The following is a 556,079-nucleotide window of genomic DNA, read 5'->3' as shown; positions in this document are numbered from 1 at the left end:
CTATGCGCAGCAGAGTTTAAGTCCATAACTATTAAACTAATTACCTATTTTCATGTTTCGGTTGCGATCTACATTATGTCGGAAGTAAATAGCATAAAAAGGTAGACCAACCAACCGAGTTGTTCTTGAGTGCTGGGGCTGAGAATCACATCTGAACCAGGAGTATCTTTCTTCAATATTACGTGTAAAGTTTAAACTGTCTAAATCCAGCGTGGTGCATTGATTTGTTCCGGATTAGGAGACCAGGGTTCAACGTCCCCTCCCCACGAAGCCCACTGGGTGATCTTGGGCAACACACTGCCTTGCTGCCTACTCTACCATACAAGATTGCCTTGTCACCTTGAGTGCAGGAGGAAAATGGGGATATGAATATGCTACTTATATGACAGTGAATTTTTACTATGAGCCCTTCAGTTTCTGTAATGTTCATCATAAATTGTATCCAACACTGCTGTTCATTCATATAGACTTCCCATCCTCTCCAACTCTTCCCCTACCCTGCCATGTGATCTCAAAATCTGCTCTGGTAGGTTTTCTAGAGCAGACTATGGGAGTAGCGTGACCTTGTTATTTGTGTTCATTTGGTTGTAGTCACTTTGGGTTGCCCTGGGAAAGTTAGGGAAATTTAACAAATAAAATAATAATAATCCCATAATACAGAATCATCAACCCAATACATCTCTCCATAGCAGCCCATGCATGTCATGTACTGTACAAGAAACATATAAGCAATAAAAGAGCACCATACATCTGACAATCGAACACCCTAGCCCTAAGCACTGTCATACCATATACAAACAAGATTACAGTTTATAATGAAGCTGTCGGCAAATGTGATGCCTGGTAGCCTATTTGGAAGCAAGGGTTTGCCCCTGAAGCATGGGCGTAGCTGGGGGGCAGCTGCCCCCCAAATTAATAAAAATATATAGCTGAGGTTCTCCCCCAACAAAAATCCTGACTACGCCCGTGCCCTGAAGCCCCCTACCACGGGGTTTTGCCTATCTCTGAGGAGGCGATCATGATCTGTTGCTTGCACGGGGTTGCTCCCCGTTTGGTTTGTTTGATCGCTCCCAACTCTGTAATCTTTTTACGTTTCTCTGCCAACATTATTTGAAGATAGCACTGCATATGCTCCATAGAACGTAGTGGGCAAGCCTCCGCCCCTCCTTCAGAAATATGCATCCACAGGACTCCAGAAGCGCCCCCCTCTCTTATTTCTCGTACCGACAAAACGCGGCGCCTCCCTGCCCAGCTCGTAGTCCGGGTCAGACTAGACGCGCCAACCCGGCCACGTGGGTGGGGACAGCCTTCCACGCCCAACGGCTTCTTGAACTCCTTTTTCCCTTCGGTGACACCACCTGCTACACTGAGCGTGGAAAGGCGCCCTGTGGCTCTTTGAAAAAGAACTGTTTGCTTGCGTTTTTAGGTAGACGCGAAGCTTTTAGTTTTCTCCCAGTGGGCCCCTCAGCCAACGGAAGTTTGCGCCGGGAGAAAAACTTTAAAAACAAGCGAAAGGAAATGTGTTCGGGTTGAAAACGTGCAGCTGGGCGACATAATCAAGCCTCCCGCCGTCTGGCTTTGTAGCGCTTCATCAGCGGCAGCGGCCAAGTTAGGTTGCGCGACGTGACGTCAGCCGCCTGCCTCAAGGCGCCGCGCTTCCATCCGGACTAAGGGACGGAGGGAGGAGAGGGCGTGGCTACCGCCCTTTCTCCTGAGCCATGTGACGTGCTTGCTTTGCCCTCGTCTATAGACGTGCGCGAGCGGGTCCCCTGCTCCTCCCTTTTTCTGGTTGGTGTTAGTCACGTGAGCGGCAGAGACGGCGGCCGGCCCGGCTCATCGCCCGCGTGTCGCGTTCGTCTTGCTGCCCCCACCTTCTTCCCTCCTTCGGCGCCGAAGCCGCGGCCTGAACCTGGGCACGCGGGAACCGGGCAGGTACAGCGCCGGGGTTCTCTGGGCGCGCGTGGGAAGCTTGGTGGTTGGGGCGCGCCGTGAGCGAGCGTGTGAGGCGATGGCGCGAGGCTCCCCCAGCTTCGGCCTAGGCAGGGATTTCGCGGAGGCGAAGCCTTCAAGGAGCCGGGCTTGGTCGGGTGGCTGGCGGGGGTTAGGTCTCACAGCCGGCTGAGGAGGCAGGGCGAGAGTGGGGCGGAATCTGAAATGGCCCGGTCGTGGGCGGCGAGGCGAGCGGGGGGAGCCGAGTTGGCCGGGCCTGATCTGATTGGGAGCGGGGCGAGACCGTTGCCGGCTAAGCTGCTGGGCTGCTCCGGCCCAACATGGCTTTGAGGGAGGGGCGTGAGGGCTTCCGCGGTGGTCAGCGGGGCCCTCGGCCGCCCTCGGCAGCTGCGCTTCTCACGCTTCCTCTGTGTGGGAGGTGGTGCTGCAGAGCCCAAGGCGGGAGCCGGGAGAGCTTCTCCGAAGAACTGTTCGCCCGGCACGCGCTTAAACAGAAAGAGCCCAGGCGGACCAGACCAAAGGTCCCTCCAGTCCAGCGCCTTGTTTCTAAAAGCGACTAGAAAGCTCAAACGGAGCATCAGCCAACCATCTTCCATTATACGTTTCATCCCCACCCAGAAGGCAGCTGGTACTTAAAAGCACACAGCCTCTTAAGCATTGGCGGGGGTGGGGGGTGGGGAGGCCTTCCGTTTGGTGTTTAGAAACTGTTGGTTGATCTGTCACATCTAATATTTACATCCCTGAGATGACAGAAGATAAGGTTACAATCTGCCCCGGTGGTCTTCTGGAATTGGAAGTCCTGCATTTTGGCTCGGCTCTTGTTGGCTCTCGCCTGATACCTTATACTCCATTTCCTTGCTGTAAGCACGTGTCTCCCCAACTGTGTAGAGTCGTTGCACAGTCCTCTTTCATGCCCTCATTCTGAAGTATAAAGAGGATGTCCAGTCCCAATGTATTGGAAGGGAAATAGCCCTGCTTGTTGATCATAACTGTTCACTCCTTCAAAATTGGAATAGATGTGCTGGAGAGAGGAGAGTGAAAAGCTTACAAAATGATTGGTATGGATGTGGGAGGGAGGGTAGTTTCCGGGTATCTTGGATTTTTTAAAAAGTGAGGCAAGTACTCTTACACTTGAGTGTAATAGTTGTGGAGCACTCAACTTCAAATACAGGGGTCAACAAACTTTTTCAGCAGGGGGCTGATCCACTGTCCCTCAGACCTTGTGGGGGGCCGAACTATATATTGGAAAAAAATATGAACGAATTCCTATGCCCCACAAATAACCCAGAGATGCATTTTAAATAAAAGCACACATTCTACTCATGTAAAAACACGCTGATTCCCAGACCATCCGCTGGCTGCATTTAGAAGGCGATTGGGCTGCATCTGGCCCCCAGGCCTTAGTTTGGGGACCCCTGCTCTAATACATTTTGTAGAGTCATAAAGGCACAGTTATAGATATTGGATTGTGTGGTGTTGTGTCAAAGGCCTTAATAAGTGGGTGTTTGTGGAAGTTGTGCAGTTACATTTCACATGAAAATCAAAACAGTAAGGTGTTCTATGTGAGGAAAAACATTTTGCTTGATACAAAATAGCATATTTAGACCTTAGAAAATATGTCTTAGAAACAGAATATTGCCGGAAGTTGTCAGAGTTGCATGCAACAAATGGGTAACGACTAGGCATTATATAGTATGATACATGTGTGATTACTAATATCAAACAAAGTCATTCCTCACATCAACTTCCTTTGCTATCTTTAGGTATACTCTTTCATTTATTTTAGTGAAACCTGTCTACTATATATTGCCATAGGGGAGAGCCTTGAGCAAGTTACTCCCATGTTCTATGGATGCTCTCTGATGAGTCATACATAGATCTTGACTATGCTGCCAAAAATGGGTTTTCTAGCACTTTCTAAGGACCTTGCTCTATTGCATATCTTTTTTGGTAAAACATATTTTTAGATGTTTTCATTTATATTGTCTTAAGCGCAGTGCTCAAAACTCCCATTGTTCTAGGCGCATTTTGTGACAGGGAATTTCATTAGTGCAAGCAGTTTCTAAGCTCTGGGTGCAGTACTGTGCCTAAGATTTCAGATTAAAACTGCAGAGTGGAAGGAAAGGAAGACCTTTTTCTGCCTTCCCACTTCCAGCTACTCTCTGAAGACTGGAGGAGCAGACCATGTGAAATATTTTAGCTGCAGTTCATTTATTTTCAGCTTTGTCTTGTTATAAAATGTGCGCCCAGACATTCCATTGTTGTGCTCATAGCCTAGGTTTAAGGTGCCATTTAGCTCCTAGCTTTAATATATCAGTTTCTGACACTGCTTAAGTGGTCACATTTGTGCTTGTGGAGAAGTATAGCAACTTATGCATGTGAAGTCCATGTGTGATATTGTATAGTGGACGAGTTTTTCTGGTACATGGGAAATCACTCCATCTATGATGTTTGTGCAAATCACTGTCTCTCCATCTTGCCCATCTCACAGAGTTCTGGATCTAAATGAATCCTGTATTTTGTGGGCCTCAAATATCAATTTGCCATCTGACTTATACAAATATATGCAGGCATTGGCTGATTACCTAGATTACCTGAATTTTGATTACAAGTGAAGATGCTCTCAGATGTGTACAAAATGCAGTTTTGCTTATTAGTTTGGTGATGAGTTGAAGTGTAGCTATGCTGTCATGGTAATATATTATATTATTGTTTATCATTCTACAGATAGACAGCTTCCCATCATGGACTGGCAGCCAGATGAACAGGGCCTCCAGCAAGTACTTCAGTTACTCAAAGACTCTCAATCTCCAAACACAGCAACACAGCGTATTGTTCAAGATGTATCCTTGAATAATCAAAGTTGCCATAGAAAGTGGCATAAGAGAAAACATTTCTCATGAACTGCAAAGGGACCAGGAAACAATAAGCCATGTTATATCTAGTAAAACAATCAGAAGTAAATTGTGAGATAAACAGATGTTATAGAATAGTCTATCCTTAAATTAAATTATATGCTTGGGAATGTGAGCAGGAAACAGGTGCCTTAGTCTTGGAAACTATATTGGTTCAGTATTGTTTGAGAATTTGGGTTCTTTGAACAGAAGAGTCAAACATTTTTAGCATAAGAACATTTTGAAAAATCAGTAAAATCACTATGTGTAGAGTCTTGAAAATCCTTTGTTAGTAGAAAATTTTAAGAATTGATTCTTTAACAAATGTTACAGAAATTGAAGCAGCTGAACCAGTTTCCTGATTTCAATAACTACTTGATATTTGTATTGACACGACTGAAATCTGAGGGTATGTCCATTACATCTGTCACGATTAAAGTTTGAGAAAAATGTGGTGGTATCTTGCCTTTATTGTATAATATCAAGGATTTAACTGCTAATTTAGAATTATGGCAGAATAATGTATTTTCTTGATTGATACCTGTTTTCAGAAAGTACTATTTGGTGTAGAGGTTGAAAAGGGTTCCCTGTCCCTTTGGTGCTGAACTAGTAGTCGTTTTTGTTCTGTTTTACCTTTACTATGAAAAGTGAGTCAAATTCTAGCAAGGAATTCAACTGTCAGAACTCCTGTCTTTTGCCAGCTGCTGCTTATCAGACATTGATAATCTTTGCCTTTTTTACAATGGAGATTATACTGCTTTCTTTTGGTGGGAGGGTGTGCAGAAAGAATGTAAGGATTAATATGTAAGTTTGGTTTTGGATGTGTGTGTGTGTGTAATGAAAGGGTCTGCACAGGGGGTAGGAATGCAAGCCCATTGTAAACACACTGATGACCAGTGAGGGACCTTGGAGATAAAGGTGCTCTGTTTATATGATGACCAGATGTGTCCAGTTTTTAACTGCTTTTTAACCATGCCCAAAGAAATGAAATTATTTGGATCACTACATATCCTGTGCTCTGTAAGCTCATGTCAATCAGCTGATAGACAGGATTGTGCACAAGGCTTTATAGGTACTTTGGATGAGCTGATGGGCGGTGCCTGCAAGTCACCTTTTGGCCTAGCTGTGTCTTCCTGCCCAACACCTGATGTGGCTTGGCCAAAATGACCTTTTGGGCCAAATGGTGAGGCCTGGTAGGCCTAAATAGGCCTCTGGGCCAGAGTCTCCCCACTGCTGGGTTTTAGGGGGGAAAGGTCCTACAGAAGCATCCCATTGCAACTCAATTTGGCCAGTGGGGTATAAGAGTGCTACTGGGAGTGTGTCTGAATAGAAAAAGCATACCTGCGGCATATCCAGGTGTCAACAAATGAGGATCATAAAAATTTGATTGCAACAAAGTGGAGCGTTATTTGTATTCACATACAGTTCTAAAAATGCTAAGGAGCCACAGTATGTAGTATGAAAAAAATGCTAACGCTTGTTCAGATCTAGTGAGTGGAAATAATCCACACCAGTGTAACAAAATCTGTATCAAACTTCCTTAAAAGCTTATGGGTTGTATCAACCAGTGCCTGTGTGTGAGTGGAATGAACTTTGGCTCACACTATGGAACTTCAGCTTCTCTCCTCCTGCACATGCCAAAAACCTACTCCAAGGGGTTTTATATAAAGCACAATAGAAATGGTGTAAATATCTAAAATGCTTGTACAAGATAGTTGTGGAAGAAGTTTATGAGTAAAATCCTATTGAATGATTGCACTACTGCTTCAGTTCATGATAATCAAGGAATATCTAGTGATCCTCATTTCCCCTCTGCATCTCTGCTCAGGTCACCATTATTACTGTGGGGTTGTTGTTTTTGTACCTTCCTGTGTACAGTATATTGGATCTTAGAGAATTAATTTCTTTTCCCCAAAATCTTTCTAAACAGATGAGCCAACTCGTTCTCTGAGTGGTCTGATCCTGAAAAATAATGTGAAGGCTCATTACCAGAGCTTCCCCCAACCTGTTGCTGAGTTCATTAAGCAAGAATGTCTTAACAACATAGGGGATGCTTCCTCTCTTATTAGAGCTACCATTGGTGAGTACTGGAGAAAGGGTGGCAGGGATTGGGGGAAGCATGTGTTTGTGTTTTTTCAAGGAAGTTGAAAGTGTATTCTTGAGTAGTGTTTGTATTCTTACACTGGGCAAAGCATTTGCAGGGTGGGAAGAGAGTTACATTAGTGTTTTCAGTGCTGTTTATATTCCCATTGAGAGATAAGAGATGCTGCTCTTACTTGCAGTTAATTCAAGTAAGTGAGTGGGAAATTTACTAAATTTTTGTGTAGGTGCATATATAAATAGTAGATGATGCTCATGAACATGGTGAAGCGAGCTGAGTGTAGAGGTGGGAAGGTTGACATAGGACTATGATATTAAAAGGTTGTGGTGTGTGGGTGAAGGGTGTCTGTCTCCTGCAAAGTATTCTCTTTTCCCCTGTTTCTTGGCTTCCTCAAACCAAATAAGCAAAATATACATGCTTGTGGGAAGGATATGCACAATTAACGTTTGAATTACTTAGAGATGCCAACTGTTGCTGGCTTTTTAAGACTGATAGGTGTCAGCGAGTTCAACACTCCTGGCAACTTCCCTACTGCCCATGCATGGGGTAAGGAGGGCAAACCAAATGCTTTCACTCTACTGCAGGAGACCTCAGAGCTGTTCACGGATCAGCTCAAAGTATTCTAGAGGCAGCTTTCAGTTCCAAGGCCAAATACTGTAGATGACTGATTGGTAGAAGCATCTCATAGAGCCTTGGTTTGGATCATAGTTTGGGTCAGAAGTATTAAATTCTGTTGCTTTTGAAAGTTCAAGGGAGTGTTGTTGGGTATAAGAAGTTAAACTGGGCTTGTGATGTGATGTTGAACTGCAGCCTGTTCTTTCTTCTGGTAGGTATTCTTATTACCACCATTGCTTCCAAAGGGGAGCTGCAGATGTGGCCAGAACTTCTGCCCCAACTTTGCAACCTGCTCAACTCTGAGGACTACAATACATGCGAAGTGAGTTTAATTGCAATAGGTTAATAATTGATAATAGGCAACAAGATGGTGTAAGTAATTGTGCTAGAATTTACAGTCTTGGGAGTCTCATGTGGGAAAATAGAGTATGTGCTCTACAGGTGTATAAGAGTGTGTTCCAATTTTTTTTAACATTACTGGCTGTAGCACAGCAGTCTTGTACCACAACTTACTAATGTAATTTGCATCCCAATCCTATGCATGTCTACTCTGATGTAAGTCTCGTAGAGTCACAGGTAAGGTACTGCTACTCTGTTGGTTCTCCTGAATCTCTCAGCAGCTTTCAGTACTGTTGACCATTGTATCCTTCTGGACCATTTCTCAGGGTTAGGCTTAAGAGATATTTTTATAGTGGTTCTCATCCTTTCTGGAGCTATAGTTCCAGCAGGTGAACTTCTGCTGTACCCCATGGCTGTTGGATTAAGGGTCCATTTTGTTCCACTTCTGTTTGACACCTACATGAAATTGTTGGGGGAGGTCATCTGGGGGTTTGGGCTACAGTGTCATCGGTATGCAAATTATTTCCAGTTCTACCTCTTATTTCCATCTTGTGATCCTAGGGAGGCTGTTGAAATTCTGAACTGGTATTTGGAGGCAATTCTGGGGTGGCTGAGGGTGAACAAAGCTCAGGCTAAATCCAGATAAGACAGAGGTACTATAGGTAGGGCGGTTCTCCAGAAGGTGGTTTACAACTGGTTCTTGATGGAGTTGCATTGCTAAATGCGCAGGTTGAGCACTGTCATGGCCTTAGCTCTGGCTGAGAAAGCTCAGGTGGCAGTGGTGTCCAGGAATATGCTTTACCAGCTAGACTGGTATGCCAGCTTGCAGTCCTAGCTGGACAGACTGGGCCATGGCTGAGTTATTCATGCTCTAGTTATATCTGGCTTGGACTGCTGCAATATGTTCTTTGTGAAGATGTCTTTAAAGCCTATTCAGAAACTTCATCTGGTCCAGAATGTGACTTACTGAGTTCTGCTAAGCGATTGGCTCATGTAACACCATTACTGTACCAGCAGTATTGGTTACTGATGCATTTCTGAGCCCAGTTAAAGTGCTGGTTGTATCCTTTATGTTGATTACAACCATTAAACAGAAGTACATAATATAAAGTAGTACAAAATTAGTATAGTAGAACCAATTATGTGTTATTAAAACTGACAAGCTAAGAACTAACCATCTTTACAAATCTAAGAAATATTACATTCAGATATATTGCCAGCTGTTCAGTAATTGACTTATTAGACCATTTAAAGAAGATTTTCAAAAGGGTCCATAAGATTGACTAGGAAACTGTCTCTTAAGGAGCTAAATTATGCTTTCGCTAACCCCTTGATGACATCTATAGTAGAAGAACCCATGATAGACTGTTTCCAAAGGACTGAACCTATCCTTTAAGGGACCATTGGCAAATCTCATACCTAGGATCTTAAGAGGTTAAACAGTGCCAACAAAACTGTTCTTCGGTATTTTGGTAGTTAGAAAGTTTAAATAAGGGGTTATGATCAGAGTTCGAAATTCACCAGGTGCCAGGGCCACTTGCGTCCAAGTGAAGATGCCCAGGCACCAGGGTGGCACTTGATGTTTCCACCATTTGGAGGTGCATTTCTGGGGATCCTTGGATCTTGACTGTTTTCACACACTAGCAACACGTTCTGTAGAATTCTATTTGTTTTATTCCATCTGCACAATCAGAATGAATTTCAGGAACCAAAAAGTCATATTGAAAAATACGACTTTGAAGCTGTCTGACTCCCAAATGGCAACTAACCCTGGTTTGAGGAGCCATTTGGCACATAGCTTAAATATCTGAGTTTCTAACGCTGGTTGTGATCTTTAAAACCTTAAATGGATTGGATCCCATATACAGTGGTGCCTCGCAAGACGAAATTAATTCGTTCCGCAAGTGCTGTCGTATAGCGGAAATTTCGTCTTGCGAAGCACGGTCAGAGGAAGTGCGGCTTTACGGGGGGGGAAACCCGCAAAACGTTTTCGTTTTGCGAGTCGCAGCCATAGGGAAATTCGTCTTGCGAGTCACCCTTTTGTTAGTGAATGCCTTTCGTCTAGCGAGGTACCACTGTATTTGAAAGTCTCCTACACCAACCTTCTCACTGTTTGAGTTCAACAATGGAGGCCCTTCTTGTTTGCCCCACACCAAGAGTAATTAAATTGGTTAGTAAGAGAGAGCGACAGAGAGCACATTTCCATTGTAGCCCCACAGCTTTGGAATTCTTTGCCAGTTGGGTTCCACCAGACTATTAACACTGTGCAGACTTTTTGGAAAGATCTGAAAACCTGCCCTTCTTCAGTGGCTTTTATTTGAAAGAGTTTTATTCAGTTTTGCCACTGTGTTGGCGGTTGGTTTTGTTGGTTACTGGTTTGTTTTAATATATAATTATATATTAGTATTTTTGTTAGTGTTTCTATTGGAAGCCTCCTTCCAATAGAAGGAGCGTTTACTCTTTTTTGAGAGAGAGAGTTTACTCTTGAAGGAGGTATGTTAATATAGTAATACAATGAAATTATGTGTGTGTGTGTGTGTGTGTGTAGGAGCATATCCTTAAGTGGTTAAATGTGAACTGTTTTTTATTAAATAAAACTGTTTATTACTAGGTGGCTATTCACCTAGCCTGACAGGGATGTAATTATCATATGACATAAGTGTTCTTGCTGTGCACAATGGCATCCAAATAGCACTGCTACTCCACTGTTAGTGTCATGGACCAATTTTTCATTAATCCAGTAAGAACCCTGAATTAATCTGGGTGGATAAGGTACGGGTGTATGAAAAGGGAGCAATTTTGGGCTGTGTTCTAAGGGTGAAGTCAGAGATTATTAATCTAAAGCCATTTTCCTTTTCAACTTGAAATTGAAACTTGAAGTTCCCCACCCTGTTCCAGGAATATTCTAGTCCCCAGCCAAACCTGCCGCCATCATTTTTTCTTCAGATAGGCCTTTTCTCTTTAAAAACAATCCTATTGCTACATCTCTTGTAACATCCCTAGCTATTTAGGTAATTAGTTGGCATATATCAGACTGTTGCGTAGGAAGTCTGGCTGAGGGTAGGAGGACAACACGTTCTTTCAAATTGGCAGTCTGTCACTTAGATGGCTTTCCTTTGGCATAGACCTCAAAGTAGCTCGTGCCAGAAGAGCAATTTGAGCATTGAAAATCTAGCTAACATTGTCGGATTGAAATGCTCAGATGCACTTTGCCTGTTTCCTAACCTCACATATTTGGTGGCGACTATTTCTATGTTCTCTAGGGAGCTTTTGGTGCCTTACAGAAGATCTGTGAAGATTCTGCTGAGCTCCTGGACAGTGATGCTCTCAACCGGCCTCTTAATGTTATGATTCCAAAGTTCCTCCAGTTTTTCAAGCACTGCAGCCCCAAGATTAGGTATGTAGCTGCTATGCTACTGATTCTTGTTCTGTGCTCCAAAACTTGAAAAGGATGTGCTCTTGTTGAATATTGTACCTGTGGTGTTGCCCTCCTTATGCAGGCAGCATCACAAGTAAACAATGGTTTGACAGACTGCCAAATTGCAAAATTGTCATGTAAAGGAAGGTTTATTGTAAAGTGGCATCCTTTACTTTTGGAAGTGTGATTGTTACTCTGATAGCTGTATACTGTATACAATGTGATTTTTTATTGTAAATACATTTTTTATTTGTCTGCAGTCCTTATAGTAGTAATCATCTTCTTCTTCATCATCATCTTTGGCGATCACTCGTAGCCGAGTAAGATTGTAATAATAAAACATAACTGACCAAAAACCCCACAAACAAATCATCGACTAAGAAGCATAATGGCTTAGTTCAGACATGAGTCAAATAGGCCATGATTTATTCGACTTTGGGGCCCAGTGCTTGTGCCCACATCCTCCCTCCTCTATCCCACCTTCTTCCTTTCTTGCATCAGAATATTTGCGGGGTTAATTAAACCACAGTTTCCAGTTATAACTGAATCTCTGCCTGTAAACCAAAATATGAAAGTTTAATCTGATGCTGGTTTCATGTGCTGATTTGTAATTGATTAAACTGCACTTTTCATGTTCAGGTGTAAATGGAAACTGGCTTAATAAACCCTGGGAGTATTGAATTCCAGAGTGATGGGGAGGAAGCATGTGGGCACAAGGCTCATTCTTGGCTAGATAGATAGATAAATAAATCTGTCTTAACCAGTCCTATGTCTCCAGTAATTCAGTTCCAATTAGAGATGGAAATGTAAAAGGCAATAAAATGTTGCCTATCCTGCCAACCCATCATTTGAGGTCTGTGAAGGAACCCCTGTTGCTGGTCCCACCAGTGAATCTGGCCAATGGAATGGTGACTTGTGAAAGGACCTTTTTCATACAAGTGCACCGATTGTGTAACTACCTCCCTGGACAAGCGCATCTGTCTCATGCATTGTTGGCATTTAAATGCAGATTAAAGTCATATATATTGCTCAGGCTCTTGGCACATGAATGCCTACCGCAGTCTCTGTTGCTGGCTTCTGCATTTGATTTTTAATGAGGTGTTGTATAGGTTGTTTTATGTCAGAAATGAAAATTGACATAAATGTTGATTTTTGGCTTGTTTACACTGCAAAACTGTTCCTTGGTACCCAGAAAAAACTGCAATTAAGCTAACAGAATGCATTGATGTTCACTTATTGGAGGTAAGTAATAATTGCTTGGTCAAGTGGTTTCAGCTGTCTTTACTGTCTCTTTAGGTCCCATGCCATTGCATGTGTTAACCAGTTCATCATGGAAAGGGCCCAGGCCTTGATGGATAACATAGACACCTTCATTGAGGTGAGATGGATTTCTCTTGTCCAGTGGTGGTTCTTCAAAGCTGAAGCATCACAATCCATGACTGTTAATTTATTAGGCACAGAGTTCTGGGACTTAATACCTGTAAGGGATGCTCTTGATGTTAGCTGGTCTACCAAGAAATTCTTGAATGTTTGCCACTGACCTCTGTGCATTTATAGATACTGCATAATGTTCTAGGGTATACACTAGTTCACCCGTTGCCCTTGCCAGACCCCTTTGGCCTCATTGTTGCCCTATGCAAACAAAGTGCTTTACTGAAAGTGCTCCCCTGTAGCTGCATAGTAGCAGGGAAAGTTGACAGGAGCAGTTGAGCAGTTTTTCAGAGAAATGTATGCATAATTTGTTGATCTACCTCCTTGAGGAAACACCTAATATGGTCCTAGAAATTCCTGAATTCCCCAGATCACCGTTTGTGTTAGCCTAGCACAATGGCTTTGAATCTTCTCAACTGTTTGTTCATTTATTTAGGCCAGTTTTTCCTCTGCAGCCCTTGTAATATCTGCAATTTGCCTCCTTTTGTAAATGTAGGGAGTGCCAGATCTTAAAGCTTTTGTCCGGTTCTTAATAAATCTTTTTAAAAAAGGGATGATAAGGATTTTTAACACTTGCATCCTAAGCTTTCTCTGTCTCAGTGACTTCTTTCTACTGCAGTAACATATCCATGGCCAGAGGCAGCCTTAGGAAATACAGGCTCCAGTACAGAGAGAAAGGTATTTGGTTCTTAACACCAACATACTCCTTCGCTTCAGGCCTAGTCAAACATAGTATGGCCCTAGCTGTGCTTTCTGAGAACAATGTTTCTGTTGTATTGTGCTACCTCTGCACTTGCAAATGTGCAGGCAGTGTATGTAAAAACCTCAAAATGTTCATAGGCTAGAACATATAGTTGGTCCTCTCTACTTTGTATGCTTTTTGGTTGTGTTCCTCTTATATACACCAATTGTCTACTAACTGTGTGTCATTTTGTTACCATACCTCCACTTGCCAAAAATACTAAGCTTGCAGAGAACTTAAGAGTTCACATGCGAAATAAGCACATTTGTGTATTTATCAGCACAAGAGCCCTGAGCATAATGCTTCTCTGCTGCCTGGCCAAGTTTCAGCAAGTCTAGAAGAACCATCTCTGTGTTGGAAGGCACTGGTTTGGGCCAGTTGAAGGGGATGGTGTTTGATTCTTAGCCAAATTCTTTTGTGTGTGTGAATGTTAACTCTGCCTGCTCTTGGCAGCACCTGTTTGCTCTGGCAGTAGATGAAGATCCTGAGGTTCGAAAGAATGTTTGCCGAGCACTGGTGATGCTGCTAGAGGTGCGGATTGATCGACTGATCCCTCACATGCATAGTATCATCCAGGTAAGTGCCTTTTTTCTACGGAGCTGGTCCTCTTAAAATGCTGCCTTGCCTTTGTTTGTTTCAGCCACTAGGACTCTAAATGTGCCACCAAGTCTGCCTGAAGCTGATGGGAGCCGATTTGGCATTTCATCTCTTGATAGCATTCCATGTTAGTGGGTCAATACTGTGACTGAGTAGGCATAATTATGCCACTTGTTTGGTGGAGTGGTTACTTCATGAATTGATGCTGCTGACCTGGCAGGTCAAAGCAAAATGCTGCTGCATTTTGATGGTAAACGTCATCATTCTATGAGACAGATGCAGCAAAGGCAGTAGCTGTCTCTAAGCCAAAGTTACATGTTGGTCCTCTTGTTTCCTTCCAGTACATGTTGCAGAGGACCCAGGATAGTGATGAGAATGTGGCGCTGGAAGCGTGTGAATTCTGGTTGACCCTGGCTGAACAACCCATCTGCAAGGAGGTGCTCTCTTCACACCTGGTGCAGTGAGTAGCTTTGCCTTTGCAGTACTAGCATTCTGAGTTGCATGTTATGAAGCCCAGTTTTACTTTGCTTCCTGTTTGACTTTAAGTCATGGCTAGGGGCTGCCACCCCTGCTTGCTCCATTCACCAACCCTTTTGTTGACCCTCCACCAATCCAATTCCTCCTTCCTTTACACCTGACCAATCTCCATCTCTTTAGACCTCACCCATCCCCTGAGCCCCACCCCCTTTTAAGGGAAGGAGAGATGCTTTAGCAAACTATTCTGAAGCACCTTCCCCACTTCGTTAAATAGCTCGCCTGGGCCACCTGCCACCCATGCTGCTTGCCTGCTTGATGTTCTTTCACCATGCTGGCTGCCATGCAAAATGCAGCATGACAGCAGCCTTACATTTTTATGTATATTGTACATTTGTACATGTATATTGTACATTTTATGTACAATAGGGCAGTGAGACTCCTGGATATCTTAGACTTACTAGATTTGAAGGGGCTTGGGCATCTGCATGTCCATTCTCCCTGCACATGGTATTATTGCATGTTTCTTCGGCTGTAGCTTTGTGCAAAAACAAATTAAATTAAGGCAAAAGCTGGCATGTTGCTAAGCTAGTTTTGCTCAGCTGAGCTTTATCTTTACTTTCATATTTTAAGCATATATGCTTATTGTCCAGGTAGGCAACCTAAGGCCTTTTAAATCCGGCTCACGGACAGTCCGGGAATCAGCGTGTTCTTACAGGAGTAGAATGTGTCCTTTTATTTTAAATGCATCTCTGGGTTATTTGTGGGGCATAGGAATTCGTTCTCCCCCCCCCTTCAAAATATAGTCCGGCCCACCACATGGTCTGAGGGATGGTGGACTGGCTCACAGCTGAAAAAGGTTGCTGACCCCTGTTATAGTCTATCTAGTGAATCTAGTACAGGGCTGTTCCAAATTAGAGATGTGGAGCCCTTCAACATTCCTTCAATTCTGTTTTTCCTGCAGTTCATCATTACTGCAATGTTGGGGAGAATTGCCAGATACATGCAGTATGACTGAGCATTCAGAGCTGGGACAGAAAGGGATTTTTAAAATGGAAGAGGAGTTCAAGGGAAAGGTGGCTACTATGGAGTTGCTTTGCATACTTGTTGCATGCCCAGAGTACCTGTTTCTCTTTCCAACTTGGCAGCAGAGAATAGCATTTTGTGCTAGCTACAACCTTGTGGGCGTGGTATTGCATGGATTATAAATTACTGTTGTACTTTTCTATCTGGCAGTAGTAGCACTTACACTAAGCAGTGTGTAAACGCTTGCTTTTGCTGCAAGGAAATCTGCATTGTAGGGAGCATTATCTGAACAGTCAGAAGCTACTGAAATGCCACCTCCACATGCACAAAACATTACTGCTCCTATTTGGCAATGATTAACTTCAGCACCTACTGTGGTCTATGTCATTCTTACCCAGAACCCAGTTGGTGAATCACTTTTTCTCCTCCTTTTCCTTAACAGATTGATTCCAATTTTGGTGAACGGAATGAAGTATTCTGAAATTGACATCATATTGTTAAAGGTATTTGTTTCCAACTTAGGATTTAATATAATATATATTTCCACCTTCCTCTGGGTTTTACATTCCTCAGCCGCAACCTGTTTACTGAGCATAACAAATGAAAAGGATTCTGTGTTGTAGCATCTCAAATCTCATTCATCTTTACCCCACTCTTGTTGCTGACCATCCTTACAGGCACAGTGCATGGCAGTATGGTTGGCAAATTTTCCACAACAAGGAAACTTTACCCTTTCTTTCAGTTCTGGTAGTTTAGGAGCCTCATTCCTCAACGCTGTAAATTATTCCTTGTCCTATTCCTAAAATTGAGCATACCGAGAGACTGCCCATCCCCTTCATAAGTAGTTGGCATTTTAAATGTACTAGTTCTTTTCTACTGAAGCTGGGTCTGTGGTGCTGGGGGTTTCACTGGAACTTCTGCAAGTTCCATCATGAGCCGCACCTATATGCTGACTGAATACCAAGTCTTTATAAGAAAAATTCTTCCTAAGACTACAGACTAGGGTTATGGGCTTGATCAGCTGAGTTAAAACACTTTTTCTGAGTTTCTTGGCTGCAAAAAACCCCAGGTGACTTTAACTATGTTTTGCCCCATTTAGTATAAGTCAGGGTCAGTCTCACATGCTTGCACCCTCCCAAGTCAGTGGCCAATCACATGCATTCTTGGAAATGATGCATAACCTTCAGCCTGACAACTGTGATGGGTTGTTGTATTCGTCCTGTCTGATCCATGGATGCATGATGTGAAGAGTCCCAAGAGGACTGGAGGGTTACCATCTTTGCCAGGGTTTACTTTGACATAAAGTAACAATCTATCCCACCAAGAACAAGAAATATTGTACTGTTTTGCAAGAGCTCATTTCCCTGGCAGACGAGACTCTGTATTAAATGGGCTTCCATGTGCTCCCTCTACTCAATATCAGGGTGATGTGGAAGAGGATGAAGCCATCCCTGACAGTGAGCAGGATATCAAGCCTCGTTTCCACAAATCACGCACAGTTACCCTGCAGCATGAGGAGGAACGGCTACAGGATGATGAAGATGGAGAGGATGAGGATGATGACGATGACACGCTATCTGACTGGAATCTGAGTGAGTTGGGGAAGAGTTGTGCAGTGCTTTTGAGATGGGAAAGTGCCAACTATGAGGGTGCCAGGAGCTAGTAGAGTGGAGCACTGGGCACTTAACTGACTTGATACCATTCCTTTTCATTTGTGATGGTATGGGGCAAATGCCTCTGAATACCAGTTCCTGAGAATCGCAGGTGGGCGAAGTGTTGTTGTGCTTATGTCCTGCTTGTAGACTGTCCTCAAGCACCTGGTTGGCCACTGTGAGAACAGAATGTTGGACAAGATGGGCCATTAGGCTGATTCTTCAGACTCTTATGTGGGAAGAAGATACACACCAAAGGAGCTTATTCATTGGTCCAATTTGTTTTTTGTTAAAAAGATACTTCTTGTTTATTAAACAAGTTGCTGGAATAGCACAGCTTGGGATTTTCTTACCCCTAAAAGATACTTTCTTCCTTGCATGTTATCCTAAAGCGAGTGCTTTTTTCCCTGCTTGTCTCTTCCCTAAAAGACTCTCTGTTCCCAAAGAGTTTACTCTGTGCAATGCATAGGGAGTCACTTTATGCTGGAGAGCAGGACCAAATAGTGGCCAAGGCTCCACTCGCCAGATTGATCAGTCACCTCTGCATTATGACCATCTGTGGCATAAGGAGGAATGAAATCCAGCTGGGAGCTCCTGAGTGGAACCAATTGTGCCCCAAAGCAGTGAGGCTCATATTCAGGCCCAAACACAAACAGCGCAAGTTCAAGAGTGCAAAGGAACAACAGTAAGGCACTCCAAAGTTCCTCCTGTGTTCTTTTGCAGCTGTGGTTTTATCTGTCTTGTACCTCCTGCTATCAGTTGAATGACAGTTGGGCGAGACTGACCCAGAACAACTTTGCAGGCCAAATTGGGAGACCTTATGGGCCTAATTTGGCTCATGGACCAGAGCTTTCCCACTGGTGCTCTGTGCAGATTCTACCACATAGCCCCATGTCTCCTACAGGAAAATGCTCTGCTGCCGCCCTTGATGTCTTGGCCAATGTCTTCAGAGATGAGCTCCTCCCACATCTGCTCCCGCTGCTCAAGGGGCTACTCTTCCACCCCGAGTGGGTCATCAAGGAGTCGGGAATCCTCGTTCTAGGGGCCATTGCTGAAGGTGAGTTCTATAATTGTATCACTTAAACTAGGGGTTTGCATTTGCAAAAAGGGGAAGGCATTGGCAGCAACTTCATGTGAACAACAATTTGGCAGCCCTCTGATATGCCTAGAAAGTATGCTGAACGTATTTTCTTGCATTTCTAGGCTGCATGCAGGGCATGGTTCCATACCTCCCTGAATTGATTCCCCACTTGATCCAATGTCTCTCTGACAAGAAGGCCCTAGTGCGCTCCATTGCCTGCTGGACCCTGAGCCGTTATGCCCACTGGGTTGTGAGCCAACCCCCAGATATGTATCTCAAGCCTCTGATGACAGAGCTGCTCAAGCGGATTCTTGACAGCAACAAGAGAGTACAGGAGGCTGCTTGCAGGTAACCTGCTCATTGCATCACTTCACTTGATGCACATTTGAACAAGTTTGTTTATCAAAACAGTGTAAGCTCAGAGGGCCTGAATATACTTCTCTTCTGATGGTTCTTTGCAATCTATAGCCATTTCTGCTTGAATGTAGAAGTATTTCCCAGGATGCTTTAGCAGAGTCTTTGGTCTGTTATGGTTAAGCATTTGAGTTGGGCAAAACGAAACACAGAAGCTATGTCTATCTAGATCAGGTATAATGTGTGAAAATTTAAGAGTACCTTAAAATTGATGCACATCTTGACGCCTTGTTTCTAACTTAGAACCAGACTAGATTCTAGAGTATCTCTGAGCCACAGATCTACCCTTCTTAGACTCATCGTCTCTCCTGCACCCTTCAGGTTTTCTCTGGATGTGATGAAGAACTTGAAATTTGAGCTCTGCAGTGATAGTTCATATATTCGTACTGTCTGACCCAGAGAAATTCCCTTATACTTCAGATCAAAGAGTGGCATAGTTGACTCTTGTGCAGTGAAACTGATCTCTTAAGTGCCCAGGATAGCATAGCTGTCAACCCTCCCTGCTGTTTCCCAATGCTAAAATAAGGGAATTTCCCACAAAAAAGGAAAAGGTTGACAGCTATGGGATAGAAATTATCCAGACATCTGTGGTTTTCAATCTTTCCAGCTTCTGGTGCTGCTTTCACTTTGGTCACGCCCACCACTTTTTTTTTCTTACAACCTTAATTTTAGTGCATTTGCCACCCTTGAAGAAGAGGCCTGCACAGAGCTGGTCCCATACCTCAGCTTCATTCTGGATACTTTGGTTTTTGCATTTGGGAAATACCAGCATAAGAACCTGCTGATCCTGTATGATGCGATTGGCACCTTGGCTGATTCTGTTGGGCACCACCTCAACCAGCCGGTATGTGCATTCTTCCTTTTGGCATTAACAGTGGAACCTGCTAGCATTTAATCAGCATGGCTGGTTGTGTCCTCTTACCTCTTCTCATTGGGGTGAAATACTGTCAGCATAATACTAAACTAATTATTGAATGCAGGGCAGTCCAAATACGTGAATGTTTTTCCTTCATTAGTGTGATGAACAAAACCCACTGTAGTTTAACTACATGTACACCACATGAGATATTGCAGGTGGAAGGTCTAGAGAAGGGAAGCCCAGAAATGCTTATTTCACTGTTCTTGAGGCTGTGTGTGTACTACTTTATATTTAAAGTTGTTGTTTTTTTTTTACAATCAATCAGTATATAAATTTTATAAATTAAAATTACTACTGACAGGAAGAGCATAATGAAAGGGCAGTGTGCTGTAGTGGATAAAGTGAGGGGCTAGGGTTCATATTCTCACTCAGCCATGAAGCTCACTGGATGAACCTGGCCGCTCTTTTGCAAATCTCAAGAGTTTTTGTGAAAATAAAATGGAGAGGGAGGAACCATATAGGCTGCCTTTTGCCCCTTGGAGGAAAGTCAAGTTATAAACATAGCAAATAAATGCAGCTCAGTAGAAGAGCATTCTTTCTACGCAGACAATCCCACATTCAATCTTGGAAATCTCAAATTAAAGGATCTCTGGTGGCGCGGCCAATTAAAACAAAGTCTGTAGCTCTCCAGGGTCTTGGGAGAGCAGACAGTATTTGGTTAGGTGAACCAGTGGCATGACTTGATACAAGGCACCATTGTAGTTCCATATATGATTAGGGAGAACTGCTACTTGGTGGAACCGTTACGAGACAGATTTTCCATTTTTTCTACTTTGTATTATTGACTACAGAATAAAGTAGTATGGTGTGAGTCTTAAAATAAGGTATACCAGTGATTTCTATGATGCTGTGACACTGCAAAAAGTTACTTTAGTGTCATGCAGGTAGAAGTGGTTACAGGTTCCTTTGCTATTATGCAACTGCAAATGCTAGTGAGGTAAAATATTAGTCTTGTGCTGCTTCTACACAAATAATTATTGTTATAAGGCAAATGTCAAGCACACATACTTAGTAGTCTTATTTGTCAAGCATAATATTGTTTTTCCTACTGATGCTGTTTCTACTTTTTCGTATTTGGTATAAATCTGCTATTTATCAAGCCCTAGTCCCTTCTGCTTCTCCAGACAAAATTATTTTTCTCTGAAATAATAACCCGTTCAGAGTGGTTGGGAAACACTCAGAAGTCTGGTTTTATGGAATTATAGTAGTAGTCGTGGTCTGACAGTATCTGCACACTGAGCCCAGAAACAGTGATGACCAATGAAAATACAAGACATTCGAATCCTGAAGCTACATGTTGAGTGTTTTTCAGTTCTGAAGGATTCTGGGCTCACTTTGTGATACTGGCAGTGGTTGGGACTACAGCATGATCATAACTGGTCATAACTGGTCTTCTCTTACCCAGGAATATATCCAAAAACTGATGCCACCGCTGATACAGAAGTGGAATGAGCTAAAGGACGAAGACAAAGATCTTTTCCCTCTCTTAGAAGTAAGTGGCCAGCCATTAACTTTGGTGGGCTCTAATGCTTCAGTTGAAAGAACTAAGCTCCATTGTGCATAATGACCGTGCTGCTCTGAGTCTAAGGCAATGTCCGTCCGTCCCTTCTTTCTGACAGGAAGTATATTTAATATAGTGTATTGGAAATCAGCAAAAAATGTACTGTTGCATGTTGAGAAATATAGACATTTTGGTTCCCGGGCAGGCTCCTTGTCCTCAATACACAATTCTAGCTGTTTGAAATAAACACATGAAAGGGGCAAGTTTTTTTTATGTCCTGTTCATGACTGAGCTTAAGTGGTTTTGTGTCATATGGTTTCATTGATAATAAGGGCAAGACAATGTGCATGCCAAGTGGTCCTCCATGCATGTCTTTTGAGTTGCTGTCTGTTATTTCTACAGTGTTTGTCATCTGTTGCAACTGCACTCCAAAGCGGCTTCCTCCCATACTGTGAACCTGTCTACCAGCGCTGTGTGACACTTGTGCAGAAGACCCTTGCCCAAGCCATGGTAGGATAGGCTGTTGTTTTTTGGTTTTGTTTTTTTAAAAAGTATGGTGTATATAACACTTAAGTGTTGATCAGAGAAGGGGATCACATGTGGGCAAATTAACCATAACTGGCAGTAATAAAAGCTAGCATTAACCATCATATGGACCTCCCATCAACTAGGCAACTGAAACTTACCCTTTGCTTTAACAGTACAAGTGTTTCTGTTCAAACTGTTGCTCAGTGAAGCTTGCTATGGCCTTGTTGAGGCTTCATGTTTTCTTTGAGGTAAATGGTTCTCTGTTCTCAAATTCGTAGATGTATAGTCAACACCCAGACCAATACGAGGCTCCTGATAAAGATTTCATGATTGTTGCTCTTGACTTGCTGAGTGGATTGGCTGAAGGTCTGGGATGTCACGTGGAGCAGCTTGTGGCCCGGAGCAATATAATGACTCTCCTGTTCCAGTGCATGCAGGTGGGTGAGAGAGTCCCGCGTTCAATGTGTAATGACTACTTTAGGCCAGTTCATAGCTTCTGGGACCCTGGGATTTCTCAGCCCCAGCCAAGAACTTGAATTCAGAAGTACTTGAGATTAGGCTCACCATTTGTTTTCCAAAATTTAGACTAATGTTAATAAAGCTTACTTTACAAGTAAGCTAGAGAAGTAAGAGCTAGAAAACAATAAGATGAGAATTAGCTGACAAAAGCACTGTATCATCAATGCCTCTGTCAATGGGAAGAAATCAGGTTTTGAGGGTGGTATGGGTGATGTGTTCTGCTTCATGTACTGTTCTACACTTGAGAATTATAGGCTTTAGTAAATTATTGAATATGATAGGGGACTGGATAGATGCTGAGAAACTAAGTGGGGAAAATAAGTTAGAATAATTGTAGCAGAAGCTGCAAGAATAATTGGGTGAATCCAAAGAGTAAAAAAAAACCTGGAGCAGGAAGCAAGAGTCACAGAGTGTGCCTTTCAAAAGGATGTTGGACGAGGTTGTTAATGCATTCTGTGTTGTAAGAAGAGGTGGGGGGTGGGGGTAAACATCAGTTGCAAGGTTTCCCTGACTTAAGAGCCTCCTGCTATCTTGGGAAGCAGAGCTAGACAGAACCAGCAATGGATAGTTCTGTTCTGGTATTTCTGAGGGGGGTCTGTCCCTATTAACAGCCAAATTCCTTCCATCTGCACAAGGCTCCTTCGTAATAATTTTAACAGGGAAGGAGAGTTTATCACTGTCTTTTATGAGAGACCTGTTGAGTGCAGATCCAGAAAAAGTAATGATTAGTGAATAAATAAGTTTGCATCCAAATTTAATTTCATATCCTGGATCTTGCACAACTACTTTGTTTTCCCTCTATCACTTAACAAGTGAGCACCCACCATTATGTCAGACTGAGACACTGCAGTAGGCCTGGGCGATATATTAATATATTGCCCAGGACCAGTATGTGGGGGCAGACCACGATGACAGCTTCACTTAGCGGTATATTGCTGGTGAAACTGTCACCACTCTTGAATCCCTTTGCTTCCAGTGCCCAGCACGCTGAGGGAGAAACAAACTGGCTGGGAGCTGCAGCCAAAGGGACACAAGCAGCAATGGTTTCATCAGCAATATACCACTGAATATACCACTGGTGAAAGCGCCATTGCACTCTGCCCGGGCAGAATCAAGCTGAATCGGCGAGGTGCCAATACAGCTTGCTTCTTCCTCCACTTCTTTAAACTGCTTGGCTAAGGAGCACACTCCTGCCCTCGCCTCAGCCAAGCAGTTTTACATAGCCCTCGACTGGCCACGGGCTCACATGAGCCAGCGGTGGGACGAGGGCTCTATTAAAGTGCTCCCTCTCCCAAGTTGAGAGAGCCCCAACCCCACTCCTGCTTGCACACAAGTAGGAGTGGGAGCAGGACTGGGAAGCGCGAAGTCCGTCCTTCCCAGCTGAGAGATCCCCAACCCCACCTGACTGCCTTCTCCAGGAGGGTGTGTTGCGCCTTTCCTCCCAGAAAGACAGAGCCCACCCTCCCGGTGGAAGGCAGCCAGGCGGTGTAGGGGCTCTTTGATGCTGCTGGGGGGCCCAGCGCTCACCAGCAGCCCCTCTCTGCAAGGCACAAATAAGGTGGCTTTGTACCTTGTGCCTTGCAGACTTCACCCGGGAGGGTGAGCTTCATCATTCCTCCTGAGGTGAACGACCCCCCACTGGAGGAAAGAGACAGCACACCTGCACAGGGGAAGGCAGTCAAACACAGAGCCTGATAGGTTCCATATGATTACTGCCACTTGGTGCGTCTTCGGAGAGTGGGGAGCAAGCGGGCAAGGTAGCTCGCCCACCCCGCATGCCAGTGAAGGCAGAAGGAGCTTGGCCAAGGAGCCCCAAGGTCCTTGCTGCTCTAACACAAATAGCAGGGGACTCTGGGCTGGCTCTGCTGGGGGCAGGAGCCTTTCCGCCCCCTGGCTGAGCAGCAGGCTGGGGCCAGCTGTATTGGCCACAGCCCATGAGACGCTGGGGTGAAAGTGCCTCAGCTCCCACAATGAGAGCTGTGGCTTTTTCACCCAGCATCTCACTGGTTGGGACCAATGCAGCTTTTTTCAACATTGCGGTATATTACCAAACTGCGATGTTTGGCTGGTGATACACTACAATGTTGAAAACCCAACATCGCCCAGCCCTACACTGCAGTCTAGGTGGTGCACACAACACTGTCCCTTCTATTTTTCCCCATTTTTTAATTGATTTTAACAGAATAAAAAATTAACAAACAAATACACCACTACAAACAACAAAAACAATAATACAAATATAAAACAAGAACAACACATAAATCTTAATACACCTATCTTACTTACTTAACATTGTAGGTTGACTTCCTCCCGTCCTCTCTTCCTGTGTTCCTTGAAAATCATCTTTAGTAATTTCTTTACATTATTATAATCACTGTTGTTAATTAAGTTTTACCTCTCTTCATATCTATAGTCCTTATCATTTATTCAAACAATTCTGCGTCTTAAATCTATCTTCTAAATCTACAGCCTGATTTATCTTTCAGCTTACTTCTAATCTTTCAGTAATTTTTTTAATACAATTTAAATTTCTTCCAACAACACTGTCCCTTCTAAACTTCCTTGCTCTCCCTGTAGGACACCATGCCAGAGGTTCGGCAGAGCTCATTTGCACTCCTAGGAGACCTTACCAAAGCCTGTTTCATGCATGTCAAGCCATGCATTGGTAGGTACCTGTTGAGTTCTTGTTGTGTGACCTTACGTTTCTTGGCATGATAGTAGTGATCTTTGTGTTAATACTGTTTTTAATCCCAAAGTCTGAGAGGGACCAAGATAGCTGCTAGCAGTTATAATAGCTCTCAAGTGGTAACAGATTTTGGTATATGTTGTACAGTATTTGGAGGAAGAAACATACCTGCCTTGGTTTTCTTTTATGAAAAACAGGTTTTTGCCATAATGCTGTTAGGGCCTTGTGTAGTAGTTTAGAGGGGGCATAGCTAAGTTGTAGAGCTCATGCTTTACATGCATAAAGTCCCAGTTTTAATCATTGGTGCACAAAACAAAGAAAAAGATTAACCAGCAGGTATTTTCCTGGCAGATTAACCACACAGACGCTGCTGGGTTTAAGTCTGTCTTGCAGTCCAGGCAGGAAACCTCATTGATTACTTTGAATCCTCTTCCTTCCTGTCTTGACATCTTGTTTTAACACCAGTCCAGACAGACATTCTTTCTCCTTCTCTGTCTTTTGTGCTTTCTGATTGCTTCCATCTTTTTTGTCAACCTGCTTTCTTGGGGAATCTTCATAAGGCTCTCTCCATCTTGACTACTCAAACCCCTGGCCTCTGTTCCCATTTGATTGCTAATGTTCAAAGTAGCTTCATCACATTAATCAGAAAGGTGGCGGATTTAAGTACCTTGTCAGTTCAGGGCAATCTTTGCATTTTTCAAAAAGACAAAGTAATCCTCAGAATAGATCTGTCCTACATTCTTAAGGTGAGCTCCACCTTCCATAGGTCACAAGAACTGAACCCCCCCTTCTTTTGCCATCTCAAAAGGTATATAGAAGTACTAGATGAAATACAAAGAGTGAGGAAAAATATCAGTATGTGGTCCTAAACAACACCTGTCAGTCACAGAGACAATTCAGGGCTAAATGATCCAATGGTATGATGATAGCCAGAAATTTGCTACTGTTACCAGAACTATGAAGGAAAATATCCAGAGGTGCTGTAGTAGTCATGTGCTTTATTTAGAAAAAGATCAGTGCTTAAAGTTTTACAACTCTCTTCAAGGGTACTTTCCATTTTCAGCTCCTTTCAGAGAGAACAGGTTCTTTTTCTTCGCCCTCCTAGATTTATTGCTGCTATTGAGACATGTTGACAATGCCAATATATGAGTGCAGGAAACTGATGTATCAGAGTCCAAATACTGTGGAAATGTACCCTTTCTCATTTTGGTTTTGAATGTAGCATAGATTCAAGACTCAGTATTCTGATATTGCAGCTAAGGGCTATGGGTACATTATTTTCTCAAATGTTTCTGGGTGAAAAAATATGCCCTCTTCTCCAGTAAGACTGCAGTGCATTTAAATTTTATTTTATTTTTACATGCAACAAAATGTTATGTAACTGTCTTTGTATATTTTGGATTAATAGAAAACCAATAACATCAGGTGTTTGTTTGTTTTTTAAAGTGCAATGCACCCTGGAAGTTGGGCAGAGTTGGGGAAGAATTTAGCATAGTGCTGTGGCAGTTGTTTTAAGTTTGTATTTTGTGTATTGTATTCCATTTATTTTGTGCCTCCCCCATGATATGTTTTAAATAAATAAAACAATGTGTCATCTTAGCTGTGCCAAAGGCCAAAACTGGGGCTGTCATACAAACCTGAGTTAGAGCATTGATCTTGTTTGGAAACTGGTTTGGAGGACTAAGGACATCTTTGCCTTGGTGCTAGTCAGTGCTGGCTAAATTGCTCGAGTTTTATTTGCCCTATTCTGTTAATGTAGTTGTTTGCTTTTGGTTGGATTTCTGTGTGTCTTGCCCTTAGATCAAAATACAGTGGTAACTCGTGTTACGTACCGTCCCCCTTACGAATGCTGTGATTTACACGCTCCGCTAACCAGGAAGTAGATACCCTTTGTTGTGACCTTTGCCCCGGGATGTGAGCGGAAGTTGCGCTCTGGCAGCGCAGCAGCCGTGGGAGGCACCAAGAAAGCGCACCTCATGTTACGAGCAGTTTCCTGTTACGAACGGACCTCCAGAATGGATTAAGTATGTAACACGAGGTACCACTGTAGTGTAGGGAATGCAATAAATACTTCAGTTAAACCAATACATGTCTCTTCTCTTCAGCTGAATTCATGCCCATCCTAGGGACCAATCTGAATCCAGAATTCATTTCTGTTTGCAATAATGCCACCTGGGCTATTGGAGAGATCTGCATGCAGATGGGTAAGTCTACCAGGTACCCACAGTAATTTTTAAGCAGCTAGCTTTGTACTGCCATGCCATTCAGCAGTGGTATCCTCTTCTAGCTCCTTATAGGAGAAAAATGCAACTTCCGACTGTTAGGTTGGGTAGGTGTTTGGCTGTTAAGTTGACTTATCTTCCTACATGATAGCGGTGTAACAGCAGAAATTTCTAAGTTTCAGCAAAGTGTAACTAAATTTGTTTCTACTATTCACATAATAAGGTCCTTGGCCCTACATTATGGATAGCTTATGAGAGTCTCGAATTACAGCTACAATACTATGTCTAGTATTGTATCTAGAAGCATGTGATTTCCTCCTGTATGTCAAATGGAGCAGGGTATTGTGTAGCAATTCAAGGTTGATAACCTGATTCTTGGAGCTATCTATGACTCAGCTGATCATTTCTTCCTTACCAGGGGCTGAAATGCAACCATATGTTCAAATGGTCCTGAATAACCTTGTGGAGATAATCAACAGGCCAAACACCCCAAAAACACTTCTAGAGAACACAGGTGAGGGTGGACTCCTAATTCTGTCTTAATTGCATTTCCTTTTGCTACTCTTATGCTTATTATCAAACTGTTGATAATAAGTTTTCACTCATCTGCTTTGGAAATGGGAACTGACTCTTTCATGCTGGAGCACATGACCAGTTGTGGAGAAGTCCAATTAAATCTTGGAGTTCTGTGACTATTCCTCCACTAACACTGCACTAATTCTAAGAAGTCTTCTTGTTTCTGTTGCCTGTTGAGAGTCCCATGGGGGACATGATCCTATATCAAAGAGCTAATTTCCTTTTCTGGAAGTCTCTTCTGGCCTTTTCTGCACACAGCATTTGCAAATGGCTCTTGAACACCATATTTCCCCCCTAATACTTTTTACAACTGCACTACGTCCTGTGATGCCATGTGTCCCCTTATAAATCCTGCCTTCCAAACTCATGATGCTACAGAATAGACAAGGCTGCTGCTTTGTGCAGTTGTGACAGGCTTGTTTCTCTCCCCTTTCTAGCCATCACGATTGGACGCTTGGGTTACGTCTGCCCTCAGGAGGTGGCACCGATGCTGCAGCAGTTTATCAGACCTTGGTTAGTGTTTATACTCAGACAGGAGATGTGGCTTTTTGGGCTCACTTTGCGGGGGTGCGATACACAGGGGCCACCCTCTCAATCTGTCAGCTTCATTCTAGAACAAGTTGATTGCATTCAGAGGCATTTTGCTCAATCAGTTTTTGTCCAGCCTTGATTCATATTTGTCTCAGTCAGTACATCATCCGTCAAGGTTGTGTTTCTTTTAGAGGGATATCACCATTTTTCTGAGCACTGGTTGGGATCCAGTGTTGCATGAGTGGACGTCTGGTGGTGAAGTGAGACTTTAACTTTATTTTTACACCCTGTAGCCAGTTGTGCACCTCCCAAATCTCTGGAGGGTCCCCCAGCCCTTGAAAGCAGATTTTGTGTACAGGGGGTTGCAGGGTGGATGGCAGGAAGGTTAAATCCTGTTCAAGTAGAAATCCACACTGTGCAATACAAACTATTTAGACAATATATACAGTGCAAAGAGAGTGATACAGATAGTGCATCTATTAGTATTGTACTTGTGCCAAGGATATTGGGCAACTGCTAGATATTCCCTGCGATGCTGTCTAGTGACAAGCTGCAGAACTCCTCGTACATCCTGCTCACCTCTCTTGTCTCTTCTCCCCTCCTGCCACTATGTAGCAACTCTTTGAATGACTCCATCTTCACACTCTAATTGCACAGTGGTCATCCATCAGTATTTTTGAGAATGCAAAACACACATGGAGCACACTTTTTTCTTCTGTGGGAAATTACTAAAATGTAATTAGTCACATTTAGATTTGTTCAGCTTTCTGCCACCTTCAGTTGGGAGAGGGATTTGCAGCCTTATCCCAACTATTGATCTGACTTTACATGGAATCCCCAAATATCCAGAAAGGAGTATTGTAATTGAATACTGGTATTAAAAAGCATGGTCAATAGAAGAGCACACCCTGGACAGGAGATACTTGATCTTCAGTGAGTCTTGATCCATACGTTTGTAACTTTTCCCCTGATTAAAAAATGCTAAGCCAGCTGTTCTACCTTAGCATTATTGCATGGATTTGGGGAAATGAGCTATTTTTGCTCTTCTCTGCCTCTCCAGTGTGCGAAGTGTTTGCTTTGGCTCCTAGGTGTACATCCCTCAGGAACATACGTGATAATGAGGAGAAGGACTCGGCCTTCCGTGGCATCTGTATGATGATTGGGGTAAACCCTGGTGGAGTTGTGCAGGTAATTATGTTGAGAGATTTTTCAGATGTTTCTGGGATACCTTTGATCACTAGGAAGGTCTCTGTGACAAATATATAGCAAATGGTTGAACCCCAAACAGCACAATTGCTGTATTTGGCTTCTTAAGGGCAAAGTACCCTGGCCTTCGACAGTTCTAGTTATTTTGTTTTATATTATCTGTTCTGGTTGCAAAAAGTTTACCTGCTTTTATAATTATAACTGTTTTACTGATTTTACTTTATGTTGCTCTAACCTGCCTTGGGACCTTATGGGAAAGGCGGGTAAAGAATCTTCATAAATAAATATATCCAAAGTCACATATATCTTACAGAATTATGCAATTTATATTGATACATCTGCAGTTGGAGTGCTGTGTGCTGCTTAGTGTCTTTTTCTTTGTGTTCCTGAGGTGCAGTACATTTTCCAAAATCTGTGCTGGTTTAGAATGGTAGGAAATCTCTAGTGATTCTAGTGACCTGGGATCTGTATTGAGTTTTCTCATTCTTCTGTAGGATTTTATTTTCTTCTGTGACGCTGTTGCTTCCTGGGTGAGCCCCAAGGATGATCTGAGGGACATGTTTTATAAGGTATGTCACTGCAGTGGATAGAGGCTTCTTTGGCCATGTACTAAAAGAATGGACTTTTGCTCGTAAGGTATTTGTGTTTGTCTGTCATGCTGGCATTGGGTGGGTGGGTTGAATACACTTAGACTTCCCCTTGACACGGATTGTTGTGTGTAGAATATTTATTGAAATCGCTAGCCACATTTTGGAGTAGGCAGTGTGGCTGACCCAACAGTTTCTGCCTTGATAGCAGACTCATACTAAGCCTGATTCTTGGCTTTCATTTTTAGCATTCCCAGCACCAGTAACTAGATAAAAGCTTGGAAATGTGGTGGCAGTATACTGATAGTTAGCAAGCCTTCCCTGGACCCAGAAGTATGTGGCGGCTATCAATCAGTTGCAAATAAGCTACTTTGTAACACCAAGCCACACCAGGGCTTACTGCAAACATGTGGGTTCCTGTAGCAAATATTGTGGCTGCAGTACTCCTCCCCCCAGTACTGCTGCTACCACGTTACCTAGGACTAGCCATGGTTTAACTCAGGGGTAGGCAACCTAAGGCCCATGGGCTGGATGTGGCCCAGTCGCCTTCTCAATCCGGCCAGCGGACAGTCCAGGAATCAGCGTGTTGTTACATGAATAGAATGTGTCCTTTTGTTTAAAATGCATCTCTGGGTTATTTGTGGGGCATAGGAATTCGTTCGTGTGTTTTTTTCAAAATATAGTCTGGCCCACCACATGGTCTGAGGGACGGTGGACCGCCCCATGGCTGAAAAAGGTTGCTGCCCCCTGGTTTAACTTAATGTTATATCCAGACTTGGGGTCAGAGACAAATAAGCCTGAGTTCGGACATAATGCCAAACCATAGCTTAGCAGCAGATACAGGGTACAGATTCCATTTATTATCAAGTGAATCAATCATAGAGTTGGATTATAATCAGACTGAGAAGATCCTCTATTCCAGTCCTATGGAGGATGTAACTACAGCATTCTTGAGAGGTGGTCATCCAGAGTGTTTAAATAACTTGGAACAAAGGAGAACCCTCTTCCCAGAGGAAGTTCCTTCTACCATTTAGCCAAAAATTATTTTCCTGATATTTCCACTTCTGGGTTCTAACCTTGCTCTCATGTCTCATAACTACAGATTGGAGTTTCCTGTGTGTATACACTTGGATATGCAACTGCTAAATCCAGTTGAGCCCTGCAAAACAAACTTAGGGCCACTTGTGTATGTTTCAGTTAAGGTTTTAAGCAAGGTTAACAAGTTTCCCACTCTTGACACAGAGTGTAAATACCAGGTCTCCTAGTTCTCTCTGAGCCCATGGGAGGCTAGAGTTGGGGAACAGAGTGTGATAACTATTTTTCACTTGTAATTATCTCTTCTTCCTTCTCAGATTCTTCATGGCTTCAAAGATCAAGTTGGGGAGGAGAACTGGCAGCAGTTTTCAGAGCAGTTTCCTCCACTGCTGAAGGAGAGGTTAGCTGCGTTCTATGGGGTCTAGGCAAACAGTGAAACCGTACTCGGTAAGTCCCGTATTCAGTGAGATGGGAGAGGGAGAAAAGCCCTAAGAAGGGAATGGAGCAACCAAAGTAGGAAGAATGAATTAAATGTTGGAGCTAATTGAGATGGAAAGATGTAGGCCAGCTTGTACTCAGTTGTCCTCTCAGTGATGCAGAATCTGTGCTTCAGTGACACTGAGCAGAGGCTCTTGAGAATGTGAATGTGGAGATCAAATATCCCATATAGGAAGCAATCTATTACCCTTGGATGTGTCAGAAGATGGCAGTGCAGGAAAGCCCCCATTCCTCAGCAGCAATTCCTCTTATCCTGATATTTGAGGTTCCGGCCTTCCGTATTAATATTTGCTGATGAATTAATGTAGCGGAAGAGTTCAAAGTCTACCCTACTCTGGCTTTGACTCCAATTTCCCAGCACAGTGATCATTCTGGCCACGTTAGTTGTGGCTGTGCATCCTGCAGGCATACTAGTAGATAGCATGAGCAACATGCTGTGAAAGAGGGAGTCAGGCTCTAATGTGCTCTGCTGGTTACTTTTATTTAATACTGACTGTCTTTTTTTCTCAGGTTCCTGTGTGCGCTGGGAGGAATACTGGGAACTCGTCCACAACCCAGTGTTACAAATCCCTGTTAATGGGGGGTTAGGGAGGACGGGAAGAGCATTGTGGGACATAAAATGACTTCACTCCCCATCTCCTGAAATTTACAAAGTTGGGGGGGAGGGTGGGCCTCCGTGACCAATTTAAACAAAAACCAGGGTATCTCACTAGCGGAAGGAAAAGGTCTCTACTCAGAGGCCATCGTTGGTGGAGTGGGGTGGGGTGGGACTCGGACCTGGGCTGAGAAAGGGGAGCAATCTTAAACTGCAACACTCTTGAGAAGGGGATCTAACTAGGGGCCATCATAAAGGACTAGCTAATAATAATAAATAATAATAAATAAAGGATCGGGTTTAAGATGTTAAAATGGAATTAAAAGATACAATGGTTTAAAACCAGCTGATGAAGAGGGAAGAGTTAAAACTCAATCCAAGGGGGTTATACTGCTGTATATTTCCAGTCACCGGTGTTCAAGAGATCAGCTATTCACCTTTTCAAGACTGCATGGTGACCAAGAAGTAGACTAGTGAACCTGTGAGTAGCCCATAATGACTAAGTGTAAGCATTTTCATCTAGGAATCTTAAGGAAACCCACAAACCCTTTTTGCCATAGTTGCCATGGCACTGTGTGCTGGATGTGATGCTTGGAGCAAAGGCAGCCTCTGACTTTGTGAGGACCTGCCAGCCATCTAGGGAGCAGTCCCTATCATAAGAAATACTGTTGGAGAAGCATGTCTTTATTTTTTAAGAAGATGCCGCAGTGCAATGAATCTGTTACCCTGTTGTTCAGCTGTTACTTTGTGACACTGCTATTGCATTACTTCAGCTGCAGGAGGCAGGAGAGAGCAAGGAAGGAAACTGAATTCCATCTGTCCATAGGCCAAAGGCTGGCGGAGACCAGTGTGCACTCGGTCATTTTTATATGGCACACGATACATTGTATCCTGTGCTATTGGGGGTCAGAATGGCATTTGTACATACATAATGGTGATTTAAACTTTCTGTCTTAAGGGAGTTCTATGCCGCATCCACCACTTTGGTTTACAAAAGGAGCAGTAAAAATAGCAAAGCATAGAGGAATTAATAAAATAGAGCCCTCCATGCATGGCCAGTGGAAGCTCGTAGCTTTTGCTGCATGCTTAGTGGAGTTGCTGTCTTAAATAATTCTCATTAGACCCAAATCTGTTCGGTCCCTGGAAATAGAATCTGGGGTTTGCTGAATGAATTTGAGTTAGTGAAGCCATAGCTTTTTAATTGTAAGTTAAGAGGATGTGAAGTGGAAGCAAGCCTGTTTTCCCAAAGGCAGCTAGGTTATGGGGAAAAGGGGATACTGCTTCACCTGTTGAGAGCAACTTCTGGAGAAGTGAGAAGTGCTGGGGATGAAAGAAATAGTCACCAGGAATATTCTGCAGAGTCAACATGAATAGAGTTTGCCCAAGGAAATGATTGCCAGCAGGCAGCGTGCTGAAGAAGAGACAAGTGAACTGAGCCCCAGCCCCAGCCTTCTTCAGAGCAGATCCCAAAGGAACTTGAGCAGCATCAGGATTGGTAGCCAGACAACTGGGTTGAACTGTGCCTCATATCCTGTATTGCTTTGGTGATGGTAGATACAGTGGTGGGATGACTGAAGAAGATACATGTGACAGAGGACGGACTCCCGTGTTCTGGGATAAGGAGATGCTTTCTTTGACAGCAATTGACAGTGACACTGAGTACAGTGGGGTGAATTTCTGAAAGTGTATTTGTGAGATTGCTCAGTAACTTAAACTTCACTGATATCCCCTCCCATCTCCTTTTTCTTTCTATTCCTGGCCTCTGTTTCACATGTTGCAGTGCTTGGAGATTTGTCATAGAACTTGCTGGGGCATTATGGTGCAGGCTTTTTTTTTTAACTTAGAGACAGCACATACCTAAGTGAAAGCTGCTCTCCTAATCCTTGGATCCAGTTGCTAGGGCTACCCCTGCACTCTTCTAGGATAGCTGGTTCAAAAAAAAAAATGATAGTAAACTTGCAAATGCATTCCTCAATTCGTCTTTTTAATAGTGTGGAACTCGAGCAGGTCTCTGGAAGCAATCAGCTAGTTCTTTGCATTTTAATGGTTTTATTACAAGCGTTCCCTCTTGTGCCTCAGTTTCAACTTTCCCTATCCTGCAAGGGGGAAAGCCAGAGGGTTCTACTTGGGAAGCAATTGGTTTTTTAAAATGGGCAAGAAATGTGCACAGATGGCAGGCAGAGTCCTGGCTTGTGCTTCTCAACTGAAGGCTTGTGAACTCTTCATTCATCCAGTGAAGTTTAAGCTACTTGACCTGACTGCCTCTTGAAATGAAATTTGTCTTTTGTACAAGTGCTTCTAGTATTGCCTCCTGTTCGTTAATCCTGGATTTGTATATTTGTAAATGTGCCGTAATGTTTCCAATGGTGGAACTGCAGTGTACCTAGTGTTGAAGCAGCTGCTTGCACCTTGCTCAAATGAGATTTTTCTCATTTTATGTATAATTTTTTTGTCAACTAAAAAATTCTTGTGACTCCAGTTTCTATGTTTCTGCCCAGTTTTTCGCCCATAACAGAATGTTTTGTTTATTTCCGGCACAGGTCTGAGTGACCAGAAAATTCAACCAGGCTGAAGAGCCTTTCTTACTGTAGAATTAAAAACAAGCAAACAATTAACTCACAATTTAAGCACATTTAACTTTTGTGAATTCAGCTTTACGTGCTTAGCCAGAAAAAAAATTAAAAGGGGGTGGGTGTCTGAGGGGCAGGGGAAACCTTGGCAATCTCCCTTGCCACTGCACTCACCTTGGGAAAGTGTGTTTTGACTATACAGTACACAAATTTGGCTTTATGCCCTAGGTCCATGATATAACCCGTATAAGTTGATAGTTAATTTTATACTAACTCTTCTATTGGCCTTCTCTATTATGAGGGTAGTACTTTTGACATTACATGGGAAGCTGCAAACTCCCTTATAGTTGGATTTAATAGAATTTTCAAATTGTCACAATGCCAACTTTTATATTGGTAGAATGATTATATACCCATTAGCTCAGAAGTGCACCAGTGTTACGTGGAATGATATAATTGTATTTCCACCACATAAATATCCCAAAGTGACATCATTAATTTGTGATTTACCTTGGTGTGCTTCCTCTAATCCTTAGTTGTATGTTTTTGCCAATAAAGGCTGAAGCTGCTTAAATCCCAGCACCTTGAATCCCAGCACCTTGAATTGACCAGCACCTTGAATTGAGTCCAGGTCAACAGGAAATCAATGCAGATTCTCAAAAAACTTTTCAGAAAAGGGCAGGTTAGAAAGGCAGTTTCCTGAGAAATCCATATCTACATTGAATTCTAGGGGTGAGACTGACTTGCAGTCCTTTTGAAACAGCATAAGGTATTGACTATTCCTGGCAAGCGTAGTGGGCTTCAGTAGGAGAGAATGGTAAAAGATCTGTTCCCATTCTAAATATACAGTTGTTCAGTCGTGTCCGACTCGTGACCCCATGGACCAGAGCACACCAGGCACGCCTGCCTATCTTTCACTGCCTCCCGCAGTTTGGCCCAACTCATGCTGGTCGCTTCGAGAACACTGTCCAACCATCTCATCCTCTGTCGTCCCCTTCTCCTTGTGCCCTCCATCTTTCCCAACATCAGGGTCTTTTCCAGGGAGTCTTCTCTTCTCATGAGGTGGCCAAAGTACTGGAGCCTCAACTTCAGGATCTGTCCTTCCAGTGAGCACTCGGGGCTGATTTCTTTAAGGATGGATAAGTTTGATCTTTTTGCAGTCCATGGGATTCTCAAGAGTCTCCTCCAGCACCATAATTCAAAAGCATCAATTCTTTGGCGATCAGTCTTCTTTATGGTCCAGCTCTCACTTCCATTCATTACTACTGGGAAATATACAGTAACTATCATTTAAAAAGAAGTGTGTGTGCCAGAAGCGGCTTAGTCATGCTGGTCACATGACCCGGAAAAACTGCGGAGTGGACAAACGCCGGCTCCCTCACCCTGTAAAGCGAGATGAGCACCGCAACCCCAGTCGTTTATGACTGGACTTAACTGTCAGAGGTCCCTTACCTTTAAAGATAAAGGTAAAGGGACCCCTGACCACTAGCTCCAGTCGCGAACGACTCTGGGGTTGCGGCGCTCATCTTGCTTTATTGACCGAGGGAGCCGGCGTACAGCTTCCGGGTCATGTGGCCAGCATGAGAAAGCCGCTTCTGGTGAACCAGAGCAGCGCACGGAAACGACGTTTACCTTCCCACCAGAGCGGTACCTATTTATCTACTTGCACTTTGACGTGCTTTCGAACTGCTAGGTTGGCTGGAGCTGGGACCGAACAACCGGAGCTCACCCCGTCGCAGGGATTCGAACCACCGACCTTCTGATCGGCAAGCCCTAGGCTCTAGTTTAGACCACAGCGCCACCCACGTCCCTTACCTTTACCTATCGTTAAAAAGTTTGTGTTAATTAATATACTATTCTTGAGTTGTTAGTATGGCTAACAGTAGTAATTCACCTTTCTGAACAAGTTCTTCCTCACTGGTGAATAACATGTTCAGAAAATTAGATGCTTAAGGGATTTTGGGAAGTTCTGTTGACAAGCTTCATTACATTTTTATTTACCATTGTGAAGGTTATGTGTGTACATTATCCAAATCCCATTTTCTTAGTTCAAAAGATCTGACACCAGCATATTGGGCATGTTCACACATTGCACTGAACACTGGTGCAAGCTGTCTATACATACAGAAGTGTTATGTGTGGATGAGTGCACATTTTTTCCTTTGTCCAGCTCAACTAGTGTGCACATGGACTGTATACTCATTGATTGCGAACATCCCTATTGGCTCAAACTAAAATTTGCTGATTAGAACATGTCACTCAAACGCATGTCAGTTTGTACTGTAGTTTAAAAATACATTGAACAATGGCTCAGTATAGCATAAGACTTAATCTCAGGGTTGTGGGTTCAAGCTCCACGTTGGGCAAGAGATTCCTGCATTGCAGAGGGTTGGACTCTTACCCTCGTGGTCCCTTCCAACTCTACAATTCTATGATGAAAACTACAGTATTCCAAAACTTTATAAATGGCTGCAGTTGCCTTATATTATTCTTTAAAACCTATTCTGAAGACATGTTTCTTAATCTTGTCTTTTGAGCTGTCCATGTTTGTCTTACTATCCATTAGCAAATAATCGCAGCCAGTTACGGCAAAGGAATAAACTAAGCTTACAAGATAGTACTATAACTACTCGGACAATACTGAAATGGCGATCCTGTGCTCTTACGTGCCTACTTGAGAGGGAAGCCAGGCCTTCCTTTGACACGCCTAAGTGGCCTCGACCTGCTCCCGTTGACCGGAGGCAGCTGCCGCTGCGCGAAAACGCCGCTTTAGCAGCACTGGGTTGCTTCCCGACCCCCGACACGCAACGCGCCGCAGTGGTCCCGAAGGCAGCGTGGAACCGCCTGGTCTGAAATGGTCGGACTCGGCAGAGAGCCGGGTTTCAACGTCACTATGCCGCGCCGGAAGTGATTTCTCCTTGGAGACGAGACGCGAGAAGGCGGCGGGTCTTCCCTGTCGGTATCCTGGAGAAGCCGCCATGACTCCATGATATTCGCCGCTCCGCTTCGGGAGAAAGGTCGAGGCAGCTCGGCCCACGGGTGAGAGGGGCCATGGGGCAGAAAGGAGGCAGGAAAGCACCGCGGGGTGGAAGGAGGGCGGGCGGGCGGGCGTCGGTCTCCGCCGTCTTCGTCTAGGCACTGCCCATCCTTTTCCAGGGCTTCTGGGACGGGTGTGACTCTTGCGCTGCTTATGTTATTACCTGCGAGTTGGATTTGGCATTTCTCTTTGCACCTGCCTGCAACGTCCTCCTGCTTTGCCTCCCGGACTTCGGCAGGATGATTCTTGGATTGGGAAACGGAAATAATAATTCCTCCTCCACTTGGTTATCATCTCTAATTTATTACTTAGGAAAGAGAATATGGCTCCTTTCATACCTGTCAATGCGAAAAAGGGGCGATAGTGTGCCCTGCCCCCAATTTCCTTATCCACATGCAGGTTCTGCTGTATAAAACAATTCAGCTACGTAAGGACATGAATCATTCCCAAAATATAATTGTAAACGAGCCTCTTGCATATTTTATAATACCACCCTTCATCCATAGATCTTAGGGCGATTCACAAAGTATATACCTCAATGAGAGGGGCGTGAACTTGCGTTTGCTGGGTAATCTCATTTATATTAGGTCTAATTTGAAACAAACCCATCTCATCAACACAAAGAAGCCTTTCTCTTTTCTGATCTTTCAGATTTGTCAGAGTTGAAAATCCCTGTTCACTTCAATTTGTCATGGAGAACTGCAGAAAAATAGCCAATGCTCTTGAAGAGAGGCATAGATACTGTTTCTGATTGTATATCCATATATACTACACTACACTGAAATTTTAAAATATTTCTTTGACATTCCTTGAATCTTTCTGCCACACTTGCCATCGTCTCCTGCCACACCCTTCAAGAACCACTAAGCATAGATGTGGTGTAGTGGTCAGTGTATTGGAGTAGGACCTTGGAGTCCAAGGTTAAAATCCCGACTCTGCCATGAAGCTCACTGGGAATGTTGGACCAGCCATTGTCTAAAAGCATAGCCTTTCTCACAGGGTTGTTGTGAGGATAAAATGGGGAGCAGGAGAGCCACCTTGAGCTTATTGGATTAAATGTACCAATAAAATAAGATCTTATTCTTCCAGTTGTCCATTTAGTTCTTTATTTTTTTAAGAAGTTACACCTGTGGTTTTGTGGATAAAAGCACAGGCCCCATGTAAAAATATATTTTTTGCTTACACTTCATAGAACATCTGTTGTCCATTAAAAATAGTTGTACCCTTACTGAAAAATTATAGTGATAGTAAAATACAGTCATACCTTGCATCCGGAACGCCCTGGAACTTGGATGTTTGGGCTCCCGAACGCCGCAAACCCGGAAGTGATTGTTCTGGTTTGCAAACGTTCTTTTGGAACCTGAACGTCTGATGGGGCTTCCGCAGCTTCTGATTGGCTGCAAGAGCTTCCTGCAGCCAATCAGAAGCTGCTATTTGGTTTTCAGACATTTTGGAAGTCAAACGGACTTCCGGAACAGTTTCTGTTCGACTTCCAAGGTACGACTGTAGTATATAATTATAGATTTACATTTTACCATAGCTCTCACTTTTTGTTCTTGATACAGGTATGGATGCTGTTCCTGGTTCTTCTACTGAACACCAAGACTCTGATAACGATTCTGACACAGAGAGCAAAGTAGATCCAGATACCCAGGCCCAGGAATACTTTGAACGTGTTCTTGGATCTTCAAGTCAGTCTAGTCAGGCATCCCAGTGCCTTCCTCCCACATCTCTCTCAGTATGTGATAGGGCCCAAGTATCAGATAACAGGTCTCCTCCTCTGGAACTGAAAAAGTCTCCTGTTACTGATGATACAGCTTCAGGGCTGTTATCCCTTCCTCTGGAGCTGATCTTGGAGATCTGTTCCTACCTGCAGCCCAGATTTGTCCTGGGTGTCCTTCCTTTGGTCTGCAAGACACTGAGGGACATTCTGCAGGATGAAGTCACTTGGAGAATTCGTCTGCTGAAGAGGATCGACAGCAGCTATCCAGTTGTGGAAGGTGGGTTTCCTTTCTGCCTACCATGTTTTATTATCTTGTTAACTCAAATATGAACTAACCTTTCCAGATCAGCTTTGTCAATAATAAGATAATCGCTGATCTCAGACCTGCATTGTAAAAGACACAGCACAAAAAGAAATGGGATTGGGCATGGAGGAGGAATAATGTGAACTCATGTGTTCTTAGATGCCAAAGTTCTTATGTTTTTTCTTTCCCTGGCAGGGATTAAACCTCCTTGCAGCTGCTCCTTCTTTGGACAGTGGGTGGGGTCTGTTGGTCTCACTGGCTGTGTCCAATGGCAGAACCCAGAATATGCTGCCCTTCCACTCTGCTGTTCCATGGCAGCTGGCAGCTGAAATCACTGTTATTTCTGATAGGGAGGCTAAAATGGAAGTTAGTATTCCTGTGGGTTTTTAAACATTATTCTATAAACATTTGTGGCTAAGTGTCTTCCTGCCCATTCTTGCTCTTTAGATTCCATGCCTCTTTTGTTTCAAATTGAAAACCTGCCTTTAATTTTTAGAGAGTTACAGTTGAGCCCAGAATTGGGTGTAATGTTGACACCAAACTGATAGTGCTGAGTGCTGGCTCTGCAATTAAAGATAATGTCCTTTCAGTCTCCAAAGTTTTCCGAATTGATGGAAACCGACTTTTATGGTTATATAACTACTGTTTTCTCTCTTTGAGGACACTTGTATGGAAAAGCAACGGATAATGTTGTAAATAAAATATATACATTTGCTTACCTTGCCTGAGATTGTTGTGGAAAGCCCAAAGGAAGAATAGCATCCCTTTATGCCTTTTTCACGTCTCAGCAGATGATGCCTTTAACTGGCCAGCTGCCTGCATTGAACTAGAGGAGCACCTCCAACAATGGGCAGAAAATGGCAGGAACACAGAGCACTTTTCCCTTGCTGAGGGACACTTTGCATCAGTTGACTCTGTGCTGCTGCTCCAGGTAAAAGTCACTTTTCCTGTGCCACTTTTATTTGTACAATATTAAGGTTTGATAGAGTCTGTGAACAAGCAGTCATGAAACGCTGGTTGTACCGGAACAGTGCCTTTAAGTTGATTTATGAGTTGATGTTGCTTCTACTAATACACGATTGACTGAAAGAAAAAGACTTCTTCTGTGATTTATTTGTTTGCTTGTTCACACTCCTTACTCTGGAATAGTTGCTTTGATGATACATTTTTGTTTGACATTGCAATGTGCTGATATATCACTACCCTGTATATGGTTTGTTGAAGTATCTTAAGAAGGCGGGGCAGTGGCTCAGCTTTTACAGTAATCAGTTGTTTTTCATTGTATCCAGGGTGGGAAGCTCTGTGTCTCAGGTTCTCGGGACCGAAATGTCAATTTGTGGGACCTGAGAGAGCTGGGCAGAGCACCAGAAAAAGTGCTGGTGAAGGCACTGGGGACAGAGCGCAGTGGCACACACAAGGTAACCAGAGTCTGGAGTCTATGGCCCATAGGTCATGTAGCGGTAGTATTTTAATTCTATAATTATCCTATCCTGTAAATGTTTAATACTGAGAAGCACTACTGTTGCTAACGTCTAGAACACTTAAATACACAGAAGATTAATGAGTAGCAGAAATAGCAGATCAACTCAAAATTTCCACACATACATCCCCCTCTGAAAGATTCAAGGTCAATTCTCCCAGATCAATCTGTTTCTTACCTGGCAGTGCCTTGCAGTGGGTGGCAGCTCTTCCACTGTATAACTGCTTCCCACCACCTCCTTTACACTATTAAATGTACTAGCATTATTTTACTTTCTCTATCCCTTCAGAAAACACAGCATGTTAGTCTAAAATAGACTGATTGCCTGCTAGAAGTGTAAAAAGTTTAAGTTGCCTCTCCAAATGAACTGCTGTCTGTTTCCTGACTTAGCGAAACCCAATTTCTCACACCCAAGCAGAGTTGTATTAGAAATGTTTGTCTTTTGAAAAGGGAAATCCCACAATTGTCCCCTATCCATGCTAGTCTGTTTTGCTGCATTCACCAGTTCAAGAGGATAGTAGAAAGATGAACTATTCCTTTTTCATCTTCTGGAGAGAGTTAATTATTTGGGTCTGTCCATACCTTCTCGGGCTATCCTCTGCAGTGGGGCAAGATCACATGTTCTTTACATGTCACCAGAATGATAATCACAATGTTACTAAACAAAGGACTGAAGCACAGCGATGGCTCTTGCTTTTTCTTTTCACTGCATAGGGATGGGTATGGTCACTGGCTGCAAGAGATGACCGTGTGTGCTCTGGCTCCTGGGACAGCACAGTTAAGCTGTGGGACATAGCTGCTGATGGACAACAGTGTGGAGAAATCAAGTAAGGTTGCCTCTGCTCTCCCCTGTGAATGGAGTAGCACTTGGGAGTGGCAGGACCTGGAGTTTTGCTACATGTCCAGCTGAGTATGAAGCCTCATCGCAGTGTTCTGTGTTGAATCTGTGGGGGTATTATTTAGTAATGCTGATGCATGAGAGGTTTAGCTTGGCTGAAGGTGGCAGAGCAGAATGTTGCTAAGGAGGATTAGAGGCAAGGGTGTGGGGTACGAAAACTTGCCTCTAAATAAGATGAGCAAAAAAGTGGAAGCATGCAGGATCACTTTGCCCTTGTAGTAAAGGATTTAAGGTGTTGGTGGCAGCACTGGGTACTCTAGACCAGTGTTTTTCAACCACTGTTCCGCGGCACACTAGTGTGCCGCGAGATGTTGCCTGGTGTGCCGTGGGAAAAATTGAAAAATTCAAGAGAATTACTTTATATATAGTCAATATAGGCACAGAGTTAAATTTTAACATTTTCTAATGGTGGTGTGCCTCGTGATTTTTTTCATGAAACAAGTGTGCCTTTGCCCAAAAAAGGTTGAAAAACACTGCTCTAGACCTCCATTGATTTTGTTGTTGTTGTTTATTCATTATAGCCCAAGAGCCCAAGGCAGATGAAGGGATTCAGGAGAGAGCAGAAAGAGCAAACGGGGGGAAAGTTGTGTGTTGCATATAGGAAGGAATTAGTTCTTCTGATTTGTGAGGTCAGCGGAGGCAGAATGAAGTCTCAGCTAATGTGTGGCAGGCATTAAGAGGACGGATGCTGCTGCATAGGCATAGAAGGCAGCAAAACAAGAACTAGCAAATCCCACTTCCAAATCCCATTGGTCTAGGTCTAAGGCTAAGCAGAGGTTGACTGACTTTCATGTATTTATTTGAAGTGTGTGCTCTGGCCCTTCGCCTGATTCTTCCCTTCTTGTCTTGTTCTAGAGGAAAAGCAGCTGTGCTGTGCCTTTCATATCTGCCTGACATTCTAGTCACGGGAACCTATGACAAGAAGGTGTCAGTGTATGACCCTCGAGGTTAGTGTCAGTTGTTTCCTGTGAATACTGGTGCTTTGAGCTGCAACTGCCATGCTCACTTGCAAGCAGTCAGTGCCTATGGGGTGGCAGGCATATAGATAAGTTTGCTATCTTCTCTAAGGGGAGGGGAAGGGCTGGAGCAGGCAGCCAGGAAACCCAGCCAGATGCCTCCATTCACTTAGCTTCTTCTGGCAGCCATCTTAACTAGAAAACTCTGCGCAATGAAATAGTGGTTTTTAATGCTACTTGCTTAGGCTAGAAAAATATGACCTGCTTAGAGGAAATCCTTGCTGCTGTTCTACATCTAATCACTGCAATGGTTAGCTTTGCCTCCTGCCCCAATATTTGACAGGAGTAGGGAAGAGCTGGCTAGAGAACACCTAGAAGCTCTGCTACTTAGTTATTGCTCAATGAAAGAGACTTCAGCTGGAAGACTATGGCCTACAAGGGAGAGAGAATATCTGTGAGGTGCTTGCTGAATGAGGCACTTATTTTGTGAGAACTTAGATCTAAGTGCCTGGGCTCTGTTAATGCATCTCTTCGCCCTCTCTCACAGCTGCACTAGCCCCAGTGAAGAGTCGCAAGCTTCATTCCAGTGCAGTCCTATCACTTGCAGCTGATGAGCGCTTCATTCTCTCCGGCAGTGAGGACCGAACACTGGTGTGTTTCGACAGGAGGGCCAACAGTGTCCTCCAGAGGCTACAGGTGAGCTACAGACTTTGACTCTCCTTTTTGTGCTGAGGATGGCCAATAATTCCTTAGAAAGCAACTTAGAAAACCAGGATCTGTGGGTGTTCTCTCCAGAGTTTGTCAGGAGAATCCTTAATCTAGTGAATTTGAGTGCTAGTTATTTCTGTATTAGTTGAAGGTCTGGGACTACAAACCAAATCCCAGGCTTTTACTTGTGTTCAGATTAGGTACGTTCTTGTGCTCAATAAAACTCAGAGGCTACATGGCTCAGGAAGCTACACATTCCAAGTTGAGGGTCTTGAATTTAGTGGGGCCTTGATCTGGCCTCGCCCAAGTATTCTTTAACTTGGCATTGCTCTTGCCACACCTTTACTCTCCTAAGTTTATACGGCAAGGCCATATGGGAGACATTCCAGAGGGCAGTTTTTGCTTTACAGTCAGGCTGCATTCAGACGTTACATGAAACCAGAGTTGCTTTAGCTGAACCATGGTTTTGCATTATGAGCTTGCTCCCAGTTTGTTTGGGACTGGCAAACCAGGCTTTGAAACCACAGACAGAAGCTCTGTTCTGACTGAATTCACAGAGTGGTTTGTCGGGGCCATTGTTTTGCCTGAAGAGGCTGCTATACCATGAAAATGGGAGTAGCTCTACCTCAAGTGGATACTCAAGGGTGAACTTATGAAGCTTAGTGCTGAGCCAGATGGGAAACGGAAAGACAGAAAAGCAGCTCTAAACCATGGTTTGCTTGTTCATGTGGAAGCTCATGGTTAGCACAAGCCATAATTTTGCACTATGTTTGAACCTAGCCTCAGTTCTGCTAATTTTCCTTATTTAGGTTCAAGAATTTCGCCCCATATTTTATATTGGCAAGTAACTTGGGGCATCTTTTTGTTTTCTACTTTAGCATACACAATTTATTTCATTTAGTTGAGCTATCTGCTTTACTTTAGTATAATACCTTGATTATTCCTGCTGCCAGTGACATTAGTTCCATTCTTTCCCTAGCTGGACTCTTACCTTCTCACCATGTCATACCATGGTGCTCAGCTATGGGCTGGAGACAACAATGGGCAGCTGTACGTCTTTGAAAACAAAGGAGGGTGTTTCCAGCACATCCGGGTACGCTGAGAAGTTGAATCGCGGAGAAATATGGTACTTCTCTAATATCCACCCACGAAATTACTTGTGCTTTGCAAAGCATAGCCTAGCATAAGGTGTTGCTTTACAGTAGATTGTAGAGATATTTGTAACACTGCTGGGATTCTCCTTAGAAATCTCATGAGCTTTGACCATTTGGAGCCATTTTTCTTCTGCCAGTGTCGCTTCTGAACCCAAGCAAGTATGTTTTGCTGATAGTATAGAAATGACTAGTGCCTAACCAGTTGTAAAAGAAGCAGCAGCATACTAGCATTTGTCTCCCATTCAAAGCATCACTCTGTTTTTGTTTTGTTCCACAGTATTTCGATGTGGGTCACCGCTCTCAGATTACGGGAATCCAACATTCACTGGGTGCACTTTACACAACTTCCACTGACAAGACATTGCGTGTAAGAATTGTGGTGGTGTTTAAGTTACAGGTCTGAACCATAGACAGGCCTAGGAGACAGGGCTTCCCAATCCCATCCTTCACCTGTAGGGGCAAAGCAAAACCTGCCCATTTTTCAGGCTGAAAGACAGAGCATGAAAGATGCGTCTTCCTAGCTAAAGCAGCCAAACCCCTTGGAGTCTCCTACGAGCTGCGGGAGAACTAATAGCTTAGCATAGCCATGATAAAGGAAGGCCAGAGCCCGCACAAAGCTGTTTTCATACCAAGTTTCCATGTCCCTGATTGCAGACCGATTGCTTCACAGTGCACTCCTGGTCTTTATCAGTCACACAGGTCATTCTTTTGGAGGTTTTCTTACCAAATAGTTGCCTTGATACAACACCCTTGTGATTCCGAACCAATCTGCTCTGTCCCATATGCTATTTTCTCTACTTAGCCATTTCTTGTGTGGTACTGAAAAGCAAGGTTTTTTTTCCATATCATTAGATTTTAAGCTTCTAGACCGTAACCTCTTGGATTTCTCTTCCAGATCCATGTTCCCACAGATCCACCCAAGGTCATCTGTTCACATACACACAGCTGTGTGCTAAATGGGGTAAGGATTGTGGGGGTGCTGGTCAACCTAGTTACAGACTTTTTATATTGGCCCCGACCTGAGAAAGGGAGCAGGGGAGATTGTGGGAGAAAGCATCCATAGCGGTCTTTGTTATGTGCTGAGGTTTGTGTTTTGGCTTCTGTGACTTTTGCTCACTGTACTTAGTTTGATTTCCTGCACCACCCACCCTTTCCTTTCTCCTCTTTTTCAGATCAGTGTTGAAGGAAACATGGCCGTCGCTGCTTCTGGTGGTGTCTCTTTAGAGGTCTGGAAGCTCAGTGTGTGATGAGTCAGTGATCCACACTTGCAAACACAAGTGCCAAGTCTCAGACAACCTGCCCCCAGGGTCCCGGTGCCCATTGAGTTGTTGGGTTTTTGTTTTGTCTGCTCTTTGGAGCTGTGAGGTTAGGGGTGGAGGTTCAGCCTTTACTTGTCCCAGATAGCTTGTAACCAAGAGTCATGCTCCTAAATTAGTGGACCTCTACATGTCCAAACCCTGTCAGCTGCTCACTCCCATTTCTCTTGTGTATATGCACATGTATCCATATTCCTCATCCACTTGAGCTGTCACTGCCACACTCAGCCTTAAGGAGAGCAGCACCACTGAGTGGCATGGTCAGTGAAGAGAACTAGCTGGCCCTTCAGGTGAAAGGATATTATCCTAAAGGCACAGCTCTGAGCCAGAGGAATGTCAGCTCAAGGGAGGGCGGAGTTTCCCATCAGGTTAAAAGCACCCTCTAGTGACCCAGTTCTGATCCATGTTTACAGCTTTAAATTAAAGATGTTCTGCCACAATGGCTGATCAGGAGTGATAGTGCCTTATTTTGTTTTTCATGCAATCAGAATGTTTTTAAAAGCCTGCTTATCTTTATACAACAGGCTACATTCCAGCAGCGCAAAAGTCAACAGTTTGTGTACACATACACACACTGGCCTGAGTTTCCCCCATCCCAAGGCAACAGGGAAAGTTGTAGGATTTGATAAAGCATCTAGTTTTCAGAATGCAAGTAGTAATTGTAATAGAGTTATTATGGGAAGCAGCTCTTGCCTTCAGTTTGTTTCCATTTCTGATTTGGCAGGGTAATAGCTATAAAAAAAAACACCAATGCAATAAAATACCTATTAAAGCAAGGAAGCAAAGACAATAAAACAATAGAGCTGTGACTTCAGAAATATCTGGTCACTACTCTGCCATGTACCTCTTAGGTGATCTCCTTACATGTTGTGCAGTTTGGGCATTAGTTTTGTGAAAGTAAATAGCTGTTTATCACATGAAACACAAAAATTATCAGGTAAGGAGATATCAAGGAAGTGCTGCCTAACTCCTAGACACCTAAGCACTCCTAGACACCTAAGCAACAGTGTGGCAAGCAGGGCTCCAACCACTGGATCTGCCTGCTGTTTGTAGTAAGCTCTTTAAAATGTCTCTGGTTGGCACTTAGGCCTACTTCCTTGTGTCCCAGCATGCTTTACGTTTTCTCATTGATACCAGACATCAACACAGCTACAGGCAATTTTTGTTTCCCAGACCGGTAAAGCTGGTTTGAACAATGTGGCTAAACTTGTACCAGGAGGCTCCTACCAGGATGTAGTGTGATGCAGTGAACTGAGCTGTCCAGTTGTGTGACTGGTGACTGCTGCATCCCAGTCTGGCCTCCTTATATAGTATTTATGCTGAAGTACACAAGAGCCAATGTAGAGCAGTGACTTCAGTTTTGGGGATGAATGTGAGCAACCCGGGCTTAGATCCCTACCTGCAAAGCCATGAAGCCCACTAAGTGGCCTTAGGCAAATTACCATTCTGAAAAACAACTTAATTTTACTAAATTTTCAGTAAAACAATACAGTCTTTTTTTTTGGGGGGGGGGAGAACAATCAACACAGGTATTAATAATAATAATAAATATAATTTATTATTTATACCCCTCCCATCTGGCTGGGTTTCCCCAGCCACTCTGGGCGGCTTCCAACAGAATGTTAAAATACAATAATCTAAAATACAGGGCTGCTTTCAGATGTCTCCTAAAAGTCTGGTAGTTGGTTTCCTCTTTGACATCTGGTGGGAGTGTGTTCCACAGGGCAGGTGCCACTACCGAGAAGGCCCTCTGCCTGGTTCCCTGTAACTTTGCTTCTCGTAGCGAGGGAACCACCAGAAGGCCCTCGGCACTGGACCTCAGTGTCGGGGCAGAACGATTTTAATGTTGAAAGATGAGAGCACTTATAAAACAGAAACCTGCTGATGGTTGAGGAAGAGAGACTAACATGGCCATCCCTCTGGAAAGTGGTATGGAACTGAGAGGTTGTAATTAAGTATTACAAGCATCAGTTGCAAAGTGTGATTCCAAAGATCAGGGGAGTCCAGTGTTGCACACCTTCCCAAAGGCAGTGGAAACAGTACTGTGCTTCTGAAGAGAGGTATGGCTGAGAGTTCCATCTCCTTGCAGCTACGGTCCTCCACTCAAGCCAGGACAGGGACCATCAGGCTGGTTCCTCTTCCTCAGCCACATAGGACTCCTCCCTCCAAAACTGCACACGGCCCTCTGCAGCAGTGAGCAAGCAAGACTCAGTTGGGTGGAAGGACAGAGACTGAACTGCAGTGTTGCTCACAGGCAAGCTCAGGGCAAGGGACCCCTGTGAAGAGGGGAGAGAAGAATAATGAAGATAAGGGTAGAGATAACATGTACTCCTAACACTTGGGCAGCTAGACATGGGCTGGAGTTCAGAATTGCATCTGCTTTTCAAGCACCACCTCTTGTGCTGAACGATCAATATGAGAAAGGGACAGTCCAAGTTTAATAGAGGAAAGAGAAGAAATGCCTTGCAGTGGAAAGCATGCAAACTGTACCTGATCCTCAGTGGTGATGAGGAAGCAAATGTTATTTACACCAGATACTTAAAATCTTGCATTTAGCTTTGAACCAATACAGTTGCATCAAAAGCGCTTCCTCCCATAAACTTCAGATAAGTGATAGTGGTCTACGTAACACTTTAACTCAGAGATTTTCAACCTTTTTGAGTCCACGGCTTCCTTGACCAACTACATTCTTTCTGCAGCTCCCCTGTGGGGCTCAGGAGCCCAGTTATGTCACCCCCTTGCTTGCAGAGCTGGCAGCCTCTCACGCTTTTTCGAACACCCTCCCTTGTGGAGTGTTCCCTCAGGCGCCTTTCCAATCCCCTCTCCTTGGGAGTCCTCTGGGCAGCCACAGCTGCCTCCCCTGGTCTCTGAGCTGCCCCCTTGATCCTCCCTGATCAGCCCCAGATGCACCATTTGCCTGGGGAGCTTGTAGCCACGGCTGCTGCAATAAATAACTCTGCAAGCCTTTGGGAGGCAGAGATGCAAGAGGGCACCAGAGGCGGCAGGGAAGGAAAGAAGGACACAGGCCATTGTTGCCCACAGCACCCCGACCATTATTCAAAGCACCCCAGGGTGCCACGGCACACTGGCTGAAAATCACTGCTTCAACTGTTCGTTTAACATGGGTAGGCAACCTAAGGCTTGCGGCCCGGATGTGGCCCAATTGCCTTCTCAATCCGGCCCATGGACGGTCCAGGAATCAGCGTGTTTTTACATGAGTAGAATGTGTCCTTTTATTTAAAATGCATCTCTGGATTATTTGTGGGGCCATAGGAATTCATTCTTTTTTCCCCCTTCAAAATATAGTCCGGCCCACCACATGGTCTGAGGGACGGTGGACCAGCCCACGGATGAAAAAGATTGCTGACCCCTGGTTTAACACATAGATTGTACAAAAAACAGCTACGATTACTGCCAGCAGTTAAGGCACTGAGCTAAAATCTCTGCTGACCACCAACAATTTGGAGAGAAGGCTGCATGCTTTGCTCTCCAAGGTTAAATATTGCCTTATCCAACCAAATGGAATTCAAACCCCCCAAACTGCACCCCCCATGCACATAGTATCTGTGGCTCAACTCCCATGAAGCACTGGTAAGTCACATGACCGCCCAAGAAGAAACCTCTCCATTTCCCCAGGTCATTCTGCTCACCTCCACCAGGTCCCAGAAGTACACCTTCCCATCCTCAGAGCAGCTCCCGACATGAGTGTCCCTCTCACTCATGCAGCAGTCCATCTTATAGGTTACATTCTTGTGGCCTGTGTACCTAGGGGTGTCATTGGGGGGAAATGGGATGAGAAAGACAATATTTCTGCTGTTCTCAGGCTTTCCCCCATCAGTCCACTTATGGTTGTTACTAGTCCCTAGCAAGGTAGATGGAGGATAACAAAAGCCCAGCATCACCAGAGTTCAAGGCAGACTGACTGTGGCTCTGATTCAATGTATTGCACAAATTTCTCTAGTCCTCTAGGTTCTTTTACATGTAAGCACTCATACACTTAAACACTGGATTGGCTGCACCCAAATGCTGAAGAACAGCCACTCTTTTGAGCTGCTATTGTCTGTCGACAACAGGGTAGAGTGGGGCAAGCTTTAATGACAGGAATAAATAACTGCATTGCTTACTCTCCTAGTAGTTCGCCCGTATCCTTGTCCAGCAAACGCAGAGTAGAATCCAAGCTAGCAGCCAGGGTACATTGCCCATCTTTGCTGAAACACACGCAGGTGATGGGACCTATAATAAAAATATGGCAGTGCTGGGTTTGATTACATCAAGAAACAAAAAACTGCAAGATTCTGGGCAATCCCCATCAGAACTTGTTCCTAGGGGTTTCTTCAGGGCTACAAATTAGGAAGGAAGGAAGAAACAGTAGCTCACAGAGATCAAGTCAACCCACTGCCTAGAATGAGTCAGTGTCAGACATAAGATGCAAGATGTGGCAGAGTCCCTTCGGTTTGGACCTGAGGGGCATCTGCTAAAGAGAAGAGGCAGGGGAATACAGGCGAGGGAGGCAAAGGAAATGCAGCAGGAACCATCACCCTGAAAATTGTCTCTCATCATACCAAATTGTCAACAAGTCTGTAAGCAACACTCACTTCCGATATAATCTGAGTAGAGCTCCCCAGCACGGAGGTCATAGCGACGGACACGCCCATCCACAGAACTGAGAAATAAAAAAAGGGGCAGTGGAAATCAGCTGGCAGGAGGGTGGCACTCAGCAAGCACATTGATGGACAACCCTGAGGTCTCAAAGGGTGCCCTTTCAACATTCCTTGTTTTCAAACCATGGAACTCAAGTTGTGGGACAGGACTCCCCATACACCTGTATTCTTTTGAAATTAACTTTCTCCCTTTTGGAGCAAACCCTGAAAATGTTTGTTAGTTTCTGATGAAAGTTTAGAAATGAGAAGATACTACATAGTAATCTACACAGCTGTATGACTTTAGGATTGGGGTTTTTATTAGTCCGAAAAGAATCTGATCAATTGGTCAGTCAAGTATTGTCAAATGCTGGTAATGCAGAACACCAACTTTATGAGAACAGTATAGAAAATAATGTTTAAAAGTTTTATATCTTATATATATAAAATCGTTCAAGTTGGATGTTTGTTAACAATCGGCTTTCTCCGTAACCGCTTGACCGATTCCGTTAAAATTTGGACACAATGTTCCATGGCCATATGGGAGTGATCAAATGTAATTAGATTGTACAAATACCACACCTTTGACAGGTAAAAAATGTGATTTTGTGCAAAAATTATAGTGCCCTCCAGTGGACATTAAACACCACACCCGTCTCCGCCCCCTCCTCCTCCTCTTCCTACGTCATCACGGCCCTCCCCCTACTCCTCCTCCTTCTCGCACCTTGAGAGCCATAAGGATGGGAAAAGCCGTCTCTACTTCCCACTGCCCTGCCTGAGGCAAGAGGGCCCGTGAAGACCCACGGGAGAGCCTAGGCGCAGGCCGTCCAGCAGCATGGAGCCGAACGCGTCCCCTCAGCCAAGCGAGCACTCGGCTCACCCATTCCCGGCGAGGTGAGGCAACTAGGCCTCGTAGGCCTCGGAAGAAGGAGCGGGGTTTGCGGGCTGAGGTGGAGCTGGTGAGGGGAGCCGGCCAAGGCCCGTGAGGGGAGAGCAGGCGTGTGCCTGCGAGAGAGAGAGCGCACGCGGCCAGGCGGCCAGGAGGAAGGGTCGCTGGCCCGGCCCGTGAGGCGGCGACATCAAGATTTTTCCTTGGGCCTGAGGGGAGCCTCCCTCCCTACTGCCTCTCCCGCCTGAAGATGCCGGGCAGCGGCACCAAAAGGCAGGTGTCCGCCATGTGTGGCAGCTCAGAGACTGAGGTGGACTCAGCCCACGGAGACACGGTTTGCACGGCCTTTGGCTCCGTCCTCGAGGACAACATCGTCGTCTCCGAGGTGCAGTTCGTGGAGAACAGCGGTGGAGGGTTGTCGGCCGTCGGGCAGTTCGCCTCCCTCGACAGTGGGTGACAGGGAAATGAAAGGAAGGGATAGAAAAGAGGAGACAAGAAGGGAGAGCCGGCAGGAGGCAAGGAGGGCTGGCAGGGCATGTGGGACAGGGGTGTCTGTGACCAGATCCTTCTGTGAAAATATGGACATTCTATCTATATATATAAAATCGTAAAATTTGGATGTTTGTGACCAATCGTGTACTGGTTGAGATCGGGGAGTCACAAGATGGTCGAGACGTGGCATAGAGACAGCCAGGGGAAATGCGCTCAAAAGCTACAATACTAGAGAAACAAGAAAAGCTGTGCAGAACCATGTGCTTTCTCTTTTATATTGTCCTTTTCCATTTCACCAAATAAGCCACAGCAACGCGTGGCCAGGTCAGCTAGTTTATAATAATTATAAATAACAAAACAATGTCAGTGGCCATACACTGTATTTTGGAATGTGATTGCAGCCATAGGGCTTCCCGAGTCTGCTTCCTTCAATCCATTGCAGATGAGTAGAGGGGTGAAACACACCTGGATGGGTCCAGAAGCATTTAGCAGATCCCAAGATCCAGAATGAACTTCGCATGGCAGGGAATTTGCCCTCTCCAGCTCTAACTTCACCCCCCCCCCCTTTCCTTACCCTGAAAGGATTTCATGGTCTGACACCTTCAGACTGGAAATGCCATCCTTGGCCTCATCCAGGATTTGGATGGGATCTGGTCTGCGTGACCGACAATCCCAGCAGCGGACACTGGAGTCAATGGCACCTGCAAGAGAGCAAAGGAGTATATTGAGTAGAGCCTAAAATGAGTTCTCTGGGATTAACAGTGAAGCAGAGTGAGAAGAAAAGCATTCCTTACCTGAAAGGATCACAGTTGCCTCTTCATTGAACTGGACACAGTTTACTTTCTGCCAGGTGAGGATGGAGAGAAGAGAATGAAATTAACAATGATTATTGTCCAACTGGTTTAACAGATTCAAGCATAGAAGGATTACATTCTCTGTTCCCATTCCTGCCACATTTCTACACAAAGTACCTCAACTCTTTGAACTCCTTGAACTTCTACAGAGCTCTCTCTTCATTACTATTTCCACACCCAAGCCAAACATCCAATGTAGTTTTGTAGCCAGCATGCAATATTTTGACACTTCTCATAAACTTCCTCCTCCTGTACTATCTAATGTGTCAATAGTATTTTCTACCGCACAGGTATTTAGATGCCAAATAGACAAAACTGCAGACATTATCCAGTCACTGTGAGGCAGGACACATTTCTACCATCATCCCCCTGTGGAAGCTCAGGAGAATTCACCTTCTTATGTGCATAAAGCTGGATATTTGAATCATGTGCAGAAAAGGGCAAGCAAAACGATCAGGTGGGTAGAGAAACTCACCTATGCAGAAAGATTGCAGTATTTGGTGCTTTTTAGTTTAGGAAAAAAGGTGAGTAAGTAGGATGCACACACATGACAGCAGTATATCAAATTATACAGGATACAGAAAAAGTAGACAGACATTTTCTCCCTGACATATAGCATTATAACCTCAGGTGATCCAATGAAACTGGTAGAAGATTCAGAACAGTCAAAAGGAAGTATTTCTTAACACAGCACATAGTAAACCTACGGAATTCGCTGCCACAAGATGTCGCAATGACAACCAACATAAATGGCTTAGAAAAGGAACTGAACAAAGTAATGGAGGATAAAGCTATCAATGGCTACTAGTCATGACAGCTATACAATATAGTCTTCCAAAATCAGAGGCAGCATGATTCTGAATACCAGCCACTGAGAAACAAAAGCTCTCATACCCAGCTTGTGAGATTTGAGATTGGTCACTGTGGTGAAAAGAATGCTAGACTAGATTGGTCTGATCCAGGAAAGTTACTCTGTTCAGTTTTCTTGGAAGGGACAAAGGACAGAAGAGGTCTTACCCCTGCATGGCCACGAAACTTGCGAATCACTTGACCTGTGGCAACATCCCACAACACTACTGTCTTGTCCGCACCACATGAACAAAGCTGGCTGTTATCAAATGATCTGCAGGGTGGATAGAGACAGATACTGATGGGGAAAGCATCCTGATTGCTTCCTGTATGTGCAATTCCCTGAATTACTGTATTCTTACTGTATTAAGAATGTCAGATTTAATTTTTCAAAAGCTAAGTTTCAAACCTTAGGGCAATGGTATCTGAAGAAGTGTGCATGCACACGAAAGCTCATACCAATAACAAACTTAGCTAGTCTCTAAGGTGCTACTGGAAGTAATTTTTTTATTTTGTTTCTGGTGGTATTTCACCACAATATCTCTTTTCCCAAAAGAGTGGCTCCCTCTTCCCAGTTCTTACCCTGCTGCATCCAGAACCTCGTAGCCATGGCCACTATAAGTCTTAAGGAGAGTGCCTTTGAGGGGGTTCCAGAGCTTCAGCGATTTGTCACTGCCACAAGTGAGACAATAATTTCCATCCACTGCAGGGGGGGGGGGAGAGAATAAACTCCAATGAACAGTATCCAATGCAACACTCTTCAGCAGTGTTCCTGACAGATTTGCCTTTCCTATTTTCTGCATGTGCTACACAGGTTCCACAATTCTTGCTGCAGTCACAAATTTTCTCCCTGAGCAAGAAACCTATAACCACAGTATAGACACCCCAGTCATTATTTTCTTTAGCTCATGTATCACTAAGGATTATATTCAACATAGTACTAAACTGAATGTTCCATCAGTGCAAGGATTTCCTCTTGAGCAATGGAACATTCTCTCCCTTCTCCCCACTCTAAATCTGCTCTGGGTTTCTCCCCACCCCCAACCCTCCAGAGCGGATTTGGGGATGGCACAGGGCATACAGTGTAGAAGGGAAAATCCCACTGTGCTAGTGTTAATCCTTGCACTAGCACAAACCTTTAGTTGAATACTGCCCTAATACTTTATGCATTGCATTGCCATTCAGCTCCAACTTTTGGGTTTCCCCCCTTTGCACTTTTCTATGTATATATACCAGGTAACTGAGGATTGCACTTCATGCATTTGATCAAGCGGACCGTTGTTTTCAAAGACTTATGCTGTAATAAAATTTGTTGTTCTTTAAGGCAAAAGAGGATAAGCTGTGACCCTCCAGCTGTTACTGAATTCCAACTCCCATCAGCCCCAGCCAACAATCAGGGATGATGGGAGCTGTAGTCCAGTAAAATCCAGAAGGTCACAGCATCCCCACACTTGCATTAACTAAGGCGTCACAAGACTCCTTGCTGGTTTAACTGCAACAGGCTACCACAACGTCACCTCTAAAAATTGTAAATCATACACTAGACTCTGCTTTGTTTCTCTGGTTCTAAAAATTCAACACCATTTATAGGATCAAGGATACACTCACCATTGAACCTCACTGCCCTGACAGCTCCCTGTTTACATTCCAGTGTGCCCAGAAGTTTCTTTGGTAATTCAGGCTTCTTCAGTTTTGGCTCTGGAAAGGCCATGATAAAGACAAGCAGGCGTGCTGTATGGGGATTCTTCTATACTGGATGCAACAGCTGCAACACTCACAGCAAATTCTCAAGTACTATGAAAACCCCAAAGTGGATTGATGTGATGTGTTAGGATTGCCCTGAGTCTGGGATTTTTCTTCCTTTTGGAATACCACCCTATTACAAAACGACACAGACATAAAGAGAAATCAGGTCCCAGCTGCAACAGCTACTCAAGCTACCAGTTTCCTCAATGGTAAAGACAATTTTTTCTCCAGAAAGGAAAATTGGCAAAGGCAAATCACCTATGTCATGTAGCCTTGCTTATCTTATTTTACAAGTTTCTATCAACCCTCTAGAAATCCTTCTCTTTCCAAACCAGTTAAAAGTTATCTTTACATAGCAAACCCTGGAGCACATCTACAGTTATTTAAACTTGCAGAGAACCACCAGAGAACTCTACTACTCCCCGGTGCTCTTCTCAATCTAACTCTCCTCCTATGGTAGCCATTTTTGAGAAATGCTGTATTATCATTTACAGTATCTTGCCTATATAGCTTGATTTACTTATTTTCTTAAATTTATATCCCGCCTTTCTTCTACATTGTGGTTCCGGGCCAAACCTGCTTCGTTTCAGACATGTCCCTTCAGACCACAACCAGGAATCAAACATGCGCAGACTTCCCATTCAGAAGGATCCTCAACATGACTGAAAAACGACTTAGCACCTCTTATAGCTTCCCCTAAACGTTTAACTGCCAATTGATGATTTTATTATGGGAAGGAAGATTGAATGAGGGACACAGCGCAACCCTCCAATTCGCTCCCCTCGGTGCACAGCTACCTCATATTTAGTTCCGCCCATTCGCAGCGTGGATTTCCCCACCCTGGTAGGGAAAAAACCCGGAAGGTTCTCTGTTCCTTCCCTCAGTTGAATAACCCACAGCATCTCCCCACGGAAGATTCATCCGCTAAAGCGTCTCCAGTACTGCGGGCTCGGGACTGTTGACCGGAACGAGAAAACTTGAACTCCGGGGTGTTGCACTCTTAGTTGTTCCCCTTGCGCCACTGAAAGGAAGCGGAAGTTGGTGTGGCGGCGGCGGCCGGAGGGGGGCGCTGCTCGGAGTTAGCCAGAGGCGGTGCACGATGGCCGGTAACAACGTAATGGACCCGCGGCGGCCAAATCGTGTTCTCAGGTCGGCGGGGGGGGGGGGGGTGCGGGTGAGCTGCCAGGGCAAAGCCACGGAGAGGGCGCGAGCGGGGCGACCTTTGGCGCGGAAAGATTGAGCCGAGGGAGTGACGTGTGCTGCGGAAGGGGGCGCTGAGACGTCACCCCTCGCTGTAGCGCGGGACGGGCATGGGGTCGCCATGGCAATGCAAGGCGGAGGGCGCGAGAGAGGGGCGCCCTCTCCTAATAGCCACCGGACTGGGCAATAGGGGGAACTTTTCATGGGGGAAACTGCAGCAGAGGGAGACTCGTGGACGGAGATGTCTGGTGGTGGTTGACTGATGATGATCAAAGTGTGCCCCAACTGCAAGTCCTAGTGGGGCCAGCATGACTAAGCCGCTTCTGGCGAACCAGAGCAGCGCACGGAAATGCCGTTTACCTTCCCACAGGAGCGGTACCTATTTATCTACTTGCACTTTGACGTGCTTTCGAACTGCTAGGTTGGCAGAAACTGGGGCAGAGCAATGGGAGCTCACCCTGTCGCGGGGATTCGAACTGCTGACCTTCTGATCGGCAAGCCCTAGGCTCTGTGGTTTAACCCCCAGCGCCACCCGTGTCCCTTCAGTAGCTTAGGGCCTCATCAAACCTCAGTCCGGTCCTGTGTGTGTATCTTACTGCATATAGGTGCTCCAAACAGAAACAGGGAAGCTTCAGCATTGCAGCAGTGACTTGCACAGAGTTTAAAAAATGCTTCTGAAACAAAGAAAGTGGTGAGCTGTTGCTGTAGTGTGCAGGGTGACCTTGCTCATAGGCACTTACACTTGGCACATCTTGCTCTGTATATTGACCTGGAGACATTTGGGGCAGGATTTAACAGCATTGTTGCGTGTACGGAATGAAGTCCGCTTATGCAGCAGGAGTTCCCAACCATGTACTCGCCCCACCCTTTAAATATGCACTATATGATTGGGTGGACCCCCAGAACAGTGTTAGAGGGTGAATGGGGCAGGGGGAAGTATTGTTGCATGAGCAGACCTCATTTTGTACATGCATATAACCTACTTAGCACTACATTGCATTCCACCCTAAGTATGCAAAGCATGTGTGCTGTCACTTAGCTAGAATCCTTCCCCATCACATATCCATCACTTTTTTTAAAAAGGGACACATGAACATGCCAGAAACACAGGGCAGTTACACCTTTTTTAATAAAACAAAGTTTTTAAAAGTTTACAAAATAGTATTAGCAGCTTGTGTTGCTGGTCACTAATGATTTCATGGGTATATAGAAAGCACTCATTCTTGCAACATACAGAATAAGTACAATATATAATTTTCACAACAAATTCATGCAATATGAGTGCTTGGAAAATCCAGAAAGATGTGACTGAGTAACCTTTAGGAGAGATGTTTTTCTTGAACTGTGAGAGAACAATTTTGGAGACTGGCACCATTTCTTTTTCACAGACACTAGAGCAGGTTCAGAGAATGTTTGGCCTCCAGATGTTACTTAAATATGACTCCCTTTATTCCTGGCCATTGGCCATGCTTGTTGGAGATGATAGGAGTTGTACTTCAGCAACATGTGGAGGACTAAAGGTTCCCCACACCTAAACAACTCTAGGCATGTTGGCTTGAAGCTGCACGAAACCTTATTAGTAGCAGAGAAACTCCCATTGATGTCTTACTCCTTATTTTGATACGGTTGTGGATAAAGCTAATGTTTTATTTTCAAGCATAATTTAAAATGTTTTCTTTCCACCACAATTGTATTTTTACTTTATAGATACAAACCTCCATCCACAGAGAACAACCCTACCCTGGAAGACCCCACACCAGACTACATGAATCTACTGGGAATGATTTTCAGTATGTGTGGCTTGATGCTGAAGGTGAGTATTGCAGTGCTTTGCCTTTTGACTTCAGGACATCCAGGACACTAGCTAAGCAAATTAAGCACAAGATTCTACCAGCTGCTTGTTATCTTGTAATTATTACACTGCTATTGGATTGTATAATTTTGAAAATCATATAATCTCTGGAAGGTAATCTGTCATCAACAACCCCAGGTTAGTTTAATGTGCATAACAGCCCTGGATTGAGCATCTTACTCTAGCAGTAAATGACACAGCTTCTTTTCCTTCTTTCTGTCAGATTAACTGCATAATATTCCTGTGCTTAAACCTTCCCTATTTCCCTGTTATTTTAGTCTCTCCAAGGAATGCTACCCAACTGCTAAACAATTCTTCGCAATAGTCAGATAAGAGAATAGTACACAGGTGATGAACATTTATTGGGCCCTGAAGGCTGATCAATCAGTTGAATGTTGAGAGTAAATAATGATTTCATGATGCTTCAATTCATGTTAGCTATGGAGTCTAATTTGCAATTACTTATATAGATCTCTGAGTCAGAGTGCTTCACTTTTCTTCTAGATAAGAGAGGCAATAACACCTGTCAATTGTAGTAAGAGTCTGAAATAATATCAAGTCTTTGAACAATGGTGTTAGTTAATAATTGTAATAAGTATTACAATAATACAATTGTAATAATTGTAACAGTTACAATGTGATTCAACCGTAAACTCCAAATTAAAGCATCCATTTAAGTATATGGTATGTCAAATCTATGCTAATATTAACAGACACTTATAGTTCATCCAGAAAAGGATGAAATCTTATGACAATTATATTAATTATATTAATTTAAAGAGCATTTTATTTTTCATTAAGACTTTTAGGAATGATAGCATTTAATGAAAAAATACAGAAAGACTTACTCTGTATGGTAATATCTGTGTCTTTGAACCTTAAAAATGGCCAGTAAATGACTTAAATTTCCATTTGATTGTATTTACTAACAAAACGTTGAACTAAACGGACTTTCTGACTCTTATTCTTGATCTTTCTTGTATGTTGAACAGTTCCGATTCACAACCAACATTGCTTTTTCTGACACAAAATTACAAAAGCTGGCTCTTTTGTAGTTAGTTTTGAGTATCTTATATAGGTGAACACTCTAGATATTTGAAATGCCCATGGACAATGTGCTATCATTTGAGAGGTCTGAATGCATTAATATGACTAATTTCATAGTTCCCTGGAAATCAAATATATTTTATTATTTGTGTGTCCATTTACTTTGAATGAGCTTCATCTAGCAAAATGTATCCACCTTTAAAACTGAAGACAATTCTTCAAGGGGAAGGGTCGTAAGCTCAGTAACAGAACTACTTTGCTCCCAAGTTCCATCCCTGGTATCCTTGAGGTAGGGATTGGAGTGTCCCCTACCTGAAACCCTGGAAAGCCATTGTCAGTCATTGTAGACAATACTGAGCTAGACGGAGCAATAGTCTGACTCACCGTAAGGAAGTTTCCTATGAATTGAGTAAAGAAACAAGGCAGAATGCTTATGGTTTTACACTTGTACAAGGGAATAAATACCATAGTATTGCTTAATCCTTGAGACTTCATTAAGGCTTTCACTACATTACTCTGTGCTGTTTCCAGCTAAAGTGGTGTGCCTGGATTGCTGTCTACTGTTCATTCATCAGCTTTGCCAACTCTCGGAGTTCAGAAGACACCAAACAGATGATGAGCAGCTTCATGTGAGTCAGGTTCTTTTACTTCTTTCAGCCTTTCATTGAGTCCTGTGTTAATTTCTTACTGCTGCCAAGTCTACTTTGAGACAAGAGGCACACAGCTGCTTTCCCTTTGCCACAAACTGTATGCAGTTGCACATGGAAAATTAAGGGTACAGCACTTGTGTGGAAACTTGAACCAGCATCTCTTGCCCAGAAACTATTGCTCTGAAAGATTATAAAGCTCAAGGCAAGCCCCACCCTGAGGATCTCTCCATTGGAATGGAAATGAGTGGCCTGGCACCTTGAATACCCACAATAGAGCTCTTGGATGTAATTAATCCAATCTTCCCCATGCCCAAATCCAATCTGGGCTAATTTCTCCATTTATATTTAACCTACCACACTGATAATTTCTCTTTTGCTGCTTGTCTCAGCAGATTAATCATTGGTAACAATACTTCTTCCTTTTCCTCCTAATCTATTCAACCTCATTTTGGGGTAACCTTAATCATTCAGACCTTGTAATAACATATTCATAGATAAATGTTTATTCTGCCTTTTTCTTAATAAGTTCCATTCTTTCTGATTAAGTCATTTTCTTCCCAGAAACCTTTGAGTGTTGCTTCACTAGCCAGACTAGGGCTGGGGGGCTGTGGCTCTCCAGATGTTGGGTTCTAAGCCACATCAGTCACAGCCAGCATGGCTAGTAGTCAGGGATGTTTATAAAGTTGTAGCCCCCCAGATACTGATGGACTACAGGCTCCACATTCCTGATCCCAAGGATCCTAAGGTACATGCTAGCTCACTTTAATATGGCTATGGTGCTAATTTTCTGAGCCAACTCTATCTGTGGCTAGCTATTCGTTCTTTGGGAATTGGGCTAGCAGCTGCAGCAGAAAGAGGTTCCCCTTGTACCAGACTCATTCCCCAATCCTCCATTGTCCCTGAGGGATACACACACAAGACATACAATCAGGTTCAAACTCAAGTCAAATACACAGTTCCAAAGCAAGCTTGGTAACAAATCCCATATAAACTTTTTAATTTGAATACACTGAACACACTGAGATTCTTTGGTCACATTTGTAATTCATTCTGTTGACATTACTATTTGCATTGCTATTATTGGTGTAATATTAATGTTCCTGCCCTGATTATAACTCCTGTCTTCTTTCCAGGTTGTCTATCTCGGCTGTAGTGATGTCCTATCTGCAAAACCCACAACCCATGTCTCCTCCTTGGTGAAAGGATATTGCCTCTCTTCAGAGCTCCTCTTGCAAACCAGAGGTACACTCCCTCAACGGAGAGGACTATTTTCTCAGGCAATGCAGATCCATTTGCACATGTCTTGGGAGTACTCATTTTGCTGCATTAATAAAGTGATGGTTATTAGAGATGCTTTGGCTACATTGCCAACTTGGCTTAAGTGTGTTAATACGTAATGCATTTCACTTGAACTGTAGTTTAGTTCTTAGCCAACCAAACATCTACAGTGTGCTCTGACTGTACTTCCTGTACTGTTCGGGTTTTCTGCCCAGTTAAAAAAGGAAATACTGTTAATCAGAAAAACAACATCCTTAACTTTTACAAACCAATTAAAAGCACCTGCCTTTAGAACCAAGTAATGAAGCCAATTAGCGTACCACAGAAATCACCTCTTGGGAAACTCATTTGTGCATATATCTCTGTACTGTACTGCTAGGTAGCTTGCCACTGTAGCCAGAGCAGGAGTGGTGTAAAGGCATTTCATCAGACAGCTTCTCACATCTAGCCCTGTATTCTGAAGGTGTCCAAGGCAGCAACCTTGCTCAGCATTGATTTTATGTTAGAATCTTTGGATTTATTTGCAGCAGTTTTACCAAGCTCTTCAGCTGAAAAAAAGTGCATTGAGCAGCTTGCACCTGTTTGTATATGTATATTTTTGCACATACAATGAATGTGATTCAACAAAGGATTTAAAACAACAACAAAAGATTGTTTTATGCAATGCATATTTTGTGGGTGATTAGTCAGATTTGTACTAGAGTTTGAGTTTAGAATGAGGTGGCAGCAGTTAATGAAGTGAATGATTTTGCACTATTAAGTCTAGTGTTACCTTTTACATAAAACAAGAACAATCAAACAGCAAGGGAAAGACTGCCGCATTATTCTTCTCATTTGCTTCAAGGCTCTTTGGCTAAGTGCCAGGGAATGGGATGCAGCTGTTGATTCAGGCTCTCTCTTTCCCCTCCCCATTTTTTTCTAGGCTTTCTGCCTTCCAGACAAATCCTCTTGCATATCTTTGTGAGGAGGGGGGACGCTTGACTGGTCTGGGGGAGCTGGAATACCAAGCAAGAGGAGGGAATCCAGCCTGGGAGGGCCTGTTGTAGGGAGCTGGGATCACAGGAGAATCTGAAGGGGCTGTCAGTCATGGGAAACGGGGAAACGGTTTGCATAGCTTATATTTGTGCCGCTGCACAAAGGATAGAAAGGCCCTCCGGTAAGTATCTCAGGACAGATGCCCTTGCGATCACTTTAAATTGATAAAAAGTTGTGGTTGGTCACGTATTTTAACTGGCTTTGCTAATATCACCAAACCGTGCCAGGCAAAAATTAAGCAAGCAAAGCTTTCTCTAGCATGGCAGATAAAGCTTCGCTTGCTTCCAATTCCTTACACAGTGACGCACAAAAGCAGGAGTGGTACACGCAGCAACAAAAGGCGGCGACTTCAGATTAGCCAACTAAATTACCCTCACCGTGGCCGGGATATAGCCAGTCTCCCCACTCCATGCTATCTTCGAAGCGTTGGAGGAAATTCTAGCGTGGTACGGAGGCCGGGGACTGGCAAGCAAGCTTACTCGGAAGCAAGAGGCTGCGAGCCTGGGGGCGGTGAATTGTGTTTTCCTTCCATCGCACGGCGTCGGCGGTCTAAATCGCGTTGACCTGGAGCAGAACCTCTTTAGACCAGAAAGTGTTTGGGGAAGCGGGCGGGAAAGGATCGTGTGGATTCGTGAACGCCTGCCCACCGGCTTTGTTTTGAAATATACATTGGAAACCCTTTCATCCCATCACGACTCCTGCGCCTTTAAGAGAGTCGCAACCCCCCACCCCGCCGCCGCTCCCTTCCCCTCCCCGATCTATTTTGGCTCGGCGCTGCTTTCATTTCCGCCTTCCTGTTCCGCAAGTGGTGCCAGGAAATTCCCCGCTTCCGCGCTGGCCGGGCAGGAGCCGGGGGCGGAGCGGAGGCCGCGTAGCCGGTGCGGAATGCAGCCGGAGGGGGCAGGCGCAGGCTCAGGCTCCAGCTTGTCCTCTTAATCGCACGCGCCACCCAGGAGGCTTAGGGAGGCCGGCCAGAGGCAGCGTATCCCTCCGCCCTGACCTACATTTCCCGCGCTCCCGAGACTTCCCTGCAAGGGCGGGGAGCCGAACACCTGGATCCAGGCCCCCGTTCACACGTGACGCCGGGCCCGCGAGAGGAACGGGGGCGGCTTTGCACGCGCCTGCGTGGGCGCTGCAGGGACGCCGCAGGCCAGGAAGGCGTTGCTATGGCGTGCAAACATTGCGCCGCAACTGCCGTTGAAGGAGGCCCCGCCTGTGCGAGATAGATCCTTGCCTGCCTGGCGTCATGTTAAAACGGGGCCCTGATGCTGGCATTTAAGGCACCCCCAGGACGTCTGGTGGCTGACTTGGACGCTTGGCTCCTTAGCTCCACATGGCTGGGCTTTGGTTGCTTCGTAGTGAAGGAGGCTCCCTCTTCACATTGTGGGTTGTTTCACACGTTCGTAGGCTGCAACCCTGACAGAAAAACCAGATTTGAGAGAGACCAGCCCACATGTTCCAGTGCTCGGCCTTGGTTCAAATAGTCCCGGTTGTACCAAAACGAAGGGAGAGTATCCAGTTCATGGAACTACTGAATAATACTCCTGAGTTGTTTTTCAAAAGAACGGGCTATTTATTTAATCTTCTCAGAGCAGTGAAGCTTGTTTGATGAACAGCTTACGTTTATGTAGAGACCTTTGCCCTGCATGCAGTCAACCTAGTGTCCTCCCCTACAGCACTCTGGAACTGAGCTAACCACCAGGAAACTTTGGCGGAGTGCGTGTTTGGGTGTAGCAAGGGAAGATAAGCAGCGCCCAGTTGCGATATTAGTGTCTGAATGAGTGTGTGCTTTGTATGCAAACGGTCCCAGGTTCACTCCAGGTAGGGCTATTAAAAATTATTGTGTTAAGCCATGAAGAGACACTCTGCCAGTCTATGTGTGCAGACCAGAGTTTTCCAAACTGTGTGTCGTGACACATTAGTGTGTCGGCCACATTGTGTAGGTATGTCACACGAACACTCCCCATGCTCCTCCTTGGGCTGCAAAGGGGTTCATTTAATGTCCGCTTTGCTAGTAAAATTGAATTAATGCGTTGCAAAATAATGCATGTCTAAAAAGTGTGTCAACAACATGGAAAGTTTGGAAAGTTCTGGTGTAGACCTACATGGATTTGATATAAGGCTGCTTCCTATATTCTGTCTTATAGTTAAAACAAGAAGACCGCGACAATTATGTGTAAAAAACTTGAATATAGGCAAGATGAGCATAGTGACCATTCACAGCAGCTGTATTTTAGTTAAGGGACAGAGAAAAAGTGCTATGAGGAAGAGGCACCCATTTGTTTGGATGAGACCTCCCTGCCTGTACCCCTGACTTCCTAACAGACAGCAGAGGGCAAGCGCCAGGGATGGGCGATGCTGGCTGCACAGGAAGAAAAAGGGAAGTGGCTCTTGGAGGCAGGGGTGGGGAGCTACTGCTCTGGGGAAGGAAGGAAGGAAGGCAGGCAGCCTCACCCTATCAGGGCTGTTTCCTCTTCATGTCTGCCACCACCAGAATGGGCAGTGCCAGCATTACTGATTTACACTAAAGTACAAAACACCGTTTCTATTTACATACTTAGTACAACAGATACCTAAACTTACATTTTAGAAGACATCTGCAGGCAGCCCTGTTGAGGGACGTTTTTTAAGGATTGATGTTTATATTATGTTTTTAGATATGTTGTAAGCTGCCCAGAGTGGCTGGGGAAACCCAGCCAGATGGACAGGGTATAAATATTATTATTATTATTATTATTGTTATTGTTATTGTTATTATTATTCCTCAAATTCATTATTTCATACAAAGACCCTAACTACACTTGCATTACATAGTGTTATGAGTGGGGGGGCTATATGCCTGACTTTGGGTTCTCATATTTCAGGGGCACCCTGGGCAGTGTCAAAAATTGGGGCACCCCTCTGCCGCTTGTGCTTCACTCTAAATCATAAGTTGCTGTGTCCTCAGCGGTGCCAAGGTTCCGCACCCAGTGCTCCCCTAAATCTGCCTCTGGCCTGACCCCACTTCTAATTGCTGGATCCGGTACAGATTCCATTTCTGAAATAGCCAAGTTAGCTTCCCAGTAAGGTAATGAACATCTAAATATGGGCCTTTAAGGTAACGAAGGAAGTGGCTCTGTGCTAGAAGTCACATGGGTGGGTTCCCCTCCCTCAACTTGCTGGTACAATGGTACCTCAAGTTACAAACGCCTCAGGTTACAAACGCTTCAGGTTAGAAACTCCGCTAACCTGGAAGAGTTACCTCGAGTTGAGAACTTTGCCCCAGGATGAGAATGGAAATCGTGTGCTGGCAGCGCAGTGGCAGCAAGAGGCCCCATTAGCGAAAGCACGCCTCTAGTTAAGAACAGTTTGAGGTTAAAAACAGACTTCTAGAACGAATTAAGTTCGTAACTAGAGGTACCACTATAGTTACAAAGACAAAGCCAGAGTTGGGTTTTGAGTTATGTGAGCTAGAAGTTGCCTGGCTGAGCAGCTGGGAGACAGAGCTATGCCTGATTTCTGCTGGAATCTAAGGCTGTGGAGATGGGAGAAGCAAGACCCTTGGGGTGTTAATGCTGTGAACCCCTCCATCTTATGTTCAGGTTGTGTGTGTGTGTGTGTGTGTATAAACCACACATCATAAAGACACCACAATCTCTGCTGTCCCGCATTCCAAAGGAAACCAAGCCCTGGGTACCCTAGAATCTTGCACCACTCAGAGACTGGGGTGGCGTGCAACAATTTGCTCCTCCTTCAGAGACACTATTAGCATAAGTGCATATGTACTCTTTCTCCCTATACCTCTGGTCAGCAACTAGATTTTGTTAGATGGCCACTTCAGAACGGAATAGGATTGGCAGGCCCAGACCTCCATTCCCTAAAGTGGCCTGTCAGTGAAGCTTGTGACAGCTGCAACTCTCATCATGGTCCTTTTTTATCTCTTGCTTTGCATCTTAGTGATCAGGCAATGGGAAAGAAATTTGGCCAAGTGGTCAATTATGGACACTTCTGCACTACACACAAATACATATATTAAGGCACATTAATTACCACTTCACATATGCATGCAATTTTCTCTTTTAAAAAAGAAGCCTTGTTAGTCTTTCCAATACACACACAAACACATGCCCAATACCTCACTGACACAAGTACAAGCCATACAAATTATTTGCTCACTTATGGCAAAAAGGCTTTTCGCTTGTGCTGCAGGTGTTTGAGGACTCCCACCCCCTAGTCCTGAATGTAAAACTCCCTAAGACTTGTGTTTTGGAAGTAGAAGAAGCTGCTTTGTATGAACTTTTTGGATAAAAGTAGCAGCTGGTAGCCAGTTGTGAAACTGAGCTTGTCTACAGGATGCAATTTCTGAGAAGCAAGATTAGTTTTGGGGTCATTCCAGAGAAAGGAGTAAAGTCTGCCTGCTGGCTTTCTGTTTGTAAAGCCACAAGGCCTTATTATGATGAATGAAAACTGGAAGGAGATGGAACTTTGGAAATGCCCAGAGGAAGACTGAGCAGTGGCAAACCAAGTACAGATCACAGCATTCGGTCTTTTATGTGTCTATTCAGAAGTTCCGCTTTGCTTCCAAAGTTTCACCACTCTTACAACCACACAGTCCAGGCTTTTCCCAGCCAGATTGTTGTTTGAACCCAACTGGCAGTGTGCCCAGGCTTGAACTCTGCAAGTGCCACTCTGCTAGGGCGAGGGCAAAGAACAATCAGCATATTCCCAATGCCACCTCCCTAAGCTTGCGCCGCGAGCACTCTTGCATGTGCAGCCAGTGTGGGAAGAGGAAGGTGGAGCTGCAGGAAGAGAGATGGTCTCGGTAGCCTTGCAGCAGCAGAGGTATTACCCAAGGTGGAAAGGGGAGGCTCAGTCCAATCACCACTCTCCGCCCTGGCTACACTCTAGAGATGCAATCGGTGGGAACTGCAGGATACTCAGCAGAGAGTCATATCTGGGCAGGAGGAATTACAGTCTCTTTACCACCCTGCATAGTTTCAAAGTACATACAGCTCTCTCCCACACAATTCCAGTCACCTCAGTGGCTCCCAGCCAACATGTACATAGCTTGTCAAAGACTGAAATATCTTTATAGATATTTATAGGTATTTTATAACAGGACCTTCATGGCCTGCTGCTTCTATTTCTTGCCCGCAATTCTTGTCTCCCCATGAAACTCATCCCTCTCCTCACTTCTTTCACCGTGGGATAAAATGACAAGCTGTTCAGGGTTGGGATCCCAATTTGCCTGATTGATACTACTGACTATCCTGTTCTATTCTGAAAGGCAGAACCAGAAGAAATCTGTGCCTCATTTCCCTATCTAACTATGTGGGCTTCCCTTCAGTGCTGGCAGAGGCATACCTAGGATCCCTTGTCCCCTTAGCAAGGAGCCATAGTGGAACCCTGCCCCCCTCTGGATGGGGGGAATCACTGTACTACAATAGCCACACTGGAAATTACTACATTTTACACGACCGAAGTACAGTACTCAAAACATCCAGAGTGAAGGCAAAGTTAGGAGGAAGGGCAAAGAAGTCTGCACGCCTTTGTGCCACAGTGCAGGGAGGATGGGAAGCTTCTCCCTTGTTTGATCTCATTGTGAGACACATATATGGTTTGATGGGTGATTTTTGCCCCTACTCCAGACCTGCACCCCTGGCAGGGGCCAGTTTCGCCAATCCCCAGGTACACCCCTGAGCACTGGAGACATAATTCCTGTTGTTCAATTTAGAAAACGGTTAGCAGACGGAACTCCCAGTTTCTGTTCCAATAAGGGCTAGTTCTCTCACCCAGCTCCAAGGGCACATGGTAAACGTTCAAAGAGTCCAAGCTTGTAGCATAACCTGCTCTAGCTGTTTGCTTATGCAGCCTGCCTACGAAGCAGTTTCCCAGGGGTGCTAATTATTCTGAGGTGTGGTCCATAATTGCCCGGGTTGGAGCAATTTAATGAGGTTGTCTGGCTGCTTCCCTGCCCAGGATAATATCCCATAGTAATTCCACATGCTGAGGAGTGTAGTAATTGTGGGATCCCAGACTGCCGCAGCAATGTGGCAGATCATGAGAAGCATAGCAAGGGTGCACTCACTCAGGTCAAGGGAAGCTGGGCAGAGAAAAACAATTCTGAATTGAAACCTTGAGCAACTCCGGAGGGCTGTACGCTTTTCAGACTTAACCTTCGATTCAGATTGGCTGGTGTATCACAAAGAGCAAGGACTGAGCCGTAGCTGAGGATAGATGGGAGATGGGGTTCTGGGCAGAAGGAAGTAATTGAAAATATTGGCAGGCAGGAGTAATGAACTGGAACGGAGAGCTTGTTTTGACAGGGATCCATTGATCAGAGTAGTTGGGGAGAAGGGAGTTATTTATTTAAAAAGCTTACAAACCACCATTTTAGCATAGAACTCTCCCATGGCAGCTTCCAACATTATGTCAACAGCATGTAATTCCTAATAAATGTAAAATGTACAACAACAACACCATTAGAAACAGTAACCGGCAACAACATTGTAACACTCAACCCAGTAAAAATCACAAAAACAAGAAAACCACAACAATGTTACAATAGCCCAATTAGACTCCTTCTTAGACATGTGGAAACATAAAGGCTTGCAGTGATGGGACCTGGCTTATCGTGGGGCCACTGCCAAGAAGGCCCTGTCCCTTGTGGCCACCAGTCTAATTGCTCCCACAAGGGGTGGCAGAAATAGAGCCTCTGAAGCAGATCTCACAATACAAGCAGGTGTGTGTGTGTGTGTGTGTGAAGGCAATTAAGGGATAACTCCTGGTTTCTGTCTGGAGCCACAGAAAGTGTGGGTGAATAGTTGCTGCCAGGGGCCTAGAAGCTGGTCTTAATCACCAGCTTTGTAACCTGAACAAGCCACTTTCTAGGCTTGAACAAGCCAGGAATATAACCAGAGGATCTTGGGCAGTATCACTTTAAAGGGGTATGCAGATAGCAGCGCTTACAGTTTGGGAGAATGGGCATGCAAACATCTCCTCTGAATGAGTTACTATAATCCTCCTTGATGCTCTAGTATTTTGCCCTGTGATAGGTAGCAGTGTATTCTGAACGCAGCAGAGCTGCAAACTATTTCTCTTCCTGCCTCTCACTAAATGAGACAAAGCAAACTTTTGTGAAACCAGAAGAGAGAAAGCTGAATTTCCGTATGAAATGAAATATTTTGTCATGTAGCAGTAAATAACTGGCAGAGAAAGAAGCTGCAATCACCCAGCCAAGGACCTCATCAGACTGAAGGTGCAAACACTGTCCCTCTGGCACTCCCCCCCTCCCCTCTTCCTCCCCTCTCCCCCGTGAGAACACAGGAACTTTAGCAGGTGCCGGATACAGCCCAGCTCATGGTAAGGCGGAACAGGCCATCCGCTTTGGTATCCTGTCTCCAGGGGTAGCTGATGCACAGGAAATCGACCTAACTGCACTGCATTTGGTGTGCCAGGCCTCCTTTGCTCTGCAGCCCCCATATCCTGGCTCAGATGCCTTTTCCTCCCCTCCTCCCTCTCTGTCCTTCAGCCTGTGCCTTTAGGGGGTGGAGGGAGTTCAGATTCCTGGCAGAGAGTCACACTGTGTGAGTGGGAGCCATTAGCTATGCTGCCTTTGTTCTGCTGGAGATGTGCTTGGAGCGTTATCAAAGACCCTTCTGTCTTTTCATAGGGGGAGTGTCTTGCACAGGCAATGGCGTGACAGGGCCCCAAGGTGCAATGCAGAATCGCCTGGGCTCTCCGAGGGTTTCCCACACAGCTAGAAAGCTTAAGGGAGGGGGGCAGGAGAGGAAGACTGTGGAAACATTGGAATTCACATCTTCAACTGGTACAAGTCTGGTATAATACTGCAAACAGGGGGAAGAAAACTGAGGGTTTTAGTTTTCCAGGTGCCTTGCACTTCATTTGGGGTGGGTGGGAGAAACCATACAGAGCATATTCTAAATAACTATGTTGCATAACAAATGACATGTCAGAAGGAACCCAAAGCTGTGGGATGTTTTCACTGTCCTTTTGCTTCCACATATAAGCAGCAGCCTTATGCAGAGGCATATTGTAGCCTGTGAGCTGCTTGGAGTCAGAGCAGATTTTCAAGATACTGAGCAGACTTTTGCCTCATCCCTTCTACCTGAGATCCTTATATGCAAGGCAACACTTTGTTGCATGTATTACTAGGGACACGGGGAACTACAGCTGGGAAAATTATCCATTGTTTTCAGTGGCCACCTGGGCTGCAAAGGGAACACTGATTACTTTTAAAAAAATGGAAAAAATAGCCCTCTCCAGAACACATTGTGATAAGATTAAATGGTGTATATTTCCTCCAAGTGATTAAAAAAAAATCCTCCATGCCAGGAGGAAATGGATTTCCAGAACACACAGAGAGATAGACTAGAAGGCATTGCATGGAAAGCCTTGCATCATTTATAGCCAGCATGAAAGGGCTTGCAACTTCTTCGGTAGTCTGGCAGAACAAGGTCCACCATGTAGCATGAAGCAAGCCTGATCCTTGCCTTGGGCAAGGAAGTTCATAGCCATTCTCCCCTTATGCCTTGAAGTTGCTAACAAGGATCACTTGGGGGAATGGTTCCTAATTAAATTTATTCTGTCACAGCCTGTGCTGTAAATATTGGGAAGTCTGTCTTTGCCATAGATGCACTAAATAGGCAACATCCTTTATTCAGCTCCCATGTTGTTAGTGAAAGTGGATTTTATGTGTTCATGTTCTACAGGACTCTCCTTATTGTTAAGTACTAGTTCAAATGCACAGGTTTTAACATATTCTTCCATATACTGGTCTTATCTTGAAATGCTTAGGACTTAAGTTACACTGATGAAGATGTTACAGAACTTTTCAAGTGTCACAGGACGAAAAAGGCCACTTTAGATTTCTGTGAGACTCAAACTTCTACAAAATGCCAATTAATTGGTATTTTGAAAAGACGCCTACTATTTGCTTCTCTCCTGACTCAAAAAGAGACAGAACTGCCTCCTCTCTCCAAATATACACGCATTTGTTCAACGAAGAATGTGTGGCGAGCCTGACTCCAAACCCCAGCCTTACCTATATAAATTATCTTGCCCCAACTTGTTTAAATACCCCTCCCCATAAATTCTCTTTTATATATTGTTGCTGTGAATTAAAGACGTAACACAAAACCCCTTTGACTGAAAAGTAACATGAGCAGTTAAGGCCTTAGGGCACATGGGTGTGCCTTCTAACTCTAGTCAGACCTCCTTGGCTGTGAGGCACACCAACTAATCTATGGAAGGGCAAAGATTATGCCCAAGATCTCAGCAGAGGTCCCCAAACTGAGCCAGCATCTTTGGTTCTGTCGGTACAAAATACTCTGCCGTCATAGGAAAGGAGGTCACGGCAATATACCCATCCTATCAGGCCAAGCCACTAGTGCATTTTTCACACAGAGACACAGCTCCTGCAGCAGAGACTGGCTTTCCAGCTGACTCACAAGACTGGGTGGAGTGGGTTTTTGTGGGAAAATTTAGGGCTGGGCTGAACTTGAGGCCTAGTTCTCATTAACATAAGTTTTCCATGTGCAGGGGAATGTTTTTATCAAGAGGCACTGAGCTCATGCAAGTCCTGACCTGTAATTCAGATGCAGCACAGCTCACACACAGGTTTACAACCACAGTTCAGCCTAAGGATTCTCATGTGTCCAGCAAGCCATAATCCTCCTCTTTGCAGTTAAAGCAAACAAAAGTGACTAACTGGTGTCAGTCATTCCTATTCCAGGTAACTCAAAGCACTTTATACCAGTCAAGGAATTAAATCTTATAAAAGCACTGGGGCAGGCAATCAGCATTGTTGTAGAAAGGAAAATTACCAGGTTATGGCCTCTAAACTGGCAGCAGCTCAGATTACAAGGAGTAAATTCCTGAGCCTTGAATCATGGCAGTGTTCCTTTAACCCCTGGGGGCTCTTCCCCATTGATCTCACCCCACCTGCTTGCTCAGCTGTCTGAGAGAGCATCCACTGAAACCCAAGGGGTTCTGAAGAAAGTACTTAATAAATCCTTGGTGCATTACCCTTAGCTTTTTAACTACCGATGCTAAATCCTAGACTTTTCCCTGAAGCACACATCCTAGATTGTGTGAATTATTTAAGAGGCACACTTACATTCTTGATTACACCCATTCTCCCAACATACACTGCATTTCATTCCTTCAGTCATCAACCCCCCCCCCCCTTTCAAATGTCTTGTGGTTGTATTTGACAATACAAAAATCACTGGGACTGAAACAAAGACTTATCGCCACTTTGCTGAGGGTTATTAAATGAGGGCATCCCTCACCAAATTAGAATGTATACATCCGTCCTGTTTTATATTTCAGTTGAAAGGGACTACACACAACCTTCCTGGGTGATTTGCAATGTTGCTCAACGTCCATGGGGGTCTAATCTGGCAAACCTGTATTGTGCCAACAAGTTCTTATGACAAGGTTCCCATTACATGATCAGGGACTGCAGACAAGCACAAGTTGCTCCCTTAGGGGATTACCTCGAGATACTGCTACTGTTAATGTTTTGCAAAGCATACTTGCATCTAAGCTCCTGCCTGCCAGCCCTATCCGCTGGCTAGTGGCCCATGTTTATGGAAAGGCTATTTTAGTTCCCTCATAAACAAGTTTACAGGCTGTTACTGGAGCTCTAAATATAAGTTTCCCATGCTCTCACACCCATCCTGAAACCAAGCATTGTTGTTATGCAACTCGACTTGTTTGACCCATGCTACCTGGCACGGCGAGATTTGAAAAGTGATCCCAAACATCTTACGATCCTATCAGGACTGGACTGCTACCCAAACAATCAAGGCTGATCTTGTTGACAACCCCTTCTCTCCCCTTTCCACCCACCTTTACAAACAGCTACATAATCAACAGCCAAGTTCTGGATGCACCAAAGGTCCAGCACACTAATTCATAGAAGGCTGGGGGGCAGAGCTTTGGAGAGTTTGTTTACTCCAAATTTCAACACTGAATAGTTCAGATTTGCAGGAGCCCCCATGCTTGGAAGTTTGGCTCTTCAAATGTGCAGTTGGTTAAGGAAATAAAGGTTGCCTTGTTGGCCCTGTCACTAACTTTGTTGTTCCCCTTGTTTCTTTTCTCTAGTTCCTTATTTTGTACCTTGACTAGTTTAATAAAGTAGGAGGGCTCATATTTGGAGTAGCTGCTTGAACATTTCCCCTCCCATATCCTCTCCACCAAGTGAGAATTCTCTATGAAGTTCACAAATGTTTTGTTTTGTTTTTCAAATTAAGAACAGAACACCACAGAAGTAAAAAAAACCAGATGGCCTTTATTTCAATGACCAAAAATATTAACACCATGAGGATAAAACCAAATAAATTCGTATTTTGCCCTCTTTGAGGCAAATTCAATTACATACAATTAGCATTACAAAGTACCTTGAAAGTGACCATTCTACTGCCCATTTTGAAAACCAGTTTCAGAAGACATTCTTACTGTTCTCCTCCCAACCACAAAGCTTGAATCAAACACTTTTGAAGCACTGAGATGACACAACAGATAAATCCAGCACAACAGCAACTGTTTCATACATTTGAGACAAGAGAGTGGAGGAAAAACATCATGAACAAAGGCAAAAACGGTGTCAAGAAATCCCATAAAATGACTTGATATACTGTTTTTTTGTTTGTTTTTAAGAGACAAGAAACTGCACAACACACCCATTTAAAGAATACAGGTTTCTTTGCCCACATTCTCCTGATTTGGGTGGAAAATATCCAAGCTGCATATGGAGTGGAAAGACAGAAAAATGTTTGTGGATGTAAAACAGTACCCCTCATTACTGTTCAGTGCATAAACAGCTTCAGTCATCTAGGAAAACGGCCAGCGAGCTTTTAAGATGACATCTTTAGGGAAGAAAAACCACTTGTCTTCCTCTCCCCCACCCTCCAGACATTCAGGGCTCCACCCACACCTTAAAAAACAAAAACCACAACCACCACACACACACACAGCCAAGGCAACAGAAGCAGGAAATCCCCTGCAGTCGTGGACCCAGTGTAATGCAAATACTAGTCATATGAGAGATGTGTCATAACTAGTATGACTGGTTGGGTTTTTTTCCCTCCCCTCCTTCTGTTCGTGCTCAGTACACACACTTTGGCAAGACTAATCTGGTTCGGAGATCTTCTCTGGCACAAAGAAACAGGCCACTTCATCGTTCTTAATTACTAGGTAAGAAAAAAAAGGGATGGCCCTGAGGAAAAGAATACTGGGCAGACAGGAGCGGGACTGACAAAAGCTGCTTTTCTTCGACAATTCTCAGCATGACTCTTTTTAACCCTTCAGGGGAGCTGCCTAACAAACCTTAAGACCTTTCCAGTCCCGTTCAGAAAAAAGGGGGGAGAGAGAGAGAGGAGACAGAAACATCAACTCAGATCTGGCAATTAACTTTAGTTAAGGAACGGCAGAATGAACACGTCATTGTTATCGACTAGCACCAAAAAAAAGTGCACCCAGCACACATCGCGCTTGCTTTCCACCCGAATCCGGTTTCCGAAGGCCCGACGGGGTGCGAGCCTCTCCCGTTTTCCTAGAGTTCGCTGCCCCCCGCCGCCGCCCCCCCAAAGTATCGTGTCCCGCCACGCCGCCGCTGCGTCCAGTCCGGCGCATAGCGCACCGCAGCAGCGTCCCATGTTTACTGGCCGAGGTGGGGCGTCCTTCTTCGCCGCGTTCCCCGCAGCCTTTTGTCTCGTCTTCTTTCCCAGCCACCAGAGCGTCACTCGCCTAAACCCGGAGGGGGAGAAAATGGGAGGAGGGAACCCACCAGCGCTCCCCGCCGCCCGCCCCCAGTCCTTCACCAGCCTCCCGCGGCGCGTCTTCCTCGCCGCCCAGGCCCCGCCACCAAGGAGAGGGGGCCGGCGGGCCGGGAGCGGGAGGCGGTGTTCAGCTCCTCCGCCGAGAGAGGGGCTTCAGCAGGTTCCGCTTCTCCGCAGAGAGCGAGGTTTCCAGCTACGAGTCCCTGGTGGGGGCGCTTTAGAAGGCCACCACGGCTCTCACCATTATGCTCAGCACGCCGTCCCCTTGCCTGCAGCTCGCCTTGGGCTCGTCGGCGCCTTTAGCCGGCGGAGGCTGGAGGATTAAGCCGGAGAAGCGGTCCTGGAGGACCCTGGCTAAGCTCGGGAAAGGCCCCTCCTGCCGCTGCGGCTGCCGCTCGCCTTCCTCTTCCACCAGCTTCGCTTTCTTGCTGGGCACCAGGCCGGCTTCGGCGGCGCCGATCTTGCCCAGGCTGCTGCTGCGGCGCTTGCGGCTAGGCTTGGCGGCGCCCGCCTGAGGCCCGGGGGCGCCTCGGCTCCACGCCGTCGGAGGCGCGGGCGAGCTGCCGTCCGGCTCCTCCTGGGTCTCCATGGGCTCCGGATCAAGGCTGGCGCCGGGCAGAGCAGGCGGCGGCGCCTCCGATGGCTGTACGGCGGGGAGAGACCCCGGCTCCGGCAGGGCTTGGGGGAAGGGGGTCGCCGGAGGCTCCTCCAGATGTTGAGGGGCGGGCACCTCGCCCTGCAGGTCCAGCTGCGGTTCCTGGCGCCCGGCAAAGTCCTCCATGCTCCCTCCGCCCGCGGCCATCTCGTCCTCTTCCTCCAGCTTGGCCGAGAGGTAGAGGTCCCGGGCGTTGCGCATCACAAGCGACAACTGCAGGCTGCGGTGGAGACGCAGGCCGCCGCGCTGCATCCGCGAGTGGTACATTTTCCACACCGACATGGTCATAATGCGCTGCGCTTCCTTCTGCACTTCCATGATGGCGGAGTCGGCTTCGCCGCGGTTCGGGTCTCTTCGGCTTGTTCGGGGGCTGTGAGGAGCCGGGAGGGAGACCTCTGGCGCTTTCTCCTTAAAAGGCGAAAGTGACGCGTGCCCCTGGGTCTTAATTGGTGTTTGTTTTGCGTTGCCTTGCTTTGCGAAGCCTTTGAAAGAAGCCTTTCTCGTGACGTCCGCCCCGACTGAAGGAGGCCGCGCCCAGCGCGCTTCTTTTTATACCGCCGGTGATCTCAGCGCCTGGGCCTCCTCCGCCCACTTCGAGAGCCGCATCCGGCCCTTCGCAGCGCGCCACTGGCCGCCCTCCCCGGTAGGGGGAGGGGGAGGCGGAAATGTCAGGCAGTGGGGGAAGGGAGGAAGGAAGGAAGGAGGGAAGAGCAAAGGGCCCGGCCCCCCTGCAGCCAGCCAGGCAGCCAGCGGGGACAGGACTTGAAAGCGGCTGCTCCTGCCGCCGCCAACAAAAGAGGAGCCTGGAACTTGGGCTGTCTGTGATAAGTGCGCTGCACAGCTGCCCACACAAAGCTCGTCCCCCGGGAATAACTAAGGAGCATGCACGACCTGTGGCTGCAGATTCCTTAGCTCATTTACTTAAGTGTAGATGTGTTGGCTTCGTTGAAAGTGCAAGCACGTTTCATGGGTTTGGGTTCGATGGAAATCAATGGGGCGGGGCGGGGCGGGTTTTCATGCACGTTTACAGCTGGGAATTAAGAGTGTGGTCAGAATGGGACAATGCATGGGCATCATCACTCAGTTTCCCTTTGCTAGATTACAATTGATGAACGGCAAATGAAGGGCCATAGGAAAGTTCTGTTACGCTGGCCCATTCATGCATGCAGAAGCCATCATGGCCCAAATGCAGTATCAAGTTGGTGAACTTACCTTTAAGGCAGGGGTAGAGGACAGGGATGGCTCTGCCTTTTGGAGGATTGAGAGGTGTCAGCCTCAAGCAGCAAGATGCTGAAGGATTAGGAAGCAGGCAGAGCGCAGCCTGTCCTGAAACTACTGACCCCAGATGTGGCAGAAGTGTTGAAGCAAGGTGTAACTCCAAATCTGGTTGGCTTCTGCACATGGTGGGGAAGAGATCATGTTCACCACAGGTAGCGGAATGTCTTCAGCCTTCCCTGGTGGGGAAGCCATGGCTCTCTGGATGCCTTTGGACCAGCCTCAGTCAGCATGGCCAGTGATGATGAAAGTTGCAACCCAGCCACCTTGGGAGAACCACAGGCCCTGCTTTAATGGGCTGCATACATGGGCCTGCCATGAAATAACAAGTGCACAAAATATCTCTGTGAAATATGGCCCCTTCAAGAGGTGCTCAGTGTGTGCAGTTAGGAGCGTTGCAGAAAATGCTCAGTGAATGTCCAATCAGGCCAATACTGTTTATTTCTGCCTGCAGCAGAATCTCTATTTCCATGGTTCTCTAAGCATCAACCAGACATTACTGCAAGCAGAGGCTAAAAGACATATATTGGCTCTGTCCTGACTAATCTTAACCAAACGTTTTTGCATATCTTCATTAGAGGTAGAGGGAGGCTATTGATCCACTGCCCATTTCCTATTCACTAAGGCCAGATTCACACATACATGTAGATCTCATGATTGTCCCATGCTATACTCTTGATGAATGAAATACTGTATCTGACTTCATTGAAAAGCCTTTCATTTGAAATTACATACCTTATTAGCTACTGGGTTAGATCTCTGATGGCTCGTTCACACACACAAGCCATCCATTGCTTGCTTTTGTAATCAAGTAAAAAAAAATGTTTGTGTGAAACAGCTCTAGGAAATGAATAAGCATGGTTTCCCACTTCAACTGTTTTCCATGAGTGACACATGTTCCATCCATGATCATTTGCAAGGAATCCCTACTGATTTTAACAGAACTTGCTCCTGAGTGCAGAAGACTGTAGCTTTAAATGGCTTATTGCATTTCCCACATTCATAATTAACTAAAAACCTGAATTGGCCATAATGTGCTATTGATTTTGCCTTTCTAAATTCAGAGTATTCATAAGTGATACCTAAACATTGTATGTGCATTTAATTTGCACCGATTTCAACAGAACATACTTCCAAGTAAGCATGTTCAGAATGAAAGTGCCTTAATTGTGACAGTTTACATCCGGGGGAATTCATGGTAGCAATTCTCTTAATTTTTTGCTTCCTTGGGTTCCCTCTCTGGACCATAGCTGTCAACTTTTCCCTTTTCTTGTGAGGAATCCTATTCGAAATAAGGGAATTTCCCTTAAAAAAAGGAAAAAGTTGACAGCTATGCTCTGGACTCCCAAAGCATGCCATTCTAGTTCTACTCTATTTGGGCCATACCCAGGGGAAAGGTGAACTCTGACCAATTTTTGCTTTGACAAACCACAATCACCAGACAATTATTTCTTAGATTTGGAAGCTCATTACAGTACAGTTAAGGACTCACATTCTGTAGCAAATCTGTTTTATTTTTATGCAGTTACTTCTAATATAAATACAATCATATATATGTATGAATTATTTTAATTTGATTTGCTGAACTACTCAAAATTGCCTCATTAGCTAATTCAACCACAAAATCTTCAACTGCACTGTGGTTGCAAGTTGATGCTTGCAATCCTCATATTTCATCAAAAACCGAGTAAGCCTATGGGACTGCTGAACTCTCAACAGAATGTGGTGCGGAAGTCATTGTAAAAGACCTCTGGAACTTCAAAACTAAAGCAGTGCAAAAACTATTTAACAGGCACTGCAGGTATAAATAAATGGTGAGCAATATACATGCGGGTGACGCTGTGATCTAAATCACAGAGCCTAGGGCGTGCTGATCAGAAGGTCGGCGGTTCGAATCCCCGCGACAGAGTGAGCTCAGTTGTTCGCTCAGTGCTCCTGCCAACCTAGCAGTTCGAAAGCACATCAAAGTGCAAGTAGATAAATAGGTATCGCTCCGGCGGGAAGGTAAACGGTATTTCCATGCGCTACTCTGGTTCGCCAGAAGCGGCTTCGTCATGCTGGCCACATGACCTGGAAGCTGTACGCTGGCTCCCTTGGCCAGTAAAGTGAGATGAGCGCCGCAACCCCAGAGTCCGCGACTGGATCTAACGGGTCCCTTTACCTTTATACACTTTCTGAAAACTCAAGCTCTTGCCCCATCATGCAGATTTAGCTGAAGTTGTCAGATTAGTAAGCACTGACTGCACATAGCTTTCAGCTTTGTCTTCAAGGAGCTGATTCACGACTTGGAATGACAATTTTTTCACATCCGTTTTAACAAGCCCAAAGCATAAAAAGGTCAGCTCCATTCTTCCTGTTCTCTGTCAAGAGCAAGTATAGCCCAGATAGGCAGAAGCCAAACTCTGCAGGCATAATCCCTTCTGCAGCTTGACAACAGAGCCTGAACAACCGCAAGACACACATTGCACTTGATGAGCCTTTATCAGCATGGCTGGACATGCAAGAATTCTTGTACACTTTGACACATACCGGCAATTATTTCATGTACAAGACATTTTGCACACAAAACATATTAAGAATTCAGGCTTGCTGCTTGGACATTAGCAGTTACCACCGATGACCAGCAAGTATCTAGCAGGAGCATGAGTGGGAGAGATGGTGCAGGAAGGTAGCGGTAGTTTTTCCTGTTTTACAGCTCTCATTGCTCAACAGGGGGAAATACTGAGTTCTTGTCATGTGTCCCTTCCTCGGGAACAGCAACCACAGTAAGCAGCAGAATGTGGGGGAGGGAGCTTCTTTCTCTCTCAGCTTGTGTTTCTGGAATTGTTATCTGCTGCCTCCCTCCTCTGCCACCATTGCTGAAAACAAGCTTTGGAAATTTTGCTGTCGCCACCACAGCTATTTGACTAGGAAGAGGATTCCAAGCTATGGTCAGTGGGTCTTGCTCTCCTCATTTTCCCTTATACTCACCAGGCTTTGTTACTAACCGTGCGCGCACACGCTACTGAGAGATTATGTTGCGCTCTTTTTGCATGCATCAGAGTTTACTAAGTCACGTATCAGAGGCTTTCACTTTAAAAGCAAATCTTTTACTCATTCGTGACAGAATCAGAGAGGCCAGTTCGCATTTTTACCAGATCAACCCGATGATTACTATTATAACTGAGCAAGGACTCTCTCTTGAATCCCCGTCGGTTTTCTCTCCAGGGCTTTCTTCGCTCAGCAGGCTCCTCCTTCTATTTAGGTCACCCCAGCATCTCTGGTTACCGCTTCCTTGCATGTATTATTGGACCATGACGACAGGGGCGGAGCCAAGGCTGCGTTTACCAACGTTGTAAAATATGCTTACGCTCGTAGCAGCACTGCTTCCTGTGTCCATAAATGGGCATCCAGACGAGCGACTCCATTGAGTTTCCGGGGGCTATCCAAGGGAGGGCTCTTGCGCTTGCCCACCCGTCTGTTTACACTCCGCCGCGACGTGATGTAACACGGCACTCTAGATACACAAGTTGCAGGCACACAGGCCACTAAAGCCTGTCATAGCAATGTAACCTACAGGTACAAACTCCCTCATTAGAAACAAATATTGCTTGTATTAAAAAAATATATTGCCTGTATTAAAAACAAATATTGCCTGGATACGTTCTCTTTTTCGCACATACACGGCCGTAGGTGTGTAAATACTTATCACTGAACTCCCGCGTGATCATGCACAATAGCCCGAACCATCTTTGCTGGGTCGCATGCAACCCGTTTGCACGTGCTCTGCGCTGTTCCCTCCACAGCCTCGCCGCATTGTCTCCACTCCACGCGCGCACAGCTCCCATCCCCAAGCATATTCCAAGCGTCCGCAGTGATCTGCACTTGATCCACTATGGCTAAGGGTCCTACACATACATACATACTTACTTGATAGTAAATTCAATTGAACTCAGCGGGATTTGCTTCTGAGTAGACATCGGTAGATGTAAAATCGTGATCCTATACACACTTTAATCAAGAGGCAAGTTCCGATGAACGCAGCGGAATTTACTTATTAGTAAAATACGCATCAGATAGGGCCCCGCATCCTAGGGAAGCCAGTTAGCAATGACTATCTTTAGCTGTTCTCTTATTACAAGCTGGCACGTTTCTCCTTACTCTTGCATCACGCCCGAGTCTCCGGAAGCGACCTTTCTTCCCCGCGGACTCTTTTTTTCCTGCCCGATGCCTGCTGGGCATGCGTTGGTCACGCTATCACACCGAAATAAATTCCACAGAGTAATGCCGAGAGTACAAAGGAGCGCACTCCATTGTGCCCTGAATTTAAGTACCGTTCCTGATCCCTTAACCACTAACAACATGAATTAAAATCCCTTCACCCACAGCCATGCACTGGAAACACACACACACACAACCAAGCAGGAACTTGCAGACCGCTCTGTAAGCCTCTTTGCAGGCGCCCTTACAGTGTGAATGAGAGTGGCTAGAGTGTAACCGATAAAGGAGATGCGGTTTTGAACCCACGCCCAGGGAGTGGAGCCCAAGATCTCAAACGCTCACTTTGCAGTCGGAAAATGAATGAATCAGGAAGCCGGGCGGGGTGCAGCCTGCGCTATTTTAGGGCCGTGTTTCTTAGTAAGAGAGTGACGCATTTTCCATCTCCAGGAAGCTGAGGCGGAGGCGGGTGGAGGAAAAGAAAGAAAGGAGGCCAAGAAAGAAACGCGAGGCTGCTAGAAGCTCCAGGGGAGATTCCTGATTGCTCTCGCCAAGCGCTCTCCTCCCTTCCCCCGGCTCCTCCCTAGGAAAGTCCGGCTCCACTTTCGCAGGGGAAGGGGTGGGGGAGGGAGCGCCGGGTTGGGCTGAGTTGAGAGAGGGCGGCCTGCTACAGTATTAGGAAAGAGGCGCCCGTAGTAAACGTGGCTGCTAAGCGGCTTCAGCTCAGGAAAGTAGGGAGGGAGGGACAAGCTGGGGCGATTCGCTCATAGACTTATATGGTTTGGCCCCCATACGCTGCTCTCCGGCCGGCTGGGCTCTTCCTAAACCTAAAGGCATCTCGACCGGTCAGCAATGTCTCTGGAGGACCCGTTCTTCGTGGTGAAAGGGTGAGTGGCAGCCACTCCCACGGCCGCCGCAAACTCCGTCTTTCCTCGCCCCTGGTGGGGATAGGCGCCGCAGCAAGGCAGCCTGGCCCCGCGCGGGTCTGCGAGCGTGGGAAGCGTCGGGTAACTCGGGGATGTGGAGGCGGGGCGGGGGCGCGAAGCTAGAGAACTCTGATTAGAAACGCGCCCCAGCTAAGGAACTTCGTCAAACTCAGTTTATTGTTGTTGTTGTTCAGTCGTGTCCGACTCTTCGTGACCCCATGGACCAGAGCACGCCAGGCACCCCTATCCTCCACTGCCTCCCGCAGTTTGGCCAAACTCTTGCCAGTCGCTTCGAGAACACTGTCCAACCATCTCATCCTCTGTCGTCCCCTTCTCCTTGTGCCCTCCATCTTCCCCAACATCAGGGTCTTTTCCAGTTTATTAGCCGGTCCTAATAAAGGCACTGCCCTACTTCTATATTATTATTATTATTAATGGATCAAACTCCCACGAAATTGGCCACAGGGTCACAGCAAAGTGGATTCATTTCGGCCTCGAAGCTGGGACTCTATTTAGGGCTATTGCTACAACACAGTTTATAAATTTTATGGACTGCTCATATTTGGGGAACTGTGGACATTACTAAAAAAAATATTGTGCACAAATTTTCCACGATGACAGAATCATGTGTACAAGCTACAGCCCCCCAAATATGTTTCTGTGACAAGTAATCAGTTTCTGTAGCTAAGTATACTTACACAGGACTAAAAAAGGAAGTTACTTTGTCAAAATAGGTTTTTTTTTGGTAAAGTATATTTCTTGACACTTGCACTTTGAAAGAATTGCTGAGTAGGATAACCACGGGTTATAATAACCACTGGGAATTATTGATGTTTTCCAGCTTCATATTTCATAATTAACAGACTATTCCCAAAAACCCTTGAATATACTTGGTTGCGATTTGTCCCTCAATCTCCTTCCTCATTTTGTCTTGCTGATCTGGTGAATGGTGGGACTATTTGCCAACTTGAAGGAATACTGTTGAGTTTTGGCAGCTGGATCTCATAGATGGGAGCAAGGAGATCTAGAGTTCTGTGCTTTGCTCTCTTTAAATCTACTGTTCTTCGTTTGGATGATGAAAACAGACCTATGCCTCCCTTTCACCACTCTTCTCTTTGAACATCACATTTTATAGCAGACATGGGAAACCTATGCTGCCCTCCTGGGCAGATGTTGTTAGACTCCAGCTCCCATCAGCCTCAGTAGGCATGGCCAATGCTCAGGGATGCTGGGAGCTGTAGTCCAGCAGTAACAGGAGGGCCACACCTCTGCTTTATAATTGAAGTAGTTTTAACAGTGCCTTATCTCATTCACTACCACAGTAGCCTTTCCAGTACAGAATTAGAAGGAATGGAACAGAAGCGGCTGAAAGAGATGGCAAGTTGTTGTAGGCTACCTACAAGTTTGCATCTTTCAGACACCACTATTTGTTTCTGTGGTTTAATTTTTGAAATAAAAAATGCAATACTGGGTAAAATCCATTAGCACCACCTTCTGGAATAATTCAGACACCTAGGAACAGAACCACTGGAATGTACCCCTGCTTTGGAGGTTGATTGTACTGAAGCTGCTGAGAGGTCTAGGACAACTCATAGCATCATGCTCCCCAGGGCTATCTTTTGGCAAAGGCCATTCGTTAAGGGGACCAGAGCTGTTTCAGTGCCAAATGAAGGCATGAAGCCAGACTGGAATGTGTCAAGATGATCAGTGTCATCCACATTTGCCTGGAGTTGACAGACCCTCACCCTCTTGAGCAGCCTGCCCCCAAATGGAAGTGCCCATGGGAGTGCTCAAAGCACGGTTCCATAAGTCTTCCTCCGTATGACGTATCCAACAGTGAGATACTCGCCCACTTACTCTTTAAGAAGAGTCTCCACATCAAAGGAGCTGACTTCAAGGTTTTAGATTTATATATATTTATTTGAGATGACCTATTGGGTATCCTAGTGCAATTGTCAGACTGTCAATTCTTGGAGTGTATGAGATGCCACTCGAGTTAATGAAGGTATCTTGTTTCTTGTTAGATCCAACTTTCCCTGACCCAGTGCTCTCCAGGTATTGGTGGGACTGCAGCTCCCATCAGTCCCTGCCAGCAAAGACAATAGTTAGGAATGATGGGAGTTGTAATCCATCAACATCTGGAGGGCACTAGGTTGGGGAAGGCTGGACTGGAGGGATCACCAAAATGCATTTAACCTCTGGACGTGTGCAATATTCACATATATCTGTGCTAGACTGTTGTGATCTAAAACAGGGCTGTAGCCTTGTTAGACTCTGGCTCCCATCATTTCTTACTCTTGGCCAGGCTGACTGGGACTGGAGGGAGTTGGGAGCCCAGACCAGGAACATCTCGTTAGCCAGAGGTTTGCTATTACTGGACTAAAAGAATGAAGAACCACCATTATTATTTTTGGTAAAACCTTCCTGCCTGGTCCCCAGGAGGCAATTCTTATCTGCCACCAGTGGTCCAGTGCGCAGCTTTTTTACAAGCCCAATTTCCTCCAGGGTAACTCATCTCTAGACACATGGAGCCTGGAGTACCATGTGGTTCTTTGGTCAGCTATTCATACAGATTTTCACCTTCCAAACAGTCCTCTGAAGTGAACTGTTGTTTTTTTTAATGCAACAATACCTCTCTCAGTATGGAGATGCAGCTGCTTCAAGGGAGGAAACTTTGCCTTATGGGAGGCTCTCTGTCAGGTGGAACAGAGCTGCACAGCTTGCGGTTTGCCCACTTGAATGGACCCAATCGATGATATATGGGGACCCACCGGGGGTTTGGCAAACTTCCTACGCTTGTCACCTGCCTGCAGCTGCAGAAACAGAGCTGTCGCTACGCAAGGCCAGTGGGTTGTGTTCAGTCTGGTGGTCTCATGGCTTTGGTAGGAGAAATAGTACCCTGTCCTGGCTTGCCCACCTCATCCCTGCCACTCTCTTGTATTTGTGTTCTGTAGGGAAGTTCAGAAAGCCGTAAATGCAGCACGTGGGCTCTATCAGCGCTGGTGTCAGCTGCTGCAGGAAACGCAGGTCATCAGCAAAGAGGAATTTGACTGGACTACTAATGAACTACGCAACAGCTTGCGCAGCATTGACTGGGACCTGGAGGACCTGGAGGAAACCATATATATCCTTTTGAAGCTGGGGCTGGAACAGCGTATGGTTGTGTTGTTTTTTTTGCCTCTCCAGGGAATTATATTGCACCATTTTTTTACATGCACTGTCTGCTGCTAGGATGGTAGCAGCAGGAAATAGCAGCCCCCCACCCCATCCCCATCCTGCTCTTTGCAGGGATATTTGCAAGAACTGAAAGGGGAGTAAAGCCTTATTCAGTTACAAGAGAGAAGGCATTCTCAGCAGTAATTCCCCAATTTTATGGCATGCCCTAGCTGATGAGGTTTATCTGGGGCCTATGTTGCCTTTTTTTGGTGCATGTCACCCAGAAAACTGTGACATACAGACGAATAGAACTAGAGGGCCATATTCGGCCTCTGGACCAAAGGTCTCTCCCCCAGTTTTAACGTTCTTTTCTCTGTCTGATTATTATTTTATATTTTCCTATAAAGTGTAGTAGCACACTGCCCTGAAATGAAAAATCGGATGGAGAGTGCCATATAAATTCTTTCTTAAATAAAATGAATTAATAAATAAATAGGTAGCTTCTGCTACAGATAGAGAGCATCTGGTAGGTTAAATGCAGCGTTGGCCTACATGATATTTGTAACCAGGTAGCTCTGTCTGCTTTCTAACTCGGTGACTTAAACTTAACTCACAAACACGCATTGTGGAGTCAAACCCGCGCAAGTTCAAAATTGAGCCCTCCGAGGTTGCCACCCGGCGCACTTTTGTCACAGAGATGCGGGAATCAGTCAGGGTGAGTGGAACATATGCCTTGTCACTATTGCAGCATTTCCCCCCTGTGCGGCATAAAACACTTAATCGTATGCAACAGGAATAGTGTTAGGGAGTCTGTGGCTCTCCGTCTTACTGGACTCCCAACAACCCTCACCAGTAAGGTCAGTGGTCAAAGAAGATGGGAATTGTGGTCTCATCATGTCTAGAGGGACACAGCTTCTCCATCTCTGTGCTACGGTAAGTGAAATGTTGAGTGATGATTTGGAAGTATTAACAAAAGTGTGTGGCTGGGGTGCTTTATTCTGAGAGAGAGAGGGTTTTTTTTTAATTAAAAAAAGAAGGATCTAATTCCATACTCTAACCACTATAACACACTTGTAGCTGAAGCTGGGACAGTACTGCATTTTTTATCCAATATCTTGGCCCATAAGGGATCTACAAGGATGTCAACTCATGTAATCTTATTTATTTCCATATATACCCACTGGACCCTATGACTTAGGATGGGTTACAATAGGAGACTGCAAAAACCCACCCTTATTGTTGTTATTATTAGTGTACTCTTAAAGGCCATGGTCTCATCTGATTATATTCTCTTACTGCTTCCTTTTCTTGACTAAAGGAAATGAGGGATCACATATCCAGTCCAGCAGCACAGGCCTTTGCAGAGAGGAAAAACAGAGAGGTAAGCACATTTTACCACCCTTGCCACACCTCAGTGTTTTGTTGGAAATTTATTCCATAGGAGGGAAAGAATTATAATTGGCAATGGTAGGGTAGCTCTTTATCCCCGGTAGCATAGAGTCGCCTTCCCCATCCTGGTGCCTCCAGAGTCTCCCACTCGCCAAGTGGGCAGGGGCTGATGAGAATTGTAGTCCAGAACATATGAAGCGCACCAGGTTGGAGGAGGCTGGTCTGGAGCTTCTTTGCCACAAAGGAAGTGGAGCTGGTCATCTAACCAAGGGTAAAGTCAGCTTTCTTCTGCAAAGCACAAATTGCTTGGATAAATGGTCTCTCTCTCTTTTTAAAGTGAAACATCCTTTGTCTCACTGGCGTATCCTTGGGGTGTGGGTTCCACCTAAACATTAGGAAGAACTTCCTGACAGTGAGAGCTGTTCGGCAGTGGAATTTGCTACCAAGGAGTGTGATGGAGTCTCCTTCTTTGGAGGTCTTTAAGCAGAAGCTTGACAGCCATCTGTCAGGAATGCTTTGATGGTGTTTCCTGCTTGGCAGGGGGTTGGACTGGATGGCCCTTGTGGTCTCTTCCAACTCTATGATTCTATTCTATGATAGTCCAGAGCTTTTATGAAATGCACGGTCACACTTGTTGATTCCCCCTTAAATGAGTAGAACCACCTTAGAGCCTCATCCATAATATTGCTTCTGATCTCAACCCCACATCTTTTAAGAGCCATTTAATTCTGGAATGCAGTGAAAAAGGTTCCTGATAATGATGATGATCATGATGATAATAATTTATTTATACCCCGCCTATCTGGCTGGGCTTCCCCAGCCACTCTGGGCGGCTTCCAACAAAACATTAAAATACAATAATCAATGAAACATTAAAAGCTTCCCTAAACAGGGCTGCCTTCAGATGTCTTCTAAAAGTCTGGTAGTTGTTCTCTTTGACATCTGGTGGGAGGGTGTTCCACAGGGCGGGTGCCACTACCGAGAAGGCCCTCTGCCTGGTTCCCTGTAACTTGGCTTCTCACAGCAAGGGAACCACCAGAAGGCCCTCGGAGCTGGACCTCTGTGTCCGGGCTGAACAATGGGGGTGGAGACGCTCCTTCAGATACTGTATACTGGACCGAGGGCGTTTAGGGCTTTAAAGGTCAGCACCAACACTTTGAATTGTGCTCGGAAACATACTGGGAGCCAATGTAGGTCTTTCAAGACCGGTGTTATGTGGTCTTCCTAGGCCCTGAGTTCCACTTAACCCTGCAGATTCTTCTACCAAGCTCACCCTTGCTTTCTTGCTTGCTTGGTCTCAGCTCTCCTGGGAGCACTAAGAATCCTGGGCTTGCTCAGATAGTGTCCCCCTTTCCCTCCCTCTGCAGATGCTGGTGGGGAGCAGGGAACACTATGGGATGCTGGATGCAGAGGAACCGTCAACAGCTAATTCACATACTTTGGAAGAGCAGCAGTTGCATCAGAAGGTAAGAGCAGTGACAGTGAGCCACCCCAGTCCATCATTTTCACCAACATCCCTTCCTACAGAGACCTAACCGGGTCATCTAGCTTGATACCTGCATTGAGAGAAATCTTGGGCTCTGGTGCAAAAGCTGCTCACAGCATCTGCATACTCCCTGTTCCCTTGTACCTCTCTCCTCTCCCCCAGCTATGGGTTCAGTCAAGTACAAGAGTGAAGAACCTGTGGGCCTCTGAATGTTGTTGGGAGTCCAACGCCCATCATCCTGGACAGCATAGTCAGCAGTCAGGGATGATGAGCACTGTAGTTTAGCAATGTCTGGAGGCCACAGGATCCCCATACCTGGAATTGCTTTCTTCTTTCTTCCCTGTCAGACTACAGGTGACAGATATCCTTGAGTGGAGGTGAGGATAAATGCTTCCTGCCTCCCTTTCTTACAGTGAGTATGGTTTCAAACCCAAGCAGGAGGCAAGGCCCTCCATTTCGCAGTAGTAGAATGGGATAATAATGGGCTACTCAAAAGGTTATTGTGAAGACAGTCAAGGTAAGGAAACACATTATCCAGTCTTTGGGATGACTTAGGCTAGAAATCAAATTGTTCCATGTTTATTCAGAACCAAAGCAAACCTCTTTTCCCACTCTGCTTGGTCTCCTCCCAAATGGCCATTTCAATATATTGTCAGGGACTGGCAGTGCCAGATTAAACCCTATGGAGGCCCCCTTGCAAATTACAGTATCTCCTAATACGTTTTTGTAATTTTATTTCAAGATCAATCAATATTATTTTGACCCATTGTCTTCTTGGGCCCCCCAAAAGTAATCTGGAACTAGGGGCTGGCAGGGCCTGGTTCCCTGTAACCTCGGAAGAGGTGGCGGGACCAGAGGCTGATCTTGGGGAAGGGGGTAGTGATTTATGTGGTTGTGGGCCTTCTGTGAGGCAGGAGCCTGAGCTGGAGGATGGGGAGGGGTCTGGGCAGTCAGAGACTGTGGAAGAAGGACAGGATGTGCCAGGAGCTGAGGGAGAGACAGTGCCTGAAGGGAAGAGGCCGGCAGAATCCCCTCTGTACCCTTCCCCACTGTCCCCCAGGACCAGGAGGGGCTTGAAGAGGCAGGCACAGTGACAACTTCAGGGCAAGTCGCAGGCTGCTTGTGCTCACACCATCAGATGAGGGTACTTAAGTTTGGGGTGTAGGCCTGGCCACCTGTCCAACAGTCCAACTTGGAGCGCAAGCCTGAGGAGATACGCCAGCTACCTAGCCACCAGAAGTGTGTGTGTGTGTGTGTGTGTGTGTGTGTTCAGTGCGCCTCAGGAGCGACTGTAACTTTGTGCTTTGTCAATAAAGAATTAAACATTTGTCCTCCTCGGGTTGGGTGTGCTCAGGAGGACATCTGTTGAGCAAGTACCAGAGGCCTTTCTCTTCTTGCTAAATGAAGAGGAGCCCCATAACGACTCTTGTTCTTCAGGTGCTGGATTCTTTGACAAAACATTAATATGACAGTCAAGATCCTAAGGGCTGACTTCTGTAAAGGGATATTAACCTGTAAAAGCAATCACTAGTCTCAGTTTTTCAAGATTGCTGTTGAAATGAGTTTTGGTCCCAATTGCCTAAATGCACACAAAAAAATGGACATTTATGGGTCATATGTGGGACCACAGCAGTGACGGTACGGCTGCCTAACTCCCAAAGTTGCTACTTCAGTGTGGTCCTCATTTCCCCTCACCTTGAAGGCCATTGTCCAGTTGAGGCTGAGAATTCTTTGTACACAACGTATTGTTGTATCGTGGGCAGGAACCCTCTTAGTTTCTCTTTGCTTTGAGTTCTAACAGACTCCCCCTCTGATGTCTCGCATTCTCGCTTTCTCCTTGACAGCTGATCATTGAGGAGCAGGATGAGCAGCTGGAGCTCGTCTCTGGCAGCATCCGAGTGTTGAAGCACATGTCGAGTCGGGTCGGAGAAGAGCTGGATGAGCAGACTGTGTGAGTGCAGGTAGTGTGGGGTGTGCGTGTGTCCTGATGTATTGCAACACTCCTATCTTGCTCTCTAGACAAAACTTTCAAGGAGCAAAGGGGACAGTGGGGGTGGGGCATTAGCAGGTTGGGCCTGGATAAAATGGCAGCAGACTAGTCCCAAGGAATACAACACTGGAAATCCTGGCCACTGCTAGATCAAGAGAAGAGGATCCAGAACCTTTGTCTATCTAGAACTGTGGAGGCCACTCATTTTTAACAGATTCAGGAAGGACTCAAGTTTCAGAGACATAAGCACAGGATGCTCCTGTACCTGTGTGAGCCCCAGATAGGGGCAAAGAGTGCTTTACCCTCTCCCTCCCACCCTTCTTCAGCAGGAACAGAGTTCTTTGCCAGAGGGCCTCCCCCCCCCCACTGCTGTGCACTTCCACTGCCCAACCCCGTTTTCTGGGTGAGCATCACAAGGAGAGCACTTGGCCAGAACCTCTGTTGCTTTTCACTCTGCCAGGAAGCAAATTAAGAAACCCTTTTCCTTGTATCTTGACTTGGCTGAGGGGGGACACCTTGTGTTTATTAAGGCTGGTTATTGGGATCAAGGATTATGCTTGGAACAGATTGGACCCCTGGCTCCCAGTTGCGTATCCCATTTCTAGAAAATGCGTATCCCATTTCTAGAAAATGCTGGTGTAGCTCAAATGAGTAGATTCTGAACTCTCTTGGCAGGGAAGGTACCCCTAAAAGAAAACTGCTTGCAACCTGCCGGCAGACCTGGCTGACATCCCCCTGCTTTGTGATTTTTGTGGGGTGGAGGCAAGACTCAGAAGCTCTTATTGGGAGAGGGTTGCCCTGTGGACAGTTGCCACTTGCATTGACGATGCCTTTGCTGGCATTCCAGGATGCTGGAAGACTTTGCCCATGAGATGGACAGCACTCACAGCCGCATGGATGGCGTGCTCAAAAAAATGGCCAGAGTCTCCCACATGGCAAGTGGTAAGAAACAGCTCTCTGTTCCAGAACTACTTTGGTACAAGGGAGATTTTACTCCTCCATACCCCAATAACCTCATTCTCCAGACTTCTTGAAATTGCTTTCTTTTGCCCATCAGCTTTGCTCAGGGTTTGGCATCAAGTAACTGAAGGTGTTGGTTTAGGAATCGGGATGCTTGCCTTCTCCCATAAAATTATAGCAAATGTTATTCTTTTAGTGGTGGGGAGTGTTTCTCATCCTGAGGGCTGCCTTCCTTTATGGATAATTTGCTCAGGGCCGCAGTGGGGTAGCCAGGAAGTGGCATCATAGCAGATTCTTACCTTTTGTTCAGTAGACTATTTCCAGCTATGCAAATGTCAGATAATTTTACACATGCACACCTCTCACCATCCAGGTAGGCAAGAAGCGGTAGAGTCCAGGAACATATTCCGTCCAACAAGACAGGACTAGTGAGGGGTGTGGCCTGGTAAAATTCCCAGTGGCCAGGTAGAGAGGCCTTAGCTTCCTCACCCCTGCCTTCATCACCATAAACATCACCACAGGCGAAGGCAATCTGGCTTCCACAAAAGTATTCCATGTTTCACAACTGTGATTTTCTGCCCCTTTTCGCCTGCCTCTTGCCAACACTTCCAGCACACACCCTGCCTCTTTCCTCTACAGCCAGATTGACCCATTCTCTTGCTGGTGGGGGTGGGGGTGCAGGAGGAACAATAATATAGGGTTGAGCTTAGTATTCACTTTGGAGGCCGCCTTCTTCTCTTAATCAAAGGAGCATTTGGCATCACTGTTGAGACTCAGCAAGGCAGATTCATCACAGGAGATCTGGAGTACGTGCATATGTGTGAAATAGAATGGCAATTAAAAGAATGATGTAATGGTATAAAAACCTGAACATTCTGGTTGAGCCAGTGTTGTATCTCCATTTCTACTGCTGGCTCTCAGCACAAGTCCCTAGAGTAATAGACGGAAAAGCAGGTTAAAACGATTTTTTTCCTGGCAGGAGTGCCACTACAGTGTCATTTAGTGCTCTTGTTTCTGGCTTGCAAAGAGCAGGCAGTTGCAAACAGGAATGCAGCTTCCAGAGTCAGACCCTTTGTCTACCTAGGCTCAGTATTGTGAATACCAACTAGCAGCAGCTCTCCAGACACTCCCAGCCTTACCTGGAGAGGCTGGGGACTGAGCCAGAGATCTTCTGCATGCAAATCTCTTAAGTTGCAGCCCTTCCTCCATAGGTGAGGCAGGCAGGAATTCAAGCTCCACTGTATGGCATAAACAGGCCTGCAGTGTCTCTCCTTCCTGCCCCACCTCTTGTAGAGTGCTACAGATGTTAGCTACCTGTGTCCAGTGTTGGAAACTCCCATCGTTCTAGGCGCATTTTGCGACTGGGAATTTCATTCGCGCTAGCAGTTTCTGAGCTCTGGGTGCAGTACTGTGCCTAAGATTTCAGATTAAAATGGCAGTGTGGAAGGAAAGGTGGACCCTTTTCTGTCTCCCCACTTCCAGCTACTCTCTGAAGACTGGAGAAGAGACCCTCACAAGATGATTAGGGGAGTGGGCAGGGGAAGGACTAGACCATGTGAAAAATGAACATAGTATTTTAGCTGCAGTTCATTCATTTTAAGCTTTGTATTCTTGTTATTTAAAAAGTGTGCCTAGACATTCCACTGTTGCACCCACAACCTAGGTTTAAGGTGCCATTTAGCTCGTAGCTTTCATTGCCTGTGACACCAGGGCTGTGGATTAGATTAATGATTAACCCAACAAGCTAGATTAGGTCTCCACCCTATGGTGTTTTAATCTGGGAATAGACCACCCAGTATCATTTCCTCAAATGTTCACTTGAGCTCGTTCTACTTGTGGTTTTCCAAGGACGATTCTTGCACCTGCATCCATCATGCTTGGAGTGCAGGCCAGTGGAATGGGGCACATGGTTCAGAGGGTTATAATTGGTTCAAAATGCAGCATCTTACGTGCTTTAAATGAATTCTGTTTAAGGCAGGGCTGGAGAACCCATAGCTCTCCAGATGTTCTTGTACTATGGCTCCTATGATCTCTGACCATTGGGCTGACGGAAGTCAAGAGTCCAACAAGATGTGGAGGGCCACAGGTTCCTCATCCCTGTCTTAAAGAAGGATCCCCTCTGTTTTTGCTTATTTACAATGTCAGAGCCCTCATTGTGGTGGAAGGGCTGGTGAGTTCTTAACGGGGTCGGTCTTCTTGCATTTAACACCATTTCCCCCTGTATTTTCTCTTCTCCCACTCCATCAGAACGGCGTCAGTGGTGCATCATCGGCCTGTTGCTCGTTGTCGTGGTGGTAGTGCTGGTTCTTATCTTTGCTCTGTGATCAAACGGCAGAACGGACATGGGGGAAGGGTGGCAGGTACCAATCCCATCCCTGTCGAGTGGAACACCGGGGCCTTGTATCCTGTGCAGGATCGTTGCGAAGCTTCCTCCAAAGGTGAAAAGGAAGCAAGTCCATTTAATCAGGTGGAATGATGGATTTCAAATGGGCTGCTCTCCCTTGCAGTCAGACTTTGCTCCTAATTGTTTAAGGCTGCAGATTTGTGAAAAAGGAGGACTGGGTTCTGGAGGTTAGGAAATTTGTGCCATCTCCCCCTTTTGTGTGTGCCAGGGTGAAATTATAGACAGACAGATGTGCCTGTTAAATGTGGAAGCCATATTGCATATGCAGTTTGTTATCCATTTTGCAAGTAGATGCAGCAGCGTCAGTTTCCTTTCCACCACCGAGTAGCCTTTTCCTCTCATCTCCAGCAGCCTATGAGGAAGAACACGGTCCCAGCTATTCTTGCTGCCATTATAGGTTCTTATTCTTCATGCCACCTCTCCGAACGGGCACAAGATTGCTGCACATTTAATGTGTCTGCTGAAGAAGCACAATTGACTAAGCCATCGGTTGTCTTTCACCTCAGCCAGTAGCAGATGGAGAACTGAATAGACGGGATAGGACAAAGGCTTCGCTTCCTTTTCAAAGGACAAAATTGCTCAGAGTTGAGAACAGGTCAAAGCCATCTCGCTGCACAATTGCCAAGAAAGGGATTTTGCTTAGTGGAACTGGGAACATCACCCCAAAGCGCCTTCTCTTATCATGAGGTCAGCCGTCCACCAGAAACTGGGAGCAAAATGTCAGAATCTCATCGCCCAAATCCCTCAGGCCTCAGTGCTGTGCTTCAGGTTGCAAGTGGTGCCAATACTTCTGGGGTGCTGCCAAGCACTTCAAGAAAATTGTTTTCCAGACACCCAGTCAGCTCAATCCCTTTCAGTTACATGGTAAACAAACCTTCTCCTCTTAGGTCTAAATCCCTGCCAAGGACACACTGTCTTTGCTGATAGAGAGGCTACTTTCAGCCAAGCCCAAGTGACTCAGTAGCCTGATGTGGAGGATAATAGACCTTTCTATGAGGCAGCCCTGCTGTCACATGCACTCAGAAGCCATTCTGTTTCTATTGTGAAGTATTATTTTAAAAAGGTAGCTCTTCCAAGAAAAAAATGAAAGTTTTTATACTTCTATTTAATACAGACTTTGGTTCTGGAATGTTGTTGGAAGGGAGTGGTGATATTTACATACCCCAAAATATGAAAACGAGCAGCAATTGCCACCCAGATGATGTCAGATTGTCACTGTCATCCCTGGCTGCTGGATGCTGAAGACCAACAAAATATGGAGCGACAGAAATTCCCCACCTCTGAACTAGAAGAGAACCCTACTTTGATCTAACTAGTCTAGCATTCTGTCTTCAACTATGGCTGCCAGCCACAGATGTTATTTGAAGCTAGGGATCTAATGCACTTTGAACTCCGTCATTCTTACTGAATTGTGTGGGCATTATTTAAGATGATTCTTAACTGACTGCCTAAAGCTCAAAGCTGTGATCACATAGTATCCTGAGCAACCGAGTAATTTCTCTCTCGTCTCTACCATTTGCAGCAGTACTAACCTCGTATCACGTCCTCCCTCCCCAAGTCACCAAAACCAAGTCTTGCTGTGTAGTTTGCAGCCTAATCTGATGCAGTTCAATCTGTGTTCAGTGGGGCTTAGTCCCAGGGAAGTGTGCGCAGCAATCTAATTGGAGCCACTCTCTTCAGTAGAGGAATAGAAATTCAACATGTTCTGCTGAACTAAAAAAAAAGTAAATATGCTAATCAAATGATGCCCGATTTTGCAAACATCCTGTAGTTTAAGGAATGCTTTGTCTAGTCCAGTGGTGGGGAACCTGTGGCCCTCCCAATGTTGCTGGAGTACAATTCCCATCAGCCTTCACCATTGGCCATGCTGATAAGGGCTGGCAGGAGTTGAATGAACAACATATGGAGGGCAACCAGTTGCCCATCTGTACTCTAGTCTAGGGGGGTTGAAGAGCAAGATAAGAAATTTAATGAAACGGAGAAACATGAATCTCAGTCATATTTGTTTTGTACCATGGGGTTGCTTAATTTGGAAATAGAAGTTACTTAGCCTGATGGATCCACAGAAATGCTCCAGAGCTTAGATACCTACCTTAAGCAAATCTGGTCTGTTTTTAATTTCAGCAAGGCTGCTCCATGATAACTCTCCAGGAAATAATCAAGCTTACACATGAAATGGTCAGGCACGCAACTGTTACAAACTTTTTTTTTTATTAACATTTCTGAATTCCTTTTTTTATTTTTAATCTTTACAGTAGTTAATGTGCAATTTCTTGATACTCTCAGGTCACAGGGATGAGGGAGTCACAAAATTTTTCTTGGCACTTATAACACAGAACAAATACTGGCATTATCCAGGGGCAAAGAGGTGGGCTTTAAGGTGAAAAGCAGGGAGTGCTGAGGGAGCTGGGGTGGGGCAGGCGGGGGAAATGGGGAGGATGCTTTTGTTATTTCATTTTAAAGGATCTGTTTTCCTCTCTGAGAGGGTTTTACAAGGGGCAAGGGAGGGAGAGGGGCTGATATTGGAGTAGCTGCTTGCATCAACCCAAAGCACCTGGAAGGGGGAAGAGAGAAAAGTCCATGCTGCATCTGCACAGAGCTTACATAATCAGGCTTTGTTAGTGCTTTTCAGTGTACATTTTTTGTCCTTTTTTAAAAAAAATTGTTTGCTCTAGTTTAGAAAAAAAAGAAGAACCCAACAAAAGCAAAAAATAAAAGATGGACCAAAAAGTGGATACAACAAAAGACAGAAGAAGGCCTCATTCCCTTCGCCCCATCGTGGGATTATTCTCATTTCCAACAGAAAGCCTGCCCAAGATGCAAACAGACCATGGGGGCAGGGAGAATTATTCAGCTGGCTAGAAGGAACCTCAGAGAAAGATTATAATATTTTGAGTCCAAGTGATCCTCAGAGACGCTCTAATCCAGATAATTCTTAAGTTTCCTCTGCTGCAAGACATTTATGCTGCATCTCCCCATTCTGTTACATCTCCAGATAATATCCATGAGACTAGACAGTGCCATTTCAGTTGCCTCAGAGTGGGTCTCCCCAGGATGCTACATACCCAGGATTCCAAAAAGCACAGCCCCAATAGGTCATAATATATGTCCGGACATTCCTCTTCCAGTGTCCCTTTGTTTTTGAAATTTAGATCTGGCAGTCCTACCAACACAGCTCACAACACACAGAAACAGGATAGGATTCTTCAAATGTTATTTCAAGGTTAGTAGCTACTTTCGGCCAACTCTCCTAAAGATGCCAAGCCTCCTGGTGAGAAAATGTACAACTCTTATATTTTTGGCCTAGGGGATACCCTAAGCCAATCACACCTGATTTTATATATATATATAAAAAACCTACTACATGCAGACAAATGCTGCAAGAGGTTATTCTGTTCTATGTTTCAGTGTAAATAAAATTGCTCACCAAAGTTCAGCCAAATGAGATTCAGGGTAAAGGTAAAAAAGGTAAAGGACCCCTGAACGGTTAAGTCCAGTCAAAGGTGACAATGGGGTGTGGCGCTCATCTCGCTTTTCAGGCCAAAGGAGCTGGCGTTTGTCCACATACTGCTTTCCAGGTCATGTGGCCAGCATAACTAAACCGCTTCTGGCGCAATGGAACACTAGTGACAGAAACACTGTTTACCTTCCCGCCCCAGCGGTACCTATTTATCTACTTGCGCTGGTGTGCTTTCGAACTGCTAGGTTGGCAGAAGCTGGGGCAGAGCAATGGGAGCTCACCCCATCATATAGATCTGAACTGCCAACCTTCTGATCGGCAAGCCCAAGAGGCTCAGTGGTTTAGACCACAGCACCACCCGTGTCCCTCCCAAATGAGATTCACTCCACTAGTTTCTCTAGAACCCACCCTTGGCACCAAACTGCTTTTCTGGGATAGATAAAAACGAACCAGTTGGTATGGTGTGCCTTCTCCCTTTCCCACTGAAAAACAGGAACCCCAATAATCTGCTGATCTTCTTCAGCAGGCCCACCATTATTGCACAATCCCCTCTCTTCCTTTTCTCCGTGAGGAGTCAGTGTTCACCATAAAGCTACAAAATATTAACATTAACATGCCATGAAACATCACTAGCCCTTGCACACTCCTGCTCCCCACCACAACTCAAAGTGGGCTTTCAGGGATGCTCTGGAAGGACAAACCTTTTATGTGAGAGTGGAACAATGGTGAAAAGATCAGCAGTGCAGAACTGGCTGGGCAAAGAGACTGAATAAGAAGAAGCCGAGTCTATTTCATTCAGCAAGGGGCCTGCCAGAAACTTCAACTTTCTAAGTCAGATCCTTGAATGTCAAGAAGTTACATCAGTTGGTGGGTTCCTCCTTCCCTTTTGCAGATTGTCAAATGCAGAGTCAGACCATTAGTCCATCAAGCTAAATTTTGTGCTGTCATCCCCAGCCCTACCTGAAAATGCCAGAGATTGAACTTGCATGCAAATCATTTGTTCTACCCGACCTGTGACTCTTTCCCCAAGCGTCCTTGTAATTTCCATGCACACTTCTGTCCATATCTAAACAGCTTTATGTTAGGAAGAAGGATCAAGAAGGTACTCAGATCAGTTAACATAATAACTTATTGGTTTGACTGAACACTTACTTTCTACAGATGTTTCCAAGCTCCAATAGTAGGTTAAAAAGTGTTATTTCCAAAGCTCTAAAGCAATCAAACCTCTTGGCTGATATACAAAAGGTAAAACTCAAACTCTGCTGACTGACCGCTTGCATTTGCAACACCCGGATGATATAAAATGACCACCATCTGCATCTGACTTGCAAAAAAAGCATGAGGGGGGGGGAAATTGAGGCAGAATAAAAGAGCTGTAGAAATGAGCAAGAACGTGAAGATTCTTTGTCTGTGCCATCTCACTTCAATTGCAATGCCATTTGGTTACTTGCAACAAGACAAGGTAATCATTTCAAGACAACGGATGCAAAACTGGGAATAGCATTGGGATAAGGAGAAAGCAAAAACAGTCGTACCTTGGATCCCGAACACCTTGCAACTCAAACGTTTTGGCTCCCACAAACCCAGAAGTGAGTGTTGCAAACGTTCTTTGGAAGCTGAACATCCAACGGGGCTTCTGATTGGCTGCAGGAAGCTCCTGCAGCCAATCGGAAGCCGCACCTTGGTTGTGGAACGTTTTTGGAAGTTGAACGGACTTCTGGAACTGATTCTGTTCAACAACCAAGGTACGACTGTATGAAAGCTTAGAAAAGCTAATGGAAAGCAGTCAAAGCAAGCAAACAAGCTTCCATTCTCATGATGCAGCAGCAAAGCATGTCTTCCACTCTATATACATGCAGCAGTTGATGGTATGTTCAGTCTTGGTTTAGGTTTGGCCTTATCATACACATGGTGAAGAAAGTGCATTTGGCCCAGGCATAAATTTCAGTTTTAGCTGTGTACCCTAAAATGTAAGCCATGAAATGCATTCCAGCTGGAAGGTTAAAAAACCAATTTTTGGTGAGTTACTAGTCTAGGAGGGGGCATTAACAAGAAGCATATTTTAGGATTGACCAGTCATTCCAGAGATGAGAGTTTGAAACAACATTTTATGTTGCTTCAAACAATGGCTTTTCTTTAACAGGGTTCAAAGTGAGATTTGGGGGCTTGTCCAGCTTTGATATGATCCAATTTCTACCACCCAATCCCAGAAGTCTTTCTTCTTTTGATCAGGGAAAAAAAATCAAGCTTAATATACTGGATCAGGTAAGGGTGTAGCCCTGCCACAGTGCTTTTTAAAGAGTGCTTCTTCCAATGATGGTCTTACGTGAAGGCTGTGGAGAAAAGTGGGCACACAAGGACTAGTACGTGAAGAGGAACATATGAAAGCATTCTAACCTCTTTCACCACATTTACTTAGAATTTCACAGTAATTTCCAAACCAAATATAAGCCATCCAACCTTCACTTCTCCAACTTGATTCTCTAGAGAGAAAGTGAGTTCTGTTACAAATCCCAGTTCTGCCATCACTGGGAGAGAGGGGGAAATCTATCTGAACTTGTACAATTTAGAACTTAAAAGTCAAATGGGAGAGGTTTGGTGGGGTGGGGGAGAAAGTAAGAAAAGAGAGTATGATGCGCATCAGTCAGTAATGATGTGTGTATAAATTATGTATGAGTAACAGAGTCAATGACCTGGCATTTGGAGGAGAGGGACTTGGGCCATATGCAACTGGAGCTGAGTGCAACTAGTAACTTCATAACCCCATAACAAATGGGGGCACCATGTGCATTAAAATATTCACCCAGCCATTCAGCAACACTTAGATGAACATGCAGGTGTGGATCCAGGGGCAATGCATATGTATAGTTGCTTACACAAGTGGATTTCTTTTGCTGGATTAGGTTGACAAATGCCTTGCAACCAAGTTGATGTCTTATTTTGTTCCAGGTTCATATTCAGTATGACTTAGAAAAAGGCCAATCCTCAAGGGACATCTCATTAAATTTCCCTTCTAGAACGATCTGAGAAATCAGATCAAGAAAATTAGTATGAGACTACTTTTTTTCCTGGTAGTGAATATCTACTGTATGTTTTTAAATGTTACTTTTCTATCACTTCAACTTCTTCAGGGAAAAATACAAATCAAGGGTAAAATGATGCAATATAATGCAATAGAAAAATAGGGCATGCTGGGTGATAAAAACAAGCCCTTTCTTGTTTAAAAGCAGCTAGTGGGAAAGGAGAAGAAATGGCCTGAAAGAAAGCGAAAACTTAGTGTTATATCAGAATTGTGTCAATGCCAACATTGATGCTTTCAAATCCTGGCAAAATACAATCCATTTCTTCAAGTGTAGTGCAAACGCTGACACAGTCACCAGCTAGTGTGTGGCTGCATTGCTAAATAAACCCAGTTTATCATGGTTCCACCAACAGAGGCACTGGAATGGTAATTCTGGGAAAGATTGAAAAAGAATATTCTCAGCAAATTCATAAAAATACAATTCCCATGATTTCCCTGGAGAGGTCATGTCATTTAAAGCAGTATAAACCTGACTTAGGTTTGAAATGTAGATCTGCCTACGGTAAATTTAGATTATTGCCAGCCCTTTTTATTTAAAAACAAACAAACAAACAAACAAACAAACAACCATTTCACAGCGAGTGAAATACAACTGCGCTGGGCCAACATGGAGCAAATGGGGAATGCTACGCATCTAGCCTCCTGTACTTGAGCTCAGTCTCCTGCCGCCAAAAGCAAAATGAGTGCTCATTTAAACAGTACTTCCTTTTAACATATTCACTGTCTGTCTTTGTCTCCCTCCAGTGGAAGGAAAGGAAAATGTCCTGCTTTTAGTATCAAATAACTCATTAAAGAAACAACAGCTAAGATTGTCAACTGTGCAGACAAAAGCAAGCCAAAAATATGCCCTGAAGTAGAAGCCAAGTCCTTTATACAATGAAGCAACGTTGTAGGACATACAAAATGGATGCATGCCATCTTAAGTATTTCAAAAGCCACACTATATTGTACATAACTTTTCAGTCATGCAGCTGGTTGGTGGCCATTTTGTCAAGTTACCTAAGGAGAGTTCTGACTGAGATATCGAGACCCAAAATGTATCCTTGCAGTGCAACCCTGTGCATGTCTACTCAGAAATATATCCCACTCAGTTCAACGGGACTCACTTCCCAGTTAGGTATGCTTAGGATTGCATCCTTAGTGTTGCAAATGTTCTCTCCTGGGTGCAGAAATACAAGTAAAAATAGTGAAGAAGCAAGCATAGATTTGTACTAGTAGGTGAAGCAGCCACTACAAAGTATGTTTTCCTCCTGCGCCACAAAATTAAATGTACCAGGGTGTTCTCTGAGCTTGCCTACGACAAGTGAAAATATACCCCAGCCCACTTGTCAACATGGAGTACCTGCCAATGCTTAATTAGGAGCACTCAGAGCAAAGTGCCCTCTATATGCTAGGCTGCTTTTGAGACCTTTTCGTAACAACAACATATTCAATTTTTCTTACTGATCTCCATATCAGAACTGGTGGAATCTGAGTGTTGCAACTCTGGCTGTAACATATCCAGCACAGAGTTGGTACTACCCACTAGAACAATTTATTAAAAATTATGAGAGTTATTTCACAAGAGGTAACTGGGCCTGCTTTGTCTCGCTTCCTCTTCACAAAGAAACAGTGGCCTGAGTCCAGGCAGCCACTGCTAGCCCTCCCTTAAGAAAAACAGGACTTTTCTCAGACCAGGCTTGCTTCAACTGACAGATGAGTCGACATGAGATAGCCAGCCCAGCTTAAAATAATAAGCCAGTTAGTCTCCAAGATCTCACAGCGTTTGCCATCTTTTTGCTACTAGAGACAACTACTGCTCTGGAGTTTATTCTCTTGGAAATTCATGGACAGGAGTTTCCACCCTCTTTAAAAAAGCTGTCATTCCTTTTCTTAAAAAGATTGCCACCCATTGCCTCATTTCACAGTTTGATTTGCTCAAAGGAAGGCCAACCATTTCCTGAGAGAATTGCAGACTTTGTTTTCTAGTAAGAATAACCAGTTTCTAGACAGGAGAAAGATTCTCGCAATGTAATTCAAAGTCGTTATCTTAGACCATACAAATAGATATGCAGAAAGAGAGAGGAGCTTTGCTGCAATCAGGGTAGAACCTAAATGTGCTTGCTTCCCATATAAATGTACTTCCCATCTCAAAATGTCCCTATGAACCCAAGGATGGGAGTTCTTCATTATGCACCAGGGGTGCCAACTTGAATAAAATATGGGGGGGGGGCAGGTAAACCCCACCCTGCATAATTGATGACATGACTTAGCATACACACAATGCCTATCAACTTGGGAGTGGCGGCGGCTCCATCAAATATTTTATGGGGGGAGCGAAGGGACCTCGGTCCTTAGGAGTTGGCTTCTCTGCTATGCACCAAATATGACTCGGAAGCATCACTAATGGAGCAGGGGAAGGAAAGAGGCAAAATTTCACACTGTGATTCATTACCTGGTGCTGGGAGGGGAGCTAAGGTCAAAGGCAGCCTTGCTTCTGGCACTTCTAGGAAAAAAGAACGTGATGCTTTCTCCCTTGGCTTTCCTCTTCCTTCAAAACCTGATTCCCAAACCTTGTGACATTTGAGCCAATTTAGCTGAAGTGGCAGAAAATGTTGGCATTTCAATCAGCAGTGCTGCTATTTGTTCCACAGACAGGCTGAAAAGTGAATAGTTTGCACACTGCACCCCACGTTTAAACTAAACACCTCAGAGAGGACACCAGGCTTAGGAAACATTGGAGGTATCAGAGCTACATTAGACCTGCACGTATAATTTGGTTTTTTTTTTGCCGGGGTGGGGGGGGGTTGGGTGTGTGGCGGGGAGAACCTTCCTTGTTCCCTTCATGACTCTGTGCCACTCAAAATATGGAAGGGCTGCACTGCAAAAAAGATTTGCCATATATGTTCCCAGTTCAGTAGGCTAGGCTGGTCAAAACCTCCAAGACAGATAATGGATGGGGAAGGTAAATAAGGTCTAGAAGACAGAAAAAGTAGGGGGAGGTATGTCTGAGAGGGAGGGAGGGAGAGAAAGAGAGGGGGGGAAGAGTAAGGAAAAGGGAGTGTATTGAGAATGGCAGAAGTGGAACTGCCATGCTGTGCAAGACCTGAACATACCTAGGCAAGAGTGGGGGGAAGCCAAGAAGAGTAAGGATACCATGACCACAGCACTGGGGTCCAGTCCCTTCCCTGTTTGCATTTATCATGGCACTAGCATTTTCCCATTCTCTGGTATGAACCTGAGGAAAAGGCTTGACGATGATCAGTCTAAGTTGGAGAGAGCCCTGTCTGGAGAGAACTCGATCTGATGAAGGAAGAGGCGGCACTCTGGGACAAGACCTCCATGGGTCATGGCCTCCATTTGCAAATGGATTTGGTATTAAAAAAAAAAATCTACTAAAATATATATCTAAGAACAATTAATAGCACAACAAGGACAGAGGGAAGGGACGGGGGAGAAAATGCCAGCCAGAACTGCCAATGCAGCAGCAGGACCTCCCCTCTGAGCTCGTACTACCTGTGGCACCTGAGGAAGCAAGGCCCATGTTTAAGAATATATATATATATATGTTTGTATGTATATATATATTTTTAAAGGAGAAGGCACAATGCTCTTTCTCCTCTGCCGAAACGAAAACAAAAACCAACAACGGGCGGGTGTGGGGGAGAGGGAAGAAATGAAATAAAGGTGGGAAAACAATTCTACAAAAATCAAATTAGGAAATAAAAACCATCGACTGGGGGCGGGGGAACGAGATGGGCATGTTTTTACTGGAGGCCCTCGGTGGAGGTGCCTGCGTCACCGTCATGGCTGCCCGTCTCGAAGCTGTGCTCCACCCCCATGATGTCTGGCTCCATCTTGCCAGTGTCATTGATGAAGGTGGTGTAAGTGTCGCCCTCGGCCATCAGTAGTTTCAGTTTGGGGATCCAGCTCTTGCGGACAACGCGCCGCGCGTTCGTGCACATATCAGCAGCAATTGCATTCATCTCACTCTCCTTGAAGTTGGGGGCAAAGTTCTGGCAATAAACTGAGGAAGAGAAGAAGAGCGTGAGCCGGGATCAGGGTTGCTATAGCGGCAACTGGGAATCAATATCCTCACAGCACTTTCCCTCTCGGGAACCCAAACACCAACGCCTGCCCAAGCCAGCGAAGACCTCCGAGGTGCTGGCGGAAGCCTGCGATGACTCACAGCACAGTAAATCTTAAAATCACAGCCTTGAGTGAGACAAAGGAACCGCTTCCAGCTCTGTATTTGCTTCCGCTGCTGGAATCATTACGGATCTGGGTGCTCTGATAGGGTGGAATAGGATATTCTGCCTATTGACCATATGACACACAGCTAAAATTTCCCACCTCGTGCCCTTCAAGAAAGCAGTAATAATATACTCCCCTAAGCTCCCTCCCCACTGCAGAAGGATCTATTAAGGCAGACACTCACACTTCACAGCATGCAGCACCCGGCTGTCGAGGGGTTTCCGGCTAGGGTCGTTGGTGGAGGAGCGGATTCCAGTGCCACAACTGTTGGCAAGGGTGTTCCTAGCAAGCGGTGAGCAAGAGAAAGCATTTAAACCCTTTACTGGCAGCATCTTATTGTTCCCCACCCACCCACCCACCCACCTTTAATTGTCCACTCCTATCCATTCCAGTTCCTGCCTTGCCTCTTGTTCTGGCAGGACTCCTCAAGCCCAGAAGTCCTATCTCTAAAGCCAGAAAAAAAACTGTGGCAAAAAAGGGGCCTGAAATAGAGCAAAACAGAGCCTTTCCCCCTTTCCTACACACTGGGAGGCTCACTCACCGGTCAAAGAAAGATGCTAGTAGTCGTCTGAGAAGCACTTTGTGTCGTGTCCCAGCACTGACATGACAGTTCATCAGCTGTGCCCGGGTGATGTACACATTGGTACCTAGGCAGGGAAAAGAGACAAGGCCTGTTGTGAAAACAACAAGCTTTCAACTTGGGTGCAGACCCATAAGCCACCTAATTACTTGTGTGCAGTACCAGATGCTTTCTGGAAGCAACAAGAAACAATTATAATGGGATCCTTCCAGCCATTCTCAACTTCCAACTCCGTGTAGAACTATGGCAAGCACAAAGTTGGCTAACAGTCATTAACTCCTGGGTGAGTTTGGTCCCATCCTGTAAACACAGCTGCACAACCGGCTTTTGAGAGCACACAACATCAGCAGGCTTCCAAAAGGAATCGGGTTGGCGACTGTGAGAACAGGATGCTGGACTGGATGGGCCATTGGCCTGATCCAGGCAGGGCTAATTCTAATGCTCTTGCCGACTTTATACGGACATTTTGGGGACGTGCTTGTGGCTAGTAACTTTGGTGGACTGGGGATGTTGGGAAGACAGATTCAAACCAATACCTGAGAAAGTTCACTTCTGTGTGAAAGGAAAGTTTGACTTGCTGGTCCCAGCAGAGGCTGGGCTATTGAGCAACTCATTCCCCTCAGTGCAGACAGAGCAAGTACATTGGCACGTGCAAAGGAAAGGCCAACAGCAGGAACGAAATCATCCAAGACAGCTCTGAGCGGGATATAGCATGTGCTGGATATGACTTACTTAGCTTGCGTACCAACACAGTTTCTTTCCTTCCTATCCCAGTGCTGGGCACCAGCCTGTAAGAGATGCAGCAGTGCGGGGCGGTGGAAAGCCAAAAGCTGGATTAGCTCATAAGCAAGATTTACAAACTGATTTCCTGTTTTTCTGGCTTTCTTTCCAATAGTCTTTAGATCAAGAGTTTGAAGTCTTTCCCGCTAATTCAAAACAGTGCTCGTGGAGTACGCCTTGTCTAAAGCAACGAGGCAGAGCAAGGTCCCTGTCAGCTCCTTTTAACTGATCAGAGAATGCCATGGAACAAAGGTACAAGGGGCTGGAAGCTGGGATGCCCTGGTAGGATCATCTCAAGGCCTAATCAGACTCTGAGGCGATGTGCATGCATAGGGCCAAGTCAGTTTCTATATAACATACACATGCATTACTTCAGGGTGCTATTCAGGCAGCCCCACCCTCTTGACTGCTGCTTGCAACCTGCAACCACGAGAGCTGTGTTACCTGATTTACTAGTTGTTGTTTTTATCTGAGAGAGGAAACCCCCTGAACATGAAGGATCTTCTAGTATTTTGTAGGCTAACAATCAAGATCATCTTGCTCTTGGTGGGAGAAACTGCCACTTCATTCTGCCAACAAGGCCCTAATCCACCAGACTGGGATTAATTTTAGGAAGCAAGCCAGACTTTTCCTCCTGGCTTGAAACCTACATTCTCACTCGCCGCCCCCTCACTTGACCCCAACAGGCTGAGGCACCTATCTTACCTGTCACAAGTTCCAGCTTCTCAGCTGGGTCCCCCTCATCGTACAACTTGGGGTGGCACCGGTTCCCAATCTGGTTGATGAGCTCAGCAGGCAGCGAAGCCAAATCCTGCCGCACCCGTATCCGGTTGCGAGACTCGGAGGCCACCTGGTCTGGCAGCGCTTCCACTTTCTCTGCTGGGCGAAAAGGAGAAGGGAGGCGAGGAGGGAAAACATGAAGAAAATGTGTGAAAAGCAAGCAAGGAATGAAGCTTAAAGTTGTGGAATCTCAACAAGTTTATACCTCTGTGACACCCCACCACAAACATATATTCTGGAAGACAATTCTTATGCAAGTTGTGCAGATTCACATACGACCCTCTTGGATTTATGGAACTTGCAGTCTTCCCAAAGATGGAAGCCCAAAAACTATTTCCTCCTCTCACAAGAACAGAAAGCTGTTTGGAAGCTTTTTTATGTTTTCAATTGAAGTGAAAGTGGGGAGAGCTCATCTCCAGTTAGATCCACACTATTCAATGGGATTCAGGGAGATGAAATGCTGACAGGTGGCAAAAGATCTATAATCCACAAGGCCTGGATGATTTTATGTTTCTGTTTGCACTGCTTATCTCAAACAGGAACCTGTCAGGAGCATAAAGGTAAAGGGACCCCTGACCATTAGGTCCAGTTGTGTCCGACTCTGGGGTTGCGGCGCTCATCTCGCGTTACTGGCCGAGGGAGCCGGTGTACAGCTTCCGGGTCATGTGGCCAGCATGACAAAGCCGCTTCTGGCGAACCAGAGCAACGCACGGAAATGCCGTTTACCTTCCCGCCAGAGTGGTACCTATTTATCTACTTGCATGCTTTTGAACTGCTAGGTGGGCAGGAGCTGGGACTGAGCAACGGGAGCTCATCCCGTCGTGGGGATTCAAACCGCCGACCTTCTGATCAGCAAGCCCTAGGCTTTGTGGTTTAATCCACAGCGCCACCCACGTCCCTGTCAGGAACATAGTACATCATATTTATAGGACACTTTCCTGAAGTGCTTTCTAAAAATTCATAGCCATCTTTACAACAACCCCCCTTAGGCAGAATTATTATAGCCTTATTAAATGCAGTGGTACCTCGGGTTAAGTACGCTTCAGGTTAAGAACTCCGCTTAAGAACAGAAATCGTGCTCTGGCAGCGCAGCGGCAGCAGGAGGTCCCATTCGCTAAAGTGGTGCTTCAGGTTAAGTACGCTTCAGGTTAAGAACGGACCTCCGGAATGAATTAAGTACTTAACCCGAGGTATCACTGTACTGGGAAAGAGGTCAGTGAGGCTGACAAGAGCAACTTTCTTAAGGCTACATAGTAGGCTTGTGTCTGAACTACAATGATGCTACAGCTTACACTGCATTTTTACTAATGCTCCTCCTATTATTATTTGATTATATACCGTTTCTCAAACTGGTGTACAAACAACATAAATTATTTTAAACTAGCAAACACAACAAACACACAAATGGAGCAGATTGAAAGTAATGAGTCACTTATCAAATGAAGATTAGAGAAGTGCTAAATTGCCTCTGAAAGGATGGCAGTGGGGAAGGCTAAATGCACAGCCAATAGGAAGGCATTCTAGAATACTAGAACATAAACAGAGATTTCCTGTGGATGCTGAACTATCCTCCATATAAGATGTAAACTTCAGCAGGGCCTCCTCAGTAGATGCGTCATATGTTCCCTGTGATCAGGAATGTGGCTGTTTAAGGCAATAAATAAGCAGCCAGTGACTGCTGGGATAGCTCAGTCAGTAGTGCATGAGACTCTTCATCTCAGGGTCATGGGTTTGAGCCTCACATTGGGCAAAAGATTCCTGCATTGCAGGGGGTTGGACTGGATGACCCTTGTGGTATCTTCCAACTCTACGATTCTGTGATTCTATGAAATTCTTAGTATGTTATACAAGTATTATACAAGAAGGCCAGCTCAGGAGTCTACAACTGAGCAGCAGCAACAGCAGCATTCTGCCAAAACTTCTGAGCAGTCTTCAAGAGTTGACCCAGGTAGAATGCATTGCAGTAGTCTAGCCCAGGAGTCACTAAGGCATGTATGATAGTTCTAGGTCTATGAAGCTTAACCATAAGATTTTTTTTAATGGGAGAATAAGACTGTAAATGGCTACTAATAATGGCTATGTGTTTAATATGAGAGAGAGTATGCTGTGGACCATGAGCAGGACAGTGCTACTGCCCTCTTGCTGTACTTGTAGACTTCACCTAGGCATCTGGTTGGTTTGTGTGAGCACTGACTAGATGGGATTTGGTCTCATCCATCAGAGCTCTTAAGTTCTTACTAAGTTCCTGGCTATTCTGCTCTTTCCAGTGCACATTCTTGCTGACTAGATCTCAACAGTCTTGAGTCTGTTGGACTGGGAAATTGGACTGGAAAGAAATGGAGAGACTCAGAAGGCACAAAGACAGCCTTATCCCACATGGACATACAAGGCTATAGTGATGGTTGGAACCCAAGGTAAAAGTCACCCGGGGAATTAACCCTTAGAAAACCCAGGCCACCTTTGCTTGCTCCCTCTTTAGAGTCCAGTTTCAAAGCCCTGGTCACTCTCTTCCCTGTAAGCCACACCTCCAAAGTGCAGGAATATCCAGGCTTGATTCTAAGGCTGTGAGAAATGGAGAATTAAATGACTCTTTAATACAGATACTCTGCCCCTGGGGCAGCTTTCAACATCTCAGGGAGTGCTTCACACATTACAGTAGAGCTACATGCCATCTAAAATACTTAGCAGTTTTCCACTTCTACTTAACGTATGGAAAACGGCAACTTTTTAACACTACAAGAACACCTATGGAAACAAAATGGGGTGTCAAGACCAACTGCAGCCCCTTCTGCCGTGTGTTGTGTGAAGGGGTGGGGTGACAATGCCCTCATCTCGCATTTCACCAGGCAGAAGTGGACACATGATGAATACCATGTACGTACTTCTGCTCTTCGGTTGATTTTGCACCAGAAGGGTGAGATCTAAATGTTTTAACACACAATTTAAAAACACTCATTTTCCTAGCCTCCAATAACTTCCCCCATAATGCATCTCTGCAATGATTTTTTTTTTAAAGCCCAAATCACAGGTGGGCAACTTGAACCAATTCCCTTCCTGCAGGGAAGAAGCTGAACTGGAATGCTGTCCGTCACCAATCTGCCCTCGCCACTCACCCGTCTGGCCTACATTCATCATGCTGTACATCGTGTACATGTTGCAGATCTGCCGGTACTGCTCGTCAGAGCCCTCCTCGGGTGCGTCCTCCTCCTCGTCTTCCTCATTGTGGTAGGAACTGGGGCTGTCACTAGTGTAGGCACTGGAGGTACCAGGGCTCGTCTGGTCCGATGTGCTGGGGCCACTGACCACGCCTGCCCCTCCACCGCCTCCCGTTAGCGCCCCCTGCTGTTGAGACTGCTGCTGTTGCTGCTGCTGCTGCTGCTGCTGCTGGGCCTGCCGGTTACCCCCACTCAGCTCCTGCTGCGAGGAGATCTTGGCCATTTTGCGGCTGCCGTTACTGCCGCCTCCACCTCCGCCTCCGCCTCCCCCTTCCTTCTGGCTGCTTTCCCAGAGCCGCTTAACCACAAATGTGCACTGGACAGAGTCCGACTCCTGCTGCTCCGTTTTTACGCGAGAGACCAGGGGCAGGGGGGTGTTGCCGGAGGGCCAGGTGGAGGTCTGCGCCACGGGGCTCTGTGGCTCAGAGGAAGGTGCCTCCTCGGTGTGCAAGCCTTGGGAATCGCAGCTGGGCGAGCTGACCTTCAAGAAGAACTCAGTCCCCTTCTCCATAATCTCCTGGATCTGCAGGAACCCAGCCGTGTACATTAGCAGGAACTGGTCGCCTACGTTCATGCTGAGGCGGCCGGTGTAGCAGAAGCTGAGGATCTGCTGGAAGGACTGGGGCTGCACAGCAGCAGGAAGCTCCACCACCGTGCTCTTGCTGTTGTTGAAAAGGTCCCGGAAGTAGCAGCTGCTGGCAGCCAGCACAGCCCGGTGTGCCTTGAAGGCATGCCCCTTCACCACCACCGAGACATCACAGTACAGGCCCTGCAATCGCTGCTCGTTCAAGCACTCCAGGATGCTGTTACCAAAGTTGGGGATCTCCATCTGGAGAATCTGAGCCATCCTCTCCTTCTCTTCACTTGGGTAGGTGAGCTGCAAAGGGAAGAAGGAGCCAGAGAGGTTGTAGATGGGTCCAGCATGGAAAAGCACATATGAGAAAGCGGGGAACATCGGGGAAAGGGAAGAGAAGGTCATCCATTTCCTTTTACTCCCTTGTAGGTCCCCCTTCATACTGTCTGGTGAAGGAAGGGTTACCTTGAAAATGTGGCAGAGAAAATAAAATACGCTGGCCACCCAATCAACTATTTTATGTGCCGTTTCTAGGAATGGCAACATTATTCCATTACAGATCTTTTCCAGCTTTCAGTAGTCAGAAGTATTGTGACACAACAAGTGCAAGACTGGCGTAGCAATTTTGGCTAAACTAAGAATGCTATGAAGCCAGGCATAGAGAGGACACATTCCCCATCATGACGGAAGTTAAAACAGCCCACATATAAAACACAGCGAGGTGTCAGTGGATCAAGAAGAGGGTTTGGAATTCTGCATAGTGGACGGGGGTGGGGTGGGGGTGGAACAGGAAATACAATACAGTGGAACCTCGGTTTTCAAACGTAATCCGTTCTGAAAGACCATTTGACTTTCGAAATGTTCGAAAACCGAGGATCAATGGGCAGTCGGCAAAATCCATTGAAAAAATGGAAAAACCTGCAGCGGAAGCCGTTCGACTTCAAAGGCATGTTTGAAAATGGAAGCAATTACTTCTGGGTTTTTGGTGTTCGGCTTCCGAGATGCTTGAAAACCAAGGTTCCACTGTAGCTGCTTTGAAGTCTGTGTTTATGGAATAATTTCATTATGGTTGCATTGATTAAGCATTATTTGTACACATTATTTGTTACTTAATGGAGAGTGGGCTGAAGTCTTGAAGACAGGGAAGCCTACTTTAAATAGGAAAAGAATCCCTCCTTGCAGAAACCGACTTGTCCATTAAAGGAAAATCTTATGTTTCCTTTAAGCATGCATGCACCCTATTGTTATAGCTGACATGTGATGCAACTTCCACAGGTATTGGCCCGTCAACATTTTGCCTTGGAAAAGGCAAAGAAATTCAGTAACTTGAAAAAGAGAATTGCACACTCTACAACAAAGGAAGCCTTTCAGCAGAAGCTACTAGCTAGGCTATTTTGTAAGGCTAAGATTCGAATAGTTGCTCTTCATATATTTTGAATCATGGATTAGTAGTGATAGAAGGGAAGTCAGAATGCCATTTAAGTCCAGCCTCTTGTGACATGCATTTCAGATTAGCCTTGAACAGTAGCTTGGGGAACCTGCAGCCCACAGGTCTAATTGAGTCTTGCCAGGGGTCCTAATTTGGCCTTTGAGGCAGATTTCCCCAAACTAAACCCACCTGCCCTGCACCTGATGTTGTATATGATGTCAGATGTGCAGCCTGTAAAGATGTGACTGAAAAGGAACAACTGGGAGCCTTAAACTGTGCACCTGATTGTTACTTGGCAAGCGGGGCTTATATTAAGCACCTTTAAAATTCTCTCTAATAAAGTATATCATAGAGGACAGTAAACCAGCAATAGAGGGCAAAGATGTCACCAATGAACAGCTCACAAATGTGATTATGGGTTATAACCCTAGTAGCTCATAAACAAAAAACTTGAAATAATAATCCTGGGATTAAGGGCTCAATGAGGGCAAAGCATCGGCGCTTGAGGGCTGAAATGTCTCTGTCCTCCAAGAATTTCTGATGAGAGCACTGCTGGTTTTGAAAGAACCTAAAGGTCATTTCGTTCTGTTTCCAGAATCAAACCACCATCCTCTAAATCCAAACTGACCACAGAGACCAGACAGACTAAATTATATGCCAGTCGCAACTGATCTGAAATTGCACTATTGCTGGCTTTCATTGTTTGCTCTTTTTTGCACAGTACTGTACTGCTTTTACTGTATTCTTTTATTTCTGTAAGTTGCTGTGAACTGTATGAGGAAAGGCAGTGCATATCTATTTTGCAAAGTGGGGCTTATGTTCCAATACTGGCAAATCAAGATGGCTCCAGCAACCGTTGCAAATGGACACATCCTTCAGGGTGGTTCTGTAGAATATCTACTACAGTACTCAATCCTTGGCCGGCCGGTATTCTTTTCACAACTGTGTGTTGGACTTACACAGGACTTTCCCCCTTTCAAAATACTGTGCTATAAATGAACTCAAAACCGCAAAGAAGCACAAAATTAGGGGTGCAAGTGACTGGGCACCTCCTTGTGCAAGAAAGAAACATGAACAGATGGTATGTGAAGAATACCCAATAACATATATACTGTATGTCAGAGGGCATATATTGTATATTATTATAGCCTCAAATGGATGTTGAGAAGGAAGGAGTGATCAATACTGCTTCTACTTGTAGCAGCAACCTACTACCACAAGGGATCATTTGCATATAATAAACCTTTTACAGTCCTGTGGTTATTAGCAATCAGGAAAGGCATAATGTGCATAACGTCCTTATTGAATGGTCCAGCCCTTTTACACTAGCCTGGTGCTGATAACACTCAGCAGTTAGCTGTCACAGGTATTGAAGCATAACCATGTGAAATTTCAGCACTAGTTTCTCTGATGTTTATTTTCATATTATCAAGCACTGTCCAGATTATGGAAAAGTGACAAGGTTAAAACATAGCTCTTCATTAGCCAGGAAAGATTTGTGTTTGTTTGTCTAAGCTGGTGAAACATTGTTTGTGTTGGAAGAGACATGCAGACACAAACTATAATGAGAAGTGGCAGCTTTTGCTATTGCCCCCCCCCCCCCCCCGCCAGCCACATGGGGTAAACAAGCTGCAACCCAGCACTGCTGATCCACAAGCCCAGCGAGGCTTCTCTATTGTCAGCTCTAAGAAGGGACAGAACCCTGAGAGCGAGCGTATGGATCCGTCCCTCCCAGGGCACAGGGAGCTTTGAATCATGGGTATTGTCTGTTTAAGACAAACAGCATGTGTGCTGCAGATAAGAAACACTATGAATTTAAATGAAAGCTTTTGCTAAAAACAGACAAAACAGTCATGTGCTTTTTATTCCTTCACACTTGCCAACTGTGGGGGCAAGTTAATGCTGGGTGGAATGTTAAATACTAAAAATGAATGTACATTTTTACTGAGAAGAGGTGCCCTAGTTAGTTTTAAAATGTGTCTGTCACAATGCGCACTGAGGGAACATATTACTTTGTGAGGCTGCAGAGAGCGGGGGGGGGGGGGGACACACACACACAAGATGAGCTCTGGAGATACTGCACTGTGACTGCTGCTTTTTAAAATCCCCATGCATGCTAAAGGCTGGGTGCAAAACAGTGCCTGAAATGGCATTTGGAGATGGGATGAGCAGCTCAGGAATTACATTTTACCTCCCATGCAGAGTTACACTGAGTGTCCCACATTACTAGCAGTTTGAAGAACTGCCTATTTTTGAAAAACTGAAAATTTTGCAGATCTGCGTGGCATGGAAATGAAAAATCCCTAGTATGAATTTTATTGGGCTATTCTCCTCAAATACCTACAATTCCCAGAGTAGTTTAATAATCAACCCCTCTTTCCCAGGGAACTTTAGAAATTGTAGCTCTTGAGGGGAGTAGGGGTTTCCTAACAACTCTAAGCATCCTTAACAAACTGTAAAGGTAAAGGGACCCCTGACCATTAGGTCCAGTCGCAGATGACTCTGAGGTTGCGACGCTCATCTCACTTTACTGGCCGAGGGAGCCGGTGTACAGCTTCCGGGTCATGTGGCCAGCATGACTAAGCCGCTTCTGGTGAACCAGAGCAGTGCACGGAAACGCCGTTTACCTTCCCGCCAGAGTGGTACCTATTTATCTACTTGCACTTTGATGTGCTTTCGAACTGCTAGGTTGGCAGGAGGAGGGACCGAGCAACGGGAGCTCTCCCCGTTAACAAACTGTACTTCCCTGGATTTTTGGCGTGAGAGAGGGAGCCATAACTGTTTAAAGTGTTAAGACACTGCTTTAAATATAAAGTGCAGACGGGGCCGAAAACTGGTTGTGTCTAGCTTACATAGGGTTGCCATATTTCACAAAGTAAAAAACAGAACTCCACAAAAATGCAAAAAACCCAAGACTTTCCAATTGACTTGCCTAAGATCCAGGACAAAGCACCGCCTCTCAGAAATCCAACCCCCCCCCCCCAGCCGACAGCAATTCCACCTTTCTAATCCAGTGATGTCCGGGAAAATCCGGTGGCTTTCAATGGGACTTGAAAGTCCTCATATTTGCTTTACTTATTTATTGGTATTCTGTATCGTCTTTTAAATTGCATGCCATAAAAAATAATAAAAAGACACTACGCCATTATTGTGTATGTGAACATCTTATTTTAGTATTATGTTTTTAAAGTGGTGGGCGGCATCTTACTGCTGTGCCCCCACATGCTCACAGCCTTCTGTTTGCACAAATGGGACTTACTCTTTCTTGCCTCTGCAGCCCCCCCACCTCGGCCCCTCGTGTGCTCTGGACATTTGGGGGACCCTTGAAAAGATGGGGGTGTTCAGGGTGATTGCAGGAGGCAGAGCAGAAGGGGGAATCCTATCACACCTGCTGGTCCAATGTATCTTTAAGAGGTTTATTCTGTTTCAGATAGGATATGTTGGTTTACATAATAAGACATATTCTGCAAAGATCTGAACAATACAAGAATGAGTGTAAGGCTTGTGGAACCCCCAATGTGGTGCTCATGGAAACTATGACAACCTCAGATTGTTTGTACTCACCAAGGCCCTCTTGCCCCTGTCATTTTTGAAAATGACTTTAAAAAAACACAAAAAACCCATGGGTGTCCCTGGACTGGCTGGAAAATATAAGCATTATCAAGATATTCTACCCTCTTTTTCCTCATAATGTGTCTGGTCTGCCCACTGGGATGCTTTGTCTACCTTTTCATTTAGCTATTTGTCTGAATGTGCATTTTGCCTAACTTTTTGGACTTTTGTTTGTTTGGAGGGCTTGTCTGCTTTTGTTGCCTGCGTTTTATTTGCCTTTGGGGGGGCATGTTGGTGCTTTGCCTATTTTATTTCGAAGGTTACTGTATTTTTAAGCACCTTAAAAGAGGCAGGGAATATAATTTGGATCCTTGATTTCCAAAATGGTATGCAGAAACAAAACACAGGCTTCTCATCACAAGAGCTGAAATTGTAGCAGCTTTTGCAGTCTCTAGCAGAGATCCATCAGAAACTAGAGCCCCCCCCTCCTTGGGGAACTGCCCCAGATCACGGAGTTCCTTGCTGAAAGTATGCTCAGGCTTTCCTTCCTTCATTTATTTTAGAAAAACTGGAGGTAGAGATTACTTTAGAAGAGTGGAAAGGTATTTCAGAGACATCATCACTCACTGCTGACATTCTATGCTTTAATTCTGAAATGCAACTACTTCCTTCTGAGTAGTTAAATCTACTGTGTATTAATAGTTTAAAATTTAAGCTTGCTGCTATGGAGCTAAAACTTGCCCTAACCTTTATTCTTCAAATTGACAACGAAACTTCCTTATTAGGAGGCAGGAGGAGCTGAGTGAATTGTTAGGACGTATTTGGCTTTAAAGAGATACAGTACTGTAGTTTCTACTCTGGAAAATTTCACACCACAAAATATGTGTATCAGGCACTCAAACTAGACAGTGTAGTAGTTCTGATCTTTTATAGTTTCTGTGTTAATTCTGTGCTATTGAGTCATTGATTCAGCAAGGCTGTATCACTTAGCTGGGAAAACATACTCAGTCAACTTCTGTTTTAAAGCTATCATTATGCTTTTTTCAAGACAGATGAATTACCTTAAGTTTGCATCTTTTAGCAAACAGAATTGAACCATACTGTATTCTCTTCAGTGCTGGTGTATATTTAAGTATTACTTTATGGGTTTTTAAAAAATCAAAATAATGTATAAGTTCTTGTACATTATTAGTTCTAGTACAATCTGAACTCTTGTGCCCCAAATAAGAACTCCGTAGTTGCTTGCCTTTAAGCATGGAACACATTTGTTTTGGGGTTTTGTATTATCTGTATGGAGATATGAATTTACTAAATGAAATATATATTTTATTTTTAAAATAGCAGCTCCACCCCCCGCCGCCCCCCAAAAAACTGGAACCAGGGTTAACCATTCCTTAACTGTGCTATTTCCTCATCAAACTCCCTCTTCCAAAGCTATCTGACCAGATTAGGAAAAAATAAAACCTTTAAGGCTCTAAATTATCCACTTACTTAACTCCCATGTCACGACTCTTGCTTTTTAACTGGTATCCCAAAACAGAGGCCTACAGACAGTTTCTTACCACAGCTTTTCCATACAGGAGGTCCCAGTGAACTCCTATCCTGGAATTTAAAAGGTTAGCCACAATAGAGGTAGACTCCACAGCTTCAATTTGGAGGGCTTATCTCCAGTCTCAACACTGTGGTGCTTAGCTCTGAAATAGGAAATAAAAGATCCTGCTGACTGATTTTCAGATGTCTTTTCTAAAGGGCAGGCAGAGGGATTTTTAAAATCTCTCAATCAGGAGAAAAATGCTCTGTCAGCTCTTTAGAGATTCCTCTCTACAGAAAAAAGATATCCTGATCTGATTGGGAGATAAAAGTTTCCAGGGCTAGAGGGGCCATTTCTTGTGAGTTGCTGGACCAGATTCGGGCAATGGGTTAGCCATCCTTCTTGCAGAGCATCAGGTGCTCACTGATCATTAACTACTAGGCCCACTCTCTGACAAATGGTTGCCATCTATAGTACTGGAGAATTGTCTATGTGTGTGTTTCTTCAACTGAGGGGGACAAAGTTAATCAGCTTATCATTTGCTAGGGCTCAACTAGCAGCTGTTAAGCAGGACTAACTCACAACTCATCCTAGAATAGACTCATTCAGTGTAAGAAATCTCTCTCTCTCTCTCTCATTATTCTAATGTCACTCAGGAAGCCTCTGCTCTTTTGTACCTTCGTGCTAGCCACCTGGTTTAGACATCTGATACCTCCCCATTCTTCAGAAGGGAAGGTGCAACAGAGCCAGTGGACCAGAGAGGATTTATATACTAAAGCAAGAGTGAACTATGGAATAAAAGACCCAGGGGCTGCCAGGGGGAAACCCCTACGATTCTTCTTCCAGTGTGACCAAAGATCCCTCATGCCTAGCAGTGCTCAGATATCAAGACAGTCTGTAGGAATGTAGGATTAAATTCTATGTGTGGTTAGGCAAAAGTCTACCCCGTTAACTGGAGTAATTTCATTGGAAATATGTGGGAGAAGGTAATGTTACAGTTAAAACAGCTTAGAGTACAAGAATGGGGAACTCCATGTCCTTTCCAATAAATTGCCTATGGAAGACCTTCATTTTGGGAGTGGGGTTTTTAAAGGGTTTTAAAAGGTGAGACATTAAAAGGGTTTTAAATGGTGAGCCATCTATCTTTCTGAATTTGCACAGAGCAACTGCCTCCTCCTTCCTTCACCTCTCCCTTCCTCCAAGGATACATTGTCACCACCATACCCTATTTTTATTCTCACAAGTTCAGTGTTAGAAACTGTGACAGAAAAGCTAGGAGCCAAATGGCTTATGGGACCTGGTTTGTGGGCGCCAAAACAGAATGCCTAGTCGCCATGGGTGGGTGGTGGATCAGCAACACTATTTTATTATTTTGATAATCATAAACTAATGCGCAATTCACATAAGTGACACATTGTTAATATCATATTCTTAGCAGAAATTGTTAATACATGTTTAATTTGTTGTTTACAATAAAAATATTGGTACCATGGTTCAGTTTTCAAAACACTCTACTCTTTATTGTTAAACACCTTAACATATTTACTATCCTTAGCATATACTTGGAGGCTTCAAAGCACATACATTTCAGTAATCCTTGAGTATCAGCCAGGTGCAAAAAATGGCACCCAGACTTTTTGAGGTGCTCGCAAATGGGGAATCTTTAGGCACAAAATGTGCCTGATGCCCTGCTAATTTCGAACCCCTATCCTGCAAAATAATTAGGCTGAGAAATAGTGATTGGCCCAAAGTCACCCAGTGACTTTTGTGGCAAAGCGGGGATTTGAATCCATCTCTGCCCAGTCTAATCCCAACGCACTAGCCACTACACTGGTTCTCACCTTGCTTAGTAACTGCCCTGTGACTCCCATGTTGAGAGTCTCACACTGTTAACCTTCAGCCAGTCACTGAAATAAGAGAAATGAAGGCTAAATCTCAGTGATATTTCCTATCTAGAAAGCAAATAGTTTGGGGCAAAAATCAGTGGCATATCAGCCTGAAATGATTGAGGAGAAGGCTGAGTGTGTCTTGTATCACAGCTTCTCCAGTATGTTATTCTGCTCTGTGCTATGGCAGCAAAGCACTTATCCACCAAGTCCCTATGGGAACATGACTCTGCTCTCAGAGTAATCCAGTGTTAGCAAGCACATTAATGAGGCTTCAGTTACTCAGCCGTGGTTTGTGGAACTATTCACATTCACCTAGGTTTTTTTTATGAGCTAACACCTTTCACTTCTCTCATTTCTATGGATACACTTATCAGAAAAAAATATGATTTCCCCCATCAGTTTCACCACCTGGCTCTCACAAAAGCAAGTTCACTTTTGCCCCCAAGAGATCTCAAAGTATCTCTCTCTGTCTCTCTCTGGAGTGATTTAGTGAGCAAAAGGCCAATTAAAATATAGCTCAACTGACAGCCTTAACTTCAAGTCCTGGGCCTGGATGCCAGCAAACCAAAGTAGAAGTACCGTAAGAGCAGTTTCACATAGGCTCACAACACGTTAACAACTCAAGGGCAGGAAACCCATTAACATGCTTCTGTTGGAATTGGGAATGGGAGGCAAGGTCTGGGAGTACCATGTGACTCATAACACAGCGGCTGCCCACAATTCCTCATTAACCCCCAATAATATCATGGAATCAAATGACCAAAGCTTCCATCAATTAAGAGTTTCTGCTCAATCAAGCAGGATAGCTTCTGGTGATACCAAATTCCTTACTCCTTTGGAGTTGTGGGTTGTGAAAGGTACCCAAGGGTTAGGCCCATAGCAGATTATGCAGTTTTACCTCGGGTTACGTATTTTCAGGTTATGTACTCCGGTCCCCCGGAAGTGTTTTTCGGCGCACGCACAATCGGCGCATGCGCAGAAGCGCTCTGCGCAGTTTGCACACGCAGAAAGCACGATTTTCGGGTTATGTACTTTTCGGGTTACGAACAACAACCCGGAACCAATTAAGTACGTAACCCGAGGTACCACTTGTAACCAGAAATTCAGCCTTGCAGATAGGTACCAACTGCTTACAGCCTACAAGAAGTCTGATCAGCCTGTGTCCTTGGGTGGCTTGAGTAGCAAGTCTGGAAAGTTATTTCCAGAAAGGACTTGCCTTAAATGAAGTAGCTGTAAAGAGTGAACACAGAGCCTCCATATTCAGAGCCAGTATCTCTCTAGTTTACCAGGTGCTAGGGGACAAACTTCAGAGGAAGGCTCTCTCCATGATGCCCAGCTTTGAGCTTTGTGGTCTCTGTTGGAGGCAAGAAACTGGACTAGATTATCTTGTGCTCTAACTGAACTCTTAACTTAGGAGTAGTGAACTCATAAACTGGAAAATGCATGAATAAACTTTTTTTAAAGTAGTGAACTCAGTGGTACCTTTTTCTAAGTAAGCACTAAAAGGATTGGGCCATACAGATTAACAAGGAAAGGCATTTTCTCACGAAACCCAATGCTTCTGTAAAAGAAGCACTCTAAGAACCTTGAGCAATTTAGTAACCTCAGAAAGTTATCGCCACGTATCTAAGGGATTGCAAGCCTGCTGGCACCTGGGCTGGTCTCTTCGTTATGCAGACAACGTAAATCACAGAACTTTTTGTGTTTGGATACTTTAGTGACAGTGACCATAGCACAGCTCACGAAGAATTTTTGCTTCTGTCTCCCAGGCTTAGAAGTTACTATTTAAGATTGTTAATTTCCTTGTTACTGACAGAACACACACAGAGATGCTGTAAGTTATTTAAGAGGATAAGGCAAGTAGATGTTAAGTTTTGTAATATGAGAGCACCAGACTTCACCCCCTGCCCCCAAATGATGCTGACTCCAGCCATGGTTGGCAAAAGATAATTCAACAACCCTTAATATTTCCTAGCTTCTTCCTGTTCCAAGTTTCTTTCTGTGTATATAAAACCCAAGTCTGTCACAGCAACAACATAAGATCTCCCTTGACTACACAACCTTTGTGAGCATAAAACAAATGCCTCACTGTTTCACCGACACAACACTCTTCTACCTTTCTCTCTCTCTCTCTCTCTCTCTCTCTCTCTCTCTCTCTCTCTCTTTCTTTCTTTCTTTCTGACAAAGCCAACAGGAACCAAATTAATGCATAGGACTTTGTGTCTTCCTTTTACACTTGAATCAATACAGGAACCAAAGTAGTAGGAGAAGCACAGAACCTGAAAAAATAACCAACCAGCAGCAGACCCTGGTGACTGAACTGCCTTTGGCCTTATTTGTTTATACGTAGAGAACCTGACCTGTGACCATGAGCTCATACTGAGACATTATAGGGCCACTCAGAAGCTTCAATCTATTAATGTTCTTCGTCCGAGACTCCAAACACATCTGCATCCTCATTGTATTCTTAAGATCATCCTTCTTCTGGACAGACTCATCTACCAAGGACACACTATGGTGGCTGGGTATTGCCAGGTTTAAATGCTTGGGAGGATGGAGGATGGCAGGATATACAAGAGCAGCCTTTTAAGTAAGTTTACAAAAGTTACTATTGTGCAATTATTATCATTTATTATCCTATATATCCATGCTAGCCATGGAGGAAAAGAGCCCTCTTCTATGGCCAACATCAAAACTCAGGCTACTAACCTCTCAGCAGTCCAGGTTTTTTATTATTAAAAAAAAAGTCGACAAGATCCTTCTCTCATTCATCACCCAATGAGTTTCCTTGTTGGCCACACAGGAAGGGAAAACTCTGCCAGCCTGTTTGAAAATTCTTCTTGCCTAAGAAGTCTGTATGAGATGTGTATATTCCATCACAGGGAAGTCACAAACATCTCAAAGTAAACAATCTAGTTTTTCTTCCCTGTCAAATTTCAATATTCCTCCTCTCTCTCTGTTTGTTCATCAGGGAACAAAGCCAACTTCCATGCTCCATGTTTTACCTCAAACTATTTTCTTACATTAGAAAAACTCTACTACTCTTGCATAACCATATTATTCATATGTTAAAGCAGAATTCTTCTAAGAGTCTAGGCTAGGGCAAATGTACAAATGACCATCTTGGGTGTGCCCCAAATCTGCTACAGGGAACATTAACTGCTCAGCTTAGTAATAAGGAACCTGCTCTTGTATTCTTTTCAACCTTCAGCAATTTCAGGACTACGGACTCTTTCAGGAAAATGACACACTATCCCGATCATCTTAGACAGCATCTGCTTATATTTCTATCACTCATAAATTGCTCTTGTCCTCTTTTGAACTTACCCGGTACTTATATGTTGGCTCTTCATCCTGTTTCTGTAGCAAAGCAGTATCACAGGGCAACTGTACCATGGGGGTAGGGCAGTTGTGTTAATTTAATAAGTGAACCCATCAGTTATAATAAGTGAAAGAACAAAACAGATTTTCCAGTCTAGCTGTGATTTGCAGAAATGACTCATATTCTCACCTAGGTGTTGGTTATCTGTTCCAATGGCTCTCAGTAGGTTTACTTTCTTCTCATGTGAAAGGCCTTCTATACTCTGCCCACCCCTGCATCTTTTCCAGTTCTACAATTTTAAGATGAAACAGCCAAAACTGAAAATCATATTCAATGTACAAATGCACCTGCAATTTATTTTGGTAACATGCATCACTATAACATATTAACACATTAAGCTCTCTCTACCAGCACTTGGCCCTACAGCCGCTGAATAGGACAATACCCCAGGCTCAGGTAGGGTTGCCATCAGATATGCCTCCTTACAATAGAACGTCACATCCCTAAAGATCACAATGGATGCCGGAGCCCCCTAATCTGGAGCGCTGCAATTTTATAGAACTAGGGATTTAAATTAAACACCAAACCAACTATTTATTGCTTTGATTATCAGAAAATTTTCAATGAACGTGAACAGAACACACAAGCCCCTCGAGACTCATTACAGTTCAGGTAATAAGGTTATAACTTTTTTTAAAAAAAAAACCCCACTAACAACACTGCAATGATACATGCAGTTGCCACAACCAGAATTTACCATGTATATATGAAACCAGTAACTGCCAGTGTTTTTATACATTTTGGATTTGTCCTCCATACTCTGCCCTCTGTCTGGAAAGAAGGAGGCAGGAGAGACTGAAGCTTTACAGCTCAGTGGAGGAAATAGGCAGAGAGAGGAAGAAAGGTATGTGCACTGCAAAATGCTTTCCCCCATGGTTCAGCACTGCAGCAGTCTGTGTCCCTATTAAAGTGGTCAAAACCCAGTCTTTCTAACCTTTGACCTATGGGTCAGGATGCAAATAGTTATTGATTAAACAGTAAGATCCCTGACAAACAGGCTGCTTCTGTGATAATTCAGCTTACAGGGACCCAGACAGTACCGGTAAGTACATAGTCCAGCAGCCTCCTAGTGTCCTTATTCTCCATGAGAAAATAAAGAGGGAATCCGGTATCATAGGGCTGGATGGATGGATGGAAACTACCAAGAGAACAGAATTCTTAAAAGGAACTGATTCACTCCTATTACATCTCTTAGGATAAATAATCTAGATCACCAAGTGTTTTGCCTGTGTATCCGCCCCACTAGGTTCCAACATCCTGCACAGTTTTTCTATCCAGTATGTGTAACCATACAGAATTAAGAACAGGATCCAATACTGCACTGCTGAGTATCTCCACATATGTAAATGACAAGTAAGTTTTCATACATGAACTGGAACTGAACCTGTTGGTTCAGGTCTGCTGAACCAGTTACTCAATCTTCACCTGCTTGAACCAGAACACTTTCTGCTACAGATGAACAAAAGTTAAAGCCAAAGCATGCAGGGAGGTGAGGCCAAGAAGAGCAAGGCAACAGTTTGACTCCCTGCAGCCCCATGCAGAACAGATAAATGGCCAATCTCCTGGACACAAGAACCAACAACTCAAAGTGCCTCTGTCTTCTAGAATTCCAGCTTAGCTTTTTGGCCCTCATCCACTCCACCACTGTACCCACAGAAGGCTCCAGATGATGATGATGATGATGATGATGATGATGATGATGATTCTATATTACCCTTCATCTGAAGATCACAGGGAGGTTTACCGTATAAAAACACAAAAATGCATAACATAATAACAAACAAAAAAATAACCCTCCCCACAGTTTAAAGGGCACAATTAACCAAAGAACTGAGAGAAGAGGAATTTTTTCGCCTGGCCCCTAAAGATATGTAATGAAGGTGCCAGGTGAGCCTCCCTGGGGAGAGCATTCCAAAAGCGGGAGGTCATCTCACAAAAAGGCTGTTCTCGTGTTGCCACCCTCTGGACTTGCAGAGGATGCATATGAAGAAGAGCCTCAGGTGATGATTTCAGGGTCTGGGTTGATTCATATGGGGAGAGTCAGTTCTTGAGGTGCTGGGGTTCTGAGCCGATTAAGGGTATATAGATCAAAACTAGCACTTTGAATTGGGCCCAGAAACTAATTGGCAGCAAGTGCTCAAGTCATTTTGCCTCAGGTAGCAACCTAGCTGCTGAATTCTGCACCAGCTGAAGTTTCTGAACCATCTTCAGAGGCATCCCCACATATAACATGTTGCAGTAATCTAACCTAGGTCACCAGAGCATAGACAACACAAGTTAGGCTATTCTTGTCCTGAGCGGGGTGCAGCTGGGCCACCAGCCACAGCTGTTGGAAGGCATTCTGTGCCACAGAAGCTACCTAGCCTCAAGCAACAGCAACAGATCCAGAAGTACCTCTAAGCTGCATACCCACTTCGAAGGGAGTGTAACCCCATCAAGATCAGGTAACCTCCCATCCATCTGGCATAGGGAACCACCCACTAACAGTGCCTCTGTCTTATCTGGATTGAGCTTCAGTTATTGGCTCTCATCCAGTCCATTAGCAAGGCAAGACAACGGTCCAACACCTCCACTGCCACACCTGCAGATGTAAAGGAGAAGTAGAGCTGTGTGTCATCACCATATTGCTCACAACGTACTCCAAAACTCTGGATGACCCCACTCAGTGCTTTCATGTAGATGTTGAACAGCATGGAAGATAAAATCAAACTCTGAGGAACCCCACATTGAAGGCTCCACAGGGCCAAAAAGCACTCCCCAAGTATCACCCTCTAGAAATTACTATCCAAGTAGGATTGGAACCACTGCAAAGCGGTGCTTACCTCCCCTAACTTGGACAGCTGCTCCAGAACGATACCATGCACAGCTTCTACTGACATAGATGTTATGGAGAAGTAGAGCTACAAGTCATTAGTATAGTGATGGCATGATTTCACAGGGTTTCTGCCAAGCTCAGGGAAGATAAGCTCAAATCTGCAAGTAGAACTATACTGCTGTCAGACCTCACTGAATTAACAGTGCCATCTCTCCTCAGTGTCACCTTTCCTCATTGCTGAAGAGGGTGCAAGGATGGCTCCTTAATTCATCTATGGCTGTCATGCCCCAGGGAGCAAATCTTTTGACAAGAATATATTTGGAATAATAGCTGATACTTTGTGCCATCTGATCATCCCAGACTCAGCATTAGCCCTCCTGTCCAATCCCTTAGAACAGAAGAGCTCAGTGCTACACATGGATCTTAAAATCTTTCTGCTGATAGTCGCAGAAATGGAAGTTGCACAGCACTTGGCCTCTCAAATCAGATTTATAATTAAGTGGTATACCTGTATATCACAGGCACAGCAGACCGTTTTCTCTGAGAAATTGACCCAACACTGCAACTCAGCAGGGGTCAGACTCACCAAGAACATCTCACTGACACCTGTCTGCCATACATAATGTGAACGGGGTTTCTGAAAAATATGATCTCCCTACTGATTCATCAGGAGGGCTAGTGAGTCTGCTGGAGCTCAACCAACACCTGTTTAAATGATTGTGTAAGGCATATTAATTTTGAAAAATGACCACTTCTGTACTCCAATTGTTTGCTTATTGTTTGTGACGGTCATCTTTATTTTAACTTACCGGAATATATACCGGGGGGGGGGGGGATAGATCCAAAGCAGCAATCCTGTGAACATTTACTTTGAAGCCCCATTTAACTTAGCAAGATTTACTTCTTGCTGTTCTACAAGAGTCTGCTATCTGTTTGTGCAGAATTTATTAGAAGCAGAACTTGGTTTGGACTGTGGCCGCACAATATAGCCTTGCTCTAAACAACACTGCTAACTATAATACACAGCTTCAAGTGCCAGTAAGGTAATATTTGGAGGAGAGTTCAATTGTCTCCCTCCCATTAGTCAGACCTCAGTTGTGGCAGAATATTCTTATTAAAGCCTTAATCTATATAAGATGTTATTGCAATTTACAGCTGGATCTAACTTTTAGAGGCCCTTCTGAGGAGCTCAGTTAACAATGTATACAATGCCATATACCTGTGGTCTTCCTCTTTTCACAGCCAATTTTGCTGCAAAGTCGTCATGCACTATTTTTGAATAGCTCACCTGCTTATGAAAAATAACACTACAACTCTTCTTTGTTGTGAAGTCACAAGTTGACAAGACAACAATTTTGTCCTCTTGTAGAATAAACTTGGCACTTAGAAAGGCCAAATTGGAATCCAGCGAGCGAGAGAGAAAAGCAAAGACTTAAGAAAACAAATAACATATGGTGAGCTATTCAGTGGCAACTTGTTTACAGTGTTCATTTATTACGAACATACTGCACCACCTCCACAAGTATCTTTAAGAGAACAAAAACCATCAAGTGAGAGCCACATTGTGACCTTCTCCTTCCCTTACCACGCGCATAAGGAGTTAACCTAAGTAAAATACAGTACTCATAATCCCACCCCTTCCAAAAGAACCACTGAAAGCTTTAATTCCCCACCCGCCACCCCAGGAAGTTGTAAACCAAGTCTATGTTTGGGAGTAAACTCCCATTAATCTCAGCGAGAGAAGAATACTGCAATTTCCGAGTGAACGTGCACGCCAAAACAGTTAATAATCCCCCCATTCCCAGCCTGGTCTCTTCCAACCAGCATCGGCCTTAACTTTTGCTGCCCCACAAGTTAAAGTTTCTGAAGTTTCGTTTCTCGAACTTTTTTCCTGGAACCCCCCCCCCCCTTTTAAACTCTGAAAGGTCCCATTGCAGGAAAAGGAACATTTTGCCCCCTTCCCCACCTTCTCCCCCCGCTGGAAGAGGAGGAGGAGGAAGAGGAAGGGAAGAGCCCCTCCTCCTCTCCTCTCCCCTGCCGCTTTCTTTCCGTGCCCCTTCCCCCACCGTGGCCCAAAAGCATCCTCCGAAAGCCACCGAATTCCGGGTTTCCAAGCCAACCGCCCGGCCAGGCCTTCTTCGCCTGGCAACGCCAAGGGGCTCCCACTCGAAACTTCTCCCTCGAGGGTGGCCCCGCCGCTGCGCCCTTCCTCTAGGCGGCCGGGCTCGGGGGGGAAGCGAGGCGAGGAGGAGCAGGACAAAGCCCCCGCAGGGAAAGTCGGGGGATTTCGGACAGGCCTGCGGAGAGGGGAAGCCCGCGCCCTCCCGGCCAGCCAGCCTGTGCGGAGAAGGCGCAGGCCAGGGAGAGGCAGCGAGCGCCACCACGTTGCTTGTGAGGTCCGGGGAGGAGGAGGAGGACGAAGGCGGGTGGGGGGGAGGTAAGGGGGACATCCCCCAAAACACACACACTTTCCTAAGGGGTCGCCGACTGCAAGGAGGCCTAGCAGGGGAGCCCAGGGGCGCAGCTCCTCTCTTCCTCCACACCCCGAAGGCAGGCGCAAAGGTCCTCCCTTGAGGTCCGGTTTGGGGTGCAACGGAGGGAGGGGGACTGAGGGAGGGTGGGGAAAAGAGAGACGGGGAGGGCTGCTAAAGGGGGCCTCTCCCACCCGGAGAGAAAAATCGGCGCAGGCAACAGCTGCTATTTTAAGGATCCCCTTTCCCCCACCCCTCCGCCCCCCCTGGGCGAACCCGACAGGTTTGAGGGCTGCTTCGCGAGGGCGAGGAAAGTTTAAACACCCGGGATAATGGGGGGAGGGGGGCATGCATTGGAAGGAGGGTGGCGGGTGGGTGCCCCGACTTAAAAGAGTGGGGTGGGGGGGGCAACCCTGGAGTGGTGAGGTCTCCTGGAAGGGAGGGGGGCGACGTGGCTCTCACCTGCGCAAAGAGAAGGGGGGAGAGGAGATGTCGCTCAATGGAGGGGCTCTGCTCCCCTAGCCCTCCAAGCAGCACTAGCAGCAGCCATTCATTGTCAGCCTAGGCAGGCTCAGCAGAGAGCCGAGCTGGTGGATGGAGCAGCCTGCGAGCCGCTGTAGTGCTCTGCCCAGCCAAGCCAGGCCTCCGTCTCTGCGCTCCCACAGGCCTTGCTAGCGGAGCTCCGAGCCAGCTCCTGCTCCCTCGCCCCTCCTCTCCCCTTTCCCTTGGAACTGGGAAATATTTGCTTCTGAACTTGCCAGCCAGCCTGACTTTGTTCTCCGAGAGTTGGAAGCGAGTCTCCCAGGAGCTGGTGGGAGAAGCTCTGTATTTAACCCAGGGAAGTAAATGTTCCAATCTGAGGATCTGCAATTAAAATAAGTAAAATTTAAGGAAAGGGTTTCAGGATGACGGGCGGAATCCTCCCCGATTTGTGCCTAGAGGCGCATAAATTTCACCAAGTTTGGTTCCTGTCTCCAAACTCCGCTAACGAATGAAAACAAAAGGGAGCTAGCTTTTCTCTTCCCGCACCGTTTGCCCGGAATTAATTCTCAAGTCAGCTACATACAGCGTGAGTCACATAGAAGTTTCCCAAAAACCTGAGTCAAGTCATTCACTTTATCCTGACAAACAAAATCAAGCTTTCAGAAAACCTCAAATCCAAAAGACTTGTCATTAAACGGAGTTGAATAACGATAAAAGTTCAGGCTTGAGTCTTGGGAGAGGGAACAAAATGTTCAAGGCACATAGCAGCTCCCCAAAGTCAACACTGGGATGAACTCAGACAAGTGACAGAAAAAATGAGTTGAAAATAATGTTATATTCCGTACAAACATCTTCCAATACAAAAAAAGAAAAATAAACTTCAGCACTTTTTCATGTTTTGAAGACATTCTCATAATTTTCTGATACAGAACTGAGCATTTAAGATTGCCTATTCTGATTTTTACTCCACCCTGAATTCCCAGGTGCACAAACACAGTTGATCAAGCCAGTCCTCTGTTCTCATGTCCGGCTGGAAAAAAAAAGTATAAATATGTAACTTCTCTTGCTCACACACATCATTATGCTTTCATCTCTCTTTTGCCCCTTGTCTAAAAGTAGAATTCAAGGCTTGGGCAAGGACCTGTTTGCTAATGTTAAAGTGCTGTAAACACTGCCATATAGTTCAAAAGGAAGGTAGTTTTCAGTGGATTAGGGCAGTTGCAGGTGCACAGCTTGGGAGTACTTCTGGATCTATTGCTGTCGAGGCTCAGACAGCACCTGTGGCGTGGAGTCCTTCCATCAGCTTTGGCTGGTGGTGGCCCAGCTGCACCGCTATCTGGAAAGAGATAACCTAACTTCTGTTGTCTATGCTCTGGTAACCTCTAGGTTAGATTATTGCAACACGCCATACATGGGAATACCTCTGAGGACGGTTTGGAAACTTCAGCTGGTGCAGAATTTAGTGGTCAGGTCCAATGGGGCAAGATGGCTTGAGCATATTACACCAATCCTGGCCCAACTGCACTGGCTGCCAATTAGTTTCTGGTCCCAATTCAAAATGATGTTATTTGATCTATAAACCATTAAACAGCTCAGGACTGCAACACTTGAAGAACTGACTCTCCCCAAATGAACCAACACGGAACCTGTGATCATCATCTGAGCCACTTCTGTTAGTAAGAGCCATTGTGATGTTGTCACTAAACTTGCCAATTCATCACACAAAGATGTCTGGCCTAAATCTGTGCTTTTAGCTGCAGCTTTATCTGTAGAAACGAACAGGTGCATTTTCACAATATGCAGATGAGCATCATAACCTGCTAATGCAGATCACACTGCTGTTGGGTGGAGGAACAGGAACCAGAAAAGAGCTGGCATTCTTAGCAACACCTGGAGTTACATGGTGACCTTAACTATGGAAGACTCAAATCCGAACTCCACTTTGGCTATAACATTCTTTGAGGGAATCTCCAGGCTGTCACTATTTTCAGGTGTGATTGAATCACATACCAGCAAATTCAGGTTGTGCAATAAAAGTTGATTTGGAAGTCTTGCCCAAGAAACATGCTTCCCCCAAAGATCAGACATTTTGAGATAGGAAAGTGATGGGGAGGAGAAGTGCACTGGACAGTGTGAGAAAATTATTGATGCAACACCATCTAATCCACCCATCAGATTAAGGGGCAACATATTATAGTATTTGGCCTCCATTTGTGATCAACCATATACCAGGTTGAAAAACTGCTTATAAGTAGACAGGGTTGTCAGATACTCATCTTGAGATGGTGGCTGTAGCAACCAGGTTAAAGTCAACCAGTGAACTTCATTATTGAGTGGGGAATGGATTTGAACCTCTTTCGTACAATATGGGGTGCTAGGGGAGGCAGACATCATCCCTACCCTGCACTCAGCTCTCACCTGTGGCTCCTAGAAGCTGTCAACATGCAACAGTGGCCACACCCCAGGAACAACTTCAACTGGCTGGCTAAACCAGGTGAGTTAGGGACTTCCCTTGCATGCAAAGGCAGGCTCTGGTAGATTGAGTGGATGAGACCAATAGTGGGTCCAGCAGTCAATAAGGTGGTTTCTGCACATGCTGTAGAGGGAAATAAGGGAGTAGATGGGGCTTATCAATCTAGGAAGGCAGCCCATCTAGGAGAAGGAAAACTCTAATCAGCCCTGAGTGCTCACTAGAAGGACAGATCCTGAAGTTGAGGCTCCAGTACTTTGCCCACCTCATGAGAAGAGAAGACTCCCTAGAAAAGACCCTGATGTTGGGAAAGATGGAGGGCACAAGGAGTAGGGGACGACAGAGGATGAGATGGTTGGACAGTGTTCTCGAAGCTACTAACGTGAGTTTGGCCAAACTGCGAGAGGCAGTGAAGGATAGGCGTACCTGGCGTGCTCTGGTCCATGGGGTCACGAAGAGTCTGACAACTGAACAACAACAAAATCTCTGTTGCCTTGTGGGATATCTTCAGGAGAACAAAGTCTAACAGCAAACCCTGCATAAATCAGGAGTGGAGTCCTTAAGGCAGTTGGATGGCGCCTTGGATGCCTCCTTTTGGCAACTCCTGAAGCCAAGCTGGTGCCAAACATATTGCTCTAATTTCCTTTGGACCACATAAGTGAGGCCAAAATGGGGGTCTTGTTATCTGGGCAGCCCATACACACTGGCCCAGAAACCTCCATATACACTGCCCAGGCTTGTGCCCTGGAGAGGTCACTTCAGTGTTACTAATGCAGCAGTTTGACTTCACCCCCCAAGGCATATTGCATTGTGTCTCGAAACAGATAGATGCCAACAACTTAGAGTAAGTACATTGCACAAAAACGGCTATAAACTGTGTATGGGGAAAACAGTCCCTGCTTGATTTCTGCATTTAATCCACATCCCTGTGCCAGGAAAAGCCTTACCTGCTTATTTTTTCAGTATGAGATTGCTGCTAAAGGAGCAAGAGCAAAAAAGGTGATAGCTAGGTGTAAAGGAAGATAGGCTTGCATACTTTTAAATAATTGTGTAGAAGAGGCAAGTTCAGCATTGCAAGACACACCTGCCCAAATCCCTCCTTCTTTACAGCTATTAAAGCTGCAACCCTCTGTGTGTTTATTTAGGAGTAAGTTCTACTGAATGCAGTGGGATTTACTTTGGAGTATACATACATAGGACCAGTTTGTAAAGGTATTGGTGTGCTCTTTTGCATCTAGAGATTCTTATCTTGTCTACCTGATTTGTATTTATAAACAAACTTGACATGATATTGCAACATATGTATAATGTATTACTGTGTAATGCATGTAGGAGGTCCGTGCAAAGAACAGAGCAATGTTGCTGGCCTTGTCCCTGATGTTATCTGGCTAGCCTGGCCCTGCCCCTTGATGCCCATGCACAGCGTGCAAACATATGAACAGAAACCCCTATATTTAAGGGATGGTATGTAGGGCTAGCCCTGCAATCTCTCACATGTGCTAGGAGGATAATCTGAATGGCCCTACTAAGTTAGGCCATGGGTCAGGCCCACTGAGTCCTAGCACTGATGCTGATTAGCTCTAGAAAATCTCAAGCGATCTACCAAGACATCATATATATTGTAAGCTACCCTGAAAACATGTATATTAATATTTAGATTGTTTATAAATCTTGTCAAATAAAATTAACTGCTTCATAAAAGAGGGGGAATCTCTAAGTAACTTACCTAAAACAGTATGAAATATTTATGAAAAATAGATCAAATCTGTAGATTTTAAGAACAAGGATACATAACAAAACTATACGTCTGGGGAAGCTTGCTGTAACTAAAGTCAAATCAGCATAGTGAGGATGCCCAACCTGGTGTTAATATTGCTTTCAATAAATTGAAGGGTAGCATATATATTGTTATTTAAAAATATACAGAGAGATATGTAGATACAGATCAGCAAGTGTGCATAGCCACCCTCAACCTTGATGTACAATTTAGCTTCAGTCAAATAACCTAAAGAAGGTTATTGGTTGGGTGTCTGCCTTCCCACTCTGACCCCCAGTAAAGTGTATCTACCCCTTCCTTGAACTCAGAGGTTGAGGACTAGAAAGTGGATTTTTTTTTATTGAACTGATGTGGAAATCGCAAAATGTGAGCTTGGCGAAGTACCACAGTCCGACTCTGAATAATGAGATGTTTCCAAATCCTTGAAAAGCACGAAAGGGACCTACTAACTGTTACCACTCTCATTTATCTTGGTGTAGGAGTTCGCCACGTTGTTACTTTTGACTCTTTCAGACGGAGCTAATGCTTGTTCACGGAGAAGTTATGCCCCACTGACTTCGATATGGTTTACAAGTTTTATATTGCAAGATGGAAAAGGAACTACAGTACTCTTCTCCCCACCCACCCCCACCCCGCCAACGAAGACTTCTAAGAAATACCGGCTAACGGCTTACATTCCCACTGATTCTCATCGCAATTTATTGCAATCGTTTCTTGGGAACGAAACTATAAGTTCCCATGTAAGCCGCATACACATCCGGATCACGGAAGAAGGCGTGTTCAAAGGGACGACACATGACCCCTCCCAAATGAGTTTAAAGAACTCCAGCTTTTCTAATTGCATTTCGGAAGCTGGGCTACGTCTCCTTTTTGACCCTATAGGCGTCCCATCCACCGCTAGTTTTATTGGTCGGAAGAGCATCAGCTGATCGTCCCCCAGCAATTTTCAATATGGCGGCGTCGACATAACCTGTGCTGAGAAGCGTGGAAGTCGGTGCTGGTTGGTTGTGCTGCTTCTGGGAAGGAAATATTCTGGGTTGGAGGATGAGTTAAAGAGGTTGGTGATTGTTAAATTGGAGCAAGCTTCAGATTATATTATGGAACATGTTTTGTTTCCTTCCGCCCGGAGTGTGTGAATAAAGTATTTACTTTCTTATTCTCCACAATCTGTGCTGTTTGTGTTATGCTGGCTTGGCTTTGTTTCCGATTCCTTAGACTAGGAAGAGGATTGTGGAAAAGCTGGATCTGAAGTATTGTGTGTTTTCTTTCCTTTTTCCGGTGGTGCTGCAAGCTTCCCAGTTCTGATCAGACACAGAAACCTACAGCCAGCATTGTGGAGTAAGAGCATAATTATGGTGGTGTGCAAACAGCAGCCAATCGAGAATTCTCAGTTAAGTGTCATATTAGAGTTACATAGTTTTGAGAAAATATGATCAAGACACACCACTTTAATGCTTACCTTCTTTGTGTTAAAGCCCAGGGAATTTCCTATAGTTTGGATAAAGTGTTTCCTGAAGGTAATTATTTAATGAACAACTTGAATAGCTAGTCTCCCTAACTCTGCTGCTCCTCCTGCATGTTGGAAGATGTGTTTGGCATCTCATCCATTTTTTCTCAAGATTGGTGAGCTGGTGGGCCTCCCAGTACCATAGTCTTGCACAAGTAAGATCTGCTGCACTGCCAGGTACCAATTGTCCTTAGGCAGCCGAGACAGGACGGTGAGCCAGCACTGCTCTAGAAGCCACAGAATTAGCCTTATGCCAGCAGTACATCACAGCATTTTAACTTAGGGGCATAGGAAGCTGCCTTATATTGAGTCAGAGCCTTAGTTCATCTAGTACATAGTTGTCTATACTGACTGGCAGTAGCTCTCCAGGATTTCAGGCAGGGTCCTCACCCAGCAGTACCTGGAGATGCTGGGGATTGAATTTGGGACCTTTTGTATGCAAAACATATGCTTTACCACTGAGCTATGGCTGTCCACTTGCAGATTAGAGTATAAGTGAGATGAAGAAGGAGAAGGCAAGCTTGGGAAGCAGTTTGCATGCTTTTTCCTGCTACCTCTGCATGTCTTGTTTCCTCCTGCCAGCTGGATTGCCAGTGTAACTAGCTGGCTGGCTCAGATATTTCGCCAGGAGAGCATGGGGGCAGGTGGAGGTCAAATGGAGAGACCCATCCATCCTTCACCAGCCCACTCACCTGCATGGAATTCTCTGCATAGAATTCCTAAGTGCCTATTGTTATCAGGTAAGTTGTTAAATTCAAGGCTGATTTTTAAAATCTTATATTTCCTTATCTTAAAAAAAATTAAGGACCTCTTGCTCTTAAAGGCAGGCGAGGGCTTTCCTTCCTTTTTAACTAATCACCACTTGCTACCCATATCTTTGGAAGTGGGCAGCTATCATAACGTATGTAAACTGTCGCTCATATACAGAACAGCAGTGCTGATGATTGGAAAATTATGCAATAGAAATAGCTTTTCTTATACTTTCAGAAAAAACTCAGGAAGAAGCCTGTACTAATGAAAAGCAAGTGTCTCCTGTGGATTTGGACTCTGGGAGGCACCTTACCTCCTTACAGAAGGGCAGGAACTCTACAGCTTCAAAAGGCCTGGAATATTTCACCTTTAATTGCTCTTCAAGTCAGAAATATTTTTGTGAAAACCATGGATGGTGATCAGGCACAATGTATGGAAACAGCTGACTCGAATCTGGAGCAAAATGTGGCTCAGTCCCCTATAGTGAGCACTACTGGTGGCAGTGAGGCAGTAAAGAATGGAGGAACCCTGGTCACTGAAGGGAAGGGGAAAATATTTTTTCCAAGTGCCAATGAAGTGTTCTACAACCCTGTTCAGGAGTTTAACAGAGACCTTACGTAAGTAGACATGTAGGGAGAGATTGCTTTCCATTTAACTTTGCAAATGATGGACTGTTGGAATCTGCTCTTGCATTTTGAAAGAGGCTGCCCCTTTGATTTTGCGAGAATGAGAAGGGACCTGCAACCACCGGCCGAATTAAACTTAGTTTTTGAGTGTCATGAACGAGAGGAACTGTGATATTCTCACAATTGGTTCTTTTCTTCTAGGAAAAAATGGTGGTACTGTGTACCCTTGAGTTTCCCCAGAAAAAGCTCTGCTCACAGTTGTGACCCCACTTCATTTTCCTTTTTTTAACTAACTCACTGAGGACTGCCCAATCCACCTCCTCAGGTTATTCCTATGGTGAAGGTGGGTTCAGTGGACCTTCATGTCCAGAAGGGTTATTGTGGAGTGGGGAAGGAGGGAAGCATTTGGTTTCCAAGGATAGGTACCTGATTCAGCTACAAGGTCTGCTTTTGCAGAAAGACTTCTCTCTCTCTTCTCTCCCAGCATACTGCCCCAGGGGCCCTTATTCTGCTCTGGAGGGTTGGGGGGAACCCCCAGAACAGGCTTAGGGGGTACATGGGGGAGGGAAGAGAGGGGTGAAAAGTATCATTGGACAAGTAGAGCTCACAAGTAGAGCTCACTTAGCACTACATTGAATTCACCCCTGCATGTGCGTGGTGCTAAACTCTCCCTCTTCCATTGGATCTCTTCAGTGGTGCAAGGATATGTACTTTTGCCACCAAAAGGAACCCTATTCTCCAGAAGCTGCAAGGAACCCTGGGGGCAAAGGATCCTGGAGAGGCCTGCTTTTGTGTCTTGGGTGCTCCTCTCTTTGCTAGAAGGATCTTTGTGTCTGTGAGGATCAAACTTGAAGGCCATGTGCTAGAGGGCATGCATCCTAGTTTTTACCCACTTCAAGACCCTTTTGGTAATGAAGTCAAGTTAATTCCGCTTTGCTGGCAAGAGGGTTGATGAAAGGGCCAGTCCTTTGACAGAGAAGGGGCAGCCCTTTTTTGCTGCCAAAAAGATTTATGTCAAGTGGCTGATAGTTTTAGGAATCTGGTAGTTGAGGGGATTTTTTTTTAGTAAAAATAGTGATGATGCTTGTGTTCAGTGAGCCTTAAAAGCTGATATTTTCTGTGGGATTTGTCTACTGATACTGTAACATAGCTTTTAGTTACAAATACCGTATTTTCTGGTGTATAAGACGACTGGGTGTATAAGACAACCCCCAACTTTTCCAGTTAAAATACAGAGTTTGAGATATACTCGACCACAGATTCTCCACCCGGCGTATAAGACGACCCCTGACTTTTGAGAAGATTTTCCTGGATTAAAAAGTAGTCTTATATGACAGAATATACAGTAACTACCCAGTAGTTTAGGCTGAAAAATATGGAGGGGAAAGCTGTGTTTGCTCATTTAGTGAGTATTGTTTGAAGTGGAATGGCTTCTCGCAGGGGACCTGTAGCTTTCCAGCTTTCTGGATTGCAGCTCCCATCATTCTTGAAGGGTGGCTCATCCATGTCGGCTGGGGCTGATGGACGAGCCTATGCTCTGGAAAATGAGTGGTTCTGAAGACACACAGGGTCTTTAGTTTTGAGGGGGGTGGTTTCACAATCAAGTGGTATATAAATTTTATGAAATCTTTTTTTCTAGTTTATCTTGGCTACAGAATAACAAAAATCACAACTCCGGCACCTCTCTCCCCTCCCACATATAGGTGTGCAGTCCTTACGGAATTTGTACGGCTGCAGCTTTCATCAAAAGGGATTTCAAGTGAGTAGTAATGTTTTCCTTTATTCCAGACAAGGCCCATAGGGGGAAACCGCTGATGTGTAAGAGGCATGTATAATTGTGTTTTTAGGAATGTTGATTTACCTTTCTCTCTCCTTGTTGTTTGTCCTGTAGTCTGGACATTGCGGTAATTACCTCTGTCCATTGGAGGCAGTTTTTCTCTCTCTTCAAAATGAAACGTTTGACTAGGGCACTTCCCCATTCTTTCTCCTGTCTGTGTAGTAAACAGGCGCAGAAGAGGTGTTGATACTCTGATCTCCCCTGCACTTGGCTGTCTGCCAAGCACCCAAGGCACTTTACATTTTTTTTTAATAAGAATTTATTGGTTTTTTCATAACAAACAACACTCCAACACCTTCACCAACATTAACCCCAACACTTACCCACCACTATACATACATACAAATACACCAACAATTTTCTTCTTGTTCCAAAAAAAAAAAAAATTCTTGTTCGAATCATCATTATTGACTTCCCCTGCTTTCTCTCCTTCGGCTCCTATTCCAAATTTTACTTTAATAACTTCATATCTCTGAAATTAAATTCATTTAAAAATTCAAAACTAAAAATTCTCCTTAAAATCTTGTTTTTTAGTTTACAATAATATTTCACTTCTTATCTTGAATAAAATCAAATCATATTGTAACTTCATATAGCTAATAACAAAACTACGTATCTTAACATATTATTCTTCCTCTCTAAACATATTGTTAAACATATCTTAACATATTATTCTTCATATCTTAACATATTATTCTTAAATCAAATCATATCTAACATCTTCTTTCCCTAAAACTGCTGCTAATAAAAAAAAACAAAATATCTCTTTTATAGTCCAAAAACTTAAAAAAAGCTTGACACACCGGCTTCAGGATACCAATACAGTTCATCCTATCCCACTTCTAACCATTTTCCCTTTCCATCTTACGTCGGATCCACTCCTCAAATTGTCCTCTTTTCTTATACAACCACAGATCCAGACACAGTTCGCAGCCATCCTTGCATAGAGTATCGGGGTACACAGTTCTTCACCTTCCGGCTTCTCCGTTTCGACCTTCCATTCTTCTTTGATTTGTAGACTTAATAATTTCTTCGCCATCACTTCCGAGCTCTCACCCCAGAAGTTGGATATATATAACCTCCTCGTCCTGGGTCTGCCACCCTCACAGGACTTTTCTTGTTCCTCTCGGAGATGCCAAACCGTTTTACTCTGTTCTTCCAAAATCCCCTTCAGCTCTTTGCCAAGGCTTTCTTCAATTGCAGTCATTTCCTGAAATGTCTCCTCTGTGGGTAGTACTTTTTCTGACATGTCCCGGTTCAACAACACCAGTCTCTGATTAAGTAGCTCCAACCTCAAAAAAATAATCCTTTGTTCATCAGTCAGTCCAGAGTCCAAGATCAGCTCAAAAACGAAACTCAGCATGGCTGAAGTGGGCATAGGTGTCAGATTACAATGTTTTTCTAACTTAGTGCCAGTACATTTCCACTCAGTCTCAAACCTTCGCAGCCATTTTTCCTGGAGCCAGGGCGCAAGAATTATAATTTCAAAAGAAGATATTCTTCACCATCTTACCCCCCAAAGGGAGATCTAAACAGTCTCACTTGTCAAAATTCAAAACAAAGTAACCATCACTGTAACAGCAGTCTGTCAAAACAGCTATTTTCTTTCCACCGAGGGGAGGGAAACAGGCTTCCTTTCTGTAATGCCTCCCGGGTCGTTAAAAGTCAGAAATAAGTCCAATCCGATACTCACGACCACCGGGCTCCTTTTTTTAAACTTCTGCAGGGAGAACGATGTTGCTCACTGCGAGCGGCGGCCGCCGCTTCGCCGTCCCGGTTGGGGCATTTCCCCTATAGCCCGGCTCCGTTGTCCCTTCACCCCCACTCCCCCTTTACAGGGGGAACGGGGGAAGGGTTCGGAGCCATAGTGGGCCCGCCGGGGAGCCCGAGGCGCGAGACGCTCTTCCCGCGCCTCACCGGAGCCCCGCTTTGCGGTAGCGGGGCTCCAACCCCCGGGACAGCCTGGGTCGCCTCGCTGCCGAGGCAACCCACGACCGCCCGCAATGGCGTCGCCGCCGGAAGTCAAGGCACTTTACATTTTAAAACAAATAAATGTTATAAAATGTAAAGTTGGCCAGGGGGGAGAGAGGGGAGAACAGTTTGGCTGGAGCAGACCATGATATTGACTTTGCCTGCTGTTTCCACTCTCTTCTTCCTTCTCCAGTTCTACGTTGTTCCTCTTGCTGTGAACAGCTGTGCTTTAAGCACCTGCTTAGGCAGGCTTGCATACTGTCAGCGGCTCTGTTGTGAACTAGCCATGCTGCATTTTGAAGCCTTGGGGATTGTTCCTAGAACTACAGAATGTAGATCTGGTTAACACATCACTCTTTAGCCAAGATGCTACTCTGTACCATAAAAGAGCAATGAGCAGCTGTGGCCTTCTTGCACAAATTGTGTTAAGAATATCTACGCAAGGTAAATAGAAGATAGAACGCTAGCTTGATTGGCACGTTGTAGATCTCTTAGCACCCTGCTAACCCTTCTCCAGCTTCTGGGAAGTGGCTGCTTAGCTTCCTGGGAAATATATGCAATCTCTTTGTCTGTGCTGTTCAGCATTGTCAGGAAACCCCCCTCCCCACGACAGGTAGCATCCTGGAAGTGTTTTCAGTACAGGGAACCACCCCCTTTGTTCACCAGTTCGTCATCCCCCTCCTCAGGAGGAAGCGACCATTCCTCCAGTGGGGAGGGGGAGATAGAGGCAGGAAGTCAGCGCAGGGCCTGTGAAGAGATCGCAGAGCCTGAGCACCAAGGGGGAAGCGGGGAACAGGGACAGTTTCCCGCGCCCCGAGTTCGCAGACAGGAAAGACGTAGAAGGGGGAGGCGGGGGTTCAGGATCCCGCGCCTCTTTTGCTGGACCAAGTACCGGAAGGGTTCATTCCCGGACTCTGCAGGGGGATGAGATGGACGTTTGAACTTTTGCTCCACTTTAAATATCTGCACAATAAAGAACTTAGTTTTTAGAAGTTCTGCGTTCGGCTGATTTCTCATGAGCAACCACTGAACGTCCTTACAAGCATAATGTTGAATGCCATATTACAGTGGTATGAAATGATTTCAGGATTGCGAATCCATGTAAGGAGAATGGCAGGCCCAGACTTGATGTCATTCTGTGTTATTTCCATCTGTTCCAGTTGCAGTCCCTGGAGAGGAGAATGTCTCAAAAATGATTGTGGATCTCTCGAAAGGGGAAAAGGATGATGACCTGGAGCAGACACCTGGTGGTGATGACCAGCAAGATAATGAGGAGCATGAAGCTGTGAAAGTGGGGGAAGTATGCCAGGTGCTGTGTCCCTGTGTGTATGTACACTTTGGGGGTTTGAGGGTCTTGTGATGGCACTTTATTTTATTGTAGTGCTGAATGTATTAATCCCTTGTTCATCCTTGACCCTCCTTTCTTTTGTTTTGTCAAAATCTATTTATTTTTGCACTAGTTTTATTGCACTTTGTTATATTTTATCTGTTTGATTAAAATATAACAAAGTGCAATAAAACTAGTTTTAGCACACATTCTCAAGAAATCCAAGATCTGGCAAACAGCTGGAGATTTTGATACACGTTGAGGCATTCACAAGGCGGATCCAGTCTTTCAAGATCTGCTGCAAAAGTCAATTTGTGTCTACTTCACCATGTACATTGGTCACAAGATGATAAGGCATATGAGAAAAATTTTGTTCTACGTCTTCATCAGTTGCGGCAAGGGTATACCATTTGAAGTCAGCTGTTACGTTCATTTTTAGCAAGGCATCTGTGGAGCTCAGTTGCTTTGGGGCCTCCCACCACCTCTCTAGATCTTTCTTCCTGTCTCTCTGCAGGAGGGAGTCCGAGTGCTGGAGGCCTTGGCTGCTTCTGGATTACGCTCCATCCGGTTTGCAAAGGAGGTTCCTGGCCTTCAGAGAGTGGTGGCTAATGACTTATCTGCCAAGGCTGTTGAGCTAATAACCAAAAACATCCAGCTCAATGATGTTGGACACCTGGTGACTCCAAGCTTGTCAGATGCCCGGTGGGTAAAGCTTTTCTATTTAGAACAGATACAAGAAACCCATGACCCTCTGATTGTGGTTGGACTCCAGCTCCTATCAGCCTCGGCCAGCATGACCAATGGTTGGGGATCATGGGAGTTGTAATCCAGCAGCATCTGGGTGGCCACAGATTCCCCACCCCTGATTCAGGGCCTGGGAGCTAGACTCCTCCTCCTTTTTCCATAGTAAGAACTAGGTCACTGTTGTCTTTTTGTTTCTTTTTGTGTGTGGAGTGTGATGCTTCTAAACAGGTCTTTCTCCCACACTCACAGGATGCTGATGTACCAGAGCAAGGCAGACAGAGACCTCTTTGATGTCATTGATCTGGACCCGTATGGCAGCCCTTCAATGTTTCTGGATGCTGCGGTTCAGAGCGTGAGTGACGGAGGTGAGCTTATAACTTCTTTCAGCTCCAATTTTGTTAGTGATGGTGGAAATCAGGGTGTTGGGACCACTCTTCTGCAGTGGGTTTCGATTTAGGAGACACCAATTTCCCCCCCCCCCTTACTTGGCTTTTCTGTCAGTCCTTATAAACAGTTTTTCTGGGGGGTGGGTGGGTGGGTTCCAAAACAAAATCTGGGTATAAATGTAAAATGTGGACTATAACCTCACGTTGACTCATGACGGAAAAGGTAGGACTTGTCAGAGATAATGCTTTTAGCATATTATATGGCAGTCTAGGTATGCAAGTTCCTAAAGCTCTCTGAGGATTGGAAGACTCCTGTAAAAGTGAAATTGTTCCTCCTGTGCTAGCTACAGAACTCTTTCTGTATTCCTTCCCTGCCTCATGGGACAGGAGAGCGTCATCATTTCCTATGCACAGATAGAAACTGAAGCCAGCATATGTAATGGTTTGGCTATGGGCTTTGTGGCAGAGCAGCAGTCCAAACTGAGGTCATGGCGCCATACGCTTTGACTCTACAGTTGTTGCTTGATGCCCTTTTAGGTGTGTGTGTTTTTGGGGAAAGATTGTGTTGTATCTCCTGACCCTTCCCTTCCCTTTGGGGGACACTGTTGCAGGCCTGCTGTGTGTCACATGCACCGACATGGCTGTAATGGCTGGGAACTCCGGGGAGACCTGCTACAGCAAATATGGGGCCATGTCTATCAAGGGCAAGTTCTGCCATGAGATGGTGAGTGGAATGAGCTGCCAGGAACCTTGGACTACAAGCCCATGTCCCATTGCTATATCTGTTCAGCCTTTGGCCCGTCTATTGGCTTCCTCAAGAGGAAATGAATGCTTCCAAGTTGGCGGTTCTGCAAGATCAGGTGGTATCAACCGGCAGTGCCATGCAGGCATCCAGTACACTGCTGCAGTTCCACTCCCTCTTTCTCCCAGCTTGGCTGCCTGCTGCTGTGCTGGAGGACACACTCTCAAGGCCAACCTCAAGATAACAGAGCGACTCTTAAAATGATGAAACATACTGTGACATTTCCCTATATTCTTACGTGGCTGACACATGAATAGTTGAAGGTCCCATGTATCACAGTAAATGTTAACTGTCCAAAATCAAAATGTAACAATAGCTCTCACTGTAGTTTCCTCCTACCTTCCTTCAGGCCCTGCGGATTATCCTGCACAGCATTGATCTGCGGGCCAACTGCTACCAGCGCTACATTGTCCCACTCCTGTCGGTCAGTGCAGATTTCTACATTCGCGTTTTCGTCCGGGTCTTTACTGGGCAAGCCAAGGTTAAAGCTTCTGCCAGGTGAGCCACCCCCAAATTTTTGGACACAGAAGGCGGCAGAACGGGGGGCAGGGCAAGGAATGTGGGGACTGTGAGTGGCACCACTGTGCAAAATGGTCACCACTTGTGTGTGTGTGTCTGTGTGTGTGTGTATGGCTCTCCATGGTGCTCCCAGTTAGCTGAGGTAACAGGGAGCTTATCCACTGCAACCAGTACTTATTGAGGCCCATCCCTGGACTTTTCTTTCCCTGCTTCTTACTTGCGGCCAAGCCTGCTACATGTTAATAATTCTCTTTCTCTTGGCAGCAAACAGGCCTTTGTCTATAACTGTGTGGGCTGTGGTTCCTTTCATATCCAGAGACTTGGCAAAGTGGCTCACAATGGAAACAAGTAAGAGAGCTGGGGAGATTTTTTTTTAAAATAGAACAATCAAACAGCATTTCCCCTCTTCCTTCTACCTAAGCCAGTCAGGTGGGCAGATTCCAGGAACACTTGTGCTGCCAGATGTTCTTGTGCTGACCAGGGTGGGAAACTCATTTCCCGGGTGGCTCTCTTAATGAGGCATCCTCTTTCGGTGGGGGTTCATTGCAACATTTCCTTTACTCTCAGCTTTTTGCCTCAAAATTTTAAAAACCAAAGTTTTGTGTGCAGTCATACACAATAGGTTTGTGGGAGTCAGAAGCAGGGGGGCGTGTGTTGTTTCTGTGAGGAAAGGAGGGTGTGTTCAGGCGCAAGTTTCTATTAGAGTGGAAATAATGCTAACTCATTTTTGGATGCTTCCTATCGGTGTAATAGAACTATTGGCAAACGGGAAGGGATCTTGGGGAAGTGAAGATCAATGTTTGAACCCCTCTGTGCCTGCCTCTTCTGCCTGATGCCAGAGATAATGGACAAAGGTCTGAGTTACCAATCAAAGGAGGCATACTGACAGTCTGTCTGATGGATGCTTAAATGATATTTGTTCCCTGTATCAGGAAGTCTTCAATGTTTTATTATGTTTTAATATGTGCTGGAAACTGCCCAGAATAGTTGGGGAAACCCAGCCAGATGGGTGGGGTATACCTAAATAAAATAATAGAGAGAGAGAGACTTGGGCACCTAAAAAGCAGTAGTTAATAAAAACAACAACAAAGGAACAGGGAAAGAAAAAGTATCGGCCCCTTCTACCCCAATGAGGCTCTTAAATACTGCTTTTGCTATCTCTCACCAAACAACAGCTTCAACTACAAGGCTGCTTGTGGGCCTCCTGTGGGACCATCCTGTGAGTATTGTCAGCAGCGCCACCAGGTGAGCCCAGCTGATCTCTATACCTCATAATATGCCCCTGGCCAGAAGAGCTCAAGCTGACCCTTGCTTCTCTCCTCCTCCTCCTCCTCCTCACCCCCCCCCCACAGCTGGGTGGCCCTCTGTGGGCAGAGCCCCTGCACAATGCGGATTTTGTCCAGCGAGTCCTGTCAGCAGTTGGGAGCAACCCATCACGCTTCCGAACAAGCCAGCGGATTCAGGGCATCCTAAGCATGGTGATGGAGGTGAGGAAGACGGTGCAGAAGATGAAGGCGATTGCCATACAGGATCCCTTCCCCTTTAGACCACCCCCATGAGCCGCAGCTTTTTGCCAAGGTGCAACAAAGGATGTTGCTTAGTGGACCACTGAGTTGCGCCAAACTCTCAGTGTGAATGAACAAATGAATACAGTATTGTGTGGCGATTGGTTTGATATAGAAATTCAAAGGGAAGGGTCTGTTTTGTGCTCGGCACCCTTTTCATATAGGGCAGTGGTTTTCAAACTTTGTTCCAGGGCACCTCAGGGTTCCTTGGAGGCCCATTTAGTGAGAAGATTAGCAACGGTAGACTGAAAAAAAAAAGAGATAAGAAGGGAGGGATGCCAAAAGGGAGGGGAAAACAATGGCAGATAAGCAAGAACTTGTATACCGCAGTCAGTCTTCTTCTGCAGTCCACAGCCACAATGGAATACCAGTGTCTGGCAATGTTCTGGCAGATGCTCTCAACTTGTGTTTAGCAAGGGGAGTCCCTGCAAAAAGGTTCGCTCTAGAGCAGGGGTGGGGAACCTGTGGTCCTCCAAATGCTGTTGGAAAGTCCAACTTCCGTTGCCTCTCATGGTGGCTGGAACAGCAGCACCCAGAGGGCTGCAGGTTCTGCACCTCTGCCGTAGAGCAGGCCTCCATTCTCACAACCTGCAGTAGACCTGAGGCAGATGAATCTGCGCGGAAAGGAATCCCTGCAGGGAGAAGAATCACCCAGTGGACTCTGGTCTATTGACAGTCTAGAAATGGGGTGGAGAAATAAACAAAGATTAAGAAGCCACTGCTGCAAGATCTTTGCTTGAAATACTCTATATAAGATAAACTGGCACTGTTGTCTTTATGGCAACAGTAGGGCAAACACCCTGCTTTAACTAGTACTGGTTTCTCTCTGTGCGGTAGGAGCTCAGTGATGTCCCTCTCTACTACACCCTTGACAATCTCAGCAAAACCGTCCATTGCAGCAGCCCTTCCCTGCTACAGTTCAGGTAAGATTAGGGTTTGTGCTGCAAGAACCTATCCTAAAGTAGGGGAAAGCATACAGAGAGGGGTTGGAGTTTGTGTGGGTTGTAGTGGGCAGGGGCTCATTTAGCTGGTGGCAGAGTCAGGCTCTGAAAGCCTTTATAGAGCTACACAGGAGCATTGTGCCTTCCTTTGTTTTCTGACTTCCCTACTCAGCAATTTTGTCTGGCTTAAGCCTTAAGGGCCCTGCCGTGGGACTCTTGTGTTTTCTTGTAGCAGGGGTGGCTGATCCGTGGCCTTCAAGGTGTTGCTGGACTGCAGCTCCCACCACCCTTGCCTATGGACTAGAGTGACTGGGGCTGATGGGAATTAGTCTGAAAAAACTGGAGAGCCACAGGGTTCTCACTCCTGTCCTATAGAGGACTTTGTACTCTCTGGGTCTCTGTAGTTTAGACCTGAGTAGGCTGGTTGTGTTATGCTAGGTTGCTGCTGGAACTTTGCCCTGTTATGCAGGAAGCCACAGGTCCTGTTGGCCAGAGTGATAGGCTGTTGAAAACTCCCCCTCCCCTTTTCTTTTTATAATAAAATTTATTCAATTTTAAATGCTTAAGCACCTTAACTTAAAATTCAATATATATTTCTCTTAAAAAATAAACAAGGTGATTTCCCGCCCTTACCTCTGTGGTGTGTTTATTCCTACCCATATTATGCTGCATTATATGTTAAAGTATATCTAATACATATTTCCTCTATTACAATTATTGTCATTTTCCACCCATGCTCCCAATTCAAATCCTGCCTGCATTTTCATTTGGCTATAGTTGTTTTTCAGATATTCAAAAAAGGATTTCCAATCTTCAATAAAAAGCTTGTCACTTCGGTTTCTCACTCTTGCTGTCAGCTTTGCGAATTCTGCATAGTCCATTAGTTTTGCAATCCATTCCTATTTGTTTGGGACTTTTTCTTCCTTCCAATTCTGCACACATAGGAACAGAATGTTGTTCCATGCACAGTTTAATAATATTAATAATATTCTTGGGGGCACTTGTCTCCCATATCCCTAGAAAAAAAAGCCTCAGGTTTTAACATCATCTTCATTTCATTATCTATCATTTCCTAAAATCCTTTAGTTTTTTCACATGTCTACGACATATGAAAACTTTCCCTTTTCTAAGCAGGATGGGTTGTTCATGCTATAGGTTTTCTTGATCCAAGACACAGTTGCTTCTAGGCTGGGGTCTGGCAGTTTGAGGGTAGTCATCTTCAAATTGTTGCATGGTTTGGAAAGAATGACACTTCACAGAGTAGCTGGGAAGAACAAGTTGACAGACTATAGTGCTCGGACATCAACAAGCAACAAATGTTTAGGGATGTGCAATGAAATTGTCTGAATCTGACCAAAATTGGAATCCTGAGTTCTAATAATGAGGGTAACAAGTGATGTTGCCTGCAGTTTGAAATACAGAACTGACTCAAACAGTGAGAAACCCTCCACTGTTTCTACCAAAGTTCTTCCCTTTTGGAAATTAGGGATTTCTGTGCAAATCTTCCCTGGATTTCCTTTCCAGGTCAGCTCTCCTCCATGCTGGTTACCGGGTGTCGCTGTCCCATGCCTGCAAAAACGCCATCAAGACAGATGCGCCACCATCTGTGCTTTGGGACATCATGCGCTGCTGGGTGAGCAAAGTTTTAACGTCTGCATAAAGGAGCTTTTCTTTCTGGATCTTTTACTGTAGGCACCCCCAGAACAGCTGTTTGTTCCCTGTTCTCAGGCTCCAGCCTGTGGCACTATTGCTTTTTGTCTGCAATGATGGGGCATACTCCTGCCACCTTGTACCACTGTCCACTATTTCTGCATGTATACTTTGCTCTTTGGGTCTGGCTTGATAACGAGCGATTAAAACACAGTCCTGAGATGTTTGTAAAGGACAGACTCCTAGCCATCCTTCACCTGAAGTTCGTTTCTTCATTTGCTTTCCCCTTTTCACCTCTTGAGATTAAACCCACTTCTTGTTCTATTCCTCCTGCCTATCCCCCAACTTTAGGAGAAACTCAATCCTGTGAAAAGAGAGCGCCTTTCCGAGAGCAGCCCAGCTGCCCACATCCTTTCTGTAGAACCCAAGTAGGTATTGGGGGTGTACTGCAAGACTGGGTGTTGGATGGGCAAATATGGACCTTAGGCCAAGTAAGAAATGGCTCATTGGCAGGAAACTCTGGAAATCAGGAGGGCATAAATCTATAGGCTCTTGTGGGGTGGGAGGGACAGACAGCTGCGGGTTAAGATAAAGATAGCAAAATAAGCTCTAGTGGTGTGTGTGTGTGTGTGTGTGTGTGTGTCTGTCTGTCTGTGTTCAAATGCTCAAGAGAGTTTTATCTAGAAGTTGTCCTATTCTGACCAAAACAAGGTAGTGATTCCACTTTGTGAAAGGGGTTTGGTTCCAAGTAGGAACTGTCTGCCTTCCTTCCTTACTGACACTCTAAACTCCACAGGCTTCAGGCATCCTTCACTGTCCGGGCAGATGCTAATCCTAGCTCACGAAAGCAAGGCCTCAAACGGTTCCAGCTGAATCCTGAGCCTTTTTGGGGCCCAAAAGCAAGAGCCAAAGCTGGGTAAGATTTAACAGGGAACCAAGGTGTGCTGGGAGCAAGCTAGGATACAGTTTATGTAACCCGGGGTGGGGAGATAAAGGTCCTGGGGTGGGGCATTAGAACAAAGACAGGCCAGTACTCATTCCTGTTGGTTAAAAATGGTACCAGAATGCATTACTTTTAAGGATGTCATGGAAAGGTTGACAAGGAGAACTATGGCACTGGTATCTTCTGGTATTGCCTGTCCCCACCCCCCCACCCCAACTTCCTGGGAAGTAGAGGAAGATGTAGCTACCTCATTTGGGCTACTCCTTCTGGTCTTTGGCCCAGGTTTCTGCCCTGACTCTCTTGGCTAGGGCAGTAGTGATGGGGACACTGAAACAAAAGCATCAGCCTCCTTGGCTCTGTTCTGACATATCTGCTGGGGGCAGGGGTGGGATCTCGTCCTCCTTGCAGGAAAAGAGAAAGCTACATCAGAACAAGAGGAAAGAATGTGCAGAACAGAGTGATGGGGCCCACCTGAAGAACTTTCCCTGCAAACGGTTCCGGCAAGTGAGTAGTCACAACTACTGTGAAGTTTGCTTAGAACATAGATGTTGGGTTGGTGTGTAAAAGAAACTGGGTAGCCTTTTGGGGGTAATCTTGACTGTTAATGGCAGCATGGAATAGCTGTGCTTAAAAGTGCAGGGAAGAAGGGACATGGTTCTCTGCCCTGTTCCATATCACTTTTGCTTTTTTTACTGTCTAAGCACATGGCCTGTGCAGCTAAATTTCTTTAAGCTTCACTTGTGGCAAATGGAGGAAATGGCACCTGTGTAACTCATAGCACGAGTAAAAGAAGCTTGAATAGAATTGGGAGTAGGAAAGGGTTAAGCATCCCCCCTCTTCTCTGGGTTCTGGTTTTAGTCCACTGGAGCTGCACGTGGTTTGCCTCTCTGCCATATGGAAGGCAGTTTTGTATGACCGCTCTTGTCAGCTGCCATTATTAGTTGTAGCTGCTGGCAACCAGAGGTCATTATGCACAACCTGTATCGATTGGTCTCATTTAGGGGAGTCAGCTGGAGAATACAGTTCTCAGTAATCATTTTAAGCCCAGCTAAAATTGCCCTGTCCCTAAACTCCATTCTTTGTTTGGTATGAGGATTTCCAATGAAAAGCAGATTATTATTATTATTTTTAAAAAAGATACTGTTTTTAACCAGGCTTACATAACTTGTGACCCACCAACAGCTTACCTGGTGTTTCACACAGCTGCTCTGTTTTTACAGACTAGGCAGGCAGCAAAACCAGGAGGTTCCTTAAATTCCTTCTGGGTTACCCTATTTGGCTGGCTGGGTCACTAGTTGTATTTAAGTCTGTTCTAATTTTACCTGTAACGTTTAAAACTGTTGCAGATAGCAAGTGGGCTGTTTAGAGGAACCTTGAAAATTCAGTATGTTTGGCTTTTACAGTGGTACCTCGGGTTGCGCACTTAATTCGTTCCGGGGTGCTGTTTGCACCCCAAACAGTGCTCAACCCAGGCAGCGCTTTCACACATGCGCAAACTGCGCATCCACAGACTGCACAGACGCGTCCGTGCTTCACTTCCGGGTTTGCGGAGTACGCAATCCGAACGTACTCAACACGAGGTATGACTTTATACAGAACAGAATGGTGAAGGCAACTACAGGTGTAGCAATGGGTTCTGTTCCCAGGTCAGCTACAGCCAAGTTCTCTTTTGCCCAGGGGCCAGCTGCTTCAGCCACAGGACTGCATGCAAGGACTTGAATGGCTTAGTGATGTTGGGTGTTGCTTTTCCCTTACAGGGCAACTGTTCACTGGGGGACAAGTGCTGCTACTCCCATGAGACAGAAGGAAAGACGGCAGAAAACAACCCAGCACCATCTTGATGAGAAACAGTCTTTGGTATCTGCTCCCTTTTGTTTTATATATCTGTGCTAAATGGAGAGCCTTTATTTTCAAATGACTGTCCATTTATGATGTGCCTGCCATTAAACAATGGTGTTAGCTTTTGATGGTTCTTGGTTTGCTAGATGTTTTCTACCTGATCACGTTCAAACTGCTCTCTAGTAGATCAGCTGCCTGTCCTGTGAGCCTACTGAACTGCCAGGCTCTTCAAGTACTGGTGGGGTGGGGTGGGGAAGAGATGACCCTATTACACCCCCAAAATGATATTTTAAGATCATCCTCATGCACTGCTTCACTGTTGATGGTTTTTCCATTCTAAATAGTGGAAGGTCAAGTCTGAGAATCTAGTGAATAGACAGTAGCAGTATTAGGAAACCCTGTTGCCACCTCACAGTCACACTGTTTAGCACCACAGGCTCCAGCCCAATGGCATGTGCAATAATGAGTCAGGGTAAAGCCCAAATCCTTTCCATGCAGCAACAACTCCAAGATTGAATTCCTGGCTCTGCCAGACTGGGCTGGGAAAGTCCTCTCTGTCTGAAGCCCTAGAAAGATGGTATGTTAAAAGAAACAAAACTGCCTGTTTCTCCCTCTTATTGTGTACTTAGATGCCAGACTGGGGTCTAAAAGCAGAATGTTGCAGCGTGTTTTTAAGTGGTTTATTGAAAAGGTAATGATTGCACTTACGGTAGCCCAAGTACTCCACCAACTCCACACCCTCCCCTGAAAATGATCCAAGTTTCTTTGGTGTGTATGTGTGGAGGAAAAGGGAGTATAAAGGCATTTCAGTGATCCCTTATTTACCAAAATCATTGCAGAAGTTCACAGTAGCTGATTCTACTGCCTTTTAGCAGCCTAAAAGAATCCTCTCTCCACGAGAATGTCTTGGCTTGGAGAGAAATCATTTCATCTCCATTGAAAAGGCCCCGTCAAGAGCTCCAGTGTCCTGCCCTTGCTTGACACAACTCCATTTGGACGGAATATTAATCCTTCTGCTCAGATCTCTGTGCCAGGCCTTGTTTTGTGCTGAATACGAGCCAGGAACGTCCGGATCTCCATGGGTTGTAGTGCAATGTGTGTTGGGTCCAGCCTGCTACTGGACTGCTGTTTCGCTGCGCCTGTGGATAGGAGTTTAGGAAAGACAATATTGTAACCCCAGTCCCTTGTCGATAAGACGCTTTTGGAAAGAAACAATAGGACTAGTTGTGCATCTAATGAAGTAGATTAGCAATGGCACAAGTATCTTTGGTCGACTAATTAATGCAGTTGGTCTTAGCTTACATACATGATCCTGTGGCTTCAAGTCCCTTGCCTCTGGGAGTCCATTGCAAGTGTTTGGTGGAAAGCCTGTGAGTTACATGCAGATGATTGCCCGCTAACTGGCAAGGGTAATCAATCTTCTAACAGAGGGAAGGACAGATCCCTGCAACAGTGCTGGTGGAAAACAGGGCATATACCTTCTGCCTCACCTAGTAGCTTCATATCGTCATGTAGACTACAGCAGGACCACATGTCAGGAATAACTAATAGAAAAGACTATAGGTCACTGGAAGAGCATCAGCTTTCCCACAGGTTCAACACCCGACACCTCCAGGTAAAACTAGTAAAGGTTGCTGCTTGGAGCTCAGCTGCTAGGCAGTGTAGACAGTAATGAAGCATGGGCCTCTTGTCAGCCTTGATATTAGGCAGCTTCCTATGGGGTGTAAAGTGTCGGTGGAAGGAGGAAAGAAACAGGACTGAGCCCCTCTGCCTTGGGGAAAGGCTCTTTGCCTCTTACTCACACACCCAAGCTCTTCTTAGAAACTGACAACATTAGAAGTAACCACTGCACAGCAAGTGTAGTCTAAACTGTTTCAATCATGCATGATATGAGACACTCAGGGAATTCTGGGATCTTATGCAGCTTTGGGGGACAGTTCTATAATTAGGTAAAGGAGCCCTGGACAGTTAAGTCCAGTCAAAGGCAACTCTAGGGTTCCGGTGCTCATGTCTCTTCAGGCCAAGGGAGCCAGTGTTTGTCCACAGCTTTCTGGGTCATGTGGCCAGCATGACTAAGCTGATTCTGGCACAACAGAACACTGCGACAGAAGCCAGAGCACATGGAAATGCTGTTTAGCTTCCCCACAGCAGTACCTATTTATCTACTTGCACTGCTGTGCTTTCGAACTGCTAGGTTAGCAGAAGTTGTGACAGAGCAACAGGAGCTCACTCTGTCGTGGGGATTTGAAGAGCCGACCTTCTGATCAGCAAGCCCAAGAGGCTCCCTGGTTTAGACCACAGCACCACCCTCTGTGCTCTCTGGTTTCCATCACAGTGTTCTGTTGCACCAGAATCGGTTTAGTCATGCTGGCCACATGACCCGGAAAGCTATCTGTGGACAAACACCAGCTCCCTCGGCCTGAAAGCGAGATGAGCGCTGCAACCACAGTCGCCTTTGACTGGACTTAATCATCCAGGGGTCCTTTACCTATATAATTAACATGAGCAGGATGGTACCAAATTCACCATGTTCCAGAGGTGGAATGGACTGGCTTGACCAAAGGCTGTTTTTTAAAACAAGGAAATAGCATTCTTACACATATAATTTATGAACCATTGTCATTATGAACACATCCACTGCTTAGGACACGAGGATCAAAGCAGTTTAATGCTGTAAGCACAGACATAGCCGATTATTTTAGTTGGTGTGAAGGATTACCTCAGAGGAAGATGGGTTCTGTGCTACTGTAGTTTAGAGCAGTGAGCCACCTTGGTCACATGCATAGTAGACCCATTGAAGTCCAAGGATTTGACTTAAGTAACTTGGTTACTAGCAGAGGGCATTGCCCAGGGATTTTTGGTTATTTTGGTCACCACTGGCCCTCTTCCTCTTATAGCAACAGATATGGCCCATCAGGTCTGTCACAGTAGCCACATTCAGAGTTGAAGACTTACCTTCAGCTGGCTGCCAGATCAGCCTGCTCATGTCTTCCCGCTTCTGGTTAGCAGCCAAGTTCATCTCTTGCACAGTGATGATGTTGAAAGATGAGAACAAGTTCTAGGGTGTGGAGAGAAAAGCCATACAGGGTATGGTGACAACTCAAAGAGATTCCATATCATGCTATTAGTTGAAGTTATACCCCAGTGCTAAACTCCTTAAACTCACTCCCTTCGAAGTTCTCCCAACCTTTTAAGGTGGTTTTGGAAGCTGCAGCGCACACACAAGAGAGTAAAGCCCTTTAACTGTGGATTAACTAACACAGACTAGCTTTCTCTTCTCCATAATTTGAATATCCTACTTCTGAGAACAGGGCAGAGTTTCTAAGAACTAACATAGTAGTGAAGAAAATGAGACGTGGACCCTGGTTCAAATATCAGCTCAGCCAATAAATTCACTAGAGTGCCTCCAGTAAGTCACTCATTGTGAGCTTCAGTCCCTCATCTGCAAGACAAGAGAAATAAATGCTGGCATGCCTCACAGGCTTTCTTGTAAAGGGATGTGAAGAATATTACAAAAGAGACCTACCAGCAAGTTAACAACAGCAGGCATGGAGCCATTGACGCTCTCCCCCCTTTCAAACTGGTGCTCCAGACGGATGAGAACGGAGTCAGGCTCCCATTGGGCCAGCGTGAGCAAGTGGACATTTGAAGGGAGAGCCTGGTGCAGAGCAGAGAACTGGAATTGGGGAAGGAGAGAGTCAATCAGACAAGCATCATAATATGACACCACCAGATTAGAACGGAGCGGAGATTCACTAGCTTTTACTTTACTGATCAGCCATTTCAAAGAGTTGGCTTAAAAACATTCCAAAGCAATAAAGTAAGAAAAAAAGTGACACAAATAAGTTGTGAAAGTCAGAAAAAGGTAACGGGCTCAAGAATAAGAAATACGTTGTAAGAATAAAACATCTGTCTCCACCTGCCAATGAATTGTTATTTTTGGATCACATCATTTCCTAAGAAAGTTATGTGGACTAGTGGGTGGGATTTGATTTATACAAAGAAATGTGTTGCCCAATATATTCTGGGCCCAGTCTGTAGAGCAATATGGGAATCTGCCTTACTTGGAGTGTCTTGGGTTATCTAATCGAGTGCCATTTACTTTGAATGAGAGCACCTTTCCAAAGGTTGGGGCAGAGACCAAGCTCTGCCCTCTTTAGCCAAAGGTGGAACCATTTTGCCTGCCAAGCATGAGCTCGCCCACAGAGCTGCACATGCAAGGCCTTGAGTGAGTGCAACTGGCAGCCACAGCTGATTGACTTCATTGCTTTCCCAACCATTCCCTCACCTCCTTCACGTTGTCCTGGCCAGGCTGGTATGGAGGTCCCTGACCCCCTGGGGCCAACACCAGCTGTGGTGCCATGAACTCCTGCTGGGCCCACAGGCGGTGCTGCTCAGCTGACGACTCTGCTGTGTCCAAGAGGATGAGGTGGCGACCCCTCACCACCAGCCCATGGTGGAAGTCGCCAGGTTCCAGCAATGGCTCCCCTACGCCCCGGCTATCGTCATGCAGCAGCCGTCGATGTACCTGAAGACCACGATGGAGGAAAGGGGGAGAGGGGATGCAAGTTGGGAGAAGGAAGTACTGCAGGTCGGGCTGGTCTGCTTGCCTTGCAGCTGTCAGGGCCCGGTGCTACAAAGTGGACTTGCCACTCTAAGATGCTGAAGAACCAGCAATTCCTTCACTGGAGTCACTGGTATAAGCTTTGGCCTTGCTATTATTTAAGGCAGAGTGGGCAACGTCAGGGTCAGGGGCTGAATATAGGCCCCCCCACCCACCCTCGGGTCTCTCCACCTCAGGCCCTACCCCTCCCTGCCCCTGCTTTGTAGCCCAAGTCCTTTTGCCTGGCTGGACTGTGTCTGATAAGGCCTCCTTCATGTCTGGATACAGGATGCAGAGGTTCTGTAGAAACAAGCCAACTGCACAAAGGTAGCACTTGCATGTGTTACTCCACCCACTTCGGCCTCTGGCCCCGCCCACCACTGGGATAGAAACTTCAAAAGGTTGCCCAGAAGGAAATGTGAAAGTTACACATCCTCCATGACTCCTGACTGGGTAGCTCTCGGCTTTCTCTGGATGCCCAGAGTCGCCCGGCCTACGAGGGCCTCTCTACTTGACCGTGGTTCCTTCTCTTCCTGGGCCTGACACTGAGGCAGTTTGCCCTTCTTGCTACTTGGAAGTCCTGCTGCGCTCACCATGAGCTCAAGAGAGCCGTCGAAGATGCTGCTGCCTCCCTGCGAGCGGTCTGTCAGCACCGTCAGCTGCACCTTCTGGTCCTGGAGCGATTCAAATAGAAGGCAAGAGGACAGAGCTGCATGTGTGCGCACATTAAGAAAGTCTCCTGCCACACTGCTCGCTAGGTGCTACAGGAGGGCAGGGCAGCTGTGCTCTCTCTCTCTAGGCCCCCATTCCCACCACACTTGAACACAGCCCCCTCCCTCAACCTTTGCCCCAAACCTTCAATGGAAACAGAGGAACACCTGTCCCTACATTTCCCACAATTAAGCTGTGCGGGTTGCTAGATCTGCATGTGGGCCCGTCACAGTGCCCAAGGGATGCCATTACCTTGATGTAGATACGGCTGTTGACAGGGTAGTAGTTGCCGGCCACAGGCTCCGTCTGGCTCAGGTTCCACGTGGCCCTGTAGTTGCGCCTGCACCAGGGCGAGCAGAGAGAGAAGGGAAAGGGGAATATCAACCTCCTGCCTTTCCTCAGCCAGTTAGGAACCCAGATGCACCCAGCCAGATATTGTGAACGAGGAGGGAAAAACAGAACATGGAAGGGTAGAGGCAGAGCAAAATGGACCCCAGGGTGTTGGCAGCAGCAACTAAGTTAAGAGACACTTCTTCCTAAGGCACTTTCTTAGGATTTCTTACAATAAGCCAGTATTATCCTCCCCGTTACACATCTATTGGGAGATGGGGGAGAGGTAGAGTCAAAATGGAGAAAGAGCAGCTTGCACCCTACGCTCTTAGCATCCTCTGCTCCTGTCCAGGCTATGGAGGGACAGTCCCGAGACACAAAAGCTTCACTTTGCCTGCTGCTCCCGCCAGTACCTTCTCTCTAGGATCTCACGCCCGTTGGAGTCTGTGTAGAAGCGGCCAGCGGTCTGCAGGTCTGTCTCGAAGCGGCTGATGATCTCCTTGCCAAGACCGTCTCTGTGGGACAACCCAGAGGTCAGAGATGCACTCTGAAGACAAGGGGAAGGCCCCAGCCCCACCTTCCAAACACTCACCGGATAGGGATGGGTCCCACTGTCCATTCCAGCTCAACGTACGGCTGCCCGGCATAGAGTCGCACCACCTGGGAGCACCAGGCAGAGAAGTTCTGGTACAGCTCCTCCACCACTTGGGTCTGCCAGATAAGAGGCACATGAAGGTTTTATTTTCAGTTTGCCTGGCATCGATATGCAGCCCCTTCTATCGATAAAAAGTGGCACAGATGGGGTTGGGGAGACTGTGTGCAGACAGGAGGGCGGGAAGGAGGAAGGGGATTGCAGACGTTGGCCTTTGGGCGTACCAGAGTGGTAGCCAAAGTAGTTCAGGGCACTCTACTGCCACACATGCATGAGAAACCTTAGGCTTGAAATTGCATAGGCATGAACTATAAACCAGGAGGCTAACATGCAGCTTCCCCCTTTCCCACACAAATCCCTGCCAATGATAAAAATATTTTCAATAATGTAGACTAGCTGATGGGTAAAGTCTTCTGGGTATCAGCCTTGAGAACAGCAGATCTTGCCTTCCCCACTTTGGCCCCTGGCGGGCTGTCCAAGGGTCAATGTGGCCCTTGGCCTGCAAATGGTTAGCCACTCCTGCTGTACACATTAGATGCTTCTGCTCTTGGGGTCTGGCAGCAGAATCCGCCTTCCCCAATCACTCAAGAGCCACCAGCAGAAATCCAGTGAGGAACAAAGCCTGTTTTCACTACCAACCCCTGGCAACTGCAGCTCGGCAAACAAAGAAATTAAAATGGAACCAGTATTTGTTATAGAATAATTACACACAAAAATTCTGGTTGTGGATGGTAAAACATGAAGACCCAAAAGCAACATACATGACAAAACTGTGGGATGTAAACACAGAGCAGCCAAACACAACACTCCTAGAGAGGACATGAAGGTAACTCAGTCCTCCAGGCTTAACTTCCTGCTTACCTGGACTGAGTTACAGGAACCAGAAGTAGGTGTGGTCTTACCTGGGAGGAAGATCCCAAAGATCACTCTCCATTTTGCCTCATCCTTTGAAGAAGCAGCATGCTCTCTCTCAGCCTGCAGCTGAGAGAAGCAGAGGTGAAGCCTGTTTCCTCATGGAATCAGCTTCACCACATGTAAATACATTTATCTAAGTTCGTCTGCCTCTTTTTGCCTGTACTGTGACTCATGGATGTCTGTAAGTAAACTCCTTTCATATCTTATAATCAGTATTGTGTCTTTTTGCTTTTAAGAGGGAACAAGGGGAAATATACCAGGAATATAGCTGGCTTAAGCAAGCCTATGCAAACGTTTTTCTGCTGTGTTTTAAAAGGGAATGTAAACTCTGCTAAGTTTGGAGCTTGCTCACACAAGCTGGGATTGAGATATATAAATAATATATACTCATCCACACTCCTAAACATTCCCACAAAAACATCCATGAAAACGGGGATGGGAGCTGTGACAGCTTCTAATCTCTTCCTCATCTTCTCCTATATCACCACAACTTTCTCATCTCCTGTGCTCCACACTGCAACTTCTTCCATAACTTCAATTCTCTTCTGTCTCTTTAGGCCACAGTGAAACACTGAACATTCATTGGCAAGGCAACACAGTTTCCGCAGCCCAAACTATGCAAAAATGCCCAGCAAAGCCATACAAGACATTCAGCATGCTCTGGCTGTGGGATTCAGTGTTAATGAATGTGGGATTTAGGGTGCAGACCACTTAAGAGAGCCAGCTTGGATATGGCCACCATCCTTCTAACAATGGACCCAAAGCTCTTCAGGCCCTTGGTGACTGGGTCAGTTCCCTGGACAGGCTAGCAGCCCTTCTAGGCTTATGATCATCCCTCAGCCAGTATTTGTGCCGTCTTCTGCTGGTTTCTCCTACCTTCACATGGTGCAACTGAGCTCCCTTGGCAATGGGGAAGGTCTGAGAGGTGTCTGGGCGGAAGATATAGGCCCCAGAGGCCTGGGAATTCTCCTCATTCCCAGCGCTGGCATTATACCTGAAGAAGTCAGCCAATGGACAGAACTGGTGATGCAGCTATAACAAATACCCCACCAAATACTGCCAATAATTCAAGCAGGAAAGGATAAAGACAGACAGCCCATCTTTAATATCCACCTTCCATGGAGGTGAGAGTCTAGCTCGCAGCCAGGAAGTCCAGGTAGAGAGCTCTCCTCCACACTGCTTCCCAAAGCTGCTCCCTTTCAAAGCAGAAGACAACTCACCAGAAAAAGTTCTGAGACACTGGCAAGGAGATGTTCTTATCCAGGTTCTGAATCTCCTTCAGGAGTCCTGTTTTGGGGTCAACCAGAACTCGTAGATGCTGGGAAAGGAGGAGGGGGGGGAGGGAATGAGAAAAGGAATAAAAATTGTTGTAGAAGATGCAATCTGGAAAAGATTCTTAGTGTGGATGGCAGGAGGCGCATGAAAAGATGTGATGTCGTTCCAGGGAAGTCTGCTTTCAAGACACAGATCCCCACAAAAAATTTAAAGTAGGGAAAAGTATATCATGTGGTCATTTCATTCTACCCAAGTTGTAAACAAAGGAGCTGCCTCTGATGGATGTCTCCAAGGAAGATGACTTCTCAAGAAAGCTTGTTTTGTTCCTGAACTGTTAGTTCATAGATTTGGGTTATACTTCTTTCTACAGACTGAACTCATAGTTTGTCCCCAATTTCAGGGGTCTGGTAACACTTTTGTAAAGAATAGTCTAATTTTACACCAAAATGAACATTTGGGAATGGAGAACTGAAAATCCAGATATTGGGTAGTATTCAACCAAGTTTTGCTCAGGATAGACCGACCCACTGAAGTTAATTAACCTAACTTAGTCACATCCATTAATTACAGTCGCACCTCGTGTTGCGTTCGCTGCGGGTTGCGAACGGCGCGGGTTACCAACGCGGCAAACCAAGAAGTATTTACTTCTGGGTTTCTCTGCATGGTCTGTGCATGTGCAGAAGCGCGATATCGCCGCTTGGGTTACAGACTTTTCGGGGTGCGAATGGCACCCCGGAACGGATCAGGTACGTAACCTGAGGTACCACTGTACAATGGGTGAACTCTTGAGTAAAACTTTGCTGAATACCACTGTTGGTAGGAATCAGGTGTGGGAATCTCTGCTTTCTCTGTTGCTCAAAGTTATAATATTTTATTCCTTGAGAAAAACAAATTGCCCTTTGAAAGTTTTGTAAGAAAGGCTTGTGCCACATATAAAAAGAGCATGCAAGACCAGGCCAGGAAGACCAAAGCAGAGTCAGCCCAATGTCATGGTGAGATTGGTGAATACCTCATTCTGGATTGACCAAGAAAGTCTGTCTGCTCCAGGTTGGTGGGGCAACCTCTTCAGAAGTCTGGATCGTGCTGGCTCCTTGCCGGGCAGTCTAGAGACCAAGTAAGTGGTGTAGCCCAGCGGTGGGGCAGATGCCTGGAACACCAACTCATTGACAGCATCGCCCCGATCATGCCGAACAGCACGGGTGAAATTTGATACGGGAATGACCTGGAAAGAAAGTTTGCACAGTTCTTCATTCCACTCAGCAGAGCACCTGGAAGGGTTATTCTTCTCTTGAAGAACCCAGGGGAGTTTTGTGTTGTGATATTCCATACAACATGGGACATCAGTTTCATGGCCATTGAGTAGAGAAGCACTAAGATAGTAGACAAGCACTGATGTTTACTTTTGATACAATTAGCCCCTGTAAGCTGCATTTTTGCAACAGGGGGAGGATTGGGAAGTTGGCAAGAGCTTTGGCTTACGTTGGCCACCCCACCAAATGTTTCATTACCGGGCAGCCCCAGTGAGGAAAACAGTGCCAGTTTCAATTCTGTCTGCCACTCAAGCATCCCCAGCTACAGGGGAAACAGGGGCTGTTGCTTCCTACCTCACTCAGAACAGCCTGGCCACTAGGATCTAAAACCGAGTAATGGCTTCCATTCACCGGCAGCCGGACGTTCCATCCCACAGGGCGGGCTAGAGGGTTATAGACAATCACCATGAACTGCAAGGGCAGAGAGCAACATGTTAGGGAAGGAATGAATGACTGCCAAGAGGAGCCCAGCCAACTGAGACAGTGTTGGAAGGTCTCCCCAAATGCCAAGGCACAACCCTTGATGCTTGCAGGTAAAGAGGGAAGTAACAGATTTCAAGTGTCCAGTGGGATAAGGGACTAGACAAAAACGATGGTCCCTTACAGTAGAGGCAACTTCAGTCAGCAGGCAGACACTGATGTTAAGATAGTTGCAATAGATGAAGTTCTCTTTGCTTCCAACGATACTGGTGAGGGCATTGCTGACCACAACCTGCAAGGCCAGAGAAAATGGTAGCTATAGGTTAACCACTCTCGTCACGAAGGTACCTGTGCAAAAGTGTGGAAACATAACAAGATCTCCGGGGAAGGTCAAAGTCCTGAAAACAGAGCAACTTCACGCATTTATGTATTTGTACACACCCTTCCACCCAAAACAAGTCCAGGGCAGCGAAGATCCAGATAAATAAATACAGGTCTAGGAAAGGCATCAGCAAACATCTTGGAGGGGAGAGCAGAGGACTAAGGAGCCAGGGCTGCCCTCCACCTTTTCATTCAGTTGCGCTCACATACATCTGCATGTGAGACACATCTGGTGGCCACTTTCTTGGTTCAGAGCACACACCTCACAGGCATCCCAGCCAGTAGACAACTGTTTCGCGTAGTCATTGGTCACATGCTGCTTTGCTGTGCCACTCACTGCATCGTGGTGCTGGGCAACTGCCATGGCCTGGCCTGCAAGAAAAAGAGCGTGTCACGGGACACTGGGATGGGACCCCAATAGGTTGGCTCACACGTGCAGACAGTGGCCACCCCGACTCACTGGCTCTCCAATACAGACACCACTGCCCTCTGCCCTGGCTTTTGACACCTGCAAGTGCATACTTTTACGACTCCCCTTATTTTTGTTATTGTACGTTGTTTTAAACTTGTAATATTATGCTTTAATGTTGTAAACTGCCCTGGGATATTAGGCCAAAGGCCAGGTAATTAACTAATAATCACCATCACATTCTGCAAGTTAATTCAGAATTTAGACCAGATCCTGTCTCAGACCCTCTGATAGCCACCATGGGAGCTACTGCCGTTTCCCGGCTCTTACTGTGATATCAGGATGAACCCACCCCGCCGAAACCCTCACAATTTCACCTACGCAGCACAGAACTGCTGGCATTGCCATAAGGCCCCACATTTGCTTGTGCGCCAGCCAACACTTCGAGCTGGTTGCAGACCTGCAAAAGTAAAGAAACAGCATCAGAGGCACGAGAAATGCTTGCCTGTTGGGTATGTCCTGAGCCTAAGGAGTCAGTGATGGCAGCGGGACCAGGACCCAGGAGTTCTGGTTCTTTGCCTCTCCTCCGTATCTTGTGGGAGGAAAATACTCTCTTTTTTTGTATTCTAGACCCCCCCCAAAGAAATTGAACACTGACCTGCAGGAAGTTATTGCTGAGCCGCTCATAGCGTTTCAAAGCTGGGCGGCTGGTGAAGTAGCCTGTCCAGAACTGGTGAGGACCGTCAGCATATGGGAAGAAGTCATCGTATTTCACAGTCCTGCCCAATGCAGATTTCATTTCAGCCAAGTTCTACACCTGCATATGGCATATCACCCTCCCTTGTACCTCAAACGGAAGTGGCAAGTGGTCAGCACAGGATGTGAAGGCATGGAGAGAGGCGGCCCAGGGCCAAATCCATCTTCTGCCAGGGATTCACTGACTGACTGCATGCCTGTCTTATAATATGGCAGTAGCTAACCTTTACAAGGCTAGACAAGTAAAACACTAAATGCCTTTTGATGATATTAATATTAATAATAATAATCCCAATTTTCTATGTACCCAAAGTACACGATCAAGGTTACTGGCATGGAATGAGATCAATAAGCAATTCAGATTGCACATTAAACCCTGTAGCTTTGTTTTAGTTACAATGGGCAGGATTCAACTAATGAGAGCCCCACCCATGCAAAAACTTCCACTAGCTCAATGGGGCTTTCCCCCCCTCCCCTCTCCTCAGCCCTGAAAATTGGCTCAGAGGAGGGTGGGGGTTAGGAGAAGCCTCAGAACAACACACAGAGGGAGAAGGGAGCAGATGGCTCCATCAGGGAAGCGGAAATGCTTGTGCTGTCTGGGCAATCTGCTTTGGACTACAGTGAACCTCTCCCCTTTTGTTGAAGGCTGTGCTCTCTGTGAGCATTTGTGCTCTCTTTAGATCTTCAGCCTGGGGAGACTCCTTCAAGTCATCAAGCTGCTTGGGGAACAAGAAGTGAGGCGTTACCCCAACAGAACACGCAAAAAAGATGGAAGCAGATGGCAGGGATGCAGGTGTGGGGGCCAGATGAACCCTCCCAGTTAAACAGTGGCAAACAGGCACTAAAGGGGTTTGGGCCTAGAAAGAAGCTATAGAAAAGAACACTCTTTTTTGAGAGGGGGGGTGCCTCTGACAGCTACATGCTGTGTCCTATCAAAGAGACAGCCCTCGTGCAATTGAAACCCACCCTCCCTTGCTAGCATTCAGCAGCCACCTCACAGGGGTAGAATTAAGCACCTGCTTAGGGAAGAGGAGGCGGCGGCCAGCCCCTAAGGAGATGCTCCTGCTGCAAACACGGGTGGCCCGCCCAGCCAGCCAGCCAGCCCCAGCCCTCTCACCATGATATGTTGGCCTTATTGAGCTCCCACAGGTAGCAGCTTGGGGTGGAGTAGAGGACGTTGACGCGGCTCCCGTTCAATTGCTGCAAGAGAGAAGCGAGGGAAATTAACAGGCAAGCACTCACTGAGGAAAGGGAGGGCTGCACGGACATGTATCGGCTATGCAGCAAAGACAGGGCCCGATGCCAGCTCTAGTTTTCTTTCGGTGCAGTCCAAGTCATATCTCTGGCGAGCATTGCCAGAATATGGCATGTGAATGAGGAAAGAGGCTCATTCTCAGTTCCAGAGCTGACTGGGGGAAGGAGGAGAGAGGCTTTCCCTCTCTGTTTTTCACTGAAGTTTAGCCTAGACAAGGCTGAGGTGGTGTCAATGTGACGTTTGACTACCGCGGTAATTTATGTTTAACCTGTTCTCTCTGTGTGTAGAGGCTGCTTTCCCTCTAAGGTAGGAATGGGGATTTCTAGCTCCCGTCATCCATACGCTGCCAGGAGCTGATGGGATTTGAAAGCCAACTACACCTGGAAGGCCACAGGTTCCCTGGCAAAAGGACCAGGTCCAAACCTTGACCCACCTTTGTCACCAGAGGCTATTGCCTGATGCAACCGCCTGGCTTGAGAAACCTATGCCCTGCTGGCCTCCTGCTTGGATTATAGGGGTGCAGGTGGCACTGTGGTCTAAACCACTGAGCCTCTTTGGCTTGCTGATCAGAAGGTTGCCGGTTCAAATCCGGACAATGGGGTGAGCTCCTGTTGCTCTGTCCCAGCTCCTGCCTACCTAGCAGTTCGAAAGCAGGCCAGTCAAGTAGATAAATAGGTACCACTGTGGTGAGAAAGTAAACGGCGTTTCTGTGTGTGCTGGTTCCCATCACGGTGTCCCATTGCGCCAGAAGCGGTTTAGTCATGCTGGCCACATGACCCGGAAAGCTGTCTGTGGACAAGCGCCAGCTCCCTTGGCCTGAAAGCGAGATGAGCGCCGCAACCCCATAGTTGCCTTTAACTTGACTTAACCGTCCAGAGGTCCTTTACCTTTGCATTACGGAATGTGCTGTCCTATGCCGAGGTCAAGGGGTGGGTATGCCTTTGAAAACAGTCTGGAAGCTTAGCACAGAATATGACTCCACAAATATAAACTGGGAATACCTTTGCATTGACGTGCTTGATGAGCTTGTCCATGTTCTTGTACCAAAGGAGGGCATTCTCGTACTGGAAGTCGGATCCCATTGTCATGACAATGTGGTTGGTGCGATAGTGTTTTGCCTAAAGGAAGGAATGCTGAGAGTTGGCCTGTCTCCTGACTCCACAACAGCCTTGCTGCAGCATTTGTATAACGCTTCCAAGAGCTCAAAGCACCATGGATAAGCGAAGCAACGGACTATGCCGAATCAGCAAAGCCAACAGCTAAAATAAGAGAACTTAATAAGGACTGTGTTTTATGGACAGGTGGAAGCCTTTTTCAAACTATTTTTAAAAATGTAACAGGATGGATCTGTGAGCGGGATTTGAACCAAGAGCAACAGAAATAATTAGAGATTATTGTATTATGGTTATGATATAAAAGAATGAAGACAGGGTGCAGCAACAGGATAGAATTAAAAAAAAAAGACAAAAATGAGATGGGAAGCGGATAAAAGGGGAAAAAGTTATGTATTAGAATTTTATATGAAATTTGTGGAAATTTAATAAATATATATATATTTAAAGAGTTTGAAGCACATTTATATTGCTGCAATCCTTAAAACAACCCTGTAGAGAAAGTATTATTATTCCTCCACCACTGCAGGTGGAGAGGCTGAGGCTAAGAGAGAGTGGCTTGAACTAAGGCCACCTAGTGAGCTTATGAAAGAGGCAAGATTCAAACTGCAGACTTCCCAATTTGTACTTCAGTCTCTGTGCCACTATGCTACACCAGCTCTCAGCTGCTCAGTGTGGGGAAAGGCTGTGGCTCAGTGGAAGAGCATCTGCTTTGCATTCGGAAGGTCCCAGGTTCAATCCCTGGCAGGGATAGAAATCCAGATAGGGTTTTCTGAAAACCCTATCTGCTTGTCAGGACAGACAATGCTGAGCTAGATGGATCAATGGTCTGATTCTGTGCACTAGTAATACACCATCTTCAGAAAGGACCCACAGGTTGCCTTACGTCAGGTGGGGAGTGCTTTTAACACCTAGAGGGGCATAAGGCCCTGTTGCCAATCCTCCGAAAGTGCCTATGATAAGTGGGCTAAAAAGAGTGGGTGGGACCAGAGTTGGCAATGGGAGCCCCCCTTAAAAAAAATCCCACAGTCTTTACACACACACACAGGGGCGGGGGAGTTACATGGAAATGGAAATATATAATATGCCTGTACTGTACTGTGAAGCATGGCTGGAAATTTCCATGAAGCTGAAGAATTGCCTAACAGGTTAATCATTAAGTGGGGCTGTATCTTTGTAGCTCAGTCACAAGACGTTTAGCTCACAGTCATAAGAAAAGGGTTGTATTACAGGTCTATGGCATATGCTAATCTGTAGGCATCCATCTTGGGTGGAGTGCCCTCTTTGTTCTTAGCTACTGAAGAGAATGGATGTGTGAATCTCTTGTCTCCAGCAAACAGTCTAAGGCTAATGGAGGCTGCAAAGGAGAAGAGAAGGCGCTTCGATTTTAGATCAGGATGCCATATATTTGTAATGTAAGTTATCATGCTTTAGGGCTAGGACCAGAATAAGGAATATGCAACTATCTGAATGTAACTTCATTTTTAAAAGTTGTTTAGAGTGAAGTTTGGTAAGTAAAGCCTATGAACCATATTTTTCCTGTATTATTTCAATGCAGGAATCAGTTTGTATTCATCCAGTGGCTTCCATATGTGCAATAGTTACACCATCCTCACTTTGTGCATTTCCCAAACCTTCCTCCTCCCCACCCTCATGGTGGCACTGCCATAAAATTAAGTCAGGGGCTGGCAGGCTACTTGGGAAGGCTTAATGGGTCAAGTCTGGTCTGTGGTCGTATCCTGTTGTCTTAAATCTTTGCTGTTAGCAAACTAATTCCCTTTCCCTTCCCCTGTCTGAGGACGGAGCTGCAAACCCTTGGTCCCCTTTGCTCTAACCTGACCAGCCGCCGTCCCCAGGAAATATGCCACGATACTCTCCACATTGTTCTCATCGCTGTTGTCATCGACAATGGGGTTGTCCGAGCAGATCTGATCCCAGCAAAGAGACATGGGAGGGTTGTAGCCGTTTGGCAGGACACCTGCCAAGAGAGAGTTGGGAGAAATGGGAGCTTTCTGACCAGAATGTTCTTGGTAAATGAGAAAGGCAGGGTGAATCCTACAAGGCCACGTTCAACAAAAGAGGAAGCCGAGAGCCATCTTGGGGAAGAGACACCCAGAGAGAGGGGGGGGGGAGGACTGAATAGAACAAGGGGAGCATTACCAAGAGGCACTGGGATAAGTGCACATTACTGAGGAATCCAAATTGGTAATATCTAAGTGTGAAAAGAGACAATTAATACAGAAACAGAGAGACATGGCACCAATTGTTGAGGCATAGTCAAGATCGATATTACTGAGAGAGGCTGGATTAGAGGATCCTCAAGAACACTCCTGTCTCTGTGATTCTTTGTCTTCCATTTGCATTGCTTGGGGGAAACAACTTTGCTGCCCAGGAGGCACTAAGCTGCTTTGTTGGTAGGTTGGCCAGGGCAGGGATCCCCAACTTTTGGGGGGCTCTTGGCATATTTGGAAATCTATGAAACTGCCGTCAGCACCATAAAATACCCATTTCACAGAGGGTATTAATAGTAATACCCCCCACCCTTTAAAATACCCGTACATATTCCAAAAAAAATACAAAGCCAAAAACAAAAACACAGGTTGCACTCCCCCAAAACAGCCAGGCTATACTCACCCAAACAATACCCCATGAAACCAACCCTGCCCCAGTTACAAAATAAAACAACCTGGGAGGGGCAGGAGAGCTTGGCAGGTACCAAGTGGTGTCTTAGGGTGCTATGGTGCCCATGAGCACCACATTGGGGACCACCAGATCAGAATAAGAGATGTCTGACAAGTCAGCTTTGCTCACCAGTGAAGAGATCAGCAGCAGGGGGAGGCAGGCTTCCGCTTCCACGCCACAGCTGCTCCATCTCACACAAGGCCTCGCGCTGAGCCTTGTCCTGGTAGTCAATGCGGCCCACAAAGAAACCATCATAGCCCATCTTGAGGGTAGGAGAAGAGAGAGTGGGTGAGCCCTCAGCGACTGGAAGAGGAGACCCAGAGTACAATCCTGCAGCTGTTGTGTGCAATAGGAATATCCTGGGGACAGAGGCTGACCTGTGCAAACAGCGAGGCCTGCTCCCGACTGTGCCCGAAAGGATCAATGTGCCAGGCCACACGGGGCCGGCCGCATTCGCCAAAAGTTTCTTTCAGGAAATGGAGGCCGAGGCTCATCTGATCAATGACTGGGTTATAGTGTACGGCTGCTTCATCGTTCATGCACCAGCCGCCATTCACAAATTCCAGGCGCCCTACCAAGGAGTGGAGGGGGAAAAGAGAGGCCATCAGGACCAGACTTGTGCTGCCTTCCACTGTTGCTCTGAAGAAGAGCAAGAGGTGTTTAGGCAGGTAAGCAGAGATGTGACGGCCAGCCCCAGCAGGTGTGAAAAAGCAACTGGCAGCCTCTGCCACAAACAGCCTCTGGGTAGCGTTCTTACAGCCTGGGTCCCAGACTACAACTCCCATCACTCCAGGCAGCTTAGTCAATGGTCAGGCCTGATGGGAATTGTAGTTCAACAGGCCAGGTTGCCTGGTCACAGCCCAGAACATCCTCTTGCCTCTTTATTGCCCCCAATAAGCAAAGGAGGCTCCCCTCTCATGGATTTTGCCACCTTGCTCCCTCCCACCTCAGCCTACTGGATATAGCAGGGCACTGCTTTCACCCCACAGCAGATGGGAGAGGGAGTGAGAGGAACAGCAGAGCAGGAGAAGCCGTATCTGCATGCTTTTGCACAGATGCGGGGCAGAGGGAGAGCGCTCTCTGGGTTATGCCAAGTGAAAGCAGTGCCACCCACTTCATTTCTTCAATTGCAGAAAGTCTTCTGAGCTGACTCTGCTGCTTTGGCAACCCATACATTTATGTATGCTTTTTCTTGTTAACCTCTCTGACACGTTTCATGGGAAGTGATTCACAAATGGAACAAATAAAACAGGAACTAGCTGGCTCCCTGCTCGCCACTCTCCCTCAGGAAAGCTCCCCCACCCCCAGAGGCAAAGAGCTCCCCGTCTTCCTTATGCGCACAGAGAAGCCAGGTGGGAAACGGAGACAGGGGCCCCACTCTGCCCATCATGCTTACCCTCCGCAACAAGCTGCCGCACGGCCTGGCGCATGGCTTCAGTCTGCAGTCCCCACCAGCGGGCAAAGAAGACCACTTCCACATAGATGAAACGCTTGCTGGGGTCAGCCAACAGCTGCGGGATGACTGAGTCCAAGATGTATTGCACCCCAGCATGCTGGATGTCATTGCGGACTGCAAGGCAATGGACAAGGGATGGGGAGAAGGTGAGGACGAATGTGATAGCTCACGTCTGGACCAAAAAGTCTCCAGGCACTGGCTAGATGGGAGAAAGCCCCCCCCCTGAAGAAGACAACCAAGGGCAGAATCTCATATTTAAATAAATTAGGAGATAATCCAGGCCTCTGTTTTGTTTGTTTTATGTTTGAGGTATGTTATTTTTTGTTATATTTATGTAACTCCCCATTTAATGTTTGTGTTTGTTTATTTTATTTATGTACCGTAGGTCCCTGCAGAGAACTTCACATTATGTGGCACCATACAAATGGGACAAACAAATATCCTGTCATCCCTCAGTCAAACAGCTGTCACAACTAATATCTGCAATTCATAAAACAGTACAGTACTATAAACCCACCCTGAGGGACTCTCCTCTTCACTGTGTGAGATGCTGAAAGAGGGTTCATGACATTTCCACAGTGGCACTGTTCTGGCCTTCAAAGGAAACATGCAAAATCCACCCACCAACCTGCAGCCTTCAGAACAGGATGTTGACGTAGAAAGCACTAAGGCTTATCTCCCAGTGGGTTCTTCTCAGAGGCAGTGGAAAAAAGCATATGGACTTCTTGTTCAAAAGAGAAGCTGAATAATTCCATACTTGAACAGCAATTTAAAGCTCAGACCCAGCAGGTCTAACACAAAGATGAAGTGCATGACATGTAGGCCAAGAAGTCCCTGATTAAAAAATTTACTTCAGCTATGAACTATGGTTAAGAGAAGGTACTACAGTGGTATCTCGGTTTAAGAATGGCCCTGTTTACAAACTATTCCGTTTACAAACTCCACAAAACCGGAAGTAGTGTCCTGGTTTGTGAACTTTACCTCAGTCTAAGAACAGAATCTGAATGGTGGAAGGGCACCGGCAGAGGGAGGCTTCATTAGGGAAAGCGTGCCTCTGTTTAAGAACGGTTTCGGTTTAAGAATGGACTTCCAGAACGAATTAAGTTCGTAAACCGAGGTACTACTGTATCTCTTTACCTCAACCCTCATTTCTAACATGGAGTGAATAATATGTGTGCACCTTAGAGAACTGTTGCAAAGCTTACTGAGCTTTAAACACTAAAGATTGTAGCAATTGTCTGTTGGAAATGAGATGCAAGGTTTTGCTCCACTAGGGCATCATTCCCTCAACACAGTCTAGTCAGTCAAAAGGCGAGGAAGCCCAGCCCTGTGGACGGATCCCCCATTTCAAGGAGGGAAAGTAATCCAAACATGTCCACACTGGTCTACTAGGGCCTAGAGCCAAGTTTCATAGACTCAACACTAAACTCAGAGAATGGCTCTTGCTTAACCTAAAGTACAGATCCTAGAAACTTACAGCCTTTTGCCAGACCTTGCTGTGAGACTGCTTACAAGCTTACTTCACAGTTTCAACTCACCTCCGAAGAAATACTGATCCACAGTCTTCAGCCAGCCCACATCATCGTGTGTGTGTGGGATAAGGTGAACATTGAGCATGTTGGGCTTTGTCACTGGGCAGGACTAAAAGGAGAGAGAGAGAGAGAGCACATTTCTGAGCCAGGAGAGACAAATTATACACAAGGAAACACCTCAAAATCTGCCACAGGAAAGCAGCAGTCATCTAAACAGGTAGTTTAACTCAGTATAACTGTGAAGGAGGCAGAAACAATTCCTGCTAGCTACAGCATAGTGAAGCGCTACTGGCTAATACTATTGGTAACTAAACATTTTGCATACAATATCAGTGGTACAGTAATTTTTCTACTCAAATATAAACCCTTTGCTTACAATAGCTGGGATCCAGCATTCCTTGCTGCTTGTAGAGAAGCACAATTCAGAAGATTTCAGAACAGCAGATAATGAGGTCTACAATGTTCTATCACTGATTTTATTTATTTTTTAAAAATGCAACTCACATTTTAGCACAAGGCTTGAAGGCAGCTAACAATAAAGTATACAATCAGTTGATTGAAAAAAGAGAAACACTTCCCAAAAAACACATTAGAAGCACTTAAAGTAACATAGCAGAAATCAAAGGTTATACATGAAAATTAAAGGCAGAATAAAGATATATTATCTATTGAAAGCTTGGGATGAGACAACCCTGATGCCTAAAATGTTTAGGGTTGTACTCGGTGCAGAGCTAAGCATAATGTTCTGTCAGAGCTAGGATTTTCCCCTGTGCGGTGGAATGTTTCCCCCCTTGCATGCTCCATAAATCTGCCCTGGTTTCTCTCACTCTCCAGAGCAGATATGGGGAAACTCCATTGTACTAGCACTAATCTTTGCACTAACAGAACTCTCTTCCATGTAAAATGCAGAGCTCTGGTTGGAGGGTCAAAAGATGCTGCTCAAGGCAAGGGTAGAAACCTCAAAGTGAGGACATTCAGATTAATAGTTAGAATGTTTCTGCTGTGCTGCACTGGCAAACAGAAACAGTTTACAATTTCAGGTGTTATATGTCTCACAGGTTGCCTGGATTTAACTACTCCAAGAGTAGACCTCGCTCCTTTGTAAGTAATCTGACCTTGGCATTTGATCTCCATTTATTGGCCTATGTGAAGCTGCCCATTTGTGCTGCCAGTGTGGGGGTGTGCATGAGCGCAGAATTTACTAACACAGGAGCATCAGGAGTGCAAAGATAAGTATTTGACCTTCAGTGAAGCCATTTCCCAGAACTGGGGGACAGGAAGGAGATTTTACCTTGACTTATGTTTGCTCAGTATTCAGACTGAGAGTTGCCCAAGGAACAACATTATAAGTAGATAGGGAACTCAGGTAGCAAATCAAACATGAAAGACATAACCAATTGGGAAATAGCTGATAACAAACATTGAATCAGCTTTCCAGAGAGCTCTGCCTTGAATCCCTAATCCGCCCGTGCTCTCAACCCATCTCAAAAACATCAGTGTTTACGCAATAAGAATCACCAGCTCTCTGGGAGATTTGCAGTTGTGGAAAGGCAGAATGGATTAGCAGATTTCATCCAAACAACCTTGGGGACAGCAGTGGAAAGCTGAAGGTGGTTCTCAGTCACTGCGCCTATGGAATTAACCAACACTGAATATGATTATAGCCACTAGCCTACATAGCTTTAAAATAAATCAAGGGGCAGCAAACATGGTGTCCTCCAGAAGGTGTTGAACTCCCAACTTCCATCAGTGCCAGTCAGCATGACCAATGGTCAGTGATGGTGGGAACTGTAGCCCAACAGCATCTGCAAAGCACAATGTCAGCTACACCTAAATTAGCTCAATGAAATTACACTCAGATGCATCAGAATACTGGATATTCAGGAATGACCATCAAAAGTATATAGGTGGTTAATATTAGGAACAGATAGACCTTGGTGTGGTCTAGTGGAGCAAATCTTGTGTTCTTAGCCTCCAGCCCTGCACCAAAACTAAAACCTGTACTGTGTGGGCAGTCCCAGATGCAAAAAGAGTCTCTTCTGTAGCTGAATCTTCCCAATTTGGCCACACCTCCCACCCCTATTTCCTTTGTCACCTGACAATTTTCTCGTGACTACAACCCACCCCCTTTCTCAGGTTCCCCCTTTAGAGTATTCTGGCCTCAACAACTACCTCTTACCATCCACTCCTGCCTAATTTACAGAGTGGAACTCTCTTGCTTCAGCTCATCCTTATAGGGAGTGCAGCTGTGGGAGCTAAATAGTTATACAGTTGTTATTGTTCAGTCGTGTCCGACTCTTCGTGACCCTATGGACCAGAGCACGCCAGGCACGCCTATCTTTCACTGCCTCCCGCAGTTTGGCCCAACTCATGCTAGTCACTTCGAGAACACTGTCCAACCATCTCATCCTCTGTTGTCCCCTTCTCCTTGTGCCCTCCATCTTTCCCAACATCAGGGTCTTTTCCAGGGAGTCTTCTCTTCTCATGAGGTGGCCAAAGTACTGGAACCTCAACTTCGGGATCTGCCCTTCCAGGGAGCACTCAGGGCTGATTTCTTTAAGGATGGATAAGTATGATCTTCTTGCAGTCCATGGGACTCTCAAGAGTCTCCTCCACCACCATAATTCAAAAGCATCAATTCTTCGGCGATCAGCCTTCTTTATGGTCCAGCTCTCACTTCCATACATCACTACTGGGAAAACCATGGCTCTAACTATACGGACCCTTTATACAGTAGTTACAGTTATTTCAGATGAATTAAGACGAATGACGAAGCTATACACATAGTCTTGAGTCCCCAGTCAGTGTGCTTCCTTTTTCGAAGGGTTTTTCTTTACAGAATCCTCCAGGCTTCCTCTTTTCAGTTAAGTAATGGCCTAGCCCTATTCATAGCAGGTCACCTTGCTAATTTTGCTCAGTTTTCCTGCCCAATGGATTACAAAAAGGACTCTGGATTTAAATAAATCCCTACTGCTGCACTCCTGCACAATACCATATAAAATTCTTTAGTGATTCTTCACGATCTTCTTCTTGAGCAGCCTAAACGGAGGATCCTCTCCGTTTCCTCACACTGTACGACTTCCCTTTTTATTCAAACATCACGAATCTCACTCTCTCCATATAGGCACCTCCTAGACCGCTGCGCCCCTCAACCTTCAGCACAGCCTTCTCCATCCTTCGGCGCCAGATCCCAGAATTTAGTGGGACACCCTAGCTTTCCCCATAACACCCGTGCAGACGTAGACCGCCTTACCTGGTAGCCGCATGTCGCCGCAGCTGCCGCCACCAGCGCCGCCCCCATCAAGAACCCCAAACCCGAGCGGAGCCCCATAGCTGAAGCTCCTAAAGCAGTTGCCAGAGAGGCGGTCATGTGATCAGCCACTCACATGACAACTAGAGCAGGGTTCCGGGCAAGCCACGCCTTCCGTGGGTGGGGGGGAAACGAAAGCGATTTGTGGGCGGCCCTTCTTTGAAACCCATTCAATTAACTTTGCGCGAGACTCACGGAGCCCTTGCAATTGGCTGGCTGGGAAGAGTGGACGGTGACTATTAATTGAGCGCCTGTTTTGTCGAGTGCAGGAAGTAGGAAACGTAAAACTGTAAAGTCTGCTGCTTTTCCTCTAGGTCTCGTCATTGCCAAGGGAGAGAGGCCAACCCATTTGTCTTCTGGCACAGAGTCATCCCCTTTGGTCCCTTAATGACCTTAGTGGGCGATTACCTTAGTGGGCCTGGCTATTCCATTAATTAGAAGGGGGCCTCAAGCATTAGAAGTGTTTCCGTCTGCAGCCTATTCCTCCACCCAAACTCATAACTATACATTTTTTAAATTGAACCTGCCAATGCAAAAGTAAGCCCCACCCCATGTTATTAGTATATCTGTACTGCAGTGAATTGCTTTGTGGTTGAGAAAGTGTGAGTTGTATTAGCCCTGCAGAGAAACTCAGTACTGCTGTAGTAATATTGCTGGGTGTGTGCTGTTGTTGTGAGACAGTAGTGTATGACAAACCTTCAGTGTAGTCCAGTGTTGTTATTCAGTCTCTTAGTAGCCTATAGTGGGGTTTTGGGGGCTGGGGGTGGAATGTGGTTGGAAGGCTCTTTTGTGGATTATATGGGACGGGAATGATAAATTGTTTTCCCACGTATCAGGAGGAAATAGGGATATTCTTGGGGATGGGTTTTTGCTGCTAGATGTTAAAAGACTCAAATCCTCTTTCCTATAAAAAGCGGGGGGGGGGAGCCCAAGTTCATGTTAAACATTTTTAATATTTTTACTTTGGTATCCTCAGTTTCCCAGGCAACCTACATACAGCTAACAGGATACAGGTTCCATCCAGGTTTACAGCAACACAAATACATACATCTCAACCCTAAGCATGATTATGCAGAAGTAAGTCATGCTGAGTTTAATGAGATATATTCCCATAGGATAGCAGCCACAGTGTTTACATCTGTACCAGTTCTAAGACGTTACTCTCTATTGTTTTTAGTAGGTAATGGATGTAGGATGTAGGATTTAAGAGATGTCTTTTTGGCTAGGCTTGACAGTTTCTTTTTTTGTTTCTCATCCAAGCACCAGGTAATGCTTACAACAAGTATTCTGGGGACAGCCAGCACACCACTTGACCTCTTTGGAAGTATGAACTTGCACATCCAGACTGCTATCATCTTCTTTTTCCGCTGAGTTACCAAGTAACGGAGCTTTGTCTCCACTACCAGCTTGGCCTTTATTTTCTGGGATGCTTCATAGAATCTGTCAGCATGTGACAGCAGCCATATCCCAGGAAATGACTTTGATTGACTGGCTAAACCAGGTGAGGGAAGCCGATGGGTTTCAAACCTTCAGTGAGTTAGGGACTTTCCCCGCATGTGAAGACAGGCTCTGGCAGATCAAGCGGATGAGATCAACCGTGGGTCCAAGAGTCCAGAAGGCAGTTACTGCACATGCTGTAGAAGGAAATGAGGGGGGAGGGGCTCATGTACCTGTGAAGATAGCCCATCTAGGAGAAGGAAAACTCTGATCCTAAACCTCCGATACCTTGTGGCTATACTGTACTCATTCATGATAAAGGCTTCAGGGGTAAACCCCAAGGAAAAATCCATACCCACTGCCTTGTGGGACATCTTTGGAAGAAGAAATGGCTAAGGAGTAAATCCTGCACAAATCCATGAAGTCCCTAAGATGGTTGGATGGCACCTTGTACATCTCCTTCAGCAACTCCTGCAGCCAAGCTCGTGCCAAATGTATTTCTCTGGTTTCTTTTAGACCACATCAGTGAGGCTGAGAGTGAGGTGTTGTTGTCTGGCTGGCCCAGGACCTCCATACGCACAGCCCAGGCTTGCACCAAAGAGGTTACTTCAGTGCTGGTCATTCAGCAGAAACAACACGGGAGGCAGCCGTTACGAGTTACCAGTCTCTGCAGACTTCACCCCTGGAGGCACATTCCATTGTCCCTCAAGACAGATGGATGCCAACAACAACCTGCATTGGAAGAGAGGGCAGTGATCTCTGTTGACTCACCATGTGGCAACTGATGCTGAAATTTACCTTTTTCAGTGACAGAACTGCACTTGTGAATGCAGAAACATATGTCCAGGCTCCCAGACTGAACAGTTTTCCCAGGTGCTTGAAAAGTAATGGGGTGACTGATGAGGTGGATATGCAGTGAACAATGTGTGTAGTTGCTACGCAATTGTCATAGTTTATGGCTTCACTCCAGCTTTAGTTAAACCGTTAGTGCTGAAGTATGGTCAATTAAGGCCTTGTAAAGCAAGTTTAGATTTCTGCAGCCATCATACAGGCAGTGGCACTTATTACCTTCATCTAAAACCTTTCAAATTAAAGGTATGCAAGTGCTATAAAAGGAAATGTAGACACACTGCCATTATTGCCAACTCTAAGTGGGGCTTTGTTAGTTCCACCGTATGTCAAAGGCAGCCCCACTAGTGGCCATTATTTGGGATGTTACTGGCTTCTTCTATTAACATCAGGAGCCCATGGCTATCTCTCCTTCCTCCCATATTAACACACTTACAGGTGCCAAACTGACAGCATCTTAAAGCACTGCTAGAATCCAGGGACAGCCACTTGGTTCCCTGCACACCAGATTTGGTCCTTGAAGCAAATTAATCTAGCCAGCATCCCTATATTTTAAATCAGGGAATGATAAACATTTTATTCACATTCTTAATGGAAATAAGTGAATGTGTGTGAGAGAGATGACATACCTTAGTGATATATTTTGCTTTTTTAAATTTAACACTGGTTGACAGCTCCTTGGAGACTTCATTACAGAACCTGAACTTCCTTGAGGAAGTTGGGTGGTGTAGCAAAATTCCCTTCCAGTCCTTAGATCAGTGTCTGCAGAATAATGTTCTGTCACCAGAGAACACTCACATTAGTTCTTCCTGCCATTCTAACTTTATTCAGAAGATACTACCCACATTTTGCTTAACACTGGTGTCTGTGGTCAGCATGGTCAAGTATCTGCCAAGAGCCCACACCCCAGACAGGCTCCTGCACCTCTTCTCCTATTCACTATTGCAGCCTGCTTATTTGCCCACTTCTCATTCTCACCCAGATGAGAGCAGTAGTGAGGCAAAACAATAGATTGCTTGCTAACTTGCTGGCTTTTGACCTGGCAAGCAAGCAGGTGGCAGCAATGCCAAGAAAGAAGAGCAGCAGAAGCTGGTGCTAATAGGGGTGGGGTGGTATATTTACTATGGGAGCAGGGACCATGGAGGAGGTCTTTCCCATGAGCTCTCCAAGTCCTGAAACCTAGACAACATAGGAGCAGGAGCATGCTGAATAGCCCCACTCCCAGTCTTCACACAAACAACACAAGCACCATTCTGCACTCATGTGATTGGGGCTCCAGATCATGAGGAAGCATTTGGAAAGCCCCATTGGTGCAGGCTGTCATGCTGCTCATGCAGAGACTAGTTACTAGTTGCTCATGTATTGAGCAACACAGGAGCAGTATCTTCTGAGTCTCTTGCATGTTCTTCTAGCCTTCCACTTTTACAAGCAACGGAGAGAACATGCAGCTAGTTCTGAAGGCATGGCTGGTCCCAAGACAGATCCTTACACAGTGCTGATAAACAGTGTTAACTAAGCCTTGCTGCATTGCAGAACGGTAAGCCAAACTTTTATCGCAAACTCCATTTGTACTTTGCTGAACTAGCAGACATTATTCAAGGGTCCATCAGTGTTGAGGAAGTGTTATATTATTTTTTAAATAAACTCTTTCTTGATAGGATAGGCTTTTCTGGCATAGATAAAAACGTTCCATTGTGGTGCATTGTATTTGAGATTAGCTGGTTGAATCTTTAGCATGTATGTTTTACCTACAAGGGATCTTGCCTTTGGATTGTGCTCAATGGGCCCCTGTGATTCTTTTTTCAAAAGCTTTGTTGCTAAAACTGTAGGGGCCCAAGATGCTGACCTGCATGTGGCCCACTTATATGGGATTTGCCTGAATTGATACAGGGCTAGCTAGACCTGTGACCACAATTGTCTCTAGTAGTACAGTAATGCTATTCTTGAGTGTTTCAGTCACAGCTGCTGTACACCAGCTGGTCTTTCAGTGTAGTAGCTTTCTCTTCTGTTACAAAGACGTTGTTAGTGATAATCTGTTGTTTTTTTTTTTTTGCCAATTTATAGTTGGGGAGTAACTGCTGAAATAGCCTCAAATACAGTCCATAAGAATGTTTCTATGCATGTATCAAATGACCCCGAGAACCACTCTTGTATGAATGTACATGTAAGCATGCATTGCTTGTATGTGAAAAATATTTGTTTGCAATCTCTTCTGTCAAATGGGTACAGACAAGGAAGCCAGGACTGGTCATGTCACTGCATCACATATACACAGTGGCAAATATGCATTGTTCACCATCACATAATGTGTGAAAGTAATGTATGTAAACTGAACACGCACTCAATTCCATTTTTGGCCCTGACATTACGCTAATATTGATAGACAGTGTTATAATGGGGCAATAGGTTTGGAGACCATATGACACTTTCATTATATATTCAATAATGAATTTCATCCACCAATCCTTGTGTGTCTAGCAGCTGGGTCAGTGATGAAGAGAGAAGACAAAGGGTTTCATTCTCTGGTGCTTTCAGCATATCACTCCAGATGTTGAATACAGGGGCCTCAGGTATGGTATAAAAATATACAGACAACCAACTACCCGCAGGTGTCAGGGTGAAGAGCTAGGTAAGAGATCCTGTTGTGGTTGAACACAGACATATAGGAGTACTTGGGAATGATTAGATTATAAAAAGAATGAACATTCAATCCACGGTCTCTTGTTGAACAGCTGCTTAATGATGTGATTTGTTGTTCATTCTTTGCAACTCAGACAGCAGCAACCAATACTTCTCATCAACGATACGTAGCTGTACATTTTGCTTTACGTAGCATTATAAGTGGAAAAGGTGAAAGGGAAGGAGGGAGGAAGAGAGCAAAGTATGAGGAAACTAACAATAAAGCACATTTCAATTAAAAATTCATTTTTTTAATATTTTTGTTTTTTTTAAAGGATTTTTAAAATTTTTCATCATTTGTCTTTTTACTTTGTTTCATGCAATATTTCACAGTCCCAATCCAACAGGTTTTTTTTCAACTTTTTTTTCAAACAAAGTGGGAAAAAAGAAATAAAGAAGCTGAGGAATTAGTAATTTTTTGATGTCATTTCTTTTTCTTATTTTTCAAGCAGGACCAAAATGTCAGAAGAAAATGCTTCATTTTTATCAATTGTTTTTGTCCTTTTTTGTTTTTTTCTGTTTAGTTTTATTATTTCTTTTTTTTTTATCTCTGCAGGCAGTAATATTAGGGTTTGGTATAACCAGCAAGCACTCCTTTTGTTTGTTTGTTTGTGTGTGTGTGTTGGGTGTGTGTGTTTGCGTGCGTGTGTCCCTCTTAAAAGGTCAGGCCACAAACTTTTTTAAAACTTTTTTTTAAGTTAACCAGGTAAACTGAGATGATAAAACTCATCAATAGAAGCCCAGAAAAATATTTTTTTGTCTTTTTGCTTCGTTTTACGTTTTTTAAAAGGTTTTTGTTTCTTAAACATTTCCAAAACGTCTTTGCTGAGGTTGATAGACTCCTTCCTGTTGCTCCCACCCGTCCCTAGGTAAAGTGGCTTCTGGTCTCGTTTCTCAGAGGCATAGTTAGCTGTAGCGTGGGGCTCTTGGACTGCACAATTTCCCCACACCTGAGTGCATTTTCTTTTGTAAATTCTGAGTAACGTCCCCCCTCCCACCCTCAAATCACCACACACGACTTGATCTGTAAAAGATAAACATGCTCTGATCTCCCAGACCCTCTCTTCCCTAGCCTCCCCACCCAACCCCCAAACCCTTGTCCCCCCCTCCCCAACCCCCCCCCCCCAAACAAAAGATAAAAAGTTTCTTTCCCTTGCCCACGTTTGCAGGGTTCTCTTCCGGGATGCCTTCCCCAAATCAGTTGAGTTCGCGGCTATTCATCCATCCACCCATCCTTCCTTCCTTCCTTCTTTCCTCAAGCGCTCTCTCTCTCTCTCTCCCCCTCCCCTCACAGCTCCCCTCCCCCCTCCCCCAACCGGGAATGCCATCCCTCTCGGGTGTGTGTGTTTCGTGTGTTTCGCGCGGGCGCGCATGTGTTTAAGGTGAAACCACTTCTCGGTTAGCAGCAGTCGTCCTCATCGGTTTCGCTGTAAGGTTCGTGCAGTCCTTTGCGTGATCCTGTCCCACGCGACTTGGCTGGTCCATGCGAGTGATAGTACCCATTGGGGAGCCGCCGCCCATGCCTGGAGGGGGAGAGAGAGGATGAGCCGCTGCCCACCCGGGAAGTTCTGGGCGAACGTCCTGAGCTGCTCCCGTGCTGCTGCTGCTCCCGCTGCTGCTGCTGCTGCATTGTCTCATAGGGGAAGGCTTCCTCGCCGCCGGGGCCCGCGTAGTCCGGACTCCGGTAGTAGCCGCTGCCGTGCCGGGGCCCCGGGTGCGGCTCGGAGACGTGCGGGGCCGACCAGCGGCTGCTGGCGTGTCGGTAGGCCCGCGGCGAGTCGTTCCGTGGCGGGACCGTGTGCCGCTCCATAGCCGGAGACCTGCTGCGACGCTCGGAGACGTGGTGCTCGGCGGGCAGCGACGGGTAGCGCCTCGGGGCTGGGCTGGAGATTCGGCCCGAGTGCGCGGACGACGGCTGCTGCTGCTGCTGGGGCCCCGTGTTGACGGCCTTACGGACCACGGGGGAGTAGGAGATATGTGGCCGGGGTGTAGAAGGGGTCTGTGGGAGCTGGCGGCGTCCTCGCCTCGGGGTGCTGGTGCCAGACGTTGAGAGGACCGGACTCCCACTTACGGAACTACTGCCCTACACGAAAATCGAAACAAAGGAAATCAAAAAGAAAAAATATACAAGGAAAATCAACCAAGAAGAGACACGAGGAAAATTGGCGGGGCAGGAGTGAAGGTGACACAGACATGGACAAAGTTGGCAAGAGGAGGGGGGGGATGGAGGCAAAGGAACGAAAATAATTCGGCGGGGAAAATAATTAAAGCAACAGCCACATTAGGGGGGAGGGAGAGGAGGGCAAGGGGGACAACGAAGAAGGGTAATAATAATTGTAATAGGAGGGGGGAGGATCCAACACAAAACAAAAGCAGAAAGAGAAATGAGAAATGGAGTTTTTATAAGTTCCAGGGTTTAAAAAGCAGCAAAAAGCTTTTAAAATTACTTGCGCGGTGTTTTTTTTTTTTGGGCGGGGGAGGGGAGGGGAGGGGAAGAAAAGAAAAAAGGGGGGTGATGGTCAATTTATTTAAGAAAACAAAAACTGAAGGAGAGAGGCGGGGCAGGATTGATTTTGCAAAGCACGGGTCATATTGCATGTTATCAAAGTGGCTAGGAGGGGAAAATAAGAAAAGAAAAATACCTGGAGTTGAAAAAGGAAGGAGGAGGTTGGGACAGAGTGAAGGGTGGAAGTGGGAATCTAGCAAGGAAAGGTGAGGGAGAGCACTGGGTCTGGAAAAGTTTGGAACAGAGCCGAACTCTTGAGGGAGGCTGTTGTGTACCTGTGAAATGTTTGAGCTCTTGGTGTAAGGCCTGTGCGTGCATGTTCTCAGTTCAGGCAGGTAGGCAATAGTGTGGGCTCCCCAGTGTGGTGGAGCCCTGGACCAAATGAGAGTTCATCTCAGAGGCAGTTTCCCACTTTGTGCACACTGAACTCTACATTATTTATGGATTATAACTCCTCTACCCACATACAGTTAAAGTGGCCTCCTTGACCAGATTGCATGATGGATTGCAGTACAAGTCCACCCAGTCCTTAACCCTACTTGAATAACATGTGGAAAACAGCAACAAAGCAAAACAAAACCCTAAATGTACAAGACCGAGACCACTAGATCCTGGGCAACCTCCTTTATTATATTGCCAGTACTTAGCAGTTTACTCCAGTTGTGAAGCTGAAGGGCTCATGTCTTATTAATTGTCTTACTTCACCAATTCTTACTGTTTGGACTGTTAGGCTCAAATGAGTTTTTATGAGTTATGTCATATTATTTGTTCCACAAATGAATCTTGTTAATATGAAGAAATAAAATATGCATTCTGAGCACTGTATATTTCGCATTAGATTGATTTAGTAACAATTGATTTAGATTGATTTAGTAACAGATGTAAAACTTGTGTGTAAACCCCCTCCCCTAATAAGTCTTGTGCTATAGCAGCCAGAAAGAGAGAACTACTGAATGAAATTCAAAAAGTACACATTTTTAGTAAAATGACTGCAGATCAGACAGATGGGCAAGATAATGAAAGATAATGGCTTGGATAGGGGCTTTGTTCCATGGCAAGTGACTGAGGAGGTGTGTGTTGATAATACTGATACTGTAATTCCCTTGCTGTCAAGAGAATGGAAATGGGTAAGCTGGGTACCAGGGTATGTACTATATGTACTATATGATGTGGCCTCCAATTATCACATTATCACTAAATCCAACAGTAAAGCAAACGACACAGAGCAGGCAAGGACATTTTTCTAACTCTAGCACAGCTACCTCTGTCTAGGAATATGGATGAGAGAATAAGTTCTAGAATAGTTTAAAATGAGGAACAAAGAGGATAGTCACTGATATTTTTCCATCAGGAACACACACTCACTTGGCTGTGCAGTGCTATAAGTTTCCATGGCATATTAGAAATAATTTCATATTAACTAGGTAGTCCTTTTAAAGTTAAATTTGATAAGGCAGGAAACAATATGCAAAGTACTGAGCAGCAAAAATGCAGTGTTCATTGAAGCCAGCAGCAATGTCTCTTTGCATCTTGGTCAAAGATAGGCTGCACTACATTTCCAGGTGCTTCTAATGCCCCTTTCTTGAGAGTTTACATGGTGCCTTTGGCTCTATAGGTAAGAAGTATGAAGTTCAAAGTTGAGGAAGGCTAAAAAAAGAAAGAAAGAGAATTGGGGGTAGCTTTCTAAGAAGCATCTGGAAGAGCTGAATCCTGAACTAACAACTTTCAGATCATATCCTTCACCTCACCCCAACTAAAAGAATAAACGTGTTAGAATAGTTAATAATCACTTGCTTTAGAAACAGTGGGTGGAATTCAACCTCACACTAAGGAGATCTTTCTGTCAACACAAACATGGACTAGTGGGACTTGTTGCACTGGGTTCTGCTAGTGCAACAACTTAGTTGAATCAGGTCCAGTCTTTTATTTTTGTTGCTGCTATCATTAGGTAACCATTGGTAAGTTGCTTCTACCCTTCCTGTTGTCACTTGCCCTGTAAGCAAAATGTTTATCAGTTTCCTTCAAAGAGGCTGAACTCATTGTGATGGGTCTCCTCAGATAAAGCACACTTAGAAAGCAAACTTTGTGTGATTTTTTTAAAAAGTGCTATAACATGGCTGAATGGTTCAGTGTTATTGCTATGAGAAGCGCCTGATAGCGTCTAGTATTGGTTGAACCAACAAAAAGTGAAAAGACAATGATGTAGCCACACATGCAGAGGCAGCTGTTTCCTTCATGGGAGTTGGCACCTCTCTGGTGATAAAAGACCCCACTTTGATAGCCCTCAACAGGATAATAAGGCCCCTAAACTCCAGCTGTCGGTGATAAAAAGTGATGGATGTGTACACATAAATCACCCAGGAGGGTGAAGCCAAGTTGGTCATTCAAATGAAATAATTTCGCATCTGTGATCAGCCAATTGGGACAAGAGAACTTCAGAAGAGTAGTTTGAGAGTAGTGGAAATCTAGCTTGAGTTCAGCCTTATAGAACTAGAATGCTTGAGAGAGGCTCCCGAAAAACCTGCAATGTGGTCACCCTAGGTCTTGCACCATAGAAAGTTGTGAGAAGAGGCTTCTGCGGCATCGTTCAAGTGACCAGCCACTCTAGGCCAGCAATGAAAAGGAAATAGCTACATAGCTGTGAATAAAGTGAATCTGTGAGCCAGTCAGCAGTCAGCAGTCACTCCTCAAAAGGTGGAGCATGGTAAAAGCTGCTCTTCAAGTGTAGCAGGACAATGTCACAAGACTATATCACAATATCCAAGCAGGAACTGTGGAAACTTCTTTAAGAGAGATCTGAACATTACCATAACCCAGATGTGCAGGCATTGCAATTTACATAAGCCTGGCAAAAGGTGACAAGAATCTGAGATAAATGAAGAAGGCCCAATTAGATGTTTAAACTAATCTGTCTTAGGTGAGCAGTTGTGTCACACACATGGTGAATAGTCTTTGGGAAGAATCTAGGCTGAACTGGAAACCTATAGACCTAAGAAGATTGAATAAATCTGAAGAAGAAAGGGGAGACTGCATCTCAAAGAGCTGAGAGGTCAAGTCCATTGTTGTTGAAAGTTATCTCTGGATATATACTTTTTTTTTTAAAAAAAGGAAGAGAATGAAGTACTTACCTCAAAGGGGAGCTGGAGGTGGTCTTGAGGTCTGTTCAGACAGGAGGACAATAATGGTTCATGGCATAGTAAAAAAAAGAAGAAGGCCTTACTGTAGAAGTCTGAGAGAACTCCAGCCCATGAGAGTTAAATATGAAGGACAAGTTAAAATAGAAGAGAATACTGCTTGCTGGTGTTTGGTTTTTAAAAATTAAATTAACCTCGATCTAATATGGAAACATATTTTAAGGGAGAATGTGTTGCTAACCACTGAAGCAGCTTTATGCTGCTTGGTACTTGAAAGTGGCTGCCATGCTACAGTTTTCTTGGGCTGATTATCAGTGATTCATGGTCAGAAGAAGACCAGGGGAGAGAGGGTGAGAGAGAAAGAGAGAAACCAAGACAGAGAGAGTAATTGAAGTAGCACCAGGAAGGAAAAGCCTACCAAACCAAACAGGAATCATAATTAGGAAAGGTATCCTAGGTTTACAAAGCAAGTTTTTGTATGCTCTGAATGTGCTCATGTGTGTGCATGTATATGTACATAACCACATTGCCGGGAATTTCACACATAAGTATTTCAATGAAATACCTCTTTCTGTATCATGTTGCACCATACATGCATCTATGAATGGCTATGTATGCCATACAAACCTGCATATTACAGTATTTGTTATGCCGTGCCTGTACTGTGTATTTTAGTATGCTGTGGATATTTACTTACACAATTTATATACATCCTTTTGTATTAAAAACACACATGCATGCCCTGCATCTCTCAGTATTAGTTGTACCGGTACTTACAACTTTTTGTATGCCATAAGACTCAAAATCTGTTTGGGGTGTCTTTGTGTGTGTGTGTGTGTGTGTGTATGCATCATATGTGTCTGTATCTAATTTTGGTATTTGTCCGTGTAGCTGAAGACCACCATCTACAAGAGATCACAGCTGCATGCCACAGAACCTAGATCTCTAGAACCAAATATAGGTATTCTCAACTTCTTATTTTGGGGATGTACAAGAGGAATCTCTCAGAGCTGCAGGAAGAACTTTAAAACATAGGGGCAATTTCTGTTGACAATTCAAGAGGGTCCCACTGATCATAGACTATATTTCCATTCCCAATATAGCTTCTTATCCCAGTTCAAACTCCATAATCCGTTTTCTACATAATGCTTTTAGTGTCCTCTTTTCCTTTTAACTTACTAAATTTCGCAGAAGAACCAGAATTTGCAGTCTGAATACATTACTGAAAATCTAGTCAATTTTATGAGAAGATGCCTAATGTTCATAATATATTACTGCATAATTTGATTCACCATTCCAATTTAAATATCTCCTGAAACTGCTATTTGACTGATCCCCTGCTGGAGAAAATCTATCAGTACCTCAGTCTTGTCACACCCTTGGGCATCCCTCTCTCATATACTAGGGATGAGGAATATGTAGCCTTCCAGCTATTGGTAGACAACAACTTTTATTAGCCTGAGCTAGCATGGCCCATGGTCAGGGATGATGGGAGCTGACATCTGCAAGGCCACATGTGCCCTATGCCTGCCATATATCCTGTGTCCTATATACGTTCATTGCATGCATGCATGCCTACAGTTTATGCATGTATTTCTGCTTTTTTCTTGTTTTGCTTGGATGTGACATGCACATGTGTGCCTGTCTCTTCAGGTGCAGCTTCATTCCAAACTTTCCAGATTCACAAACCCCAGAGAGTTCAGTGCCACCAGCGTAACAATAAAGGGGTCACACCACAGACACTGGAGAAATAGGCCAGCGAGCTAGGCAGGGCCATCCACTGGATTGGTTTGAATTTTTGTTCTCTGCTCACCAACCATCTTACCTGCACCCGCCCCTCGCCGTGACAGCAGAGCCAAGCACAACGGATACAGAAATAAACATGTAAATAAAGGCAGATTGGCCAGGAGACCCCGAGTAAAGCGTCCAAATTGTCCGAAGGAAACAAATAGGAACAAAGAAAATGACTTTCTGTGTGATAACGGAGGGGCGGCGTGCAGCAGTGGGGGGAATAAATGGAAAACAAAGGAATAAAGGACCTTAAAAAGAGTCTCATCGAGTAATTGTATTCTCTTTCACCCAATAAAATTTTGATGCAGTTCACACAAAGCTGGGCACAACCCCTGTCTTGAGGCTCTGCCCTTATGTTGTTCATTTTTCTCTATAATTAAAGTGGTAGGCTTTATTATTTTTTTGGCTTTTGTACCACACTATGAATATAAATAAGGAATGTAGTTGTGAGCTTCAGTGTGAGTTTGATAGCCTTTGTTTTCTTGGTCCATTACAGGATATAATATTTGGAATGGAGATTGGGGTAACATGCTGCATTAATATATGGAGGGAGCCAACTACACTACTAAATTGGCAGTCCTGGCATTGCTCCAGTTCCAAAGCTGTAGACATACAAACACTGCAATAGAGTGAATTCAGACTAAGCCCTGTGAAAATCAGACCCTGCAAAACCATACATCCTTAGGTATGAACTCAGTCTTGAATGAACTTATTTTTTTTATACTATTCAGTTGTCTTATTTTGATCAGAGGATGTACTCCAGTAATAAAGGTGACAGAATTTTCCACCCATTTTCTCTATATAAGTGCCATGAAATATGCTGTCCATGATATGTGTATAATTAGCAGGAACATAGCCTAAGTAGCCTTGTCCAAGCCACAGGAACTTGTGGTTTCCTGCTGTAATGCCTCAGGGATATTGTAAATAGGTTTCACAGACATGGCAATACTTGTCTGTGCACACACATTGTGTGTGTGTGTGTGTGTGTGTGTGTGTGTAAGTCAGGATCAGACAAGACTGTGAAGTGCCTGCTGTGTCTGTGAAGAAGGGTGGACAGGTATGAAGAAAGAGGGTATCTTTTGAGGAAGCAATTCCTGAAATGGGAGGAAAGGAGGATATCACTTGGGGCAAAATGAAATAGGGAGTTTCCTCTGCACCATTTACTGGAAATGAGCCCTTGTATGTAGTTGTAATTTTGATCCAGAAGGGATCGTCATCCACACCCATCTTTTCTGGATCTCAGCAATGGAAGCTTCTGCTTATACAAACTTATCTATACCAAAGACTTAAACTAGTTTAATTGTCTTTTCTTCTCTCATTTTTAGAAGAGCAAAACCCAGATGGTGAAGAGTTCAAAAAAAGTCTCCCCAAAATGGGTGAATGGGCAACAGAATGCTTATTAAACTCATTACAAATAAGTCCTAAATTGTGCACACTGGAGGGGAAAAAATTGACTGCTGATATGTATGCTGATTGAGTTGAATTGGCTGTGACTGCTTTGCAAAGAGATTTTCGAGAAATAGTGAAAAGCTTACAGAAAATATCCATGTGCCATGGTAATGTGCCAGGAATAATTAGGAAAGGAAAGGAATAAAAATAAAATAAATACTGCAATGCCATTATATAAATCTATGGTATGTTTTGAATACTGTGAAGAGTTAGGATCTCCCATGTCAAAAGATTATCATAGAGATGTAAAACAGATAGAAAATGGCAAGTTAGGTGTTGGAGCACATTCCTTATAAGGGGAAGCAAGTGAGTTTGGGGGCCTTTTTAGTTTTGAAAAAAAAAATACTATAGTGGAGATTGTCGAAGTTCACAAAATCACAACTGATGTGAATAAAGACAAAACTTAAGGCAAATGCCTGGGGGATTTGTCAATAGCTATGATAGTTAAATGGAACCCCTATGTTCAGAGGAAGTTTACCTCTGAGTACCAGATGCAGGAGACAAATCACACAGGGTGGCTACCATCTTCCTACTTTCAGAGACATCTGGATGGCTGGTGTTGGACAAAATGCTGAGATAGATCACGCTTGGTCAGACTCTGCAAGTTCTAATGTTAAATTCAGAAGTGTGCTTATAATGGTGCAGCCACTTCAGTGCAGGCATGCTCACCCAGCATTCTCACTGCACTATGTTAGTAATGTGATGGTCCCTTAGCAATACATAGGATGTCCATTCATGTGCAGCTACTGTATGTATAGAACCTACAGGTCTTGCTTGGGCCAGTCAGGATCATAAAGTTCCATCAGAGAGATCCAGAAACTAATAACTGGGTGGGTAATTGGAGCTTGATTCCCTAAGAGTAGAGACTCTCTCCATATTGGACACACCTGGATTGATCCCTAGGGGCGCAGCATGGAATGGAAAGCCACACCCACCTGCCTGTGAGGCATGTGGTCTCGGCCCTCACTGGGTGAGCGAGACCAACGTCGATCTCTGGAACGAGGCCGGCTATATTCATGCCTCTCTTGTGAGTACCGCTCTTTGTCAGAAGATGGGTGGTGATGGTGGTGGTGGTGGTGATGGTGGTGGTGTTTCCGGTCCTTTGGCCTGCCTCGTTCTTGGTCTCTTTCTTTGGGAGGTAGGTCACCCGACTGTGTGGTCATGCTGAGGTCCGTGCCCAGCCCTGCCAGTAAGAAGAAAGAAGGCAGTTCAAGGTTGAATGTTTCAGTTAGAAATATTCTGTATATGTCAACATATCTCCAACATCCTTCACTGGCATCTAAGCAACAAGGGAGAACAGCAACCACAAGGAAATCCTGAAGGCAACGTTTTGCATGGCTGATGTCGTGAACCTGAAGGAACATGTGCCCAGGACTCAGATACCAAAGTATATTGCTTTTCTAGTCTGTCTTTTCAAAAGCTTAAGCAGCTACTCAGGGCTAGATGGGGGAGATCTGTGAACAGGATCTTCCACAGCTGATTAAAATGTTAACAGCAGCCATGGAAGAGAGGATGAATTTAGCTACATTCGGTAGTACTGGTGTTGTGGTGGTGGTTTAAAACCTCATGATGCCATTTTCTTGATGAAAATTGGACTCTTAAAAGCTATTTGCCTCCCTGGGTTAAAACAGAATATACTGTATATTCTGGCGTATAAGACTACTTTTTAATCCAGGAAAATCTTCTCAAAAGTCGGGGGTCGTCTTATACGCCGGGTGGAGAATCTGTAGTCGAGTATATCTCAAACTCTATATTTTAACTGGAAAAGTTTGGGGTCGTCTTATATGCCCAGTCGTCTTATACGCTGGAAAATATGGTACATGTTTTGCCCTGCAGGGCAAGTATCAGCTTTGGAAGTTAAAAGCAACTTTAGAGCAGAGGGCAGGGGGAGTTGGGGGGGGGGACCACAGCACCGGGAAGACTTTTTTTTTAACTTATGTCACACACACCCCCAATTAAAATTGTCCCCCCCCAAGCTATTTGCCCCACGAGGAGCAAGATTAATTAAGCTTTTGCACTGTATGGCACGCAAAATTTCAGTTTGCTGATATTAATCAGAAAAACAATGCTAAAGGGTTTAATCTACACATATATATACACACACACACTCCTAGTGCTGCAGTTGCAATATGAACAACTCCCCTATTGCTATTATTAACACTTAAAACTGTGGAGATCCAGTTCATGGATCACCCACATCAGAATTATTTTGGCTCGCAGAAGTCCCTTCATAGAGGGATCAGAATTGGTTTCCAGTGAGTCCTCAATTTAAAGGAGGCCCTCAGCTGACAAAATGCTCCAAAAGTGCTTCTGGACCCCATACACAGTCTTATGACCTACAGTTTGGGGAAGGACAGATCTGCAAAAAAGGGAGAATGAAAGTCCCTGAGACATATCTTACATTTCTCACAAACCTTATGTGCTATTATAAAGGTCTATTATGCAACGCCTCTAAAAGAGCACAAGTATGCTGCAACAAAATCAGTGAACAGTTTTGTAACACTTTAAGGCCCCTACATACTTTTTGTTTGTGTGTGTAGGTGTTTTCTGCAACATGTATTTGACACAGTAATAGTGCATCTGCGGCAGATTTATAGTGAACTGTGTCTACACATTTCCTCTTTATTACAGTAGTTATGTGATTCTTCCCAGTGTTACCACATTACTGTCATCTGGAGGGGCACTCTAGAAAACCTGTATATACAATTATACTATGTACATCAAATGTATTCACCAGTTATTGAGAGACTCATGTCTTAAGATGCTTGCCAAGCAGGAGCCTTAGATCTTTACATATATACTTTGACCAGCTACCATAATTCTAAGGCTGCCATATAATTTACTATCTGGAATTGTGACAGTAGCAAAGATTGCAGCTATTCTGAAGTAAGTAACTAAAGGACTGAAGCCTCTGTCTCTAGGGTTTACTCCTCCTGGTCCGGCAATCTGACCTGTGTCCACATCAGTATATCGGCTGAGTGAACGCTCTGATGTCCGGTGGCCTCGTTCCCGCCGCCGGTGATGCCGTTGGTTCTCCTCTGGGATTACCCTTTCCAAAGAGTAGTCATCCAAGCGCATGCCTTTGGAGCGTGAGTGACCCAACATGGAGGCAGAACGTTTCATGGGGCTTGCATCTGTGATTGTCTGGAAAGGGACAGAAACCCAGAACAATAACTGAATTGGCACTTTATGAGAAGGCAAACCCCCATAGATTTGATAGACAATGGAATACTATGCATCTTTCTAGGCAACTACTCTGTCATGTGTAGCTCAGCTAAAGAACTATGGGCACATCTATCCATCCTCCCATCCAAGTTGCTACCCAATCCATCTTTCTGTGCCCATAGTTATTAAGTTAATGATGCATATATGAACCTCTCTCTCAAGATATACCCATTTGCCACAAGTGCTAGGAATGGTTGTCTAAAGAGTTATGGAGTGTGAGGTTTTTATTTTGCTTGCAAACCACCAAATCTTCCTTCCCAATCTGCTGAAGAATGAATGCATGGGTTTAGCTAGCATAGAGAACAGTTGCCATGTTGTCTTTCTCCCACAGATGATACAGAAAAGGGTCAAACCACACATTTCATTAATCATGTGACTGTTACATATAAGATTTTTCTTTCACAAATAGCCAGCGCAGGGGTGTCAATTGGGACTGGGATCCTGGCATGAGAGGTTGGTTTTAACCCTTTGTCTACTGATGTGTTCCTGATCCAGATCAACTAATGGGAACATTCCCACACATGCAAAGAGCAGGTGCTGCAGGTCCCCTGAATCAGACTACAATGGGGGGGGGGGTCAAAGCCCTCTATACCAGGGCACTGAACTAAACTGGGTTCCCCACACTGGCCATTTGAGAAAGAAAAATCCTGCATTTAAGGGCAATCCACATAGTTAATGTAATGTGTGGTCTGACTACATATGACAGTGGTTTTCAGCCAGTGTGCCATGGCACCCTGGGGTGCCTTGAATGGTAGTCTCTGTGCCTCTTCCCTTCCTTCCCTCCTCTGATGCCCTCTTGCACCTCTGCCTCTCAAAGGCTTGCACAGCTGTTTGTTGCAGCAGCCCTGGCTACAAGCTCTGCAGGCAAATGGTTCCTCTGGGGCTGGCCAAGGGGTACTTCCCAGGCCCCTGTGGGACAGTATGAGGAGGCACCTCTCTTTGGGGCAGGGGGGCAGCTCAGAGACCAGGGGCAGCAGCAGCTGCCCGGAGGACTCTTAAGGAGAGAGGAAATAAGAGGCTGAGGGAACACTCCACAAGGGAGTGTGTTTGAAAAAAGGGTGAGATAACTGGGCTCCTGAGCCCCACAGGGGTGCCGCAGAAAGAACGTAGTTGGTCAAGGGAGCCGTGGACTCAATAAGGTTGAAAACCTCTGACATATGGCATTGATGTGTTGTTGTTTTTTAAAAAACCATAAATAAATGCCAGGTGTGGTGGGTAGGGAGTGGAATTGTCCTCAGGAATGTAGTATGCTGGGAGGAGAGGCACAAGTCTTCTCCCCCACCTGCCGCCGCTGCCCAGTAATTAGCATTAGGGGAGAAATCTCCCTTGTTAAGTAATCTGTCAAATGTCATTCATTGTTCTTTTATTACGGAACGTGAAGTTACACCTGATATTATAGTACTGGACAACAATTTACAATACATCTCAGAGTATGTTAAGATTGGTGCCAGTAACAACTTCCAAGATTCTTATATGGTTTCCTCAGCTTTGCTCAAATCATTGTCTGGCACCCCTCTTCTTGAATAGGACGCAAGAAGTCTGGGTCTTGGAGCTTGAATTGAGACCTGTTGTTACTTCTTCATTCTTAGGTTTTGGGGGTCATGCTCATTATCTACATTTATAGGCAGCCATCTCTAGGAATAAGGACATTTCAAGGTGCTCTCAGAAACCAGACAATCTGCAAAGGCTCTTGGAGGCCATCTTGTGATCAATAAAAGCAAAAAAATGGAAGGCAGTGATTTAGTAGAAAGGAGGCCATATCAAAATCTGAACGCTGTCAAATGCCCTGTGACTCCCACCCCCTACCCTATGTTACCTTGTGCTTACTCACAACATCAATTTCAAAAGTACTGGGTTGGGATGACACCATGATATATTAAAACAACCTCAAAGAATCTGTGTCTGGTAGTTCAGATTTGCTCAGCCAGAAAGATCTTGGTTTAAAGTAGAGATGGCTAAACTGTGGTTCTCCAGAGGTAGTTGGACCTCTAATCATCCAAGACCATGACCATGCTGGCTGGGGCTAATGGGAGTTGAGTCCAATAACATCTGTACAGCCCTGGTTCAAAATATTACACAATAACAAGCCAGAACAACAAGAATAACAAAAGGCCCTCTACAAAGTCTTACAGAATAAAAAAGCTTAAAAAAATTCATCAAACTTCTACTGAATTACATTATTATTGTATGAGAATACCACTAGGTTGAAATTAACCCTAGAAGTCACAAATTACATTGCTTGTACAGGTGAAATAAAACATATCTGTGTCAACTTCGATTTAATATGGGTGAAAATACACACATGAAACTGTATCACTGTATTTATTATTCTTGTGTACACAGAGTTCTGATTTGTAAATTTAAATGTGACCAAAAGATATTCACATGCAATAATCTGCAACAGACAATAGAGATACAGGATGCCCTATACTGAGTCAGAGCAGCAATCTAAGTATTGTCTACATGGATTGGCAGCAGATCTTCAGGATTTCAGACAAGCTTCTCTTCCAGCTCTACCTGGAAATGCTAGGAATTGAACACAGGATTTTCTACATGCAAAGCAGATGCTCTGCTACTGAGCTATGGCCCTTCCCTGCATTATAGGGCCATTCTATGGTCCTTTATAGTATTTTACAGATTATTTCATTTGATAGATGTGTCATCCTGAATATATAATTTGGGTCTGAAGTAGCAATCACACTTGAGTTTGGATGCATACTTAAAGTTCTACATCATTATGTTTTGTGACACAGAGATTTAATCATAGCTCATTTGGGGTGGATGCTGATATATATCATCCAAACTTTTGGTCAAGAGATATTGGAGACATCTGGATTGAGAAAATGAAAAGGGACCAAATTAACAGAAAAGTATGAGGGTTGTTTTTGGAGATTATGCTGCTAGTGGTTTTAACACATCCTTTCAGAAACAATATTTGACACAAGTCATAAATTCAATTACGTATGTATGGACAGTAGTCACTTTCAAATGATATCATCTGTGGTGGTCTTCTCATGAAGAACACTCCATAACTGCACTGAAGATTACCTTGTTTCCAAAAACACATCTAATGCACCCTGGACAACATTCCAGGCTGAACAACTTTAGAAATGGTTGTGAAATATTACTTGATATATTATCTGTAGGAATGGTACTGTGAGAAACATTCAATCATGTCCTTTCCAGCAGCAGTGAGGAACCTGTGGCCCTCTAGATGTTGTTGGACTCCAGCTGCCATGAGCCCCAGTCAGCATGGCCAATGATCAGAGATGATGGGAGTTGTTGTCCAATAACTTCCCGAGGGTCACATTTCCCACACAATGCCTTACAGCAAGCACTGCCAGAACTGGCTGTGTGTAGTATCAACCATATTTATTTGAAGCACCAGCAGTCATATACTTTCAAAAAACATTTTTTAAAAACATTTTTTAAAACAGCCATGAAACTTGTCCAGAAATGGCTATACAGTTTCCGGTAGCTACTATGTAACTTGAAAAGTAAGCTGCCTTCATAAATGCCTAGCTGGAGTCTTATCAGGTGAACTGTAAATGTTGCCCACAAAGAAAACATTATCTTATATCCATTCTGGGAGTGAAATTACATTTTCTACCCTTTTTGTGCATACCCCAAAGTATTGGAGTTCTAGAGTATCAGGAAAAGATCAGTTACAGGTAGGTAGCCGTGTTGGTCTGCCATAGTCAAAACAAACAAACAAACAAACAAACAAAAAATTCCTTCCAGTAGCACCTTAGAGACCAACTAGTTTGTTCTTGGTATGAGCTTTCGTGTGCATGCACACTTCTTCAGATACACATCATACCAGAACAAACTTAGTTGGTCTCTAAGGTGCTACTGGAAGGAAAAGATCAGTCACACACACATCACTGTATTCTGCCTAACAGAGGTTCTTTATTGTTTTGGTTTATTTTAGTTTAATTTAGGTAAATTTAGGGAAAGACAAATTAATATCCCCATGTGCAAACAAACATGTTTCTTACCACCTGAAAGCAGTATATTCCATTGCAGAGCAGGGAACACTTCTCCATTATATTAAGACATTGTTCCCTCCCCTTGAAATCACACTAACTCAGAAAGAGGAAATGCTAAAGAAAGAAACCAGGACTCCCGACCCCACAGTCATACTGCTTTGACCAAATAATCCCACGTCTCAGTATGCAACCCAGAAATCCTAGTAGTCAACTCTCTCATATTTAACACAAAGCCAGAAATAACACTCTTGATTACAATCCCCTCCCTGCTGGAGCATTCTGACTCTTCCTGTTTCACAGGACAAGAGAGAGAAAAATTACTCACTTGTAACTGATGTTCTTTCAGTTGTCCTTCCCCTTTTCCCACCTATATATAGGTGCGGATGCATATGCAACCAGGTCTTCCAGAAACCTCTCTCCAATAGATTATTCTTGGAGTAACCTCAGCATGGGGCTGCTTGTGCATAGTGAACCACAATTAAAATCAAACAAGTTACCACAGAGTTGCAAATAACTCTCTAAAAGGAGTTAAGTTGATCCAATCACCTCAGACATGTAAGACTCCTACCTCACAGTTTCTATTTGGGTGGGTATTCTGAGACTGAGACTGAAGGGAACATGCTGTGGCAGACATCTGGGAAAGGGTCAGAAATGGACAGAGATAATTTAAAATAGCATCACATATAAGCTAGCAACCATTTCTTAAAGAGGCTCAATCAATTTGAAAAAAGTAAACAAGAACAATGGAATCTCCTACAACATGGCAGTTTCAGCAAGTACATTCATTGAAAAGACAGCCATTCATAGCTCTTAAGGGATCATGCTGTAGGAAGTACAGCCAGTCATATCCAAGTTGTAAGTTTTCCATCTTGTGATCCCCTCCTCTAACTAGATGTGCTTCAGAACTGAAGGAAAGAGGCACAGAAATTTCTCTGAGAGGTTGCTAAGAAAACCACAGACATTTCTAATTAAAATGGGAAGTTTTCTTGATAGGATGCCTCCTTTTGTATCAAGTAAAATGAATGGAGGTGGTTGAAGAAACTATCCCTCTTAGGTGCTCTCTGCAGAACATTATTGTGGATCTCAGATCTGCACATTCAAGTACACTAAATCAAGACTTGGTCACACCATATCTGTCAATTCAGCAAATTCAGGAAAATGGTAGGCTGTGCTTGGGCTGCACAGTCCACACATGGGAAGCAGATAAATGGACACAGAAAGCTCAGTGTCACACCATCACTTCCTCAGGCAACACCATTCTATACCAAAAGCATGTGCTAGAAAGCAAGGAAAGTTTCCCATGTGCCCTAACACTCTCAGCTCAGCAGATGAGTGCTTTTGCAGTGAAATAAAAGGCAATTCCTGCTCTGGTGGCTCACTGCTGAGCAGTTGTTTCTGGAAGGCCTGGTTGAATGCACGTTGATTCAACAACTGCAAATGGGCAGATCATATTAGAGAAGAAAGAGAGGAACATGTTGGAGACACAGAATCCTGGATTTGGTGGAGTGAGTGTGAGAATGGATAGCTGGTCCAGATTGAGAAAGAATTCCCATCCACCCCACAAAACAGATGGAAAATGGAAATAAGTAATTGGGCATCTGACAGACAGAAGAAGCAACAAGGCATTTTGTGACACCTTAGAGAGCTATAGACTTATAGTGCAATTCTATTCATGCCTACTCAGAAGCCCCACTGAATTTACAATTCCTTGGACTAGAGCCCACTTCATCAGATGTGTATGGACACACACCAATTGAAGGTAACACTTACCATGTCTAATAAAGTGGGTTTTGGTCCATTAAATCTTTAAAATGCCCTAGGAAGGTACAGTAGGCTACCAGCGAAGTTTTTCACAAAAGAAAGAGGACCTTTTTTCCCTCACAGCCCAAGAAAAAGGGCAATAGAAATGAGGAAGGAGCAGAACTATGGATAGAATGAGTGTGGGGCTGTGGACAGGCAAAAAGCTTTTTCCCCAGCAGGCCTCAATAAATAGACAAAACAAAACTTCATCTGGCCCAAAGGATGTTTTGGCCACATGAAAAGCTTCAATTGGTGTGACGACAGAAAACCAGCCTGTTACTGGGCTAGAGTGCTTAGAGAACTATTTTAGCACCCATTGAAACTAACATGGCAGACAACAGAGGCAGGAGCAGAAAAATAAAGTGTGTGGCTTGAAGCAGAGAGAGTGGAAGCAGGAAGAAGGTATACAGAAAGGGACAGTGAATGAAAGGAAGAGAAAGCCTAATGAAGACAAGATGAGGACAGAATGGGCTGGAGAGAAAGTTTTTGCCTGCATAGCTTTGAATGCAGCAAAAGCAATTGGGAATAGTGTAAGAGAGAGAAAGAGGAGTGCATGAAGATAAACACGTAGGAGTTGGCAGCTTGCTAGTCTGAGGAGCCCAGGGGAAGGAACTGGAGGCAGCGAGCGCGCAGAGCCAGGAGCCCAGGCCTGCAGTACATACACTGAGATTATTCCCTCGCGGTCGCGCCTTCCTCCACTGTCGCAGCCATACAAGACGGTGCACACAGAAACGGGAAAGAGAGAGAGAGAAGGAAATAAATATAAGGCAAAGGGAAATATAGGACCAAAGGGAAGGAAGGAACCAGAATGTGGTAAAGGATTGAAGGGAGGAGTGTAAGGAGAGGAACAGTCAGGTTAATGTTGGTCATTTATGCACAAGGCCAGCCCAGCCCAGCCCAGTGCTGGAAGCTCATATTCTCAGATATTGGTTGCTCTTGACAACCAAGATAAACAAAGATAGACACCACGAAGGACGGACAGTTCTCAGTAGGGATGAATTGAGCAGCACAGCGGAGACAACAGCAAGGCCACACACTCCCCTGCCAAACCCAAAAACATGCGGCAACAAGCCTCAGCCACTGTTAAAAGCTGCAACATTGTGCACGGCCCAAATGGGGACAGTCACCCCTACACACAGAGCTGCTCTCGTTGATTGGCTGGGCCCCTTGTCTTCGCTACTTTGGCCTTGCCAGCCCAACCCAGCCCAAAGGAGGCAGAGTAAGGCAAGGGGAAACTGCAGAGGAAGCCCTGAGCAGGATTTGATAAGTGGAGAAATAGAGGTCTGTAACCTTGAATATACCTACAATGTGGGAATTCCAAGAAATGAATTTCTTGCCATTTCTTGGATGGAAGCAAAGTTTGGGAGATTCTTTGTATGCTAATTCTGAAGCCTAATGAGAAAGTGTACTGCTGAAAGGGACTAATAAATAGAATATGAATGACTGTACTGCATTTTTTATTTGGTAAATGATGATGGTAGGTGCTGCTGCCATGGGTGTTCTCTCTTGATCATGAGTAGCTTCTGGTCAGAGATGTGACTGCTGAAATGGAAACATTCAGCGTCTTGATTCTTGCATGTTTCAAACTGGTATAAAGGCTGTGAATCACCATTTACCTTGGATGGAGAGAAAGGCAACTATACTTGTAGTGGTGTGTGTGTGTGTGTGTGTGAGAGAGAGAGAGAGAGAGAGAGAGAGAGAGAGAGAGAGAGAGAGAGAATTAGGGAAGGGATTATCATAGGTGGTCACAGAGCTGTTTGACAGTGGAACAGGTGCATTGGAAAGTGATGGGCTCTCATTCACTGGAGGGTATTTAAGCAAAGGCTGGCTGGGCCTTTGGCAGACATGCTGTAGTTGCATCCCTTACAGCGCTATGGTTCTAAAAACATTCCCACTAACCTGACTTTTCAGAATGCCTTATTTAGACCTTTGGTTCTCCAAAATCAGTCCTCCTTAACTGATAAGAAAGGCATCAGTTTCCACCAAAATCGCCCCAGCCTGGTATTCTTGTCCAGCAATCACAACCTACATATACCTCTGATCTAAAGGCTATTGCCACTTCTCATCACCACAGGCCAAGATTTCTGAGGAAGCATCAGGTGTTTCTGATTGGGTGTGGGAACTGTTACGAGTCCTCCTCAAAAAGACCCAAACAATAATTCTCTTGCAGAGTCCAGCACTGAGTCCACCTAGGCAGCCAAGGGACAGGATTATCATGGGGATGTTTTCTGCAGTGTGACATCCATAGAGTGTATTACTGAGAGAGATGAGTCACACTGAACAAGCTGCCTCCAGACAAAACTAACTGTGGAGATTGGAAGACAAGTCGAAGACTGCAGAGTGCTCCAGTCTTCTGCTCCTCTCCCCGAAACCCAGAGCTAAGTGACAGGAGGAGGGCCAGCACAACCCCAGCAGTATGCACATCTGGAGTCTGGAGGAAGTGCAGGAAAGGGATGACCTGGTGGAAAAGGTACATGGCTTCTCCTATAAAACGCTCCCTGTACTCATGGTTGAGTGCTACAGCAACAGAGTAAGACCACAACACAGGAATCTGGCATCTGGACACAAGCTGAGAGTAAGTTTTGCAATGGAAAGTGGCAGTAGGAAGGTGCATGTGTGTGAGTACCAAGGGAAAGGGCAATTCTACAAAAGGGCTGGCAGAATGTTTATAGGAACAGCAGCATCATGTCAGCACTGTGACAAGAAAGGTATGTAAGGGCCTGTGCTAGGACAGGGACAGAAATTGCCAAACTGGAGAAGGCAAACTACATGCAACGTGGCAGTTATCACCAAGTGTTACATTACTTTGTTTAAAAATGTTATGGCCTTCTTCTAATCTGTAGGGATAATGAAGGCTATATGTCATATGCCTACAAATGGCAGTGCGGGAGGTTTGTTTCCTACTTATACAGATCAGCTGCAATAGACTTGGTGAAATGAGACAGCATTGCTTATTGGAGTGGGGCAGGGTGGGGAGCCTTCCATTCTGACCTCTTCCCATTGGCCACACACAGTCTCACTCAGAAGAACTGGAACCAGGTACAGAGATGGAAGGCTCTAGGACAGGTACAGAGAACCTGTTTAGGGGGCTTCAACTCCTACCAATACCAGCCAGTATAACCAACTGTTAGGTATGATGGGAGCTGTAGTCCAACAGCATCTGGAGGGCCACAAGTTCCCTATTCTGGTTTTAGGAAGTTCTAGCCTGTCCTTATTTTGGGCAGTAGATGTGCAGCATTTAGCAGCTTCATCCCGCCATAACTCCCTCTGTCGTTTTGAGGTTTGATTACCAGATGCAAAGCTCATGCAAAAAACTAAAGGAGAACCAACGCCATTCACCTCCTTCCCTGCAAACAGATGCCCCTTTTCTGCACTGTAATTCATCATCACAGCTGTGCTGAAAGCAACACTTTCTATTACATACTGGATCGTCTTCTAGGAGCTGTACTGATGTTGGATCAAGACTGCACAGAAGGTCTTATCAGTCCAACTCCAGCAGACAGGCATAGCAGGCAAGCATACAGTGGTGATAAAAAGCCTAAGATGCTTTAAAGCAGCAGTGGCCAACTCTTTTTGTGGCAAGTGTACAACCACAAATCAAATCTAAAGAATAATACAGTGCTACTCAGCTGCACTCTGCAGTACATAATAAAATGTTCTAGTGTCTTGGAACTGTTTTGCTTCTGTCTACTGGAGTAGACAATAGCACAGCATGAGAGAGCCAGGTAGGAGCACAGTGATTCCATGCCATTGTTAGGTCCAGAGGTCCTCCATTTCCCATCGACATGTACTACAAACTCCTACTGCTTGTGCCAGGGGTTGGCAACCTATGCCTTAAAGCCATTGTTTCAAGCTCTTCACCTTCAGAGAACCCTGATCACATTGACCTTTCTGACAAGGAGCACCTGTATATTGCAAAAAATTGTGCTGAGAGTTTTAGGGAGCACATTAGTTCACACAGTGCACTTGTCAGACCAGCTAAGTTGCTTCACAAAGCCCACATATGAGGATAATGTGCTTCTTAGAATTCCCCTGAGGCTCTGTACTGCAAGGGAAGATTGCTAGTGGCTGGCAAGTCAAGGTCTATCTGTCATTACTATGAAACCTGTTGAATCAAAGGGAGAAACCTTTGTTGAAAATGCAGTGTTGATGATGCCAAACAGCTGCTGCTGGGACCTTTCCAAGACCAGTGGGCCTACTAGGTTGAAGGACAGTTTGCCCAGGGAGCTGTCCAGGATGCTGAGCTTTGGTGTGAGACAACCATGATTTATGTACCGTACCTCTGACTTAAAGGGAAGGTCTGTGTTTGGTAGCTAGGTTGCCATAGCTGACGTTTTCAACAAGTTGTGTCTGCTAAGATACTTAGGAGTTACAATTTAGACCCTACTCGGTAGAATTGGGAGGCACAGTTATAAACTAATTGTAGCAGATAATGTATTTATTTTGTCCATGATCTTCACCTCATAATATGCCCAAGCTCTCACTTGCACACATATACACAGAGACACAAATATGCTTAGCCTGCTGGTACGGCAGTAAATGCTGCTACACGGCGGAGCATGCTAAGAGCGACTGCTGCTGGGCACATGCTTAGCAAAGAGCACTCACCCCAGCCCATTATCCCTTCCCCACCTTCCGCCTTGCACAACACTGGCTGCTGGAACAGCATCTCACAACCCTGGAAAGTTTGCTACTATAAAGCATGCTTCATGCCAGATCAGGAAGCGTACATTACTAGCTGGATGGTAGCTGCAGAAGGACACGGGCTTTGTTTTGACAACAGCTATGCTGTGACAGGCCACAGTTTAATTTAGCCTTTTCCTCCACTCCCCGTCAGAGTAGTGAAGAGTGAGCACAAGGCTAGCATACCAAAACAGCCCTCCAGGGGCCAAGGAAGTAAAATAAAATTCCAGCCTGGTCAAAGCAACAAGTTAGCAGAAATTATGCCTTCAAAACAAGACCACTTAAGACAACAAGAGGCGATTGCCCCAGTGAAAGCCCAGTGGGAAAGCAGAAGTGCAAAGACAAGATCAGAAACCTGATTCCCAGACCCCAGGTCTCAGAGCAGAAATAAGGAAGCTGCGGCTCTCCAGAAGGCCTTGGGACTACAACTCCCATCATCCTTGACCACTGGGTACGCTGGATGGGCTAATGGGAGTTGAAATCTAACAGCATCTAGAGGCCCACAGTTCCACGTTGCTGTCTGATAGGGTGCTCTGTCCCATGGCTGGGGTTCATGGCATATGTTACTTACTCACAGGACCCTCCTTCCCACCTCCCTTGACAAAGGTGCAATTTCCCTTCTCAGGAAGGATTTGTTGCTTTACTACATTCACATGCCAATATTTTTATGCTTCTTAAGGGAAGTGTCTCATTCTCCTCTTTAACATCTCCATCCTTAGACACAGTGGGCTGGATCTGCTAATGGAGAGCTGACACATGTGTATTGCAGCAAATGCTGCTACTGCTGTGCACCTGCTACTGATGCAAATTGAAAGAAATGTGTAGCAGGCACTCAATGCCCACAGGGCATAGATGCACCATGCTATAACTCCATGATCTTAGTTGGGCTGGTGGCAGCGAGGAGGCCAATCAGCCTACACACATCTGCTCTGACTTTCTTTTCATCATGTGATTCTGACTGCCACAAGGCTGGAAGAAAATATCCACTTCAGTCTTGCTGCTACCCAGCTGTTTAATTGAGCTGTCTGGACAACTTGGTATTCTACTAACTAGATGCTAAAGATCAGAAGGTTGTAAAAGTATTGAGGGAATTTGCTGCCTAAAGGGACTTGGAGTGGACCCATTACATTGGAATCACTGCAGGAGAAGGCAGTGGTAGCATTGGAAATATAAGGGATGACTTCTACAGCAGAATGCTGACTTTAATGAGAAAGCCTGATAGCTTTCCCATAATATTTGGACCAATAAATTGTGATGAAAGGCACCTGCTGTCTTGTATGTAAGACATTATTCTCTGATATATTGCTATGAAGTATCATCTCATGAGCATCTTCTGTGAATTTAAAGGGTTTAACATGAAATGGGTGGGGAGAATCTGCAGGATGAAGAGGTGATGCAGGAAAGGTAGTATTATAAAGTCTAGCCCTTTATGGGGGGGGGGGAATTCAGTATGCTGTTTAGACCTAAAGTACACATAATGGGGAGATGCACACATGCCATCGACCTGCATCTCCCCTGCAGAATACGTAATATTCTTTGTTCAGGTGCCCCTCTGTGGAACCTTCATCTTGCCCAGGGCTTTCATTTCCTGTGTGAAAGCAAAGCCTTCAGCACATGTTAATAAGCTGAAATGATTCCTGGAAAGAGCATGCTGTCTTTAAAGTGATATACACACCCTAAAGAAACAGATGTGTAACAGGAAGACTCAAGGATTCTTTCAGTTTGCACCAGTACCGGGTAGCACTAAGCCCAACATTGCTACCTCCTTGGTGTGCATGTGACAATGAGGATCACTGCTACCCCTATGAGCAAAAGAGAGTGCAAGGAAGGGGAGGTCATCACAGCCCTCAAGTTCAAAATGGGCTGGATAAAAAAACCCTCACCTGGTTTTCAGCAGGCAGTCGTGGCATGGAGGCAGCACGTCCATGACCTTCCATGGGCAGGTACTGGTCACTGTCTGAGTAGCCCTCCCTTGCCATCTCCCGCATCTCTACAGACTGGATTAGGCAAAGCAGATGAATTTATTGATTTATTTAAAACATTTATAAACCTCTTAGTATTTTAAAAGCCTTTAAGAAGTGCACAACATAAAGAATAGTAAACAACATAATTATAATTAAAATAGAAATACAACATAAAACCAGTAAAACAGTACCAAGAAAAAACAGGAATTTAGAGAATTCATACAAGTAAAAAAAGGGGCAATCTTATGGGTCAGACAAAGCCTGGGCAAAAAGATACATTTTTATACCATGTCTCAAGCAATGGGGTCACGAGATATGGGATGCCAGATTTGGGGGAGCTGGAAGGGACAGATGTGGAACAACTGACCAAAGATAAAAGGACTCAATGGACTTCAAACATAGAATATACTTATTCTGGCCTCATGCTGCTGGCAACCTCTAGTCATTAAGTATCCTTCTGCTAAACATGATTCGACCTCCCCCTCTCTAGCTCTTATAAATATATTTCCCACCCAAATTCACGAACAGAGGCAATGAGCATTTTAGATTCTGGATCTGCAGGCTGTTGTACTGCTGCTGTGTCCTGCGGAACCCCATATACAAGTGGTGACCTGTGTGGACTGGTGTGGTAGAAGGCAGAGAAACCAAATGCAACTGGAGCCAGAACAAACTAATTCTGGTTTTTTCTTCAACCTCCTTCCTGGTGAGTACTACAAGGGCAACACTGAGAGCTGGGCCGTCTTAAGCATATCCGGCACCGTGACGGGAAGATCGCTCCGGCGCCCCCCATTTCCCATGCAAGAGCGCCATGCGCAGTCACTCTGCACATGCCCCGAGGGCAGAATCCCGCTCCGATCCTACAAACCCCAAATGCCTCTTACTTTCTCCTCCCCCCCAATATTAGACCTTTCCCAACCCGAGAGGCAGCTCAGCCCCCCGCAGGCGCACCTCTCCCTCGGGCTTGCCAGGCTTGGTCAATGGTGCAGCCAGCGGCCACTACGAACTGGCTGATCAGCAGCTGCTGCTTCAGCTCCTCTGAGGCGCTGCTCCCCCCCCCAAAGCCGCCATGGCGTGTCTTCTGCTTCTTGCCCACCCGCCGCGGGCAGGACCAATGATGGTGACACCGAACTTGTGCTTCGCCGGGCAGGGCCAGGCGCGACGGGCAGCCGAAGTGCGTGGCACGGCGGGGATGCTGCCAGCTGTGCTCCGCCTCCGCCTGCTCAGCCGAAGCAGCTGTGCGGCACTGCCGTCCAGGGAGCCCTGGCTGCCGTGCCAACGGGAGGCTCGCTGGCGGCCTCCCCACAATGGCGTCTGCAGCCCGAGAAGAGGCGGGCGAGAGCGGTGCTGCCGGTGGGGCTGGAGGGCGGCTCTTGGCGTGGCATGGCGGAGGCGCCCTCCAGGCCGTGGCACCTTGTGCCACTAGCCTCTATGGCTAAGACATCCCTGACTGAGTGGAAGAATCTGACAGCCAGTGCCATTCTCTGGACTGGTTGTAAGGAGGAAGGCAGGCAGATGGGGGCTGGCTAAAGGCAGGTAGACATTGGTGGGGCAGCATCCCATTTGCCTTAATGGAACAGCCTCCATTGATATACAAATGGTTTAAATATGCTGTGCAAAGTCTTTGGAGCCTGCAGAACACAGCAAGAGGCAGGGGTAAATTCTTCTAAGGCGCTCTCTCCTAAGGCCGCCACATATAAAATCATGCAAGGAAAGAGGGCGTTGCTAGTATTCTTGGAGAAATCACTCCTATTCTCCCAGTTCATAGGCTGAGAGCCAAATGGACACTAAGGAGGAACATCTGTACCAATAAGGTAGTAGACTTAAGACTGTGGAAAGAAATCAGTAGATTGTGACTGAAAATGACATGTAATGTGCCAGGATGGATTTTCCTCTCAAATTACACTGTGTTCATGATACAGAGCATAACTGCAATTTTAAGACAAATATTTTGAGAACAGCCATATGAACACGGAGCATCAAAATTCATATTTCTCCATTTAACTCATGTGGAGCCCCTACAATCTAGGTGGTGGTGAGGTTTTGCTTCACCTTTGGAGTCCCCTCCTCCTTTGTTTAAAGTAAGGTGAATTCATATGATCAAATTAGCATGGCAAGAAGGCAATATGAGCAAGCACAGGCTGAGTTCTGTTTATGGCAAAAAGATCTTGCAGCTGATTCACCACAAGTACAATTTGCAACTCATCTCCCTTTTGTTATGCTACAAGAACTTCATAGAGTAGGTTGCACAGGGTGCTGTAAATGTGGGCTGTCATGAGATCCAAGTGTCACATGATTCCTTCACCTTCAGTTGAAGCTCAACCCATATTGGCCTGACCCACATCTCAACTATTGCTCCTCTGAACTGGACCTTCCTGAGCAACTTTCCTATGATTCTGGAATTCTCAAAACATGATGTCTGATTCGAGTGAAAGATTGCATATTATAACAGACTTTAAAAAGATTTCAAGAGGACAAACTAGGTCAGAGAAGAGAGAAAGATTGAGAGATAGGTAAGTGCCAGTCCAAGCACCTAGCTGGCACACAAACCACCTGGGAATTGGTCCGACTATTGGGTATCTCTTCTGGGCGCCCCGGCTCTGGGCTCCAGGTTCCTGTCTTCTGGAACATCTCTTGTGCTCGTTGTGTGACCCAGGATTCACTTTCTTTCATTCCTCCTTCCTGTATGGTCCTGGAGCAGAAAGAATAGTCAGACTATAACAAGTTGCTGCACAGTCACAAACAGAGACTGATGACACAGAATCATTAGGGTTGTGGAAAGGCAAAGCTGCTACAATAGCTGCCTTGTCAGGTTCCCTGCTATTCAAAACCCTAGAGTTTCCCAGCTAAGTAAACACAGCCAGAATCTGGTAGTTTCAGGAACTGTTATACAGTACCTGGAAAGCATATAGCAGGGATCAATCATGTGCAGAACCAAATCAGGAAAACCCCCACTCAAGTTGACATACTGAAAACCAGAGACATAAACTCCCTTGAGAATATTTAGTAAAGGCTTGTATACAAACATCGAAAGCAGAAAATATCTATAAAAGTACACTGTAGTGTTTCTGGGCTGAAGACTCCAGTTATATCTTTTGATGTGATAATCATTGTGTGGGTTTCTAGTAATCTATGGTGATGGTTCTACAAGGTGTCTGATTCTGCACATTCTGTTTCTGAGATGTCTTTTTGAATATAGCAGGTCTGAAAGCTATATTGATTAAGACTCACGTCCCATCCCCTTGATCCAGTTGTGAGGAAGGGAGAGCATTCTGTCCTGGGCCACCTTCCTGGGATGGGGATGCTAGATCCATGCGCTGGAACATAAGTGGTGTCCGATTCTACAGGAAAGCACAGAATGATGCACAAGTTGGTATTTAGATATCTGTTGGAAAATACATGCAGCTATTAAATAGCTTCTTTTCCTCGAGTAAAAGTTCAGACCATTTGAAAAGCTGTCAGTGACAAGACAATACCTGCATGCTTTGAACTGTGAGTGAAACCTTGCTCACAGACTGATACAATGCCTATTGGCTTTACTGAGAAGTAAAGGCTCTTCCCTCTATCACCTGTCAATTGGCAGCAGTCATTTCATCAGGCTGTAGCAGGGTAGGTGGGGAGAGAGGAGTTCTAGGGCCACTTCATTGATGCAGCTGAGAGTCTAGCAACCATTGGCTCTTCCTTGCCTTGAGGTGGGCATTATAAGAACTTGTACTTAAGAACTGGCACTGAAGTTTGAGTATTTCCTCCTTGTCGGGGAGGTTTTTAATTTTTTTTTACTTAGCTCTAGTTCCTTCACAATTCCAAGAAGGCATCTGAAGATTCTCCTTCAGCCCTGCCTGCACACTGCATCAAAATTATTTGGCACATGTACATCTGCATGACAGCACACACACAACTGCACAAATACAGTATCATACATCCCTCGCCCGCCCCCCTAAAATACATTAGTTCAGGGATTCATGGAAATCAAACTTACAGCATAGATACAGAATTGGCAAAAAAAGAAGGAAAGAAAGAAAGCTGGATATTGAGGGATCTTTTCTGAAACCATGTTTTATGGTTGCCACATACCTGCTCCTCCTGTATGGCCTGCAACTTCTTGGCCTTACTTTGGCGGTAATATTCCATGATCATCATGGCTGCATAGATTTTGCCCACTGTCAGATCGGTAGCTGTAGGATGAAGAAAGCAGAAAGAAAACAATAAATTGCTTCAGCTTATTCTTCCCTTCAGTTTGTCTAAAGGTGAACTCTGCCCTTCAGTTTGGGCTCAGATTTCTTGGCTGGTGGGGTGCCATCTCTGTAAGTCTCTATGTGTTTGTGTGTAAAGCTGTTAATTCCTTCATGGGTTTTGCAGTTGCAGCTCAGGTAGACATCTGAGGGTAAGTTCCCAAATTTAAATTGCTAGTCTCAAACGCCACATGGAGAGTTGAACATGACCTCTTATTAGCCCTCTTTTGGCAAAGTAAACACAAGGGGCATGTGGATAAGTGCATTAACTCTACCCTCTTGCAATCATTCTAATCACCCTCCACAAGTTGAAAGGAGGAGCCTTTTCAAGAAGACATATTTTAGAACAGCTCTTTCTTCTCTGTAATAAAATAATAGGAAAGGGATTTATTTATTTATTTGCGGAATTTTTATTCTACCCTTTACCATGTGGCCTCAGGGCAGGTTCCAATAAAATCAAAGTACACAACAACAATGCAGATCAGTATATATATGTTGTTGTTTTTTTAAAAAAGATGATTAATCAATATTATTTTTTATTTTATAAAATTTATACACCACTTGATTGTAAAACACCTCAAAGTGGTTTACAAAAAAGATGAAACAACAAATAATCAATAAGAATTAATAACAATTTAAGTCTTTCAAAAAGTAAAATTAATAAAAAATCACAATATACAAGTTCCTTTACCTGAAAACACCTGCTGTCTGAAGGCTAATTAAGGAGAAATGTCTTTACCTGACATCAGAACCTGCTCTGTATTGATATCTGTCTGATCTCGAGGAAAGTCCTCAGAGTTGTGGTGCGACGACCAAGAGCACCTATTTCCAAGTTTCAGTCAATCAAGTATCCATTAATGGTGCTACTACCAACACAGCCTCCCTGACACATCTCAGGACATGGGCAGGACAATATTGGGAGAGGTGCTCTTCTAGTTAATTAGGGCCCAAGCTACTCAGAGCTTTATACGTCAAAGTCAACTGTCTGAACTGGGCTTGTTGACATATAGGTAGCCAATGCAGATGCTTTAAAAAACTGGCATTCTGAACTAGTGACAATCTTTGAACTGTGTTCAGGAGTTGCCCTATGTAAAGTGCATTACAGTAGTTAAGCCAGGAAGCTACTAGGGTGTGAATTAGTGTGGCCAGGCTATCCCTGTCCAGACATGGCCATATGTGATGAATCAGCCATAGCTGTCAATAACCACTACCTCAGCCTTCAGTGACAAGGTGGTATTACAGAGTAACTTCAGACTATGTACTTGATCTTTTACAGTGGGGTGGGGTGGGGAATGTCTGGACCATGAGCAACTCTTGTCCCACCATGGGATCCAAGTTGATCCATGAGGCTGTTTTCCCCAAACCATGCCCATCTGTCTATCAGTTGACATCACTGGGTGACAGCTGATGAGCACGATTTAGTACTGCTGAGTGCTGCTTTACCATTGTGTTCTCTGTGGGAATATCCATGTGGAAATGACACAGTTCTCTCCATTGCCAAGATGACATTGCAACAGTAAACATGGGCATAAAGAAGCAAGTATCTGCATGAACTCAGTGTGGACAGAATGAATGTCACAGGCAGGGACAATAATGACCACTCTTACATTTATGAGGGGTGACCAGGAGATCCAGAGTTTTCTGGGAGAGGTTGGGCCAGATTGCCATCATTTCCTTCCTCAGCTCAGCATCCATTTGCTGTTTGTCAGCGCCCCCTAGAAGATGTAAGCCAGGGATGAGACACAACAAATGAACACCTGGGCACCTGATCTCCACTCTCTCCCCCAGAAGTATTAGAATATTTAAACTGTTTCTCTTGGATTCTGTTAATTCTCTGGTCAATATTGAAACCAAAATTGAAAAGAAATATTAGGGCAGATCTACGCCATACCTTTAAAGTATATTCAATGCACATTTAAAGCATATGACTTCCCCCAAGGATTCTTGGGAACTGTAGTTTTCCCTTACAGAGGTACGATTCCTAGCAGCCTTAACAAACCACAGTTCCCAGGATTCTTTGGGGAAAGTAGTGTGCTTTAAAGGTGCATTGGATATGATTTAAATGTATGGTATGGATGTGCCCCATTGCTGTTACAGCCATTCTATATCAGAGTTGAATGAGTCACACTTCACATTGTAGGTGTTAGTTGGTATGTTTGACCATTGCTGACCTCAACACAGAAAGCTGGCAAGTCCGAGAGGATTCTAGAACAGTTATCTCCTTAACATTCTAAAGTTCTATATCAGAATATTCTACATCATATGTTTTTTTGGTCAGTGTGCATTCCATACCACTCAGTAAGATGCATGTAGATCAGAGATGGGGAACCTGTTGCTGGACTACAACTCCCATCATCCCTGACCATTGGACATATTGGCTGAAGCTGAATCAGAGTCCAGCAGCATCTGGAAGGCCACAGGTTCTGCAACCCTTATCTACACATTAGGAGAAGTCTTCCTGAGAGATGTGGAATGCACCCTGGGGCATTCTGCTCCATGGGAGGTTTCTGTGCTCCCTGACCTCACCTGTGGGGGGCAAGGAGACAAACTACTATAGCAAAATAACCAGAAAGATCTCCAACCCAAGCGAGTCAGACAAGGAGCCTTGGAGCTTTTAATAATGACAAGTACATTTTATCCTGTGTAAAACTCTACAGTGAAATGTTCCTTGATTTTAAAGGCAGTATCACTCTTCTGATGGGTCTTTAACGTAACTGCCTTCTTCATGCATAGGCTGGTACTGGGATGTTAGACCAATTTAAGAGGCAGAATGCCTACCTCTTACTACTCCTCCCTGGGGAATATCTGGTCCAGGAAGCCTGGTTTCTCCTATTCACATTTGCATACATATTTAAATATAATGTATCATCTAAATGAACTAGCAGGTACTATAATTGTGCAGTGGTAGTAGCGTAGCTAATGAGGTTAATCTAAGGCAAAATTATTGCTAATTGAAAACTTTCCCCAGGCTTTGCTTTCCAACATTTAATTTAATTTCCCAGAATTCTCTAATCTGTCAGGAAAGAAACTGCTCTCTCTTGCTGTGTTTATGGGGGTGTCACTTGCCTTTGGCAATCTTGATGTCAAGTGCAGTCCGGATCAACGCCATGAGGGTAGAATTGAAATGGACTGTATTGTCGTCTGCCACAGGCAGGTCCATACGAAGTAGTCTCTGCAGAAACCCAAGCAGAAAGGTGTCATCTCACAACTCCCCACCACCCAGGTTATCATGCACAGAGGAGTATATGAGCTCTGGGGAGAACTCTGAGTTCAATAACTTTGTCTTGCATCGAATCCTCCTACTCATGGATTAACCTCACTTCCCACCCAATTTCATGAGGACCAAAGCCTAGTTGCAATATGTTAATATCTGGATACTCTGCTCTTATCACACCTTATTTTGCTTTCACCCAACTGCTTTCAGATACTGGTATGTGGATTCCACATCAGCTACTAGAAGATGGGCCTGGAAATAACCCCACATAATAACAGTATGGACCTGGGACCTGGTTGCACTCCTAAACATGTTGCTTAGAAATTCATCCCACTGAGATTTACCTTTAACATTCTGCAAGATTATCTACTGGGTTTCTGCCAATGACTTTAGCCAGAGATGATTGGAGTCTGAAGGCCTCTGCAAGGAGACTTGGAGGCAGTTTCCTGGCTTCTGTTCTAGCCCACTGTTTCCCAATCAGTTTTCAGAAATAGGAATATTCTAGACTCCTAGCTTGAGTCACTAGAGCTACTCTCATACCCTAGCTGTAGATGAGTCCCATGTGTCCTATCCAACTAAATCTCTCATGATGTAATCTCTCCTCTCCAGAATGTATCCCTTTTAAGGTCCTCTTCTGAACTTCCACAGAGTTCTCCCCAAAGAGCTCATTGTCTATATAAAAGTAAAAAAGTGTAAAACAAAGGAAAAACCCAAATAAAATCCCATCTATCCAAGACAGCAGTAGACAGCAGTGGTAAAGGTATGGGGTCCAAGGAGAATGCACACAAACATTCAACAGAGCAGGTTTCATCAAATGCGCAAGACTAGAGCATGCAAAAAGAGCATGCAGCATGCAGCACAGTGCAAAAGCATGCACAGAGAACACGTTGAGACTCATTCATAGCTCTGGTATAGATTGCTCTAAGGGAGAGATCCGGATTGTGGGCTCTTGGTGCAAAAAATGGGTGCGTCCTTAAGGTAGAAAAGAAAGAAATGAAATTGACAGACTATGGGCCATGTGCCATTCCTGAGCCAAGGCTGTGGGCTGGAGATCACACAAGATGCTCAGGGTGGGGCTTGACCAGCTAGTGCATTAGCTGAGATAGGACCAATGGAAATGGGGGTTAGACGGTCAGGGTCCTTGGGGTTCATTAAGTGGATGTCACCGAACAGAGGTGCACAGAATGACAGATGAGATCAAAAACTCTGAAGGAAGAGGAGAAAGAAAGAGGGAGGCACACATATAGATGATGGTGATGATAATGATGATGATGACATGTTAAGTAGGAAGATCCCTCAGGAATCTGATGTCCAGAAAACCTGTAAATCTTGGGAGAGCAGCCTGCGTTAGACTGAACAGATCTTCCTCAGTGCTTCATACTTGGGTGCTCAGAATGTCCTCCTCTTTGGCAATTTGGTGAGAATGCTGCCTGTGCCCTCACATTACCTTGTGTTTCTGAGCTGTCCATGAACAACAAGGTACATGGCCTGTGCATCAAATCCATTCCTGTCACATAACTTAATTCAACCTGTCAGAAGATCTTGCAGAGTCAAGCCTTTGTTTTGAGCCATATGCAGGATCTGTTGTGGGTCCCAAAGGTGAGGCACCTCATAAAACCTTATTTTCCTTCTCATTCCTTAGACCTTTCTTTTGCATTGCATTCAGAATTCACAGAGGACTGGGGATGGACTCTCTGGACTTTTTGGCAGTTCACCAAAAGTTTAACAGTGGTTGTAGAAATTATATTTTTGCTTTGCAACCAGAACTCAATAGCCACACCTCTTGGTGACTACCTTACTCAGGGCTTGTCGACTCTTGCACTTGTGCCGTGCCTAGAAAGCATGGGTCCGAGAAGTTTTCCTTTGCCCTGTTCCTTTACAAGGGAAAACGTGCTCTTTAGCGATAGATTGGAACAAATGGCAATTGGGGGGGAACCTGAATTGTTATTTGCTCTGATTGAGCCCTAAAGAGCAGTTTTCCCACGAGGAAAGCAGCGGGACAAGAGAAAGTGTGGATAAACCCTCAGTGGATACCCCAGGATTCTGGCAGTCTACAAGACTGGGGGCTTATCCACAGTTACCATTTCTCCTGCTCTTTCCAGACACAGGTTTGCACCAGACACAGGTTTGCTCCACGTCCAAGAGTTGTTGGGTTCCTGCCCCCCCATGCTTTCCCTGTGAAAACCTGCTCTTTAGAACCCAATCAGAGCAAGCATCAATTTGGGTTTCCCAGCAGATTGCTCTTTGTTCTGATTGAGCTTTAAAGAGTGGGTTTTTGCAAGGAAAGCGATGGGGCAAAAAAAGAGAGAGCACTTGAATGCAGTGTTTTAAAGTGCAGACTTTGCCTGGAAGAAGTAGAGGAAATATAAGTGTGGATAAACCCTGAGTGTTACTTTGCTTTTATGAATGGCATAGGAACTGCTACAGCATGGCTGATCTCTAGTAACAATGGATTCATGTGGCTGGGGCCAGCAGCATAGTTATCTCCCATAGAAGGACCTGCAGAACTGTTATGGGTTTGTAAACTACCTTGCTGCTTCCACCCACAGAATTGTCTTCCTTCAAATGTTACCACACTGCAGCTATTCTTATTCTGGTATCACAAACTGTGATATTAGGCCTGAGTGCAGCAGTTGCTTGTGGCTCCCCTCATCCCCACATCGATGCCACAAGCCCTTCTTCCAGAGTCACTCTATACCCATTTTCCCCTATTGTTTTGCTGCATTCAATTTCCTAAAGCATTTCTTGTAGTGACCCAAAATATCTCAATGCCAACCAAAACAAATACAAAATGTTATAGAAATATTCATACAGATTTGTATTGTTCATAAAAAAATTCACTTATAGTTTGTAGTTTCCGCTTACTGAATATGAATTTCTGTATGTGTGCATGTGTGTGTTTCAATGGCACAGAATTCACAGTGCGCTTATTTGGGGACAGCACCCTAGCTTTTCCATGCACTGGAGCAAGCATGGATTGCAACAGTAAGGGAGATGAAAGAGCCAAATCATGTTAGCCATAGTGTATGTAGGGTAATGATTATGAAAATGCCAATTCTGTAGAATTGGGTCCCTTGGACTGCTGTCTCATGCAGAAGAAACCGAGATCTCTGTATGATCAGGGACAGCAACAGTGAATAAGGGATAATGGTGGGGGTTGATGGATACAGGCAGCAATTCTTTACCAGGGCAGATAGGGCACTCCGAAATCCCAATTCTCTTCCTCACAAATATGTAAGGGAACTGCAGAACAAATTTATCTCTCTCTGGTTTTCTGGACAGCTGATGCCATGGTTGAATGAACCAAGGGATGTATGGACAATGGTAGCGAATGGGAAGGACATGGAAGATTTACAGAGGAGTGGGCCATTACAGAGGAGAGAGATTATTATAGTGTATTGCACCAAAAACAACATTTTTACTCAAAGGGTTTTGTAAAGCTGGAAAGTAAAGCACAGATATGGAAATGGCACAGCTAGGAATGAGACCTATGAGTCTTGACACCAAGGCCTCTAGCCTAAAGTTCATTTACCTTGAGCTCCACACACCACATTCCTTCTCTCATCTCTTCATCCTCCTTTCACCAAATCTATGCTAATCTGGGATTCCTGACACCCAATGCAAGCTCCTGCATACAGTCTCCTTTGAAACCAGATGCCTTACCAGGGTCTAATGCACAGGTAGCTATGTGCATTTCCTTATGTAAAAAGTCCACATGGTACAAACGAAGCTTTCCTACACCAAAGCTAGTCAATGTAGTACCCTCCATATGTTTTTGGGTTACAACTCCCCAAGGCAGCATTGCTAATAGTCAGGGATGATGGGAACCATAGTCAAAAAACATCTGGAGGGTACTATATTTTTTACCCCACCCTACCTAATTGCTTGGCCTTACATGATGACCCTAATACTGCCAAGAACCACTTTTAACAACTCCATCTCCATCAAGGCTAATTAGATTTTTGCCCCCATTCAGAAATGATTCATCAGTGTACTGCTCTTCTCCAGCCATAACATGATCCTTGCAAATCATCCCGTGACAGGAGGGATGGACTACAGTGCGGACTCACAATGGTTCCATATCTCCCTGTGACTCTCCACAACTTAGGACTAGATTTCAATATTTCATTGAGAAGTTACCATAGTGGTGGCATTTTCAAAACATGGTCACTTGTGTCTCCTGTCTGGAATAGCAAAAATGCAAGAGTCATTCTGCAAATGCAGCCTGCACCCTAACTGCAATACCACCAAGTCTCTTCAGATTCCTCCTATGGAATTTTATTCTTCTCTGACCAGCATGTACTTAGTTGAGTTGTTGTTTTTCTTATCCTGGGGTTGTCACAATTAACTGAGGCATGAAAGTAGTTAGATACCAAGGATGACTTTCCCTCTAGGTGGAAAAAGGGCTTAGCTTAGTAGTGCAACAAATTATTTGCAGGTAGAAAGTCTTGGATTCAATCTCTGGCATCTCTGCTTGAAGGGTCTCAGGAAACAAAAGCTGGGAAAGGCATTAGCCCAATACCTTGAAGAACCTCTGCCACACATTTGGGCTAGATAGACTTGATTTACTGCAACTTTGCATATTCTTATAGAATAGAATTGTAGAGTTGGAAGGGACCCAAAGGGTAATCTAGTTCAACCCCCTGCAATGCTCTTTTGTGACATTTGTGTGCAGCAAACGACAGTTACTATGACTGTCACACCATATTTAATTTGTGTGGAGGGGCCCCCATCTATATCAGCACCGTAGCAAGTATGGCAATACAGTATAGTTTGTTGGTACTCACAGACTTTAGCTTTTGACTGTTCCAGGAGACAGGATATAGGTCAGTGGTGGAGTATATGCTTTGTACATAGAATGTCCCAAGTTCATTCACTTGCAGATGCAGTCAAAAGGATGAGGAAGCAGATGATGGGGGAAACTTCTGCCTAAGACCTCAAAAAGCCATTTCCAATCCAAGTGAGCAAACAATACTGGGCTTCAGGTAAGCATATGGAATCCAGATTGTTCATAGATATATATTCAACACTGAGCTGACTATAAATGTGTATGTGCCTGACAGGGAAGGACAACATTTTCTTTGTAGCCTTTCAAATCTTCTAGATGTTAACTGGTGGCTGGGTTTTTTAAAGCACATTTTTTTACCTTTCACCTCCCCTCTTTCCATATCTTTCCACTATCCAATGTATTGCTTCTTTAGTTAGATAGTATATATTCAAGCCAAATAACTCACGTTTCTCAAACGGCTACTGTTTTAGTAGCATATAGTCATACTCAAATTATAATAAATGATTGCAGATCTCTAAGAAACTATAGCTGATTTTGCATTTTCATTGTCATATTCGTATTCAGCACCTCAAAATCTATAAGAAATGGCTACTTTTATCTCAGAGGCATGACTTTTGTCAAAAATTGTTATGCAGTATTATCAGCCTATGAACTTTTCTGCCTCTTTGGCTGCAGGAGCTGAGCAAAAGGAGATGAGAGGCAATACTGAGAGTGCATTTAAGTATCCAAGAAATCAAGAGCCATGACAAAAAGATGAGTGGAAAGAGAACACTTGGTTTCCCACCAATGATAGAGGAACAGAATTTGGAATTTCAACAGTAACAATATCATGTTGCAGTTCTGCTTATAGTGGTCCTATAGATGAGAACTTTCTTTAAAAGTTTGGGTGGGTTTTCTTTTTGGGTTTTTTTTAAAAGTGTGTATGTTCTAATTTCTTCAAATCCAAAGCAATCATCAATGGCAGGTTAGTACAGCAAAAATAAAAAATAGAGATTTGCATTGAAGAGAAAGTCTGTTTGCCCTTCTGGGATGGGTGGCTTTGCAGGGAGGCCCCAAGCCACTCTCGTGAACTGGCATATGGCAGACTGGATTGTTCTCTGCTGCCAAATTGACCAATGGTAGCAGGGCCTTGTGGGTGTTCACCTGGGCATGGGAACAACTGCCCAATACTGGCACTTGACCCTATGCTCAGTGTCAAGATAAATAGGCAGCCTGCCAAGCCATTTGGCCTCTTCTTCCTTTTAATCAAACTGTAGGAAGATTGAGGAGCTGATTTTCTATTCAAATATAGGCTGGCAAAGTAGTCTGGAAGTGCAGAGCAGTGACTGGATAATTTATTTTCCTGAGGAGCAACTACCATGGAGATTTTTCACTTGTTCAAGCCAGCTGATTGACAAGTGACTGGCAAATACGTTTTCCAACAGCTTTCATGTGAAGATTTATTTGTCTGACCCACATCGTAGGTGTGCTGAGATCAACATAAGACAAAATCAAATGTGTGGGGTCAAAATATTAGCACCAGTTTTTGAACCAATCATTAAGAACTGGGGTAGCTGTTAAGAACCAGTATGAATGTGACAAAGCAATGCCTGCAGCAATTCAGCTTCACTTTTAGCCCAAATCTCAGAAACAGTCATGGTTCAACGAAAGTCAACATACAATTCTTTATGGAGTTGCTGGCAGACTTGCACCCTTTTGGAGATTACACAGAGGCACTGGTTTATAAATCTGGGTCTCCTCGTGGAGCCCATTCACATGCCCATAATTAACAAAGCAAGACAATTTATACTAAAAGTGGGTCTGACTCTTGAATTACATGGAAATTGCATGCTAATGGCTTCTGCCACTCAAAAAGTGACAGGAAAAAAATCAGTGTGAAAGGCACATACCTGCATTATCTTTGTTCCTGTTACAATGGATGAACTTAATTAGCTTACAATCTATGATCTGCATATTTACCATGTTCAGCACGTTTTTTTTTTTTTTTAATAATGTCGAAGATGTTCAGGATTTTATGTGTCGTTTGCACAGCAGTCACTCCAACTTATGGAAGAAGATATTTGTGTTTACAGACAACATATTCTCCCTGCATCTGTGCAGGATGAGAGCATTCTCCATGTTGGTATCCATCAGTCTTGTGAGTCAATGCAGTGCATATCCAGGGGCGAAGTCAAACTCTGCGTTAGCAGCACTGAAGTGACGTCTCTGGGGCGCAAGCGTGGGCAGTGTGTATGGATGAATGACAAATTGTGTGTAGAGTGTTTCTCCAACTTCATGTAGGCAGACAGTGTGGTCACATCTCTACTGCACTGAAACTTAAGAGTTATTTTGTCTGCTATATTATAATGTGATGAATAAACTGCAGGAATGAACTGCTTGGCTCACTTTTAAGAAAGCTGAACTTTAAAGACAAACCTAAAGTAACTGGACAGATGAGAGCCTGACATCATATCCAGATTTTGCCTGTCCTGCAAAGATCAGAGATTTTTGTGTGTGAAACATAGCTGAATATATAGCTGAAGCGAACACTTCATTGTAAGATGAACTCAATACTTTTTGGTCCTTGATTCTGTATTTGATCGTATTGTTTTTAAATTTAATTATAATTTTTTGTGACTTTGCAATTGTCATAACTTTTGGCACAGCTTATAAAATCTAATAAAATTTTGGTTAACATTTCTTGATCTAGATGTTTCTACTTACTAGGAGGCTGAGAAGAATGAGAAGATCACATTGATTTTGGTGTCTGCCTTGATACATCAGGATGGAACGATCCTTGTTGAAATGTCCAGCTCACTAAGTTTTTATTTGGTTCAATATGCAGACCTGGCTTTGGAATTTTGTATCTCTGACAGAACAGTTTCATTTCAACGATCATCTTTACGCAAACGACATTCAAGTTTATCTTTCTGTTTCTGCCTTTTTGGTATTTCTGTTTGGAACACCCAGAGACAAAATGCACTACTGTATATAGAATTTGTTGTTTTGTCCTGTAAACCTTCTGTTTCTTCATTTGATAAATAATATACTTGTCATTCCTAATTTCATTGTCTCAAGTGTTATTTTTTACTGTCCTCTCTCATTCTCAAATGTTCTGTTTCTAATTCAGGCAGGTGTTATATTTTAACCTCACCAAAATTTACACATGTCTCTCAGTTGATGTTTTAACTTCTCAGCTCTTCAAAACTCTTCACAGTCCTGTCCGTCCTTATTTAACTTCTTTATATGTCATAATGCTCTGGGTAATTATCTTGTTTTGTTTTAAGTCACAGATAGCCTTGGCTATGTCTTGTCTTTGATTCTTCTCATTTGCTTCCCCCAATGAATGGAATGCTCTTTCTCCTCTTGCCCATTACACCTCTCTCTGCTTCTCAAAAAAATCACATCCTCCTCAAGACTACTGTAGTAGTCACAGTAGTATCAAAATGTCAGAGTGATTATTGTTACTTCTTCAAGTTTAGTCTGCATGCAATATTCTCCATCAGACTTACTGTTTTAAAAGTAATTTTTCATTTATACATATCTTCTCAATTAAGCATGTTCAACTCATAAGATACAGTCAAACTGGCTGAGAATTTAATGTTTTCTCACTGAGTAAGATTATGACCATTCCAAAAGAAGAATAACACCCTTTCCCTGCTCCTAAACCCAAATTAAAACATATCACAAAAAGGACCTACCAAGAGGTTGAAAGAGCTGTCATGTTTACTTCTGTAGCAAGATGCAGTTGGAGACTGATCACACTTCTCTTATGGCTTCCACTTTGGTAACCTAAAAATGCAGGAACCATGTGGGAGGGGTAGAATTACATGTGAAGAACCACACAAGCATCAGAGATCGGAAAGGTGTGGTGGCACTTGCACAGCTGTGCAATTCACCCCTCCCATGAGGTTCTTCCACTGGCAGAGCAATGTGAGCAAACTGACCTCGTCTCTCCCAGCACTCTGATCATTTCACATATGTTTCAGTGCAACGACTTGTCTGATATTATAGTCTGAAGGAAGTATTAGTTGCTGTCTTCCATCAGGATACAGTAGTATAATCTTTCATCTGAAAAACCTATTTCAGTTACTGCCTCCTACTCATCGTGGCCCTTTGAAACATTCATCTTTACTTACTGCTCTTGCTTGGGTGGATGTGAGTACCCTCTCCCCAAATCTTCCTACATTTCTCATCATATAGTGGCATGTTCACTACACAGTTTATGTGGCATTAGACTGCACTGAAACCTTTACTACAGAGTCTATCCCCACTGATAAAACTGGCAGTTTTATATCTTCCCTCTTCTCCCCACACTAAACTTGTAGAATCCAAGGACCCTTTCAAGTGAGAGTGAGCTTTTCAATAGCTGTGCCATGAACCAGCAATAGAAACCCAAAGTTTCAGAAGGGTGAAAGAGATATCACACACATAACAAAGAAAATGTGAGAGGGGAAGCTCTGGGTATGAGTGGTAGATTTAGGGAAGAAAAGGAGAAAGAAGATGTAGCTTGATGATCAGCTGCTGAGATGTATAAAAGGTTTAGGGTTAGAGTATGAAATTATGGAGGAGCAGAAGGGAAAAGCTTCTGATAGGTTAGAACTGCATTGACAGAGAAGGAGGCATGGAGCAGCAGAGAGAAGGGGGCAGAGAAAAAGGTTAGTTGCTGTTAATTCATCTCTGGTTAAGAGTAGTGAACTACTTCCCCTTAGGTTGTATTCTTTTGTAGGAAGTTACACCGTTATGGAGGCAGAAGCACTGAAAAGGCATGGGTGTCTGTTTTAAGTTATGCAAAGAGATCAAAAGAGCCATTAGAACAACTACAAGAACTTCCCCCACCTCCCTTATTCTTTTATGGGCAGCCGGAAGGGCATGAGAGAGCAATCCTAACTGCAGAATGAACTGCAACCCATAGGCTAGTTGGTGGATGGAGCCCAAGACTTGAGTCTAATTTTTACCCAGAAGGAGCTCTACCTGGGCATGTGTTCTGTTGCTAGCCTGTACATGTGTAAGAGGTGATGAGTATAGTCCTACATTTCTAGGCTCTAGTTAACTGGCACCTGAAGGTGGATACTGTCTGTCTTGCGCAAAAGTCTGAACTAGTAAACTGGCATTTAAACCATAATAAAACTGTGAAGACCCTCATAACACAAGCCCAATTCTAACAGTTTCAATTCATTTCCAGTTAGATGGTTTTTCAAGTGTCAAGCACACGAACACCTGCAAGTTATGTGCCATGTGTTCTAATCCAGACAATGATTCCCACAAGCTCCAATGGCAGGTTGGGGACTGAGCAGACTTAACATGGGTAGCATAGCCTAGTGTACTGAAAAAGGGCCATCATTCAAAATCCTATGCAACTTTACACCTTTTCATTATTCAGTATTGTTTCCTAAATTTATGCTTTAGTACTAAATTGCATTATCAGCTGGTGCCATATGAATACAGCACCAAGTGGCCATGCCTACCCCATGGTTACGGAGAGTGGTGTAGATCAAAAGTGATCTCTAGGATACATACAACAGAAAAACTTCAATTATGAAAAAAATGCATAGCAAGTGAGCACTCTTAATTGCATACTGTTTAAATACTGAATCAAATGCTCAGAACAAGCTTTATAAATCATTATCAGCACCAAACTAGATGTGATGTTATTTATTTTATTTGTTTATTATTTATTAATTAAATTTATACCCTGCCCTTCCTTTCAAAGAAGCCCAAGGCAGCGAACCACAAGGGATAAAATAATAAAACCATCTTTAAAACAATTCAAGTACAGATGCACACTGGGAAAGATCTCATTTTAAAAGGCCTGATGAAAGAGGAAGATCTTTGTGAGGTGCTGAAAAGACAATGAAGAGGGCACCTATCTATTATTCAAGGAAAGGGAATTCCAAATTCTAGGGCCCAATTCTGACATTGTACAGGATGGACCTTCTGAGGAGGCCTCACCTGCAATGCACAATGATAGACTAAGTATCTAAGGTGCAATACAATATTTTGGGTTTCCTGGTCCCATGCTATATACATCTTTATACAGCAAAACCAGCACCATGAACTTAGCCTGGTAGCTAAGCACCAGATTTTGCAACAGCTGCAGATTCTGGACCAACCCCAAAGGCAAGCACACTGAAGTAAATAATCCAGCCTGGAGGTCAGGGTATTCTGATCCAGAAATGGCTGTAGCTGTCTTACCAGTTGAAGCTGGTAGAAGGCATTCCTAGCCACTGAGGTCACCTGGGCCTCTAATGACAAAGATGGATCCAGGAGTACCCCCAGGCTACAAACCTGTTTTTTTTTGGGGGGGGGGGGCGTATGACCCTATCCAAAACAGGCAATTGACCAATTATCTGGAACTGGGAACCACTCACTACAGCACCTTTGTCTTGCTAGGATTCAGAGCTGGTTTACTGGCTCTTATCCAGTCCCTAGACCAGGTACCAATCTATAGTTTGCACAGTAGCATCAGCATACTGATGCCACCTCACCCCAAATTTCCCAATGGCCACTTGTGTACCAAGGTGCAGAACAGGCTCCACACATGCCTGGGAGGACACTCAGGGGCAACTAGGAACCCATATCCTTGGGAGGGGTGGCAAAGAGGACCATGGGGTAAATTGCATTGTCCTCACCTTCCTTGGTGACCTATCACTTTTCCATGGCTTTATCTCCCTCACTGAAACTGAAGGCAACTTTGTCTTATCATTCAGTTCATTGCATAGGCTCTCATCATGTGCAGGAAACCACACATGCATTCTGGTCCCTTCACACTATCCAATGTCTCCAGGATGCAGGAGGGTGGGGATAGATGGGGGCACTGTCTTTGTCCTTGGGACTCACAGTGCTATTCTTCTTAAAAAGAGGTGCCAGAACTCACCATGAACTCCTCCCTCGTTCTCTTAGAATGGCAATGGAGCCCAAAAGAGAGGTGCTGGAACTGAGTTCTGGCTGGAAAAAAAGCCCTGGGAACTCCCAATGGAGCTCCTTAAGGGATGATACCATTTGTTGCACAAATGTTCCTGGGCTTTTATGTTTCTTGACACAGACAGAAGCTGATGTAAGAGGTTACAAGACTGAGCCAGAACCCCTCTGGTTCAGGCACGGGTCCCAGTCCTTCAGCACTTACCAGGAACCTCAGCGGTCTAAGAGACAACAAAACAGGAGAACAAACAAGGCACCAAGAAGCTCAGGTTCTCACTCCCAGTGAATATTTTCTCCAGTCAACCAATGCTGCAGCTGTAAATTCTCTTATTTAACTCTAAACAAAATAAAATAAAAAATTCCTTCCAGTAGCACCTTAGAGACCAACTAAGTTAGTTCTTGGTATGAGTTTTCGTGTGCATGCTCATACCAAGAACTAACTTAGTTGGTCTCTAAGGTGCTACTGGAAGGAATTTTTTATTTTATTTTGTTTTGACTATGGCAGACCAACACGGCTACCTACCTGTAACTGTTATTTAACTCTGATATACTTGGTTGTTGTTGTTGTTGTTGTTTTGGTTTTTTAAAACCAGAAATAGCAGTATGGAGGGCCCCCAAGTTGGTTTAGGATTGCGGACTGGGGAAGGGGGCAATGGGGCAATGGGATGGTGAGATTCTGATCTGGACCATAGCAGGGGCAAAGGCTTAAAGTGTCCCTCATGGTTTTGATCCAGCTCCTCCCTCTGCATTAGCTGCTTATATTTTTTTAAGCGAGCGTAACAGTGTTCACTTGACAAGAGGGACAAATTGTGAGGATAGTGACTTTCTTACTATCTTGTTTACATTTAATTTCCTGCTGTTTTGAAATATTGTGAAATTTATCTGGAATTTATCCAGATAATCTAAACCCAGATACAAGGAAATTAACTCATCCCTGCAAATTACCTCATCAATGACAGGAGGTTGATCAGGAATTCCTGGGAGAGCTCTGTTCATGCCGTGAAAAACACCAGAGAATTTTGGGTCCTGGATACTGCTGAACATGTGAGGTGCATTCAAGAAAATTGGGAACCACAGAAACTTCATCTCATTGGGGGGATTTTGGATGAGTGTGGGCAAACTTCGTTATATGCTACATTGTTTACCTGCATATATGGGCAGTTCAAGTGCATAATGTGCTTTCAACTAATGGGTATAACATTAATTTTCTCTGCAGTGTTCCCTATACTGACACTGAAAAGCTCATCAACATGTCTTATGTACTATGCTGCAACCTACCCCTGCAATGTGGTTAACTGGATTTTAACAGAGATTCAGGAGCTCCACTACAGTGTTATGGGTCAAAGGGAAAGGTTGCCCAGGTAGAGGAAATCCAATGACATCAGTACTTTCTGGAGAGTGCAGGTAATGTTGACTAGAAGCGGACACACTGGCCTGATCAAAAGTACTCATAGCGCCATTAAATGCGTTTTGGATCTTTGGTCTCTCTTCCCCTTCCGGCTTTGTTCTTCCCAGTTCATTTGGGGTATCTGTATTGGCTGGATAGTTTCAGAGCAATCACAGCTGTTTAAATTGTTTGGGGGGTGTGTGGCAAAGGGAATGGGAGGTGAAACATTTTAAAAGCAATGTCTCTTCTGCTAGATGCAGGAGGACAGGGTGGTGGCACTTTGATGGAGGATTTTGAGTAGGATCATGCACCTTGGAGTTGTTTCTTACCCACCCAACATTTATTGGCCATAATGGAGTCTCTGAAACATGAAACGCTAACGGTACTGAACGGACACAATGTTACTGCTTAAGAAATTGTATTGAGAAGGGGGAAGAAATGTACAAAAATTATAGCTTTCGTATTTTTGTTGTTGAAAAATAATAATTAAAAATGAAGCTAACTTGAAATATGCCTTGTTTATTTCTTAAAAATTATTCTACCTTATAAGCAACACGGGCAGGGCATTTCTTCCCTAGCCCCAGGGGTGGAGACATGTGTCTCAGCATCTCATACATGTCCATGAAAGTCATCCGGCCCCTGGGAGCAAAAAATTAAAAACAAAAATAAAAACAACCAAAAAAATAATAATAATTAAAAAAGGAAAAAATACACAGAAAAATAGAAAAGAGAGAGAGATGCAAAGAAGAGAAAAATATTGGAAATCAATTGGAAAAGAAAAAAATGGAAGATAAAAATGTAAAGATTACTGTGCTGCTTGTCAGCCAAGAGTTCAAATATGCTTGATCTTCATGGACGACTGGGAGTAGAAAGATGGCTTCTCAAACTGTGGCTGTGATCCAGCAAAATGCTTAAGTGCAAGCTCCGTACTTACAGAGCTAGCATTCCCATTGCAAGAGGGAGAGGTTTAACTTAAGCATGTGCCTCCATCTAGTTTACTCAGCCTCAGGTTATAAATGCAGACCACAATCCTCCATGGGCTTATAGGGCCAAGGAGTGCAGAGTCAGGTCCTCTTAGTAATGAAGATCCACAGAAAGAAGGAGAGAAAGAGAAAGACAGATTGAGATGAGAAAGCCCCTCTTTGCCAATGTGGGAGGAGGGCAGAGTGCAGGAAGAGAAGGTGGAGGGAAAGGGGGGTGGAAAGAAGTGGGGAGGGGAGGGGGGGGAAATGGCAGAGGTGTCAATGGAGTCTCTGTCCTCCCCAAATGAAGTATTAATGTGCAGAGAGTGGTGGAGGTGAGTAGAGAGAGAGAGACTCATAGAACCCTCCAGGCCTAGCTCCAGCTAACAGCAAGCAGAGATGGTTCAAGGTAACCGGTATGCTCCATGCGTTACTGGTCTGGGTGGCAGCATCATTTCACGCATTCTGTTGGCTAATTACATTAAATTACTCTTGAAAGTGCAATATATATAGATAGGTATGTGTACAGATATATATAGATATATATATATGAAATATATATATTAAAGAAATCATAAGCAACATTCATTCCGTTGATGCTAGCAGGTTTTAGTGTAAGTCAAACCTTGCAAGCAACCCTATGAGGGCATTTCTTGCCTAAGCCCAGGGGGGGAGATATTACACGTAATAAACTGTACATATCCTTATAATGAATTCGGCCACTGCAAGAAGAATACACGGGGGTTAGTGCAGACGCTACAGGGCAAGAGAAACACATACACTGTCATGAACACACAGAACATAGCAGGACTGCTGGCTAGAGAACTTCAGTCCAGCCATACCACCCCCCACAGGGCTTATGGAGAAACTGTACATTCCCATTGGTGGCAGCAGGAGGAAAGGGGCCTCTCAGAGCTGTGCAGCCCAGGTTTTGCTGCAGCTCTATTGGGTTCTCCATCAGTACTGGGAAGGAAGATGAGCCAGTACTATTTTCATTAATATATAGGGTGATAGGAAGTTAGGGGAATGACACACAACTATGCAGCATGGTGAGATTTATCAAAGATCATGTGTCAAGTGTGAGCTGAGGTCCCAACTTGGGTATTTCTTCCATTAGGCATTGCTGCCTTTCTGTAACTCACAATGGACGCTTTAAAACCAGTCATTGTGCCATGGACTCTAGGAGCCCTGGGCTTCTCATTCCAACATTTTTCTTCTTTATTAATAAATGCATAGAAACCAGTGCTCAGGCGGGGGCAGAACTGGTTTTCCTGCCCCTGCATGGCACAGGCTCCCTGATGAACACTCCCTCAGCTGGGCTTGGCAGGGTCTGCCAGTTAGGGCTGGCAGCGTAAACAAACACATTAAACCTGGACACAACGAGCATTCATTCTCAACAGGGCACAGGGGTGACAAACAATACCAAGAGAACGCTGGGTGGACCTTCTGTCAGGTGCCAATTATCACAACTCTGCTGACTGTGCCTGCTTGCAGCAGCAGAGTGCTTGGCCTCCTCCCCAGCAAACCATAAAAAAATTACAAGAATAGTTACACACCAGAATGGTAGGCCAGGCCCTAACAGGCACACACATACACATGCTCTCTCTCTCTGTCTCACATACAGACACACACACCTCTCTACAGGCCAACATTTGAGAAGTGTGTCATTTATAACTAACAGAGCTATTGAGCACATTTCTTTGATGGCTGAACAATATGTAACACTGTTAGGTTCTGTGACGGCTTCCAAGTCAGTACCACAATAACTCTTCTTTAGCTCACATACTACTAACATGACACAAAACATGTAGCATAGCTGCCGCCACCAGGAGCTTCACTGAGATAACTGTCTGGCTCAATAAATAAAAAAATTGTCCAGTAGCACCTTAGAGACCAACTAAGCTTGTTCTGGATATAAGCTTTCATGTGCATGCACACTTCTTCAGATGCACTGAAGATACACATGTCTGGCTCAAGTGACACTAGTGATGTTACTCAGTTTTCCTACAGTAGGGGCTACATAGCCCACTAGGTAGAATAGGGAAATTGCAACAGGTATCCCTGGGCACAAGGGGCCATACATCATGCCCTTTTGAACATATGGGATAATGTAAGGGTGTGTGTGTGGAGTTGACAGAGTCCAGCTGCAAAAACCTAAAATTAAAAGAGGAAATGTTAATCAGAGATAAACCCCCCATATCTGCTTCTTGCAATCTCTTGTTCCTAGTGAGACGCACAGAAATTAGCCAACAGGAATGGGAATGGCAGAGTGGCAGTGGCCACAGATCCACACTGACTGGAACTCAGCTAAGGTGGGTGACTCACAATGGAGCTGCATGCAAACAGGGGCAGTGGCTCCAATCTCTGCCTCAGATTAGGCTTCTGCCTTTCACTCACATCATTACAGATAAGGACTGTATCTACAAATATGACATCATATCTTCACTCTGTTAGAGTAGAACAAGCATAAGACTATTTTTCTTTTGTAGTCCTAAATATTGTTTCCCTTCCTGAGATGAAGAAAAATGCAGGAGTCGATGCTCCTACCAGCCAATGCACTTCTTGTGTGAAAGTAATGTAGAGCGCATAGGTGTCTTAGCTTTCACACTGCTAAATCTCTTTCCTAATAGAGTTGGAATCAGAACCCAGGAATCTTAAGCTGTAGACTCCCTGCCGAGCTTCTAAGGCCTACTTCTTCTCCATCCCCTGCCCCTGTTTTCCTTACTAAGGAGAGTTTTCCCCAAGCATGGATCAATTTGATCCACTTTCCCAAGCTTTTGCTTGGTGTGGGGCAATGGCTATGAGTACAGTATTGGGAACGGCCAGGTAGGCATGTCCTTACCAGGCAGCAGGATCATACTCAGCCCACACACGCACATACTCGTCCAGATGGTGGGGCCCCAAAATGGAAGAATCACGCGTCAGATACTCAAAGTTGTCCATGATAACAGCCACAAAAAGGTTCAACATCTGCAATATCAAGAAGGCACACAGATGGATACAGACATGTTAAGTAACTGGTGAAATGCTCAATATGCTGAGAATTATCATCTTGCTGCAAACCAAGGCTTAGGCCCAGAGTCTATGTGAACTCAAGTATCTAGAGAGAGGGACCAACATAGCAAATGGTGGCACACCCCTTCGCCTCTCTTTCTCTCTCCCCCCCCCAATTGCATCACTCGGGTTATGGACTTTTCGGGGTGCGAATGGCACCCCGGAATGGGTCCGTAACCCGAGGTACCACTGTACTACCAAGTGGTGAGAGAGCAGAAGTGACCAATGTTGAAGCCATTCTCCAAGCTCCTCCTTCACCAATCAGGACTGACCAACCATAGAGGCAAACTAAGCAACTGCTTAGGGTGCCTATATTCCTGGGAGACAGATAAAGATACTTGAGTGTTCCTGCTGGAATTGCTCAGTATCTACAGCAGTAAAAAAAAATACACTTAAAAACCATTAAAAACAGTTCTTTTTACAAATGCAGAGAGAAGGGAGAATATAGGTAAATTTTATGATCTGATTCAAGATACAGAACAAACAACCAGTAATTTTATGGGGGGAAAATGGGAAAGCATATGGGTATGAAATAAATACATATTAATGGAAATAAATATGAGTTCATGGTCTTCAACTGTTATCAGCTGATTTAAAGGAAAATTATTATAAAAATCAGTATCAATGGAACTGTGCCCCTTATAAGTTTAATTTGATATAGAATACTGGTGAGGACAAACTGTTGGAGATGTGGGGAAAGAAAAGCAGACTTTATACATATTTTTGGTGTGTGTCCTATTATCCAATCTGTTTTGAATACAATCCTTAATACTACCATGGAAATGGTAGGTTATCTTATGCCTCATTATCTTATGACTGCATTTTTAGGATTTTTAAAAAAATCTAATTCCATAAAATGACTTGGAAGTGGTAGTTAATTTATTAACAGCCACAAAAATAACAATTGCCAAGAACTGGAAAAGCGGAATACACCATCTTTATTAGAGTGGATAGAGAAGGTATGGTCTATCGTAACAATGACTAACTTAATTTAAGAGAACACATGTAAACCAATCAAACAAAATCATGGGGAAATGGGCCATGTTCATTATGTTCTAGAATTATAAATAACAGGGCAATGTACATACGACGCTTTCAATTGATTGCACTTTTACAAGAAATGTCAATAAAAATACTAATAATTTAAAAAAATCAAACTCTCACATGGTACAAGGCTGTGTGGGGAGAAGTGTATTGTTCATCAACAGGGATTGTACAGGTACTAGCTAATAAAATTATTTGATAGTTGCACAACCACAGAAGTGCTCACTGGAGGGAAAGTTGCATTCTTCAAGTGATTAATATTTGAATGCTAGAAAAAAGCGATCTTCCTCTGGCAAAACACCCAAATGTCTATAATGCTATTAGGAATGCCTTCCCTGATTGACACTTATGTCACTTAAAAATATGTGCGTGCCAATCTAACACACTAAAAGCACACAATACCTATTTACCCACCTTCCCCATTCATCCCCTTTGCTAATTCTGTTACGGTACGGTTGATAATAATGAAAAACATTGTCTCTAAAAACAAACAGCCCTGTAACACCAGCATCATGTTGAAGAATGATGTCCTAATCCCCACAACAAGTGTTTACTACTGCATAATGAAACTGTCGTCTTAGAAAGGTGCTCTGCTGGCATCCTGGTTCTATCAAACTGTGTATCACAGTCCTATATTGCCTCCCCCCCCCCTTGCTCCCCTTTATGAATTTAGACTCACCAGAAAAGAGCACAAGAAGATGAAGGAAACAAAATAGAAGTATGCAAATTCATTGCCACACTCATGGCCTTTGAGGTCTGCTTTCTCATCACAGAGCTTTCCACTCAGACAGGAGAGCATGATCTCATGCCAAGCCTCACCTGTGGCACTTCTAAGAAAGGGAGAAGAGAAAAAGACAGTGAGCATTGGGGATCCACCACAGCTGGGATGGCAGCATCTCCATATCAATAAAGGTCCATAACAACCAATAAAGGTCCATAAGCTTTTGGGGTCTCACAACAGAATTGTAGCTACCTCCAGAACACATGGGTGGTAGTTACAGAAAAATCCCTTGACTGTGACGTAGAAGCTTGTTAATACAGGGATTTTTCATTTAGTCTGTTGATTCGGTCACCTTTTGGGTGAGCAAAAGAAGTATTGTATAGTGCAATCTCTGATCCATTACTGAAATATACTCATTTTGTTTTAGGTACAGCTACTGCTCTGCATCTAGGAGACTGTACATCTTTTGCATTGGGCAGGGCCTTGGCTAGAGGAAGTGGGCTTCCTGCACATGCATAAGGTCTGGGCCTCACCTAAAGAGAAGCATTAGGGCTTGAAAGAATGTGCGGAAATTGTTGTGCTCAGTGATGGCAGGTTTGTCATCTTCAGACATATCTTCATCAATCTCAATGCTAATGTTACCAAAGACCTGAGAAGACAAACAAATAAAAACAAAATGAAGAAAAAGCCTTGAAATACAAAAGATCCAAAAAGAAAACTTCAGGAAAGAGTAGGTTTCCAAACTGCTATCTAGTGGTGGTAGAGCCATTGCTTGTAGCAATGGATGTAGGTCACCTATCAGCAAGGCTAGGTGGGGCTCATTTTCATGTTTGGAGAGGAAATGAAAAGGTAATCTGTTCCTGACCACAGCCTACATGGACTAGGGACAACAAAAGGCTAGAACAGGCTGCCAGCAGTTGAAACCAACCCTAGGCAGTTTACTGTCGGGCTGGTTACAAGGACAGACTGAATGTAAGGTATCCCAGCAAAAACAACTTGCAGAATTCTTCCAGGACCAGTCACCTTAAATAATCCTGTAGCAAAGTGGGTGTTTCAGGTTGAACACTTAAAGGGGATGTGCCTCATCCTCTGACATCAAATCTCTTCTGATAGCAGGAGTGGGGCAGTGCAGTCATACACTAAGCTTATATAAGGCAAGGTAAGGCAATACTACAGGGACAACACTCATCCTAACCTGGAATGCTGTTATAACAATGAGGATGAAAGGCACAGAACTGTTTGTCTTCAGCTTGTACTAGGGTTTACTGTACAAGCAGGAAGACCTCAGGCATGTTGCAAGGGTGATGTAGATGTTTTTGACATTGACACTACAATGTGCTAGAGCCCTCCATAAGTTACGTCTTCTGCAGTTTGGGGGCAGCTCCCAACTAGGCTGGTCCTCACTTTACAAGTTCAAAGGCTCCAGCACAAAAACAGCAGTATGTTATTGTCCCTAAGCTAAGCACTAGAGGCATTGCAGCATTCATGGTGAAACCCAGCATGGGATAGTAGCTTGCTGGCACTTACCTGCATTCCAATAATCGCATAAATGAAGAAGAGCATTGCAATCAGCAGACACACATACGGAAGGGCCTAGTGAGGGAAAAACATGAGCATACATTATTTTTTTATAAGTTTCACGTGTGTGTGTGTGTGTGTGTGTGTCACACTTGTTTTACTGGGAATACAGTTCCCTTCTTCTTACAAACTGATTGCTGTCACTGAATCAATGAAAGAAACTGCTTGTAGGCCAATCTTCCCCATACTGCTGCCCTACAACTACCACCAGCGTCAGTCAGTATGGTCAATGGTCAGGAGTGAAGGAGGATGGGAGTCAACTGGAGGGCACCATGTTGAAGGCTGTTGTAGACTCTATCACTCCTTCCTCCAATCCCTGCCACATCCCATCCTGACTACAGAAATCCTGCAGTGATTACTTACCCATACAAAAGGGTGAGTTAATGGAAAGCTACTCATGAAACATGATTCAGCTTCAACAACATGAAAGAAAGTATTCATGATTAAAAGTGCATGATAAGAGGTGTCTCTAACTATAGTCTCCTAAACTTTCTGCACTCCTACTACTTCCCTCCCTTTCTCTCTCAACCACCCACAACTTCAAATCTCAAGGAATCCAAGTTAGTAGCTCAATCCTAAAGCCCTTTGTTATTACCTTAAAGGACTGGACAAAGGTCCAGAGCAGGATGCGGATGGTGTAGCCTTGTCGGAGCAGCTTAATGAGACGGGCAGCTCGAAACAGCCTAAGGAAACTCAGGTTGATAAAGTTGTTCTGGGGAGATGAAGGGAAAGTGGCATTAGCTGGATCAAGGTGGGGATGTGGTGACCACAGTCTCAGGGGGTTGGTAAGAAAGCAAATGCAAACCAACTCTGCAGTGGTTAGTAAGGATCACTGAATAGCAAAGAAAGGGAGAGGGATCACACACATGAAGAAAATTAGCATGATAATAAGGCCACCCCTCTACTTGGAAAATCATCCATTTGGAAAATCAGTGATAATTCATTAGCACATGATTACATTTTTTAAAAATATACCCACAACCAAATGCACTGATACTTTTTGACACAAGCAGGCAGAACATTATTGTGTGGCCTCACATCACACATGTTCTGTGCACACAAATCTGGAGAGAGGAGAAAGCAAGACAAGTGCCAGTGAGGAAGAAGAGAGTTGAGAAATGTCTGGAGACTTCATATTATTTTTGATGGAAAATCATATTAATTTTGATGGAAAATGCATCTGTCCTGTGCACCCAACAGATGTTGGGCCACACCCCAAGCCCTGAAGGAAGAGCTTAGTTCAACAAATTTGTAGCTAAAAGAAGGATTTGTGATTCTGGCAAGATAGGTTCACCAAGATGCATTTTTATCTGTCTCCTTCAGAGGAAATGGCATATAAGCTTCTGGGATAAAATGAATACATTGAAGTGTGGCAATGTACTTCTTAGTTGCAAAGTGTTCTGTGGCCAGACACCCACAGCCCCTGAGAGCAAAAGATGCCCAAGGTTTCTGAGGGTTAGGATATCACCTGAGTTTGGACAATAGAATATTGATGTATGTGTTTGTGTATCTCTAATAACTACCACTGAGACCTTCAGACACTTTCTAAAAAAGAGTTCCAGTAAAGGTTGGGAGAAGGGCCTAGCACAGAAAAAGATAAACTTAGATACAAAAAGCCAACTTATATTTAACTCATATAAGAAACACATGAGGCTATCCCTGGGCAAAAGCCCTTGAACAGGAACCTGTATTTTAGCCCCAGTATGGACGGTTAAGTGCTCTAGTAATCTATGCACCATGGACCTTTCCTGGGTTTCGATATTGAACCCAATGGAACCACACTTTGATCTCATTGGAACCAGAATTGCATGTTCAAGCAATGAGAACACTGATATAAAGCGACAACATGGGTGGCTCTAACGGTTCCAAAGAGATTTACCATGTAGCTTCATGATAGTACACTAAACAGTGCAAGTGATCTGGCAGATTGAGTGTGTAGGGATATCTATGCAACATACATCACAGGAATGAATGTAGTTGCACCAACATCTCCCTTAAGACTCATGAAAGTACCTGTGCTACAGCGCCCCTCATACACAAACTCCAAAGAAAACTGCACAAAAAAGACTCAGGTAATACACATGCCAAAAGACTGGTGTGACCACTCAACATGTACTGGCTTGTTACATGCCTTGCTCTATAATTATAAAACAAAGACTGAGGAACAGTTACACAGTGGACATTATAAGTGTGTGATAACACAGTGGACATACAGTGTAGTTCTTGCAGCCAAATATATCCATGTAATAGGATTTATTTTCTCTCCCAAAAATAACCAAATTGCTGCATCTTCACTCTTTGTATGCATGTGTTTGCATGTGTGTTCCCAGAAGCTATAGCCCATCCTTCCCCAACCCTCCAGAAAGGCTGGTCCTCTAATTGGGATTTTAGTGGGCATGCATGATGGCAGTAGTGGAGGTGGCTCTATGACACATACAATGGGGTGAAACCAGTATGTTAAAACTGCCATGCTCAGATCATGCAGGACAAACAAAGAATGATATCCATGCAGAGGGAAAGAGAGACAGGCAGGGGACCCACACCCATTTCCAGTCAGACATATATGCCCACACAGACCACTAGGAATGGTGCCACACACCATTCTCTCTTTCCTATTAACCACCTGTATTCCAAAGTTCACTTCCTACATTACTTTTTAAGCCTATTCTAAGGTCAATATCTTAAGTGTACAATCTTTCAGCCAAAACATTTAGCTCTTTTGTTTAAACCAATATATATATATTTCAGCTCTGCCCCATGCCTTTTGAATCTTATTCCAGGACACAATGATGCAGTGAAAGTAAACTATTTAACTGGTAGAAACCTGTGTCAGACTAGATCTAGAAACAACCTCCCCCGGTTCCACGGTCTCTAGTCCTCCAAACATCTCTTGCCTGCCCAATTCATTTCAGACAAAATCGACAGCCCTAGCTCAGCTTTCTTCTTGTATCCTACTTTCTTCAGTTTCATGTCTCCACCTACAAATTTTATTGGCAATTTTTCAGTCCACTCTACTTTGCCCCACACTTTTTATCCATCCCGTCTCTTTTGGCTAATAGTTCTAGCACTCTCCTGCCCCAAATCTTACACATGCTGCCTTCTCCTTTTCTTTTTTGCTTCAACTCCCGTTGCTGCTTTTTCCTAGCTCACCTACCGTTCCTTCAGATTCCTTGCTTTCAGGCCATTTCCTACTATGTACCATTCATTCTACCTCCCTTCTTCTGAACACTTTATCACTTAGCTTCACTACAGGCCAGGATTTCTTCAGTCAAACTATCAATTTACCCTCCCTCAGAAAAGCTGGACTTTAAGTAGCAATGTCCTTTCAGCAACTGAATATTTAGATCATTGTACCAAGTCAGCCAACCAGTATGGGAGGCATCACTGCTTCAAGCTATGCACTGTGTCTGTGATGTGTGTCTGTTTCAATTTGATTTATATTTATTACATATATGTCTGTTTCATTTTGAAGAAGTGTTCTCAACAGATTCCTTTTGAGATTTTGTTAAATATGTGAAACGGACGCACATGCAATATTTTAAAACTAATGTCTACCCTAGTCATAAGAGGAGTATCGGTGTGTGTTAGAAAAGTAATATTGGAAGTGGCCCAGAGAAATAAAATTAAGGATTTCTCTTTGACTCACCCTCCACAACTGACTCTCAGGAAAAGGGGATATTAATATCCCTCTCAATACTCCTAAATGGGCTTGAGGCTAATTCCCATAGTTATAATGATATTTTACTTCTTCTAAGGAATTGTTCTACTTCAACTGACCAAAGAAGAGGTTGTCTGTGCATGGCTGAAAGTGTTTGGAGAATCTTAATATCACTGAGAGGAACTTAGGGTCAGTTCATGTGCGAGGAAATGTGTTTGTGTGTGTTGTGTTTAGGTGATAAGTGGATACTCAGCTAAAGTTGTATGCATTAAGGGGAGGTTAAATGTGAATAGTTTTGAGTGAATGGGCATGCCTGTGCATGCAGAATGAAGCTGGGGGTGTAGGGCTTTTCTGTACTTGTTCAGATAGCTATTGACAAGGCAAGTGGTATTGGTATGTCTTCTATCTGAATGCACACACACTGAAAAAACTATGTGCCTGGAGGTGATGCCACATGATATGCAAAGCATCTGTAGTATTTCATCTGTGGTGGATGCTCCACCCATGCAAACTGTCATCAGGTATTGTATGTCATCAAGTAAGGCACTTGCATGTTGAAATCCCATCCCATGTTTTCCCCCAGACAGGAACTGACACTGGCCCTAGGTCAGAACCCAGCAACTTGCAGATACAGCTTTCTATCTACCTCCATATCCTTTTAGAAAGCCTATCCACACTGATGCAAGTCTTAGATTAAATGCAATCATCTCTTTAGAGATTGGCATCACCAAGGCTGCAGTATTACTATACTATATCCCTCAATCAATCAATGTTTATTATGGCAAGCAGCCAGCATATATACCACATCCCTACTATGGGGTTACTGGAAGCCATATGTGAATCTGAATAAAATAAGTGACACAATGTGGGGTAAGCGGGGGGACTAAAAGAGGAAGCTGCCCAGTAAACTGCAGACATCTTTGGCTAAAAAGATCATGCAATGTGCCAAGAAGATGCTTTTGATTAATGTAAGGCACTTAGGCTTGAGAAAGTAATCAAACCAACCGGATCCTAGATGCAAACATTGAGATGGAGAGGATCAGAGAAGGTCAGGGAAGGGTGGGTGTTTTAATACCGCAAGTTGAGTTCCAACCAGCAAACGAAGAAATGCAGAAGGCAGTGATTTCATTTTTGGTGATGGGAGAGGGATCAGGGCAGGGAAGTTCAGAAATATTCATTAGCATGGACACACAGACCAGTTCATGGATGGACAGATGGATTTTTCATAGTGCATTTTGATTGGATGACATTTTCAGAGGGTGTTGCGCCAAAATAGAACAATATAAAGAGACAGCATGGAAAGAAGACAAAAGACAAAGTCATTATATATCATACATAGCCTAGGGGAAGGAGACCCCTAGCCCACCCTTCTCCCACACTCACCCCTTTCACCTGTCTATCTGGAATTTAGGGAATCCATGGCTTTAGCATTCTGATCTTCCTAGCCAAAATAGCTACATGTTCACTTTAACTACAGGCTTCCAGCATAAACAAAACTTTTGTTGGCCCGCCCATATTATTCTGGGAGGTAAGTGAGGGAGGGAAACTGAGGCACATATTGGAACAGGGACTTCCATGAGTCAATGCTATTAATGAAAGTTACTTACCAACACAGTTCTTCAAAACCCATCTGTGAGGTCACTTCTTTGAGTCTGAGTACTATGTGTCCTTAGACTACCACCTTCTAAAATGTGAAACTTGTTGGAGTGACCTAATTTCCCCATCTTTCAGTGTGGTAAGTACTCAAATAAATGCTATAAATGCAGTGTTCAAAGAGTTTGGGGATTCAAAGGAAAGCCAGGTACAATTACAGGAAGGCCCCTTGTAATTCAAGCTAATTGTAGGTAACTCTCACTTGCTCTTAGAGCAGCCATACAAATGGCCATCCAAGCATACTGGAAGTGTGTGGAAGCCTAACTACTTGGAAAAGATCACCCATATACGAATAAGTGGCAGATCAAATGTACACCACAGTTGTAGTAAAAAAGATGACCTAGCAGCCACAGGGTTGAAATACCTACTGTGTTCTAAGCAGAATGTATGGGTTCATTTTAAATCTCCTTTGAGTGGTGGGAATTTAGATTGGGAAACCCACTTCCCATACAGGCCTTTCCCATATGGGATTGCTAATCTAATTAGAAAAAAACAAAACAGAAGCCTAAACCATGGAAGATCCTGATCATGAATCTCCTACATCAGGTCTAGTTTGGCCCCAAGATGCAAGACTGAAAAAAGGGATAATAACCCAAAATGGTATTGGTGGTTGTACAACTTGCACTAAAGAAAGAGATCCATTCAGAATGTGGACCACAATGAGGAGTTCATACCTATTTATACTGGAAGTTTTGCATTGTCTCTGGAAGGTCTCAGATTTTATCTCCTAACTGAAGTTCTGCCCTTCGATGGTGGTGGAAGACTTCCCGCACCTCTAGATGTCTTTTCATTGTGCATTTATGATTTGTGCTCATGATTATGCTGGGGCAGCTACTCTGCTTTTGATACTGCTCATGCCTACAAAAATTTTGGGGCAGACATATTGCTTCGTTTCCAGTCTATGCATGTCCTGTAGCGTTTTGCCAAAATCCTGTAACTTTTTATACCACAACTGTTCAGGGGGTAGGGTGTTGGTCCCGTTTTTTTGTGTGCTATAGTGCAAGAGTGCCCCTCCAGAAAACACTGGGGAAGAATCATAGAATAACTTAAAAAACAGAAGGTGTGTGGCTGGTACAATATAAATCCACCACAAATGCACTATTAACGCATCAATGACATGTTGTGAAATACATATGCAACCCCCCACCCACAGCAGTCTGGAGATTTCCTGAGCATATTCAGTGGCCACAGAACATTAACAGACTATTGGAGGGTAGGAACCGAAGCTGCGATGGAACCAAGTGGTTAGAGTCCTGAGCAGCAATACTCCACATTGCAACATTTTGCTTTGACAAGACACTTTGAAGGCCAGCACTAGCTTTTGCAATCCTCATTTGAAGTGTTCTCAGTACATAGCTAAACTGTTCAGTCTTTCCTGTGTACTGCCATTCCTTTGTCAAAGTAAATTTAAATAACCCTTTAGGTCATACAGAAATGAATCACTATGCCATATTGAGAAATCTAGAATAATGGGTGTTCTTTAAATACCCTTATCACTTGTGAGGAAATGTACATAAGCAATACATATGCTCCCTTGGTGCACATACAGTGCACACACATGGGCATTTTGGAATAGTTTGCCATGCATGCATAATTCTCTGGGAAAGACCTTTCCTGATAATTTTAGTAGTTTACACGTTTCTTGTTCTAGCCAAAGGTCATGACAGAATAATTTTAGTAAGAAAGAGTTTGCTGTGCTGTGTACTTCCCAAGACTAAGGATAAAGAAAATTATCACCATCAAAGCGTTCTGGACAAAATTGACAGAAGGGTTTTGCAGTTACTGTAGGCAATTGGAAACAAGTCTCTCCATGCCTGGTTGTGCCATAAAACTTATGGAAGCCTTTCCAAGGTTAATGCCTCAGTTTCCCTGGTCTATTCCTGCTGGAAGCACATTGGCCTTTGAATGGGTGAGTTGTTCTGCCAATTCCCTGAATTTGTCATGGCTCTGTATCATTTCAGCATGTTCATTCAGATATCTCCCCCTGTTCCACATCTCACTGTGGGCTAAGCTACTTATGATATGTGATCAAATCTCCCTAAGCTCTTTTACTTTTTTCCAAAGCTACTGAAAGGGACTGTTATTTTGAATAGGGAAACAGCATAAGGAAGCAACATTGGAGGAGAGAAATTCTCTCCATGCTGTTCCCTTGAGTGAAGTTACCTCTCAGCTGGTTTAAATACAAGTACAATATGGGTAATGTACTTTTCCCAGTAGCTTAGAGGGAGAGACCATTGTTTGAATGGGGAAACTTCATGGTGGTAGGAAGAACTCAAAAAGAATTGATCCTTCAGTATGGCAGCACTGTGAGCCAGTGTAGTGAAGTAATTGGAGCAGCCTTTCTCAACCAAGGGTTCCCAGGTGTTGTTGGGCTACAACTTCTATCATTCCTAGCCACCATGATCAGGGGTCAGGGATGGTGGGAGTTGTAATTTAAGAACATCTGGGAACCCAAGGTTGAGAAAGGCTGGGTCAGTGTTGGACCAGGACCTGGGAGGACAGGGTTCAAATCTTGGCCATGAATCTCAATGGGTGACCCTGGGTCAGTTGCTGCCTCTTAACCTAATCTACCTCACAGGATTGTTGGAGGGCATTAAATGAGGAAAGGAAAAATCATGTCGACCAATTTGAGCTCCTTGGAGAAAAAGGTGGGATAGAAATGCAATAAATAAACTACTTCCTGCCCATGAACATTAGGCAGGCACCTTTGTTGTATTTTTTTCTCTGCCTGCTAATAGTCTGTAATTTTAACATGCAGCTTTCGTATGTAATTTTATTAAGGATTTTAAAATTGTTGATTTTATCTATATTTTGATAAAAATGTCAACAGGTTTGCTTTTATTTTTGTAAGCTGCTTAGGTGTTTTCTGCCAAGTGAATAATATATACATTTTGATAACTACATAAAGGTAAAATAGGACAAGCTCTGTTGTGTGATGGCATCTATTTGGATTAAGATTCACCCTCGTTGTTGGCTCTATTAAAAACTTCTGTAAAGTGACTTTAGATTTGACCATGTGTATCCCACTTGGGGCCACTCCACACATTACAGCAAAAGGACATACACATTAAAGATTTATGGTGTACCTACTTTTACCCTGATAAAATGCCTTTTACTTTCAACTGCAGATACACTGAGGAAATCCAAACATTTTGCAGATGATCATGGTTACCCTCTCCTTCCCCTGACACATATGTCTATGATATACACAGATGTGTAGACATGACCTTACATGCTATGGAATAGAAGTGAGTATATCAGTATTTCCAAATGTTTTAAAGGGGATGTACACATTTCTGAGTTAAAATGGGAAGAACACTGACTCATACACTCCCCATATGTTGAATTTTATTATGTGTAAGAGTAAAAACTGCCCGCCTGCCTGCCTGCCAAGGAATCCACCCTGTTGTGTTCTCTGAGAATCACTGTTTTGGCCAAGCTTCCTGACTGGAAGGAGAACACCTTCCCGGAACAGTGACAAGTGCAGAGATGTAACATGCAGCTTCCACCAAGGACATGTGTTTCTGCTGCATCTCTGCACTGAAGAGTGCTTGAATAATCCAATCACACCTGATGGAGATATGTGGTAGAATTATAGATTCTCAACAGAAGCTGCTTAGAAAGGGAACACTGCCCTATGTTCATTGGCAGCCAATAAATAATGTTTGCCATTCTCTGGATTCTCCTGCCCCTATCCTAGTTAAGGATGCAGTTCAATGGGATGAAAACCTCATGTTTCAGTTCTTGCTTCCCACTCCCTGAAGAATGCCTCCCACCCCCAGAATGCCATCCCCACCATCATTTTGAACTTACCCCAAACTCTGTCACTAAGATGTCTGTGATGCTACCCAGAACTGTGACAAAATCAAAGATATTCCAGGCATCACGGAAATAATTCTATAAAGAAAGAACAAAACAAAGGACGAAAAGGAACAGCCACACAGCAGCAAACAGGTGACAACATTCAATCACGACGGAAGCAACAGCAACAAGAACAGAGAAATATCCACCTTTTCTATTCCCCCACCCTCCTGCCCCAGTCAGGTCCTGATTACCTGTTGGGTGCATTCCAGCTCTTGTGATGGGGATTGCAAAACTAAACTAGCTAGGGGGCTCTTCTTTATGCATTTTGCCTCCTGAAATGGGGATAAAGTGGCAGGTCTTGTCGCCTTATGTCAGTGAAAACAGCTGAGCTCAAATTTTCAGAGGCCCATGGGATTTGTTTCCACTGGCCAGAAACGGACCTCAGTGGGTAAGAGTAGGATGAGAGGGAAGGGTTGTTTTCTTTCAATATGCTCCCTGTGAACACTTAAGGCAATACAACTGCCCAGTGAGACCAAGGGCTGTGACACTCTCAAGCAAGGAGCAAGCAGTTGTGCATCTTTCCCCTTCCTCAATTATTTGCATGGACAATCACAAGAACATCTATAAAAGTAAATACAACACACACAAGCCTAATAATAAGACTACACCTAGGGACTATTCAATTTTTCAGCTCAGCGTCTCTAAGGAGAGAATGCCAGTTGTCTCCAAAGCCTAACTAAGTAATGGCAGAGCTATTACGAAGCAAATTAATTCAGCTCATCAATCACAGTGAATATCAAATAGTATGGTTCAGGGTCTGGAATGAGTAAGTTCTTGAAAGAGTCCTTGCCAGCAATTTGGTCTAAATTGTTTTAATATTGTATTTTTATATTATTGCAACTTGCCCTGGGACCTTATGGTGAAGGGTTGGTAAATCTAAACTTGAATTAAATTGAAATTAAGATTATTATTTTTGGAGGGTCACTTTAAGATCAGTAGAGAAGTTGGGAGTGGCAGCTATCCATGGACCCTAAGCCCAACACCCCAAAATGTTCTGCTACCATTGCTATCTGCTACCATTCCATTGCTATAGACACTGGTCATTTAAACTCTTGTGTTTCCTCTGAGTTTAGCAACCAGGGATGCAGGCAGAGAGATGGCATGGCTTAGGGGATTGCATTTGGCCCAAGTGTTGTCAGGTGCTGGCTTCTATGTTAGAAGAAAGCCTTCAATGATCAGATTTCCTAAAGCTGCTATTATCACAATATTGCTTGTAACAATAAAACTTATTATTCATATGAACCTATGGTGTTTCTGTTTCCCTTTTAAGAGCACTTAGAGACCAACTTGGTTTCTACTCTGAAGTTTGGCTGCTGAGCATAAAAGTTTTCAAATGAGAGGTGAGATCTTTAGTTGGACCCTTTGGAATGGAACATTCATGTTGCAGAAGAAGCTAACAACTAACTGACCTTTGTATAGATTTATTGCTTTCTCACTCTCCCAGGAGGCCCCCTCTTTCTTTCTCTGACTACAACATTCAAGCCTGGACACTGCGCAGAAATACTCTTCTCTAAATCATGGGCATAGCAAAAGCCAGAGTTTAACTAGAGTTGAATGTGAAGAATAAATAGCTTCCTATACAAGAAGCCAAGAGTCCAGCATGAGCAGCCCTGTTGCAAGAGAAACTAAGGTCTGAAGTTGGTGGGGTTTTTTCAGACTCCTTTGTAAATGAGTCCGTTTATGTCCATGGCCTCCAGCAGAAGTACAGTTCGTTTCTGGAGGAGGGAGGTGTTGTTACTTCCCATGCTTCCATAAGCAGTGTGATCTCTGAGGGCCCTGTGAGCTCTGTTAAGTCATGCAGAGGGACAGATGGGCGGGGTATAAATAATACATTATTATTATTATTATTATTATTATTATTATTATTATTATTATTACCAAATAAATTATTTTTTTCTTTAAAAACAACAACTAACCAAGGTGCAATATACTCCTTCCTGTTTCATGAGGAAGGGGGTCATGTTCCTCCCACTCTGTAGTGGAGGCCTTCATGATTATTTCTCATGAAGTTTAGCAAGAGTGACACTTACCAACAATCCAAAGGCGATGATTTTCAGAATGCACTCCAATGAGAACAGGGAAGTGAAGACAATGTTGAACATCCTTAGTAGATGATCATATATAGGTGTGGCATTGTAGAACTATTGAGGGAGTGGGATAGAGAGAGAAATAGAAAGAGAGAAAGCACAGTCATGAAGATGGAGGTAGGGTTAGGATAGGGACAATGGGGGAGCTGAAATAATGCTGCACTAGGCCAGGGTAAAAGCGAGACCCTCCCCAGTTAATACTATAAAAATCCAGATTAGTTGCTACTTCAGTGTCACAGCTATTCAGCAGGGGTAATAACAGACCAATGAGATCAGCTCAATAGGAGCACAAATGACTCTGAATAACAATGGGTTTGGACAATGTCCATTACGATGGTACTCAGACATACATAGCTCAGCTAGCTATACAGTATTTATCATACCCCCCACATTGTTGTTGTTGTTCAGTCATTCAGTCGTGTCCGACTCTTTGTGACCCCCCACATTAGTCATGGCAAACCCCACATGAAGCACACCCCATGACTCCGCCTACTTACTTTCATCATTAAGACAATGGTGTTTAGGGCAATCATGGCCATAACGGTGTACTCAAAGGGTGGTGAAACTACAAACTGCCACATACGGTACTGAAAGCTCTGCTTGTTCTGAGGCATGTGCCGGGTGAGTGGCTTGGCGCTGATGGCAAAGTCAATGCAGGCTCGCTGTGAAGAGAGAATAGAAGAGTAGCAGTGAAGAAGGTGCAGGAGTCTTTTTCAAGAGAAGACGCCAAGGAGAAAAAAACAAGCTTGGATTCATAGGAAATGTACGTAGATAAGGGACAGAGCACATGCTTTGCATGCAAAAGGTCCCAGGCAGGCCCAATCCTTGGTTTCTCCAGGCAGGCCTAGGAAAGATTCTTGCCTGAAACCCTGGAATGCAGCTGCAAATCAGCATGAACAGTACTGAGCTACAAGGATCAATAGTCTGACTTGGAATTAGGCAGATTCCTATGGTGCTATATTCTTTCCTTCTGACTGAATCACTTTAGAGTCTGCTTTGACCAAAATGTTTGCTCTTCCTTGTACTGACTCAAGAAATTTAATGTGGCCTTACTTTAGCACCAGTAGCAAAATGCCTGCTGTATATGACATTAATTTTGAAGGCAAGGTTGTCAGTGTCTTAAGACGCCAGAAAACATAATGTTGCAAGGTTGAAACATGCATCTATATCTCAAGGAAGATGCAAATACTCAATAAGTGCTTCTAAACCTAAGTCTTACCTAGGAAGTAGATGAATGTTTTCTTTCCCACATGAAGTTGGTCTAAGACATGAGTCTATGTACACATGCCTTCAAAAAGCAATGTGGTAAGTGGCCCTAAGGTTATTTCACTAAAATAAATGAAGCACAACTAATTAGCACCTATGAAGTCTTCAGTCCGGCTGTCACCAACTTGGTCCTTCCCATGCTGGCTGGGGTCGATGGGAGTTGCAATCCAAAACATCTAGAGGGGTCCAGGCTGGTGAAGGCTGCTTTAGTCCCACCCCAGCAGCATGACTTGGAAATCCTAACCTCAATGAGCTAAATACTATTCAGTTCACCCAACCAGTTCAGTGAGGTCTGCTTTCTATAGGATCCTCAGTGGAATAATTATCTTGCCATACTTAAAAAATAAAAGAATCCCTCCCAACTCCACTGGGGCTCTATCATTGCATGGTGGAGCATACGTCATAGGTTTCTGGTTGTTTTTTTGGGTGGGGTATGTGGAATATTATGCTCAGTCATGGAAAATTGTGACTGAATCAGGCTGAAGATTAGGCACTCCTGCTTTCAGAGGACATCAATATTCCCCCCAGGGCAGCTGCTTGAGGTGGGCTATTACTATTTGTAGAAGAAGGAAACAGAAAAAGGATTGTGCGTCACAAAACTAGGAGCAGAATCTTCTTCATGTTGCAAGGAGTGGAGGAAAAAACGAATGATATCAACTGAACCTTAAACTAACACAAATTCCAGTTTCCTCCAACCTTATAGATGGCAGAAGTAGAGGATACATCAATAAAACTCTAAAGACTTCTAGTACATGGTGCATTGCCCCTTATGTGTACTTTTCTATGTTTGTGGTGGTGTTGCTTTTAAATCTTTGTGTTGTGTATTTTTTTTTAGGATTTTGATGTTATTGTTAACTTCTTAGAATTTCTCAAGAGGAGGAGATGGATGCTGTTCAAAATGGGAATGGGCTTCTTGGGTATTCTATAACGAATCTGTTTTTGAAATCTGTTGATTTTTTGTCATTTAAGTTTCACTGCTACTAAACACAGATTCAGTTATCCACTGCCCCCACCCCCACCCCAATATCTTTTAACAAATCAAAGTTTTGAAACTATCATGAAGAAATGGAATAGAAACTTTAGGAAGCTGGCTGGGTTTACCAATACCAGTACTTTTATTTTTGCCAAAGCACTTTGCCCGTTCTCACCTCATTCTTCTCCAGGCTGTACTCTTCCATCATCTTGTCCCCTTGCTCCTGGAAGGTGATAATGATTAAGGCCACAAAAATGTTGACAAAAAAAAAAGGGAAGACCACAAAGTAGACCACATAGAAGATGGACATCTCCATGCGATAACCAGGACTGGGGCCTTGATTCTCATATGTAGCATCCACTGAGTGCTTGAGGACACTGCAGAAAAAACAAGGAGAGATGGGGAAAGCGAATGAGATGTGATGGGAAGAATAAAAGCCCTGTGAATGATCCATCATGCTCGCTGATGCATCTAAAATAGTAGTAAAACCCTATGATTTCTGATATTGGTTCCCAATACTCAAAATTTAAGAAGATTTGAGATAATCTGCTCCATGAAGGTTCTTCTGACATGGACTATTTATAACCCCAAATCAACTGTAACCACACCAAATTGACTGTAAAGTCTTTTGTAGCTTTTGAGATTCTCATCACACAGTGAGATGAATTTTACTAAGCTCAAGGTCTCAGATGGCAGCTGGCAAAATTCATAGCAAGTGGGAAAGAGATGGATGGGAAGGCAGCACTTACCTCTTCCTCTTGGGTGCATAGAGGAAGAGGAAGATGCAGTCATTTGTTCTGGTTCTCTTTCCCATGTGGTTGTCAATGCAAGCACTGGTACTTTTGAAATGGAGACAGCTTCTAACAATTCTGTTTTTTTTTTTAATTAACAAAAAATATATTTACAAATCTGTAAGTCAACAAAACAAAATGTTAGACTTTCCAGAACCAGAGATTAGTCTGAAACATAAAACATTACACTCCAAACATTCTTCTGCAATTTCAAAACCATTTGTCTGTGCATGTATCTCTTAGAAATTCATGAACTCCATTTTGTTTGAAAATAACTGGCATATGCATGCTTTGGTCTCTCTCATCCTAACATATTGTATTACCCCTACCATCCATCACACCAGTTCCCCAGATTGTTTTTTAAAATCATTTTTATTAAAGATTTTCTTAGTCTACAAAAGTATGTGCATTGTCTCTTTAATCAGGTTCTGTACAGATCCGTTACATTTGTTGTGAGACATTAGTGTTATATGCAGTAAGTTCCCCAGATTGTTAATAGCCAGTTTTTAATCTTTGGGACTGCTGATTTTCCATTTTAAAGAAAGACCTATCTTTGATGTAACTAATACATTGCCCACATTTTGTTCTTTATAACAATTCTTCTAGGGCACTAGAAGCAAACCCTGCTATTTGCACAATGTTGGATATGGGTGATTTTAAACTCTAGACGTTATCATCTTATGGAGGAGCAAAGCTTTTAGATGGTAATGTGTATTATTTCTCTGATTTTAAAATGTGGTTTAAAATATGCCAACTCTCCTATATCTGGGACCCCTTCTACTCATTCTTCTGAATTGAGCCCTGGACATCTGCCTCCAAATCTCACACCAATGGCACTGCTATATTAATGTGGGGTTTGGGCACTGGAGGTCTACAGTAGGCTGATCACAGTTACAGGTCACAAGAGAAATTGTTTCTCTGGCAAAGGGGTTATGTATAGGGCATTTTAAAGTGAATTTGATGTAACCTATGTTTGTAAGTTTTTCATGTTATCTACACATCATCCTCATCCAAATGGCAGCCTCCCCCCTTTAATTTGCATTTCCCAATCTATAGATAATGCAGTAATGGAGGTGGGAAATCTGGCATAAAACAGCATGTAACCAACTGAAGCGCATTGTGTGGCTGGTTTGTTGTTGTTTTAACATGTGTAAAGCTATTTTTCTCAGTGCTATTTATTTCCACATCCCCTATTCCCATTTGCTGGTTGTCTGAGCACAATCTAGCTATTTTATTTCAACAGTCCAAAGGAAAGGTAGCATGCCTAACTTTACCAGTTGTTGCTGGAGGCATGTTCACTTTAGTTTAATTTTCTAAAACAGCTGTTTTGTGTACAATTGCTCTTGCACTATTCCACAGACAAAACATTTTTTTTTTAAAATGGGACATATGCACAGGTAAACAAATACCTATGTGCATGCCCACAATGGACTTTGGGTTTCCAGAAGGTAAAGTTCATGAATCACAAGCCCCAATCTTAATTATATTTTGCCTATTTTTACACTCCCGTGCTTTCAGTGGCTTTTGGTCAGCAGAAATAAAGAAACATTTCATACAAATCCTTCTTCCCAGGATGGTGTTTTTATATGGCAAGGGCAAACCACGGCTGATAAGCCTGGACTTCTATGTGACAAAAGAGGCTTAGTGATGACGCTAATCCAAAAAGGCTAGACTAGTTTTGTCTAGGGACCAATCTAGTTTCCAGCAGCGGCCAACCAGATACCCAGCAGCCCAGCATAGTAACAGACACTCATTTTCCTGAATCACTTACTCTGGCCAGCCTTCTCCTGTAGATACAGTGAAAAGAGTAAGGAGCGCCCACAACACGTTGTCATAATGGAACTCATACTTCCTCCATTCTCGTTTCTCAGCCTTCACGTCATCCTTCTCATAGACTAAGTACTCTCCCCTGATGAAGGACATCAAGAGAAACATTCAGAGACATGCTACAACAATGCAGTGTGGGCAATTTAGCAAGGATATGCTATGGTGCAAATGGTTGCTTTGCTAGTGACTGGAACTTCGGTCTCTGTGTGAATATAAGTAGTGTCTGAACCTTTTATTCATGTTATCACCCAAAAGTTAATCCAGATAGCTAATGATCACACTTTAGCTGGTATAACAGCCTCATTTCAGGGTGCTTAAGTGGAGCTGATTCACTTAGCTCCAACACAATAGCTCTTAATAGCTGGACTGTATAAACCACAGTTACTTAATTAACTGGTGTACACCAGTTTAAGTTTTGGCTGTGATATTAGTAAGATAATAACTGAGCTATACTGTGCTATACTGTGATTTCACTATGGATCTGGGTTATTTATATTATTATTCTTGATTATACTTACTTTATGGTGAGATATAAAATCAGCATAACAAACAGTACTATCAAGTACACAGTTAGCAAAATATAAATCAGGAACTACAGCATTAGAATTCATTTGCCAGCACTGATGTAGCAGGGAACGCAACGTGAGAAATGTAACCTGCAAGCTCCACCCTAATTTGGGTTTTGAGTCTATAACTCTAGAGAAGAGACATAAAAGTTCTTAGAAAATGTTAGCTTGCCAAAGGAATGGGAATGGTGTCAGGCCCAGGAAGCAGAATGGTGGCAAGATGGATGGAAGCAACATACATACCTGCAATCTTTTGCAAACTCCTTGGACTCATCAGTGCAGTAGAAGAACTTGCCTTTAAAGAGCTGGACAGCCACCACAGCAAATATGAACATGAAGAGCATGTACACAATGAGAATATTGAGGACATTTTTGAGTGAGTTCACCACACAGTCAAAGACGGCCTAGAAAGAACACAGGGTTCTGGTAAGGATTTGCTAGGTAATTATTATCATAATGTATATCCAGTCAACCAAAGTGGCTTAAAGAAAACTCCAAGTCAGCTTGCAAAAAAATGACATACAACACCAAATATAAAATCAAGCTAATGTAATAGTAAAGTACAAAACAGAAAATAATTTAACTAGGAAAAGTTAAATATGGATGTAGCAAAGTGGAAGAATGAAGAGGTTTAAAACTGAGGTTGGAAAGGAGGGAAGTCACAATACTCTGCGGAGTATATGTATTTGTATGTGATGTAGTAATGTCTTATCTTAAGAGTGTTTCTTTATGATATGTTAAAAGCAAAATAAAAATATATTTTAAAAAAATTAACAATTGTATGAAGCACTAAAATATCAGCACTAATCAAATGACTAAAAACTAGTTTAAGAGCTGCAGACTATAAAATTGCAGAACACAGCAATTCAATTTGATGTGAAACATTTATTAAAATAAATAAGTAGAAGTATTCAAAAGCCCTCTAAAACAGACAGAAGTCCAGTGGATTCCCACAGAGGATACTCAACTATCTTGCTTCCACCACCTCTCTCTCTCTTGCAGCTGCCTATATGAAAGCAGACTCTCTCAAGGGCTGAGAAATCATTGTGGGAGCAGGCAACTTCTGAGGAAGCCTAGTCCCAAGCTGTCTGGATAACCACAGAAGTACCTATTTCTTAAAAATCCTCAGCCCATCAAAAAATAATTTCAAGTTCCTCCAAAACAGAGCAATAACTTGTCCCCACAAAGAGAATTCCATCTTTTTTTGCTACTTATAGATAAAGCTGTGTTGGTCTATTGTAGCAAGAGAGAGTCTAGCTCTCTTCATGGATTAGAGCCCACTTACCGGTAATCAGATGCATGAAATGTTATCCTCATTTTGCAGAATTATCGTTGGAAAACAGGCAGAACTATACTTAGGTATAGATGGACAACTTAAAGTCTGGTCCATCCCGGTTCTCACAGGTGATGGGACTAAATTCATCCCATCCCCTTTCCAGGAAGATTTTAAATGGTAAATTATTTAAAATGCACCCAAGAAACACACATTTTAAAGTACTTACAAGACAGTCTGATGGTTGCATATTCTCTCCCCTCCCCAATCCATTTTTCTATTTATAGCTTCAGAAATGGTGTATGCAACCACCCAGAGCCTAAGCAGCTAGCATGGGGGCTCCTTGCTTCCAATGTGCATAGAGCAAGACTCCCTGGGAGCAACAGTACTTGATATCATTCTGTCACTCCCAGAGAACTGTATGGGGAGAAATGGCTGCCCCAATGTTTATATGCATTTTAAAGGGAGGGAAGTTCGGAGGGGGGTTGGAGGCAGCACAGAGCCTGCAGGTCCCCTCATAATGGAATTCACTGGACTGTGGATTCTAAAGTTGATCCAGGTCATGCATGATCTGTCTCAGTTATGTAAGGGTAGGGTGGATTCCTCCTCCATCCTTAACTATGCTCCAGTTCAAATGACACTGTACATTAGAGGTGTATATGCAGAGAAAATAAAGTAATCCCTCCCTTTGTTTCACTAGATCTCATGCATGAAAGGGTTTGAAGGCTGGGTCCAACTTTCTTCTCATTCTAACCACACCCACATTTTCTTTCTTAAACTGTTGATTTACATCCCCCGGCCTAAAACAACAATGATTATCATAATTATTTATTTTTATAGTGCCATCAATGTACATGGCTCTGACTCCGTCTTTTTATGCTGCTACCCCCAACACACCTTGAGCTTTGGCAATCGCTTGATAGTTTTGAGGGGTCTGAGGACACGCAGGACACGCAAGGATTTGATGGTGTTGATGTCTTTCCCTTTGCTGCCTCTGTAGAGAGATGTTGGGTGAGAATAGAAGAGCAAGGAAAAACAATGAGGCTTGAATCTTTACTGTACACTGTTCTAGACAGAGGACTGCCAAAGGGAGATATATACCCATGCTATCTGCTACCCTTTTTGTCATCCATACTCCTTTTAAGGTTCTGTTGTAACAGTCACATCTACCTTTTTCAGTTACCACTCCATTCTTTCCATACCTTCAGCTGCTTTACCCTTTTTTATATGCTTTTGATTCCACCCATCACTTCATCTGTATTGGTACCCTTTCAGCACCTCTCTGTTCACCAGTACCATAGGATTCCTCAAGGTGCTAAGAAGTTGGAATGCTCCGTCCCAAGGCATGCGCTCCTCAAAAAAGAAAATAACCTGGTCTAGAAGTAACATTTTCAAAGAGGGTTCAAGTATTGCTGGATGTATTCTTTAACTGTTGTTACCAGATTTACTGAGAAAGCATAGAAGGTGCTGTGAGGTGTATTGGAGTGTTACAAGTCAATGGCACTCATTGATACCAGCTGATACACAGCACTAAAGTATTCAACAGCAGTTCTCAACTCAGTTCCAATTTCCTTCAAACTTCAAACCTTGCCAGTCAAGTTATCCTGCCTGTTTTTATGCTACCCTATATTAGTTTCCCCTCATCTCCTGTGCTATTAAAGTAGTCTTCTCCCAGTTTTGTAAAGTGTACACACATACAATGCTAAGAATCATTATAGCCTTACTAAGGTTTACATTTCTCAGATCCTAACTGGCTACGCATTTGTGTGTACATCATATCAAATGAAGGGGGGCATTTTAAAACAGGGTTCTCCTAAGAATGGGGGAAATAGCAGAGGAAGAAATTGCAGCCTGAATTAATGCTCTCACTGTGCTGCTTCAGAAACCCACGCTGAAGTGAAGCAGAATACCCGGTATGTTGATGCTGTTAGAAACATATACTAGCTTTATGCAGATAACTTATACAGAACAGAACAGAGAAATGTGGGGAGCCCCTTACAGACCTGCTACAAATTGAAAGAATACAAAGTACACCTACAGAATCTTTATAGCTCTGAGGCATAAAAAACACATATTCAAACATACTGCGTGCTTTGGTTGTAGTTGTAGTAGTAGTAGTAGTTGTTGTTGTTGTTATATCATGTAGTAAAGCCTTCCTGGGGCTGTACTACTGTACTTCAGAATGCAGATGGGGGGCATGGCATATTTCATGACAAAAATTATTGTATGCTGAAAGCCAGCACCCCAGTGAGAATGCTTGTACATCTATGAGAATTGTTCTAGCCTATCCTTCTCCATTACACATTAGTTTTCCAATCCCAGAATATTTTTGGTATGGGGAGAATTAAAAGTTTATTCTGAAGTAGTCCCATCCTTGGATGACAGTTCAGTATGTTTTTCCTTAACCTATCCACTGGCTCACATTCTGTGTGCATCCAGATAACCTAGAACCTTCTCTCCAGCAGTAAGATAGAACTCCATCTTTCCCTTCAGTGCACAACACACATGAGAGTATCAATATGCTAAAGTTCTTCAGTCCCATTTAGCTCCCCCGTGTCAATTTTTCTTATTGGGTGAAAAAGAAGATGACAAGGACATATTCCTGGAATCAATTTCTAGTTTGGAGAAATATATAATCTCTTCTCATCTTCTACAAGAAGCCACTGAAAGCCAGCCCCACCATTAGACAGAGCAGGGCAGCTGATTTTGGAAATCATGAATACGCAGCAAATTGTTAGCTATTTAATTTATTAATGTTGTATTTTTACCAGCTGGGGTGGTAAGAGAAACTTGTATATGCCTACAATAAACCACTGCAAGTCCACTACAACACAGCTTTTCTAATAGTGGGTTTATTTGAAGCATCTATATAATAAATTATAGTTATAATTTAAGGAAACGTTTAAGCAACATGACTGTATTACAGGAGAGCTATTATAACTACAGCTGCTTCACAGGCCCTGCTATCTAACATACACTTCTGCGAGGAGCACTCTTTCTTTTACACTTCTGATTCAACACAGGTGAATAGCCTCATACTATAAAGAGAGTGGCAGAACCTTTTCTCAGAAATGCACTGCTGGAGAGATGGTTTTCAAACTTTTGAGTGAACATATATTCAATCTCAATGGAGAGCCAGCAAAGCCACTTGGAGAAGAGCCCCCGATTATAATCCTTCCAAAAGTCAGACACAAAGGGAAAGAGTTCTAGCTAGAGACTTCTGTGTTCTGACAGCTAGATAATCTGTCATGACACTTCTAATAAAACGACAGTTTTAGATGCATGAAAATGCAAAACGGATGCCTAGTAGTGACATATTCCAGCTTGATCCTATTAGCACTCTCTGGCCATGACATTCCCAAACATTGTCATTTTCCAGCATAAATGTTTAACATTACTGAAAATAGCTAGCCTGCGGAACAAAGAGACAGAAGGATTGTCTGTTTGGGCATAACATATTTCCATAGTTGTGAGAATGCCCTGCTTATTTGTGTTATATCTCTATTCACCAGAAGACCTTCCTTCAAACAACAGTGAGCCCCAGGCTTTACAGCCAAGCAAACAATGCTCTCCAACTCCCTCCTTGACAGAACAAAAGCACAAAGGAGGCTAGTTTTTTATAATAAAAAAAAACAACAACTCCCAAGCATATGTCCCAGGGCCATTTTTGTTGCTGTTGTGTGTAGATGACAACAGGCCTCTAGGAAGTAACGCCCCGCCCTATGACTGCTCAGTGCAGCTGGATGTTCCCAAAGTCCCTAGCACGTGGGGGCTTTCTTTTTAAAGTTGATGTTATTTCTAATCACCATCCTTGTCCTTCATCCTTGACAACATTAGCATATCATGAGTTCCTGGCATAAGTAGGATTTCAATACTGTATATTTCAAGCAGGCTGCAGCAGAATGTTCTGTTCAGTGCACATCATGGCCATTGCAGAGTCCCAGAGAGTGAAATCCTGGCAGTAAAATACAATGATCCCAACTCAGTGATGCAACCTACAACAGTAACAACTGAATGACTGATGTTTGGAGAGACGAAAGGAGCTCTAAAATGTCTTCCCTTCCAACCACATTAGCCAAAGTGATGCATAACCAAGATCACATAGATAAATAGAATGTGCACCATAGAGTGAGTGAGAGAGAAAGGAAGAAAGGAAGGAAGGAAGGAAGGAAGGAAGGAAGGAAGAAAGAAAGAAAGAAAGAAAGAGACAGACAGAAAGACTTTACCGTGAGCTGCTCCTGTTGTGAAGTGGCAGTGAAAGGGAAGAGACAAGGAAAGTGAGTAACATTAAGAAAGAGAACACACAACATAAACCCCAAACAACCCAATACCACATGCTGGCTCTGTTCAGGGAAGTTTCTGAACCGAATCGGTTTTTCCTGCACTCTTCTTTGGCGGCTGCCTTGAAACACAGGGTAGTAATGTGCTACAATTGTTTAACTACAGATCTTAGGCTAAAGAAGATCAAAGCCTTGGTGTTGAGAAAATCCTTCATGCCAGCTCAGTTGGAAACCTGGGAAGTTTCCAGCATCACTAGACAAAGCATTTCTTACAAAGAGGACAAACCTGTCTGCCCTTGCTCATCCAAAAACAAACAACAAACACAAAAAACCACCTGAGGGCAAAGGGCAGCAGCCAAAGGTGCTTCAAAAAAATCTTATTCATCCCTTATGTGGAGCTTACTCACATTCAGATTGTACTTGGTTTTTATTCAAGGCTTAATCTTTACCCTAAATTTACATATCCTTATTCTTTAAAGCCTTTTGGTCTCTCATTCAGCATCCAGTTCTTGATGTGCTTACTTGGATTTATATACTCCTAATTTCCACTGACATAAAATTGAGGTGTCAAATTCCAGTGGTTACACAAATCCTGACTAAGGAATGAAAATGAAGAGGAGTTTGATTGAAATATCAAGTATTTATACCTAAGCATGCTTAGTAGGGACGAAGGCTGCAATCCTAACCCCATTTAACTGAGAGTAAGCACCACTGAATTTAATAGGATGTATTTTGTAGTAGGCATGGTTAGGATTTTAAGTGCGACTTGGTTCCAAATAAACATATCTGAGATCAGGTTGCATGCCTCACCTCATGACGTGGGAAGCTAATTAGGCTGTTTAGGTCTGGGACACTGTTTAACAATTCTCAGTCCTTACCTCTAAACTAGTACAAATAAAAACTATTGTTTCATGAAGCTCTACTAAATTTCCCTATCAAGGTGATCATTCTTTTGTCCAAATACAGATAGCAATAGTGGTGGGGGAGCCCAAGCTTTCATTGGCACATTTTTTTTTGGACCTAGGTGGGGCAATAGCAATTATCTCGACACTCCTCCGGTGATCCCAAGTTCCAGTCTAGAAAAGTGGTTATGAGTTTACAATACAGAATCTAGTTGCTTAACACACTGGTGTGGCTGCTATTGATGCAATAGTATGAATAAACATAACGTGGTAGACTACAGAGCAGTTTATAGTCAGATGACAGCAACACAGCTGAAAAACAATACAGACCCTTGTACATTTAATTGAAGTTGGCATGATTGGCTCAAAAAAACATTTTCTAAATGCTGATGAAAATTTTAATGAAACTGATGAGAGATGAGAGAAGAACAAACCAGATCACTAATGATATAGAATGCATAAGAAAGAGAGGAAAGGAAAGGTGCAGTATAGGGTGGCAAGTTCCATCAGAGTAATAAATGACTGGGAAACACAACCACCAACAATGTCGCTACAAAGTGGTTTGCACTGACTTTTAAAATGCCAGTTATGTCTGACATTAATCCTATTCCACCACTCTTCTATGGTGGCAATCGTCAGAAGATTACCCATGGTCTCCAGGCCCCAAATCTCTGATAAATCTGTCAGATACCCATCATCTCTAGTAGTGCACTCCATATTCTCTTCCATAGCTCTTGCTGCCCTTATTGTTTTTGAAGCTGAAGCACTGTCCTAGTCAGATCTCCAAGGCTGAGTATATAAGCATGTGCATGTTGGATCAGTAGAATAAATGCTAATCTATTGCAAGGTGAATTCACAGCTCCCATTCTTCAGTCCTGCAGGTACAGGGTCAAGTTCCATTGTGTTAAGATATTTTTTTTTTAATGGGATATCTGGAAGAGTGAGCTATGGCAGGCCTTAGGGACAACTACACTTTCACCCTGCTACACAACCCAGGTTACTGCAGGGACATAGGCTTGCCTTAGTCACAAGTGGAGCTTGTCTTTCCATGTGATGGCACTGGCTCAGTGCCACGTGCTGCATATGTGACACCTGACTAGCAACTTTAGTCACAATTCCAGGATTTCAGCCTCAGTTCTTCCCCAAGCTTTTTCTATGTCCGACCACTTAAGAGATATGCTAGAATTGTAAGACTACCTTCACCTGAGACAGCTACAGAGGAACTCGCAGTACCATCATGACAACAAATAATCATGAATAAAAAGGGCATATGGAGGGGTCCGTAAGTGAAGCATTGCAGCCTCAGGCCAGAACTGAAGGTTTCAAATGCTCACTATGTATTCAGGCTGCTTTGCCCATCGCCTCAGGATGGAAAAAAAAATGTAAGAATTGCATACTGTTACAGGTGTGTGATCTGGGAAAAGAAGCTGAAACACCTCCAAATTAAATCTCACCTGGGAATGACTGGAGACAGCAACCCTGAGACCCCAGTGCATGTGCAAGCACTTTTGAGGAGGCCATAGCACGTTCCTAGGTTCATGCAGAGAGCCAAAAACTATAGAAGAAAGTTGCAGATGTACGGAAGAGCTGGAAAATGGGTGCAAGGCATGCAGGGAGGGAGGCTATTCCAGGAGAAAGGCTGACTGCACTAATCTGGTAACCTTTGGGTTGCTGTAGAATCTCCTACCATCCTCGTGGTATGTAGATAGAAAATATGAGATAAGGTTGCATTAATAATATTTTTCTCATGCATCACAAGAGCCCGATGCTGAATGATGGAGTGCAGAGCACCTCAGAAAAACTGCCACGCCCTTTAAGATTTCTGGCTTTGATGAATTTTGGGATAAAGACACTAGACAACTAACTGTTCACTAGCAGAAGCCTGCATAAGGACAACCCCAACTGCTACTGGGCTTTCCTGCTCTTCTCCCTCCACATAACCCCCAAATTGGCTTGGAGGGTGGGTACTGAGAGAACCCTCAGGACAGCACATGAGGGGAGGAGAGAGGACATTCCGTCAGGCGAACAGCAATGCTCGCCCTGATGAAGCAATTTTCTTAGTGCTATGTTGCATTCCTCCCATTGCAAAAGCATATGGAACTTCACCTACTCACAAACTCAGAAAACCTTGTTACACTTGCTTCCACTTCATCCCCACCCCGTTTTTCTAACCACAATTTAAATGGTAAGTTCGCTGGGGCTGGAGGATTTTTTCTTCATGGGTTCCAGTGGCAGGGCTTAACCAAATGACATGGCCACCACCACATCCACACAGCCCCACCACTCACTCCAGCCAGGGCAGAAAGGGAGTGGGAAACAAAAATATGCTGTATTGCTATGCCAACTCCCAAGCTGGCATAGTGAAGAGGCCCAGATTGAGCCCATTGCCATCATGTGATGGCAGTAGGGCTAGTTCTGGATCCAGCAGATCCCTTGCTGGACTGACTCTGACCTTTCCCTGTTATGGGGTTTACCCTGACTATATCCAGTGGTAATATTGCTGGTGGTAGCTTCTGCCTGACTGCCATTTGTGCAGGCATATTGAGGTACAGTACTCTACACCGGTGAAAGATGTCTGCTGGCAGGGTTGGACAGAGGCTCACCTCTGCCTCACCCAACCTCTCCTCCAGCCAAGTGGTTTGGATTGCAGCTCAGGGCTCATCTGCACTTCTGCTTGTCCAGTGCCTAGAAACAGGGTGAAACTAGGCTTTATTTCACCTGGGAGCCTCAATGGTGCCCCCCTCTGGAGGCTTTACCCAGTGAAAAAACCTGGCTAGCTCCCCTGTAGCTATGGCTCTGCCTAGAAAGCACAGGGCTGAGTGGTTTCCTCTTGACCCACTCCTTTCCAAGGGAACACCTGCTCTTTTGCAATAAACAGAACAAATGGCAATCTGGGGGAAATCCGCTAAAGAGCAATTTCCCCAGGAAGAAAGCAGCAGGACAAGAGGAAGTGTGGATAAGCCTTTAGATTGCCATGTGTGTTAATAGAGCTATAACATGAACAAAAAACAGAAGGGGTAATCTATTAGATTGTTCTTTCCTCTTCTACTACACCTTGGTCCAAGCTTCTAAAAATTATTTCTAGGAGGGAAAATGAATATAAATCTGTACCTTTAGAACCGGTTACCCTTGGAAGCAATTAAGACATTCAAATCCTTTCCAACGTGCTCTGAATCAACCAGCACTACACACTGTGCACATCCTATTTTCATCTGAACTGCAGACACATGACACAGGTGTGAGGTTCCCCAATACTAAGAAGTCTCTGCGTGTTTCTTCCCTTTGACTTCCTTGTTCCATATGGGAGCAAAGGAAATCAGGAGCTGGGACCAGTTCAGTCAAGCCCTATGAGAGGGATAGTTAACCTGGTGACATTTGGGTGCTTATGACTCAAATTCCCACCAGTCCCAACATAGCCAATGGTCAGGGATGATTGGAGTTGTAGGTTACATGCACACCATACATTAAAAGGACTCTTATACCACTTTAACAATCATGGCTCCCCCCCCCAAAAAAAAATCCTTGGAACTGTGGTTTGTTAAGGGTGCTTAGAGTTGTTAGGCCATCCTTCACAGAGCTAGAATTCCTTAACAAACTACAGTTCCCACGGTTGTGGGTTTTTTTGGGGGGGGGAGCCATGACTTTTCAAGTGAGCAGTGCTTTAACTGCATGGTGGGTATTACAGCGGTCCACAAATCTGGATGGCACCAGGCTGGCTACTCTGCCTTATGAAATGGACCAATTGCTGAGGCTAAGCAGGAAAGTTCTTTTCCAGTATAGCACAGTAGGTTCTTGGTTCTAAATCACTGTAACTTCATTTATTCATAAAAGTTTGAGACTCACTTCAGAACTTCAGACATGATGTATGATGCTTCCGAGAATTCAGGAAATTCCTACTTTTCTTTTCATATGATGAATGGGATATCTCTGCATCAACCCACCCTCTTTTTTCATTCCAGTAAGTTTTTCATTATCGCAGAAGTTCATGTGGAATTCCTGTATAAAATTCTTTCACCCCTCAAGGTTGTAAACTCAGATTTTCAATGGATATTTTGTCATGGTTTGAAAAAAGCTAGATTTGTCCAAATATAGCTTTACAGCCTACACCCAAACACACTTATAATTTCATTGGCATCCTAAGAAATTGTTGACAGAATCTTGAGGCAGCTCTGTGAGGTAATGAGGTACCCAGGCTTGTGGAAGGTCAGAAACAGTCTGCCTTCTCCATCAAAATACATTTATTATTATTATTATTATTATTATTATTATTATTATTATTATTATTATTATTATCATCATCATCATTATCATTACTATTATTTCTACACTGCCCTTCATCCAAAGATCACAGGGCGGTTTACAATATAAAAACACAAACCAGCTTCCGGTTTCCTGCCATGGCCATTGGCTGCTTTCCCAGAACACAGGACCCCAATTGTGCAGGTTTTCAGGGTTAATATGGGGGTAGTTGGCCCTGCCGACCCCTCCCCCAGGGTAGGGGGGGAGTGGCCGTCCCCCACAGTTCGTCTGATAACTGCTGCTTGCTACAGAATGCAGGGACAGGGATGCTGGGTGCGAGCACTGCACGAATCGGCAACTCTCCAAAGTCATCGCCATGAGCGGGAGATCCCCGTTTCCTAAAATCATTAAAATTCGGACTAAGAAACAGGCATGTTCTGGAAAGAAGGAGATAAAAAAGGACCTGCTAAACAAAGCAATCACTGGATGCCAAGGTGTGGACTTCAAACAGACTTTCATTGCTGCACTTTGATTTAAGTGGGGCGAGCGACTTTCTCTTTTATTTCTCATTTGCTATTTTGGCAAACCTCACCCAGAAAGAATTAATTATTCAAAAGGAATGTGGGAGGAACTGTTAAAATCAATTTGATATTTGGCTGCGTAGCCATCTGCGGAGAGCCTCAAGGCAAAAATAATGATTTGATAAGAAGCAGGCTTGGGCTGAGAAATATGGCGGTGGCTGTGGAGGTTGTGACGCAGAAGGAAAATAAATGAACTCCCCTTTGGGGAGGCAAAAGACATTCAATGGATTTGGAATATCACACGCAAAAACTGCATTTTACCTGCATGGACTATCTTTATACTTGGATTAAAGTGAAGGTGAGTTTGTGATTTGTGGCTTGCTCCCACCAGGGCCCAGGGGGAGCTGGCTTGGATCCCAGAGGAACAACAATCAACAAATAATTACTGAAACTGTGAGATATAGCCCGCGGCATTGTTTTTCTACGGAAAATTCGTATTTGGAGCAACAACTGGTTAAAAGACCTGGACGGTCGCTGTGCTATAAATCTTACTAATTGAAGAAGAGTTGGAAGAGTGTTCAGAGCATTGGAAAACAAAGATAAAATTGGAATGAAGGAAGGGGCAACTGGGATGACTACGCTTAAATCATTTAAAGAAGAACAACACAGGGGAAAATGCCTCTCGCATTTGAACAGACTTATGGATTTATGAATCGCGATAGAAAGCCGCACACCAGAGATTGGAAGAAGACGTTAAGGTCTGAATTAAATTAAACTTGATTATTATAAACATAAACTTAATAATAATAATAATAATAATAATAATAATAATAATAATAATAATACTTTTTTATTTATACCCTGCCCATCTGGCTGGGTTTCCCCAGTCACTCTGGGCAGCTTCCAACAAAATTATTAAAATACAATAATCTGTTAAACATTAAAAGCTTCCCTAAACAGGGCTGCCTCCAGATGTTCTAAAATGTGTGAGTTCATATTTCTTTTCTAAAGTGTGTGAATACAGCATAAAGCACTTTAGGACTCAGGGCCTGAACCATATTTTAGTCTTTATTTTAAACCTGACCCATTTTGGTGCAGTGCATCTCACAGCATCTGTATTGCAAACGTACAAGGGACAAATCAGAAAGAGCAGACCACATGAGCTTCTCACCCCATATTTTGATGACAAACTATGAACTGATGTAGACACACCCTAAATGTGGTATTGTAAATGTAGGTTAGTTTTACATTTAATCAGCTCTTTCTCTTAGCTTGAACAGGACGTACTGGAACCTCTCTACAAATGATGTATGCTTCTGTTATCACTGAGGAAAGAAATCTTAGCCATGCCAGCCTTTTGGCCTTTTTGCATCCTGATATATCTGTTCAGTGCAACGTAGGAGATCTTTTTTCAGAATTTATGGCTCGGATTCCCACAACCTGCAACTTACAAGGAGTCTGAAAAGAAACAGGGCCAGTCTGCCATTCCTATAGTTGGCCCTTGGGGAAAACTCCACATGCAAGGAGCATCCCAAGCCAAGGGGAGAGCACAAAGATTTGGAGTGTCCATGCTCTAGGAAGGTTTATGGCAGCACCGGAAAAGGGATTGTGATGAGGGAATGGGCAGGGGGGACAAGTTGCCTATGTGTTGACAACTGTTAACAGACCAATCATGCAGCAAGCTTCAACATGAGCCTTTTCCAGGAGAAGGGAATGAGCTGTGCTTTCTGCAGAAAGAGGTAAAAGAAAGAAAGCACTATGGCTCCTTAAAGAAACTTACGTGAAGGCAAACGCCACCAATGCTCCACTGACCACAATGAAATCCAGGATGTTCCACAGGTCCCGGAAATAAGCGCCTCGATGAAGGATCAGTCCTAAGTCAATCATCTAAAGAATTAACCAAAGCAAAGAAACACAGGGTTCTTCAGGCACTACGCATGGTTTTGATTACTGTAATTTTGAGATCCCCAGTCCCCTAGTGTCAATTACTATTGTTTCCATAATTCCACCCTAATGATGGAGGTCAGTCTTGCTGGGCTCATTTTACAAAGTAGGAGATCAAGGTAAAAAAGAAAAGAAAGGTATTGACTTGCATGAAAATGAAAATGCTAAGAACAGACCACAGCTGCAGCTCTAGTATTCATGTGCAATGCAGAAAATAGCAAACAAAGGATACTTCATGCCCAGTTCAAAGACTAAAATCTGGTTTTTATGAAGCTTGAGAGTTGTGCACCAAGGTGTTGGCACAACACAGTCTGAAACACTGATTGTTTTTCTGGATGTGTTGTACACACAATTTCCTCAATGACATAATCTCTCCCCACATGTTTAATGGTGCTGCTGTCACAGGAATCCTGACTGGGTAGAGATGGAGTCTATGCAAAACTGGAGTTATCAAACCCCACACCACAGAATCCAGAGTGTATGAAAATATTCTGCAGCACATACACTGCTGCTTGTAAGCAAATCTTTCACTATGCCACTCTGTAAAGCATGCATTAAATTCAGAGCCACTTCAAATGCTACAGTAAAAGGACATATAGTCTAGCATTTTTACTACATACCAACCACACATTTTCTGTAATGTTAAAAGAGAAAAAAAATGCAGTCATGTGGGAAGCATGCACCTGGGAGCCTCAGAAGTGAATGCAGAGTGAGAACTGTCCCTTCTGGAACCCATTAAGCAGCTCACAAAGAACTGTTGAATTAAAAACAACTAATGGCTGGAAAAGCTCTTGCAGCCTAATGGAACATAGGAAGCTGCCTTATATTGGATCTGACCACTGATCTTGCTCAGTGTTATTGACAATGACTGACAAGGTTTCAGACAGGAGTAATTCACAGTCCTGTCTGGAAACATGCATGAGCTATGGCCCTTTCTCAGCTACAGCCTTCCCCTGTATGATGCTAACCATGTTTACTCAAATAATTCCCATTGATTTTCAGTGAGACTTAGGGTTCATCCACACTTCCATTTGCCCTGCTGCTTTCTCCCAGGGAAACCTGTGATTTAGCAATGAATCACAAACCAGGTTTTTCATGGATAGCTGTTTGTTTCAATTTAGTGCTAAAGTGTGGGTTTTCCAGGGGAAAGTGGAAGGGCAAAGGCAAAACCACTCTGACCTATGCCTAGACAGCATGGGGTGAGTCCTATGCTTTATATTGGCATGGGACAAGTGGAAGCATAGATGAATTGTGGTTGAAGTTAACCTATAAGGTGCTATGGTGTCATCTAGTGGTCCTCAGTCACAACTGCAAGCAAATCCTCTGGATTGAGAGAGTATATACAGAAATGGGAAGCCAGGAGGGGGGAAAGTATGCTTAGGGCTGTCAACCAAATGAAATATATTCCCCTCAGTAAGAGACCTGGGAGTTACGATAAGGGCATGGAGCAACCATTATGTCAGTAAACATGAAAGACAGTTGTAATAGACAGGTGAGTGGAAGAACAATTGACAGCAGGGGGATGTGATGGAATGCTAGCTAGAGTCAGAATGAATGACAGGGCTAGCAGTGTCCGTTGAGAATGGCAGATGAAAGAGTGTGAGGAGTTAAGTAAAAATGTGGGAGGGAATTAGGTGTGTGGGTGTTAGAGAGGGAATGAATGAACAAACAAACGAATAAACAAACAAACAAACAAAGGTATAGGTAATAATATTAGGATAGTTCTAAAAGAGGGGGGTTTAACATTATGCCTGGTCAGGATAGAAAAAACTTATTTTTTATTGTTTATAAATTTACTAATTGTTCTGGTACATTAAATGCTTTTTGTAATTATTTTGTCATTTTTCATACAGAATGGTTGACATAACCACATACAAAATGCAGTAAGAATGATGAGTGTAACAAATAGAAAAAGAAATAAAAAATGAGAATACAGAGGGGAGGGGTGGATTCTAGGAATACCTCATTTTAGGAATGAGTAATAGTATCTCATGCTACCTATTTGCACAAACCAGCTTTTAGTCCAGATCTTGCTCTGTCTTAGCACTCAACTGAGCAGTTCTTAGTTCCCAAGTGAAGTGAAAAAAGCCTGTCACACAATCAATCTGCGGTAGCCTCAAGAGAAGGCAGCAGTGTGAACTACGGCACACTTTAGCTTGTAAAGCTGCAGCATGAAAACATAATATTCTTTACTATAATAACCACCTTTGGGGAACAATGCCTCGCTTTCTTAGGCCCAGTTCAGTGCCCTCAAGGAAATATGCTAGCACATTTGAAATTTTTGTAACTTTCTAGGAAGACACTTCACATAAACAGCTTCCTGGGTGAAAATGTTTCAGTTTGGCTCTGCTTTCAAGTGGTTAACATATAATACAGTTGAACCTCGGGTTACGAACATAATTTGTTCCGGAGGTCTGTTCTTAACCTGAAACCATTCTTAACCTGAGGTACCACTTTAGCTAATGGGGCCTCCTGCTGCCGCCGTCGTGCAATTTCTGTTCTCATCCTGAAGCAAAGTTCTTAGCCTGAGGTACTACTTCCGGGTTAGCAGAGTCTGTAACACGAAGTTTTTGTAACCTGAGGTCTTTGTAACCTGAGTTACCACTGTATATGAATTAGGCCCCAGATATCTGTCAGTGTCACCATGTCTGTACATTTCCTCACCAGTGAATCTAAACTTGTGTGCATCTGTCTTAAGTGTTCAGTCAAGCCCCAGCAGAGATCTGCTCCAGGCTGTCTCTTGCTTTTCTTACAATTCTGGTCATGGGGACAACTGTTATTGTGATTGCAGCTTGCAGGAAGGGAAGGTTTATCCTTTCCCTTCCTAGCCACAACCTTCTCGTGAAAATTGCCCCCCTCCCCTGCTATGATGCTTTTATACTATGCTTTATAACTGTAGCGGGGACATTTATTTTGGAGAGGGAGTTGTAGGTATGGAGGAAAGGGATATATTTCCTCTCTGTGCATGGTGCGATCACATTAACAATCCACCCCTAGGGCTAGAATTAATTTAAGACAAAGAGATGTAGCTGCACACCACACAATAAGCCTAGCATGTAGCTTAACTCTTAATTTGCTAGGGTTGCTGAAGAATTAGAGTGCTGGTTGTACAGGAGGCAGAGTTTAGTTTCTGGAAGCTCTGGTTTGAGGCACACATACCCTTACTTGTTCATAATTGTCCATGTATAACAGTTGTTTTTTCCGAGGGGAAGAATGGTTTGGAAGCATTCAAATCCATATTGTATTTTGGCAGAGAAGTTAATCATAACTGCTTAGAGATCTTTTAAATATTAAGAAGTATATACATTATAAGAAAGAAAGAAAGAAAGAAAGAAAGAAAGAAAGAAAGAAAGAAAGAAAGAAAGAAAGAGAAAATCTTATTTCTGAAATTTTCACTCGACCTGGGCAAGCTAAGAAAGATATGTGTGCCTTTTGGACTACTAAATGGGAAAAGAGGTGTGAAAAGGCTCTTTTGAGCGATTCCCCCAAGGGACATTTGTTTCTCATGCCCACCAAATACTGATTCACAAACATTCAGCCCAGCTCTACTTCTGCCCTGCAGCTTCAAGTTCTCTGTCCAAACACCACCAAAATGTCATGAGATCACAGGCTCAAGCCCAGTTCCCCAATTACTAACCTTAACAACCATTTCAAAGGTGAAGACACCTGTGAAGACATAGTCAAAGTAACGGAGAACCTACAGGGAGAAACGACATAAAGGAATTAAAAATATAGTTCAGGTCTCACCACATCTCTGAAGTAATAAATCCTAACCAAACTTGTGACCAAGACCTTGGCTTCCGTTTTGAAGTCAATATTGTCCCTAAATACAGTCTAGTCAGCAGCACGCAGGAGATAAGATTCAAAGCAACAAATGACAGATTAAAGACTCTTATATTATCTAGAATCAATAAAGTAACCCATACTGCATTCTGGTCACTTCTCCATCTTTTCTGAGATACTACAGCCTTACTGATCTGTAATGAGGGTAAGAATTTCTAATTGTGTTTTACTCTACTACCACCTCATGGAGTTCCCATTGTAACCATTGCATCTGTGAAAGATGCTAATGGAAACATAAAAGGCATCTGCATGTGTAACATCCTATCTCCATGGGAGTTACAGCTGTCCTTTGGCTTCTGATGTTGCTATTAGAAAAGAGCTGATTTATAGGGGCATATAGTTAGAGTAGCAAAAACAAGGTTCTGTGATTACATGCACAAACCTTTTATAGCTTATAAAAATAGCAACTGGTGGGCTAATGATTTGGAATTTGACATACACAATTTACCTGATGAGGTCTACAAAAGTGCCATATTTACACTGATCCCATAAAACATATCAGAAAAACAAAAACATTAAACGCTAACAATAAACAAAACAACACTCCCACCCCCTAACCATCAGATAAAAACAATAACTCAGCACTAACACATTCCTCCATGGCCCAAAGATCATTCATATTAACTAGGCTGTATTTTGTTTTTGTTTAATCTCCCCACCCTGCCCAGAAACCTTGTGTCAAGGCCAGTTGATGTAAATCAGTGGTGTGTGTGTGTGTGTGTGTGTGTGTGTGTGTGTGTGTGTGTCCTCCAGTGATAGTTCAGTATCTCTCCTCCATTTTTAGGGAGCAGCAGCAAAACCAGAGCAAAAATTTGCCTCCTCTGCAGTCGTCCTGGTCGTTTGCTCCTCTACTGCTGTTGATGAGGCAGCAGCCATTTTGCATTAGGCCACAACCCTGGCGGTAGCCATTTTGTGACTGGTGCCCTCAACACCTTCACAAAATTCCAAACATGTCCCCAGATGCAAAGAACTTGGTGACCACTGGGTTAAATAAATGTCAAGTGTTTCACAAGATTACAAACCCTCCACGTGACCCTGATTTAGAGAAGCCATCCCAGTTTCTGATTGGATCCCAAACGTCCCACTTTTCCTTAGGATATCCCTATTTTCATTGGAGAAATGTTGGAGGGTATGGAGTTATCTGACCCCCAAGCCGTCTGAAGGCAATGCTGTATAGGGAATGTTTTTTTAAAAATGTTTAATCAATTGAACAGGAATTTATTGGAGGGGAATGGGGACAGGGAATGGTGGTCATTTTGTGACTAGGCAGGCTCAGCTATGGTAGCCATGTTGTGCTGTTATTGATACAGGCTCCAAAATGTTGTTTTTGCTGAGAATTGGATTTTTTTTGGTGAATAGCCAGCAATAGTATTTTTTTTTTAAAGATATAGGTGCAAAGTCCCTTCAGGCCAATGGAAGCTGTTTACCACAGAGGTCAAGCATGTCCAGCACTGTTCTCATGTGGGGGAGGGGCAGCAGTTAAGTGACAATTGAAGCAATATGGAAGTAATTTCTGAGGCCTTAGGGAGTTAGTTTGCCAGAAGGTAGGGAAGTACGGTATAACAATGAGGTAGTACTGTAAGCCTGTGCAAGAACACTCAGAACAGCAAATCTTTCTAAACATAGAAGAGGCATATCTATCCATTTGCACACATTACACAGTTAAAGATAAAAATGGGTGTGGGTGGGAGAGAGAGAGAGAGAGAGAGAGAGAGAGAGAGAGAGAGAGTTTAACATATCCTGAAAGAGCAGGAGCATAGACTATCCTGAAGGCAGCATGCCCCTGTCAATTGGTTTGTAGGTTCGACAGATCGAGGTCAGATTTGTCTATGATAGCCTACTGAACATAATGGTATCTAAAGTCTTCCTTTTTTACTTTGAAAATAAGGTAAAGTTAAAGGGACCCCTGACCGTTAAGTCCAGTCGCAGACGACTCTGGGGTTGCGGCGCTCATCTCGCTTTATTGGCCGAGGGAGCCGGCGTACAGCTTCCGGGTCATGTGGCCAGCATGAGTAAGCCGCTTCTGGCGAACCAGAGCAGTGCACGGAAACGCCGTTTACCTTCCTGCCAGAGCGGTACCTATTTATCTACTGTCACTTTGACATGCTTTCAAACTGCTAGGTGGGCAGGATTTGAAAATAAGATGCCATGTGGTTAGCAGTGTAAAATTGTCAGGCTCTAGACCAAGCTTTGTAACACTGCGAATTGCATTTCAGTTTGCTAAATACAGTGGTACCTCTGGTTGCAAACACGATCTGTTCCGGGGTGTCGTTTGCACCCCGGAAAGTCCGCAACTAGAGCGGCACTTTTGCGCATGTGCAAAGCGTCATAGAGCGCTTCTGCGCATGCGCAAACTGTGCAGAATGCTTCTGCGTGTGTGCGCATGCGGCGAAACCTGGAAGTAAACACTTCCGGGTTTGCCACGTTCTTAACCCGAAAAAACGCAACCTGAAGCAGCCGTAACCCGAGGTATGACTGTACATTCTTCACAACAGGCTGCAGTGCAGTGTAAAGTTCAGAGTATGAATGAAAGTGCGTGCATAATGGAGAACTGCCAATTATATCCAACAATTAATAGTTACAAAACAACTACTTTCATGTTTAGCAGACCCCAGTATTTTAATACTTTTTATTTTTTAAAAACCTGTGAAATTAAATCATAAAACCTGCTGGTTTAAGATTAGAGTTAGGGCTCTCTCATTTTGACTCAAGCTCCAAAAAGCTGGGGAACTGGAAGCTAAGGCTGATGCCTTAACAGATGAACCTCATGATCAGGAATGATGTTGTGCGATGTACAAATTGTGCTTGCTTACAACTTATTCCCCATGCACCTACAATTTTCCTTGGTCATTCAGGCCCAAATCCAGATGGGGAGTTTGGAATCCCTGTGAACAGCAAAGATGCCTCATGCTGTCCTGCAGTGCCTTATGAAGCAATTGAACTCCCTCTTCCAGAACACAACTGCTTTGCTTCAAATTGCACCCTCTGAATACCACTTTGCAACAGAAAATATGTGTGGACTAAGATTTGTAAGCTCCCTTATCTAACTTGATTATTCTCTGTAAGTTCCCATGAGAGCTTTTTTAGAGGGGAAGAGGCACTGGCCTACATATGCACTGAAATATAAATAATTAAGCAACTCGTTCCTTTTCTTGTTGCCTCTTTAAAATCTATGAAATAGCTGGGTTATTTCCAAAACTTGCTTTACAGTTTTTGGTATAACCATCAGTTGTAATGGTGCTAGGAAAGAGGTCCACACATCCCATGCCCAAGTCATTGGTAAAGTAATGTACCAGTCTCGCCCATAGTGCATCAGAGGATTCCCCACTCTGCTACTCTTTAACCCATCCTGCTAGCTATGATATAAGGCACAAACTGACACGAGTCCTCTAGCAATACATTAAGGGCCGTATGCTTCATAAGGCAACACAGGACAAGGAAACATCTTAACTCTGATCTTAAACTATCAGGGGTTGGTTTTTTTTTAAAAAAAAATAACTGAATATTTGCCTATATGTAATTCCCCCCCCCCCCAATTTTGTGCAGGAAGATTCCCTTTCAGAATAGGAGCCACAAACAAAAATAAGCCAAATTGTTTTGGTATCCACATTGGTGGATGGAGGTTGGAGGATGGATGGTGGCTAACAGATTGAGGTTGAATCCTGACAAAACAGAAGTACTGTTCTTGGGGGACAGGGGGCGGGCTGGTGTGGAGGACTCCCTGGTCCTGAATGGGGTAACTGTGCCTCTGAAGGACCAGGTGCGCAGCTTGGGAGTCATTTCGGACTCACAGCTGTCCATGGAGGCTTAGGTCAATTCTGTATCCAGGGCAGCTGTCTACCAGCTCCATCTGGTACACAGGCTGAGACCCTACCTGCCCGCGGACTGTCTCGCCAGAGTGGTGCATGCTCTAGTTATCTCCCGCTTGGACTACTGCAATGCGCTCTACGTGGGGCCACCTTTGAAAGTGACCCGGAAACTACAACTAATCCAGAATGCGGCAGCTAGACTGGTGACTGGGGGAAGCCACCGCGACCATGTAACACTGGTCCTGAAAAATCTGCATTGGCTCCCCAGTACGTTTCTGAGCACAGTTCAAAGTGTTGGTGTCGACCTTTAAAGCCCTAAACGGCCTTGGCCCAGTATACCTGAAGGAGCGTCTCCACCTCCATCGCTCTGCCCGGACACTGAGGTCCAGCGCCGAGGGCCTTCTGGCGGTTCCCTCACTGTGAGAAGCAAAGCTACAGGGAAGCAGGCAGAGGGCCTTCTTGGTAGTGGCGCCCACCCTGTGGAACGCCCTCCCTTCAGATGTCAAAGAGATAAACAACTACCTGACATTCAGAAGACATCTGAAGACAGCACTTTTAAAGGAAGTTTTTAATGTGTGACATTTTAATGTATTTTTAATCTTTGTTGGAAGCTGCCCAGAGTGGCTGGGGAAACCCAGCCAGATGGGCGGGGTGCAAATAAATTATAATTATAATTATTATTATTATTATTATTAGACAGTCTGAAAGAAAAGCTGGAAATCACTAGGGTGCATGGAGAGCCTATGTAGTCAATAAGTTGCAGAGTTCACAGATCATTAAACACAGGAAATGGGAATAAAAACAAAATTCAACCATTAAGATATGTCCAAATCATGTTAATACCTCCCTTGACATGCCCCCACATCCTTTAATAGGTTTTACTCTTTGCTTTGGTAGTGACACTCTATCTTACTGGGTATGAATAGTCTTACTGGGTATGAATCTTACTGGGTATTAATAGTCCCAAATGTACATAGTTCAGTTGTATTTAAATACATAGAGTGGTATGGTATTCAACTAAGTTTTACTCAGAGTAGACCCCCTGAAATTAATAGACATGACTTAGTCATGCTTATTTTATTTTAATGGGTCTACTTTGAGTAAAACTTGTTTTATGTCAAAAATACATTTTTATATGTACTTTATTCTAAAATGCACATTGTAATACATTTTGGTGCATCATTGAGCCAAGAGCTGTATTGCACTATTTGGAAAACTGTGAAATCCAAAGGACAACTATGTTTCAGTCCACACATTAGGCCTGGAGGTATGTATCAGGTCAGTTTACACCAGAATAGAAATTGAACTCCTTTAGCATCCTAAGATGTATGACACTGGTGCTGGATGCCCACCCTGGGCCAGGTTATTCTTATGTTCAGCTAGCATAAAGCTGGGGGGGTGTCCTTTAGTTATTTGGATGTATTCTATTGATTTTATCCTCATCCCAGCACAAAGGTTTGTTATTACTGCATGAAACAGAGAAGCCCAAAGTAGAGGCCCTCCCTCCTGCCCATCCCTAGTGGAGATGCTGCTCTAATTATTTCACTCATTTTTCCGTAGGGATATCTCATGGGACCTGTCCAGCGAAGCTCTTGAAAAAGAAAGTGCAGTGTAAGCTGGTAGCAGAGCCAGGCCGTGATTTATCTCTTTCTCTCCCTTTATGCCACTACACCTCCCTCCTAACCTATTTAAATCCCAGCTGCTTTTCTCAGAAAGTCAGAGAATGGAAGAGGGATTTTTGCTTTTCACATATAATATTATAAGATCAGTAGTGTTAATAACAATCCCACCCCAAATATTATTTTTTACAATATTATCAAAGGGCTGGCTAATACCACACTTAAGGCTTCTATATGCATGACAACTTCCCTATATGAAAATCACCTCAGTGTAGAAAAAACTGTACATCATCACGTGCAACCAACTCACATGTGTCTATTTGGCTGCATGCACACATTGAAATAGACATCTGAACCCTTGTCTGATATGAGGATATACAAGCTTTTGCCTACAAAGAAGCAATATCCATGTAGAAAAATCATTAATGTATGAAGCTATCCATAAGGTCTTGGAGAACATAAAGCAAAGGGTTTCTCTCTCAAAGGCCCATCGCCACCATTTCACTCACTGGGGCCAGTAAAGTTTATGAATTTGACAGTTGACATGACACTGGTAAGTTGCCCTAGTATGGTTGTCTATCAGATTATCTCAATCAGTTAGAAAGCTGGGCAGTGGCTGGAAAGACAGAAAAGAGGCAAGATGCACCTAAGTTCCAATACAATCTTGAGCTCTAGTTCCCATTCCTTCCTTCCAAGCTCTATCCATATTCAGTCAAAGTTTGGAATGCATTGTAAAGTGATCACAAAGCCATGCAATCATATACTGAGTGCTATGTGGCTCTACTGAAAACCATACCAAATGGATCATAGGCTCAGAGAGTCAGTACAGCTCCTAGGTGGTCACCAATCCCAGCTGTAGACAGAACATGCAGCAGGCTAATACAATATGGATCTTACAAGGGCACTGGTATGAGGTGCTATATAGCTGAGGACCATCTGACATCTCTACACATACCAAGAACTCCCATATAAAGTGTGGAATTAAGGGAGCAACAGTAGGTAGGCAACCCAGTCAGATGAGCAGGGTACAAATAATAAAAAAATTATTTCTATTACTAAAGGAGGAGATACAGAGCTGCAGGTTGGACCAGCAGAGATGTGGAAGGTTGTTGTTGTTGTTGTTCAGTCGTTCAGTCGTGTCCGACTCTTCGTGACCCCATGGACCAGAGCACGCCAGGCACGCCTATCCTTCACTGCCTCTCGCAGTTTGGCCAAACTCATGTTAGTAGCTTCAAGAACACTGTCCAACCATCTCATCCTCTGTCGTCCCCTTCTCCTTGTGCCCTCCATCTTTCCCAACATCAGGGTCTTTTCTAGGGATTCTTCTCTTCTCATGAGGTGGCCAAAGTACTGGAGCCTCAACTTCAGGATCTGTCCTTCTAGTGAGTACTCAGGGCTGATTTCTTTGAGAATGGATAGGTTTGATCTTCTTGCAGTCCACGGGACTCTCAAGAGTCTCCTCCAGCACCATAATTCAAAAGCATCAATTCTACGGCGATCAGCCTTCTTTATGGTCCAGCTCTCACTTCCGTACATTACTACTGGGAAAACCATAGCTTTAACTATACGGACTTTTGTCGGCAAGGTGATGTCTTTGCTTTTTAAGATGCTGTCTAGGTTTGTCATTGCTTTTCTCCCAAGAAGCAGGCGTCTTCTGATTTCGTGACTGCTGTCACCATCTGCAGTGATCATGGAACCCAAGAAAGTGAAACCTCTCACTGCCTCCATTTCTTCCCCTTCTATTTGCCAGGAGGTGATGGGACCAGTGGCCATGATCTTAGTTTTTTTGATATTGAGCTTCAGACCATATTTTGCGCTCTCTTCTTTCACCCTCATTAAAAGGTTCTTCAATTCTTCCTCACTTTCTGCCATCAAGGTAGTATCATCAGCATATCTGAGGTTGTTGATATTTTTTCCGGCAATCTTAATTCCGGTTGGGGATTCATCCAGTCCAGCCTTTCGCATGATGTATTCTGTATATAAGTTAAATAAGCAGGGAGACAATATACAGCCTTGTCGTACTCCTTTCCCAATTTTGAACCAATCAGTTGTTCCATATCCAGTTCTAACTGTAGCTTCTTGTCCCACATAGAGATTTCTCAGGAGGCAAATGAGGTGATCCGGCACTCCCATTTCTTTAAGAACTTGCCATAGTTTGCTGTGGTCGACACAGTCAAATGCTTTTGCATAATCAATGAAGCAGAAGTAGATGTTTTTCTGGAACTCTCTGGCTTTCTCCATAATCCAGCGCATGTTTGCAATTTGGTCTCTGGGCTTCTGTAGCTGGCCTTTGGGACCCTCCCTAGGCCATGCCCACTCTGTAGGCCTCCCCACTCACTGGCTGCACTCCCTCCTCAAATGCTTGTGCCTGGCTGGTATGTGTACTTGAACTGTGGTTCCTCTTTCTTGCCTGAATGGAATTGTATGTGATTCCTCACCATGGTCTAGTTAGATGGGACTGGCCAGGAGCAAAGCTGGACAGTGCCCCAGTAAGGACATTTGGGAGGCTGCTGTACAGGAGTTCTATCAAAAAGTAAACCAGGGAGGTCTTGTGGAATAAAAGGAACTCCTGGTCAGTTAGCATAAGAACCGGGTACCTTCCAAGATGTGGAAGGTACCCGGTTCTTATGCTAACTGACCAGGAGTTCCTTTTATTCCACAAGACCTCCCTGGTTTACTTTTTGATAGAACTCCTGTACAGCAGCCTCCCAAATGTCCTTACTGGGGCACTGTCCAGCTTTGCTCCTGGCCAGTCCCATCTAACTAGACCATGGTGAGGAATCACATACAATTCCATTCAGGCAAGAAAGAGGAACCACAGTTCAAGTACACATACCAGCCAGGCACAAGCATTTGAGGAGGGAGTGCAGCCAGTGAGTGGGGAGGCCTACAGAGTGGGCATGGCCTAGGGAGGGTCCCAAAGGCCAGCTACAGAAGCCCGGAGGACCACATTCAGCCCCAAGCTTGAGATTCCCTGCTCGTGAACTCGGTTTTGTAGCAAACCATGGTTACAACATCCAATGATAAGGAGAATACTTGTTTCTATAGCAAGATGTCTCACTGCCTAGAGACATTTGGATCAGGCCATAGCCGTACCCATCAAGCCTAACTTAGAGACATAGTCTTCTCCATTTAAACGGTGGGCCCTCCAGAGCTGGCCATATCTATTTTGATATCCTATGCTTCATTTTCAAAGTCAAAGGAGACAAAAGTAAAGGAATGCAGGAAGGACTTACATTGTTACGGGGAGCACTTGGCTGCACTGGATCTTCAGCAGCCAAAGCAATGCTGCTCATGGCAATCACCATCAGGATGCAGATTTCAAAGTAGCGCAGGTTGACAATGTAATGACAGAGCCGCCGAAACCTAGTACCAATAGGCAAAAACATATTCTGTCGTAGGGTATCACAAGTGCTGAGCAAATGGCTACATTTCTCCTACTGAATCAGATAAAATATTTATTTTGGAGCTGAGCTAGAATTACTCAGAATATATTTTTCTTAGAAAATTTCCCACTATATTTTTTTATTGCTAGAAAAAGGCCACTTTCTCCCCCAGAGAAATTCAGTGAAAAATAGTGTTGCCTATTTCACTGCCACTCAAGTTCTCCACAAGCTGGAGGGGAGACTTTTGAGAGGGCATTTGTCTTCAGCTCTTTCTTTCTTTCTTTCTTATTTATTTATTGATTGAAAATAGTCAAAGGCGCCAATATATATTAGGTTCTGGGGCATAAGCCAACCTTAATATCTCTGAGCCTAGTTGTGGATCGGTCTCATGAATCCAACCAGCAAGATATTTCTCATTCTCTGCCTAAGTTCACAAAAATTGACATATTCAACCTAAATCAGAGCCCCAAAGACTCAGTCTTTGCAAATAAGCAGCCTTCCTTCATCCTCTGAATGAATCCTCTGCATAATCCAGCCAAGTATCAAATTTTCACACACACTAATCATTTGTGAACTATGGTATCAGGTTCCCAGCTACCTTTCAGTCCATAATGGAGCAACACTTACGGGTTAGTGGTTGAGAGAATGAACATAGAGCTGTATGGTGGCATAGGCTTGGGTCCCTCCCCTCCATCATCTTCTTCTTCCTCCTCCTTTTTTTCTTCCTCCTTCTTGGGTAGAGGTTCAGGGTTGGCATTCTTATTGACTGGTGAATAGGTGGAGAAAAATAATAGTGATCAGTCTTGATATGTTCCCTCTCTCAGTCCTCCCAGTACCATTTTAGCAAAAGTTGATCCAGTCAGTTCTGCATATGTAGAAAAGTATGTTGAGTAGTCTTTTTGGGGAGTTGGGGAGCAAGTTAAGGACAAATATGGAGACCAGGATGTTGGATACTCTACATATAGAAGCAGGTTTTGTTTTTGTTATTTTACTGGTACACTGCATATGCCTACAGAAAACATGAAGTGCACAAAGTAGATATCGACACCCAATTCTGGGATGCAAAAATCTCTGCACAAAGATTTGCAGGACTCAGACAGATGCATGACAACTTGTGTATGGAAATGCTTCAGCACAGTCAGAAAGACAAAGCCTCTTGAACCATAGCACACACCGACCTGGACAATATGTGTAGCAGGCCAGCAGTAACCCCAATATTTTATTCATTTATGTACTCAATTTATCCAGCACCATGCCATAAGTATTTAAGATAATTTACAACTAAAAGCCCTTAATATATACAAATGCAACAGATTTACCGGTAAAAAAAATCTTTCTCAGGTGTAATGTGTGTACATTCTGCTCTGTGCCATGAAGTCCTCAACAATTCAGAATAAGGTGGATTGTCATTCTTATCATGTAACAGTTGCTGTAGTCTTAGTTTCCTCTGGCAGGTTTATATACACCCAGCATGAGACAACAAATCTTCAGGATATCCAAGGGAACACAGATACAGACACACATAAATTCAGCAGCTAAGAGGCACATGCAGGTGCATGTCAGTACAACTGTGACAGGAACAGAGCCAGCTCACACTCAGAACATCAGCCCACTGACATAGTCATTGAGCTAGACACAAACAAGACCTGGAGTAACATACCGGTAGCTGATGGCACAGCCATTACACTAATATAAGAAAATAGGTAGAACTAACCACAAACACTATTATGTGAGTGTTCTACAAATTCATTTTGTCTCTTTTATTGCCTGTGATGGTTACTTCCTCCTGCCTTCCACACAAGCAAAACAAAGCCTTCTCTATCATTTGCTCTCATGAAATTCAATCCAACTTGCATCTCAAACATGTGCCTATAATTCTTCTGTCTCGTATCCATGTTGTCTGGCTCTAGCCCTACAGACACAGTGCACTCAGTGCTCACCTTGCATGATAGCGTTGTTGATTGGTGGTGGAAAGGTGGGTGGGATTTCCACCACGGTGTGCTCTGTTTTCTTGGCAGTTTTGGGTGGATTGTTCTGGGTGGTGGGATTAGTGACAATGAGGCTGTTCTCTGGGTTTTTAGGGGGTCCAGGGCTGGATGGATTGCCAGGATTATTGGGGGTCCGGCGACTGGTAGAGTTCTGAGAGTTGGGGAGTGGTTGGTCCAAGGGAACAGGTGGGTTTGGGGGCAGGTGGCTTGGTGTGGAATTTGAGTGGCTGCCTCCTTTGGTAGGATTCTGAGGGTGGCTGATGGGATGTTGGTTTGAGGTCTCATTGGTTGCCAGCTTATTGTTCTTCATGTTGTCAATATCCTCAGCCACTGGGGGCTCCAAACGCCCCATATCCTGTTGGATTGGCCGTGTGGTGGATAGGTTTGGTCCAGGTGGAAGGCCAGGGCCTTGGTTCTCTCTGTATAATTAAAAATAAAAAGTATGATCACAGGTCGAAATATTTATATCAATGGGTCACTGAAATGCAACTAGCACAATAGCAAGTGGGGTTTGAAACTGCCTGCTGCATCATTCTAGCACAAGCATTACCTACACTCTCCACTTCTAAAGCTGCATCATCATTACCCACATGATATTGCCTTAACCCTCTAGAGCCAGACTATCTTCCTAAGTGCACAAAATGTAGCTGTATTAGTCAAATTGTCCATCATTTCAGCTATTAATCTTACTCCATCTTAACTGCCTCCATTCCAGCCTCAACCAAGTTCCCTGATGGCTATTGGCTCAATACAGCAATGGGCCAGCAGGATGGCAGGTTTAGGAAAAGAGCCTTGCTTACTTTGACCATATCCACACATGTACTAGGGTTAGAATCTAAACTCTCTTTCCAGAGAGGCAGAAGACCAGTCACTAATAATTTCCTCACTAGATATTCCTTACCACCTTGTAGGTTCTGAGCTGGTAGTAACAGCCTAGTAATATTTTAAGGCAAATTGGTGTTCTGAAGGGAATGGGTGCTATGAGGGAACTAGGCTCCATTGCTTCTGAGGAGTCTCCTTTCTATCCCTACTTACTTCCTGCGCCGGTGCCGTCGCTCCTTGCCATCAGCTTCATAGGTGGACTGTGCAGTATGTCGGTGCCGTCGGCGCCTTTCTCCATCAGGCTGCTCCCCATCCACATCACCACGTGCAGGCCTGCTCCCCTCACGATGCCGAGGCCTGCGCTCCATTTTGCTTGTCTCCTCCCCCCCTCCCTCATCTGGTGCCCGGCGGTGAGGCCGATGCCGCCGGTGCTCCCGGTCACCATCGCCTGTACGAGGTGACCCACTTCGGCTCTCTTTGCTGCCTCTGTGCCGGCGGTGGGGGTCCAAGGCCTTGATTCGCTGTGAGTCACAGTCACCACGGTAACCACGCTCAAGGATGGCATTGTGCTCCTTGCTGGAATAGTCAATCTCATGGTATCCACTTTCCTGGTTAAAATCAATTTCCTTGCTGCTGCTCCGTGGGCGTCGTGGCTCCATGCTCCCTGAGTCAGGGCGCTCATATATGTGGGGGTCTCGGGGGTGCTCATGGTAGCGAGGTGGCTTTCTCAGGAACTCTTCAGGCCGCTGCTGTCCAAAGTGGGGGTCCAAGGGTGGCTCATTGGGACGTGTCTTGTTGGTGTTGTTATTTCGATTCTCCTGAGGATCTACCACTAGTGGCCGGTCTAAGTGGGTTTTCATATCTGGTCGCATTTGGCGGGCAAATGTGACCTTCCAGCGATCCTCAGGGTCCAGTTCATTGTATAGTGCCTCCCTGCTTGCCATCAAGTTTTGCTTCCGCATCTCACTTGTCCGTTGCTCCCACACTGATTTGGCGCCCTTCTGGTTCTTTTGCTGTTCTTTCCTGAAGACAAAACAGAAACAGTTTCTTGAAATGCACCCTTAGCATCAGCACTCCTGCCTAAACCAAAGCCACCTCACACCACATCCTCGGGGGTGCCAATTTTCCTGCTCTGGTTCTGCCTTTCTGGTGTTCCTATTAAATCAATCTGTATCCAGCCAATTAATCATTCCTTTCAGATGCGGTCAGGCTATGCCTGCAAAGCATAATGCCATCCAAAGAACTTGCAAAAGACCCTAGAGGAAAACTTTCCACATATACAAGCTGTTGGCAATGTTAGAAGCAGCATGGTAGCCCAAAGGCAGAATTTGGTTTACATGCTGCTTCTGGCATGGACAGGAATGAATGTTGCACATTAGTCCAGATGTGTGCAGACATGACTCGGCTCAGCTGCTGACACTGCAGCTCTTCTTCCTGATTCTGCTGTTCACCTGGGCAAGACAGCAAGTGGCAGGTTAAAACAGAAGAGCAACTGTGGCTGAACATCTTTCCTAGCACTTGCTTTGGCCATTTACTCTTCCCTAGCTCTTCTATCACCACCACACATGCCATATTGATTCCTCCCTAGAAAATGTTGGAAGGTCAGCTTGGACTTAGGCAACTATTCATTAGTCATACAGACTTTACTCCTACTTTTACTTGCAAAACCCCCTATTAGAAGATGCACAAACTAGAGTAATATGGGTCACAGTTTGTATTCCTGCCTCATTTCTCCTTATAGTGTCCTCTTTGGGCATGAAAAGAAGCCAGCACTTTCTGCTAGAAGGCTAGGGCTGGTGAGGGCCAACTTCTCCTTCCATAAGCAAGTGTTCCTCACAGTTTACAGGAACCAAACTGTCCCTACTCGCCCCCCAGTGGGAACCTTTTACTGAGATCCAGAGCTACATGTAAGCCTGCCCTGCTTTGCATTTGTGAGACAGAAACCCAGGGGTCATGTGGGGCAGAGGTAAATCACTTACGCTGCTATTGACATGTTGGCTGCAGACAGAGGGCTCACTTCTGCTACTTCCTTTGCTTTCTGGAGGGCAAGTTTCTGGCTGGCAGCTTCTTCTTCTTCTTGCTCATCCTGTGAAGCCCATACATTAGAGTTGAGTTGCCACTACCCTGAAGTTTAGTGCCCATATCTATGCATCTAATCATCGGAGGGGGGCACTTAATGTTCATGAGGAAATGCCAGTGCCACTAAGCTAACTGTAACAGCTGCTTTCGCAGTTGTCCTGTGATTCCTTTTGCAATCACAGAAGGGGCTGAATTGCATCTTTCATCACGGAAATGCGATTGCAACAGAGCAAGGATGGCAAACCTGTGGCCCTCCAGGTGTTGTTGAATTAACTGCTCCCATCATGCCTAGCCATTGGTTGTGCTGACTGGGAGGCTAATGGGAGTCCACAATATCTGGAGGGCCACTGATTAGCTACCCTGGCAGTAACAGAACAGAGAAAGTGTCCTGTTCATGAAAGAAAGAGGTGCAAAGTATCATTTTAGGCATAATTACACAAGAGTTAGGGTGCATCCAGACAGCAGCTTCTCCCAAACGACTGTAAGGTTAAACTGAAAGTATCTGTAGGAAGAAGGATCAGCTAGCATCAGGTTTTAACACAATTAGTCACTGGTTTAGACTATCACCTGTGCCAACCCTTGGACTGACAGCAATCAGAAAATGAAGCAGAAGGAAGCTATTCACTTATACAATCCTGTTTTCAGTATACAGGAAACCCAGCCCTGTAATCACCACATTCAATAAGCATGTCTCCCCATAGTCCCATTTGTTCCAGTACTGGAGAAGTAATCCCACCTTGGTGAGCTCCTGAGCATTGGCAAGATTATCCACTGCGATAGCCAAGAATACATTGAGCAAAGTGTCTGAATGTTGAGAGTCAAGGCAAAACCAAAAGCAGTTCTAGTTTCATTTTCACTTGACTACCTGAAGAGTTGTCAAATGCTTGGTTTCCCTTGAAGGGTTTCTCCATAATGGTTGGCCAGACTGCAGAGTTAACAGAATCAGTCACCCAAACCTAATGCCTATTTCAGCACCAGAGGTTCATCTTATTCCACAACTCCCTTCAGAAGGAGTGTCCCAAATGAGTGCAATTTCAAGATTTCGAAAGGGGACCTTTTATTTTAGCATGTAAAGCACTGACTTTACTATTTCTTGGTCCCAGTACTGACAGACTGGAATTTCTCCATCTTTTTAAACAGAAAGAAACAAGTTCAACTGAGGATGTATTTCCCCAACCATGTAACACATTCAACAATAAAAATGGAAGATCCACCAAAGAATCCTCATTCCCAGGCACCTCCTGCTTTTATAACCCATAGTTACTGCCTCAGAGTTCATAATCTAGTCCCATAAACATATGAGAACTATATATTTCTCAACAAAGGATACAGTTACCAAACAAAGTCAGTACAATGAAATAGACTGAGAACATCATTCCTGTATCGACACCGCCCTGAGATCGGATACCATAGTACATTACTTCGTTCCAGTCTTCACCAGTCAAAATCTGAAATATGCAATATATAACTAGAAATTCCAGATGAAATTGATAGAATCCTCAGCTGAGTCAATGGTAATATTGGAAAGGGAGTTCATTATTGATCAAACAGGGTGAGAACTTAAATAAAATATTCTGAAGAGGTTTTTCATGTAATCTACTACTTTCTAATGTAAGGAAGTGTTTTATTCTGTTATGATGCTGAATAGTGGTTTGTGTCATGGTTTGTTTCACTAGAGTTTCTTCCATTTGAAATGTATTTATCTACCAGACTTCTAGAATGCTTTTTCAACAGAACTCAAGGCAATTAAACAAATCAAGACATTCAATATTCACATTAATTCAGCAGCACAAACTAAAAGGAATGCAGCAAGGAACAATTGGTCACTTGCTTCTTGTTTATAAGAAAAAAGTAAAAGAGTGGCAAGAATTCTCAGGTTTAAAACAAAGATAATCTTATGGTGCAAACCTACATACAATTCTCCAAGATATATTTCTATGAATAATCCTGCTTACTCCAATGCACATACAAAAGCAAAAGAACACAAGAGTGGCAATAAATACACTTCTGAAAGTATGGGCACCCCAATCCTAAGGGGCTGCTTCAGCAGTTCTACAACCCAAGTCTCTAAAATTCAACAATCACCCCAACTCCAGGCAGCCAGATTTTGTGACATTTTTGTTGCTGCATCACTATCCAATTTAATGTGAATAATAATCTGTGACAACTAAGGGAAGAGAAGCACTGGTGCTATCTGGACTTTTTGGACATATCAACACATAATCCCAACTCAGATGGTCACCCTACATGAGACTCATTCCAGGGAGCCTCCTTCCCATTCCCCCTGCATACCTGAAATACTGTCATTATTGCTGCTGGGAAAGTGTCAAAGTTGGTCGGAGGGGTTCCATCCTCAAAATTGAACCTGAGCAAGAGAAACACCAAACCAACAGAAACAGAGATGTTAGTTACAGATCCTAAGGTACTTTCCAACTCTTTCCATCTTAGTCAGCTCACATCCAGAACCTAGCTTTGTCTGCTAAAGGAACTGCAGATACCACGGAAATGTGGGCAGTTGTGTGAATCTTGATATTTTGTGTGTGTGTGTGTGTGTGTGTGTGGAGAGAGAGAGAGAGACAGAGACATCACAGACTCTCCAAGACTAGCAAAAAAATTGTAGCTCTGGGCAGAGATGAGTTTCTAGCATCAGGGTCCCTAGAAGAAACTGGAGAAGAACCCTAGCTTATTGGTTCCCTATTTGATTTCTCCATTCTAAAGCTGATCAAAAGCAGGAGCTTTCTAGAAAGACTGTGGAGATTCTGGCTATGTGTGTGTGCATGCATAGGTGTGTGGAATACTTCTATATTACTACAGACATGAGTAGCTGCATACTCCAGCTATTCCTATTGCCAAAATGAGTTGTGATGAGTTACTGTGATGCCCAAGTGGAACAATGCCCAAAACTTGGGATGGGTTCAGATACCACAATCCTCATCTGATAGACCATAGTTTATCCAAGTGGTAACAAGCTTTGTGCCTGTGCTTTCCCCATTCCCCCTTGAGTTTTAGTGCTTACAGCCTGGCTTGTTAAACTACAATTTCTTGTGACATGTGAACCAGTCAACTGTGGTTTAAGCACTGCCTACAAAGTAGGCTATGAAATCAGGATCTGATCTCATGAGTGACATCATGAAAAAAGGTGGTTTAACCAGTCAGGATATCAACATCAAAGAGGATACAGAAAGCAGGGAGGCAAGGGGCAGGAGGGAGTGTGCAGGTACAAACCTTAACCATGGTTTCAAAGGCCATTATTGTGACATCTGAACAGGGCCCAAGTATTCACTCTAAGGAAGTTGCAGGAAACATCACCCCCCAGCTTTTCCCATTACTCACTGGCCCCCAAAGAGTTGCATTCCCAAAAGGGCAAAGACGACTATGAAGAGGAAGAGGAGGAAAAGGAGGCTGATGATGGACTTCATGGAGTTCAGCAGAGATACGACTAGGTTTCGTAGGGAAGCCCAGTACCTGTCAAGAGAATCCACATGTGAGCTAGCAGGGAAATCTGTCTTCTAGGGCCACACATCATATAACAAACATTCATTCCAGGGGTCACATGATAGAAAGGATATTTCCACTCAGGCCTGGTGAAGACTGTCAGGATGGAAGATCATAATTTAGCTAGATTCAGCTGCTATAAACAATATATGTGCAATCCACAATAATTAATACAAAATAACATTTTCTTGCACATTGTTGGTAATTTGGATATGTCAACAACCTGCAACTGCAATTCTTGATAAGATAGAGGTTTTGTCTTGTTTTGTTTCATTTTTAAAAATCAAATTATTTTACTACTGAACCACTTGTTCTGACCCGTTTTGGGAACTGGCAGTAACTAAAGGTGGACTAGATTCAGTTAGGGAGCCGTGTTGGTCTGACACAGTCGAAATAAATAAAAAATAGTCCAGTAGCACCTTAGAGACTAACTAAGTTTGTTCTGGGTATAAGCTTTCATGTGCATGCACACTTCTTCACATATCTTATATCTTATACCCAGAACAAACGTACTTGGTCTCTAAGGTGCTACTGGATAATTTTTTAATTTTTTTAAAGGTGGACTAATGCTTTATTTCATGACATTTTTACCTCACCCTTCCTCCAAGTAGCAGTTCTCTCTCTTCCATTTTATCCTCACAAAAACCTTCTGAAGTAGGTCAGGTGAGGAGACAAAGACTAACTCAAAGTCATCCAGAGAACTACATGGCTGAGAGGGGATCTGAACCTGAGTTTCTCTGCTGCCGGTCCAATGTTCTAAGCACTGGTCCTCTGAAAAATTTTCTCTGCCTTTTCTATTGCAAACAATTCAATATTATTTCCTAAATTCTCTTTATTCAATAAGACTTCTGCCAGTCCTAACTTATAGTGACATCCTTTGCTTCATCTCCATGCCTTGGGTAACCCAGCAACAGTACCGGTATATTTACAGTGAATTTTTATATGCCAGTTTTTACAGGGAAATGCAACTGTGGTCATCTTGTAAAGTCATATTTACTGTTAGAGAAATTAATGACTATATACAAAGGCAGTGATCTACTGATCCATATACAGATGGCTTCCACCAAGCACATTTAATGCTTCCTGGTTTTTCTTAAGCTGATGTACACTCCAACAGTATTTAGCTTCTGCTGCCTGCTGGCTGAAGATTCCTTTTTAGATAGGCTGAAGCAAACCATCAAAAAAGGGATTGTTTATTTTATTTGTTTGATGTTTTGCTTCCATCCAAATGCCTCTCCCTTTGGACACAGAGGACGTGGCAGTTTCAGCAGTGAAAGGAACATTGCATGTCAAGGACCCGATCCCTCCCGCGGAGAAATAAGACGCAAGACACCATATGTAAGGTTCAAATGGGAAATAAATGGCCACAACTTTATTGGTTACGGATGTTGAGCGGTATTGGCTTAGGCATTGGATCAGCCGACTATATCCGACTCCAGTACGTCGTGCTGGCAGTCTGGGAAGGGTTAACCACGATGGATGAGCCCCTGCTGCTGCACATCAGCTAGGGACTCACCCTGCGATCACCGGCCTGGGGGCGTGCCTGGGGCCCTCACCTTCCACGGCTCCGGACAGTGGCCACGCCCCACCGAACTCCTTTATCGAAGTACCCTTCAGCCCTTTGGGGGGAGGTGATGGCCAGTCCTCCCCCCCACCTTTCCAACCTACCCTAAGATCCAATGCCTAACCGCCAAACCAAAGTTGTGACGAATTGCTACGAGGTAGGCGAAAAACCACCAGGCGGAGCCAATTTGCCAAGTGGGAAAATTCCTACCAGGCCCCTCAACGGCGACCAACCGTAGTCCATAGCAGCGTCAAATCCTGCCTAAGCTACTGCCTAAATTAAAGGGAGGGTGGGCCGGGGAAACGCGACGAAGGGAGCAAGGAAAGGAAGAGGTCGAGCCCTGGGAGCATCCTGCTTAAGTGCAGCAGGCACGCCCAAAGCCACCGCGCCAGTTGGCTGGTTGCCCAGGCACCGCGCCCAGGGCTCGACCAATTAGTGCCAGGGGATGACCCATCCCCTGTGCGCGTGCAGGGCTCGTGTTACCTGCCTGCAACCCCCCCTCCTTCTTATGGGCGGAAGGGGCATTCTGCAGATCGCAGTTTCACTGTAAATATATGCAGAAAGTTGTTCTTATAGATGCAGCAGGACAAAGAAACCTTCTTAAGCTAAATTTGGATATTTCAATTGCTCTAAATACTTATTTGTTTTTGAGAATGTAAAATATGTGCTTGCAGAACAAATTGCAGATTTCCAGTATTTAAGAACATATACATATTCGTATGCAACACTGTGTACACACACACACACAAATGCACAAGTAAGCACATGTTGGGACATGTTCAAACAGCACACTCACAGTCTTCCTGCCAATTAATTCATGCACATGCACTGTTGGGGCACTGATATAAAAAAAAACAACTTACTTTGTGACTTTGAAAATACGCAGTAACCTGAGAGCTCGTAAGACGCTGATCCCAAAGGAGGTGCCAGGCTTTACCACAGCCCAGATCACCTCAAAGATGCTCCCAATGATAACCTACCAAAAACCAAGTCAGCGAGTTTAGTAACACACTATTACAGGCTATACTCTAATGTCTAATTTTTGCCAGCATTCATGGCAAATGACACACACAGACACACACAGGTTTGCTCATCCATCTACTTGAGCCTGTATACTCCATATGCATAGGGAGAGTGCCTGTAGCACATGCCTTATGTGTAGAAGACCACAGGCTCAGTCCCTGGCACCTCCAGGCAAAAGGACTGGCTGTCTGGTGATGGATGGGACCTGTGCCTGAAACCCTAGAGAGTAGCTGCCAGTCAGAAGAGACAACACTGGACTAGATGGGCAAATATCAAGATTTGAAAAATAAGAACAGCATGAAGCTGTGGCATTTAAAAATGCATCATCTTGCTAAAATCCTAGACATCTGGTAATCCTAACTCCGGCTCATAAACATGCAGCAAACACAAAGCTTTCTGCAGCTATCATATAATAATAACACATTGCATCTGCTCACTCCACAATTAGACTTAGGATCGCTAAGCATAAAAGTTCAAAACATATGTCAGACGTACCTAATCATAATATTGGATGTGAGCAGGAAGTTGCTTTTTGTTACTGTTTCTTGAACACCTGGTGTCTTGGCTGGCAGGGTTCAAACAGTAATCAAGCTGTTCAAGCTCAAGTTTTAAGAATGGACAAACCTGGCTTCAATGTGAGAGCGCATCCAGTTTGTAAGTATACCATGATGCAAGATGCAGCCTCCAGTCATATAGATAACCAAAGCAGGTGATTTTACTACCCAAGTAGGTCAAGCAGCAGGGTCAGTAAATCCTAGATTTGTTAGGAACTGCCTGAATCGATCTAATCTATCTATCTATCATCTACATCTATCTATCTATCTATCTATCTCTATCTAATCAAATTTATTTATTTATTGCACTTCTATACTGTTCTTCATTGCTAAACGCAATTCAAGATTGATATCTATTAAAAGTAAAGTTCATAACACACAATTCACCCTGACATTAAAACTCCAACTGGCACCAAAAGCACAACAATGGTGTCAGTAGTACAGTACTTCATGGTAGACTTGGCCACACCTGGGACCATTCCACAGAGAAGGTTTATGTTTTGTGGGTATGGGATACTTCCCAATAACATCTGGAGCAAAGATGTTCATGAGAGAGCTGGCTCATCTGCATGCTAGTGTGCCTTCACCTACGTAGCTGAGCGCATGATCTATGAGAGTGGTTGTAGTCTGTTACTAGAGCAGGCAACAAGAGAAGTCCTGTCATATCTGAGAGACTTACAGCACAGTCGAAGCAGTTGAAGGATGAGTGAAAGTAAGGCCGCGTTCCGAGCCCATACATTTTTATAAACATTTCGGACATAAAGAGCCCTAAGAAAATGAATTCTGCATAGTCTGAAACAAACAGAGAAATTGGGAGAGGTACAGGGTCAGAGCCAAGCTCTTCCATCTGACAAAATGACCCCCCCATCTGTTTCCACAGCACGAACCACCCCTCACCCAACCTTTAATGACCCTCCACTTTATTAAACAGAAGCAGCCTCTCTTGGTGTTCCCTAGATGAAAGAAGCCAAAATACATAGTAATATGTTATTGTTTGAAAAACTGCTGACACCTGCTAGAGACCTATATCCTATGGAGAACCTAAGCACACTAGACCAGGGGTGGGACACCGCAGGCTCAGGGCCCAAAGCTGGCCTCTCTTTCTGGCCCTTGGGGCTCTAGCTTGGATGGAATGCATCCTTGAACTCTGATAATGCCTCTTGCTCACCTGAATGGAGAAGACAGAGAGGTGTTTGAGGGTTTACGGAAACGAGCCTACTGTAGAAAGGTAAAAATTACATTTATTACTCCCTCCTTCCTGGCCCTGCCCACCATTGGCATGTGGCCCTTGGAAGGATGCCCAGATTGCGGTGGGCAGCCTTCAGGCTGAAAAAGGTTCACCACCCCTGCTCTAGAACATGAAAGATCTCCTACAGCACGATCCTATACAGGCTTGCTGAAAAGTAAGTCCTGTTGAGCTCAATGAGACTTACTCCCAAGTAAGCATGCATAGCATAGGAGCCCTTGTTTACAATTTCCTTGCATCACAACAAGCTTACTAGATTTCTTTCCCATGAGCTGAGAAACATCAGCAATTATCATCTTCTGTAGCAATAAGTGCTGAGATACAGAAATAGACCCCCATCAGAATTATGATGCTCTTCCAGCCCAGCACAGGAAAGGACTCCTGGGGCGGCAGGGGGAGGGCACACAACCTAGAAGGCATAAATGGTCTTAAAATAGTGATCAGACAGCAACCTTCCTGTCAGAATTAAAAAATATAATCCAGAAGTCATATGTCTTCATGACCTAGTTCTCATTGAGGTTGGTAAATTTGGGACTGGGCTGTATTCCTTCAGACTGCAGGTGGGAGTCACATGACTGAATGCTCCTCCATACCAAAATTAAAATAAAAGTAAAATCCTGTGAACGGAAGACTAAAAATGGGTTGTTTCCACACTAATGCACTTTAGTGCTGCTGAACATTGCTTTTCTTCAGTATGTTGGTGAAGGTGGAACCAGATTTAAAAGAGAGGTTCAACATAATATGGTGATGTATTATACAACAATTTCCTTCCCATAGCAGAGATCAAAGGATACCTTCTGAATTAAAATATATTTCAGTATAAATAAAAATAAATAAAACCAAACAACAATATCCAGGAGTTGAAGTTAATACAGATGCTAACTTTAAGAGAGAGTTTAATCACACGGATCTCATATAGAACTCACCACCACCACTGTCTTGTAACTGGCTATGCATCTGATAAATGTCCATGGCTAAAGGAGGATGGGCCTGTTATAGTAAAAACTGAACAAGCTTCCCTAACTCCTACTAGACAAGGATCAGGAGGGCTCCCCATGTAAAACAAAAATACAGGGGCTCTAGTACTCACAGAGGAAGTCAGATAGCCACTCTGGCTGGTTGTAGTGTACTATAGCAACACACAAAGTGTTGAGAGCTACCAGACTGAGGACTGTCCAGTAAAAGGCCTGAGTTTTGACAATTCGACGGATATAGAAACGCAACCTCCGCTCCTTTTTGTGAAAGAAAGTAGCGTTTTCCAGCTTGGCACTTTTGATGCTGGCTCGAGCAAAGGGTGAACCTGGCAAGAAGAGACAAACATTAGAAAGAAAAAGGTCTTAGGGCATTTAACCTACCAAAACTGGCTCAACCCTGTGGTCTATCCAACCCAGTATCCTTTCTGTGACAATGACAGCACATAAAGCACCACAGGAAAGTCTCTGGCCCTGCACTAGGTAGATGTGGAATATATCTCATTGCCAGTAAGGTCTCATCTCGATCCTCAATAGGCATAACCGACTATAGCCCTCTATTAGGAAGAAGTCTTATCATCTTTACAGAGCGTGGCCTCATCAGCTACATTTGTCCTGAAGAGGATTACCAGGTGCTCCTTCTTTGCTGCTCATGAGATATTTGATGCTGGTCATAGCCAAAGAACTTCTATTAAGCATGACAGCAAAGGCCTCCCTGGCCTGGTACGCTGCCTCCAACAATAGCCACACTTCTGAACTAAACAGTGTACAAGAAGCAATATAGTGGCCTGTCATTCACTATTTGCCTTCCAAGCACTGTCCTATGCAGTAGAAAGACTGACAAGATTCCACAGAAGGTGCTAGTGGTTGCAGACTTGCAATTACGAATGCCAGTTGGTACAGTAACTGCTGCTTGTTATAAGGAGCAGCACTAGAAACGTGATCTCTGACAGAGCAGCAGCACTTGCATGTGCCCAAACACACATCTGTTGTAGTCTGCTAACATTCATATTTACTTAGCTACGTATTTTAAGACTCCTCCTAGGGAATGGCCATCACACTGTTCTTCTGCTAGTGGACCAGGACCTGCTACCAGGCCATGCCCTGATCTTGGGTAAGTGGCAACAAAGATGAGCATTATACACATAGACGGTAACGAATTAGTAAGTAGGTCCCCAAATGTATGTCTGGATGAATGGTAGGCACCGAGTCTGAAACAGTAGGTGACTCCTGCACCTCACCCCATCCCACCATGCCTATTCGACCTACCCACTGAGGAGATGTCAGCCAGCGGGTCATCTGCTTCCTCTGGGTTCAGCAGATCTGTCTTGCTTTTCTTGATTGTGGCCCTCCGAAGAGCTCCAACAATAGGAACATCGCAAGAAAAACAGACATTATCCTCAAGGTCCCTTGATTAGACTCATCAGAACCAAAATATATTTATTTATTTTTACTTATTTTGTTTTAAGAATTTATAAACCATCTAATATAGAATATATAAGCCAGGGTGGTGATATTCAGGCCCAGAGGCTGCCTATGGCTCTCTAGCCCTCTCTATCTGACCCGTGGGACTCTCCACATGCTGGACCAATCGCCAGTCTTGCTTTGCCTCCTCCTCAAGCCCTTTTCCCTATCTGGAAAATGTCTTCATGGCTCTTGCTTGCTTGAATGGAGGATGGAAAAATGGGGAGGAGGTATAGAAACCTCTTCTGTTGCATGTGCCTGGAATAAAATCTACTATACAAAAAGAAGAGGCACCTCCATTGCGCCACCTACCCCTGGCATGAGGCTGACATGAAGGAATGCAACCAACAGGTTGAGAAATGTTTCCCACTCCTGATCTAAGCAGTGAAAAGGGCACAGAGATTACCACAGGCTACCTCAGGCTGCCAACATTTTTGGGCCTGTTAACACAGAGTGCTGTGGGGACCAACTCCTCTGGCTATTTCTTTCCCACCCCCCTCTCTTGGTAAATCTCCATCCCCAGATGTGTGCATGTAGGCAGACTTTACTTTTCCATGAGGTCTGGGAAAAAGTCAGATCCATTAGAATTAAAACAGACCTTCCTGAAATTGTATGATTTTACATGGGGTCCCCAAATAACCCATCATGAAACTAAAGCTTAGATTGGTGGTCTGCACAGTAAAAATCACTTTTCCGGTGCTTACCAGCACCACAGAAACACTGATCCAGGGCACAGATCCTCATGGACCCTTGTGATTTTTACATAGGATGACACCAAGACTACTAACAAATCACAGAACACATTTTTGGACACAGGTGTGGCTTATGATTTGATGGCAGTTTTGAGGGGATTTACAATCAAGTGATGTACAAATTTTATGAAATATATACATACATTTAAAAATATGCTTGTCCATAACATTTAATGTATTGGATCCAGGTATCTTTGTGCCATGACACAGCTGGAAAGAACTGTATCCATTATTTTTATGGTTCAGCCAATGAAACAGACATGATCTGTGACTTGATAGTGGCTTTAAGGAGGGGAACCTATGAGGAAAGTATGCAGTTTCAGGAAGACCCGTTTTATTGGATCCCATGTGTGCGTGCACTCATAAGCGAGCACACATGCCTTCCCTCTCTCTTTGGCACCCAATTCTCTCTCCTCTCCCCTCTCTGTCTAGCAACTCAATTTTCCTCTCCCCTTTCCCTTCTACCCTCTCCCTCTACATTTTTTGTTAATCTGCTTTCTATGCAGCAATCTGACTCTGAACTGAACCTTGAACAAGCACTTCAAACTGAAAAAGAAAGGGGGAAAGAACACGAGCCTTCCTGCTCCCCGCTTCAGCTATATGTACTTCTCAAGGATGGGAAAGGTAACCACTCTCTCCACCTCATGGTGAAGGAGATATGGAGCGAGAGCAGGTGAGATCTCAGAGGCTTTGTGGACACCAGCAAAATTTCAAGGGCCTGTAGGCACCGCATTGGTGACCCCATAGTTCATGCCCTTTCCCCACTCACCTAATTGGGACCAAGTGGAAGCAAAGTAGATCGAACCATTTTCGATTCCCTGCTCACTTACTGAGGACCAACCTAGATGCTACATGTTAATGTGCTTTTTAAAAACCCTGACAGTCCTTTGTTTGTGGAAAAGCATATTTGAGAGGCAGTAATTCAGAGAGGTAAAAGCAAGGAGAGGAAGTTTAAACCATTTTTTACACACAATTTCCCCCTCCAAAACACTCGCAACCATACCCTTAAGGAACTTTACTTCCTGAAGGGTTACAGATATACAAGGGTAAACATGCATCTGGAGTGGGAAAATAGCAAGTAAGGAGAGAATTAACATTTATCTGCACCTTCCCACCTGTAATTGCTCCTTCTTGAACCTGCTTTCCCATAAATAAAGCAGTCACAAAGATTTACAAACACACACTTGCAAATAACATTTGTAACTAATTTCATGACTGATCTAAAGTATAGACCTAGGTCTCCAAGCCCTTTAGTCTATCCACTTTACCACACCAGCAGAAACAACAGTTCCCTCCACTGGGGTAGAAGACCTTTCTACAGTGATACCACCTGTTAGGATAAGCCATAATTTTTGTATGATTTTCAGCTATTGTTTTCACAGTTAACCACAGTTGCTGCATTTCCATTGCTTGAATGTAACAATCCTTATACAGTCCATAACAAAAGTAGATCAAGCCCACATCCCAATGTGACTGCTAGCTTGCTGCTTCCCTCCTGCTCCCGCATAAAATAGTCTGTAGAAGACAGTGGCTTACCATCAAAGGGGTGACGAGGCTCTCCTTCTATATCATCTTCAGCCAGGATCACTTCTTCTAAGACAAATGTGCGAAATTAAACTATGGGCAGCATTAAGCTTTGTAGGAGGCAAGTGAGCCAAATGCATCAAAGAAGAGATGGGTAGCTCCAGAACATGTTTGGGCAGACAGTTGCCCAAAGAAACCCACCTCTCATGCAATGAAAAGGGAAGCCAAGTGACCAAAACAAACTAACCTGGGCAGGAACCTGTGAAAGGAAGGGCAGCTTTTTATTTGGCCTTGGGGATGTTTTTACATACACCCGAATATGTATCATGGGAATTCTCAAAATGTCTCCCTATTATCCACATATTGTTATATGTTTTTAATACCACTCATGAAACTAAGATGTGACCACTGGTCAGTGCAAGGGAAATGGCAAGGGGTACGTACATTAACATCACTTCTCCATCTGTGCTGTGCTGTGAACAGTGCACACAACCTGAGATTTCTTATATCTGCTGTGCAGAGACAAGAATTCTGCTGCAAGTTGTATATGGATAACTATGCACCCCTGACCCAAACAAAATCCTAGGAAGACAGGTCATTTGCTGTCCACATTCAGTGCCCATCAGCACCCATCCTAGTGTGACATGCACCATTGTTGCTGATTCTGTCACTAGACTCACAAAGTAGAAGCTCAGCTCAGTGCATTATATGCAGGTCACACTAGACACAAATAAGGAGATCAGTGATCAGGGTAACAATGTGGGGCTATGCATTTGATTGGAGAAGTACTGTTGGATAGGTAGTTTTCAACCCTTTTCTCTCACACCATTTCCATCCTTTAAATAACACCTTCAACTCTAGTGCAGCTATTAGCTACACAGAGGTGTACAGAAACAGAGGCACAGACACAGACACTAAGCATGTCTCCCTGAACTTTGGAAGCCAAGAACAGCTTGGGGGAAGAATTTAGTTTGGGGAAGGGTGTGGGAGGAAAGGGTTAAACACTCCCTTCCTCAAGTGCTTTTCCCTTGATTGAATTAGCAGCTCCAGACAAGTAAAAAACAAACACATTAAAAAGAGAAGATCCAGATCATGGACAATCACATCACAAATAGTCTGGCCCTTATTAGGGTTCAAGAAGTCCTCTGATTCATCCACAATTACAGCAGTGATTAAAAGATACATAAAATTCGGCTTCTGTTTTCAGAGGCTTTCTGAACCAGATACTTCCAAGTCAAAATATTTATACTGAATTTATTTCTTATAACTAGTATATAATATTATAAGCAGTAAGTAATCATTATAAGCAATAAGTAATCATTATAAGCAATAAGCAGCAAGTTAAACTGATTTTATTAATTCACTGAAATTGAAATATTCAGCTGAAAGAGTCAAATATATTTTTCTCAGAACAAAACTTCAACAAACAACTCTTGAAGTTCACCCTCTAAGATCCCAAAAGCAAAACTACAAAACTGAGATGTTTCTTAAAAGCTGGAAACTTTTCATGTATTGGACAAAATCACAAATTTATCTAACAAAAGCCTCATTCAGTGAAATAAGTAAATAGCAACTAATAACACAAAATCTCTCCCCCACTTATTGTTTTTTATGGTAGGTCTGAAGCACTTTTTGATAAACTTCATGTTCACATGTACACCAGCTCAGAGCCTGGCTTAACACACCAGTCAGTCTCTACTACAGAGACAGGCAAGATTGTGGGAGTTTCCCATAAGGCAAAGCTGAGAAATCAGCAATTCTGAATCACTTGAGCTGAACTTGTAGTGTAGATTTTGTTGGTCATAAAGGTAGCAATGTGGAGAAGAATAATAACCTGTTACACTCAAACCAGAGGATAAAATATTTAAGTCAGCTTCCAACAGAAAAGCCAGGAAGTGCAGCAACTAGCAGAAGAGGGCATGTGGGATTAAGAGGCATGGAGCGGTACTTGCCTGCTTTGGAGATCCACTCCATATAGCCATTGAGCTCCCGTTCAATCTGCTGCTGTCTTCTCAGCTTCAGAAATGCTCGCCGGTTCTCTACCCGCTCCCTTTCTTTGGCAAACTCCCTGTAGGTAAGAATGGGACAGATTGCTAGAGGTTCTGCATGACTCTGGCTGAATTACAAGAGGAATAAGTAGACCTAAGAAGAACCCTTCTGGATCAGACCAAAGGCCTATCTAGTCTAGAATTCTTTTCCCACAATGGCCAATCAGATGCATACCTGAACTCCACATTGTACAGCTCAGACACTGAGATCCAGCTCAAAGGGCCTTCTGGCGGTTCCCTCACTGTGAGAAGTGAAGTTACAGGGAACCAGACAGAGGGCCTTCTCGGTAGTGGCACCCACCCTGTGGAATGCCATCCCATCAGATGTCAAGCAGATAAATAACTATGCAATTTTTAGAAGACATCTGAAGGCTGTCCTGTATAGGGAAGCTTTTAATGTTTGATGTTTTATTATGTATTATATCTGTTTGAAGCCAACCAGAGTGGCTTGGACAACCCTGTCAGATGGGCAGGGTACAAATATAACAACAACAACAACAACAACAACAACAACAACAACAACAACAATGCCTCTGGGAAGTCCACAAGCAAGACCTTTGTGCAACAGCACTCTCTTGTTTGTGATCCTCAGGTATTCAGAGACATATTGCCTTTGTTACTGGAAGTAGTGCACTGTCATTATGACTACTAGCCGCTGATAGCCTTATTCTCTGTAAAGAAGAAGGGATACCACAGAAGGGAAACAAAATCAAGACACAGAGCTACACAAAATCAAGACACAGAGCTACACGGTGAGTGTTTGAAGATCAAAGGTAGAAATGAACCCTGTCATGGTGTTCAGTTGCTGTTAAACTTCATTTCATTTGCAGGGCTGTGAAAGGCAATTCCAAGCTCTGTCTGGGACAGGTGTGCTACATACTTACCCAGAAAGCACCCCCAGCACAAGGTTGAGCATAAAAAAGGATCCAATGATGATGAGGGGGATGAAGTACAGCCAGTTCCAAGCGCTCCCTGAGGCATCGTTACTCTGCAAGAGGAAGACAGAGAGGGTGAAGTTATAGGATGGTAACATAATGGGACACATTTTGCATGGGAACCATTCAGAATAGGCCTTAAAGCAAGGCCCCTAAATCAATGCTTGGAAGGTAGCCTCATAATTAGCTAGCCCAACAACACAGGGATGGGCAAGCTGAACCAAGTACAGTTGTACCTCTGGTTACGTACCTGATCCGATCCGGGGTGCCGTTTGCACCCCGAAAAGTACGCAACCAGAGCAGTGATATTGTGCTTCTGTGCATGCGTGACCTGCGCAGAACGCTTCTGCTTGTGTGGGTGCAGCGAAACCCGAAAGTAAACACTTCCGGGTTTGCTGCGTTTGTAAACAGTGCCGTTCGCAACCTGTAGCGAACGCAACATGAGATACGACTGTATGTGGTGTAAGAACAATCCACCTTGATGCCTCCTGAATTCTTAGGTACAAGAATCCCTCGGATGTGATCACAAGAAAATCTGGCTCATTCACAACGACTGCAACTGTCACTCTAACTACCAATAGAAAGAGTCGATAGTGAGGTTGTTATTCAATAAACCTATATCTTTGCAGATGAGCTAAATGGCCACTCTCCTCCCTGAGTACCTGTGCACTCACATGTACACATAAAGCCAGAGTTTGACATAGTGTGACATGAGAACCAGGCCACTGAGTCAGACCTTTGATCCACCAAGGTCGGTACTGTCTACACTAACTGGCAGAAGCTCTTAGGGGTTTCATGCAGGTGTCCTTCCCAGGCTTACCTGGCGATTTAACCTGGGGCTTTCTGCATGCATGGCAGATGCTCTTCCAATGAGCTATGTCCCTTCCCCCTGGATTTACGTGTGAGTATACGACATAGGTTACAAGAAGCAGCCTTAAAATGAGGTAGTCCAGTGGTTGACTTTCAGCAGAGTTGTCAGCAATCAATGGTCTCAGGTTGAGGTCTTTAGAGATGCTAGGATTGAAGCTGGCCCTTCATACACAAACAGCACATACCTCAGCACTGATGCTGGAAGATAGGGTCCACAGCTCAATGACAGAGCATATGCTTTTCCTGTGATAGGTCCCAGGCATCTCCATTTGAAGGTTGTCCAATAGCTGGGCTAGGATATACAGTATCTATGCTTGAGTCTTTGGAGAGTGGCTGGCTATGCCAAACTAGTAGGCACAGGTTGTAGGTTGTTATGCATATTGTTTTTTCTTCAGTAATTATAGGAGCAGGGGAACCCAATTCTCACTGTAAAGACAACATGCAGTGGGAGGGGATTATCTTCCCACTTCCCACTAAGATTGAAATAAAGATTCCATGCCATAACTGTTGCCACTAATTGTGGGACTAGAGCTTTAGGTGTGTGGGGGGGGATCATTGGTGCAAATTGACTTTTCCCTAGTCCTCCAATATACAGTATATTTGGGGGAGGGAGAGTCAATGATCTCCATTCCAATCCCAGTAGTGGGGTGCAGATATAAGACTTCATTTCTCATGAACTGCCTTTACAGTAAGAATTGGGTCTCCCTTGCCCTTTTCCTTACTTAAGAAAACAAAATAAGCTACAGTCTACCATGTGTTAAGTGCACATCTAGTCTGGCCTTCAGAGTAGGAAGTAGAGACTACAGTAGTTGGACCAATGGTCTGATTCTGTATGAGACAATTTGTATGTCAAGGAGAAAGGCTCAAGAGATATTTCTTCTAAGTCCATAAGAACAAACTTTCCCAAAGTTGGGTCTACAGCTGTTGGGTCTACAGCTCCCATTTCCCTAGCTACCAGGGCCAGTGGTCAGGGATGATGGGAGTTGTAGTCCAACAACAGCTGGAGACCCAACTTGGGAAAGCTCTGCATTAGACCATTGGATTGTTACATTTCATGAGTATGTAAAAGACTGTAGCAGCAAAGATGATGGAAACAGGAAACTCTTGAACTTCTTGCAAAGGTGAACAACCCACTTTTACATCTCAACAGAACTAGTGGCCCATAAAACATGTACTTAAAGTTAAGGTCTGTGCTAGAAAGTTCTTCCTGGAAGTCGTGGCTTTCTGGGGTTTTTTGTCCTAGCTCCTAAACAAGACAACTTCCAGAACCAGGATTCTTCTTTCACCTGTTAAGGCAAGTACAGAAATGAGTCTTCTGTGGTCTTTCTCTGTCTTACTGACACCATCAACAGAAACCATTTGGTCATTGCTCCATGCCCTGCTATCAAATGCCTCCTGCAATAGAATCCCAGCCATGCTTTGCTTGTATGCAGATAGTTCTCCAACAGAAAGTAGCTTGTCTCTCCTCTGTACCTTGAAAGCCAACATTAGCAACGGGTCACAGGTTTGCCCCAAGGAATGTGCTAATGGAACAAACCCTTTTGTGAAGCCTGGCTACTCAGCAGTGGCTGTAGGGCACTAGAAGTAGAGCTTTGTATGGATTGCATATATGTGAGCCACTAACAACTCCTTGTCCCCATTTCTCCCTTTTAACTATAGGTTGAGGAACAAAAAGATATTGTGCAACTGTGGCAGCTGGTGAACCCCAGCCTTCAAGAGTGCACTGAACAGCCAGATGACTTAACACATAAAGGACTCCACAGTCACTTGAGAAGCTTCTACGTCTAACCATATCCTTCCCACACAAATATCTGACACAATTGTTGACTCACGACAGGTGCAAGAACAATCTAAACCTCACACAATTTCTACCTCATCACTTACACTGGAGCTCTCTGAGGTGAACGGTGTTAAAAATAGTAAGATTTAGCATTTATTTAGGGCTTCTGAGAATCCCAAGCACACTATATTTCTTATCTTATCTGGGGCGGATGGGGGGAGGGCGGATGTGAAAGAAAGCTCAGTATTATCCTCATAACTGCAAATGGGTGGGTGGTTAAGGAGTAGGACCGAGACGTCAAGAAATCATGTGGATCATGCGCACAGAGAAAACTCAGTTCACACCCTGGGCTTATTTGCACAGTCAAGAACTCGAGGTTGTTATCTCAAGGGTTGCTATTCTGAGGTTATTCATACTCTCTTGTTGCTGATTATCTTGCATCATTCATAGGCCTCTGCTTCCTTTTTTTTTTTTTAAAGTGAAACTGTGAACTTCACATCTGCCATAATCTACCCAGCTATTGTTTACATGACAACTTGTCCTGGGATAAAAGAATAACTCGTTGATTATTACCATGCATATGATAGTATCAGGTTACAGAGCAAGTTTAGGGCAGATGTCCTCAACCTGGTGCCCTCCAGGAGTTTTGGAGCCCCAGCTAGCATGGCTATTTAAAAGGTATGATAGGAGTTATAATCTAAAACATTTGAATAGCCCAAGGTTGGGAAAAGCTGGTTTAGGGGGTTATATATCCAGGTATTTCTGTAGACAGCTCCTCTGTTAATAATCAACCTCTGGTTTGGGGTGAAGTACTTCCCAGAGGATCTAAATTTAGTAGAGGAGCTAAAGCACACTAAAATGGCCTCTGCACAGATTCATGTATTAATTCAAATGCATGAAATTTGTCTAAGGAAGCGCAGGACCAAAACGCTTGCCTTAGAGCACTGTAGAATTTCTCCTTCTACATTTTATATCATTTATTTGTTTTACTATTTTAAAATTGTAAACCTTCGCAGAAATGTGGTAGATAAATGCAACAAACAAACAAACAAACAAACCATTGTCTCTGCCTAACATTTATTTTTGAGCTTCTGGAGGAGGCAAACTCATTGGGTTCAACTTGGTTCTACATCGATGATAACTCTATTGATTCATTGTGTGAGAACTCTGTAGACTTTTTCGGACAATTAAGATATGCTACCCTAACTGCATATTGTAGGAACTCCATGATCGGGGTTGCCTGTGCTTCGTTTTTTAAGTTCATAGCAGCTGGGAAGGGGATCTAATCAGGACTTAAGGTGCAGGGCAGGATGATGACTCTTTCCTCCCTGTACAGTTTTCTTGATTTAAATTACTCCTCAAAGGTGCTATATGCCCCTTGGGGAAAATACTGAGGTTTCCAACAGATGCTTTTGATGTTCATGAAGCCACATTCTAAAAGGTGATCCAATTTGCAATGATACAGCCCTTGCTAGTAATAAAAATCTCACATCCCCCAAACACCAGGAAAATAATACAGTATCCCAGCAACAGAAGACTGCTTGGGACAAATGTGAAGTATTGCCTTCGACAAAAAAGTGGAAATTGTCTTTCTACTGCCCAAGAACACCTTCGTCAGAATAAGCAGCATGCAGCTGTTCAGCAGGACACAAGTGAAATCACCCAAAGGGCCATTGCTGTATTTTTACTAACTTTTAATTACAAACTGTTTCACTATAATAACCATAAAAAACACATTTTTGTCACCATTTTTATGTAGGGTTTTCTAATTTTTTTTTGTATTTTTATTTAGATTTTCCGTCATACAATTTAATAAAAAAGAGAGAAATAATACTATTATTCTCATGTCAAACCTCTCTTTATCTCTGAACCCCACAACAATATCTTCTCTCTTAACATTACTATGGGCATCTCTTTCTCTCTCTTTCCACTCCACAGCACTTTCTCTTTGCACCCCATAGCAATGCACATGTTCTCTTCTTGGTCTGCACTCCATCTCTCAGTTACCCGTTCTTTTTCAGTTTCCTACTCACAAATCACTCCACACTTCCACCTCACCACTATCCCCCTTTCCTCACTCCACTCCACACAACATGATAGCCTGCTTTTTCATCCAATAATGGTTTCTCTTCTTTTTCCACAACCACAGGTTGGTCTGCCTGCCCCATGTTTTTCTCTCCACAGATCTCTCTGTACTTCCATTTATTCTAAGAACTTCTTCCTATCTAACTGCTTTCCTTTCCCATGATTGCTCAATGTTTATACGAGCTGACCCCATGGTTCCATCTGACAATGGGTTTGGGAGAGACAGAGAAAGTCAGGGGGTCTGAGCCATGGCTGCCCTGGTGTTGTTAGATTCCCATCAGTCCCAGCCAGCATAGCTAATGGTGAAGAATGATAGAAACTGTAGTTCATCAACATCTAGAGCAGAGCTTTCCAAACTTTTCATGCTGGTGACACACTTTTTAGACATGCATCATTTCGTGACACAGTAATTCAGTTTTACTAGCAAACTGGAGGTTTAATTCACCCCTTTCCAACCCCGGGAGGAGTGTGGGGAGCGTTCGCATGACACACCTACACACTAACATGTTATGACACACAGTTTGGAAAGCCCCGATCTAGAGGGCTGCAAGTTGCCCATCCTTGGAATAAGTCATCAAAGGGGTCATAATCAATTATTTGTTGATTGCTGTTTTAACTGTTGATTATCTCTATACTGTATTCTAATCTTTTATTGTGGTATAAGGTAGCTTAGGACTTTTTGTGAAGGGTGGGTAATAAATGCACCAAATAAAAAATAAAAAATAACCTGATGCTGCATTCATCAAGTAAATAGCTCAGTCCACAGACCATGAGACTCTTAATTTCGGGGTTGTGGGTTCAAGTCCCATGTTGGGCAAAAGATTCCCACATTGCAGGGGGTTGGACTAGATGACCCTCATGGTCACTTCCAACTCTACAATTCTATGATTCTGTGATTGTGTGAACTGAAACTAGGAAAGAAAGAGAATCTGAGAGTGTGGGTGGCTCACTGATGCCCTATTCTTTCTTAGAAACAGTCATATGCATCAACTCCAGCCATGTTACATTTTTAGAGAATCTACAGGGAGAAGGAACACAACCGCTTTCAAAAAGCTTATAGGAGACCTACATGGGGGGTGGGGGTGGGGTGGGAAGGCACAGGAGAGTAATTGAACCAATTTGGGTAGGAAGAAACTAGTTTCCTTTCCCAAAAGGCTAGGAATGAAAAGATGTGCTGGTTAGCTATCCAGGGCACCTTCAAAAATGCACAGGACACAGAGAAAAGAGGACAAGGTGGGTGCATGAAAGTGATCTGCGAACATGGTGGGAAAGTACTATAGCAGAAAGCCCATCCAACATTAAAGTGGATGTTTCCTCTTTAAATATGCAATTTAAGTAGAGCCTCACCATCTCCACCCCCGAGACTACAAAAAGTGGCAAGTCCGGCTTGCCAAAATTTTTTGACCCAGCCAGGGTGGCGAGGACATGGCTGAACACTGGCACTGGGTATGCATGGGCCGTGAGGGCCTTGTTTATGGTACATTTGTAGTCTGTGCAGATGCAGACCGAAACATTAGGCTTGACGGGTATGACGACCGGGTTTTCCCAGGGTGCATTAGGCACAGGCTCCAGCGCTCCTTGCTCCACGAGCCGGTCCAATTCCTCGTCTATATGGGGTTTCAGGGCGAACGGGACCCGGCAGAACTTGAGCCTGACAGGTCGTACTGCGGGGTCAAGCTGTAGGGCAATGGGGGCCCCTGTATACTGTCCTAATTTCCCATCAAAAACCCCTGGAAACTCCTTGCATATGGCATCCATGTCCCGGTTCACCCCGGTGACGGCTAGCCCCAGTGGTCCAAACCATGCCAATCCCAGTAAGCTCCTGAACGCCGCAAACCTGGAAATGAGTGTTCTAGTTTGCGAATGTTCTTTGGAACCCGAACATCCAACGCAACTTCCACGGCTTCCAATTGGCTGCAGGAGCTTCCTGCAGCCAATCAGAAGCCGCGCATTGGTTTCTAAACGTTTTGGAAGTCGAATGGACTTCCAGAATGGACTCAGTTCGACTTCCGAGGTACCACTGTATTACTTTATTTTTTATAAGTTTTTATTTTAAGTCATTTTTAAAATGACTTACTTGTATTGAATTAGACTGTTATAAGAATGTATTATCTTTGTTGTGTATTTTGTTGTTTCTTGAGCTTGCAAAGTGTCTTGTGTATAGCAATATAGAAAGGGAGTATACAAATTAAAAAGTGAAATGAAGAAATGCAGCGTAAACACCTGAAGCAGCGTTGGGCTTATTTATTTAATAAATTTCTACTGCATCTTTCATCACATGGAGATCCAAGGGTGGGTCACATAATAAAATCAAAATATGTTATAAATAACCATCACCTCTCACATAAATAAAACTCAAATTCCCAATGAATATTTGAATACTCCTGCAACAAGACAACTAGTATTGGCTGCATCTCCCCAAAACCTCTTCCTGCCAAAAGCTTGGGCAAAGGGATGAGTTTTTAACTGTTGCCTAAAAGCAAATAAAGTTAGTGCCAGACTTGCAGTTAGCACTGGAATACTGGCAGTGTTTGTGCATGTGCTGCATTAATTGCAGGATCATAAAATCTTGTTATGCAGAATTTAAAATATTTAGCACAGGTGACTTGCAACTTAAGCACATTCAGCTTTACATGCTTGGCAAATTTAATTTTAAAAGGGCCGGAAAGGGGGCAGGCAACAAGAGGGGGAAATCTTTGAACCAAATGTGTTTTGGACTATATGTGGTTTTGGCTTTAAGCACTATCCGCAGGACATAACCACAGCATAAGTTGAGAGTAGCTTGTAATTACTTTATCTATCATGTTTATTGTTAAGAATGGGATAGGGACAATTTTGTACCCTGCTTCTCTGCCTTTTTAATTTTATTTTTAGGCTAAAGCGAAGTGAAAATCTAAATAATAAAATTCGAACAAAATTTTGGGGATAGACTGATCCAGGAAATCATCAAGGCCAAATGATCCACATGCCACATGAGCACAAATGAATAATCAGTGTAATCCATCTCATTGTAAAAAGACTTCTTGGGAAAGCAAAAGTGAGTGCAGCAACAGATTCCTGCAGAGCAGACTGGAGCATATATAGTGGACCTTCTCCACTGCTTGGCTTTTTCAGAGATCTCTATCAAATCAGAGCTGCTGAGAAAGGTCATGCCAATCTATAATTTGAAAGTGCTCTCTCTTTTTCACTTCTCATTTCCCTAACATGCATCTTCCTCTTTCAGGCCCCTGTAGACTGTGCTGTTTTGATTCTTAAAGTGATTTTTTATTGCTGGCTGAGACTGCCAGTTTGGATTTAATTTACCCCAATCTGCCTTTCCCCCCTCTCACACCCAGTGCCCCTGAAGTATACTCGGAGTCAAGTGTGAATTTCATGCTCTTTATTCAGCTCATAGTAGTGAGGAATGCAGTTCCCCCAAAACGTTTGCTTTATATACACTATTTACACAATGGGCCCCACGTGATTGGCTAATTCCGGGATACTCCTGTATGCCAATCGGAGTGCGGATTCACTTCCACCTGGAGCTGGATTGGGTGGCTCCTGCGGACCAATCAGACTGCTGCAATCTCAATCCTATTGTTCTGGGACCAATCAGACTGCTGCAATCTCAATCCTATTGTTCTGGGACCAGTCAGACTGCTGCAATCTCTTTTTTTTTTTTAAACAGAATTTATTGACATTTTCACAAAATAACACAAACCCAACCCCACACCTACAAATACCAAAACAAATACAAATACACATAATGTCAGGATTCTTCTTCTTATCTATATACCTTACAAAAAAAAATTTCTAGTTCTAAATCTTGACGTTTGACTTCCCCCGCCTATACACCTTCGGTTTTAGAACAGTAAACTATTTCCTTAACAACTTTTCTCTATAAAAAATTTAACTTTACTTAAAAAGAAAAAAAACACAATTGTCTTAATCTTTGCATTATAACCCAAATCTTAACCAAGTATTCTTATAGCTAAACTTATTTCTTCTATCGTTTATCATGCTGCTTTTAACTTAAAGTTCAATATCTCCTTACTTATTTAGAATAAACTTATAATTAACAGACTTCACACTCCGATTTCGGATACCGTGGCAGGCCATTCAGATTATACATTTAATACTTCAACCCACTCCCCCTCTGTCCATTGTTTTTTCCTGCCTTTCACCAGAACCGGTTCTCCAATTATCTTCTTCTGGATGTCCACAGATCCGGGCTGCATTCACAACAAACCTTGCATCGAGCTTCAGGATATTCATCTCCTCCATTCTGGGTTTCTCCGTTTCTTTGTGCCATACTACTTCTTCTTGTAGAAATCTTAATTCTATGTCCCTTGCCCCCGAGCTGCCACCTCGGGGTCTGGATATTGAAAATCTTCCCGTTCCAGGGCTGCCACCCCCAGAAACCGGCCCCCCTTCCATTCGGAGTTGCCCAGCCGTCTCAGACCATCCTTCCAACACCTCTCCCAGCTCTTTGCAAAAGTCTGTTTCCATTGTGTAAAACTTTTGAAAAGCCTCTTCTGTGGAAAATAAGTTCTTTCCATTTATAATTCCACTCAAGGCTTTTAGTTTTCGATCAAGCAGTTCCAGTTGAAAGACAGTAAGCTTTTCCTCATCCTCCCAATCATTCAATGCCAACACGAGCGCAAAATCCAGCATCTTGGGGGGGAGGATGGGTATCAAGTTTCAGTTCCTGTCTCTTCCTTCCTTTGTTTCAATTTTTTCCCACGAAAGTCCAAGTCGCCGCCATTTCTCCAATGCCGGAGTATAAAGACCAAAACTTCAAATGGAGATATTTTTTCCTCAGTTAACCCCCAAAAGGAGATCTCAACAGACTCAGTTTTCAAATTCCAAATGCTTTCAATTGATTGTTGTAGCAGCAGTCACTTAAAGAGTTAATTTCTTTCACCACCCGAAGGGAGGGAGGCGGGCTGCCTTTCTTCTTTCCCCCAGATCGTTCCAGGAAAACAAAGAGTCAATCAATTACTTACAGCCTCTGGGTTCTTAACAGCTCCTTAATGACAGGTAGAACTTAGACGCTCATCACAGGCTTTGTCGCCGCATTTACATCCCGGTTGGGGCATTTCCCCTGTAGCCCGGCTCCGTCGTCCCTTCACCCCCACTCCCCCTTTACAGGGGGAGCGGGGGAAGGGTTCGGAGCCACAACGGGCACAGCCGGGGAGCCCAGAGTGCGGGACGCTCTTCCCGCACCCCAACCGGAGCCCCGCTTTGCGGTAGCAGGGCTCCTAACCCCCGGGATGGACTGGGTGCTTCGCAGCCGAAGCAACCCACGACCACCCGCAATGGCGTCCGCCGCCGGAAGTCCAGACTGCTGCAATCTCAATCCTATTGTTCTAGGACCAATCAGACTGCTGCAGTTTGGATCCTATTCAACTCAGTACATAACAGCCCCTCTTCCAATAGTAGGGTGGTCTCCATTTTGGGGTATAACAGGACATAAAGCTTTTACTCCACTTCTTTCTAACAAAAGTGACAGACTTCTGGTAGTATGTAGTTGCTCTAAGAGTGAGCAATTATGCAAATCAAATCAGGGTCTGAAAGGAGGATGGACCTACTCTTCAAATTTCTCCTCTTCCTGGTAACCAAAGTTTAAGGTGCAGTTGCCACCCTCTAGGGCAGGCCTGAACAACTTGCGACCCACCAAACCAAAGGCAGCCCACCAGCCATGTTCTGGGGCCTGGCAGTTGCTTGACAGCCCTACTCTATATTTGCATTCCTGGGTAGGCAGCAATAACAGCCATAGCTAGGTAGTGTGCTGCTTGCCTTTGAGGAGTTAACACTCACTGCTTAGTTTTCCCATTTCTAACCCCTAGAGCCACACACCCACGTCTGTCAAACATTTAGTGCGCAAACACTAACATGGAGTTATCTAGCAAATTCGTTCACTGAAATTCACTCCCAGTGTTCCAAAAAACTTGGATAGTGCCATGAATACTGGTGCAAAGTGCAGTCTCCTCACCCCAGTGCTGTCTTGGAGGGATTCATGGCCACTGGCTCATGGAGCATTGCTGGCTGCCACAAATTCTCTTGGAAGCCAGTGGGGAATATAGTGAGAGACAATCCTGGAACAGTGAGCTCTGCTGTCTGCATTAGCTTGATTAGCTCATGGAACAGAGTGTGAATTCCATGGGTAGAGCACTTCCCAGTCTCAAGCTGTTTGGGAAACTTGATACAAAGAAATCCATCTGATGGTAATCCTACTCAAAGTAGATCAACTGACTAACTTCAGTCCATTGATTTCAATGGGCCAACACTCTGAGTAGGTCTAGCATTAGAGTGGCTGGGGAAACCCAGCCAGATGGGCCGGGTATAAACAAACAAACAAACAAACAAACAAACAAACAAACAAACAAACAAACAAACAAACATTATTACAACCCGCAGTTCCCTAATACAGTACAGCTCCTTCTGAGAAAGTGGGCAAGCCAGGAGATTTGTGTGAGAGTGTGAGACCAAAAAAGAGGGTATTTTGGTCTGAGATCCAATCAGAAGCTGCAATTGCTTCTGGGATGTCCCGCTCAAATTGGAATGGTTGAGGGGTACACTGCTAAAATACCATCAGACAAACAACACAGGCACCTGCTGCAGATGCTGCCTAGTACAACTGAAAAGGTTATAGCACAGCAGAAAGACAGAGCTGACCATGGTCGGTATACAAATAATATGTTCCCTAAAAAGGAGGGAAATTTCATGCAGTCATGAATGCCCAGTGTTTAGAAAAATGAGAGAGACTATTGGAACATTAACATTTTTTACGTGCTGGAAAACCCCCTGCCCATAACAAAGTAAGTGAAGAATACTGAGGGCTAAGCTGTGCATTTAGCTATGCACCTGTCCATTTAATTGCATACTTATTCAGGGATTTTGCTTTTTACACAAATTACCAGTATGAGGTCTTTCAACTAGGATCCTAACATAGTGAGTGTGTGGGGGGTGGGGTGGGGCTTTAACTCTTTACCCTCTTGCTGTGGTCCAGATCTGGACTGCGGCCCCTATGCCTACAACTGGGGGGTGGGGCACACCTCTTGTTCATGGTGGCTTTTCTTGTAGTGCAAAACTGCAGCTGTGGGGAGTCTGATTCCGATCAGGTTTATAGCTGGGGTGGTCTACGCCCTCAATACTACACTCCTGATCTGAGGACCTGCCCTGCCAATTTGTGGAAAAACAAAACCCTGCACTTAAAGGCTAGATGGGTCAGACTTGGTTTAAGGCAGTTTCCTGTGGTTTTAACAGCCCCTCAGGTTCTTTCAAGTACAAACTGCTGTGGGTTTAATTAGCCAAGATATCTGGCTGGTACTGCTCTCCTGCCGTCTCACAGGAAAAATAGACACAGACATCACATCTTGTTTCATATTACAACATGTGGAATGCCTGTCGTCCCAAATTCTGTGGCTACGCCAAATTATCAACAACGCTAGCAAACATACATTATTGCTAATATTTTCATATTTCTAGCCAGACATAAGTGCTATACAAAAAACATCCTCCCCTCCAAAATAAAAAAAAATAAAAAATACCACAGACCCTGCCCACAGGTTTAGTCTAACAGCCACAATATAAAATGGGGGAAAGAGACAGGGAAGAAGAAGAAGAAGAAGAAGAAGAAGAAGAAGAAGAAGAAGAAGAAGAAGAAGAAGAAGAAGAAGAAAGCAAATGTGAGAGAGCCAATTCTTATATACAATTCTATTATTGTTGTTCTAATGACCAGGTGGAATGGCTACTGAAGAGATAGTTCTGGGAAGTGAGGAGCCAAATGGCAGTTGGGCCTGGCTAAGCCAATGAAGTGGGGTCAATTTGTCTCACCTCTTCTCCAGAGGCAGCCAAGTGAAATGGCTACTAACAGATGACAGCCCTGGGAGAGGAAGAGCCACATGACAGCTGGTCCTAGTGAAGCTGTTGTATTAGGCTTTGCTGTTTCGACTCCTCCTCTGATGCAGCCAGGTAGAATGGCTGCTAATAAAAACAAACACGGGCCATTTTTACAGGGAGCCTGCTGTGGAGACGCACTCGCCGCATTTTGAGCTAAACAACATCTTCTCCCAGGACTGAGCTTATGGGAAAACTGTTCTTCTAGTTTGCTGCAGAAGCACAGCAATGACTGATGGAGCTTTATGTCAATCAAAAAGCCACCTCTCCCATTTCTCAGAGCAGCAGTACAAGACTGAATACACTCTGTGAAAGCCTTTTCTTTAAAAACTTGAAAACAAAGTACCGGATGCGCATGCTTGAGATTTACAGTAGAATGCCTGAATGAAGGCTGGTGGGGGAGAGGGGCAAAGGAGTAACAACAACCGGCTTCAGTTTGCATACTGTATGCGCCTCCTTTGAGAAGTGAAGGCAGGGGAGAAGCAGAGCTCACCCTGTAGTAGAAAAAACTGTCCCATTCCTATGTGCAGGTACACCTGTATGCAACCTTAAAAGTACTGAACCTTGCTGCAGGCATTTCATGCACGTTCACCTTCCATAGCAAAACTACGTCTTCCAGGACAGCATGGTAGTGTGGCAGCAATAACACTCGCATATTTGCAGTATATATATAAAGGTAAGAGGCAAAATGAAATATCCACACGCATTCTAAGTGGGAAAGGGGATAGTGAGTCTATAGTTCACTTCTATTGCAAGTGCATTATCCAAACTGAATTAGGATCTTAGGGAGGACTGTGAGTATAATTGAATGAACATGTGTCTCTCTAAAAAAAAAAAACACCCATGATTTCTAGTTTGATGACCCACAAGGGAAAAAGGAAAAGAATAGCATACATATTGCTCATCTGTGCTTTCGAAAAGAGGGCAGGTAGGAGGGGATGATTCATGGGGTTCAAACTTTTTAGTGTTAGCAACACACTAAAATGGTGGTGTAAAATTAGTTTACAAGAAAGTCTTGTTTCCAATATAGGAATGCCTCAAAGAGAGATCTGTCTCTAATGTCCCAGTTAATGGGCATCTTATGTCCCAAACTTACCTCTGGGTGCTTTTTGTGGGACATGGAAATGAAATTTCTTTTGGCACATCCCTCCCAAGGTCTGGTTCAATGGGATAAAATGGTTCTGAGGCAGTGAGCTACTGAATACTAGTTACTGAGAGACAGGGCCGTCTTAAGCACATCTGGCGCCATGGCGCAAAGATCCCTCTGGTGCCCCTCCCTTTCCCAGAATTTAGAACTTGGGGCCCAACTTGTGGACCACCTCATAGCCCCGGGAGCTGCCACCCACAGAAGATGCTGCCGATGTGGTAGCCGCGGCGGGGCTGGCCAGACCGCTGGAACCCTGCACTTGCTTGAAAGGCTCCGGGGCACCTCCTCCTCCTCCGCTGCCTGACAACGACAGCCTGCTGCTGGTGCTCTCGCTGCTGCCCAGCGGCCTGAGAATGAGGAGTGGTGGTGCTGGGGCAGCGGGCACCGGTGATGCAGAGGAGGCCCCTTGGGAGCCGCTCCTGTCACCGCCACTCCCGCCGCTCCCTCAGATGACGAGGGCAGCGGCTCAGCGGGCGGCAGCTGAGGGGATACCCGTGGCCGAGGCAGAGGAGGAGGCACCGCTGTTGCATCTTCATACTCAGCCGCCGCCTCAGAGTCGAGGAGCGGCTCCTCGTCTGCCACATCGCGCTTCTGGGAGCCACCCGGCCAGACGCCATTTCCCGCATGGGGGCTCGAGGCAGAATTTTCCTCCATGCCACTGGGCAGGGAGGTGGGACAACGGCGCCACCGCCTTGGGGCTCCTTGCACGAGACAGCAGGCGAAAAGTGGCCCGCCCAGAAGGAGCAGCACAAGCAGCAGCAGCGCCTCAGGGGTAGGCGGGCCGAGGAGAAGGAAAGAGGCACGCGCCAACTCGGAGTCAGCGGCAACCGCCGCTGTGTTGAGGGGATGCGGGTTAGGGCTGGGCGCAAAGGGCAGGTTGGCGTGGCTCGAGCTGCTGCCCCTGAGGGGACAGGAAAGGCTGTGAGGGAATGAGGGTGCCTGCGGCAGAGGGAGAGGAGGCGGCAGAGGAGGAGCCATAGGGCTTAGTGGCTTGTTGCACCCCGCCAACCTCTGGCGGCCTGCAGGAAAAGGGGCGGCCGCCGGCAAAGCCGTGCAGCTCCCCCACTCCCTGGTGCGCCCTGAGAGGCCGGCGCCCTGATGCAATGTGCCACTAAGCCCAATGAGAAAGACGCCTCTGCTGAGAGAGCAGCAACAGGGAAGGCTGGCACTTTCAGGACTTGTTTGTGGTTTTCCCAGAGGCACCTGGCAGGGTTCTCTTGAAAACAGGATACTGGACTGGGTGGAAATTAATTCTGAACCTGTAGAGATCTTCTTATGTTCTTAGGACTACAGCTAGACAACTATAGGTTTATGAGTTTCCCAATAGCTAAATAAAAACTACCCTATCGTACCAAAACAAAACAAAACACCCATGACTTTGTCTTTTCTGGAATTCCTTGTTCTGTGACACTGAATTCTCCTACTCCCAATATAGTTTAAGGGTCAATTTCAGATATTTTACAGAGCTTTACCTATTTAGATTGAGGTATATGGGAGCATTCAAATCTAATTTCTCACACAATTTAATTTTGCTGTAGAAAGAGTCTTATATCCACTCCTGCTCTCCTGTCACCTATCAGTTACTTGGTCCACATACATGATTCAGTGACTAATATTAACAGATACAATATTAACTATTGTAGCCTCAGGAATTGTCTGTTGTGATCATAAAAAAACATTCAACAATAACTATTACTCCTTACACAGAATTTAACAAGTAACATTCAGTTCTGGGGCAATGAGTTTCGCAGGCAAAATGGGGGTGTATTTGTTTTAACCACACATTATGTGAGAGAGTACCACCAGCATATCATAATGGTGCCCTCACAGCTGGTCCTTTGGTACTATCCATAATCAACTTCAGTAAACAAGAACTGTGTCTGACTCCTGGCTCTCATCTTTTTCTCCAGAGATTTTAAAATCTGTGCTCATCTTCCTGGCTTCTTGACCTCACCACTCCTCACGCTTCTTGAAACACAAACTCAACATGCCCAGCCTCATCAATTGCCATTTACATGGCTGATCAATGCTCTCTCCATTACAGTGATCCACCCTCCCTGGCTACCAGCCAGTCTCCCTCCCTCTCCATGTCTCACCCATCCTTTGCCTTCTGCCAACTCTGCTGTATCCTTTTAAAAAACTTCTACCACCAACATTGCAACCAGGCATTGCTCCTCTCCTGCTAATATTCTTTGTTTCTTCTAAACCTCTATCTGCTCCCAAGGTCTACCAGTGCACAACCCTAGATCACCTGGCTTCTGCATCCTCTTACATACTAGAGTAACCTTCTGCTTCTGGGGACAGACATCTACATCAGTTGTACAAAACCAGGATTATATTAAACAAATTGACACCACTAGAATCTGATTTTAAAAGGGCAAATATCATCTGGGGGAATCAGCATTGCCATTTCTTATGCAAAACCCTCTGCTGTTGCTTGGACTGCAAAACTAGACAGAAGCCTCCTCCTTCTATGTTCCCAATCAGAGGCCATGCAATAAGGGGGACAAATTTTGAAATTCACTGGTGCTCCTCAGGCTTGCAGCTGCCATTTTTATTTTCCTGTGATGCCCCAGAATTACACTACATCATGATGTAGAGTCATTTCAAGCGACATTGCAGGGAAAATGACAAATCTTCACTGGTGGCTACCATTAAAGTGAGAGAGGCCATCAAACTTTTTCACCTTTCAGCTGAGAGTTCTATTTTCATCCTTTGTCTAATCCCTGTGTAGAGCCAAGAACTGTTGTTAACAGTCTCAGCCTTGAGCTCAAGAGTCAAAGAAGGATGGGCTGGCTTTTTACGGGGTTGCTGTACCACCAGCTGGGGTGCTAGAAAGGGTTCTGGACACTGAAACTAGTGGTTGGGAGCCTGTGGAGCCACCTGAACAGGGATGGGGGAGGATTTTAGTATGCTCCACAATTTGGAGCCACCTTTCCAAGTCTGCATCCAACAGATCATGATCAGATCAGAATATGCAGATTAATTTGCATGTGTACAATTCTTTCTGAGAATGGTCTGCTCCTACTCATGTATTTGCTGCTGTTTTTTTTCTTTTTTACAAGGTGGCCTGAGCGTTTTCAGGCTCTTTTTCTCATTTTTCCCCCCTAGCTGTTTGGAGCTATCTAGGACAGGCAGTCCTTGCTGTGCTCATCTAAATGTTTTAGGTAAGTGGCAGTACATTATGGCATGCCACCATGGCTACCCCCACGTTCCTATGAGGCTCCCCTGCAGAAGTAAACTCTCCCAAAATGGGTGCATCTCATCTCATTTCATTTCATTTCATTTCATTTCATTTCATTTCATTTTCTTTTGCTTCTTATTACAGAGTCTGCTGCTATGGGATAAATGTTCCTGTTGCTATTCTGGAATCAGGTGTGCTTGTTATGACTCACAGAAGTTATCAGTCTCCTGTGCTCTGCGGCCTGGCTTTGGAAGACAGGGTCTTAGAACTGAAACCTCCAGCAAAAAATGTATATTGCCTCTTTGGTGTAGATTGCTTTTATATTTTGAATTCCAAATGATCTTATTTCCTAATGACAGGCAGACCGATCCTAACAGGAGGAGCAGATCCAACTAGCTGCTCGTATATAACAAGAAACTGGCTGCTGGTATAAGATCAGGATGTTGCAAAAAAAAAACAATCTGCTTGGTTCTGGGGTGTCTGGCTAGGACTCTTTAGAGAAATCCAGTTACCTTCCTCTTCCTAAATTGCTCCAGGGATTCAGGAATCCCTGTGGCTTTAGGATTAATTCCTCTTTCACATGTTGGTTCAAATGTGACACCTTGTGCCTTATCCACACAACCAGCCACCTGCTGTACTCAACGCTAAAGAGGAAAAGTAAGGGACTGGGACTGGCATTTACTGACCTCTTAATTCAAGGTCTGGAATATAATTTGGGTGTGTGAGAGAGACTGTGCTGCACCTAATGCAATCTAACTATCCTCAATAATTTCACCGTTTTGCCTGTGTGACCTCTTAAAGCTCCACAACAGATACTGAGAAATCTCCACCACCACTGTCCCATGTATAATTAACTATGTTATGAAACCTAGTTTGAATGGTCAGAGGGCAGCCAGTGGGAAGAGCTGTTTTCTCCATTAAAACCCCCCAGTTCTGATCAGCATAATTACGGTATTTCCTAATGGGATAGAATTGTTACAGCTCAATGTGGATTCTGTGCATCTGATACTGTGACTAAAGTGCCAGATTCAGTCTAGATCAGGGCTGGGGAACATTTTTAAGCCCAAGGGCCATATTCCTTTATGGACAACCTTCCAAGGGCCACAGACCAGTTATGTGTGGGGCCAGAGGCAAAAATGGGTGGAACAACAAATACAAGTTTTACCATTATACAGTAGGCTAGTTTCTACTCACAACCATCGTGGAAATGAGACCTTATCAGAATTCAAGGGCATCTTACAGCTAAGCAAAAACTATCATGGAGGGTGTGAGGCAGGGCCAGTGAAAGCGGTGGCCTAGGGAGAGGTCCAAGGGCTTGAAGGGCTGCATTGGGCCCCTGGACCTGAGATCCCCCCACCCTGGTTTAGATGGAATGCTTCACAGTTTCATTCTAGAACCTGATCTCTGAATGCTTGGCTATGGGGCAGATGCAAAAACTAATTTGCTACTCCACAGGAAAACAGTATTTACTACAGATGAAACTGAAGCATGTTGGCGAAAAAGGGATATATGCATGTGTGCAGCCAACAAACGAACAAGGCAGGAATGTGGCAAACAGGTCCTAATTCCCATGCCTAGGTATATATTATACTCATCACTCCTTTACACCATAGAAAAAGCCACAATCTTCTTCTACCAGCTTTAGGCCAATGCCTGCTTACATTCATAATATACCCAGAAATACTATCTTTTCAAATTACAGTCGTACCTTAGCAGTCAAATGTTTGAAAAACACCTTAGCAGTCAAATGTTTTGGCTCACGAACGCCACAATCCCAGAAGTGAGTGTTTGCAAATGTTCTTTTGGAAGTTGAACATCCAGTGGGGCTTCTGATTGGCTGCAGGAAGCTCCTGCAGCCAATCAGAAGCCACGCCTTGGAAGTCAAACGTTTTGGAAGTCAAACGGACTTCCGGAACAGATTCCGTTCAGCTTCCAAGGTATGACTGTACTTAAGTCCTTGTTTTCCTTTTTTTCTTGCAGCAGTACATTCTGCAGACAGAACCATAATACAGCCAGTTCTACCATTTAATATATTTCTTTGTAAGCTGCCTTGAGTCCCTCTGAGAGAAGAAGGCTGGGTATAAATAAATAACAACAATACTCACATCATACAGGAGGTCTGTCCACCCTTCCATGGTGATACACTGGAAGACAGTCAGCACGGCAAACAGGATGTTATCAAACTGCGTGATCCCGTAGTTGGGTCCTTCCCAGTATTCTTCACACTTGGTCCCATTAGGGCAGAGGCGTGATGATGCTTCTGTTCCACATGGAGCTTCCTCCTTGATTTCATCTGTGGAGGGAGGAAAAAGAGACTCTTTGGTTCTAGTGCAGGTAATCAGGAGCAGGTAATAAAGCACATCATGGAGTGTTCAGTTGCTTGAACATTTGTTGAGCACCCTATTTGTTAAAAAAGAGCCCCAACTCTTTTTAACAAACAAGAAAGTTATATGAAAAGGGGAAGGAGTGGTGATATCACAGGGATCAGTCAATTAGCATTCTATGTACCTGGCTTCTGTAGAAACAGGTAGAGCTGTTTTGGCCCAAGGTCAATCTTGCAAGGAGACTCACCACCTAACATGTACATTTCTATCCAGACTACATTTCTTCTCCCTCACAAGTTGGAGGGGGGAGAAGAAACCCTGTAACAAGGAACTAATTAGGCCCACCAGGTCACAGGTTTGGCTCAAGAGGCTGTTTTGGGTGTGCCTCACCCACCTTAAAACACCTGGCATTGGATATGGGAAAGGTTCAAACAGCAGCCGCAAATAAATTATCAGAAGTACTCTTAAGTACACTCTCAAATCCTCCTTTGGAGACATGGCAGAGGAAATGTCTGATGTCACAGGAGATCAGGTGAAATCAGGTGACTGGCAAGTGGAAGTTCCACCTACCAAAGTAATTCTAGGAGTGCTGACCCTTTTTGGATCCATCCCTACAGCCAAAAGTGGTTCCTCACCCCTGCCCTAAACTTGCACACTCAGTATATTCAGCCTTGCTTGCATAATCCTAGCAGGAAAAAAAGTTTGCCTGATACCTATTATCCAGAGTCAAAACAATCTCATTGCCTTCTGATGAGGATGAGGAGCAGACACAGAGAAACAGATGCTCTTTACCTACCTGTAATAATATCCTTGCAGGCGGTGTGAAATTTCCCCATATAAAATTCTAACCCTATGATTGCAAAAATAAGGATTGCAAAAAATAGGAGGAGGCCAATTTGCAGCAGAGGTATCATGGCCTTCATGATGGACTTGAGGACGACTTGTAAACCTGGAGGAAAAAGACAGAGGGCAGAGCAGGATTATCACAAGGCAGATCCATAAGTATGCATACTGTACTTAAATTTCAATAGGAGCAGGGAGGGACCTGATCACTGCTCCCTGCTTTGTGTAAATTCCCCCTTTATTCTCTCTAACCTAGAATTCACTCCCTGCTTATTGCATTCAGAAGTAGTGGAGACAAAAGAATGAGAGAAAACAAATTCCTCATTCTGTACAGCATGTGACCATAATCCATGACCATTTCTTTTTCTGCTACATGATATTCTCAGAAGAGGCCATAAGCCTAGAGGGAAGAGATCCTAATAAGAAAGAAGCCTGAACTAGCTGATATTAAGCAAGAAACATTTTGGAAGGTCACTAGGGATCAGATCTTCCCAAGTATGGAATTTACATGGATATTCCCAAGTCCCTTTTGATAACCATCTTGCATTGGAATAGCCTCTATTCATGCAAATTATTTCCAAATCTCTACCATGGAAACAAATGGGAAACTCCACAAGTTCTAGACATCGCTCTTAGCATTCAAGAACTTTGGAAGAATATCCAGTGATGCCATACTCCTGGCTGACACTCTAGTTCCTACATGTAGAGCCGACAGGAGAATAAGGGGTGGCAGTGCAATGGTATGTATGTTTACTCAAAAGTAAGTCCTGCTGTGATCAGTGGGGTTTACTTCTGGGAAGGTGTCCCTAGGATTAGAGTCTGGGTTTTACAGGGAGAGGACAGATTCATTGATTAGGCATTGGGTTATTTATTTATTTTGTATATCACCTTTCACCTGAAGATCACAGGGTGGTTCACAACATAAAAATAATACGTATATGAGAATGTAAGATACATAAAAAACCCAATAACCCTCCTCCCTTAAACACATTTAAAAAACCATAGAATGTTAATCAGCCTGGCTACAAAGGAACTTTTTTGCTTGGTGCCTAAGGAAATGCAAGGAAGGCACCAGGCAAGCATTCCTAGGGAGAGCATTCCACAAATGGGGAGCAACCACAGAAAAGGCCTGTTCTCATGTTGCCAAACCCAAACCTCTTGAGGAAGAAGCACACAAAGAAGGACCTCGGATGATGATCACAAGGTCCAAGCTGGTTCATATGGGTTGCATGGGAAGGCTGTAAGAAAGGTTGTAGGTTCTTGGGAGGTGGCGGCAGAGGTTGATACTGGGGCCACAGGAAGACGAGAACCCCTGCCTGAGTCAGTTGTTATATCTTGTGGGAAGATGCTAAGGTGGGTGCTTCAAAGAGTTACAAGTGAGCTGCAGGACATGAAGAGTGCACTTAACTCACTTGGGATTCCCGACACTAGCTTTAGTGGACGGAGCACACGAACAGCCCGCAGAGTCCGCAGGTCAAATTCGGTGCCAACTGTTGCCAAGATGCTGCAAGAGAAATAAAGAGGAAGTGTTGGTGCTGAGAACTTGGTCTATTTCAACAGCGCAGAGTAGGAAGAAAAGTAGCTTTCCCCCAATAACGCAGTGGAAATCCAACCTGCTACTGTTTGGAAGGAATCTGGACTTCTCCAAAAGCATGTGGAGGCTTTCCTTCTTCTGGAAGTTAATTCTAGGAATGTCTGCATGATTGATATACTCATTTCCTGAGGATTAATAGCAATCGTTCCTTTATTCTGAATCCACAGTAACTAATAGAGGTTAGTTCCACCATGCCACTAATACACATTAATTGCATTCAGAGAGTACAAAAATACTGCAAATTTTAGGTGTGTCATTAACAGTAGTTTCATGTACAGACATTAGGAAGCTTTCCTCACCAATTTACATGCCAGGAAGTTTCTCCTGCTGAATCCCAGGCTTCCATTAAAGGACAATCAATTCAGATGAGGAGTATAGCACCTAGGAAGTGGGATCAACCATTTTCCTAATCACCATTTTATCAAGGAAAACCATAGTCTCCAAATTTCTATCTGGCCCATGTAGCATTTATATGAAAGAATAGATTGTACCCAGGGACTGTTGCGTTGAAAATACCGGTAAGTATTTGTTGACTACTCCCACAAGGGAGGGGAACCCCTTGGGCCTATGCACATCCTTTTTTATTTTATCTGTATGAAATCTTAAAATTACATCTGAAAACCTAGACTGTATGCAAATACCTGAAGACAAAAATCACATGTGCCCACAATCAGGCAAGGAAGTATTACTGTGAACTGATCTACACATGGATAAAGTTGTCAGTGAATACCACAGTCACAGCAGTCTTACTCCCCACCCCACCCCACCCCACCCCACCCTGCCTTCATCTGCAGCAATCATAAGAATGGATGCTGCTGCATCCAATGCACACTAGGGGTCAGAAACCAAAGTTGTCAGTGGCAACCCAATTTGCTGGCAGAGAAACTTATGGACTGGAGTTGAAGAATTAGCCAAAATCACCCACTCACTTCCCAAAGTGGCGCTCCAGGAAAACAGGTTGCTCTCCAGGGATGTACATCTTGGCCCATGCTAACATTTCCCCACATCATCATTGGCATATGCCAATGGGCATGGCAGGGGGCAGCTCCCCCCCCCAAATCAAGTACATAAACAAAAATGCTTAACTAAGTGACCAATAGAGGGACATGGGTGGCGCTATGGTCTAAACCACTGAGCCTCTTGGGCTTGCCGATCAGAAGGTGGGCGGTTCGAATCCCCGCAACGGGGTGAGCTCCCGTTGCTCGGTCCCAGCTCCTGTCAACCTGGCAGTTTGAAAGCACACCAAAAAGTGCAAGTAGATAAATAGATACTGCTCTGGTGGGAAGGTAAACAGCATTTCCGTGCACTGCTCTGGTTTCGGTGTTCCATTGCGCCAGAAGCAGCTTAGTCATGCTGGCCACATGACCCGGAAAAACTGTCTGCGGACAAACGCCAGCTCCCTTGGCCTATAAAGCGAGATGAGCGCCGCAACTCCAGTTGCCTGCGACTGGATTTAACTGTCAGGGGTCCTTTACCTTTACTTTTTAAGTGACCAACTCGGTTCTACTCCCCTAATAAATCCTGTCCGTCCGTCCATCCCTCCACCCCAAAAAATTCCTGGCTACGCCCATATGCATAGCTAAAGTGGGCCAACAACTGCTTAGAGGTAGGTGTTGGGCAGTGCAAAGAAGCCCTTAGCTTGTGTCCATTCAAAGATTCAACAACCAGACTACCAGTAAATAGGTTCATTTAACAAGGTGGTTTCTAATGAACCAATAATTGCTTGCTGGTTTTTTTAATCCTTTCTTTTTAATGATTTTATTAGCTGTTAGCTGCCTCAAAGGCAGGATATAAATATTTTTAAAAATAAAATAAGGGGGGGTGTTATTCTGTTGCCACTGCCACAGAAAGCGACCCAACCTTCCTGTTTAAACAACACTTCATATATCTGAAGAATGCCATCTCTCTTTTGCTGACCTTCGTTTCTTTTCCAGCTAGTAATCATCATTCTCCATAACTGCCTTCAGCTAATTTAATCCACCACTCCTTCCCAATAGCTGGGAAGGATCCCAAGAACTTTGCCTGCAATTGGTTTAGTGCTATGAAATAATATGATGATGGTTGTTATCATCATAATCTCTTCATTTTACTGCAATACATTCAGGATCATCGTAACATGGGCAAGAGGTAAACGCACCATACACGGCAGAAATATGTGGCAAGCATCTTAGCATGCTTTCACTGGTTTTTAGTTAAGCAGCCCTCTCCCCCCCACACCACTTTTTTGTGCCTTTCCTAACTTAAAAAGTGGTTACATTTTAGAGGATAGTAATTGCGTTGTAATGAGATCTCTGGGCTCTGGAATTAGAAGTTATTCTTGCTGTGTTCCTATCTTTTTCTTATGGTAATTAAAAAGCTGACTCAGATGGGCTCAATGAGCAACTCTGATTAGGAACCACTTATCTACTCTGGCCATGTGACTCAGCAGCGGGGGGGGGGGGGAGAAAGCAAGGTGTATGCCACAGTCTCAGACAAATGGAAAGAAAGATAAAGAACTCACTAACTCTAAGCTGGCATAATTTGCTTTCAAAAATATATTGCACCTACATTACAAGGTAGCATTTCCCCCTGGAGTTTATGTGCAGTTCTCATACCCCAAGCTGAGGTGGGGGGAGATTTTGTGCCTAGACCCTGAAGTGCAGGTAGTTCATACATGACACAGAAGCGGAAAAACACGACACAGGACATGTACTGAGCTTCTTTCCACATTTCTGCTGCAGTCTGCAGTATGAAACTTGTGGATCCTGCAAGCCTGATTTAGACTACTGAACCCCGCCAAATGGCCCATAAATGGCGCATTTTTAGCAACCTCTGCCAATCATTATGACATTATGATGGTGCCATCTGTCAATTATTTTGATCTGCCTCACCACTTTCTGTGATGCTCCTTGGCTTAGACTTTAAATTTTAAGTATTTTGCATATGTTTTACATGTTTTGTACAACTGCCCTAAAACAAAGGGAGAATCAAATGTAAAGTACATTTGATAGTAACCCCCCTGCTTTTGCCACATCCACCACTGGAATGCAGAGCCCAGAGGGTTGGCCAGGTTTCAGTCTGGACCATGGACTGAAAGTGGTTCCCCACCCCTGATTTAATTTATGATGATATTCATGAGCTCCACACACCATCTGTGGCCAATAGAAATAGGATGGGAAAGCGCCATATGTGAAATATGTAATGTTCACACGTTACAGTGGAACATCCTTACCTTGCTATTATGAAGTGTAATGTTTCAACCTCCACTCTTTCTCCATCCTATGTATTGCTGCACTGAATATTTATTATTATTATTATTATTATTATTATTATTAAACTCTTATTTCATTAAAAATCACATAAACATTCCAGTTAATTATCATTGTGTGATATAGTACAACACTATATCATTATGTTAAACAATGATTTATTAAAATCTATTAATCATATATTTATATACTTCTCTAATTACATAATAATGGATTAATATTGAACAGAATTGCTTTGTGATTAAATAACACCAGTACAGTTCTTCTTTTTTTTACAAATGAGCATGGTTTTCAATCTTATATAACTTTGAAAACTGATTTCCCAATATTTTTATATCAAGTTTTAAGAGTCCATTATGAAATAAATTCACACTTACAAAGTACCATTCTCATTATTAAAGTTTATTATAAAATACTTTGTGCATTAATATTGTATGCCAAATATATTTTCCACATTCCCCTACAGATGAATTTTGCTTTTTCTTTCAACATTTAGCTATCAATATCTGTGCTGCTGCCAACATATTCCCCACCATTTTCCTTTAATTTTTTTTGGTAATGCCTTATTCAGTTTTTCTGATTAATTTATGTCCTATGATCTTATCATTTTTCTTTGTAACAGCAACCCAAAATTTATCTGTTTTATTTTTTACAAACCTACCAAATGTGCCTAAATTTCATCAACACAGTGGGGAGCGTGCAACTTTTTAGCAGCTGGTATGGAGTAAGGTATCATAAATATAAGATTTCATTAAAAATATTTGCTACAATATCAACATTTTACTCTGAACCATCTTGGAACATACAAATTGGTTCAATCTTGGATGGTGAAAATTCTCTCTCCCCCCCCTTGCTTTTAATACCTGACTTCACCTCTTGAATATGTACCTATTTTCATTGGACATGTCTAGATATCAGACCATAGTAACGACATTACTACCCTGAAGTTAGTCAGAGTAAATAGTTAACTTTTCTGTCTTTCAGTTTTCCTTAGGCCAGCCTTTCTCAACCTTGGGTCCCCAGATGTTGTTGGACTACAACTCCCATCATCCCTGACCACTAATCTTGCTAGCTAGGGTTGATGGAAGTTGTAGGCCAAAACATCTGGGGACCCAAGGTTGAGAACCACTGCCTTAGGCTGTTGATTTTTGGCCCTTTCGCATTCCCAGCTGCTGAAACACAAAAGACAGTACCTTCTTTACACAGTGCATAATAAATTTATGAAATTCACTTCCAAGTAGAACTCAGGTTTTGTGGTTTTAAAAGGAGATTAGACAAATTCATCAACGATGCATCAGTGATTGACCATGATGGTTGTATGGCATTTCCATGTTTAGAGACAGTATTCCTATGAGTTTCAGTTGCTGGGGAGACTGAAGCAAAGTACCACTTGTGATCTTTCCAAAAGCATCTGATTAGCCACAGTGGATAGCCTGTGCTCTAAGCCAACCAGACTCTTCTTGTGTACTACTTAGGTTAGAGACATTCTGAAGTCACAATGACTCTATTGCCCACTACCCTACCTTTCTAGACCCTCCTGATTACAATTCCTTCCTTTGGCAGTGTTTAGCTCCATAGAGGTCCACTAGGAAAACCAATAATGTCACTTCTCCTTGGCATTTGCATGGATAGAGCTGCCATGCCAGGTCTATCCCTGAATATAGTTGATCCAAGCCAAAGGACTATGTATAGCAGAGCTCCATGAAAAAGTTAAAAATCTGCTGAACAGTTGGTTGGTGTGGAACGGATTGGGTGACTGGATCCCATCCCTTGCTCCCCACCCTCCTCTGAGAAGCATGATCTTGGATGGGGAGCTGTTGGATGGGAGAAAAAAAATATGCACACACAACAGTGGTATATAAACAAGGTTCCCAGTCCAGCAAAGGAGGACCTGTGCACAGAAAAATGTTCCCATGCTCATAGTATTCCAAGATGGATTACAGCAAGTTCATTGAAAGGTCCCAAGGCACCAGAAAAGGGTGAAGCCACTAGTCTCCTCTTCCCCCCATTTTGCTGTGGCCAGTGGCATTGTTGCAGAAGATGTGGGGTAGGAGAAATGGCATATAGTAGGAATGAGTGGCAGCGCAGAAGTGGCATCTAATCTTGGTGCAATTATTCCTATTAGTACTACTACACCAGTACTGTACATAGTACTTGATCACGAGACATAAGAAAAAACAGCAGCAACAGATCCCTGCCTCAAGCCCCAAAGGTCTTACAATCTAAATTTTGAGTGAGAGAAAGGAAATACAAGGGTGACAATGAATGGATACAAGCAACTGCAGTTGCTACGTAGGTACAATTCAATGCTAAATATATGCCACTTTGAACACCTTAGAAGTCCTCCATGCTGATACTAGATATGTAACTGCCAGGGCCCTATGCTGGCATACTATCAGAGAGATATGCTAGTACAACTACACTTGTGGAGGTGTCAAAACAGGGCAGAATTGGGGAAGGAGCAGGTTCACTCCAAATCCTTTGAACCTCCAGTCCCTGCTCTGGGCCAGCACACCAAGCATAATGTTGTGCCAATGAAAGGGATGGCATAAAAAAGCTCTCTCAATGAACTTGGCAGAGAGACAAATGCGCTATGACCCACCTCATCCAGCTCCCCTCACACTATTGCAATGGAAAGCAGGAGTCAAACTGCAGGCAATCACAAGTTCAAACACATCCACACCAGTATATCAATCCCTATACCAGGGAGCCCATTACTCAACTGATAGAGTTCACCATGTGGGTCTCCTAATACGTGGCTCTCCAAACATGGTAGTCTTACAACTCCCATCATTTCTGACCACTGGCATTCTGGCAGGGGGTGGTGGAGTTGAAGTCCAACAACATCTGCAGGGCCACTGGTTTGCCAACCCTGGTCTAGATCTCTCTGGCTTCATGTCAGGCAAATGCAGACACACAAGGGTGAACTTTTCACAAAAATGAAGCAATTAGCACAAATAACCTGGCCTCCGGAAAAATGAAGGAAAATCAGGTGGCAGACACTTGTCTTCTCTGTACTCTCTGCTTGAGGACACCATGCACAAGCTGTCAACAGGAACTTCTACTCCATCATTCCAAGTGGAGCAAAGAAGTATGTGTGGTTTTCAGGAATGAGGTAGATAATACCATACCTTACATCTAAGTATGAATGTGGGAAACATCTCTCATCACTCTTCCTGCCCCAACCCAGATATTGATCAAGTAGTCCTTCCTACCTGGATAGATAGGAAGAAATTTCTTCCACAAAAGAAACAAAAAACAAAGTGCACAGTATGTAGAAAGGGGGAGATGGCCTGATAAACCCATACACAGGTAAGTTCTGTTGGTGAATGTCAGGCAGTCCACTCCAATCATTGATGCTACTTGCCACATACTCGTGATCACTTTTACCTTGTAGGACCACAGCCTGGCCACATGGAACAAAACTCTGCCCATATGCAGAGTTTCACTGCAGCTGTATAAGAGGAGCGGTAAACATTGTCTCAGTGGCTACACTCTCACCTCCAGCAGGTTCGGCAAAGAGGCTGGAGGCTGGAGGAACTGTCACTGAGCAAAATAACAATGTAGTGGTACTATTTACGGAGCAATTAATGAAGCACCTGCTTGGAGAGAAGACATCTGCCACATGTGGGACTCACTACCAACAAGACGTAGTGATGGGTCATATTCCCATCAATCTCACTGCTCCAGAACTTCAGTGGTTCAGATACGTCACTGGGAGGGCAGAACTACGTGCAGAATTGCCGTCAGGATGGAAGCACTACGAACCCAGGCAAAATCTGACTCTGTTAGCATGTACTTCTTACCAGAGCATTCGCTCATTGTAAACGCTGCAACTTTATGTCAGAGGGAGCTGTTAGTGTGTGCCATGAGAGGGCAGTGTGGAGAATGAAGTCATTCTGAAATTGTTCCTCAATGAGGCTTACCACGTCTGTGTTTCAGAGCACACCACTGGATCTGGCATGCAACATACCTAGTCTCTGAGGTGTTTAAAGAGATGCCAAACCTGTATGATTGTCCTGCTGTTGAGTTCTTGATTTTATATGCATTCTTTTGCCCTGCACGCTAATGCACAGGCCCGGATCTGGGTTTATATAGCACTCTGTCTTGCCCAGACACACTCAAAGTCAGACTAGAGGGACAGTAAGCAGAGTCAGCACTGGGTTAAACTTCAGCATGAATTGCCCTGGGATTTATAAAAAAAGAAGAAAATGGGAGGAAAATAGACATAAAAAATCATACACCCCAGTATCATTCTGCAAAGGCTTGCATTATTTTCAGAGCCAATAATGTATTGTTAAAATCAACTGATAAACAAATTGCACCAAAGCCATTTAACCCAAAACAGTGTTGTGCCAAAGAGGTGCAGATCTTGTTGAAGTCAGCAGCAAGCATGTATAGGTTTGGTTTACAAGCCACCAGCTGGTTCTTAGCAGTCTTGCATTTTTCTATTTTTAATTACACAATTATCAAGGGCACCAAAGCTATAGATGCTTTTAAAATATGATCATCAGGCTAATATTTATAGCAGGCTGGGTGTTAAACAGCCTGCCCTGAAAAAGCTTTGGGTGAAGTTATTGTCACCTTCCCTTCAGTAAGGGGAGGGGGAAGGTGGCAAAAATGGCTCCTGCCGTGTAAATTCACATGTATCCCAAGCTATCACTAATTTACATAGTGTATCATCCTAAAAGAGATCACACACAAAAGATTACAAAACCACCATGGCTCAGGATTGGGCATAGTGAAATATTTATATCTATATCCATCCCCATTACAGGTCTACAGGTATATAATGGATAATAAGAAAACAGCAGCAGCTCTATGTCAGCACCAAAATGCAGACCCTCTTAGGACAGGCAGAGGAGAATTTCAACATCTTGAACAGTTTCAGTTCAAGTCTGTGATACTAGTACACGGTCAAGAAAGTCCCACTGAAATCAGGAAGTCCCAGTGTTACTCATTACAAACACACTATATTGCTGTAGTGTGTTAAACCACATTACTTCCTTCAAAGAATATTGAGAAGTGTAATTTACCCCTCACATAACTTGAATTTCCAGGACCCTTAACAGAGTCGAATTTAGGGTGGTGTGGGTGGTTCCCCTGCACAGGGCAACAACCAAGGGGATACATAATAATACAGTGGTACTTTGGTTCTCAAATTTAACCTGTTCCAGGAGTCGGTTCGACTCCCAAAACAGTTCGAAAGCCAAGGCGTGGCTTCCTGCACTCAATCGGAAGTCACAGCAGCTGCGCTGGATGTTCGGCTTCTGAAAAACGATTGCAAACTGGAACACTCACTTCTGGGTTTGTGGTGGTTTGGGAGCCGATTTGTTCGGGAGCCAAGCAGTTCCACTACCAAGGTACCACTGTAATAATAATAATATTAATAATACCACCTATATTTATATGGGTACCTACTCAAAGTACCAAAAGGAATTATTGTGAAAAATAATAAATATTTGGGTGGGGCAAATTTTGTCTTCACTCAGGGCTCCATATTACCAAATTCCATCCCTGCACTAACAAACTACAATTCCCAGAATTCTTTAGGGGAAATCATGTGCTTTCAATGTACAGTATGTGCATAGCCTTAGTGCCAATTGGAAATTCCCACCTGATGCAAATAGAAGCTTCAGGATCATGACAGAGGGGAAAAGTTAATCTTTACCACTCACCAAGGTTACCATTCTTACATGGAGGTTTTGCCCACATTTGCAAATGAAAGGACCAAAAAATAATCTTAGTGGGTCATGCTCTCTATAGCACTAGAACATTTAGGACAAGCCTGAATCAGGCCCACTGCCACGCTCCAGGAATCTGCTCCTTCCTTTGGCCAATGGCAGAGGTCTATCTATGAGAGTGCACCATCTGAGTCATACCTCACCATCTCTCGGTTTTGCCTGCCACTGCAAACTAGTTCATGTGCAAAATGAGTCAGGCAACCTAGAGTTGCCATTTTTTCTTTCCTGGCAGAGTTCCTGTGCCTTGACAAGTTGCATGGCAAGTAAAATGCAGGAGGTGAACGGGCCCCCCCCACCAGCATGCATATGAAGCAATGCACTTCATCAATTTCAATTTGCTATGCAATTTTTCAAAGGCATAGAAGACCTTTTGGGGGGGGGACACTGGCAATCCTACCACCCATCTTGTACTTTAAATTGTCTCATTCCCAGTCCACCACTTTATAGGAGTTTGATATGATTCCTTTATCCCAAACTTTGCTGGTTGAAGCATGGAGTAAATAGCAGAAATTTAGTCTGGTAGAGCAGTTTATACACATCCTTCCCACTAAGGGGCATAATTGGGTTGCAAGTATCACCCAGAAAAGTTAGCAGCTGCACTGCAGCTGATGGAGCCATATGTAACTAAATGCATTACAGAAATCTCTGGTGTGGGAAAGAAACCCAACAGTATACAACAGGGGAACAAAATAGAATTTTTTAAAATAATAATAATAAAGAAACAGGAGGAAATTAACCCAAGTTTCAAAACATTTTTATGTTATTAAAAATCCTTATATCCCATCCTTCCATTCCTACATGGAAGTGTCAGAATGGCTTATAGCACTGAATCCTACCCCAACCCCCCATGAAATTAAAGAGGCTGATATCATTTGTGTTCTGCATGCATTTCATATACAGAATCCTTCTCTGATATATTCCCCCTTTTACATATAGGAGACTGAGGCTCCAGAGAGATACTGACCTGCTCAGGCTACCCAAGCAGTTCTGAGAAAAGCTGAGATCTGGAACCTAAGGATTCTAGATCTGAGACTGAGGCTTTTAACCCATGGAAACTGCCACCCTCGTCCCTTCCCTCTCCTTTACAATATTCTGTTTAAAAAGCCCAAGGCTGAACGGCTCTTTCCCATTCCACCATGTGGTGCAGAGATTACAGTTCAGCTGCCGGGTAATATGGAAATGTTCAAAACTCTCCTTGTCTGAAATTCAGTTTTGTATTGTGCACCCCCAGCAGGTGGTTTCTGGGAGACAGAAAGGTAACTCCAGCCGTGCCTAAAAACAACTGTAATAATAGGACAAATAACAAAGTAATATACATTACCTATGAGCACTGGGTTATATTAAGGTACATATTATGCTGCTATTTGTCTTGCTGGTTGTTTTTAATATATTTTATTATAAGCTGCTTTGTGAGGGTGAGTCTTAAAAGGTGTGGGGTGGAAATAGCAGCATCAACAGCAGCATCCACATGGAGGAATCCAAGAGGGCACAGGAGGGAGGAGAGTCTCTATCCATGCTAGAAACACTTCCCTCTTGCAAAAGCAAGAACAGAAACAAAACCTGGTGATTGGACAGAACAATCCCATTCTTCTCCCCAAGCTCTAAGAAAACACATGAGGGGCATGGACTGTCCTAGGGAAATATCCCCTAGCAGCAAAGGGCAGTGTGGAAGTGCTAGTCAAATAGGGGAAACTGTGTTGGCAGGGAAGGTGATGAGCAGCATGCGTTCCACTGGGCCAACCCAAGGAGTTGTCTGGCAAGACACTCTTGAGCTCTCAGGCTGCAGTGCGGGCCACATGAAACGCTTCCCATGCACCTGTTTGTGCTTTCCCAAGTCTCCCTTTATCTTCCGCTGCTGCATCCCGCCAGGTGCGCTCTCTCTCTCTCTCTCACTCACTCACTCACACACACACACACACACACATGCCTACACATATACAATTTCTGGCAGGTTTCGACTTTTCTATACTGTGGCTCACTGCAACTTCTGGGTTTCCACTACTGCAATCCATTATAATGCACACTGCAAGAGTGGTTACCAAAGTCTGCAAAATCTAGGAACTGAAGCTGCAAATTGGTGCAAAGCAGGAGTTCAGCTGGAGCACAGGAAAGGAAAAGTCATTTCACTGAGGATCTTTTGACTCATCAGCTATGCTGCAATACTAAAAGCTGAGCTCTGGATTCCCAGAAATACGCGGCATAAAGCCTTAAACTGTCTTGGATATGGGTCCAGTGCATCAAGGAATGTGCGGAAACAGGCAGGGCAGCTGAAGTTGAATACATTATGGGACCGTGCTGGATATCATGGGTTTTGAATATCAGAAATATAAGAGATAAATGAACGATATACCTTAGGGCCTATTTTCCTTACTTGGAAACTGGCACCACAGGTTAGTGCCATTGTAAGATATATGTGACGCACACCTGCTCTGCTACCTACAGCTGCACTGTTTTGTGCATGTGCCCTGCATTTGCTTAGGGTCATTCAAATTGAAACTCTAAGAGGAAGCAATGTGGGCATGATGTGGTCCAGAATTACATTGCTGTGGGCTGATCATGCCATTACTCTAATTACAGGAAGGATATTTGCATGGCAATTGTGTGAATCAAATATATCCTCCCCCACCCCCGGTTCAAAACAAAAGATTTGTGCTGGGAGGGGGCTTTTTCTTTTTCCATTTGGAGCAGAAGCTGTACAAATGCCCAAATTCATCCCCAATAGTCATTTTGATCAACAATTACAAAATACAGAAGAAGCAAGCATGATTGCTTATTGTGCAACAGCAGTTTAGTCCCCCCCATTTAATTTCCACAGTTGCCCAAATGTAACAAAAATACTCCCTACAATCTGGAAAAAAATACAGAGAAGATAAATATGCACACAACCGAACAATTTGTAGTCATATATTGATTTAGAAATACTGCATAGGGTTGTAGCCAACTAAGCTTTACTCAGAGTAGACCCATTGGAATTAATGGACCTAACACTGGCTACAACCCATAGAGAGAGGAGGAATAGGAGCACTTGGCAGGATGGCAGCATCTGGAACCAGCTCACAAGCTTTATAATTAGCTTTGTGTGTTGAAAGAGTATGCAGAAAGTCCATAATACACAGTTTGGGACCAGTGTGGGCAGCAAATGATTCCAATGGGAACCAGTGGGAACTCATAGGCATCCTAATACGATGGGGAACAGACTTCATTGCAGTGGAGTCAAAGAACATCACTAGAAGAAGTGTGTGTGTTGGTTGGTCAAAGAACCTTCATGACATACTGCTGTTTGTGGGTAGCTGCTGGCCCATCTCAAAACAGTTCATATATACACAACTATAGAGGTCCTAAAGGATTCCTAGGGTCATCTAGTAATCTTCACATCTTACTGGGTATTTGAGAACAAATGGTCCTAGTCTGACACCTTAACCACTACACTAGACTAGTCACCTGGGTATACCATACCTGTCCTCCATGATTGGAAGAAAACCCAAAGAATCCTGGTCTCTAGCACCCATACATCTCTTGCCTTGCACTCTAGAACTGGTTAGAGAAAAGAATCTATGCTCCATAGATTCCCTGTAATTCCAGAGGAGGGAATTACAGCGGTCACACCTCTCACAGGTTGCACTAGTTGGTTTAGAGAACTGATCTGTGAGGTGAAAGTCTAGTGACTAACAGTAACCAATGGCTGAATGCCAGAAGAATATATATCTCCTTCTCCACTTCTATTGCCAGAACAACATACCCTGTGACCCTGACCAGACAGATGCATGAGTACTATCCTGATGTAATCCAGGCCGGGGTGGATGTTTTAAATGATCAGCACATCTGAGACTAATTCGTAAAACCAGTACACAGCCATCCACCAGATCTCACAGTTCTCAAGATATTGTGACCCAGTTCTAGGCTGTCTGGACATATGCAAATTTGCATTTAAAGAAAACATATATTTAAATCAATATTTTATTTAGAAATCACAAATTAATGCATAAATGGAATGGAATGATGGGTAGATATGAACCAGATATAGAAAAATTTCCCCATTCATATTGGTATGCTTTGCCTCACATACTTCCATAATCAACCCTCCATTTTTAGCCCTTTTTTGTTCACTGCTGGTATAATTATATAGGTGAGTCTGACCTATGACTTCCAAGTCTCTTATCTTGCCAATTGTATTAATTACTCTACCCAGTTTCCCAAAACTAACTCTAATAACATACGACTGCAATAAATAGGTCTTGCAGTCATATGTTCTCATATCCACACTTGGGTTATTGATTGGGTCCTGTAAATAACTAAGGGACTTTCCGGTGGATATATACCTATTTGGTCCCAATCCCTTTACTCTGAGTGAGACACTCACTCTATTATTACTTGTCCATCAGGTGAAGTGTGAGAAGAGCTTCTGCCTGCAGATGAGCCTGCTTCTGTCACACCAGAGGGGCTCTTTCCATTTACTGGATCACCATAGCAACTGGACATTTCCCATTCACATTCTTCATAGTTACCTTCTTATGCTCATTCATGCTGGTTGCCATGGCAACGGGACTCATCTCATTGATATAATCTGCCATCTATGTTTGTATGTGTTTTGCAGTGAGCATGACTGTTGACACACTCTGAGGGTAAATCGTGGTTTGGCTGTTGGCTCAAAGCTTTCAACTCCTGAACTCCCTCCACCACTCTTGCACACTCAAACTCCCTCCTCCACTTCTTGTTTTGAGCAAACCGTATTATGCTGTTACCTCCAAATTGGACAAGCAATGGTTTGCACAAACTGTAGTTTGCTTCCAAACTAGAATCGAAAATCAGGTTTACATTGTTTGAACAATGGATTTCCTTTCACAGGAAATGAATGATGGAATCAGAGCATGAGAAAGCAGTATGTGAGCTAAAGGCTCCAATATGATGACCACATCTGAACTGGTCTATTCATGACTGGCCCAAGTACCGAAGGCACACTAGCAAAAGAAAGCACACTCTTAAATTATTGATTTCCAATGGCTGCACATGCAAAATGTGTATATCCTCATATGAACCCCACAGCGTTTTGCATTATGCAGGTCAACCCCTTCTCTGTGTGCCTATGTGGAATGAAGTGAGGACATCTGCGGAAAGGAGCTTGATCTTTATTTTGATTGCCCCAAGACTGCAGAATAGCATTCCTGATAAGGTTCAGGGTTTTTCCTCTCTCTTCATCTTCAAAAGGAGGAGTAAAGCTCACCTGTTTCAACCAGCTTTTCGCCACTGAGTTTTAATAATATCATGTTGCTAGTATGAATTTTATACAGCTTTGCTGAGGGTATGCATGCTGTATTTATTTATATTTTTTGTTTTGTGATTTTACTGTTGTCATCTTTATTGTAAGCTGACTCAAGCTTTGGAGAGGCAGATATAAATGTTTTTAACAAATAAGAGGTAGTGTCATCTTTGTAGTCATACTCTACATCTCCCTCACCAGACTCTATGGATGTATAAAAATCCATATGTGTCTTCATGAATGAATATGTGAATGCAGGGCTCTTTTCTTCACCTCCTTCTTTAAAAATAATAATAAAGTGTATTTTACCCACTTATTCTATCATCCATCCATATTTGGCAAATGGTTCAATTCCTGTGTTCAAATAGAATCCTATTATGATTCCACTCTACATTTGATGGTGGTACTAACTATCCAAACCACTGTTGCTGGATACTGTAATGGAGCTACAAGCAGCTGTGACAAGTTGCCTCCATGATCCAGCTCTGCGGATGACAAGTGGAGCAGACAGTGTAAGCTACAAAGACATTTGTTTGAATAGGAAATGAGATTGCATTTTAAAGTATTTCACATAGCAAGAACCGTCCTCCAAAAGTTCCATTAAAATTGTGTCCTTCTCCCTGAACATCCTTCATTCGCAAAATGAGACCAATTGTTACATTATCTACCCTATGCTATGGACGATATGTTATCCCTACACAACAACCCTGCTACCAATCCTAAAAATGATTAATCACTCAAAATTCAGCATGTTATGAATCCAGAGTAATCCTCTCTAACTTTCTTGAGGCAGTGAGAAAGGCGCAGCCTCCTAAACATGCTTCATATTAACACACGTCTTCCCCTTACACAGGGCTAGAATAATCCCAGGAAACCTGTCCCTTAGAATTTGATATATTTATTCAGTCTCATGCAGGAGCATAACCTAAAACATTGGTGTAGATTGTTAAAACAAAGAGCTTATTGTGTTTCTCAAAGCTACTAACATGAGTTTGGCCAAACTGCGAGAGGCAGTGAAGGATAGGCGTGCCTGGCGTGCTCTGGTCCATGGGGTCACGAAGAGTCGGACACGACTGAACGACTGAACAACAACAACAAAAATATTTATTCCCACTCCTCAGTATCCTCTGAATAGCCTGAACAGGAGGAGAGCAAACGTCTAAGGCGATGACCTTCAGGCCCACCATTAATTTCCACATTTTTTAAAAAACCACACCAATTCCTTCACTATTTTTCTCTATCTGTCTGCATCCCTTATTTTTTTTTCTTATCCTACTCCACACAAGCAACAGTGGTAGCAGTACTAGCAACTCACCCTCGGGGTGTGATCTAGCTGTGAGTCATGACTCACATGTCCATAGTGGGGCATTTTATAGGGACATAAGAAATAGTGAAATAGTTGTCCAAGAGGACAGTGGGATAGCGCAGTTGGTAAGAGCATGAGACTCTTAATCTCAGGGCTGTGGGTTTGAGCCCCATGTTGGGCAAAAAAGATTCCTGCAGTGCAGGTGTTTGAACTAGATGACCCTTGTGGTCCCAACTCTATGATTGTAAGACCCTTTTTCCTGATGAGGTTACTATTAAGGTATACCTACCAACTATGTTAACAGCTACAGGTGGGTAGCCGTGTTGGTCATAGTCAAAACAAAATAAAAATTTTTTCCAGTAGCACCTTAGAGACCAACTGAGTTTGTTCCTGTATGAGCTTTCGTGTGCATGAACACTTCTTCAGATTACCTAATCCTGTGCCAGTTTCTTCCATTTCATGCGGCTCAATGTGGTGCCTTCCATAGTTCAGTTACAGGTGGGTAGCCGTGGTGGTCTGTCATAGTCCAAAACAAAATCAAAAAAAGTTCCAGTAGCACCTAAGGACCAACTGAGTTTGGTTCCTGGTATGAGCTTTCGTGTGCATGCACACTTCTTCAGATACCAGCAGCAAGGAAGGCTGCTTAGCATGAAGGGGGCATGTAAAGATCAGAGTTGTAGGAAACTACTTAAAACAGTGATAGTGACATTAAGGAAGTGGGAAGATCATCCACTCCTCAGAATTTAACTTAGTACCATTCCTCTCCTTTTAAATGTGACACTAAAATAGCTCTGGAAAATCCTCCTCAGTTCAGCTGAGTCTAGAAAGGAGCTATATTAAACTGTGGGAATGCACAGCACTGTTGGAAAGGGAACTGAATCCTAGGATAACAGCCTTTGTGGCAATTAGAGAGAGTCCCAATAGTTGGGTAGAGGATGAGGAAAGTTGACAGGCTTCTCTGCAGGCATTCCCACCCTCACCCCCTCCAGTTCATATATGTCGAACTTTAGGTGCACTGTCCCCAAAACAGACCTCACTAGTTTGAGCCATAGAAAAATTTTCAATAGAATCAGCTTCTACTAATTGTCTCTGCTAGAAATGGTGAGGAATCTAATGCCCACAGAGTAGTACAGATGTTCAGTGCTAACTGTAAGTTCGCGTGAAGTGCTTCATGAGTAACGGAGCAGGAGCCCAAACAGTCTTGTTGCAGTTTTATTGTGCAAACTATTTACAATGCGAGCTACAAAAAGCATGTCTGTCCTCAGTCGCTGGCAGAATCCGGGAGTGGCTCCTTCTGGCTTCTTCCCCAGCATAAGAACTTCAGCACCCAAGTCTCCTCCTACCCTCCTTGCGTTTCACCGCTGCACAACTGGGGTGCTGGAAATGGCATGCCTCCCTCCTGACCAGCCGGGCGAGGGGAGCACAGGGTCTCAGCAACATCCCCAAGTCCTCTCCCCACCAGGCTCCCTGCTTGTGGCTCCTGGCTAGAAGAGGCGGTGGGGCTCTCAGTGGCATCGTTAAGCCCCCGCCCCGCCCGGCTGGTTCCTTCCCTCTACTCCCCACTGGAGGTGTGGCGGCTTTCCCCGCTGGAAGAGGTGCTGCTGCTGAATTGGCGTTGGGGCTCTCTGTATGCTAAAGGACCCTCCGTTCGCCTCAGTGGGCCAGGTGGCAGTTCCCTGACACTAACCATGAACAACAGTAGAACAATCTGGAACTGAATTAGTATTAGGAATGTTTCTTGAAAACCTAATATATTAAATATATTCAAAAATATAGCATATAGTATAAAAGAAGAATATAAGAACTCAAACATATTATTTCAAACCATAAGTGATTTTGGAGATACTTCCTATCACATACCTAAATCTCTACCTTCAAATTTTCCTTTTGCATATTTTCACCATGAACATAAATGAATTTATATCAATCTTAATATTTCTATATTTTCCTTGACTGATCACTATACATTCTCTTTGGGTATGCATTCATTTCTGCATAACTACACAAACCTATATTTACACATGTACATACACACATACAACTCTCCTGCTTAAGCAAATACTGTATATACACATACACACAAACACACACAAATATAGCTATACATATACATATATGCAGTGCTATTTTTCTAGAAAAAGAGGTGCTGGAACGCACCGTGAGCACCTCCCTTGTTCTCTTATAATAGCAATGGCACCCACCTGAGAGGTGCTGAAACTGAGTTCTGGCGAGTTCCGGCTGAAAAAAAGCCCTGCATATATGTACATACAAATACTCACACACAAACACACACTGATCGGTATCCAACTTACTTGTTCCATCAGTACAAGGATTTGCACTTGAGCGGTGAAACTCTCTCCTCAGTCTCCTCCACCCCCATGCCTCCTAAAACTGCTTTTGGGATTTCCCAATCTCTGGAGCATATCTGGGCATGGGTGGGACATACATAGGGAAAGGCGAGGGGAAGTCTTCTAAACAAGTGTAAATCCTTGCACTAATGGAACAAGCTAGTTGGATATTGCCTACTATTGCACATCATGTATATCCGCATACTCATGAATGTATACACAACTCACAATCAACAAGTTTTATCTTGGATTTTAATTTTAAGACAGTTGGTCAGTTCTTTTTAATTATTCATAAATTTGAATGGGATAATTCAAAACAACATAAAACCTTCAGATTGTGGGAGTAACCAAATCTACCCTAAAATGATCAATTTTTCTCAAAGCTGTATTTTCTCTTTTGTTTTTATAAAGTGAGTCAATTTTGCCATTAAAGTAAAATCCCTGCATTTTTCAATCCATTCATTTGTTGTTGAGATCATTTGCATTCTCCACTTACTGGAATATTATAATTTCACTGCTGCCAACAAATATGAGATGACTTCCTTTTGTTCATTCGTTACCGTAATGTCTATGATTATTTTTGAGGTTATGATCAGATTCGGCATTTTGTTTGTTTTCTTTTTGCTTGTGATGGTGCCACAACCCTTTGGCAAATGTGGTGAGCCCCAACCATCCTCTCAACCCTGGAGCAGCAGATAGGGGTGGCGATTGTCCCCACTGTTGCACAGTGATCCTAGCTAAAGGAATAATAATAATAATAATAATAATAATAATAATTGGGGGGGTGGTGAGAGGGAGCTTCTTTGGCCACTGTATTACTGAAGACAGCAAAGGGCCAAACCAGGAAGTCCCTTTCTAGCTCCAAACATGGAACTGGGGATGGAGGCAGAGGAGCGGCCCGGCCTCAAGTCAGGGTTTAGGGACTAGGAGAGGGGCAGCATCTTGACAACCACAGGTTTTGACCTAGCCTCCAAGGACATCCAAAAATGGTGAGCCCCAGGTTGTAGTATGGTTGGTGGATCATTCTTTGGCCTTAGTCAAGTTTCAGAGCAACCTGAACAATTGTAGGTTAGTCCACCCCAGGCTTTCTTTTTATTATTATTTATTAAATTTGTTTACCAACCTTCATCCATATATCTTAGGGCTGTTCACAACATGGACATACTGGGTATACTGGACAAGCAAAACACAGAACATCCTTTGAAGGACTAGGGAGTGCTTTTGCCACCTGCTCATATGGGATCTGAGATGGTAATTTCCCCAGACTTTTGAGAGCTTCAAGCCTTGGTGTCCCCAGAGCACAGACCCATAACATGCATCTGGAAAGGTTTCTAGAGATCTTGTATTCTCAAAAATGTCATGTATATCACCATATTTAAAATAAAAGACATTTATTTATAAGGTATATATCCTTCCCTTCATCACAAGCAGCTCACATTCAAAGGAAGGAAAAAGAAAAGCATACAATAAACTCATTCAATAAAACAGTAAAACCATATCAAATCTCAATGGCTTAATCTGCTTCCTATAACAATACCAACAGTGGCACCACAGTCGCATGTGGTGGGGCAGAGCCACAGAACCACCCCCGACACCCACAACACAGTTGCTTACCTGGGCATGGCTGGGCTGGAGAGGCAATGAGCCAGGGCCCCTTGGGTGCACCAGCTGGGAGTGTTCAATTGGCAGCAGCACTCATGCAGCCCAGATTCCACAACCATCCATTTAAGAAGCAGCAATATCGGCATTGAGGTGGCAGCTCCACCCCACCACAAATGTTGCTTCTGTATACCAAGCGGCTCAATAACCCTGATCTCCACCAAAGGCCAAGGAAGAGCTCAACTGTTAATCCCAGCCACACCTTGATGGGAAAGAACAGCTAGTGTATCCCCACTGAGAAGACCCTATCTCAAGCTAAAGCTTCAATAGGTGATGGAACAAGAAGGAAGGCTTCCCATGTAGATTGTAAAACTCAGGCAAGGCAAGACCAACAGAGCTGCTCCTTCAGGTAACTGGGTCCTAACTTGTTCAGGAAACCGCAATAAAGTCTTGAACTGAGCTTGGTGGCATACAAGCAGCCAACATCAACTCTTCAGAAGTGGTGTTATATGGGTTAGAGCAACTGTACGAGTAAACATCCTGGAAGACACATATTGCGTATTCAAGGACAGCCCCACCTAGAATGAATTACAGTAATCTAATCTGGACATCTATGTACAGTGAGCTATACTGGACTGCTGCCTTCAGTACAGAGTGTTACTTTGTGCTCTTTGTTTGGACCCGGAGGCACAGATGGATGACCAAGTGTCCACATAAAAAGGTGAGGTGGAAGAATATTAGAACCCCCCCTCCCCACATATATATACTACTGGGCATACACACACGTACTCCTGTGGTGGTTGCTCTCAGAGGCACTGCAAGAAAAACAAACAATATATACATGAGGTATACCCCCCATGAATGTATCATTTGTGCACTCAGTAAACATGCCTACTGATGTGCCCAAAGACAGAAAGATTAATAAGCAGAGCATTCTGTACATGTGGGTGCATAAAAGTGCAAATGTCCATTGAGATCTAGCCACAAATGAATTGCTTCTACCAAAGTCCTATACTGCATCATTTGAATCTGAGACCAGAAGATCTGCTTGCTGAGCTGCTTGCCTGCCAAAGTGTCAGGGAACCTCCTTCAACACCCCTGCTCCCTCCCTGCCTTTTCACCATTCTGGCTGTGCATGCAGGCTGAAACTCACTTAGCATTCAGGGCACGTCTGGAAAGCTCCTTTAAGTAATAGTGCTGGGAGGACTCCCTAATCAAGAAGCAAATGCCGCCTGGCATACTAATGAATTGCATACTGCTACGGATGCAGTGGGCAAAGAGTGGCAGCAATTTCCTAGCCATTCTGGATGAATGTGTGAAGGAAGCCTCACGGAGTGTGGGGCATTGAAGTATATCACCCGCCACCTGCATTCTGAACTGATATAGTCCTGTGAGAGCAGTACTGTGCAGATTTCCAGAACATGCAAATCAGCACCTTGGTGCCAGAGGTCAGCCCTAGAACACGTGAAGCAGGACATTAATTTGCGCTGCTACCTCCTACTAATCAGAAACAGCCTTCCGTTTTTCTCTTCAAAGCCCAATGAATAAATCTAGAATGCTTGTGCTACAAAACACTCAGCAATTGGTCTTTTGGGTTCTGTGAATCAGCCTCTGTGTGGTCTCTTTGGTCACAGCCTTAAAACACCAACCTGTATACAAGCTAAAAGCCTATTTAAAGAGATGCAGGGAAGCACCAAGTGCTGAGATGATGACCCATGTTTTCTATTACTAGCTACCAGGGAAATACGTGGAGGAAATAGAGGATAGCTGGTGCTCTTGGCAGCCACCACACATCCCTTGTGCAACATCTAGCTTGGCCCTTAACCTTCTCATTCCGGTCAAAGAACACAGCAAGATTAAATATACTGCATTGTTTTTCACCTCCAGGCACTCCTCTTTAGCATGTTGCACCAGTCACAGCTCCCTTCCATCTTAGCTTGAGAATCCTCAGCAGCACTGAATGGAGATACAACGAGGGCATCAAACAGCCACAGAGCAGGGGTAGGAGAAGCAGTGGCCCTTCAGGTGCTCCCATCATCTACACCTACTGGCTGTGCAGGCTGGAGCTGATGAGAGTTGGAGTCCAACAGCACCTTCCTCACTCCTGACAAATAGGAAATGTACGGTAACTGATCTCCTCTGCAGTAAGAAGCCACACTGGCTTTGAAAATATGAAAAGCAGAGCCGCCCCCAGGGAACTTAACAAACCTAAACCCTCTGGTTGATGACGGTGTCCTCAAGAACCCAAGTACTAACATGACGAGGTCTGACATGGCTTCACACCTATGTGTGAACAGTACAAACTACAAAGTCACTGTCAAAGGCGCTTTCCAGCCAAGGAATGCACACAGCAGAGAGCTACGGTAACTCTTTGTTGTCAGATAACAGAGTCTGACAACTTCAACCGCTCTGGAATCCTACACACACCAATCTGACATCTAGGCAGCTATTCCCAGGTCGTACTCTATGGAGCAGTTGCAGCAACTGGGGACCACTCCCGCCCACCAGTTTATGTACTTCCCCCAAGGGCTGTCTGTACACACAGAGATGTAGACTACGCCTGCATGGAAGTGCTTCTGCTTTTCCTGCATCAATTCTCTTCTGGTTCTGAGAGACAGTGGTGCAGGGGAGGGTGGGGGAACCACCTTGCTGCACCTGCCTCTTCCTCCAGCTCTGAAGCTTCCCCTGCCTCTGATTGTTGCCTCCTGGCTGGTACAGGTCCCCACAGACCACTGCCCCTTCTCCCACGTCAGACTCCAGCCCCCCTTCCCCTGCTGCACACTCACCCGTGTCCTGCCAGTCCCTGGCAGGCACTATCCCTGTGGAGAAACGACACTGTAAACCAAACTACATGAGTTACTGGAATCACAGCACCACTCCCCCCCACCACCATCACAATCCCAGGAATTGCTACTATATTATTTGCTGCCAAGCCTACAGTGATGTTCCTCTGCTTATGTGTATCCCCAGGGACTGTTCAGGGTGCTCCTTGTGGACAGAAAGTCCTGTGTGAAGCAGACCAGAGAGTAATCCATAGGAACGATGCAAGGACAACATAACAGGCTCAGTGGGTGCAATCCACAGAAAGCTAGAAATACTTAGGTGTCCAAAAGGTGCACATAAATTAGCACTTATTTCAAACCATTTAAACCACTGCAATTCTAGAACCAGTGCCCGATTTACGTATAAGCTAGACAAGCTATAGCTTAGGGCCCCACTCTCTTGGGAGGCCCCCGCAAAAAAATTAAAGGAAAAAAACCTGGATGTACATTTCCAAAATATAAGATAAAAAACAAGTAAAATAAATCCTACATACAGCAACAGTGTTTTGTGTTGTGTAGGCTCCTATGATGTAAGTAATGGGTCCCACCTGCTATGGTATATAAAGGGCCCTATTACCTTCAGTAGCTTAGGGCCTCATCAAACCTAAATCCGGCCCTGTCTAGAACCCATGGGTATGCCAACAGAAACAGTGGATGTAGTGATCAAAGTCCCTAAAAAGACAAGTAAACCAGAACAGCAGTGGCATTATCCAAGTAGGAGCACTGACTTCTTCAGATTTTTCTTAGAGATATACTCTCTAAACTAAAATGGCTTCTGGAAACCTTGCTTCCAAGTACTCTATGAATTACTGTTCCTAGGGAAATACGAAGAAAGAAGGAGAGAAAGCAATCTCGCGACAGCAATTCCATGTAATGGGAGCTTCACTTGAATGTTAGCTCTCAGGGGTTTGTGGCATTCTCATTTCTCTTTGTTATAGCGCTTTCCATTGTAAAAAATGATCTCTCTCTCTCTCTCTCATTCATATATATATCCTGTCAACAACTTTGTGAATTAGGCAAGGTTGTGAGTTACTGGCTCAGCTTCATAGATGAGGCAGGATTTGAACCTGGGCTTCCCTTAGTCAAATGCAAAGCTGCCTTGAAACAGAGGCATCAGACAAAGAGAGGAAAAGTTTTCATGCTTTGTTCAAAGATGACAGAAGCCACCAAACCGGGCAAATAATGGGATTTTATCAGCGCTACAACCCCCCTTCAATCAGTCTCAAAGATATATAAACCAGTGTAACAAGACACCTGTTGAAACTGCAGGAGTAAAGCACACCAGCTACATACATTGAAGCATCAGAGAAGGGGGGAGAAGCTGCAAGGGATGGCGGAGCAAACCTGCAAATAGCCCAGTAGTCTCTCCATGGACTTCTCTCTGCTGACTAGATGCTCTTCTCATATCCACGAATGCACAACAAATGAGAGCCTCTGTGGGTGTGTTGTGAACACTCCACCACCCAAAAAACATCTTTGTTTCAGGAGGAAAAAGCTTTTGTAACCATCAGAGGAATTGTGAGCAGGTTGGGAAGCAGCAGGGAACAAGCACTACAAACTAGAAAAGTATGAGAGCACACAGCATTGCAGGCAGGATGTACCTGCTACACAAAAGATCCAGAAATTCATGCTCATGAGCCAGCCTTAAAGCTGTGGTGACCAAAAACATGACGGTGTCCAAAAATTATGTATCTCTATTAGCCTACACATCTGCTAACAAGGGAGAATCAGCACAAGTTAGTGGCAAAGATGAGCAACAGCCCAAACCTTCCATTTGGAATTCTAAGGGTGAAGGTATATGCAACATTTAAGAGCAGTGGTGGTGGGGAGTTTGAAAGCACCCCACAGCATGCAGGACAAATATACCATTTTCTATGATAAGCCAAAATAATTTTTTAAAAAAAGATTCTGCAAATTTTCAGCACAGCAGAGTGTGAATTAGTAGGAAATTGCATTGAATAGTGGAAAGGCAGGGGTTATAAATGTGTAGATTTATAACAAATAATAAACAAAGGAAATAAAAGCCACCTTCAGAAGGCACCTATTGGCTAGAATTCATGATATTACCAACACATTCCTTCCATCTCTAAAATAATTGTTTTCAATATGAAATGTCTGCATTAAAAAAAAATAAGGAGAATGATTGTATATCACTACAAGCATATCTATGAGGCTTAGATTCTTTAAGATGCATAACTTGGCTGTAGCATGATTTAGAGAGACAGGACTGGTGGCTAAATCAGCATTCAACTTGCATCTGAAAACTGGAATCCAAGCCAGAAGACCTTATGCCAAGCCTTCCCCTCTTCTAACTAGACTTCCCTCTCCTTGCATGTCAGAGAACAGAATCTGAGAATTCAAACTCCCTTCTTGACACTGCCCAATGTCCGCTAGACAGAAGTGCCTCTACCAGGCTGAAATTAAACAAGAACTGATAACAATTGAAAAACCAGCTACTTACCCTGTGAGAACCACCACAAAGTCCATCACATTCCAGCCGTTCCTTAGGTAGGAGCCTTTATGGAAAGCAAATCCTAAGGCAATAATTTTAATTCCAGCCTCAAAACAAAATATTCCAATGAAGTATGGTTCTGTGTCATCCTAAGGAGAGATTCACAGTGGAAAATTTAAGTTTTTATTACACTCTTCCTCCAATAAGCTCAGGGCAACCAATATGGTCCTCTTCCCCATTTTTTATCATCACTACAATAATGTGAGGCAGGATTGGGTTCAAAGATAAAATGACAAGTTCTGAAGGGGCTACATAGTGAGGAGGGAACTTTGGTCTCTTGGGTCTTAATTTAAGGTATAAATATATTCTGGGAACATTTTTCTCTTTCCCAACAAAGCTATTAATACCAATTATTATTAGAATACAAAAATCATTTGCTGCCTTTTATCAGGGTATCCAATATGAGCCAGGCTACTAAGACCTTATCAATGCATCTGAGGAAAATATGCATAGGATTAGGTATGACACCAACTTTAAATCCAAAATATGGAGGCTGCTAGTGAGCCACCACTCCCAATTTTCATTCAATTGCTTGCATGAAAAAAGTTTTTATGAAAACAAGTCCAGTGAAAGCTGTGTTTGGGTCATTCTGTCAGGGCCCAGACTTAGACTGTGTGAGCAATACTGAGAGATAGAACTCTCAACCCAGAGAAATATTTCCAGTTCCCATGTCAGCTGCTGCGGTAAACAGGAAAAGAAAGAAAATGTATGGTGGCACTATTCTAGGGGCAGAAGTAATGCTAAAGGGAGCATGAGTCTGCTACTGGAAACAGAGATTGAGTGTGGAGCTCCCGTCTCTCCCTCTGTGCCCCCCTATGAAATGGACCTATGGTATACGTTTCACCACTAGCACTCCACATAGAATTGCCAACCAGTTGTGGGGGGGGGGTGTCTGCTTGGTTTTCTTACTCTCTTGAATGATACCAGATAAGCAAGGGGCAAGGGCACCCTCTCTGGCAGTTTTTACTTAAATAGCTGAATGTGTTAGGTAAATAGGCAGCTTTTGTGTTGGACCCCACACCTGGACCCACTAGATGAGGCAGAAACTCCTCCTAGGCCCTGGCTCCACCTCTACATTCCAACCATGCACCAGAATTTCTGAGTTGGCAACCTCAGCTCCACATCACTGAGTAATGCTGGCAGGGAAACACAAAACATAACCCTGTCAAGGAACAGGTTAAGTTTATTGTGCCTTATGGAAAGGGAGAAGGAACTTGACACAGGGCTCTAATTTTTGACATTATTACAATGCTCCGTAACTCTGCCACAACAACGTTTAAAAGGGAGAGACTGCTACTCACCAGTCGTTCTGACATTGGCGTCTTGTCTCCATCAGGCAGATGCTGCTCCAGAGCAAGAACAATGCAGTTTGCTATGATGGTTGCTAAAATCATGTATTCAAAAGGAGTGAGGCACAGTTAAGGAAAGTCTTGCATACGGTTGGATCTTCTAGGTTCAGTCAAAACAAAGAGCCTTCTGATATTCCCCACTCCTCAAGTAAATGCGGTCTACCCACCTTGGATCAGATACATATGAAGGGTGTTTAGAATGTTCTTTAGCCTGGAATGTGAGAGTATGGCTTCAAAGTGGAATAAAATCTGTGTTCCAGTCAATGCCATTCTTTGCACTTTCTATGTTTATAAATCAAATGAAAACACAAATTTAAGCACTAAGGTCAAATATATACTTCCTTGAGCCCCTGCCAGGGGGGAAAGTGGTATATAAACAAACAAACAAACAAACAAATAATAAGCTGGTTTGAAATCACTGGATACAACAAAGGACAAATATCGAGTAGTCACCAGTGTAATTTTCCTGAATGCAGCTACAAATCAACATCATCATTTGATTAATGCCAATAGAGATAATTTCTACAGCATCTCAACTTCCAGGGTAGATCACAGTGACAATTCTTCACCTAGCGTACTACCACATTTGCCACCAAAGTACAATCAATGCTGTCCTTTCTGAAAATTCTGACATCTACTCCAAAATCCACCAAGGTTTTTCAGTGAATGCCAGTTGCAGGCCATGCAGAGATTAACATTATGTATTCACATTAACAGAACAGAGGCCAGAAACAGAGGCTAGAAAAAGAAAGCAACCCTACAAGTCTGTCCCCTACTATGACCTATTTTATCATTTACCCATTACACACAAGCTTCTTCATATAAACTTTATCTTGCAGTAACCTTTTAAACTCCTCCTTTCTTTTGTGTTCAGAACATTAATTTATACCAATATTGAGAGTTGATAGGGATATATTGAATTCTGAATGAAAAAAAGCACATTATCTGGAGTAATTTACTCCATGAGTCAAACAACCATGTGTACAAGTGTAATGGTGTTACGTTTGGATCTAATTCACTTAAATAGGAACAGGAGTGCCTGGCTGTACAATTTCCTTGATGCTCCATCTCCTCGCTCTGTGTGTTTATGAGCATCTATTAAAGAAATGCACAGATATCTCAAAAGTAAGAGCTCCCAATTAAAAGTCATGAAGATAAGAGGGCTTCAGTGACTTGCAGTTGGCTATTCTCACAGTTACATGGAGTGTGAATTTTGCAGTTGTGAGTCTAGATTATTCATACTTGACTTGAATCCTCTTTAAACATCGTTTAGAGGAATATTAGGAGGGTCAGTGACGCTGTCACTGTTTCACAGAGGAGCCAAGCCATTGGCCCTGTGCCACTCAAGAGCTCTGCAGCAAGAGAGCTGGAAACAGGACTTCCAGACTCCTGCTTTTGCTGTGAGTAAAGAGCTCCTGTCTTAGCTTTTGCAGATACAGATCAGGATTTGTGCAGATGTTTAATCTGTGCATATTTGAACTCAATAACAAACAAAATGGTATTAGAAGCATCCACTCCTCCTTGCAGCCACACCAAATCACAGCTTTATTGTATATTGCTCACCATGTACCCACTGAACATGCATCTCTAGTTCACAGGCTTGGCCCAAGATATTTTTCTGACTGAGGTGAAGGACAAGATGCCCACCCTTTCAACAGGTTCCTTCAGCACTTGCAGAGAGACAGCATCCTTCACACTACACCTGAGGACAGCAGGATAACTTAGGAGAAACAGGGCAGGTTGCAGAACATATAGCTCTGTCCTCCAATGCCTTGTAGTTGCTCTCCAGCCCCCAAAGTGGCTGCTTCACTCTACTTAATAGTAGGACAGACTTTATAGTCTTTGCCAGGACACACTGGTGAACACACAGCAAACATGTCTACCAAGTACTTCTTCATGCAGGGTTGGGAGAGACCCATTTGAAACCCTGGAGAGGCATGGCTGCCTGCCATTCTGGACAGTACTGAGCTAGAAAGAATAATGGTTTGTCTTGGTATAAGGCAGATTCCTCTGGTCCCATCACCTCCTGGCAAATAGAAGAAGAAATGGAGACAGTGAGAGATTTTACTTTCTTGATCACTGCAGATGGTCACGAAATTAAAAGACGCCTGCTTCTTGGGAGAAAAGCAATGACAAAGCTAGACAGCATCTTAAAAAGCAGAGACATCACCTTGCCGACAAAGGTCCGTATAGTAACGCTATGGTTTTCCCAGTAGTAATGTATGGAAGTGAGAGCTGGACCATAAAGAATGCTGATCGCCAAAGAATTGATGCTTGAATTATGGTGCTGGAGGAGACACTTGAGAGTCCCATGGACTGCAAGAAGATCAAACCTATCCATTCTGAAGGAAATCAGCCCTGAGTGCTCACTGGAAGGACAGATCCTGAAGTTGAGGCTCCAATACTTTGGCCACCTCATGAGAAGAGAAAACTCCCTGGGAAAGATCCTGATGTTGGGAAAGACTGAGGGCACAAGAAGGGGACGACAGAGGACGAGATGGTTGGACAGTGTTCTCGAAAATACCAATGTGAGTCTGACCAAACTGCAGGAGGCAATGGAAGACAGGAGTGCCTGGCGTGCTCTGGTCCATGGGGTCATGAAGAGTCGGACACGACTAAACGACTAAACAACAACAACAAAGTCGGATTCCTGTGTGTCTATGTGGGTGGCTGGCCTGCAGATGGAGCACTTTGTGCCCTTTTCTTGTGGCCATTTTCATTTCTTTCCATGCCTGTGGCAATATTTTACCTGGAATTTGTTTTTGTTGTGTGCATGGGTTTCCCGGTTCATGTCCATGGTAGTGGAGACTGCTTGTTGCTATGACTTTGCTAGATGGGAAGCAGGTACAATTATGTGGCATAAACCATCTCTCATCCTCCAACAGTAGGCTCCTCATTGGCTTACCTGTGTGAAGAAGTGGTTGATTCTTGCACCCACTGTTCCACTTGCTGAGGTGAGGCTCTGTGTGAAAGCTTCAGGGCAGGGAATCTATAGGAAATCTGGAAACACACCTGTCAGGAAGCACCTGCTCATCTTTCTCCAGGGAGACCTAATGCTCAGGGCCTGACACACAAGCCCAGTTATATAGGAAGTGTTGCATGCACCACTCGAGCACCTTTGTGGAGGTGTAATGATGGGAAAGGTAGCTGCACTAAGTGCTAACTGATCACTACCAGCACTGCGCCAAAATCATCTATTAGGGAAAGCAGGAGAGTCAATTGTTCCACTTGTGTTTCAGACCACAAGTGATTATTCTTCAGGAGCATGAGCACCTAAATCTCTGGTTATTATGGAATATAAACAGAAAGCACAATAAAAGCTCTTAATAAATTCAGCACCCAAAGAAATCTTTCCCAAATCTGCAAACACACACACAGCTTATTGTTTGTAATCAGCACCTACTGAAAAAAATGCTGACCTTGGACACAAGAGCACAAAGGTGCGGTTCTATTTATGGGTCTTATTTAGTGTTTGACAGGATAGGATCTTACTGACAGACTTAGAAATTCTTAAATGGATGGTCTGCACACCTCACACATTCTTAAACAACAACAGACATTGGCCAACTTAACACTAAACAGTTTGGAATATAACACAGTTCATTCACTTCTAGGATTTAAAATACCAGATCTTGGTATTTCAGACAGTCCTCTCTTAGTTTTACATTTACTTAATTTTTTTTTCAAATGAGAAGTTTTTGAAAGGTTTTCCAAGATGCTGATTAATCTGCATCAAGTGACCAAATTATCATGAATTCCAAAAGAAACAAAAATTTGAATTATTGGAGGAAACTGAGGAAAAACCAAAACTGGAATAATCATATCTATTCTAGAAACTGGTGTTAGGCCCTAGGACTTCAGCCTGCCAGATCTATGTGTAACTTACACACACACACACACACACACACAATACTTGGAGAGGAGTGCCTCTGATTATGGGACATCTAGACCATCCCTATTTTTTATGAGATTCGATCACATACTGGCAAATTCAGGCTGAGTAATTATAGTCGTTTTAAAAAGAAAGCAACAGGAAAATATAAAGGAATGTGTGGGCTACCCCTTGATGTGATGCAACATCATCTAACCTCCCCAGAAACAAATCAGAAAGAATGTTTATTAAATAGCCAGTGCTGCCTAATCTCCCTGCAAATGAGCAAATCAGGATGAATTCTCAACAAACAGGTCATCCGGAAGCACCCTTTGTATAGAGATCCCAACTTTCAAGAGACACCAGAACCAGTTGCTACACATACAAGGCACAGCTTCCATAGCAAGGGGCTGGAATGCAAATAGATCTGCATCTGAGGAACTGAAATCTCTGCTGATGCTCCAGACAGAGGCTGCCTCCCTCCTCGTCCTCCAGTCGGAGTTCAAGCCCCTGCTGTCTGCACTCCCACCATGCTCCTTGCTTTGCTCCTGCAAACCAATGCGCCTCCCCTTCCCCTCTCTCTCTCCCCCTCTCCCTCCCTCGCTCTCTCTTGCCCTGCTGGATCACTACGACTTGGCGCTGAAAGGGTCAAAAGGAAAAGAGCTCGCAGCAGCCAGCGAACGAGCTTGCTTTAAAAAGTGGAGCAGCGGAGGCAGGCGCTGAAACGTGCCGCTGGGACCGGCCCAGTTCTTGGGGTGGGTAGGTGGGCAGGAGGATCTGAGACTGCAGTGCGCGCCGCCTGCCTCGCAGCAGCACAGCACCGTCAGCTGCTGAGCCACGGAGCCCGCTGCAGGCCCTTCCTGCCCATTGATTGGCTTGCGCGGAAAGATGCCTGAATCAGCGGATCCGGTGGAGGAGAGAGATGCGGGGGGAGGAGGGAGAGTGAGCCGGGGACGCGAGGGAAAGGCGAGGCGAGAACACCAGCCAGCTCCTTGGGCGGAAAAAGAGGGCGAGGAGGAGGCCTCTCGAAAAAGGCAGCTCAGCTCCACGAGCTCGCAGGCGCGCCAAGCCAGGCTTCGTGGTTTCTGACTCCCGAGGGCGACTCCATGATCCAGAGCCAGGCTCAAAAAGGGGCGAGGGGGGGGATGGGTAGCTTGGGTTCCTGCCCAAATACACAAGATGCAGTTTCCTTCCTGTAGCCTTCCAACGACCATATGTTCCAGGTCTGCATTTATAAGATCACCACCACCGCCCCCTCTTTTAAAATTAAGGAATAAATCCCACCCAGTTTTGTACTGGTGTTGATGCCACACTTGGCTATACACTGAAATAAAAGGGAGGGAGGAATCCAGGAATCCATCCTTTCCTACATTTGGGCATGATCGTTCAAGTGTGCTAGGTGGTAACTAATCAGCCCCGGATTTATGGTGAGCCAAGCAAGTGCAAACAACAACAACAACAACAACAGTATATTGATACAGGTGCCTTCTGAGAAGATCTATTTTTTAAAAAGCAACTATACCAAAAGGAATTATTGTGAAAATAAGAAATATTTAGGTGGGGGTGCCAAATTTTGCCCCTAGCTCAGGGTGCCATATTACCAAAGTCCAACCCTGAACATAATATGCTCATCAATATACTTCACTTTTATGTCCCCACTCTTTTTTCTTCAGTTCACTCTTGAAATTCCAGGCATCCTCCTCTGCTTCTCACACATATTTCTAGTTCTCAAATATGGTAAGTCTGGGGATGTTCACTGCTTACTCTGCATCCAGTGCATGCGCCCAGTGCTCATTTTTGAAGCCACATTCATAAGATGTGAGCCACACTCCATCTTGATCCTGTAGTTTCTTGACAATATATTGCTGTGTTCCACCCCCCTTAAACCTGCTTCAATCTGAATAGAGCAGTAGATGAGGAGTAAATGGAAGTGTGAACATACCTACCTACCCTAACAGCTGTTGCAAATGCACAAGAGCAGAGGTTTTCAACCTTTTGAGTGCAAGGCTCCCTTGACCAACCTACATTCTTTTTGTGGCACCCCTGTGGGACTCGGAACCCAGATATGTCACCCCTTGCTTGCAGAGCTGCAGCCCCTCACCCCCTCCCTTGTGGAGGGTTCCCTTAGCCTCCTCTTCTCTTCCCTCTCCTTGGGAGTCCTCCAGGCATTCGCCACAGCCACCCCTGGTCTCTGAGCCACCTCAGCTCCCAGCAACCAGCACCCCCTGGCCAGCCCTAGAGGCACCATTTGCCTGGGTAGCTTTGTAGCCAGGGCTGCTGCAACGAACAGCTGTGCAAGCCTTTGGGAGGCAGAGGAGAGATGGAAGGAAAGAGGGATGGAGGCCAGTGTTGCCCGCGGCCACCCCTGACCATCATTCAAGGCACCCAAGGGGCCACAGCACACACTGGCATAAGGAATAGGTTCTAGGTTTGTGTGTGTTGCAAGGGTAAGGAAACCCAAAACGCCATGCACATCAGGTGGCAACATCCACAACCCCTCTCGGATATGAACAGCACACTGCAAATGCAGCCTGAACTGCAGCTGGGGGTGGGGGGAGATCTCGCTGCATTTCAAGCCACTAATGTGAACAGAAACTATGCCTGGCTGTTCACTTCCAGAGTCTGGGGTGGGGGGCTCACACAACTGAATGTTTCACCACACAAAACTGTGTCTTCCACATGGAAAACTAGCAGGTCAGGACACTGACAAAAGCATATTTTGTTTCTAAGTGTGTGATTTAGAAAGGGTTCTTCAAAAGTGAGAAGGCAATGGGCCATTGCCACTCTTCTCTTCCCCAGGATCTGATGCCAATAAATGATTACTTCCCGCTCCCTTGCCAAACTGGGTACAGAACTCCGGAGCCTTTTCCTTCAAGCTCTGAAACTCTGTGTATAAACAATCCTGTATCTTGCAAAAACAACCACCACCCTTAGCTTCCTCAATCACTTCAATCAGCCATCTTTATACAATGATTATCATCTGAAACACCCACACCTACACATAAACACATGCAGTAAACTATCTGTACCTAACCTTTTGACACAAAGTGATTAATTTTATTTGAATTATGACAGAGAAATAACCAGGATGTCCATCTTGGAGGAACACCATGCCTCTAGGCTTGAAAACTTTACACATCATATTTCTAGGTATATGTCTAATAGGGAAATCTTTAATGCAGCAAACTTGTGCTTGCAAATATGAATATAACAGTGGCACCACTTGCCAAGGAGCCACAACTGCCTGCTGTTGAGGCAAACCAGTTTTGTCTTCTGTGTAAAAAGTGTCCTAGGAGTAAAAGATAGCCTCTGAATCAACTATTCAGTCTATGGACACAGATAAACTAGCTTTGGTAGAGGAACATTATCTAGAAAACCATCTGCATAGGTAGTGCCATCTCTGTGGCCTATTAAGTGACGTCGGCACAGGGTTTTACTATGCCATGGCAGACTTGCTTTTTAGCAGTTATTTCCCCACCCCACCCTGCCCTGCACATTTATGTTTTCAACACTAAACCACTAAATTGGATGTGCAAAGAAACTGTAGAGCAGGCATGCCCTAATTGATTACAGTAGGGAGTTTTTGTGCCCAGGTCCAGAAGGCAGCAAGGCTGTCATTAGAGCAGGGTGGGACCAATTCATTTTTTTTAAAAAAAAAAAACACGGTTTCTTTATCTTTCTACTGGCCATTCCTGGCCAAGCAAGAAAAGAAAGGAAAGGAAGCAATAGCAACAGCCTAGTCTCTGTTCCCACAGGCAGCGGAGTCGGAGAAATGGCTGTGTAGCAAGGGCGTTGCTTGGTGCCGAACCTATTTTCAGCACGCTGGCCAGCTCCTCACCAAGGCACTCACCTCCGCTCAAACTGCGACCTTGCTAGAAAGAGTTTGCATGGTCTTTCTTAGCTTTGCATGGGAGCGTTTGTAGGCCAAACCACCAGGATGACACTTGACTCTGGGGCTGGGAGCTACACCACAAAAAAGAGCCTCAGTTACAGCTAGAGGAAAAAAATAGCAGGGCAGAAAGACAGATCTGAGGATCCATGTTGGTGAGCAGATATATAAGGACCCTACTCACAATGAAAAAAACCCACTATGGGTTAAAAGTCTGCAAATAGGGCTCTGTCTTGTTTGCATGTTGCAATTTGCAACCAACTTATTCCAGCACACAAATATTTTGATTTAATTTACCACCATTGGGAAGTTATTATTAATCATTTATATAGCTCTTTTAGTGAACAATGCTTTGTCTTATCTGATTCATCTCCACAACAACCCTGTGAAGCTGCCTACTGCTATTCTCATTTTACAAATGCTGGACGGAAGTAGTATGATAACATTTAAACACAAATCAAGCATGTTGATCTGAGATTTGAATCCATACCTCCCATGTCCAAGTTAATAAAAAAAAATACAATTTACTAGGTCAGGCTGACTGCATCTCTGCTGCTGATGGATGGAGTGCTAAGAGTAGGAGCTGTGAACTACGAAGTTCTTAGCTCAAATCTCACCGCAGCATAAATTCACAAAGGGGCTGCAGGCAAGAGGCTATTTTTCAATGCCCCCACCCAGCGTACATATAACATTGGCCTACCTTACTGAGTGTTGTAAGGAGTACTAAAATACTGCCATGTGAACTCTGAGCCCACTCAATGGATAAATAATGTTAATTATATAATTACAGCATTATATAAATTATATAATTATAGCAATCCAATGGCATTCAGTGGTGTGTGCACAACTAGGAAAGTCAAAGAGGGTAGAAACCCTGGATACACTTTTAAAGAACAAGCTTAAGAATGCCAGCATGTCATTCTTATCCACATGTGTACTATATGCGTAGGTGCCATTACCCCATACTTCCCAGCTGGAATTGCAATGGAATTCTGCAGCTGTAAATTCCTTAGATCAAGTGTTTTTCAACCACTGTTCCGTGGCACACTAGTGTGCCGCGAGATGTTGCCTGGTGTGCCGTGGGAAAAATTGTGTTATTTGATTCCTATTCAAGAGAATTACTTTATATATAGTCAATATAGGCACAGAGTTAAATTTTGTAACATTTTCTAATGGTGGTGTGCCTCGTGATTTTTTTCATAAAACAAGTGTGCCCTTGCCCAAAAAAGGTTGAAAAACACTGCCTAGATACATAACAACAAATGCAAATGGCACCACTGAGCAAAGAACCTGCACGTTTCTGTTGTTGCATTAGACAGAAGATCACACACTCTTTCTGTGAGGCTCTCACGCAATTGCAAAGCACAAGTTTCACAATATAGAGCTAATTCCACATATCACTTTGTTCTAGATTTCAAATCAACTCATGGCTTTGCATATTCAGAAAAGGAAAGGGAACCCTGCAAAATGCTGCAGAAATCCTACCCAGGAGTGTATCAATGTACTGTAGAATACACATGATGGTCTATGTGTTAACACTTCACATCCCCGCCCCCAAGACGTCTGCTTCTGCAAATCCTCAGTGGCAAAGTACCATGTAAATTGGCCCACAGTTTGAGTTGCAACAGATTCCATGCATATACAGCATCATTACCTAAGTTAAGTTCCCCTAAGACCAGTAAAACAAAACAAATTCCAAAAAGATGCTCAAGCAGCAGGAACAAAAGCTAATCAACAATATTCAGTTCACTGGGAGAAGAGATCGAAGTTAGCAGCAAGTTGTACTGTTGCAGATGCTGGCACAGAATAATTTTATTATCACCAGTCTGACAAGATACCTAGAAATCTGCCCTTCCCATATAATGGGCAACACTTGTATATCATTCTTGCATGCCAATATAGCTATTATTCAGACTGAAATTAGACACTCTTCCTGTGTGTGCCCTGTAGCTCTGCAACCTGGCTATTTAACCCTTTGAGGCACTTAACGTTATAGTCACTTTGCTGAGGCACCCCATTCCCCTTTCTCAAAGCCCCAATTATCCTTCATCCCTGGCAGAAGTAGTGGGAACATTCACCCCGCCTGTAAGTTTTATCATTTAAAAAAATAAAACTCCAATATTTTATGTCTCCAGCAAGGAGAAGCTTTTACTTTTGCAAACTGTATCGTTTAATCCTAGAGGCAACTGGCAGCGGTCCCAGGAGCTTAATCAATATAGCAGGACCCTACAGCATCTCGCTGCAAAACAGCTCCCTCTCCCTCTCTCCTTCTCCCCCCTCCCCTCTCTCTGAAATGCTGCTCAGTCTGAGCCCATGTCTTTAAAAGACTGTGGAGAAGAGGGTCACATTGTTACATGAGCAAATAGGCTCTGAATCCCAGTTGGCACAAACCAAGTGGCACAAGGAAGATGCTGAAGGCGAATCTGACAAATTCATGGAGATGTGTCTATCAGCGTCTATTAGCCATGATGTCTAAAAAGAGCCTCCACATTCAGAGGCAGCAGATCTGCAAGCACCACATGCTGTCGGGCAATGGGTGGGACACAATGCTTGTTTGGGCAGTGATGGAAACAGAATGCCGGATTACTTATGACATGGGCCTTTAGTTTGATCCAGCAAGTCAATTCCTACACTATTATTATTTCTTTATTTTAGACCTCCCTTCATTAAAAACCACAGGGCCACATAACATTAAACATGAAACCAACCTCAATACATCAGTAAACTACAACCATATTAAGGCAAAGCATGATTTGGTTCAAAAATCACAACGCAGCTGCATTCTAGGGCACAGTCTAAGGTGCAGATCAACATATTCAGTTACAAAAAATAAATAAATTATAGCCTGCTCCACATATAATATATCAGGACGGTGTATAACGAAATTTGCAAAAAGCATAAAATCCCACGAAAACAATACATACCAGTATGTTCCAAAGTGAGGAGACACATTTTTAACTGCTGGTGGGGAGCTCAGAATGAAAAGTGCCAAGAGGAGCTCAAGGGTCAGGAGGATTCTGGAGGTGTGGTGCCCTGTCCTGGGACATAGGAGGGAACATGAGCAGAGTCTCCTCTGCAGATCTCAAAGTCCAGGCCAAAAGATAATACACAGAGAGGTGATCCTTCAAGCCACTGGAATCCAACCTTTCTCTTTCGTTAGGGCTTACACATCAACATCAAAACCTTGAACAGAGCCTGGAAGTACATAGACAGCCAGTTCAAAACTCAGGCATATCTCATCCTCTGTGGGATTTGGATGAGTTTCAAAAAACGGGGAGCAAGAAGCCAGAAATGGGAATACATTATTTATCACTGGCATGTTTGGGCCGCAGACTCCACGTGAAACATAAAATGAGGATTAGATCAGCTAATACTGAAATGGGCAGCAGGATCCTACAACGCAGCTTAATTCATACATGTATATTTCTACCCCATTGAAATGAGGCTTTAAAGAAGCATTATGTTGCAGCCAACATAATAGGTTCCAAAAGTGGGCTTGGTTATGGAGTGTGTGCTACTACCCACAACAGTTTATCTGGTTAGCAAAAGTGCTCACATGACCCAAAACATTTTTGTCACCTGTTCTACACAAAAGTATGGGGAGTAGAACACCAGTAGTGTTGGAGAAGTAATTCAGAGGAAGCATCATTCAGTTCAGACTGCCTTTAAAACCCAAGGTTGCTGGAAGCTGGAAAAGAAACCACGGCAATGGGATATTCCATTACTGCGGTTTCATAATAGACTTCCTCTGTAGAATGTACTGTATTACTGCTGGTAGACCAATGATTATTTGTCCCGCTCTGGAGCAATGTTGGGATATAAGTCTGACTAAGCCAAGTGAGTTTCAAAACATGGACCTTCACACTAACCACAAGCCTGTTTCCCATCTGAAGCCTCAACTAATAGTTCTTCACTACTGTCTGCCCTCTTTCCCCCTCCACCATTCATAGAGGAAAGCAGAGAGCTGAAATGTGCAGTGCTAGCACCACATCCTTCCCTTTTGCTCTCTCTGCACAGATCCTGCTGAAATGGAAGTTTTAGGCCCCCTGACAGCAATTGGGCAGGGGTTCAGTTTCCTGCACAAGAACCGCTTTCAGGGAGGGCCAGCAGCCAAGAATGTGGTGGTTCTGTGATCTGCACCAGAGCTTCAGAAACAGGAGCACTTTTAGGGGCTATCTGTTTCCATAAACCCCTACACATGTGTATGTCAACCTTCCTAAAAGGACAGAGCAGCCCTACTGACTTTTAGAAAAGAAAGAATCCACATCTTGATCACATGGAAGCCAGACAACCTGGCTATAGCATTGCCCATGCCAACCTTGCTTTTCAAGGCAACAGGGCTTAGCACCATCTTATCCATACCAGACCACACACCCTCTATTTAGTCATTTCCACCCCATCATTTGAGGGCAAGCCCTCAGAAGATGGCTTGCAGTAAAAATACTAAAAGCATACATTAGAATAAATACCGGTAACATGCAGTAAAAACAGCATCAGATAAAATTATATACAGGGCCCAGCCATAAAATCAATAAAAGCTCAAGTGGCAACATGGCCTAGGAGTTTCACCATACCACATGCCTCTGATTTTCCAAAAAAACAAAAACAAACCCCCAGAGCTACTGCTTTCCCCATCTATTCAGTCCACACTCCCTCCCTTTACTTCTCAACATCAGAGGCAGATCTCAGTAGTCCTTACTTGAGGCAGAAAATGGCTTAGTTGCTTATGAGGCTACCCTTACAAAATGGAAAACACCAGTTCTGCAAAGTGACTAGGCCTTGCCACAGGCTTTTCGGCAGACACTGAGGAAAAAGAAAGCAGCACTTCTGGTTTCCTCCACCCATCATAAACTTCCAAAGCAATGGAAGCAATACTCAGAAGCCCTACTCACTCTGGAGCTGGCAGTGGGAAAGATGGGGCGAGTGGGTAGGGTAAAGCAATTGGGAAACAGACTGCTCAACCCCTGCAACCCCAGCACATGCTCTGACTCTTATCATGCGGTGGCTACCAAAGCTCAGGTGGTGCGCAGGTCACCTGAGATCAAGATGCTGGCAGTAATGCCTCTAAACCCTTTTTCCTAATCCCTATATGTGAGGCGTGGCTATGCTACTGTGGCACAGCATACTTTCCCTGGGACTGTTTATCACAAGCCTGATCACAACTGGGACATTTTTGCACACACATACGAAGAGAAACCACCCAAAAAGTAATTTCTTGCTTCTTCTGATCCTGCAGTTTTGAGCCTTTCTGGCAAGCACAACCAGAGGGGCAGCCAGCTCTTCACACACATTATTCAGCACATGAGCAAGCAGGATTGAGAACATGGCAGACAGGCTGTTCCAGCCAAGGCATTACTGCAATTGTATGGCTCCGGGCAGAAGGTTGGCTCAGCAATGATTACAGCAGCGCAGCTCCAAACAACAGAGCACTTGTCAGAAGAAAGCGGAATGATACTCTCTGAGCCCCCTGGAGTCCCTGCTTCCCAGATTAAGCATGGGGTGCCCTAAACAACAACCTTAGTGTTACACCTTGGTTTTTCTGTCTTGTGGCCCTCTTTCTTCCATATTCTCTAGCTGCCCCTCTCAGGATAAGAAAGGACAGCTGCTACTTTCTTATGCAACATTGCTGTTAAAATCCGGCATATCCATAAGGGATGCTCAAGAACGATTTTTGGTCAAGAGTGGTGCCACCTGTGACCATTTTGAATGTTGAATTGAAAGTGGAAGAAAAAACATTTAAAAGGTCTGTCCCGTGCTAAGTTTTACGTTAAAAGCTCAGATGCAGGAAATGCAAAAGTCAAGTTAAACTACACTTTTGAAAACAACCAAGGCACCCTGAGTGCAACAGAAAACTCTGGGGTCAGGGCATCAGTTCTTGTGTCCAGAGGGAAGAAAGCTTCACATTGCATTGTGCTATTCTGGGATTGTAAAGCTTGGGTTTTTCATCCCAACACCCTTGGCCGTTACCTGCTATCATCTTGCATGTCATCTTTGAAACCTGCAAGCAGGTCTGATCCCATTTCATGTGCAACAAAGCGAGATATGCAGAGCAGTAATATAGGCTGCCCTTCCTTGGGAAATGTGAAAAATTCTCAACACAAAATAGCCCTGGACATGACTGAACCACAGGTTGCGCTGGGTCCCAACAGGCACAGAAGGAAGGATTAGGGTAGGGGACATCTCTCTCTCTCTCTCTCTCTCTCTCTCTCTCTCTCTCTCTCTCCAGGAAATACTTTGAGAGGATTGACACTACATCTCACAGCCTGTAGAGGACATGGGCCCATGAGGACAGAGAGGTAACAGCTGGCTCATGTAGTAAAATGGCTCATTTCCCCAGAGGAGGAGATGGGAATGGAAAAGAAGACAAATGTGGGGGAATAGAAGAAGAGGAGGAGGAGGAGGAGAAAAAAGGGAAATAAGAACTGTGCTACGAAGAGAAAGATGGGTGAAAGATGGCAGAGGAAACCACAGAGAGAAGGGAAGCTTAGCTGAGGAAGCAGCTCCTGCTGTTCACGCGTGACACCTACAAGTCTCTCCTCCTCTCATTAATTTCACCATCACATGAGCTGCAGCCTAGATTCCTCCATGATGAAATATTCAGCTCAGAGGAGTCCAACCGAGATCAAAGCTCCTCGTTTACAGCATGACCCTGGGGAGAGCTACACAGTCACTGCCGCTGGGATTAACCAGAGGCCATGCACTGCTACAGTGTTGTGACAAGAAACCCACAGTGCTCTGCCACTAAAAGATTGGGGGTGGGGGGAGAGAAGCATTAGGCCTCGTTTCCCTCAGTCTCACTGTTCACAAGGACCAGGGTTGTGATAAGGGAGATGGAAGCAGGGCTCTGGTAAGATGTCAAAAGGCACTATTCAGGTAGGGGAAGAAAGGGCTAAGGCCAACTCATGGAGGAAGGAGGGATGTTGAGTCCAGGAGGCTGAAGAAGAATGTGGATAGGTACAAGAAGCTCAGAAGTAAAAGACAAGAAATAAAAACAGACTGGCACAGAGGTTACACCCAGAAAAGCTTCTGGGTTTCCCCACAACCAATCTGGTAGCCGATCTAAGGAGCAACCTGTGACCCAGTGGTCTCTTAAATATGCTTACATAACCCTTAAGTCTAGGTGTACAGAAGTCTCTTTTATCAAAGAAAAGAAACCTGGTTTAAACCACTGTGGACAACAGTGTTCATGTATACAGAAGGATAACCTTTTGAGGTAGACCACCTACTGTAGTCCCAATTCCTTTGAGTTAGTTGGGTACAACCTCCTCTGGTGCGCAGAGAAGCATAAATCCCCAGGGATCTTGAAGTCGAAGTCCATGAACCTCACATCTTGTACTACTAGTACCATTTGTAGGCAGAGCAACCTGCTAGCCTAATCTCTTGCAGCACCACTACTGCAGATGGCCAGAGGCTGTGCTGTAGCATTAGGACCCAGCAGCACCAGGTGACTTGAGGAGCCAAGGGTAGTCCCATCTGAGTTTATATGACTGCTGCCTCCAGCCTGACTTAACAATACTGTATGAACAACTTGTTGATCAGCACACAAGTGCAATGCTGCAGACTGCCCTACTTAAGCCTTCCTCTTGGTCAGCTGTCACTGACCAGGAGAATTCTCAGTCTCAGAACTGTGTGTTAAACTGGTTGGTGCTGCAAATTGTAACAACTGAAGTGGCTCAACTTCATTCAAGTTCTCCATCCACCAAGAGCTAGTGGAGGGGCAGGGATTACAAAAAATCTCCAAGATCTCTTCTTGGTTTCTCCTCTTGATAGGAAGTTTCCATTCCCCCTATAGGTCTTGGAAATGACCAACTAATTACCACATTTTCCATGTTTCAAATTACTTGCTTTTAATGCCCTGTTAATGCCATCTTGGTTCTACTCTACATTTTTACTAGAGCTTTAAAAAAAAGGGTGGGGGGAGATTGTCCTTTATTGTACAATCGTGTAATGTACCTGATGCCTCTTATTCTAAAATCCACATGGAACAGAACTCTGTTTCTAGCAAATCTCTTAATATTTGCCCAACAACTCTTGAAAAGATGTGTATCCCAATTTCTGAAAATTGGGGGGGGGGCACCCCACCCCTTCTTGACCACTGAAAACTGAGTCAAAATTAATTTATATTATGTAGGGTAATGATTAAAATAATCCATTTGAATCTGCAGAAATATTGATCTGATTTCCCAAGAGTTAATTAATTAACTATTCCCTTTTCTCCTAAGCAGCTGGCACGTGGCGCCAAGGGATCAGATGCCTCTCCCTGCATTCATGTTTTCCTAATCAATGACCAGCTCCCCGCTCTGGCCACCAAATTGTCTCCATTTAGGAAAAACAGCCAATGCAGAAACATTTAGGCTTGTGTGTGTACGCATGCTACTATCTATTCTTCATCCCTGACGACATTCAATGGAATGTTTGTTGCAAGATCATTTCCTAGTTAGAATAGGGCAAAAACAAATTCTCTGCACTGAATGACAGGGTGGCCAGCTTGTTTGGGGTGATAAATTGAATGCTATGCAAGGCTGTTACGTCCCATAGCTTCTGAGGAATATTTCCTGCTGTCTCCTTCTGAATTTCCTTTGGCTCTGTGTAAGGAGGCCAGTTTTAAAGCTCTCCATCACCCTGGCCCAGACCATATTTCTTCCTTCTTGCCACTTCATCCTCCCCTTGCTCTCTCTGCTGTGTGCAACAAGCTCATCTGCTTTAGTTCTCTTTGTGTTCTTTTCTCACAGCCATCTTTTTATGCCACTACAGCACCGCTTCCTAAGCTTGGCACAGATGCTTCACTGCTATTCATCAAGCAAATCGCCTCTCCAGCAGGCAAAACAAACCTTTTCTCAAAACCTATGTCTTCCTGGCCTACCAAAAGCCAATGAGTTCCATGGAACTGCCTGCCTCCCAGTAGCCCACACCTTCCCCCACACAGCCCAGCTGCCTTTCTTTCCTCGCCTAGGTACCAAGACCACTCAGCAGGGAGCAGGTCTCATCTGCAGTGCTCAGAGAATGCACATAATACTTGGAACCATCAGGACACAAAGATTCCCTAGAGATCATCTGGCTCACACAGTCCAGGTAATGTAACAAGATTGTTTACTCCTAAACAGTATTTTAAAATCCAAAACAAACCCAGCCGACTGTGGTTTATAAAAGCCTGCAAAGTTGGATAAGCAACTGCTACTAATGGATGTTGAAAATCAACAGCAAAAACCAGGACGAATGATCAAATTCTGGTTGCCTTTATTTTTTACAAATGAATTTCGGTGTGAGTTTGTCGTATTCATGTCTTTCTGAGGTTACTATCACAGGATGGGAGCCACTCCGTTGTGTTCTCCTTTTATAAGCTACTTTGATAACAGTGAAAGCGCGGCCACAGGGAAGAAGCCCATAACCACAGAAATGCAACACTGGTGTGGGAAGGACTCATGTTTAATCTAGATCAGTGATGGCCAAACTTGGCCCTCCAGCTGTTTTGGGACTACAACTCCCATCATCCCTAGCTAACAGGACCAGTGGTCAGGGATGATGGGAATTGTAGTCCCAAAACAGCTGGAGGGCCAAGTTTGGCTATCACTGATCTAGATCTTCCAATGTGACTGGAAAAGCAGAGCAGGGACACCACTGAAATGACTGACTCCCATGCAGCAAATGCAAGGTCGGAAAGACCCCTGTGAGGAGCAAATATCAGGAAACCTGGATTCCAAGCCACCACATCCCCCACTCTCTACTCCTAGATCTTGCTCTCATCACAGAGCTGGCCAGCACTGACTTCAATAATCCCAGTTCTCATATATTTTCATCTCATTTGCTCTAGCATATGCCTCCAGCTTCAAAACTGGATTTAAAAGGATCCTCTCTTAGCTTACTTTTTCTAGCCAGGCCTTCTCATCTACAGAATCTGACAAGCACATAAACTGCATGTTCTGGTTCCATCTTAAAAGCTAACCTCTTCATTCTGTTCCTGCAACAGAGCTATTAGTTCCCCAGTCCCCTTTCCCCTTTTATCTACTCCCACCTCTCTTCTTCTTACAAGGGGTTGGTCTAGATCAGGCATGTCCAACAGGCAGATCGTGATCTACCGGTAGATCACTGGACGTCTGTGGTAGATCACAGGTAGATCATTGGCTCCCCTCAAAGAAGCTCAACAACTTTGACCTCAACCCCTAAAAAACAGGCCTTCCTCCTCCTTAAAAAAAATTCAACTTTAACCTGAACCCCAAAGAAACAAAGGGGGTAGATCACTGCCAGTTTTTAATTCTGTGAGTAGATCGCAGTCTCTTGGGAATTGGCCACCCCGGTCTAGATGATCCTCATGGTCCCTTCCAGCTCTACATTTCTATGAATCCATTATTCTTTCGCAGGATGATAGGTATTCAGACAAAGGCTTATTATGGCATTAGCCACTGCAGCACATTTCCAAACGATTCTCCCCCTCTGAAAAGCAGAACCCTTCCTGGGCCCACCAGTTAAGGGCTTGTTCTGGGGAAAGTGGTAGGGGAAATAATCATGGCCTTCCCAGATAAAATAGATAGCTTGCTGCAGGAACTGGATTGTACAGCAGCTCCAGCAGTCATTGTGCTTACAAACACTGGGCTTGCGTGCCTTGGCCCCGTGACCCACAGTTCTCTAGTGGCTAATAAACACACGGACACAAGTATTTAGGTTTATGGGTTCAAATAGGCCACAACTTTATTGGTTACAGATGTGAGCGGTTTGGCTTAGGAATTGGGTGAAGCCGACCCAACTGCAGGGAGTGTCTGCAGGGAGTCCATCTAAGGGTCAACCACCAATAGGGGGAGCCCTATGACTTACATCAAATAGGGGCACCTTGAGGGGTCCCCGTTGGGGTCATGGCATGGCCCTAGCCCACGTCTGGGCATCGGACAGGATCCACACTCCTTTAACAGGATACCCTTATGAGGAGGGGCAGGCGGAGGCGACAACCTCCCTTCCATCCAAACAAAGGCCTACCCAATGCCTAACCTCACAAAGTTGTGATGATTGCTACAAGGTAGGCGAAGACCAAATGGCTGGTTCCAATCTGCCAAGTGGAAAAAGATTCCTACTGGGCCCAAACCATCTGGCAGCTGGCATTTGTCCATAGCAAGGTCATGTCAGAGCAAAGCATGAAAAGAGGGCGGGTGGGTTGGGAGATCTGGCAAAAAGGCGAGAAAGAAGGCCCCCCCCCAGCCATGCCGCGGTTAAATTTCCCATGGCTATGCCCCCTACCGGTGCTGATTGGCAAGCAGGGCCACACTGGGCATGGCTCTGCCCAGCACTGGTGATGTAGCTGAGATGGCACAAGGGGGATGTTGACTCCCCGCCCCCACACCAGATCACTGAAGGGGCCCAGATGGCTGGCGGCAACACCGCCCACCGAAAAGGTTGAGCGGACTTGTCTGAAGGAACTGTTTGTTTGTTTGCTCTAGCAAACATACAAACACACACATATTGTGTACAGGTGAATGCTAACACCTGTGCCAGGAGACAGACAGCAACCAGAGGACTACACGAAATGGAGCCAGCTTGTTACTTGCAAGAACTGAGCGGGGGGACAAAGAATGTAGCAACTGCTCATCAGAGAAGCAGCAGGGTTGAGGAGTGCTGGCTCTCATTTACAGCGGAAAAATCCTTCCCTTACCTACACACAAACCATGAGATGTAAATCTAGGCATTCCTCATTATTTGTTACTGTCCCCAGGTAAAAAGGTCCAAGGCACAATGTTAGCTGATTTAGAAGAAATTACTGTGACTAGTTCTCGTTATTTCCTGTCCATCCTGCAGCCACTTTTGGCACGCATCAGTTATTGGCAAAGCAGCGGCTTCACAGACCTCACTTCAGGGAAACCTGGGCCTGGGATCCACCTCATTGCACCTATGCCCAGGAATGACTCATGCATTGCTAACAATACTGTCTCTTCCCAGCACCTGCATTTGTCATTAGTTTTGAGGGGACACTGGGCAAACTGTTGTGGATGATGTGGTGACTCTCAAAAGAGCTTTTATTGATGGAATATTGAAGCACGCACATGGAGGAAGGAACTAGACTTCAGCCATACAGTGAAGAGAGCAAAGAGAAAGAACTAGCTGACTCCAACAATTTCACCAATGACACAAACCCACAGGGCATGAGTAGTCGGTATTCTAATACACAGCCTTCTTATTTGTATCTCAGGCTAAAAGTGGGAAGTGCAAAAGCAGAGTCTAGCTACTGAGTTCATTTAATCTTAATAATGTACATAACTGTTCTTTTTACTCCTTACAGAACTTAAAAGAAACAGCCCCCCCCCCAAAAAAACTACCTGACCTCCAACCAGAAAAGAGATACCAAAGGGATGTTGTTTTGACTGGTTTGCTCACATGGGATTCAACCAAACCCCAACAGGAGAAAGTGGGTGGGCACAGGTGGAGTTTTTACTAAGGGAACAGCTACATCGGGATCAAAATGGGTGACAGATAGAATTGCTCATTCAGTGTCTTCTTGCCCACAAGGCAGGACAAACGAGAACAGCTTCAGCAGTGACACTATAGTGACACTATTCCATCCTATGCATCTCTATATTGTTGGAATGGAATGGAAAGCCTATGTCTGAAGACCTATCATCTTACAACAAGATGTATGATGAAGTTTGCTGTTGGACAGTGGAACGTTCTCCCTCTGGAGGTTGTGTACTCTCCTTCATTGGAGGTTTTTAAGCAGAGGTTGGATGGCCATCTGTCGTGGATGCTTTAATTGACATTCCTGCATTGCAGGGGGTTGGACTAGATAACCCTAGGGGTCCCTTGCAACTCTACACTGCTATGACTCTAGAACTTTTACATCTCCCCTACCCCAAAAATGCTTCAGCTGCCTAATGAGTCAGGGATGCAGAGGAAAACAGGAAGTGGATACAAGTGCATTTCCTTTTCTCTCCACAGCAGTGTTCTCTCTGAGGCTCCTCTAAGAATCACAGACTGCACAAGGATAGAGCAGAAGAAATGTGTTGCTGTGTAACAGCACCACATCACGTTCTACAAAGCCAACACTGCATTTTGTGGTACAACTTGCAATGCCCATTTTGAGGGGGGGGGAACACAAAGCATGCAGAAAACGTATGAGCGTACACACACTGGCCTGGGCCACATGCTACATAAAACCACAATTTCAAACAAACTATGGTTTAATGTAAACGAGCTCAAAAGTTCTCACAGTGCTCCTCACTCATTCACTCACTCCTGCTGCTGCTGCTGCTGCTGTGCCACAGAAAAAGCAAGATAGAGTCTAGCCTGCCACTTCATCTGACCCCAGGCTTTTGGTTAGTTTATCTCCAAATAATGACTGGCAACCAAAGTTTATTCTTGGCTTACCGCTTGTGAATTATCTGGGGGAAGAAAACCACTTGCACAAGTTTGGACAACATAACAAACCAGACTCTGGTTTGTTTCGTCCACTGTGTGGCAGCAGGTGTAGCAAGGGAGGCGCACTGCAAGAACTGTTGACCCTTGCGCATCAGCATGCAACACATTCATATTAAACCACAGTTTGTTTAAAAGTATGGTTTAATGTGATCTGTGAAGTGGACCAGTAAAAATCCAGTAATTATCCCAGCCTCTTCCTGGATAACTCCTCAAAGCTATTCTCCAAGGAAAGGCTGATGAAGGAAAAGAAGAATGCCCACAACAACCAAATCAGATGGAAAAGATATTTCTGTCATTTTGCTCCAACCTGCTGGGATAGCAAAAGCAGGGCCCACACATCCAGGTTGTAATATTAGACTCCAGGTGATGCTTACCCCTGTGACCTTCCCCTGATAAATCCACTCGGATAGGCATGCAGTTCCAAACACAGGTAATTCTATGCCTTATTGGCCTTAGCAAACAAGAAGAAGGAGAAGCTTCTCCATCTAGCCATCCCAAACCTCCCAGTGCCATTGGGCACACATGACCTTTGCAATGGTGTAAGTTGGAAGTGATTTTCTATCCTGCCTCTTATTTTTGATATGATACTTACGTGCAGAGGATCCAAGTCAGGCTGCAGGTGTTTAATTATTTGCACAGAGCCAAATACTGAACAATATCAGCACATGCTTAAACTTACTTACGCAAGGAATGAGCCTCCAGCATTGAACAATCCACACAGTCATGTAATGCAACCCACAGTATAGTGTTAGTAGCATCTACCGATTAGTTCTTTCCTCTGCCTCCTCCTCTCCTGATCAATGCATGCAATGTAAAGTTGTATGCTACCAGAAGAGAGCAAGTGATGTTCAGAAAGAACGCCAGCAGAGGAAACTGCTCCAAGTGATTCAAGGAAATATAAGCACCAATGAAAAGTGGTAACTTGAAATTTGATCAAATTCTTGAAGCCACAAGCCTCTTAAAAAACTTCCCTACATCACATTCTGGAATGGCTGGAATCCTATCCATTTTGTTGCAGGTCTCACTTAGGATGACTACACTTTATACAGATGTTCTCATATGCTGGATGTGATCCAGACATCTTCCCCAAAGCAGGCGCTTCTGCTTTATGAGTAACACAATTTCCTAGCCTTTGAATCACAATGGGCAGGATTCAACAAATGAGTCCCATCAACATTAGTCCCAAGCAAGGACTTTGGCTTGCACAATGAGGCTTTCCCCTCTCTCCTTCCCCCCACCGCACCCCCACTCCCTGGAGGGAGGGGAGATTGTTCTGTCTGGCAAACCAAAATTATTGTTCTGTCAGAATGACTGCCTTAGTGCAAGACTGAATCCCTCCTATGATATTGCTGGGGGGGGGGGATACTGCTTTCCTAAGCCTGCAGGTTATTGCAATTTACAATGTGTTGTATCATATACTGTATAAGCATAAAGGCTGGGAGGGTCTGTCAATTTCAGTTCTTTCAATTTCTCATTTTTCCAATCTTGTATTCAGTTCCCTACATTTCTGAACCAACTTGAGGGGTTTTTGTTTTGTTTTTATGTCTGGAAAATTCATCAGCATTTCAGTGCAAATTTTTCACAATCAAGACATTTTGGTATGCAGTTTTAACTAATGTATATGCACTTTTGCAAATAATGAATGTTGGTTGGACAACTGCATCACAAAATCCAGGTAAGTGCAAATTTTGCAGGTTTTGGTTCTCAAATTGTTTCAGAAAGTGCAAATTAGATAGATTAGCCTCAAAATGCACACTAAATCAAATTCGTCCCCATTCTCTAGCAGTATATGGAGACAGCAACTGCTCTCTTCATTGTGGTAGCACAAGTGTTTCAGGTTCCTTTTGGATAGTCCCTGTGACATCACTGAAAATGAGAGAGACAACAACCCTGCCCATATTATATTATACAAGTGCTGAGCTTGTAAAGAAGGGGCCCACATGAGAGTCAAAGCAAGCCAAGTGGGAGAATTCCTTTGACACTTTTCGGACTTTTGACTTGACACCATAGCAGAACTCAGAGCCCAGGTTACTCTAGCAAAAGATTTTCATTGGGATTAATCAGAATCAGCCTCCATGCACACCCCCTTTTTGCATCGCCTGCTTTGCTATCTGCATTGTTAAAGTGTGTGTGTGTGTGTGTGTGTTCCCCCCCCCAAAAAAAATGAAGGATAGGAGACAGCAGCATAGCTAACTCTGTAACAAGGCTATGTTCCTTATTGAAAGGCTACCTCTCCATTCATTATGCATCAACTCAATTTTGCACTATTGTTTTAGCATTGCAGGGATTCTCACAGAGGCCAAGATGTGAGAGAGGCACATTTTCAACTAACTGTCTAAGTAAGTTCTGGGTGTGACCTGGAGGCAAAAATACAAGCTCAGGAGAGAATCTGGAATTTGCCCAATGAATTTAATATGTATACAATTAGAGAGTGGAGTAAGGCCAGTATTCTCAATGTAGAATATTATTTCTCTGGAGGGATCAATGACAGTGTCTCTCTGGACTAAGAATGGTCACCTGGTTGGCAACAGATCAGGCTGTCTTCTGATTTGACTCAGTGACACCAATATGGAAATATACCTAGGGCTGCAATGTCTCTCTGAAGAAGAGAAAAAAAGAGGGCCGGTGCATTTTTCATTGTATATGAATTTAAAACTGAGTTGAAAGGGGGCGGAAATAGCCAGGCAGCAACTCTATACATGCAATGCATAATTAGCATTGTGCTTCTATGCTGAGATCAATTTCTATGAATTTTTGTTAGATCTTTTTCTTTTCTATTTGGCAGCTCTTAAAAGTATTACCTCCTCTTTGCCAACTTTTACTAAAACGATCTCATGGGAAATTTGACAAAATGGTTGGTATGTTTCTGAAAAACTGTAATATCCCTCAAAAACAATGACCTCATTGTGTCCCTCTATAGATGCTACTTGATATATGTACTTTCCTTCTGTACTATTCATTATGTATATTGTTGGGGTGGGGGACAAACTAGGTCATATTCACCTATAGAATCATGTTCTCTCATGGGAGCATCTAGAGTCCTCCTTCGCTAGTTTCCCCATAATTCACATTGAACGCATAAATGGACTACGCATAGTTCACATGATGGAACAGCTTCTCAGAGAGGAAGTCATAATCTTCCACACTATGAGTCACGGCGACACGCTCAGAAGTGAGGAAGGGAGCCTTTTCTTGGCAATGTTCTTGTGAACCACTTTCACTCTCCTTTCAGGCCCAATTCATGTGTCAGTATTGCAGCATAGGAACCTGCTCCATATGGTCTAGTCTCACAGTGTATCTATTTCTAAAAACAACAACACCCTGATGGTGACGCTGGTGCAGATACCCACGTCATTCGCTCAATTTCGTTATTCCCCTTTTCAGACGTTACTCAAGCAATTGGGGCTGAATCACAAGAAGTGATGCCACATAATGGTAATGTATGAACTGAGCCCCTTTGAAGACCAAAGTGGAGTTACATGAGTGATTACAGGCGGCAACCATTTTAGGAGCATTCAATAGATGACCGCCAACACACTGGTCCTCCCCGGAAGAGGGAGGAATGGGGGCAGAACGGGGTGGGGGTGAACAGGCTTATGCATGCTTTGACCCAGAATGCAACCCCTGCAGAAATGGGGCGGTGCCTGTACATGACTGACTGTTTCCTCTTCACAAATCTTAAAACATTTCAGTTTACACCCAAACCTACTCCTGAATAATTTCGCTTATGAGAACATTACAGAGCTCTCAATTACATTGCCTTATAATTTTAACAATTTTGAAGGCCATCCCGGTTGTGCTCACTTTTGTCACCCCTGAGCCTGCGGCTGTTGCTTTTGTCCCATATATTCTCCAGTCCTGACTATTTTTTAATTAAAAAAATATATTGCTGCAATTAAAAAAAATCTGCCATAGCTTAATGAACACAGAGGTGACCAAGAGCAATCATGAATATTTGCATACATCAGTCATTTTCAAAAATTTCCAGGTGAAGTAACATTTAAAGATGGGACTGAAATGACTCATTGGCAATGGAAACAGTGATAGAAGGTCAAAGTACTGGCATATGTCTCTTTCTTGCATTTCCAAACGACGGCATGTATAACATTATTGAAGTGGGACCACTGATTTACATGGGCTGACTAACACAATGGTAGAGGTGGTGAGCTTTTTTTTTAAGCACACATAGCCTCATGTGTGTATGTGTGCTGTTCAAGAATCAAGGCAAAAATAATAACAAGGACATTATTCTATGGTTAAAAAGTAGCAATCACAGCCAGACTAAACAAGTATGCCTAGGCCAAGCGATTTTCCATTGTTACTTCCCTTCTCTTTTTATGGGCACAGAGGAATGATGGGAAGAACCAACTGGGGAGCCCCAAGGGAAGAAGGCTCAGAGCCTGGGGATTGGTCAGAGGACGATAGAGAAGACTAGGAGGAGGAGGTGTCAGAAGCTGAAGAGGTAACTGGGCTTAGTCAGCTGATAGAGTCTGTACCAGAGAGAAGTCCAGAATCAGTCAGAAGCCGAAGCAGGAGAGTGGGATGAAGGAGGCCAAGAGGCAGATTTGAGTCAAACTGGTGCAGAATCATGGGTATCTCCCCCTCTTGCTGTGACAAGTTCCCCTCCTCCCTGCCCTCCTAGAACTATGAGAGGCATGTAGAGGGAGGAGAAAAGGCAAGCACATAGGCACAGTCTCTGATTGCTTGTGGGGGGGAACCCTAGAGAGGAAGAGACATAGCTGGCTGTGGGAAAGCAGGAACCTTTAGTCTCGGCAACTGCTTCAGGGGGACAAGACTGTAGTTGCTGTGCTCATTAGGCCTGGCACTCCTGTTTTGCTAATAAAAAGTTAACTTTAGCCTGCTTGGTGTGATTTTCTGCTGGCTCGCTCCTGTCAATAACCAACGCTAAAGTTCCAGTGTTCCCCCCTTTTGTTCATAAGAGCATAGCCAAGGATTTGTCAAACTGAAATCCTATACTCAGAGATGTAACCTCAATAGTGTTCAGCAGGACTTGCTCCCAGGCAAATGTGTATAGGGGTTGCAACCTAAAGGAGTAATTTGGAAGAATATGGTGATACTGAAGTCTGAAGTGGCTAATGAGATTGTGAAATTTGAATCCCTGAATAGTTTAAGAGCATCACTTCTGGCAAGTTAAATGTAAGATTGCAATATGACACTCCAGAAGAAATTTGATGAGCTGAAGACAGAAATGCTAACAATAAGGGTTTCGTGTTTTTATTTAACTACATCAGGAGAAGGAAGTCAGCTGGGAATTGGGTGATAGAGCCATTACACCATAAAGGTGTAAGAGGGGCAATCAATGACATCAAGGCCATGAAAGGGAAGCTAAATGAAATATATGAGTACATCAATACTTGCTTAGAATATGGTGGGACTACATGTTTACTGAAACTGCTGCACATACACTGTGGTGTTTATAGTGTGTAATTCACATTCACCTTGAATGATTAAGAAAACATGCATAATACAAATGAAACAGGTGCAATTGCAAATCTTGCCAGAAACCAGGAGTTCCTTTTCCTTTCTCTTAATCAATATTCCCCAGCTCCCAACCAGTAAATACAATAAACAGAAGGGCTAAATTGGGTTCACTTTCCCAATTTTCAATGGGAGTGGGGGATAGGATTTTAACAGGGATAGAAACTTGAAATAATAGCCAAGCATTCCAAGATACAGCCAACTTTCCAATTTTGATTTGAAGGAGCTGATTACCAGATTAATGTCACCTCACTTGTCAAATTAACACTGTATCAAATTGAAGGAAATTTAACTGCAGATGAAATATATCATGGATATGACATGGATAAGAGCAACAATTTTCAAGAGATAGAAAGGTTCAAACTGTTGTCTGAGAAGTTTAAACTGATAAACATATTGGGGGACAATATAACAATCATCCAAGAGTTGGGGAAGACCTTATACAAAATAGCTGAACTGATCCACATATGTAAACACCACTAAAACTAGCTCCTGAAACATGACTTGAAAAGAACTAACATAAATACTTTTCTTTTAGGCAGCAAAAATAATCTTGAACATTGCCATCCAATAAGCATTACTTCAAAAGCAGTGAAATTGTTAAATAATGTGAGAATCAACAGAATTATTAGACTCACTAAAATATGGCAATTTGAATAACCATTAGCACTGTTTCTGCAAAAATAATTGGAGTTCTTCAGCAGAGCCTACCAACACAAGGAAAAGGATGTTCTAGTTCAACATTCCTCACCCTGGTGCCCTCCAGAAGCCTGTTGGTCATATCTATATAGATTCAAAACTATAAGAAGATCTCACAATATACAGGATAAAATGACAGGTGACAGCCAGTGTCTTCAAGTGCCAATAAACATATGCAGACTTGGATAGGTGGGGGAATCCAATTTACGCACACACACACACTTGTTGTTTAGTTCATCTGTTTAATGGCCACTGACTACACAATACATTGGGTGACTGCAACGAAATGCTATATGACCAAAAATAGATAACTGAATTCAAATTCTGCCATTTTATAGAGAAATCCTCAAAGGGACACAGAACCAAGAAGATCAGAGGATGCAGCCTCAAAAAAAGGATTCCTTTGAAAGATGGAAGTGACATGTGAAAGTGTTTGGGTGTTTTTTATTTAAAAAAACACCTTTGTTTGACGAGAATGATGCACTGTCATCAAATAAATCCCTAGCATTGTTAGCCAACAGATGCCCACCACACCTATATATCTGCAGTGCAACATTTCAAGTGCAACAGGTACAACTAGCTGTTGTTTTCCCAACAACAAACCACTGCAACTGATTGCTGGGAAGATCCAACCCCAGCAATGACAGCTGCAAGCCCAGCTTCAACTATTTCTGTTCTTCTAAGACTGATTTTTTTTTTTGCAAAATTTTGAGTAGAGTAGGCCTGTTTTTGAGGGGTTCAGAAGTGCCGTCAGCCAAATATTAGAATATACTTCTGCCATTTGGCTTCTTGTAACATTTGTATTTCTAGTAACATTCAAAGGAGAACTTTCGCATCTCACCCTGTGGTCAAATACATAAGCTCCTAAAGTGCCACCAGCCAAATGAGAAAGTGACTGCGCTTTTGACTCGCTGCTTTTCTTTGACAACATCCAAAGCAGCTCCCAGTAGGGAAATTTAGCTCTGAATGTACCCTGAAAGAAAGACTGAGCTGTGGGAAATGGCATTCTCATGGGCCTCTACCCATAACCCCCAGCCCCTTAGCCTCCTGCAAAATAAGCAACTTGTTGCAATAAATGCATATCCATTGCAGTCTATCAATTCTCTATCTCCCCTCAATCCCCCTGTGTATATTTGCTGGCAAAGATAGACTAGTGGCAGGAGAAAAGGCAGGGACCGTGGAACCATCTCCATCTTCCTAAATTCTTACTGGCTTTCTGTAAGATGTAGGATATGCAGATCTGTAGCTTAAATGCTCACAGAAAGCTAATGCACACAGCAAGCCATGCATGTTGCCATATTGACTGTGATTCTGGCATAAAATTGTCACACAACCTCAACCCCAATCTAGACTCCCTTTTATAACAGCCATCAACCGCAGTATCTTCTGTTTCAGAAGGATGTTGAATCAAACAGCAATGGTTGTTTCTGGAAACCCTTTCCCTGGGCTACACTAACATCCTCTAGCAACTAAGTGCAAACCAGAGAGGCTAGGTTCAAGCTAGAGAAGCAGGTTCTAGGCACAATTAATGGTCTGCTGGCTGAGCTACCCCACAGCAACCCCACTCTATTCTTCCTCTGCAGTAGCTTAAAAGGCTAGAACTGCCTAATGCACACTCTTTCCGATTCTCATCTGTGGTCATTCAAATGTTTAATTATATGGACTACAGCACCATGAAGAGGTCCAGCCAATAATGACCCCACAAGACTCACAGGAAGTGACAGATTAGGCCTGGAAATTTCTAAATGAGTCAAGGCCGATGCAGAGGGCTGTCACAGCTAACTCTACGAAGATGGGAGGAGGACTAAGGCACAGAAAAGGGCAACTTTCTCAAAGGCGTCAGCAGTGTCGCTAAAAGGGAGCCTATGTTCTCTTGAGTCCCCACTTACTGCTTTAATTGGAAGGAAAATATATATTTCTCCTCTTTATAGGTAGCCAGACTTGACTTGAGCAGTGGGGTGGGATTAAGTGCTGAAAATTAACCAAGGAATTTGCAACAGAAGAGATCAGGAGGGGCTGCAGCAGCAAAAGAAAGTGCCTGTCAACAAACTGTTCAGTACTCCTCTTCTATATCAAACAAGCAAAGGTAGTGGCATGAACATCAAATACTTAGGAGCTGTAAAGTTCTATGTTCCGTAAGAATAAATAGAAACAATTAACAAGCCAGCCATTAACCCTCAAAGAAGTACATGATATTAACCAGGGGTCAGCAACCTTTTTCAGCCATAGGTCAGTCCACCATCCCTCAGACCATGTGGGGGACTGGACTAAATTTTGAAAAAAAATAATGAACAAATTCCTATGCCCCACAAATAACCCAGAGATGCATTTTAAATAAAAGCACACATGTAAAAACACCAGGCAGGCCCCACAAATAACCCAGAGATGCAATTTAAATAAAAGGACACATTCTACTTATGTAAAAACACGCCGATTCCCGGACCGTCCGCAGGCCGGATTGAGAAGGCGATTGGGCCGCATCCGGCCCATGGGCCTTAGGTTGCCTACCCGATATTAACTGATGCCAGAGAAGAAAACAGTCTCACTGCTGAGAGCTTCCAAAGAACCACCAGGTAGGCAGAGACATGACAACCTTCAGTATCATTGCTCTGAAACTGACAAAAGTGTGGTCCGTTTCCGCACTATCTTTTCTACAGTTGCAAGGGAAATATTGAAGTTCTCTGCCTGCAGTTTTAAGACAATCAGTTCTTCTATCCTTTATGATCACACACAGGTTATTATCCGAAGAGCAGAAACCCTGAACTGCATTGGCTTTTATGAGATTTGGCTTGGGAAATTCCTCCATTGCATTGGATACATGGGCCACAGTGCAGAAAGCACACCAATATTGTCAAACGCCATCTAACCTCATGCCACAACAGGTATTGTTTTTATAACCATAGTGTGCAAGCAATAATGGGCCAGTTGCACTAATTAAGCAGTTCACTGCCAGTTTTTATTTGTGCCCATCTGTCTGTAGAGTATACACACAGTATATAACCACTGCATCCGTGTTTTTAATGCCAACTCAATAGTACACTCACATCCTCGTTCTAACTAACGCTGTTACATAAGATGCATTCTTGGAAAAATTAAGTGCTAACAGCAGCATAAAGGACTAGCACAATTTCCCCCAGCCAGTCATAGGGCACAATCTGCCTGGAAGCTCTTTTGTGCAAGCCCCTGTGAATTACATGAGATCTGCACAAGAATGAAAATTCATTCATTTCACTGAGGCTAGAGCAGGGGTGCATCCTAGTATATTGTACCCCCAAACCTGCTTTGTTTTGATTGAACATGCCCCTAGTCAGTGCTATTTTTTTTAGAAGAAGAGATGCTGGAACTCACCATGAATGCCTCTTATAATGGCAATGGTGCTCACATGAGAGGTGCCAGAACTGAGTTCCGGTGAGTTCCAGCTGAAAAAACCCCTGCCCCCAGTAAACTCATTTAAGTCCAAGTCCTAATACATTGAACACCAACTCCCTAGATACTCAATATTAGAGGAAGTGTAGGTGACTTATTCTTCATCTTCCTCACTGTCCTTAAATTTTGAACAAAGCCAGGAGGCATGCATTTATTCCCCTACATAGAAAAGCGCTCTTCCCCCATCCTGGTGTGGAAGTAATGTGTATCTTCCTATGGGAAATATAGACAGCACCTTTTTTGGGAATCTGGAGAGAAAAAAACACACTCACACTTCCCCTTCCATAGCTTCTTTCTTAAGAATATTCAATGTTGTCCCTGTGGTTAGAACAGGATAGAACTCCTCATCATTTGCCAGCTCTAGTCAAGGTCCAAGAGCAACTTCTCCAGGCTTAGAATAGCTCTGGTCCTCTGCGGCTTTTTTTGCAAGCCCCTAAGCTTGCTCTAAGAAATGGCTGGATCATCCATTTTGCACAATGAGTAGAACTTACACTTCCATAAAAGACATAGGTGGTTGGTGAGGGGATGAGAGCTCCACCCTGGCTAACACAGCCTTAGACAAGGGGCAGTGTGTGGCCTCCTGAATGGTGAGGGTATCTTCAATTCTATGCCAGAAAGAAACTTGCTTTCCTATCCACCTGGAGATTCAAGTTTTATAGATTTAGGAATGTTCTCAGAGAGTACCCGAGTTCAAATACTGGTACATCATGCCAGATATATTAAATCCAGTGCTAGCTCTTACATACAAATATGACAACCTTGCCTGGATACAAACATAACCATCTTTTGGCACCAATCAGTATTCCTTACTCCTGCACCAGTGTTTATATTCCTTAAAAATAAAAATAAAAACCTGTGTGAATCCACATGCCCATTATTAGTAATTAGCAAACATCCCAACAATTGCAAGGTTGAAAAGAACAGAGGGTTCCAGCCCTTTCCCCCCTCCTATACTTCTCCATCCACACTCCATTGTCCATCACTGGGGCCATTATCACAGCTGGGCTTCAGCCTACTTTACAAGGCCCTTGGTAACATACATCCAAAAGGAGCATTCAGTAAGGCGGAGGGGAGGGACAGAAGCCGGGAGAGATCTAGCAAGTCTCCACTTCCTGTTTTTAGACAGGTATTGTGAACCTTATTATTCTGGAGGGCAATTTATAATTGATTCCTACTGTGGTTGTTGGAGGGGATTTTTAAGCTTTTGATCCTGATGTGTTTTATATTTGAAATTTTGAAATGCATTTTCATTATTACATTTTGTTTTTGTGCAACTATTAAGTATTATTTTGAAAAATGGAATATAAATTATATCAACCAACTAATAAAATGCTCCACATTTCTCCATTCTGAACTCAGGTCCTGATTTTGCAGGGTGGGGAGTACAAAAAATATGCCTTCTTTCTTTCACCCTACATCTGCTTTCAGCAGGGGAAGATGGAACCTTGTTCTACTCCTCAAGGAGCCACACAGTCTCCCAATAGGCAAGTCTGCCTCCACTGGAAGCACAAAGGATAAGCGCTTTGCTTTTCCCCATAGGAATGCACAGCAGCCATTAGTGCAGAGGGCTAAACCTGACTCTTAACGATTCCAGCACCTGTAGAAAGAAGCAGGCTCCTTCTCACCTTAGCCCTACATTGTAATCACTTTGTCCCAATAACGTAAAAGAATTCATTCAGAACTGATCCAGCCATTATCCATAGGATTCCAACCTTTCATCCATTTCTTAGCCATGCTAGAGCCTGGCTGTCCACCTTTAGTTTTGCTAGATGATCACTTTGAGATGGGATGGAGGGATGGGGAGCACAGCAAGCCAAGGCAACAATCTGCATTGCCCCAAATACCACATCCAAGTGCTGCAAAAGCAACTTCTCTTGGCTGGCAATGGAGAAGAGGAAGACACCACCCTTTGGAGGGGCAGGTTTGGCTCGGCATTGTTAGCCCCTAAGCTACAGTGTGATGGAATGTTAGAAGAATATGATGGGACACTGGGAAAAGTGTAACAAAAGGAGAAATTGTTGGAGATGAACTGGGGTTTTCTTTTTAGACAGTTGATAGCTATGATTTCCATTAATAGTGAAAATGAGGTAGCCTTATGCATTGAAACAGGGCTCCCACATTGAAGGCTATGGTAGTGAGGTAGAAGAGTTCTGTGTGGTTACACAGGTCTATCTGCCATAACTGACAATGGGCCCCTCATGTACCCACAGGACTCAGACATTGTGGCCATTGTCTATAATACTTTTTTATTGTGCGAAGGGCACTGCAATCCTTGTCTCATTTATCCTTCCAACAATCTCACCCTATGAGCTGGGGTTTGTTTATTCTCATTTTACAGATAGAAATTAAGTCTAAAAGGATAGTAACTTCCCTAACGTAATGCCATAAGATTGTGGTTGATCTGAGATTACAATTTGGATTGTCAGGAAGAGGGGAGGGAAGCCAGCACTTCATCTACAGGATTAAGCTGCTCTCGTCACCACCAAACTCCCACTTTTTATCACATTCCTCTCCCTAAAAACAAAAGCAGCATTGCAAACTCACATGAAACAAAACAATAACTAAAGCACAAACAACTTGATACTTCAATAGATTCTCAGTATCTATAAACAATTACAGTAAACAGGGGAGTTTGGCTTATTCGCATTTCATCTATCCATCACACATCTGTCTCCACCCATCCACCCTAGTTTTCTTCAGTACCCACTTTTACTAACATCAAATATCTGCAGTGCTCATGCTTGGTAATCCGTCTTTCAATAGTGAGCTTGATCATTTTCAATGTATGTATTTTAAGAAAATCACATTTGCAAGTTTCTACTGTATGATAAGAAAGGAACCAGCAACGCAACCCGATTGACTTGTTACACCTGCATTAACTCATTGGTTTCACGAGACTTGCTCTACCTTCACTTTCCTGTAAACAAAATGTGTATTCCCTCTCACACATGGATGACAAAATTGCACACACACACACTCTCTAGCTGTGTACAACACAACTACACTTTAAAAAGACTTTCTCAACACACACACACACACACACACACAACCCTGCTCTAGAATACAGCATCTCCCTGCAATCTGCCTCATATTTTAGCCTCTTGCACTTGAGTGTGTCAGGATTTTTAGCACATTACAAAATAACAATTACCTCTCCAGGCATAATATATGTTGTCCCTAAACCATATTCTGATTCTTAGCAGACAGTAAACTTTTCTAGGCATAGGTTTAGAGTCTACGAAACCCAAAGACCCGTTGACATGTGTCTTCCTTCCAAGATACAAAGTACTATACACACTATCATAACAGAAAGCAATATCTTTTACATACCGAGTTGATGTGACGGAGGCAGCGGCTGCGGATCTTGCATTTTTCTCCACCATCAGAGGAAACCAGAAGACCTGAGAAGCCCCCTCCCCCCTGCAAGGCCCAGCAGAGGCAGATGAACCCAACATGCCTCCTATATCTCTCACCACCCTATGCCACTCCCAAAATACTGCCCTGTGCTTTCTGAACATATCTAGGACTTGGATAGTAGATAATGGATAGCAGACCCATGAATCAATGAAGAGGGGCACTGAAATCTCATGCTGGACCTCAAAACAGGGAGGGTGGGGGAGGGGGAAAATGTGCTCAGTGGAACATATTGATGGTTCAGTTTCACATTCCTTTCTCTTGATTTCTATCTCTAGTAGGGGGCTACACTTGGCTCGGGGGGGGGGGCTTCTATTAGGTTGCTCTTTGCCCACCATGTGCCTTTTCTAGAGGCTAGGTTGAGGTTGGCTCCTCCTGTCTCAACACTACCTGACAATTCCCCCATTAAAAGGGGCCTTTATTTTCTGCGCAACTAGCTAGACACAGTGCTTTGGAGCCCCACTCTCCACAGCACACCTCTGGGAACCAAGTTGATTGCTGACTTTCCAGAAGGCACATGAAAAGCCTGGCCCCATATGCCCCTCTGCCTGAAGAAGGGGAAATGAAGGCATGACTAACAAATGCAGTCTCCAAAACCCTGAGCCAGAGGAAATGAAAACTGATGCTATCGGTCCCCCTCGTCCTCTCCTTCCTCCCCATCCCCCCCCCGCACGCCTTTGCATGGATGAAAGACAGCTGGCTCGAAAGAGCAGCTCAATAACAGGTATTAGAGGTAAAGTAGGATGGGTGAGAGAAAGAATAAAGAAAGGAAGAAAGGAAAGAAGGAAGGAAGGAAGAAAGCAGGAGATGCTTGGCTTAGTGAGAGGCAACTGGCCCCTGCACAGGGGTGGCTTGCATGTAGGGAGAGACAGAAAGAGAGAGAAATCCACGAGGCGATATACAACTTAAAATCAGCAGAGAGACATTGGGGCGGCGGGGGGGGGGGGAAGCAATACATCAATTAAGCATTTCAACTAGATGGATCAGAGCAGGGATGCATTCAGTGACAGACTTGTCAGCCTCAAAGGTTGCATACATGCATCTGAATCGTGCCTTGAGAAATCAGGGTGGAAGATAAAGGTCCCTTGCTAGAGACATGCTGACTAGGTGGGGTAGCACATGCAGGAATTATACAGATGTGGTGCATGAATGGGATGGGTATGCAGTCGCTGGGTTGGGGGATGTGCAGGTGGGGCTTCATGCACAGAGACAGGGTGGGCCAGGCATGCATGCAGGAGCCAAAGTGGGACACAGGCTTTGGCAATGCTCTTTCCCCCTTAAGTCTGAGGTGTTCACTGCGGCCTAGGTTGCTGGAAGCCCCCCCCCCCCACACACACAGAAAGGATATGGCCATTCGGTGATCTTTTTGGCGTATTTCCTCACCACGTTGTCTTCACTGAAGAGGAAGAGGGAGCGGTTGACAGTCAGGCAGCTCTGCCGGACGGGGATGGGGTTGTAGAGTGCCATGGTGCGGGCTCGCTGGGCCATTGACTGTTTGTATATCCTCTGGGCCCCCGGGGGACCACCTTGCCGGACACCCCCGGCACCCCGGCCACCTCCGCCGCCTGCCGTTCCGGAGCCAGCTCCCCCTGCACCTCCTGCCCCATAGCGGGCTGGCACCTCGTCTCCAAACCGAGCCATCCTGAAAAGAGCAAAGGGCCGGGGGTTACGCTGCTGAGGATGCTGCCGGAGAGAAGAAGAAGCTCATCACATCCCATCGGCTGCTGTAGGATGCTGCTAGGGAAGCTTGCAGCAGAGGGAGGGGCACTCAAGCTGGAGAGCGGTTGGGAAAAGCAGCAGAGATCCTGGACATTGTCACTCTCGCCTCCCGTTGCAGGGGAGGGGGGGAGAAGCAACGTACAAATTCCCCACCCTCTGCCCAAAAGGTTGCAATTGTTGGGGTGGGAGCCACACCCCAGAAAATGAAAGGGAAAAAATCACCCCAAAATTGTAGGTTGCAATGGGGGGGGGGCAAAAAGACCAATGCACCAAAATGCCCCTAAAATTAATTACAATGAAAAAGAAAAAAAGAATCAATGCACCATCAGTTAAAAATATTTCGATTTAAAGAATAAAAAAATGCATTGCCACTGGGAGGGAGAGGAGGGGGAAATGACAATTAAATGTAGCGACAGCAGCACCTCCTCCCCACTGAGGGAGGGAAAAAATGCAATTAAAGAAATCAAATGCACCAGTTCCTTGCTCCTGCCTCTCTTCTCAAGCCCAGAGGGAAAGGAAATTGAAATAAAATAAAAAATAAAAAAGATGCCATCAAAATTAGGCTCACTGTCTAGGTATTTGCAATGCAATTTGATGGGAGAAATGCAGACTTCCTCTGTGCCGGACAGCTTGGCAAATGTTTGCACTCGCAAAGAAAAAAAAGCATATATATATTTATATTTTTCTGTAAGATTTATGAAATCAGTACATGCCCTCCCATCTCACTGATATAAAGTACTGCATTGGTGATGGGGGGGAAAAGAGATTTCTTTTTTTAAAAGCAGAAAAATACCCCCCAACACACACAAAAAAACCAAAAACCCCAAAGATACCCCAAAATCAAAAGAAAATCCCCCCTCCAAAGGTTTGTTTTCACAGGAGCTTCATCCTGTTATCTTCAGCACTGTCCAAGATCTGAAGGCGAAACGGTCTGGGCTCTCTTTAAGCTTCTGAAGCTGAAGGATGTGCCCCCCCCCTCTTGCTATCCAGCGGTCTCTCTTCCTGCCTTTTTCCCGTGTGATTGCGTGTATGAGTGTGCGTGCGTGTGTGAGACACAGAAAAAGAGAGCGTGTGTGTCGGTTTTGCCTCAGCTTGGAGTTGAATGCAGCAATGACATCCTGTAAAATCCATAAACGAGAGAGACAAGAGAAGTAGTTTCCATCCACCATCTACTCATAAGGGTTCCCTGGTTGCTGCAATGTCTAGTATTTTTTCCTGCCCTGTATTCCTCCTCCTCTCCTCCCCGCCTCCTCCTCCTCTTGGGTAAGCTAAAATAAGACTGGTGTTAGGGAGGGAGGGAGGCAGGCAGGCAGGCAGGCAGGCAGGGAGAGAAAATGGAAAAAAAAGAAAGAAAGAAAAGGTCTGATTCACTGGCAGGTTGAGCTCTAATGTGCAGCAGTGGATCGATTTAATGCAAGCACAGAGCATCCCAAAGCCTCGGTCAGGCTTGGCACATGATGGCCTAGAACCAATAGCAGGGGCTACAGCCCAACCAAACCCAGTTGGGTTTCTACAGGGAGAGAAGGGGACACACACACACACACACACACAGAGAGAGAGAGAGAGAGAGAGAGAGAGAGAGAGAGAGAGAGAGAGAGAGAGAGAGAGAGAGTGCTTGATGGGTTAGGAAAAACCTGCATACAAATGGCATCTCTCAGCAGCCCACACCCTGGCAGATTAGACTGATGTCAATTCTCTGATGTAGACTTAGATCTTTCTACTGGAAAGCAGGAACATGAATATCTCTACCCCGCCTTCATGCCCTCATTTGGTATAAAAATCAGGTCAGAATGGGCTTCCCTTACTTTACGCATTTTATAGTGAAAGCAGTTGGCAACTACCAAGTCCTGGGGTGGAAGTGGGGGCAATGTTAGAACTGCCGTGCAATGTAAGAAATGCGATACTGCTGGAGTGGGTGTTAGCAAGACATGCAAGTGTAAATGTGCATACACAAGTCAGTGTACCATCTGCAAAGTCGAAATGTGCAGATGGTTGCATGTGTGTGACACAGAACTGTAAAGTGCATGTGTCATGGACATAAAGCTGAGATATCTGAGCAAGCAGCCAAACTGACACCCCACTTGTTAAAATAGTTCTAGTAGCGCCAGTGTTCTTTGCTACACCAATATACAAATAGGAGTGAATTCCAGTGGGTTGGACTGTGAGCTCAGTTCAGCTAATGAGAGTATCAGCAAGCATATAGAGGTAATCCAGTCAACCTTGTGTATTTAAGATTTTCAAAATGCTTTTGAAAAAGTCCCTTGCCCAAGCAGTCATGGGTTAAGAGGAATCCTCTTTTGCAGAGCTTTCCCCCCCCCCCAAGCCGGAATTCACCAGAACTGGCACCTCTCAGGTTGGCACCATTGCCATTATAGGGGAACAAGGGAGGCGTTCATGGTGAGATCCAGCGCCTCTTTTTCTAGAAAAATAGCACTGCTCTTGGTTAAGGAATAGGAAGTAAGGAGTAGGAATAAATGGACAGTTATCCCAATGAAGGCATGCAGAAAGTGGACATGTGCTTTTTAATGTGTTCATAAACAATCTAGAGTTGGGGGTCAGCAGTGTGCTCATAATTTTTGCTGATGATACAAAATTGTTCAGGGTGGTTAAAACCAATGCTTGTTTCTGGGGGTACGCAGGGGTACACATACCCCTAAACATTTTGTGAATCTTTGTACTTTTGTCCATTTACTGTATTTATTTCCCCCGATTTGAACTATAAAATGGTGATTTTCTTGAGTCAAAATGAGAGTACCCCTGAACATTTTTAAGGAAAAAAAATGTTGGTTAAAACTAAAGGGATTGTGAAGGGCTCCAAAAGGATCTCTCCAAACTTGGTGACTTGGCAGTAAAATGGCAAATGCAACTAAATGTAAGCCAGTATAAAGTGATATACATTGAACAAATATATATATATATAATTTAATGATTATGCTAATACAGTCTGAGCTGCTGGTGACTGACCTTGGGGTTATAGTGAATAAGCTCATTGGAAATGTTGACCCAGTGTGTGGCAAATTCCATGTCAGGGATCATTAGGAAAGGGTTTTAGATTTCTTTTAATGCCAATATCATAATTTTAAAATCTGTGCTGCAGCCACACTTGAAAAACTGTGTGTGGTTCCAGTTGCTTCACCCAAAAAGGAATATTGTAGAGCTGGGAAAGTTTCAGAGAAGGACAACCAAAATGTTCAAGGGGGTGGAGCAACCCTCATTTGAGGAAAGGTTAAAACATTTGGGGAGTTTTAGTTTAGAAAAGAAAAGCAAGTAAGGGAAACAGGATGCCCCTATTTTCGTTGGAAAATGTTGGAGGGGGTGGAATATGACGTCCCTATTTTCACTGGAAAAACACTGCAGGGTATGTGATTGAAATTTGTAAAATTACACATGGTGTAGAAATTCGGTTGTTTTTCTCCCTCTCCAATAGCACTGAACATGTTAGAAGATGAATGACAGACAAAATAAATTACTTCTTCACACTGTACATAGTTAACCTTTAGAATAAGCTCCCACAAGACATAACTTGGATGACTTTAAAAGAGGATTAGACAAGGACACAGGTGGCGCTGTGGGTTAAACCACAGAGCCTAGGGCTTGCCGATCAGAAGGTTGGCAGTTCGAATCCCGGCGATGGGGTGAGCTCCCGTTGCTCGGTCCCTGCTACTGCCAACCTAGCAGTTTGAAAGCATGTCAAAGTGCATGTAGATACTGGTAAATAGGTACCGCTCCGGCGGGAAGGTAAATGGTGTTTCTGTGCGCTGCTCTGGTTCGCCAGAAGCAGCTTAGTCATGCTGGCCACATGACCCAGAAGCTGTATGCTGGGTCCCTTGGCCTATAGAGCGAGATGAGCGCTGCAACCCCAGAGTCGTTCACGACTGGACCTAACGGTCAGGGGTCCCTTTACCTTTACCTAAGGCTATCTATGGTTGTTAGGATATATATATGTCCTATCTATGGCTATGTCCACCTTCAGAGGCAGCATGTTTCTCAATGCCAAGTCCTGGGAATCACAAGTGGGGAGAAAGCTACTGCACTCCTGTCCTACTTGCGGATTTCTCACAAGGATTATATTGGCTACTGTGAAAACAGGATGCTGGACAAGACGGGTCTTCTACCTGATCCAGTAGGACCATTACATTAAGTTTTTATAGCATAAATAAACATTTTCACTGTTATTTTAGGTTCTGGGTTTATCTACCCTGGTATAAATCTGGACTCATTCCACTGGTTTAAGAATTACAAGACTTACAGCTGCTTCACATGAAATGTACCCCCAATAAAGGATACAACATTGAATTAATCTTGCAGAAACTGCCTCCGTGTGACAAACCAGTTTTCATGAGCAGCATCTTTCTTTGATTGCTGGGGATCTCTTCTACGCTGCCACAAACATTTATTTTGTAGTTGTGTGATTGTGTGGAAAACGTTCCCAGCCAATAAGCCATTTTAATCCAAGCAGCGTGACACTCAGATTTCAGGGGGAGCAATTTAGCCAGCAATCCTCTTTCCCAGAGGAAGGGAACCTTCAATTTAATGGCCACATTCCCTTCTGGGAAACCTTCTCGGGGGCCATATGCCAGTGGTGGGGTGGGGCCAGAGGCAAAAGTAGGTGGAGCAATTTATGTAAAATTTACACACACAAACATCTATCTGCTCTCCATCCAGGAGAGCAAGAGGCATCAAGTGAGTTCAAGGGAACATTCCAGCCAAGCAAAAACACCCAAGGAGGATGTGAGGCAGGGCCAGTGAGGGTTGTGGTAGGCAGTGGCGTACCGAACCACTTGGCTGCTGGGGGCGGCAAGCCAAGCGGCACCCTCTGGGGGCGGGGCCTCGCTCTGTAGCATATGCGTCATGATGTCACGACACATGCGCTACGGAGCGCAGTCTACTCCTCGGCCCTTCTCCCTTCCTAAAAAAAAAGGAAAGAAAAGCAGCCCCTTGCGCTGCTTTCATTTCCTTTTTTCTCTTCAAGGTTTTTTTCGAGCGTGACGCCTCGTTGGCCCACCCCTTGCCTCCACCCAGGGCCCAGCCCAGCGCCAAAAAAAGCCCTGAAGGGGAAAAAAGAAAGGAAAGCAGCCGCTTGTGCTGCTTTCCTTTCCTTTTTTCCCCTTTCAGGGTTTTTTTCAGCGCTGGCCCGGGCGGAGGCGAGGGGCGGTTCAGTGAGGAGGGGCATCACACCAGCGACAAGCGTGACGCCTTGCTGGCCCACCCCTCGCCTCCGCCCAGGGCCCAACCCATGTGTGCCGCGCCATAGTGGTGCCAGCGGGCGGGCCCCGGGGTGGAGCGGCCTCGCTCCGCAGCTTGCTCGCAGGTCCTAGCCCTGCTTTATCCACTGAAAACAATGGAACTTCTGAACAGGTATGTATAAAACTGCATTGTTTAATGGCATCCATGCGGAGGATAATTCTGTCACATTGCCTTTATCATGCTGCTCCCTTTCGAAACAGACTCTGTTTGGCGACTGTCTTCTCCACCACTGTAACATCAACACATCTCTCACTATGTACGGTAATTTCTCTTCATCATATGGCACATTTCTATAGTGGTAGCACAGCATGATGCTGACTATGATTAAGGAAAGAGTGTGGAAAAGACACCACACACAGCAGCATGCTTCCAGTGGTAGCCACATGACGGAAGCAACATTTACCCCAGCGAGGTGCGTGGGTGGCAAAACAAGATGGCCCACCCCAGCCACCAGCTGAATAGATGGTGGAGCTGTTGGCAAATTTTCTGAAAAAGTGCTTTAAAAACTGGGAGTTATATATGGGAGAAGACACCTATGGGGCAAAAATCTGGCTCCAAACTGTATAGGTCTCTAAAAGATAAACACCAGCACTTTGAATCTAGCTTGGAAGCAAAGAGGTAACCATTGAAGACTGAACATATGTTATACATACCCTGCAATTATCTCCAGAGATCACTCTGGCTGCCACATTCTGAACCCTATACAGCTGAGGAACAGCCTTCTGTGGCAGCCCCACATAGTGCATGTTATAGCACTACCCTAGAGACAAACAGTTCAATTTTGGCTACAATCCTAAGCATGGTTTACCACGAGTAAATTCCCCTGTATTAACTGTGAGTTACTTCTGAGTAGTTATACTTGGGACTACACCGCTGTATTTTGCTTCTAATAATGGAGGACAAAAATAAAGAAACCGTGCACAATGGTAGCTTATATTGGAATATTTGAGGGCAGTATCCTACAGCAGTCCTGCTATTGTGACTATAGGGGAAACCCTACTGTGTAATAATAATAATAATAATAATTTATTATTTATACCCCGCCCATCTGGCCAGGTCTCCCCAGCCACTCTGGGCGGCCTCCAACAAATATCAAAATACAATACAGAGTCACAAATTAAAAACTTCCCTAAATAGTGTACCCTAGCTCCTTCTTGAAAGATAAGATAAAGACAGCAGAGTAGGAAGATGATGTGGTGTGTGTGATAGACTCAGTGATGCCATTATTTTGCTCTGTTTCTTACAGATCACTGTAAAATAACAGCATTCTGCAAAGGGGTGGATAGAGCTGCCTGTCACAATCGTATTTCTGTCTTAGTGTCTGCGCTGGAGGGCAGAGACCCTGTTTCAGCCTCAGCCATGCTGTTAGCGGCAATAGCCTCAGCTGCACAATCCAGTAACATAAACTTCATACTTTCTCTCTCTCCCTCACCTCCCCCACCCCCCATCTAGTTAGCCCTTTGCTTGTCAAGGGTTGCAACTGGAGGTGGGATTGAAAGCTTTCAAAGCTAAGTGGCACCAAGGAATATTTCAAGTCATTTTAATAAAAAAAAAACCTGTTGCATTGAACACTGCTAGCCAGAATTGAACCTCAGCGGCATATACACCAAAGGATAAAAAATAACAGTGCTCTTGTGTATTTTCAGCATGCCCATTCTCTCACAAGGGTTCACTTGGTCAGCCCTTCCCTTTCGCTGTTGCAAATTGCTGATAGCTCAGTTCTGCCTACTGTGTGGAAGATTGCCAACTTCCTTAACCAGCCTATGCTGCTATGCTGCTTGTTCTGCAGCTTTTAACAGCAAGGAGATAAATGTTGTATGTCACCTAATTGCTTCAGATCAAGTCTGTGGTTTGTGAAAGGCCCAGCTGGAAAATCCAGGTGTAAATATTCATTTCCCCTCCCCTCTGCCTGGATCAACAGGAAAAACAAAAACTGGGCAGGACCTCTAAACAGAATGATGATGATGATGATAAAAGGCAAAGGAGCCTCAAACCACTTTACCTGCTCATTCTGGACAAACTGGTGCTTCAACTGTATTTTATAGCAGTTTCTTTTCTCGGCCACAAATCAGGTCTGAAACACTGGTCTAAAAAATGTCACAACATTATCTGAGTTCTCTATAAAGGGTGGGTGAAGAAAGGGTAGCAATTTGAGAGAGAGGGACTAGCATGTAAGGAAGCAGGAACGAGCACTGTTCCAAGGAGGAACAAAATGCATGCTGAAAATACGTATGTGACTAGGCAAGACCTGCAATTGTATGTACAGAGCCTATACATGCAGTTTGTGAGTGTGTAAGCTCTTTTGGATGGTCTGCCAATGTATATCATCCCCCCACCCCTTTGTACCTTCCGCTCCTTCCTTGAAGCAAAGCCGGAAAGCCATCATTGTGGCAACCCAACCTGTCACAACCTACCATAAGAAGGCCAGTGCCAAGGATTTGAAATTCTACATGCACAGCATATACACTACAATAAGTGCTGTTTTTCTATAATGCCTCCCTTGTTGTCTTATAGGCTACAGTCGTACCTCGTTTTGCGTTCACTGTGGGTTGCAAACGGCGAGGGTTATGAACACGGCAAACCCGGAAGTATTTACTTCCGGGTTTCTCCGTGCGGTCTGCGCATGCACAGAAGCATTCTGCGCAGATTGCGCATGCACGATATCACCGCTCAGATTACAGACTTTTCGGGGTGCAAACGGCACCCCGGAACGGATCAGGTACGTAACCTGAGGTACCACTGTAATGGCAATGGCACCCACCTAAGAGGTGCTGGAACTGAGTTCCATCGTATCCCAGATGCAAAAAAGCTTCTGAGCTATGGCTCTTCCCTCTCTTGGGGGATGGAGTGGCCTGCTGAGCCAGGCCCTCCTTTTATCTCCATCAAATTAGGCTGCCTGGAAGGCTCCCTCCCATCATACATTCCTCCCTTCGCTTCACCCAAGCCACGGCTGCTTTTCCTCCCACTCTCATTCTTTATCCCGAACAAGGAGTACACTTCAGCTCCTTCCAACCTGGGAATTTTTATTCGAAGAGGAGGAGGAGGAGGAGGAAGGATACAAACATTATCCAGGCTAATGACTGGTTTTGTTCTCTTGATTTGGGTAGCAAACACAACTGATGATGAAATCAGGCTATTTCCTTTCCCCACACTGTGATAGAATCTCAGAATTCCACAAAGAAAAATCACCCTACCCCTACCCTTAGCCACTTAAGTGTCTCATACGCACTACCCTTAAATAAAATAAAATACTGAGCAACTTTAAAAAAACAATTATATTTCACAAAATAATAAATGTGAATAAATATAAATTTTAAATGAAACACCTGCACTCTCCTGGTGCAATGCAGGAGCACACATACAGCACTAGTTTTTAAAAAGTTCAGAGAGGTAAGCATCTGAACTGCTTCCTCTTCTGCATTCCAGATAGAATAATAGATTCATAAAATAAAGTGAGAAGGGACCCCAAGGATCATCTAGTCACCCCCTGCAATACAGGAATAGTTTTGCCCAACGTGGGTCTCAAACCCACAGCCCTGAGATTAAGAGTCTCATGCTCTAGTTTTTAAAAACCTTGATGGTTATACCCTCCTATGTAATGTACAGCCAGCCCTGTTTGTATTTCTTAATGGCTGCAAAAACCACCATGGCAGCTCAAATATTTTGATGTTATTGTACTAATTTTGATTGCTTAATTACTGTAAATAAACAAGTTTTTAATGGCTATGAGAAAGTGAATCAAAATATGGCCCAGTGAGCATTCCTGAGGAGGCTACTCCTTAGCTGTAGCATCACCAGTGAAAAGGTCCTGCTCTGGATGTGGGAGGATATTTCATTTCAAATAGAAGGAATGAACTGCCCAGAAACCACCCAGAGTGACTGGGGAAACCCAGCCAGATGGGCGGGGTATAAATAATAAAATTATTATTATTATTACTGCTACTACACAATAAAAGCATCATTTGTAGATCTTCATGTGCAGGAAGCTTTGTATTGGAGGTTAAACTCTAAGGACATTGCACCCAGACTATTTAGACTTTATAGGTGATCACCTGCATCTTGAATCAGGATAGTGATGATGATGATGATGATGATGATGATGATGATGATGATGATACACCGCCCTTCATCTGTAGATCTCAGGGCGGTTCACAGCATAAAACTAATCAGAAGAGTAATCAGAAGTCAGTGCTGATGAGCAAATGCTGATTTAATATACTCACTGTTCCTGGGCTCTATCAAGAACTAAGCAGCAAGTTTCTGCACCAGCTGGAGCTTCCAAATGGTCTTCAAAGACAGACCCACAAGTTGGCATACAATGTAACAGCACTCTGCGTGCCAACACGTCAGAAAGTCCCAATGGTGTACGTGTATGCACACACACATTTTTAATGAAAAGCCACAATGGAGGGGTATGTAAGTGTGTTGAGCATAGAAGCGAATGGTGTGTGCCCACAGTTAACATTTTCACAACCAGGCATCTTTCTGTTCCCTATCCCCCGCACTTGCTACATTTCATTCCTGTAGTTTTCTGGGTGCACACTAACCCCCTCAAGGCTGGCTTTCTTTTCTTTCTCCAAATGCTGCTGAAGCTTCCTTTTGTGTGTTGGTTTGTCGCGTGTAATTATATGAATAGAATGGTGGTGGCCAACTCCACTAGCATTACCTAGGGATGGGGATACTGCACTAGTGGCACTGGATCAGTAGCAACATGTAGTACTAAAGACAAAATTAATTTGGGATTAAAAAAAATTATTTGGAAGTAACTTGAGTCCTTGGAGCACGAATAGCCAATTAATTGCCCCTTGGAACAGACGGGGCTTGTGTAGCAGTGCACCTATCAACTTTTAATCAAAGCCTTGTTTTAATTATTGGGGGGGGGGGTGAGAGAAAAATGTGTTCAAAAGTCATGAGGGATAGAGGTGTTCCACAATTTAATGTGCCATCCTACCTTCCTTTTTTGGTCACTAGGCATACTCAACTGCACATGCTCTGCAACAGTGGTGGTGCCCTTAGCCATTTTCTAAGAATATAAAAAGAGCCTTGCTGGAACCCACCAAAGGCCCATCTTGTCCAGCTGTAAGCACAGGTGATCTGATTGGGCAGGGATCCGCTGTTAATTGGGAATTCTATAGTGCAGCAGTTTCCAGCAGAGCTTGCTGATCAGCTCTGACAGCTATCCTTGTGTTATGTATGGGAACCAATAGGAACTGTTCAACCACCTTACAGGGTCCGCCTCTTGGTGCGACCTAGCCAATTACAGAAGAGCTAGGAGGGTGAACACTCCTATCAGAAACAAGCTAACTAAGGACTCTTTTCTCTGAACACAATTCAGGCGGCAGCGAGTCAGTCTGGCTCGGGCAGGCTCACACGCAGCATGGGTTGTTCTTGAGTTATAGTTCTGTTGTTAATAATAAAGGACATTTGGAACCAACACTGACTCTGCCTCTTATCCTAGCTGAGTACTTAACACCTTGGTTGCCAAGGAACAATTGGGAGCACACTTAAAGGCTCCTGATTTTCCTTTGCAGCTGTCCTGCCCCACACCCGATGCCACGTATGAGCTAATCTGGTCAGCAGCTTGTAGGTTCTCCATCACCAACCAACTGTATAACTTGTATCTGGCTTTGATTTAACTTATATGCAGAATTCATCATGCGAAAGGCTGGGCTGGATGAATCCCAAACCGGAATTAAGATTGCCGGAAAAAATATCAACAACCTCAGATATGCTGATGATACAACCTTGATGGCAGAATGTGAGGAGGAATTGAAGAACCTTTTAATGAGGGTGAAAGAGGAAAGCGCAAAATATGGTCTGAAGCTCAACATCAAAAAAACTAAGATCATGGCCACTGGTCCCATCACCTCCTGGCAAATAGAAGGGGAAGAAATGGAGGCAGTGAGAGATTTCACTTTCTTGGGTTCCATGATCACTGCAGATGGTGACAGCAGTCACGAAATTAGAAGACGCCTGCTTATTGGGAGAAAAGCAATGACAAACCTAGACAGCATCTTAAAAAGCAAAGACATCACCTTGCCGACAAAGGTCCGTGTAGTTAAAGCTATGGTTTTTCCAGTAGTAATGTACGGAAGTGAGAGCTGGACCATCAAGAAGGCTGATCGCCGAAGAATTGATGCTTTTGAATTATGGTGCTGGAGGAGACTCTTGAGAGTCCCATGGACTGCAAGAAGATCAAACCTATCCATTCTCAAGGAAATCGGCCCTGAGTGCTCACTAGAAGGACAGATCCTGAAGTTGAGGCTCCAGTACTTTGGCCACCTCATGAGAAGAGAAGACTCCCTGGAAAAGACCCTGATGTTGGGAAAGATTGAGGGCACAAGGAGAAGGGGACGACAGAGGATGAGATGGTTGGACAGTATTCTCGAAGCTACTAACATGAGTTTGGCCAAACTGCGGGAGGCAGTGAAAGATAGGCGTGCCTGGCGTGCTCTGGTCCATGGGGTCACGAAGAGTCGGACACGACTGAACGACTGAACAACAACAACAACAAACAGTATGATAGATAGAGATGGTAGCTAGCTACCGGTAGCTAGATAGATGATAGATAACGGCATCTTCCTGCAGACACATCTAATGACCCTCTTGAACAGAAAGGTTTTAACTTGTCTTTAAAGAATGTGGTGCTCTGATGGACCTCTCTCAGGAAGGCTATTTCATGCCCTGCTACTGGGCTTCCTATTGACTGGTCACGATGGGAAGCTGGATGCGGAAACAAATGAATGTTTACTCTGGTCTTGTAGGCCCACTTCATGGGCAGATGCTGCAGAGCAGGAGTTTTTCCTTTGAGGATCTTAACACTGAAGAAAGTTCAAAGAAGGGAGAAATCAGGGGTGGTACTCTTTGAGACACGCATGGGATGTATATGATATTTCAGGGAATCACCTGCATGCTGAATAGTGCTCAGACACAAGCTGTTAGCTGGGGCAATCAGTAACAAGGAAGATGGAGTTCCCAGACAGTCTGTAAAGGAAGACACATCTGGTGGTATCTAACTAAGTTTTAGTTAGCATTAATGCCAGATTTAGGGTGTTGTGGGCAGTTCCCCTGCACAGGGTGCAGAGCTGAGGAAGTGCAGAAAGGAAGATGAGAGGGAAGAGGACATCAAAGTAAGAAATATTTGGGAGGGGGAGCCAAATTTTGTCCTCACTTAGAGCACCATATTGCCAAAGCCCACCCCTGGTAAGAGTAGATTTACAGAAATTAATGAATCTAGCATAGTCATGTTCATTAATTTCAGTCAGTCTGCTCTAAGTAAAGCTTCACTGAATGCCACCCATAGGCACATTTCTAGCATTATTTTTTCATTGGAAAGGGCTAAAGTTTCCGAGGTATGCATGCATGAATGTGCACGATGGTTAGTTGTGGCACAGCCATTGCCTCCCACAGTTGCTTACATCAAGAGCACAAGGACCAGCTTGCAATTGTAGGTAAAAGATTGGCAGCAACACAGAAGATAATATCAGTGGCATTGCTAGATATTAAAAGACTTGTGACACAGGCCCATGACATAAATTTGCATAACATTTCCTAATGCTGATTTATATGTATAGATGCAAATATGGGCTGACTTTCAGGCAAGGAGAAAAACAAACTCTGGCTCCTTCTACGACAGCTTACTATGGGGATTGGGCCTTCTGCAAATTAAGATGACAGGTAGCTGGGCTTCACCAGTACTGTACTGTGCTTTGCAACATACCCTGCAAACAAAGTTAAAAGAAAATAGGGGAGAGCAGCAGAAGATCCAGGGTCTAGTGCATAAAAACCAGCCCCACCCCTGCCATCATTTAATAACACTCCTGCAGTACATACTATTCCTATATTCCTGTAACTCAACAACTATTGAGCCCAGAAGAAGAAGAAGAAGAAGAAGAAGAAGAAGAAGAAGAAGAAGAAGAAGAAGAAGAAGAAATAGTTATTACGTAACTTGGAGAATTAAAGAAAAAGAAGCTAAGTTTACATAATTGCAATGGTTTGGATTTATTTACACTTATATTGTGTGTGTCCCCCCCCCCCCAATTGTGGATCCCAAAGCAGCAGGTATCCAAGCACTGACCAAGTCCTAGCCTTGCTTAACTTCAGCAGGGTGGCAGCCTCATGCTCCTTCTGACCAAAGCCTGGGGCTCTGGGATTTAGGCTTTGGAAAGCACACACCTTTAAAAATGAAGATAAAGCCTCACAAGTCCCTCATTGGGTGAAAGATTCCTGCATTGCAAGGGGTTGGACTAGATGATCCTTGTGGTCCCTTCTAACTCTACGATTCCACGATTTGAGGAAATCACTTTTCAAGGTATATATATCACAACAGTCTGAGGATTCTAAACGCCTGGCCTGCAGCAAGCTGTGAGCCTATGAAAAGGGTGGAGCACTCCACAGCCATCCACACACACACTCTTCTGTTTTATACTCTTAATCTGAAGTCTTTCTTTCTGGACATTGTCAAAAGCAGGACACTGGACTGGAACTGGATGGGTTCCTTGGTGTTCCCTGTTCTGGCAGTTACTGCGTGCATGAGGGTCTGAGGATAAAACAAGGCCCAAACTTGTATTGAAAGGATGGAGGCTGCTGTCTAGTCATTTAAATACCCTATAAAAATCCTAAATATCTAGGACTGCTGCAGCTGAGAGAGCCAGTGCTCTGCACACAAGGCATAATGGGCTGTCTTGTTTAAGTCCCTAACCTATTTTCTATTCTTCCTTTTCATTCCCACCAGCCTTGACGTCACCAGGTTCCTTTGTTTGAGGGTAATGCTTTTGTCCCATGCCAGCAGATCTGAGGCTGCCTAAATATAGTCCTTAAGGCACCAGCGTCTTTAAGAACCGGTCTAAAGTACCTAGCTGAAAGACTCCAGAAGTGAGGAAATAAGCAGCACTCTCGGTGATTTCTGAGATCATTGCCCTTGGCCCTTTCCTTGCAGTGGGCCAGGGAAGATAACAAAGCTACAAAGGAAAGCAAAATATAAATGCATGCCATAGTCCATTATTTATTTATTGGGGAAGCTGTTTTATGCTGGCCACAGCACCCAACAGGGGAGGCATGATGGGACATATTCTTTCTGCAGCACCCTGGGAGTACAGTTGGACTTCGAGCAAGCAGAATAGGCAGATTCCCCCCCTGCACTGGACTGGAACAAAGCCATGTTCCTTCTGGCCTAGGTTAGCGAGAGCCAACACAATTGGCTCTTATAATGGCTCTGTGACAGATTTACCCTCAGTGGCCCTGACTTGCATGCATGTTGAATGGTCTGCACCTAGCTCTTATCCACCTACACTGCAGGCAGGATAGGATGCTGATCAGGCATGGCTTCTGTACAATAAAAGCATTATGGAGAGGGGCCACATGGGAACATACTAAGACACACCCATTCCCTCCTCCCATGACAGAGCCAGCAATGCAGATATGGGCTACATATTGAGGCTCCTGGGTTCCTTCTAATAACAAGTATGGATGGGTCACTTTCCAGTGTAGAGAAGATACTTGTTTCTTTAGGAGCCCTCGATGTAGTCATTCCAACAGAAGTTATTGAAAGAGCTTTTTAAAATAATTTAATTCAATTTTAAAATACTTTGAACATCTGAGGATTTCAGATTAACCTTCCTAGACAGTTTTTTAAAAAAAGATTGTAGGTTATAGGCAGTTCAGAAGCATCATATAGTCAGATTAAGTTGACTGTAAGGATAAGACATAGACTTTTCCCCCCTTAAAGAGGAGATAGAAACTGCAGCATTAGACTTAGGAAATTTAATCACTCTGGCTTTGTGAAATTATATGATATGCAAGCAACAGGTATGGGCCACATTCCATCTTCTGCCTGATGATCCTGTCTCCTTTCCTTTCCCTGATACCATGATCTGCTCCAATATGCTTACATTGACAGGGTAGTCATTGATCCTCTGGCCACCATTAGCTTAACTGCTCTAATGCCACACTGGGCAAACTTCAGCCCACATAACTGAGTGGTTGTAGAGAAAGGTCACCGGAAAACTTCAAATCTGAATTCCAAGGTACACATGTATGTGAAATTAAACCCCTTCATCTTTGGCACCATGCAGTGAGGTTTCAAATAGCATCTCGCATGCATATACAGATTGCAGAACAGTTGTACAGACTCGGAGCCTTTTTGCCATTGCAGTATAGTCAGCTTGTTGCTTAAGAGATAGAATATTAAACAGCATCTCCTGTTGTTCATAGTGCAATCTTCTGTACTCAGAAATAAATCTCATTTAGTTCAAGTAAGCTAACTTTCAGACAAATGGGTATGATTGCAGGCTCAATAATGCAAATAGCCTTTCACCGTGCCCTCTCTCACTCACTCCTTTTTGCCAAGTAGTTTGCTCAAATGAGAATCACTTACAGCTTCTGTTTCTCCCCTAAGACCTCACCCCCCACACACACTGTTTTTGCTCTCTGGGAGAACATCTTAAGCGCTTCCTTGGTATTGCCATGGATCCTCTACAGATTCCAGCCCACAGAAGTCCTCTATAGAGAGGAGAGCTCTGCCCATGCTAAACTGCCATAACACATTGGAAAACAGCAGTGCCCACTTTGTTTAGTTACTCGAGGGAAAGGAGAGGTTATACTGGCAAAGTGGAAAGAAGCAGGAAGAATGGTAGCTACCAAGCTCCGTGGGACAAAAACCTCTCACACAGCCAAGAGTTTGCTAAGTCAGCTGTCAAGGAAAACATCACAAAATGAAGAAGTCTTTCTGTGCAATGCAACTGTCTTGCGTGTTTATCTTCTGAAAAGTCTTTTAAAGAAAGCAGCTGTACAGGAGACAGGCCTTTCCTCCAGAGGAATAGTGATCCCTTTAAAAAGACAGACAGTCTCATTTCCCTCAGTTGTGAAATGTCTCATTGCCCTGAAAGCCAGCACTTTGAAAGAAAAAAAGAAGCAGCAGTTTCTGGTATTTTTAATAAATGTAATTTCAAGGTGGGGGAGGGGGTGTTTCATTCTCTGTGAAAACTAATAAGCAGTTTAAGCTGCATGGCCTGTATTTATTTAGGGGGCAGGAATTCACTGAGACCATGGCCTCTGAGGCACATACAGGCTCTTCCATACATAACCCCTTCTCTCTCTCTCTCTTTCTTTCTTTCTTTCTTTCTGTCTATTATTATTATTATTATTATTATTATTATTATTATTATTATTATTATTGCTATTACTATCATACCCCATCCATCTTGTAGCAGTGGCCCAAAGGGGCCACAATGAATATGATAATGTGAACACCGATAAATCATTTAATATGTTTCTATAGAGGATTATGGTAACCTGCTGCTTTAAGAAACAGATGATTAGGCATGAGACCTTCCCTACAGGGAAAGTAGTACAGTGAATACGTCAATCACACAAAGATGCCATTCATAAGCTAGAACATAAGTTGATACATGAAAATGGCTACACGTAACACTGGTTCCCATGCACTGGCACACTAACGAAAATGTAACAGATCGGTGAAAACCAAGGTTTAGTTAGAAGTGCTTTTTGTGCATGCATATTAGATTAGGTAATGCACATGTGTACTAAATTGAAATGAGGTAATGAAATATGATTGGTTAATTTGAAATCCTTTGTTTGAAATGTTACAAATACCCCTGCCAAGACCTTTGGGCGGGGTTGCAGTCTTTGCGAAACGATTTCCACTGTAACCCTTATTGCTTTGCAATAAAGAAAACAAAATGGACTCCTAGCTCCTCTAGTCTCTGAGTTTTAATGGCGTAGCTCAGAAGAAGGGCCTTTTGCCCAATGCAACATTTGGTGCCGTGACTCGGATAAACCAAGGTTGAAGCAGGACGATTTGGGACGCTTTTTGTCTTCTACACTTCAGTCGAAGTTCTTAGGATTTTTCTTCAAAGCACGTTTCAAGGGAGAATTCCTGGAAAATCGGTGAGGCAGTGGAGAACAAAGAAGGCCCAACCTGTGTTCCAACCACCTATAAGGAGAGGAGCAGGAGCCCCAGCAACAAACAAGCCTGGATGTGAAAGGTATGAAATCCTTGGTGTTGGGAACCTCCTTTTAAAAAGGGGAAGCAGGATCTGATCAATCCTGGAAAAAGGTCACTGTGCCAGTGGAGTTTTCCGAGCCACTCTGGGTGGCTTGCAGCATATCTAAAAACATAATAATAAAAATCTAATTCTATCTCTATCATCTCTCTTCTACTGCAGTTTCTTGTGTGTACTTCTTTGGAGGTCTCTCTCAAAGTTCCTCAGATTTGGGGAGTGATTTGTCAGGTTGTAAGGGGCGATTTTCAAAGTGGGAGCTCTTAATCTCCCACTTGCACATACAGAGCTCCCCACACAGCGCTTTAGACCCCAGCTGTTATGGGATTTGGGGCTGACATTCTAATCCAAAATACGTTTATTAGGACACCTCACTGCTTTAAATGGGGTTTGCCTCTAAGTAAGTATGCTGAATATTGCAGCCCTATTCCAAATTTTAGACCAAGTGCAGCCTGGCAGTTTCCTTTTTGTGCCTACAATTAATTTTATATGCTCTGACCCAGTTTCAAAAATTAACATGCAAGTGTTTCTCTGTAGCAATCCATCCTATTAATCCTTGTACTTGGGAAAAGCGGACCAGAGAGATCAAGTGTTTGCAGAATTGGCCCAGAGATTAAATATCCATTTCTGAAGTTTCTGGTCCTGCCCACTGTCAAGGCACTGAATGATTTGTAATTTTTATTTATTACTAGATGGATAGTTTTATTTATTTAAAATATTTTTACTCCACTGCTTCCTGAGTTCAAGGTGTTTCACAAGCAATTTAAAATGAATGTAAGTCACTTCCTCTGGAACCACTGTACAACATTATTATTATTATTATTATCATCATCATCATCATCATCATCATCATCATTATTATTACTACTACTATTACCACCCACCCTTCACCAGCAGATCCTGGGGTGGGTTGCAACAATTTAAAATTCAGTATTAAAAACAGTTAAAACAAATTACAGTCACAGGAATAGAGTAGGTCTTGAAAACACACATCTCAGGTATCATTGGCCAGGGTTAAGAGGGTTGCATCTTGGGTTGCATACTTCAGTAAGTATGCAAGGGCAACCCAGTTGGACAAGGCCAAAGATCCATCTAGTTCAGTATCCTGTTTCTCATATCAACAAACCATATGCCCAGATGGGGGACATAAAGGCAAGAGCTCTTCCCCAGCAGCTGCCTCTGAACAAGGAATTTCCACTGAGCTTTCATGGCCAATAGCCACTGATAGAATACAGTACCTTCAAGCAATTTGTACAGGCCTCCTTTAAGGTCAACTGCTATAACCCACAGGAGCCACCTTCAAGAAAACAGCAAAGAAGAAAAGGGTTAAATGCTCCATTCTCCAGTGCCCCTCCTCCAATAACCGTGGTAGTCTACTATTTCAATTCTATTTTAGGACTACCCTGGGAGATCCTGATTATCTCTTACAGCATAATTCATTGAGCTGCTTTCCCATGAAAGGTTATTGACTCATGTGAAGAGTAAGCTGATGGCAGGTACAACCATTGGAGTCATCCAAGGACGCAGAATGTTGGAAGAATCAGAGCAAATAAAAGGAAATTCTTCTTCTCATGGTAAAGGTAAAGTTAAAGGACCCCTGGACGGTTAAGTCCAGTCAAAGGCAACTATGGGGTTGCGGCGCTCATCTCACTTTCAGGCCAAGGGAGTCAGTGTTTGTCCACAGGCAGCTTTCCGGATCATGTGGCCAGCAAGACTAAACTGCTTCTGGCACAACGGAACACCATGACAGAAACCAGAGCGCACGGAAACACTGTTCACCTTCCTGCCACAGCAGTACCTATTTATCTGCTTGCACTGGCGTGCTTTCAAACTGCTAGGTTGGCAGAAGCTGGAACAGAGCAACGTGAGCGAGCTCTTCTCATGGCGCATAGTTAAACCTATATAATTAGCTCCCAAAAGAGATAGCGAGGGCTACCAACTTGGATGGCTTTAAAAGAGTATTAGACAAATTCATGGAGGATAAGGCTGTTGATTTATTTATGGACAGTATTCAACTAAATAATAGAACAACAGAACTCCCCCCCTTCCCCCTGCACACATTCTCAATTCTGCTTTGGAGGGTTGAGGGAACCACTAGAACAGAGGAGAGAGAAAGTCCCACTGCAAAAGCAGTTGTTCTGCTTGCCCAATTTTAGTTACAACCCCCTGGTCTCCCAAGGTCAAAGTCCAACACTGCACCATACTGGATCTCAGTACAGTACTCTACCTCCACTGCCAGAGGCATTATGTCTCTATATACCAATTTTCCAGAATCACCAGTGGAGACAATGCTGTTTTATTTAGGTTCTGCTTTCAGGCTTCTCAGCAGCATTTAGTTGTTCAGTGTAAGAACATGTTGCAGGACTAGATGGGGCTTTGGTCTGATTCAGTAGAGCTTTTCTTACGTTATTAGAATTTGCAGCACTACATTCCTTTTTTTCTGTGTGGGTACTCTGTCCCTTCTCCACCTCCCTCTTTCTCTCTCAAACACACACACACAAACAAACACACAAAGTGGAAAGATTCCCAGGTGAGTAAGTGCTGGACCCTCAGCATCCAGACAGATGGGTGGTGCTGAGGGCCACATGAAATTAGCCCGAGGGCCACACATCTCCCCTCCCAGAACTAAGAGAGTTTCTGACCATGCAAATCAGTGGGTGTTGATTCCAAGTAAACTAGAGCTTGGACCTCTGTTTTTTATTAAATGCACTGCACCTGCTCAGAAATATTCTTATTATATCAGACAAGAGAGAAACAAGTTTCAGGGCTGTGATTCGCAAGAACAGAGCTTGTAATGCTATAGCTTTTTGATATGAAATATTATGCATAATGTCTTTAGGCTTCCTCAGAGTTAGTCTTGTGTATACATTTACGCTAAAGCAGTTTTAAAAAACAACTACTATTTGCTAATGTTGTTTAATTAAAATAAAACTAATAAAGAAAGGGGGGAAATACACTTATTATTAAGACTATGCTATTAACAGTGGTTGATCATGGTAAATAAATTTCTTTGCTGTCCCTGTGAATATTTTACAGGCAATGGACTGTAATTTGGAAATACAAAATAAAATGAAAGGCATAACAAAGGTTCAGTATAAATAAATTATCCACCCACTCTCAGATAACTGACTACACTAAGAGCTACCTCCCAAAAAAGCCAGTTGTGAGCAGGCAGAAGACTGGGCTGCATCTGTCGCCAGATGAAAGGGAAATGATCTGCTGAACCAGCAAAGCTCAAGGTCTTTTCCCTACAACTAGGTGGAAAATGGCACTTCTATCTATGCATGCCATAGAAAACATCAAGGCAGCAGCCTTTCCTCCTGGTGATCTCTGCTAGTGCAGAATAAACACTAAACCTGCCTTGTTTACAGTTTCCTCCTCTTCCACTTCCCCCATTAGCAGGTAAGTGAAATGATTTCATTTCTTTCAGCCAGGCTATCTAGGCTAGACATGTGACCAACCCCCAATTTGGTGACAGTGAGAACCAAGCCTAAATTACTTTATTAGCAATATATGAAAAGAATTACCAGGTAGATAGGTTCAAGTATGTATTTATCCACAAACAGGAAAACTCACACTGGCAACTTTGACAATGTACAACAAGTTTTAATGTTTTCTTTAAATAGCTGTTCAGACGTGTATATACTGGCTGATCATCAACTCTTCTTCACCACATGGCACAAATTAATCAGTGACTCATAGGACTTCATAAAGAACATCAAATAAAGTGCAGGAAGGGAAAATGAAGTGATTGACTAAGGAAGTGCCCAGGGCCAAACCATTGCCTATCCAAATCTGCTTATGCAGAATTAGAAGGAAAGTTTGTTTTAAAATCTGAAAAATTCATTTGTATCTGAATATTCATCTCAACACAATAAGCTTACTCATAATGTAACCAAGCTTGGAAATCATTTTTTTTTTTTTTTTTGCAAAGCTGTAATCCTTCCCCCTAATCAAACTCTCTGTTCCCAACATTTCTTGCTCTTCTTTTTTAATGAGCACTAATTAGCTAATGCATTTTAAAGAGCAATATAATGTTATTGGCCTTTTTGGTCTTTCACATATTGTTTGCCTTGTTTCTATGTGGACTTAACTCTGGAAATAGCTTGTATAGGATATACACTAATCCAAAAGCCCACTAATTAATTTCGGTGATTATTTTGTGCTATGAAGGTTTTTTTTTAGGGTTTTTTTTTTTTTTTAGAGAACAAATCAGAGATGGAAGAAACATAAAGTCGCCTGTCCCAAGAACATACCTTTGAAGTAAAAAGCCATTTAGCTGTGGGCTTGTTTGGAACGGAACAATAAGAAAAGATACCAGCAACAAATAATTGCAGCATTGAGTGTTCCTGTTCTGTGTTCCAGCCTGTCAGTCAAGCTTTCTTCCGGGATATTCAATTCCACTCTTCCTCCCCTACAAGTTTTCTATCCCCTACAACAGACATTCACAAAATGGCCCCCGAGCATGCTCAGTGACTGACTATGCTGATACTTTCTGTCTGTTTTTCAGTGGAACTTTTGGCCAACATAGCCATCCTAACTCAGCACTTAGAATCATAGAGTTGGAAGTGACCCTGTGGGTCATCTAATCCAACCCCCTGCAATGCAGGCATATGGACCCATGCGGGGATCAAACCTGTAACCTTGGTGTTATCAGCACCATGCTCTAACCATATGAGTTTTCTGGGTGAAGTTCTGTAATTATAGCAGAATCCAACCTTGACTCAAAGTCCTAAACTATGGATGAAGGGTGGTATACAAATTTAATAATAATAATAATAATAATAATAATAATGTCTGTTTAGCAGCCTCAGCTTTTGTAGCCAGGGCCAATAAATCAATCAGTTAGTCAGAGCCCACCCCACCCCCACCCCCGGCCATATGGGGAAAAGGACAGCAAGGTAGGGACCAGGTCTTCCAGGACTCACAGCCAAGCCAGGTTGAACCCCAAGCACTGTTTTTTGCAGCTGAAACAAAAACTCAGAAATACCCATAACTCTTTCCTCTCCTCCATAACACATAGAGAGGTGTTGCGGTCAAAAAAGAATATGGCGCCATCCAAAGCAACTGCCTTATTTTGCTTCTTCTGGTGCAAAATATCTGTGACCAGTCTGTCCTCCAGTTTCATAAAAGAGTATGTTCATAAAAGGAATATAAAGAGGAGCAGATTTTTTAAATTACCGTTAATTATTAAATTTCTATACCTCCCTTCATCCCAAGATCACAGGGTGGTTTACAACAGAAAAACACAAAAAATACTATGGGAATATGCTGGAGCGCTCCCGCGTGCGGCCGCCATTAGCGGCAGACAAGCCTGCTTCGTGCAGCCGCTATTGGCGGCAAGCGAGCCTGCCACGCTTGCCGTGCAGGACAGAAGACGCAGCAGGACCTGTCAAACTCAGCGCTGCGCATGTCTGAGAAAAGCGCGGCAGGAAACACCAAGCGCGGTAGGAAACACCAAGCGCGGTAACGCTCCAGAGCTGTTCCCGCCAGGAAATACCTATAGGTGTTCAAGTATTATTGGGACTTCCGGTGCGAGCGCCATTCTGAGCAGTTGGGAACTATCTCGGCTCCAAGACAGCTCCAGTTTCTTCGGGGGTAGGAGCATCCGCAACCGCGCTGCGGGCTCCATTAAACCACGGGAAGAGCGTCCCGTGGTCTAGGGTTTCTAGCGGGCTCCAAGGTGCCAACCTGTTCTCAGGCTTCCCTTGTAAAAGGGAGGCTTGAGCGAGTGGGCTCCGGCACGGGGCTGAAGAAGCCGTCTCCAACCGAAGGAACGAAGCGGCGGCAACTGCCGGATTTTGAGTGCTCCGCTTTTCCTCAATTTGGACCTAAAAGGAGGACTCTGTAAGTACGGAGCTTAATTCGGATCTAAAGATTGAAATTTGGCTTACGGAGAGAGACTTAAAATCAGGAAGTCCGTCTCTCTCTGACAGCGGCAAGATCAAAGTAACGTCAATGCAGCTGCAGCCACTTAAGACTTGCTTGAAAGTTTAATGCTGATTTTCTACACTTAAGAAAACCCTGTTTGGGGGTAAGATTAAGAACTTGATTTATTTCTTCCTATGGACTGTAAAGAGACAGATAGTCATCCCTCTGACCAAGGGGGAAATGGCGGCCATGGTCTGGTTTGTGAAGATGGAAAAGTACTGAAACTTTATCACTTCCTGCCTGCTCAGTTCCCACGGTCTCCCTGGTTAGACTCAACAATGACCCCAAGCCAGGAAAGAATACTGTTGGAATTACAACTTTTGCAACAGAATTTTATTGACAAGTTTACTCAGATTCGAGATACTTGGAAGAACTGTATGACTTGTCCACTCAAAGGAAAAGATGGAGAGAATGCAAATCCGGAGATTTCATCTGATGAAGAAGAGGCACAAGTACAAAAACAAGAGAGGTTCCCAAGACGTGAGAGGTCAGGAGTTGGTAATAGGGACAGTATGGTGAGCTTCTGGGGTGGCAGCCCAGAGGCTTTAGAACAACAATTCTGGAAAATGCAACATGAAGTGGAGAGTGGGGGAAAGATATTTTGTGACAATGCTATTGCAATTATGTACCAAGGGAAATGTAACATTCTGGAAGAAGAAGGAAGATGCAACATTCTAGAAGAAGAAGAACCTGGACTGGGACAATGTTGGGGGGGAGTCTGGAGGGAGATGGGAGGGGGAAGGTGAGTATGGCAAGGAGGGGGGTGGGGTAATAGGAATTAAGAGGAATATTACAAATGCTGACCACGGTACTCCGACATCAGAGGGGAAAATGGATTATGAGAAGGGAAGAAATACCTAGGTTTTTGTTAAAATGTGTTGGTCTTTATATTTTTGAAGTTGGAATCAGAAGAAACAATGGCAACAGCTTTACTAAATTAAGTGAAGAAAGGATATAAGAAGTTAAGATTTGGAACTTGATGTTTTATTTGATAAGAATAAGTTGTATGATTTAAGATATGTTGATTACAATTGTAAGACTAAGAATAGGTGTAAGAAACTAGATTTTACAATGTTACAAAGTTACTAAAGAAGATTAGAAATGAACGCATAAGAGAGAACGTGAGGAAGTCCCAAGCTTAGGATTTTAAAGAAGAGAAGGATTATTAATTGTGTTGTTTTGTTGGTGTGTTTTTGTGCAGTTTGTGTAATGTTTGTATTTATATTTTGTTTATTTTGATTTTGAAAATCCAATAAATTCTTATTTAAAAAAATTCTTATAAAAAAAACAAGTATTATTGGTTATCTGTATGGTTACGTCAGAAAAATTGTTGAAAATAAAAGTCCCCGCCTGGGTGCGAGCGGGGGAGTTCACTCACTGTTCTCTGAGTGCACCAGAACCCGACTGCAGTCTCCTGTTTCTCCCGTCTCTTTCATTTCCTCCGCTGCCTTCTTTTTCACCCTCACGACCTTCCTACAATTGTTGGAGCAGGCTTCTCCAACAAAATACTATTATCAGATTTTTTATTATTTTTCTTTTAGGGTGGAATGTTATATGCCAAGACCCTTCTAATTCCTGGATCCAGCAAGTGTTAAATCGGATTCAAATTCCTGGAATAGCCAGATTAGCTTCCTGGCGAGGTAATGGCCTAAGTATGGGTCCTTAAGGTAACAAAGGAAGTGGTTCTTTGCCAGAGGGCAAATGGGTGCCTCCTCTCAACTGTCTGACAGTTAGGAAGACAAAGGCCAGAGTTGAGAGTTGAGTTATGTGATCTAGAAGCTAGAAGCTACCAGGCTGCAGGCTGGGCAGCTGAGAGACAAAGCTACAGTATGTCTCCTTTCTGCTAGAATCCAAGTCTGTGACTATAGGAGAAGCAAGACCCTCTTGGGGTGTTAATGCTGTGAACCCCTCCATCGTAGGCTCAGGTTGTATATATGTGTAAATAAACCATATATCAAAGACACCACAGTCTTTGCTGTGCCTCATTCCCAAAACTGAACCCTGAGTAAGTAGCTGGAACCCCTAGAATCTCACACCTCTCAGAGATTGGGGTGCCATACCACAATACATACAATAATAACAAACAGTAACAATAACACCCCTCCCACACAAACACAAACACAGTTTAAAAGCCCGTAGATTGTTTAATTAGCCAAAAGCTTAGGAGAAGAGGAATATTTTTGCCTGGTGCCTAAAGATATGTAATGAAGATGCCAGGTGAGCCTCCCTGGGGAGAGCATCCCACAAGTGGGAAGCCACTCCCGAAAAGGCCCGTTCTCATGTTGCTGCCCTCTGGACCTTTCGCAGATGTGTATTTAATGTATAGCTACAGCAAGTGTGCACCTAAGGCATAATTTCATGCCAGTCCATGCTTGTTCACAGCACAGGCATTATCTGTTGTGGAACCAGTAGAGGCTATATGGCAAGAATTGTGCTTTGAAACCATAAAGCATACTTGCTTTTTCAATATACCTATTTTCTCCCCCTCTTCCTGCACTTCCAGTTTACTGAACAAGCACTGATCCAAGAGCATGGCTGGCTGCCACCTGGATGCACTCTCAAAATGCAGTGACTTGAAATAATGATTATGTTAGGATAAAGCCACTTCTTGCTATCCCAGTGGTCTCTGTGGAAAGGAAAATCAGCCTTAAGACTGCAGTTCTGTGCAGACTTATTTGGGAAGAGTCCCACTGAACACAGAGATACTTACTTCTGACTAAAGATGTCAAGGATTGCATTAAGTGTGGATCTCTTCACACCTTACTTGGCAATCAAAGTATCTTTGCCACCATGTGTGCTAATGACAGGGAGCCAATCCTTTCCAAAGTGTTAGATAAAATTCCTCACCAAAGACGCTTGAGTAAACTTGGCAATCATGGGATAAAAGGGCAGGGCATCTTACGGATCAGCAGTTGGTTAAAAAACAGGAAGCAGAGACTGGGAAGGAAATGGATAATTTTGATGGAGAAGTGAATGAAGTCCCCCAAGGACCAGGACCTGCGTTTTTAAACTTGTTCATAGATGACCTGGAGTGAGGGGGTGAACAAAGATGGGGCCAAGTTTTCTGTTGACACCAAATTTCTCAGAGAAAGAACAAAAAGAGTGTAAGGAACTCCAGAATGATTCCTCCAAAGGGGATGAATGAGCATTAAAATAGCAAATGCAATTCAGTGTAAGCAAATAGATCTTGGGGGGTCATGGTGGATACCTCAATGAAAAGACCAGTGCACAGTAGCTGTGAAAAAGACAAAATCCATATTAGGGATCATTAGGAAGGGTTTGAACATATATAACTGCCAATATCATCAATGTTGTTCTACGAATGTATGATGCGATCACACTTGGAATACTGTGCACAGTTCTGGTGGCTGCACCTGAAAGAGAGTATTACAGAACTAGAAAAGTTCAGGAAATGACCTTTTTTAAAAAAAAAAGGTAAGTAAGGGGACAACGACATTTCACAGGCATGGCAGGGGGCATAATAAAATTATATTTATAGTGCAGAAAGCTCTTCCCTCTTTCAAAATGCTAGAACTTGGGGTCATACAATGAAACTGAACGCTGGAAGATTCAGAACAGGCAAAAGGAAGTATTTCACCACACAACATGAAGTTAAGCTATGGAAATCACGACCACAGGATGTAGTAATGGTCAGCAACTTAGGTAGCTTTGAAACAGTTTTAGATAAATTTATGGAGTATAAAGCTACCAATGGCTACTAGCTATGATGACTGTGCTTCCAGTATTGGAGGTGAAGTAGCCCTTAGAAGGCATTACGCTCTTCTATCATCTCCTCTGCTGGAGAGGAACTATGGGCTTTCCTTTCTGATAATGCTTCAATTCCCACTATATTTGTGCTGTGCAATCTAATGATTTACTAAATTAATTGCTCATAAAATATGGTCTTAGAATCCAAGGTGTCTCAGGACGAGTGATGTTGCCATTATAACAACAGACCTTCAGCCTCTTCAAACTGTCTTTGTAGGACTAGAATAAAATCCAAGAATGCCGCTTTCCTCCAGTCCACCCCACTAATCCCTGCCACTTTGCAATCACCTGCTAGAACCTACTCACATTACTAAATAGGGAGGTGAACCCTAGCATTTTAGCTCCTAGATGCAGATTTTATTATGAGCAACTCAACTCTTATCCCCCACTCACCTGTGGAATTAATCAACTTTCTCAGAGGATTAAATGTTCATCCACACCCACCAAGGCAAGGCTTTAATTGAAAAAGCTTTGGAAAGCTCACTCAGGTGTCTTTTTGTTGTCTATACTTGTCCCTCCCAGAGCCAAAAAAAGAAGCAAAATTGATAGTTGCTGGTGCAATCACTGAACAACACTTGTCCTCTCCAGTTAAGAGCTGAATTTCAGAAACAAGCAGCCTGTGCAGTGTGTTGGCCCCATTTACACAACCACCTTGTTTATGGTTAGGAGCTTTATCCACCTGCTCAGACCAAACCATGCTTATTGATTACAAGTCATCTGAATAATTTGCCATCAGCAAAATCCACATTTATATATCCCACCATTCAACACACTTTGAGGGGAGAGGTCTTCCCCCTAGCATGCATGACTATGGCTTCTGCTTAGAGGAGAGAGCACAGAGGAGCCATTAAACATAAGCACATTTGAAAAGAGGCTGGGAAGAGGGATCACGTGAACCAGCTTGTCAGTTCCCAAGCAGCCCATTAGGGAAAATGCCACAATACAAATAAATAGGGGAGTCATTGCCCATGGCCTTCAGTTTGTTGGTACCTATTCAGAAACATTTTGGACAACTACAAAAGTTACAACCTCAATCATGGGCAGAGATCAATCCCTTGTGGGGGGGGGAAGGAAATGTTTGCATTATAATATATTGCTATAGCAATGCAAAGCAATGGCTTTTTCCCTAGGCTCATGTAAGCCTATTAGTTAATGGGGCTCATATAATAGGCCCTGGTGGGGAACTGATGTCCATAGCTGTCAACTTTTCCCTTTTTTTAAGGAAAATTCCCCTATTCCGAATAGGATTCCTTGCAAGAAACGGGAAAAGTTGACAGTGATGTCCCAGGCACCTGAAATGCAGGACACTCCTTCCTACTAGGCTACAACCTGGGACAGAAAAAATACAAAGGGTTTGGGATCGGTTGTGTGTGTGATTTCTCCCTGTTTTAATAGAACTCTGCAATGTGCCTGTTTCTTTACCCTTGTAATCCTTCTCAACAATAATATCACTGATAATTAACAGTTTATTATAAAAACATGTTCCGAGAACAGGGAAATTATAGTTTTGAAAAGTCATGATTGATCCAGCATTTCAGAGTGTGTTCTAGGAGGTGCAGATGGTGAGAATCCTCCCCGTAGATCCATAATTCTCAACATGATGTAGATTTCCCTGTTGGGGTGTAAGCATTTGCAGGAAGAGGCATAAGCCCTCCATGAAACAGTTAGGTTGCAATTCTGTTGATTGCACCAATGTGTCTTCCTCTCTCTCTCTCTGTCAAGCTGAGCAACACATTTATCTCAGGTCACTTGGCAAAAGTGATCACTCCCAACTACCAGAGTACCCAAGCGCTTTCCAGCCCCATTGACTGACATCCCCTGTGAGTCATAGCACCGTCTCCTGCTTTCCTAATCAGAGGTTTATTGATTCCTTTTCTGGGGGTCCATATGCATGCCTTGTACTGTGTGTATCTTTTCTTTGCCTTTTCATCTGGCCTCCTTGCCTGCAGTCTAAGGCAAGATCAAATGCTACCAATTGTCACTTTGTGTGTGTGTTAATGCTTCAGACAGAGTCTCAAAACAGCGTTTTGGTTCTCTTGAATAAAAGAGGGCTCCTGGAACAAGATTTGCATCTTCTGTGGACTTGGGCTAAAAATCTAAAGGTGGAACAGGACGGTACTTTTGTAATTAGGAACAACATTCTACAGGGATTTGGTATGGTTCCTTTTAGACCAGGAAAAAGCCAACTATGATTGGCACCTTTTTACTTAAGTTTTTGGCATGGCCAGAATGACTGTCCCCAATCTCCAGACTATGCAACTACTTTAAAAATTATTATTTATTATTAGGTAAATAATAAACACACACATGCCTTTCAAAAAATACAGATTGGTAGCCTGCCTGATGCATAAGGAGTGGGGCCTGACTTGGGGTTGACACAGTTCTTTGGAGTGGCTAACAACACACCAGTTCAGCAATCTGACTTGCTATAACACAAACTGCAAAGCCAGGTTCACTCTAAGGTGAGGAGCCAGCTGTGAGCACTCTTATAAAAGGCTGCCCCTCTCTTCAACCTCACTGCATGCTGAAGCAGCACTGAAAATGTTTACTTTAACAAAAAGACTTGCTTCACGGCTCATGACTGAACAAGGAGCCACTAGATTGGCCACAACAAAACTGGCTTCTGCTTTTCTTACGGCATGCCTGCTGAGGCCTCCAGACTCGCTGCCAGATTGCTGAGCTCAGCTGCTGTAAACTGCAAGCTGCCAGGCTTTGCAGTCTTCCAGTCCTATATCAAACCAGGTCAGTAAACAGCCATCTTGGTCAGGATTATCTTATTAACCTGTGAGGGCTGTCAAGGAATGAATTATCTGAGTTTCGGTCCCATTTAAGATCTCACAGGCAGAAGTGTGTGTGTTATCAGATTGAGACTTCTCGGTCAAAAATGAACAAAGCATTATAAGGATTTATTATCCCTTTCTAAGAAGCTGTGGGCCAGCGTTAGTTGATCAAGTCACTGTCTTTTCCAGCATTGGAATGATAGAGGTGGGATACATTCAGACCAATATTTTTGCACAAGCTGATGCATCTTACAATATACCGTATTATTTGCATTCTACTACTTACAGTGCATTCCTATACATGTCTACTGGCAAATTCCACCGGTCTCATTGGAACATCACAAAAGGAGACAGCTTGTCTTAAATCATAGTTCAATTGTGAAGGTGCCTCCCATATGGCGTCTCCCTGCTCTACCCATATAGTGTCATATAGCTCAAACAAGCCATGCTACAGCTTGTACTGTCATCCAAACCTAGACCGTGGCTTGTTTCGAACCAAGCATGAGCAGTAAGGCAGAAATAAACCAGGAACAAACCCTGGTTTATTTCTGCCTTACAGCTTGTGCTTTGCTCAAAATAAACAAAGGAAGGATGACACAGCGAGACATAGTATTGCTTGCTTCAGCCACACAGACACTGCATTTGTGTGCATGGAAGTAGTGATGTGAAGAGGCACGTTCACAATTTAGATATGGTTTAAGACAGAGGTAAGAAACCTTTTTGGTTCCACAGGCTAGATAAGGATTGGCCTCGTGGGCCAAATTTGGTGTTACCTACTTATAATTAAAGGGACGCGGGTGGCGCTGTGGTCTAAACCACTGAGCCTAGGGCTTGCCGATCAGAAGGTCAGCGGCTCGAATCCCCGCGACGGGGTGAGCTCCCGTTGCTCGGTCCCAGCTCCTGCCCATGTAGCAGTTTGAAAGCACGTCAAAGTGCAAGTAGATAAATAGGTACCGCTCCGGCAGGAAGGTAAACTGCGTTTCTGTGCGCTGCTCTGGTTCTCCAGAAGCGGCTTAGTCATGCTGGCCACATGACCCGGAAGCTGTCTGCGGACAAATGCCGGCTCCCTCAGCCTATAGAGTGAGATGAGCGCCGCAACCCCAGAGTCGTCTGCGACTGGACCTAACGGTCAGGGGAACCTTTACCTTTACCTGTCATTAACATAATGTCATTGTAACAACACATGGTTGACAACTGGGCACCCCCAACCACCTCTCAAAATCTCTTGGGCAGCATTTCAAAGCATCCACTGTGGCTTCAAAGCCCTTTTGCTGCCTGCAAAGGGCTTTAAAACACCTGCCCCACTACCATTTGAACCTCTGGAGACAAATAGCACCTTAGCAAGGGGGATAGGGGAGAGGTTCTTTTCTTCCCCCACCCCAGTTAAAGGAGAAGCACAGAGATGCTTCAAATAATTGCTTCTGCAGGGATTAAATCCTGCTGCCTTGGCTGTGCAATCCTGTTCCCTGAAAGATGAATCCCTCTCTTCCCATCCATTGGCTGACATCACCAGTGATGTCAGCTGATGGGCAGGTGTGCACAGCAGTGGACAGCACTTGCAGTTGCAACATCTGGAGGGTGCAAGGAAAGATGGAGGATCTCTGATGACTGTTACTTGGGCAACTCTTGTTAGAATTGGCGGGACTCACACTCTGTAGCCCTGAGATTTGGTGAACGGCTATGAGTTACAGCATTAGCAGAAGTCAGATAGGCCTGTGAACCCTTATTGCAATAAGGGAACACTCTTGCCGAGTAGGGGAAGACCTGGGGAAAACCAATGCTGACCCAGGGACAGGAAAGTGTTTGGTATCCAAGCATATTATAGACATCATGCTAAGTCTGACTGTAGAGGGATCTGAACTGCACATGGCCATGTCTGGCACATTTCCTGGTGGCATTATTGGTACACCTGCAGGCAGTCTGCCTACATTCTGGAGCAGACAAAGAGACCAGTTGATTTGAAAGCCAGGGTGGGGGTGAGGAATGTCATGAACATTTTTGCAACCTCTTGTTTGTGTGTGTGTGTGTGTGTGTGTTTTAAAATGTGACTTTAAACGGTGCTAAAATGTTTATTGGGGGAAGAAATACATCCCTGTCACTGAGGAAACAGGGCCAACACTCACTAGCCCTGATCCAGTTCTAGCTGCAGGTAAGTATGCCTGACTAGTTGCATCAGAATGGAGATGGCGATTGTTGCCTTCAGTGGCTATGTAGTGCCTTGATAACATTGTCAGGTAAGGAGAATGCCTGCTTCAAAATTAAATAAAATAATGGTGCAGAGCAGCTGCAGGGGTCAGGGGAGGAGGGAAACAGAAGTTAAGAATTGCTGTAAAGAGTGGTAAACAGGGTTCTGCATGGGGGGAGATTTTCATGCCTTCTGAAAGCCCCCCTCCCTTTGAAAATTTTCAAGAGCAAATATTTGGTGCTGCTCTAAAGACCAACCTGCTCCCATCCCTTCAAGGAGATAGAAGTCCCTACCAAAGCTTCTGTTTTATTTTTGTTTCCTAGAATATAAGGTTTCACGCCTGCTGAGCCATGAGTTGCAAAGGGTGGGGGGTGGGGAGAGAACTAGACAAGAACAACCGCACCTCCATAAGTGATAAGCGAGATGTGACGGGCTTGTCGTGTTGATTTTTCATACCACTGCCTTGGGGGCAGCTCTGTCATGTTGACATCTAGCTCTCCTGCCACTGTGCAGGGGAAGGCACTGCAGAGGGCATTAGAACTCTGGGGTTGTTTCCTCCCATTGTATTGCACCCTCAGAAACAGCAGGTAGTCTCCCTATGGCACAGAGACTATCTCCACCTTCACCTACTGGTTTCTTCCATCTATTAAGGACACACAGTTGTGAGAATTTTCTACTAAAACCCACAGACTTGTTGAGGGCCACGCTTTCTACAAGTGTACAGGATTAGGTACGTGTCACTAAAGATCCCAAACTCAATCCACAGTACCTCCACATAGGGCTTGGAGGCCTTCTGTCTGAAACCCTCAAGAGCCACCACCAAGTCAGATGAGACCCAGTGTAAGTGGTGTAAAACTCAGTCCAAAGCTAACCGAGCACTTCTTATCACGCCTGTCAAGTCGTGATGGAGGCACCAAGAAGCCATTCTCTGCTGCCTCCATTCCTTCCTCAAATAATTGGCATTAGAATAATAAAGGTGATTCAATATAAGCAAGTATAAATTAATGCACAGAGGGCAAAAATAAAAAATAAAATCCTAGCTTCACATATATGCCAAAGAGATTTGAGTGACCAGAAAGAGACCTTGGGGTTGTGATGGATAACTCAATGAAAACATCAATCAAGTGTGTGACAGCACCCAAAAAAAGAAAAAGGGAAAAAAGATGAATTCCATGTTAGGGATAACTAGGAAATTGATTGGAAATAAAATTGGCAATATAGTTAACTATGGGATTCACTTCCATAAAATGTAACAACCACCAGCTTGGATAACTTTAAAAGGGGGGGGGGAGGGTGACAAATTCATGGAGAACAAGGCTACCAGTAACTGCTAGCCATGCTGGTTGTTGCACTTCTTCCTCTTTCAGAGGCAGGATGCGCCAATGGATCAGGGGCACAAGTGATGTTGCGCTCATGTCCTGCTTGTGGGCTTCCCATCAGCATCTGGTTGGCCACTGTGAAAACAAGAGGCTGTACTAGTTGGGCCTTTGGCCTGATCCAGCAGGCTTTTCTTAAGTTTTTCAGCCCTCCCAACATTTTCCTAGGAACTTAAGACAACTGATTCACCTTTTGACTCCTGGATTGTACCGAGTTTGCATTTTCAGTTATTCTGCTACTGTCATTCCAACTCTGTGTTATAGTCTGTAGGACGGATGTGCCCAGGAGCCTTGTAATTCTGGGAGGTGCATAGTAAATGACAAGCAAAACCCATGGCCCAAATAACTGCAGCTTAAACAGATCCTTTAGAGCAGCGGTTTTCATGCTTTCCACCTTCAGGGAACCTTTTCCACAGTGACCAGTCTTCTGAGAAACCTTGACATGTCTACCACAGAACATTCCAGGGGCTGCTTGTAGATACTTGGCTAAGGTACATACTTGGCTCATACAAAGATGCCACTCACATTTTCCTATGGCTGCACGGTGGGGGGTGGGGGGTGGGGGGAATTATCAGTAATGGAAGATAAGCTTGACTTCAGGGAAGCATGCTCACCCTTGCCTTCTCATTACAGAGCCCAATACAAGTTTTCAAGGGACCACAGGAGTACCAGCCTTAGATAAATTGAAAAAGCACAGAATACCAATGGGAAGGGAATCAACCAATGGGATAGAGCTAGGAACGGAACACATGCTGTCTAAATACATGTTTCTATTTCATGCAGTGTTGGTTCACATTTTCTAGAGCAGGAGTAGCCAATGTGGTGCCCTCCAGGTATTGTAGCATCCCTGTCTGCTGGCTTTGCTTGCCAGAGATGACTGAAGTTGTAGTTCAACTACATTTGGAGGGAATTACATGGGCTAATCCAACCTAGAATAAGCACATCTCCTGTAGTTATTGTCGGAACATCGGCGTGTCGACCGGCCATGATGGCGACTCCCCGGTCGTACCCTCGGAACACGTCCAGCTTGCCTCTGACGTTGATTAACGACCTAAGCCTTGCATGAGGCTTCAGGCATGTTCTCCCATTCTCGCAGAGAAACACACAGCAAAAGGAGCCAGATATATGTGCTACATTGCTACTTTATTTTCTAACTACGTAAGACAGAAAAGAAGTCATGTCTGCTCTCCATGAGAGACAGTCCGGAGGAAAAAAAACAGCAGTACAGAGAAACAGTTACATCAACATCCGTCTCCTGAGTCCAGTGCGACTTCCAACAACTGTATGTGCTGGAATGTGTAAATAGAGTCTTGTGACTCTCCAATAAGTGCACAGTGGCAGAACAGAAATCTAACAGTTATTGGCCCATTTCAATGTTCTCTTATTAATAAATAAATAAAACCTTATATCTGTATTTATTACTTTGTTCTAGGGTAGCCAGATGTTCACATGGAACTGTGACTATTGTTTGGTACCGGTATATGCCATCTTCTTTCCCCTCATCTAAACCTCTGAATAGCTTCTGAACAACTAAACCTGCACAATTGAACATGCAGTACATTTGAAATTTGCTTTTATATAAAGTGCCATCTTTAGTTGTTTCCCTGTGCGGGTGCGGGTCCGCACACACACAACCCCAAATTTTTAAGACAAAGGGGACATGAGAGGTGCTCCAGAAGTGCCCCGTAGACACTGTTGGATTACAATTTCCATCAGCCACAGGCAGAATGGCCAATGATCAGGGATGACGGGAGTTATGCTGCTCTCTAGATGTTGGCCTACATTGGCTACCTTGGTTAAACCCTCCACTCTTCTCCTGCTTAATTCCCCACAGTCTGTTGCCCAGCACCACTTCTTCACAGCTAGGCTCCAACAGCAGAAACAGCAGAAAGTGCATAACTTTAGTGCATTTACAACTGAAATTCCACAAACAATAAGACCAGAAACATGCTCTACTGTAGCATGTTCATGAAGCAAAACGACTCAATCTAGTTTTAATCCAAGGAATTCATACCCGTTATTTATGGGTTTAGCTACAGAATCTGTTGGGGCTTCTCCAGACAACCTATTTATTGAGCATTTTTCCTGATTTGGTTGCACAAAGCTTAATCAGAGGTTAGAATATATATGTTCTTTACTGACCATTCATTCTGATTTGTTTGTGGATTATGCAACAATGTGCTTTCATCCTGCATCCACCCTGATTTGCTTGTTTATACATCTTCCCATTAATCATTGTTTCATCCCACACTTTTTAATGCAATTCCCCATCACTTTCCAAAGCACAAAAAGTTTATTTCTTTTCTTTTTTTTAGTGGATTTGTTGTGCTAGGGTAACAGAGAGCTTTAATCTACTTTAATTGTGCAAACCTAAAGTTCCAGTATGAACTTGAATGCCCCCTGCAAAATAATGAGCATGCCTGGAAAATATTCTTTTTTAAAGCAAAAGAATGCAGGTGCTATATAGCAGGTGAATAATTGGATTTGGACTGGGGACCCCTAAGTTTGAATTGCTGCTTAGCCATAAAGCAAACGGTTGTAGCCAATGCTAGCCCTACACATGAGTAGTCCCACTGAAGCTTAAGGCCTGCTTAATTTAGATTCATTAATTTAAATGGATCTATTCTTGTTGGAAACAACTCATATGGGTGACCATTCACCCTTTCAGTTTACATGCCCACAGAGGATGCTACACTCTGGATCATGCGACAGCAAACATGTATTTGAGAAGTTTGTGATTCTGATGGGGAAAAGAGGAGGAATTTGAGCAGTCTCCCTCCACTGCCACTTCTTGACTCTTAAATTCCTTTTTCCTAAATAAGCTTTGCTTTGTTTATTTATTTCAATAGGTTTTCAGGCACGGTTATACACCTTATTATACAACACACTGTCTGATGCTTAAAAATGGAGTGTTGGGAGAGCTTCATTTATTATAGTTTTCTCTGTTTAAAGAATTCGAGTAAAAGTTTCCAAAGCAATTTGGTTGTTGTGTCTGCCAAATATGTGCATGTCATGAACCATCTTAGCTGCTTGACATTGTCATGCAGAACTTCACCTGCTCACTGGTCAAATTTAACATGGCAAAATTCATTCATGATGCCAGGAGAAGTAATGACCTGAAAATATCCACCTTATAAGGAAACATATTCTGCCTTGTCTTTGCGCATGGAAACACACACACACACACACACACACACACACACACGTATATATGAACACACAAACATCTGCCTGACTTCCCCATAAATGCTTTCCTGATTAATAGACCTTATCTGGTTAGCATGTGACAAGCATCTCTGTGAAGCTTTGTCCCTGGGCAAAATCCCTCCATAAACAGACTTCTCTGTACCACTTACAGGCCACTCCAGGGTCACCTGACCTCTTTTGGAGTGCCCTGTGCCTCAGACTGACGGCTGCCAGACTCGCAGTAGTATGATGTCTACGCTGCTGAAAGGGATGGAGCAAGCTTCCTGTCAGCCATCGGGAATTCAGCAGACAGGCAGCTGAAATGGGTGCAGAAGACATGTATCATAATAAAATGGGCTTCTGGGTTTGTTTTTGGGTGTTCTCTAGGGGGATGCTGGAACACATCAGCATAAATCAGTGAACTGGTACAGGCTACCCTAACTGGGAGATGTCAGTTGCTGAAATGAAAAGTCAAGCTGCCTCAGCCTGCTCAGTCTTCAACATTAGCCCTCATGCCAGTTACAGAGAGGACCCACTTTCTGCCCCTCTCATAGCTCTGGTTCCCCTCTCTCCCGCATGCTTTCTTTTTGAGCCCCTTAAGGCCCCATCCACCCACACATCCCATTGCCTGGCCTCCCCATCACTTCATCTGTCCTAACTTTCCTCCTGTCCATGCACACAGTGGCATAACTCAGTCACTACCAGTCCTTCTCTCTCCTCTTCAACCAACCCAAAGGCCTGCTGCCATCCAATCATAGCAGAAGTGGGCATATGCAGCAAAAGCCTCCCAATGAGCTACAAGTGGCCAGAGGAGCAACACTGGGAAGATAGTAACTTCCAACTGGGGTTGGTGGGAGTGGGAGGGCAGGAGATAACCTGGTGGGTGCCAATGGTGCCTATGGGCACTGCATTGGCAACTCCAGCCTTATGTGCTTGATTCCATCCCATGGAGACCAGCAAGATCTACCAAAAAAAGTCACCAAGCTATGCCTTCTGCTTTTACCCATAAAGCTACAGGTAAAGGAAAAGGGACCCCTGACCATTAGGTCCAATCGTGTCCAATTTTGAGGTTGCCGCACTCCTCTCGCGTTAATGGCCGAGGGAGCCGGTGTACAGCCGCATGACAAAGCCGCTTCTGGCGAACCAGAGCAGCACACGGAAATGCCGTTTACCTTCCCGCCGGAGTGGTACCTATTTATCTACTTGCACTTTGACGTGCTTTCGAACTGCTAGGTGGGCAGGAGATGGGACCGAGCACCGGGAGCTCACCCCATTGCAGGGATTCGAACTGCCGACCTTCTGATCAGCAAGCCCTAGGCTCTGTGGTTTAACCCACAGTGCCAGAGTGCCACCCAAATCTCACCTAGGTACTAGAATGTTTGGGTTTTAAGGGCTGGCAATCCCCAGTCATACGCATAGCCAATAGGTCCATATTTCCCACCTATTGAGAGTTGGTCATTATTATCAGTTACTTAATCAAATTTCAAAGGCTACTAATAAGAATAGATTTAGTTATGGCCATGTTATAACTTATAACTTCGGGTGGAAAAAAAGAGTAACAAATAAGGCCACCACATTACTAAAGCAAAGCAGGTCTGAACCTGGATGGGTAACTGCCACCTTGGGAAGGAATTCAGTGCTGCGCTAAGGCAATTGTTCCATCAGGGCCAAGCATTTTGACTTGCCAGACAGAATAATCCTCTCTCTCTTCCCATTGCATGCTTTTGGGTAGGGGGGGGGGGAGTCCCATTGCACAAGCATCAGCCTTTGTACAGGGCTTCCATTCATTAGTTGAATCCTACCCTTGGGTTCCACAGCAAAAGGAAGACAGGAAATAAATGTAAGAAAATCAGTAAAGAAAGGAAAGTGGCACTGCAACGTGTATATCAAGCTCAATTTCTCACCATAGGCTAGCTATTGCAAAATCCACAAGATCAACTCAACTTCTCACACAAACCACAAGCTAGTGGTTTCCTTTGTATTTACTGCCCCATTGTTTTATTTTGCTATGTTGTTGTTTTTAAGGCAGTACCATGAAGGTATTGGAAAGATTTCACATGAGAAAAGTGTTGTTGTTGTTTTTTAATCCTGTCACCCGAATATGTAGTGTGATGGATGCAGAGGTACTTGAAATTCCAATAAACACTGAATGAGTTTGAATTTGGGGTGAGTCGGGGGATTGATGGTTTAAATACAAATTGATACAATGGGTTGGATTTGACAAAGTCATACACAAGAATACACCCATTGGAATGAGTGGGCTTCAATGTCATGTTTATCCAAGAGAGCAAATTAGATGCTCTTTCACCAACACAAGTAAGCTAGTATGTAAAATATATCACTCTTATCAATTTAGAGTACGGTATACATTTTTATATACTATTAAATTGTGTATGACCAAAGCTTGCTAGTTGAGATGCACAGTTATCACAGCCAGAGAGAAGATCCCAGGAGTCTGTGACCCCCACCAACGGACCATGAGCAATCTGTTTTTCTAGTCTTTGGAATGACCAGAAAACTGTATGGATTGCTTAATGGCCTCCCTGTATCAGCTCAAGAAATACCTCTGCACAGATTACTGAATCAGTTTGTGGGAGAACATGAGTGCCACCCAGTGGGTTTGCAGGATATTGTCAAGGAGCAAGAAGTACATTTGTGGGAGGAAATAATTATCTCAAATGCAAGGTCTACGCACATTCACACAACCAGGATATTCTCGTTGTAACTTGCTCCACATCACAGCCTTCATGCCCTGTGCTATTAAAGGAATTAAACTGCAGGGAAAACTGTTTAGCAGAATGGTTGGGACGAAGTACACGACTAGGAGGTAGCTTTTAATGGGAGTAAACAAAACCTGGGTGGCATCGGTCATAGGAGAAGTTGGCAAAAACCAATTGTAACAACAATACTTAGACATTACCCCATGTGCTGGACATAGGAAAGCGTTTTATTGTAATGTTAATATGCAGAGAAGTGTTTTTTAAGGTCCATGGTGTGAAGAAGAAGAAGAAGAGGAGGAGGAGGAGGAGGAGGAGGAGGAGGAGGAGGAGTTTGGATTTGATATCCCGCTTTATCACTACCCGAAGGAGTCTCAAAGCGGCTAACAATCTCCTTTCCCTTCCTCCCCCACAACAAACACTCTGTGAGGTGAGTGGGGCTGAGAGACTTCAGAGAAGTGTGACTAGCCCAAGGTCACCCAGCAGCTGCATGTGGAGGAGCGGAGACACGAACCTGGTTCACCAGATTACAAGTCTACCGCTCTTAACCACTACACCACACTGGCTCTCTGAACACAGTGACAGCTGTCAGCAGCTATAACAAGAAGCAAGCCCCCCCCCCCCAACTTTGGGGGCCTACAGATCAGCAACTGGTTAAGTAACAGAAAGTGGAGAGTAGGATTGGCATTGGGACCTGTGCTTTTTAACTAATTCATAAACGATTTAGAGTTAGGGGTGAGCAGCGATGTGGCCAAGTTTGTTGCTGATAGTAAAGGGTGGTTAATATGAAAAGGGATGGTGAAGAACTTCAAAAGGACTTCTCCGAACTGAGTGAATGGGCGGTAAACTAGCAAATGCAGTTCAACATAAACAAATGTTTATATTGAGTCCCTCCAAGTGTCCCTATTTTCCAGGGACGTGCCTGATTTAAAGAAGGCGTCCTGGTTTCTGATTTGATCCTGGAATGTCCCACTTTTCCTTAGGATGTCCCTATTTTCATTGGAGAAATGTTGGAGGGTATGCATGGAGGGGCAACCCCCCCCCCTAATTTCACATATATGCTCATGGGGTCTGGCCAGGGTTGTAGTGGAGGACTCAAAGAATGTCAAGCCAGTGTGCAGCAGCTGTGGGGAAAGGCAAATTCCATGCTATGGATCATTTGGAATTGAAAATAAAAGCTGCCAATATCGTAATGCCAATACAAATCTATGGTGTACCCACATTTGAAATACTGTGTGTACAATTCTGATCACCTCATTTCAAAAAGGGTATTTTAGAGTTGGAAAAAGTTCAGAAAAGGGCAACCAGAATGATCAACGGGATGGAGTGACTCCCCTATGAAGAAAGGTTACACAATTTGGGACTTTTTAGTTTAGAGATAAAGGCTAATAAGAGGTGACATGATAGAAATTTATAAAATTATGCATGACATGGGGAAAGTGGCTAGAGAAAAGTGTTTCTCCCTCTCTCATAATACCAGAACTCATGGTCATCCCATGAAGCTGAATGTTTCAAGATTCAGGACAGGCAAAAGAAAGTACCGGTACTTATTTATGCAACACACCATTAAACCATGCATTTTGCTCCCTCCAGAGGCAGTGACAGTCACCAGCTTGGATGGCTTTAAAAGAGAATTCACCAATTAGGCAAAGCCTCCATTTGCAGCCTTTCTGCCTGGTCTGCTCCTCACCATCTTCCCCCTCCCAGCTGACAGGTTAACAGGAAGCAAACAGCTATAGTTGCTCTGCTGTGTCTCTCAATCCCTTGCATCAAAACTCTGCAAATCCTAAACCTGCCAGAGTGGAGGGTGGACACACACACACACACAACAGGGAATAGAAAAATCTAGAAAGTTGCCAATGTGCATGCAACAGAAGGTCTGACAAGCTGCCTGAGGATTACCTATTTTACAACTGACGATGACAAACAAAGAATAATTGTCTGAGAACACAATGACTGCAGACAGCCATGGAAAAGCAATCAAAAAACTGTTCAACAAGGGAGGAATAAGGACAGCCAGACAAAAAGCATGGATTTCAGAGCATCATAGCTCAACAATCTTAGAAGTTGATAAGAAAAAGCACATGCATAGAAAATAAAGGCCAGGGGGGAGATATCTAGAGGGACGTTGGCCTGGTTTGCACGCAACATTAGACCTTTTTTTTTTTTTACAATAAATTATGATTTAATGTGCATGAGCACTTTGTTCCTCCCCCACTCCCAACCGCCGCACAAGGGAGGAAGAAGCCAGAGTCTAGCTTGCTGTGACATGTGAACCCAGGCTTATGGTTTGTTTCCTCAAAACAACCACCAGAACAACAACAAATGAGTGGTAAGCCAAAAGGAAAGAAAAACAAGCCACAAGCCTGGATTTGGACATGCAACAAGCCTGATTCTGACTTGTTTCCTCCCCTGAAAAGCAAGCAACTGCACAGCAGCAGCAAAGCACTCAAACACACTAAACCATGGTTTACTTTAATCTATGGCTTAGCAAAGTACAAAGAACTAACAGCACAAAGTTGCCTATCTAAATCCAGCAATGTGAATCTCTAGATCAGAGCTCCCCTGCCTTTTTTGGGCCAGGGGGACAAGAAACTGCCATGGACACCACAAAAGCCCATTTCACAGAAGACAAAACCCCAGTTTAACAAAAAGAAAAAGCAGGCAAGACACCCCCTCCAACAAGCAGCCCAAACAAGCAAACAAAGCAGTCAACTTCCTCAAAGAAGAAGAAAAAAACAGACAAAACGCACAGCAAACCAACAAAAAATAAGCAAGCAAAGCACCCTCACCTGGGGACCAGAAGCTTTCTGGAGAAAAGGAGGTAAAGAGGGTTGGGTGTTTGAATACCTGCATTTTGCTTGCCTCCCAGCCCAACGCCACCCATGGAAAAACAAAACCAAAGAGCTCTCCCTGCCCCTGCCAAAAAGAACAAATATAAATTGGGAGGGTCAGGGGGCCTTGACAGGCACCATGACTGGTGTCTGAGGGCAGCATGGCATTCATGGACACCACATTGTGGCCCCAGCGCTATAGTAGCAAGAGAAGAATCCTTAGAACACGTATGTTTCTATGGATGTCTCTTTCAATACATCTTTGGGGGCAAAAAGCCCCCAGAGAGAATGATGCTAGAATTAAGGATATGTCTGGATCTTGGCAGTGTGTGAGCACACATATGTATGTTTGGCAGGCGGGGCAGGAAACATTTCTCTTTCATCAGATGATTGTGCTTGATCTCTAGGGAGGCTTACCACACTCCAGAAGCAAACCAGAAATGGCCCAGAATTTCTCCACCCTACGCTGGTCCTCACTAGCCTCCATTAGCAAAGGTAGTAACAGCCACGCCTTGTCAAGCCCGAATAATCTGGTGATCCTAGACTATTTTGAGATCAGATCCAATGGATTTGTCCATTCCTTCCTATGACCCTGTAAACACACACACACACACACACCCTACCCCTCAATCTATTTGAATAAAGACCAAAGATGCATTTCTATAGCAGTGCTAGATTCAATCCCCCACTCCACCGTGTGTGTGTGTGTGTGTGTGTGTGTGTCAATGTTTACATTCAAATGGAAATTCATAGTTCACTTGGAAACTTCCCAAGGGGCATTTCAATCCTCTTGCCATTTCGTATTTTGCTTAATTCATCAATCGACATTTTGCAATTCGTTACTTTGATATTTAAGTCCCAGTGTAAACTATACACACTGCAGCTCAAGTCTCTAATAATAAGTTCATGAATTATGACATGTCACCTAAGGAAACAATTCCAAGTCAGTTGAAATTTATCAATGTGTTCAAAAAGACTGTGGTTTGTAATCAACTAACTGCTGAGTGAAATTAAAAAGCACCTTCTCCAACAGCAATACTTTGAGTCCATCACACTGAATTATTTTTTTTTTAAAAAAACAAACAAACAAACATGTTTTCTGCTCACAGAAGACAGCATTGCAAAGAAAGCCTGGCCATTAGCTGTACCAATGATAATTACAATAGTTACCATGCTTAAAGTAACTGGGTCCATTTCATCACATAACTGTTCCTATCAAAATATAGAGTGTGCCAAATATATAAAGTGTCAAATATAGAGTGTGTCTATTGTAAGAATCCACAGCATAAGGGAAGGTCATCACTACAGTGCAGAGATACATACCCCTTCCTGGCTGCAGTGTCACTTATCAGGCATATTTATTACCTTTCGGATGTGCCGTGCATGCACAATCCAAATAGGGGGGAGTTCTTTTACTTGCTGCCAGTGGGGGGAAATGCTGGTGGGAAGGATGCAAAATGCTTTTGGCATAGCATTCATGACAGGGAGCAGGAAAGCCTCTACTGTTACACAAGCAAATCACCAAGCCATTCCGACTTCAGTTGTGCAAACATTTCATATATCCCACAAGCTGTTTTTAAAGCGCAAATCTGAAAAGCACTATCCATTTCAGATCTGGGTGGGATGGTGTTCAGGGAATCCCTGTGCTAAAGCACGATGCTGAGGCAGAGAGACGGAAGCATTCTCTGCTCAGTTGACATCCATGCTCTCGGTCTATCCCCACCCACACATTATGCAAGAAATCCCTGTACGTGGCTATGGAGTACCAACTGCATCGCAGCCTCACAATGGTTGTCACTGCAGCTTTCTCCAGTGCCAGCTGAGTCCCACATTACAGCAGGGTGTTGTTGTTGTTTTGTCTTACTCCCCAGCAAGGGGGTGTCCCTTTCCCTCAATTTTGATCCTCCCCACCCCCAGGCAAGCCGGCTGAGCCCTCAGTAAAACTATAGTCCTCTGCTAGAGATATCAGTGTTTCCAAGGCAACAAGATGGGATTTTCTTGGAGGCAGCAAAAAAGGAAATGGCTTGGAAAGAAAATGAGGGAGTGCGGGGGTGTTGGGGAGCGCCAGTGTCAATATTAACTTGGGGCTTCTGGCTCAGATGGGGGAATCCTCCACAATGGGCTCCCAAGAAGCAATGTGGGCCCTTGGTTTCCCAGGATTTGGCCCTTTGTGCAACAATCAGATCGGACTAATTTCCCTTTTTATCAGGGGAAGGGTAGCCCTGCTAGTGAGAGCCAAACTATGTGTGCTCTATGTTATTCTTGTGTTTAAGCCAGCATGTTTAACCTGGCTGACTGGAGATGAGCAGGCATGAGACCCTGATCTGGAACACAATCTTGATATCAACTGGGTGGTCCTTGCCTTTTTGATGCTGGAAATTCTTCACTGCCTGGCTGATGCTGTTTGCAGTAAACAGCACTTGGGGAGGCAAAAAGCAGCCAGGAGGGAAAGATTTTCAGCAGGGGGAGGAGGCATAAAGCCTCAGTCACATTCCAGATTGGGGGGCCCACTGCAACTTTTTCTTCAAAGCATCTAGGTTAAGTATGATTGTATAAACACATGACTAACCTCACACATAGCTTGGCACCACGTCTCCCTAGCCAAAAGGAACTCGGTGTGAAAAGACTCTGTGTTCCCTGGCCACTGGTAACCAAACAGGGCTTGGGCAGTAGGGATAAATCTTCACAGCAATGCTTTTCTAAACAGCAAAGTAATGTGACCCCACTGGCCTACCTCCTTTGACTTTGCAGCAATGATAAGTCACTTCCTTAAAACCCAGATTTTAACCAAAAAGCCTATCAAATATTCTGTCTCACATACTTATCTATAGCATCCTTTATAGGGACACAGGTGGAGCTGTGATCAAAACCACTGAGCCTCTTGGGTTTGCCGATCAGAAGGTCAGCAGTTCAAATCCATGCGACGGGGTGAACTCCTGTTGCTGTGTCCCAGCTTCTGCCAACCTAGAGCAGTTCAAAAGCACACCAGTAGAAGTAGATAGGTACCGCTGCAGCAGGAAGGTAAACGGCATTTCCTTGAGCTCTGGCTTCCGTCACGGTGTCCCATTGTGCCAGAAGCAGTTTAGTCATACTGGCCACATGACCCGGAAAGCTGTCTGTGGACAAACACTGACTCCCTCGGCCTGAAGCAAGATGAGTACCATACCCCATAGTCACCTTTGACTGGAGCAGGCTTCCTCAACCTCGGCCCTCCAGATGTTTTGAGACTACAATTCCCATCACCCCTGACCACTGGTCCTGCTAGGTAGGGATCATGGGAGTTGTAGGCCAAAAACATCTGCCGAGGTTGAGGAAGCCTGGACTGGAGTTAATCCTCCAGGGGTCCTTTACGTTTTACCTATAGCATCCTTATAATTACCCTGAAGGTCAATTAATCTCTAAAGCCACAGAAGCTGCTTGGGCTGCCGGAATTGTACAGCTGTACAAAAATCAGAAAAAGGAGCGGTGCTCTGTAGGGGAAAAGTGTGCCTTCCCAAGTAAGACAACTGCATTGACAGTGGGAATTTTGCCATGTCTACTCTGGTCCCCAAACTCTTCTATCAGCCACATGGACAACAGAAGAGTAGAATGAACTGAAATCTGCAATGGACAGGTGCAATGTATGAACACATGTGAGCCCTGTACAAATATGTTCGAAGGAGTGCAGGTATAGCCATGCTCTCCCTTGCTTTGGCCATTTTTTCTGGTCACATGTGTTACATGGCCTGCAACAGGAAAAATATCTGCCTCCCCCAGATTCTCTCAGGATGGCCAGACCACGGGCGGAGGAAGAGGGGGGGTGGGAGCGCACTGCCCCCGGCAGTGCGATCCCGGTGGGGTTCCGTCGCGGGTGGCGCCCCCCGCCCGCGCTGGGCGCCCCGTCCGCACAGGCAGCGTGCCACGCCCCTAGAACGCATGCCACGTTGCTGTGGGCAGGGCGCCCAGCCCCACCTGCTCTCTGCCCCCGGTGCCGGAGCATGAAGCTCTGCCACTGGGCCAGACCACTTGTCTTCAACTGGTGGATCAAATTCAGGACCCAGAACTGGCTTTCACTGACCTAAAGTAGGTTGTACTAGCATTACTCCTGCCATCCTAATAAATGATACTTAAGAATCCTGCCTGGACTAAAGAGGGATCTCTAGTCCATCTAGACTACAGGCCAGTGTAGAGAGCAGCCATAGGTACAGGGGAATTCCTTTAATGCAACCCTAATAGTTTCCAGGGAAAATTAACTATTCTGTACGTAAACTGAGTATTAGTGTCTTTCCATGTGATTCAAAAACCAATAGGTGATGTTTGCAGTCAGTTTATAATGTAAACTTAAATGCAGTGCTTTTTTTCTTTAAAAAATGTTTAGGTGTATTCTCATTTTTCTACTCATATTGAAATACTACCCCTCAAAGAGGCCAAACCTACCCCTGCCCCCCCCAAAGAGACCAACAGGTTAATTGTGGCAAATACTTTTGCAAAGCCCACTTCATCAGAAACTTACAGAAGCTTCTTTTTGCTTGTTAATCACTGGAAATCTTTGAAAGCCCAGATGTCTGGCTGTGTAGCTTCATTGTCTCGTCTATTACATGCATGTTCTAATGTGTCCTTGAACTATGCAGAAATGGTGTGTCTTGCATTACTAAGCATAACTTAGGGTGCAATCTTGTACGTGGCATTCTTGGGGAACCCCACTGAACTAAATGGGAATGGGGCTTACTTCAGAGCTCATATGCAAGTGTTTCATATCCCTACATGCACTACTCTTAAAACCAACAGCACAAGCCACCAGAAGCGCAGAATGTCAAGATCTCAGTACATCCTATTTCAAAGGAACAAACATAGCAGAGTTATAGGAATAGGGTTTAGTCCCCAATACAGTACCAGAGCCGGATTCATCCAGCAGAAATCTTGGGAAGCATCAGAACACCAGCAACAAAGGAAAGAATGAAGAACAGGTCTTCTCGCTTTCTGGACAAGGACTGTTGGTACAGACTGACAGGAATCAGCAGAACAATGAAGAAGTCACAAATAGGTGGAAGATCAAGGTAATGAAGGGGAGGGAAAGTTAAGAGGCCTGGCAGGGTCTGGGAGTGTGTGCCTAGCAATGGAGTATAGAAAGGACAGACTTGGGGAGCTCTCCAGTGAGGGGAGGGAGGAGGCAGGCAGTAAGTGGCATGGCTTCAGGCCTACCTGAGAGAAACTCTCAACAACAGAATCTGAGCATACTCACTCCCACTCCTTCCGCTGTGCCTGGGGTGTGTTGTGGATCTTGTGGGCCTGGTGAGCCATGATGATGTCACGGTGATCCACCACGCCTCCACGCCGCTTGTACGAGAGGGGCTCCTGACCCATGTAGTGGTACCAGCTGCCAAGGAAAGGGTACTCGGGGCTGGTAGGCCCGCGCCCATCGTGCACTGCTTCATAGTAGCTGGGAGGGGACAAAAGGGATGCTCGGACCACAGCACGCCTCGCCATCCATGGGACTTGGGTGGAGACCCCAGAGGTTTCTGCCTGGCTGGCTGCCCGCCCAAGGGGTAGCTGTGGACACAGAACACAAGGGGAGAAAAGAAAAAGTGAAACAGATTGGCTAGATATAGTAGTTGCATAGAAATATAGGCTCTTTTTTCAAACTGGCTCACTCAAAGCAATTCCAACCAAGTCCCTGGCTGCTTCAGAACACTCCCTTAATTTGATAGGACAGCTATCCACCCACTTCTACCTACACAGGCCTGTAAGTAGGCCTAATCTAAGGTAATAAATTAGGGAGTTGTGAATGAACAAAGCTGTTTCTTCTCAGTGGGCAGAGTTTGGTTTATATGTGGAATAACGTTAAGGAATTCTCCCAATTGCAGGTGCTTGTCCGTGTTAGCCTTGTACGGCTGACAGGAGGGAAGTTGGAAAGAGTGGGGAGGTCAGAATGAGAAGGCCGAGAGAATTCTGGGTTTTGTCTTCAGAGCTGGATGGCAATTGGGTTTTTTGTTCTTTTTTGTTTGTTTGTTTGTAGCCCTTGGGAGATTTTGTACAGCAACTAAAAATAAACAAAAGATAATTAGGCCCCGAGGGAATTTCTATTGCCAGTACAAACCCAACATCAGGCCCTAGACTGTCTCTCAGCTTGCGATGAAAAAAAACAGCAACAACCACCCAGCCCCAAACCACATACTGTACTGCCATCTCACCCAGGCATTGCAGCACCGGCCATAGCTGTCTAGATAAGCATTGGCCACAAGAGGGCACTCTCACCACCAAGAAATAATAAAACACAGCAAAGGGAATAAACTTTTTCAGAGGGAAAGCCAGTTTAGCAATAAACTACCGGTACTTGGTCATCCCTGCTAGCTCCAAATCCTACCCAATACAGCGCCACTCTCCATCGTCATTATCCACTTTACCACTTTGGCTCTTTAGAGCCTATCGACTTCCTTCCCTCCTGCCTCACGGCTTTCAAAATTAACCTTTATATCATTGGATTTTGTACGTTTTCCAGTTCTAATTACACTCATTACAAAATGGCTCAACATTTAAATAAATATAGAAAGATAGAAAATTTCTCATTACAAAGTCTTCAGACAACCCTGCTAGTGATGTTAATTGCTTACAGTAATCTTTCAAATATCGTATAAATTTACTCCAGTCCTTTTGGAATACGTGATCACGCTGGTTTCGGATTTTTCCTGTCAGCTTCGCCAGTTCTGCAAAGTCCATCATCTTCATCTGCCACTCTTCTTTCGTTGCAGGCACTACCTGCTGTGCCGTAGCTCAGTGCCTTTGTCTATCCCACCGTCAGAAGGAAAGTCTGAGAAGCTGTTCCACATACAGCTCTGCCCTCAAAATTTATTTTTACGTTGTTCTCTTTTCCTCATTAGTTTCCCCGAGTCCCACGACAACACAAGCCAGTGATCTGAAATGTCATTTGAAGACAAGTGGGACCTGCCCAGCATCCCAGCAAGCTATTCCCTCCAAGAAGGGCACTGAGGGATGCATCCAACAAAGTTGCCCCATTAGTGCAAGGGTTTCCTCCTGTGCAACAGGACTTCCTCTCCCTCTGCTCTCCCCCACCCCAAATATACTCTGGAGAGTTAGGGGAAGGGGAACAAATTGGGGGCAGTACATAAGGAGAGGAAGTGCTGTTGTGCAGCAGGCAGCCCAGTAGCTAACTTGCAACCGGTGATATTTTAATTTTCAACAGCAGCATAGTATAATGGTGATCGTCTGCCTCAATAAGCAGTCAAGCTGTCACACTTTGAACTTGCTGCAGTTTCTGGGTCAGTCTCAAGGGCAGTCCCACATAGGGTGCATTGCAATCATTGAGTCTAGAGAGGTTACCAGCACATGGACGACTTGGCCAGGCTACCCTGGTCCAGGAATAGTGATAGTCTCTTATCAGCTGAAGCTGGCAAAAAACACTCACATTCAATGAGATCACCTGGGCCTCTAGTGACAGAGATGGATAGAGGAGCAGCCACATAGAATTGTAGAGTTGCAAGGTCCCTAAAGGATCATCTAGTCCAACCCTCTGAAATGCAGGAAATACAGCTAAAGAATCCTTGATAGTACAATCCCACCCAAAACAGGCAATAGACCGCTGATCTCAACCTGGGGACCAGTCACCCAGAGCACCTCCATCTTGCCAGGATTCATGAGTCAGTTTGCCAGCCCTCATCCTGCACACCAGCAAATTCAGGCACCATACCAGGGATTTCATGGCCTCTCCTGATCCAGATGTTACGGAGAAATAGAGCTGGGCATCACCACTGCACTGATGACACCTCGCCCCAAATCTCTGTGTAGAAGAGAGAATTTCAGTAGCCACAGCACAACAATTATGGGTGTGGGAGTACTGTCCTCTTTGCCATGCGGCCACCCAGATTTCACATCCCTGTTCTCCGAAAATTGTGGATACTCAGCAGTAATTTTCTCTCTCTTGCCACTTCTCCACCCACCCAACCGTGACTCTCTTCATTTTTTTTGGTCAATTTCAGAATAGTTTCCTGCCTTCAGAATAGTTTACTCAGCATCTCTCTCATATAGCTGGGGGGGGGGGCTGATCTGACTATAGCACATCTCACCACCCATAGAGTTTGGCAGAGGTTTCAAAGGTTTCTCTCTGAGATCTAGAAAGCTTTCTTCTTAGTCCTCTATGTCTACACCCCTATTGCTGGGTGGGGAAGTCCAGAGACGTTTCAGAATCTACGCATAAATTCACCTATGCCTAAAATATAAATCTTCTGCCTTACCCACAACCTCTTATCAATGTCATTAAAGTGTCCCCTTGATTTCTCCATCTCCTTTAAATCCAGTCAGCCGACAAACCCTGCTCTTTCCTCTTCACATTATTTATTTAATTTTAATTTTATTTTATTTATGCGGAGCATTAATGCCTCACTCTTCAGTCAAAATGGCTCCCCTGAGTGGCTTACGTGAAATTAATTAAAACAAGGAAGGTGCTGCCTACACGTGGCTTGCCATTTATGAAAACACAACCCATAAGGGAGGGGAGGGTGGGGGAGAAATCAAACTCAGGCACCAATTCTCAAACAGTTGTTCTTCTAATGGCCAGCTGGCACAATTTAAGAATAGGAGGTGCCTGATGGATGGAGCTGGGCTTTTGGCCCTGCTTCCTAGCTCTCCAACTGAGGCAGTCTGGCAGAAGGGCTGCCCACAGGTGACACTTGCAGGAGATAAGGCCCGATGGAGCTTGTGGGAATACATTTTTAAGGTGCTCCTGCACCTGTTTGTTTATGTTTATTTTAAGGTAACCTTCCGCGCTAGGAAGGAAGGGCAAAGGATCCAGCAGAGAGTTTGCTGCATGGATCCCTCCGCGTTTGGGCAAAGCGCGCCAATTTAGCCAATGTAACGGTCAGTTGATAGTTTCCCGCCCAGAAACTGGCTTAGAGACAAGGTTGTGATTGGTTCTTGTAAATGTTGTGACGATGTTTGATTTCTTAATAAATAGCCTCCGCTCTCTGTAGCGTGTGTGGAGAACGCGCAAGACAAGCCAGAGAGAACATCAGTGCGAGACAAGTCAGAGAGAAACCAAAAGCAAAACCAACCGCACAGAGCAGTTGAGAGCTTCTTCACCATTGACTGCAGTCTCTTAGTATTTATTTCTTTTATTTCAAAAGCTTTTATTTGGCCTTCTAAGTTTTGGCCGCTACCTAGCTTAGCCTATCTTTCTATCCGGAGACCTCCGGAATCTCCGGAACCTTCAGATACCTGCAGAAAACCTTCGGAAACCTTCAGTAACCTTCAGAACTCACAACTACCTTCAGATCATAGCCAGCGGACCCTTTCACGACGCAGTGGGAGCAGGAACTCCGGGATTACGGTACTGGTCGTCCCATCTGCTGGCTATCCCCACAGGATCTGGCCTTCCACAGCAGAGCTGAAGGAGGAGTGTGCTCTGCTTCCCTTCTCATCTCTCCTGTTGACAGAATGGCTGCTCCCAGCTGACAGCAATATTATCAAGGCTTGCTCTTCCATTTCCATCTCAACTACCCCAACTCTGGCTTGCATTTCCCCCCTCCCTCTGCTTTCCCAATCCACTGTACATGGTCCTAAGAAACGAGGCAGAATGTCCGGGGGGGGCGCTCATTGGTGCATGTCACCACCTGCGCAAGGGAAGCTGATATTTTATCTTCATGTTAATTAAAAGGAAGCTCGGAGATGAGCATTTGTCCCCACTAGTCCTTTATCTTCAAAGAGAGGAAAACACAATGTTGGCTTTGATTTTATTTTATTTATTTATTTTTAAAGAATCGTACCTGAATGGTTGAAAGTGCCCGTTGTTGGGGCTGAGAGACATAATGTTGCTGAGATACTGGTGGTTGTGGGGAAAAATAAACAGTCAGAGAGAAAGAAGCACAGGTGGAAATATTCTGGGAAGTGATGACTGAAAATCCAGTTAGGATTTTGTACCCTAAATTAATCCAAAGGAATCGATATACAGTATGATAATTTAAATAATTGTCCTGGATATATTTCAAAATGCTGCTTTTCTTTTTCAGTAAATATACATATACAGTGCTACCTCGGGTTACATACGTTTCAGGGTACATACGCTTCGAGTTACAGACTCCGCTAACCCAGAAATAACGCTTAAGGTTAAGAACTTTGCTTCAGGATAGGAACAGAAATCATGCTCTGGCGGTGCAGCGGCAACGGGAGGTCCCATTAGCTAAAGTGGTGCTTCAGGTTAAGAATAGTTTCAGGTTAAGAACGGACCTCTGGAACAAATTAAGTACATAACCAGAGGTACCACTGTACATATTTACACTCAAATAATAATTCTAGTGGTGGCAGCAGTATCCTGAACTTTTCTAGAACTGTGAGAATGTAAGAAACTTGCATGAATCACAGGGTTCAGCGCGGATGCTACCATGCATTATTATCAAGTTCTTTTTTGTGCTTGTCGTTTACAACTGTCCAGTCTGCTTTATGCACTTACTGTATCAAAACTATTATCAAGAATCCTTCCTTATACTGTAATCCCTTTTCCCTTCAATCCAAAGTTCTAGCTCTGCCATTTTACTCGCTCTGATGTCTCTTTCTCTCTTAGTTACGGTACCTTTGCCTCACTCTCCATCCTTGAAACTCCCTTTTTGATTTCACCACGAAGGACACTTTCAAAGGAGACACCAAAACAGCTATATCAATGCTGTATGCTTCCCTAACGACATTACAACAATCCACATTAGGAATATTCATAAAAGATCATTTGCACCACTTACACCCCACAAATGAGGCACCAAGAAGTCTTTGGGTGCCTGTGATAACAAATCCAGATGGGCTCCCTCAGTAAAATAAACATATATGTATACAAGCACAATCTAGCCACTTTAAGACCATGGATTTCAGTGGAAGAGATTTATCCTTCACCAGATTGTGCCCTTGAATAAAGTCAAACCTGTGACAGTTGTGACTTTCCCAAGACTCAAATTTTCCACCTGACACAGCAGTCCCACTATACTTCGTAACAGGGCTAGCCTTGGTTACATGTCAAAGAAGAGATCCTGGATGGTTTGATGTTCTGTAATTGTACTAATATGCCTATGTAGGACCCACACAGAAAACATGCACCTGCCAGCTCACATAAATTAAACAGCCATATAGTTAGAGACTTGTCATTCAAATTTTTAAAATTGTTGTTTCTACATTAGATACACAACCGTGGGTTTCTTTTAAGTACAATTGGGGGACATACGAGTTCTCTGTGTCACTTATGAACACTTGCTTTCTAGTAACAGAACAACCCTAACCGTGGCCAGGCAGCAATTGGACAAGGTTGTCACCAGAGCAGCAGATCCAGATGTTGATCTTTCTCCCCGCCCCCTCCAGTTGTTCATGTTGTAGAGCTCCCCTCAACCCTTCTTACCAGGTGCCATTTGGGGGTTTGCACTAGGAAAGGAAGCAATAGGGTTCACAATCCACATTAAGCCAATATATGAATGGGCCCCAAGAATGTATCTCATCTTCCTGTGGCACCCCCACCTACCATGGATGAAAGCACAAATCTTTGATAGGGAGGAATGGGGGAGGGGAGGGAGATGCTGTTTTATCTCTGTTGCTATCCACCCCTTTCAGCATTCATGAACCAGACCATTCCTAACCTTGTGTAGCTGGATACAGTACAGTGTTCACTTTACAATGAGAAGATATCCCAAATACAGACCCAAGCCAGCCAATTCCTCTGCTTTGAGGTGGATTTGTATTGGCTGAGGTCCAGTCTCAAAATATATTCTTTTATTTAAGAAATAATGGCACATGATTGCACATCGAAGGGGCAGAGGAACCAGAGACCAAATTGCAAACATGCGCTGGATTATGGAGAAAGCTAGAGAGTTCCAGAAAAACATCTACTTCTGCTTCATTGACTATGCAAAAGCATTTGACTGTGTCGACCACAGCAAACTATGGCAAGTTCTTTAAGAAATGGGAGTGCCGGATCACCTCATCCGTCTCCTGAGAAATCTCTATGTGGGAGAAGAAGCTACAGTTATAACTGGATATGGAATAACTGATTGGTTCATTCCTCCTCACTTTCTGCCATCAAGGTTGCACATCGAAACAGTGGCTTTTCAAAGAAAATCTTACAGCCTTATGCAAGTTTAGGGACGACCATATTGAGGACAAAAATCTGTGACCTGTGGTCATCTGGGTCATGATAACTCATAAAAACTATACCCAAGTTCAATTCAGTTAGATCCTCTGCTACTTTTACTAAACACCATTACTGTTGTGTTGTAAGAAATTACGGTATATATATATATATATATATATACATATATATATATATATATATATATAATAATAATAAATATATATAATAAGTGTTTGTAAGTGTTCCAAGCAAACAAGGCCACATGTCTGAGGCAGACAGGCCTCACCATTTTGACTCTCAAAACTGACCAAATGTTTACCAAATGGGTCTCTGCAAGGAAGGAGGGGTGAGGGAGTTTTTTTCCATTGTCCCAGGAATTAAAGAAGATTACCATCTCAAAAGAAGGGCCAGGCTACTGAGAAAAAGGCAATCAGACCTTTTTGTGTGATGCAGGTGTGATGTATCTGGGGGATGGGCTTGGGGCTAAGGACAGATTTTTTCTTACAACAGTTGCCAAAGCTCATTATGCCAAAAACTGGAGGAAAATTAAAATTCCAACTTTGAAAGAAAAACATTTGAAAATGCACGGTTTTCTGACTGACGGTCGAATAAAGAATGATGATGATGATGATGATGATGAAAATGCACAAGATATACCTTGTGTGTCAAAATTAACTAATTTTGTGTTGGCAGCAAGTCTATCAACCACTGGATGCCTTTTGTAATAAAGTAACAACAGCAGCCCTTAAAATAATGCCAAACCCACAAATATATTTTACAATGTTATAACATGCGTTACTGTGTTTGTACAACCTTTTGAAATGGCATTCCTCCCCCCCCCCACTTTCCCCGACAGATGTGATTTATCATTAAATTAGAAGGTTAATCATAAATTAATTTTTAAAAATAAAAATAATTAAATTAATAGCTTGTCTTTTTATTTAAAACTAGCTGGCCCGGCCACGCGTTGCTGTGGGTTTATTTTATTTTATTTTATTTTTAAAATTCTCCTGACCCCGAGAGTATTCTGGAAGCTCCTGTTTTCATTCTTCACTGTCCCTTTAGAGCAGGGATCAGCAACCTTTTGCAGCCGTGGGCCGGTCCACTTTCCCTCAGACCATGCCGGACTGTATTTTTTTTGGGGGGGGGGAATGAACTAATTCCTATGCCCCACAAATAACCCAGAGATGCATTTTACATAAAAGAACACATTCTACTCATGTAAAAACACCAGGCAGGCCCCACAAATAACCCAGAAATGCATTTTCAATAAAAGGACACATTCTACTCATGTAAAAACAGCATGGCGGCCATTTTAAGTGAGGGCACTGGGGACATTAAAGAGCATTCTCCCCCACCCTAGTCCCAAAATTACGCACCCCAGTGACACAATCCCCTCAGAGCCAGTCTTACTCAGTGCGACCTCTCAGGCATCCCGCCTGCTCCGGGGTTTTTTTTTTTTTGCGCATGCGAAGCTGCGGCGGCCATTTTAGGTGAGGGCACTGGGGACCTTAAAGAGCATTCTCCCCCACCCCAGTCCCAAAATTACGCACCCCAGCGGCACAATCCCCTCAGAGCTGGTCTTACTCAGTGTGACCTCTCGGGCATGCCTCCTGTTCCGTCTTTTTTTTTCGGCGCATGCGAAGCTGCGGTGGCCATTTTAGGTGAGGGCACTGGGGAACACCCCCAGCCCCGCCCCACCCCACCAAAAGCAAGTTCGCCTGCGCCATGTTTCCACTGAACATTTTGTGTCAAAGTCCTCAGGTGCTTGCAGATGGCAGGTATAAAATGGTTTGTGTCAGAAAGTCCTCAGGTGCTTACAGATGGCAGTTATAAAATGGTGGACAGGGCATTGTTGCTCTGGCCAGGTCTGATGATGTTGATGGGCGATCCGCCTTTCTATTGGATGCTGTTGGAGTCTTCATTCCTTTTGCTGGTGAGGTATAATAGGCGCGCCTCTTTTTTTGCCTTTATTCTATATTTTAGGCATGACAGGTGTGGGTTTTTTTTTTAATTTTTATGATGCCAGATCCTTCCTTGATGGTCATGTTATGCTTTGTACTAATTTGATGCACTTTGGTCCAGCGGTTACGGAGAACATCGGTGTCCGCCACGCACACAATGGGAACATATTTATATCTACCGGTATATATAATGCCTTCCAGGTCTTGAATCCCATTCCTTACTTCCCCAGAATTGCCCATCATCTGGCTAAATCTTCTCTTTTCCCTTTGCAAATCATGCCTATGTTTAGGAGGGGATAAGGAAGACACGTACAACAACAGCAGTGGAACAGCTGCTGTGGCCCAGGAAACGGATCTGAGGTCACAGCAATAGAATGAGCATTAATAAGGCCTAAGCAAACAGTGTTATCTGGAGTTCCAGCTGCAGCGTAAGGTGTAAGTACCTGGCACATCCTCAAAACAAACCCTCAACAGCTTCTATGCCATGTGTGTAATGGTCCGTAAACAGCTCTAAAAGAGAGGAGGAGCAAAACACTATTTACCTCACCAAGAGGCACAGAAAAGTTAACTCACGGGAAAGGGATTGATAGGGGAACTGAAGTAGTTAGAAGCAGCATTATCAGAAAAACAGATGGGGGAAGAAAACCAGCAATTTATTTTTATTTTTTTGCACTGAACAAGTGAGACAATACCTTTATTGCGGTCAATTAAGGTTTAAATGTTAGATAAAAGCCTTTAGAGAACACTTACCATATATACTTGAGTATAAGCCTAGTTTTTCAGCACATTTTTTGTGCTGAAAAGGCTGCCCTCGGCTTATACTCGAGTGAGGCGGGTGGTGGGGGTGGCGAGAAAGAAGCCCTTTCTCTCCACTCGTGCCGCCACCCGCTCTCCCCAGTCAACCATTCCTTAAGAAGTGTACAAGAACGGCGGTTCTTTACTCTCCCCAGGCAGCTTGTTCCATTCCTGAACTGCTCGCAATAAATGCAAACTTGGCAAAGGAAGAAGAGGAAGGAGCAGCCCAAAGGGTTGCTTTCGGGCTGCTCGTTCCTCCTCCTCCTCCACAGCGGCAAAGGTGAACCGGCTTATACTTGAGTCAATAAGCTTTCCCAGGTTTTTGTAGGGAAATAAGGTGCCTCGGTTTATATTCGGGTCGGCTTATACTCGGGTATATACGGTACTTAGATATTCTAAAGAAGAAAGAAGCAAGTAAATCAATACACATCATCAGTTCTTCCCTTTTCATCATCTCCTCATTCAAAAGCTCATTGCCAGCATTTTATACCTTAATTTGTTGTGCACAATGTACTTTACACACTAAAGTCCAAACAGCCCAATTCCACAAAAAGTGGCATCTCATTCCAGATCAGGGCCACAGTCTTTTGCAAACTTTTCCTCCCAAGCTGCTAATTCCCCAGAATGTGCTGTTTAATGCAAATAGCTCATTCAGGGGCAAATAGAAATTGGGGACAGGGGCGTAGCAAGGGGGCAGGGGCAGTCCGCCCCATGTTCCATAATGGAGGGGGTGACAAATTATCAAGGAACAATTGGGGGGGGGGGATTCTGGAAAAAAAAATTGGGGGGGGGGAATCGAATTTTTTTTTTTTAAATGCCTGCTCCGAAGGTCTTATCTTACTATACTAGGAATTATATAGCTATATATGAAATTTCATGCATATCGGTTAATATCTTGACCTTCCTCCACCAAAATAGCTGTTCACTTGGCTGTTTTCCTATGTCATGAAGGCTGAAATTTCAGTTCAGAGAACACTTACTGTTCCCAACCCTAACGCTGTGGAAAGCCATCTAATTAGACTTTAATTTGATTTTGAGATGTTTTTAGGAGGTAATTTAATTATTGTTTGATTTTATACCAATGCTATGTATCTGGTGTTAGCCACCCTGAGCCTGACTTCAGCCGGGGAGGGTGGGATATAAATAAGTTTTTATTATTATTACTTGTTATTATTCCTTTGTAAGAAAATATGAAATAACGTAAAACCATTTTTGCGGGGGGTTGAAAAGAAATTTTCTGCACCAGGTACCACCTGACCTTCCCATGCCTGGGGGGGGGGGGGTTGACAAAATTTTTTTTGCCCCCGGGTACCAATTTACCTTGCTACGCCCCTGATTGGGGAGGAGGGGTTATTGGCAGAAAAAGAGTCAAGGCAGGAAAGCATTACCCCTCCCCCTTCCTGCACACCATTTTCCTGATATAAAAACAAAACATAGCCAGTGCTAAGCACAATTTTTTTAATGTGTGATCAACACTAGCATGCATATAAACAAAAAATTACAGATTGGTCATCAGAAGAGCATGTAGCCTAAATGCTGGTGGAGGGAGACAAAACGTAGGAAAGAGATTGAAAATGGTAACAAGGGAAGACTAGAAATGGAATGATGGTGGGGACATAGGAGCTGCATAAGATTATGAGGTGTGGAAAAAGGTTTTTCTTCCTCTCTTTTAATACTAGAAGTCGGGACCATCCAGTGAAGCTAAAAATTGGAAGATATGGGACAGACAAAATAAAGTATTTATTCAAAGAGCACATGGTTAAAACTATGGCATTTGAACCCACTAGATGCAATGATGGCCACCCATTTGGACAGCTTTACAATTTAGATAAATTCCTGGAAGAGAAGGATACTAGGTATTAAGCCTTTGCACTTCATTCTGTGCCGGAGGCAGCATGCCTTTGAATACTTTGAATGCTTGGAATCACAAATGAGGACAGAGAGAGAGTTTAACTGTACAAGTTTGGGAATTCTAAAAGACAGTTTATCTATTAGTCCTTGCAAATGAAAACATGTCAGACAGTAATTTTAGTAAATTCTGGCTTACTAGTTTATCTCCTTGTCTTTAAAGAAAAACTAAAGAGGAGTAACTGGACATACAACTGTCAGTAAAGTTGCATACCATTTTAGCATGAAAAATCCACAGGTAAATGCTTCCTAAATAATTGACAGTGATAGTATAACTCAAACTACTTAGCACCCATTGAACAGCATTGCCCCTTATTCCAGGAACAAGTCCCAGACACACTCAGCAGGGGAGATGTGGATATATTTCACTCTTCCTGGTTCCCTCCAAATATGAAAATAAGCAAGGTTCCACATGACTTGTACCTGAAGGGCATTATTTGATTATTTGTGTGAAATATGTTTACCCTGCCTGTCCTCAAAAGCTCAAGGTACCTAACAGATTCACACAATAAAAACATCAGATAATAATGACCAAGAAACAAAAGCAGCAAGATAAAACATTGTTCATGAAACACTACAAGAAACAATAAAATCTCATCAGGAACCATGCAAAGCCACAAAAATTCCAGCACTACTAACAATAATTAAAACAAAAATAAAAAAATTAAAAAATTCCTTCCAGTAGCACCTTAGAGACCAACTAAGTTTGTTATTGGTATGAGCTTTTGTGTGCATGCACACTTCTTCACAATAATTAAAACACACACACACACACACACAGTAGGACAATCACCTCCAAGTCCCAAGGCAGGTTTTCCATATGGCTAAGGTGGCCAGTTATGCATTGCCAAAAACAAGAATTTGCATCACCACAAGACAGACCAAAAAAGGACATCAATTTGCATAAAACGTTAATGTGGAATTTTTACGTATAGATGCAAATTTAGAACCAATTGCTTTAATTTAAATAAAAACAAAATACATCTTACCATAGCAGGGATGACACCAGGTCCCTTATAAGCCTGCTCAGTCTGCTCTTTAGGTGCTGCTAACTTCTGATGAGCAAATTCAAGGCTCCTGCTCTCGCCTTTTGTGATTCCTTATCCTTAGACCATGCATAAAGGGACCCCTGACCATTAGGTCCAGTTGCGGATGACTCTGAGGTTGCAGCGCTCATATCACTTTACTGGCCGAGGGAGCCGGCGTACAGCTTCCAGGTCATGTGGCCAGCATGACTAAGCTGCTTCTGGCGAAACAAAGCAGTGCACGGAAACACCGTTTACCTTCCCGCCAGAACGGTACCTATTTATCTACTTGCACTGGTGTGCTTTTGAACTGCTAGGTTGGCAGGAGCAGGGACCGAGCAATGGGAGCTCACCCAGTTGCGGGGATTCGAACCGCCAACCTTCCGATCGGTAAGCCCTAGGCTCAGTGGTTTAACCCACAGTGCCACCCGCATCCATGCATGGACACCTTCAAACAGCAGGCTGTCCTCTGTAAAGTCGAGCATATGGCTACCCTGGACACAGGCCTTGTGATCCTTAGCATAATGAAATCTAAAGCAGAAAGAACTATTTTGTAAGGTTGTGTGGTGTGCCCTCTTAATTTTGGTACTTCTCTGCAAGCAACTAATACAGTATAAGCGTTTGGGACAGGGATTGCCTAGACCTGTACATAGTTGCCTAAACCAGCACAGGATGCACTTGTCTCGCTATGAATAAAGTGCAGGCTGTGGAGAAGCATTGCTTCCTGCACATGTAAGAATAATTACCAAAGGGAGAAAAAAACACCCACAAGACTATTCATCACCCGGCAAGTTCAGTCTGGAAAAAGACCAACCCAGAAATGTAACTATATGAATCGTGCAGCTTTTAAAAATGCACTCTCATTCTAATAGCAAACTCAGCAGGTGAATGTCAAGTGCCGACAAGACTGTAGTCAAAATGGAGCCCGTGAAAAACAAGAAGCATTCTAACAGGAATCTGAAGGCTTTCAGGAGCACAAGGAAAAACCTGGGCAAAAAAAACTCCACCAGCTCGCCTAATGAAGACAGTATTGCTCAGTAGTTGCAAAAGGATGAGTTTCTTGTTGGGGTTGGGGTGGAAAACTGGGGGCGGGGGAGAGAGGTGGAATGGAATGGAATGGAATGGAATATCATGGAAAAGAGCATGGCTGGCTGGCATCTTGAACAGGAGCACTCCACCCTACATTTTATTGTGCTCGACTTATCTAATGTAGCATGGACAAAAATCCCCGTTTCATTATTTGGCTTGCTGTTTCCACTGGATCCTCTCAATATGCAAGTCCTTGGCACAGCAGAAGGGCATCCTCTTATCAGCAGTCCTTCCTCACAAATATCACCCCATTCCTCCCCAGACCGAGTACAAGATAACGTTGTAATGCATTCATCTGGATAGTTCATTCAAGCATCCCTCTAGGGAAGAGACAGAGCTGACAGAGCTTACATTGCTCATGGGGCAGCAAATACACAGTTGTGTTGTCATCAGCATACTGATGATAGCCAACCCTATGCTTAGCCTTGAAATCCCTGAGCAGCTGTATTTATATGTTGAACAACATGAGGGACATTGCATTTCAAGTCTCTTGGGAGTGACGCAGAACCATCCATCATCACCAATTAACTCCAGTCTTGTATGACTCAAACCACTGATTGGCAGCTCTCATCACACCAGCAGTCTCTGAGATGCTATAGCAAGAATCCATGATCAACTCTGTAAAATGTTGCTGTATGCTCCAGTACATCTAAGATGGCCATACTTTCCTCAATGTAAGGTTGTCAGTACATCTCTGTTCCGTCAGAACAGAGATGGACGGGACATGTCTCAGAATTCTCCTAAGCTACAAAGATTCCAAAGATATGGGAAGGATATTAGGAAATTTGCTATGTGTCCAGCCAGTGGCGTCGCTAGCCTCTGCGCTGCTGGGGGCGGCGGCAGCGCAGAGGCACCCCCTGGGGGAGGGGCACGACGCGCGCGCGCGCCGTGACGTCATCATGACGTCACGACGCACGTGTATACAGAAAGGGGGGATTTCCCCCTTTCCGAGGCTTTTTTTGGCGGGGGGTGGTGACCAGCGAGGAGGGGGTGACAAGCGTGACCCCCACCTCGCTGGTCGGCCCCCCCCCGCCGAAAAAAGCGGCAGAAGCACCCCATCCGTGTGCTGCTGCTCCCGGGGTGACGGAGGGAGCGGCGGCGCGTGGGAGTGGCGGGAGGGGCCGCCGCTTGTCACCCCCACCCGCCGCTGCTCACCCTGTCACTGGGGGCGTACCACCCCCACCGCCCCTCCCCAGCGACGCCCCTGTGTCCAGCTTGCCAGGGAGGAAGATGGGAGGAAAGGCATCCTTTAAGTTGCCACACCTAAAACTCAAATTCTACCTAGAAATATACATGTGACATGTGGATTAAGATTAAAAGATAACTGTATGTTGTTGAAGATGCATAATATTTATTCTTTGTTTGCTAAATTTGTATCCTGCCTTCCCATCAGATGCTGATCAAAGAAGTTAAATGATAGTAAAATACAAAATAGCAATCAAAATATTAAAAGCAGGTAGGTAAAACATCAGTAAAGACGATGAAAAAACAGCTAGCTGAACACTTTGCAGTGTTTACTTTCAGCCACAAGAAGTAAGTTAATGAGGCCAAATACACCTCTGCCTGTTAGAAAAAAGTAATTCTAGAACTGGATAGCCTTCCCTTGGCAAGGAGTTCCAGGGCTTGAGAGCAGTCACTGAGAAGACCCTGTCTCAAGTACCCACAAAAAGCACCTCAGGTGTTGACAGGAAAAAAGAAGGATCTCTCCCAAACAGCTTAAAAACCTAGGCAGGTCCATATAGGAGAACAGTGTCTTTTCAGATAATCTGGTCCCAATCCATGTAGGGCTTTGCAAGTCAAAACCAACACTTTGAATTCTGTTAAGATGATGGGACAGGCAGCCAACAGACTGGCTGCAACATTCTTAACCAGCAGAAGTTTCCAAATACCCCTCAAGGATAACATTACGGTATCCAAACAATAATATGTCACTGTGGGTAGATCCAGTATCTTTAAAGGTGCAGTTGGCGCACAAAAGCATTCCTGGGCACTGGCAACACCTGTGATTTCAAGAGACACTTCTTAACTGCTCTGCTAATGTGTTTTGTCTGCCTGTCTTTTCTTCCATGTGTGCCCGTGTGCACACATAGTCTGTTCAAGGGCTCCCTAAAAGAAATAGGCTGTTATGAAATATGCCTGTAGCTAGCACTGTAGCTTTCAGAATACCTGGTAGCAAAGAACAGGTCTGCTGCAGGCTGTGACAGTATACAATAGACTCCAAGGATTCTTCTCCCACGCTTGTTCCTGAGTACTACGTAATATCATAGATGTAACAAACCCATCGCTTAACATTCCAGTCTTGCCTCCAATTTTCATTTTTCAGAAAGTTATTGAGATTCAGCAGGCTACATCTTTAAAAGGTTGTCATCCTGCTGTGGTTCTGCTATAGCACATGAAGTCCTGTCAAGCCGTCTTTTAAAGTGAGGCTGGGTACCTTTTAGCATTTTGAACAGATGTGCCAATGAAAGTGTATTTCTATTATGGTACCTTGTCCTAACACATATGCACTACGTTTCTGCTTTGAATGGAAAGTTCCTTCCACTTGCTGGCGCATGAAAAGTCCTGTCCCTCCCCTTTGCAAAGTGCTGCTTCTTCCTCGGACTACCAGTCTTATTGATGTCGCTCATACACTGGATTTAAACCTCTTTAGCAGAAGCAGCAGCTGCAACACATAGAACTGGCATACAGTTCTGTTAATATAGAAATATATGCATGCTGCATTTTAGGTGTTCCCTAATCTAAGAGAGTTTAAATGGGAGGAAGGCCACACTGCTAGACACTCAGTGGGACTAGTATCAACTCATCTAAGCAAAAGGTACAGCATCACACAGCTGCTTTAGCTTCAGTTTGCCCAATACAAACATGTCTTCCAATAACTAGGATGGAAAGTATGCATGCACACGAAAGCTCATACCAAGAACAAAGTTAGTTGGTCCCTAAGGTGCTACTGGAAATGATTTTGTTTATTTGTTTTTGTTTTTGTTTAGGATGGAAATGAGACAGATATTGCAGGGACAGATCATCATTCCATTATAAATGGAAAAAACCAGAAAGGTCCCCTTCCTACTGTAGACTCCAGACCCTTCCTATTGCAAGAACGCAGAGACAGTAAAGCTGTAGAAAGCACCCTGTGCTTTAATCATTATGGGGAAGCTAGTTGTCCCCACACTTCTTGAAGTCCCCGAAGAGCTACCCCGAGGAAGCAAATGATTTGAATTTCTTTCCTGCCCATCATCCCATTAACACCTGGATCCCTCTGGCAGCTGTGCCAAAACATTTCCTGCTGGGGTTTCCCCAGAACTCTGTTATCTTGCTTCACAGTCAATATTCTCTATAGAAAGTAATGTGAGTCCACAGCCATAAACTGACAGCCCTTTGCACACAATGTCCCTTCCCTCTCAAAGGAAAGTGAGGAACTGGCTGAGGTACAAATCAGTCTTCAATGGAATACAAAGCAAAGGTAAAAGCAAGGTCTGACGTGCTGCATTTTATTAGCTTCTGTTTCTTTCCTCTCTGGCCGACAAATCATATTCCTCTCTTCCACCAAACCCACTGCTCCATCATTAAAACTTTTCCTCCAGGTTCACTTTTCTGCATGCTGTATTAGACATATCTCCCCTATTGCATCCTTACCACACCTTTAACAAGCTCTCTGCTGTTCCTTGGCCATGTCTTTTAGGAACTAATTGTGCTGTGTGTAGAACCTGGCACTCAGCTGACACTAAGTTATGCATCAAACAGTACTAGTCCTCAACCAGCATGGTCTATCTTAGGCTGCATTCTTAACCATGGTTACTCAGAAGTTCCATTGAATTCAATGGAACTTACTCCCAGGTTGGTGGGGTTAGGACTGCCTCACACGCTATTCTTAATTCTACACTTAAGGACAGAACTTCAGAACCCTGTTCTCTAGCTTCCCCTCAAAACATCTCAAAGTTTCTGAATCTCTTCCTTTCTGAAAGGCATATTCAGGAAATCATATATGAACAATATTCCTTCTCCTTTCCACCATTCTGAAGCTGTTCTAGATCCCAAGTCCTACACTCTCCAGACTACACTGAATTCTAAAGGTAAGGTAATAAGAAGTTGTTGTGATAGCTACCGGTATATATTTTTTAGTTGCTTCAGGGACCTCAGAGTGGAGGTTTACCTACATAACAGTTCAGCTGAGAGAGAGAATGACTTGAATCAATACGACCGCATGGTCAAATATGGATATGAACATGGGCTTCCAATATTCAGGCCCAACAGTCTACCTGCTGTATGCACTGGGTATCATTCCTAGTAATCACTACCCCTGACTGAATGATAGGGAATTCTCCCCCCTCCCCCCCAAAAAAAAACTAGACAAAAAGCACACACCTCCAAATGAAGAAAGCCCTCTCACAGGAACAAGATGTTAGTTAACAATTAAAAGCCTTGACAGTATTGAAAGTAAGGTGTGGACCAATTTCCACTCACCTTTTGACATAGAAAAAGAAAAACTCACCCAAGAGAGCACAGGGAATGGGATAAGCCTCCTCTCCTACTGAGCAGACAGTTCAGCTTGTGCATTCGGCTTTAAAACCTCCCCCTGAGCAGTCATCCTGGTCACAGCTGACACTTGAGCATCTAATACCAAGGCTGGGCCCAAGAGTGTTCCCAAGTTCTTTCAAGAGGAGTGCAACTGCATCCAGGAGGCAATCACTGAACTTGTTGGCATCCTAACAAATAGCAGAATCTCAATGGCCTCCCTAGAATCAGATGGAGATAAAGAGCTGCATATCATCAGTACACTGATACACCCAAGAACAGTGTGCTGGATCAGGCCAATGTCTCATCTAGTCCAGCATCCTGTTCTCACAGCAGTCCACCAGAAGCCTCTGGGAAACCTACAAGCAAGACCCAAGCACAAGAGCACTCTCCTCTCCTGGGGTTTCCAGCAACTGGTATTCAGAACCACACTGCTTCCGACTGTGGAGGCAGAGGATAGTGGTAGCCATTGATAGCCTTATGAAAATCCACTCAATCCCAGATGATCTCTCTCTCAGACATTTCCTGTATATATTTAAGAGCACAGGAGAGAAGACTGAACCCTGCAGGACCCCATAGATCAAAAGGATGAGCGTGAGTTCCCCAGCACCACTTTCTTGCAAGGGAGAACTGCAGCCTCATCCTAGCAAGGGAGAACTGCAGCCTCATCCTAGCAAGGAAGTCCAGGAGGGTACCATGGTCAAGGGGACTAAAAGCTGCTAAAAGTTTCAGGCGAAATCAAATTTTACCCCACCGCCACCCTCCAAAAAAATTCCTGCAGACACCCATGAATGTCTACCTCCATGCGAACATCATCTACTTAGGACAGCCAATGCTGTTTCTGAACCAAAACCAGGCCTGAAATGGATCCAGATAATCATCTTCATGCAGGAATTCTATTACTCAGGTCCTTTACCCAAAATAGGAGTGTTCAACTCAAGCTCTGACAGTTGGATTGAATCAAGTTGATTCCACTGCTCTGAAAAGCTAAAATTGTTATACACACACACACACACACACAGAGAGAGAGAGAGAGGCCAAACTATTGCTAGGGTGGAATAGAACCCTCTCAAAGACCCACCACCCAATTACCCAACCCCTCTCTGACTGTGTTTATAAGCCAATAATGGGCATGGCTTAAACACACATTCCTCACTGATCCAAAAATAATGTCTGCATCCTCAGGTTGAACAAGCTAAAAAGAATTAATAACCACTGGATGAGCAGCAGCAGAAGGTATACCATCTGACTGTTGATATGGAATCTAAACAGGAATAAATGTGAGCCAACGTGTCTTGCAAACTAGTCACAGCTGGCTACCAGGCCTTGTCAAATGCAGACTAGTGGCTTGCCTAATGCCAACTCCCAAGTTTGTGGCTGAGGCAATATTTGAACTGGGAACTTCACAGCCCACATTCATACAAATCAATCTGATGAATCCCGCCCCCCCCCCTCAGAAGTAGGTCCCAAAGCATTCAGAAGGACTTGCTACCTAATAAGAGTGCACATGATTGCCATCTCAGCCAGTCTCTGTATGAAAAATCTTTCTTCCTTATAGCAGCCTGCATTTTATCCTGCAGTAAGAACCTCAAAGATTCCCTATACAGCTAAGAGGAGGCGAGACAGTGAAATAAGCAAATGGCTTATCACAGCAGCATGGTTAAGATCTGGTGTCTCGTATCTTTCAGGCTGCCTTATATTTACAATACTGCTCTTTATAGTATCTAGTGAGATGGAATATTTTCCCCATGGTACATTCAAAGAACGAACGTCACACGCCCCAAGTGATTCACTACAGGTGTTGATGACAGACAAGAGTTGAATTCAGTCCACTGCCCTCAGGACCTAGCTAGAACTCTAATCAAAAGGCTGAAGAAGATGAAGACCAGTTCCAGCCTACGTAATGCTGTTCACACCAATTTATCACAACAGCCTATTGTGAATCTGTTATAGGTAAAAGGTAAAGGTAAAGGACCCCTGGATGGTTAAGTCCAGTCAAAGGGGACTATGGGGTTGTAGCTCTCAACTCGCTTTCAGGCCAAGGGAGCTGGCGTCTGTCCACAGACAGCTTTCCGGGTCATGTGGCTAGCATGACTAAACTGCTTGTGGTGCAACGGAATACCATGACAGAAACCAGAGCGCACGGAAATGCCGTTTACCTTCCCGCCACAGTGGTACCTATTTATCTACTTGCATGGGCGTGCTCTCGAACTGCAAGGTTGTGAATCTGTTATGTACGCTTCCAGCTTAGGTAACTTCACCAGGTTGTTTACCAATACTGGGCTGTTTTAAGAGCCCTGGGATGGGTGAGGGATGTCAAAGAACAGGTTCAATCCACAGCATCACCAGGTAGTGCTGGGAAAGACTCTGCCTGAAACCCTGGGTAGTTGCTGCTAGTAAGTGTTAACAATCCTTGGCTAGATGGGCCAATGGTCTGATTTGGTATAAAGGCAATGTCCTGTGTTAGGAAGAGATAGCTCTTCGGGGACGGGTAGGAGATTTGTAATTCTAGATCCCACGTACAAGAAAAGCACCGCATAGAAGAGAAAAACAACAGTGCAGAAGTCATCCTGCCCATTCTCTCTCACACAGGATTCTTCCTACTCCCCAGGCCATATCTGACCCTGATCTATATCAAGATGCCTCTAGCTGCTGCCTTTATAGACATCAGTCCATCACCCAGTGTCAAGGGTCAAAGCAATCTACCAAGCTGCAGACTATGGAGCTGGCAGTTCCCTGGCCCTGAGCTCTGGCTGTTCTTGTTAAAGCAGAAGCCAGGGACCTAAGGGGCAGTTGGAAACGGCATGCACCATCCCTGCTGGAAGCATCTGTTCCTTGGAGCAGACGGTGAGACAAAAATAATCCACAACCTCACCATCTCCATCCGCCTGCATAAGGTTCCTTGAAAGCCAGGCAGCCACCAAGTTAGCAGGAGCCAAGCAATAAAGAGAAGGTGACCCGACTTACTTTCTAACTTTAGGGAGAAAGGGAATACAGATTCAGGAGACACCCCAGGAGCCTGGCATTTCCACCTGCTTCCGTTTGATGCTGAATAATGCACATATGCACCACATACACACAGAGAGTGGGGTGGGGAACAATATCATAGGAGGCTACCAGAGCTTAGAAAGCCCGAGTGGGGTGGGGGGGCTCCCCATGTTTTTATGCCTCCATCCTAGCCTAGTCTGAGCAGATGCATCCCTCCCAGTGCTAAGCAAGATGCCCACCTAGGGGAGAACAGGAGTTACTGCTTGCAATGCAAGATGGAAATATACCTAGCAGAGGAGAGAGCAACATATTAAAAACAGATACTGGAGAGCAATGAGGGTAGAGAGGCTTGATCCAAGGCTGCCTTGGGATGGATGAATGAATGAGACCCAGGAAGATGAGGAAATCATTGCACCTCGCTGCTCTTCTTTCCCCCAGCCCGTTGCAAGCATTTAAATTAAGAGTCTCCAGCCCAGAACTCTTCCCAGCACATCATACGTTGTCCCCACATATACAGCGATGGGGTGCCTGCCCCTCACCGTGTTCAATGCAGAGGATGGGGTGGCGGGAGGGGGGGTTGCCTAAGTGCCCGTCCGCCTTCATGCCCTAGAAGCCGAGAATGGCAAATAGATTCTGCAGCGGGGAATCCTTCCCCAGCCCCGCGCCGAGGCAGCGGGGTTTGCCAGCCACACACTCACCTGTATCTCCTCAGAGATCCCTGCTGGCAGCTAGCGAAGAGTTAACGCTGCCAGCTGTGCCTGGCATCGCTGGCTGCCAAGTGTCCTGCCCAGGCACCTCGACGGCACATCCTAGTCCGCCGTTGCCCGGAGGGGGCCAGGAGGGGGGCCAGGTAAGGGGGGTGGGAAGGAGGAAGGGTGGCTGGTGGGGGCGCAGCCGGGAGCCAGCCTCAGGGCATGGTGGTCCCCTAGACGCCGCTCTGGCATTGAACCAGCATGGAGGAGGAGGGAGGGAGGGAAGGAGAGACAGAGAGCAAGAGGAGGAGGGAGGGACAGAGGGAGGGAGGAAGGAGGGACGGAGCAGCTCGCAGGAGGGCTCCGAAGTGGGAGGAGGCGGGAATGGGGTGGAGGGACACCCGCTGCCCACCCCCTTTCTGGGCAGACACGCGAGGGAGGGAGGAGGGCGCCTGCTGCAGTTAAGGCTCCCACATAGCGACCACAGCTCAGCAAAGGGTTCGGGGGGCCAACCCGGGTCGCCCTCCCTGAAGGCTGCGTGGCGGATCCTCCCCCCCCCCCGCTTTCTCACCGCTTCGCCTCCCGCCAGCTTTCCCGCTCCCCTCGCGCGCACCCCTCCTCCTCCTCCTCCTCTTCCTCGCACGTGGCTCTTCACGAAATAATTGTTTAAAAAAAAAAAAAATAGAAGAACCCTGACGGGAGGAGCCCGCCTTCAATTATTTATGCCGACAACAAACCCAAAACGGTAATTACACTCGCTGCAGCTGGCGGGGCCCCAGGCGGGGCTGGACCCACCGAGGGAGGGAAGAGGGGAAGCGGCACCCTCAGCAGCTGGGGAGGGCAGGCAGGCAGGCAGGCAACCCTCTCGGTGCCTGGCTGTCTCTGCACGCCCAGCGAGGAACGGGCAAAGTTAAAATAAAATATGTAAATCAATAAATTACCCACCCAAAAGCCCACTGTCCTGCGTGGCGGGAGCTGGGTTTTCCTGCGGAGTCCCGGGGCTCCTCTGTGATACGCAGGTGCCGTCTGCCGTAAGAGGGAGCGGGGAGGTGATTCTTTTCGTTTATGGAAGGGTGGCCGCGGGGCGGGGGTCGTCAGAAGTGCGTGTGTGTGTATAGATCGAAATAGCGATATGACGCTTCCGGTGGATCCATCTGTGACTCTCCCGCCACTGAGATGAGAGGGTGAGGGAGGAGCGACTTGTTGCGCTGCGGAGGCAAGGCTAACCCGCGGAACTCCTTGCAGTGGAAATCGGGGAGTCGTCGCGGGCAAGGGTAGTGATCAGATGGTCGTTTGAAGCTTGTTCCTTTTCAAGGGGTCATTTTATGTTATTTTTGGTGTGGCTAGGAAAGAGGGACGATTCATAACAGGGGTCTGGATACGTTCAAAATTAACTCCCCCCCACCCCCCAAAAAGAGTGGGAGTATTTTGAGAGCATTCGTAGTCACATGCCTGGGGACTCAGATTTCTAGCTCTGAAGAAAAGGAAACGGGCCTTGGGCAAAAAATATCAGCCCAAGCAATCTCCATTATATAATTCAGTATGAGAGAAGCATTTTTAATGGCTGCTGTTTTCAGTCCCTAGTTTCAGAGCAGGATTCGAATAAATTAAGAAGGGGCCCAGATATGGTACCCTGACCAACTTAAGTCTGACCCCTGGAAATTAAAAAAAACCCCACAACCACCACAAACTTGGTCATACTTTTAATCAAATTAGGGCAATAAATGTGTGTCTTGAGTTTAGAACCAGGGCCTCAATTTATGAAGTGACTAGGACCTTATTGAATGTTTAATATGCTTTTTAATATTGATGCTCTTGTAATTGTGTATACAGTGCTCCAAAACACCAGATATGAGGAGAGACCTTTTTCTTCCATAAATGGTGCTTCTGAATGCTTTGTAGATTAGTAGTTGTATGTGTGTATTAAAGATGGGTAAATTAGCAGTCTAATCAATTGGGATATTCATTGCAATACAACTTCAGCATACTGGGTGAACTACAGACAAGAATAAAACTGTTGGCCCTCTAGCTGTTGCACACCAATTTCAACATAATGTTTTTAAATCCTCAGAGGAGTGCATGTTAAGGAATAGATGCAGGAAAATAACATTACAAAGAAAAAGGAATATCCACGTGACTTTTGCAGTGAAAATTTATGAAAAGTGAACAGAAATTTACAATTTTAGCTTGGAGAGCTCTCCATGTCTGTTATTTTGTGGAGACAAACTTCTTGGTCTTAGCCCTGCAACGTTCAGTACCAACCATGTTCAGATTTAGCTGCTTGGTCCAGCGGTTTGTCCAGTACTAAACAGTTGAGCACCATGGACAGAGCTCTTCTTTTTAATGTATCTCAATGACTCTGAGTGTCTTCTCCCTGCAACACCTCCCAGACTAAAATTTCACCAAGTTTTCAGTCTATTTTCTTAACTCTGAGCTCCTTAGCCTCATCCTTATCCCCCACTACACAACTACCTTCAACATAGGTGACGGAGGCTCATTTTCAAAATCCTGCCCTGCTACTGCTGTTGCTCTTTGCACGTAGCATTTTATTCCAAATGCCACGTCTCATTTCTTTTCAGACACTGATGGTTTTAAAAGCTCATAAAAGCATTTCCAGGCTTTGCCCTACCCAGCAGGCAGACATTACCATGGTCCCCCACCCACCTCCAACAATCATGGGTCTATATACCTGCCAACATAAGAAAACACTTAATTCATTTGATGAAGCGGACTCTAACCCACAAAAGATTATGCCATAATACATTTATTAAGTTTTTACGATGCCACGAGACTCTTGGTTATTTTAGCCCACATGCTGTGCCTTTTTACAACCATTGTCTTGTTTGTCCTCACAACAAGACTGCTGCAAGGCAGACCACAATTGTTCCCATTTTGAGGGGGGGGGAGGACGGAAGAGACTTCATAACAAATGTAGTGAGTGTGTAAGTGGATGTATCGCTGTGCTAGGATATGAATCCAAGCTCTGCATCCATATTTAAGGGCCAAACTACTGCTATTATTTTTGCCGGTTTTCATCCCCCGTGCTGCTGTGGAAGAATTTTGAGTGGATAGCTAGCAAAATGAATGGTTAAGCAGCTCCTTTTTCCCTTGCTGGTCCTCTGCCCCAACCTGAAGCCATTGTGTTGAAGCAAATGGGGGAAACCGTATCAGACTCAGGACTGTGTATAATGTATAGCTTACCCCCGGTATTCCAGTGGAAAAAACCACACACCTCCAAGCTGTCCAGAATCACTGCCTTAAATTATCACCAAGCCAGTCTGCTTTAGTAGAAAAGAAAATGGTTATAACTTAGTTTGTTATATGGTACAGCCTTACCTTCTCATTCCTGTGGTACCACAAGATTCCCATTTGTCTTCCCCCACCCCCACCCCAAAGTCATAGAACCACTTTAGTAATAGTTCTGTTAAAAATAAAGAGCATGTTAAATGTAACGGATACTGTTCCCTTTGCTAGGCAAGGAAATTGTCTCCACCATCTGTCACTTCTGTTATGGCCAGTTGCTACAGCCCAAGTAGCTGGGAGGATCCATCACATGAGAAGTAATGTCTGCACTGTCGTTACTGGCTGAATTAATTTCAGATTGATAACCCTTGTTCTTTTCCAGCTCCTTATTCTTGAATATCTCTTCAGCTGTATTTTTGTTTTCGTTTTTCTTTCTTTTTAGCTGCCTCTCCCACCTCTCTCTCTCTCTCTCTCAGCAGCTCTGGTCTAAGTAATCTCCACATTCTGGAGACTGTATCTGAAACTGTTGTGATGGGTATTGTTTTCTTCAATCTGTTGTAGGGGTGGCATGAGAGCTCATTTCAGCCTGCCTCGCATTTTAATCCAGGGGCTTGAAAGACCCTAGTTAAAATCCAACCCCTGAGCTTTCTTTCCCAAGTGCCCCAAATCCAAATGCTTAGTGCGGGAGGGGGGGGAGCCCTACCCTGTTTCCTTGCCTCCTGTCCCAATGCAGGTTAATGGGACTGCTTTGGCCCATTAGTTTGCAAGGGGACAACAAAACAATAACCAATGGGGGTCATATGTATCAGAGAGCTTTCCTAAGCTGTGTTTCTAAAAAGAAGAACTCTGTATCGTGTCTGTTCATTTAAAGCTGTAGCTGGTGAATGAAAGAAAGGAGTTCATGAGTACAAAAAGGAAGACAGAGAATAACTCAAAGGTGTGCTGAAATTGATTGATTGACCTAATGCAATTGAAGACTCGCCCTTCTTGTTTAGGGGCTTGGTTTATTTACAGGATAAGCAAAGCTTTGCTATCTCAGAATAATTTTGGCTCTGATACTTAGGAAGAAGGGCAACAGAAATGGAAATCAATTCTGTCAGTGATGGGATTGGGCAACCCTGGTCTGACTTAGCTTCTTCATTTTCCTCTCTTTCTTTAACCAACTGTTGCCAATGCCATATATTCATAGGCAGATGGCAGAGAGACTGAACAGGAACTTATTTCCACAGCTTCCAGAGAACTGGCAAAGCCTTGCCTCGTGATCCCAAGAGGACGGGGAAAGGGAGGAAGGAACTGTGGGCGGCACACATTCTGCTCCTGAAGCAGCCTTAGCTGGGTGAATAGGAGGACCCCACTGAAACTCACTGAACTGGTGCTGAGTGGCCAGTTGGGACCCAAAGTCAGTTGGGAGTCTCTTCTTGGTGATGCAGTCTGGATTGTACCATGACCTGCGAGGGAGCAGCTGGAAATTCCCAGTAGTCGTTCCAGTAGAGGACAGGTAATTGTGCCCTTTGCTATGCTGTTGCCAACTGAGTTGGGAGGTGGAGTTATTAATTGCCCTCTCTCTGATGTGTGTGCGTAACCATTTCCTTTACTTTCCCCACTCGAATTCCACTTGGCTTCCCTCTCCTTCTCTATGTGCAGCAGGGGATGGAGCGAAACAATGAGGACAGATTAGGAAAATTGTTTGTTACCCTCTTTCCCCAATACACACACCAGTTGTAGATGCTTGGGGTGAGCTCAAATGCCACCTTTAAGCAACCACTGTTGTATACCGTATTTTTCGCTCCATAGGACGCTCCGGACCATAGGGTGCACCTCATTTTTAGATGAGGAAACAAGAAAAAAAATATATTTTTCTGGTTTTCCTCCTCTAAAAGCCCTGTTTTGTTTTGTTTTTTGTTTTGTTTTTGAGGATCAGCTAAAAGTTTTGCAGCTTTTTTTGCAAAGGGAAAAGCCCTGGGATTTTGGGGTTTTTTTTTTGGAGGATCAGCTAAAGGTTTTGCTGCTGTTTTTGCAAAGGCAAAAGGCCTTTTTTGAGAATCAGCTAAAGGTTTTGCAGCTTTTTTGCAAAGGGAAAAGCCCTAGGGTTGTTTTTTTTTTGCTTTTGCTTTTGTTTTGAGGATCAGCTAAAGGTTTTGCAGCTTTTTTTTGCAAAGGGGGAAAAGCAAAGCTCCTTTTGCAAAGGGGGAAAAGCAAAGAGGAAAAGCCCCATTTTTATGGGGTTTAACTCACATTTCTGAAAAATCTTAAGGAAAGGGAGCCATTTCTACTGTTTTCAGACAGATAATCTAATCAGCCAGTCACATGTCCTGGGGAAACAAACAACCTCCCTCTGCAGCACATTCAACAAAGGAGGGCGGGGCTGAAAGGGAGCTGGGACTCTTATCTCTCTCCCGATCTCCTGCTGATCAGCTGCTGAGCGGGGTCCTTTCAACACTCCCTTTTCTCTTTGTAAAATAAAAAGCACAATCTGCTTTTGGCCCCTGGGCAATTCAGCTCCAGGGACCACCATTCGCTCCATAAGACGCACAGGCATTTCCCCTTACTTTTTAGGAGGAAAAAAGTGCGTCTTATGGAGCAAAAAATAGTATATTCTCTCAATTAGGTTTAAAAACATAGTTCACCCTCACTAAGGAGCTTTATGAGGCAATGTAAAGTCAGTCAATAGCTTGTTACTGCTCATCTTGTGAGTTGGGCCATGAAGCAAAAAAAGAGCCCCCAATCATCCTTTGGCCTGGTTTGCAGACAGGCCTGTTTTGCCGCCTGGAACAAGGTTCTGTCTGCCAGGCAGCCCTGCTGGGTAAGCAGCAACACTAAACAAGACTCAATGAGCAGCCTTCACAAGTACCTTGAAATGGAGCTGTATTTGTCCCCTTTGCAGAGATATAAACTCATGCTTGCATTATAAAGAAACATGTTTGGGTCAGGTTAACCCATCCCCCGAGGAAGCAGTAGAATCTTCAGCTGCTGCAGGAAGTATTGTTAGTCAGAAAGAAATGCACAGCTCCACCTGTTTTGCAAATGCCCACTGCTCAATGCACCAATTCTGCTTACTGCTCAATGCACCAATTGGGGCAAAAAATAAAAGCTGAATCTAAACCATCTCCTACGGAACCTTTTTTTTTTTTTGTTCCAGGGAAATGCACTTTGTCTAAATAAACATTACAGATATTGGTGCAAAAATTGCTTTCCATGAAGTCGTAAATAAGACCACCCCATCCAGGCATGCTCCGTAGACTCCCATAGCCAGTGCCATGCATCACGTGCATGGCTGAGTCTTCCGCTGTCCCTCCCTATTCTCTCTCTTTTCCCCTCTCCCTTCCTGTTATCAGATTCTGATTATCCCTCTGGTTTTTCTTCCCACCCACCTCTCAAGGTAGTGCCTACTACCCCTCACTATGCACAACTACACTGACAGTAAAATTATCCACTGTATCATTAGCACTACCACTGCTAAACATTTTATAAATTGCCAGCAGGGAGCTGGATGCTAAGCAGTACACAGAAGCAGCAGACTGTCTCTGCACAGACCTGCTCTTCAATCTACAGTAGATGCACAAGGAAAGGAAGTGGTGGGGTGAGGGGAGCCCAGGACTTTACAATACATAGTTGTGGGAAGTAAAATGTTAGCGGAGGAGCAGGTAATTTAGGATGATGATAGGATGATGCAGAAAAGTCTTTGTATATAAAGAGGGACTGGAAGAATAACTCGAAGCAGAGCAAAGTAGCTTAATGAAGGCTGAAGGGGATAATTCCCAAGCATAGGCAGCAACTAGTAAAAGGCACATAATGATGGCAATATTGTTGCTAGGTTGCAATCCAGTCTCTTTTCAACTCCCCAATGCAGGGGGAAGTACTATAGGTCAATGGCAGAGGGCATGCTTGACATACGGAAGATCTCACATCTCCACTTGAAAAAAGGATCAGTGTGGGGTGGCGGGGGATGTGAAATGCCCAAGAAGAGCTGCTGCCAGCGAGAGTAGGCAATATTGTAGTAAAGGTAAAGGGACCCCTGACGACTCTGGGGTTGCGGTGCTCATCTCGCTTTACTGCCGAAGGACCCAGCGTACAGCTTCCGGGTCATGTGGCCAGCATGACTAAGCCACTTCTGGCGAACCAGAGCAGTGCACGGAAACGCCATTTACCCTCCCGCCAGAGTGGTACCTATTTATCTACTTGCACTTTGACTTGCTTTCGAACTGCTAGGTTGGCAGGAGCAGGGACTGAACAACGGGAGCTCACCCTGTTGTGGGGATTCGAACCGCCGACCTTCTGATTAGCAAGCCCTAGGCTCTGGTTTAGACAAAATCAGGTCACAGAGGATGGGAAACAACCTTTGCCTTAGACCCTGGAGAGCTGCTGCCCATTGAGAGAAGATGATACTACCAATATGGATACTACCAAGATGGTATGAGACTGCTTCCGTATGAGGTAGGGTAAAGATGGCAGGACCCGAGAAGGAACGAGCAGGATAAATTGGGGCTGCCTTGTCTTCCATTACAATTGTGAATCTAAAGATACAGACTAGATTTCTGATTTGCAATCCCGGGTGATTGTTATCAAGAAGGGGAGTTGGCAACAGATGAGGGTGACAGATGTGCTCAGTCAAACTTTCATGGCAAGTTCTGGTTTGGGTCCATATTGCTAGGCGGTTGAGTATAATGCCCTCACTTGAAAAGAAGGCAGGCTAGATTTTCTTTCTGTTCAGATTCTGGTCTGGTACCCAAATGTCAGTGAGAACAGAAGCCCAGTTTGAGGGTTTGAGGTGGCGGGAAAAAACCAATATCAACATTATCCAGCTAGTTCTATCAAAACCACTTGGAATATCACCATAACCGAGAGTGGTTTCTGCATGTTGGCAAGCCACTACTATTTGTGGATAATTCCCACTGTTTAAGTGTAAAAAAAAATAAATAAAAAAATTAAGTAATACAATACCTGGATTGGGAATCTTTGATAATAAAGAAAACAGCAGCTAGATGGCAGCATTACTACATTTTCTGACAGCGGTGCAGCTTCATTGTTTTCAACATGTTTCATTGTTATATAAAACATTGTGCCTAAACTGCCCCCAACACCCAAACATTATCCATAGGCCTCCTTGTGTGTGCAGCCACTATTCTAATGTTTATGTTTGCAAATTAGGATTACTCTAAACCGAAGTCATGGTAGTAACATGGTGCTTCACTACTGTTAGCAGTGCCAAGTAATAACCCTGTGCCTGCATAGTGAGGAAGAGACCAGGGCTGTGTTTCCCTTTAAACAAATTCACCTCTCCACTCAGTACTACAAATGGAAAGTGTGCATCATCCAAAGAAAGAGGAAGGGAGGAATTCAATAGGATTTACAACCCAGGGATCAAGGATACAATTGACAAACATGCTTGCTTGTCTTTCTACTTCATTGGGTTTTTTATTTTTTAATCCAACACAATTAGTTGAAACACGTTCAAAAATGAGGCATTGAGGGTAATGTTGCAGTTCCCACCATTGCACTATGTTCCACAGGGTTTTAGAACAGAAATCTGAGGACAGTGCTCATGTCCCTCAGTCACAGTGGTAAGCCAAAGGCGTTGTCCTCTTTGTGACCAACGGTGCAATCCTATACACTGGAGCTTACTCCTTCATGGAATTCAGTGGGGCTCACTCCCAGGTGAGTAGGTACTGCCTTGAGCTCTGGATTGGATAGCACATGGTTATCTTTAATTAGATTAAGAAAATTAAGAGCATTCCTCGAAACAAGTCATCGATTATTACAGTGAGAATTTTTATTCAGTGAAAAACAAAAGGTTAACTGCCAAATTATGCCATTTAGAAGAAAGTAGTTGCAGAAAAATGCACACACAAAAATAAATGATATAAAACTGAGCAAAGCCTGATTGTGAGGCAAACACATGTATTGTATTGCAGATTTGCCATTGAGGACTATGCAAAGAGTTAAGTGGTTTGCAAAAGTAAAAACTTGCCTTTTCTCTCCTAAAAATACCAGCAATGGCTATATCACGTGGCTGTGCAGAGGCAAGATTGATATGTGTGCTTAACTCAACAAAATGTCACACACACTTTGCTTCTATTTGTAGTTCCTCTAAAATACAGATGGGAACCCTCCATCCCATGAGTCAAGCTAGCCACCAGACCTCTGAGCTTTCCCTGGGCCATGCCCATTTGTCTGAAGTCATATGATGTCAGGCAAAGGACAGGTAAAGCCACAGCTGCAAAGGAACAATCAGGAGCCTTAGAATACATGATCAGATTCGCTCAGGTGCATCTGATGTCTGCCAAAATCAGTGACGCTTGCATTTGGTGCCAGATTTAAACAGTACCCATGTGGAAGCCACACTTGCAAAAGAACAGCCAGGATTGCATTCCAAGCAAGGCTCCCTGTAGTTCCCTTTGCAAGTGTGGCTTGCATTTGGCATTCTTTACATTTGCTGCCAAACGCAAGCCAGGCTGCTTTCAGCCTGGCTCAGATCCACTTGATATCATATGACACCAGGTGAATGACAGATTACCAGCCCAGCCCTCGTGTCAAATGGGGGAGGGGGAGTTGGCCGCAAAGTGATCTGGCCCTCCAGCTAAAAATGGTTCCCCACCCCTGCTCTAAAAAGAATCTATCCTCCTTGCATGTTGCCGTTTGAAATAATAGTGAAGCTATAGCACCTAACACAGCACAGCCTCCTTGCCCTTCTGCCTTAATACAGTGCCTAGCATTCAGGAAGGTTGAATGCTTCTGCAAGCTCATCGTTCTCACACCTCCCTGCTCACTAGACAGCCTCCCTTCTCACCCCACTATTGCTTCCTCCTCATCCTCTGGCTGGGGAAAGTTAATAAAAGGCCTGAGATGTGAACAGGTTGCAAAGGTGTGTTTGCCATCTGCTTAGCTGGGAGAGTCAAGCACACTTAAGCTGCATTTCTGATTCCCACAGTCTCAGGGTGGCTGATTTCTCCCCTCCTCCCGTGTTTGACAGGGATGATTGTAAGGCCTTCTGGGAATGTGGGCAGCAGCGTATGGCACAATCACTCAGATTCCATATGAGAGACAATCCTTTCACTTGTTGCACAATAAGCAAGACTATGTGTCACACATGAAAATGCTTTAGGAAGCTTAGGATCACGCGGTGATAAAAGCTATCATTTTCCATCAGTCTGCTTGGTAGCTGCAATGCATTCCAGGATGAGGAGGGGTGAGAGTAGGAAAAGGGAAGCAACACAACTTGTATACAATCCTGTCCCACCAGGTGTCTCAGCAGAACAGTCTCCTTTTGCAAATCCATCGATAGGGAAGGGAACACACAGCGGAAGCCCATGTTCCGTTGGGTTGCATGACACCACATTCCTTTTCAGCACCCATCTGTGGCTGTCCTATATCCCAAAAACTAGAAAAGAAAGAGAGGGAGAGGGATTGTGGAATAATTGTTATCAGCACAGAACTGTCAACACCACCACAAAGCTCCCGAAGTCTGGCTAAAATCTTGATGTCTAAATCTAAAAGGCTGGCAACACCACAAGTCTAGAGTCTGGTTATTTCATTACTGAATACTGAACACTGATGTCCCTTGTCACGTCTTAAAGGTTACCTCCACCCCTTGCATTTCTTTAGCACACACGGTTTGAAGCCTATGGGAATGTACATCATGAAACGGTCCATTTTTAGCATGTAAATACTTTAAAATGTACTCACGCTGTAGATATAAGCAAATCGCCTTCTCTCCACCTCCACTTTCCCTCCTTTTCGTTGTAAGCTGCTCCCAGCCAGTATGTACCTGCACTGTGGATGTTATCTCTCAGGAAACCCTGGGATGAAAAATAATCTAGATTACATTTGAACTGCAATCCTAAAAAAGGTACTAGAGCAGGAGTGGTGGAGCTTCTGACCATCATCCAGGTCCAGACTTCAAGGCATCCAAATCCAGCCTACATAGGTCTCCTCAGGCCACCCCACTCTCCTCACAAATGAGCAAATACAAGGCAAAGTGCCACTGAACTCAGAGGGAGACATTTCCAATGAAAGATGGTTAAGGAAAGGAAGGGCATATTTCTTGACACTAATCTATAATACTGGAATACTTCTTTTGAATGGTACTGTAGAGTCAAACTATGCAGGGGAAGTGTTGTGCGAAAATGCCCTCAAGGTGTATTTGGAGGCAGTGAAAGATAAGGAAACAATTTTTGGCAATCAAATTTTTGGAGGGAGAAAATAAGAATCATTTTTTAAAGGAACTAACTTACCAGGAAAAGTTGCTGAGCACTCCCTCCCCCAAAGCTTTCTTTCTTAATATTACCCAGGGAACACCATGCTAATGGCAAATACCTCACAAGGAATGGTGCTCCACCTGATCAATAGGAATGGGCAAGAAATTGGGTTCAGTTTGCATTGTAATGTGAGCCTCCTTAATTTGCACAGCTACCGGTATATTTCAGAATTCACACTTCTCTGAATTTTGTGTTGCAGTTCTCCAACGAAATATTGTGTATAAAAATGCATCCCTTTTGTGCATAAAATGCATATATTAATTAAAATGACCATATAAAATTGCACTGTATTAGAAAAAAATGTTTGCTAAAATGTGTATATTATGGAAGGTTGCACCCAAAAATCTGTAGTTCTGATAAATTTTCATGGGGATTAAAAAAGAAATCACAAACTGATGTGAAAATGTGGAGAATTAAACTTAAAAGACTGGGAAAAATGAGAAACTCTCAGGAACAAAAATGGGCATGTCTGTTCATTCTGAATCATGTTGATGTAGGAAGACTAACCTGTTCATCATCAGACCAAATGCTGACCAAATAAGCCCTATTATGAATGCACTGCCACAGAGCATCGGTCCAATTTTTTGCCTCTGTTGAAATGAAATAGCAGTTCTTCTCTTTAGTCTTCCAGTCCTCGGGGCACGGATGAGAGTAATTTCTGCTGCTACAGATGAATTCTACAAAGTAAATGTAGTGCAACACTCTATTAACACTGTACCCTACTTGGGGACTTCAGAATATACAGCAGCAGCCGGCAATTAAGCGTGTCGATGGGCTGCAATGTTCCTAAATCATGGGGTGTCGCTGCAGCCCTGAAGGCCCAGCCTGGGTGGGCCTTCAGGGCTGCGGCTGCACCTCCTTCTCACAGCCGGCAAAGGGACGCCTGCACCTGAGTGGAGCTCCCACCAGCTGGAACCTGAACTTTCTCCAGCCCACACCAGTCCTTCCCCAGCAGGGAGGAGAGCCACCCGCTCACCTGGGACCTGCCAGTGCCCGCCCTCACACTGTGTGGCCAAAGAGAGATGGCTACACTTGGCGCTTCAGCCTGTTCTCCACTGCCCTCCTCCTAGGCCTGCAGCAGCTGTGGCTCCGGTGGTGCTGGAATGCTGCCAAGCCTGCCAAGAAGTGTCTGTCGTTGCTCCCACCGGGAGCTCACTGAGCCGAGAGGGTGAATGTGGTGACTGGCCAGAGCATAATGATCTCCAGTAGGGGCGCAGTCAAGTCCACCTGTGGCCCCCCCACGTGATGCCCACAATTAGGTTAGGGGGCACCAACTTCGACTTGCCCTGCGAGCTGCCAACACATATTGTGCCACTGCTTCCCCCTATTCTGGATTAGGAAGAAGAAGCCCAACATGGATTGCCTGGTGGATTGCAACTGCTCAGATCAGGGGTCCCCAAACTAAGGCCCGGGGGCTGGATGCGGCCCGATCGCCTTCTAAATCCGGACCGCGGACGGTCTGGGAACGGTCAGCGTGTTTTTACATGAGTAGAATGTGTGCTTTTATTTAAAATGCATCTCTGAGTTATTTGTGGGGCATAGGAATTCGTTCTTATTTTTTTGAAAATATAGTCTGCCCCCCCCACAAGGTCTGAGGGACAGTGGACCGGCCCCCTGCTGAAAAAGTTTGCTGACCCCTGGCTCAGATCATAATGTGCACAGAACTGGATTTTCCCTCCACTTTTGCTACTACACGGTTCAATAGGAATTCTCCCTTCTCTCCTACCTTCCTAGTGATGGCACTGCCTGGGACTTCTATGTTTTTAGACCCCCCAGGATGACCAAGCCAGAAGGAAAATAAAATCAAGATAAGTAACGTTTCCAGGGATGTCTCACCTGTGACATCCTGCAGTTCACTGAAGTTGTTGCTTACGGTTCTTTCCATAATCTTTTGTGCCGCCTGCACATAATCCAGGTCCTTCTTCACTGAAAGACAAATCAAAATGCCCACCAAAAAAGCAGTGTGTTAGGGCCATAGGCTGCCATTCCTGCTTTGCTATTGATCTAGCAGTGCATTTAGAGTTCAGTCTGTCGGTGGTGGTGCCACAAGTACCTGTTATCATCAGCTGCCGGTGAGTGGCAACTGCAGTCCGGCATGACTGGGGCCTGTGCTGGGGGCCATTACCCTGCCCTGCATGGCTATTGTGGGACATCTCAGCCTCCATCTTACGTATTAAAGAGCCACACTACCTACCTCTCATCAGCATCTCCGATTGGTTGAAGTGCAGAGCTTGCATCTCCTCTGATAGTCCGGAGTCTGAAGAAAGAAAAGTAGACTTTTTTGTAGTTTTTCTACTTTTTGTTGTGCTGTCAAAATAAACCTTGATTTGAACCATGTTCTCCTTGCATATAATATGATGGCCCTCATCCATATGCTGAATATGCTTCAATTGGGCCAAGGGATTTGTTCTTTAGACCTTTCCAGTGCCAGTAGCAGCAGATTCAGGCAAACAAAGCAGATGCTAGGTCACTGGGACGCATTTATCACTGGCTCCTTCCAGTTCAGGGTGGCTTGGAAGGGAGAGTGCACTGGAGAGCAGTAATCTGATGCCTGGATTTGAGAACTGTTCTGGTTACTCAACAGATGGCTGTATTTTAATCTGCATTTATTGCAATGTGTTTTTATTAGTATCACATTTCCTTAAGTGGGTTGCCTTTGAGGGCTATAAACCACTTTGGTATAGATATGATCTGCAGAATATAAATGTTGCTAACTAAAGAAACATAGTATCAGATTTTATTCATTAAAAAATGTAAGCATTTTAAAAAATCTGATTTTTAAAAAACTGTTTTAGAAATAGCTTTCAAAGCTGAGCCCACTCACAAGTGGGAGCCAGGTGAGAGGAACAGTACTAGGAGCAAAGCCAAAGGGAGAAAGGTTAGAAAATACTATTATCACCCATGCAATCCCAGGAACCAATTATAGCCATGATAGAATAACAGAACTGTAGAGTTGGAAGGGACCCCCTGCAATGCAGGGATTTCTGCCCAAAGTGGGATTTGAACCCACAACCCTGAGATTAAGAATCTCATGCTCTACCGGCTGAGCTATCCCTCATGGATAGTTTTCCATACAGGGTAGTATGCCTGGATTTGTGGGTCCCCATTTCTAACCCGTGCAGTTCCTGACAATTCCATTTTCACCAGAGATGGGGAATCAATCTACAGTCCTCCAGATATTGTTGGACTCCACCATCCCTGACCATTGGTCATGCTGGCTGGGGCTGATGGGAGTTGGGATTCAACACAATCCGCATTCCTGATTTGTACAGACTTCGTTTCATCCGAAGTGGATCACTTACACTTCACCAGGACCAAGAAGAGTAGCGCTGACAACATCACAAAGCAGATGACTACCAAGACATAAAGGATGAAAACATGGATTCTTCTGCTTTCTTTCCTTTGCGGAGACTCAGCATCGGCAGGAGCTGTACAAGTGAAGATTAGTTGAAGGGTTTTATTTGCAACATTTAAAAAAATAAACAGAAGGAACAAATGGTTACCTCCCCATTTCAAATGAATAACAAAGGGGATCAAAATCATGTAGCATGTGTGAGTGAGACAGTGAGTGTGCAGGTGTTTGTGCACAATCGCAGCAAGGCTGCCAAATTCTATTCTGAGTTCCAGGGGGAGACAAGCTGCCTCTATGCATAGGTTGGGCCACCTCAACTGAAAAAGGAATCACATAAAGAAGTGTGCATGCACACGAAAGCTCATACCAAGAACAAACTTAGTTGGTCTCTAAGGTGCTACTGGAAGGAATTTTTTTTAATTTTTATTTTGTTTCGACATAAATTGGGGAACAACATAAATTAGTCTGGACAATGCTCCTTTATTTTTATTTTTTATTTTTTACATGTTATGTAAGAAAAGTCTCAAAATATTAAATCTTTTCATGTTAAAAAAAGTAATGCTGAAGGTGAGAGTAAATCAGTACTAAACCATCTAAAACATTTTGCTTTGTGCTTGGTTAATGCTGCTGCTAAGGACAGCTGGACCAATCTAAAAGGAATGTACACACATTTTATACAACCAAGGCAAATGAATATTTTGTATTTGTCATTGTAAGCTTCAAGAGTCAAAAGATGCTATCTAGAAATACTACTACGTCTGGCCAATGTGATTAGCTTCCTGGACGACTTGACCGGCTATAACCTGGTATTGCATAGTAACCATAAGCCCTACGGCTGATTATGGTACACAGTGTTCTTCTCTGATTTCTGCAACTTCTTCCCCCCCCTCCCGCCCCCACAATTCCATATAGCAGATCCAATTCACTTGTTGGGAGAAGGTTGCCACCTACTGTGTATAAGTCCCAATCCATTAGAAATTGAAGTACGCAATAGTCTCAGAAAAATAGGGGGTATGAGAAAGAACATGTAGACTGTAAAAGGGGATGGGTGGGAATCAGAAGCAGTGGAAACAAGAGTTTGGTGGGAGGAAGTGGGGAATTATATAAGTCATATAGAAATAATTTAGAGCCCACAAAGGAGTAATTGCTCCCCAACAATCAAATGGTCCTGAGAATGGGTGGGAGGATCCTTAATCTTTTCCTTCCTATTATAGAATCATAGAGTTGGAAGAGACCACAAGGGCCATCCAGTCCAACCCCCTGATCATTATGATCATGGGGATCTAAGTGATCTTGCAAAGGAGAAAGTCTGTGCTGTGTGGAACTTAGGAAGCTGCCTTTTATCAAGTTACGCTATCTATATCATCCAGTACTGTCTACTCTGACGGGCAGCAGCTCTCCAGAGTCTCAACCAGGCAGTGGTTCTAACTGGACATAACAGGAAATGGTAACTGGAGGTACCAGGGACTGAAACTGGGGACCTTCCACATACAAAATATGAGTTCTTCTACTGAGCTGAAGCCTCAACCCCATGACAGTGTAAAATTATACAATGCTATAAAGATTATTGCTCTTTATACCAGCATAAATGAGACAGAATTATGGTCTGGTTTTGTGTGGGTTTGTCTGGTGACTCAGGGAGTTTCCTTCTTGCTCTCTGTGAACCTAATTTCAGGTTTAATAACTGAAAGAGTTATGTAAACAATGAAACACCTGTGAGAATTTACACTGTATAAATATTGGAAGAAGTAATGAGGATATCCAAAGCAGCTGCTTAAGAATATGCTCATATTTTAATGTTAAGTGGCTAAATTAATGAGATCAGATTTATGCCATAGATCAGCAAAGATGAGATACTACAATAATATCAAAATACCCAATTCTGTGTCCACTGACGCTAAAGGAAAATGGAGGCGATGCCTTTGAATACCTGTTGCTGAGGACCACGAACAGGAGAGAGATGTTGCACTCGTTACCTGCTTGTGACCTTCCCAGAGCCACCTGCTTAGCCATTGTGGGAGTCAGGATGCTAAACTAAAGAGATATTTAGTCTGATCCACTAGGACTCTTCTTATGTTTTCGTGAAACAGCTTTTCCCAGTCACAAACTAAACATAAGTGTGTGTGTGTGTGTGTGGAGGGTGGTAGAGGACCGAAAGGGAAAAGGAAAGGAAAGCCAAAGCAAAAATGTATATATCTATGGATAAAAAGCATGTGTCACACAGTACACTTCTGATTTGCAGGTGGAACACAATCAGGGTAGTCCAAGTTGCATCTACATCATCTGATAACCCAATCCCCACACTTCCATTTCCCCCCTAGGATTTAATTGAAGTCTTCCCCATAAATGATAGTGGTGTTCTGTAATTGTGCGACCTTTGCATGAATGGTGTCAAACCCAAGGGACCCTCAGTCTTTTGAGTATAACCATTAATTAAGAGATAATTATTACCATCCACATAGATATTGGGACCTCCATGAAGGGTCTCTGATTCACATCTGTGAGTTACTTCTGGCAAGAGGATCGCTACTGCCCTAGATCTGGCAGAGCCCCCGTGCCCAATGCTCACTCCAACCAGTCTTTTTACAACCAATCCATCTCAGGAGCTTGGAGGTGGGTCTCCTGAAGAACAGCCATGTCAGCTCTTTCCCAAGTTGCCTGCTGATACTTGCAAATTTCCCCTAAGCCCTTTATGTTAAAAGAAATTATATTTAGGCCAGCGGTAGGATAGGATGGCTACGGGCTGAGTGCACACATGATCTAGATGCCATTTGGAATACATACCACAATTTGAACTGCTTGTCGCTTCATCAGAAGGAAGGGCATTGATACTTGAATAGCTTGGGCCGTATCCAGGATCGACGACTATACAGTACAAATTCAGGAGTTTGGGATCAGAAACAGAGAGCACACCACAGACATACAAAGTCGAAAAAACTGCTAATGTGCATGAAAAAGTCAGAATCACTCCCTTTTGCCTCACTCCACCATGATGAAATCCACCAACTATTCAACAAGTTAGTAGAGCGGCATAGCCATGCATTCCTCTCTTGTGAAATGCATCAGTTTCAGCTGAAGAGTCAACAATTTTAAAATGAGTCTGCAAGAGATTGCAGTTAATTTAATGCATTGACCACATTCTAATTTGGACCCTAAGGAGTTTCAGTAAAGTTTCAAACTGTGTAAGCAGGTGGGGCTCTCTCTACATGCCATATTGGGCATAGCTCAGTTCTTGAAGGCAGCTCAGTGGGGGAGAGCTGGTGAAGTTTAAGGGTGCTGCTGCACTGTAAGAAGAAAGCATCAGTTTAATGGGGCAGCCTTTGTCCCACTTGTCCAGGAGCTCATGTTTCACACTAGCTGCTTGACAAACAGCAGCTTATGTTGAGTGAAATAAGCTACATTTAGAATTTAGACTCCAGCCACATTTAGAATTGACTATAGTCTATCCGAGTGTCTGGTTCCTCTCCTCCCCCCATTATAATTGTGTGTGAGGGAACAGAGATCTTTAATATAGAAGACAGAAATGAGGAGAAAAAGAATAGCTAAACTTAGAGACTCTGACTTCTGGGAGGGGGGGAGCAGCATGATACAATGGTCGCACAATTAGACAAAGGCTCTGAATAACTGTTTTGATTTTGTTTGCTTAAAATCGTCCAGGATTTGTAAAAGGAAAAGCTGAGAGAAAGAACAGGAAGTACTTCTTCAGACATTGCTGAATAAATGTATGGAATTCACCGCCACAAGAAGTAAGGATGCTCACCAGCTTAGATGCCTTTAAAGGGAGATGAAACCCATTCATTTGTGGGTGATAGTTCTACCATGGAACCTCTATGGCAGGGATGGAGAAGCTGTGTCCCTCCTGAAGTGCTTGGACTCCAACACTCATCAGTACTAAGCCAGTGTGTCTGCGAACAGGGATGATGGCAGATGGAGTCTACTAGGGCTGCCATGTGTCCGGGTTTTCCCAGACACATCTGGGAATCACTCAGAAAAATGGTGCCTGTGTGGATTTTTGCTGAATCAGCAAAATGTCCGGGAAAGCCTAGACAATTCGGGAAAAGCCCCAAAATGAAAAGAAAAAAAGGGGGGAGGGGGAGCTCAACAACTTTGTCTGGATTTTCACTATTGGGAATATGGCAACCCTAGAATCTACCAACTTCTGGCTCTCTGTCCTTGCTCTATGACTCATTTGCTGAGACAGGATCTCTCCAGCCTTTCTAATTCCATAGTTCATAAATATCACAAGCTGAAATGAATGTCTCACTAATAACCATTTCAGCTTTAGTGGTTAACAAAACTGCCCTTGCTTTAGCAAAGACTACCACCATAGCCAGTGCATGCTAAAGAAGACTAGAAGACTGTGGTATTTCCCGCACCTTTCTTAGCATCCATGCCTCTTCTGTCTGCCAAAGGTGTTGTCTGACTTGCAGGAATCATTGCAGTCGCAACACCCCCATCATCATAATCGTCGTCATCGTCAAAACTGTTGGGTGAATCTAAAAACAGAAGAACAGTTAACTCTGAAAATGGAAATAAGCCACTCAGACTCGTTTTTTTGGTGAATTGTTTACAGACTGTTTGAGTCAAATTAGCAAATCCATTGGGTGGGTCTGAAAAGCCGGGCTTTGAATTTATTAAGGCTTGCGCTTGAATACAATAGTAAAATTCCAACATTCTGCTTTCTTGCTATGCACAGTCTGACTAGGACAGTGGCTCTCAAACATTTTTCTCTTTCAGAGAGAACATTTGCTCATGCCACACCAATCTTTTTATTGATTAGAAATACATTGGAAACCAAAAAGTAAACAACTCCTAGCAGTGCTTGATTTACATAATCAATTTGAACACATATCTATCCATATTTTGAAAAATAAAATACTATACTGTATTACACAGAAATATTTACATGTTTCTTTGATTGTCCTTGAATCTTCCTACCACACTGGACCAGGACCAGCTCAAGACTGCCCTAAGTGACTCCCACAGAGGATGAATGAGTTTTGTCCCAGGAAACCTTGCAACATCACATTCAGATGCATGCTATCACAGGCTTCACCATGACGGCTTTTTCACATGGTGTGGTGCTTCACTGGTGCCTCAAACAAATGGCTGCCTTGCTTGTACAACTGGGCCTTTGCACAGCAATGGGGCTCCCAAATTAGATTGTTGCTGTTAAGAATGTGTTTTCTTTAGCAAAGACATTCCACGCCCCTTTATGTGGTTTAGGCCAGAAGGAAAACGTGAAATCATGCATATATTTTGGTCAATAATCAGTAGAGGAAATCCTGCTTGTTTGCTTCCTATGGGCATCTGATCAGTCAGCATGTCTTTGGTCTGATTCAGCAGGGCTCTTATTGTATCCCCTTCTGCTAACTAACACACTTCCCAAGTGATTAGATAAATACAAACATTACACTCCAATACATAAGAAACTGAAGTAGAAAACAGGGGTGGGTGAATATGTCAGTTTGGGTTTATCTCAGTTTCTCATTTTTCCAATCTTAAACTGAGTTCACCACATTTCCACATCAGCCTATGTGTGTGGATTCTTTTAGAAAACAACAACAACAACAAGTCCTCATGAGTTTTAGTGCACATTTCTCAAAGTATACACATTTATGTATGGAATTTCCCCTAATATACACACTTTTGCCTGCAATTCCCCCTACTGTACTGCATTTTTTGGTATGTTATTTTCACTTCTATATAGAGTGGCTGGGGAAACCCAGCCAGATGGGCAGGGTATAAATTATTATTATTATTATTATTATTATTATTATTATTATTATTATTATTATTATATTTTTAGAAAGGTTTTTGCCTGGTTAGCTGCATCCAAAATGAGAAGTGTGAATGCTGAGGGACAGCTGTCTTTTTCAGTTCACATACTGTTTCCTGAAGTGCAAATTATGGGTGGAATTCAACACAGTGCTAAGGTGAACATTCTACCAGGGCGAGGAATTCTGGTTGCGCAGCAGAACATTCTCTCCCTCTCCTCCCCCTTTCTGCCCCCTAAATCTGTTGAGGAGTTCCCACAAACCTCTGAGACAGATTTGGGGAGGGCATGGGGTACATGCAGGGGGGGGGGAATCCCGTTGCCCAAGCAGAAATCCTCATGCCGATGGGACTTGTTAGTAGAACACTCCCCTACTTCACATTAAAGGCAAACCAAACCAAACTTCTCCCTTACCCCCAAATTACAACCTGTGCTAATTTCTAAAATAAAGTATCAACACAGCGGTGGAATATACAGAAGCAAAAGGGGTTATATCTTATTGCCATACATGGAGAAATGCAATATAGAAAAGGAATTGTCTGCTTAAAGTACAAAGCACTGGATCACTGCAATTTTTCTTTTGGGCACTGGGAATCCAGGTTTCTGGGGGGATTTTTATTTTATTTTTTGCAAAGCGCATAACATATAACCAAAAGTGCAAAATGCAGGACCAAAGCATCAATAAAGCACAAGACAAGCAGATTATATTGGAAGTTCATATGGCAGAAAGTCAGTCTTAACTGTGGTCACTTACAAAGTGCACCGTCAGTTCTTTTCTTCAACCTAAGGGACACAGTGCCCAAGGCTCGCTTCATTGCTTCTTCAAGTTACGGGCATTTGATCAGCAAAGTGTTTCTCTGACAAAGCAAACTACAACTAGCTTAGGAAGGTGATGGCTGCTGACATCAGCACCAGCAACTAACCAGAAGTAAAAAGATCATTAACTTGGGATTAGAATGTTTATAGAAACGAAGTCCAGTTCTAAAGGAAACCACAATAAGGTTATTTTAAGACTAACCCTGAGTGGAGTCTAATTGCTGAGTTCACCTAAAATGAAAACATTTGTATTAAATAACTTCAGCGGTAGTCACCTGCAACAAATTGTTCAGGCCCTGCAGGCGGGGTCAACTTTATTTATTTATTTAATGGAATTTACATAGCACTTGATTGAAAAGCAAACAAACTTTTGCAAACTTAAAGCAGCTAGCTTGCAACAAGAATAACACAATGGAATAATAAGTAAAGACAAAAATTTAAAACAACTATTTAAAACATTCAAACATTATTTAAAAGCAACACTAAACTAAAAGCAGATTTAAAACATATGTCAACATTCTACATATTTGGGCAGGCTTGCTTTAAATAACAACAACACGTTTTTTTAGCAGGCACCAAAGAGAGTACAGTGAAGGCACCTGGCTTACGTCAATAGACAAGGAAGTTCCAAAGTGTGGGTGTTGCCACACATAAAGATCGAATTCGGACAAAAGCAGGATGACTATTATGTGGCACGTCTAACAGTGCCAGTTCCACAAATCTTAGTGGTCAAGTGAGCATATATAAAGTGATTGTGCAGATAAACTGGTCCCAAGCTTTATATGCTAATAGTAACACAGTTTGAACTTGTCCCAGCAGCCATTGCAGGTTTCTGAGCAAGGGTGTTATATACTGACAGGGTCTCACTCCTGTCAGCAGTTGTGCTGCAGCACTCGGCACTGACACAGCTTCAGAATCAAGGGCAAGCGAAGCTCCACACAGAGTGCACTGCAGTAATCCAATCTTGAAGCAATCAATGCACCAACTGCTGTGGTCAGACTTTCCCGGTCCAGGAACAGCTGTACAGGTAGCTGTTGTACCAATTGCAGCTGGTAAAGGTGCCTCTAGCCAGTGAGGCTACCTGGGTCTCCAGTGACAAAGCTGGACCCAGAAGCACCCCCAAACTGTGAAAATGCAAAACAAGGGGGAGGGCAACCCCACCCAGGGTAGGCTATTAGCCAATTTCTTGGACACAGAAACCACTCACCCAGACCCTCCAAGTGTCCCTATTTTCCAGGGACGTCCCTGATTTAGAGAAGCTGTCCCGGTTTCTGATTTGATCCCAGAATGTCCCACTTTTCCTTAGGATGTCCTTATTTTCATTGGAGAAATGTTGGAGGGTATGGAGTTATCCAACCCCCGAGCTGTCTGAAGGAAATCCTGTATAGGGAAGGATTTTTTTAATGTTTAATGTTTTATTATGTTTTTATATATATTGGAAGCTGCCCAGAGTGGCTGGGGCAACCCAGTAAGATGCATGGGGTATAAATAGTAAAATTATCATTATGGAATGAGATGTCCCTATTTTCATCGGAGAAATGTTGGAGGGTATGCTCACCCACAGTGCTTCCATCTTTCCAGGATTCAAGCTCAATTTGATTTTCCTCATCAATCTCACCACTGCATCCAGACACAGGTCCAGGGACTGTGCAGCCTCTCTCTATTGGAGAAATTATGGAGAAACAGAGCAGAGCGTCATCAGAATACTGATGCCACCTTGCCCCAAAACTCCTAATGACTGCTCTCAGTAGCTTCATATATAGGGTGAGTCCTTTAAAAGAGGCCCCGTGGGTACAGAGTACACATGTTCCACGGGGCCTTTTTTTAAAAGACTCACCCTGTAGAAGATATTAAATAGCACTGGGGTTAGGATAGTGCCCTGTTGCACCCTATAACATTGCCTCTAGGGGGCCGAAAAGCACACTCCCAATGGTACTCTACAGGCTGTGTCCCATTGCAACACAAATATCATTCCCGGAGCCTCTTCAGAAGGATATCATGGTCAATAGATGAAGAGGCAGGAGCAAGGTTGTCCTACCCCCTGCAACAGCGCAACCAAAGCCATCTCAGTCCTGTGGCCAGGACTGAACCCAGGCTGGAATGGATCCAAATAATCTGCAGAATCTACTTACAGCTGCCTCACACCACCACCCAAAAGGCGGTATTTGCAACTGGTGGATAGTTGATCCCATCCATAGCTTGCTTCTTTAGGAGCAGCTGCACCCCTTCCTCTTTCAAGGAAACAGGGACCATCCCCTCAAGCAATAAAGCATTAACCCCACTCTGGACCCAACCAGTCAGAACCCCTCTGACAGATTTCATAAGCCAGGAGGGGCAGGGGTCAAGAAGACCAGTGTCTAGGGGCACGGCCACCAGCACCATGTCCACACCAGCTGATTGTGTCAGCTGAAACTGATTCCACATACAAATATCCTCGATTCTGTCATTGGGTGCTTCAAGAGAAGCTGCAACAATTGCAGAGGCAAGATCACTCCTAAGTCAAGCAACTTTATCCTCAAAGGGTGTGATCAGCTGGATCTTCGAATTCTCCAGAGAACTCTGCTAGAATGGAAGCCAGTAAAGTCTGGACCATCCAAAATTACTCTGACACTAGCGGACATAATGCAAGCTGCAAAATTAGCCATCTTTGCAGCACACACTGCCACCCGGTAGGCACATTTACGTGCGCTAAACTGCGGGAGGCAGTGGAGGATAGGGGTGCCTGGCGTGCTCTGCTCCATGGGGTCACGAAGAGTCGGACATGACTGAACGACTGAACAACAACAACAACCAGTGTTCAGTATGTCTTCAAAGTGAGACTTGTGCCACTTGTGCTCTACCCTTCCAAACATGTATAAGCTAAAAGTGTACCAGGCTGATCCATTAGTCTGGGGGCTCACGATGAAAACCTCCACCCTGGAAGACTTGCACTCTTTAACTGAAAGGCTGCATGGGACCCTGATCACAGGGTCATTCCAAAGGTGGCGAGACCAAGGTTCAAATCTACACTCAGCCAGAGCTTGTCTGAGGCCTGGGGTGTGAGTCCCTGGTCAGCTGGGAGGTACAGGCATTCTTGGCATGACAGCATAAGACCAGCAGGCTCCTAGCAGCCCCACCCCCCGCCAGCGTAGCCCCCCGAGGCCCAGGGCAAGTATCCTTGGCTGCTCCCCCACCCTCTGCATGGGCCTGCGCTCAGACATGAAGCTCAAGGGTGGCCTGGAACCAGTCATTGCCTCTCGGTCTAACTTCATAGGGCTGTAATAAAATAGTATCTGGTGGGTCTGCATTGCTGGCCTGGCTTCCCAACACTGCATGTGGCTGCCGTTTACTGAGAGGGCAGAGGGGCAAGGTAGGAGGGAGCTTGGGATGCTGTAGGCGCAGAGTCAATCCGTTTCTCCCAATATTGCACCGGCACCAAGAAATTGCCCCTCCCCTCCCCTTCTTGGCAACATGCAGTGACGCAGTGCATTGGGGAAGCATGCCAGGAATGTAGACCCACCTGTGCCACTCTGCCAGGTGCTACTGTTGTTATGGGGACAAAACGGGGGTGCAGAGTAATGGCATACATCAACTTGAGCTCCTCGGAGGAATGCAATAAAATAAGTAAAATTGATAGACCAAAATACTAAAGAATAGTTAACATATATAATGCATATTTCCACATCGCTGGTAGAGAAAGTATGGAATAGCAAAGAACCTTCGTGGATCTGCGGCACTGCTAGGAAGAAGCCTGTGTCTCATCTTCTTTGCATACTGTGAACACCGTCACGCACCTGTCAAGTGCAGAAGCACGACTGAGGCTGAAGAACAGAAGAAAGGAAACATACTGACTCACCTGGTTTGGGAGGCAGGGGAGGTTTTGCTGGCCTAGCAAGTGTGTAAATCCCTGTAGGGAAAAAAGGGGGGGGATAGAAAGCATTCAGGAAACTGATATTTCTTGAAGATGACATCTCCATTGCTACAGGAATCTGAAGGACAGCAAGAAAACGACTGAATCTGGACCAGCCAAAGGAAGTACTGTGATGCCCCTCTTATGACCCCTAGGATCAAAGCCAGATTAAGGCAGCTGGGGTCCCTGATAGGTAAAGGTAAAGGGATCCCTGACCATTAGGTCCGGTCGCGGACGACTCTGGGGTTGCGGCGCTCATCTCGCTTTATTGGCCGAGAAAGCCGGCATACAGCTTCCGGGTCATGTAGCCAGCATGACTACGCCACTTCTGATGAACCAGAGCAGCGCATGGAAACGCCATTTACCTTCCCACCAGAGCGGTACCTATTTATCTACTTGCACTTTGACGTGCTTTCGAACTGCTAGGTTGGCAAGAGCTGGGACCGAGCAACGGGAGCTCAGCCCGTTGTGGGGATTCGAACCGCCAACCTTCTGATCAGCAAGCCCTAGGCTCTGTGGATTAGACCACAGCGCCACCTGCGTACCAGTTGGGGTCCCTGATACAGTTCCCCAAATAAAGCCCCTCCCTCCCCACCCCCGCAGAAAATGCCTGGAATAAAGAAAACACATCTTATAGGTATCTTAAAGACTAACAATTTTATTATTACAAAAGCTTTCATGGACTACAAAAATTATACTCCAAACATGTTCAGTTTCACAATCCTCGGCAAAACACAAACATTTCAGCAACCTTAATAAACAAAACCAAAATACTCTGAGCAAGTGCAGTTTCATATTTGAAACTCATTTCCCATTGTTTTTGCTCCTTTCCTAACTTGGGTCTGTCACTCTTCATAAAATAATATTAAACATTATGGGATGTCTGTATTTAAGATCTTTTTTTTAAGTTGTTTTTTCATTGATACCAAACACACATACAAAAACCTTTTACTCCTTTTTGACAAGAAAGCAAGGACTGCAGTCCCTTACCCTCTGACATGGCAATTAACCCTATTAAACATGAAGAGACTTACTTCTGAGTTGACGGGTAGACCATTGTATAGTAAGTTGTACAGTGAATTCTTAATGACCGGGAAACTTATAGTGCAGTTGATTTGGAGAAAATAAATTGTAGAGAGCACAATCAAAGGAAAGAGGCATTGTGGTTGTTAGGAAGAAAGGAATGGCAAAGGAGGGATCTAGCAGACCTTTAAAACTATGAAGATTCAGAGATCTAGAAAATGAAAATTGCACTAAAGGCGGTGGCGGTGGGGGGACAGCAGCTTTTTAGGACCCCAGGGATAGCCTAGTACCCAAATAACATGCATCAACCACAGTTCTGACTTCACTCACTGCCTTAAAATAGTGTTTTTTTCTTTAAAAATGTTTAGGAGTACTCTCATTTTGACTCAAGGAAACCACCATTTTATAGTTCAAATTGGGAAAAATAAATACAGTAAATGGACAAAAGTGCAAAGATTCGCAAAAAGATCAGGGGTATCTGCATCCCCCCAGAAAAAATCACTGCCTTAAAATACTGAAAGGAGGGAGCAGCCACGCTGTTCATGGAGATCACTCAGAAGGGTGATGCACGTTTTGCTTTATAACTTTCCTTCTATTAGGGTAGAGTTGTCATAGTCATCCATAGTGAAAAGTAGAAGTCGGCAAATGTGTCCTCTTTTTTGCTCTTCAAAACCCTTTATTTGCACCATTATAAATCTAGCCAGGCAGGGGGCCTTCTCAGTAGTGGCGCCCGCCCTGTGGAACACCCTCCCATCACAGGTCAAGGAGATAAACAACTACCTGACATTCAGAAAATACCTGAAGGCAGCCCTTTTTAGGGAAGTTTTTAATGTGTGATATTTTTGTATCTGATTTTTGTTGGAAACTGCCCAGAGTGGCTGGGGAAATCCAGCCAGATGGGCGGGGTACAAATAATAAATATTATTATTATTATTATTATTATTATTATTATTATTATCATCATCATCATCATCATCATCATCATCATGACCTCATCCACTGCTGGATTTCCAAACAGGCAGAGTAGGCACCGGCCTATGGGCCTTTTAGGGGCCCTGTGACAACAGATCAAAATAATATCAATTTGATCTTGAAATAAAATTACAATCAAGCTTTCTTAGTTCAATGGTATCCCACTAGAATGGGCCCCCAAAATTTTGACTGCCTAGGGGCCTTCACAGGGTTTAATCCGGCACTGGCCTTATCCCTTCTGGGTACAATCACACTCAGCTGTTGTGGCCGACCCAGAGCTCCCTCCTCCTCACTGCTGTCTCACTCTGCTCCACTCCCACTATCCACCCCCACAAGCATTCCCAGAATAATATATACACAGGGCTGTATGTGTGTGAACTCTCAACAGCGAGATCAGAAGGAAATGAAATGCAGAAAAGTAGAGACTGTAATAATTGCATTAACATAATAATCACCACCTGCATTTCATTTCCTTCTGATCACACTGTTTAAAATCCCCCTTGCAACTGTGGTGTGTGTATATACAGCGTATGCCTGCGATTCGGGATAATATTTCATGCATCTGAGGAGATGGGACTGTAGTCAACAAAAGCTTATACCCTGCCCTTTAGCCTAAAGGGCTCTCAACATGACTTACAAAAATCAGTTCTAAAATGCCATGACACATAAGGAAAAAGGAATGGGAGGGAAGAGGGACATGCAAGCTCAAGCATAAGTTCTTACAGTTTATTTGTTAGCCTTTGGGGTGACACAAAACTCTATGCTGTAATCCTTTCTAGTAGGTAAGCTTTCCCAAAGAAACAGGGAGCAAGCACTGCAACTTCCCGAAATTCAAAGCAGAAAACAAAGGCCCACTCACCCTGGGATGTTGTCATGCCAGAACCTGTGGGGGGAAGTCTTGGGACCCGCTCAGCAGAGCGAGGAACAGGAGGTCCCCGAAATACAGGAGAGCGATCCATTCGTGCCCTTTCCCTGAGACTCGCTGCAGTAGCAGTGCCTGGTGCAGAGGCAAGAGAGCTCAGAACTTTTGAGTCAAAGGGAAGTGAAACTGAAGGGCCTCTAAGATGCTCCTATTTGGGCAAGGCACAGCAATGAGTAGCTCAAGTCTCATTTTACCGGTATATGGAAGATATTGTAGAAAGCACCTCTTTGGTCTTAGACATGGGAAACATGCAATGGATGTGTAAAGTGACTTGGGGTGGGGGAGAATTCAAAGCAGAAATTTCTTAAGAATTACTCTCAGACATGGGTAGGCAAACTAAGGCCCCGGGGGCCAGATCCGGCTCAATCACCTTCTAAATCCAGCCCGCAGATGGTCCGGGAATCAGCATGTTTTTACATGAGTAGAGTGTGTGCTTTTATTTAAAACGCATCTCTGGGTTATTTGTGGGGCATAGGAATTCGTTCATCCCCCCCCCCAAAAAAAAATATAGTACGCCCCCCCCCAAGGTCTGGCGTTTGTCCGCAGACAGCTTCTGGGTCATGTGGCCAGCATGACTAAGCTGCTTCTGGCAAACCAGAGCAGCGCAAGGAAACGCCATTTACCTTCCCGCCAGAGCAGTACCTATTTATCTACTTGCACTTTGACGTGCTTTCGAACTGCTAGGTGGGCAGGGAATGTGCACATTTGAAGATGTACTTCGTTTATTTTAACAATTCGTAGACTGCTTAAACACAGTTGTCTCTAAGTGGTGTACAAGATATCTTGTTAAAATAATACTAAAAATGAGTTGAAAACTACAAAATCAGAGTTAAAACTATAACATCCTAAAATTTTGTATCTGAGAACAAGTCCACCGGAGTCTAGCTTAGGAGTGCAGATGCCTTGCTTCAAATGCCTATAGGCAGAGTCCTTTAGCTTGCCCTGGCCCAATGGAAAGCATCATTAATTTCAGAGGAAAAAGCAAGGACTCACCTGGAATACAGATGCTTCAGTGGATGCCTTATTCTGAAAAAGGGACTTTCCTTGGGTGAGGACAGAATGTAAGTAACTGCCACACGTGTGAGTGCAGACTAGAAGTTACACTGGCATTTTATTTAGTTCTGCAACTTTGCTGGGCATTCTCCTTATCCTTCGCTATCTTGATTTAAAACAAAAACAAACTTCCTTTAAGTGTGATAATTGGACATGATGGTTTGTGTTGCTATTGTATGGGTCATGGAGTTGTGGCAAGCACTGATTTATGGAGGCTGCAGTACTTTCCTCTTAGGTCTCCTGTAAGAATAGAGAAAAAGCTAGTAAAATCCTGAGATGTTCTTAGTTGCCACTCAAAAACAGTAGTGCAGGGACCAGAGTCTGGAAAACCAGAGGAGAGCAGATGGAAACTCAATCATGCCAGTGTTGGGAAGTAGCAGAGCAAGGTATAGAAATCTGTTTTAATATTAATTAACCAACTATAGGATTAGCTGTGAGTTTTCCATGTTAATTTTACAACATGGAAAAGTATTTCTTCTTCTTCTTCTTCTTCTTCTTCTTCTTCTTCTTCTTCTTCTTCTTCTTCTTCTTCTTCTTCTTCTAAGAAACCCTAATTATTCCATCATTACGTGTTCCTGGGTAAGCTTCTTAGTTTTGTAATGATATAAATAGTCTTTCCTTCTGCATTTTCTATGCATATCTTGTCTTATAAAGCTTTGATGTGACTTGCATTTCATTGCTTCTTTCTAAGTCTTCTATTCTTCCAGCTGTGGAAGCTGCTCAGTTCAGTTCTTAATTTTTGTTGCTTTATGTGTGCTTTTATTTCTATTGCACCATATTGTTTTGTCCCGCCCACCTTTGCTGAGCAGTGCAAAGTTCAGGCAAGGTAGCCACTTACGCATCACCCCAAAAGAGGAGGTGCATCCCACCCAAAAAAGAGAATGAAAGAGGGCACCAATTTGCATAAAATGTACATGTGCCAATTCATACATGTAGGTGCACATTTAGAAAGAATCGCTATAATGTAAATAAAAATGCAATAATCTAGGCATTGTGAGAAAGACTAGGGGACCAAGTGGCCTGTGTGCCTGCTGCTCAGTCTGCTGTCCAGTGAGCAACTGCAAGGGCCCTCCTTGTTCCACCTGCTTCAATGTATTTATCTTTAAACTGGACTTGGACCAGACAGCCCTCCAAATACAGGACTGTCCTCTATGAAGTAGGGCACATGCCGATTGTAAGTTTAAGACACCTTCACAAAGACAGTTTCTTGTGATTGAAGCAATTCTGGAGAATAGTGGTGCCATAATCCAAACACATACAGGGTTGGATCCAAGGTGTTCCTTTTGTGTCCCCTGAACACACACCCCGTCAGTGCCATCTCTCTATGTCCTCAGTTGTCCAGCACAACTTTCCAAAGGGCTACAGAGGCAAGGAGGAAAACTCGCTTCCCCTCTCTTCCTCCAGCAGGCACACCCTGTGAGCAGAGTTCCGTTTATGGGAATGCTTGATTCAAGCCACAAAAGTTAAAGAGAAATAGGAGGAGGCAACAAGTCCAGGCTGCGCTAATCAGAAGGCAGACTCAAGGAAGGCTCCAGAGTCCAATAAACTCAGAGCATGCTATTCAAAGCACAAACAACTCTTTCACTGGGACACGTCTGCGGAGCATTTGGCTGACCAACCAAAAAGATTGCTTAAGGCTGCAGTTCTAGACACATTTACTTGGGAGCACACCCCACTGGCCTTTATAGGGATTATCTCTTATATGAATAGGCTTATGCTGTAGCCCCACCTGTCAATCAAATGGGTTAGCTCTCCTGGCCGATTGGCTGTGAGCCCCTGTGAAGGTGCTCTGGCTAGAATCCAATGTAGCGCTAAGTTAACAATTCCACCAGCGCAAAACATTATCTGCTCTGTCCTCACTCCTTCAATTCTATTCGAGGAGTTCCCCCAACCCTCAGGAGCATCGTGGGGAGGGTGGAGGGGGGAAAGTCCCATTGCACAAGCAGAAATACTTGTGCTGATGATAGCACGGCTTAGTACCCTCTGTCAGCACCAATCAGTTTTCATTTTTCTTCTCCATCTGCAGACATTTCACCTCTCCCTTTGCAGGTGAGGGTTGAATCCAAATCATGCTTGCAAATGGACTTTGACTGAATGTATGCTGTCAGGCAAAGACTGTGCCTTGCAAAGCTTCTGACTGACAGCATGCCTTCAACAGAGCTTGCTGAAAAACACCTTTGTAAGTGTCAAGAACCAGTTGACTGCAGCCCACTTTGGCTCATACCTGACCTCAGGTGTAAGGAAGGTGGGGGTGGGTAAGCAAAAACACCCCAATAGGGAGGCCTACCAGCCTAAATAGGCCCTCGGGGTGAAGGGCTAGAGGTGAAGGCACAAACCCATCAGAATTACCAGCCAACTTTAGATCTGCAAAATTCTTGCACAATTCCCAATATGGTGCTCAGGAGCTCTTTTCAGACATTGCAGAATAGCAAATTGAATGGACATTAGGGTGGAGACAGCAGCATAGCAGCAGGCTCCTTCCCCAACTGACAGACCTGCCCTGGCCTTTTATGGGGGTAGACCTTGGATTTCAGTTTCTGCCAAACTCTTTAATGAATTAGCCAGTGTGTTACATAGCCTAGGCAAAGGCTAAAAGGTTCGACGGATGGACAAGCTAATAGGTTGATCCACTGAGCAACATGCCCCTTGCTATTTGAGAAGCAGGGTGGCCACAGTTTTAGCATGGAAAAGAGTCTTGCGATTAGGTTAAGCAAACAGGTAGTCCATTGTGTGGGTTGGGCCTGAGCAGGAGGTGGAGGGGGAGTCAGCGCCAGCATGGAATCTGATTTGTTGTCCAGCGGCTCCTTCCTGGGAGGCAAGTTGTGGACAGCTGGAGGTGCTGGGGGTGGATTGGGCAGAGGGTGCTAGCTAGGGGTATATCTGCTGACCCACTCGGCTCCTCTCCTGGATCCACCTCCTTGGTTCCTAGCCCACTAGCCTTTACCTCTGATTCTGATACTTTGTGAGATGACAAACACCCAATACCCCAGGGCCCCACCCCCTAGGTCCTCAAATCCCAACACTCCAGGCTCCTCTCCTCTCTCCTCCTGAGCCTCTCCAAGACTCCTCTATAGGGAGGAGAATGAGGGCTGAAAAATCTATCCAATGAAATGGTCTGTCTCACGAAAGTCTTGTGTGTTCGTCTTTAAAGTCCCACAGGCACTTGCCACATTTGCCTTGACGGACTAAAAGGGCTATTCTTCAGGAATTTATTCCTTTTAGGGTGAGTAGACCAGATGCCGCACATGCAGGAACAAACCCACCACACAGAGGCTTCCTCATCTGTGCTCTCGCCCCTCCTTCCCCAACCCCACTTCAGACCGTTATGACCTTACCTGTCTTTGCCATGGTTCCTTTGGAATCTGACAGTTTGGAAGTTGGAAACCAGTTTCCATATTGCCTCTCCTCGGCCATGCCTTGTGGCTTTAAGGGTTTTGAGGAGGAAGAATGTGGTCAACCCGTCAAATTCCACTCACTAAGCGTCCCACTACTACCGTAGGTTCTTTGGCTTCTACCTTCTAGTTTCACTTCTCCCTTTTAGAGGAGGTGCGCTGAGTACCACTATGCAAATAGTCGCTGAATTGCTCAAAAGACCATGGCTTTGTACGTGAAAGGCCAGCAGCAGGTACAACAAACATGAAGGGAACGACTGTAGTCACACGGTTGCCACCAAGGTCACTGGAACTGAATCTTGATCGGCCTACTGTAGATCTCTAGTGATGACGCTGGATGTTGTTTCTCCACAGCAGTGTACACACTATGCCTTTAAAACACATTCAAAGAAGATTGCCCAACTCAAATAATTATGGGCACTCCAGTTCCTTAAGGGTTGCTGGGAACTGTAACTCTGGGGGGGGGGGTCAACTACAGTGCCCAGAATTCTTTGAGGGGGACGGAAAGGTACTTTGAATGTTCTTCAAAGGTAATAGTGTGTAAGCAGCCTAATTTAGGGTTGAGGAACCTCAGGCCCAGGTGCTGAATGTAAAAATCTCCCTATCCAGCCTGTGGGACTCTAGTCAGGCCATGCTCCCCCACCGTCACCCTTGATTATTTTAGCTGGCTGGAATGTGCCTTGAACAGTGATAACACCTCTTGTTTGCCTAGATGGAGGTTGCTGTGAGGATAAAATAGGGGGTGGTGGAGGAGAGAACCTTGAATGCATGGGTGCAGCCAAGGGGGGGGGCAGCTGCCACCCCCAGATCAAGTAAAACAATAGAAATACTTAAGTAACTGACCAATCACTTCGGTCCTGCCCCCCTAACAAAAATCCTGGCTACGCCCATGCTTGAGTGCCTTTGAGGAAAGATAGGATATTAAAATGAAGCCCCAGTCCCAAAACCCTGCCAGAAAACTCACATTGGTTTCTAACTGGAAGCGTGCAGCTGTTCCAGAGCATAGGCAAGAAATGCTACCCCATTATGGTTTCCCTCCATCTTCCGCTCAACAGCGGAAGTTTGATTTGATTATTGCCTTCTTCATATGCTGTTTGGTTTGTACCTTATACAGATTCTGGTTTTGGAAAAAAAAAGATTTATCTGATCTGATCTTGAGTGCTTCCCAAAAAGTAGTCTCTACTCTTCTTCCATGTAAGTCAGGCAAATCTATCTCTACTCTCTGTTTTGTACTGGGCAAGGGAAAAGAGCTCTACCATGGCATCAGAAGTTGCTTGTGGTCAAATATATGAGATGCCATGCTTTAGCACACTCTACCTATTGGTTTTCAACATCTCCCTCTGTAACTGTGTGGGATTGGAACATGGGATTTAATCCAACAGACATTGTATGAGCAGAATGCCTCCTAATTATACAATAGGAACTTCCCCTTCCCTTCCCTTCCCTTCCCTTCCCCTCCCCACCCCAAATCTGCTCTGGAGGCTTGTAGAGGGAGAGAGCAGGGTGTACAGGGGTAGGAGAGGGAGGAGTAACAAGGACTTCGTTAGATGCAATCCATGCTCTTCTTTGCCACCAGAGAGCTCAAAAATTCCCTGTGCCTCATTATCTTGGGTGGGATCAACTTCCTAGTCCTGCTAGTGGAAGCCGATGCAAGGATGTCTCCTCCCTCTACATCCTCCCAAATAGGCTGTGGAGCAGGAAACTCAGAACAGCCCACAGGGGAGGAGAGAGGGGACTGTTCCATCTGGCAAGCTGAGAAGCTTACACTGGCGGAACAATTGCCATAATGCTGCATTGAATTCCTTTGTTACAACCATGGCCTTGCAGATGCTTTTGATTTCACCTTGCACTTGATGCTTCAAGGCATTGGTCTGAACCATGCTACCTTGGATAAATTTCAGTGGTTCAGACCTTATATTTGATTGATTACAAAGTGATTGATCGTTTAATTTCTATACTGCTTGCATGAATAAGGCTCATATGGATTGGTAGATGTTTTTATTAGAATCATAGCTGGCAGGCAGTAATAGAAAGTACCGCAAGGCAATTGTAACAGAAAAGCACTTATGCTTAGGAATTTAAAATATTGATTTTTGGGGAAGCCATGGGTTCATACACCAATGCCATAACTTCCACCAGACAGTACTGTTAACTAAACCGTCACAATTTGATGCAATGTTAATTTTCCACCAATAAACCTGTGATGGTTCATTCTTGGAGTGATTTCCTAACTCTCAGTTAGTTGCTTTTCACCAACACACACACACCTATTTTGCTAACATAGCAAACAATGATTCAGCACAGAAAAACACTTTTACTACTCTTCTTGAGTTTAGCTGTTGGTAACAGGTGCGGGCTATGCCCATGCTAGGGCCACAGTATTTAATTTGCAAATGTTGTGGGTATGCCATGGTCAATAATAGTCCTTTGGTGAATGAGGTTGCTACTAAGGTGTATTGACTGCCGCATACCCTGAGGTGGGGTAGAAGACTTGTGCTGCAGAAGCACTTTCTGGTGCTATTAAGGTCGTTCTGTGGTTTTGCAGCCGGAAGTATTGTTTTCTCCCTTATTATTTGTGGCAAAGGATGAAAAGGAGGCCCCATGTGTCTCACATGTATGCATTATTAAGCTGGTAATCATCTCTTATCAGCGCATGTGCTTTTGCACAGTATCGAATTAGAAGCTGATGCTCACACACAGATGCAGATTCACTCAGATGCATTCCGCCACATACACTGGAAGATTCACATTAAGCAGCACCTGCCCCCAAATAGGCATGCAGATCTGGGCAAGTACACAACACACCCATTCTGTCAACACACAGCAGCAACTTTAGCAACAGATGCAACTAAAGCAAAGTGGAAACAGGAGCCTTTGGGCTTCCACGCTTCAGAAGACACAATGGGTCAATTTGCATAAGGTTGGTTCAACATGATTCAAAGAGAAACGGGATGTTTGTTAACCCTGAGCAAGAAGCAAAAGTTGCAGTCATGCATTCAAGAGGAGGGTCCCTAAAATCAAAGGGTGGAAACAGATGAATAGGTCTGCTCAATGGTTCTCAGCTAAAATAAGCCTCTTTCGGAAGCGACGTGTGCATGCCTGTGATGAGATGACTGCCAAAAATTCTTAGTGCACTGCAAAGGGACCCGGGATATTTTAAAGGTGAAAGTTTTCCCAGGCTTGAGTAGCGTTGCAGTGTAGAGAAGAGCTTGACTAGCATTTCTGTTCACAGATCCAGTATTCATTTCCATGGCATGCAGCATCGTTCCATTTCCCATTGAAACGGAGTGTAGCGCAGTCCTCACCCTGCCCCGCATTATTGGGTTCTCCAGGCCCCCAGAAGCTAGTGGTGGCAGTGAATAGGTGAAGTTAAAGAGCAAGAGAATGGGATTTAAAAAAACAGATTAGTAAATATCCTATATGCCATAAACACTAGGGGCAGCCATATTTCCCCATGGAATCCCGTGTGAGAGCAACGGAATGTCATCAAGTCACATCACAGCCAGCAACAGGGATCTTCCTTATTTCTCCCTTCCCCAAAATTCTTTGTATGCACAGTATTTATTGTCTGGTTGGTATTATCATGTTCATTACTTTCATATATGGAAATGCATTCACTGGGCTTCTGTTGATGTATTCATAATATTACATGTTCTAACTTCTTTCTGTTTTTAACTGAGATAGAATTGATGGGTTGGCACTGAATACAGATGGAAATCATCACTCTCAGTGAGCAGCCATGGGCAACAGAGAGGTGGTAAACTTGGTCCTCTCGTTCATTTGATCTGGCCCCTCCAGCCCACATTATCTTGAGAAGCCATGATGGCTTTGTTATGGCATGGACTTTTGTAACTGTGACACCTTACTAGATGCATGAGGAAATGCTTCAGCCCCGAGATCAAGGAACCTTCATTCTCCAAAGATATTCGGAAAATCTCTGCAGTTCTTCAGTGCAAACTCTCCCATCTAAATGGGCCCTGACTGCCATTTCTGTTAAAAAGAACTTAATGGGGAATTACTTACGAGATAGACAAGGGAGTGCCATCCACCCAGCGCCACTCCCCTTCCTTGACGGTATCACTCAGGCCAATCCAAAGCACATGCTCACTAGCAAGTTGTTTTACCAGAAAACTCTACATGGGGAAATAGAGAAGATTATGCCTAGTTGTTTATGTCTCAGTCACAAATATGAAAAACATATGGAGAGGAATTCAAAGTAGTTCTATATTTAGGGTAAGCATTTTGACTTGCCCGATGGAATGATCTCTGCCACTGTGTGCTGTCCCAAGGGTTCCCCTGACCCTCCTGAGCCAATTTTGGGAGGCACATGGGGAGGAGAGAGGAGACAGTCCTGTTGAGCATGCGGAAGTCCTTGCACAAGGCTCCCGCTGGCAGAATGCATTAGCTGAATCCTGCCCATGTTGTTTTCCTTGTCTTCAGGTGTGTGCTACTTTGATTTATGGGTGGGCTACATAAGGAACCAAGGGGGGAAGCTTGCAGAGAATAAGGCTGGAATAGTAATTCCCATCATGCAGGACAGTGACATATTAGAGCACAAGTGGGGAACCTACAGTCCTTCAGATGTGGTTGAACTCCAACTCCCGCTAGCTCAGTGGATGATGGTAGCTGGAGTCCTAACAAACTATGGAAGGCCACAGCTGAACAAAACCGAATTTATGAGAAGGAAGAGACAATTTGCAGTACAAAGACCAAAGCACTTACCGGTATGTTAAACTGCAGGTCCACGTAGAATGACTGGGCTTAAGGCTGACACTTGCATGAAGCAGAGTGAAGGAATTTGCCTCAGGCAGCAGCGGCAGAGCATATGCCCACGCTGCCCAGGGCGGTCGCACTCCCAAGGGGGGCGGGGGGGCGGAGGGTCCCCTCCCAGGCGCGGGATAGCTGCTTGGGTGCATGGAGCGGCGCGTGCGCCCTGCAGTCAGGGGCGGAGTGAGCCACCCATGGGGTGGAGCGAGCCGCTGATGGCGGACATTTGGTGCGCCGCCCACCCGCGACCTCCAAGCCTCTCCCAGCTGGCTAAATGAAGGGGGAAGGGGGGATGCCACTGGCAAAGCAGTGCAGCCCCCCACTCCCCCGGCTCAGGGTAGGCTTGGGAGGGGACTCAGGGGCAGGCAACGCGCCAAATGTCACCCCCCTCAGTGAAGACACTCGGGGCGGTCCACCCCCACCGTCCTCACCGCCCCCACCTTCCTCCGACCCTGTGACAGATCTGACCTCTGACCCTGCCCTGCCTCCACTAGTGTGCCCCACTGCACCGCTGCTAGCACTGCCACAGCTTTGCCCAGACCATCACCACTGCCACCACAGTGCCCTCGCCTTCACTGCTACATACATCATGACGGCAGCGCAGGGGGAGCTGCGGGCAAGGGTGCAATAGCGCTGGCAAGGCTGGCAGCAGCACCAGCATGGCAGTGTGAGCAGGGAAGCGGCCTGGATCTGCAAGGGGGTGAGGGATGCATTTTGCCTACAGCGACAAAATATCTCGGGCTGCCCCTGACTGAGCTAGTGAATACATGAACCATTGTTCCCACTTGTCTCAGTAAAAGAAGACAAGGAAAGCAGAACACTTACCTGTTCTGCCTGGATGTTAATAATAACCAAGTGAGCTCCTTCTTTCTCACAAGATTGCTTGGCAGCCAACCAGGGTTTTTTTGATGTCGAAAAGAAGTAGCAGTGTTTTTCAAATAGCACCCAATTCTGTGGGCAGCCAGAGCACAACTCCTCTGGAAGAGTAAAGGTATTCAAGTAAGAAACACTGCTGGATAGCGCACACTGTAGAGAATATTTGGAAGTGAGTTGGTTTTCCTTTCTTCACCTTCATCTTGCTGTTGTTATTGATTGGTGCCATCAACGTACATGGCTCTGTACAGAATTAAAATAAAGAATTCTACCCCCAAAGGGTGCATGTTCCAAAACAACAAATAAACAATACAGTACAATATTTAAAAAAAATCAATGGATTAAAATGCATAATTCACAAGCCATCACATTGGGTATAATAAAACTAACTAGCCAAATCCAAAGGCCTCAGGAAAAAAAAGATTTTTAAAGAGATTTAAACATACAAACTGAGAGGGCATCCTGCAAATGTTCCAAAAGATTATTCCAAGCAGCAAGAGAAAAAGGACAAAGACTCAACAAAGAGCAAGAAACCTTGGACGAGTAAGAAGTATGGAATCAGAAAAATGAAGTGAGCAACTAGGCAGAGGCGGAGCTAGCTGCACCGGCACCCGGAGCAGCACACATGCTGTGCACCCAGGGGGTGGGGCAGCGATGTCACCCCCCTCAGGGATAACACCCAGGGCAGACTGCACCCACCGCACCCCCTTCCTCCTCCAGTGCAACTAGGTCCATAGAGGAGCACTGAGGCCAAGAGATAGGAAGGAGATTGACCACAAACAGCTTTAAAAGTAAAAAACGAGAAGCGTATCAAGTATTCTAGAGTTAACAGACAGCCAATGAAGTGACTGCGAGAGAGGAGGAACACAATCCAATCAAATCACCAAGGAAAGGATCTCTGCTGCAGCATTTTGAGACTTTTTATAGTAGTAGAGTCTGTGCCCCTCAGTTGCTTCACTTACCAGTCCCACCTACCCCCTCCTCAAACTCCCCACCCCTAGACTTTGCACATGAAAAGCCCTCACTAAACCCACCTCCCCACACTGACCCCTTTGCTCACCAACTGTGTCTACCCCCTCACCAACACCCCACCCCTCCTTACCAACTCACCTCACGCCCTAGACGTCACCAAAAAAACCAATTCCCTCCAACTATTGCCTTAGACCAGAGCTTTCCAAACGGTGTGTCGCGACATGTTAGTGTGTCGGCTGCAGTATGTAGGTGTGTCACGCGAACTCTCCCCGCGCTCCTCCCAGGACTGGAAAGGGGTTAGTTTAACCTCCGGTTTGCTAGTAAAACTAAATTACTGTGTCACAAAGTGATGCATGTCTAAAAAGTGCCTCACCAACATGAAAAGTTTGGAAAGCTCTGCCTTAGACCTTCCCCTTTCCACCTCAGGCTGCCACAGCCAAAAAACAGTAAACAGCCCAGTAGGGGAGCACCATGGCAAGGATGCAAGAAGTGGCAGTCAGGGAATCTGTGGCCGCCGCCACCTTACCTGGGCCTGCTCTTCATCCACAAATGGTGGCAGCAGTGGCAGCAGATTACCAGGCTATCTGGCCACTGCTCTCTCCTTCCTGTGCTGCTCCACTGAGAAGCTACTGTATTTTCTGATCCTATCATAGGTATTTGAATGGTCTCACCTGTGAAGTTACGAAACTCTCCCAGTAACTGTATTACATCTTTGGCCATTCTGCCAGTCAGCCTTTTCAATTCAGTCAGTTCGCCCAGGTCCACCACAGAGGGAGTCAAATTTCCTTTTTCTTTCAACTCAGCTAAGGAACGACAACAACAAATAGGCAACAGAATCAGCAGTTGCATTTCACAGTGGTCTCTCAGGATATCCTTCCAAGCAGCTAACAGACAGGTGCCTCCCTCCCTTCATTGATATTTTTCATATTTAGGGCATGTACAGTATATACATTATAGTTCAATATTGGTCACCCCTATGCCTATATTTGCACTAATTTTTTTCCCATTTGTTCAGGCATGTGAACACGAGTCTCGCAATCCTGCTATTATGGTTATAATTGGACTACAACACATTTAGAAACATAAGCATAAGAAACATACACCATTAACTAATTCGCACACATTTACCTCATACATCTTTTACCTGTTTGTTTTTGGAATTTATATCTCATCCTTCCATGATTCTCCCAATAATGACTTATAGTGCAACGAAAACAACAATAATGGAATAAAACACAAAGGGAAAAATACTAAAGGAACCACTGAAGAACAGCCAAACCACAGATAAATAAAGAAATAAAGAACAGATAATGGTGTGTTAACATTTGATGACTTCTACAGAGTACTTTCTCCTGCCAACCTAGCAGTTCGAAAGCATGTCAAAGTACAAGTAGATAAATAGATACCACTCCGGTGGGAAGGTAAACGGCATTTCCGTGCGCTGCTCTGGTTCACCAGAAGCAGCTTAGTCATGCTGGCCACATGACCCGGAAGCTGAATGCCAGCTCCCTCGGCCATTAACGCGAGATGAGCGCTGCAACCCCAGAGTCGTCCGCGACTGGACCTAATGGTCAGGGGTCCCTTTACCTTTACCTTTTACAGAGTACTTTATGGTGAAATCCTATGTCTGATAAGAAGGAAGTCTACTGAGTTCAGCAGGACTTATGCCAAGGGAAGTAGGTATGGAATGGCTTCCTCAGCATATCACTCATATAGAAACTATACTATCTGGTGCATGTTTACTCAGGTGTTAGTCTCACTGTGCTAAAGGCAGCTTACTCCCAAGTAATATTGTTGGCATTTTTATCCCAGTTTCCTATCATTCAGTGTTCTAAGGAGCTTACAGAAAACCATAAATACTATTATTGGGACCTACATTATATTCCTTCCTCCTCCTGGGGAAATACAGAGCAAGATGATGATGATGTCTACAAAATCACATAATGCCCATGTAAGATGGCCAAGAGAGAAAGAGGACAGGTCTCATGCATCTTTAATAGTTGTATAAGAAGGAAGATGACAAGGTACTCCTTACTGAAATTTTATTTATTTTTATTTTTATTTATTCAGTTTATATACCGGCCTACCCCTGCAGGTCTCAGGGCGGTTCATAGGATAAAATCGCAATATAAAAACACAGAATACATAATCAAAATAAAACCAGAAACAACCACATAACCCCCCCCCAAAAAAACCCCACACATTTTAAAAGGGTGTTGGATGACAATCAACCAAAGACCTGATTAAAGAGGAATGCTTTTGCCAGGCACCTAAAAGTGTGCAATGAAGGCGCCAGATGAACCTTTCTGGAGAGAACATACCACAAGCTGGGAGCCACTGAAAAAAGGCCCGTTCTCGTGTTGCCACCCTCTGGACCTCTTCTACACTACTATTAAATGTGTAGGAGCCCTTTCCCCATTTTCACCTAAGCACCCTTGTCAGGGAACAGTCAGCGCCCAGTGGGGCAGTGCAGGGGCTGTGAGCACTGCGGGGATAGCAGGGGGTTTTCCAGTGGGAGCAACAGGAAGGAAAGCAGCCCAGTGGAGAGAGGGCTGGGGGATGCTTCAGAGACCCAACGCCCCCTCAGCGGATCCAGCCAAGAGAGAGCAACGACAGTTCCGGCGCCCCAATTACGCAGGGGTGTGAAACGTAAGGAAGGAAGAAGGAGACTAGGGGTGCCCAAGTTCTTATGTTGGGGGCGCTCCAGAAAAGCACCACTTCTGGGATCTGAAAGTGACTAAGCTGGTCATGGACTTTTGTAGCTCTGTACTGTACATATCTGCACAATAAAACCTGTAAATATACAGGACCTGAGTCGAGCCGCTTTACTCACGAGGAACCACAGCAGAACCCTTACAACCCTATACCTATAGTCTCCTACAACATTTGCTGGCTATGGATCTTTTGATCATATCATATGTACTTGAACAATATCAGTGCATGATGCCTCTCACATGTGCAAGTGTGCAACTTACCCATTCCTTGTGCTACATCTTTGGCAATTCTGCCATTTTCCCTTTTCAGCTCAGCCAGTTCTTCTAACACATAGGGCAATGAATTCTGGTTTCCCATTACAGCAACTAAGGAACAGAAAATGCCAAACGAATTAGTGTCAGTTTCTTTTTCTGAGGATTTGATGTCTCCTGCCCTGCTTAGGAGTCTTATGTGACTTTGGACTCAGCTATACAGCTGCAAATTAAACGTTTTAAGTGTAATGTAAATTGCAATATACAAATGTGACACTAGATGGTGAGGTGAGCTATGGGAAATTCAATATATTTTTTCCAAAACCTTTTTTTTAAGCATCTTCACAGCATTTTTCATATGTATGTAGATTCCACCCTAGTCTCCACCTATGCTCTGCTTGTATATTTGTAAATAAACCAATAATTCTACCCCCCAAATGGTAAAAGTTTAAAATGATCTGTCCTGAAAAAGCAAAGCAATCCCAGATAGAGTTGCCCTGAGACTTCTCACTATCTGGGGAAGTGGGAGTGCCTAACAATAGCACAGGACCATTAACAGTATCACTGCATGATGCTCCTCACCTGTAATGTTGTATAACTCTCCCATCACTTGTGCTACATCTTGGGCAATTATTCCAGTCTTCTTTTTCAGCTCAGCCAGTTCTTCTAGCACAGAGGGCACTGAATTCCTGCTTTCCAATACAGCAACTAAGGAACAGAAAATGCTAAAAGAATTAGCAGCTGAATTTCATAGTGACACCTCAGGATAGCCTTCCCAGCAGTTGGCCTGACATATTGCCCTCTTTCCTTCATGCATGCTGACACCTTTGCTCATATTTAAGGCTTGTACATGGTGCCCTACATGTTGGATCACCAACGCCAACAGCCATTTGCCAGGGTGATGGGAGCTGTAGTCCAACAATATCTCAAAGGTACCACATGGGCTATCCCTGTTATATAGAACTGGATACCCCATACCCTACACTAACCTCATTTTTTAAAATTAGTTCAAGCAAATGAAATGGAGCCCTATACTACTACAGATGCTCTTTCTTCATACAATTACTACATATTAATCTTCTACATTCCAAATTATCTTCTGTTCTGTGTGCTTACTTGTACAGATACAAGGGCAAGGCAACAGGCTTTAGCATATGACTGGGATACCAAAGGTCATTTGGAGGTCAAATACTCCAGCATCATCCAAGGAAAAGGAATGACAATATATCCAATCTCATACCATGATGCAGTGAACAAGCTTATGTTATTCTCACCATTTGTGGAATGTTCTCCCCAGGGAGGCTTGCCTGGCACCATCATTATATATCTTTAGGTGCCAGGCAAAAACTTTCCCCTATAACCAGGCCTTTGGTCTTTAACTATCTGTAGTTGGGATGTTTTTGATGTGTTTCTTTTTCCTCTTGGTTTTAATGGGAGGGGAGTTGCTCTGGTTGGTTGGTTGGTTGGTTGGTTGGTTGTTGGAAGTTGCTTTGGGTTGCCTTGTGCAAGATAAAGCAAGTAACAAATTTGAGAAATAAGTAAATAAATAATTCTTCTTAGCACAATTAACTCAGGGCTGGAGGTTTCGAAGTGGCTGCACTAAGGCTCACAATCCTATATTTGCTTACTTGGGGATAAGACCCACTGAACTCAACAGGGTCTACAGCTGAATAGACATGTATAAGACTGCAATGTTGAGTGTCCAGGTGAGCAGTGGCAACAGTCATGCTGAGGTCTTCTTAGGCCAACAGCATAATTCCTGAAGCATCCTGGTCCACCAACTGTTCCTCAGTTCTACAAAGAGGGGTGTGATTATTGCAAGTACTGTACTGCAGCTACAGTTAACAATAGTTCCTCTGAGGGCTCCAAATTCTCACCATCACCCCAGTGTCTCTTTTTGGAATATCTCCTGGGTTGTTGTTTTTTTAGCCAGGCACCACCTGGAGGCACTGGACTACCTCTTACCTGCAGATTCCTTGGACTCTTCTTGGAGCAACATAATCTTCGTATTGATTCCAGACACTTCCTTTGACACTGCAGGTAACAAATGAGGTGTTATTTAGAATGAAACAGGGCACGTTCCACAGGCCAATTCTCCTGTCTGTCCCCACTGAGAAGAATGAGGGCAGCACAGATGTATAGTAGTACTGGTTACAATTAATTAACACGTGTATGACATGTTCGTCTGTTCAAAGTGCTTCAAGTGCATCTAGTTGTCATCCCATGTAACAATCCTGCAAGGGGAGTCAATATTTTTATCCCCAATGTTACAGATAAGGTGACTGAGGCTGAGAGAGACTGGCTTCCCTAAGGCCACCTAGGCTGCGTATGGACCATATATTGAAAGCACCTTATTTTCCCCAAATAATTGAAGCTCGGGGGAGGGATTACAGTTCTCAAGTGTATTTGGTGTGGGGGGATGTGTTTTAAATGTGTGGTGTGTATGCAGTCCTAGTGAGTTCATGACAGAGGCAACATTCAATCTGGAGACTTCCTGATTCGTAGCTCAGTCTCTTAGTCACCACATGAAACCAGTAGTTGTGCTGTTGCACATTCCACATTTATTTTAATGAGGCTTGTCCAGAAGAAATTCAGTGCACTTTGCCCTTAGCCTTTTGTGATAGTACAGGAAATTCTGTTTTACGATTCAGAATAAAGCCTCTTTAATCTGATTATCTTCGTATCACACAACTGAAGCTGTTACTTCCCCAATCTAGTTTAAATCAGCATGATCGTGCTATTCTGCAGCTGAAATCTGCCTTTGTAAAAACAGTCATATGCAAATAAAAGACCCATATATTTGAAGCCTCCCACAAAATTCCCTGCAGTGTCATACTCACCTCTGATTTTTCAGTATTACCAAGATGTGTGTTATCAACAATAAAATCATACAACGCAAGCCACCTCACACGTTCTAAAGAAAGGGGACTAGAACTCGTTCCAAGGATTTTCATCTTTACTAGGGTGTAAAAGGTATAATAGCAGAATAACTTACTATTAGAGAACATCTGTGACCACTGAGTGTTCCTCCTGCTGTTATCTTTGAATATAGTTGAGTCTAAACACAAGAATAATATTTCAGTTTGGTCACATGTTTTGGCCTGTGAGCACACGCACATTCTGTACAGAACTCAAATCCAGCTATAAAGTAATCATATAATAATCTCCATGGTGTTCAAAACGTTTCTTCCAGGGCAATATAGATGTGTTGTTTTGTTATACTACTTTAATTACACAGTAGGTATGGGCACTGACTACAAATCTGGTTCTGGTCTGCTTCAGTGCTTTTGTGTGGGGAAAAAGAGATGTACCCGTAGGTAAGAAACCAGCCAAATTTCAGACAAATAGGTCAAGGGGATTTTGTGCTAGGCATCTTTAAAGTTGGTTTGAGAGGGAAAGGGGATTTGTGGGCAATAACTTTATTATGAAAACAGAATACATTGTAGAGATGCCTCTAGGAAAGAAGCCTGCAAAATATCAAAACAGGGAGCTATATGAAGAGAACGACTTTAGGCTTGTGTTCTGTTCAACCAGCACCAAAACTCACAAAAATTAAGCGCAAATCTGACTTGAAAGGACTGGAAGTATAAACATGTGGCACAGAAACAAAAGGTCATAAATGTCCAGCATTTTCCAAGCAAGCAGCACTAGCAGAACTAGCAAAGAGCACAGAGTAGATGAAAACAAGGTGATATATTACTACAACATTCGTTCCTCAAAGCAATGTGATTAGAGATCCCTGATAAAATCACTCCCTCTCATTAGAACAGGCATGGGGAATTGCCTCTGGCCAGTGGGCCAGATTGTTATCTCACCCACCCACCTGTCAGTCACCTGATATTACAATGACATCAGGCAGTAGTGGCCAGCAGGACAGCTTGGGTTGAGCTGAGTTGCTGTCCCAGTTTCATCAAAACACCACGTATCTCTGCTGCTTACTGGAAAGAGAGAGAGAAGGCACAGGGGTGAAGTGTGGGAAGCTGAGCACATGGTGGCATTCCACCACTGCACTGCACCACAATGAGCTCTCTGCACATCACCCCTCTCCCGCTTGATAAACAGCAGTGATGTGTGGGAGAATAATTTAGCTGACCTCATGGATTCATCTCTATGAAGGTAGTGTTGAGGGAAAGGGACATACAATCACACATTTTACTCTCAATTAATTCTATGGAAATAGCTTCCACGCTATAGATCCATAGTCACAATCACGATTCATTTCCAGAAGTGTTTAGTCTGCACAGCAAAAGCCACAATTACAACAACAGCAAAAAGATTTGTGTGGCACCTCACATCTGGTGAAGGGGACAGGAGTCCATAAAACCTATGCAATAATAAATGTGTTAGTCTTTAAGGTGTCATAACCCATCATCAAAATCCACCTTCACATTCAGCATCGTTAAAACACTAACACTTCTTCTGTTAGAAAAACAAGGTAGCAGGAGGCTAGTATCCTCTCATAGGAATGGCATTTATTTTTTCAGAAAGACTTACCATTTCTGAGGCTGTGAGAGAGAAGGGCTATGGAACACACAAGGCCAGTGCCCAATATGGCACAGCAGATGATAACAGGATTCCTTCGGATGAACTGGGGGATATGGAAACCTGTGAAAGATAAGGGAAACAAATAAGAATCAGCAATGGAGAAGAAGTGGAAGATGAGGGAAGCAGGCAGGCAGAAAGGACAGTTTTTGGATTGTAGTTTAATAGATATCAGCATCTTTCAAAGTTGGCAATGTCATCACTGCAGTTTACCAGGTAGGTGGGGGCAAGGTGGCAGAGAGGTCAGTGCAGTGTGGATGCCCCAGTAAGGGAACCTTACTCAGTTGAAAATGCTTGGTTTTGGCAGAAGAACCAAAGTTAACTTTGACTGACTGCTATAGAGTTCATATAACTGCATACCTCTAGTAGTCAAAGTTATTTATTTGATGTAACTAAACCCACAGTTGTCCAACTAAGAAGAGAGTGTCCTTCCTCCCCTTAAAGTTAGCACACTGTTGTCAAAAACTGGAGGATGTGACAATCCAAAACATGAATCTCAAATCTGTAAGAATCACCCTCACCCCTATCCTGAATGGAAAATGTTACATTTGAAGAATGAGAAAAGAAAGCAAATGTAAAATTATGTGGATGCCCAAAAGGTATCTGGCAAGCTGCAATAACAGATATGTCCAAATTCTGACAAGCGTAACCCTGAAGGGACCCTGGGCTTTGAAGCAAAATTGCAATTTGTTGCTTGAGGGCTAAATAGAGTGCTTGACCAGTGGATCTGGACAGGTATCCCAAGCCAAGCTGCTTTTGTTATGCCACCTAATCCAAATGCAGAGTGAATGAGGACAAAACTAAATACATAGCAGGCAGCTATGTACCTTGTTTTTCCTTAACTAATTGCATTGTCAGAGGGGCCCAAGTCTCACTGTGAAGGCAGCGCATGGGAAAGACAGGCAAATCACTTCACTTCCCCAGTGAGAGCAGAATGGAGATCATTCCCTGCTCTCCCTGGTGGAGCTAGAACCCTTAGGAGAAAGATCTCCATTGACATAAATGGGCATTTCCCCTCCTAACACTGTTAGCTGGCTGACTGGGGTGTGGGTGGTGGAATCTCCATTCTGAAAGGTTCCCACATGGTGTTTCACAGTGAGAATTTGGCTGCTCTATCCCTGTAATTAGTTAAGGAAAAGCCTGTTATGTATTTAAATGCACATCTAGCTTTTCCCTCAGGAAAATGTTACCAGTGTATGTTTTTCCTTCTCTATGACATCAGTGTGGATAAATCCTTTATATGATTGATTGATTGATTGATTGATTAAATTAATTATTTTAAGAATTATTTGTTATTTCATAATTATTTTAGTGCTAACCTTCTTAACATTTCTTCCACACCAGTTTATCTGTCATACCTCTCTTCCTAGGGAAATAGTTCTGCTCCTCCACTGACAATTCCTCTTGCCCTGAGGGGTCCCATTTGTTAGATGATGCTTCCATCTCCTCAGCTGCGCAGGAACCTTTGTCAATATCTTATATACCAATTCCCCTGGGACAGCTGCTGTAGTCTTAATTACAGCAAACACATGGGAGGAAAAAAAATATTTCTGTGGCACCTTAAAAGAGTAATAGATTTGTTGTGGCATGACCTTCCATGTACTAGAGACACTTCATCAGATGTCTTTTATACTGAGGAGCTGTTGGTGTTTCAATGCACAAGTGACTGACTCAACATTTAATCACACTTCCCCTATTCAATTTTGTAAGGTTAGGAGTTTGGGCTGTGAGAGTCTGTGCTCCGAGTAGGCTTGCTAAGATGTATAAGACTGAATCAGATAAGTGCTGGAGATGCAACGAGGTTGTGGGTACTTTTTTCATGCGTAGTGGAACTGTAAAAGGGTGAAAGAGTATTGGGAAATAAATTTATAATGAAGTGGAAAAAATGTTGAAAAGCACTTTTCAAAAAACAAAAACAAAAAACAAACAAGAGTCATTTTTTGTTGGGGCTAATTCAGATGGAAATTCCCAGATGTCAAATAATATATATTTATGGATGCCACTACCACTGCCTGTGTTTTGTTGGCCCAAAAATGGAAAACAAGCAAGGTCCCAACAAAAGAAGAATGGCAACTAAAACTGATGGAATATGCGCAGCTTGCGGACCTAACATATAGAAAAAGAGAACAAGAAGAATATACGTATGTTTAAAGAAGATTGGAAAATGTTTCTTGAATATATGGGGGTAAATTGTGTACACCTGAAAACGTGGCTTCCGATTGATCGCAGGGACGCCATCAGTTGCAGGTCTGTTCAGCAGAGCAGACCTGGGCGCATCAGGGATGGGGAATGCCGCTCCAGCGCAGCGGATCCCCAAAAGAACCCCAAATCGAGCGTTTTGGGGGCATGGTTATCCGGCAGGCGGCGAAAATGAGCTCCCCCCTCCCTGGTAAGGCTCTGTTTTGAGCCCCCGAGAGCGAGGGAGAGAGAGCCCTGGCGCATCGGATACAATGCTTTCCCTGACGACGCGAAGCTGCAGGACTGAGACGATCCAGCGGTCAATTCCTCCAAGGAATTTGGTGAAAACAAAGGATCTTTTTGTGAGTAATTTACATTGGCTTTGAAGTGCAAAAAGAAGATTAGATTGGACATGGGGGGTGAGATTTAAATATGGAAGTCGGTCTCCCCCATTGAGAAAAATTAGAAGCAGTTAACTTTCCCGAAGCTGGAAGGATTAATGGAAAGTTTCAAAGTTCTCAAAGACTTAAAAACTGAGTAAGATTGTGGAAAATAGCCCCTGTAAACTGGAGTGGGGGCCTCCTGGTGGGATTGGAGAGTCACCATTGTTATGATAAAGGAGAGGAAACTCTTTAGCCTTTTGGAGGCTGGGAACCGACAGATTTAAAGAGGATATAAAGTTACAACTTGTTGCTGAAATACTTCAAATATAGCAGAACTCATTAATGACTTTGGACAATTGTTTGCTAAATAGCTACATTATATAAGGATTTATGAAAGGACTAGGTCTGGCAAAGATTGTTGCTTCTGGAAGCGTAGAAATAAACGGAACCGTTTCCTGTCTCTGCATTCTAAATGCCATTGAAAAACTTGAGATTACAACATGCCTGCAGACAAAATAACATCTGACATGGATTTTCAAAAGGAATTCAAGGATCTGCTTTTGGAGGTGTGAAGTGAAATCCGACAGAACACAACACAAATAGAGAAAATACAACAGGTTTGCATGGAAACTGTGAGTGGTGTATTTACACCAGAGGAAAAAAAGAATAAAGACCAACATTCAAGTGATCTGGACAAGGCAAAAGATCTTGAAGAAAAATGGACTGTTCCCCTTGTGGGAGAAGGGGGGCAGGATATATGTTTGGGACAGAAGGACTTCAAAAAAGAATTAGAGTGCAATTTTGCCCAACCAGTGAGAGGGGGAGGGCAGTTCACTTTAAGGGAAAGAAAAATTGTGGAAGGCTTGGAAATTAGAAATATCGGAGTCAGGCATGATGCCTTAGTTACAACAGAATGGGGGGGACAACAGGGTGTGAAGGGGGGAGGGGAACCGTTGAGTGAGGATAGAGTGGGTGTGGGGTGAAGCAACAAAGGACATTAATTTAGATTGGGTAAAAGGGTTTTGAAATTGGATTGTTTTGTGACCTGTGGTGCCCTAGGGGGGGGGCCCTCGAGTCCAGCGAAGGGGGGGAACAAATAGGTATGTGTCTACAGAAAGTATAAGGTGTAATTCTATGAATATCTTTGGGAATTAAATTCCAGGCTAAGGGGTGATTGAGATAAGGAAGAGAAATTAATTATAAGTCAGAAATAAAAGAGGTTATAAAGAAGGAAAAGTATAAATTGGAAGAAATGATTGAAGATGTAAATGAAAACTGTTAAAGATGAATTATAATGGAATCAAAGTGAGGGGGGATTCGAGGAAGTCTACACAACAAAGTATGTAAAAATTGTTATTTAATATGCTTTATGAGTTGTCATAATTGGAAAATGAATAAAAATATTATTAAAAAAAAGAAAATGTTGGCAGCATTAAGATAAATTCAACAGTGTAAATGAGTTTTGAAGGATGTAATAATGGAATACTGAATGGTTTAGTTTATGTAAAATATGCAGGGATTTATGTTATGCAAAATGAACCATGGAAAGAGAAGAAGGGAAGTCACTGATATCTTAAGGTTGTTTATAAGAATATTCTAAATTGTAAGACAGGAAATTTAATAAATATATATATAAAGAGAGTCTGTGCTTGATTGCTTGAGAGTCTTCCATAGGCATTTTGTTGTGGGAAGCAGAATGTTGGACATGGGTGGGTCTTTGGTCAAGTAGAAGAGATTGCCACAACTATCCACCAAATATATTCTGTTCATCTTGCATCCATCTAACTGACAGTGCCGACAAAGGTCCGTATGGGATAGATGGAGAGCACAAGGAGAAGGGGATGACAGAGGATGAGATGGTTGGACAGTGTTCTCGAAGCGACTGGCATGAGTTTGGCCAAACTGCGGGAGACAGTGGAGGATAGGGGTGCCTGGTGTGCTCTGCTCCATGGGGTCACGAAGAGTCGGACACAACTGTACGACTGAACAACAACAACTGACAGTGCACTCTTGACATATACTACTGCTAAGGTCAAGGGATGCATCAGCAAGTTTGGTGCCATTGGGACTGCAGGCTAAGCAGAAAATTCCATATAAGTTCCTGATGACTCATAATGACCCAACAAAAGTGGAAGCTATATTTGTGCCAGAAGACTGTGTTCTTGGGATAAACAATGAGCCAGTGTGAAGGCCTGGCCTGGCCAGGGCATTCGTCCTCTTATATACCTGCTGGGATTGACAAGGCATCTGACCCTCACCTGACTCTCATAACTCTCCTGGCAGGTGATTTGGTCTGCAGCCACAGTGTGGAAATAAAGGATGAGATTGCTCACCAGATACCAGGCACTCTACTATTCAAATTAGGCCCCAGTGTTTTTGTTACAATCCCCTTCTCAATTAAGTAATCAATTTTAATCTAGAATTTAAATTCTCAAAACTTTCTTATTTGTTAATTTGAGCAAGTAAACTACTGCTCTCACTTCATTACAAACAGTATTTCCACCTGCAACACACTTGAGCAAACCTGCTCCTCTTCCTTCCAACAGATATTTTGTTCCCATTTGCAACTGTAGTTGCCTCTGATTAGTTATCATATAACTTTTGGGGAAAATAAGTAGCATCACACGTCGTGTGCATGGAAGTTGCCGAACCAATTAACCAACTAGAAGGATTACTGCTAATAGCACCAGTTTTCCTATAACTTGATATTGCTGGATAGTTTTGATGAACTGCAAAAGCATTTTTAGTTTGCTTTCTGTTGCCACCCTGGAACTTTTCTTTGTTAGTGCCACTTTGTTTTATACGATTTCTTGCAAATGAAGGAAAACAACTTTTCTGCTTCTATATGTTGATAATATAATTTTGGTTACTGAGAACAAACAAGATTGTACAAAAACAAATTGGACGCAGGCCTGGCCCAGGACATAGGCGTCCTGACTGTGACAACGGCGACCTGTGTGCTTGCTTGCTTGCTTGCTTAACAGCTGTTGGGAACTTCAAGGTCCCTGCTCTCCCTTCTTATGGTCTTTGTAATGGACCTGGAGACTCCAATAGAGAGCATTCCATGTCAAGAAGGAGGGCAGGAGCTACACGGAGCAGGGCCTTTTCACTGGTGGTGCCCATTGTATGTCTTGCTCTTCCCAGACCTGCTCTCTTTTGGCCTGTATTTTGAAGCTTTATAATTTAGGAAGACATTGGAAGAACTGGTTGACAAGTCTTATCAGTCGCTGACATATGAGTGGATTTTATTTGCTGCTATTCTGGGCTTCTGGTGCACCAGGGTTTACACCAGCGTAATAGAAGAGTCGGACACGACTGAATGACTGAACAACAACAATAGAGTTGGCCAGGTTGCCAGAAGGGATACAATTTACAAGGGATTCAGTCAACAGTGCAAAGGCTGAGCTGAAGCTTTCCCTGCTGGTTACCTGCTTTCAGCAGTAGGGGTTGGTGTTTGGTAGTACCCAATTGGTTAGCTGTCAGATTTTAGAGCTCCCTATTGGTGGCTCTTAGGTAATTCACAAAATACAGAGTCCATTCATAAAACACAGTGTTCATTCATAAAGCAGTAATATAAATCTCCATTGCTACATATTGAGTGTATATTTCAGTGGATGAACGTATAGATTTATGACCATGCTTTAGTGTAGTGCTTATGCGACTGTGAATAAAATGTGACTGGGCTCATTGTTTCGGGGTTTGGAGGGGGGAGGTGACAATAAATGCCCCCCTTTATTTCCATAACAGGTCCTTGAGTCATTACTCTGAATAGTGACACCAGGGACCTAGAAGGTGCAGGGCTTGTCAGTCCAACCCCTGTACAGTCTCATCAGGGCTGATCTTAAGGCAATTGGAGCAACTTGGCCAAATTGGGCCCCGTGTGCCGCTCCTAAGGGGGCCCCAGCACCAGGGCAATCTAGATGAATTTTATTTATATCTATAAGATTTTGCAGACTTTGGCTGTGAACTGGGGCCCTACAAAAAAAATCAAGTTGCACCCCGCTACTTCAAATTGGGCCCCACTGGCTAGCCCTCAGTCTAATAGTTGCTGGGCCCGAGTTGCCCTGCCCTTGCATGAAGTCTTGGGTTTGCAATTTTGGGAGAGGGGAGACTGCCTACTGGAGAACAGGTGGGCTGGCGAGGCCCCCTAGATTTAGAGGCCCTAGGCTTCAGCCTACTTGGCCTATACATAAATCTGGCACTGCCTGAGGCAGTCGTCTCACTTGCCTCATGCATGGGCCAGCCCTGGAATTGGCCATTGGCAGCTTTGCTAGGACTTCCTGGGCACCTCAGTACATATACAGGTACCAATCTCCTGCACTGGGAAATATCCTCTGCCAATTTAATGGAGGAACATTCCGGGTCGTATTCAGCAAAGGCATTGGAACAACAAAGGCATTGGAACTACTCCCTACCTACAAAATCTGCTCCAGGTTAGTGACTGGGCCCTGGGGGACTCCTCCGACTGGCTAGTCTTTGCAGTGTGGGAGTGTGTCTCTGGAGCTCCTTTTGACACTAATGACTCCCCTTCCAAAACATTTAAATGCTTCTCCCCTTCCTCCTTGAATCTCTGTCTCCTGCTTACCAGCCTCATGCCATTGGCAGCAAGTCACTGTTTTGTGTCCAATAGGGATGGGAGAGAAAATACGGTATTTCAGTTCTCATGTAAAAGTGAACTTACTTAGCTTGCACTTCCTGCAGCAATATGCAAGCCAAAACGCAGCTATCTTTAAAGGTCTGAACTCCTCTGAATTTTGCAATGCAGTTATCCAGCCAAGTAAAGTGTACAAAACTACTAGGGTAAAATGTGCCTACGTATTGATGGAAATAATGTACAAAATTCAGTGGGTGGGGGTTCAGCTGACAAATTCCACTAGTGGAAGCCAGTGCAAGGTCTTCCACTAGCACAACAGCCCTCTCCCTCCTCCCCTCCCTCCACCCACTTGTCCCCCCAAATTGGTGTGGTGGGGTCTGGATAACCCACAGAACAGTACATGAGAGGAGGAGACGGAGGATTGTTTCTTCTGCACAAGCTGAAAACTTTGTGCAAGCAGAATGGTTGCTGCAGCAGTATGGTGAACCCGTCCCAGTATACTATGAGAAAATGCTTGCAAAATGTGTATATTAGGCAACATTTCACAGAAAAATGTGTATTTTTGGAGAAATTTGCACTGAAAATTTGATGAATTTTCATGAGGACTTAAGTTCCCTACCCAAACTGATGCAGGAATATGGAGAAATAAACTTCAGACTGGGAAATTGAGAAACTGGGAGAAACCAGAAGGGAGAGATTTGCCCATCACCAGTATCTGTTCCCTTCCCCTTGGTTGCTTGTCTGAAGAGTCCCCACCCCCACCACTAAGTGGGTCTTTTGAACCTTTTCCCCTTTCTTTTGGGGGTGTAATTTTTATTAAATTTTCGGTTTTACATTTTAGAATATTCATTTGTGTTGTTATTCAGTCATTCAGTTGTGTCCGACTCTTCATGACCCCATGGACCAGAGCATGCCAGGCACCCCTATCCTCCACTGCCTCCCGCACTTTGGCCAAACTCATGCCAGTCACTTCGAGAACACTGTCCAATCATCTCATCCTCTGTCATCCCCTTCTCCTTGTGCCCTCCATCTTTCCCAACATCAGTGTCTTTTCCAGGGAGTCTTCTCTTCTCATGAGGTGGCCAAAGTACTGGAGCCTCAGCTTCAGGCTCTGTCCTTCCAGTGAGCACTCAGGGCTGATTTCTTTAAGGATGGATAAGTTTTATCTTTTTGCAGTCCATCGGACTCTCAAGAGCACCATAATTTAAAAGCATCAATTCTTTGGCGATCAGTCTTCTTTATGGTCCATATTCATTTAAACAACTCTAAAATATCAGTGACTTCCCTTCTTCTCTTTCCATGGTTCATTTTGCATAATATAAATCTCTGCATATTTTATATAAACTAAACCATTAAGTATTCCATTATTACATCTATCCAGACTTATTTACACTGTTGAATTTATCTTAATGCTGCCAACTTTTTCAAGTGTACACAATTTTGCTCCACATATTCAATAAACATTTTCCAATCTTCTTTAAACATACGTATATTCTTCTTGTTCTCTTATTCTATGTTAGGTCCGTAAGCTGCACATATTCCATCAGTTTAAGTTGCCATTCTTCTTTAGTTGGGACTTCACTCGTTTTCCATTTTGGGGGTAACAAAACACGGGCCACAGTAGTAGCATACATAAATAACCTTTTTTGACACCTGGGAATTTCCGTTTGAATTATCCCCAATGAAAAGGGCTCTGGTTGTTGTTGGGTTTGTTTGTTTTTTGAAAAGTACTTTAAAACATTTTTTTTCAATTTATTATGAATTATTTCCCAATCCTCTTTTATCCTTTTACAGGCCCACCACATATGATAGAACGTACCCTCAGTCTCATTGTATCTCCAGCAGTATATGATTTAAATAAGTGTTGAACCTTTCCTCCCCGCCCCCCAAGAGGCTTATGTGTGCTCCTTTGCTTAGGGAGCTATGTGGCTGCTGCGTGGTGTCTTCTTTTCTGTTCCTTTGCGTGTTGTGCTCATAACACACACAAACTAGTGGTTCTGAGGAGCATTTGAACTCCTGCCTGGAGGGATGCTAGGGAACTGGCAGTAGTGCTGGCTGTGCCACCCTGGTGCTGATGGAGTTGGGACACTGTTGCTTTATCTCGCATGTTGTGGGTTCGCAGGGGTGTGCTGGAGGTGTCTCCCCATCACTCTGAGTTCATTGGCTACCCCTCCCCCCATCGGCAGTACGTGAGCAGCATCACTGGCACAATCCCTAATGAGTGGGTACTGGCAGAGTTTAAGTGTATTTGCCATTTTCCTTGGGTTTTCTAATTGTAGGTGTTTCCCCTCCCAGGCTGAGCTCACACTGGATATAGTATAATACACCTATTCAGCATTGCAAGGCAATACAAATTGTGCATCTCTCTTATTTAAACTAATAAAAGTGGTTGGTGTAAGAAAATAATACAATACTGACAATCAATGGCATTGATCATGTTGCTTGGAGCCATTCAACTAACTGGTAGAAAAGTGACTGAATACAAGGAAGGGACATGAAGCGAATAAAAACAGTTCAGTTGGGTAACATACAGTATAGAAACCTCTTAACCATGAGTAGGCAAAGTAAGGCCCAGGGGCCGGATCCGGCCCAATTGCCTTCTAAATCTGGCCCGTGGACGGTCCGGGAATCAGCGTGTTTTTACATGAGTAGAATGTGTCCTTTTATTTAAAATGCATCTCTGGGTTATTTGTGGGGCCTGCCTGGTGTTATTACATGAGTAGAATGTGTGCTTTTATTTAAAATGCATCTCTGGGTAGGGCACAGGAATTCGTTCATTTTTTATTCCCTGCCCCCCCCCAAATATTCCGCCCCCCCCCCAGGTCTGAGGGAAAGTGGACCGGCCCCCTGCTGAAAAAGTTTGCTGACCCCTGCTCTTAACAGAAGAGGGCAGTGAGATTAAATTTGAAGATGTAGCAGAAAGCTTGATGAGTTGGTTACAATATTATCAACTTAATGAATTATTTAAGTTTGACAAAGGTTGGGTTTTATGAGCCAAACCTCTCAGTCAGAAAGAGACCTGCTGGGCGATAATGTTGAGGTGATGTCAAAAATGAATAAGATGCTACTAGGATGGCAGACAAAAGATGAACAAATCAAGTCATCCATGATACACTGGGCAATGGATATAGGACATAAAATTGAAATGGCAGCATGGGAATGATTGTGGAATGTAGATTTACAGTTTAAGGCGTGTTATGGGATAGAAGAGAATTTTATGAAAATGATTTATAGATGGTACCTAACACCTAGTAAACTAACAAAAATATATAAATCAGAATTGCTGGAGGTGTAAAGAAAAAGAAGGCACCTTTTCCATATGTGGTGGTTTTGTAAAAAGGCTAAACCTTATGTCTTCTTGAGCATATGTTCAAGGTCCACTAGTCCTGCTTAAGATGCAATCCTAACACACATACTTGGGAATAAGCTCCGCTAAATTCAATAGGATTTACTTCTGAGGAGACATGGTTAGGCTTCCACCGTACAGTATGTTACAATTTGAAGAGAGTTGATTTAGAAATGTCTAGGGGTTATCAGAGAGCCAATGTGATAACTGAGGGAAATTTTCTCAAAGAATATTATAATTTGGTAAAAACAAAATTAGAAGTAGTTAGGAAAGTTATTTTTTATGATTCTGGCTAACAACATGCCACTCATCATTTGTCACTGTTCCACAGTTATAGCTAGAAGTTGCTGGAAAAGAAAGTGCACCATCTACAGGCTAACAATGATAGCTGTTTCTGTGACATGCCTGTGTCTCTGTTTTCATTTGCACTAGCGATCATAGCCCCTCCCCAATTCCATGACCAATTACTCTGGGTGGCAATCGTGACAAAGCACACCGCTGTTCCCGATGACTGTACTACTGTACTTCTGCAGGCGTGACTCCAGTGGCCAGCAGAGACATTGTCACTGGTTGGTGCTACATAACTAAAAGCTTCTGCATCTACTTGACTTTATCATATACTGTAGGCTCCTCCAGATGGCCTATTTATGAAGCATTCATCCTGAATTGCATTGTGAGGTGTTTACAAGTCTTCCTGTTAATAATTTGCTTATTCCACACTTTTCAATGCGTTTCAGTCCCTAACTGCAAAAAGTATGCTTCGTTTTAAAAGGGGGTTTGTTGTGCTAGGGCACGAGTGAGGAACCTTCAGCTCTCTAGATGTCACTGAATTAAAATGCCCACCAGCACCAGCAAGCTTGGCCCTTGGCAAGGGGTGATGGGAATTATAGTTCAGCAATATCTGGAGGGTTGAAGTTTCCCCATACCTGTGCTAAAGAGTCAGAGCATTTTAATCCATTTTAATTGCAAAAACCTAAGTTTCCCCAAACGGGACACGGGTGGCACTGTGGTCTAAACCACAGAGCCTAGGGCTTGCCGATTGGAAGGTCGGCGGTTCGAATCCCCGCAACGGGGTGAGCTCCCGTTGCTCAGTCCCTGCTCCTGCCAACCTAGCAGTTCAAAAGCACGTCAAAGTGCAAGTAGATAAATAGGTACCGCTCCGGCAGGAAGGTGCGCTGCTCTGGTTCATCAGAAGTGGCTTAGTCATGCTGGCCACATGACCCGGAAGCTGTACGCCGGCTCCCTCGGCCAATAAAGCGAGATGAGCGCCGCAACCCCAGAGTCATCCACGACTGGACCTAATGGTCAGGGGTCCTTTTACCTTTACCTTTAAATTTCCCCAATAAGCACTTTAATCCTTCCTGAAGAATAAAAAGTGTGGTGCAGCGGCCGCTCATCTTGCTTCAGGCCGAGGGAGCTGGTGTTTGTCCACAGACAGCTTTCCGGGTCATGTGGTCAGCATGACTAAACCACTTGTGGCGCAACAGAACATCATGGCACACGGAAATGCCGTTCACCTTCCCACCACAGTGGTACCTGTTTAGCTATTTGCACTGGCGTGCTTTTGAACTGATAGATGGGCAGAAGCTGGGACAGAGCAATGGGACGCGTGGATTTGAACCACCGACCTTCCAATCAGCAAGCCCAAGAGGCTCAGTGGTTTACAGCGCCACCTGCGTCTCTGCCTCTTGAAGAATACTAGCAGTCTAGAGGCACGTGGTATATTTTATTGTGTGAAAATAGATTTTACTTCTGCTGAGTGCTGGTATACTGTCCTCTAGAATTTTATTTTAATTGACTATCTTCCTGCTGCAAAGGAGCGAGACTAACTCCCATCAAATTTTCAGGGATGGAGATATTTATGTCTCCAAGCAATATTCTCTTGGTACAGGACCTTGTGTCCTGAAAGGCACCACAGTAGCTACAACTGATGCCAGTATCTACTATAAAGTATTACGATGTTTGCATCCCATAAAACGCAGCAATACTCGTAGCATTCCACACCCCACACTCTTAGCAAGCATAACAAATGTCCAAATTGGTTTTGGAATCAGAAAATGTAATCAGAAATACTGGATTTTCTTGGTGCTGATTTGAATTGTCTTTTGGGAAGGGGGTTTAAGAAAAATTAATACTAGCAGTATAGCTCCCCTCACCTGCCCAAATAGTTTTACATATATGGGGATGTTTCATATTTATCAATCAAGAACTATGAGCCCCCCTTTTGGCCATGCTTGTCATTCCTGGAGTTTCACCTTGTTCAGTGAGTTCACCAAAAGAGTTACACTGACTTGGTGGACGGGAGTGCTGAGAAAGACACTAAGCGGAAGAGACTGATTGGGGTGGAGTGAGAAACGAAGCCAAGCCATGCCATGCCATTCCTCCTCCCTCCCCCGCTTACTTCTGAGCCAGTTGCCAAATATTTTTCAGAATGCAAAAGTCAGAATTTGGGGCTGGGTGCCAGAACATTTGAGCATAAATCAGCACCTTCGTTTTCACATAGTGTGCATGCTTGAATGCTGTAGCCCACGCATTTGCACTAAAGAGCCAAGTTTGCTGAGCTCAGTCCCAGCTCCTGACCATTTCATACACTGCCGCAGAGGATACAGCAGGGTGCGTGCCTGTGCTTCCTTCCATGGACATCTCCAATGTTTCTGTTGAGCCTAGGGAGTTAGCAGCAAAACAATGCATCACTTTGGTGGCGGAAGCAGCAGCAGCAGCTATGGAGACTTTTCTTATCCCCAATTCCTTGTGCAATTCCTTCATCAAGCACTAGAATCTTAAGGTTGGGGTCAGCTAGCACCAGCCATCAGCTAAAATAAAGCTTTTACTATTAACTCTGCCCCTGACTCACCCACATATGAGAATCTTTGGGGGGGGGGGAAATTGACAGTAGGGGCTCAGCTACATTAGTAAAACACACACACACACCCCAGTGTTTTAAATGCATTCTAAACATGCAACACCAGATGGTGTTGTAGAGCACAAAACCTTTCTCTGTGATTTTACATAGGGTTTTTTTCTTTTGATATAATGATTTATGACTTATTTATAGCTTTTCCCCCCTTGTGTAGATCCACCCTAGGTTTACAGCAGCAAGAATAGGGATCATAGCTTAGAGGCATAGCACATGATTTGATGCAGAAGACCCCAGGTTTCATCCGCAGCATCCCCAGTTAAAAGAATTGGGTAGCAGATGAGGCCTGACACCCTAGAGCAGGCACGTCCAACAGGTAGATCGTGATCTACCGGCAGATCACTGGACATCTGTGGTAGATCACTGGTAGATCACTGGCTCCCCCCAAAGAAGCTCAACAACTTTGGCCCCCTTAAAAAAAACTCAATATTTTTTCCCTGCACCCTAAAAAAAGAAAAAAGCTCAACAACTTTGACCTGAACCCCCCAAAAGGGGGTACATCACTGCCAGTTTTTAACTCTGTGAGTAGATCGCAGTCTCTTGGGAGTTGGCCACCCTTGCCCTAGAGAATCTGCTTAACACATTGAAGAGCCATTGCTAATCATAAATACATAAGAAGTTCCATGTAGGACCAGGCCAAAGGCCTAGCTAATCCAGCATCCTGTTATCACAGTGGTCAACCAAATGCCCATGGGAAGCTGCAAGCAGGAGCAAGTCGTTCTTTGTCTGTAGTTATATCATGTCTTTTCAGTCTTCTTTTCTGTAATCTGTACTTGCTAATCTATTTTCCCTTCTTATTCTTAACCATCTTTATGGCTTTCCTCGATTTTGTATCCTTCTTAAAAATGATGACCAAATAGGGACATAGTATTACAGCTGGTACTTAATCAGAGCGGCAGAGGACTGTTTCCCTCGTTGCCTTGCATATGGTACTCTTCATACCACCCCAGATGGCATTTGTCTTCTTCTTTTTTGTGACAGCCTCTCACTGCTGACTCATATTCACATTGCAATTTACTATAACTGTAGTGCTTTGCTGCTTGCTTTTAAGCTTTGTTGACTTTATTCTTCTTGTTGTGATTTACTACATCCCCAACAGTCCGTTGTTATTATCATTTTGAAACTTAATCACATCCACTCACAAATCTTCTGAGTTTTGTATCCTGTACATTCTCCTGACGGCCCATTAGAGTCAATGAGATAATGATGTAGATTAGTCAGGGTTTTATGTGCTCCCAGAAAATGATTGCAGTTCCAGTAAGAGACAGCACTGTCACACAACCCCAAGCATCCATGGCAATATTGCATACTTGCACCAATCACAGCATAATGCCTCCAGTTGGTAATATTATTTAAACATACCAACTATATGGGGTTTGTCAACGGGTCAGTATAGATGGACTCTCCACCCCATCACTTCTGACAAAAGACTGATATTGATTCATTGGAAAAATAAAACTACCCCCCCCCCCCGATCAATGGATAGAAGACTTGACAATTCTTGCATCACAGATAAATCAAACATCATGCTCTGACTCTCTCTCTCTCTCTCTCCCGCTTATTGCTTTTCCTCTGGTTCACATCAAAGCCCAAAAAACTCTACTTCAAACTTTTGTCTTTCTAACTATCTCTGAGTTGAGGGTGGGCTTTCTAGCACAGAGGCCTCCCCCTTTCCTTTGTTCTCTGAATGGCTCATCATCCAGGCAATCATCTCAACACAGGAAGCTAGCCTTGGTTATCTTAACATTTGCTGGATCCAGGGGTTCAGAAGCTAGCCTTGGTTCAGAAAGCTAGCCTGTCTTATATTTTAACCCTTGCTGGGTGTAGGGGTTAGAAGGGTTTCAACCCTCCCCCACTCATAACTCATAACACTATATTGACTCAGTGACCATTATGGCTTGGTGCTGATGGGAGTTGCAGCCCAAAACATCTGGAAGGCACCAAGTTGCTACCCACAAATGAGTAGAGCACCTGGCTGGTTTGCATACAAAGGTCCCAGGTGCAATTCCTGGCATTTCGAGGTAGGAGTAGACAATTGGACCAACAGTCTGAAGCAGCTTCCTTATATTCCCACTCTCCCCCTGCCCATCACTGGGTGCAAATCGCCGTTTCTGTCCCCAAAAGGGACCTATTTAATCAGTATCGCCTAGGGAAACCTGAAAAAAAGCTTCGTCCTAACTCATTTGAATGAGAAGTTTGGCCGTGCCATTCATAGCTGTCAAGTCTCCCTTTTTTGTGGGAAACTCCCTTATTCCAAGCCGTTTCCCGCTGCTATCCCTGATTTTTTATATCCCTTAAATTTCCCTTATTTCAAAGGGAATATTCCTCTCCCCAGTCATGTCTCTACCCTGTGGCGCCAGTGGCACGGGGAACCAGGGCTGGGCGGCAAGCTGAGTTTCCGGGAAGGAGAGTTGGAGTCCGAGGAGAGCAGAGCTTCTCCCCCTCTGCAATCCTAGAGCGCCACTGAGGGAGGAGGATGAGCCGGAGGAGGAGGAGAGTCCACCACCCACCCACCTCCCCGCCCGCGCAGTTGGAGGACCATGCTAGGGAAAGAGGCCATGCTTCCCAAACTTCCTGCCCCACGTTCCTCAACATCCGGCTGCCGAGCGCACACCAAGTGTGAGGAGAGAGCCGCGTCAGAGACCCTTAAAAGTTCTCCTGGATCTGAAAGCGAGCTATCGTGCAGCGCAGGAGAAAAACACCGAGACCTTTAACTCCCACTCCACCCCACCCAAGTGCGCCTCTTTCTCGCTCCATCGCCCCCCATCATCTTCGCAGGGACAGCAAGAGCCGCATGGCTCGTCTGGGGAAGGAGAGGGGGGGCAAAGCAGGCAGAGACAGGAGGAGACGGCGAGGGAGGCTTTTTTTTGATGGGGGTGATGTAGAGAGCTTTCTCTCCTTCCTCTGGTGGGTCTCTAACCCCCACCCCCACCCCTAGATTTGTTCCTGGTGAGTTCTGGCACCTCTTTCTCTAGAAAAATAGCACTGGAAGGACATTAAGCATCATATTGTTTGGTCTACGTAGTAGGCAGACCAGAGGCCTGCCTTAAAAGGAGTGGTGAGGGACTTTGTTGTCCCAGAGTGGTGGCAACTCAATGTTCTTCTCTGAGGGGTTGTCCACACTGGAGTTTAATGGGAATGGAAGGTTGCTTATGTCTCTGTTTGTTTAGCAATGCCCTCATGATGCCCTTCCCCACTCAGCCCCTATCTCACACATTCTTACTTGTAAATCGGGTTTTCCCAATCTGAGAATAAGCCTAAAAGGGGGAACAGTGTGTGTGTTGCCAAACCAGTCAGGACCGAAGGGATTGGGATGGTTCTGACAAGAGGAGAGAGGTGAGAAGCCGGTTGCAAATTATGGTCATTGTCCCCCCCCTCCTGCTTTATAGGTGTAGAGGTCCCTTATCCCATAAGAGAGAACCTTTTGGGAATGGCACATGCAGAAAGAGAGGAGCGAAATCTATCCATCCATTTGTCCAAAAATAGCAGATCAAGAATAAATATTTGCTTTCCTTTTTATTGTATTGCCATCCGCCGGCCATTCCTTGAAACGACAGGCTGGGATTTAATCAGTGCCAGATTTATGTACAGTCGCATAAGCACTACACTACAGCATGGCCTGCACCCAATCTTGTTTTTGTACAATCTTGTTTGTCCTCAGTAACCAAAATTATATTATCAATGTATACAAGCAGAAAAGTTGTTTTCCTTCATTTGCAAGGAATCATACAAAACAAAGTGGCACTAATAAAGAAACGTTCCAGTGTGGCAACATAAAGCAAACTAAAAATGCTTTTGCAGTTGATCAAAACTATCCAGTTATAGGAAAACTGGTGCTATTAACAGTAATCCTTCTGGTTGGTTAATTGGTTTGGCAACTTCCAGGCACATGATGTGTGATGCTAATTATTTTTACCAAGAGTTAAATGATAACTGATCAGAGGCAGCTACCAGAGAGCTATGAGATACAGGTGAGGGTGAGGGTCAGATGACTTGTCAATCCTAGCAGGTATATAAGAGGACGACGCGGCCTGCCCATCGCTTTCTATTCCCGTACGTTGTCCCCCACGGAGCGCAACTATGCTCAAATTGACAAAGAGGCATGTGCCATTCCCTCTGATGCAGATCTGATATATATATATATATATATATATATATATATATATATATATATATATATGGGGTGGGGTGGGTTTGCACATATACTCATCAAGCTGTGTGTGGGGGAATTACCCCTCCATGTGTGGTGCTGTCAGGAGGGGGTTGTGCAAATGCTGCGCGTTGTGCAGAATGGAAATATTTTGGTGCGATGTTCTATCCATGGATGCAGCTTGCAGAGGGGAAATTTTAGAGGGCGAGGGAGCATGGCTCTGCTGTGGGGAGCGGAGCGCATTTCTTGCGCACGGGTGCCTGCCTGCATAAGGGATTTGTGCTGCGGAGCTGTTGTGGAAATGCCTATGTGGTTGCGTTGATAGGTGTGCAAGGGGGGGGTGCAGAAGCTAAAGGCATGTGTCTATATGGCCTTTCCAAAGGCCAGGTTGTGCAGTCAGCTGGGGCTTGTAAAAAGCCAGGCCAGGAGCCACCTTAAGTTGAGGCTGCATAGGCCTTGTGGTGCATGTGATTCAGATTCTATTCAGTTGAACCTCTGGTTACAAAGTTGACATTTTTTAAGCAATGCCCCCCTAGTGAGCCTTCTTTCGTTCACTTATTTTTATTTCGAGGCAGTGCACACCTATGTTTGTGGAACTGCAAACCTTTCCAGTCATGTGTTACTTCATGTGGTCCCTTCCTTATTTTCAAATCCGAAACTTGACAGCTATGGTGCCGTTACTTGTCGTGCTGCTGCAATCCACTACCGGTAATGTTTAGAAACGGAGGCTCGTGGCTGGGGGCTGGATTATGGGGGCGAGGGGTGACGGCGAAGGAGACTAAGCCAAGGTTCTTGTTGCATCCTTCGCAGCCCTTTCCCTCCATCATTCTAGACGTCGACTGTGCGAAGGGATAACGCGGAGCTGCCCTTGTTAAACCTCATTGGCTGCTGGTTTTGTCACTCAGGTAGATCCCCCGCCAGCGCTCCTAACCACCTCTTTTAATTCACACGGGCCTGCTATTGGCCGTCAGAGAGCGATGCAGGTTCATCGCCGTCCATATATATATAGATATAGATATATAGTGCATCCAACCTTCCCGCCCCTTCCTTCCTCTCTCGCCGCTGCTACGGCTGCAGCCCGATCCCTGATCGCTCTATGAGCAGCAGCTGCTGAAGAGGGGCGGGCAGGCGAGCGAGCGAGAGAGCAGCGAGCGCAGGATCCGGTTCCCTGGCGAAACCCGGCTTTCCATTGGACAACGCGCCCGGGTAGGCGGGTGCCGAGCGCGGGGCGCCCGGTGCAGAATTGGCCAGCCGTAGGGGAAAGGGGGTGGAGTCGCCTTGCCAGTCTGGCCGTCCGCCCGTCCATCCCTGGATCTGGGCTGCCGCGGGAGGAGGAGGAGGAGGAGGAGGAGGCGGGAGGCGGCCGTGGCGACCGCTCCGCTGGCTCCTCCCTCGCTGCCGCTGCCGCCGCCACCCGCAGCAGCTCCTCCATGGCCGCTGCGGTTCCCGGCGTGGTTGCCTCTGCCTCTGCGCTGCTGCATGTGCTGCTAGACGGGGAGGCGGCGGCCGTCGAGGCCGGGCCTGGAGGCTCAGGACCCCCGCCTCCCTGAGAAGGAGCCGCAATGGCCCTGGCAATGCCGGCCCCGCAGGTAGGAGGGCCGGGGCGCTTCCCTGGCAGCCCCTCGGGAGACCCCCTTCTCCTGCTCGGAGGCCTGGGCATCTTCTCGCCCAGGAGCGCAAAGCACCGTCTATGGGAGGACGGGCGGGGGCTCTGCGCCCCCCTCCTCATTCCCGCCCCCTCCCTCCTCCATCCGCTGACCCGGTAGTTTGTTTTCTGTCTCCTTCCTCCCATGTAATGTAGGAGAAGTCTTCTCCCTCCTTATTCGAGGGCTTTTCCATTCAGCCCCAGAGGGGTCTAAGGGGGGGTCTCGCTCTTCTGTTCCCACTCCCCTCCTTGCGCCCTATAGGCAGGGCCTAAGTCCATCCGCCTTAGCTGTGTTGGAGCTCTTGGCCTAAAATGTCTTGGGACACTTGAATTTTCTCGGGTTGCAGTGACAGCCTTCTGTCTACAGGCTCTGGGCAGGCCATGAAATGGGAAGGGTAGGTGCATACTGTCTCCTTGCCCCCTGTTGCCAAGGGGGAGGAAGAGGGTTTCCCCAGAGGCTGTGGCTGGGGAGAGAATACGGTATATTTACTGTACTTTCCAAACCCCTAAGGTGTGTCCTCCACTGTGCTTACACCCTGAAGTAGTGACTTATCCTTCTCTGTGGACTGCCAACTAAGGAGTGGTTTGCTCTTCCTTTCCCTTAGGCACATCAACAATTGCCATTTATTGAATGAACTAAGTGTTGTGCAACCCTTCCTATTTCCACAATGAACTCATTGCTGCTGGCCTTTTTAGACAGGTGCTGAGGCTGAACTTGCTAAGTAAGGTACCTAGTATGTTTGCAGCTGGTCAGTGGCTTGAACCAAGGTCTGTGGACAAGATAGATCTCCTTTGCTTTCTGTTTGTTTTCTGGCCCAACCAGGTCTTGTCACCTTCCAAGAGAAATGAAACGGCTCAGGGACACTGATGCTCTCTGTGCAGCCCCCATTGCTTGCTTGCTTTTCTTTGTGGTCAATGAAGAGAGACAGTACCTTCCCTGCCCAAGAACTAAAGATGCTTCCATCTTCTGTCCTACAAAGTTTTTAGTGATAAAAATGCTGATTCGTAGGCTTCCGTAAGGGAGGGTGTATCTTTTTAGAAACTGCAACCAGCTTAAAGGTTAAAGAAAACAGCAATCTAGTCTGGCAACCCCAGTGACTCTTTTTCTCTGCTGGATAAGGACTTTGTGTTGCCCGTTTTAGAATGGTATTAGCTGCTCATGATTCCCAGTAATGTGCCACCTTTACTCTTTCCGCCATTTCCATCAAATTCTATCTCTGTATGAATGCTGATTTGTAGGTTGGTTTCTGGTGACTTTGACATTTTCAAGGTCTTAATTAAATTCACCCAGGATGTGGGCTGTCATTGCCCAGTTGTTAACAGTGGGCAGCTTTTATAGGATAGAAATCAACCAAGGGCACTTTGTCCATCTTGATACAGTTTTTCTATGATTTGCTGCCAACTGCTTTTTGTTGGAAGATTACCACATAAGTTTGGCTTTGGTGTTAATGCCTGTTATTTATTTAATAGTCAGTGTAATTTATTTGTCCAAAATGGCAAGCATTGTGAATATAAGCTTTTGTTTTCGCTCTTTGCTGTAGCTGTATTGTTTTGAGTTTGGGAAAGCAAATAACTAAGCTGAACATCAGGGTAGTAGATATTTGAAATTGTACTTTTGGTATCCAGGGCCTCCCTGTCTTTGCATTAATTGGATCCTAAAGAAAGTACTGCTGTTCTACTTGCCCGCATACCATCAAGTACCAGTGGGAAGCTTTCTTAATAGTATTAGGCATTTGTTTTTAGCTGTAGTTGGAAGTCCAGTGTTACAGCTTAAACAATGGGGGAACTGTTTCCAAACAGTGTGTCTCAAATGAAGCACGAATGAATGTATGCATGGGTGCAAACTGCTGCTGTGGCTTGCCTTGGGGGGGGGGGGTTGACTCTGTACTGAGAGGAAGAGGTCCAAATTGCCAATCATTAAGTACCTGTTGGCTGTATCTCTTCAGAAGCTCTATCAGTCAGAACCTCTTGGATACTAATACGGTGTTTAAATAGTTGTTTTCCTTGCTGATACTGGCTCATGAATTGCTTCTTTGGTATAGAATCTCTTAGCCAAGGAAAATAGAAATTATACAAATGTCTTGTCTGAGTTAGAGTTTTAACATGTGGTGGTAAGTAGATGTTGCTTGCCAAGCTTAAGAGTGAATGGATGTTTGGAATTTCAGCCCTTGGGTGCCCTTAAGATTTAATATTTAACCTCTTCAGTCTTGATGTCAGCAATTTGGTGTTGTCACAGCTGAAACAGAAAAGAGTGATTTCTCTCTAAAATACAATGTACTTGGGATATAAGAGCCTTTTAGAAACTAAGAGCTGGTTCAAATATTTTGACATTCACAGGGTATTTGGTTCTAGAAAGAAAGTGGGTTGCTAACCTTCCCACCTTATCGTTGGTTACAGTGATTATCATTCTACTTATTCAAAGCATATTTGTCCTGTTTGTTAGCACATATAGGTATATTGAATTGGCATGGCGAAGAAGTAACAGATTTCCAGAAAGTTGGGGTAGGTAGCAGTTCACTATCACGGTAGCAGTTCCACAAAACTCTGGAAAAATAATAGTTCCCAGCCTGAAATATTACTTTACAGGAGTTCATGTTTTTAGACACAAACCCAGTTCGCACATTTTGCTTAGTCAAACCATGGCTTGGTATGACTGAGCAAATGTGTGGATTCCTGGAGAGAACATCATGGTCATGTTGCTGCTCCTTCTCCATTCTTCTTCTTGCTGCTACACTACCTGGAGCCAAGCCATGGTTGGGTTTAATATGTACAAATCTGGATTCATGGTTTATCTCACTTGAGACAAACCACAGGCTGTAGCCAATGTTTGTTCTATGTCTTATCACATACATCCAACCTCAGGCTCATGATTTAACACTCAGCCAAACCATGGTTGTGCTTACAGCTGTATTGCACTAGAAGAACTGCAGGATGAGCAAAGTGATCACAATTTTTCTCCTTGAGAATCCACAAATTTTCTCATTCGCACGAGGCCATGGTTTCATTGTAGTGTTATAGGCACATGAGGTCATGGTGTTGGGACCAGACTTAGTCATCACTTAAGTCCCATAAATATCATTGGATCTACTTAAACCCAATGACTGTTTGGATCCAGCCCATTGTCCCTCAGCGAGGAAATCTATTGCTTTGTTGATATAGTTCATTTTCTTTCTAACCATGTTTTGGCAACAATACTTTATTTTTCTTGCCCGTATGCTATGCCTTGTGTTTTGTACTTTGCATCACAACTGTTTGAAGTCTCCATGGTCTAAAAACGTCTACTGGTGAAGAAATTGCTTCCATCTTGGGTTAAAACATACTGCCATTCAAAAAGCAGCTTGAAATGAAAAAGTTATGTACTTGAAACTTTTACAAATGATCAAGAGGGTAAGATTTGATTTTTCATTAGCTTTATTTGTTTAGGAGAATATCTTGTATGATAGGGAAACATTGTCAAAAACATTTTTGACTCTAGTTACAGGTAGGTAGCTGTGTTGGTCTGCCGTAGTCGAAACAAAACAAAACAAAAATCCTTCCAGTAGCACCTTAGAGACCAACTAAGTTTGTTACTGGTATTAGCTTTTGTGTACATGCACACTTCTTCATCTGATCAGCTTGCCATTTTTTACAATGTGGAGAATCCCCACCTACTTGGCCTCTTTCTGGTTACAGTGACTGGACCTTAAGACTTAATGAGTAATTTGTATTGAGCATAGCTCACCACTGCATGGATGACTTTCAAAATGTGGCTTGTGCTATGAGTTTATGAGCTGCAGTCTCATTGTATATTGGAGAACTCAAAGAGTGGTTACCATGGCAAATAAGGCAGCTTAGGATGACTTTTAACATGTCATTAAGATCAGAAAAGGGTTGGTGTTAAAATCCAATTCTCTCTTTTCTTCCCTTTCCCCCTGCCTGCTGTCAAACTTCTTGTCCAGCTCCAAATTGTGACTCACTATGTCTTTGGGAGGCTGCAAGCCTTTGGTAGCCTCTTTGGGTTGGCTGCATTAAGACACAATGCTCATTCCAGCATCTCCTCCATAACTTTGGGTGTTGTGGCTTCACAGAAGTGTGCATACATAAGGAGGGGATGGTGAAGAAGAAAAAGGAATGGAAGTTCAATTTATTTTTTTCCTCCATTTGATTTAATATTTGCATGCCACTTTTACAATAACCAAATTGAGCTCAAAGCAGTTCAAAACAATAATATTTAATATTTATTTTATTTATCAAATTTGTATACTGCCCTTCATCTGAAGATCTCAGGGCAGTTCACAGCATAAAAATACATAATAAAATACACAAAATACATAATATATACAAGAACAAACAAACAAAAAGTAAACACCTAACCTCCCCTCCCACAAACCCATTTAAAAGGACATAGAATGTTAATCAGCCCGAGGCACCTATAGATGTCTAATGAAGGCACCAGGTAAGCCTCCATGGGGAGAGCTTTCCATTCACAGGGGGCCACTACAGAAAAGGCCCGTTCTTGTGTTGCCACCTTCCAGTCCAGACCTCTCTTGGAGAAGGCACATGAAGAAGGGTCTCAGATGATGAACGCAAAGTCCAGGGGAGAAGCAGCCCTTGAAGTATTGCGGTCCTGAGCCATTTAAGGCTTAATAGTTCAAAACCAGCACTTTGAATTGCACCCGGAAACTAATTGGCAGCCAGTGCAGTCAGGCAAGGATTAGTGTAATATGCTCATACCCTCTTGCCCCAGTGTGCAACCTAGTTGCTGAATTCTGCATCAGCTGAAGTTTCCAAAGCATCTTCAGAGGAAGCCCCATGTACAGTATAACACATTGTAGTAAACATAAACATAAAAGCAATATTTCTTCACACACACACACAAAAAGAATCAAAACAATATAAAATAGCAAAATCACAGCATGCAATTCAGTCAGATTAAATACATATGTTTAGAATGTCCATCAACTTTGTGGCAAGAAACAGAAAAAACATTGATCAAGTATTGGTGGCAATACTTTCCTTGCGTCCCCTGTTAGTTCCTTCGATGAAATCTGTAGCATTGGTAATAAGTCTGCTGAATTTAACAAGCTCACAAATTCTTACAAGCCCAGCTACCCACACATACTTTTCCATTTTTGCCAAGAAAGACAAAAGTCAAGAACCCCACTTGTGTAAATCTTCCCTGCATGGTTGACTGCAGGCTGCTGCTGATTATTCGCCTCAAGAAGCTAGAGTTGTGTCTAGCCATAAACCTGTTACAGTGTGAAGAATGTCACTGGTGTGTAATGAGGATTTGGTCCACTGGCAAAATCTGTATCCAAAGGCTTTGGGGAGAAGATCTAGAGGGATAGTCATGTTAGTTTGTGCAATAGCAGGTCACCTTAAAGACATAAGTTTTTGTTGGCCAGAGTCCACATACCGGGGTGGGGGTGGGGGGAGTGTCATACAATGGTTGATGTTGAAACTATGGATTGGGTGCTTTGTGCAATGAGTTTCTTGCATAGTAGAGGGAACTAAGAACCTCTAATATATTTCTAGAGCAAGGGTGTGAAACCTGTGGTCCTGCAGATCTGTGTGGACGCCCTTCAGCTTTAGACAGCATGACTAGTAGTTGGAGATGATGGGAGTTGTAGTCCAGCAATATCTGCAGGGCCTCAGGTTTTTTTTTTAGCACATCTGTAGAGACAGACCAATATACGTTTGTTCCAAGTTTTTAAGGCAATTATGTCAAATAAATTTTCAATTGCCCACATTCAACTTGCCTTTGAGGCTAATTTTGGACTAAAAGTTCAGTTCTTGTGGCCCCTTCCATTCGTATATTTTGAAGCTTTCAGAAAGCAATTTGAGCAATTCATTGGCTGTTGCTATAACAATGATGATGATGATGATGATCATGATGATTTATTTATATCCTGCCCATCTGGCTGGGTTTCCCCAGCCACTCTGGGCGGCTCCCAATCGAATATTAAAAACACAATACAGCATTAAACATGGAAAACTTCCCTAAACAGGGCTGCCGTTTAAATAAGATCACAAAACTGAGTAACTCATAGGTATGCAAGCCTCTGTGTTATGTCGTGGTCTAGGCTGAACCTGTCTTAACTTTGTTTTTGTATAGCACCTAGCTTGAAATAGATGGTTGACTACTGCTGCTGTTCTAGTAAAAGCTTCATTTTCCTGGTTGCTTGGAGGCACTTCTTACACTTGGATAACCAGGCAAGTAGCTATTTACAAGCCTGCTGTAGGAATAGCTTCAGTTATTTTGTGATGCATCCTTTTATTATAAATCTTTCACATTGTAGCCACTACTGCATTTTGAAATCATAAACAATAGCAAGAATAACCTGGACTTGGTTGTGTCCCATATTTTATAAATGAGGTAGCATTTAATTTAAAGTTAAAGCTTTGGGAAGTATTACTACTGAAGCTTTTAATTTCAGGCCTAACGGGAAACAACTTTGCAAATATTGCTTTGTGGTGGTGGGGAGTTTCATAGTTATCTTTATACTCTGAAGTCTACACATTTTGGTATGTGTAGCCCTCTCTGTCATACATAGCAAGTGTACTGCAAACCATCTATTCCTGGCAACACGATTGCAGTGCCTAGTTCTTTGTGTGTGCACTAACAAGAATCCAGAGACACATATTCCCAGCTAAGTTAACTGGAGCTTAGCCTTGAAGTAGCACTTTACCATAAAGCTACCACTTTTAACATGTTGCATAAATGGAAGCGAGAAAACTCAACCTAAGATGCTGCCTTATGTCTAATACATAAATATGCATTGAGTATTTTTATCTGGAGGCTAGCTGAAGCATCTGAGCCACAAAGGATGATGTGATGAATGACAGCTGCTGCGTTTTCACAGCCTTCTCACAAAACAATTTCCCCTTGCCAGGCTCAATGTTTACGTATGGCCACAAACCAACCCCTGATGCCTTATCTCCCCAGAGGGTGCTTCCATGTACAGTCATCCGTTTGGAAATGTAGGAATGTCATGCAGTTTCTTGTGAATATAGCAGTGTTGGTGGCAACATCTGTGTGCACTCCTTTCGTGTACAAATGGCTGGCCTGTAGTCTCAGATTGGAGGGAATGTACTGTATCTTAACTAGATGCTGTTATTGGGAAGAAGTTGAAGTGGCCAATAATTTAATTCAGGATCAATAGCTGGTACTTTTGCCTAAAGTTACTCCCCCCCCCCCCAGATGAAAAGGTATTTGTAAACAGTATCTACTATAATCGATCTTGACCGAGGGTTCAGTGATGGGGATTTTGGTTCACACCCTCAGCAGTAAGCATTTGATATGTAGCTCATGAAGCGGTAGCTTCCTTGGTCCCAAAGGTTGACAAAAAAACAGAAATGCCTTAATTTGTGGGTGAAGTTGAAAGCTTCTAATGGGCACTCTGTACATGCCCTGAATTCCCTTCTTCTCATGGCTAAGAGCTTCTCATGGCTAAGAGCTCCAAACTGAACCATTAGACGGTTTGGAAAATATTACTACAGCTTTCAATTTCAGGCCTAACTTGAAGCAACTTTGCGTAGATTACTTAGAGCTCTTGCAGGGAGGCCCAGGATATTGTTAAGATACTCTGTTCTAGTGCTGCTTTTTGCTTCATAATCTTCTGACCTGATCAGTGGGGAATTCTTAATTGAATGCTGCTGTTTTATTTTTATATATTATTAGATAACCCCCCCCCATCAGGATTTGTGTGGAGGAGGTTGTAAACAGCCTTTGCTGGCTTAGAAAACGTAATATTGAATGCTGGAATTACGGTATCTGTCTGGAAACTGTAGAAATGGCTCCCTTTCCTTTAGAAGCTGCAGAAATGTGAGTTGAACCCCATAAAAACAGGGGTTTTCCTCTTTGCTTTTTCCCCTTTGCAAAAAAAGCTGAAAAACTTTTAGCTGATCCTCAAAAAAACAGGGCTTTTAGAGGAGGAAAATCAGAAAAATATTTTTTTTTCTTGTTTCTTCCTCTAAAAACGAGGTGTGCCCTATGGTCTGGTGCGCCCCATGGAACAAAAAATATGGTAACTCTCTTCTGCAATCGTACAAGCAGGATATGAAAGGAACCTAAATTAATTTGAGGATGAAAGTGTCGGTGATGGCAAGCCATTAGGGCTGCAGTGAGTTTTATGCCTTTCTCTAGGCAATAGCTTGGGACGCGGGTGGCGCTGTGGGTTAAACCACAGAGCCTAGGGCTTGCTGATCAGAAGGTCGGCAGTTTGAGTCCCCACAACTGGGTGAGCTCCCGTTGCTTGGTCCCTGCTCCTGCCCATCTAGCAGTTCGAAAGCACGTCAAAGTGCAAGTAGATAAATAGGTACCGCTCCAGCGGGAAGGTAAACGGCATTTCCGTGTGCTGCTCTGGTTTGCCAGAAGTGGCTTAGTCATGCTGGCTACATGACCCAGAAGCTGTACGCCAGCTCCCTCGGCCAGTAACGCGAGATGAGCACTGCAACCCCAGAGTCATACACGACTGGACCTAATGGTCAGGGGTCCCTTTACCTTTACCTTAGGCAATAGCTTGAACACAAAAGGGTTAAAACTGTGTAGGAGGAGGGGAGTTCACTCAAGCTGTGCCCCAGGGTCGGTTCAGAGGCTCAGAGGTGGTTCTCAGACCTTTGCATGTGGAGTGCAAAGGTCTAAAGGGGGTTTCTATATTCTTTGGTCTTGGAAGCCTTTGTGTGCAGTTGAAAACCCTGCCTTATTATCAGGGCTCTAATTGCACAGAGGTTTCTTACTGCAATCAACGGAACACACTTAGCCACTTTAAGATCTTTGCGCTAAATATGTGAAGGTCTGAAAGGAATTGACCCATGGGAGTGGAAGGAGATAGTGACCAAGCAGGATTTAATTCCTCATGCATTAGAATTCAATCCTGCTTTCTGCAGGGATCAGCCTTGCCTTTCCAGGCAGATCTCCCCCTGCCCCACACCTGATGTCACAGACAGTGTTTGGTGAGGGGCGAAGGTGTGTATTTTGGTCACAGGCTAAATGGGGAGGCCAGGCAGGGCCAAATCTGTGCCATGGGCTGGGTGTTTCCCCAAAAGTGGGTTGTTGTTGTTGTTTCCAACAAGTGGGTTGTTGTTGTTTATATTTGATTACCCGGTACATTTTTGAGAAGTCTGTGCCTGCAACTATCTTATCAGACAAACTTGAAATTGGAAATGAGAAATTAAATAGAGAAAGGAAGAAATAAAATAAGAAATCACACACTATAGTGGTACCTCAGGTTACATACGCTTCAGGTTACAGACTCTGCTAACCCAGAAATAACACTTCAGGTTAAGAACTTTGCTTCAGGATAAGAACAGAAATTGTGCTCTGGCGGGGCAGCGGGTGGCCCCATTAGCTAAAGTGGTGCTTCAGGTTAAGAACAGTTTCAGGTTAAGAACGGACCTCCAGAACGAATTAAGTTCTTAACCCGATGTACCACTGTATTAAGAAGGGTAAGAATACACATGCAGCGTATCTTAAAACCCAATAAGCTTGCCGCTTGATAAGTGAAAAATAGTTTTACATAATATTTATTGTCTAAGGTTACAGGAACTAACTCAGTAAAACAGTGTGTGTGTTGGGAAACATGGGCCATGAAAATTTACAAATACCATTCTTGTAAATGTTAAAGCAACTCTGTAGGGTAGGCAAATACTATGTTTGTTATTCAGTCGTGTCCGACTCTTCGTGACCCCATGGACCAGAGCACGCTAGGCACCCCTATCCTCCACTGCCTCCCGCAGTTTGTTCAAACTCATGCCATTCGCTTCGAGAACACTGTCCAACCATCTTGTCCTCTGTCTTCCCCTTCTCCTTGTGCCCTCCATCTTTCCCAACATCAGGGTCTTTTCTAGGGAGTCTTCTCTTCTCATGAGGTGGCCAAAGTACTGGAGCCTCAACTTCAGGATCTGCCCTTCCAGTGAGCACTCAGGGCTGATTTCTTTAAGGATGGATAAGTTTGATCTTTTTGCATTCAAACTTTGCCAGCTTAGGGGTCTCCAAATGTTTTGGACGGCAACTTCCATTAACTCTTGCCATAACTGCTGTGTTAGCTGGGGCTGATGGCAATTGTAGTCCAATACATCTGGAGGACACCAGGTTCGTGAAGGCTGTGTTAACTGACAGAGTAAACCCACACCAAATTAGCAACTGTCCACTGTGAAAAAAGCTTGGGGTTTATTCTGCATTCTTCCCGCCCCATCATAGAAGGAAGTAGCACACCATTCACTCTCATTTCATAAGCAAAAGAAAGTGTAAAGGAAAGAAGGAGTGGGAAATTAGAATGAATTAAGAAAGATACTAGAATGAGAAATAATAAAGAAGAAAAGAAATAAAGATATGGGAAGGTTAGGAAAATGAGAGATGGAAAAAGATACAGGCTGAGGAAGAAAAAAGGAGATGCATTAAAAATGGGGAGATGTGGAGATGCTCCCCCACTTTTTATCTGGGATTGAGATACTATTCCTTCCCCAACCTATAGCTGAGTACTGAGACTCTGTTCCCCTCAGGAAGCGTAACAGTGGCTGAGTCCCACCTCCCCCCCCCGCCCCCTGCCCCGTTATAGTTATTTAAACCTTCTATTTATATTTGTGTTAATGGTATATTTGAGATCAACCAAGGCTCTTCACAAAATGGCTGCTCAAAAACTGCACAGTTGCTCATTATAATAAGGGGTTCATTTATTAATGTACAAAATAAGGTTTTGAGGACATAGGTAATAATATACCTGACTGTGTATATTGGTCTGGAGGCCTTGAGCCTCTTGGCCTAACCATTTCAGCCTGTAAACCCTTGAGTTCCTTGGGGCTTAACCAAGGCCTTGTCTTAGGCTGGGAGTGTCTCTGAGTTGGTTGAAAGGAGAGATCTGACAGAACAGAACTTGCAGGGGATATTTTTTGGGGGGGACAACCAAGTTGTCTTAGAATTAATGGACTCTGCAGTTCCCTGAATTCCCCTCTTCTAATGGCTCAGTTGATTAATTGTGCGTTTATCGCAGGTGTTTGCAAAATTATTGTCCATTTTCTGTGGCTATACTTTTGAAATGGGGAGAAATGAGTAGGACGAAAAAGAGGTGCAGAACTTTTGGCATGTATGGTGAATGAACCTATGACCTTTAGTGTTATTAGCACCACAGTATAGCCCAGGTATGGAGAACCTGTGGCATTCCAGATGTAGCTGGACTGCAACTTCCTCCATCCCTCACTGCTGGGCGTATTGGCTGGAACTGCTGAGAGTCAGAGTTTGGAGGGCCACAGAGTCTCAGAGTCCTCATCCCTGTTCTAACCAGGCCTCTCTTCCCCCCACCCTCCTCCCAGCGACCCTCATAAACACACAGTTTCTGTTGCTGGAACTGTTGACAGGTATCACAGGTTTCGACTGTGCATTTGCCATGACATACCTTGGCACCACTCACAGGTTAAAATAAGCAGCAAAACTGATTAAACCTAAAACTCTAGATGTATGATGCACTACTGCTAGGGCACAGTAGATAATATACTTGTCCCTTGACTTAATAATAATAAAAAGATTTCCCAAAAGATGCAGTACAAATGGATAAATCAAGCCCAACAACAGCGAACACTAGGAGGGGAGGAACTGGCAATACCTACTTAAATTACTTGTCAACCTTGAGACTCCTACAAATTGGTATGGACCATCCTCAAATCTACCTTTCCCACACTGCTAAGTTTCTTGTAAATCCATTAAGCTATTCTCTAAGCTGCAGCACCTACTCCCCCATCCTGGATATCGGGTTATAATGGAGAAATGCTGTACATGTGTCTTACCCTTAACATAGGGCTGCAACTATGGCCCTATTCAAGCCTCAATCACATCCTCTTTAGCTGTGCCCTATCCTACTCCTTTTTCGCAAGTTTCAGTGTTCTCTGACCATTTTAGGTACCCTTTTCTGTTCCTTTTCCAGCTCTGCAATATCTTTCTTGAAAGGGAATCGCCAGAACTGTCCTCTGCGTTCCAAACAAGGCTGCTCCATAGATTTGTATGAAGGCATTAGGGTACCGAGAGGAGTATTTTCAATCTCTTTCCTTAATAATCTCCCTAGCATGGATTCTGTTTTTCACATAGGATGCCATATTGATTTCATTATGCTGTGCACCATGATCCCAATAGTGAGTTGCACAATATATCCTAGCTGTTGCTCTGCTTCAGTTCAACTACCTCATCAACGTATGTGAGAGGTTGGAGCTTATTTTGTACCACTTTGTATCGCTCACACTTAACTTACAATGAAGCTCATTTCATTTGTGATTTTTGTTGCCTGCCCACCCAGTTTAGAGAGCAGCTAAACAGAACATATCTAGAAATCTATGCACAGTGGTACCTCTGTTTTCGAACGCCTCTGTTGTTGAACATTTCGGAACTCGAACACCGAAAACCCGGAAGTAAGTGCCTCGGTTTTCGAACGTGCCTTGGAAGTCAAACAGGAAACAAGGCTTCCGTTTTGAGTTTTCCGTATCGTAGCTTGCATTTTGAGGCTTCCACTTTCGGTTTTCGAATGTTTCAGAACTCGAACGGACTTCCGGAATGGATTATGTTCGAAAACCGAGGTATCACTGTAGGTGCAAAAGAAATTACAGGGACATCTGGCAAATTTACAATAAGAGAGCACATGTTTTTGATAGTGCTTGGTCCTCGGCAGCCTTGCAAACCCATTCTCCTTCACATTCATTGGACTTTGGGGCATGAGATCTAAATAAAAGTGAGTAGCTGACATGATAGGGAAATAAATTATGTGACAAAGCCTGGAAACAGGATTATTTTGATTTCTCTAGTAGATCAGACATTGGTCTGATAAAGACCCAGGCTGAACAATCACAAACTACAATTACACTTGGGCCACAGATAATGCTGCCACAATGTCATCCGAGCATTTGCTGTGTCCAATACTTGCTCAGCCCAGAATTGGTGGGGGGGGGGGACATAGTGAGTTGACTTCTGAGTCCTTCTGATGTCAGTGTTGCACTTCATGACATGATTAGAAATAGCATTTAAAAAAAACCAGCCAGGATTTTCAAGCAGATTAATAAGAATACAAAGAGTTGAATGAGTAAATTTATTTGGGAATTACCTTTAAAGAATTTTAAATTCAGCAGAAAAAGCAATTTAATGAAGCCCTGTAAGCTCTGTACCACAGCAAAGTTAACTAAAGGAAGGTAGTGTGACCTTTTTTCCATTTCCAAAAATATTTGGAAGCTTTTTCTCAGCAGAGACTTAACCTTGCATCTGAATTATTTGTGAGCTTAGAAGTAAAGTGTTGCCTACTATTGAAAGAGATGTCTGTTGTGTTTTAGCAGCCTAAAAGAGATCACAGAATACAAAATGGCCAAATGGATAAAACATTAACCTAGTTCACAGATAACAGTTCTCCTACATCTTTGAAAAGTTCATCTCTTGAACTACCACCTAAAGTTAAAAATTCAATCGCCATCTCCTCGTAGAGCCGGAAATTAATAATCTCTGTACTCTTCTTGAAGTGCCCAGTTTTTAATACAATGGCCTGTTAGAGCCTTAGCTACATCCAACCAAATGCCTCTGAACAGTGTAGAACTAGACCTATAAAGGTCGTTCTTTATATTGACATCAGTCTATACTGTATAAGCAAAAAAAGGACTGTTGCTCTGAAAAATGTGGTTTCCCCCCTTCCTTTCAGGTGATACTTTGACCTTCCTGAAACTGTTTCTGAATACTTTTTGAATGGACATCCCCGCTACTCTCAAACTGCCTGAGATGGCAAGTCCGGCGATCAGCCCAGACTCTTCTTCCCATGAAGGACTCTCCTCTGTCAACTCCATGCCTGCATGCTCCCCCACATCTGATTCTGAGAATCTGAGCCCAGATGAGTTGGAGCTGTTGGCAAAGCTTGAAGAACAAAACAGGTAAGTTGAGTTAAGTGAGCCGAACTTGGCTATAGTAGGCATACACACTGAGTTGGTTAAAAAAAAAATATCAATGTGAGTATTAAAGCTGAGAAACCAATCCTACTAGTAGGGATGCTGTACATAAATATGTATTTTTAAATGCTTTCTTGAGTATAAAGCCCATATAGTGTATAGCTCGATGCTACCAAATGGGAGATACTCTTGGACCTTGATAAATGCAGTTGTCACTTTTTTCTGTTCATTCATTCAATTGTTCCTATTACTGAACGAATAACGTGAGCCATACTTTACAGGCAAGTTAGTCTGTACATTCTCAAGTGTTGCAAATGCCATCATTCCCTGCCATCATTTCCTTTTTCCCTTTGACAGGTTACTTTAGCCTAGGGATCAGCCTGGTTCTGATCACATAGAACCCCCATCACTCCCCACCTGTCCTGTTCCTGCATACATTTTTTTAAAAAGGAGATCTGCACAAAACTTTCTTTCTTTCTCCAACCTACATTTTAGTGGTCTAAGCAGCATGCTGTTTGCATTGTTCAATCATGTTTTATTCTCACACAGTGTCTCCGGAAGCAACTGACACACACCCACGTCTCATCAATCTTGGGACCATTTGTAGCCATGTTTTTGACTTGCATGGCAACTGGCGTGATTATTTGCTGCTCCAAGCAGCTCTTAGAGGGTTATTTAAATATATAAAAATACACCCCACTCAGACCACCTTGTAGGGCTTTATTGGGTGGTCCAGATTCAGAGGCAGAACTCCTCTGACCCATGATTTGGTTTGCGAGGCGTAGATCAGATGTGCTTGCCCCATAATTCAGATCACTGACATTCCTTCAGCATCCCTAAATGAACCATATAGAACAATTCATTTGTAAGCACATGAACTGGATATTAAAAATAAGATGCTGTATAGATCATTAGGGCAGCATTTCAGTCTTCTTAGGCTTTCTACCTTGTTGGACTTTAGAACCTCTAAAAATTAGAGGCCAGGTGGAATAACTTGCTGTGACACTAGAATTAGCAGACCTTCCACTGTTTCTCCATTCGAATAGGGACTGAGTGCAGTATTCCTCTTTCCAGCAAAGCACATGTTCTCCCATGTAGCAATCAGTGACCTGAGTGCATGTTGGATTTCATTGTTCATATGTCATTGTCTAGGTGAGGCTCCATTTCTTTTAGAGACAGACGTTTTGCCAAAGTATCCAAGCAGTGTGTGCTAGACTGAGTAGACAGGTAGTGATAGCTCTGTTTTGCCGTTGCCTTTCCATTTTTTGATTTGCCTGGATTTGACAGCTGCTCATATCATATAAACAACTCTAGATTTGCTACTTTCAGTAGCTCTGTGGTAGTTTCCTTTTACTGAATGCCCTGCTTGATTTCTAAATGGCCATGTGGTGGCATCCGAACATCAGATGATCATGACAGCCAGAGAACCTGTAATGGAAAGTGGCAAATGTTGAATTGAACAGGCAAAGATTTCTTGGTAACTTGTGTTTGGCTGTTTCTTTGAAATACTTATCTCTTTGACCTAATGTACAACAGTTCTTTTCCTAATCTAAAAGCTGTTTTGTTTACCTGACTGTTTTTATCATGGCTGCTTCACTTGGGACTGAGAATTAGTAAAGTAGAAAACTGAGAACACCTTGTTGATGAGTAAGCATAAGTCCTTTATAGCTGCCTGAGGAATCAAATTCTGCTGAGCTGTGTATAATGAACAAGGTTTTCTTAATATTTATTGGAATTATATTGCCCTTCGTGTTTCTAAATCTATTTTTAAAACGGTGATGTGATTTTGGCTAAAGGTTTCAGCAGCTTACCAAGTTGATGGGTAGAATAATCTAGTAGGGGATTCCATTGAAAATGGTTTGTGAAAGTAACAGAATTCAATTTGTCTTAATTCTCTGGTCTTGCATTTGAATATAAATTACTGTATATTCTGGCGTATAAGACTACTTTTTAATCCAGGAAAATCTTCTCAAAAGTCGGGGGTCGTCTTATACGCCGGGTGGAGAATCTGCGGTCAAGTATATCTCAAACTATATTTTAACTGGAAAAGTTGGGGGTCGTCTTATACGCCCAGTCGTCTTATACGCTGGAAAATACGGTATATCTTTATTTAAAAAAGAAATTGGGTGAAGCCGAGATGTACCATGCACATGGAGAGGTTTTCTTATCATTCTTGACTCTTACTGCCTGAGATATTAATTGTTAAATTGGACTCTGTTGAGGAATGTGCTTTGTTCTCCCACCCCCAGGAATACAGAGGTGTTACAGCAGGGGTTGGCAACCTAAGGCCCATGGGCTGGTAGCGGCCCTTGGGGCTCGTCTATCCGGCCCATGGCGACCCCTGCCGACGCCCACTCTTACTGGTGTGGCGCGGCGCGGGGAAGGACTTCCAGGTTGATGGCGCCTGTGAGCATGCGCACGGGTGCTCCTCCGACCTGGATGTGCACCAGAAATAGTGTGTGCACATGCGTGGAGGACGGAGAACTGACCCGGAAGAGCGCATGTGTGCACACACTCCAGCCCATTCTCCGACGGACGGAGTATGGACTGGCCCATCATTTGGTAAGCTTGCCGACCCCTGTGTTACAGACTCCATCAGCAGACAAACTTTGCTGTGTTTCATGTGATATGTTTGTAGTTGTTTTACCTTTGGAGATGCTTTGTATGCTGCTGGAAGGGCTGGCATGTCAAAAAGCTTGTGTGCAAAAGCATTTCAACTTAGTTCAACTGGAAGCTCTGTGCATACCAAGTGTAACTGAGGAGTCCTACTTACGTGGTAACTTAGTTAGATGTTGATGCACCTGCATAGCTCTAAAGGTGTAACCTGATTGTGTGGCTGGAAGGGATGCTACTAACAGGCTGTCATTTTCCTAGGCTTCTGGAAGCGGATTCCAAATCCTTGCGCTCCATGAATGGCTCGCGAAGGAATAGTGGGTCCTCTTTGGTCTCGAGCTCTTCTGCCTCATCCAACTTGAGCCATCTTGAGGAGGATACCTGGATCTTGTGGGGGAGGATTGTAAATGAATGGGAAGAATGGCGGAAAAAGAAGGAAAAACTGCTCAAGGTGAGGGAGTCTTCTCTGGCGATGGGCAGTACCCATGACAGTGCATGAATACTCTTTCTCTCACAAGAAGTATTGTAAAAACAAGAAGTGATATGTGTTTCAGCCTTTATATTGGTTGGCTTGTAACAATTGTTTTTAAAGATCATACAGTGGTGCCTCGCAAGACGAAATTAATTCGTTCCGCGAGTGCTGTCGTATAGCTGGAAATTTCGTCTTGCGAAGCATGGTCAGAGGAAGCGCGGTTTTACGGGGGGGACACCGCAAAACGTTTTCGTTTTGCGAGTCACGGCCATAGGGAAATTCATCTTGCGAGTCACCCTTTCGTTAGCAAATGCCTTTCATCTAGCGAGCTTTTCGTCTAGCGAGGCATTCGTCTAGCGAGGTACCACACACTACTGTGTTGTCTCAATTGTAAGCAATGCAGCTAATGAATACCGGTACTTTTACTGTAATTATAATAACACAGGTGTGATTGCATAAACTCTAATCCTTTTCACAATTGTACACACTTACTTCACAATTGTGGGCTAATGTGTAAGTACCGGTAATGATGTGCCTGTGGTTGTTTGAGGGGAGCAGAATTTATCAGAAACAAGGTATTGGAGGGAACGAAAGTTTTATTTATACAATGCCACCAATGTACATGGTAATTTTCAAAGGATGAATAAAAAATTATGGTGCAATCAGTTTATAGTTACAAACTGAGAACTAGATAGTAAACAGAAATTCTCTGCCAATAGAATCTTGGTTACAGTTTTGAAAACTTAAATTTTTTATTCATGTACTCCCTTCTCTCCTACCAAGCTGACATTTTCCAATATGCTGTGATCATGAGGTAATTGCTTTGCATCCAGCGTCCTCCTTAGTTTATATACCAAAGGTTTAAGATATGCAGCCTCCTTATGGTATATTGAGCAGAACTGTAGGCAGGATTTGGGCTTGGGAGTCCTACTTCGCAAATGTCACTTGGGGTTTCTCATACTTTGTTTTTCTCCCCCTCTCCCAGGAGCTCATAAGGAAAGGAATTCCCCACCACTTCCGAGCCATTGTTTGGCAACTTCTGTGCAGTGCCACTGACATGCCAGTGAAGAATCAGTATTCAGAGTTGTTAAAGATGTCTTCTCCTTGTGAAAAGCTGATCAGGAGGGATATTGCCCGGACATACCCAGAGCATGAGTTTTTTAAGGGACAGGACAGTCTGGGCCAAGAGGTCCTCTTCAATGTTATGAAGGCAAGTAGGAATCTCCCCAATGAAATTGCTTTAGAAATCAACACACAGTGCTTGATGCTCCAAAAGTGTGATCCTTTGTTATTCAGGCATTTTATGAATTGAACTTTACAAAGTGGCTTAACCTGCACATCAAAGGAAGACTTCTAGCTGCCTAGAGTTTGGGTATTAGCATTCATAATTCATAAGGCAAAATGTGTGGTATCTATGCACTACTTTCATCTGCTCTGTAAAATCTTGGTACCATAACACATGCTAATTTCTCTGACCCTTAAATTACATGGGCCTTGTCACAGCTGAGGTTCTGAATCCCTGGATACAGCTTTATATTAGGGTACTTGAATCATTCTTCTTTTTATATCAAGAAATTGTATCAAAACAGCCTTGATAAGAACTGATACTCCTGCAGCTCTCAGTATGATGTAATATATCAGCCATGGATTGTTTCTAACGGAGTTGCTTGACTTCCACGGTGGGGAATGGGGTGTTTATTGCTTTGCAGACCTTTCTAGTGCCATTTTTTTGTAACAAATAATTTTACGGCTTGTGGCTAACATCAATCTGCTGAACAGCCATAGGTTCTGCCTAGTAGAAAACACACTGTGATAGCCAATTGTTTGTGTCCAGACTTTGGGAAATGAAAACTTCAATACAATTTTAAAAATTCAGCTACTTAATAAAGCCATAAATAAAAGTGTGGTGGTAAAGAGAACCAACCTCTAGCAGGATATGCATTGTGGGAAGCAGGAATTAAGAAAGCCAGTTGACAAAGCACACACACCACAGACCACCCCATCTTAGAACCCAGGCCTTTGCAAATTACAGAAAACTTAGGAAGGGCTGGCACCCTTGCCCTCCACCAAGTCCTCTACACATGCAGAGAACTTGAGGATGTCTGTCTTGCTTCATACCATACATTGGAGAAGGAAATAGGCACTCCCTTTTGTTCTCTTCCCATTTTTTGATGTTTGGTGTGAAGTGACTCATCTGTTACTTTAGAAGTGACTCATCTATTGGTACGCTGATGACCACACATAATTGACTGCCAGAGGCAAAATTTTGTAGACTTCTCAGGGGAATATAAGATGTAGCTATTCCTGAGATGGTGGTGCTTCTGCACGTTGCTCTTTGATGTAACTACACTGTGCCATTGGGATAGTTTAGCTATGCGTTCATCCTTCTCAGTTGGCTTTGTAGTTGACACAAGGATTGCAGCTGAACTGCAGTCTGGAAAGACAAATGCTTAACCTCAGGGGTCAACAAACCTTTTCAGAAGGGGGCCGGTCCACTGTAACTTAGACCTTGTGGGAGGCCAGACTATATTTTGAAGAAAAAAATGAATGAATTCCTATACCCCACAAATAACCCAGAGATGCATTTTAAATAAAAGGACACATTCTACTAATGTAAAAATCCGCAGGCCGGATTTAGAAGGCGATTGGGCCAGATCCAGCCCCTGGGCCTTAGTTTGCCTACCCATGCTTAACCTGCTGTATAAAGAGAAAGAGTTGGACAGATGCTGAAGCTAAGGCAATTCAATAAATTCCCAACTTCCCAGAAAGAAATGCAGAGGGCACATACTGAGTACCTTAGAAGAAGGGAAATTACCTGCCAGGAGCTTCAGCCAATCTTTAAAAAAAATGTTTTCTGTGTGTTGTGGGGAACAAAGCACTGTTCTTAAGTACTTAAAGGTAGACAACAATTATTTGAATTTTAATTGTATTAAGGTCCTCATTTTAATCTTCATTTGTAGCATTATTGCAGAAACATTTGTAGAAATATTTTCTGTCATTCTCCTTGTGTGTATTAAGCATTGACTTGAATGACATGGTCTGGATCCTTCCCAGTTCCCCTCCCTTTCCCACTGCTGATATTTGAAACTTTCCAGCATTAAGAAAATTCTGTGTGTGGTTGAACAAATTGTGTCAAAACTCTGCCTCCTAGTTGTGTATTTTAATTGTGCTTCAAATCCCTTTGGGCATTTGGTGGTTGTTGTATTGTGAGCTCCAGGCGTGCTAATCTGAACCAGCTGTTGCTTAAGGTTTTCTTTTCTTTCAGGCTTACTCTCTAGTAGACCGTGAGGTTGGGTACTGCCAAGGCAGTGCATTCATCGTTGGACTGCTCCTGATGCAGGTTTGTGCAACATGGGAGTAGATGTCTGGCCTGAACCCAAAGGTTCATCTTTACTTGGGAGCTTATGGAACAGTCCAGTACCTTGCAAAATATTAAAATAGGTTATAAATCTGGTTGCTTGCACCTTAGCATTGGTCAGTGGCAAATACAAATTCTGACTACATTGGCTGCTTTAGTAGAAGGAAACATTATCTTATATGACCTTACTTTATTAAAGCTTTTGATACTTCCAAATGGTTTCAGCTAGACAGCCTTTCCCTACCTTGGGTTCCCACATGTTGTTGAGCTCCAACTCCTATCATCCATGGCCATTGGCCATGCTGTCTGTGGATGATGGGGTTTATAATCCAACAGCATCTGGGGAGCCAGGGGTGGGAAAGGCTGAGCTTGCAGCAGGCCTAGAAAATCTTCAGCCACCTATATTAATGCTAATACCTAGGAATTTGGAATTCCATTGTAGAGTAAGTCCTACAAACTTTTTTTTTCTGGACTAGGCTGGAGGAATGTAATCTAGAATAAACACAATGAATGAAGTTATTTTTCAGATACATTCACTGTTGGGCCTGTGTTTGGACTAGGAGCTGGGCTTTCAAGGCATCTTTTTGATATCCCCCCCGTCACTCCTTTGTACTAATGTCGTCAATACAGGAGTGAAAGCGTATTCATCAACTTTAGTAATGAAAAACCATATGGAATTTCAAGTGCTTCAAAACAAAACAAGTTGCCATTACTTTAAACAGTGATGGGTAGAGTGTTATGCATATGTCAGTATAAAATGGGGATATCTGATTGAGAAGAAGCATCACTGAAAAAATCCATTTTTGAGAACACATCATTTTGCTGCTGCAAATGAAAACTAATACTAGTTTAGGCACTAGAAGTATCTATTAGAACAGAACAAGAACAGCAGTATCCTGCTGAGAAGCCCTAATGCAATGTACCAAAGAAGAACAATTCTACAATGTGTTCCCATATCAAGTTAATTGAAGTTATTCATATTGAATGCACTTAAGATCTGTGTTATTTGAACAAATATTGACTCTGTGAATGTAGTCAATGTAGTCAAACCCAGTTAGAATTTGTATTTGCCACTGACCAATGCTAAGGTGCAAGCAACCAGATTTATAACCTATTTTAATATTTTGCAAGGTACTGAACTGTTCCATAAGCTCCAAAGTAAAGATGAACCCTTGGGTTCAGGCCAGACAGTAGATAGAATGTTTTTCTTGAATACTTTTGTGGCAACGTGGTGGTTACCTGTTGAACATACAAAGTTGCACTAAACAGATAATGGATCCATCTAATGCAGTGTTGTCTACATTGATTTGCAAGAGCATTCCAAAGGCAAGCATCTTGCCCACTTCTGCTCCCTTTGCCTATGACCCATTTAACTGGAGGTGCAAGGGGTTGAAACTGACATCTTGTGCAAGCAAAGTATATGTTCTGCTATTGGTATCACTTCTCCCTGTTGCATTGTTGTTGTTTTTAAAGGGGGGGGGGGAATCTGTGGTGATACCATTCTTGTGTGTCATAATTTCCTTTTGATACAGAATCACTCTGAAGAAGCTTATGCAAGCATCTTGTCTCATTTCTAGATGCCTGAAGAAGAGGCATTCTGTGTGTTCGTACGTCTGATGCAAGAGTACAGATTACGGGAGCTGTTTAAACCCACTATGGCTGAGCTAGGGCTCTGCATCTACCAGTTTGAGTACATGCTGCAGGTAAAAAAGACTGCATTTGTCATGCATAAAGAAGCTTCTAAGGGTACAAGTTGTTAGATTGTGAATTACTTCCCTCCTGTCTCCTAAAATTCCTGTAGCAGTCTCAAGTGCATCAGCTTTATTATGTTAGGGCAATAAAGTTAAGGATACTAATTACTATATGTGTGGTCCTGCCTCTGAGAATCCAGTGTCCTGACTCTGGGAATCCAACTGTGATGCTCAAGACTTGCTGTTATTTCTCTTGATTAAGAGCTGTGTTCTGTGTCTCTTCAGGAGCAGCTGCCTGAACTGAATATCCACTTCCGTTCTCAAAGCTTCCTTACCTCTATGTATGCATCATCCTGGTTTCTTACCCTCTTCCTTACCACCTTTCCTCTGCCTGTGGCCACTCGAGTGTTTGACATCTTCATGTACGAGGTAAAGCATTTGATATAAGAATGTGAGGGGGGTGGGGAAGGACACAGGGCTACAGAAAGACAAGAAGAGCAGCAGTGAGAGCATGACCTGTTTAATGGGACATATTACAACAAGTCTGCATATATCGAGGAAGAATTAATGGCTGGTTTTTAAAATAACATTGCTCCAGGCTGTTGTATGCTATGAAATGTGGATTGTGTAAAGACATAGTGTAAGATTCTAAATATTTTAGGAAAAAAACCTGGATCAATCAAACAGTGGTATTCACTCTTTGCCTGAGTGCAATAGCTTCTGCTTGTGCAGTGGGACTCCGCCCCCCCCCCCGTGTGTGCGCTCTGTGCTGTTCCTAAATCTCTCGAAGGAGGGACACCCTCAGAATAAATTTAGCGAGCACATGTGGGGAAGCGGGGGGGGGGGGGTCCTGTTGTGGAAATGGAAGGCATTCCATCCACACGAGGATTTATCGTATTGGCCTGAATAGAAGCCTCACTTTTTTTTCCAAATTCCGACCATGAAAAGTTAAAGTGTGGCTTAAATTCATGACCTTACAGAAATTGTTTTTTACGATATTGTTGCTGAAACAGACATACGGTAAAACGGAATGGGTGTGAGTGCCTCTGGAATTTTAAGGGAGCGGCTTATATTTGGGTATTGTCTTTTTTCCTTTTCTCCCCTTGAATTTTAAAGGTGTAGCTTATATTCGGGTGTGGCTTATATTTGGGCCAATACGGTACTTAGTGCTATGTTGAATACAACCAGAAATAAACATGTTACTTTCAGCATTCTCATCTGCTGTCAGAAACTGACCCATGCCCAGGAAGTCCACAAAACTACAAGGAAGTTGTGGTCTTGTTGTGAACTGCCCTGAGACCTCTGGGTGTAGGGTGGTGTATAGGTTGAAAAAATGATGATGATGATGATGTACGCTGTGTCCATCTCTCCTACACCACTAGCCCAGGTCTGTGTTAGGAAGTGTCTGAGTGATATTCTGTTTAAAAGTGACACTGCTTCCATAAAAAAGGTGTCGTAGCCAAACACCGGCTCTTCAAAATATTGCAGATTACAGAACATCCCTTTAAACGAAGTGTCTTCAAATGCTGTAAGAAGAGCCCTGCAGGATTAGACCAAAGGCCTTATCTGCTCCATCCTGTTTCCTGCAGTGGCCAGATACCTAATGGAAATTTCACAACGGGGAGGAAATGGGAAACAAACCCTTCCTCTCTGCTGTTCCCTAGCAACTGGTATACAGAGGCCTACTGCCTTTGATCCTTGAGGTAGTATATAGCCAAAATTATTAGCAGCCGTTAATAGCCTTATCCTCCATGAATTTGTCTAATCCCCCTTTAAAGACATCAAATTATTATCTCAGTTCCATTTGTCATAGAATTCTGTAATTGTGTTCATTTATACTTTTGCAAATATGCTAGCATCCATATGCCCGCTGCTGCTTAAGCAAGTTGTTAATTCAGAGCTCTCTCGGCCTAACTTGGCAATGGATGAGCCAACACATTCTCTGGATGATGTGCTCAGGCGGATTGATGATTTTATTGGGGGTTGGAAACTCGATATATTTCCTTTCTGTTGGATATCTTCTATCACGTTTCCACTTCATAGGAAATGTGGCTTATTCCTCAATTACTCCATACTCCGACCCATAGGAAACTCCATTTTGGGGTGGAGCCCATCTAACTTCTACTGACTTCTTACAGGGATTGGAAATAGTCTTCCGTGTGGGGATGGCTCTTCTGCAATTCAACCAGGCTGAACTGATGCAACTGGACATGGAGGGGATGTCACAGGTCAGCTCTACGGTGAACTGTAGGACTAGAGGTAGACTTGCTAGTTTCTGTTTCTCATTCGGATACCCGTATGGGGGAGAAAGACATGAAGGGGAAATGGAAGTGGGGGGCTGGTTGAGAACTGACACATCAGTCATCTTTGGAACATCCTAAACCCTAGCCATTTCAGCCTGACTTATTCCTGAGGGCAATGGCTCATGGCCTAAATGCTGGCAGCTCCCTATTCCTCTGCAGTTTGATTTATGTGATGAGCCAGTCAACTTGTTTTCACTATCAATCAATCAATCAGTCAATCACTATCAGCTGTTGGGATCTAGAAGCTGCTTGCAGGGGCATAAGATCTGCTCAAGGCCTTGACCAGTCTCAATGCCCACCTGCATTCCAGGTGGCAGCTTTGAATGCTTCTCAGTCTTTTGTGGTACTATATAAGCATTCCAAATGGGATGCTGTCTGAGTAACATGTCTGTAATAATAAAATCATAGAGTGATAGAAGAACATTAATAGAATCATAGTGTGGTAGAGTTTGAAGGGATCCAGAGGGTCCTCTAATCCAACCCCCTGCAATGCAGGAATCTCAACTAAAGCATCCATGACAGATGGCCATCCAACCTCTGCTTAAAAACCTCCAATGAAGTAGAATCCACCACCTTCTGAGGGAGTCCATTTCACTGTTGAACTGCTCTTGCTGTCAGAAAGTTTAGTTGGAATGTCCTTTCTTGTAATATTATAGCCCTTTTTAAGATACTGGTGTATGTTGGTGTTTGGAATCTACTGAGGAAGAGAAGTATCACAAGAAAATACCTTGGGCTGCAATCCTAACCCCACTTAACTGGCAGCAAATGTCCTTGAACACAGTAGGAAATAATTTTGAGGAGACATGGTTGGGATTGCACTGTTACTGAGTACAGCTCAGTTCGGACCTGTTTTGTTTTTTTTGCAGTTGCTTAATACCATTAGTGTTGAAATATTGAGGTGAGAGGGAGAGTATACATTCTTACTCTGGCCATTCAAATATCTATTTTGTTCACTTTTCCTACAGTAATTCTAAAAGGAAGGTAAGGAAACCAAACTTTAGAGTTGCTTTGAGTATTCCTGGTTTTGAGACTTAAGAGGGTAGAAACTTGAACTGCCGCAGGTGGAGAAAGACAATGTCCCACTGTGATAGGTATTGGAAGTCATATGCAGGATTAGCTAGAGCTAGGAAGGGTGGGCTTGCCTTTGGGGTAAGTACTATCCACCCAACTTGGTGGCAAATTGCAAGGTTGAACTTAACAAAGTTTAAGTCTTTAGGGGTAAAGACGTAATGCCAGAAAAAATTGCTGAAGGTACAGAAACAAAAATGGCAGTAAAAATCAACCTAAATTGTATTGACTCACAACTTTGAAGTGTCAAATCTTCCAAAAGCTGATCCTGGTTCTTCACCTTTGCAGAAGGAGCTTGGGAGCATTTTCAGCCGACAGGTTGCATAAAAACATTTTAAATATATGGCCAGGACCAATCCCATTTGTAATATTTTCACTGTGAGATTTGTGTTAAACACATTCTTCTCCTGAAATAAATCTAGTCTGTGGATACCAGATTTAATCTCCACTGCAGGTCAACCCAGTTTTCCCATAACATGGAATACATCTTATTCAAGGCCTTTATGCTATGCTCTTTAGCTGGAAAATCACCCCGAGTTGCTTACAAATCAGTAAAAATAGCACAGTCCCTGCCTTTACGCTTACAGGCTAAAAAGGCACTGCACTGGGGGAAAGGGATAGGGAATGAAAGCAGAAATCTTGGTCACCAAATGATTAATGTTACAAGGTTCTGATAGCAATCAACTTGGATGGGAACAGACTGCTCACAGTTTAAAAGCAGACCTTGGCAGATCCTTAGAAATAGTCCAGTGACCCAGCCTTCCTAGAAGTTGGCCTTAGGGAATGGGGCCTAGCTGGAATCTGCCACTTTCTTGTCACTCCTGTCTCATCAAGTGGTCTAATCGGAGACAGTTGATAATACACCACACACGCACACCAGAGGAGGTGAATAATAATAATAATAATAATAATAATAATAATAATAATAATAATAATAATTTATAACCTGCCCATCTGGCTGGGCTTCCCCAGCCACTCTGGGCGGCTTCCAACAAAATATTAAAATACAATAATGCATCAGACATTAAAAGCTTCCCTAAACAGGGCTGCCTTCAGATGTCTTCTAAAAGTCTGGTGGTAGTTGTTCTCTTTGACATCTGGTGGGAGGGCATTCCACAGGGCGGGTGCCACTACAGAGAAGGCCCTCTGCCTGGTTCCCTGTAACTTGGCTTCTCGCAGTGAGGGAACCGCCAGAAGGCCCCTGGCACTGGACCTCAGTGTCCGGGCAGAACCATAGGGGTGGAGACGCTCCTTCAGATATACTGGACCAAGGCTGTTTAGGGCTTTAAACGTCAGCACCAAAACTTTGAATTGTGCTCGGAAACATACTGGGAGCCAATGTAGGTCTTTCAAGACCGGTGTTATGTGGTCTGGGCCGCTCCCAGTCAAGTGGTCCTGACCCTTCTCACAAGGAAGTTGGCACTAGGAGCGTCTGGGAGGGCAGAGAAGGGCCCCACCCCAGCTGGTGACAGCAGCAGTGATTGAAGGTGGCAGTTCCTTGCTGTCTGTTGCTTCTGTTCATTGCTGCTTCGACACTATTTTAGGGAGGTACTGTCAAACAAAGGATTCAGCCTATAGGCAACCTGTTTGGAGGCCTGCCCTATGTGTTTGGTGTGTTGCACACGTGCCTCGAGGTGGGGAAGAGTTAATGTTTCTAAAGTGCTTTTAATGCACTCAAACGAATATGGTCAGGAGTGCCCTCTCCCACTTCCATTCCAGACCGTAATGCTAGAGGTAAAATTCTCAAGAGGTAAAATTCAAGTGAGCAGCACTTAGAAGTGTTACATCACAAAAAGCATTCCAAAGACTGGCCACTCCCCTCTGCCTTAGCTTTCTGGGAAGGAGTAGATACAATTAAGCTGGACGTTAGAAGCAGGTTTGCTGACCAGGGAATGCATCCTAGGCGCATTCTGACTTCAGTGTTTCCTTTTTCACAGTATTTCCAGAAGGTGATTCCTCATCAGTTTGAAAACTGTCCTGATAAGCTGATCTTTAAGGCTTACCAGGTCAAATACAACCCTAAGAAAATGAAGCGGTAAGTATTCCTTTATCATATATCTCATACATGTGTGTCTTTTGTTGCTTTCTTTAGAAAGCTGTGTAGGTTGATGTGGGAAGTCTCCTGAACAGTATATTGGAGGAATTTCTCTTGGAGGAAGCAGTCATGGACTGTTGCTGAAACTTGGACACAGTAGCACCTAATTTTGTTGGCTGTAGACATGAAACACCTTTTCTTATGGATGTTTGTCTCCCTCAGCAAGACCTGAGGTGATACCCTGCTGTGTCCACACATTAGCAGAACAGATTTCCACCTGCCCAGTGGAACTTCCCTTTCCTCTTCTCCCCTCTACAGCCCTCTGCACACCCACCAAATATGTTTTGGAGGGCTGAAAGACCCCCTTAGAGCAGGATTTGGGACATTCAGGAGGCTGCAGGGTGGAGGAGCAGAAGGAGGAATCCACTTGCACAGCATCATGTTGGATGTTGCCCCTGCTGTCCAGAAATAACTCAGTCTATGTATGTTTATTACTTTCCTTGTGCGCTTCATGAATTTTAACAATCCCTTATCAACGTAATTAAAGTGCAAGTTAAGCAAATTGACAGTCAAAAATAAACTCCCATTCCTACCCTAAGCCCGTTCCAACTATATTGGCCGTATAATTAGTGGAGTCTTTAAACATTAATGGAAAGGGGAGAGAGAGAACTTGGAACCATTGTTTGTAACAAAAGTTCAAACAGGGAGACTAAATCTGATCAGAAACTCTTCCTGTGCCATGCTTCTAAAATATGGTGCTCTCACCAATTGCTAAGATACAAAGTTCTAATCGGCAGTAAGTATATGTGGAGATTTGGAATTTGCAATGAAAATACTGATTGTTATTGTCAGAGAACTGCCTCCTGGCCCACTGAGGGGAACGGAGGATCCATTAGCTTACAGAGAGCCCCGACACCTTTTGAGCAGCAGCACCTCTTCCAGCTTGAAGAGCAGCCACACCTCCATTGGGGAGGAAGGGGAAGGGGCCAGCCGGGAGAGTCAGGAGGGAAACACGCCAGTTCCGGCACCCCAATTGCGCAGAGGGGTGAAACGCAAGGAGGGTAGGAGGAGATTTGGGGTGCCAAAGCTCTTATGTTGGGGAAGGAGCAAGAAGGGGCCACTCCCGGATTCTGCCAGCAACTGAGACAGACATGCTTTTCGTAGCTCTGCATTGTAAATAGTTTTGCACAATAAAACTGCCAAAAGACTGTTTGGGTTCCTGCTTCGTCACTCGTAAGCACCATCACACAAACCTCACAGTTATCCTCCAAGAAACCTCTCTGAGTGTAAAATACCGTGTTGCGGGAGACTAGAAACAGCCAGTTTTAGGGTCAATATGTTAACTGCTAGCGGATGCAGCGGAATCATATATTACCATTCCTTACTGACTTAATTGGAAGTTTAAAAGTCTCCTGATCGTGCGACAAATACTGCAGGCAGCCTTGTGTCACTTAGTAATGATGAAGTATGACCCAGGAGACTTTGGAGTTCTGTTTGTCCAGCATGGATGGTTAGCTAGTCCAGTCCTTGGCTTCTCTAGCAGCCAGATTGGGTGCAACTATAGCAATTCTGATTTTTGCATAGAAATTGGGATCTGGTTTAAGGAGCAGAAAAGGGCATCCTGGTGAAGGGAGCTTAACCTCACAGGCTGCTCACCTTCCTACAGTTCATTGCCCAGACTTTTGTACCAGAAATGAGCCTAGCTTGGAGAAAATAGACAAGGCAGGCAGTGCCAGTTAATTAACTGGCTAGCATGGGAAAGATTAAACTCCTATTACCCATAAGCCTATTACCCATGTTCCTTAAATTCTAACCCAAATAGACTTATTTCAATGTGATGGGGGCAGATCAGGCATAAAATGCACAGATGTGCTGCTATCATATCAGGCTTATCTCTCAGAGCATCTCCAGAGCGCTGGCATTCTGTAGGGAGAATCGGGGTGAACTGCATTTTGCCTGTGTTGCAGACTAGAGAAGGAATACACTGCAATCAAAAACAGAGAGATGGAAGAGCAAATTGAAATCAAGGTAAGCTGCCTCCCTCCCCCCCTCCCCTATACATTCCTGCACTTGTCTTGCACATACGGCAACATATAGAACAAAAACACGGGCATTTCCCCATGCTTCCTTTCCCAAAAAAGCGAGTCAGCTTACTCTTTGTTCTTCTAGTGCAAGGCCTCAAGACACTGTTATCCTAAGGGTGTGCAATGTTGTCCAATGGTCAGATCACATAGATTGTTTTGCTGTTTCATAGCAGTGCCTTGTACCCCTGGTATATTGGTCCTTCTGTCTGCTGCGGGGCTTGCATTCTTTCTACTGTGTCTCTGCTGTTATAGAAACCCTGGCACTTCAGGCAAAAGTTCAAGTTCTCACATACCTTGGCTCCTTTTGTGTCATTCAGTGCACCCTAGTTTTGTTTTGTTTTAAGCATTCCTTCTTACTGAACTTTAAGATCTGTCTCTCTCACTCTCTCTGGTGCAATGCTTGCTTCCTGGTTATTCAATCAGCTGGTTGTGCAGATGGCTCTAGTTCAGGATTTCAGCATAATTTCTGCATGCTGGCCATCGCTTAACAAAAGCTGATTCTTACAGATTAGAATGCATGTTGACTTTGATCTCGCTTGCAGAGGCTCCGTTCTGAGAACCGTCTTCTGAAACAGCGAATTGAGACCCTGGAGAAGGTGAGGAGAGTCCCCGGCCGCATGAAAATTCACTTCCTCCGCATCCAGACTAGTTTGGCCACCAAAAACGAGGCCTTACACAACCGACTGTCCCAGTTGACTGTGGACACTTCTCAGGGCGCTAGCCATTAGTCTCTGCTGCGTACCTCCACAGAGACTGCTGGGGGTGTTTTTATTTCAAGAGGGTAGGGAGTAATATACGTCTGAAGCCGTGTTACGCAGCTCTCTCACAACCTTTGCTGGTAATGAAGAAGCGGCAGAACCTTGGTGATCTGCTGCCTGCACTCTTTAAGATGGAAAAAGTAAACTGCAGGAGCTGCAGACACATGATTATATCGTCAGCCCAAAAAACTTCAGCTTGGATGATAACTTAAAACAGAAGCAACTTATATTATATTCTGGACAGTCCAAGCCTGCTATTGGGACTACACTGTGCGGCAATTGAATTTTTCATTGTTTTTCAGCTATGCTGTGCCATATACCTCAGATGACCTTATTTTGTGCTAAATATTAAAGTTTTACATGAAAAATATAGAAGTTCTTTGGCCCCGTTTTGATGTACTGTTAACAGAGATCTTGGAGACTTGCCCAGAGCCAGCAACTCCAGGGAGTCTGGCTAATTGGAGACTGAACAACACACAAGTTTGACTCCTAAAATAAGATCTCTTCCATCGACCTAATGGGCAATAAAATTACAGTCTGCTGCAGCATTTGCAGGATTGGAGCGAAGTTAATGCAAGACAATATTTTTTTGAGGGAATCCGTATCTGTTTGCCTTCCCCTGTGGACAGGCACAAAGCACATGCATAAAATGTGCCTTGCTTTCTCCATAAAGGGAAGTGTCACGCTGCAGATTGGACACTGTTCTGGAATGGAAGTTCTCTACTTGGGCTCTGTTGGGTTCTTTATCTTTTTTCTTCTGTGCTTCTAGCTATAGAGTGCGTGTGTGACCTTGCTTTTGTATCTTTTTCTTTCCTTCATCTTTCCTTCCTTGTCTGGACCTCCCTCTTCTGAGTCTGTAGGAGAGTGCTGCTTTGGCAGATAGATTGATCCAGGTATGGTACAACCTTTTTTTTTATTTCTAATTCTCCTCTTGGTGTAACATTTCATTCCAGGACAGAAAAACCACTTGCAGCCTTATCTTTGTGTTTTGGTTTACTTGGCACTTCCCCCCAGAAGAGTTCAGACTAACAATTCTGTATTGGTTCTTGAATCACCCGTAACATTCTTTAAAGGGGTACTCTCAAGTTGCATCCATTAGATCTTGTGATATTAATGGTGCTACAATCCTTCCTGTTTTATGCAGCTAAGGATGTGAGCTCTGAAGCTGTAGCTTTCTACATCACTGTTTGCTGATTGGCTTTTAGCTAGAATGACGCTGACTTAAACTGGCTGAAAGTTTCTGGGTCTTAGCAGATCAGTTATTATTATTATTTTAGCAGAAACAAAATTAACAATGCTCTGGCTGACTTATCTGGTTTTAGGATACAGTGCTGTAGAGACTTTAAAAGTGTAGCCCTCAACTACTTGTTGTGGGTGGGTGACACTACAACACCTCTCTTGTGTGAAAATCACTGCACAGAAAAACATTTTCTGCGGTATCCTTGATATCTAATTTCTTACATTACATAGATATCATGTTTATCTGGGAAACAGCATGCAGACTACTTTCTTTATGGAGATTCTGCTTCCATAGGAAATTACATGTCTTCAGTGTGAATGCCCACCATCCTTTATTCTGCAAAGTCCTAGAAGAAATAAGGGTTTATTAAAGCTGCAGGGGGTTCCGTTGGAAGCTTTCTGAACGGGCTGTAGATGTGGATATTGGAGGTATCTCCATGGTTATCTTTTTAATCTGTGGATGAATTTTCTTCCAAGACACCATATATAAACACTATAGCTATAAGGCGGAGAAGGAACTAAAATCATTAAAACTGCTCTTAGCTAAACATCTGCTTCTGAATTTTGTGTGGAAATGCATGGGAATAAAACCTTCAGGATTCTGAAAAATGATGTTCTTAATAGCACAGTCTTCACCAACACCTTCAGATGTTTTGGATTAAATTTGCATTAGCCCCAGCCAGTATAGCTAGAGTTGATGGCCGTAATAGACCAAAACATCTGGAGTGCATCTTGTTGGCAAAGTGGTTATAGCAAATTAGTTCCAACTAGTGTTTCACATTGGGCTACTTTTGAACAAAATACTTTTGCTAATTAATTAAGAGTTGTATACCACTCTGTTTAGAATTGTAAGGTAGATTATGTGGGTGACTTAACATCACCTTGACTTGCTTATACTACAGGACTCCTCTTGTATTATTGCCTCAGATGCCTGCAGGCAGAGAAGCAACTCATACAAACCCGCCCTGGGGGTACAACACTTCTTTCCTTGCACTGAGATACAGAAATGGGAAGCTTAGTATATGCCCAAAACACTGGGCAAACTCAGAAGTTACAAACAAGGTCTGGCATCTGATTGTGGAAGTGGCGCAACCTAACGCCAATACTGACGAATGATGCAGCCCATTCAATAAAAAAGTGGTGGCACATCTGTCGGTGTAGAACCTGAGTGTGCTTGTCCTGTGAGAATGCCACACTCAGATTTCCACGCATGGGGAAGAGCTCCGATCAAAGGAAAGGACCTCCTATTTTCTAAGAACACCAATCTTTCCCAATAATAATACTTACTGTTTTTCATCATCAGTGTTCTTATTGCTGTCATGGGTCCTTTTTTGTGCTGTACAAATAGGAAGTATTCAGCTGCTCAGCGTTAACACTGAATGATCCTTGGACAGCCTGTTTAACCCTTATTCTAAACTAAATCCTGTTCAGTTACTTGATGCTACACGCCATTGAATAAAGTAGTGCTTAGGGTCAAAAAACAAGATTAGGCTTGAGCTCTGTTTTTCACGGGAATCAGAATCTTTTACAGCTCTGTTAGATTTTAGTACTAGCAGCACTGCTTGAAGTTGGGACGTATTGGCATGATATGTAAAACACAAATCCCCAGGCAACTGTGGATACTGCTTCTTGTCCTGTTAGTGCAAGAAAGCACAAAAAGGACTGCCCTGTCTAGGAATTCATCAGACCCCCAGCTTCCTTACATGTGTACCTGCAATTTAGTTTAATAAGTTCTTAATTTGTCTGTCAGTCTTTTCATATAGCTTCCCATATTATTGCTTCTGGCCCAGACTTAGATGTCTATAGACATCTCCACCCCTCTCTCATTGCAGAAATTAATCATGAAATAAAGCAGGACAGAGCCAACTGTTCAACAAATTGGACTAAAAGGGGTGGTGGGGAGATCTTCTCTAAAAGATCTCTCAAAGCTAACCTTCCCCCCACCCCCACGTCTGCCTGTGTTTGTGGCTACTGTTTCAATACCACAATTTAGTCACAGAAATTGTGTGGGTCCTAAAATATCTCTCAAGAGGCACATCTTCTGTATTCACCAACAAGTACAGTGAAGTTGCCAGACACACCATTGTGGGGGAGGGAATTCCACAACTGCCACAGAAAATGCCCTCCTGGGTCACCACACCTGAGCTTCTGAGGGCAGCTATCTCCTTGTGTTTTTCTTCCTGTGTATTTGTATCATCGGCACACACATTGATGTACAGCTAAGTGTAACTGTTTTGCAAAAGCACACAGTGCTTCCATTTAGAGACAGGCACTGTAGTGCTTCTAATGGGTCCCAGACATTCACCAAGTGGTTCTTAATTAAGTCTGATGGAGGACCTACTTAAGATCTTTGCCAGCCGGAAAAGACTTGGGGTGGGGAGGAACCATGATGAATGCAGATGGTATTATTCGGAGAAGAAAAGCTGGTGTGGTGTTGAGGCCGACATAGTGGGCTTGGAAAGAGGAAGGAGGCTCACATTCCCTCAGTCTGTGAAGCCCATTTGCCCCCTTGTCCATGGGCAAGTCACGAACACGTCTCTCAAGGGCAGAAGGTGAGCTTCGTGGTTTCCCCTAATGGGTTTCCTGCCTCTGCCCACAGGTATTCTCTGATTTTGCGAATTGCTTTTGATGACTGGACATCTGTTCCTTGTATACACAATATGGCTGATGGCACAGGCTCTGTGTAAAGACAAAATTCCTGGAACATTATGTTTTCATATCTTACGTTGACATAAGGCATATAAATATTACAGTTTCTAGGAGTTACAATTTTTAACAAGGCACACGTCTCTTACAGTTGTGCCTAGAAAACCATGGAATTCTTTGGCCCTCCCTGACCCTTGCTGCAGGCTGTGCCTCCCAAGCAGAATCTAAGAGTACAGAACCTTCTTTCTGTAACGTAACAGGCCCTTTCAGAGCATGCAGATCTGGGGGTTGTATTAAATGGGCCTTGTGTAGATTTGGGGGAGCTGGAAGTCTTTTTTTGGGGGGGGCAGTGTTGCACAACTGGAATGAGAAGCATGATAGCATTTCTGGGCTAGGTGCCTTCAGGGCATTGCCCTTTTAAAGCACCATATGTATCAAAGTCTTCCATTCAAAGCACTTTGTGTCAGATGGATTCTAGCTTAGCCTTTTCAGTAAAGCTTAGCTTAGCACACATGCAAAGGGTTTTGTATAGGATTGCTTTCAAAGGTGCAGCCCCCCCTTCATATACATTGTGACGTCATATGGACTTAACCAAATGTAGCATTGAAAGACTGGTGCACTCCCTAGTCCACCAAGCGAAATAAAAATGGGAGCAAAACCTACATGCACAATCCTTTTTCTGTATGGCTAGCACTGGAGCAATGCTTTGGGAAACAGAGATGGTAATTAATGCTACTCTGCTTGCCACTTAAGAGTTTTTTGGGGTTTTTTGTTTTTTGTTTAAGAAGAAACCTGCTGGATGAGACCAAAGACCCATCTAGTCCAGCATCCTGTTCTGACAGTGGCCAACCAAATGCCTATGAGAAGGCCACAAACAGAGCATGCACACAGCAGCATTCTTGGCAGCTGGCATTCAGAAATGTGCTGCCTCCGATACTAGAAGCAATCCAGCCACCATAGCTAGTAGCCATTAATAACTTTATCCTTCACAAATATGCCTAAACCTCTTTCAAAACCATCTGAATTGAAGGCCATTACTATATGTTGTGGTTGCAAACTATGTACTGTATGTATCTATGGATTGTCGCTCTAGAATCTTTTGACATTCAGCTTCATTAGATGATGCTGGGTTTTGGTATTCTGTGTGGCAGGCAGAGACTTCTCTCTAGCCACTCTGTGTGCATAATTTCATATAACTTTGTCATGTCACGCCTAACTTCCCATATTTTCAAAACCAAAAAAGCCCCAAAAGTTGTAACCTTTCCCCCAAGGGAGTTGTTCCAGTCCCATCATCATTTGGGTTGTCCATTTTTGAACTTTTTTCACTTCTACCAAATAACTTTTTTGAGATGTAGTGTCTAGAACTCTACACAGTATTCTAAGTGCGGTGGCATCAAATATTTGTATAAGGGCATTATGAGATTCCCTGCTCCTTAACATGGAATTTGCCTTTTTCACATTTGCCACACACAAAGTCTGCATTTTCATTGGGCCATCTACCAGGGCAAGTCTCAATACTGATCCTTGTAACACTCCACTTCTTACATCCTTCCTTTGTGAGAACTGTCCATTTCCCCCCAACTCTCTTGATTCCTGTTCTTTAACCAGATAACTGATCCATAAAATGAACTCTCTTTTTACCCCATGACTACTAAGCTCAGGAGTCTTCATTGAGGGACTTTTATCAAGTGCTTTTTGTCAGACTAAGTACATACGGTTGACTGGGTCACACCTATCCAAATGTTTACTGATACTCTCAAAGTAATAATAATAATAATACTATTTATTATTTGTACCCTGCCCATCTGGCTGGATTTCCCCAGCCACTCTGGGTGGCTTCCAACAAAAATCAGATACAAAAATATCACACATTAAAAATTTCCCTGAAAAGGGCTGCCTTCAGGTATTTTCTGAATGTCAGGTAGTTGTTTATCTCCTTCACCTGTGATGGGAGGGCATTCCACAGGGCGGGTGCCACTACCGAGAAGGCCCTCTGCCTGGTTCCCTGTAGCTTAGCTTCTCGCAGTGAGGGAACCGCCAGAAGGCCCTCGGCACTGGATCTCAGTGTCCGGGCTGAATGATGGGGGTGGAGACGCTCCTTCAGGTATACAGGACCGAGGCCGTTTAGGGCTTTAAAGGTCAGCACCAACACTTTGAATTGTGCTTGGAAACGTACTGGGACTTTAAGAGGTTAGTGAGACAGGAAAACTGCAACCTAAAGAACAACAGCAACAGTCCTAATTCTGCCAAGAAGGCTATTTTCCACCAAACCACACCCACTTGCCCTATATGTGATGTCAGGTGTGGGGCAGGTAAGGATGGGGAGCTTTAAAGTGCTCTCCTGATCGTTTCTTGGCAAGCAAAGTTTGCTGTCTGTGCTGATCAGCACTGCTGCGATTAGCTGCATTGCTGACCTGTCAAAGGTGGAGAGCTCAACTAGCCAATAATTTCTCAGATCCATCCTGGACTCCTTTTTTTTTAAAAAAAAAAATGGTGTTAGAGTGGCCACTTTATACTCTTCCATACGAGACTGATCTTGGGGACAAGCCATATATTTTTGTTCGAAGGATTCTTCAAGAACTCTTGGGTGGTTACCAATGGGACTTGGTGATTTGTTTGGTTTTAATTTGTCAGTGATGCCTAGAACGTCACGTCTTCTCACCAGTTTGCTTCAGTTCAGGCACAGGGATCTGCCCTGCATTTTCTGCAGTGAAGACAGATGCAAGGAATTCAGCTCCGCTGCAATCTCACTTTCTTCTTTTATCACTCCTTTGATTTCCCCTATCACCCAAAGGTCCAACTGCCTCCCAGTTTCCTGCTTTTTATTTATTCAATTTTTTTTTGTTGGTCTTAATGTTTTTAGTGATACGCTTTGCAAACCTTTCTTCTTTTGTATCCCTTGTTGTCTGCTTGCATTTCTTTTGTCAAAGTTCATGCTCCTTTTTGCTCTTCATATTTGGGCAGGACTTTCATTTTCTGAAGGAAGACTTCTTGCCTCTAATGCCTTCCTATACATTCTAGATGAGCTTCTGTCATAGTTTTGAAGAACTTGCAAGCATCTTTGAGACCCTCTTAACTGGTAAAAAATGAAGCTGAACGGCAGTTTTCTCATTTTTGAGAATTTTACTCTTTTGAAATCAAATGTAACTGTTGGAATTTTCTGGCAATGTCCCGCTTACATCTATGTGGAATTTGATAACACTGGTCACAGTACCCAGTTGGCTTATCAACACTTGCATCTTGCACCAGGCCCTGGGTGCCTTTTAAGATTAAGTCGCAGGTAGCCACCCTTCCATTCAGTTCCATGGCCAACTGTTTTAAGGCACTGTCATTGGGGGTATTTAGAAACTTTATCTCTTTGTCATGACCAGATCACACATGCACCCAGACACCCATTGTTACAACATTTCCTCCTGCTTGATTTCATACGTCATCTCAAGATCACCTTGCACATTCTAGCCAAGGGTTGGGGGGTGATAATACTTTCCCCAGTACTAAGGGACTCTTGGGACATGGAATTGCTTCTCATAGTGATGCAGTGGAGGAGAGTGCACATCCTCTTCTGGGATCCCATAGAGAAATGATACATGGATGTGTTTCTCTTGAGATAATAGCTTCTCGTCTCGTTTTTCAGGGCCAAGTTACGCGCGCGCAGGAGGCTGAAGAGAACTACATCATCAAGCGAGAACTGGCAGTGGTTAAGCAACAGTGCAGTTCAGCAACCGAGAATTTGCAGAAGGCTCAAAGCACTATTCGGCAATTGCAGGAACAGCAGGTGATGGGCATCACAAATTAAGCAGCCTGGGCCAGGGGGAGGGGGTGAAATTAAAGAGGTACAAGTAAACTGGTTTGGTGTTGGTGGTTTTCCTGGCCCAAGAGGTACAGAGTAGTCCCTATTTCCTCTCTCACTCTCTCTCTCTTCCTAATAGTGCAGAGAATTCAATGCACTCAAATTCATGGATTTTTAAAAATTAGTTTTACCATATTTTGGTCACTAAGAACATTAATCAACATATGAATGTGCACTGAGTAAATATACCTGCATCTTCCTAGTGCAGGGGGAGGGAACCTTTTTGGCTCCACAGGCCAGATCTCTTTTCAGGATCTGCGGGTCAGTGGCAGAAATGTTAAACATCTCCCTGCCTTCTTTTCTGCCCCCTGCAAGCGCATTTTGGTAAACACTCAACCGCTGCAGTAAAAACTGTAGAAAACATTGGAGATGGCATTTGTTACTTGAAGGCTTATGGATGGTTGCAATGTCTAGGAACTGTAGCAGCAGCAGCAGCAGCAATAATAATAGTAGTAGTAATAATAATAATAATAATAATAATAATATATTACTTATATCCCACCCATCCAACTGGGTTGTCCCAGCCACTCTGGTTTTATCAGCGCTTCTCATCCTGTTTGCAGGGAAATCCCCGCTACTCTGAGGAGTTTGTGAGTCATCTGGAAACAGAGTTGGAACAGTCACGTTTGCGGGAGTCCGAGACCCTGAGTGCGCTTAAAGAGATGCAGGACAAAGTGCTGGACATGGAGAAGGTACATTGGCTAAAAGGACTAGCATGAAACATGCATGTTTTAGAAAGCAGCCTAGGCTAGTAGGGCCTGAGCTGCCAAAAGCTTGATACAGACCTCTCTGCAATGCTCATGTTGATGAAGATTGTATTATGGGGGGTGCATTTACACTTATCGGTCTCAGCGAGGAAAAGTCAAAAGTTTACCTTTTCTTGTTTGCTCTTCTATGGTTAATCTTCCTATCTGAATATACACCTTGAGGTTGCATCAGTAGTTTCCTGCAGAAAAACTGTTGAAAACTGCACTTTTCAAGGGCAGTTTAAATGCGGATTTTATCATGATCAAGATGCATTCAGGAGAAATTGTTGCCACAGGAAGATAGCAGGGAAAGAGCAATTTTGGGTGAGATTCATCCTCACAAAATTCATCATAACTTATTGGGTATATTCATTCTGGGACTCTAGGTAGCGTGTGTGATATTTAAAGAGGTCTGGTTTTCCTGGTTGCACTGTTCAGAATTTTAGACTTTTGGGCACCAGAGTGGGTTGGAATGCTTCAACCATATCACCAACCCTCTTCCCTCTGCAGAAGAATAGCTTGCTTCCTGATGAAAACAATGTGGCCCGCCTTCAGGAAGAGCTGAAGGCTATGAAAGTGCGGGAGTCTGAGGCTATGAAATCCTTTCGGGAACTGCAGCAGCAGGTGAAGGAGCTCAACGACAATTGGCAGGTATGATCCACTGGAATGGTGGCCCGCTTATGCAGTGCCCTGCTTCCTTGTCCCTGTTGCTGAATTCCCACATGCTGCTGTTTGGGTGACATATGGTAGCCCCCTTTTTTATGGAAGGTTGCAAGTGCTCGGCCTGTAAATTACATAGCAGTAAATCTGATACTCATACCAAGCAAGGGTCTTAAATAAAAGTTAGATATATAAGCAATCACAACATATAAGGAAATAACATGGTCTTAAAGTAGAGCACATGGGAGTATTGAGATCAATGAGCATAATATGCCTATACTAAGGCGTGAAGTTTATCCTTTTGTATCCCTCACACTAGGCCCACCTGAGCCGCACAGGCGGGCGATGGAAGGAGTCTCCTCGCAAGAACACGATGAATGACCTCCAAGACGAATTGATGAGCCTCCGTCTGCGTGAGACGCAGGCGCAAGCTGAAGTCCGCGAACTGCGCCAGAGGGTGGTGGAACTTGAAACCCAGGTGACAACCTTTTGCTGTTGTTTGAGTTGCAGTTGTGGATAATTCCGTGCAGATTCCTTGAAATAAATAAATTCCTCCCCATCTATCCTTATGGCTAGAAATTGACTTGAGATCTTTCCACTTGCAATGTGAGCATATTTCCTTAACTGAAGACCTGGTTTGGGTTTTTTTTTTAAAACATGCAAACAATGACACTCTATTCAGTGAAAGTATAGGGTTTTGTACTGTATTATATGCACTTACTGAGTACACTCAGAGTCTGCCACGTAACAATATGGTGCACACCAACCTATTTGTCATAAGCGTGTCTGGTCTTGGAAGTGTCCAAGTATCATCTTGCCTTTATTCCAGGATCAGATCCACAGCAACCATTTAAACCGGATGGAGCAGGAGTGTGCTGGGCTGCATGAAAAGGTCCAATACCTTACGGCCCAGAACAAGGGGCTGCAGACCCAGCTGAGTGAGACCAAGCGCAAGCATGCCGAATCCGAGTGCAAGGTGAGATCTGGCCTAATGCCATGCAGTTGACGTAGGCTGCTTTCCCTTAAGCCTTTCGTGTATGACAAGGAAGGAATCTTGCTGCACTGCTGCTCTGAAGTCAAGGAACTCAGAGCAGAAATCATGCAAATTTACAGAAGACACCCCACCCTCCAAATCAATTCCTTGGCACTGGTGCCCTGCATTGGCTTACCAGTTGTTTGTTTCATCCATTCCCATTTCAATATAAATATTAAACCAGAGATTGTGGTTTGTGGCTTCATGCTAGGGAGGGAAGGAAGCGGGTGCCCATTTGGGTATTCATGAAAAACAATTGACTATTTACCATGACATGCAAACACATCCATGGAGAGCCCAGATTTTGTCTGTTTATTCTGAAGAGGAGTCTGGGCTTGTGCATGTCTGACATCCTTGATTTTAGCTGCTGTCCTGGGTATTAGTGTCCTATGTGTATTCCTGGGAATTCCAGGTAGTTTAGTGACTCATTGTGGGTCTCGTGAGATCTTCAGCTGCCAAAAAAACTGCAGGTGGTCCTTCCCCCCCCCCCCCAATGTACTGGCCACCACCCCAATTAGCTGACTCGTTGCTTGCACTCCACTGGGCTGCTGCCACTGGCTTGCATTTTCTGTTTCAGAGCAAAGAAGAGGTGATGGCTGTGCGCCTGCGAGAAGCCGACAGCATGGCTGCAGTGGCAGAGATGCGGCAGCGGATTGCTGAGCTGGAGATCCAGGTTAGGGAGCAAGGAGGATAATGAGCAATGGACCTGCCTTGTACCTAAAGCAGCATTTTGTCCCAGGAGTATTTGTTTCTTGTTGTATGAACTGTTGTTCCTTCTGTTTCTGCAGCTAGCTGAGAGGTCTGAGGGCTGAAAACATGTTTTATTTGTCATTATTTAAACCAGGGGTAGCCAATGTTGGTCCTGTTCTTTAGTTCTGCTTACACAGCTTAGAAGAAGTTGTTGTTGTTGTTGTTGTTGTTGTTTTTAAAGAGACCTGAAGATCAAGCATTCAACTTTTGTTTACATAAGGAATTCTGTATAGGAAATACAGACTCTCTTGTTTCTCCAGTTCCCTTTTTCAAAACATAAACAATCAACCACACAGACTGTGTCAAATTTGTATAATGTAGACAAAGTGCTTGCTCTTTTGTGCAGTCTGTGAAATAATGCATACAAAGGGGAGGAGGAAGAAGCAGGTGTGCTTTCTCTCTGCTTCCTTCTTTGCTAAGCATCTCACCCTTCCGAATTCCCATCTCTTCTTTCTTCCACACAGAGGGAAGAAGGGATGATTCAGGGCCAGCTCAACAACTCCGACTCCTCCCAGTACATCCGTGAACTCAAGGATCAGATTGATGAGCTCAAGGCAGAGGTGAGCCCAAACTAGTAGGAGAAAGGGAGGAGGAATCCACCAAGGGGTTGGGGTTGTGTGATTTCTGGTGTCTTCTCTGCTGGCCTCCGTTGGCACCCTGCATCAAGTCACGGCTGCCTGTTTTTCTTTTTGAACATTTAATATTTATTGTTTGCAATCGAAGAATACAAATACGCCTCCGTCTGTGTCCCCATTCCTTCTCCCCAGCTGCCTATTTCTGTGCAGGGCCTCCAGCTGGAGAACAGACATAAGCGACTGGGGCTTACAAAACTGCTGATTTCCTCAGGAGCTGATAGAGATCAGAAGTCAGCTTTTAAGGTGCGAGTCAACCAGGTGGTTGGCTACCAGTTGGAACTCACTGCAAAGGAGCTCCAAAGACTCTCACCATGAGCCTTTGTCCGGGGCATAGGAAGGAGATTTCAGTGGGCAAGAACTAGGGTAATGATGGAAGGTGCAGAGTAAGTTACCCCCACACCTATGTGATGTAAAAAAATAAAAAATCCCCCTTTTCTTGCTGTAAAGCTAGCCATCTCTGCCTCTTGCACACCTGCGGAAAAGTCTGCCCTCTCAAAAGAGTTATTCATTTTCACAGCCCAGATTCCTTGCCAACCCTGGGAGGGGATGTTCATGTAACACAGACAAATGTGCTCTTCTGTTCCAACCAGGGTGGAGACTGTATATATTGTTTGATAACCCTCTGATCTGGGGCGCGGCTTCCATTTCAACTTACTCCCTGAGCACAGTATTTGAACTATTTTCAGGAGCTTTTTGTGCATGTTCTACAGGAGGCATCCTCCTCTCTCCACCGTGGGTTCTTTCTCTGCGTCAGAGTTAATGTAATCTAACTGGGTCCCATTAGGCAGAGTGCCAAGTCCATCATGGCTATCCCAGTGCAGCCGTGGGGACCCTGTGTCCCTCTGGATGCCATGAGGCTCTCCACTCAGCCCCAGCCAGCATGGCCAAAGGGTCAGAGATGATGGGAGTTGTACTCTGAGGGTTCACAGACGCACGCGCCCCATCTTTGCCCTAACGCCTTCTCCCTGCAGATTCGGCTGATGAAGGGACAGAAGCCTTTCGAGGACTCCATGGGCTTTGACGGCATCCACATTGTGAGTCACCTGGCGGTGGATGACGACTCGCTGCACTCCTCTGACGAGGAGCTGCTGACCAGCCCCATGGTGGTAGGTGCCCTGCAGGATGTCTTGTATCCGCTGTCGCCCCACAACACGCACTTTCTACGGGGGGCCGAGAGCTCCGGCAAGGAGAGCGACGGCACCACGGATAGCGATGCAGACGACCCTGCCTCTGCCACCGAGCCCAATGGCGAGATCATCTTCGAAGAAGCCCTGAGCAAATGAGGGAGAGGTGCTGCCGTCCCAAGTCTGTCTGGAAGGCACCAGTCCCCTCTGGCCACGCTGTACTGAGCGTGTGGAGGTCATAGACAGATCACGCAAGACGGAGCGGAGGGCCCCCTTACCCAGTGAATACCGTGCCCCCGAGGTGGCATGGGGGACAGACAGTCCTACAGCTGGCCTGCATTACATGGGCCACATCCGCTGATCATTGTCTGCACTGCCTTTTTTTCCAGCTCTATTGTCACTGGTAGTTCAAATCCATGTATTGACCTCATTCACATCCCCCACCCACCCACCGTTTCCACACTTTTTTTTTTCTTATTGAAAAAAACTTTCTCCTTACACACAAAGGTTTGCACACTTGAGAACTTTGAAGGGACAGCAGAAGCAACCAGGCCGCTGGTTCTATAAAATGCAGTCCAGTAGTAATGAACCTCTGTCTCCTTGCTGTGCTTGGAGAGATGAGAGGGGTCTGTCTTCCTTTTATTTATATGCGATCCCCTACCCTGCTGTTCTGCAGAGAGGTAAGGTTGGGTGCCTCCACACTCGTTTGTGGTTTTCAGCCCAGAAAAGGACAGGGAAGGATAGATAGTTAGAGAGAGAGTGCTTCTAAGAGGTGGCTTGGATC

At 44.2% G+C, this 556,079-nt stretch overlaps 13 protein-coding genes, 1 long non-coding RNA gene and 1 other non-coding gene across 60 annotated transcripts; 8 read left to right on the top strand and 7 right to left on the bottom strand.

Annotated features, from left to right (window-relative positions):
• The first annotated feature begins 1,792 nt into the window (after window positions 1-1,792).
• Window positions 1,793-34,615, top strand: TNPO2 (transportin 2). Of its 2 annotated transcripts, none has more exons than XM_033139778.1 (25): window positions 1,793-1,928; window positions 4,678-4,793; window positions 5,178-5,253; window positions 6,775-6,924; window positions 7,776-7,882; window positions 11,163-11,296; window positions 12,614-12,695; window positions 13,944-14,066; window positions 14,429-14,547; window positions 16,030-16,090; window positions 17,011-17,179; window positions 18,144-18,296; window positions 18,443-18,668; window positions 19,407-19,578; window positions 21,059-21,145; window positions 21,557-21,664; window positions 21,961-22,119; window positions 24,779-24,866; window positions 26,993-27,091; window positions 27,528-27,623; window positions 28,123-28,198; window positions 29,305-29,404; window positions 29,917-29,991; window positions 31,362-31,491; window positions 32,053-34,615. In XM_033139778.1, exons 2-24 carry the CDS (start codon window positions 4,695-4,697, stop codon window positions 31,467-31,469), a joined length of 2,667 nt encoding a protein of 888 aa, XP_032995669.1. In that variant the 5' UTR covers window positions 1,793-1,928; window positions 4,678-4,694; the 3' UTR covers window positions 31,470-31,491; window positions 32,053-34,615. The 2 variants fall into 2 exon arrangements, with proteins under 2 accessions (XP_032995669.1, XP_032995668.1); XM_033139777.1 differs by having other exon boundaries at window positions 1,793-1,932.
• On the top strand, window positions 19,063-19,133 carry LOC117043078. Its single transcript, XR_004426157.1, has one exon. It is a non-coding gene; the product is annotated as a small nucleolar RNA SNORD41 (small nucleolar RNA).
• A 3,032-nt stretch (window positions 34,616-37,647) lies between the features above and the next one.
• On the top strand, window positions 37,648-46,736 carry FBXW9 (F-box and WD repeat domain containing 9). Of its 5 annotated transcripts, none has more exons than XM_033139773.1 (11): window positions 37,649-37,746; window positions 39,310-39,744; window positions 40,563-40,702; window positions 41,061-41,189; window positions 41,966-42,078; window positions 43,005-43,096; window positions 43,653-43,801; window positions 44,793-44,906; window positions 45,245-45,334; window positions 45,863-45,928; window positions 46,140-46,736. In XM_033139773.1, exons 2-11 carry the CDS (start codon window positions 39,312-39,314, stop codon window positions 46,212-46,214), a joined length of 1,401 nt encoding a protein of 466 aa, XP_032995664.1. In that variant the 5' UTR covers window positions 37,649-37,746; window positions 39,310-39,311; the 3' UTR covers window positions 46,215-46,736. The 5 variants fall into 5 exon arrangements, 4 of the variants coding, with proteins under 4 accessions (XP_032995665.1, XP_032995664.1, XP_032995663.1 ...); XM_033139772.1 differs by having other exon boundaries at window positions 40,560-40,702; XM_033139774.1 differs by lacking the exon at window positions 45,245-45,334 and having other exon boundaries at window positions 37,648-37,746; window positions 40,560-40,702.
• Window positions 46,737-48,106: 1,370 nt separating this feature from the next.
• Window positions 48,107-56,466, bottom strand: WDR83 (WD repeat domain 83). Its single transcript, XM_033139771.1, has 10 exons — window positions 56,330-56,466; window positions 55,616-55,883; window positions 54,590-54,710; window positions 54,176-54,281; window positions 53,099-53,147; window positions 52,879-53,005; window positions 50,879-50,946; window positions 50,408-50,516; window positions 49,934-50,048; window positions 48,107-48,559 (listed from the first exon to the last, which is right to left on the bottom strand). Exons 2-10 carry the CDS (start codon window positions 55,716-55,718, stop codon window positions 48,407-48,409), a joined length of 951 nt encoding a protein of 316 aa, XP_032995662.1. The 5' UTR covers window positions 55,719-55,883; window positions 56,330-56,466; the 3' UTR covers window positions 48,107-48,406.
• A 309-nt stretch (window positions 56,467-56,775) lies between these two features.
• On the top strand, window positions 56,776-61,853 carry WDR83OS (WD repeat domain 83 opposite strand). Its single transcript, XM_033139770.1, has 4 exons — window positions 56,776-56,902; window positions 58,661-58,766; window positions 60,384-60,481; window positions 61,636-61,853. The coding sequence occupies exons 1-4, from the start codon at window positions 56,853-56,855 to the stop codon at window positions 61,700-61,702; spliced, it is 321 nt and encodes a 106-aa protein (XP_032995661.1). The 5' UTR covers window positions 56,776-56,852; the 3' UTR covers window positions 61,703-61,853.
• Window positions 61,854-74,091: 12,238 nt separating this feature from the next.
• On the bottom strand, window positions 74,092-76,859 carry IER2 (immediate early response 2). Its single transcript, XM_033139769.1, has one exon. The coding sequence runs from the start codon at window positions 76,571-76,573 to the stop codon at window positions 75,818-75,820; it is 756 nt and encodes a 251-aa protein (XP_032995660.1). The 5' UTR covers window positions 76,574-76,859; the 3' UTR covers window positions 74,092-75,817.
• A 5,280-nt stretch (window positions 76,860-82,139) lies between these two features.
• STX10 (syntaxin 10) lies at window positions 82,140-97,376 on the top strand. Its single transcript, XM_033139767.1, has 8 exons — window positions 82,140-82,614; window positions 85,608-85,777; window positions 86,430-86,524; window positions 87,128-87,190; window positions 88,566-88,664; window positions 90,529-90,635; window positions 91,522-91,616; window positions 93,882-97,376. Exons 1-8 carry the CDS (start codon window positions 82,580-82,582, stop codon window positions 93,956-93,958), a joined length of 741 nt encoding a protein of 246 aa, XP_032995658.1. The 5' UTR covers window positions 82,140-82,579; the 3' UTR covers window positions 93,959-97,376.
• A 6,563-nt stretch (window positions 97,377-103,939) lies between these two features.
• Window positions 103,940-128,466, bottom strand: NACC1 (nucleus accumbens associated 1). 5 transcript variants are annotated; one of them, XM_033139762.1, is made up of 6 exons: window positions 128,274-128,466; window positions 110,067-111,045; window positions 106,879-107,052; window positions 105,355-105,484; window positions 104,998-105,095; window positions 103,940-104,586 (listed from the first exon to the last, which is right to left on the bottom strand). In XM_033139762.1, the coding sequence occupies exons 2-6, from the start codon at window positions 111,013-111,015 to the stop codon at window positions 104,327-104,329; spliced, it is 1,611 nt and encodes a 536-aa protein (XP_032995653.1). In that variant the 5' UTR covers window positions 111,016-111,045; window positions 128,274-128,466; the 3' UTR covers window positions 103,940-104,326. The 5 variants fall into 5 exon arrangements, with proteins under 5 accessions (XP_032995653.1, XP_032995654.1, XP_032995655.1 ...); XM_033139763.1 differs by having other exon boundaries at window positions 106,879-107,049; XM_033139764.1 differs by having other exon boundaries at window positions 105,355-105,460; window positions 128,274-128,465.
• Window positions 128,467-133,459: 4,993 nt separating this feature from the next.
• On the top strand, window positions 133,460-150,081 carry TRMT1 (tRNA methyltransferase 1). Of its 3 annotated transcripts, XM_033139759.1 has the most exons (18): window positions 133,460-133,598; window positions 133,833-133,931; window positions 135,036-135,415; window positions 137,128-137,183; window positions 140,393-140,541; window positions 141,074-141,261; window positions 141,553-141,668; window positions 142,301-142,413; window positions 142,841-142,989; window positions 143,275-143,358; window positions 144,186-144,255; window positions 144,363-144,497; window positions 145,413-145,498; window positions 147,041-147,149; window positions 147,518-147,594; window positions 147,963-148,082; window positions 148,493-148,613; window positions 149,867-150,081. In XM_033139759.1, exons 3-18 carry the CDS (start codon window positions 135,063-135,065, stop codon window positions 149,948-149,950), a joined length of 2,010 nt encoding a protein of 669 aa, XP_032995650.1. In that variant the 5' UTR covers window positions 133,460-133,598; window positions 133,833-133,931; window positions 135,036-135,062; the 3' UTR covers window positions 149,951-150,081. The 3 variants fall into 3 exon arrangements, with proteins under 3 accessions (XP_032995650.1, XP_032995649.1, XP_032995651.1); XM_033139758.1 differs by lacking the exon at window positions 133,833-133,931; XM_033139760.1 differs by lacking the exons at window positions 133,460-133,598; window positions 133,833-133,931 and adding an exon at window positions 134,257-134,788.
• A 532-nt stretch (window positions 150,082-150,613) lies between these two features.
• Window positions 150,614-173,132, bottom strand: MAN2B1 (mannosidase alpha class 2B member 1). Its single transcript, XM_033139761.1, has 24 exons — window positions 173,001-173,132; window positions 169,754-169,856; window positions 168,156-168,329; window positions 167,137-167,330; window positions 166,889-167,021; window positions 165,913-166,055; window positions 163,967-164,083; window positions 162,828-162,910; window positions 161,613-161,733; window positions 161,336-161,414; window positions 160,808-160,917; window positions 160,349-160,456; window positions 160,039-160,155; window positions 159,444-159,656; window positions 158,380-158,477; window positions 158,036-158,153; window positions 156,185-156,303; window positions 156,006-156,107; window positions 155,515-155,602; window positions 155,145-155,225; window positions 154,237-154,476; window positions 153,475-153,624; window positions 152,904-153,006; window positions 150,614-151,087 (listed from the first exon to the last, which is right to left on the bottom strand). Exons 1-24 carry the CDS (start codon window positions 173,115-173,117, stop codon window positions 150,966-150,968), a joined length of 3,033 nt encoding a protein of 1,010 aa, XP_032995652.1. The 5' UTR covers window positions 173,118-173,132; the 3' UTR covers window positions 150,614-150,965.
• Window positions 173,133-179,147: 6,015 nt separating this feature from the next.
• On the bottom strand, window positions 179,148-446,584 carry CACNA1A (calcium voltage-gated channel subunit alpha1 A). Of its 26 annotated transcripts, none has more exons than XM_033139750.1 (52): window positions 446,327-446,583; window positions 424,478-424,785; window positions 376,842-377,135; window positions 341,253-341,358; window positions 339,901-340,040; window positions 314,934-315,025; window positions 313,475-313,627; window positions 312,460-312,647; window positions 293,357-293,460; window positions 292,377-292,492; window positions 290,437-290,493; window positions 287,954-288,049; window positions 286,804-287,013; window positions 285,147-285,259; window positions 283,754-283,866; window positions 281,165-281,296; window positions 280,124-280,196; window positions 279,162-279,279; window positions 278,568-278,635; window positions 277,732-277,838; window positions 275,966-276,775; window positions 274,883-275,349; window positions 273,570-273,708; window positions 272,793-272,922; window positions 263,923-263,982; window positions 260,122-260,228; window positions 252,626-252,637; window positions 249,297-249,393; window positions 247,370-247,530; window positions 246,505-246,642; window positions 244,118-244,319; window positions 242,201-242,365; window positions 241,647-241,757; window positions 239,566-239,649; window positions 235,105-235,110; window positions 231,037-231,153; window positions 230,391-230,456; window positions 229,397-229,512; window positions 228,822-228,972; window positions 226,887-227,014; window positions 223,625-223,721; window positions 209,859-209,964; window positions 208,400-208,507; window positions 206,635-206,735; window positions 205,792-205,901; window positions 205,114-205,252; window positions 202,483-202,596; window positions 196,579-196,614; window positions 189,854-190,046; window positions 187,838-188,085; window positions 179,939-180,105; window positions 179,148-179,650 (listed from the first exon to the last, which is right to left on the bottom strand). In XM_033139750.1, the coding sequence occupies exons 2-52, from the start codon at window positions 424,720-424,722 to the stop codon at window positions 179,422-179,424; spliced, it is 7,440 nt and encodes a 2,479-aa protein (XP_032995641.1). In that variant the 5' UTR covers window positions 424,723-424,785; window positions 446,327-446,583; the 3' UTR covers window positions 179,148-179,421. The 26 variants fall into 26 exon arrangements, with proteins under 26 accessions (XP_032995641.1, XP_032995622.1, XP_032995621.1 ...); XM_033139751.1 differs by lacking the exon at window positions 179,148-179,650 and adding an exon at window positions 183,657-183,687 and having other exon boundaries at window positions 180,003-180,105; window positions 446,327-446,584; XM_033139752.1 differs by lacking the exon at window positions 179,148-179,650 and adding an exon at window positions 183,657-183,687 and having other exon boundaries at window positions 180,008-180,100; window positions 446,327-446,584.
• Window positions 180,101-181,353, top strand: LOC117041219. The gene is made up of 2 exons (XR_004425942.1): window positions 180,101-180,204; window positions 180,999-181,353. It is a non-coding gene; the product is annotated as an uncharacterized LOC117041219 (long non-coding RNA).
• An 8,781-nt stretch (window positions 446,585-455,365) lies between the features above and the next one.
• On the bottom strand, window positions 455,366-474,748 carry LOC117041214 (CD209 antigen-like protein E). 4 transcript variants are annotated; one of them, XM_033139722.1, is made up of 11 exons: window positions 474,506-474,748; window positions 471,598-471,648; window positions 469,321-469,425; window positions 465,547-465,666; window positions 463,955-464,035; window positions 461,121-461,246; window positions 460,013-460,075; window positions 459,655-459,744; window positions 458,326-458,495; window positions 457,247-457,359; window positions 455,366-456,941 (listed from the first exon to the last, which is right to left on the bottom strand). In XM_033139722.1, exons 1-11 carry the CDS (start codon window positions 474,603-474,605, stop codon window positions 456,809-456,811), a joined length of 1,152 nt encoding a protein of 383 aa, XP_032995613.1. In that variant the 5' UTR covers window positions 474,606-474,748; the 3' UTR covers window positions 455,366-456,808. The 4 variants fall into 4 exon arrangements, with proteins under 4 accessions (XP_032995613.1, XP_032995615.1, XP_032995616.1 ...); XM_033139724.1 differs by having other exon boundaries at window positions 469,321-469,422; XM_033139725.1 differs by lacking the exon at window positions 469,321-469,425 and having other exon boundaries at window positions 474,506-474,747.
• A 955-nt stretch (window positions 474,749-475,703) lies between these two features.
• Window positions 475,704-494,735, bottom strand: LOC117041216 (C-type lectin domain family 4 member M-like). Of its 2 annotated transcripts, none has more exons than XM_033139729.1 (10): window positions 494,492-494,735; window positions 493,086-493,196; window positions 491,587-491,649; window positions 490,557-490,625; window positions 489,174-489,299; window positions 488,601-488,705; window positions 486,297-486,428; window positions 484,606-484,757; window positions 483,037-483,146; window positions 475,704-475,861 (listed from the first exon to the last, which is right to left on the bottom strand). In XM_033139729.1, the coding sequence occupies exons 1-10, from the start codon at window positions 494,574-494,576 to the stop codon at window positions 475,828-475,830; spliced, it is 987 nt and encodes a 328-aa protein (XP_032995620.1). In that variant the 5' UTR covers window positions 494,577-494,735; the 3' UTR covers window positions 475,704-475,827. The 2 variants fall into 2 exon arrangements, with proteins under 2 accessions (XP_032995620.1, XP_032995618.1); XM_033139727.1 differs by lacking the exon at window positions 475,704-475,861 and adding an exon at window positions 480,995-482,356.
• Window positions 494,736-512,209: 17,474 nt separating this feature from the next.
• EVI5L (ecotropic viral integration site 5 like) lies at window positions 512,210-555,744 on the top strand. 6 transcript variants are annotated; one of them, XM_033139717.1, is made up of 21 exons: window positions 512,210-512,290; window positions 525,990-526,215; window positions 529,105-529,294; window positions 530,301-530,525; window positions 532,581-532,655; window positions 534,251-534,376; window positions 534,650-534,793; window positions 536,503-536,592; window positions 539,673-539,770; window positions 541,738-541,798; window positions 542,397-542,450; window positions 543,473-543,505; window positions 550,132-550,272; window positions 550,911-551,039; window positions 551,604-551,744; window positions 552,073-552,231; window positions 552,583-552,729; window positions 553,364-553,459; window positions 554,001-554,096; window positions 554,322-554,414; window positions 555,143-555,744. In XM_033139717.1, the coding sequence occupies exons 2-21, from the start codon at window positions 526,034-526,036 to the stop codon at window positions 555,452-555,454; spliced, it is 2,592 nt and encodes an 863-aa protein (XP_032995608.1). In that variant the 5' UTR covers window positions 512,210-512,290; window positions 525,990-526,033; the 3' UTR covers window positions 555,455-555,744. The 6 variants fall into 6 exon arrangements, with proteins under 6 accessions (XP_032995608.1, XP_032995607.1, XP_032995609.1 ...); XM_033139716.1 differs by having other exon boundaries at window positions 554,304-554,414; XM_033139718.1 differs by lacking the exon at window positions 543,473-543,505 and having other exon boundaries at window positions 554,304-554,414.
• Window positions 555,745-556,079: the final 335 nt, after the last annotated feature.

Source organism: Lacerta agilis, chromosome 2, assembly GCF_009819535.1.
Source record: "Lacerta agilis isolate rLacAgi1 chromosome 2, rLacAgi1.pri, whole genome shotgun sequence".
Taxonomy (NCBI): domain Eukaryota; kingdom Metazoa; phylum Chordata; class Lepidosauria; order Squamata; family Lacertidae; genus Lacerta; species Lacerta agilis.
This window is presented reverse-complemented; position numbering and strand designations above follow the sequence as displayed.

Coding starts and splice junctions, on each gene's coding strand:
- TNPO2 (XM_033139778.1), top strand. CDS start 4,695: ATGGACTGGCAGCCAGATGAACAGGGCCTCCAGCAAGTACTTCAGTTA. Junction 22,120..24,778: donor TCCTGTTCCAGTGCATGCAG/GTGGGTGAGAGA, acceptor CTCTCCCTGTAG/GACACCATGCCAGAGGTTCG. Junction 29,405..29,916: donor ACCCTGGTGGAGTTGTGCAG/GTAATTATGTTG, acceptor ATTCTTCTGTAG/GATTTTATTTTCTTCTGTGA.
- FBXW9 (XM_033139772.1), top strand. CDS start 39,312: ATGGATGCTGTTCCTGGTTCTTCTACTGAACACCAAGACTCTGATAAC. Junction 41,190..41,965: donor AGCGCAGTGGCACACACAAG/GTAACCAGAGTC, acceptor TTCACTGCATAG/GGATGGGTATGGTCACTGGC. Junction 45,929..46,139: donor ACAGCTGTGTGCTAAATGGG/GTAAGGATTGTG, acceptor CCTCTTTTTCAG/ATCAGTGTTGAAGGAAACAT.
- WDR83 (XM_033139771.1), bottom strand. CDS start 55,718: ATGGCCTTTCCAGAGCCAAAACTGAAGAAGCCTGAATTACCAAAGAAA. Junction 50,947..52,878: donor GACCATGAAATCCTTTCAGG/GTAAGGAAAGGG, acceptor TTTATTTCTCAG/TTCTGTGGATGGGCGTGTCC. Junction 50,517..50,878: donor CTACTCAGATTATATCGGAA/GTGAGTGTTGCT, acceptor TTTTTATTATAG/GTCCCATCACCTGCGTGTGT.
- WDR83OS (XM_033139770.1), top strand. CDS start 56,853: ATGGCCGGTAACAACGTAATGGACCCGCGGCGGCCAAATCGTGTTCTC. Junction 56,903..58,660: donor CGGCCAAATCGTGTTCTCAG/GTCGGCGGGGGG, acceptor TTTACTTTATAG/ATACAAACCTCCATCCACAG. Junction 58,767..60,383: donor TGTGTGGCTTGATGCTGAAG/GTGAGTATTGCA, acceptor TGCTGTTTCCAG/CTAAAGTGGTGTGCCTGGAT.
- IER2 (XM_033139769.1), bottom strand. CDS start 76,573: ATGGAAGTGCAGAAGGAAGCGCAGCGCATTATGACCATGTCGGTGTGG.
- STX10 (XM_033139767.1), top strand. CDS start 82,580: ATGTCTCTGGAGGACCCGTTCTTCGTGGTGAAAGG. Junction 82,615..85,607: donor CCGTTCTTCGTGGTGAAAGG/GTGAGTGGCAGC, acceptor TGTGTTCTGTAG/GGAAGTTCAGAAAGCCGTAA. Junction 91,617..93,881: donor AGTCTCCCACATGGCAAGTG/GTAAGAAACAGC, acceptor CCACTCCATCAG/AACGGCGTCAGTGGTGCATC.
- NACC1 (XM_033139762.1), bottom strand. CDS start 111,015: ATGGCTCAGATTCTCCAGATGGAGATCCCCAACTTTGGTAACAGCATC. Junction 105,485..106,878: donor GAAGCTGGAACTTGTGACAG/GTAAGATAGGTG, acceptor TTTTCACAACAG/GCCTTGTCTCTTTTCCCTGC. Junction 104,587..104,997: donor GGTGCTGCATGCTGTGAAGT/GTGAGTGTCTGC, acceptor TCTCTTCCTCAG/TTTATTGCCAGAACTTTGCC.
- TRMT1 (XM_033139758.1), top strand. CDS start 135,063: ATGAAAAGCAAGTGTCTCCTGTGGATTTGGACTCTGGGAGGCACCTTA. Junction 140,542..141,073: donor AAGTGGGGGAAGTATGCCAG/GTGCTGTGTCCC, acceptor GTCTCTCTGCAG/GAGGGAGTCCGAGTGCTGGA. Junction 141,669..142,300: donor TCAGAGCGTGAGTGACGGAG/GTGAGCTTATAA, acceptor ACACTGTTGCAG/GCCTGCTGTGTGTCACATGC.
- MAN2B1 (XM_033139761.1), bottom strand. CDS start 173,117: ATGACCGCCTCTCTGGCAACTGCTTTAGGAGCTTCAGCTATGGGGCTC. Junction 158,478..159,443: donor CTTGGTCAATCCAGAATGAG/GTATTCACCAAT, acceptor CTCCTTTCCCAG/CATCTACGAGTTCTGGTTGA. Junction 155,603..156,005: donor CGTGAGATCCTAGAGAGAAG/GTACTGGCGGGA, acceptor GCCCTGGTGCAG/GCGCAACTACAGGGCCACGT.
- CACNA1A (XM_033139731.1), bottom strand. CDS start 424,722: ATGGCGAGGCGTGCTGTGGTCCGAGCATCCCTTTTGTCCCCTCCCAGC. Junction 278,636..279,161: donor ACTGACTTTGTTTGGTAACT/GTATCCTTTGTT, acceptor CTCAACATTCAG/ACACTTTGCTCAATGTATTC. Junction 246,643..247,369: donor GAGTTTGCAAAAGATTGCAG/GTATGTATGTTG, acceptor GTCCTTCATCAG/GGGAGAGTACTTAGTCTATG.
- LOC117041214 (XM_033139722.1), bottom strand. CDS start 474,605: ATGGATCGCTCTCCTGTATTTCGGGGACCTCCTGTTCCTCGCTCTGCT. Junction 469,426..471,597: donor TCCCCTGCCTCCCAAACCAG/GTGAGTCAGTAT, acceptor TAATTTCTCCAA/TAGAGAGAGGCTGCACAGTC. Junction 459,745..460,012: donor ATCGGAGATGCTGATGAGAG/GTAGGTAGTGTG, acceptor TTTGTCTTTCAG/TGAAGAAGGACCTGGATTAT.
- LOC117041216 (XM_033139727.1), bottom strand. CDS start 494,576: ATGGAAGCATCATCTAACAAATGGGACCCCTCAGGGCAAGAGGAATTG. Junction 490,626..491,586: donor GTCACAGATGTTCTCTAATA/GTAAGTTATTCT, acceptor TGTTACCTGCAG/TGTCAAAGGAAGTGTCTGGA. Junction 486,429..488,600: donor AGATGTAGCACAAGGAATGG/GTAAGTTGCACA, acceptor GTCGTTCCTTAG/CTGAGTTGAAAGAAAAAGGA.
- EVI5L (XM_033139716.1), top strand. CDS start 526,034: ATGGACATCCCCGCTACTCTCAAACTGCCTGAGATGGCAAGTCCGGCG. Junction 529,295..530,300: donor AGAAGGAAAAACTGCTCAAG/GTGAGGGAGTCT, acceptor CCCCTCTCCCAG/GAGCTCATAAGGAAAGGAAT. Junction 539,771..541,737: donor AACCCTAAGAAAATGAAGCG/GTAAGTATTCCT, acceptor CCTGTGTTGCAG/ACTAGAGAAGGAATACACTG.